The sequence below is a fragment of the Mastigoproctus giganteus genome, chromosome 10 (assembly GCF_048544385.1).
Source record: "Mastigoproctus giganteus isolate SK-2022 chromosome 10, ASM4854438v1, whole genome shotgun sequence".
NCBI classification, from domain to species: Eukaryota; Metazoa; Arthropoda; class Arachnida; order Uropygi; family Thelyphonidae; genus Mastigoproctus; species Mastigoproctus giganteus.
Window position 1 is genome coordinate 143,161,155 of NC_143584.1, and position 513,572 is coordinate 143,674,726.

At 38.1% G+C, this 513,572-nt stretch overlaps 1 protein-coding gene across 1 annotated transcript; it reads right to left on the reverse strand.

Moving 5' to 3' along the window:
- Nucleotides 1–15,330: 15,330 nt before the first annotated feature.
- Nucleotides 15,331–386,114, reverse strand: LOC150079332 (corticotropin-releasing hormone receptor 1-like). The gene is made up of 11 exons (XM_090382673.1): nucleotides 385,832–386,114; nucleotides 306,276–306,398; nucleotides 293,397–293,488; nucleotides 286,825–286,931; nucleotides 232,381–232,510; nucleotides 171,173–171,329; nucleotides 103,638–103,768; nucleotides 67,862–67,947; nucleotides 44,431–44,566; nucleotides 32,638–32,679; nucleotides 15,331–16,024 (listed from the first exon to the last, which is right to left on the reverse strand). Exons 1-11 carry the CDS (start codon nucleotides 385,941–385,943, stop codon nucleotides 15,743–15,745), a joined length of 1,398 nt encoding a protein of 465 aa, XP_090238799.1. The 5' UTR covers nucleotides 385,944–386,114; the 3' UTR covers nucleotides 15,331–15,742.
- Between the last annotated feature and the right edge of the window lie 127,458 nt (nucleotides 386,115–513,572).

Here is a 513,572-nt window from a genome sequence, read left to right on the forward strand (position 1 = left end):
GTTATAGTCTAAGTTGCCTTTCTGCTAACATAAATCCCTTCCAATTTAACGGTTCAAATTTCCAAACTAATTTATTGGTTCAGAAGGGAAAACATGACGTGTCTTCCTTTTTAAAACTATTTTTAAGTAGTATTAGCTCGCACCATATTCTCAAACGTTTTCAAATAGTTAGAGACGTTACGCAATTCAATTGTACTGTATATATCATCATGTTTTACCATTTTTTTTTCGCAGTTTCCTTCTTCTGTAAACATATCGTTACTCTGTCTTCATTGTAGTACCCCTGATATAAAGCTGGTTGTTGGAATACAATTAACTCTTCAAGTAGACCTAATAGTGTTTTCCAAGAACTCACTTTTCTTTTTTAAGCCATGGGAAACTGAATTTACGAAGTTTCTGAAACTTTGCTGTATCGAAGAAAATACTTTAAATTTCAATTGTCATGAATTTAGCACCATAATGTCTTCTAAATCGCGTTTCCCTTAGTAAGAAACTTACAATTGCGCAGCTGTTTATCAAGTTGCCAAAAGATTAAATTCAGGGAGCTGGTTTTCCTATCTGCAGTATCTTTCTGCAGTAAGAATACCAGTGAAGAGGACCAGGATTCAGTATAAAACGTAGTCAGTAATACACCAGTTACAAGACGTAGAACTATTCCCCAGGCGCTCTACAATTGACTGAACGTGGTGGCATTTCACATTGGAAGATTTCGCTTGGCAAACTCACTGAATCACTTCACAAATAAATTTCAGGAAGAAAGGAGGCACATCAGATATGGAACTGCAGTTTCTTCCTATCACGTATTTCACATAGTTCTTTTCACCAAATGAAAAGAACTATTATAAAAATGGTACTAGTTTTATGCTCTCGAAGTCGGCAAATATGGGCTGATATATTACAGGTATCCATGTTGAAGCGCTTATTTTTTATAATTTCATTTCATTTCTAATTATTTACATTTTCTTAATATTTATTTTTTATTTAATTTTAAAATTTAAATAATAATAGTCTCTAAGGTTAAAGAAGTAATGCAGGACCATCTATACAGGAATGCAATTATACTGCAATCACTGCATGGATTTGTTAAGGGACGGTTTTGATACTGTTTCACATAAAAGATTTGTTGTACAAATTGGAACAGTGTGGCATTAAGGACAAGTTACTGCTCTGGATAAAGGGAAGGTTGGGTGAGAGAAGACAGAGAGTGGTTATCAATGGACACTGCTCTTCATGGGCTAATGTTATTAATGGATTACTTTAGGGTTCGGTGCTAGGCTCATTTTTGTTTTCTATATTTATTCAAGGTAAGCTACTGCAACAAAATCTGAAAAAAGAATTATGCAGATGGACTGAATGCATTACCAAATGCAAGGTAATGCATATGGTTAGCAGTAATCCCAGATTAACTTACCAACTATGTGATACTATACTCACGATAGTGGAAAATAAAAAAGACATAGGAGTGACTGTTTAGTCAGATATGAAGTTTTCTGAACAGTGCAGATAGGCAGCCAGGAGAGCTTATGGAGTTCTGTCAATGATATCAATGATATACATATAGGAATTTTCATAGAAGGGATGCTGATGTGATTGTGAATGGTTAGGTTGCATCTTGAATACTGCATACAGATCTGGAGGCCTCATTTTAGAAAGGATGTACATCAGCTAGAACGTGTGCAGAGTAGGACAACAAAATTAGTGAAAGGAACAAAAGGGTGTGGATTTCCCAAGATCAGATCTGATTGAGGTATTTAAGACTTTGAATGGATTGAGTAAGCTCAGTGCTGATGGAATTCTTCCTCTTGCTCAGACTACACATGTGAGGGGACGTAAATTCAAATTGAGGAAGGATGGTTGCAGGATAGATGTGCGGAAGTTTGCCTTCAGCTAGCGGGTGGTTGATTATAAAAAGAGCAGAGCATTATTTCAACTCAGAAAGATTCAGTCGTACAGAAATTATTTAATGTTCAGGCTAAGCACAATAAAAGAGCAATTTCTACTAAAACAAGAGCTACCTTACAGCGCGATCAAGTCTTAGAATGGATAAAATTCAATATGGAAACAAGAAATTTTGACATCTGCACTGACGATATGCAAAATAGATTTAAAGAATTCTGTTCTTATAAACAAGCAGATAGTGTGCAACATGAAATGCCTCCTAGTGAAGCCCTGCTGATTAACCAACATGGGAGCAAAAATACAGTTCAGCAAATAATTAACCAATTGCGCCTTGATAGCAGTGAAGGCCCAGACGTCATCCCTAGTTTTATTATTAAATTGTCCAGCGCATACATCATTGATTCTTTAGTCCATATCATTTCCAGGCGCATTTCTCAACCATTCCTTCCAAGACAATGGAAGACTTTCAGGATTACGCTGATTCCTAAACAGGCTAGCAGTAATAACCATGCAGGCTATCAACCGATTGCTGTATCGTCAATAATTACTAAAATTATTTGTAAAATCATGCTGCCATATCTTCAAGAAGCAACCTTCTCTAATGCACCTGTCAATATGCATTTTGGTCCTATAGGGCGCTCCACAACAACAAGCCTAGCTGACACCATTGTGCGCATCCAAAATGCGTTTCAAGATAAGGTACAATGCGATGTCTTTCAGTTAAATAGGAATTGAAGTTTAACGCCGACAAATACAAAGGTGCATTTGACAACGTAGATCACAAGAAAGCTTTCGAAATCCAAAAAGTCAGTTCGTCGTTGAAACAATGGTAATGTCCTACCTACAGTACAGCTTAAATCGCAGATATCTCCTCTTCTCACTAGTACTGATAATATTTGCATCACAACCACAACCGGCATTCCTCAAGGAGGTGTACCCTCCAGTACTATATTTTCAGAATTTCTAAAACCACTTCTATAAGAAAATCCAAATCTGCTGGCATATGCCGATGATTTAAAGTTATTTATTATTTCCAAAGGTTGCGATGACATCACAAAGTTAACCATGATGCCAATTTACAGATATATGGAATCATTAAGTATCGGGAAGATCTCAATCTAGCTATAAATGCAAACAAATCTGCTCCAATAACTTATTCCTTACAGAAGCAACCAAACCACATAGAAATTGAAATTGCAGATGTCTGGATTCCAAATGCCTATGCTCATAAAGGCCTAGAGTTGTTTAACAAGAATCTTTACTTTAATTTACACTATTTATATGTTGCTCAAAAAATTCAAAAAGCAAAATAGCTAATCAAACAAGAAACAGCAAAGATTGACGGGAAAAAAAAGTCATAAATCATGTTCAAAGATGCATCTTTCTCATTCTATCTTATGCTTCCCACATCTAGTCTGGTGCTGTCCACAAGTAACTGTAAAGAAATTCCTTGCACTAGGCCTAGGGTATTTGGGTTCTTAGAGGGCTGAAAAGTTTGATTTTTTTTTTTTTTTTTGATTTTGGTAGTTGTTGGCGCATCGGCTTCTGTGGCCATATTGCACCTCCCAATTTTTTACAGTACTTTGATCCAAGCCCGAGGCGGGAATCGAACGCGCAAGACCCACACCAAAATTCTAGCTTCTCTAAATTATTTCGCCCTCTCCCCGGCCATTAAATTTTCAAATGCAACCCCTTCAAACCGGGAAACATGTATGTGATCAACATACAACGTGCGAATTTTTTTTTTTTTTTTTTTTTTTAAGATCCTAGCCACTGAAATCTCAGGAAATTAGGTGGCAGGACCTGCCAGAGTAAATTAATTATAATACTGGTGTACCTGGTCTGCCTCCACGGGGCGAAAGTGGGGCAACGTTGGGCCTCAGTAGGGGTCCAGCGGCTAAATGACCAGATGAACAACGGTACAGGACACTACATGTGAACAATATCCATACACTTTTAAATCTCTGGCATTTCCAGCAAACTGGCACACCCATCACAATGTAAACAACGCGGAGATGGGGGAAACCCCTGGTGCCGTATGACCCTAAATACACTTTACACTTTGGGTTGCCGGGCAGGTACTTTACCCACTCGGCTAGCCCGGTCGGCGGCTGAAAAGTAAACTTCGTTTTTCCCATACAATTTCCAGGCAACAGATTTATGAAAACTTGAACACAGAGCCTCTGCAACAGATGATGAACGAATCTGGAGTCATGCTTCTTGCAAAGTTAATTACTTCTGCAAGCGATTCACCAAGCTTAGCCAACATAATAGCTGCTCCCAACAGAGAAAATTCAAGACACCAACAACCATGATGCGAATTCCTATTAAAGTTCAACTTCTCCAGACTCAAACAAATGGACAGAATGTTCCCCAATGAATTCCTCCATCTCATAAATCATTACAGCAGATACTCAACTCTAAAGCCGACAGGAGTCAGATTTCCAATCAGATGAAGAGGAATAAAACAGCAGCCTGCCTCCAACTCAGTAATTGAAACTGAAAGACAATTGTGCTGTTCTGCAAAATATTTTATTAATTCATTGTATAATTCCTATTTATTGTTAATGTATACTGTATATGAATTCTGATATATATTTGATATATTTCTATTTTATTTCCTTCGTTACGAATTTCTGCCCTTAGCCATGGCTTGCTGTAGTTGCAATGAATAAATATTTATTTATTTATATTATTATGTATATTTGTTTTGCTGGTTAAAATATTCGAAACATAAAAGGAAAAGAATAAATAAATAGCGAAGCATAAAAGTAATACAGTATAACATTATTTCCTTGTACAATAACAAATTTGTTACACATAACTGAATTTTTTTTTTTTAACTGTTTATTTATTAATAATATGTTTTAAATTTAGGCCGCTGTAGGCGCTACTTGTATTTGTATTAGGCAAAGCGTTTGTGTGTTGTAGTAAGGAATGACGTTTGTAGTTTTGTTTTGCGTGTAGAAAGGTGGTAACTTAAAGCTAAAAGTTGCTTCATTTCACTTTTAATGTCTTTTTATACCATACGTTGGCTCTTAAGTACATTTAACTTCTAAGCAAATATAAAGATATTTATATGCAGTTTTACGTGAAGTTTAGAAATTATATTCGTTGGAGTTTATCACTTTGTAGTTATACACGTGGATCGTCTGCTTTTAATTGACTTTACTAAAGGTCAAAAGCTATTAGTAGCACTACAGCGTTCTGAGATGAAAGGCATAATTCTTCAGGAATTGAACTTTCTGTTTCTTCTCTATGTGTATGTAGAAATCATTGGGTGTACTGGGAAGAGAAGTATGATATTCAGTTTTCCGCATTAAGGAGACACCAGGTAGGATGCTTTTTATTTCCTTTGAAGATAAAGTTTTCTTTTGAAGTTAAAGTTCTAAGTTGGAGGCTCAAACCATTCCAAACTTTCGTATGTGGACAAAAATTATTACACGCATGTATAATTTGTTATATATGTGCAGAAGCTAACTATAATTAAAATTGGCTGTGCGTAGAACAGTTATAGCTCAGTTATTTAGAATGTTGTCTAAGTAAATTAAAGAATTATGACCTTTTCATTTTGGTAGTTTGGAAGGCCTACCATTAATGTACGCTTTGAAGTCTTGTAAACGTAAATGCAGAGAATAAAAGCAAGGAGTTAGATAATTTGTATTATAGTATGCATCTTATTATAAGATATCGCAAATATGTTCATATTAAATTCGGTTGCGCTAATTAAATTTCATTATTTTGGTTACTAATACTGTGTGCAGGCATTGGTCAATTCAGAAATATCGTGTAATTGCGGATCATTACGTCCTTGCAATTTAAATAATTTTTACTCTTTCCATTACAACGAATTGTAAATTGGGGAAGGGGGGTACGCCTTCGCTAAAGCGTGAGGACAAAAATTGTAAGTAAAATTGATTGATTCTAAAGATTATTGTAGTTAAAACTTTTCTTGTTAAAAAATACAATGATACTAGTGTTTCATGAGTAGATATGGGTTACTTTAGCAGCAATAACACTTTTTTTTTTTTTTTTTTTTTTGTGTGTGTTTTGTACGCAACCAGAAATAAACCATATTTTTGCATTTAGAAATTGTGAATTTAAAAATTATGAATCTTGGTATTCTGTGAAAATCTTTTTTGCAGCGAAAATTTATGAAATTCTCTTTTTTTGTGTGTTGCTGTTACCTGTTACAGAGTTTCGCAGGGAAGCATTTTGCTCCATTTTATTTATGTTTTCTGTGATATCAATGGTTTTTGGATTTATGGTTATTGTGCTTTTACTGTAACTAGACAAAGTAAATTAATTTTCAGAGTTTCATACAGAATAAATAATTTATTTGACAACAATACGAATTTACAACTGGTTGGGAAACATTCAAAACTTTTTTGTTAACACAGATGGGCTATATTTAAATTAGATTTATACAACTGCACAAAAATGTACACGTATATCTTTCAATAGATATACAGTAGATATACGCAGTGAGCAATTGATTTGGTACAATATTCGGTGGGTTTTGGAGAGCCTTTGTTCTTCCAGAACCACATCACATTGATCAGAACGTGATAACAGAGTCGCTAAATGAGTTCTAAGTTAAGTTGTTGGTTCAGTGGACTGTGCTACACCATTACGACACACATTTTACAGATAACTTAGAATTGTAATGAATACTCTGGTGCAGTTAATTTCTATTTATACTGTAAAAGTTGTTTTATCATCTTGTGTATTTAAAGTATTTAAATGTTAGCTGTCCTACTTTCCCAAAACTGAAAGCTAGTTCCTACTTGAATTTGGGGTAGTGGAAATGAAAAAAAAATTGTTTGTGTGAGAATAAAAAAAACAAACAAAACAATTTTAAATTTATGAATAAGTAAGTTTTATCATGTAGACATCACTGGATCGTATTTCGTGATAAATACGATCGTATCGGAATATAAGCAACCAACGGTCATATCAGAATACGAGTGATATCTTAGCACCATCTCTTGATGAAAAATTAAACTAAGTTATCTTGCAAAGAATTTTAATAAATACAACATTTAAAAAAGTTAAAATACGATAAAATGACTTGTCAACGGTCAATCACTGATAATAATGAAATGGGTCTCGAAGGAAAAATTATAGCATAATTTACTAGACAGAATAAGCAAACAATATCGGGAGCGACAGTCACACTAAAATATCACAGTTTATTAAAAAAAAAAAAAAAAAAAACTAATACTGTCATTAATTATAGCCCGATGAATTATAGTTACTGTGTCTTACTAATCTAATATCAAAAATAGCAGGAGCGTTTTTTAAGTAACTCACCCTGTTCACAAAGTGGGGGGGGGGGGATGAGTAGTTACAGACCGAAGCTTGATTTCTGTTCCAGAGGCAAAAATGGAGTCAGCTGTTAAGAAAAGTGATGTAGAATTATCTTAGCAGAATGAAGTAATATGGTACCCAGAGGCAAAAATGGAGTCAGCTGTTAAGAAAAGTGATGTAGAATTATCTTAGCAGAATGAAGTAATATGGTACCCACAGTACGGATTTGCTAAGGAGCAGAGGCGGACTGGCCATAAGACTTATCTGGGAAACCCTGGTGGGCCGGAGGCTGCCATGATTTTGGCCATAAACACTAGTATGAGGCCGCTACAAGTTTTCCCTGGTTAGAATTTTTGGCCCAGTCCGCATCTGCTAACGGGGATCAGCTACTATGACGCTTTAACAAAGGAACTGGATGTAAAAAATAATTTTGACATCATATACAGTCAGTTTTGCCATAACTCGCATTTTAGCAACGTGAATTTGTTCTAACGCGACTGATATATTAGGGAACAATGCGAGTATAACGCGATTTCCGCGCTGGCTCATGCTCTCTTTCGTCTGCTAGTAACACCAGGTGAGCGCAAAACCCGGGACCAAGCTGAACGTAGCGACCTGCTCATCAATACATACAAGTTTACGAAGCTTAAAAAATGTCAAACGTCAAATGTGTTGGAGCTATATTTCATATTTACTGTAGTTGTAGTGGTCGTCATTCGCTGTATTCAGCGAAAGGTCACACACGTGATATTGTAGGCCGACTCATATTTTCAGGAGTTCACATTTTTCTATTCGAACAGAAATTTCGTGAGGCGTGAGCAGAGGTACCATAAAACAATAAAAACAATTTGAAGTTCCCGGTTTATTGGGCTTTTCTGTTAGTGTAATCTAATTACAAACGGGTAGTAAACTCGATCTTACTGCATTTTCGATAATACCAATAGCTGGAATTGTGTGGGTTTTTACGTTATTATGGTTAAATGTGTTTCCCCTTCCATGAAATCTCCAATCATATAAAAAGCATAAATAAATTTTCAGAATATTCTCTTCATTCCTATTTTTTTAAGCTTCATAAACTTGTTACTCCATATCTAATTTGTGCAATTTCTGCGTGCCGTGTTTGTTGTTATTGATTGCTTATGTTTTAAATTAAAAAAAAAAACATGTCAGTGAACAGAAATATCAATTAGTATGCACATATTGCAGTACAGTATTAATTAAGCTATGTACATAAGGGTACATAGTCTTCGACCAATACAAGGTATCTTGTCAAGATAAAGTGCTATATTTACTGTAATATTTATTTATTTATTAGAAATTTAAGATGTTTAAACCTGTGTTAGCAATTTTAGGTTTCTAGTTTTTTTTAGTGTTTTCCTTTCCAGACTGAACTTTTTTTTTTTTAGTGCTCTGCCCCTATCCCTATTTTCTCCATAAGCCCTGATGTTTTTAATGCGCGAAATACCATAACGCGGAGATTTTTAGGAACATATATACCGCGTTTTAGCAGAACTGACTGTACTTAGATTTCAGAAAAGCTTTTGAAACCGTTACACATAAGACTGCTGTACGAATTGAGAAGTGTGGCATTAGTGGCAAATTACTGCTATGGATAAAGGGATGGTTGAGCTGGAGGAGACAGAATGGTTATCAATGGCCACTGCTCTTTTTGGACTAATGTTAGTAGTGTAGTGCTCAGGCTCAGTGCTACGTCCCTTATTGTCGTCGCTTATTGTTTTCAGTATTTATTAATAATATTGATGAAGGCAGATCAAGGTTAGGTTGATGATATGGAGGTAGCAGGGTGATTAATGAGAGGAATCATGGCATGCTTCTGCGACAACGCCTAGAATAATTAGGCAGATGGGCTGGGAATTGACAATTGAGGTGTATCATTGATAAAGGCAAAAGGCAAGGTTCTGAATATAGGTAGCAGTAATCCCAGAGTGTTACCACACTGAGGATAGTAGAGAAAGAAAAATACCTAGAAAAATACGAGGTTAATTGTCAAGTTCCACGAAGTTCTCTGAACAATGCAGACAGACTGCTAGTGCAGCCTAACGTGCACCTTGAGTACTGTATACACGTCTGTTAGTCTCATTTTGGAAAGGAGATCAATTCGTTGTAATGAGTGCGGTATAAAGCAACAAGATTAGTGAGGGGAACGAAAGGGTACTCTTACTAAAAAGACTCGAGTTTTGCAAATTTTCAGCGTCCGGAAGTTAACTAGGTTCCTGCGAATAGGCGTGATTTGAAGTGTTTGACGCTTTAAATGGACTGAAAACTAATTAAACTAAATGCTAATGGCATATTTACTCATTCTCGGGAGAGACACATAAAGGGATTTAAATTTAATTTGAAAAAGTAATTTCAGGATAAATGCGCGAAAATTCGCTTTCAGACGGGAGTAATTGATTGCTGCAATAAACTCACATTTGTGTGGTATGTTGTGGAAGTTGATAGTTTGAATACATTTAAGAAAGGATTAGTTTTTATTTTTGCTGATGCTGTATAAGCTTGCTTTCTTGCATTGTTTACCATTGCTAATACTAATATTAGCTTATAAATCGTCATAAAATTCACGCTGGAAAGAGAAAATAGCAAAAGGAAAAATTATAATTATATTTTTTATGCCCGTTTTCATGCAGATTCTTCAGTGAATTGATGTTTGTAAACCTTCTTGAAATGCATATTTTTTTTTCCTTCTCTGCAATTTTCATCTACTTTTTCTTTTTTCTTTTACTTCTTCCTTTTCACTTTCAATTTAAACATACCTCGGCCCCATCTTTGCAAAAGATTTTTATAATTATATTCAAATATGAAATTTCCAAAAATATTTTTTTGCGGAAATACTTAAGATAAAAACGGTTTGTTGAACTTAATTGTAATGTTCGAAATATGGAAAAAAAGTTGGATTTTTTGTTGATTTTTCCACGTCGTTCCATTTTTACAGCGTCTATCATATAAAAAGCTTATTATGATTATTATATAATAAGTACAGGTTAAAAAAAAAAGTACTGTACAGAAAAGTAAAGGAAGTAAATACAGAAAAAAAAATTAAAATTCAACCGAGTTTACCATCCATACAGCAAAATTTTATTAAAAAATAATACAGCTTTTTATTAAAGCAGTTAACAGAATGTGCTGGACGTGTCCATCCTGTTTGTATGGATGTGCATCTACTCTTTTCGGTGTGTTTGGTGCAAGTTTACAAGGAATATTATCAGTGAACGCCCCTTGGCATTGAAGAATGATATGGGCGCAGGATAATGTTCCAAAATAAACGCACGTTTGTTTCTCTTGGAGAAAATCAGTTTTAAACACTGCACTAATAAATCTGTACTGCGCCTCAAAATACACCCTCGCGGATGTATTTTTAGGCGCAGTAGTCATACTCATAATCCTTCCACATCGGGTGGAAAGGCCTGAGTTTGAATCGCTTGAATGACGCGAATTTTTAAAAGTATTGTGCACACGGAATTTGTTCCTGAGGAAGGAACGGTTAACCGCAGTTTTGGTATGCCTGTGCATGAGTATACGTCTTCACCATCCCGGATGTGGACATTCGTTTGGTTTCCTCCTGAAAGCTGATGTTCAACTGCATGCAGGGGTGACCGCACACAACAGTTTTTGGTAATCAAATCAGTGTTTTACCATATGCTCCACATCCTTCAGATGTTTTCGGCCTGCTTTTCTGTTTTTTCTGTCAGCTCAGAGCCGTAAAATTTCTTCGATACGTTGGCGTTAGTCATTCAGGCATCTGTGATAGAGCTGTTCACAATTACTTCATAAATTGTTGTAAGCTGTTATATCAATGCGAGGGGGCCGGGGGAGAGAGCGGCTGCTCCGAAGCGAGTATCCTGTATTTATTATGCCATAAGTTCTCGAACTTTTGGGATATCGTAATTAGTACTGCTGTTCATTATAACTACACTGGTGACCACAACTTAAATTACAACCATCAGTGAGAAATTGAGATTGACTTGATGAAATTCATTCAAATCTATTGGAGGAAAATATTTTTACAAGACTCAATATTAACTGTGATAAGAAATATTCTCCTGTTTCCATTAATACCGGTAATAATCAGGATATTGCGATTAACCAAAGCTAAGGGCCACCAGTCCTGCATGATTAAAGCGTTTAGGAGGAAGTATGACCATTCCTGACAGCCAAAAATCCTCATAAGTTTCCATAGTTACTTAACGGTTGATGATAAAGCATTATATGATAATAAATCCGACTTTTCTGCAAGAGCAGATCATAGTGCATTGAAGATTCTGGAAAGGGATGGACGTGCCCCATTTCGTCATCCTAAAGCATTCCAGATAATCTCAATCCTATTCATATCCAGAGTTGTCTTGCCACTCAATCCAAACAAGGTACTTACTTTGAAGGAAATCATCAACCAGGTGAGTCTTATCAGGGAGAGCATTATCATTTATGTTATTGAATTGAACATTTTAGGGTGCGCCTATGGAACCCCAGAAAATCTTCATATAGGGTTTGAGGATCTTATCCCATTACATTTGAGCGCTCAAAGTGCCCTCTCAAAGATATGGAGATTGATCCGTTGTTCATTATAACCTCATCCTAACTTCCACAGACCAACAGGATAAGTCTCTTTCGTTGATGTTAAACGGGCGGAAGCGTGTTCCTGGTTCTCTCCAGACCATCGAGAATCAACTTCAGGACGGGATTTCAGTTCATCTGAAATAAAGAGAACATTAGTCCATTGATCTTGAGATGGCATGCTCTAGAGATGGTGTTCTCTGCACCGAGACAAGTTCTCCTTTGGGAGGGATGGGACAACAAAATCATGGGCCGTGTCACAAACACTGCCTCCAAGAAATATCCGGAAATAGGGGGGTGCCGGAAACTTTGCTCTAGAGACGAAACCCATGTTTAGTCTCTAGAGCAAAGTTTCCGGTACCCCCCCCCCTCCCCCATACTTCTCCTTCAACCCATGCACGGTACTAAGTACTATAGGTTTTGATACCTTTCGTGTTTGGGGTTTTCATAAAAAAAAAAAAAAAAACTGTATGTGTTACACGTTAATTGTTCTCGTCATGGGCTTAGAGGCGAGCTGACTGATGTCAATAGGGGTCTTATTGTCGGATGTCACATTGCTGGCTTGTTAATTCGTGCAAATTCTAGCGGTTTACACCTCCATGCCATACCGCCGGTGCTGTTCGAGAATGGTTTATGAACATGAATATTTAAAAGTTTAAATGGTCGGCGCAGAGTTCTGATTTGAACCCTATGGAACAAATGTGGGATGAACTAGAACTTCGGGTGAGAGCCAGGCCAGCACTTCTCATATCAGTAGGATTACAGTTTACTGTTCTGCAGGAGGAATGGGGTGACGTCACTGTCACTCACGCTATTTGGAAACCGAGGCATATCTGTATACATTTGCCCTCGTGTGGATATCACAGATGGCAGGAACGCGTCCTCCACACACTGGGCGGGGAGGACGGCGATCAAGTTCGAGTTCCGTCGATGATGTGAGGGAATTTTATGGACCGTTTTCACAACGTGGCTGAGTTAGTCGGTCTCAGGCGAGGGGAGCATAGTTTTTTCTCCCAGAGCACACTCAATTTACAGAGCAATATGGTCTTAGTCGCTGATACTCCTAAATCCCTGCTACTACCGTATATACATTTTGGAGGGTAGTGAAGTGACTTCTTTCTTGAAACCTGTATATAGATTGCCTCAAAATTATCGTTGCTGTGGTTGAAGAACTAATAATTTCATGCAAAAATGTATGCAGTTGTACTTGAAGATATTAAAATAAAACACTCTTGAATACTGGTGTACTCTAAAACAACTTGGTGATTAAAGTAACTGTGAAGCTTGACGTAATAGGCGGTTTCATTTTATTCTAATTCATACTCGGCAAATGAAGGACTATTTATTGTATACAGAAGGCAAATTGCTGTGCACAACACTCTTCACCGCTATAGGCCAGGGGAATTGAGTTTAGTCTCGGCAACGGCATTGATCATAAGGCACCGGCGATTATAAAGATAATTACAGAACAGATATTTCTAATTTTAATGTTGCTGATTAATATTAATTACGATGTGAGAGGAAAAATGATCGATCTTCTATCAACTGTAGTGTTTTAAATAGCGCAAAGAATATCTTTAAGAGTGCTTTTAAAATAGTTTAATTGAATAAGAATCCAATAAGAAGTACAAACAAATTCGAAGTTAGCTCTGACTAAATCGTTGTAACATCACAGCTGTTTCTTCTTTACGAAAAAGAGGACTAATTCACGATTCGTTTACTTCCATTAACGTTCAATTTTAACTTTACATTCACCGATTGAAAAAGTAGTTATCTAAATGAATAATTAAAACTCAATTTTAAATCATGTAATCAGAATTTTTTCGTAGTATCTCATATGTGTTACTGCTGTTTGCCAGTATTGCACGTTTTCTTTTTTTTTTAAAACGGCACCACTTTTCACAATACTTGGCAAATAGATCCATTCCAAGTTATTACCTTTAAAGGAAAACATTTATTCCACTCAGCCTCAACTTATTTTGTTCTTGAGTATTACCGTCTGCCCGCTCATACACCATCAACAGTGTCGCTGGGGACGATTACTCTTTCGCGTTTTGCAGCTTAGAGCTTGCTATGGGAATACTGAAATCTCTAGACTGCTTTTGCTACTTAGTAACAAGAACCAGTAATGTAGTTATGGGAAAGTGAGTCAAGTCCTATTTGTACATTGCAGCGGTAGGCCACATTTAACTGAGTAACACAATGATATCGAAAGAGGATGCTCACCAGAATTGTTGGCCTTTCTCCGGTTATTCCAGTTCCCCTTCAATGATATCGTTTATAGATAATATTCAAGGTTGAAACACTCTCTTGATACAGTGTCGATTTTTATTTTCACGGTGCCCAAGCGGCAGAAGATAGTTTTATTATCAGTGACATGGAAACGAACGTAGTATTATTTTATTTATTTTTTGGTAGTTGTTGGCGCATCGGCTTCTGTGGCCATAATGCACCTCCCAAGGTTTTTGCAGTACTTTGATCCAAACCCGAGGCGGGATTCGAACCCGCGACCTTTGGGTTGCCAGGTAGGCACTTTACCCACCCGGCTAGCCCGGTCGGCGTATTATTTGCATTTTATCCGAGAAGACTTCCGCGAGATTACAAAAAGTGGGCTATCTCATAGAGTCCTCTTCGCAGACTAGGAGGATTTGTTCTACTTGCAAAATTAAGGTTGGGAGGGACGAAATAGAAGTTCATTAGAAGGAATAACAAAAGTTGTTGACAGCCTATGATGTCAACAGCGTGTCATCTGCTGCTACAGAGAAATATAGTTACGAGTGAGTTCAGGAAACATTTATACGGTTGGAAGTATGACTCACAACTCAACTGCAATTCAGAAGTTGTTTTCAGAAAGGCTCGTCGTTAATCAGTTATTAAGTCTGAAGGCTGCATGCACCAAGCATTAAACATTTTTTATATTAAGCGTGATATTTTTAGTAGTTCTTTACTTCACGGTTGCTTTTATTGTCTGTACTATGAATCTCTATTCATTTCTTCTAAGTACGTCTTTATTTGCTTAAAAAGTATTGATTTTGACAGATCACTGAAAATAATTTGATTTTATAGACGTTACTGCATTTATAAGGTTTTTGGGGATTTCGACAAAGATGTCGAAATCCCCAAAAACCTTATAAAACCTATATAATGAGGGCTATTGAGAGGAAAAGGGCAGGTCTCTTTTTATTGTAGAAGAAATTCGTACATACATACAGTAAAGTACACGTAGGCAAAGTTCCTTTCATGGCCACAAATACTGGGTTTATGGAGAAAATATAGCCACAAGAAATATGGCTTTTGCTCGCATTGCCTCAACCTGATCTCATTTAACTTGTTACGGGGTATATTATTATGTGTCTTACGCCTATGCGAAACAATTTGCTGTTGTCTTTATATTTGTCCCAGAGTACGTGAAAAGTAATCCGAATACCCAAAATCAACACTGCGCAAATAATCGCTGTTGGGTTATATTTCATATTATATACCGTGCATTTTCTATTTATTTCTCGCGTAGCATTATTGTTGTTAATGCATGTTGCGTTGAATCTGGTATAAATTATAATCGTAGAATCGTAAGTTTCTCTAATAGTTTCTAATGCATATTGAGGAATTCAGGGAATTTCCAACTGCCGATAATATTGAAATTTGGAATTTTTACTCAGTTTCTGTTACTAAGGTTTAACGATTTTCTATACACTTACCATGTTGGTTGCCAATCAGCATCTGAGATACTAACTTTTTTCTTTTGCATTTTGATTTTGTTAAACTAAGAACATTAAAACTTCAGCAAGTTTATTCATTTTGTACGGAAGCTAATGGCCTGATACCTTGAATGGAAAGAACCCTCTGGTTGATTAAACACTCCACCAGTGCTAATCAACTCGTAGAAAACCTCATTGCAGTTTCAAGTATTGGCTCACTAAACATAAGCTCGATCTTAACTTCTGGTTTCTAGAAGTGGCCACTACACATCTGTACCCGTGTCTAGAACATGAATGGGCCGTTGAGCATTCGTCAATTGTTGAGTTTTCCCCAATCGAATCTCTCGTAGTGCTGTGATAGACCTCTGATGTGGTGACCATCGTGTCATATTCGTATCAACGATGGATGAATCGCAATTGGAAACATACGAACTTGAACACTGGGAACCCCTAGTACTCATACTTCGACTTTTCCACGTGTATCGATGGTTCGGATTCCTTCGTAGTGCTGCTCGCAAGTAGGCGTTTCGTAACACTGACTGCACCTAAAAAAAAAAAAAGATTACTTTTTAATGACTTTATTATATGTAACGTTGGCTGTGAATAAGCAACTCCTGTTAATGCTGAAATTATGCAGGATATCTGTATAACTTCAGCTTCATACTACAGAGATGATAAATAGAGCATAGAGGTAAGCATCATAATGAGAAAATAACTACATTAAGCCCAGTGACACGAACTGCTTTATAGACCTGACAGATTAAAATCATTATGTACTGATGTCCATAGCACAAAATGACACATCGTAGCATTTATCACAATATCAATGAGAATAGTGGATGCGTTGGCGACTAATTTAAAAGATCGGTAATCAGTGCTATCGATGAAAAACTTGCAGTTACAAGTACAGGGCAAGCAGATAGAAGGTATTTCGCAATTGGAATATGTACGACTTCTTTCTCGTGATATAAGTAAACACAGAAAGGCTGAAGAAACACTGTGCAAATTTACGAACATCCTCAGTGCCAGACAGGCGCTACCCATATCAATCAACATTGAACGCCAGATGCTAAGGTCAAAGAGTCTATATAGAAATCTTACAATAATAATAATAGATGCAAAACATTGTAATATTGCCCTTCACTGCCACTAGGCAGGGGTTGATAGTGAAAATATGTGAAAGAAATGGAAGTTAAAATGAATAAATAATAATAATATTATTATTAATGTCTAGCACTCAATCCACTGATAAATAAAGAATATGTATCCAGTTCAACCGGAAAAGCGCTATATAAGGTTTATTTGGACTAATAAGTACAAAAAGCATAAAATAAAATGAGATAAATAAATAGAAGCTTTCGAGACTAAGGGCCTCTTCTTCAGCTGTAAAATACATAAATAGGTTACAAATGGAATGTACCGGGCGTGGTCATGTCAGGCAAACAGAGAGCGTGCATGAGGATGTGCACGTAATGCTGGAAGCATTTACTGGGCAGAACCAGGTAATTGTTACTACGAATGTAGGGTGCACACATGAGCTGAATGCTTGTCACAATGCAAGACTACAGCCTCTATGATTGGGTGCAACCGCACGCCTCTATTGCGATTGAAAACGTTATGGCAACCAGATATATGAAGTAACTCGAGCCACAATCGTTGATGGTAGTGACGCTATTGTTTAACGACCTCTGTATCACGTCTAGGATTGAGGTTGTGCTGCATGGACCAATAGTGCTCTGCAACTGCGGAGTGCTCAGAGTCAGCCGATCGGATGGCCCATTCATGCTCTGAGATGCGGTCCTGAGCACTCTGCAGTTGCAGAGCACTATTCGTCTATGCAGCACAACCTCAATCCTAGACGTGATACAGAGGTCGTTAAACAATAGCGTCACTACCATCAACGATTGTGGCTCGAGTTACTTCATATATCTGGTTGCCATAACGTTTTCAATCGCAATAGAGGCGTGCGGTTGCACCCAGTCATAGAGGCTGTAGTCTTGCATTGTGACAAGCGCTGGCATTCAGCTCATGTGTGCACCCTACATTCGTAGCAACAATTACCTGGTTCTGCCCAGTAAATGCTTCCAGCATTACGTGCACATCCTCATGCACGCCCTCTGTTTGCCTGACATGACCACGCCTGGCACATTCCATTTGTAATGTATTTTAAAGCTGAAGAAGAGACCCTTAGTCTCGAAAGCTTCTATTTATTTATCGCATTTTATTTTATGCCTTTTGTACTTATTAGTCCAAATAAACCTTAGATACCGCTTTTCCGGTTGAACTGCGTTCATATTCTTTATTTATCATTTTTGAACCCGGAACGAGAGGCCTCTTCAACTTCACTCAACCCACTGTCCAACATGTTCAATAACAGCAAGTATGGATATACCCCATTGTCCAACATGTTCAATAACAGCAAGTATGGATATACCCTAAAGGAAGGAGGCAGAACCTGTACACCCTGTCTCACCTGAAGTACAGATGACATCAAACTCTATGACGCAACCGATAATCAACTCCAACAGCTACTCCGGATCACTGAAGAGTTCAGCACTGACATCAGGATGCAATTTGGCCTAGACAAATGCAAGAGCATTGGATTGCATCAAGGACATCCAGTCGGACGAAACTACCAGCTGAAGAGATTGAAGCCATGACAGTGGGAGAGACATACTAATATCTGGGGATGATGCAGGCCCACCAGTAAGAACACAAGGAGATCAACGTCCACGTCACTAAGAAATACGATCAGAGACTGAGAAGCCTGCTAAAATCAAAGCTGAATGTTTGGAACATAGTCACAGGTATAAATACTTATGCAGTCCTAGTACTAAAGTACTCCTTTGGGATCATAGATTGGACCAACACTGAGCTGGAGGAGATTATGAGATCGACCAGGATAATGATAACTAAGAGTCACCAACACCACCCGAAGTCGGCCATCGAGAGACTGACCATAGCCTGTAAAGAAAGAGGGACGGGGATTGACTGATCTCATTTAACAAGAGAAGAAAGCGATTTAGAATCTGCGGGATTACTTCCAGGAAATCAGAGCACCAATCTACCATTCCATAAGAAAGATAGACAAACAGAACACAATACTCAACCTCAACAACGGGGCCACACTCACGTAGACAGAAGAAACAAAGACAGAAATATGGGCGAAGAAGACACTCCAGAGCAGACTCTACAATGACCTCCATCAAGACTGCATAGATAAGATAGCTTCCAACACTTGGCTCACGAACGGTAGGCTCTTCCCCGAGATCGAAGGATTCATGCTCACCATCCAAGACCAGGCCATACCAGGAACTACAGGAAATACATCGCTAAAAAACCACGGAGTAAAAGATGACATGTCGAAGATGCCACCTGGCCTCGGCAACAATTCGGCACATCAACGCAGGATGCAGTGTGATCACCCAGACGGAGTGCACTCGCAGACTCCACCAGCTGGCCAGGATAATACATCAGAAACTAGCGCAAAAATACCAGCTGATTAAAGAAAGTTTACCATATTACAAGTACGAGCCTCGGGCCGTACTGGAGACTTCTGCTCTCACAGATTGTACTGGGACCGTGTTATCATAACGGACAAGACGATACTGCACAACCGATCAGACATAACCCTTATTGATAAGAAGGAAATGGCTACCTACCTGATCGACATAGCAGTGCCCAACACCAGAGACTTCCAGAAAACATACGAGGAAAAGATCAGGAAGTACTCCGATCTAAGACAGAAAGTAAAAAATATGTGGGATATGGAACAAGTAATGACCATCTCGTCAACCACCGGCATGGTGCCAAAGGACCTCCATAAGAATCTAGCAACAACAGGCCTCCCAGAGAATATTTACATGGATTCCAGGAAGACGTAATCTTGAACACCTGCAGGATAGTAAGAGAGTTTCCCGACCAACAGTAACATAAGAATAGCAATTGGACACAACCAACCACTCCATGCACTTGGTACAAGTACCTGTCACGGGGCAGAAAAAACCCCATAAAAGGAGAAAGGGTTGTAATAATAACAATTTAAATAAATATAAATAAGAATAATAATAGAGAAGAGAACGATCAATAAATAAAACATTAAAAGCAAATGCATATATGGAAACATAAAATTAGGCGGAAAGTTCAGAGTGCAGTATAATTAAATACAATGCAATATATGTAAGCACAGTACTTACTATTGTAGATTAGGAACTAGGTAACGATATTGTTATGAACTGTAAGGAGACTTGATGTTCTTCTTCTGACCAGAAAAATGGCGGCGATGTGTGTTAAACAATGCACAATTCATGAATTGTGCAGAAATACATATGCGCAATTCATGAAATATCTTTGCCCATTTCATGAATTGTGCAATGCCTTTGTACAATTCATGAAATCTGCGCGTAACATATGCATATCACGTAGAATAAGTGCCAAAGGATCGTTGCTTATTGCAGCTTACAGATGGACTAGCTCATCTATAACTGCATTTTCTAATATTTTGGTTGGGTAGTATACAATGGGCACCACTAAGCGAAAATAAATGTCTCATTGGTACTACCACTTGGAATTGTGGGGGGGGGGTCAAAAGATAAAGTTAACTAGACTAATATTTTGTGTTATGCAGATCTTTATTTCCTTCTGTGATGATACTATTGTTACTGAATGCTGTGACATTCTGTGCTGATTAATCGTGAAATGCTTATGAAAAATTGGACAGCCTAGGAAACTTTACCTTACTTTTTGATCACCCCGAAATTAGTAAATAAAATACGTTACTTTACAGAGCGTACGTTAAGAACCTTACTTTGTCTCTTTTATTAAGAATCAAAAGGTATTCCTGTACACATCAATTATTCCACTGAAATATATTTCCTGTGTTCTGTGGAACATCTTTCAGCACTGATTTCAGTGGACTGATTGAAAAACTTCTTTCACATCATGCTTAAGGTTCTCTGTCGTGTGGAAGCGCTTAGTAGACAAAATTTCCTTACTTTAACCCCTATAAAGAATTATCATACTTGATAAAGTCATGCTTTCTAGCTGACCATGCCAGTGACGGTGAAAACCTTGGAAATCTCTGACTAATCTAGTGTTTGGGAAATCCATCATTTATGAAATCTAACGGATATAGCACAACATTCCACTCAGGATTTAAGGGACCACCTTGCTGAAGCCCGGAATTTTCCCTTCTGCCATCATATCGAAGATTATAAGATAAATAAAGGTCAGTATGCCCAAATATGATTGTTAATTCACAAAATACTGTTTTCTGGCCATGTCGGAATACTGATATCATAATGTGGAATGGACTTTTTTTCAGTTTCCACCGCTTAATGGGACCAGAAGAAAAGATTGTGAGTGGTTAGTGCGATAAAATTTGCATTTGTTACCGAAGTATATTTCTGTTATCAAGTAAAAAAAAAAAAAGTCAAGTACTGCTTGTCAAGATGTTGCTTTGCTATCTTTATCCATGTCTGAACTCTGTCCCGCAGAAATTTTTCCGGTAGAGACAAAGAGGCGATTATTCCATTGTATAAAATGTTAGACCACATCTCAGGTATTGAATACAGGTCTGAAAATGGCATTTCAGGAGGGACGCGAACCTATTAGGAAGGGTAGAACAAAGAGCAACAAAATTATGGACACTAAGTATTATTTTCAGGAAAAGACACCAGTTTTATATGCTAAATCTAGAAACCAGGCGTACCCGTGATATGAATGAGATTTTTAAGGATTTAAACGAACTGAGTAAACTAAGCACTGGGGATATATTTTCTCTTTATCATGTGACACGTATTTAACTTAAGAAAGGATAGCTACAGACTGGTGATAAGAAAATTTTCTTTTATCCAAAGACTAATTAGATATTGGAACAAACTGCCATATAACCTTATGGAACTGAACAGCTTATGTAAAGAAGACTTGGATAAATACTAAATACCTGAAAGAAAATCAGAGACAAAGAATGTATGCATTGGAGTAATTTATTTTTTGTCTTTTTTTATTTTGTTAAGACTCATGCTTCACAACTCTAGCTTTCCTGCATCGTTTTGTCTACTCTAGCTTTCCTGCATCGTTTTGTCTACTCTAGCTTTCCTACATCTTTTTGTCTACTATAGCTTTTCTGCATCGTTTTGTCTACTATAGCTTTCTTGCATCGTTTTGTCTACTCTTATGTAATACGAACTTATTTACAAAGTGCGAGCTCCTTGGCGTGTCGTTTCATTGTTATCCTTAGGATATGGTTATATTTTAACAAAGCTAACAGTTTCAGTTTCGATGGTTTCAGTTTATCTCTTGAAACATTCGGCGAACTTGTTTGTATGTTACTTATTTTTCATACATTCATTTTCTTTCTAGAATTCCATCCTCGATGATGGACTGGTATCAGGCATTACTGAAACCTCGCTTGACGTGACTAGTGGCTGGAAGAGGGAACAAAAAAGGATAGATGAATTCCTAACAGAAACCTGGCAAAGAAGGTGGAATGAAACCACCAAAGGAGTAATAACCCATAAATTTCTTCCACTGGTGACAAAAATGCACCCGAAAGCCCCACTGTGGTTTTTCCCGGGCCTTAACGCTACGTATCTACTAACAGGTCATGGTCCGTTTAAGGAAAAGCTAAACATGCTAGGCATAACAGAAGATAGAAATTGTACTTGCGGAGAACCCGAATCATGGACTCATATCATGCATGAATGTGAAAATTATGACGACATAAGAGCGAGCCTCATTAGAAACATCCAGTACAATCCAATTAACCAAGAATCCCGACTCCTGAATTCACAAGAGGAGGTTGTAGCTTTTACCAACTTTGCAACTCAACTATTTACAAGAAGGAAAACAATTATTGCAATACAATCTGTCCAACAGGAAGACAACAACACTCAATAGAAAAGCCTAAACTTAGAAGGAATGGATGAACCAGAATAACGGAGAAATTCAAACAAACCAGAAACAAAAAAGAAAATCCAACAGTTCAAAAAATGCACCATTAGTGCCAATCAAAGCTGCTCAAAGGAAAAGGAGAAAACAACTATCTTGAGGAAAACTACCACAGACAAGACAAATTCTCGTCACACTGATGAAATTCCTGAAAGAGACCAAAACTGAAGCGTCCCAGAGCTAGAGTAGAGCGCCATCTGGCTCTCAGATCCTGCACCTGCAGGATTCTCTTTAAACCCCATTTCCTCGCAAGGGAAGAACCCTCTTCTCCCCTTGCCACCCTTCTTTCCCTCTGGTGGGGCATGGGCATGCTCCACTGAAAAACGGGGGGTTATCTTCTCTATCGACCCCTTTGCTTCCAATTCCACCCCCAGTCTTCTGCCTCCCCACCCAAAACTGTCATCTTACATAGCGATCAGCCTAACATCAAAATTTAAGACACACCAAAATTTATGCCCGACCTTTTAGGCCTTACAGACTTTCAGTGTAAACCCCAAACGATGTTTAAAAGAACCTTAACTTACTAAACTATGCTCGTGACTTCTCCAATGTATTTTATTTTTATATATATATATTTTTTTTTTTTTTTTTTTTTTTTTAGGTCCTTGCCACTGAAATCTCAGGAAAGTAAGTGGCAGGACCCGCCAGAGTAAAATAGCTTCATTGGGTACACCCGGCCAGCCTCCCCGTGGCAGGGTGTGGAAACGTCAGGTCCCACTAGGGGCCTGGCGGCTAATAGGCCGGATGAACAAAGGGTACAACACGCCACATAGCTCATGAACCATATATATTTAAAAAAAAAAAAAAAAAAAAAAATCTCAGGCTTGCCCGAAACATAGAAAATACGCGGAGATGGGGGAAACCCCAGGAGCCGTTAGACCCCCAACACACCTTACACCTTACTGAAACCTCGAAACAGAAAGACAAAACGTAATATCAACAGATATATTCAAAGCAGCAACCATAATAACTGTCTTTGGACAGGTAGCTACGAGACAAGGGGACTTATAGGCAAGTTCCCTCTAAGTTCGTGCGCTGCATTCTGAAATGCAGCCGAACGCGAGTCCCAGCCTGCTAGGAATTCCTCACGAAGTTTACTCATATTTCTCTGAATACAAAGTATGCTTTATATCTTTTAGGAACCATAAGTACAACCATTCCAAATTTGGAAGAATCACAGCACAAATAATTCAAATAAATTATTTTTCCAGGGAAAATTTACATCTTAGCCCTCACTGATAAGAGATCGTATTGTCTTACTGTCATTGGAGGATATATGAGAGTCTTATAAGGATTATTTTCCGAATGCTCACTCTGTAGTTTATAAAATTTGTTAAAATTGTCAAGAATAGTTTTCGTGAAGCTAATTTTATTTTTTAAATGTATTTAATGTAATAGTTATAGTTCACAATCATCGGCCATTTTCAGTTCACTGCAGGATGAAGGCCTCTCCAGCAACTTACCAGTTCCTTCTGTTTTGTGCAATGGCCATCCATTTCACCCACGAACTCGTGAATTTCATCTGACCATCTCCGTTGTTATCTTCCAGATTTTCTTTTAGCTCCTCTTAGGTACCATTCGGTTATTTTCTTAGTCCATCTGCCATCATGTCTTCGAGCTATGTGTTCTGCCCAAATCCATTTCAGTTCTTTAGTTTTGATAAGAATGTCCTTTATTTGTGTTGGCTTCTTAATCATGTACAGTATTTCTCTTCTTATCTAACATAAGAAGATAATTCGTTCCATTCTTCGCTGTGTAGTTTTCAGCTTCTCTTCCATTCTTTTGTTTAATGGCTAAGTTTCGCTTCCATAAGTCATGGTGGGGAGTATACATTGGTTCATTATTTTACGTTTCAGACAAATTGGAATATTGCTCCTCGTAAATATGTGAATATATTTACTGAATGCTGCCATCCCAAATTTATTCTTCTCTTGACTTCCATCTATTTATCACTATTACAGCTAATGACTTGTCCAAGATAAGTATATGAATCCAATTTTTCAATTTCTGCTCCTTCAATGATTGTATTCCTTTCTGTGGAATACTTATTTATCATTTAGTTTTGTTTTAACCATATTCATCTTTAGTCCGAAATCCTTACTAACTCTGCATAACTGATTAAGATTTTTCTCTAATTCTTCGGGATCATGGTTTATGATCACAATGTCATCTGCGAATCGTAAATGGTTTAGGTACTTTCCATTCACATTAACCCCTTTCTGCGACCAGTATAATCTTCTGGGAGCAGTAAACACCTTCGTAGATATTGTATATCCTTATCCAACTCCTTTCTCAATTTTAAATTTGTTACTGTCCTTGTCTAGTCTAAAAAAGGAGGTGCGTTCTCATATATTTTCTTCAAAATCATAATGTATGGGATGTCTATGCCTTGTCTTTCCAGTGCCCGAAACATTATTGCCTTATGCTGTGTGGAGTCAAATGCCTCTTCATAATCCACAAATTCCAGGCACAGTGGCATTTTATATTCATTTGCTTTCCCATTAGCTTCGATATTACGTGAAGGTGATCTCTAGTTGAGAATCCTGTCCTAAAGCCAGCTTGCTCTTTCGGTTGATTCTCATCAAGTATTCTTTCTAATCTGTTAGTAATGACCCTTTTGAACAACTTGTAGATGTGGGACAATGAACTAATTGGTCTATAATTTCCGATTTCTGATTTATCTCCTTTCTTATGCAGCAAAAATTTGATTGGATTATTCCACTCCTTAGGCGTAACGCTTTTCCTAATGTATTTTGCGAAGGGTCTTGCCAGTTTCTGTGTCATGTCTCTTGCTTCCGATTTTAACAATTACAGTAACTTCATTTCCGCCCTGGGCTTTCTGATTCTTCATTTTATTCATGCATGTTCTACCTCATCAGGAAGGATATCGGGTATGTCGTATGTATTGCTAATTTGTGATCCACCTTCCCTATTGCTGGGATCATTCTCTCGCTCCTTATATAATTCTGTATAGTAGTTTTCTGCTATTTTAATTATGTCTTCTCTGTTGTTTATAAGTACATCATCGCTATTCTTAAGTTTCAGTATCATGTCTTTCTGTATTACTGCTCATGACTGCTGATTTAAGTCCTTTTCTTGTGTTAAATCTTCTTATTTCCTCTCTGAGTCTCTTTTTAATGGCTTTGCATAACGCAGTATACCCAATTTTATCCTTGTCAGTGTTTATCTTGTCGTCTTCGGTTCGTCATGACAAGTGTTCGTTGATTAATTGTTTCTTCTTTGGATTTATTTTTACCTATGGTTTCCTTGGGTTTTATCACTTTCAGAAAGTTGATGTATTCATCGTCGATATCTTGGTCCTGAAAGGTCTGCAGAAACTCAAACGTGTTAAGTTCCAGTATGTACTGCTTTTTCTCCTCTTCTGTTATCTCAAAGACCTTCGTATGATTTACTCGAGTCAGTTTTTCCTTTCTTTTCTTACATCTCAATATATCTTCCTCACTAATAAAAGATATATTGAATTATATCTTCTGTTAGTGAGGATGGAGTCGATTTCATTAGTTGTTAATCCATTTGAGTTCTTCCTTGTCCATTTTCTGTTCACTGTTTTCTTGAAAAAAAATGTTAATTTCTGACATTTCTCGAGATTCTGCAAATTCCACAAGTTTTTCACCTCTCATTTCTTTCACCAATTCCAAAATTTCCTATAGTTTCACTTTCTGCGCTGTTTTTTTTCGTTCCAACTTTAGCATTGAAGTCCCCCATAATAATGGTGTAGTGAATTTTCTGTTTATCTAGAAGTCTCAATTTCGGTGTGTATTTCTTCAACCTCTTTATCATCATGGCTCGATATTGGGGCATAAATCATTTTACCTTTAGTTTGTACCTCTTAGAAATCCTGAGTAGTAGTCTTGACACCCTTGGTGATGCACCTTTGAATTCCAAAATGTTTTTTGTATCTTTATGGACCAGAAAGCCAACCCCACCTTCGCTCTTTTCACTGTTTTCATTGGTGTACAGCAGATTTTCACTTAATAAACTTATAAGTGATTCATTTCTTCTTGTTTTAGCCAAACCGATGATATTCCAATTCACATTTTCTAATGTGAATTGGAATTCACATTAGAAAATGTGAAAATGTTTCCAGCTCTAATATCCTATCTTCACCGATGAGCGATCTTATATTGTAACAGGCCAGTTCAGTTTTCGTGCATGGCAGCCTGGTCGTACCCAGATATTCATAGCACCCTCTGATCCTCTCGCTGCCGGAAGAGGGGGAGTGAAAGCCGCTGGGGACTGTGGACCATTTGTTTCGTCGTGTTGTCATGTGCTGGAGGGTTTGGTCTTTTTCTCTTCATGATGACCAGGCGTCTTGAAGACAAGTACTCTACACGTTCGTTGCCACCAAAGTGACGTAAGGGGGCGCACCATCGAGAAGGTGTGCATGAGTGGATTTTATGGGGGGCAGGCCAACCAGACTTCTCCTAAATCTTCTAAAATAGAAAGATATTGGATCCATCAGTGTTTTAGACTGAGTGTCTGATAACATACAGAATGCCTGTTCTCTAAGTCCCATAGTTATAGTTATCTGTTATTAAATTGTTTATTTTTCAATTCATTTGGAAAAATCATGCGTACGTGGGGCGGTAAAAAATTTCTGAGAACGGAATATAAAAGGCACAGCTACAAAATTTTGTTTTTTAATTTTCGCTATTCACTCCGAAATTCAATACACTTGTTATATTTAATTAGCTATGAGTTTAATCCTTCAAAAAATAAATTCTTCAATTTGGTCATCAGACCATGCTTTCACGGCTGCTTTTAACTGTTCACCATCTTTAAAGTGAGTTCCACGAAGATGACATTTGATGTTTCTGAACAAATAATAGTCACCTGGGGATCTGGGCTGTACCGAGGGTGGTTTAATTGTTCAAATCCACAACCCTGAAATTTCGCCTGTGCACGGGTGCATTGTCATGGAGTGCAAAACTGGATAACCTAATTTTTTTTTTTCTGAATTGCAGTTTTTAACTTTGAAATAAGGATGATATAATACTTCCCTGTTATTATGGTTTTATGTACAGGGTAATCAATTAAAACAATCCTTTTGTGTCCCAGATATTTGAGACCAACACTTTCCAGTTGATGGTTGTTCGAAACTTTTCTGGATCGGAGATTCTTTATGCTTCCACTGAATGCGTTCTAATTTGGATTCAAGATCATAAAAATGTAGCCAAGTTTCATTACCAGTCACCAACCGGGATAAAAATCTACCTGGATTAGCAATAATGAATTTTAAATTCTCTTTTGATGACTACATTCTTTGATGTTTGCCATAAATGGAAAGGTTTCTGGGTACTCAACTTGTACATACTTTGGGCATTTCCCAAATGCTCATGTATTATAGTTGAAAAAATACTTAACATTTCCATGGAAATGTTCAATACGTTTTCAAATTCAGCATTTTAATTCTTTTGTTTTCTAATTTTTTTTTTCTCTAAGGATGACAGTTGTTTCAGATTTAATTGCTTTAGATAGTAGACCAACCTTCGATCATCCTCAACTGACTCCCATCTTTTTATAGAAATTTTGTATATATGCTTAATCTGTCTATTGTCTATACAGTGGCCATCTGTCTGTCTGCATGTATTAATTCGGCTTGTCGCTGATGAATTTTCATGAAAGTTTATATTTGGGCCTTTTAGAAATATTGGTCGAGCTGTCCCAAATTTCATTATAGACTGCCCGACAAAATTAACAGAACACGCAGAAAACTTGGTGTAACTCGTGCAGCTTGCCAGCGCGAAAAAATTTGGTATGGTGGTGTACTATACCAAAGAATAACGATGAAATGAGGAGACAGAGAAAAACTTCGGATAGGAATAAGGAACATTTAGAGAGGTTGTATGGGAATTACCAAAAAGGTCAAATTACAGAAGTCGTCGATATAAGATTCTCGAAAATATGATCACATGACATTAGTACGGCGTATGATCCCCTTCAACGGCTAAACAGGCCTGGCGGGTGAATCGTGCCCGATATAAGGGTGTCTATGAGATTCTGTGGCAACAAATCCCATTCTTCCACCAGCGCAGACTTTGCTTGCCAAGTGACTGAGGAGTTGGCTGTCGGCGTGCAGTGCGATGCCCAAGGGCGTCCCACACATGTTCCAATGGATTTAAGTCTGCCGATCGTGCTGGCCACAGCAGTCGTTGGACATCTTCAGTTTTAAAATATTTCTCCACGACTTGAGATCTATGTACAGTGGCGTTGTCGTGCATGAAAAGAAAACCGGGGCCAACCGCACCCCTAAAAAGTCGCACATAGGGTTCAAGGATCTGTACTCGGTACTTCTGCGCAGTTATGGTACCCCTATCAAAAACATGAAGAAGGGTGCGGCTGTTGATCACTATTCCTTCCCATATGAAAACACCGCCTCCTCCGTAGGTATCCCTTTCTCTGACGTTCGAGGGATGGTACCGCATTCCTTGTTGTCTCCAGATGAATTGAAGTCTAGAATCTGTGTGTAGGCTAAAACCGGACTCATCAGCGAACAGAACTGTACCCCATTTGGCAGTGCTCCAAGTCACATGTTCATGGCACCAGTTTCGACGAACTCTGCGGTGGTTTGAGGTTAATGGCATTTGATTTTTTTGCACTTTGTTGCGGCCTCCAGGGTTTCCCTTATACGCCAAAAGAGGTTAATGGGATTCAAAAAATTCAAATTATTTTATTAGGGCCATACGTAATCTCTTACATATACCCGTTTATGTATTATGACTAAATTGCGTGTGTTTTCTAGTCGATTTGCCTGTTTTGCTGGACGAAAAAAAATCCCCAATTTCTGGGGGAAAAACCTTGCTGTCTACTCCTGAGACCGACTAACTCAGCCACTGAGTGAAAAAAAAAGCCTATTAAAGTTCCTGGCATCATCGACGGGATTTGAACACGGCCTTTTCCACGCGGTGTGGAGAGGACGGTGACGATACCATTATGCTACCCGCGGAAACGGTTAATGGGATCAAAATCAAATTATTATATTAAGGCCACCCGTAATTTCTTACATATACCCGTTTATGTAATATGTCTGTAAATTGCGTGTGGTCTATGGTCGATTTGCCTGTTTTGTTGAACAAAAAAAAACCCCTGCTATCTACGCCTGAGACCGATTAACTCAGCCACGGAGTGAAAAAAGCCCATTAAAGTTCTTCGCGTCATCGACGGGATTTGAACCCGGGCCTTTTCCACCCGGTGTGGAGAGGACGGTGACGATACCACTGTGCTACTCGCGCAGGGTTAATGGGATACAAACCACTGGCTTCCTTGCGTAGAGTGCACTTGATTGAGTCTTCTTAACACAGTCAAGTTGGAAATGTTTTCACCCAGTGGCGTAACCAGTATGGGGCTGCAGCCCCCTCCGAGCCTATACTGTACTCTGATATTTTTACTTTGTATTACTATTTTACATATTTCAAAACACTATTCCAATTTCAATTTAATTACTATTTGACAACACTGCACAAACGAAAGTTCAACTATGCCCCTTACTGTACCGAAGTTATCAGCTCGAGCTCCGAGCGCCACGTACTTTTGCCACCCCGCATCTGACTTTCGCAGCTTTTGTTCAACTGTAAATATGCATAATAAGTAGGTAGGCTAATACCTAACAAGGTTTTCGGCTTAGTTGTAAAGCGACATCAGTGCTAGTTCAGCTTTTGTTTGTATGTGTTTCTTTGGTGTAGTTAAATTTGTGTTTCTGTGCAAATTTATAATCCGCGCTTAGATAAATTTAATCGCAAGAGGCGAAAAATAGAAAGGAGGTAATTAAATTTTAAATTGGTGTAGAAAGTTTATATTGAGTATTTGTAAAAAAATTAGATTTCATTTCGTTGATTCTCACAGCTGCTTTTGTTAGGCATTAATTTACCAGCATGCGTTTATTGACTAAATTACTCAATATAAAAGATGAGCTTTTTACATTAAAAGTAAATGTTCCACATTATATTTCACTTTTTTCTTCATACATACAGTTACAATCCCAAACTTGGTGCTAAGCTTGGGGATCTAGCTTCTAGCAAACTGCATGTAAGAGATACGAAGTCGGTTAAATTGGGACAATGTTGCGTAACTGTGGCCTAATAATGATCCGTTGAAAAATGAATAAAGAAGTTTACTGGAGGATTAAAATTGAGAACTATCTGACCAGCGGCGCAATTTTTATTCGAAAGAAAACTAAAAAAAAAAAAAAAACTAAAACACCTTCCTCAAAAGTTAAAAGCGAAAATTCAAAATTTTACATTTTTTCGAAATTCTCGAAAAAAAAAAATTATTTTTAAACGGGTTAGGCCCCCCAATTACGCAATTTACACCAATTTAACCGACATTGCATCTATTTCTGTTTCCGAGATCCTCATGCTTAGCCTCGAATGTGGATGACTATTATTGGATCTCGAGTTTTGTGACCTTTTTAGATAATTTCTTAAACCAGATCGAGTTTCGTTTTTTAATACATAAGGATGTTTTATCTTCTTTTATGTGTCTCCTTCAATAAAGTAATGTTATTGAAGATATCTATATTCAAAATTTACGGAACTATTTTCATTTTAAGCAGATGACCTTTTAAATAGCGATAACTTGTTAATGAAAATATGTTATTTTCTGAATATAACCTCTGGCAGAAGGAATGTGCGAAAAACTACGAAATACTGTGACCGCCATAGAACCCTTAGCAATATGTAATAAAGATATATATCAGTTACTGAAAATATTTTCCACTTTACCGGTATCCACTGCGAAAGTTGAAAGATCTAATTCAAACTTAAATCGTTTAAAAAGTTATTTAAGAAACCGTATGGGGGAGGAAAGGCTGGAGGGATTAGTTAATCCCGAAGAAGTTATAGATCTTCTTGGAGGCGCCTCTGTAGCCAGGTGAGCAGGAGCAGCAGTGAGTAGCAAACGCTTCTTGATTAGACCGGGGTTCGAGCCCGTAACCACCAAATGCGGAGGATACGGAAAGGTCAGGGAATGACTACCGCATATACCCGGAGCAATATGGCCTTAGTTGCTAATGCTCCTAAAAAACCAAACAACAACAGATCTTCTCGGAGGAAAAAAAAAAAAAAAAAAAGGCGTTTAAATATAAATATATACAGTAACTAGTTTACGTTTCTAGCACCCACTTAGTATTTTGTTCAGTATACTTCATACTTCGTACGCAAAATTGTATATAGGTGTTCGAATACAAATGTATAGTTTAACGTTGGTTTTGCCTATTTTCCTGAAGAGTATAAAATGTTTATTTATTTAGTTTTTTTATTGTAGATCCTTGAAATAAAGTTTGCGAAGACATTTATTTTGTTATTTTATTTATCTATGTTCAATTTGTTTTTAAAGCTAAATAAAAAGACATGCACAAAAAAAAAAAAAAAAATAGTAAAGGGATAATGGTCGGGGGGCGAATATCTGTAAAATTTCGAAATTTCGGGACTAGTAAAATCCTACGTACAATTTTTCTCAGGATGTGCAGCCCCCCCCCCCCCCCCCCCAACAGTGTATTTTATGGTTACGCCACTGTTTTCGCCTGTGGTCGCAGCAACTTCAGGAGATAGTTGACGACAGGACATCGTAGGGTTCCGTCTTGTTGTTAGAGCAAGATAGCAGCTTGTTCTTGTTGACTTAGCCCTCCCTCGGCGACCTTGGTCAGCTCTTCTTGTAATGGTTCCTGTTTCCAGAAACTAATTCCATAGTACCGAGATGACACCACGTGACACATTAAGTGAACGTGCCACCTCCGTTTGCAACTGCCCTGCTTCAAGTCGTCCAATGGCCCGCCATCTTAAAGAATCATCTAAATGACGTTGACTTGCCATCCAGAGTACTGAGATGTGGCTGTCCCACTGAGTAAGCCAAAAGAAATAAATAAATAAATAAAATAAAATAAATAAATAAAAAATAAAGAAAAAAAAAACGGGAATGAAGTGATGTGGTTGAAACTCGTGTTTTTATAGGCATGGATAATTTGCATAATGTGCAGCTCTGTAAGGTTACAGTTACTACAGGTTAGTTACCATCGATCGACTTATATTGGATACTCGGAATTTGCCTGGAAGGGATGCTTATTATATTAAATATTCGCATTCGACGACAGTGTTCACAATACAATATTCATGAAAAACATTTTGTTCTGTTAATTTTGTTTAGTAGTGTAGTAAGTATTAAAGAAGCAAACTGTTAAAATTTTTCTTACCTCGGCGTTTAAGAAACAATGAAGGATTGATACGAAGATTCCCTGGAAAAGAAATAAGATACGTTATGAAATACATACGTTAAAACACAACTCCTATTCATGCTAATTATATATATATATATATATATATATATATAGGTAGTCTGTTCAATTAACATGGACACGAGGCGGATTTGAATGGACATTCTAGGAGCCGCCCTTGCATATACACATGTCCACGTGTCCTGTTCATGCTATTACGAAATTGTAGTAAGCACACAATTCAGCAAAATCTAGGCCTATAAAAAATTGGCTATTCTGTACTGATGCACATGTGCAATATTTCCCTTCATACTAGCCTATGAATTGAATATACGATTAGGTCAAGTTTTAGGATACGATCAAAGAGATTGACTAATAATAACGACAATTTTCATAATAAATAAAACTTAACCAATTTGATTAACGGCGTTCTTTCTTTTAGTCTTTTATGAACAAATGTTCGTGATTGACCTTTCACACTCAGCGATTGGTGAGAGGACCGAAATGGAAGAATTAATGTTACTACAGGTTAGTTTCCATAGTTATTGTAAACGCTAATGATTATTATAGTTCATAAGAATAACCTATTCTGCTCGTTAAAGTCAGCGAATTCATTGGCTAAAGTTTAAGAGCCCATACCTACAGCTATATTCGAAGTAAATGCTCTACTACGATTAGATTCCTAATAGTGGCATACCCCTTTCGATATTTATTAAGGAAGTTGTCAATAACTAGCTTTTCCACAACCTACCCTCACGAAATCGTGTTGCTTTCTGGAATAACTGAAGGGCATAAATTTTGGACAGGGCAACTTGTCCTGACGTCCCTATATTACCAAGCTGTTGTTCATGAGAAAGTTTTACAATGTGTGTCACTTTTACTAAAGTTTCGCCTGTGCTTCTAATGATTTCATCTTTATAATTCATCACTGCATTTATGTGTACTGTATTTTCTTGTAATGCATCATCAGTTTGGAAGAAGGAAATTTTCATCAATCAGTTTTATCAATTTAATATTTGTTGATTTCACCAATAAGTATTAAATTGATATATATACAACCACTGTACATACCGCATACAGTACTATGTCTATTCTATTGTTTTAAATCGAATTGTTTGTCTGAATGTATATTTACGCTGCAATGTAGTAGTTATTCAAGCGTAGGAGAATTAACCTTTCTAGCATTTTGCCAAGTGCTGATAATAGTGCAGCAGGTCTGTAAGAACTAGGTTTATCTGGAGGCTCTTCTCGATAATTCTGAAGTTCGGTTCTTAAGGATAATTCCGAGGTTAGCTTGTTTCCAGGTACCTGGAAATTTGTCTGTTGCGAGGCAGTTGTTAAATAGCTGAAGGATATGATTCGAGTATACCGTGGCTAGTTTTTTTTCATTACTTCAACTACAATGAGGTCATGGCCTGGGCATTTGTTTTCCTTGGTCCTGTCAATGGCAGATTTCAGTTCTTCTAATGTGAAGGGGATTCTGTCACATCAGTTTGGTAGTTATTATTTTCTGCACAGATTTTTATCTGTTCTCCCAGGGGCTGGCTATCTGTGGGGAGGAGCGCTTTCAGGATGTTTTTCATAGTGTCCTCCCATGTGTGGGTTGGGAACCGTCTGATGTTGTCGTAGTTTGCATAATTTCACCTCTTGGGAGCTCGTTTATTACAATCTAGTAAACCACATCCCAGGGGTCGGCATTTCCGGACGTTCCAACCTAGGCACGCCAAGATTCCTTATTTTTGAGTCTAATCTGTGCTGTGCAAGTGTTACTGAAGTTTCTTACTGTTCTCTTAGTGATTATATTTATTGTTGGGGCCACTTGGGTCGTGATCTTTGAAACCTTTCTTGTCCGGTGTATCCTGCGCCTGACGATCTCAAGCGCATGGCACCACCAGGGGACAGTATATTTTCTACGCCATTTTTTCCTCATAGTGGAGTTGCAGGCATTAAATATGATATCAGTTTATCACAGTGATCTGCAGGGGATAGCTGGTCGAAAGCCTAAGGTGGAAGACTTAACAGGCTGGACCTCAGGGATTCCTGAAATGTTTCTCAGTTGGACCTTTTGATGTTAAATCTGGTGATGGATGCAAATTGCCGATCATCCTCGGACATAACAGAACTGATGACTGTAAAGGCACTGACAATGGCCAGCAGCTGGTAGACTTTTCAGCAACAACACCCTTTTGTGGTGCTATGTTGCCCACACAGCCTCCCTACTTTTAGCAGTATCCTGTGGGAAAGCGACATTGGCTGCATGGGTGTTAGCGCACCAGGCTAAAAGTTTTAGCCCGGTGATCAGAGGTAAGCCAAGCTTCTTGGATCCGCCAGTCAATAAATTTTTTAGCAGTTGACCCTGTGGCTAGTGTGACGTCAATGTCGCTCTCGCACAGGGTGCTGCTAAAAGTAGAGCGGTTGTGTGTGCGATTTAGCATCACAAAGGGCGTTGTTGCTAAAAAGTCCTCCAGTTGCTGGCTATTCCAGTTGCAGGGGCTATACTCTCTCCTGGTATACCGTAGAGAGAGAGAGAGAGAGAGAGAGAGAGAGAGAGAGAGAGAGAGAGAGAGAGAGAGAGAGAGAGAGAGAGAGAGAGAGAGAGAGAGAAGTAGAAAGGAATCACCAAGAAAGAGAAGAATGATGATATCCAGCTCAGGACCCTGGGTGTGCCAAGCCCATATTCACCACATGTGAGCCCCTGGTGGAGCATAGAGCGACTGCAGGGCAGGAGGCAGAGGGTTGCGATTAATGGTTATTCTTCAGATTGGGCTAACATTAAGAAGTGGGGTTTTCCAAAGATCGGTACTGGAACGTATCTGTGGTTTTTGCTTTTCTGAAATGACATCGACGAAGGGATACCGGACGTGATGTCAAAATTTACAGATAGCGTCAAGATTGGTAGAGTAGTTAATAGTAGTTGTAGTTTAAGTTAATAGTAGTTAATTATGGTGTAACAGGACGACTACAGGGATGATTCTTATACATTTAGTGAGGTTCAATTAAAAATAGTTGAATAAGAAAGGAATTAGGGAGTTACGATACCGTCAGACATATCGAACACCTGCTTGTAAAAATAGGGAGGTCATAATCCTTGTATAAGGCAATTGTAAAAGACTAGATTGTAGGAAGTTTTCTTTTAGCCAGTTGTTAATTACTGGAGTAAGTTGCTTCCATAGGTGATTGAGGTTGACAGCTTGGAAAAATTCAAAAGACAGCTGGACAGGCACCTACGTGAGGAAGGAATGGCATAGGTATTTTATTTATTTATTATATATTTTTAATTTATTATTATTATAATTTTTTTTTGGTCGGTGCAGCAAAAGCCTGGGTCTTCTTTGCACCAAATGGTATTTACACCTCTTTGCACTAATACTGTCATTGGGCTCTAAAACATTCAATTTGCGTTTGTCGAGAGTTATTATTATCATCAGTTTATTTCTCTTAGGAGAACACCCGGTTACAGCTACTGGCTAGAGGGTGAAAATACATATACAACTATTTTACAAAAATACATCTATGTTACAATTATAAAATACATGAAATACATAATATCTGATTTATAACTACATTTTATCTGGAAAATACACTATTTGAGTTATTAATTATTCGCAAATACTTTTACTACTTAACTACTGTAAACTGGTAAGAACATACCGTGACAATTGAAGCATACCTTCTGCTTAAACACACACAAGTGGGAGTTTTACCATATTTACATAAACACAAATATTTACAGCAGCCAAAACAACGTACAGCATATGAAACAACAGGAATGACCGTGATACGGCAAAATAAAAATTTTAAAGTTCAATTTTCCAGCAGTCTTCTTCTTCTGTGGGGATTAGAGTTGTGTAGGTAGGCCAATCCTTACACATTGATGAGGTCGGGTTTCCTAAAGCCCAGTGGCTTGTGCCTGGCCTAACAAGGTGCTGAAACTGTATCCTTACATCTGTATTTGCCAGTAAGAGTTTCTGAGAACTTCCTTTCTGTAGGATTTGCAATTGCAGAGCTTTTCAGGATTGATGTTGAGGTTGTTAAATAGCTGGATGGTGTTTGCTGGAAAGAATCTTCCGAGGCTATCCAACTGCGTAAATGCCGCTTTCAGTTGTGGTTCTTTATCTGCAACTCGTCTTGATTTTTCGCCGGGTATTTTTATCCACTCTCGGCCTTTCGGTGCATCCAGTCGTCCCGTTAAAAGCTGAGCGAGGGTCATTATGTTCCTTGACGTGATTATTTGTCTCCAGGGTGTGACCTCTAAATTGGAGTATAGTATAGCTCTTGAGATGGTAAAAGGTTTAGCTGAAATTCTGTTCAGCCATCTCAAGAGCCAGTATTCGAGTCCTAGAAAGGCTTTGATACTGCTTTCGGGAGCTGAAGACCAGATTTGTGTGGCGTATAGGGGAATAGGAGTAACACATCTGTTGATGTATTGCTTCATCAGACCGCGGTCTCTAATACCGGTGAGCTCTTGCCTGGTTGCCCAAAGCGCCGCGTATGTTTTGTTGCGGATGTATGCGAAGTGCGGGCGAAAGGTTAGGCCTTCATCCCACTTGAGACCAAGATCAACGTGTGTCTGTGCCTTTTGGACGAGGATGCCGTTCACAAATATTTCCATTTTGTTTGGCTTTATTTTATTTGTGAAAGTCATATGTGCCGTCTTTTTTCCATTCAACTGCAGCCCGATACAATCTAGGTACTCTTGAAGTTCTTTTATTTTAGTATTAGCCACTTGGTTGTGGTAGTCAGCTGATTTCTGATCTCCTGAGGTAATAAAAAATTTTATATCATCGGCGTATGTGATGAAGTGCTTCTTGTTCTGGGCTAAGAAGGGTTCAAGGGCTATGGCAAAAAGTGTGGCAGACAAAACTCCGCCTTGCGGGACCCCTTTATCCACCTCATACATTGCGCACATGTTTCCGTTTGTCACTGCAATTTGTCTTCGCCGAAGAGTGCTCTTTAATAAATGGAGGACATTTCCTGCAATGTGAAAGTAGTCCCGCAGAATGACTATGAGAGCTGGGATGGATATGTTATCATACGCGGAAGCCACATCTAAAAAGACTACGTCCACCTGCTGCTTGCTGTTTAGTGCTTGTTGGATCCTTAGCAGTGTCCCCATGAGATTGGTGATGGTCGATCTCTGTGGAAGTACTGAGTGCAGGTATTCTGGCCTGTGCTTGAAGCAATGCTCGATAATGGTGTGCAGGATTGTTTTTTCAAAGATTTTTTGCAGAGAGCATCCGATAGCGATTGGTCTGAAGTCTTTTACAGATTTTGGGTTTTTTATTTTGGGGATAGGTTTTACAAAGTAGCTTTTCCACAGCGTCGGGAAGCTCTCCTCCATCAAAATTCTCTGGAAAATGTGTAGTAGTACATCGATGATGTAACAGCTACAGATTTTGATCATAAATAGTGGGAAATTATCTGGCCCAATCGTTGCTTTATTTGGGAGGCTGTTGATTGCACTTTTTAGGTTGTCTCTGCTAATGCTGATTTCCTTTAGATGTTCATTGTTAGTGACAATCCGATTACTATTGATAGATTCTTTAAGTTCTTTACTGTACTGTAATGGTCACGTGTTTCTTCTGTTTTTCGTCTTTATTTATACCACAATATATCTTCCTGTATTTGTATAGTAATATTGAAACGCATTTCCAATTATGGCAACCAGTTACACAACATGCGGAATTCTCATGAGGTAAGCCACCACATTTATTTAAAAATTCTTCGCCGAAGTTAATCGGAATATACTGTTTCATGGGTTGAGCTGTTAATTACGGTAAAGTACGAAAAAGGTTTTATCTAAAACTTTCTTCAATTTAATGCCCTACTATATTCCATTAAAGCAAATAAATGAAGGCATAACTGATGGAATTTTTAACCTCCCAATAAAAAAGATTGATGGAAGGAAATTATTTGAAACGTTAGAAATGCGTTCATTCATTTTTCCTTATGATGATTCTTTTAAATTGTTAATCAATAGTTTTTAATTCAAATATAGCAATTAAGTTTGAATTAAGGCGAAATATAAAATTTTCCAATATGTATCTTGAAGCGCATGAAACCTCCCCGCCACCAATTTTCTTTCAACGTCTGAGGCGGTGTTCACTTTTATCTTAGCTTCCAATACGCTAATGTAAAGACAGATGCGTGGTTAAACTACAACTTTTAATAAGTTCGTGTAATTACTTTTCTAAAAATCGTAGTCATACAGGTAATATTAATATTGCGAAAGCATGGTTTCCATTCGATCCATAAACTAATTTTTCCGTTATGTGGCATTTTGGTAAATGATTAATTTCGTAGTTAAAAGACATGTAAGGCTTACTTTCGTTGTTATGTTAAATAAAACTGTCTGCTTCATTAATTCCATAGCCAGTATTCATTAATAATGTAACAGTTTTCAGGACTTCATATAAATAAACTAGACACACAGATTTCTAAAAACTTATGAACCAGGCGAGAGGGTGCATAAGTTCACGTGCTTTGAGTACCGGGGTTCAAGCCTGTGACTGCTAATTACGGTGCTGTTTCTCGTATTCTCTGTGAAGAAAATTTATTTATTTAAAATTTATACTCTGTGACGATGAAGCTGTTAAAAATCGTTTTCTTTTACACAACTAATTATCCGAAGTTCGTGAGTTATACTCTTACCATTACTCATCTTGCATTGCGGTATAGTAAAGAATAGTTAGTGGTGGTAAGCTGTTCGATATCTAGTTTGATAATATTCGCGTTGTTTTAGTCAGTAATATATTACTTAAGTAAATAATTGATGCTAGGAGTAGTAGTTATTGTTTCTAAATGGAATCTATTGATCTGAATCGTACTTGATGTTCACATTGGGCTAAACCTTGAGATTGTAAAACTTTGAACAAAATGAAGCTTTATATTACTTTAACTGGATTCCCCCCCACCCCCAATGTCATAACCCTGGAGAAACTACTCACATCAAGAATGTACGCACCCAAACCTTTCCGAAATTATTTCTGTTTCTCGCAGCCAAAGAATAGCACACCGAACCGTGGTGAGGCCTGCTCAGAAGCCTGCAACGGATATTCCTGTCCAACACGCTAAATCGTGTAAACCGGCTCCGCATAGATATCGAGCGACTGTGCCATTAAGACCTATAGAACTATCATTTATACTGGCTTACTAGGATGAAGTTCTACACTTCAAATTGTGTGAATAAATAAATGGTTAGCATAGACATTGAAGGCTACAGTTTTTGCTGTCCTTCAATTAAGTTTCTGATCAGATGGATTAGTTCCAATACCCACTTAAAGCATAGACGAAACCTCTCCGTGGGAGCCCAGTCGGCACGATTCAGATTCATCGCCGTCACCCATTCATTTGGAATAGCTTGGTTTCAGTTCACGTCGACGACTTGTGGAATTTCGCTAGTCCCTTCATTTCAGGTCGTAGTTAGCCGATCTCAGGCGGAGCGTGTTACTTTAGCCCCCACCCGAAAACCGGCCTGTAACATACACTTTCTACAAACATAATATACTTACGGTTATGAGCGCACTCTTGGAAGCCTTAATCCAATATTTATATAGATGTAGGTTCGAACGAAGCCCCTGACTGCTAAATACGGTCGATCTGCCAACCTGCACTGGACCAGCGTGGCAGATTATGGTCCATTTCCCTCAGCATGAATTGTTGAGGAGCTTGCTTTTATCCTGCAATGGATTGATAATGGCTGCTGCTTACCCTTTTAGGTTCGAATTAAGGATGTGCAGAAAACTTTTATCTCATAAGTTCTATGCTAGTTTCACAGTCAGCCTGCATTGTTAGTGATGCTACAGGTAAAGCTCAGTTTTTTTACTTTTGCAAATTTCTTAAATATACTTAAATATATTTTAACGTTTTTTTTAAGTTTAAATATATTTTAACGTACTCGTTGCCCAAAAATTTAGAAACCTTTGGAATTGGTGTCAGCAGATAATTAAATACGGTATGCAAATGTCAGTTGTCATCAAATGATATTGTATATCGTTGTTCCTCGTGATCATACCATATGATCACAAGTTCCTTGGTGTCAGATAAATACTGCATGCGTTTTTTGGACTTCTTAGTCGATACGATCTAGCGCAAGACATTCCGATTGCCTCTCTAACATGCTGTTGTAGAAAGCAGTCATCTATACAAAAGCCATGTTAATGTGTGAATGATCAATCTATAAGTTCCAGGCAATATCTGAAAAGTTAAAATCCCCATTATGAGACAATATGATTTACTGATATTACTCTATTAGTCTGTATAGCTGCTTGTCATGCTCATCGCAGCCCTATAACACGCTCCTACTCTTATTTTTGTTTTCGCCGTGTCACATTTCACATCAAATTGACTCAACATTGCACTGCCCACTGTGAACAGAACGTACTGCTCTATATTTTGTTTCTTAACTAAGAGCATAAATCCTCGCCCCCTACATCTACTAACTTGTTCAAACCTTCTTTAAATTTAAATAATTAATCTTTATTTGTATATTTACCGTATAATACATATACAGGAAACTAAATTCTACACACCATGGCAATTAATGCCGGGCTATTAACATAACTTATATATTTATATGGATTTATACATATAATTAATGCTACATTAACCAGTGATTAGTTGTTAATTAATATTACTCTTTTCATCACATAATATTAAATCCTAGTACCTCAGAGAGTGTCAAGAATAGTCTGGTGTCCATTATTGTTCATAACGATCAGTGTGATGTGAATTATAAAAGTGTCTATTATAAAACAGTGTCACTGCTATACTGTACTATAACAAGATATTAGCATCGACGTCGAGATTATTACCAGTGCAAGAGAAAGCGACGGGTGGCGGCGTCTTCAGATCATCATGCACAGAATTTTTTAGCATTTTTGATGGATATTGCTGGGGATGGGCAGTAGCAGTATAAAGCATCCCTTAGAATTATATATTGTATACTAATATGGTATCACGCTTCACAGGCATCTATAAACTATCTTGCAATAGATATTTTCTCTCCTAACACTGAGACCTCTTTCTCTCTCTTCCTCCCCTCCCACACACGCCACTAAACCAGCCTCTGTAGTTCACGGCAGAACTCTTCACGACATAGGTCGACTTTAGCAGGACTAGACCCCAAACTGAACCCAGAACTCCAACAGCAAAAACAACCACAACTTCCCCTTTTCTTGCGCGAAAACCTTATTTATTTCCTTCTCATTTACTTATCTCCGTCTGTCTAATTTAAACCTGACCCAATCACAGTGTTATTCTTTAAACTTACTTTTTTCAATTGTCAGTAACTCACATTCTGTTTTTCCCATACAGTGGTTGTTGTTATTTGGATTTTTTTTTAGCATTAGCAACTAAGGCCATATTGCTCCGGGGATATGCGGTGGTCATTACCTGACCTTTCCGCATCCTCCGTATTTGGTGGTCACGGGCTCGAATCCCTGTCTAATCAAGAAGTGTGTGTTACGCACTGCTGCTCCTGCTCACCTGGCTACGGAGGCTCCTCAATACATCGGAACTCTTTCATCATTTACCTCTAGATCACCTGCTGAGCACACCTTTGAACTGCTCCATACCGACGTTCTTCCCCAAAATGCACTGTGTTGCGTCCTCAAGTAGCGTGGTAATATAGGGATTAAACTATTGTTCCGAAGCTTTTAATTTTAATTTACTCCCTCACCTGACTATACCATTACATTTGACTCAGTCTCACATGAGCGGCTGCTTTATAAGTTGGAGCAGGTTGGAATCACAGGGAAAATCCTCAGAAGGACAGCTGGATAGCTTCAGGGCAGGATGCAGAGGGTTGTGATAAATGGTTATTCCTCAGATTGGGTTGATGTAAGAAGTGGGGTTCTCCAAGGATCAGTATTAGGACCACTGTTGTTTTTGATTTTCATAAATGACATCGATGAAGGGATAGAGAACGTGATATCTAAATTTGCAGATGACGTAAAGATTGGTATAGTAATTAATGATCACCACCAAGCAGAGCTTCAGAGTAACCTAGATAGACGTCAAGGATGGTCAGAAAAATGGCAGCTATGCTTTAATCCAGCAAAGTGTAAAGTATTACACCTGGGGAACAGTAACCTCAAAATAACTGATACATTTGGCAGAGTTGAACTAAAACCGGTAGTGGAGGAAAGGGACTTGGGTGTTACGATACGGTCAAACGTTAAGTTCTCCGAGCATTGTAGACAGGTTGCAAGGAAAGCCCATGGTGTCCTATCGATGATTTATCGAACAATTATTAGTAGAGATAAGGACGTCATAATCCCATTATATAAGGCTGTTGTTAGACCACACTTGGAATACCGTGTTCAAGTGTGGAAACTGCACCTAAAAAAAGAGATCTAGCTTGAAAGGGTCCAAAGACGGGTAAATCGCCTGGTGAGATCGGCTTCGAGGAAAGACTTCGAATATGTGGGTTGCAGAGCTTGGAAAATAGGCACCTTAGAGGAGACTTCACTGAGGTGTTTAAGGCTCTGAGAGGTATAAGTAAAATGAATGAAGACGAAATTTTCACGGTTATAAATGATTCTAGAACTTGGGGCCATGAATTCAAGTTACGGGGGGAGGGAGATGTTTAGACTGGATTGCAGGAAGTTTTATTTTAGCCAACGAGTTATAAATTACTTTAATAAGTTGCCTACAAGGGTGGTAGACGGTGACAGTTTGGGGAAATTCAAAAGTCAGCTGGATAATTATCGGCGGGAGGAGGGAAACGCATAGGTTGTCTATTTCTTTTTCTCTTATTAATTATTTAAAAAAAATTCTTATTATTATTATTTTATTTTTCTTATTTTTTATTTTATTTTATTTTATTGGCTGGTGCAGCATATGCCATAGGCTTCCTTGCACCATGTGGCCATTGCTAATACTATTGTTTACCATGTGCCTTACCGCCAAGCCTAATCCCACTAATGGATTTCCGTATTGATGTTTTCTTTATTCCTTAAGTGCTTTATTTCCACACACTATTCTTACTTAGAGAAATATACTTGTATGACTTTGTCTTGCATATTCGCTGGCAGAATTCGAATTTCTGTGCATCTTCCATGAATTATATTAAATTTTAGTTTGAAAATATACTGATTTGGTCACTAGATGGCGCTGATTATCATTGGAAAGCGTGATTCTTGCCATCATTCTTACTGTTTCGGAATTAATTGCCTTGATATGCGATACAGTACTTAGAATAATTTAAATTAGGAACAAAATGCTTGATGTTTAAGAATCTGAAGGTTATTTATTTATTTTTTTTTTCATATCTTCTTTTCTTCTCCTTTCATAAGAGAAAATGCTTCTTAGCGTTTTTCTTCTTTTATAAATGAAAACTTAACAACTTTCTGTATTCTTCTTTTTCTTGGTGATTCCCTTCTAATTCTGACTCTTGTTCTTTCTTTCTTTCTCTCTCTCTCTCTCTCTCAGGGTAATTCAGGTATTTTTTTTTTTTTTAGGCTTCCTTGTACTATACAGCCAATAATCATAATAATAATAATGTTCGTAGAGAAAAATCTTTATTCGGACACAAATTATCGGGTTAATTTTGCCACTTAAGAGGAAATAATTTGGTATGTATCGTTATGACCGACTGGGCGAGCGCAAGAGAGCCTATTTTGCCAAATGACAATTTTTGAATTTCCATTAATTTTAAAGCGAAGTATCAATATTCATTTGCAAATTGTCAAGACTATTTTGAAATTGCTCAGCGGTTATTAATTAATTCTTCATTATTCTGAAGAATTAATGAGAGGAGAAGGTCCTTACCTGTGAAGACTGCAATATAGCATTTGCAATCATGTATGCTTGCTCCAACGTGGCTTCATCTTGGGGATTTATGCAGAACAACAGATAGGGAATTCCTAGGAGTGGGAACAGAATGCAAGTAGCATGAATCGCTCTCCTGTAAAGCAAAAGGTAATTCATATTAAGAAATTTAGTGCCAACAACTGTATAATGATTTCTTTCAAAGTATGAAAAAAAAAAAAAAAAAAAAAAAAGATTTTTCCTATTTAACATGTCTGTAGCTATGATGGGGATACGACTTCGAATAAGTCATATGCCATGCTTATCAAATCCTGTTGTTATTTGGTTTTTAGGAGCATTAGCAACTAAGGCCATATTGCTCCGGGAATATGCGGTCTATGCGGTATCTACATGGCCTGTAATCCGGGAATCTACATGCGGTATCTACATGGCCTGTAATCCGCATATTCCATGGCCCGAGAATATGCGGTATCTACATGGCCTGTAATCAGTAAAGTGGTGTATAAACCTGCGATGTACCATGCTGGAGCCTTAGGGTAGATCTGTGTTTTTGAGGTAAGAATTTTGTAGTGATGGAGCCTTTGGGGTGGTATTCCATCTGTTTTGCCAGGCGTTAAGAAGATGGACTGCAAGGTCTCTTTTTTTCTTCTTTGATGGTGTTTGCTCGGTTAGTAGTGAAATCCAGGATGGTAGCAGGGAGCCCCTTTGCGAGCCGGTAGTGCAAGCCTTTGAATTACCTCCCGGTCCAGAGGGAGAACTCGTGCCTGAACTTGGAGCGCTGGCTTGCTTACCGTGCAGCAGGCACGGGTGATACTGAGAATGCTATTATGATTGGTTAGTGTTTAGAAATAAACGATTCTTTAATTTACTGTTCAGTTTCCTGTAAGCTGCAGCAAACAAAAGAACTTGGTTCAGAGCTTAAACTAAACTTCTTCTGCCCGTAACTCGAACATGACGAATTAATGATTGCAAACCTGTTCTCCGCATGAACTAAGCTAGTCTATCTTTAACAAAGATGTGATATAAATATCATTAGTTGGTCTGGATATTAGTAGGTACTGTGTGTGTGTGTGTGTGTGTGTGTGTGTGTTTTCCTTAATCTTCTTGATTCTCACTGATAGTAGTCTGAATTCATATTATCTTAAGATAATCTAATCGATCAGTCATTTTATTTTCCTAATTATCTTCAAGAAATATATATGTTAAGTCTGCTCTGAATGTGAAGAGTCAGTAGTGCAGCTCTCTCTGTAACCTTTCAATATTTCGATCAACGAAAGAGAGCCATACCTCATGATGATTGATTAGAAGCATTCTGTTCAATGATTGACCAGCGTAGGTTTAGGTTGAAAACAGGCTTTGGCAGCTGTTAATTCTTTACTAATGCGCATAATATCCAGGGTGGCCTTACGATCTTAGCTGGATTTGCGCAGACTCATTAGTAATGAATCAACTAACTTCGAAAATAAGTTTTATTGGCTTTTCATAGGTGTTTTTTCTTTTTTTCAGAATGCAAAATTTAGGGTAAGTCGAAAGTAGTTTCACAACTAAGTTTGAAAATGTAGTCGCTATAGTTAACGTGCTGACAGGGACATTTAAAATAAAGTCGGAATTTTTCATACTGTATGTTATTAAGTAGCCATATGCGGTGCTGCTGTACTATAAATAGAAATGGTGACTAGTGCAGGAAAAGCACTGCTTTTTTAATTGAAGAAACGAAGTGTGCTAGTCACGTCACAGGCAAAGTGAACACTCACGCATGAGTGCGTGTAGAAAGGCGAAAATTCAATTTGGTTTTGGAATAATCCGTGACAGTCCAAAAGTTGATCTGTTTTCTGCTGCAAGTTGTGGAAAGGTGTACTGCTCGTTCTTGTTCGCAGAAAAAAAACAGTGACTGAACGATCCCGTGTATCAAGACATGCTGGGGAATTATCTGATCCTACAAATTTTTCAAGATGGTCCCGGCAACAATGTACTCTTCCAACAAGATGGCGCGCTCACTCACTCCGCTAAGGAAGGATGATCATGGCTGTCTGGCAGGATCTTCGCTTTCCTCCGGTCGGTGTGTAGGGTGAGCAGGTACAGTTGTGGCCAGTTTGCTCAATGTACCTGATACAATTGGACTTCTTTTTGTGAGGTTACGTTTAGGACGGGATGTAAAAGGCTACCTTTCATCCCTTGCCCTGGTGTGAACGAGCTGATGAGAAGGATCACTACAGCGATAGTTATCGTTAGGATGTGCGCCGCACTGCTGAAACTCATATAGAAATGTTGTAACTGTTACTTTCATTGCAACCTTGGGTTTTACTAAATTTCTCCCAGTACAAGCTTCTTATAATGTAAAGATAAGAAGTTTAAGACACCAAATGTGGGAAGCCACTTTTGACTTATGCGGTATTATTGTATGGCAAAGAAATTCGATTTTTATGCAAAATACTGAAAGTTATATTTTGTTTAAAAACGTTTTTATATTATACAGGGTGAGTCACTACCAGTGCGACAAACTTGCAGGAGGTGTAGGGGTCACAAAGACGAATCGGAATCACATAGTATTGCAGGGTCCGAAATGCCTTCGTCATGCGGCAGAAGACGTTGAACGGGAGGTCGCGTGAACAGCGATCCCGCTGGAAGTCAGCATTTGCGAACCGGTTCCCGAGGCAGTAGGATGGACGAGTATTCAAACGTTGAACTGGCCGACATGCACCTCGCGTATGGAGCTGCGGACTGTAACGGGCGCGCCGCTCTGCGCTTGTACCAGGAACGTTTCCCGCACAGGCGTGTCTCATCATACGATTTTCGCACGTGTGCACAGAAGGTTACGTGAGACTGGTTGTTTCACGAGAGGTACCATGAATCGAGAGCGAACGACGAGGACGCCAGACAATGAGGAGAATGTCCTATGTCTTGCAGAAGGCAATCCGAGTACGAGTACTCGAGTGATAGGCCAACGATTGGGTATTTCCCAATCCACTGTATCCATACAGTGTCAACTGTATGGATACTGTCAACAAACCAAATGAGTTCATACCATCTGCAACGCGTCCAATCATTGGAGCCTGCGGATTATCCACTCCGGAGGACTTTTGCTACTTGGTTTCTTCAACAGAAACGGTTCGCAAATGCTGACTTCCAGCGGGATCGCTGTTCTCGCGACCTCCCGTTCAACGTCCTCTACCGCATGACGAAGGCATTTCGGACCCTGCAATGCTATGTGATTCGGATTCGTCTTTGTGCCCCTACACCTGAAAGTTTGTCGCACTGGAGTTGAATTACCCTGTATAACATAAGAATTATTTTCTTAGAAAAATATTGAATCGGCTTCAACCAGTTGGACTCGGTTTCGGTCAAATTGATTGAAATAAAGTGGTGGCTCCAATGTTAAAAGTTTGATTTTTCTTGATTATCTGTTACAATGTAAGGGAAGTAGCGTAACTGAATACACTGTTCAAGGAGAAGATTGCTTCTTTTTTATTTTTATTTTAATGCTGTCATTAAAAGCTTCAGAATTTGCAATCACGCTATGGTTTCAGCCATACAGTGATTCCATGCATCTTAAACAGAGGGCGCAAAGATTTCTCTTCTTACACTATGCTTGTCCTTTTCCGCATAACAGCTTCAGAATTTGCAATCACGCTATGGTTTCAGCCATACAGTGATTCCATGCATCTTAAACAGAGGGCGCAAAGATTTCTCTTCTTACATTATGCCTGTCCTTTTCCGCATAACAGCTGTGCTATGTGGTGAACACACCGTATGTTTCATAAGAATAATATTGCACAGAATCATAAGTAGTAAGAATAGGAGCAAAATATATGTAATTCTGATTAAAAAAAAAACAGAAAAATTTAAACATCGAATGTCCCCCACTTTCAGTTTCGAACGCGGCGTTTCTGTTACAGCGGGACGCCGCGTCCATGTGAGGCGCCTTTGTGCAAAGTCTTATCGGCGCCTCCCCCATAAAGTTTAATAAATAATTGTAAATAGAATGTATTTCGAAATGATCACTGAACGCACAGCTAAATACATTTTGTAATTTAAAAACTGCAACTATGTTCTAACACTTTACAACAAAAAATTTCGTTTATCAGAATGTTTATCATTCTATTTCTTATAATTGACTATGATATATGAGTTTTCACTCATATATGATTATTTTTTTTAATGAAAACTCCAAACACGAAAGTATTAGAACCTATTGTGTTAAGTACTGTGCATGGGTTGGAGGTTGAGAAGATGAAATAAGATATTTGTTGACATTAGACATGAACTTCTGTAGACTGTAATTTTCAGGAAATACGTATGTAGGAAGGTAGTTCCAGAAAACAGAAGTTGAATGAATAAACGAGGAAGATGAAAAGTTGGTTCTGTGAGTTTGAAGTTGGACACTAAAAGATGTTGACCGGTTGCAGCACGTGTTCGGACTGCTTTGAAACAGAGAGCAGGAAATTATAGAAGCCAATTCAGAAGAACAGTACCCATAGAAGTATCTATAGAAAAGGCATGAAACAGAACGTCTGTGAGACAGAGTGAAGAGACTCTGTTAGAGATGAGCCATTAATTAATCTAACTGCCCTCTTTTTAATGGAACCTAGAAGCTTGAGAGAAGTTTTGGGGGAACTGCCCCAAATGTAGGAACAATATTCCATGATACGGCGGATTTGCAATTTGTAGAGAGTGAACAGCAGTTTGGAAGAAAAGTAACACCGAGAACGAAAGAGAGAACCCAGTTTTTTAGATGCAGAGGAAGCGATATTTGTAATGTGCTTATGCCAAGAGAGATTAGAAGTCAGGGTAATCCCTGATGAAGATATGTGACCTTGTCTAGAAATCTGATTGTCATCGAAAATAAGCATAGGAGCAGAAGAATCCTTTTTGCAAGATATGACAGGACTGAGTTTTAGAAGTATTGAAATCAACTAAGTTGCCTTTGCTCCACTGAAGAATTACCTGGCGATCACCATTTAACGAACTGGTAGCGGATATTCGAGAAGTTGAAGCTGTTTGAGCAGAGCAAGGTTTGAGCAAACTGGAATGTGGAATGCAATGTGCTATCATCGGCAAAACTATGAATAGGATTTCCAGTCGATGGAAGAGGTTCATTAATCTACTAGAGGAAAAGAGCGGAAGAAAGAACTGAACCTTGGGGAACGCGATCTACCATCACCCGCAGTGAACGGTCAGAGAGAAAACTAGATACCCAATTTCAAAAAAAAGTTGGCAAACCATAAGACGGAAGCTTATTTAGAAGATCTTTATGCCAAACATGATCGATCGAAAGCCTTTGAAATTTCAAGCGCGTCTGGTTGAGTTTCACCAAACCTTTCCATCAAATTTGTCCATAGAGGGGTAAAAAAGCCAGAATATCACCAGTGGATCCATACTGACGATTGTTGATCAGATGAAAGGTTTCTAGATAGTTTAGGAGTTGGCTGTTAATTGATTTCTCCATTACTTTATAAAGAGTAGAAGTAATTGCAATGGGGCGATAATTGGATGGGTGGGATTTGTCCCCCTTTTTAGCAACTGGCTGGATATTAGCAAATTTCCAAGCAGAAGGAAAAATACCTTTGGAATAAGAAAGGGAAAAAGGCTACAGAGAAGACAGAGAACAGGAGTAAGTTCAGGAGCACAGGTTTTGAGAACAAGTGGAAAAATACCATCAGCACCTGGAGCTATCTTAGCACGAAGATTGTTCAAAATCCTTCTGACATCCTTTTGACGGAAGACCACAGAAGGCATTGAATGGAGCGTGTTGGGAATGGTGGGAGGTGTTTTACCAAAATCTCTAATACACGAGTTGAAAGAAAAATAGGGTTTTTATCCTTGGTTGAAGTGTCCATAGAACCATCTGGTTTTGATAGAGATGGGCAAAAGTTGCGGCCAATAGCTTTGGCAAGAGTCCAGAATGCTAGGCTACCATTTGGACAAGAAGCAAGTTTTTTACTTTTAACCTGTTCAAAATCTAGTTTGGACTGATTAATAGCTGCTTTAAACTTGTTGTGAGCTTTGGTGTAGGCAGAAAATGAACCTGGAGATTTTGGATGAAAGTCAATTGCGATATGCAACATTCTTATCTTGAACCGGTCATACTTCAGCATATTTATTGGTAAAACAAGGTTTAAATAAAGGAAAAGATTTTAAGATGGAATGTGGAACAAAGTATTTCATCCCTAAAAGAATAATTTCACTAAAATGATCTGAGGAAACAGTGATATCAGAAGATTTAAAACAGTAATCCAACCAAGGAAGAGAAGAAATGAAATCTCGTAGATCAATCCATTTTGTATTCTTGTAATGCCGAACAACACGAGGTTGGGAATAGCCATGAGAGAAAGGCTCTATTGGAGATGAGACCATCACCAAGTTGTGAAATGAGGTGCCCAGAGGACCACTCACCTCGACCGTGTGTTTAGAAGGGTTGTTTGTGAGAAAAAGATCAAGCGTTTTGGCTGTGTTGTTAGGATTGCTGGTATTCTGGTAGGTAAATGAACAATTTGTGCGTGGTCATTAGCAATTGCAAAAGCCTCAACATCTCGACCAGCTGGGTCCGTGTGAGTAGAAAATGGAAGCCAGCTGGCGTTGTGAACTTTAAAATCAGCAAGGAAAATTACCTCACTGTTAGGAAAGCTGGATTGAGGAAAGTCAGGTTTCAAAGAGAGGAAGTCAAAGGGTTCAAGTGATTAGTGGAGTTGGGAGAATGATAGTGAATTTGATAAAATGTGGTAGAGAGATTTTAAGCCAGAGAAGATCGAAAAGAGGAGCTTCCAAATTACTAAGTCTCTGACAGGAAATATCAGAACGGACATATGCACAAGTACCACCTTTGAAGCAAAAGGACAAATACAGTGAATAATGCGGAAAACTGAGATGAGCAGTGGTTGAATCAAATGATGACTGAGATTCTGTTAGAAAAAGTACAGCGGGTTTGGCAGACTAAGTAGAATTGGGAATCATTGAAATTATACCTGTAACCACGTATATCTGTGAAATTAATGAGGAAGTGTTTGGGAAGGTTTAGATATTTTCGCCGATAAGTTTTTTCCTATTAGTTTGACAATTCATGGTATATTCAGTTGTAAGAAAAGTGGGGGGGGGGGAAGGTACATGCTGTATGAAGTAATGACATTTTTGAATATGGCATACACATGATAAGAATATACCCAGCTCCTTGATATAACGTGGCCTCGATAATTCCCCCCGAATACACCCTACTCCCGCCAGTCACTATCTGGCAGAGTAGAGGCATTGAGATTATATACACTAGCTGATCCGGAAGCCTCCTAGAGAGTTGCCAATAGGGTCGGTCCGGTGTACTAACTAGCGGCCGGCCCGCGAACACCGTTTTAGAGCTGCACCCACGAAATGTCAGAAAGATTGGATCTCGCCATGATGTTCATCATAACCTCAAAAGACATTAGTCATACCGCGTGATGGAAGAGATGGGGGAAGGGGTTACAGGAGACTAAACATGGGTTACACCACTTCAAGCCTCCAATAAGCAAAGTGGTGGTATTGCACCTGTTGATGAGAATCATCTACCACCTAGTATTGACTGGTAATACAAGAGGGGGCGGCTTCTTCCGTGTGGTGTGGGCGCCACACCTCGTCCTCTGCTTACGTTGGCTCGCACATGGGTGATCACCCACAATGTGCTAGGTGCCGTATTTCAGGACTCGAACATGGGAGTTATACCCACGGTTACTAACAGTCCCACCATCGTGAAATGCAAGCAGAGGATTTGGCGTCAAGGACCATAAAGAATTATGAGTGAAAAACAAAGAAGATTATATGAGCGAAACCTCAAGGATTATATGAGTGAAAACAAATTTTAAATGATAAAATTGAAAGAGGATTTTTTTTTATTTATTTTATTTATTAACACACAACTGTATTTACATTCTCAAGATACATATTAATCAATTTATATACAGATTTTATATACATACTCTTATATATACTGTAGTCTTACTGTACATTTGATTGTGTGTGTCCTGATATGAAGGGTGGCTCCTAGGCATAAGCCCATCTCCACCTATTACTCCTGTGATAGCTCAGAACCTCTGCAAAACAGGCCTGAAAAAAAGTGTTATGTCAGGCCATTTCGCCACCAGGGACTAACCGACACCTGGATGAACCATTCTCTGTGTGTGCTGTAATGCACAAATCCTGCACCTACCGGAAGTAGTGCTATACTGGTAGGTGCCAGCAATCCCGCCCCCAAGCTGCCCAAACTTGGAGGCCAGCGAAAAAAAAAAAAAAAAAAAAAAATCCAACTAGGAACAATGTACACTTGTTGAAACAAAAGCAACATTATACAATTATTTACATGTAAATAGCAAATACATACACTTAGAATGACATTAACTTGACAATAACACTTAGAAAACATTAAAATTAATACTTAGATTAACATTATCTCCACTTAGAGTCCATCCACAACTGCAAGCCTGCATTTGGGTATCCAGGAGCGGAAGATCATCTCGCACTGTAAACAAGAAACATCCTATAAAGATGACATTACACGAAGGGTTCTGTCGTCGAATGTGCAGCATTTCCCTTAATTGGGATCCTGCAATAGATTTCTTAACTCCTGTCTTCTTTTTAAAACTTTGGCCGAGAATTCCTGAAGCAAAGCAAAGATGTCTCACCTCTGAACCAAGAGAGGTAAATTATTCTCCATGAGGTTTGGTAACCTATTTAGTAATTCCTGCCTCTCTGAAGTATACAGTCTTCATTCAAGGATGACATGTCTCCAAGATTCAACCTCACAGAACGAACAGTAGGGGTCAGGTTCTAATCCTCTTTCAAATAGTTTGGCCCTTAAGCCATGTCCAGTGATTAAGTAACTCGTCGTCATGGTGGGAGCAAACCAAAAAGAGGAGAATAATGACTATAGAATCATCTAAATTTATTTTAATTTTTAAGATTTGTAAATTGGTTATATTCCTGATGTCCCCTTCCCCACCGCCACCATCTTGATTAGGTGCCTTTGTGAGCAACCTGTACGCCCGCACTCGGCGGCTATAGGTCGCAGCGTATCTTATTAAAAGGGATAATATCAAGGACAGGGGACTGATAAATTACTTTCCGTTTTGAAGCTCTGTGTTTCGCAACATTTGTCATTTATCACTTCGCATGTTATTCAAACTGAGAGGGACGTATCTATTTATTCGATTTAAAATGACAGTTGCGATTTCTGCAATACGTAAGATTATGAAATATTTATCAATTAAGTAATATTTCTGAAAGATTTTATCGAAATTATCTGAGGTTTAATCATAAGGGAGGCCACGTTATTCTTTTTTTTTTTTTTCGAAATCATCTTCTTTTATCTACTCAATATTTAGTTAGATTTCTCTCGAAGGAAAGAATATTGTTTTGAAATATATAGTATAAATAAAGCAACTTGACATCAGTTTGATTGATATAACAAAGAAAGTGAAGAGTCGCGAAGTATCGGAAATACGCTACATCAGGAAGAAAATGTAACTGTTTCAGTTCTTTGTTCTTAAAATTTGCCATCAAATTGAGGATTTTTGATTCGCTTAATATATATGTTAAGGACTTTGGGTTCTAATCCCAGTTTGCTGTAAGTCATCATCAGCCATTTTCAATCCACTACAGGATGAAGGCCTCTCCAGCAACTTTTCAGTTCCTTCTGTTTTGTGCAATGGCCATCCATTTACTATCCACAAACTCATGAATTTCATCTGTCTATCTCCGTTGTTGTATTCCTGGTTTCTTCTAGCTCCTCTTGGGTACCATTCTCTTATTTTCTTAGTCCATCTGTCATGTCTTCGAGCTATATGTCATGCCCAAGACCATTTTAGTTTTTTAATTTTGATAAGAATGTCCTTTGCTTGAGTTTGCTGCCTAATCCATGTGTTTCTCTTCTTATCTAACAGTCTGATTCCCAATATACTTCGCTGTGTAGTTCTCAGCTTCTCTTCCATTCTTTTGGTGAGTGCCCAAGTTTCACTTCCATAAGTCATGGTGGGGAGTATACATTGGTTCATTATTTTACGTTTGAGACAAATTGGGATATTGCTCCTCAGTATGTGACTATATTTCCTGAATGCTATCCATCCAAAATTTATTCTTTCCTTGACTTCCAGCCATTTATCATTATTACAGCTAATGACTTGTCCTAGATAAGTATATTGACTCCACCTTTTCAATTACTGCTCCTTCAATCATTATATCCTTTTCTGTGGCATACTTGTTCATCATTACTTTTGTTTTAGCCATATGCATCTATAGTCCAAAATCCTTACTAACTCTGCATAACTGACTAAGGTTTTCCTCGAATTTTTTGGGATCGTGGTTTATGACCACAATGTTATCTGCAAATCGTAAATGGTTTAGGTATTCTCCATTCACATTGACTCCTTTCGGCGACCAGTCTAATCTTCTGAACGCTTCCTCAAGGGCAGCAGTAAACAACTCCGGAGATATTGTGTCTCCTTGTCGAACTCCTTTCTCAATTTTAAATTTACTACTGTCTTTGTCTAGTCTAATAAAGGAGGTAGCATTCTCATATATTTTCTTCAAAATCATAATACTGTATATGGGGTATCTATGCCTTGGCTTTCCAGTGCTCGAAACATTGCCTTATGCTGTATGTAGTCAAATGCCTTTCATAATCCACAAATGCCAGGCATAATGGTGTTTTATATTCATTTGCTTTCTCTATTAGCTGCGATATAACGTGAAGATGATCCATAATTGAGAATCCTGTCCTAAAGCCACCTTTCTTTTTCGGTTGATTCTCATCAAGTATTCTTTCTAATCTGTTAGTAATGACCCTTGTGAACAACTTGTAGATGTGGGATAACAAGATAATTTGTCTATAATTTCCAATTTCTGATTTATCTCCTTTCTTATGCAGCAAAACTATGATTGCATTATTCCACTGCTTAGGCGTCACACCTTTTCTAATGCACTCTGTGAAGAGCCTTGCTAGTTTTTGTGTTATGTCTCTTCCTCCCAATTTTAACAACTCTACAGTAACTTCATCTTACCCCGGGAAGATGAAGTTACTGTAGAGTTTTCTGATTTTCTGGCTTGTATTGCTCTTTTCTTTTTAAATTTTGTTTTTCAACATGGTTATTTAGCTATAGAACAGGGGTTGGTAACCTGCGGCTCGCGAGCCGCATGCATCTCTTTGAACATGTAACTGCGGCTCTTTAACTTTTAGCCCACATGAAGCACAACTTGCAATGTAGTTAGAGGACTTAAAAATAACACGTGGAGTGCAAGACTAAAATGCCTTAAAACTGAAATGGAGAAGCAAAAGGCTGCCCTTGCAATTCTATACAAATGGATGGCGATAGATGAGTTGAAAAAGCAAGACCAAATTATGTTCGATGCGTGAAGTAGTTTACCGGACACGTATATAAATTTGAAAATATTTGCGTTTGGACTTCTCTCAGTTTTTGGTTCCACGAATTTCTGCGGCCTAATTTTTTCGAACATGAACTATACTAAAAATAAATCGAGAAACGATATGAACAATGCGAGTGTCTCAGCATGTCTAAAGATGAAAATTACGGCATATTCGCCTGATGTTGAGAGACTCACTCAAGAAGTTCAGCAGCAAAATTTACATTAATTTGTACCTAATTGGATGTTTGTTACTCTTTATCAGTATTAATAAATAATATTTCAAACTTTATATTTTTTTAATAAAACACCTTCCCACTATTCGATTTCTTAAAAATCTTCTCCCCTCCTCCTCCTCCCAGCTTGAGCTGAGGTGCGGCTCTTCGGATTCTCTCTCTTTTTTTTATTACGGTAGATCAAAAAAAAATGGCTCTTCATTCAAAAAGGTTGCCAGCCTCTGCTATAGAATCATATAAATTTAGTTTTTAAATCGGCACTATTAGGTCTTAATGCCTGGAATGCCTTCGATCCAAGTTATAAATACACAGCGAAGACGAATCCAAAAATAAATAGGATCTGTGCCCAAAGTAAAACAATATACGTATAATGTTTACTGTTACAATAGCATTAACGCCACATATTTGCAGCACCAATCTGAAAATTAACAGTTTATTCCTTTATAGCGCATGAAACATAAATAAAATAAAAAAATAAAGTTTATATATTTTTTATTTATTTAAATTTTTTTTTCCTGAATTGTCCCATCGTACCGAATGTCCAAAATATCCCACTGTTTTGGACATTCAGTACGAGATGTTAAGGTCCGCCCTAGTTCACCATGCCTAGTCTGGTCACCTCCTTGTAGTGAACATCAGGCACTGAGCAGGCTTTCCTGGTAGCAAAGTGGCCATTAACAACTAAACAACATAACGACACATAAGCTGTATAAACATAACATTACACACACATTCTGGCCGTTTTATAGCGTTCTGTATCGTCACGTATACCACGGTGGAGTGACTTCACGTTTTGGAGCCACCAGAAGATACTATACATGTCTGCATGTCTTTGGTTCACTTAAAAAGTAGTTCAGAGTAGGACAATAAACATCTTTATAAGGTGTTTCTCAATATTCATATCGAGATATCTGTGTGCACAAAGTACATTCTTGTGGTGTACTTTGTACAAACCTCGTTTCTTGGCTTTATTGAGTTTAAATTTCATTGTAAATTCAGATTTTATTAGTATTTTTGCAACAATCTGGGCTATTAAAATTTAATTGTTGCGTATCTGCACATACTACACATGCGCAGGTTAGTGTAGCGTCCGTCAAAAATATTTGAAGAACGTTCTCAACCAACTTCATTTCATCTTTAAATGACCATTCTTGAAAAGAAGAAAGAACATCAGTATTTTCCAGATCAGACAGCTATGATCTGGATTGATACTGATGAAATGAAATTAAAGATTGTTTCTTTCTTAATTTCAGGACCGACCATCACACTATGACTATACATTTGAAAATTATTCATATTTTTATTTGTTATTATTGCTATTTTTGTATGTAACGTCCCTTTAATATGTTCCCGTTCTCACTGTAAAATAGGACATGTTTATATTTGTGCATAAAGCGGTCCGTGACTGGAGCCCTTTCTTAATTACAGTACTAAGCACGCGCCTTAGTCTTCCAGTTATTCTTCCTATTTCTCAAAAAATGATCAGTTCAGTAGGGGACAACCTTGGCTATATAAAACACTTTTGTATGTGCATTATTTTGAATTGCACAACCACTATTTGTTTTTTATTAGCTACTAAGTGAAGCGGAGTAATACTAAGACAGAATAATAATGGCAGAGATGACATTTCTTGACGTGTGTTCGCTGGCGAAGAGGTACAAACCCGCTTCTGCAAAGCGTTTAGCTAAGTAAAGGTACATTAAGAACTTTGCGAGAAAAGTAATAATCGATTACTCGTATAATAAAATTGTGAATGCCTTGAACGTTTTAGATTTCTCTGATACGAGATGGCGATGAAGAATTTCAATATGAAATGGAAAATTTCTGCCACTTCGCTGCCTTCTGTGCGATAGGTCGGTGCTGATGTTCTTTCGAATAGAACCTTTTCTTCTGCACGGTCGACCGCGTGTTCTCATGAGTACAACGCCAAGCGGCTTCTGTCACGGTAGTGGCAGATGACTGTTGGGGCGAATAACAAGTCCGTCACGTGGTTAGTACAAATTTTCGCTCTTAGTTTAATCAGTAGGGAGTAAACGTAACAGCTGTGAAAGGAAGGATCCACTAACGCTTTCTTCCAGAAGACATTTTCTTCACAAAATGTTTTTTTTTTTGTGCTGCTTTAGACTAGAAAGCAAATGTTGAAGTAACTCATGGAAAGGCTACAATAAACGTTAAATTAGTAAACATTGCTTTTTTCCCCTACTATTAATCCTAAAACGCTTTGAAGTATAAATATTATATAGAGTTTTCACTTAAAAGATATAAATAACAAATATAATAAGAACCTAAAAGAGAAATCTGATACTAATTAGTGATCAAAAGATATTTACAGGTCTAAATAATATAAAGCGTTTAGGGCTAAAGCCTCAAACTGTGAGAAAGTCTAGACTATGTATAAGTTAAGTGCGATAGCATCATTAATACACAGCCAAATCTGAATTAACAGGATATTTGCAAGGCGGTATCGTTTTAAGTTATATCTCATATTGTGAATACCTTCACAACGAGTTGCCATGATATTGCACTACTTCGAATAAGTAACGCTTCACCTGAGGAGAAGACTAATGTTACTTATTCTCAGATGGATACCACCACCCAGACGGCACCGTTTCAGGGCTATTTGGCCCTTCTTCGGTGGGTGGGTGGGTAGGTACCCAAGTGATGCAATGATGGCAAAACAGTTATGAGTATAACTCCACTATACATAGTCTAGACTTTCTCACAGCTTGAGGCTTTAGCCCTAAACGCTTTATAGTCTAAACACATCATACACCATCAGGCATCTCTCATATTGTGGAGTTATACTTCATAACTGTTTTGCCATCATTGCATCACTTGGGTACCTACCTACCCACCGAAGAAGAGCCAAATAGCCCTGAAACGGCACAAGGGGGAGCCTGATGATGTCCGGAGTTTCCAAGAATAGGTAACAGCCTTCTCCACTGGGGAAGCGTTGCCTATTCGAGGAGTTTATGAGTTTTTGAGTGGTGTGAGTTGAAGGAGTTACTGTCCCTTTCATTGTTCTACACCGTTTCTTTTCCTCTTCCACTCCTACTATTACTTTCCCTCTACCTTTTTGCTTTTCAAAGTCTAATAGGGACAACTGGATAGTCGAGTTATTATCCCACACAAATACAAAATAGCCCTGAAACGGTGCAGTCTGGGTGGTAGTATCCGTCTGAGAATAAGTAACATTAGTCTTCTCCTCAGGTGAAGCGTTACTTATTCGAAGTAGTGCAATATCGTGGCAACTCGTTGTGAAGGTATTCACAATATGAGATATAACTTAAAACGATGCCGCCTTGCAAATATCCTGTTAATTCAGATTTGGCTTGTATTAATGATGCTATCGCACTTAACTTATACATAGGTCTAAATAATTTAATCACTTTAGCTGTCGTGGGCCTTCGTACTATGTAGACCTCGTATATATGCATAATGGGCTGAAAAATAGAAATCCATTTCGACTAATAAAAATCTGGCAGTTATTTTATTTATTTTTTTATTATTTTTTTTTTTTCGTCCTCTGTAATAATTCGACTTTCAGTTTTCGTGAAAAGATTTTCATGTAATTTTATATTTGAGCTTATTACAAAGATTTGTTGAGCCATCCCAAATTTCATTAAAATCGGGTCAATAGCAATCTGGCAATTATTATTTATTAGTATTATTTTTTTTTCATAGATAGTCTATCCGCATGTTATATTTAAGGCAGTGAATATTATTCACCCCAGGGGCTCACATCTGGTGAGTTTGGCTTAGCGCACCCAGGATCCTGAGGCGCCTCCGTAGCCAGGTGGGCAGGAGCAGCAGTGCGTAGCACACGCTTCTTGATTAGACCGGGGTTCGAGCCCGTGACCACCAAATACGGAGGATGCGGAAAGGTCAGGGAATGACCACCGCATATCCCCGGAGCAATATGGCCTTAGTTGCTAATGCTCCTAAAAAAAAAAAAAAAAAAAAACCAGGATCCTGAGCTGGATATCATCATTCTTCTCTTTCTTGGTGATTTCCCTTCTACGTTTACGATAAGGCACAACATACCGACCGACTTGATGAGAGGCGCATCGCAGACCATCTCCAACATCACCCCCTTGTCGGCCAGGCGTTTACAAGCTATAGTATATAGCCAACACAGCAAGCCGGGCGAAAACATAAGCAGTCGTCAAAAATGAAAACATGTTGGAGCCAGATCGGCAAGACAGACCCGGCTTGTTGTGTTGGCTATATACTTTAGTTTGTGAACGCCTAGTCAGCAATTTTGGGAATGGTCTGCGCATGCACCTCTATCCAGTCGGTTAACTATCCTTGAAACACACTTTTGTAATTTTCTTATTCGTTAATTGTGCGAGCTTTACTATGGTAGATTTGCCTTGTCAGATTTAAATTTGTAGAAAATGAGCAGTACAAAGAACTCAAGCGAATGGAACCAAGTGTCTATTCATTGCGAATAGACACTAACAGAATCACTCGATTTATAAACTGGAGTCAGGTTTGCTGTGGCTCAACTTTGCTATCTTTCCGATTGGTAGCGTAGAACTCCCAAATATTGATGTGTGCATGCGTATAGTAATATGCCATATGGAACAATGAGCTAATTTTAAAGTGGCGCGGCGCTTTGTTCTTGACATGCGGATGCTACTCTATAACATTTTAATCATTTATAACATTGGTTATAAACGTAAATTCAATTCAGTAATAAATAAAATCAATATAAATCAGCAGTAAAATTTGCATAAGTTTTTTTTCTTTTTTAATGAAAACCCTTTACACAAGAAGTATTAGAACCTATACTACTTAGTACCGCGCATGGGTTGATGTGTGCATGTGAAAAAAGTTACTCATTGACATTAGACTTGAATTTCTGTCGATTATAATTATCTGCAAATACGTATGAAGGAAGGTTGTTCCAGAAAACGGAAGTTGAATGAATAAATGAGGAAGAAGAAAAGTTTGTTCTGTGAGTTTGAAGTTAGGAGGCGAAATAACCTGAATTTTAATCCTTTAAATTTTAAGGAGAAGTCCAAATTTTGTTAACTGTCAATTTTCAAACGTAATTTTACGGAGGTGCTCCGAAGACTGGCCATTGCTTTAACTGACTGATTAAGATCGTTCATATCCAGGTAAAAACTGAATTACGCAGTTAGAAGAAATTCGAACAATTGGTCGTCAGGTTTATTCTCTAGCTAGTTCTTCGAGATCCGTATGAAAGGTATTAATGTGAAGAGATTTTAAAGAGATCTTAAAAGATAGTTAAGATCTGTTGTATAAAACATGGTAATTTTCCATGAAATTTTTTCTCTCTAAATAACCACTCCTATACCACGTGCGTTTTTTTAAAAGTTAGTTTATTTAGCAATATTGACTAATTTTTAATTGTTTAGTATTGGGAAGATGCTCTCAAATTGTAAGGTTAACGTTTTGAGAGCCTTGACGGAACCCGTCATCAGACCATACTTGGCTGTATTAAAGGATAGAAAAACAAATTAGAAAAATAAGATTTCTTAATAAAACTGTTTTTCGCTGAGTCCAGATGTCTTCCTGGCCAGAAATCCTTGCTGTTGTCTTGTTGAATCTTATGGAATTTGGAAATAGATTTACTCTAGCAGTGACCTAACACTAATGATGCTTGTAGTGATTTTATATAGTAGTCTAATATCGAAATTGTTTGTTCTCCTTTAATGGTTCAACTGTTTTCTGCGATATAATTTGGTACTGCCGGTGTCATGATTTTTTTTTTTCTCGAGTTGGTTCAGATTGACTCACATAAATTCCAGATTTGGGAGGCAAATTTTAGTTTAGGAAAGACTGGTGCTCTATAAAGAACTGGGAAGAGGAAGATATTCCTTTTGTTGAACCTTCACCGCTCCAGTGGATTAAAGGAGCTGTGTATAATGTGTTCTGTGCTTTGAATTGAACTCTATACATGAGACTTGAATGTATAGAGTTGAAAGCTCTACGTTTGTATAGAGTAATTGCATTAACGCATTGAGTAGTGTATTTCATGCTCCCGTGTCCATGTAGCCTGGGCTGGGCGGCTAGGGGGAATCCCTGGTCGGCTGAGAAGAGCTGACTGAAAGACTGAAGTGTAGTGAGGGACAAAAGAAAAGGTTAATCTAGAATTTCCGTGCCCTTACTGGGGATCAAGAGACTTGGCTAGGAATTGAAGGTTTGTGTTTGAATTAGTGAATTTAGTGTGTTAAAACGTTTATATTGATGAGGGTTTCTTTATTTGTATTGCAGTTTTAGTATATTAAGAAAGAAAAGAAAATTTATTTTCATGGTCGTCCTTTCGAGTGAAGTATATATTTATTGTACCAAAGTGCGTGCTTGGGATATGGGCACGTGGCCGTTATTGTAAGAGAAAATTACATGTGGCTACTGCGGTGAGGAGAGACGTGTAACGAGACTGTAAAAAGATAGCTGAGAGTGTTTTGTGTGCTTTAATTGTAAGCGAGATGGACAAGAATTTAGCCATTCTATAAGCCTTTGGCCATTCGATAAGAGCTGGGCTGAATTTAAGAGAAATTATGATGTGTATAAAACTAGACTAGTACCTCAGGATATAAATAAGGGTTTAAAAATAACTGGAGTAAAAGGTTCTATAATATCTCTATACAGCTGTCTAAATATCTGCAGAAACAGTATTATGTTGCTCACCTCCTGAAGGAAACGTACGTGATTAAAGGTGAAGTTAAAGGATTTTTGTTGATTGATAAAAATAGTCCAGTATGGCCGAGAATGTCAGGCAACTGTTGTTGTTAGAAATGGAAATCTCGTTGTAACCTAATTGGGTATGTGTTTCATGCATGGTGCATGTGCACAAGTTATTGGGGAATTTTGAATGGTTTACCTGGTAAGCCTCTATTGTCAATGCATCCATATTTGATGTGTATTGATAAGTGACGTGCGACGCTGGCCTGATAAAGGTGTGGTTATCTTGACTCGAATGCAAATTCTCTGACATGGGGAAGTTCGGAATCAGATATACATGGAGAAATGTTAGAGGGGACGTTGGTTGCAAATGGTTAACGTGTTAGGAAAGCTGCCAACTTATTCTTCCGCTTTAGAGGAGGCTAAACATAACTGTTTGTTCTGTAGTGTTGATAAAGAATATTAAAATGTGGTAGGTTAAAGATGGCGGGACTACTAGCGACCTTCATTGTATAACTTATAGTGTTGACAGTCAGGTGAATTATAATGAGCTATAAGCTATGTGTCATCGAGAGATTTGCGGTAAGGTCGATTGACTTGCGAAGTTTTTCTCAGGTTGATGAGGAAGAAGTTGCAAGTAAATTGCACGAATGGATTACTGCCTGATGGTGAAAAGTCAGGAACTATTACCGATTTGTTGTTGAGAGCTTCATGCACCTCATTGAGGGGTTGCTGAAAATTTGAAGAGGCAGTGCCTTGGTGTAATCCCAGGCTGACGAAGACAAGGAGGCTTTTTATGAGGATTTAGCGATCATTTTAGAGGACTAGGAGATAGAGGACTCAAACTGAAACAGACACTGAGGGGTACATGCAGATTAAGAAGAGGAATGCATTTGAGTAGACAAAATAATGGAAACACCTGCGATAACAGTTACAGGTATGCACTAATATAGTGTTGGGCTACCCTTTGCTTTTAAAACAACTTGTATTCTATGTGGAATAGATTCAGGTAAATCTTGAACTGTCTGAAGAGGAATATTGGACCATTCTTCATGGAAAAACGTTTCAAGCTGCTTGAGTGATGAAGGTGGAGGAAACCAGATGTAGATGTCTTGGTTGGTTTAGGGACAGTTTCATTGCACTCAAACGAGGATTGGACACATCCACATTTGGCTGTTTATATTAGAGCATTATCATCTTGACCATGGGATGAACCTGGTCACCTCAGAATATCAAAGGTAGTATCCTTTGATATTCATAATATCAAAATATCAAAGAATATCAAAGTTAGTATCATCGCCCGTTCAGAGTGGCGATGATACTATTGCCACTCTGAACGGAACAAAGAATACCAAGATACTGCTGTCCAAACCATTGTTGATTCTACTGCATGTTTGACGGTTGACACAGAACACTCAGGATGATCCGCTTACCATTCGATAAACATAGTGTCTCTCTCTCTCTCTCTCTCTCTCTCTCTCTCTCTCTCTCTCTCTGACATTGTAAAAATTTTTTCTGACAATATGAAATATTTCTAATCATTAATTATTCAATTTTTGGTGCTCCTAACACCAAAAAGTGAATAATTGATGAACCGTTGCAGCCTCTTTCCAGCATTACAATCAGTTTCGAGTGTCTTGGCAATAACGGCTCTGCCATAAATGTCAGCTTTATGAAGTTCTCGCGGAACTGTTTTTCTAGAAATAAGATTGTTGATTAATATTAAGTTCTGCAGGTATTTTTGCGGCAGTAGTTTTATGTTTTAGGGCTACAATCGTGTTTTCAGTGTCCAGCGGTATTTCAGCCATTTTCGATTTTCTTCCACAATTGTCCTATCAGATGTTTTTCCATACTCGATTGAATGAAGACATCGCTTTTGATACAGTAGAATTGGCTCGCCTCCTCGTGGTATAGATGGACACTGGGTAGCTTTCCAGGTGATCGCCTTCCCAGCGGCAAGTGGCCAGAAACAACATAACAACACACACACACACACTACACACACATAACATTATACACATTTTTGGCCTTTTTCAGAGTTCTTTATTCATCACATGATACCAAGGCAGAATTGAACTAGCATTCAAGTATAGCCCTACATAAGATACTATTCATGTCTTTTTTATTTTTTTATGAAAACCCCAAAGACGAAAGGTATCAACCTATAGTACTTAGTACCGTACATGGGTTGAAGGAGTAGTAGGGGAGGGGATGCCGGAAACTTTGCTCTAGAGACTAAACATGGGTTTCACCACTTCAAGCTTGCTATAAGCAAAGTGGTGGTATTTCACCGGTTGATGAAGTCATCTACCGCCTACCAACTGAGCAGTGCTAAGTTCTGGACAAAGCAGCAGTTATGTCCCTTCTAAGCAGCTCCATGTTCATATAGACCAGTGACTCTGCTGTCAGTCTTAGGGAAATCACTAGAAAGAATGCTTATTGCAAGAATAGAAAAGCATTATGTTGAGAAAGTGCTAAGTTCTAGACAATTTGGTTTCTGGAGGGGTTAGATAGACTGAGTGTGCTATCACTCCGTTGGTTGAAAGTGTGCAGCTGAATCTATCGTATGCAAGTATGCCTTGAATGCCCTTATTGACTGTAAGGGGTCATTTGATGAGTTGTAGTGGGAAAGTTTCTTAAGAATGAGCATGGTGGCCTGTTCTATTAATTTGTGTAGTCATGAGAGACTACTGCCATCATAGGTCATTAGAAATAAGACTTTTTGTACAACATTTTGTACAAAAAGAGGTTATTAGAGGAGCTCCAGAGGGTTCAATAGTGGGCCTTACTCCTGGATTATATTATGGATGAGTTGTTGGAGCAGGAAATGGGGTTTTGTGAACCAGTTGCTGACACTGATGATGTAGTAATGTAGTAGTATTGCTTTCTGGAGATATAGAAAGCAGTTGGAATAAAGAGCTTAAGACGAGGTTTTCCATGTAAGGCACCTAAGGAAGAGAACAAAAGTTACATATTCAAAAACTAGAAGAATGGTGAGAGTAGATTGGGAAGGGGTCAGGGGTAAAGTGTATGAGTCTCCTGGATAAGTGGGATAAGTGTGTATTTCTCCTATTTGTTACTTTTATACTCGTAGTAACTGGACATGGACTAAAGAGCAGACTTTCTGATTGGGAGTCATTCAGGATTCTTCTTGTACTTGTGGGTACACAGAGGGTGTGATGTGAACCATGTTTTGCGGCATTGTTCACTATATGGTGATGTAGAGAATGTTTTAATACAGAAAATTGGCACTGATGAATTTGAACTGCATAGGTTCTTTTAAGATTTTATGTAGTATTGCGTGACTTCGTGAATGCTGTTCATTCATGAAGGAAAGAATTTTTAAGAAATATAAATAATATAAATTATTTGTATATATGTAAATAGTTATACATGATTTTGTGCTTTACGGTAAAGACTGCATTTTTAACTGAAGAGTTATATTTTTATGAATTTATTTATGTTCAAATGTTTTAAAAGGGTACAGAGTCTATTTATAATATTTAGCTAGTAGTGAAGTACCCTCTCTGCGGCAGGGACGGTAACACTCCACTATGCTTGTGGATGAGGATGAGCGAGAATGGCTAACATTTCTATTATATATGTTTGTTGAAGCTGCAATTGTGAAAAAAAAAAAGATTATCCCGAGGCGCATCACTTGCGTTACCACAAACAGAACTCTAAAAAGAATTTTTCGTTTAATTTTTTATTTGGTATTCTTTTTATTAGTTACTCTTTACCTTCTTGGCTCAATAAAGGAGGTAGTGGGACATTTTTCAGGATTGGCCTGGAAGTGCCATCAGCCCGTGGAGAAAATCTTGTCTTGTAGAGTAATCATTTACTTTATGCTTTTAATTTTTTTTAAATTCAATCGCACCAAATGCATTAAATTATTTTGGGATTGTTATTCCCAAAGTGTAAGATCTTGCAGTAAAACTAGCCACCCTTCTCTGAAGCTTGTCTAACTCGACCGAAAGAAGTGCTAATCATAACTAATTCCTCAATTTTGACGCCACACCCTGATATTTAGTGACGGATCTATCATTAGAATTCACAATGTGGCTGAATTAGACGGTCTCAGGCGATGGTAGCATGGTTTTTTCTCCCGGAAACTTTGGTTTTTCGTCCAGCAAAACAGAAAATCGACCTCAGAACACACGCAATTTACAGACAGTATACACGGAGCAACATAGCCTTATTTGCCGATGCTCCTAAAAAACTCAAAAAAAAAAAAAAAAAAAAAACAACTATCCTTAGAAATATTATGCGAGTAGAATTCAGAGAGTTGTTTTTGTTAAAAAATTTAGAAGCTGTCTTTGGTAGATTAATCGGTCTGTAGTTTTCAACTTGTCTTTGGATCCTTTTTTAAACGGGAACAATGTTGACATTGATATAATTAGAGAAGGAAGTTACGTTGTGGTTGTTCATGAAATCTAGTTTTCGATAATGACCACTTATACAACGTGAGTATCAAGATAGTTTATTTAGCTAATAACTAAATTCCTGCATATTAAAGGTAGTTTCGGGAACCTTGCTGGAACGCTTCCTCAGACCATACATAGGCTGTTGTCAGCCTCCTGCTTGTCTCAGTTCTGAATTCCAGAATGCGTAGTCGGAATTGAGATATTCGGCAAGCAGGTGGCTGGAAAGAGCTATATATGGTTTGAAGATGGGTTCCGGCAAGGTTCCCGAAACTTTACCTTTAATGTACAGGGATTTAGTTATTAGCTAAATAAAATATCTTAATATTCACGTTGTATAAGAGTGGTCATTATAGAAAACTAGATTTAACGTTGTCGTTCTTAAAGTCAGTGGTGTAATTCCCTGTATGTGTAATGATGAGTAGTTGATGCATCAGAATGGAACTGAAGCCGTTACAACGGTTCCATTCTGATGGAATTTAACTGAAACTATTACAACATTTTTCTCGGAATTGGAAGGTATATTTCATCGACAAAGTCATTCTTAAGCTTGACTATGCGTGATTGAGGAAAACTTGCACAGTTTCTGCCTTTTTCCAGAGGCCGGCTAATTATTGATTGATTAAACTTGATTTTTTTTTTTTTTTGAAGAAAATTTTGATATTTATTTGATAAAAGTACTGTACTACGGATTATTGGTTAATCAATTACGGTTTTAGGAGATTAAGATATAATACTCACCTTACTTGGATGATTTCAAAAGAAGTAGAAGATTGCATCTTGGTGAGCAGGATTCTGAGAATATTCACCAAAAATATGAAATTTATCTGTTGGAAGAAACAGGTCATCATTATAAGGTATAATCATGCTACTTATTTTATACTAATTCTTTATTTTGTTTTAGCTTAAATCAGTTATTTTGCGTATCCTTATATGGTGAACGTTATCGCAAGTTTTAGCCGTATGCGTCTAGTTATTTATCCAAGTAATTAAGAAAATGTCAGACTTTTTTATAACGATAAATAGCTGCTGTTTAAACATCCATGGTAGAGGAGGAAGATGGGGGAAGGAAGGAAATCTAAAGATCCGGGAACAGCGCTTTCTGAAGTGACCTTCAGCTGAGCGTAATACTATTATTCCTTACAGAAACAATCAAACCACATAGAAATTAAAATTGCAAATGTTTCAATTCCCAACGTATATGCTCACAAAGACCTAGGAGTTGTTTTTGACAAAAATGTTTCATTTAATTCTCACTATGTATATGTTGCTAAAAAAATTCAAAAATCAAAATGGCTGATCAAGCAAGAAACAGCGACGATTCAAGATAGAAAAACAGTCATTAACCATGTTCAGAGATGCATTTTTCCCATTCTGTCTTATGCCTCCGAAATCTGGTCTGGTGCTCCTCAAGTTACTGTAAAAAAATTCCTTGCCCTCAAGTATTGGGTTCTTAGATGGCTGAGCAATAAACTTCGTTTTCCCCGTACAATATCCAGGCAACAACTTTATAAAAACTTAAAAACAAAGCCTCTGATACAGATGATCAACGAGTCTGGAGTCATGCTTCTTGCAAAGTTAATTACTTCTGCAATCAGTTCACCAAACCTAACCAACATAATAGCTCCCACCAACAGAGAAAACTCAAGAAACCAACAACAATTCAAATCCAAACTCTCCAGACTAAAACAAATGGACAGGATGTTCCCCAATGCATCCCTTCACCTCATAAATTATCACAACATTGATTGTAAGAGGTTGCTCAACTCTGAAGCCTGCAGGAGTCTCATTTCCAAACAAATTATGAGAAATACAAACAGATGCCTGCCTGCAACCCAGTAACTACATCCGAGAGCCAAATCTGATGTTCTGCAATATATATTTTTGATCATTATAATTCATATTCATTGTTAATGTATATATAGAATATGCTATGTATTTTTTTGTTATATATATATTTGTCTCCTTTGTACTGAATTTATGCCCCTAGCTGTGATGAGCTTGCTGTAGTTGCAATAAATGAAAATTTATTATATCATTACTGGTCATAACATAAACAAAGAGGAAGAAATTTAAAAAAAAAATGTGAGGGATTTAAAAAAAGAAACGTAATGGTAAAAAGTCTTTTCAGATTCATCAATTCTTATATGGATGTGTGCAAAAGGCAAAGATATATGTATATTTGGGGCAGTCATATGTTATGGAGAGCACATATCGGATGTCGATGGTGAACTTAATTTTATCCAGGCACCAGACATTTCAAATGTCAATAGTTTTGCGTTTAGTGTGTTTTAACCTTCTGATTTATATTTAACTATGACTCATGATCCCGTGGTACGTAGTTTATACTCATTATTTAGTTTGACTGAAATTTGAGCATTGATTGTTGACAATTCCGTTTATCTGGTACCAGTGCGGATACCATATTCATGGCAGTATGTGTGCCTGTTTGAAATGTAAGGGCGGCCATTTTGGGCAAGTGGAGCGTACATATTTAGCAGGGAAGCCTTATTAATTAATCTTTAATGCAGGTGCAATTACACAATCCTACTTGGCCAAGAGCCAGGGGATGTTGGCAGATGGTGAGGTAAATTATATTATTTAGGTCACTAATGTAATAGTAATATTATATAGTTCATAGAAGCCACAGGGTTTTGCTGAACTGGCCGGAAAAAAAAATCCCAATAGATAAAAAAATACAAATTATTTGCTTCCCTCTTCACATAATTAACTGCCCAGTTGACCTTTGAATTTATTCAAATTGTCAGCCTCAATTACTTGCGAAGGGAACCTGTTCCAGCAATAAACGACTCGCTGGCTAAAAGAAAACTTCTTACAATCTAGTCTAAACCTCTTCCCTGGTAATTTGAATGTATACTGCCTATTTCTAGAATTCTTTATACCAGTGAAAATTCCGCATTCGTTTATTTTATTAACCCCTCTGAGAGCCTCATAAACCTCAATCAGAGGTGCCTGGTTTCCAAGCTTTGTAGCCCACTTAATCTGAGTCTTTCCTCGTACGGTTGCCCTTTTGCTAATCTCACCATGTGAGTTGCCCGTCTTTGGACTCTTTCAAGAAGCTCAATGTAATTTTTCCAAATGAGGTCTCATACTTAAACAGTATTCCAGATGTTGTCTTACAATCGCCTTGTACAGTGGGACTATGATCTCCCTATCTCTATAGGATAATGTTTGATAAATTATCGAGAGGACATCATGGGCTTTCCTGTTTGCCTGATTTCGCTGCTCAGGAAACTTCATATCTGCTCGTATTATAACTCCCAGATCTCCTTTCTTCCTCTATTGTTTTTAATTCAAACTCATCAAGTGTATAATTTATTCTGGGATTGCTATTTCCCAAGTGCATAGTTAGGGTCAGGCGTCGCGTGTGGTTTTCCATATCTGCGCGATATGTACGCTGTGAAGAAATACAGTACTACTGTAAATGCCAGAAAAGCCTTCTATGTTGAATGTGTAGTATTGTGTTGGGTTCTGTTGTGTCCTGGCATTTGGTCGCAGTGCCCCCAGTGGAACTGCACATTGTCCGCACACACCGCTAGGAGGTAGCCAGGCTGCCCGTTTTTCTCTGGCTGGTCTCCGTCAGGGACGCCTGAGCTTCCTGAACGGAGACCGGGGGGAAGAAGAAGAATGTGGGGAGCTACAGAGAGTACAGAGGGGGGGGGGGTTAGGGTAAAGTGTAGAGGAAGGCATCCTCCGAAAGAAGGTGGTGATTTTCAACTATAGGCGAGCATGGGAGGGGAAATTCTCGAGAGGGTGGAAGAAAAGTCACACGCCAAGGGAGGCCTGTGGGACTGCTATATGGCAGATTGGAATCCTACCCAGCCAAGCTAGGTTATCAGTAGAAATTCCACCCTGAGAATAAGGGTCAGTATCTCGCCCTAGCCAGGCTAGGGTCAGCAGAGACTAAATGATTAAAAAATCATTTAGTAAACTTCTGTCTTCCCCTCCCTTACAGAATTCCTTATGTATGAATTTAGATGCAAAATACTCATTCAGTTTGTTAGCCATCTGAGCAGTATCATCAACAGTCGAACCACCAACATCAAGTGGACCAATCTGATACATCCCCTTCGTTCTAGAGTTTACACAAGTAAAGAAATCTTTGTTGTTTTTCTTTGCATCCTTTGCCAAGGATTTCTCGGAATCAGATATCGCTTGCCTAACCTCCTTTGCGATAGGCTTTTGTGTCACCTGATAACCTGCCATAGGATTCTGTCTCCTGATAATTTATATGCATTCCACACATTTATCGTCTCTGCCACGAACCTTATTAGTTTATCTAACATCCATTTAGGTCTAAATCTTGAACAGTATTTCTTAGTTGGTATGAAAAGCCTAGTAGCTTCCAAGATTAATTCCTTGATGGCTTCCCATTTAGAATTAGCTGTTTTGAACATCATAAGTTGATCCCACTGTAGTCACCTTTACGAAAACAAAAACCGTTCCCTTTACCATTGATGGTAGTTACCTCTTTAAGTAAATTCCACGTCAGTACACTGATCACTGTCACCAGCGGTTCCTTTATCTGCAAATTCTTAAGGCATGAATGATCACCGCTGATAATCAAGAGTATTACTCCCCTCGAACATGTTGCTGTAGAAAACAATCCTCCAATAAATCCACAAAAGTCTTGCTAGCGTACGAGTGACCAACCCAGAAGTTCCAGTCAATATGTGGAAAGTTAAAATCCCCTATTACAAGACATTTCTTATTTACTGGCCCACTCTCTGCCCAGTTGTTCATTGTACTCATCAGAGTCATTAGTCCTATAACACACTCCTACTCTCATTTCCTCTTTCCTAGTGCTTATGTCACACCAAACTGACACAACGTTGCACTGTCCACCCATATCAACTGTGTGCACTTCCTTAAATTTTATCTGTTTCTTAATTAACAGCATAACCCCCTCCTCCCTTCCTACCCTGTTTGTCTTTTGTGTATAGATTGTACTGCCCAAATTCCAATTATACACTGTTTCTATCTGTGTGTTACCATGTCTCTGATACCCCAACAATAACTGCCTTTGATGCACTTCAAATTCATCAAAATTTATTTACTATACTCCTAGAACTGGTGTACATGCAAGTATACATGTACCTGTTCTTACTCTTAGTTTCCCTAACACAGCCCATGACGACTCCCAGCAGCTCTTGAAATCTCCAGCAACCTACTGGGGATCAGCAGGGCTTGATTGACCGAGGTCTCGAGCGATTCTCTGGAGTTCCCAGTCACAGTGAGGATTAAATGATCCGCGTAGGCTTGAGCATTTACTGGTTCTATATCTCGATTGAAAAATTCGTCCAGTACGATGTTGCACAGGAACAGCCCAAGGACGGAGCTCTGCAGAATGGACAAGAGCGTGAGCAGTATAATGAAGACACAACATTGCTCCTGTCTGACAAGTAATCTTGTATGCATTTATAGAGGTTGTAGGGTATTCGGGCTTTGCAGTGTCTATGTAGAAGGCCTCGGCAGCATTTATGATCTGTCGGATAGCATTCACAATGCAGCGCCCTTTTGTGGAGCCAAATTGTTTATCTGAAGACAAGCCTACCTGTTCGTAGCAAGATAGGAGCCGCAGATGTAGAGGACCCTCGTACTACTTGCTCAGGGTAGAAAAAAGTGCAATGGGGCAGTATGATTTAGGCTGATCTTCGGTTTTTTTTTTGGATGTTTCAGAATTAGTCGAACATTGGCGTCTTCCGAACAGTGAGGAAGGTTCCTGTGCCAAGACAGTGATTGTATAGGTTGAGACGGCAGTGTGGGTTGATTTCAGCTATTGTTTTAAGCATTTCTGCTTCAGTGATTTCCCTGCCCGGGATCGTCTTGTCTTTCAGCTTGAGTGTGGCTTGTTGAAGCTTATCTAGGCAGAATGGTTGCTCAGTCTGCTGATTTTGATATTGGTTATTTTGGAAGCATATATCATTCTGTTGTTGGGAGATGGGTGTAGCTACCTTAGTGAAGAGAGTATCCAGTATGTTTAACACCGATTCTTTGTGGGGTAACATTATTCGCCATAATTCCTTGTGGGTGAGTTTATTATTTCACCTGCAGGGAGTTTATTAATGGTTATTCAGCAGACTCCCCAGGGATTATTTCTGGTTGTGGAGCCGGTCTTTCTCAAGCTTGTTTTTGCGTTGTGTGATAAGGGCAGTATATTGATTCCTTACCCTGCGGTAATTGTTTCACAGGACTTCCACCTCAGGGGAAGACCAGGTGGAACGGGCGCGAAGGATTTTCGCGCTGCGTGGACAGAGCGGCGGTGGTGATCCAAGTCAGGACCCCACCAGAGAATGGCAGTAGGGTAGGGATTCTTCTTCATGGAGATATCACAAGCATGGATGATAGCTCAGTGAGTTTCTTTTGATGGTGATTGGGGTCCCAGTCTGTGCTGTTGCAGTGTTGGTTTAGGGATGCCTGGAAAGTGGCAGAAAACACGTCCCAATTTCCTTTGCAATGGAATATCTCTGCTACTTTTGCTGGTATGGTGTCGTTGCATCCAAGGATCTTGACACAGGTCAGAGATGATAGCCCTGTGGTCAGAAATTGATCATGCACTTGCCAGTTGGATATTTTCCCGGAGATCGAAGTGGTAGCTAGTTTTATGTCAATGTTGGTTTTCCACATGGTACTGGAAAAAGTTGATCGCTGGTTTGGTATGGTGTTCAGTATGGTGAAAGGAGTGGTAGCCAGGACGTTTTCCAAACACTGGCCATTTTGGTTACCAGAATGGTCATCCATTCAGCTGAACCAGGCGGGGGGGGGGGATCGTACATGTCCTCAGCCTTTTCCCGCCTATCTTCGTGATTATGATCACCAGTAGCGTAGCTACCCTTTTTCGGGCCCGGAGGCAAAGAACATGTTCGGGCCCCTACTTAATGAAAATTGGAAAAACAGGAGACAGCCAAAGACGCCAGGCCCGGAGGCACTTGCCTTGCCTGCCTACATGGTAGCTACGCCACTGATGATCACTATAAAGGGAACATAATCCATCACTTAATCCATAAAGTGGTGGAAAGTATTACAAATAGATGGAAGGACATTATTTTTTAACAAATTAATTAATGATTGTACGTAAAGATACGATACAATATACCCATCATGACATGCTGCCAGGGATTTCAAATGGGTAAGGGCCTGACGTAGACGAGTGGTCAGGAGCGAGAGTGCATAGCATGCGTTCTTTGAGTGGACTGGGGTTCAAGCTCGTGACTGCTAAATACGATAATTATTTGTATTGACGATTTATTGTAAACCCTACTGACTTGGTTGTCGTGCCGCGGAGTATAAAAAGAAAATTATTATTATTTCTTTAATATTATAAAATAGAAAGATAGAGTAAAATAATTAATAATGATAATAATAAAATAGCCAAAACTAAATCACTAAAATAAAATCCAGGAATGGATACCATATGAGCCAGGTCCCCATCCATCTAGATTAAAGGATTCGAGGTTCACAAGTAGTGGCATGGATAGTTTTCTACAGTTCACTACTGGGTGGGGAGAAAATCACGTGTTTTCGTGAGGAGCCTTCGCCTGTACTGCTTGTCAGAGGCAAACTGGTTCAGATCCACGTCCAGTGACTGTATCATCGTTAACATTTGTTTGGGTAGAAATCTCGCAGACCTCTCCAGTCTCCCATGGGTCGAGCACAACTGTGGCATTATTCTCAGCCCAGGAGGTGGAACTCTCCAGCGGATAACATCCCAGATATTGGAGGCGGAGATCTTTCCCGTAAGCATTTTCACAGTGTAAGTTAAGCGTCTCTCTTCCATCTTCACTGGCAATCGTTCCAGACCGAGAGCCGTGGCCATCGCTGTGGTTCGCTGCTGAGGAGGTATCTGAGACTTCCATGTGGTCCATTTAAGTAACCAAAACTCGGCAGCTTTTAGTTGTTTTAATGTAATTTTGGTTGCAGAACTCCACATTTCTTCACCGTAAAGGACGCATTAGAAAATGGCGGTCTGGGTTTGTGATAGAGAAGGTGTTGTTTCGCTATCCAGCGATTTCGACTCATTCGAAGGTGTAGATGTTCAATTTGGTAGTTGAACCGTAATTTGTAGTGCAATACTTGCCGACCGGGCTAGCCAGGTGGATAAAGTGCCTACCTGGCAACCCAAAGGTCGCGGGTTCGAATCCCGCCTCGGGCTTGGATCATAGTAAAATACAAAAACTTTGTGAGGTGCAATATGGCCACAGAAGCTAATGCGCCAACAACTAACAAAAAAAAAAAGGAAAAAAAGTTCGATACCGTAGAGTAGTATGGAGTGTAATTTATAGTGCAATACCGAGTCAATTCGTGACAATAGCTTTTGAGATCATAAGTGTAAGGATTTATCTATTTCCTAATCAAATTGAATTGATAGCTAACCTATTGTCATCAAACAAACAAGTGTATATTGTATACCCCTAAGCTGTATTTTGTATAATTTTTCACAAGTTTTAAAAAAGTTGTGTAATGCATAGAATAAATATCGAATTATAATTTCAAGAACAGAAATTATTATATTGTATTATGGTCTCCCGTAAATGATTACATATACCCGTTTATGTGTTATGTCTGTAAATTGTGTGTGTTCTGTGGTCAATTGGCCTGTTTTGCTGGAAGAAAACCCCCAGTTTCTGGGGAAATAAAACCTTGCTATCTACACCTGAGACCGACTAACTCAGCCACGGAGTGAAAAAAGCCCATTAAAGTTTCTCACGTCATCGACGGGATTCGAACCCGGGCCTTTTCCACCCGATGTGGTGAGGACTGTGACGATACCACAGTGCTACCCCACGCAGACAATTTCAAGAAAACAGTAATCTTACAATTAGTTATATGCGGAGTCGTAGGAAAATAAATTGTTTGAATAAATCAGCGTTTCGTAACGCAAGAGAAATGACGCAGGGAAATTACTGATATATATAGCTTTACTCCTAACTTGTCACCCCTGAAATGAGCGAAGCTTTAGACGAAGCACAGATCTAGCTGGTGAAAGCTGACTTGGCCTCCGTTCTCAAGCTGAGCCAGTAGCAATTATGCGGCTCATTAAAAGTTCTCCAGATATTTCCGAAATGCACAATAGAGCGAAAAGCAACGGGACTCTTGCTTGTAGAGAGATATATCAACATCTGTGGAGGACACAAGATGTGTTCCGATAGACTAGGTCAAAGGCCAATTAATGGCTGATGACGATCCATTTGTTCCACAGAAGTATTAGGGTTGTGCAGTTTTAGGATTGTGATTCTTAACTTAAAACGTCCTCTCATTAAAGGAAATCGTTAAAAGCATAACTTTCTGCGATAATAGAAACTTAATAGAAAATTCCTCTTTTCAGAATTTCAGTCGCAATTGAAATAGCCCTGAAAAATTATTATTATTATAATTGCTCAATGATGTATGGAAGCGGTCTTCTGCATCTGCCAAAAGAAAAAAAAAAAAAAGAGCAGATGCAGAAGACCGCTTCTTCTGCATCTGCTACTCCTGCTTTGAAGCTTATTGAACTATTCTCCTCGACTACTGTGACCGGCAGTTCATTCCAATGATCTGCACAAGTGTGGCAGAGTAATGAGACTGAAATAAGCCAAAATTTGGATAAGGAAAATATTTTCTTACTCATCTCCCCCAAAATAGCCCCCAAGGGACAGAATATACATGTATACACATGAGTTTTTCCCCTATCACGCAGTGTGGAACAAACTCCGCACAAATTTTTCTTTTTCCTAAATCTGTGGTAATTATGAAACTTATCTATTCATTATTCTCGTTCAGCTCACTTCTTAAATTTCTCAGTGTTAATCATCGGTCACTTGCTAGTAAATTGTTCACTTCGTCCACCAGTTCGGCGTTGCATGTTGTTTTCGGTCGTGGACTTCGAGGATAATTTGTTGCATACTCTCAGTACTCTTGAAAATCTAGATTTTTGCGCTCAAGACAGAGCCTCATTCCCATAAGCAGTTAATAAAATTTCGTGTGTTTTAGTGAGACTTTTACCCAGCTTTGCACAAACCTTGATGTTGACTCATTTGTTCCCATTCTTTGCTTTCTGACGGCAGCATTAGACACAATGCACAGATAACGTCCTTTCAAAAAAAAGCAACTCAAGGTAAACTATTTTTAGTTGGCGGGACTGCCAAGGTCACACTTCTGTGCTTTTCTAGTGGCCTCTCCCGGAGTATCTCTCCGGAGAGGCCGCTAGAACACACTCTGAGTTGGCTTTGCATTAGCAAAACCTGCCTAATACCTCCTGGGATCACGTTTTGCTTGTAATACAGTCCGTATATGTCTTGCCATGGACTCCATAAGGTGTTTCAGGTATCCTGTAGTAGTGCTACCCATGCGTTGCACAGTGTGTCCAGTAATACCCCAAATTTTCAGGTGGACAGTCATAGCATTGAATGTTCTTTTACAGTAGGTTCCAAACATGCTCAGTTTGCTGAGTGCAATCATCGAAGGGCAAAGAATTCATTGTCATGTTCCTAAAACCAGTTAATAACCTACCGGGCCTTGTGGCATGGCGCATTGTCTTGTTGATAGACTCCGGAATTGTCTGGATGCACTGTTACCACGACAGTGTATTCAGACAGAGTGTACTTGGAAGGCATCGATAAAATAAAAAAAAGTAGGCGTTCTCATTGAGCCATTGATTAACGGTGATCAGATGACCCAGGACATTCCACGAAAACAGTCCCTAAACCATAAAACCTCCGCCTCGAGCTATCGAACACCAACAGTGCATCTAGGTGATATGAATTCATGTTGCTTTCTCTATATATGGATACGCCCATGAGCATGATAAACGGGATTCATGAGACCAAGCGACAGATTGAACATGTCGGTGGTCCAGTGTTGGTTCTGACGTGCCGACTCAAGGCGCCGTTTCTTGTATCTCGCAGTGAGCATTGGTACTCGTGAGGGCTTTACCTCGTATAGGCTACTGCAGTCGAATGTCTGGCGCATAGGCCACGTAAATGTAGGTTTGTTATTCTTATGTTGTACTGGGTGGTTAGCTGCGCCACTGTGCTGCGTAGCTACTATCTTCCCAGACGTGATACGCGATGCTTACCACGGGCGTCGGCCAGTCATGGTTGTCTCACCTGTGACCTTTTGTTGGTTGTTCGACCATCGCTTAGTGCTCCCGTTCTGTAGTATCACGAGTCCACCGTGATTGGCTCAACGGGCTTGTTTTTGAGCCAGCCAGTTGGCTATTGTCCGGATACTTGCACCTGCACAATCATTCCACGTTTTAAGTCGGAAAGATCTCCTCTCAGACACTCAAAAACGGATCTCTACGTTTGCGAACTATAATCTTATATCAGTCTTCACCAGTGTCACAGACCAGTCCATTCCGACACAAAGGGGATATTTTTATGAAAACCCCAAGCACAAGAGGTATTAAACCCTGTAGTACTTAGTACCGTGCATGAGTTGAAGGTTGAGAAGACTAAAGAAGATACTAGTTGATATTAGACTTGAATATCTATAGATTTGTAATATTCAGTAAATACGTATGAAGGAATGGTGTTCCAGTAAAGGGAAGCTGAAGGAATAAATGAGGAAGAAGAAAGGTTCTGTGAGCTTGAAGTTGGACAGTAAAAGGATGCTGACGGGTTGCTGCACGTGTTCGAACTGATTTGGAAGAGAGAGAGCGAGAATTATAGATGACAATTCAGAAGAACAGTGCCCATGAAGTTATCTATAGAAAAGACATGCAGCAGAAACAGAAGGTATATGAAGATCCTTAGCTCAATTATTACGCCACTAAAGTATATATTCAATCTCTCCTTTTAATCTGGTAAATTCCCTTCTCAATTCAATAAGCAATAATCGTCCCTGTTCCAAAAGGAAACCGTTGTAACTCTAGCTCTACTCTCAGTTTTTGCAAAATTATTCGAAAAAATTCTTCATAGCAGACTCATGGGTTTTCTTGAAGTAAATCAGGTCATCCATCAACAACAGTATTCTTATCGCTCTAAAAGATCCACTGACCTTGCAATTGTTGACTTTTGATTGCTAAAGGATCATTGATAGTCTTGAAAAGGGTCACTATGCTTTAGTACTGTTTCTTGACTTATCTAAAGCTTTTTATTGCTTAAACCATAATATTCTACTTAACAAACTCAATAACCTTGGCTTGAGAGGAAAAATATTAACCTTCTCCTTGAAGACTACCTTAATGATTGGTTGTTTGTCGTAAGAACAAATCAATCATACTCCGACATCTGTTATTTCGCCAGGGCAGTACCTGAAGGCTCACTTCTCGGACCTATCCTATTTGTTCTTTACATCGATGAATTTCTCTCTCTTCTTCCATCTTCTCACCTAGTAGCGTATGCCGATGATATTTCCATCCTGATCACAGATAAAGAACCCTAATCAGCTTCAACTCAAAATCTCTGCCTTGCTCTCTGTGATGCATAATTGGCTTCAAAAGAATCAGCTTATACCGAATCCAGAAAAATCAAAATACATGGTGTTTAGAACGAAAAAAATCACAAAATATTGATTTAGACGTTAACATACAAAGAAAAACAACTTGAAAGGGTGAATGAAACCAAGTTTCTCGGAATCTGGCTAGATGAGAAGCTAAGTTGGGTAAAACGAATGATAACCCTACGAAAGAAAACTTCCTCACTGGCGGGAATACTTGGTCCTCTATCTCATTTAGTCATTAATAAACATAACTGTCCTGTTCTGAATGGAATCTAGAGGCCTGGGAGAGGTTTTGGGGCCATCGCCCCAGTGTGGGAACAATATTCCATGGTAGGGCAGATTTGCGATTTTTCCAGAGTGAAAAACTAAACCCAGTATTCCTTTCTTTAATTCAGCCGCACCTCATCTATGGAATCATCTCATGGGGTGCCACCAGCCAAGAAAACCTTGCGAGAATCAACTCCATTCTCAATCGATGTGATCGTTCACTTTTGGGCCTTCCCTGGAACGGATTGGCTAATTCGAGATACAAGGAAGTGACTCCTCAGCATCTATCAACTGCTACAGAAAGCCGAGGCGGTCTTTGTTTACAATGCTTTGAAGACACCAGAGTTTTCCCCTCTCTTCAGATCTTTTTTCATAACCGTAGAAGAAGAAGAAATATATTACAATCTAAGAAATGAAGCCGACCTGAAGGTTCCGCTTTTCAGAAAAGCCATAGGTCAGAAAAATATAAAATACAGAGGCACTAAACCTGGAACAAACTTCCTGCAAAAATCAAAAATGTCACTTCACTAAACCGATTCAAGAAACTACTAATTGAACACATCACGAGGGATGTATGATTCAAATTACTTCCCACTCAACTCTTGGATTTTAAAACCTCAGAGGAAATCATTATCAATATGGAAATAATGTACAAATGTTAAAGGAAACAGTTGGCAAATAGTTTGTAAATTTCTGTGCATATATCTCATTATTTTCTTTTGTCTCATCATTTAATTGTAAAAATGTTCACAATGATATTATAAGTAGTGATGGTTTACGAAGAAGCCTTCTGTAAAGAAATGTACAAAAAACTAACTCCAATTTATTTCTGTCTTTTCTGTTCAACATTACCTGTACAATTTCAGAGCTGTATATTTGTATATTCATCATTTTTAAGGGAACACTCCCTTCTGAATGGAATCTAGAGGCCTGGGAGAGGTTTTGGGGCCACCGCCCCAGTTCGGGAGCAATATTCCATGGTAGGGCAGATTTGCGATTTTTCCAGAGGGAAAAAGTAAACCCAGTTTTTTAGATGCTGAGGAAGCAATACTTTTGGCGTATTTTCAAATGGATTCCATCTTTTATTGACTACGACAGGTCTCGCTGGGAAAAATTTCCACCATAAGCATAGTTCCCTATAATTTTTATCTCAAAGCGCGGAATGAATATAGTTTTGCACACTTACCTAAGCTGTTGCGAGGCTGGTCGCCATACGAAAATAATGATGATAATTACGTATGATTTTTACACGTGAATTGGAAAATAAACAATATAAAACAAATAAATATTACTTCAAATAGATTTTGCAAATATAAAATTAGCTTTATGAAAAACGTTTTTGAGAGTTTTAATTATTTTTTTGAACTACATACAGAAAACAATCCTTATGACGCCTCCTGTACATCATTTACTGACAAGTAAGACAATGTAATCTTTTAAACGGTATAGGTTAGGAGGTACATTTCCCCCGAAAAATTTCTTTTATTCGTTTGTGCTGTGGTTCTTCCAATGAAATTTTCCTGAATTTTGGTTTGTAACAGGCATAATGCATAATTTGTGTACTAGTATTAGAAATATAAAACGTGCAACCCTCGCCCTAGCCCGACTAGTTCAGCTACTTTGTGTAGGGGGGGAAAGAACATAAAAATTCTGGCGCACTATGGCCTTAGTTGCCGATTTGCCTAATAAATCCCTACACCACCATTAAAAATTCCTCACGTCATTTTCCAGCCATCCAGTCTAGCACAGAAAATAATAGCCATCAGCCAGAGGACTCTACTTATATGCTACAGCAAGTACAAGATAACTTGACTGATAGGTAAATTGTCAGTGACAATTCCTCGGTTAGCCGCGACCTTATGCACATCTGTTGAAACCATAATGACGTTTAAGTAAATATTTAAATAATAAAAATATCAAATAAACACTATTAAATTACCTTTAAAATGTTCCTCTTAAAAATTAAAATTGTGAAGAGTTTATATTGCACGAAAGCGAAGTATGGTGCTTCTCAGTACATTAGGTAATCTACATCTACAGTATATTATATATTACTTGTGGTTTACTTTGCTCCAGGATAAATTCAGAAAAATTATTTTGTCTTAATGAATAACGTATAAACCACTTACCAGTAAATTTCTGAACTTTACTTAGGCCATGTGAGCCTTCCTGGCCAACTTCAAAGCTCAACACTCTCCCACAATTTCACAATTGGACATTGAAAATTATGTAATAATAAAAAAAAAACCAACAACTGAGGACACAGCTGAACGTTGAAAGAAGGAATGAGTATTTTTAATAAACAAAAATAAATAAATCTGACTAGGAATTTCCTGCTGGGGAAGAATATAACATAAGAGGATGGCCAACTTTATGAAACCTGTTTTCTGTTAATTTGCTTAGCGAGGCGGGGGAGAGAATTTCATTGTTTTTTTTAGCTAATATTATTAAGGTGATTCCAAATTCTCTGAGTTCTTTTCTTCCCTAGGGTAGAAAAGAATTCAGAAGGCACGCTCTACTAAAGAATTCTATTTATATACTGTATTTAATTTTATCTGTCTATTACAAAGCATCCCATCGCAGCCATAAAGGTTAGGAGAGTAGATCATAAATGCTTACAATTTCCCGTTAATACAAGTTTTTCTACTTTAGAATAATTTGTTGATAAATTAAGATGTTTTAAAATTTTTTTTTTCAATAATTGTTACAAAAGACAAACTTACACTGTGTTCCTTTCCTTCTACAATAAAATTGCTTATACTTTGCAGTCCTCGTATTGCTCCTGTTTACTTCTGTAATTTTTACTTTTCCCTTAGTCCTTTACTTTTAAATGAATTAATTTACTCCTTGTCAGGCTTAAAACGTTGAAACTTAACACACAAACCATTATAACATCAAAATTAAAAAAAATATATATATATATATAAATATATACTTAGAAAGCTTCCTTAATAAAATAATTCGTCGTTTGTAATCTGCACATATAAAGTTTCATAAGAAAAGGTTTAAAAATAAAGATAATCAAGAAAACTGGAGACCATTGAAGAATTAGTACTTATCCTGAAATGCAATTTAATTAAATTTTTCGATTTAAAACTATCCATAACTAGGCATAGAAATAAGCAAAGGTAAAAAAAAAAAACGAAGGACATTTAAAACAATTGGCAAGAAGAGAAGCATTTCGTGATACCATTCGGTTGTCATCGTTTTGTCATTCGATGACAACCGACGATTTTTGGTAAATAACCTCAGAATTCTGCTCACCAAAATGCAGTCTATTGCTTCTTTCGATATGATCAAGTGACGTGAGTGTTATATCTTAATCTCTGAAAACGATACTTTCTTGACCAATAATAATCCGTATTACAATATTTTTTTTACCATGAATGATAACTGACAATGACATCATGAAAAGATTAGTTTTTGTCTTGTTAGCATGTTTTGAATTTCCCTCGTTTCTTTTTTTTTTTCTTTTAGGAAAAGAACACTAAATTTACAGCAAAAATAATACAGCAAATTAATGCTACAGTTAGGGTTACACTTCCCAGTGGATTTCTCTGTACGGTCTAAATAGAAAAAAGGGAACAAAAAAAAAATTTCTTTTTGCGTTCAACCGTATAGGCAACATCCGTTGACATTCTGCTGGATAGCGGTCAATGACTGAAATACGATGCTTTACGGAGTTCAGAAGTGCTATCTTCTTTTTGAAAAGATAGTGCTTGTGAGTTCCTAGTATTTATTAGTATTACTAATGGCCGCATGGTGCAAGAAAGCCTATGGCTTATGCTGCACCAGCCAAAAAAAAAAAAAAAAAAAAAATCGAACAAAACAATGATAAAAACAAACAAAAAAAAAAAAATAAATAATAAAAAAATAAATAATAATAATTCATAAAAAAAAAAGGAAATTAAACCTATCATCCTATGCGCTTCCCTTACCCCAAAGTACTATCCAGATGACCTTTGAATTTCCCCAAACTGTCGGCCTCTACCACCCATGAAGGCAACTTATTCCAGTAATTTATAACTCGCTGGCTAAAATAAAACTTCCTGCAGTCTAATCTAAACATTTCCCCCCGTAACTTGAATTTATGTCCCCTAGTTCTAGCATCATTTATAATCTTGAAAATTTCGTCCTCATTCATTTTACTGATGCCTCTCAGAGCCTTAAACACCTCAATCAAATCTCCTCTAAGGTGTCTAGTTTCCAAACTCTGCAACCCACATATTCGAAGTCTTTCTTCATAAGGACGCCCTTTTGCCGATCTCCCCAGGCGAGTTACCTGTCTTTGCACCTTTTCAAGAAGCTCGATCTCTTTCTTTAGGTGCGGTCTTCATACTTGAACACAGTATTCCAAGTGTGGTCTAACATAAGCCTTATATAATGGGATTATCACGTTCCTATCTCTACTTGCAACCTATCTCTACTTGCAAAAGTTCGATAGATCATCGATAGGACACCATGGGCCTTCCTTGCAACCTGTTTACAATGCTCAGAGAATTTCATGTCTGACTGTATCGTAACACCCTAGTCCCTTTCCTCCAGAACTGGGTTTAGTTGAAATCCACCAAGTGAATACGTTGTTTTGGGATTACTGTTTCCCAGGTGTAATATCTTACACACTGTTGGATTAAAGCATAGCTGCCATTTTTCTGACCATTCCTGAAGTCTATCTAGGTCTCTCTGAAGAAGCTCAGCTTGACAGTGATCATTAACTACTCAACCAATTTTAACATCATCTGCAAATTTAGACATCACGCCCTCTATCCCTTCATCAATGTCGTTTATGAAAATTAAAAACAACAGTGGTCCTAATATTGATCCTTGGGGAACTCCACTTCTTACATCAACCCAACCTGAGGAATAGCCATTTATCACAACCCTCTGCCTCCTGCCCTGAAGTCATGCTTCTATCCATCTAAGGATTTTGCTAATAAGTACAGGACATGTACTAGAGACAATAATACTCAACACGGCGACATGGCCAGGAGTTTTACATTATAAATGAAATTATAAATGAAATTAATTGGCAAAAAAGAAAAAAATTACCGTTACATGGAAATTAAGAGTTACAAACATGTAAATTATGAGTTACAAACATGTAAATTGTAATAATGAAAAATGAGGACTAAACGTCATATGGAGGAAATTATCCCAGTTCCACAGATGGAATCCACTCGAGGAGCATGTGACGGTATTTGTAGTCGGTAGCTAATTTCTGAAGGTCGACTCCAAGACGGAGCAGTGCCTGAATTTTGGGGAGTGCCTGGGCAGGTAGGAACCGACTACACAGTTTCAACCGGTTGTATTTGAGGATTAGTGTGGGCTCTGACCTCAAGGATGGCGTAGGATTGTGCCACTGACAGAAATCCCAGATGTTTGGGGCGTTTATTACTCCTGTGTACATTTTTACTGAAGTCATTAAACGCCTGCTGTCAATTAACCTCGGGATCCTGGGTACATTTAGCTGCTCAGCCATGTCAGTTGTTCTCAATTGAGGGGGTCGGCGATGCTTATTTGTGGCCCATTTCAGGGTTCAGTATTCACACGAGAACACCGGTTTTTGAAGTGAAGGCGACGCAGATGCCCAAATTTCAGCAGCATATAAAATAGCCGGATAAACAGTGGCTTGAAGATATCTGGTAGTGGTTGCGGCATCGTTGGAATGAAGTAAGTGTTGTTTCGCGCTCCAGCGTAGGGTGTTAAAACGCTTCCGGAGGTATTCTGTGTGATCATTAAATTTCAGCTTCGGATCAAAATATACCCCGAGATCTTTATGGCAGGTAACCACTGGAATTAGAGTACCTAAAACTGAAGGTTGAATTATTGTTGGTTGCTGTTTCAATGAGTAAGTCATTATTGCAGATTTTGACGGGTTAAGGTTTAATCCAAACATCTTCAAGTAAGTTGAAAGAGTGGTCAAGTTCTCTGTGATGGAAGACGTAATTTCCATTAGGTTTGCAGACGGTGGGATTAAGGTAAGAAACTTTATATCGTCGGCATATATTAGAGCATCATCACTATGACTCATGAAAGGAATCAGAATCGCTGAGAAGAGAAGGCCAGACAGGACACCACCTTGAGGGACTCCTGCATTAATTTTTCTTGTAAAGTGGGTTTTCTTCAAAGTGAGGTGGACACTTCTATTTTTCAATAAGGCGGTGAGGAAAGCTAGTAGGTCTCCATTAATGCTGAAGAAGAATTGCAGGAGTCTGAGAAGGGCTGTGACGTCTAGGCTGTCAAAAGCAGCTTCAATGTCAGCGTACACTATAGCTAATTCAGATTTAGTTTCGAAGGCTTGAAGAATTGATGTCTGTGCGGCCATGAGGTTTGTTATGGTGGATCTGTTCTCAACTGCGAAATGGAACTGTTTCGGCTTCTGTGGCATCAACTGTTTGTTTAATGCCAGAAGGAGTACCTTTTCTAGAAGTTTGAGGAGGGTGGAAGAAGTTGAGATTGGTCTGAAATCTTTTAGGCTTGTTGGTGCTTTAACCTTAGGCAGTGGCCTCACAGAGTATTCATTCCACTGAGCAGGGAAAACTCGTGTGGAAAGAATAGAGTTGTAGATTGAGAGTAATGCATCTAGAATATAGGGGCTAAGGCATTTAATTATGAAATGAGGTATCTTATCACGGCCTGCGGTACTAGATGGTCGCAGGGAGTTAATAGCATATATCAGTTGCTGTCTTGTGATGGAAATTATGGAAAGGTCATCAGTAGGAGCAAATTGGAAGTTTGGGAGAGGAATTTCAGCAGAGGCGGAATTGGTATTGAATCTTGAAATGGCGTCCATCCAGTTATCTAGATCAAGATTTGAATTAATGCGACTGTGTCTTGATGAATATGGCGCTTTTCCTTTAGACAAGGTAGCATCAGTGTATCTCTTTAATGCTGATGCCTTGAGTCTGTTGAACATAGCTCTTGCTCTGGAGTATAGGATTCGATCTTGGGTTGTGCCAGAGATTTTCCACTGCCTGTGAAGATACTGTTTGTTGTGGAAACTGCACGCTAGATCTTTGGTCCACCAAGCTCTAGTTCTTGGAGAAATGTGTACGGTTTTAGCTGACGCGTAGAGGGTGACTGTATTTATCCATCTAGTGATTAGATCAACTGCGAGGATTGGGTCACATCCATCAAGCACATGCCATGGAATAGACTGCGCTGCCTCGAGGCACTTTTTTGGATCCAGAAAATTCGGAGAGAATATGATTTTCTTTTCAACAGTATTATGGCAATTGAAGTTGGGCATAGGCAGAACAAGAAGTAATGCAATTGGGTCGTGATCTGAATTGAAGGACGTTTCTGGTGGAATGTCGACTCTGCAAATTCCAGAACATAGAATCAAGTCAAGGCGATTGGTGCCTCTCGTTGGCTCCTCATTGATAATCGTCAACTTTAATGGAGAGAGATTGTTCATTAGTCGTTGAAAGAGAGGGCTCAGGTAGGGTGGAAGATTAAAATCGCCGCACAGTATGTGCGTAGCTGAAGGGTGTAACTTACTCATTATCCAGCCGGTAGCATCGTCAACTGTTGCAGTATCTGGAGCTGGGGGTATGTAGATTGCTGTTAAATCGATTAAACAGGCATTAAGCTTCACAGTCATGATTATTGCTTCATAAAATAAGGAGTTGCTAGATGTGACGTGCACAAATTTCAGGTTGGAATCTTTGACGAAGATGGCAACACCGCCACCTCTAGATTGAGATCTTGACGTGAAGAACGATGAAAATCCAGCGGCCGGAGCATAGGCTATTGACTCCTGGTCAGGTTGAAGCCATGTTTCTGATAGACAGATTACATCCATGCTGTTGGACAACAAGAGTTGTTCGAGGGTTTCAAGCTTATTTCGGAGACTCCGGACATTTTGGTAGAAAATTCTCAGGGTGAGTTGAAAGGGAATTTTTATAAGTGCTGATCTATTTGTAGATTGTTTTGAACACCTCAACAGATTAGGCTTTGTGGAAATTATCCTGTTAATTGAAAGTGATTGAAAAGCAGGGTTATGTGGTGTCATATCGGTATGTTTATAAGCAGTAGCTGGGGCAAGAAAGTGATTGGAGCTGGACATGTGGTGCAGTGGTTTTCGACTGTCGAGAGACACTAGTGTAGTTTCACAATTTGTTAGTCATGCAGGGGGGAGCTGTGTCGTCTTTCGGTTTTGCTCATAAGATGAAGTGGAAATGGATGGTTTTGGGTTTTTCGGTTCATAAAAAGGTCTGATTAAAGTGCCAACTGGCCATACAGATGTGGATGCAACAGATCTGAACGCCCGACTTTCGCAAACTACTCTAAAGGACGAGTAATTTTGCGTTTTCTTGAGTAAATTTGCAGATACTTTGGTATGCAGTTCTTTACTCATTGCAGCCTCAATTTCCTCAGCAGTTGTCAGTGGCCCCAGTCGGGAAATAAAAAGACTTCTGTGCTGGGAGGTGGAAGGCATGCTCATCGATTTCAGAATAGAGGACGTGGAGGTACCAATCCTAACCTGACACTTTTCCTTGATATTGGCAGGGTGGCTCTTAATTTGAAAGGGTGTCCTGGGGAAATGAGGGTTTTGATTAGCTGTTAATTGAGATGAAATAGAACGGGTAGCAGCGATTTTTGCCCAAGATTGTTTGTTCATGACAGGTGAGCAATGGCTGCTTTCAGACAGCAGCACAGATGGTGAAACTGAGGTCAATTTTGGAGGTAGGATGCTAATTTGGTGGGCTTCCACTTGTGGATCGCACCTCTGTTCAGCTGCTTGACACGAATTCATGACCGGGACTTCGCTGCTTGCTACATTAGGGAATTGAGGTTCCTCTGAAAGGTGATTGTCTCCCTGAGTATTTGGGCAACATTCCAATTCGGCGGGATTGTGTGAGGTCAAAATATCTTTCTCTGCGGATTGGGCGGTGATTTGAGTATTGGTTCTGTTAGCTGGTTCATTTTGTTTGGAAAACTTATGAATTTTGAAACATCCGGTTTTGATTTGCATATTGGTATACAGATCATTAAGAGCAGACATCAGTTTATCTATTAGCACAGGTATGAAATTTCTTTGCAACTCATCTGCTACAGACTTGCTTATTGACTCGTTCTGGATTTCTGGCCTTGGGTTGTCCTTTATGGACAGTGCGGCCGTTGACACTGTTCCTGGCAAAGAGATATCGGTTTGTATTAATGCATTATTATTGCTCCGGGCCTGAGAAACAGTTAATTTGTCATTGGTGCACGACGGTTGCAACAAGCATTGCGACGAAAAACTTATCTCACCCCTGATACACCCCGGCGTTTTGCAACTGATTAACTTGGGTGCTTCGTTATGACAGTTATTGAGGGTATCCGCAGGGGGGATCGGTTTATCGGTATTACGATTCTTTGAAATTACATCAGATGGAACATCTCGCGACAAAAGTTGTATACTGACCATGTTATTCATATCAGAATTTTCATTCATGTTGTTATGTTCAGATGGTCTGCTCTTGACTGCATCAACCCCTTTTGATTTAAGTTCCATTCCATGCATATTGCAAAATGAAGCATGGTTGTTCCTTGACGTGCGCATCATATTATAGATCGTGGTAACTTGTTCGCCGAGTTTTTTGTTCCGTTGTTCTTCTTTTTCAGAACTCATTATGAGTTCTTGTTGAGTTGTTAATATCGTGCGGATTTGCTGTTTTAAAAGGTCCTGGTTGGTAATGACCGTATCTAGTCTGATTTTTAACTCATCTATATGGGATTTCAAGTCATGATGATTTGTGTTGCTTCGATTTATTGACGAGTTTTGCTCTGAACAAATTTGATTGATTAACTGTAGAGTGTCTGTACAATTGGTGTCTTGTAGAGTGAATTTGGATCCAAGGGTTTTTATCTCTGAATTCTCAAAAGAGACTTCATCATCTGATAATTCATCAATAATCTTAGAGAGCGCTTCTTTTCGTTTTTTATCAGATATTTTCCCGGTTCGGTTTATCTCTGTTGCAGTACAGCCAGCACAAATCCATTCATTTTTTTTTTTTTTTGCTTCATTTTCTTAAATGTCCTATGCGCCACTGAGGCACATTTGAGACAATATTCCATTTTGCAGCTTATACAGAAAAGTGTATTTTTTACCTGATTCTTGCAAATCAGGCATGTCTCTGTTCTCCTCATCCTCGGTTATGAAAAAGCTTGCTTTTTCCCCGAGAAAACTCAAAACACGCCGAGTTCAGTTTTCGTTGCTCTTCTAAGCCGATTTCTGCTTGACAATCACAAAAGGCCTGGTCTCCGAGTTTCTATAGCTTTAACGTTGTTATACGTGGCAGTCAAATTTGTTGAGGCAGGGAAACAATTGTCTACTTACAATTATGATTATGGTTCAAGTCTCTGTGGGAGTTAACTTTTCCAAAACTACCTTAGAGTAGGTACCAAACGACTCCGATCAAGGTCTTAGTTATTGCTTTGTTATAAGCTTATAAGAATACATCACGTACGTTAAAAGTTGATGTAGCCAGCATTAAAATTATAAAATATAATTAAAAAGTTACCTTTTAACTTCATTGCAGAAACAACATGTTCATCCAAGAGCTCATTAAATTCTGAGAACTGCCGTACAAAAATTTATCATACTTTGACAACTAAACACACAAATTTTTGATTAAACATAGAGCACTAAAAATACACAGCAGCGTGGTTACGGGGCCACGGTGGCATATTCACCGCTTCGATTCTAATTAAATTAAACACACTAAAACTGTCCAACTTCCTGTTTTCTTAGCAGGGTCGTGAAAACTCCGCAGACACTAAAAACGGTTCATACTTAATGTTCAAACTAAGAAGCAAACTCCCAGTGGGAACGAGCCAATATCCTTCAAACCCCGGATTCTTATTTCCAAAGAGAAATACAGTAGTGAAACAGCTAAGCCTAATTATCGACAATGCACATGTAACTACAGCAAAACGTATTAGAACTCGGCCAGCAGAATGCTAAGCCTAATGAGATTAGGCAGATAACGAGAGAGTTCTTACAAGATAACTCTGCTAATAACAGAATTTTCTCACCGACGTAATCCGCTTGCTTAGTTATTTCAGCTGGCACACTTTTCCAGTGGAAGAAATCACTTTAAACACATTAAATAATTCGAAATTCAGGAGCTCGAGAAATCGTGGCTGCGCTAAATGACGGCCATCGTTATTTTTCCCAGTGATTCCAACCTGTTCCAGCTTATAAAGCAATCGCTCATGTGGGACTGAGTCAAAATCTTTGCTGAAATTTAAATAAACAATGTCGAAATTATTCCCTAAATCCAGCTCGTGAGTGACCCTTTCGAAATAGCGAACCAGATTTGTTAAACATGATTTTCCTTTTACAAAACCATGCTGAGTATCCTTGAGAATTTCAATTCGATCCAAATGATCCTGAATTCCACTCTTGATCATTGCCTCCATGATTTTCCCTACTACTGAAGTCAGACTGACAGGTCGATAATTTCCAACTTCACTTTTAGAGCCACCCTTATGTATGGGAGATACATTAGCACTTTTCCAATCCAAGGGAATCTCCCCAGAGTCTAGTGATGCTCGCATAATTAGCCTCAATGGTTCAATGCACTCGCTTGCCGCCTCCCTTAAGATTATAGGGTATATTCCATCAACTGCAGGATCCTTACTGGCCTGTAGGCTCGAAAGTTTTTTTTCATTAAATAATCTCGCGAAATTTCAATATCATTAATTACATATTTTTTAACTTCGCTCCCACAATTTCCCATTTCCACAAAAGGCTTTTCATTTGTAAATATCGATGCAAAATAACTGTTGAGTTCATCTGCAACGGCAGCTGGTGTATTTATTACTATCCCATTTCCCTTACGTAAAGGTCCGATCTGGTTTGTCCTGCTCTTCTTGGCATATATATGTGAAGAATTCTCTATCCCCCCCTTTGCTCTGTTTGCTAGTGATTTCTCATAAACTTCCTTTGCCTGTCGAACCTTTTCTGTGGCTCTATTACACATCATCTGGTAGCCGTTATAGGCTTCAGTACTTTTTATTGCTCTGTAACCTTTCCATGCCACCTTTTTCTGCTCAAGTAATGCGGCGACTTCACTATTCATCCAACTTGGAACCCTTCTCGTGGAGTATTTTTTTTTAATGGTATATACGCATTCAAGGCATCTGTGATTAATGTTTTAAAAGCGTACCACAGTTCAATTGTATTCATTCTCTGCGCGATATCTACCCAGTTAATAGAGGCCATGTGTAGTACCTTAAGGCATCGTAATTTCCTTTTCTGAAATTAAAACCCATTCCTTTGCCTTTTACTTCTGCTACCTCTCTCGTCATCATCCACCGTAGAACTCCGTGATCACTTCCTGCTACTGGTTCCTCTACTGTCAGCCCTGTTATGTCATCTGATTCATGTGTGATGATGAGGTCTAGGATATTCTCTAGTACTTTCCCTGACATGTCGATACAAATAACAGTCATCTAGTTGATTTAAAAATTTTGTTCTCCATGTCGAGTTTCCTTCCCATTTACTCCAATCTATTAGAGACAAATTGAAATCACCCATAATAAGGCATTGACGCTTACTTGCCCATTCCATTTGCATGTAGAGGCTTTTGTCATAATCTTCACAATCATCTGGTCTGTAGATTACTCCTACTCGCATTATACCTTTGTTTCCAACTATCTCACACCATACAGACTCTATACCAGCATCTGAATCCGGGAAGGCCATCGTCGCACTCAGGCTGCTTGTTTGTTTGTTTATTTAATCTATTATGAAAGTATCAGTGTTGCTTTGGTTGGTGTGAAGCCGCATCTCTTTTGGCCCAGAGGCGTGCGTTTGCACTGCTAGCATTACGTGTTCCTTTGTCTTTTTTATTTTATTTTGAATATTGGGGTTGATTTGGTATTTATTCGTAAATAGCAAAATCGCACTGCCGTGCCAAGTGTATCTTAATTGTAGCATTGGTATTTTTTTAGTATTATTTCGTTGTTCCATTTTCCTATAAATAGTCTTGGAGACAAAACCACTGTGGTATTTATAGTAAAATTAATTCCTAACTTATGGAGTGGAGTTATTTTGATAAAGAAGCTTTCTACTTTATAACTACTTTATGAAATAAATGAATTATTTTAAAATAGTTTGCGTTTTGGGTTTCTGCCTAATAGACAGAAATACTGTTGGTGTCGTTTTTCCCTATTTGGCCATAATTTATAAAAAAAATCCATAAAAATTTCTTCTAGCCAGAACTCGAACCCAAAACTTTTCCAAATTGTGAGGAAGGTTGGCGATCGTAACAAGTATTGTTGTCGACTTTCTGGCCTATTTTTAATTGCAAAAACCGTAAGCGAATCGCCAAATCTTTTACACTTTTTTAAATTTTATAAAAATATTACAAATAATCCTAATTTATTATTATTAAATATTGTTAACACTGATTCTGATAGAGATTGTCAATGGCAACATTTGTTATAAAAATAAATGAAACTGGCCTTCTATTATTTAAAAATAGTTTAATTATCTTTGATCATTGAAATACCATCTGTTAAGTACTCTTGGACCACAGATTAAGAAACACTGTTCAAAAGATTGCGTTGATGGCATAGGACTTCTTTTTTCTGTTCAGGTTCAAACGGTTTAAGTACTCTTCCTTTCGTTAATCTTGAATACAAGTTTTCCATCAACATGTTAGTCTGAGTCAGTAAGATTTAGAGAAAGAAATGAAGAAAACTCGATCTTCAGAGTCGAGACGAACTTTGGGAATTTTTTTTATTGCCTACGTGTATTTGTGCAAGAGAGAGAGAGAGAGAGAGAGAGCGCGAGCGAGCGAGCAAGCAAGCAAGCATGCTCGCATCATGTTAGCAGATAAATGTATGGTCCTTGAAAAAAAAAAGTTCCCAAAGAGAAGTTGATGCTATTCTTTTAGACGGCTGTGTGGAAGGAGCTAAAGATGCAATTCCGTGCGCATTAGCTTTCAAAAGAAGAAACTTCGGATTTCATCCCAACATCAGAAGGGTTCCGGTTGTCATAAAGAAGACAAAGAAGTAAATCCGAACGTATATCCCAAGAAACAGGCGGAAGCGAGATAAAAATTGATTTTTTTTGGTGGCAAAAAGAAGTTAAGAAGATCAAATATCAAATTAAACTTAACAAGTCACGAAAGCTTGTGTTTACTCAACCGACGTATACGAACATTAACAAACATTAAAGATCGAGCTTAGTCTCTCTCTCTCTCTCTCCCCTCACACAAAGATTTTTATACCAGTGTTAAAGCTGCTGTTGAAATTGCAGTCATCAGAAATATTAATAAAAGAAACGAAAATAGCTAAGTACTTTAGAATGCTGTATTATATAATATACAAACATCGTTATCCCAAAATACTAGCAGTTTGTTTATTTCAAATTAGTTAGAACATTATTCAATGTTTAACTTCGTTTTCATTGTCATGAATTCTCTCAGGCCGTTTTGTATTTCAACATAATGAAATACAAAAGGTCCTGAGAGAATTCATGAGTAACACTCGCAATCTTTACTTTATTATGTAGTTAATATATTACTAAGATATTTTGCAATTATCCAAATTGTGTACTGTTATAGTAATTATCTTAATTTACCTGGGTGCAGCTGTCATTACACTGAGTTACTGATCAAGCCAAAATGTTAAATATTAAAATACATGGTATTAAAACATTTCGTTACAAAGTATTTATTATTAAGCCACATTTTATTATAATGCTGAACAATATTTTATTAATGTAGAGATTCCGGGCATACCATATTGTTTGTTTTGTCATTTGGGGTAAGATCACAACGTTTATCTTTTATTTATTTATGCTTTCTTCTTCGTATTGACATTGCTACATCTAGAACAACCAACTATTCATGAGAAAAGCATCTGCTTTGCAAGTTGAGGCTAATAACTTCGCCCCTTGTAGGTAGCACAGTGGTAGAATCGTCATTCTCCCATACCGGGCGGAAAAGACCCGAGTTCGAGTCCCGTCTACGATGTGAGAAATTTTGTGGCCTTTTTCACGTGGCTGAGTTAGTCGGTCTCAGGTAAGGGTGACATGGTTTTTCTCCCGGAAACGTTAGTTTTTCGTTCAGCAAACAGAAAATCGACTACAGAACACATAATTTACAGACGGTATACACGGAGCAATATGGCCTTAGTCGCTGTGTTCCTAAAACCCTACTACTACTAATAACTTCGGATATTTGTCCCTATGGAACTGCAACCGCTTAAATGGTAAATCTCAGGGGACGGCTGGAATGCACGGAGTGAATACTGTACTACGAGCAGCAAAACAAAGTAGTGAGAATACTCTGGTTTGGTGGCGAATTAGATTTTATATAATGCATGTTACCTTCTGCATGTTTGCGGTAAATATTACGGTCGAAGGAAATTACTGTCTGTTTTCAACGCAAAGAGTGTGACGAGATTAAGCGCAAAACCAGCGTTCTGATAAGCAAATATGAGAACTTGAAGAACAGGATGGATGCCATCGAAAAAATTAAAACGAGGCGAGAAAGATCCATAAAACACTCAGCTGCCCAGATGAAACCCATGTGCATGAGAGACAACATGACAAAAAGTGCTAGTCCAACAGATAGTAGTTATTGTTGGTGACTCTTGTCAGGGAAAAGAGAAATTACAACTAATAGAAATCGAAGTCCGTTGTGACCAGTTATTCTGTTTTTTTTTTTGTTTTTTTTTTGCAGGCGTTAATAATAATAATCGTCTTGTTGATAATAATAATCAGGAAGTACAAGAACCTAAGACAGGAGATCAAAGAGATGTGGCATATGCAACAAGTAATGATCATCCCGATCATTATGTCAACCACTGGTATGGTGCCAAAGACCCTGCACAACAGCCTAGCAGCAATAGATCTCCCTATAAGGAACTCCAGAAAGTCGCAATCCTGAACACCTGTAGGATAGTCAGAGAGTTCCTCGACCACCAGTAACACCAGACATAACAACAACCACCCTGTGTACTTGGTAGTAATACCCGTCACGAGGTGGAACCCCCAATCAGGGAGAAATATAGTGTAAAAAAAAATTATGGAGGTCCTAAAGTCTCGAAACTTTATTAGACAAGTTGGATAGACAACTTGAGTAGTCGAGACCCGCTAATTTTCGTAAAGTCGGAAAAATGCTAATAATTTATTGTAATTTTTCCTTGTAGTGGATCTGCGATCTCATTATGGATTTAAAATAAACTTTGTGATTTTTTCCCAAAAAAGATAGTATAGACTATTTTTGGAGTATTAAATTTTAGAAATATTATATTTTAAGGCATTTTCCAATTTTTTCCCCCATTTATTTGTACACATACACAATTATTATATATATATATATATATATATATATATATATATATATATATATATTTACAAAAAAGATATATATATATATATATTTACAAAAAAGATATATATATATATATATATATTTACAAAAAAGATATATATATATATATATATATATTTACAAAAAAGATATATATATATATATATATATATATTTACAAAAAAGATATATATATATATATTTACAAAAAAGATATATATATATATATTTACAAAAAAGATATATATATATATATTTACAAAAAAGATATATATATATATATATATATACAATTTTATATACATTGGCATTCTCGTTACACATATATAAGACATTATATTATACCTCCTGGTGCACTTCGTACGTGTATCCCAGAGTCAAGAGTGGCTCTAGGCAAAAGCCTATCTACACCTAGTTCACCTGTTTTGGCGTAGAACCTCAACAAATCTAGCCTAAAAACGTGTGTGCGAGGTATTTTACCACCGTCAATATAAGACAGCTGTTGCCCGGTGCCCTTCTCTAGGCCCGGGTTTACGTTATGTATTTGTGCCGAATGCATAAGTCCGAGAACACACAAGAATTTTCTTACCTGGAGTTTTCTTCAGGAACGGCTGCATCCGGGTGAGAGACCTTTCGAATTACATCTCACCCGGATGCAGCCGTTCCTGAAGAAAACTCCAGGTAAGAAAATTATTCTTCCTTAAAATATAACATTTCTAAAATTTAATATTCCAAAAATAATAGCCTATATTATCATTTTCGGAAACAATCCACAAAGTTTATTTTAAATCCATAATGAGATCGCAGATCCACTACAAGGAAAAATTTCAGTAACTTTTTAGCATTGTCCGACTTTACGAAAATTAGCGGGTCTTGACTACTCAGGTTGTCTGTCCAACAGGAGCAATAATAATAATTTATTTATCCCTATTTTATGTTACACTTTTTGGGAGATAACAGCAAAAAGGGAAGGAGAACACATAAGTCAATGGCTTTTTAGGAGTTTTCCCTTGAAATATTCATATTACAACACTTGTTTACATAATATTAAAATTAATTTTTGGTTCTGTTTATGATCAGTTTGTTGACTTTGTGCTGTATCCAGCTGATATATCTTTGGATCTGAGGTTGTGTGTGTGTGTGTGTGTGTGTGTGTGTTAGAGAGAGAGAGAGAGAGAGAGAGAGAGAGAGAGAGAGAGAGAGAGAGAGAGAGAGAGAGAGAGAGAGAGAGAGAGAGTTAAAAAATTATTATTAAGAAGCTGCCAAATATTTCCGTTGCAAGTTTTATATTTATTCCTATTTTTTTAAAAAATTGCTTCTTTTTATTTTATATGCCGCAATCTAGAAACAGTGTAAGGTCTTTTCATTTTCTTATCTTTTAGTTCAGAAATACAGGGTGTCCGTTAATGATGTTTCCGATTTTGATCATTTTTATTCAGAATTACTTCAAGCTACACTCATGAAACGCATACCACTGAAAGATTATTTGAATAAGTTTTATGAAGGTGCATAAAGTCATTGGTAAAGTTCAATGTGGGCACTATGAGTAACTCAAACGATATTATAGCGATATTCAGTCTCCTGTCACACGCTGGCTTCATTTTGCGATCAATTTTACCAAAGGCCTCTGTGATCCATACCTTCAGCTCCTGCAGTGTCGTTGGTAGTGGAAGGATGTACACATTGTCCTTCGCATAACCCCACTAAAAAGAAATCCGTTGGCGTCAGATCAGGCAACCTCAAATGCCATTCCATATGATCACGCCCAATCGAACGCCGAGGATGTTCATTCAGGTACGACTTCACTTCATTATGAAAATGTGAAGGGGCACTGTCTTGTTGATAAATCACATCTGTAATGTCCTCCCGCAGCTGTGGTATTAACCATTCACTGACCATTTCGAAGAAGATGAACCCTGTCGCCGTCGGTTCGATAAAGAAGAATGGCTCGTACAGTTTTTCTCGAGACATTGCGGCAAAACTGTCCGTTTCATGTTCAAAAAACTCATGGGGATTTCACTGCTCCAGATTCGTAAATTGTGTCGATTCACTCGTCCCATTTTGTTGCATGAAATGCTAATACACAGAACACTTTTCTCCGGCCCGATCGCCATTTTGCCATTCTGGCGAATGTAGGGCTGCGTAGCGGGTAGAATGCAAAATTGGCAGTCGAGTACCAATTTAAAAAAAAAACTTATTGAATTGCTCTTTCAGCTGGTATGTGTTTCATAAGTGTAGCTTGAAGTACTTCTGAAAAAAAAAAAATATACAAATTTTGTATATATCAAAATCGGAAACATCATTTATGGACACCCTGTATATTATCAATTTTCTTCCAATTTCAGCGTGTTTTTCTTCCTTGGTTGGTTGGTTATTTGGAGCATTAGCAACTAAGGCCATATTACTCCGGGAATATGCGGTGGTCATTCCCTGACCTTTCCGCATCCTCCGTATTTGGTGGTGACGGGCTCGAACCGCGGTCTAATCAAGAAGCGTGTGCAATGCACTGCTGCTCCTGCCCACCTGGCTACGGAGGCGCCTTTTCTTCCTTGAAAGTGTTGTAAAGAATATTATTTGATACTTCTGAAAGACACAAAGTCTTACAAGTTAAACTTAAAATATCAATATAATTACAGAAGGAACGCTAGATAGAGTGATATTGTAAACCTCAAAAGAAAACACTTAAAATCACAAATATTGTTTAAGATAATGGGTCTCGCGCTAATGGAATTAATTTAAGAGAAGGTTAAATTTAATGTACAAGCAAATACACCGTGAAAATAAACATTAGAAAGAGTTTTGAATCAGTGCCCACACCTGAATCAGCAAGCAAAGATAGCAAGACGGAACAGTAGGGGGTCAACTGATAGAATGGCAAGGGACGGATTGCTCCAGAGATGACAATAGGGGTACCAGCGGGGAGCGTTCTTGTTTACTGCAAACAGAGCAGGTGTGGTCATTTTAAAATAAGGCGAGACGAATCAAGTAAATGGACGCAGGTGCTTTCTGGATGATACTGAGCTCCGAAATTTCGATCACCTTCCAGAATATTCGAGAATTCTCTAGAAACGGAAGTCCTCTCTACACCGGAAGGGGCTCGACCATCGTGTCATGGGTCATAGGCAAATGAGAATGGAGACGATGATGGTCAGATAGAAATGATTAGTCGAGGAAAGGAGGGGTGTTACGAAATTTTGGGAAATAAAAAGGCAAGAGCGCGCAAGTTAAGGGTGATAAAGTTTTTTTTGGAGGTGATGAAGTTTTTTTGGAGAGGTATATTTTAGAAGGAGTGATGAAGTTTTTTCGGAGAGGTATGTTTTAGAAGGGTGATAAAGTTTTTTTGGAGCGATAAAGTTTTTTTGGAGATAATAAAGTTTTTTCGGAGGGCGATGAAAGTATTTCGGAGGTAGGCTCGGGAAACAGTCCCCGGAAGTAATGGACCAGTAGAACCAGTTGGCTAAGTGCTGATAGCTTTAATAAAGTGTAGATAAGTTACAGAAAGGGGAACTTTCTCGAGATGGAACATAGAAGTCCGAGAGCGTCCACCGAGAGATATATTTGAAAGGAAGACAGCGAGATAATGCTTACGGAAGAACACCGTACCGTCCTGTAGAAATAAAGTGATGGGAAGCGACTCCTACTGAATGATCCGGCACAGCAAAGAAGGATACGACACCAGGATGATCGGCAAAGCGAATAGTGTTCCTGGCAGAAGTTAGCATTCTGGAATCGGGGAAGAACGTTCCAAACCAATGGAGGACCCGATGCAGAGCAGAAAGTCACAGGCCAAACATTGTATTAGCGGTAGGATCCAAATCCCCAGAAGTAAGTGGTTAAACAACGAATATACCTCTATGTAATTGCAAAGGACTGCAGGGAAGATTAGATAAATATTAAGTGAGATTTAGGGAAACATACAGTTAATTCAATGCATGTTGTATAGATAAGCAAGGAAATATTGTAGAATTAGTTTAACGAAGGATTGATTATAGTTATGGTTTATTTGCTAATTAATTAATGGAAGGAAGTTAATAATGTTGGACGGGTTAACCTATAAAGCAGGTACAGTGGTATGTTACTTATATAATATTACTGAAGTAGAGAAATTAGTCTCTAAATGCTGAAGTTTACCTGAGAGGATGAAGAAATAAATAAACCAATGTATATTTCATTAACATGTAATTTTAATGTGTTAGGGTGAGAATAGAATAGAATAATGTGTAAAGTAGACATTAAATTCCAGAAGAAGAATTGTGTTAACCATGAAGAAGAATGTAGGATTGTGCTAGATAAGTATGATTAATAAATAAAAAATGTCAATTGTATTTAAGAAAGAGTTAGGTGAAACTGATCGTAGGAATGTGTTAGTTGCCGAATATTAAGATGATGATGATAGGAGAGCCTAATGACCAGGAACGTCATCCATGCCAGGTACCTATATATGAAGTGAATAATGTGTAATGAATTGCTTAATCTTTTATTTGTAATTATGTATAATAAACTAATTGTATCTAACTTAATGCAAATAGTGTTTGGTCATCTCTGAACACACAGCAAAAAAAAAAAAAAAAAAAAAATCCAAAGGAGGAGTGCACTAATATAGGAACTCCCACAGGACCGGAATTCTTCTGTGGGATAACTAGTCAGATGCAAAGTGGGGATTTTTAAGAATATAAATAATAATAAATACTATAGTAATAAATATAAATAACAAACAAAAAAAATAAATAAATAAAAAATATATATAAAACGCCACCCCCACACTTCTATCTTATAAGGTATTCGAAAACCGTGTCCTACCGCACATTTTAGAATTAACAGGCATTCAACGATGACCTGTCTTCAGCAATTAACCTGACTAATTCATCTCGCATTGAATGCTGGTATTGACTTGCACGCGTTTTTTATGTTACTCTTGCTTTTAATTCTTTACGAATATGGCTCCATTCATTACAGTTTTGTAGTTCTCTTTCGGGATTGCCGAACCAATGCTTTCATATTGGAGGATATTTTATGCGAGCTTTGTCTTTTTTTGAATGATGCCAGCCGCAGTTCGTATCCAATTTCTGTTGGCATTCCTCAGGGAAGCATACTTTTTGGCGCTTCTTTTTTCTGCTTTTCTGGCTCCCTTTTTGTCTGGGAATTCGAATTTTATTTCGTATGTAGATGTTTTAGTTTTGCCGGTTCAGGCTTCTGCTACTTCTACTGTCTTTAGTAATTAAGATTACTAATTTCTCATTATTGAAATCTAGAAGTATATATTTGCCTTGAACTGTTTACCTTGTTTTAGTCTTCAGGTTAATTCTTGTATACATCGAAATATGTGATTTTTAGTTTAATTTATCACCTCTTCCATTCCAGTTCTATATCTTAGACCAAGAATTGGGACAATTTTCTTTAGTATTAGTATTAATAGTAGCAAATGAAGGAAAGGAAACAAATTTATACAGAGTCAGAAAAAAAAAAAAAAAAAAAAAAACACCCCTATCCACCTAATATCACCTCCAGTAATTTGTCTAACATTTTCCTTAAATTTATTCAAACTATCCCTTCTACAACAGTCAATTACTCCCTGGGCGAAAGCAAATTTTCGCACATCTCTCCTGCAACAATCCTTTTTAAATTTGTCTACTTACGTGTGTGTGTGTGTGTGTGTGTGTGTTGTCTGAGAAAGAGTAAGGATGCCATCATCTTAGTTTATTCAATCCATTTAAAGCCTTAAATACTTCAATGAGGTCCCCTCGCAGGTGCCTAGTTTCAAGAGTTGCAATTTTCAGAACTAAAGTCTTTTATGGTAAGAGTATCATTTTGTGTCTTTGACTAATCTTGTCGCTTTTTTTCTGCATCCGTTCTAACAGTTCAACATCCTTCTTAAAATGAGACTTCCAGACATGCATGCAAGACTCAATACGCACCTAACCATTGCTTTATGTGGTATGGGATAACATCTCCTTGTCCCTGCCGACTAATTTTCTGTAAATAAATGCTGCATATGCCATTGACAGAACTCCATGAGGTGTCCTAGCAGCCTGCCTGCGGTTCTCAGAAAACTTCATGTTAAACAATTACTCCTAGGTCTCTTTTTGTTCTCCACCACCTTGAGATACCAGCTAGTTGGTATGTTATGCTGGGGTTACTGCTGCCCATATACAGTACCCTGTGAGGATATCATGTTTGATTCCAAATTAAAATTTAAAAGTCCTTTTGCCAGAATGAAAGTTACGCCCCTTAAGACTTTTAGTATTTATTTATATAATAATAATAACATGCATTACAGTGACCAAGTCACCAATTCTAATGTACGTACAAGAGCATAACATGAGAACTTGGGACTTAGATGCGCCCACATCTAAATTAAGAATAGGAAATAACATAGTTGGTGGTTAAGTCAACAAAATAGTAAAATGCATTTATAAGTGGGGGGGGGGGGAACTTGGCCAAAATTACGGATTGTAAACCCGTTTTGAATCGTCGTCTATTTGGTTTCTTGTAGTACCTTTTGAACCTTCTACCAATTCAGAGACTTGAGTTTTGGGTGTTAAAATGGCATTGTTATAAATTAAATTCGTCTGTGATTCTTTCGTGGCTCTTTTGAAGAATTTTTATCTTTCTGAATGTCAAAGCAGCATGTAATATCCAGACCCTGAGATCGGTTCCGAACATTTTAGTTGTTTCGACAACAGTATGGGATATAGGTATTGGAGAATATCATTTGTTTAATAAACCCGTTCTTTGTTTGGTTTTATCAAAGAATAATACGCGCTTTTTTTTTTTTTTTTTAATTCTCTGCCCTTGAACTCCACACCATCTGTATCAGTTACTCTGATTTGTTGTTACCCTAGCTGACCAAACTGACCTTGTTGAAGAAGGAGAATGCTTCCATTAGCTCAGAGTCTATTATTTTCGCTACTGATTTTTTTGCTACTTTTAGTGAGTTGTTCTGGAACTGGTGAAACTTCATCTTTGATCAAGATTTGCTAGGTGTCAAGGTGAATTTTAGATTTGGTGATATTTGATTTTTTTTTTTTTTTTTTTTTTACCAGTTTTGCAATATTTTTTTCAGCTGTAAACTTATTTGTGGAAATGTACCGTAGCAGCCTTATGTTTTTTGTGTATTTCTTTTGGCAATAAATCGATTAAAAAGTATCCACGCTGCAGCAAAACCTGCGATTTTTTTACTTGCCATTAGCTCTCTTTAATCGATCTTCTTTGTATAAAAAGATAAGTAGTAGTTTCGAAATAAATCGTATTGTTAAAAGTTATATTAAATACTTATTACTGTTTTTAGTTCGTAAAATATTTAAAGCCAAATATTCCAGTGCCAGAACTCTCAATAATTACTTGGCTGATTTAGCTTTCAAGTTTGTTTTAAATTTTTATGTACCTTCCTAATTGTGTTTTGTTTATAATAAAAATTATAATTATTTTAAAATTACCTGTTTCCATAAACTTTTGTGTTTTGAGTATTTATAAACGGTGAGGACACTTACCCCAAGAACTGTAATCTTAGGACCGGTCACAATCCATACATATGGCGATTTGCCGTATCCTTCCCAGCATTTCGTGTTTAGTGTATGTAGCATTGTGAAAGTCCAAGCTACAATTGTAATGAATGGAAGACCTAAAAAGAAAGAGATAATTAATGAATTTTTCCAGTAACTCTAAACTATGTTAGAAAAATTATTTTCGTTTCGGTAAACATAAAAACAATTGCCGTCATATGCAAATTTATTATTGGGAAAAAAAAAGTCTGCCAACAAATAATAATAAATAAATAAACAAATAAAAATCAAAGCGGACTAAAAATACACCCAAATGTTGTTTACTATAATAATAAATATTTATTTATTGCAAATACAGCAATCCCATCACAGCACATGGCTAGGGGCAGATAGTAATACAAAGGAAATGACATAAAATAATCGAATATATGTACATAGCAGATTTCATATAGACAAGGACTAGGAATTATAGTTACGAATTAAAAAGAATTTGCAGAACAGGACATTTGGCTTTCAGTTGCAATTACTGAATTGGATTATTTTTCTTCATTTTATCGGTGATCTGACTCCTGTAGGCGGCTTCAGAGTTGATTAACCTGTTGCAATCAATGTTGTGATGATTTATGAGGTGAAGGGATGCATTGGGAAACATTCTGTCCATTTGTTTGAGCCTGGAGAGGTTGGATTTGAATTGCTGGTTTCTTGAATTTTCCCTGTTGGGAGCAGCTATTATATTGGCTAAGTTTGGTGAATCCCATGCAGAAGTGATTAACTTTGCAAGAAGCATGCCTCCAGACTATTGGCGCCTCCGTAGCCAGGTGGGCAGGAGCAGCAGTGCGTAGCACACGCTTCTTGATCACACCGGCGTTCGAGCCCGTGACCACCAAATACGGAGGATGCGGAAATGTCAGGGAATGACCACCGCGTATCCCCGGAGCAATATGGCCTTAGTTGTTAATGCTCCTAAAAACCAAATAACAAACAAACGACTCCAGACTCGTTGATCATCTGTTGCAGAGGCTTTGTTTTTAGGTTTTCATAAATCTGTTGCCTGGATATTGTATGGGGAAAACGAAGCTTACTATTAAGATATCTAAGAACCCTATATTCTAGGGCAGGGAATTTCTTGACGGTTACGTGAGGAGCACCAGACCAGATTTCGGAAGCATAGGACAGAATGGGAAAGATGCATCTTTGAACATGCTTAATGACTGTGTTTTTCTGTCTTGAATCGCTGCTGTTTATTGTTTGATTAACCATTTTACTTTTTGAATTTTTTGAGCAACATATAAATAGTGGGCATTAAAGGAGAGATTTTTATCAAACACAATTCCAAGGTCTTTGTGAGAATAAACATTTGGGATTGGGACATCTGCAATTTTTATTTCTATGTGGTTGGGCTGTTTCTGAAGGAAATAAATAATTTGAGCAGATTTGCTTGCATTTATAGTCAGATTGAGATCTTTCAGATACTTGATGATTTCACAAATCTGCGAATTCGCATCATTGATAACTTTGCGAATATCATCACTGGCTTTGGAGATTATAAATAACTTTAAATCATCGGCATATGCCAGTATATTTGGATTTTCTTGTAGAAGTGGTTGAAGAGATGCTGAAAATATAGTACTGGAGAGAACTGCTCCTTGGGGAATGCCTGTTGAGGTTGTTACGAGAATATTGTCAGTACTAGTGGGGAAGAGAAGTCTGTGATTTAGGCTGTATTAAAGATAGGAAATAATCGTTGTGTCAACGATAAAATGATTTTTTAGTATTTCAAAAGCTTTTTTGAGATCTATGTTGTCAGTACTAGTGGGGAAGAGAAGTCTGTGATTTAGGCTGTATTAAAGATAGGAAATAATCGTTGTGTCAACGATAAAATGATTTTTTAGTATTTCAAAAGCTTTTTTGAGATCTATGTTGTCAGTACTAGTGGGGAAGAGAAGTCTGTGATTTAGGCTGTATTAAAGATAGGAAATAATCGTTGTGTCAACGATAAAATGATTTTTTAGTATTTCAAAAGCTTTTTTGAGATCTATGTTGTCAAAAGCACCTTTGATGTCAAAATAAAATACATCGCATTGTGCCTTCTCTTGAAACGCAGTTTGGATGCGTACAATGGTGTCAGCTAGGCTTGTTGTTGTGGAGCGCCCTCTAGGACCGAAATTAGTATTGACAGGTGCATTAGCGAAGATTGCATGTTGAAGATATGGGAGCATGATTTTTTCAATAATTTTAGTAATTATTGACGAAACAGCAATTGGTCGATGGCCGGAATGGTTATTTCTGCAAGCTTTTTTAGGAATCGGCATAATCCTGAAAGTTTTCCACTGTCTTGGAAGGAATGGCTGAGAAATGCACCTGGAAATGATATGCACTAACGAATCAATGATGTATACGCTGGACAATCTAATAATAAAACCAGGGATACCTTCAATACTATCAGTGCGTATTTGGTTAACTGCACGCTGAACTGTATTCTTGTTCACAAGTTGGTTAATTAGCAGGGCCGACCCGGAGACACATCATGTGCATGTTGTCTGCTTGTTCATAAGAATTAAATGCTATAAATCTGTTTTGTATAACTTCAGTGCAAATGTCAGAATTGCTTGTTTCCATATTGCATCTTATTCATTCATAAACTAGATCATACTGTAAGGTAGCTGTTGTTTTTGTAGAAAGGGCTCTTTTATTGTGCTTTAGCGTGGACATCGCATAATTTTTGTATGACTGAATTTTTTTGAGTTGAAACAAAGCTCTGCTCTTTTTATATTTTATGTGTGCCGATGAAGTGCCGCATTTCTTCCACTGTCTGTGGTATTTTTTCTTACTTTTAAAGTATGGTTTCAGGTGGGATTTGAACCAAGGTGTGGAGTGAGAAGATATTCTAACAAAGTTTGGATGTCGACTCTGATTTCAGTTGATTCAGCCATTTTATAAGAAAGGTGGCGTCCTGTATAGGAATATTTTTAAGGGAATCCCGTGGGTAGTATTTTAAGAGCTGCAAAAACTTTTCTTTCTGAAGGAATTTAATTGATGATATTCTTTTAGTGATTTTCAGGGGGGGGGGCGAGGATTCCCGCAGCATTGTTGCTTGCAGTTCTATACTTTTGTGGTCAGATCTAAATGTAATGTTGCTGCTAAGTTTTCCTTGCAGTGGAAAGTTAGAGTATACAAGATCAAACGCTTGATTACCTCTTGTAACAGGGACGCTGCTTTTTTTTAGCTCCTAGAACTAAAAATGAGTCGGACAGCAACTTCATTTGTAATTTATATTTGGGCAGGGGAAGGTTAAAGTTGCCCATTATGATGATGTTAGTTTTAGGCTTAAGAACAGTAGTGATCCAGGTTATTACTTTATTACTGTCATTAGTAGGTCCAGGCGGAATATAAATATTATGAATTTGAAGCAGAGAATCCTTAACTTGGATTAGTAGGGAAATTCTCTCAAAGTTTAAGGTGTTAGAGTTGTATGTGTTCAAAACTTTAATATCGGATTTTAAAATTATTGCTGTCCCACCACCTCTACGATCGATTAATTCTTGATGTCATGTATGGCGTGTAGTTGAGATTCTTCGGCAGTAGGAAAACATCTTGTAAAGATTCCTGCATCCACGTTTCAACTAAACATATGATGTCATGCGATTCTTCAACCATTAATGAAACAAGAGTCGACAGTTTGTTTTATGCTTCTTACGTTTTGAAGAAAAATGCTGAGATGGACATATGTGTTGGAAGTATGTTTGCAACCAGATGTATTAGGTGGCAGGTTAAATGATGGATTAGGATGAGAATCAGGAATATTATTCTCTAGCTATGCAGAGAGTTCAGCAGATTGAGAATTTGTTGGTAACTTTTCACTAGAGTTGTTGACTGATCCTCCAATGGCTCCATAAAATGGCATGACGAGTAGATATTTGGCCAGATATCAGGATTTAGATATTAGCATTAGCATTAGCATTAGTAGAGGCATTTGATGCAAGAAAGCAAGCTTATGCAGCATCAGCCAAAAAAAAAAAAAAAAAAAAAAAAACCACTTCCACTTCACCCCTCTGTTCGTTCAAAATACCTGTCCAGCTGAGCCTTAAACTTATTTAGGCTATCAACCTCCACCACAAGGGATGGCAGTCTGTTCCACCAACCAACCACCCGCTGGCTAAAGGCAAATTTCCGCACGTCTATCCTACATCTGTCTTTCCTCAATTTGAATTTATGCCCTCTCAGGTGATTTTTCTGAGCTAGAGGAAGAATCCCATCAGCATTGAGCATGCTTAAACCATTCAAGGCTTTATACACCTCTATCAGATCACCTCGCTGGTGCCTAGTCTCCAGACACTGTAATTTGCAAAACTTAAGCCTTTCCTCGTAAGAGCACCCCTTTGTTCCATTCACTAATCTTGTTGCCCTTCTCTGTACTCGTTCCAGCAGCTCTACATCCTTCTTGAAATGAGGCCTCCAGACCTGTATACAGTACTCTAGGTGTGGCCTGACCATTGCCTTATACAATGGAATAATCACCTCCTTATCCCTGCTGGAAAAATTCCTGTATGTCATTGACAATACTCCATGAGCTACTCTTGCAGCCCGTCTGCACTGCTCAGAGAACTTCATATCTGCCTGCACAATCACCCCCAAGTCCCTTTCATTCACTACCACTGTCAGTGTAGTACCACAGAGTTGATACGTTGCCCTGGGGTTGCTGTTTCCCATGTGTAGTACTTTACATTTGTCAATGTTAAACTTCATTTGCCACCTCTCAGCCCATCTGCTCAACCTTTTCAGATCCTGTTGCAGCAGTGTAGTGTCAGTAGTGTCCTTGACAACCCTGCCAACCTTTGTATCATCTGCAAACTTGGACATTAAGCTTGATATACCATCATCAATATCATTTATAAATACAGAAAACAATAATGGACCCAACACTGAGCCCTGAGGGACTCCACTAATAACATTAGTCCACGATGAGCAGTGTCCATTGATTACCACTCTCTGTCTTCTCCCACTCAACCACCCCTTTATCCATAGCAGCAATTTGCCTCCAATGTCACACTGCTCCAATTTGTGTAGCAGTCTTCCATGTGCAACAGTATCAAAAGCCTTTCTAAGATCCAAGTATATAATATCAAAGTTATTCCCTGCATCCAGTTCTTTTGTGACTGCATCATAGTATCCAATCAAGTTGGTCAGGCAAGACTTCCCCTTAACAAAACCATGCTGTGTCTGAGCTATAACTGAAGTCTTGTCTAAATGATCCTGCAGTGCTTCTTTAACCAGTGCCTCCATTAATTTTCCTGGAACAGAAGTTAAGCTCACAGGTCTATAGTTACTTGTGTCAGCCTTTGATCCTCCTTTGTGAATTGGGGTCACATTTGCACATTTCCAGTCTATGGGTACCTCCCCTGAGTCCAAGGAAGCTCTCATAATTATGGCTAAGGGTTTGCTTACTTCCTTTGCTGCCTCCTTTAATATAACTGGATAGATCCCATCCACCCCGGGTGCCTTTCTTGTGTTTATCTTCAACAGTTTCTCCTCCACTTTACTCCCAGTTATTTCAAGATTCTGTAGCTTACTGCTAGAGTTGAATACACCTCTGGCATTCCCCTTGCTGAATAACTCCTCATGTGTGAATGTCGATGCAAATTATTCATTTAGTTTGTTAGCTACCTGAGCAGGATCATCAACAGTTGACCCATCAATATCAAGTGGACCAATCTGATTCATCCCCTTCCTTCTAGAGTTTACATAAGTAAAGAACTCTTTGCTGTTTTTCTTTGCATCCCTTGCCAAGGATTTCTCGTAATCTGCCTTCGCCTTCCTAACCTCCTTTGTAACTTGGTTGCATATCAACTTGTATCTATCATAGGCTTCTGTGTCATGTGTTAATTTGTAAGTATCCCATGCATTTTTCTTCTCTGCCATATGCCTCATTAGTTCATCTGACATCCATTTTGGCCTAAACCTTGAACAATATTTCTTAGTTGGTATGTAAAGCCTAGTAGCTTCCAAGATATGTTCTTTGAATGCTTCCCATTTTGAATTTGCTGTTGGTAACATCATCAGTTGGTCCCACTGTATAGAATTTAAATACTGTCTCAGTCCATCGTAATCGCCTTTACGGAAGCAATAACCCTTCCCTTTACCCCTAATGGTAGTTACCTCTTTCAGTAAATCCCACTTCAGCACACTGTGATCACTGCCACCTAGTGGTTCATTTATCTGCAGATTCTTAATGCATGAAGAATCACTGCTGATAATCAAATCAAGAGTATTACTCCCTCTAGTTGCCTCCTGAACATGCTGATGTAGAAAACAATCATCCAATAAATCCACAAAAGCCCTGCTAGTGTGTGAGTAACCAGCCCCCAAATTCCAGTCAATATCTGGGAAATTAAAATCTCCCATTATAAGACTCTCTGATTTACTGGCCCACTCTATTTCCCTGTACAGTTCCTTATTATACTCATCAGAGTCATTAGGCCTATAGCACACTCCTACTCTCAATTTTGATCTCCCAATGCTTATGTCACACCAAACTGACTCAACACTGCACTGTCCAGCGATGTCGACTGGCTTCACTTCCTTGGTTTTTATGTGTTTCTTAACTAATAGCATAACCCCTCCCCCCTTCCTATCCTGTCTATCCTTTCTGTAGACGTTGTACTCCCCAAATTGCAGTTCTGCATCCCTTATATCTGTGTGACACCACGTCTCTGATATCCCAACAATATCTGCCTTTGATGTTTTGAGCAATACCTCAAATTCATCAAATTTATTTACTAAACTCCTAGCATTGGTGTACACGCAAGTATACCTGCACCTGTTTCTATTCTTAGCTACCCTAACACAACCCATGTGTTTATTTGTACCGCAATGGCTCCCAGCAGTCTCTGAAATACCATGCATCTTGTTTTTCAGGCTTCTGCTCATTCTAATAGAAGCAGTGCAAGAATCTCTTTCACCTCTGCCAGTGGCTACTGTCAATCTATTGGTCTTTGTCTCCCCCCAAGCTAGCAGTTTTCCGACCCACCTAACACTGCCTCGATAGCATCAGCAAATAACATCAGCAAGATATGGTTGTAGGTCACAATTCTTTAGCTCAATTCTAAATGATGAATATGCGGGATGTTTTGTTTTTATTTTGAAAGCTCTACCTGGAATTTCTAGCTCTAATAATAGCTAGTCCATCTGCTGGGAGGTAGTATTGGGGTCTAGCCTGCTAACAAAAATGTTACTACTTCTAGGCATCGAACTATTTCTGTTTCTAATTTTAATACAAGACTGCATTTTTCTTGTTCCTATTATGCTTGCATATCTGTTGTTTCTGCAGGGAAACTTAAAACTTGGGGAAGTTTGTAGGCAAGCTATTATGGGAAGGCACTTAAGGATAATACTCGGAGCGATCATTTTGACAGTGCACATACAAATTGCTCTGTTTCTGTTGATTGCAAATAGTGGTGGGTATCGGCTGTCTGCCTGTGTCAACACGTTGCGAGGAAGCACGATTGTGTTCTCGGAGAGAAAGAGAGCTAGAGCTAGATTTTTGGAATCGCGCAGCTGTTTTTTCTGGAACAAATTCTTCAGCATCTGGACTGAGGACTGGAACTACAGAAGCCTGATGAACAGAAGGGTGTGGCATCGGAGGCTTTTGACCATAGCCTTTAGTTCGAGAAGCAAGTGGTAGAATTTACATTGCTGATCTTATATTCGAAAAAGATGCTGTTTAATATCTTCATGTTCTCTAAATTGCTTCCTCAGCATTTGTTCTCGGGAAGCAAATGAGCAATCATTGTTTGGGGCTGTTGAAGGCAGGGAGAATGGATAGGAAGAGTCATCCGTTTGGGATGACTCTTCCTATCCATCTCATGACTAATGCATTACATTAGTCATGCTTCAGTTGACTTCCACAAGAAAGTCAACTGAAGCATCTTCAGTTGACTTCCTTGTGGTCTGAAGTCTTAGGAGACTGTAGTATATTGACGGGGGAAGATGAAGGATGGTCAGCGTTGCGAAGGAGATCAGCATCTGTTGGGGTATCCTGGCAGTTCAGCTGATGCTGACTAGGAGACTGTAAATTTGCACTTCCCTTGTTAACACTTTTGCATGAAGGGCATCTGAAATTGTTTTTTAAATTACTGGATTTAGAAAAGTTCTTTATTAATGAACACGCATCACAAACAACCATACTGCAAATTCCCTTACAGATAACCCAATTCCGTACTGTTTTTTGACATACATTGCATGAAACTGCTTCCTTAGGTGGCATGTTGAAGAGTTGAGAATGGCTTTAAATATCAGCAAACAGAATGTAACAAATAAGCAGGTGGGCCGTTATTGACACAGCCGGGAATCGAAGAGAAGAGTAGTAAGTCTGAAGAAATAAGACAACAGTTCGGACATGGGAGTGGCTAAGTGCAAAATTGCTAGAGGGCTGCAGGACTTTACCAAAGCAGGAACACTGCCAAGATCACGAACAGCTTTATGTCAAGGTAAGCACTTCAGGTCAAAAGTCAATAACGTTTCTGTTTGTAGCTATGCTAAACAAAGGCTCAGAGAGTAATGTTGCACACTAAAAATTTAAGCTTAAATAAATAATACTTATCTTGATGAAGACTTCATAAAACCATCTAAAGAACATGTCAGTACACAGATTTTATAAATATGCCATTTAAAAACTACTTAAAATCATTATAAAGCAGGAGCTGAATCACACACGTCTAACACCTAGGCCACCTGAATGTACATAGCCTGATAAGGTAATTTCGGCGATGAATACCTTCCACAAATTGCTTAAAGATATTTGCAAAGATAATAGATAATCAATTTCTTAATTATCTATTATTTTAAGCATAATGCACAGGCTACTGATGTTCAGAAGCTTTACCTCCAGAAATAGCCTTAATTAATTTATCGCAAACTTAATGAAATGAAATCTAGATTAGGTACTTCCAGGGCTGGACGCTGATGTCATTTTCACAACTTTCGGAAATGTGCATTGGCATGACTTGGACGTTTTCCTCTTGAAAGTAAATTCCATCCGCTCCCCATTTCAATACATGACATTTCAATGTCATGTTTCTGTGAAACTCCGCCCGATTAAAAGAATGATTTTTCACAAGGACGTACAGAGGGTCTGTCCTATATTGTAACTCTGCCTTAACAGTTTTGAACGAGACAGTTTGGGTCTCACATTTTTGATGTTGCCATTCCCACACTCGATCATAGTTTTGAGTAGTTAGACTGGATGTTGTCACTTACACACTCCACCACATGCGATCAATATCGCTTGTGATGGAGTGTGTTGACAGCCATTGATTGTCTCACTACTATCCTGCAAAACACTGAGACGTATTTTCCATAGAATGGGAATATTTTCTCACTCAAAGGAATGTTTGAGTGAGAAAATTGTAACTGCTATAGATTTTTTTTATTACTTTGCGCCGAATTTAACATATTTACTTCCCTACTTTACGTCTTCTTGCCGGTGTGCTGTTTCCATGGTTGAAATTTCTGGTCAGCTGGATTTATGTAATTTAGTTTATGATTTTGTGATAAGGATTTCAAGTTAAATAAAAAGGAACAAATAATAATAAGAAATCAGATTGAACTAAAAGACTTATCTGAAGCCTTATTGTAAATTAGCCTATGTATCAATGCCGTAAGCATACTCTAATGACGTGAGCCGATTACCTTAACTTCTAAATAGACAGGGGGTGGAGTTCCGAATTCAAGTGCATGCCTAGCGTTGAAAGCTTAGATATCCAGTTCTTACTACAAATCGCGTTTTTAATCAGAAAGACGCATGCAAGATAAGTGCTAGCAACAGCTACTGTGCTCCTTTTGGTGCCATATGTTGCCACTCAACATACAGGGCCTACCTATTTGCAGTTTAGTATTGACGGTTTAATCTTCCAGCAAAATAATATTTATTTATTTATTTTTTAAAAGTACTGATGCGCTTAAAACCCTACACATTCATTGTGTAGGGTTTTAGGCGCATCAGTGACTAAGGCCATATTGCGTCATATATATTATATATGTAAATTGCGTGTGTTCCGTGGTCGATATGCCTGTTTGCTGGACAAAAAAAAAAACCTGAATAGAATTTCGAGAGAAAAAATCCATGCTGCGCTCACCTGAAACCAACTAACTCAGCCACGTTGTGAAAAAGGCCATTAAAAATTCCTCACGGCATTGATGGTGCTAGCATACTTCTTATATTTTCTTTACACAAAAAAATTAACGCAGAACTTTACACAATAAAAACTCTAATGCACACAGCATTATGACAATCTTTCAATGAATAATCATGTTTACTTTATGAGCTGTCATAATGACTGCAACATGTTTTATTTAGGCAGTACTACAGTATAAAGGCGCTGCTGTTTTCAATAAGTTTAGTCTGTTTAGAACTTAACCACAGGTTTGAACATTCAAGTCAAAATAAAGCCAATTATCATAATTCTCTAAATAATATTTCTGTCATTCACAGCTAAAATAGTCTATAAGCTATGTTTTTTATCCTTTAGGCATAACCTTTTTTAAAAAAAAATTGGTGACAGCGTTCTGAACTTCTAGATACCCTAGAGATATCTAATGCTTGTGACTAGTTACATTCGTCTCATTTAGGCAATCTTTCCATACGTCAGGGACATGTAATCTCTTACCTTTTTATCTACGCATCTAAATTTCATTTTAATATCCACTTTAGACACTGATGCGTGTCTCAACACTCGAATAGCAAAATAATATCTATACGAGGTACGCAATGAAGCTTTCGGACTAGTGCAAAAGAAGGAACGCAAAGTGAAGGATCTCAGAAATGGTTTTATTTTTATTAAAAAAGTAACCACCACATGATTAAATGCAGTTATTACAACTTATTACACCTTCTAAAAGTTTCTGAATAGAGACAGCGTAAGCGTCTAAAGAGATGATTTCAGTTTGGCGGTTACGTTTTTCTTTTACGTTTTCCTCAAGATCTTGAAATCGATTTCCTTTGAGAGCAGTTTTGACCTTGGGAAAGAGGAAGCAGTTCTTTAAATATAATCATTATCCTCCAAGTGGTCTTATCCTGAGGATATTAAGATCATGATCTTATCTTCCAAAAACAAGCCATTGCATACCAAGCTTTGTAAAAGGAGGAATTGACTTATTGAAAAAGGGGTTTCTCACTATAAAATTTCATTATTGAAAATCTAACACTATCGCTCCTTCTGGAAAGCCACTACCCACATAAATTACTTGTCACGTTATTCCATGAAAAGATGACCAAACCAGAATTCTCTCGAGAATATTTTTTACAGCACAGCACAGTCCCGTTCCTTAGTGAATGATAACTTGCACATTCACCCTTCGCCGTGCATTAACTTTTCTGAAGAAGACTTATGGGCTGAAGCTTTTCATAGACCGCTGTTGGTAAAGCGCTCTGCGTACAGTATACACACTGACAACTTCTCCTGTATGGTCCTGTATTTTGCAAACGATCCTTTGGCAATTGAGTAACAGTTTTTGGGATTATGACTCACTATTTTTGAGATTTTTTGAAGTCAAGTGTGACAGCATAATGGATTTTCCATTTCTCATTCTTTTTAAGAAGCGTAGGTTCGAATTTCTTTAGAGACTGGAGAAACTTTTAAAGACGTTTTCGATCGTGGCTGGAGCTAGTCAACTTCAGGCTGGGAGATTAGTGTTTTCCTTATGTTATTTCCGGTTCCGAGCCTGCAAGGCATGTATCGTGGGTTGAAAAATATGAATTTACTTGAACAGACAAAATATGCATGTAAAGATTATATGCAGGCCCACACGAATTCGCCCACTATGACCAAATTAGTCGATAGATCAAGGAAACTCCAACACAATCAACCAACAAGGCTGTTATGTCAAATAACAGATGTATACGGTCAGTGTTTAACTTTTCCTTCCACTTCAGTTCGATGTTCCAAATGGGGATCTTCGTAATTCCGAAAAGTTCCGGAATATGAAATATGCTATCCAATCATCTGTCCACATGCAAATTCATTGAGTTCGTTTCTGCATAGCATGCCGATTATAAAATACCCAAAGATAAGTGCAGTATCACAAATGAAGAATATCGCATATCCGTGTGCACTTTCTTCAGCTGTATTCATACCGTTTGTGCTCCCGCATTGTCCTCGGCAACGTTTTTTTTTTTACCCAACAGCTTGCTTAATATTCTTATTTGTTGGCATCCCAATACTTTTGGTAATATAGTATATATTGGCCCTTCATGGAGTTAATTGTCTCGTCACTTATTTTATAACAACAGATCTGAACCTGCTATGGAGGCTTATTTCATAATTTTTAAATAGCGTGTGATACTTTGATTTCTTTTAAAATCGTATAGGATCATTACTACATTGATTTACTGAAGGATATTGCATTTATTCTTGCGTGAGAATATACATCTCAAACATATGTGAAGGTTTCTGCTACCATATGGTGCTGGTAACCGAGAATGTTGTTGTTCTCGTATATTGGTAGGTGTTTCTCTTTCACAGCTGGCTGTCATGCCTTGCAACTTCTGTAGGCATACTTGCTGCAGTTGCATTTAGGTTAGCGTGTAGATTCGTTGTAGATCAACGAATCGAGTTAATCCAAAATTTAAATGACAATTCACATGACATCCTTTTATCCAAAGTTAATTGAACCCTAGATGAGGACTTCAAAAGAAACAGGATAGGAATTAAAGATATCCTGCTATAATGATAGCCTCCACATCTGACCAACCTAACAGGTTTGTCAGATTTGGGAAAACTCTATAAATGCTCATCTAGTATTTGCACCATAATTTCTTATGACCAACTCTTATCAAGGGTGCCTCCGTAGCCAGGTGGACAGGAGCAGCAGTGCTTAGCACACGCTTCTTGATTATATCGGGGTTCGAGCCCGTGACCACCAAATACGAAGGATGCGGAAAGGTCAGGAATGACCGCTGCATATTCCCGGAGCAATATGGTCTTAGTTGCTAATGCTCCTAAAACCAAATAACATAACATAACAAGCTGTTATCAAGATATGGTTTATAAGGTTTCAGTACTACCTTGACTGTATAGATCATTTTTCTGAAGAATAACAAGACATCCGAAATTTTGCACGTTACTTCAAATAAACGTCTTATCAAAATTGCTATTTTAAAGGTAAACTGAGAAAAATCAAGGTAATTAAAAGAAAACAAATCTCAGTATAAACCGATAAATTGTACATTACGCCCACAGTTAATGCGCGAATGGAAAAGAAAGTTTTCTTCACTCAGGATATCGGAAGACCAGTGGAAAAATTGAAATTCTCACTCACACATCGGATGATTACATTTATTCTAAGCTACAATTTCAATAAAATTAAAGAATATGTGCAGCTATTGTCTAGTTAGAAGATTGAGGATGTTTTCAAGCGAGTAAGAAATCTGACCAACTCTTATTTTTTTGATATTGTTTGACTCATCTTCACTTCCAAAGTAAAGATTATTTTCAGATGTCTTCGTTCGTTTTTGCAGGAATCAAATTCTAATCCAAAAACCTATTGAACTGCTGTTCCATAAATGTAATATTACACTGGAAGTAAGCAATGTTCGATTTAATAGATCAGTTACGGAGAGCTATTATTTAAATAGTTTATTTTATCCTTCTGCTCTTTTAAAAGAAATGCACTCAGTGGATACAATTCCATTCCATGTTTCTTTTTTTTTTTTTTTTTTTTTTTTGTCGTGTGCCGGATTGTGTTCTATGATCGATCATTTTATAATTTGACACCAAAAATAAAATATTGTTTTCTAAGAGGAGGAAAATAACAGCTTAAAAACATTGTATTTGTTCTCGATCATTCTTCATTAAATTTTGTGGTCACTCTAAAAGCAATGTTTCCACGACATTTCGTTGTGTATCATCGGACTTTGCCAAAATAAAATATAGAAATAATCGATCGTGGGCGATCACTTCTTTGGAGAGGCAACGGTTTTCAGCGTTTCATTAATGCCACACGTGGCGGCAAAGGTTGTTTGTCATCATTTGGCGGCTGTCTTGTTGAAGGATCTATGACTTTTCTCTTTCTCCTCACGTCTTCACTTTGTTTTCCATACACGGATGATCGCATTGAATTATTAGTTATGGGAATGCTACCGCTTATAAAAAAAAAGTTCTGTTTACCACCATTTTTCTTATGAACAGTAATGAGATATTGTTTACTTGTTTCCACTTCCTCCCCTCCATTCACACTAGTGTCTGCAAGAGAAGCAGAAGCATTCACAATTTTTCTGTATGGTATTAGTTTTTCAATTACTGAATTACAAATATTCATTCATTAGGTAATATTTTAAAACATGGGAAATTAATCGCATATTATAATGCGAAAAATCGATATTGGACTCTTAAAAAGAAAAAAACGAAAAATAAAGAGAGCAACGTGTCATTCCAAAACTCGTCTTACGCAACCACAAATGCAATTTTAATTATTTCGTTCTTATTCATTTTTTTTTCCAGATCGATACAAATTAGAAATCACAACGAACTTATTTAAAATATTTCAAACGACGTTTGAAATATGGGTTCAATTAAACTTATTTATTTAGTTTTAACCTATGTACATCGTTTGTTAGATATGACACCTGTTTTGATTAGTAGTAACGTAATATATGGGCTTATTATTTGCCTTTTATATATGACTGGTTTACCATTAATATCCATGTCCGGCCACCTGCATATCTACAAATAACCTTTATTTACATGAAAACTAATAACGTCAGCTCAAATCTTTAGCCGTTATATTAAGCCTCTTGCCTCAGTGGAACACTCTCCAATATACTCCAATATATTTGCGTGTACACAGATGCTAGGAGCATAGTAAATAAATGTGATGAATTTGAAGTACACTGGTTAAGTCATCAAATGCATACGTTGCAGGGATATCGGAGAGATGGTGTTACTCAGACATAAGGGATGCAAAATTTCAATATGGGGAGTACAACGTGTGCAACTGTAACATTAGAGCCACCCAAGGGTTGTCTTATCTATCCATGTGTATTATGTTCATAAATTGCATATGTTGTCTAATCGATTTGCCTGTTTTGTTAAAAAAAATCCCCGAGTTTCCAGGGGGCAAGAACCTTTATAATCCACTCCTGAGACTGACTAACCCAGCCATAGAGTGAAAAAAGCTCATAAAAGTTCTTTGCCTCATTGACGGAATTCGAACTCGGACCTTTTCCACTCGGTGTGGGGAGGATTGCCATTATAATTACTGTGCTACTCGGGCAGACGTGCAGAAAGGACAAAACTGTCATTTCTATATGTCTCAGAAGATTCTCATCTGCCCATGCGTATTATATCAATAAATTGTCTGTGTTTTACGTGAATTGTTATTGTGTTGATTATGTTAATCAGTAGTGATTTAGGTCAATTGCTATTGACAAGATGTCAACATGTTTGGAAGTTCTAGCGGAAAGACTAGATGGTGCTGTTAATTGAATGTGGAGGTGTTCTTTCTCTGAAGAGTATTTCTGTAATTAAACATAGTCTATTGTATGTAAACTAATTATATATTGTTTTTCGGATTCTCAGGAATTCTGAGACTGAGCACATTTAAAACAAGTGTTGTATATATCTGTTTATATAATAATTACTGCTTCTTGGTGAACTGAGGATAATTTGTGGAATTTTCTGCACTAGTGATTCACTTTTCATTTTATTTAATTATTCGCTTGCTCCAAGGTGCCCATCAGTATAGCACTACCTCCGGTGGGTGCGGGACTTGTGCATTCGGCACAGACAGACAATGTAAACCCGTGCCTAGAGAAGGGCACCAGTTAGCAGTTGCCTTGTATCGGCGGTATTATAATACAGCACACATGTTTTTAAGCAAACTTCGTAGAGGTTCTACGGCGTACAGATGAACTAGCTGGAGATGGGCTTTTGCCTAGGAACCACCCATGATTCTGGGATACACCAATGCTATGCACCGGGAGGTCATATATAATATAGTATTTTATATATGTATAACGAGAATGTTAATGTATATAACATTGTATATATATTTTGTAACTTTTGTATATAAATGTAATAATTTGTGTGTACAAATAATTGGAAAAAAATGGAATGTGTTCTCTGGTTGGTTTGTCTGTCTTTATGGACTCTCTACGCTTGAGACCGACGGTGGGAAGGAGCAGCAGTGCTCCTTCCCACCGTCTTCCTTCCCTATGTCTGCCAGGGGCAAAGGTTGATGACGTTGTAGAGCAGATATCATCTTTTAGGGGCACAAAAGGTGATATAGTTGTACACGTTGGCACTAATGATATTAAGAGTAGGAGACCGGCAGAATTACTTAACAAGTACAGGTCACTGTTCAAAAAAAAACCGTGAATTAGGTTTGAATTTGAAAGTGTCTGCAATTCTGCCTAAGCACGATAGGAGGGAGTATATGATGACAGCCTTGTCGATCAATTCGGCCCTGGAAAGATTGTGTAAGGCTCAAGGGATAGAATTTTTTTCAGCCTGGACTGTACTTGTTAACAGGAGAGACTGCTTCTACAGGGATGGGATACACTTAAATAGAAAGGGTGCAAGAATATTTGCTGATGCTATCGAGTCAGTGTTAGGTGGGTCGGAAAACTGATAGCTTGGGGGGATACAAGGACTAATAGTTTAACAGTAGCCGTAGGCAGAGGTGAAGGTGATTCTTGCACAACTTCTATTAGAATAAGTAGCGACCTGGAGCGTGGGGTGTTGGGGGTTTCAGGGACGAATGGCAGTCATCCTGAAATAGGTGGGTATATGGGATGTGTTAGGGTAACTAAGAATAGGAGTAGGAGCATGTATGCTTGCATGCATACCAATGCTAGAAGTATAGTAAATAAATTTGACGAATTTGAAGTGTTGGTCAAGACATCAAAGGCGGATATTGTTGGGATATCAGAGACGTGTTGTCACACAGATATAAGGAATGCCGAACTGGAATTTGGGGAGTACAATGTGTACAGAAAGGATAGACAGGATAGGAAGGGAGGAGGTGTTATGCTGTTAATAAAGAAAAACATAAAATCAAAAGAAGTGCATCCAGTTGATATAGATGAACAGTGCACTGTTGAGTCAGTTTGGTGTGACATAAGCACTGCGAAAGCAAAAATTAGAGTAGGAGTGTGTTATAGGCCTAATGACTCGAATGAGTATAATGAACAATTGTACAGAGAAATAGAGTGGACTAGTAAATCGGAATGTCTTATAATGGGGGATTTTAACTTCCCAGATATTGACTGGAATTTGTGGGTTGGTCACTCACACACTAGTCAGACTTTTGTGGATTTATTGGATGATTGTTTTCTGCAGCAGCATGTTCGAGAGGCAACCAGAGAAAGTAATACTCTTGATCTGGTTATCAGCAGTGATCATTCATGTATTAGGAATTTGCAGATAAAAGAACCACTAGGTGGCAGTGATCACAATGTATGTACTGACGTGGGATTTACTTAAATATTTAATTACCATCAGGGGTAAAGGAAAGGGTTTTTGCTTCCGTAAAGGCGAGTACAGTGGTCTCCGACAGTTTTTAAATTCTGTACAGTGGGATCAACTGACGATGTTACCAACAGTAAATTCTAAGTGGGAAGCATTCAAGGAATTAATCGTGGAAGCTACCAAAAGTTTCGTACCTATTAAGAAATATTGTTCAAGGTTTAGGCCTAAATGGTTGTCAAATGAACTAATGAGACTCGTAACAGAGAAGAAAAATGCATGGGATGCATATAAATTATCAAGCGACTCAGAAGCCTATGGCAGATATAAGTTAATCTGTAATCAGGTCACAAAGGAGGTTCGGCAGGCGAAGGCAGATTACGAGAAATCCTTGGCAAAAGATGCTAAAAAAAAACAGCAAGGATTTCTGTACTTATATAAACTCTAAAAGGAAGGGGTTGAATCGATGGTTCGATTCATCGATGAATCGAACCATCGATTTTCGACTTGACATCGATGGTTCGACTGTTCATGATCCTGCTCAGATAGCAAACAAACTGAATGAGTATTTTGCATCTACATTCACAAGTGAGGAATTATTAAGGTTTGAAAATGGCAGAAGGTTATCAAATTGTAGCAAGATACTTAATGATTTTGTAATAACTGAGAGCAAAGTGGAAGAGAAATTATTGAAGTTAAACGTAAGAAAAGCACCTGGGGTGGATGGGATCTATCCAGTTATATTAAAGGAGGCGGCAAAGCAACTAAGCAAACCCTTAGCCATAATTATGAGAGCATCCTTGGACTCAGGGGAGGTTCCCACGGACTGAAGATGTGCAAATGTATCCCCAATTCACAAAGGGGGATACATTTGCACGAGTAATTACAGACCAGTTAGTTTAACTTCTGTTCCGGGTAAAATAATGGAGTCGCTGGTTAAAGATGCATTGCAGGATCATCTAGACAAGACTGCAGCAATAATTCAGACACAGCATGGGTTTGTTAAGGGAAAGTCTTGTCTGAAAAATTTGATAGGTTATTATGATGTGGTTACAAAGGAATTGGATACAAAAAATAATTTTGATATCATATATTTGGATTTCAGGAAAGCTTTTGACACTGTTGCGCATGGAAGACTATTGTACAAATTGGAGCAGAATGGTATTAAGGGTAAGTTGCTACAATGGATAAAAGGATGGTTAAGTGGGAGAAGACAGAGGGTGGTAATCAATGGGTGCTGCTCTTCTTGGACTAATGTTATTAGTGAAGTCCCACAGGGTTCGGTGTTAGGCCCACTGTTGTTTTGTATATTTATCAATGATATTGATGAAGGTATATCAGGCTTAATGTCGAAGTTTGCAGATGATACAAAGGTTGGCAGGGTTGTTAATGACAGTAATGGCAGTGTGCTACTGCAACAGGATCTGGATAATTTGGGCAGATGGGCTAAGAAGTGGCAACTGAAGTTTAACCTTGACAAATGCAAAGTACTGCATATGGGTAGAAGTAACCCCAGAGAAACGTACCAACTGTGTGGTACTACACTTAAGGTGGTAGAAAATGAAAAAGACCTGGAAGTAATTGTGCAGGCAGATATGAAGTTTTCTGAGCAATGCAGACAGGCTGCCAGGGCAGGTCATGGGGTTTTGTCAATGATATATAGGAATTTTGCTAGCAGGGAAAAGGAGGTAATTATCCCTCTGTATAAGGCAATGGTCAGGCCACGCCTTGAGTACTGCGTACAGGTCTAGAGGCCTCATTTTAGGAAGGATGTAGATTTACTTGAGCGTGTACAGAGAAGGACAACAAGATTGGTGAGGGGAATGAAGGGATCCTCTTACCAAGAGAGGCTTAAGTTCTGGAAATTGCAGTGGCTGGAGACTAGACACCTGCGCGGTGATCTGATTGAGGTATATAAGGCCTTGAATGGGTTGAGCACGCTGAATTCTGATGGGATCCTTCCACTTGTTCAGATTACGAACCTAAGGGGGCATAAATTCAAATTAAGAAAAGACAGATGTAGAATAGATGTGCGGAAATTTGCCTTTAGCCAGCGGGTGGTTAATTGCTGGAACAAACTTCCATCTGTCTTTGTGGAAGTTGATAGGTTGAATAAATTTAAGGAGAAACTGACAGGATTTTGGAGGGAATGGTGTGATTTTTTTTTTTTTTTTTTTTTTTGGCTGATGCTGCATAAGCTCATACATTTGTTTTATTGCATCACATGCCACTACTACTACTACCTTCAAATACGGAGGATGTGGAAAGGTCAGGGAATGACCACCGCATATTCCAGGAGTAAATGGCCTTAGTTGCTAATGCTCCTAAAAACCAAATAACAACAACAACAACAACGTGAGACCGACTAACTCAGCCTTGGAGTGAAAAAAGGCGAAAACGTTCCTCGCGTGATTAACGAGAAACCAACCCGAGCCTTTTCCACCCTGTGTTGGGAGGACGGTGATTATCACTACGCAGAGTACAGAAAGTTCAGACAAAACAGGTGGGGGGGGATATAATGCTCTTAGTTAAGAATCACAAAATGTAAAGCAGTACTATCAATCGACATGGGTGGTGAGGTCAATGTCGGAAACAATTTGGTGACATAAGCGTTGGGAAATCAAACATGAGTAGGGACGTGTTATACGCCTACTAATTGTGATGAGTATAACGAACAACTATACAGACTATTAGGGACTTTATGCAAAAAAAGTAATGTGACATCATATACTTAGATATCAGAAGAGATTTTGACACTGTTGCACCTAAAAGATTGCTTTATCCATAGCAAGTTACTGCTATGGTTAACCGGATGGTTGAGCGAAAGAAGACAGAGTAGTTATCAATGGGCACTGCTCCTTTTGAAGTACTGTTAATTAGTGGAGTTTCCCACGGCTCAGTGCTGGGCCCGTTGTTATTTTCACTATTTATTATTGATATTGATGAAGGTATGACAGGCTATTTGAATTTGCAGACGATACGAAGGTTGACCGTATGGTACTGCAAGATGATATAGAAAATTTAGGCGGATATGCTTAGAAATAGTAATTGAAGATTAGCTTTGACAAAAGCAAAGTACTGCATATGGGTGAGCAGTAATCCCAGAATAGCATACCAACTGTGTGGTACCATACTTAAGGTAGTGAAGAATAAAAAAGATCTGGGGGTAATTTTGTAGTAAGATATGAAGTTCTGTCGCACTACAGGTAGGCAGGCCGCCACTACAACTCATGGGTTCTTTTCAATGATATACAGCAATTTTGCCAGCAGGGATAAGGAAGTGATTATCCCGTAGTATAAGGCCACATGTTGAGTACTACATCCCGTTAATGAAGCTTTATTTTAGGAAGGATGTGGCGCTTTTGAAAAGGGTGTTCTTACCAAGAAAGGCTTTAATTTTGCAAATTGCATCGTCTAGAGGCTAGGCATCTGAAAAGAGATCAGATTAAGGCTTTGAATGGATTGAGCAAGCTATGCATTCTTCCTCTTGCCCAGACTACACACAAGGGGCATAAATTCAAATTGAGGAAAGATGGTTGCAGGATAGGTATGTGGAACTTTGCCTTCAGCCAGCGTGTGGTTGGTTGTTGGAACAAACTTCTATCTGTTGTTGTGGAAGTCGGTAGTTTGAATAAATTAAACGAAGAACTAGACAAAGTATTAAAGGGATAGACAGGTGATATGGCAAGTGCCTTTTTTATTTTTTTTTGATTTTATAAGCTTATTTTGTTGCATATACTTTGTCTCTACTAGTTATAATATTAATGGTTCATCTTTTGTGTATCTCCACAAAAGATTGCACAAAGTTAGAAGTCTTTTGTGGAGAAACGCATCAATTTTCATTATTCTGATTCCCTGCTTCCTCATTACGCATCTTAACAAAATCTCAGTTCATCATAAATGACGTTCCAGATGACGTCACCATCATTTTCGTTATTTTCAGTTCTACATTTCATTATTATTGCTCTTTTATATTATTTCTCCCTGATTGGGGGTTCCACCTCGTGACGGGTATTGCTACCAAGTACACAGGGTGATTGTTGTTATGTCTCGTGTTACTGTTGGTTGGGGAATTCACTGACTATTCTACAGGTGTTCAGGATTGCGACTTTCTGGAGTTCCTTGTAGGTGTTTGCTGGGAGATCTATTGCTGCTAGGCTGTTGTGTAGGGTCTTTGGCACCATACCTGTGGTTGACACGATGATCGGGATGGTCCTTACTTATTGCATATGCCACATCCATTTGATCTCCTGTCTTAGGTTCGTGTACTTCATGATTTTTTCCCCATGGGTTTTCGGCAGGTTGCCAGTGTTGGGTACGGCTATGTCAGTCAGATAGGTAGCTTTTCTCCTCTTGTCCACAAGGGTTATGTTCGATCTGTTGTGCGGAATTGTCTTATCCGTTATTATGGCGTGGTCCCAGTACAGCTTGTGGGTTGGGGTCTCTAGTACTGCCTCGGGTTCGTGCTTGTGGTACGGTACACTTTCTTTGATCAACTGAAATTTTCTTGCTAGCTTCTGACGTATTATCCTGGCTACTTGGTCGTGTCTACGAGTGTACTCAGTCTGGGTGATCACTTTGCATCTCGCGGTGATGTGTTGGATCGTTTCTGAAGCCAGGTGGCATTGTCAAAATGTGTCATCGGACATTCCGGGCTCCTTGGCGATGTATTTTCTGTTGTTTCTGGTGTTGATTACCTGGTCTTGGATGGCGAGCATAAATCCTTCAGTCTCGGGGAAGAGAGCGTCCCGCTCGTGAGCCATGCATTGGAAGCAATTTTATCTATGTGATCTTGATGGAGATCATTGTAGTGTCTGCCATGGAGTGTCTTCTTTGCCCATCTTTCTAGCTTCGTTTGTGCCTTCTGGATGGGAAGGGACTCTTCGCTTAGGTTGAGTGGGGTATGCCACTTGTTTATCTTCCGTATGGCCTGGTGGAGTGCTGCTGTGTGTTTCTGGAAGTAATCCATCAGGTTAGCAATCGCTGTTTTCTGTTGCTCGATGAGGTCTATCAGACCCTTTCCTTCTTCTTTCCGAGCAATTGTCAGTCTCCCCACGGCTGACTTCGGGTGGTGTTGGCGGCTCTTGGTCACCATTGTCCTTGTTTTTCTCATGATATACTCGAGCGCAGTGTTAGTCCAATCTATGACCCCTAAGGAGTACGTTAGCACTGGGACTGCATAGGTGTTTATGGCTTTAACTCTGTTCCCGCCGTCTCTTATTATTATGTAGGCCTTTTAATGATTTTGAATTCATGGTGACGTTGTTATACACGCTGGGATTTTAAAAAAACTTTTACTTTGCAAGTAAATATGTAAACATGTGATGAATATTATTTATTTATTTATTGAACAACAATCAGCGGGGGAGTATTTTTCACTTTAATAATAATAATATTTTTACATTGTGAATTATCTCAAAAGTGTAGGTATAACTCTTGCTATTGATGGGATATTGATATGAAATATCCTGACATTCCAGGAGCCCTTTCAAAATAAAAATGTTACATTGCAGTTCCTTAAGCATATTTAGCAAATTGTTTGTTGGATGAGGAGCCTTTCGGATTTAAACTTCAAAATAAGTTTAAATGCGAAAGATTAAGTCAAAATTGAGATCTAGACAAAGTCAAAAATTCGAATGACTGAACTCAATCAGACCGAAGCTGCGGGAGTGGGTGCAGAAGCTAGTAGGCGCAAACATTGAAAAGTTTAGGTCCTTTCATGCCAAGAAGTGTTAATGCATTGAATACAGTGTATCAGCAGTGTAACGACAAAAAATTAATTACCGGTTAGCCGTAATTTAATACATAAACCCGTATTTGTGTCTGTAAATTGCGTGTGTGCTCTGGTCGATTTACCTGTTTTTCTGGAAGACAAAAAACCCAGTCTCTGAGGGGAAAAACCTTGCTATCTACGCCTGAGACCGACTAACTCAACCACCGAGTAAAAGAAGCCTACTAAAGTTCCTCGCGTCATCGACGGGATTCGAACCCGGGCCTTTTCAACCCGGTGTAGGGAGGACGATGACGATATCAGTGTGCTTCCCGCGCAGACAGTAGCGTAGCGACATAGTGTTTGGGGAGGGGGCGCCACCGGTAGTTTCCCACAACTGCGCCATAAACACTCTTGCGAAGTATATGTTACTCTGTAAAAGTCAGACAAAAGTATTGTGCGTTGTATATGAGAAGTATTATGTTGGGTTCTGTTGTTGTGGTCTGGCTTTTGACCGCAGGACCCCTAATGGGACCCTTCGTTGCCCGTACACACCGCTAGGAGGTAAGGCAGGCTGCCCATTGTAGCGACAGTAAAAGACATTGGTTATACATTATTACGGACTGCACATTCTTTAAAGAAACCGGCTTACAGTTCTAAATTGCTGAAGCAGCTCGCGGAAACTAAACATCGTAGTTAGTCCACCATCTTCTGTTGTAACTTCATACTTGTTTCCCTTGACGGTATAGTGGTTTCGCCACTTGTCATTCGTTTGGAAATGTTAGGGTTTGACTGGAGGAATTTCTAAAGGTCTCTTCAATCGGGCCTGTAGCTAACTGTTATCGGTTTTTTCTCTCCGCAGAACGTGCAAATTAGTCTTTGAACATACTTCTACAGACATAATACACAATGGTACAATATAGTCTAAGTCACCTGAAACCCAACAACTATATATTTCACCTCACAAGCACACAAAAATAATAGTTGCATAGTAGGCATTTTCTGACTGATAGGGTAGATTTAGATGGCGCCAACACAAATGATATTCAAATTTGCTCTTTCAGGCTGATTCGTTATAGTGATATCACCTCAGAATGATAACAAAGCTTACCCAATTTTTACTTCATTGTGTTTATTAAGAAAAGAACGGAAAAAATTATTACAGAAGAAGAGATGATAAAACTTGAATAGAAAGTAAAACAACCGTGCGTTTTTATTGTAATCTAAAATATACGATACATTGTAAACAGGGCTTCAGTTGGAGCAAAGCATTTTAAAAATGCATTAATCTGAGTTAGGTTTTATAAAAACAAACTAAGAATTCAATTTTATATTTCTACATGTTTAAAGTATTAGATTTATTGACTGAAAATCTTCACTTTTAATGAGCGAAGATTTATAAATAATATTTATAATTTGAAGCCATTAGTGAAAAATGAAGTTTGAGGTGTGTTTCCCAGTTTCCTTTCTTCTTTATAAGCTGTTTTAACGCGGCAAGATTTTAATGGTTGAGTCACACACACCACGCCTCTTACAACTTTTTTATCGCTATACCTTTGTAAAACAAACGTTTTGTTTTTCTCTGAGTACTACAATATAGCCCTAGAACAATATCATTTTATAGCCTCTCCGTTACAATGGACTGCATATTTTGTGACATCTTGCGGATTCAAACACGTGATATGTATAGCACCTTATGTAGGACGGCACGTGAACTTCAGTTCATCTCCGCCTTGGTACACTGTGATGGATACAAAACTCTGTAAAAGGCCAGAAGTGTGTGTGTGTGTGTTGTTTCTGGCCATTTTGTCACCAGGAAGATGATCACCTGGAAAGCCTGCCCAGTGTCCGTCTACGCTCTGCACCACTGGGAGGTACAACACTGGTCTATAACACTGGGATCTGTGTACCGATAATAGAAGTATGCCACAGTAAAAAATATATATAAAAAACAAAAAAAAATATGTCAATGTGTTAATACTCCCCTACTTAGATCACGGTTGTAGTCATAACAACCTACGCAAAGTTGTGAGCTGCCGCCATTTTAAATGGTCGAGTTACAATGCTGATAGTTGTTCATCGAGCTATAGTGGTAAGGAGACTGAATTAAAGAGAACGTAATTCTTTCTTCTTCCTTCTACCATTTTCAGACTTTTCGTAATATTCTGTTTAAAAATATTACTCTTAAAGTAGTCTGAAAGAGTATTTAAAAGTTGAATTGAATTTAAGAAGAAAATCTAGATATTTTCATTCGAAAATCCAGTTGTTCTAAAGTTCTGACCGTTTCCTTTCTTTGTTATAGAAAGAGGGCCATACTCTGCACACTGCTTATTTATCTGAAAATTACTACGAACTTGGCGAAGAGAAAATTGTTTCCAGTAAACTGTGAGTAAAGCCTGTGGGAAGACTGCAGTTGATTATGTTTATCTTCCCAGCAGCCGTAAAAGTAAACATGGGAGCTGCTTCCCAGGAATTAAAAAGGAAGAAATAAAAAGTTTAAGATTAAATCAAACTCGATGGTAGGTGAATGAAATATTAAGAAAACACTTTTTGCCAAAGAAACCAGATTCATCAGAATAACGAGGCTCTGCAAGAACTTTACCTGATGAATTTCAGTATCTTTGCTCTCATACTTTTGTCAAACCTTGAGAAGTAATGATTATTAATTCTGGGTCTCCATCCTCATTAATCTTGTGATATATTGTTGATTTTATAAGATATTAAAGAGCACTAGTGCATATATAAAGCGATTTATAGGAAAGAAATAAAAAGGAAAAGCAGAGAGGAAACGACTTTGGAATCAGTTTTTAAATTTGAAATGAATAATGAACGAAACAATTCTTACAAAATACTTAACATAAAACGTACAGGGACTGGAAGAAAAGGTCATAGCGAACAAAAGATCTAAATTAACAGGTGTAAATATTCATAAGAAAAATGCGGCTGTGTTTAAGGATAGGATATCGATTGTTTGTTATTTGGAGCATTAGCAACTAAGGCCATATTGCCCCGGGGATATACGGTGGTTATTCCCCGAACTTTCCGCATCCTCCATATTTGGTGGTCACGGGCTCGAATCCCGGTCTAATCAAGAAGCGTGTGCGACGCACTGCTACTCCTGCCCATCTGGCTACGGAGGCGCCCAATATATCGAGCTTAACTTAATTGTTTGATCAATTTGATTTGATATTGCGATGTGGTCACAAAGCTGCTGGATGGAAAAAATAATTTTGATATCATATACTTGGATTTCAGGAATTATTTTGATATTGTTGCACATAAGACTCCTGTAAAAATTGTAGCAGTGTGGATTTAAGGGCAAGTTGCCGCTATGAATAAAGGGATGGCCGAGTGGGGAGAACACAGAGTGGTAATCAATGAATATTACTCTTCTTGGAATAAAGTTATTAGTTGAGTCCCACAGGATTCGGTGTTGGGTCCATTGTTATTTACTATATTTATCATTGATATTGATGAAAGCATATCGGCTTAAGGTTCAAGCGCGCAGAAGATACAAAGGTTGGCAGGGTAGTCAATGACAGTATGCTACTGCAGCAGGATCTAGAAAAGTTAGGCAGATGGACTGAGAAACTGCAATTGGAGTTTAATTTTGATAAATGCAAAGTACTGCATGTGGATACTACACTCAAAGTTGTGAAAAATGAAAAAGACCTGGGGGTAATTGTGCAGTCAGATATATTAATTCTCTGATCAATGTAGACAGGCTGCCAGGATAGCCCACGGGGTTTTGTCAATGATATACAGGAATTTGGCTAGCAGGGATAAGGAGATGATTATCCCATTGTAAAATGCAATGGTCAGTACTGCATACAGATCTGGAGGCCTCATTTTAGGAAGGATGTAGAGCTGCTGGAACAAGAATAGGGTAGAACAACGAGGTTGGCGAGGGGAACAAAGGGGGTGCTCTTACTAAGAACGGCTTCAGTTCTGCAAATTGCAGCGTCTGGAAACTAGGCACCTGCGAGGTGATTGAGGTGTTAAAGGTTTTGAATGAATTGATCAAGCTCAATGCTGATGGGATTCTTCCTCTTGCTCAGACCACACACATGAGGGCGCAAATTCAAATTGAGGAAGGACGGTTGCAGAATAGATATGCGAAAGTTTCCCTTTAGCCAGCGAGTGGTTAATTGCTGGAACAAACTTCCATCTGTTGTTATCGAAGTTGATAGCTTAAATAAATTCAATGAAGAACTAGACAAACTATTGGAGGGAATGAATGGGTGAAATGGAAGGCGTCGTGTTTTTTTTTTTTTTTTTTTCGGCTGATGCTGTATAAGCTTGCTTTCTTGCATCATATGCGTTTACTAATGCTAATTAGTAGACGCATTCTCTTCAAATTCCCTTCAGGTAACTTCAATTTTTGGCGCTGTCCTGACGAAAGCCGGATATGATTGGTCGGGCTGTTATTGTTTGTTACGTTTCTTCGACCAGAAGGGTTCATTCCGTAAAAATAATGCTGTCAAGGTACAAACAACTTTCGCTAAAGGTACCGTACATTTTGTATGGTGAAGACAGTATCAGAACAATAGCATGATCGAAGTCCTCGTTTGTTTACATTTGTCTTCCACCATTAGCTTAGCGAATGTTATACTTTATTTTATAATTATTAATTTTTTTTTCGTTGTTATTGTAAATAAGAATTTTTAAAGTTGTACATTAGTGAACAAATCTTTAAGCACTGTAATGTATGCGCTATTCCAAATAAACAAACAACCTTCGACACGATATAGAATGTATCGAGTAGTCTGTTTCTAGCCAATCTTGGCAAGATACAGACCTCGGCAATCGTTAAAAAAAAAAAAAAAAAAACTTGGCAGTTCAGTCTTATAGTCACCAATCAAGTTTCCTAGTCGCCATGGAAACCGTGTTTGTTGAGCTGCTCATGAAAAAGTAGAGCATCAGCCAGTGAGCTGCATATTTTGACATCAAGATGTCTCAGTGGCAGAAATGTCTCGATGTAGAAAAGGACTAATAAATGTATCATGTATATTTTGCTACTAAGAGTTCTAGGTTAATATGGATCTGTAATAAGCTACCGTGGTACTGAACAATTAACAAAAGTTAATGAAGATTTTTAGGTTACTTTTAAGATACTCGTAACTTGGTTAACTTCTCCAAATGTCGGTTACGTTTGTCTTCTACCTACACTAAGTGAATGTTATACTCTATTTTATAATTGCTTAATTTTTTTTCCTTAGTACCATAAGGAAGCATTTTTGAAGATTTTCTTAATGTTAGAGAAAGTTTCCACTTGGTAACGTAAGTTGCATTTATTTATTTTCATATAACTCAACTTTTTAATGTGAAATATTATAACTGAATTATGGGTGGCTTTTAAAACACGTTTCTAATAATCTTTGCTCTAAATGTTGTCTGAGGAGAAAACTGGTTGACCAACGACCCGAAATTGCTGGTCAGATGACGCCTGCGTACATCATCTTTGACAAAAATGTTCCCTCTGAACTAGTTTTCGGAAGTTGGTCGCTTTCTTTGGAGAAATAAAGAAAAATCTGCTAAAGGCGAAGAAGATTGTTATGACGGAAGCAAGAGATAATGGACTATATGTTGCGCATCTGGTGATCGATGCGAGAGTCAAATGGGAGGTCGTAAATGGCACGTGCACTGTTTAGCGTTCCGCATTACTTTATTACTTTCATTAAAGCGATTACGTGCACGAGCTTTTCTTGGATGACGTACTTTGGCTGTGGATTCGACTCGTTGCTTCTAATGAGGAAGTAGTAATATTAATAAAAAAAAAGTTCTGAAAATTTTAAAACTCTTCATTTTTTTGTAGTGTGAGGGATGGTTGTCACGACGAATTTAAGATGCGATACGTTTAGGAATGTAATCAACTTTCTTTCATGTTTTCCTAGAAAATCATGCAATACCATGTTTCCATGGGGTTGGGGAAGTGAGCATTAAACTCCGAGTTTACTCAGTATTCAAGGGCGTGAGGAATTATGTTTTTTTTTTTCACAACGTGACTGATTTAGTCGGTCTCGGTTGAGCTTTGCACGATTTTATCTCCTGAAAATTCGAGGTTTCTCGACCAGCGGACAAACAAATGAAAGAATTTACACAATGAAATTATAAGTAAACTAAGGCTTTGAGGCGTCGTTATACTTGAATTCTTATAGCCTTAGTTATTCTGCTCTTAATACACCCATAACCTACCTAATAATTAACATTAAAAAAATTAAAAACGTAACTACAAAAGACCAACATGCTTACTGATGTTCAACATTACTCAAAATAGGTGATTTAAGAGAAGCAAGAGCGAGAGGCCCACGAGGGTCTGTAATAAAGTGGCAAAGGTATTCAGATGGTAAACAGAGTGAGACTCAACGTTAATTAGATGCAAAGCTTTGAAGACTTAAGAAGAGCTTTATAAAGATCTGTTTTCGATGTTGCTTTGGTAGGAAAGGAGAATTATTTCAAGAAGCATTAAGCAGTTTATTCAAAACAAATTATTACTTAAGTGACCGTACAAAACTGGCTTTTAAAATAACATGACTAAGATGAAAAGGTTTACCTAATAAAGTTGATTGTGCATCTTGCAACCTATGAAGAAAAATAAACATTTGGTACATAAACAGAGTCATTCCCAATAACCTAGTTACTGGAGAGTATCTATAGCTTGATTTAAGATTTTTTGGTACGCTAAATTCCGATGTTTAGAAGGAATCGCATCAATGGAACTGGAAGCTTGTAATTAAATGCCATTTAACGCGAATGTCGATACCAAAGGGAGGGTAGATAAATACGATCAGATATTTAACAGAACTTTCAGAGCATATGCAATTAGTTTCCGAGGAGAGAAAGACAAGGGTAGGACAGCACAAAATTTATTAATGGAAAGGACGCGTTAATCTTACACTTAAGATTTTGAGACAGAAGGCATAATGAACGATTTAGATAAGCTGAATAGAAGTATTCATACTGAAAACAAGGGTACACACATCTAAGTTAATTACAGCATTGTTTGTATTTAGAAATTGGTAAAAATAATTATTTATAATTAAAATTAAAGTTTCAATAAAACCTCATATAACTCGTATAACAAAAATATTATAGCAATACCTCTTATAAAAAATAAGCTTTGCACACTGTGTGCGTAGACAGTATTCTCTTCCTCTCGTTATGTAATGGAAAAGTTTTGTTCCTTAGTGTTTTAATGTTCAAGAAATTGTGCAATTTTTGACAGCTTAGAACGAACGACAACTGCTCTTGTAGCTAACACGGTTATTATATACAAGGTGTCTCAAAAATATTGGTACAAACGTTTAGGGGAGGTAGGTAACATCTAAAGGAATGTGAATCGCATAGGAACCCATAACCCGAAACGTCACGGAAAAGTAGAAGCAGAGGCACAAGAAGCAGAAATGACACAAGACAGTAATTAGAGGCAAACATTTATTTGACATAATATAACAATGGAGTACGAGATGGATGCATTTCATGATGTTACAACAGACGCTCGGTGCATGCGTGACACCGACGGAGCATTGGTAGCAGCAGTAGCAGCAGCGCAGACGAGTCTCGCCACGAGATCCGTTTCCGTCTCCACAGGCGATTCATACACGATAGATTTGAGGGCTCCTCCCACAGAAAGAAATCAAGGCTCGATAAATCAGGTGAGCGTGGGGGCCAGGCAACGGGTCCACTACGGCCAATCCATCGACGCCCAAAACGCCTGTTCAAATGGTCACGAACACACCTTCCATAATGGGCAGGCGCCCCGTCATGTTGAAACCAAATGTTGCGCCTCACATTTGCTGGAACATCGTAAAGTAACCCTGGTAGAACTTGTTCAAGAAAGATCCGATATTTAGCGGAGTTCATTCGGGATGATAACAGGTATGGCCCGACTAAGCAGTCACCGATCATACCTGCCCACACATTTATTGCGAAGTGATGTTGTGCCGCCTCTACAGTCACTCCGCAGGGCACCACAACCCTCACATGGGAAGAGTCAGTAAACAACATTTTGGACACCCTGTTCCCGCTAAACACAGATCCTCAATCCAGCCAGCAACAAGAAATCTGTACTGAAAACGCATCCTACAGCACCACTTCTATAGAACAGCCTTTCAACTTAGATGAATTAAAACTTTCCATTGGCAAAACAAAAAACAAAAAAAAGTCCAGTGTTAGACTTCATTGAAGCAGAAGTAATTAGGCACCTCCGTAGCCAGGTGGGAAGGAGCAGCAGTGCGTAGCACACGCTTCTTGATTAGACCGGGGTTCGAACCCGTCACCACCAAATACGGAGGATGCGGAAAGGTCAGGGAATGACCACCGCATATCCCGGAGCAATATGGTCTTAGTTGCTAATGCTCCTAAAAACCAAAAAAAAAAAAAAAAAAGAAGTAATTAAGAAGCTTGCAGAGACGCAATCAAATCTCCTTCTTAGCCTGTACAACCATTGTCTGGAAGTTGGACTCTTCCCAGATGACTGGAAAGAGGCCAATCTACGCCTCATTTTGAAGAATCCAAGTAAACCACCACAGCAGCCAAGGTCATACAGACCCATAGCACTCCTACCCGTTTTAAGCAAAATATTTGAACGTCTTCTCTTATCCAGATTGGAAAAACACCATAAAAATGCAAATCGCCAGTCCCCAAACCAGTTCGGTTTTCGAGCAGTCCGTTCAGTAGAAGATGCTCTTCGACAGCTCACAGATTCAGTCAAAAATTCAGCGACCAAATACTTCTTAGTAATATCAGTGGATTTCGCTGGGGCCCTTTGATTTGCTGTGGTGGCCAAGTATACTACGAAGACTCAGAGAAGCTAGCGTTCCAGCAAATCTTTACAGCTGCATACAGGACTATCTTCACAACAGAAGTGTTACAGTCAGAAATGCCTATCGACAAGTCTCCAGAAATGTCTACAGAGGATGCCCCCAGGGCTCTGTCCTTGGTCCTTTCCTATGGAATGTGGTCATGGATGAGTTCTTGAACCTAGACCTGGGGGATGTTTCCACCCAAGCCTTCGCAGACGACTTGATACTGACAGTCACTGGAAACTCCAGAGCTTCCCCGGAAACAACAGCCAACGGAGCCCTTACAAAGCTACAAGAATGGGCCAGCCTCCATAAACTCCATATATCCCCTGAGAAAACTACTTCAATTCTACTCAGAGGAACCCTTCAAATAAGCAGGCCGGAGCAGATTAAAATTGCTGGTAGAACTATCAAACTGACAACTGAGTTGAAGTACCTTGGGGTAATTCTCGACCCCAAGCTCACGTTTTACCCGCATATAGACTACCTTCATCGCAAAGTCAGAACTACACGGCAATGGTAGTGAGGATCAGCAGGTCTGACTGGGGCCTAAATCGCCGCTCACTGCATATGCTATACAAAGCTGTACTTATTCCCACTATAACCTACTGTGCAGGTGTCTGGTATCATCGCGCACTCATTGTTCGTAACCAAAGGAAGCTCACCTCCATCCAGCGTAATATCCTTCTCACTATCATCCGTGCCTGGTCCACAGTAAGCAACCCAGCTCTCCAAGTCTTGGCAGCAGTTCTCCCTCTAGACCTACAGATAATTCGCAAAGGCGTGCACTACCGGCTCGCAAAGGGACTCCCTACCACCATCCTGGATTTCACTACAAACCCAGCAAACACCATCAAAGAAGAAAAAAAGCGCCTTGCAGTCTACCTTCTTAACGCCTGGAAAAACAGATGGAATACCACCCCCAAAGGTTCCACCACTAAAAAATTCTTACCTGAAATAGCCCAGATCTACCCTAAAGCTCCAGCATGGTACAGCCCAGGGTTATATACCACTTTCCTGATTACTGGCCATGGATCCATAAATCACAAACTTTCCTCTATGAACTTCGTGGATGACCCTCGCTGTCTTTGTGGTGAAAACGGAGGCTGGGATCACCTATTCTATGTTTGCCCGCTCTACGAGGACCTGCGAACGTTGCTCATATCAAAAATACATGCCTTGCCTCGAGGAAATGAACATTTTCTGATCAATGAGGAAGACCAGCACGCTTTTTCTGCCTTCGCCCATGATTTCTTCACCAGAAGAAGATCACTGGTACAACATCCTGGAACCGATGCACATTGATCAACACCCTTTTCTCATATACTGAACATCTTCACCTAGATTGTGACCACTGCTAGCTACTGGACTTGACACTCGGGTCGCTTGAATTGTTTCATCCATGTCTCTCTTGATACGTGATTGTCTTCTCACCCTCTCGGGGGCCTCTTCTTCCACTTCCGCTTAGGTGAGAGAATTCCCACCCAACCTGTGGAGGATGCCTTCCCTTACATCCTCCGTCGCTCTGTCTATACATCATTTCCTTTACCCTCTCCAGTACATCCTGTACTCCCTGAACCCTATTATTTTATATATATATATTTTTTTTTTTTTACTTGGTCTCTTTCCAGGAAGCTCAGGTGACCTGGAGGAGACTAGCCAGAGAATTATGGGCAGCCTGGCTACCTCCTAGTGGTGTGTGCGGGCAACGTGGGTTCCCATCAGGGGCCCTGCGGCCAAAAGCCAGGACACTCAACAGAACCCAGCATAATACTTCATTTACAACACAAAAAATTTTTCTGGCTTTCACAGTGATACTGTTTGTCTCCACAGAGTATATATGGCGCAGATGTGGGAAACCACCGGAGGCGCCTTTCCCCCAACACTATGCACACTATGTGCCGCCTGGGGGCGCACACCGTGTGGGTTGTCGTGAGCCCACACATGAGCATTGTGCTGATTGATTGAATAAGCATTCCCGAGTGAAATAAGCCTCATCTGTGACCAAAACATAGGCTGGAAAATTCAAGTCTTGAACACTTTCTTGGAGAAACCACTGCGCAAAAGCCACACGTGCAGGATGATCTTGGGGGAGCAGTAACTGAACCCTTTGGAGATGAAAGGGGTGTAAGGAATCGTCGTGCCAGACACGCTGTACACTGCAACGAGACACTCCTAAGGCAGAGGCAACGGCACGTGTGCTGGTAGTAGGATTATTGTTATTGGTTTTTAGAAGCATTAGCAACTAATGCCATATTGCTCTGGGATATGCGGTGGTCATTCCCTGACCTATCCGCATCATCCGTTTTTGGTGGTGACGGGTTCGAACCCCGGTCTAATCAAGAAGCGTGTGCTACGCACTGCAAAGTCTGCAAAGTAATTTTGTACGTTACTGGCGGCTTCCAGGGTTTCCCCTATGTCCGCCGTTTGTTGAGAATTTTCAATGCCAGCAGGATGTTTTATAATTCCTCTAATGGGGGTAAAAAAAAAAAAAAAAAAAAAAATTTAAATCCCCCCCCCCCGAAAAAAAAAAAAAAAAAAAAATTATTTAAAAGCTTAAGTTTATGTTTAAGTTTATAGTTTTAAAATAATATTTGAGTTGTTTAAGGTGGGGTTTAACTAATGTTTTCTAAATGTGTGTAGTGTGTTGTTCATGTTGTCTGTAGCTGGCGTCTGGCATTTAGCAGCAGGGAGTCGAGGGCGAATCAAGCCCCGACCCCCCGCTCCCGTCCCTAGCCGCGGGGAGGCAGCCAGATTCTACTTTACTCTTAAGCACAAGCCCCCCATCACTCAGGGCTCAGTCCTGTCCTAGTTAGGGGGCCTGTGATGTATTTGTACCGTACAGTGTCCCATCCGACGAGGCCCGACCCGCCAGAGTGGACATGTATTAATTATAGTACAGTTCTTCATAAGGTACAGCATTATTTAGGAATTACTCTAAATTATCCAAGCGCCCAACTCTCGCAGGGCTCACTCCTGGCCTAGAGCGGGCGCTTGGGTATGCGGCGGTCCAGGCTCCCACACTCGCAGGGCCCACTCCTGTCCTAGTGGGGAACCTAGAACTCTTAATTACCTTGCATCTTTAGTAAGATTAGCATTACTCTAAGATACTAGTAAGTCCAGTATGGTTTAACATGTATATATTTGGTAAGGTTTGTGTGCCACAGCACACTTCCTCCCTGGGAAGTGGCAGCATGGCACCGGTCTGCTCCATGCTGTCTTCCCATTCTCCTGCAGTGCTAAGAGAACACGTTAATTTTATTGATGTACTACAAATGATGCAGTAGTCTTAATCCTACAATTACAATATCCATTTTTCACTGATTTGTAGGTGTCTTTATTTCTGTGAGTATGTATACTTCCATTCACCTTAGGGGTCAAGGGCTTGGCTGCTAGGTCCCTGTCAGGGCCAGCCCAAGTGCCATTTAGATTGCAGCACTGTTGCCTCACAATCTTAATAATGGTTTACAGTTACTCTGATTTAGTAGTGAGTCCAGTATCAGTTTAACATTACATATATTTGGTGAAGTTGTGTGTCGCAGCACACCTTCCATTCTGGCAGGTGGTCAGCATGGCAAGTGCTATGCCACGCTGTCCCCCCACTCACCAACAGTGCAAGGAAATTCACAAGGGCTTTGTTAATTGCTGTGATTTATGTATTTTCATAATCCTACACTTACTTTATCCAAATTTGGATAGTTTCTGAGTGTCTGTATTTCATTAGTTATACTTTGGTCTTGGACATATTAGGATTCAAGGGCTTGGCTGCTAGATACGCACTACTGATCCTTCCCACCTGGCTACGGAGGCGCAGTAGGATTATTCTGGACGGCATTCAACACACTTTCTTCCATGGCGGGTGTTCGCGTCGAACGTGGTCTGCCCGCACTACTCCTGTTACCTCTAAGTGACCCATAATGGCACAAATTTTGATGCACACGCGCAAACAAACGGTGGTCCGTTACATGTCTGTCTGGGAAGCGTTCTCCATAAATTCGTTGAGCGGCTCGTCCATTGCCCTCTGCTAATCCATACACTAGGTGCATGTCTGCCAGCTTACAGTTCGTATATAGATGCATGCTCTTCGTGCGGCGACTACTGCTTGCATGAATAAACCAGAAATTTTCCCTCTCGCGAACTGATGAACAGCGCCGTGTGCCGACTTACGTTTCCGGTTATGGGTTCCTATGCGATTCACATTCCTTTAGATGTTACCTACCTCCCCTAAACGTTTGTACCAATATTTTTGAGACACCCTGTAGTAATCACCGTCCTTCTACATGCTCACGCTTAAAAAAAAAAAAAAAAAAAAAGAAACAAACAACCCTAGGATTTTTCAACCAATAAAACGAACAAAACGGCCACCATATAATACACGCAATTTACAGAAATGAGATGTTGACGCTTCATAATCTTAATTGCCTTTGAACAAATCCAAAACAGTCCCGTCAGGGATTGTTTTGGATTTGTTCAAAGGCAATTAAGAATCCTCTTAAGAAACATCAAGAATCCTCTTCAGAATTTATAACTGTGTCCGAAAACGAGAAGGACCATTTCTTATGTTTATGTTTCTTATGTAAGAAAGTATACTAGATGGTCATGGAAGGCCTAATTCTGTGTGGCTTCTCTATCGATCGAAAAAAGTGGCGGATTTAGTTTAAATTTTGAACCGAGATGATTCAAAGGATGCTGAAGCGGGTTACAGGGAAACTCGTCACCAGAACGACAAAGAAAGGTTGTTTCTCAGTTTCGAGGCAACTGACTGTAATAAATATAACCTGCTGGAAGCGAAGATCAGTTGTCGATAATGTAGTGGGACACAATTGACTTACGCTAGATGTGCTCCACCAGTGTATGGTGCTACTTTTCAACTCTGCAATGGTGCGAATATCATCATGTCAGATTCCCTCTAAAACCTCAAATCATATGGATTTAATTTGGAGAAACGAAGCGGACATGATGTTACTCGTAGAAGTCATTCAGCAACTAATCATTGTCCACATATTCTTGTAATAAATGCATTACCCTGTTCACATATTATGTGGAGGGTCACTGTCATGCATAAACACAGTTGTCTGAAGACATCCACGATGTTGCAATGTTGAAATACGTTATCACGCATAAAGATTATGCAGTGCTCACCACAGACACAGCATACTGCGATTTTGTAATGCGAATATTCTTAGTAAGGCCGGGGACCGCTGGTAAATTCGACCTTCAGATCACACCATACGGTTACTTCGGAAAAATGAAGCGCCATTTGTGAATCGCAGGGGGATTGATTGCTGTCCAAATTCGAGAGTGTGGGTATTCGCAATGGAAATGAATCGCGTCACATCGTAGGACATTCCTAGACTATTCGTTCGTGCTAAAAAATTCTGTGGAAAGATCAGTCAAGTGTCTGCTGGATTATCTGCGATCATCTGATGTGAATGGAGAGTTCTATACGGGTATGCATGCATAATCCGTAGCAGTTTATGTATATGTTGTCTTCGGCGAGTCAAAAAATGCTACGGCTAGACGAGTACTGCTACTGTGGATGTTGGCCAATCATTCAGCGCATGCCTTCAACCACTTCGGGAGAAATGAATTATCTTCGTTTACTTCTAATAGCTAAGATTTTTTTACCCTGTCATATTTAGCTATAATCATAATCTTTATAAGGCTCCGTTCCGTCATTGCATCTCGTTCAATACTTTCACCGCCTATACTCCATTTGTTTTCTTGCAAACAGCGTACTGTCTTCAATATCAAGAAACATGGTTATCATCAGTCCATGAATTATTTGAATGTGATCCACCCGCTCTTTAGGTTGACAGAAGCCTCAGAGCAAGAGAACTTTAATTATGATCCTGTATATACAACGAAGTTTTTTTTTTTTTTTTTTTTTTAACGAAAAGAATTTCAAATGAAGCAACTAAGTAAAAGTGTCTAAATAGGAAGTTAAAGAATACAGAAAAGACAATTATTTCAGAATAAACCTTTACTATTTCGTCAGTTTAACGTAATTTTTATTTCAATATGGAATTCTGATGCAACGGTACCATTTTTAATCGTATATTAACAGTACTAACAAACAAAACAATACCCAACAGGTAATAAAAGATTATTCTAATAATTCAGATAGTGTTTTGGCTGGTAACTTTCTGATCTTTTTAAGTGGAACTTATTTACACTTGAAAGTTTTCATGATTACAAAATAGTAATAAATCCGACACGGCGGTTATTTTTCTTGTTTCATTCTGTCCAACTTTGGTACTTTAATCCCAATAAGACATCATATGTCAGAGGACTTGACAAGGTTCCTTGTACCACCGAAGGAAGATTTATTGAAACAGCGGTAGCGTACTGCCTAAATTCTGATGGTAGCTAAAATGTATTTTTCATCATCGAGGAAGGTTCAAGGTGAGGATCTCTCAGGTTCTAAAATAACTTTGACTCTACTATTGTTTTCAGTACGTAAGTGCAGCTGGCTGATGACATATGAAAGACGATGTCACTAGTTTGTCTGCGCTTGGATTACTGTAATTTGTGACTGAATGCCTTCCTGACACTGGCGTTTGAAGCCAAAAAGGGGGAAAAAATCCCAATCTTTAGTTGAAAGATGTTCGGTAATGGATTTCAGAGAGGTATGACTAGATGTTAACCACTTGTGAATAGTCCCGAAGCTTTTTATGGATTATTTACTCCTCCCCCTCAATAAATGCATTTTTTTATAACTTTAATGTGTGGTATTACGAAATAGTGGATAATTCTTAGGCTAATTCATAGCATGCTTTTACAAGTGTTTTGCAACCTTAGCGTTTTGTTCTATTTGAACTTTTTGATAAAGACAAGATTTTAATATTACAGCGATGTGCCCAAATTTAATCATTTCATTGATGGCCTTAAGGAAAAGGTAGTGATCTTCTGTAATAGTTTGAGGACTTTCAAAAAGCATGCTTAACAGGAAACTATTAGACGTCATCAGCAGAAAATCTCATTTCTTTTTTAACTCAAAAACAAATTCCTAATAATATAAGAAGACATTTGCTTGTTTTTGAAGATTAAAAGGTATTTAACCTTGTGGGGGGGGACTTATTTTAATGTTATTATTATATTAATTATGATATATTATTATTTCTCACTTTCTTATTATATCTCACAGAAGATTTTTTCTTTGGGTACCAAGGCCCCACCTTTTGCCACCTGACTGCTATACTCTGTATATATAACAGAAGATTCTCAAGATCTTGATGAAAATTTCTTTTGTTTCCCCTTAATCAGTGTGCAGGATTCTCTCGCCAAATTGCGGGAGAGCAAACACTTAACTAGGCAAGCAAGGCGTGTGTTACTTAGAATAACAGGACTCAAAGTGAAAATAAAACATGAAATTTATTACATACATATATACAATTGAATTGGAAAGCATATGGTCCTAATATACAAAGTCGACTCAGAGATACCTTGCATATATTATTCTTATTCCAGTTTTCCCTTCTCTAGTTATTCTGATATGACAATTAAATAAAAAACACCCGAATCATTCTTCTTGCCTTATTCCCTAACTAACCCCTAACACTTGTACATTCACTATACTTATTTCATTTACTCCTGGATACAATTCTGTTTCATATATTAACAATCAAATATGCTGCATTCAGCTCTGTCTTCTGTTAACAATATACTTGTTAACCAATCTTCAGTATCCTACAGTCCCTACTTGTTATTAGTCATTCAGATAAACCAACAATTCTTCATCAATTAACACACTATATTTTCAAAGTTGCTCATATAACTTAATTATCTATAATTTTAAAACATATTCAGACTCCTTCTTTATACACTTTACTAACCTTCTAACACGTTATACCTATTTATATCAATTTCATCTATTACTCATTCCCTCGCATTATACACTAACCCTTTTTAACATAATAAACTCTGTTAGTATTGTGGGGATGGGGTTGTCTTATTATATTTTTTCTTTGTTTTTTTTTTCTTTATTTACTTTATTATATTTATTATTATTTATGTATTTACTATACCCCACTTTGCATCTGACTTGTTATCTCACAGACGAATTCCGGTTCTGAGGGAGTTTCTATATTAGTGCACTCCTCCTTTGGGTTTTGCTGTGTGTTCAGAAATGACCAAACTCCATTTTCATTAAGTTAAATACAATTAGTTTATTATACATATTCACAAATAAAAAAATCTAGCAAATCGTTACACATTATTCACTTGATATAAGTACATAGCATGGATTACGTTCCTGGTCATTAGGCTCTTCTATCCATCATCTTCTTACTATTGGGCCACTAACACTCTCCTACGATCAGTTTAACTTAACTCTTTCTTAAATACAATTGACATTTTATTTATTATTCATACTTATCTAGCACAATCCTACATTCCTCTTCATGGTTAATACATTTCTTCTTCTGGAATTAAATGTCCACTTTACAATTTATTCTAATCTAGTCTCACCCTAACACAACCAAATTACCCGTTAATTAAATATACATTGGTTTATTTATTTCTTGATTCTCTCAGGTAAATTTCAGCATTTAGCGACTAATTGCACCACTTCTCTACTTCAGTAACATTATTTAAGTTAACATACAACTCTAACAGCTCTATTGATTAACCCTACCAAAAGGTTTTTATTCTACATTCATTAGAGTTAGGCAGATGAAACGTAACTATGAACTACCCTCTTATTAAACAATCCTTATGACATTTCTGCACTTATCTATAGATTAAGTATTGAATCAACTATATGAATCCCAAAAGAATTCCCTTTAACTATTATCTATCTTTAGCTACAGTCTTTTGTGCTACCTAATGGTACAAATGCCGTTCAGCACTTACTTCTGGTGAGCTGAATTCATCAACCAATACAAGGATTTGTCTTTGACGTTCTGCTCTGCATCGGGTTCCACCCTCAGTCTGAGATCGCTTTTCTTCAGCTTCGGAACTGCTAACATCTGCCAAGGGTACTATCCACTTCGCCGATCATTCCTGGTGTCATATCTTTCTTCGCTGTGCCTGATCATTCAGTAGGAGTTGCTTCCCTTTACTTTATTTCTCTCTGTAGGCTGCAGGATGGTCCGGTGTTCTTCCGTAAGCATTATCTCGCTGTTCTCTTAAATATATCTCTCGGTGGACGCTTTCGGACTTCTATATCCCAACTCGAGAAAGTTCCCTTTACTGTAACTTATCTATACTTTACTAAAGCTATCGAAACTTAGTCAACTCACAATAACTGGTTCTACTGGTGGATCACTTCCGGGGACTGTTTCCCGAGCCTACCTCTCCGAAAAACTTTCATCACTCCTCCGAAAAAACTTTATCGCCCTCCGAAAAAAAACTTTATCACCCTCTTTGCGCGCGCTCTTCCCCTTTTATTTCCCAAAATTTCGTAACGCCCCTCCTTTCCTCAACCAATCATTTCTATCTGACCATCATCACCTCCATTCTCATTTGCCTCGACCCATGATAGGAAGGTCGAGCTCCTTCCGGTCTAGAAAGGAGACTTCCGTTTTCCAGAAATTTCTCGAACTTTCTAGTAAGATGACCGGAAATTCCATCAGCTCAGAATCCTTCTAGAACCATCCAGAAAACACCTGCGTCCATTTACTTGATTCGTTCTCGCCTTATTATGAAATGACCACGCCTGCTCTATTAAGGGTAAACCAGGCCGCTCCCCGCTGGTACCCCTATTGTAATCTCTGGAGCACTCCGTCCCTTGCCATACTATCAATTTACCCCCCCCCCCGTGCCGTCTCGATATCTTCACTTGCTGCTTCAGGTAGTGGGCGCTGATCGTATATCTCTTTCTAATGTTTATTTTCACGGTATATTTACATTAACTCTAGCTCTTACATTAACTATAGCTTCCACTTAATTTAATTCCATTAACGTGAGACCCACTATCTTAAATATTTGTGACTTTAAGTGTTTTCTTGTAAGGTTTACAATATCACTCTGTCTAGCGTTCTTTCTTTAATTATATTGATATTTAATTTAACTTGTAAGACTTTGTGTCTTACAATATATCTACCTCAGAGATAATTTATCTTACACTTTACTTTCTAGTGCTACCCCCTTTTTATTAATTACCCTACTATTTCACTAACAGTCCTTCTTGTTAACTTAGTGTACTTAATATATCGCTCACCTACTTCAATCCTTTTCTCTTCTTCTCCAGGGAGGTTTCAAGCTTCCATCTTAGGCTCTCCAGGCTATCTTCTAAGGCTTTCCTTCATCTGCTTTCTCCTGAATCTGCTTCAGATAATTTTCCAGAACTCTTGGCTGCTTGGGTCTGGCGGGCTTAGTTTTATAATCTTGTTTTACTGAATAGACTGATTACCTGAAACTAACACCCAGCAGGTAGTATCACACGATTTGCATACAGGGCGCGTTGAATTAATGCGTTGCGTTAGAAAAGCTTAAAGTTGGTCAGTTGTAATGCATTACATGCCAAACAATTTTGAGTGCAAGATATGTCTGCATTTGTTCGTGACTCCAGGTTATACAGCAAATTTCAATATAACTGTAATTGCCATAAAGGAAAATTTTTAGTTCGCAAGCTATTATTAATCGCGGAAAATGTTAAATGTTGCAAAATATGCACTAGCAAGGTTAAACGTCTTGCTGTTTCATAGAAGCTAGTCTGAAGACCTTACGAATGGTCTTTCCAGCAGCTTAGTGTTAGAATGACCAAATGACTGAAGGAAGCTAAGCTTTTTCTCATCCGGCAAAATAAAAAAAACTTCCCTTTCTTATCATGCTCAACTTAGCATCTATCTAATTCCGCCTTGATTTTTGTCTCTGTTCTGCGAACATGGCTCTAGAGAGAGAGAGAGAGAGTGAAGAACAGTAGTTGGCTCTGCCTATTTGCACCAACCAGTGGTCTCCGGGGCCTCAACTCCATAAAATACATATGTCCTCAAGTGGGCCTTAATATTACATTTCGTCATGGCCGATACGAATGTTATCGAGAATGCTAAATGACTGTTAGTGCTAAATTTATACAACTGTATCTCTAAAACCAATTTAAGTTATTATCATTATGAAACTATTTAGAGTAGAAAATGTGATTTCATTTTTTCATTCTCAGAAACGTTGTTTGAAAATAATTTAATTTTCCCTTGAAGAACTAATCATGTTGAATATTTCCCGAAATAATTTTATCCTTGTAAACGCGTATACTATTCATAACATCAAAATAGTTTGCGTATAGGAGCAAGGTAACATATTAATTTGACTAGAATTATTTAAAATATGGATTTCACGTTTGTGAAAATTTTGTAAATATTCCTTTTAAAGCCTTTTTTCGTTGCATTGATTTCTAAAAAGACTACAATTTTTAAAAACTTTTCATGGGCGCTTCTGTTTCTGAAGATTCCTGCTTTGTTCAAACAGACAATTCTTATTTTGTAGCTATTTGCAATGGAGTTTACAATTTAGTTTTGTTATTCAATACGCAATTTCGTCAGTACCCAGCTAATGTAATCTTGAGAATAAAATGAAGGTTCCAGAAGACTCGAGAAGTTAAAGGTACACGTTGTTTAATCAGCTGACAATTCTGTGACAGTTTTTGTGAGCTCAAAGGTTGAAAATCTCATCACCAAATCTTGGTACTGTTGCTGTCTATCCTTTATCCTAAAAAGCTTCCTCTTTAGCCAATTAGTTCTGATGACGGGGAAAAAATAAGAAGAGCTGGAACTGACAGGACATTTCCCAAGGCTCTATTTCAGCGGTATCTTCCAATGAAAAAAAAAACCCACCTTTGGGAGAGTTAAGTAGCTGCGTACTGTGGTTCTGACTTGGACTTCACATGCGATTACTAGCTGTCTGTTAGTAATCTGGCGCTGCAGACCACTCCTCATATTCTGTATGTTTACATGTGCACACACCCTCTGGTGGCATTTCGCTCTCATTTGACTCATCGGCTTCCTTCAAATCAACTTTCTGTCTGCTGCGGACAACAACAAAAAGGAAAAGATGGAACTGACGGAAATTGGAGAATTTTAATCCGGGATATTTTCCATTTCGTCTGATTTACTGTTTCCATCAGTAAAAAAAGGTTTACGATGTTTATAGTGCGAAGGTCGTTTGCCAGGGCCTTCAGTTTCGTAATGTGTCCTCCCGTCTTTGATACATCACATGATTGTAAATTGTATAATTTTAGCTTTTCATTGTGAAATAAGCCAGCCTGACAGCTCCAAGGTGTTTTGAGCAGTCTGTTTTAAAACATTTTTCACCGACTTCATCAAGTTCGTTATTTCATTAAGAAATTACCACTTAACTAAACTTTAATAAATAACGACTTAATTAAACTTTAAGAAATAGCGAATCACCTAAACTTTAAGAAATAACACAGGGAAAGGTTGCAATTTGTAACTTTTCGCTATCGTACATTAGTAAAAAGTTGCAGACCTGCGGTAGCGAAAAGTGCCTTTAGTATCTTTGTTAGTTTAATTAAAGTTCTTCAGAGTTATCAATGTTACTGTTCTTCAGGAAAAGAAAAATGCAGCAATACATTTTTTACGAATTAATTTGTATATGTCTTGAATGCTTAAATATACTCTCACGATTATTCATATTGTTTCTTAGCCACTATAGCTCAAAGGTGGAAAATAGGTTTTGCTTAGGTTAGAGAAAAGCTGTAAATTATTGGTTATATACTTTCAGAAATATCGCACATTTAATATAGTTAGGCCTATGCATAATAATCATAATAATACGAATCCATTAAAAATGGGCAAAATTCTTTTCTTTATGTTTTTCTAAGTTAAATATAACAATATTTACTTTATTGAAGCGGTACAGTTATCTACTGTCATTCAATCAATAAATAAACTGCCCACCAAAATATCAGATAATGTGCATAACAGCACGTAGGTCGAACTTTAAGGCAATCCTTCGGAAGAAGAATTGCGGTCACTGTGGAATAAATATTGTACATGAATTCACAATTCTTATTCCACAGTGATCTTTAGATCTTCTGTATTCAGAGATTGCTGAGGCCCATCTGGGATGCATTGTTCCTAATAATTCCACAGATTCTCGGCTGGATTTATGTCTCTCATTTGACTGCGCATATCGGATTGTTTCTGCAGAATTCGCTTCCTGTGGGCTGTCGTTTTGTCTTGGAATAGCCCGTCGCTGTCAGTGTACAAAGTTAGTATTATAGGATGCACCTGGGTCCGTAAGAATGTACAGATTCTCTCTACAGAAGAGTGAGAAGACCCATGTTATACCACTACCAGGGACCTGTTGAAATTTTATTGTTTCTTCCATACCCTCATGTCTGTCAGTGCTAACCAATGTGAACTGTGAACATGTTGCATATTTTGAGTGTTTTGCAGTCCATTGCAATGTTACCTTCCTATTTTTGCGAGGTGGATATGTGCGGATCTGGTCCTGGTGTATCTTCTGCGGGTCACAATCGCCACTGATTAAAGAGTCTTGTCGACAGATTAGTGGGCTACACAACTTCCGTAACTATACTCCTGCTGCAAGAGAATCTATGATCTTGCCTCTCTCGAGGTCACCGATATCGCTTGCATATCCCCATGATTTCATTAAGGAATCGCACATTTTCTTATAGGTCTGTCGCGCCTCGTGATTCAGTAAATCATGGGCTATTTCATTTTTTCTGCAGTGACAGTTATGTGGATATCAGATTCAATAATTTGTAAGGTAGTGTTCGTTATGTTGATGAATATGATGTCAGAATCTGACATCATGCCAAAAAAGTGAGAGGGAGTAGCAATAACATTAAATAAAAGTTTACGGTATAGTTTAGGGCTAAAGCCTCAGGTTACGTAAATAGTTTAACTAACGTAGGTCTGTCGCGCTTCGTGATTCAGTAAGTCGTGAGCTATTTCATTTTTTCTGCAGTGACAGTTATGTGGATATCGGATTCAATAATTTGTAAGGTAATTCACAATATGACAATATGAGATATACTTAATGATCAATTTATAACTACTTATGTAGTTGGCTATGTACAGAAATGATGCAAAATTTTTTTTTTTTTTTTTTTTTTTATGAGAACCCCAAACACGAGAGGTATTAGAACCTATAGTACTTGGTACCCTGCTTGGGTTGGAGGTTGAAAAGACGAAAGAAGATATTTGTTCACATTGGACTTGAACTTCTGTAGATTGTAATTTTAAGGAAATAGGTATGAAGGAAGGTTGTTCCAGAAAACGGCAGTTGAATGAATAAATGAGGAAGATGAAAAGTTGGTTCTGTGGGTTTGAAGCTGGACAGTAAATGGATGTTGACTGGTGGCGGCACGTGTTCGGACTGTTTTGAAAGAGAGAGCGGGAATTATAGAAGCCAATTCAGGAGAACAGTGCCCATGGAAGTATCTGTAGAAGAGGTATGCAGCAGAAACAGTACTTCTATGAGAAAGCGAGTGGAGAGACTCTGTTAGAGATGAATCATTAATTAACCTAACTGCTCTCTTCTGAATGGAATCAAGAAGCCTGAGAGAGGTTTTGGGGGCACCACCCCAGGTGTGGGAACAATAATGTACCCCAGGTGTGGGAACAATAATGTACAAGTTAGTGCAAAATGCACTAACTTGTACATTATAATAAAAGTTTATTGTGATTTATAATGCAAAACAGTGTGGAACTATATTATTTATTTCGGATAACTTTAAGGCGGACCGCCGGACGATGAATGGCCTCTCCGATATCACTTGCGTTGCAAAATCTACATCTTATGCGGTAAAATCATCCCGCTTTCATATATCATTGGTATTGGTGCTTTCAGAGGGAGATAAATAGCAACTTTCTACTAGGTATTTCCACTGTACAGACGTTGCAGTTGATAAAAAAAAAAAATCGTGACGAGTCACCAGGACAGCGTTTCCCAAACTGGGGTCTGCGGACGGTGGTCGACCATTTATATATATGCATATGTTATATATAGATGTCCGCAAAGTTTTTTTGATTTTTGAAGGGGCATAGATCTCAGTAGTTTGGAAATCACTGCTCTAGGATATCACCGGATAGAAAGGAATTCGGACAGTACTGAAAGCTCAATCCAATTGAAGCCTTCGGGAGCGAAATGGTGGAAAAGTGTTGTCTCCTGCGTGATTCCGAGTTAATTACAGTTCCTAATAATTTAAAGCTTGTACAGGGAAGTCACATTTCTGGCAGTCCGTTCTAACCTGTTTTCTTTCACTCTTTCTCCGTATCATTTTCTGTAGTGCGATGATGCTATTTCAGTAGGAAGAAGCGTAACATGAATTATAATTGGCGCATTGGCCTGCGCACATGGGTGTATGATATACACCCATGTGCGCAGTTATTAAGCACCGACCTGGTCTAGCTTTTAAGAAGAACAGTGTGAGCGGTAGCACAGTGGTATCGTCACCGTCCTCCCCACACCGGGTGAAAAGGGCCCGGGTTCGAATCCCGTCGATGACTCGAGGAACTTGAATGGGCTATTTTCACTCCGTGGCTGAGTTACTCGGTCGCAGGCGCAGATAGAAAAATCACCCAGAGACTGGGGATTTTTCGTCCAGAAAACAGGCAAATCGACTAGCGAACACGCAATTTACAGACACAAATACGGGTATACGTAAGAAATTACCGGGTAACCCTAATATAGTGTTTTTTTTCTTCTTTTTTTTTTAAAAGAAGATCAGGAGATCCTGAAGTAGTTCTTCAGGGTGTTAATTAAAGATGTGATGGAAATCCTATTATATGCAGATTTAACGTCAAGAAAAATTATGTCGAGCTGCTTTCGAGAATTCAAAGCTACCTGTATGTGAAACAGTGTTTGGTGGCAGTAGATCTCCCAGGGACATACGTTGTGAAGGTGCATGGTCTGTGATGAAAGCAGTGCTCAATAAGTTGCGCTGGGATTGTCTTTTCAAAAATTTTTAAGGAGCGAAGAGCCCAATGACATCGGACACCTAAAGTCAAGTCATTAAGTTTGAGTTCCATGTTCAGATGTACATATGAGCCTTGATACTATGGTTTGTGCAGGGATAGTTTATTTAAAGTATAGTGAGCAGACAAGTCATGATTAGTATTCAACAGTTGATTGCATATTGAGGTTTATTTATTTTGTCTTGAGAGTTGGCTAATACAGAAGTTAAAGGTTGGTTGTCCAGTGAAAGAGTAGAAATATTCACTCCTTTTACTAAGGTAATCACTTTCAGACAGTATATCACTATGAACATAAGTAGATACACACGTATAAGAATACAACTATTATTTAAAAATACAAGTTATAAGTGTGTTTAGCATTAATAGTGGCATATAATGCAAGAAAGCAAGCTTATACTTCATCAATTTCATTTATTTTAGCATGATTTTGATTAATAGTACTGTGAGAGTTAAAATAAATACAATAATCATATCATGTAAATAATATTATTTCACGATTATTGATACTATTGATAGAGTAACATCTGAGCAGGTAACAACCTTCAATCGTCTCACCTCGCAGGTGCCTAGTCTCCAGACGCAGCAATTTGTAGAACTTAACCTTTTCTTGGTAAGAGCATTCCTTTGTTCTCCCTCGCCAATCTCGTTGCCCTTCTCTGTACTAGTTCCAGAAGCTCTATATCCTTCCTAAAATGAGGCCTCCAGACCTGTATGCAGTACTCAAGGTGTGGCCTGACCATTGCCTTATACAAAGGGACAATCACTTCCTTATCCCTGCTAGCAAAATTCCTGTCTCATTTACAAGACCCCATGAGCTGCTCTGGCAGCTTGCCTGCACTGCTCTGAAAACTTCATATTTGACTGCACAATTTTAATTTTTAATTCTTTTTAATTCTTCGCTATGCTCAGTATAGTACCGCACAGCTGGTACTTTACGCTGGGGTTTCTGCTACTCATATGCAGCACTTTGCATTTGTCAATTTTAAACTTCAGTTGCCATTTCTTAGCCCATTTGCCCAATTTTTCCAGATCCTGTTGCAGCATCGTACAGTCGTTACTGTCATTAACAACTCTGCCAACCATTGTATCATCTGCAAACTATGACATTAAGCCTGTTATACCTTCATCAATATCATTGAAAAATACAGAAAACAACAATGGTCCCAACAACGAACCCTGGGGGACTTCACTAATAACATTAGTCCACGAAGAGCAGTGTCCATTGATTACCACTCTCCGTCTTCTCCCACTCATCCATCCTTTTATCCATAGCAGAAACTTACCCTTAATGCCATACTGCTCCACTTTGCACAACTGCCTTTTATTGTAACGGCATCAAAAGCTTTCCTGAAATCCAAGTATATGATATCAAAATTATTTTTAGCATCCAGTCCTTTGTGACCACGCGTAGTATACAATCAAATTGGTCAGGCAAGATTTCCCCTTAACAAACCCATGCTGTATCTGAACTGTAACTGTAGTCTTCTTGTCTAAATGATACTACATTGCTTTTTTAACCACTGACTCCATTATTCTCCTTGGACTTGGCGCATCATGGCTTTAGTCGCCCATGCGCCATAAAAACTAAAACCAGACTATTACTTTCTGGAACAGAAGTTAAACTAATGAACGTTAAACTAACTAAACTAACGGAAGTTAAAATAACGGAACAGAAGTTAAACCAACTTGTACGAGTTGAACGGAACAGAAGTTAAACCATCTCGTACGAGTTGAACGGAACAGAAGCTAAACCAACTCGTACGAGTTGAACGGAACAGAAGTTAAACCAACTCGTATGACTATTTGTCATACAAGTATGGCAGTAATGTCTATTACAAATAAAACAGAAGAAAAGGTCGCTCATACTCTTCAAGCAGAACATGCATTTAGTATTAGTATTAATAGCGGCAAATGATGCTTGCAAGAAAGCAAGCTTGTGTAACATAAGCCAAAATTACTTTCCAAATCACCCGTTCATCCTCTCTAATAATTTGTCTAGTTCTTCCTTAAATTTGTTCTAACTACCCACTTGAGACAACACTAGCTTGTTCCAACAATCAACAACCGCAGAATAATAGCAAATTGATAACATCTATCCTGCAACCATATTTCCTGAATTTAAATTTATATCCCCCAATGTGTGAGTTGCTTAAGCAAAAGGAAGGACGTCATCAGCATTTAATTTACTCAATCCATTCAAAGCTTTAAACACCTGAATTTCGTTCCCTTTCTTTACACCCGTTTCAATAGATCCATATTATTTTTAAAATGAGGCTTCCAGAATTCTAAATATTCACTTGACCAATCCATCAGAGCTGACATCATCATAATTTTTCTCCTATTTCTGTAAACATGTATAGTACCTTATGTAGGATGGCACCTGAACGAAAGTTTAACTCAACCTTTGTACAATGTGATGATTACAGAGCACTGTAACAGGCCAGAAATGTCTGTAATATCATGTTTGTGCAGTCTGTGTGTTGTGTTGTGTTGTTTAAATGTCAACACGGTTTTCTATTTCTGTAGATGAAACTCTTTAAGATCTGACTTTGCTTTATCTAAGAGGCTCCCAATCCTTCTACCCCCCTCACCAAATATATATAAATTTCACGCCCCTTCAGAATAAGTGAAAATAAACAGATTTGACACGAAATATAGCCATGAGAATGCGTTTATGAATTAATATATATTTCAATATCAGAGACTGAAATAAAACACGCTTCATACTTCGATTAGTGGAAAAGGTGCTACTGCATCTTGAAACAAATTATTATACCACTGAAATGGCCACTCTAAGGGTGTTTCCTAAAATTTCCGAATATCTCCAAGTTTGAATTTTCGGGTACTGTGAAATGATTACACTACGTCAACAAAACAGGATAAAAAAAGTTTGCCTATATTTTCTATATATTGTTCTAAACAATTTTAGAATCCATGCCTTATCTGAAACGTTTTCGTCATTAAGCTGCTATCAGGGGGATTCAACACAGAATTATCAAATCCATTATCAAGGGATATCCATTTATCAGAATTATTATTTTACTAGAATGTTGTACTTTGTTGATTTATATGTTGGCGTTGTTGTAAGGTACAAGCCAACATGCTATTTTAAAAGATTTTCTTCAAAATTCCAAACTCATAGCGTGACAATAAAATTTCATATCACACGTGCGGTCCATTTTCATTTTTGCTGTTAGATATTTGATATCCATTTAATGAACAAGTGAAGTTTTCTAAATAAGATAAGTCTTTTGAACAAGACAGGATGTTGAAAATTGCCTTCATATATCTGTCATAGATCATTTAATCTAAGAGAAACAAATACGAGTATGGATGGATACTCATGAATATCAAATTTCACCAGTAGTAACAGTAAACTCATTCGGTTCGTGTGTGGTACCAGTATTTGGTACCTTAGTTCTAAGACTAGGATTGAGAGTTTATTAGAATAGATAAGATTCGCCCTTTCACATGGTGCTGTACTGCCTTATTAAAATTAATTTACATTGGTTCACGAAAATTAAGAAGTAATGATTGTAAGCCGGAATCTGTTAGTGTAGTAGTGGTTGTATGTCATTAACGAATTAACAGGACAAATTATAATGTTAATTTATAAAAGCATATCATCCTACTGGCAGACTTATCGAGATAAGCTAGCTAACGGCAGCCACTATTAAGAGGCTGCCGATAGCTGATCTCGTTAAGAAGCCTTGAGATGTTACTCTGGGTTCAATTCCGGCTACGGGAATTGAAACAAGAACTCTCCAAACGAGTGGCAGGCGGCGTGTATCGTGTCGACTAAGTTACCACTGAGACATGTAAAATAATAATGAACGCAGACACCGATTGCTTAAATTTTAATTCGAGATTAAATAACTAAACTACAACACCCAAACTATAGAATATTATAATGATGATGTAACATTGGTTATTCACTTTATCCTTAGAATTCGCGGTTTACCTTACGGCGAGTTGATCGATGCAAGAACTTATCGATATACATAGGTAAGCACAGTATTATTAATGAACGTTTTATTGTATGTTGTCTTATCAGATTACATTTTCGAGAATTTCTCCACCGAATTTCCCGAATCATTTGTTAAAGATATGAAAAGGCAGCCAGATCCTGTTATTAACTGAGATATTAAATGCCCTTCATATCTTCAGCGATTATTATTCTCTGTGGACACCCATTCATTAATAATAAGTGAAAAGAAAGCGGACACTAAAGCCGTTCGTCTGTATAAATAAGACTGTCTCATTCACATCTTGAAATGTAGGATTAATTTGCTGCTGTTACATATCTATAAAACCAGCAGTTCCGAAGGTATTTCATAGCAGTAGGGATTCAGTTCACTACTGTAGCATGTAACAAAAGCCGGAGTCTGTTTTTAAGCTTTTAATCTTCTATATTAACAGAGAAACCTATTATAAGTAACTGATACTCGAGCCAAAGTGAACAAAAATGGACAATCAGAAAGAGATGGTTTTTTTTGAAAAGAAAGAACCTGTCAGATTGGCTGAAATTGTAAGAGTTTTTGCTGATTACTTTTCTTTCACTAAAACTCTTTTGTTGAATTAAACACAATAAGGAGATTAATTTCTCCGTATTGTGTCTAATTTATTTGTCTCAATTGACATGCGAACTAAAATGGGTAATCTAAAAGATAAGGAATTATGAATTTGCCTGATGTGCTGGGAGCCGAAAATACAAAAATAGTGTTAATTTGTTAGTAAGCATTCAATACTTCTCCCGTTTTCTATTTATTTTGGAGTAGAATCATTATAATTTTAGATGATTTCTATACTGGGTCTACTATGTGTGCTGTAAGAATGATTGATCCTCCACCTCTATATATAATTGTAGGGAGAAGGCGGGGGAGCAGTAGTCGATATCACAATCTTCGCATGTGAATTATGTTAAAGACTGTGATGAAAGTGATCACAGCACTTCATGATGGGATGAAAAGGAAAACCAACTCTGAAATCCGCTTTAATATGATTCTAATACTTTCGTGTACGTAGAAGTCATTGTACAGGGTGTCTCAAAAATACACGGCATAACTTCAGGAATGAGTCCTCATATGTAGACAATAAAAATATTTTATATCAACATAGTTCCGGAAATGCCTGGTTTCCGAATTTTGAAGGTCTGTCTATGACAGTTAACTGTTCACACGAGCTTATAGTAATTGTTCAAAATGTCCACCTTCTGCCTGAATACAGGCCTCACATCGACGTCTCATGGACTCGCGAAGACGATGCCAAATTCCTAGCATGTTTCGTATTGTCTCACAACCTGCCACAATTCGATTTCGGAGAGTTTCCACATCAGCTCCCGGAGTCCAATACACCAATGACTTTAAATGAAGAGATGACTTTAGAGATGACGTCGAATACACCAATGACTTTAAATGAAGAGATGACTTTAGAGATGACGTCGAATACACCAATGACTTTAAATGAACAAGAAGAAATCTAGTGGGTTTAAATCAGATGAGCGAGGAGGCCAGGCAGTTGGTCCATCTCAACGTATTCACAGACCAGGAAACCTTCGATTCAGGTAATTGCGGGCTAGGTGGCTGAAATGTGCGGGAGCGCCATCATGCATGAAGTGTGCTTGTTGACGAATGATCAGTGGCGTATCGTCCAAGAAATCAGGCATGTTGTTTTCCAGAAGGTTTCTACACGCCTGCCCGGTGAGTTTGTTTGGAAATACACGGGGCCCAAATAACTTATCACTAAAAACACCCGCCCAGATATTGAGGCTGAACCGCTGTTGGTGATGTGATGGAAGAATTGCATGTGGGTTTTTCCTCAGCCCTTACATGCTGATTGTGAAAGTTTTGGATTCCGTCTCGTGTGAACTGTACTTCATCTGTGATTATCACTAAGACAGGAAAGTGAGGAGTTGTACACATGCTGCTAGAACCACTGGCAGAACATTACTCGCGCAGGGTAATCTGCTGGTGACAAGGCCTGTACTCGTTGCAGATGGTAAGGATACAGTTGGTGTTCTCGCAACACTCTCCAAATAGTTGAACGTTGAACAGCCAGTTGCATTGCTGTTTTGCGTGTGCTGATTCCAGGAGTGGCATGCACAACATCCAAATCTCCAATCTCTACTTCAGGAGTCGTAGATCTTGGTCGTCCTCTGTCGGCAGCACGAGGTGTAAAGGTCCCATGTTCACAAAGGCGGCGATGGATACTTCAAATGTTTTCATGTCTGGACATCGTCTGGGAACCTTTCGTGGTACAAACGACGAGCCTCCAGAGCATTGCCGTTCGCCAAACTGTACATAAAGTGCATATCAGCTTGCTCCTGATTTGAGCATGGCCGGAATGGAAAACCACCAGCTTCTGTCAGTACCTTGTGATGAAGGAAATCATCTGCGGGAGATAAGACATTCCGGTTAATAACTCGGGAACCAAGCATTTCCGGAACTATGTTGATATAAAATATTTTAATTCTCTGTCTACATATGAGGAACTCATTCCTGAAGTTATGCCGTGTATTTCTGAGACAAACCCTGTATACAGGCTTCTTTTCATAGGTTGATCACGTGACACTTTACCGAAGGGGACTTGTCGCGAATGTGTGCGGACAAGCTTTCATTCTGCAAGTAAAACTTTTTTGCAGTTTTCAGATAAAGCTACCTGAAAATTTTCCCATTCGTGAAAATTTTCAGGTAGTTTTATCTGAAAATTATTCTTCGTTTGCTTCTAGAGAGAGAGAGAGAGAGAGAGAGAGAGAGAGAGAGAGAGAGAGAGAGAGAGAGAGAGAGAGAAATGGAACACTTATGTGAAAATTTTTTGTAAATGTCATAAATTTTAGTAATTTATTACATTGTTTTAATGGATATTCTTGTTCCTATATTCGATTGCATTTCCATTGCGATTACATCATCGCCTTAATTTTAGAAAAGTGTGCATCTTCAGATTTCAACCTTTATTAGCTTTTCGATTTTTTAAAATTAATGACAGTGACGATGATCAATAACCATTTTTTGCTGCAACTGTGGTTAGCGCTGGAAAAAATACACTCTATTTTATGTGGTACGGGTTTGATTCTCCAGTTCCTGGAAATATTTTTTATTAGTCATAAAATTAAGTATAGTACGATGCACAGTTAACATTCAAATAGTTGATTTTTTTTTCATCGACTAATGCTCCCATCAGCATGAACATATTCATATGACAGTTTTCTGCGTCATATGTTTTTTTTTACAAGTCAGGATAGCTAACAGTTTCTTATTGTGTCTAAGTTTAAAAGAAATAAGAGTTCGACAGAAGTCACAAGGAACAGACTTCTGTCGAATCTGATTTCTTATCCACAGTATTCGTTTGCCACACCCAACCCCAGGCTTCAATATTAACAAAGTCCTGCCTGTTTCTTCGTAACGGTTATAGTGGGCTACTCGTCACTGGTTTTGAGACATCTGGTTCAAATCCCGCGGAGACGGGACGATTTTTTAACAGCTTCCTCAATCCAATTTCAGACGGAGGATGCGATATTTTTCAAGTGAGTCATTCTGCTCTTTCAGCCAGAAAATATGCTTGTGAACTACAAGCATAAGCAAGCCTTGTGAACAGCGTGAACTTTTGAAGAATCTGTCAGAGGGAGGATCCAGAGAATAGCAGATTGCGATGAATTATGTGCGGAGGACAAGGTCAGGACTGTTACTGAAATACTACAGGAAGCTAGTAATAAAGAAAAGGAAAAAAATGCTCTCGAAAAGTTTTATGGTGGAATCTGGCTTTAAAGCCAGATTCCACCATAAAAGACGCGTACGTTTTGCTCGGAAGCGATACCAAAGGGCCCGCAGAGTCGCCAATTGTGTAGTCTAATATACACTGAGTGATCGCTGAATTATGACCACCCCTATGAAAACTGAATGCTACCCGTTGACCATGTGAGGTACAAGAGTGGGCAGTGTCGACCTACGTAGCATAGATAAGGTGCCAGTGGTTCAGTAGGTAGTAAAATTCCGAGCGTGATGGGTAAAAGGAAGGATTTATCGGACTTTGATAAAGGACAGATTGTGGGAGCTCGACGAGCTGGTGCCTCGATTTCCCAAACGGCTGAACTGATGGGGTATTCGAGAGCTGCCGTTGTTAAAGTATACTTAAAAAAAAAAAAAAAATCAACCTTTCACCCAAAGAAAGCAACGCGAGATGGGGGAAACCCCTGGTGCCGCATGATAACAATATACCTTATACCTTCACCCTTTCGCTGACATTTGCAGTTTTGCCGTCGGGTTGTTTTTTGACCATTTTGACGCCTGTGATATGCTTGTGATACGCCAGTCCTAATTGTTTTAAAATTGTAATTGCCGTCCGAATAACGTAAGTATATGGCAATATTTCTTACAAATTGCATCAGATAAGATTGACACGCGTAGATGATGACGTAATATTGCATCAGCTATTACTTTCATCTATATAAGCACCCTCTGCAAGAGTTGCAATCATTTCTTGTGTCAGGATGGCGAGTTACGTGCAGTTGACGCCACGAAGAAAGAGAAGAGTGTTTTGTTGCTTTACGTGAGGAAGGATGTTCTTCCCGTCATATTGTTTATAGAGTGTCTTGTAATCAGTCGATATTGAGTAGATTTCTTTCCAAACTCAATAATACTGGTTCTCCTGATAGGGAAAAAAGGAACCGGACGCAAACGAGTCTTTACGCCAAAACAGGACCGCGTTTTGAAGCGGTTATGCCTTAAAAACCGTGTAGCTTCTTCGTCTGAGCTGAAAAGAGAATGGGAAGAACATACAGGAGTGGTAGCAAGTGCAGTAACAGTCAGAAGACGCCAAAAATGGACTTGTAGCCCGTCGTCCTAAGAAGCCCCTCCTCACACAAAAAATAAAAAAGGCCCGATTAATTTAATTTAGTGTAAGGAGCATGTCAAATGGACCCCCGAGCAGTGGAAGTCAGTTATTTTCTCGAATGAGAAGAAATTCAACCTGCATGGCTCTGATGGGAGACCGCGATTCACCGTAGACGTGGTGAAGAATACCATCCACACTGTATGGTGTCTACAGTGAAATTCCCTACCAGCCAAATGATGTGGGGACGCATTTCGTATCGCCGAGTAGGTCACCTGCATTTTTTTATCAAAGGTTCCTTAAATGCCAGTGGATACCTGGCTATATTGGAAGGCAAATTTCTGCCAACCATTTGAGACCATTTCAACCTGCCAAGAAACTGCATCTTTCAGGACGACTCTGCACTTTGTCATCGGACGAAAAGTGTAAGTAGGCACTTCAGTAGTTACTTTAGCTTCATTTCTGCATTAGAGGTTCGACAGTAATGTGTTTACATTTGTTACGGGTGAAAAAATGGTTCGAAAAACGGTCCATTACAACTCTTAGCTGGCCAAGAAACAGCCCGGACCTGAATCCTAGAGAGAACTGTTGGCATCGTGTGGAATGTGCAGTTGCCGGAAAGAAACCAAAGACCCTTCGTGAACCTTGAGGAAGCCATAATTCGTGTTTGGAACCACGAACTATTAGTTGATTATCTTTAGAAATTGATCTTGTCAATGCCTCCTCGATGGTGTGCTGCTGTCACCAGGACCACAGGCCGTTCAACTAAATATGTTTGCACCTGGTGAACTTTTTATTTTGTTTTCCATTTAAAATGATAAACTGAAGCAAATCGAGGGCTTCTAATAAAATTTCAGCCATAATTGTCGTGTTTACCAAAACTGTTATATACAGGTTGCAAATGCTCATTTTGGAATATTTTGAGAGAACCTGTCAAATATTTCTTAGCTTTGCCTTAACTATTAATAAATATCTTTTTGTTTATATTTCTATTTGTAATACTAGTCATTAATGTAACATACCAACGCGAAAAAAGGGTTAGAAATGTGAAATTCCTAGGTGATGCACTTTCTTTGAACACCAGTGTATGTATCTTCGAACTTAATTTCGGAGAAACAGTACGGTTTTAAAAAAAGGCAGGTCCACAAAAGACGCCATTCGAAAACTTGATGGGCACTGTGCATAATGATTCTCGGCGATATGTCCTCGGTTTGTTCGTGAACTTTAAGGACGGGTGGGGTAGTATCCTTCGCAGGGCTAGAACCGCTCTGTGTTCCGATAATTTATACAACATCTTGAAGGATCACTTTTCGGACCGCAGTGTTCTTATCCGGTCAAAATTTGATCAAATAACATATAAAGTTTAACGAGGTTGTCTCCAGGGATCCATACTTGGCTCCTATGTGTGGAGAATGGTGATGGACGAATATTTAGAGGGTGACTTGGGGGACGCCATCGCCAATTACTTGGTGTTGGTTGTGTCGGGTGACTCCAGGAATTAAATTGAGGAGAAAGGTAGTATAAATTTGAGCAAGTTATTGGATTGGAGTGCCCTTCACAAGCTCACCATTTCTAAAGAAAAACTGTGACCTTGTTATTGAAGGGTAGGCTAAGCTGTTCTAGGCCGCCAGTTATTAGAAGTGGAGGTGTCACCTTGAGGAACGTCTCTGATGTTCGGTACCTGAGTTTGCATCTGAAAGAGCGTCTCTTTTTCACAGAGCATGTGAAATATTTGAAAGTAATAGTTAACCAAGCATTTATATGCCAAGCTCCGGAGAGCTGTGAGTGTCAAATGGGGAATAAAGCGGCATGCCCTAAATATGTTATACGAATGGGTTTTTGTACCCATTCTGACGTACGCTTCTGGAGCTTGGTGTGAAAGTGCTACGGAGGTAATAATTAAAAACATCTATTTTCAGCTCAGAGGTTCGCTGTTCTAGGTGTGACAAGCGCTTGCCGTACAGTGGCAACTGACACTTTACAGGTAATTTCGGGTAAATTAACTACCGACTTATTGGTAATAAGATCTGGGTTTAGATATTGTCTGAAAAGAATTATTTCCACTGAAATTTTGGCATCCGGTCGTGCTCGTTGGGGGGGGGGGGGGCTGCCGAGAAGCAGAGAATAAATGATAAACTCATGAATATCTCCATTTATTTGTACACACAATTCTTTACAGATTATATACAAAAACTTACAGAGAAGATATATATACATTTTATATACATTAGCATTCTCATTATACATATAAAAAAAATATATATATATAAACTGTATTATATACGAACACGTGTGTGTGTGTGTGTTTTACCTGTATCAAGGGTGGCTCCTAGGCTTTACCTGTATCAAGGGTGGCCCATCTCCACCTTGCACGTCTGTATTGGTGCAGAAACTCTGCAAAGCTTTATCGCTTGTGTACGTCCACCTTGCCACCAGGGAGCAGCCAACACCTATGCAGCCGCTGCCTGCCCCCAGGCACAAGCAGCCTGCCTGGGTCTACTATTACCTTTAGTGCCTTGGGCACAAATCCCGCACCCACCGGAGATAGTGCAATACCGGTGGGTGCTAGCAATCCCGTCTCCAGGTTGCCCAAACCTGGAAACCAGCAAAAAAAAAAAAAAAAAAAATCCAAGCCTCTGCAGATACAAGCCAGTTTGGAAACTCCAATAAACTTAGCGAAGTAAATATTTACATTTGTACAAAAGATAATAGAATTTTAACTCTAAATCCTAGCAATACAATTCAATTTACATATCTTACAAATCATCCTATTTATATTTAATGGAATACAAACATATATATTAACTTCTCAGCTATCAGATTTATATTGGATTTTGGATTTGAGTTCTTAGTTGAAGTCTTTTCTTAAAGACCGATTCTGCAAAGGTCTGGAAAGTCTCAAAGTTTGTTTTGTTCTCAACTAGTATTTTCACATTGTCCTCAGCTAGACCTGGAACCTGATTAAGTAGCAATACTCGATGGTCTGTATATTGCAGACAAAACAGTAAGACATGGATCCAGTCTTCCATTTGACCACAGGTGCAAAAAGGATCCGGCTCCAAACCTCTGTCGAATAGTTTGGCCCTCAGAGATCCATGGCCTGTTAATAAATACGTCGTAAACATGCTTGGTGCAAACCACGAAACAGAAGGTTGAGTAGAAGCAAACTCAACATTTTCAATATTGTGACTTTGTGACTTCACCGTGCACAGACTCATTCCATCTACTTTGCCAAATACTAACCATTTCACTCCATAATCTTTTCCGTTCTGTCTTTAAGTTACTAACTGGGTCGGTTGTAGTTCCCATAATAGATACCTGCAGTCCTTTCTTATGTTTATAAATCATGCCACGGTATAAGATAAATAAATCTAAAGGCAGTTCTCCTCCAAGGATTTGGAGGGCATTGTTTGATATTGTACGAGGGGCATTGTTTAGTGCCAGAAGCATTGTTCTTTGAATTGATAGCAGCTTATTTTTAATTTTCACCTTAACGACGTTCTGATGCCAAATACCTGCTCTACGATACTATAGGCAGAAATATTGCTTTATAATATAGTTTCATGGTCTTTTTATTCAAACCCCAGTCTTTTTTGGAGATTTTTATGACCGAAGCAGTAAACTTTCTAATTTTTTCCTTCAGTTTGGTGACATGAGGGAGAAAGGTTAATTTATCATCGAGAATTATGCCAAGATATTTGTTTTGAGGAACATAAGGTATCTGTAAACCATTCAGTTGAATTCTTGGTGGTCTTCCATAATTAAAGTGGTTTTTAAATGTCATGAAATTTGTTTTACTCGGAGATATCTTGAGCTTGTTGATGTCAGGCCCATGCCACCAAGTCATCTAAGATGGGTTGAATTTCGTCCTCTAATACCTTATGTGACCTTCCTTCTATGGCAATAACGAGATCATCGGCGTAGGCCACCTTTAGAGAATCCTCGTGTGTTTTCGTGAGCCACTGATCTAGTACGGCATTCCAGAGTAGAGGCCCCAACACAGACCCCTGGGGGCATCCTCCTGAAACCTGGGCCTTGTAAGACAGATGCTTTGCCTTGACCATGATGTATCTCTCATTAAAGTATGATCTCAGTACCCTGCACACATAATTATCACAGTTAGCCAGCCTTAAAGACCTGAGGGCACTCTCCCACCAGAGGGAGTCGAAAGCGCCCTCAAAGTCCACAAAAATTGCCAAAACATATTTAGAAGATGAATTCTGGATAAAGTTCGTCAACGTAAGAATAGCATCGTCGGTGGACCTCCCTTTTTTGAAGCCAAACTGACAGTTTGCGCATAGTTGGTTTTCTTCAAATTTCTTTAGTATTCTGGGAGCCAGAAGATGTTCGAATAACTTTCCCAGATTAGCAAGTAAGGAAATTGGCCTGTAAGCACGGGGATCGGATGTGTTTTTCCCTGTCTTGTGAAGAATCTTGAGCAATGCCAATTTCCACTGATTTGGAAAGTATCCTTCCAGGAGGCATTTGTTCAAGAGATTTAGCAGTACTTGTGGGTATAAGTTGAAAAACTTGACGATAACAAGATTCTCCACAAGGTCAATTCCGGGGCATTTTTTGCTGTTTAGTCTAGCTATGGCAGAACCCAACTCTAACAGATTAAAACACTCAATATCAGTTGAACCCGTATACATACTGTTTTCAAGACGTATCTGGCCTTGCTCATGAATATCTGGCAAAACAGATGAAATTGTACTGAGAATGGCAGAGAGACGTTTGTGTTTCTGCCCTCCGTCTCGACAGTAAATTTTAAATGTCCGCCCTGGCTTCAATTTTGTTTGAATGTGTGCGTTCTTCTCAGGGGGCATGGCTTGAGTCCAGATCAGATCAGATCAGAGGGAACCAAGCCGTTTGGTTTCCCTCTGATCTGATCTGATCAGAGAGAACCAAATCTTTTTTGTAACCGAAACTACATTAGATTTTCCATGATGCAAATATATATCCCTATAAGGGCTTTAGCCAATGTCTTCCCAAGTTTTCATAGATGTGTGGGTACATTTAGAGAATATATCGGACCACACTAATGAATCCGTTCCTACATTCCTTATTATTTTTTTTTTTCAATTTCTGAATGTATATCGTATTTTGTTCTTTTCTTGGGAACAGAACTGAAGAAGAAATGTGCGGATTGCTTTTGTTTTTACTTGTAGACCATGAAATAATACTGAGGTGATTTGTTCGAAATGTACGAAATCTCACGTACTTCTGTGTTTCAGAACGAGATTCTCCGATGCATCATACCTTCTTAACTGTCTCCCTGTATAAATTCTTGCTGCGTGAATGGAGTTTAAGAAAACTAAATTTCTTTCTTCCACAAAAAAAAAAAAAAAAAAACCCGCAAAATTTTGCTTGTAAAAAATGTCAAAAGTATTTTTAAGAGCGTATTTAAAAAAAAAAAAAAAAAACAGATCAACTTATACAGTATAAATTCTAGCTTTCTATAGTAATGGAAAACCACCACGTCCTCTCCAACTATATTATACAGTATAATTAACGCCTACTGTAGTAAAATGTGAACCCTTTTCCTGTCTCCTTTGTTTATTCAACCACTTTACTTTTTTTCCCTGCACCACTAAACAAATACGGTTTTTCGTTCAGAACCATCCATCGCTTTCCAAGGTCTCATTTTATTCGTATCTTGCGCACATGTTTCATTCCATTAAACTCACCTTCATCCTTTTCCTGCTCGCTGAAATTTCATCAATCTCCTTCTGTAGCTTTCGTGCCTAAAGGTTGGCTCGGTTTCATTTTCGTCAATCCACCTACTTTATAAAGTGCAGCCTTTGTTTTGCTTTTTTACTTTTTTATTTTGTCTTTCCATGCTTCTTTGCTGGACATTTTAGTTCCTTCTTTCGCTATACTTTTATGCTCGTATATCACATGTATACTGATTTGTCGAAAAGCTTCTATAACTACCTGTAATAGCCAATTTATTATTTTCTTCACCATTTTGCTACTTCCTTCCTAGCGCAATTCTGCACATTATAAATTTAAAATTTTCTATATAAATCACATTAGTAGACAAAAACAATCTCAACACTTAACAGTAATATTCACATGTCAAAACACTAATACGAAATAAAAAAAAAACAGCATTAATATAATAATGAAAATATGCATCTTATTATATATTTTCCAAAATGAATGTTGCTTGTTTTTACCTAAACGTGTGACATTCATTTTGAAAAATACACTCAGTGATCATTGAATTGTGAGCATCCCATCCTTAGTGGAATATGCCGCATAGTTCGCAGTATAAAAATCTAAACAGCTTCGTAGAGCAGTGATAATTTGCATTTGTTCGTGCAAGTCAAAGTGATGAAGTAGCAGTTATTGGACGTAGTAAAGGTATCACAGAGTTTAAAAAGGGCATGATTGTGAGAGCTTGTACATGGGGTGCTTCCATATTAGAAACGGCACGCCTTGTCGGTTGCTCACAACCCAGTGTAGTTAAGGTGTACAAAGAATGGTGTCGAACGAATCAAACTACTTCCCGCTGACAGAACTGTAAAGGATTACGCAAGGTGGATGTTCGTGGTGAGCAAAGGTTGCAGCGCGTATGTACGTGCTGCAAGGTGGATGTTCGTGGTGGGCAAAGGTTGCAGCGCGTTTGTATGGGCTCAACGCAGGTTACTCTGCGATAGTTGACATTGCAATACAATATGCGCAATGCAAGCACAATATTCCAAAAGAAAGGCTTAAGTTTTGCAAATTGCAACGCCTGGAGAGTAGGCACCTGCGAGGTGATGTGATTGAGGTGTATAAGGTCTTGAATGGGTTGAGCAAGCTGAATGCTGATGGGTTTCTTCCTCTTGCTCAGATTAAGAACCTGAGGAGGCATAGTTTCAAATTGAAGAAAGACAGTTGTAGAACAGATGTGTGGAAATTTGCCTTTAGCCAGCGGGTAGTTGATTGGTGGAACAGACTTCCATCTTTTGTTGTGGAAGTTGATAGCCTAAATAAATTTAAGGCTGAGCTGGACAGGCATGAACGAATGGAGGGGTGAAATGGGAGTGTTTTTTTTTTTTTTTTTTTTTTTTTTCGGCTGATGCTGCATAAGCTTTCTTTCTTGCATCGTATGCCTTTGCTAATGTAATCAGAATGTGTCAATTATTATTGTAAGTTGTGTGCCAATAATATATTAATGTGAATAATGTCACTTAACTCTACACGCTATAGCTTTGAGGCTGTTCAGAGGAACCTTCCCCTCGTGAATAAACTTATTTTAACAATAATAACAACACTTACATGGAACTTCAGAAAGCTGCAATCCTGAACACCTGTAGGATAGTAAGAGAGTTCCTCGACTAGCTGTAATAATAATAACCGGACACAGCCAACCACCCCATGCACTTAGTAGCAGTACCCGTCAAGGGGCGGAAAAAATCCCATAAATGAGAAAAGTTATAAATAATAATAACGACTACAGAACCGGCATCAGCCATGTACATTTATCTAGATACACTAGGCGGAGCATGATCACATTAATACTCGTATGAATATTTCACGAAAACTGCCCAATATTTCTTTACTGTTTTTAGGATATCATGTCGAAGAAGTTCGTAATATTTCATTTATCAATCAGTAAGTTAGAGAGATGTATGAGGTGGGAAGAAGCCTCGTAGTATAATAGCTCTCGCGCTAACTTTAAATAAACTACTGTTTTTTTTAAGATAACCAGGATGAAATTGCTCATTTCTTTTTCGCCTGGCATTGGGCAAGGGCTATGGAGATTAAGCTTAAATTCGTCTGAAAAAAAAAAAAAAAAAAATATATATATATATATATATATTTTTTTTTTTTTTTAAAGTCAACTAAAAATGGTGACTTCGTAATAGACATTTTTCTAGGCCGATTGGCTTTCATTCTTATTCTGTACAATTGCCGACGAATGGTTTTAATATTTTCAAATGGCCAAGCACTCACCTTTTTATTCACTTTTGAGTTGAGTTGAGCTGAGCTGCGTTCAGATGACGGCATAGTTTTAAGAGAAAATATACATAAGTAACGGCCCTGTTTGCGAATGGAAGTTTTTTCCATGTCATTATCGACTTTCCTTGACAATGCCTGTTTCTTAAACTCTGTGATCCAAGAATAAATGCAAAATTGAAAATTGATAATTTAACGAGCGAGACATGTTTTCGTGGGACGTTATTTTTCTCATCCTTGCTATAAGGTGTGATTTTTGAACTAATGAACATTCAAGTGGTATGCACTCCTACGAGAAATTCCTCATTAATCATTTTTCACGACAAGGTCATATGTTTTCTTTTCATATTTTTGAGATTTAGCTCTGAATTTTTTCAGACTGATTTCGTTAATAATTGCTCCAAAGATAGGCGATTGTTGATTAGCTAATATAACAGACAACCTACCTTTAATGTCCACTTTAAACTTCGTTGATAATTATAAAAACATGTCTGTTTTTATTTTCAAAATCAACGTAGTAGAAAATCTTAGAGAGACGATTAAGTATTTTAGTTTTGGTGAATCTTTATTAAATTTTTTTTATATTTGAGAGTTGGAAATTTCAAAATATTAAACTGCAGTCTCGAAGTAATTGCCGTGTCTACTTTATTGATTAGTTTTTAATGGCAGAAGCAATTCTCAAAATAATAAATTTCGTTTCTTATTTAACGGGATGGTGTAGCTCATAATGAATTGTGCTTGTCGAATGCTGGCTCTAGAATTCAATCCTTCCGAATTCAATTCAATTCTAGAATTCAATCTCCTCAAGCTGGAGAAAGCGTCTTCACATTCGTTTCTAAAGTAGTCAATTCTAAATGGATGACAGGATACTTTAATCTAGAACCCATTCAGCCATCAGAATGCTTGCTACTCCTTCGGAAAAGCCACTTTTTGAATCATGATAATGACACACACACACACACACACACACACACAATACAGTTTGTACATGTTATATTTAAAGCATTACAATTCGAATTACTTTTATTCTGCTCCAGTAGAGAGAAAACTACATCTCTAAAGTTCATTTTACCTGTCATTTGCTTTTTCTTAATATATAAAAAATAAGATTTAAATAATAGATAGTTAAAAAATGTATGCAACGTTCGCCATGGCCTTTTTTGACTACGCCAAAAGAAGAAACTAATTCGACAAAATTTAAAGTTAGAAATCGTAAAATTAGTATTTATCCTAATTTTAAGAAATTCAAAAATTTCAGACGAATATATGATAGTTAAAGCTCAAATGACAAATCTCTTAGCCTAAAAATATGAGAAATAGACTTTTAAGAATTATTAAGCAACATAGTATATTTGCGGTTTGAATGTTCTTGAGATCAAGAACATTGAAACAGCAAATATCATCGTGATGGGTCGATTGACTGCCACCAGTTAGGTCATCTTCAGAGCGCTTTTATTTTATCAATAAATGTTGAGCTTACCGCGTACCGACCTATTTACAGGTCATATGTAGTACTGTATTTCCATATTCAGTATTTGCGTAGAAACTCTGATGTGGGAATGTATCTACGAGAATTTAACTGGTCAGTATGTAAAACTGTAAAATATTTTAAATGTGCATAATCTTAGCAAGAGGAAGGATTCCATCGGCATTGAACTTAGTCCCTAGTCTCCAGAAGCTGCTGTTTGCGCGAAAGCGTTTATATATATATATATATATATATATATATATATATATATATATATATATATATATATATATATATATATATATATATGAGAACCATTTTGTTCCTTTCACTGATCTCGCTGCTCTTCTCTGCACTCGCTCCGGCAGATCCACATCCTTTCTAAAATGAGCCTTCCAGACTTGTATGTAGTATTCAAGATGTGGCCTACTATTGCCTTATACAACAGGATAATCACCTCCTTATCCTTGTTAGCAAAATTCCTTTATATCATTGAAAAAAACTCCATGAGATGCCCTGGCAGTCTGTTTGCACTACGAAATGTAAAGCCATATATATATATATTTCTGCAACTGATATGTAAAAATTCCATTCAAACTATTCTTAAATGTTACATTTTTTGATGCAAATATTTTCCCATTTTTTTTCGTTTTCAGACATTATTTCTAACGTTCGTTGACAATAAACTGACCATATTTTTTAAAAAAAATTCAACATTTAATTCCCTTCCAGAAGTGTATTGAATCGTATTTAATAATCAAAATAAAGATTATTTTAACTTTATATTCCAGTATTTTGAATACTACTGAGATTGTTAAAAAACACGCTTTTACCGGGGACAGCCATACGATAGGAGTAGCATTTGTTACGATAAAACACGCGGAATCTGCCTCATTATCATCTGTTGAATCCAGGAAACCCAGTAAAAGATTTAAATGTTCCTTTTATACTCCGGTACGGCCGCGTAGAATTAGAGGAGTTTACAAATAATCATTTTGGCACGAATACAATCATTAACGGTATTTAGTAATAACCATATCGGCTCGAAAATAATACCACGGTTAGTTCAAACGCGACTGCTACTACCCTCTGGCCTGACCCCACTCAGCGACGTTTTTATTGGTAACACAAGACGTATTTTTCCTGAGTATGGCTTTTTTAAGCCGAAGTAGTAGCGTAAAAATATTGCTCCTTAGCTTGCCCTTGTTGGTAAAAATGAATCTCTCTCTCTCACACACACACACACACACACACACACACACACACACACACATGGAAGAGTTGTGAACAAGAATACTTCTATATCAAGATAACGTAATTCACGAGCTGTCATTTTATGCTTATACATGAAAACTAAATGGCTGACAGTAGATTAGTAGGAAAAATATAAACACAGAGACTTACCCCAACCAATGAAATAGTAGAGCTTGAAAGGTGCATCTTTCTGAAAGATATTTGTGGTGATGCGACTGTGAAGAAGGAGACCCTCCACAAACATCCAGTTAATGCAAGCGGTCCCGGAGTACATCTTCACGATTAGAAGCAGCCTACACAGCCAGTCCTGCCAAATGTAAAAACTAGAATAAATAAACTGTTGCGTTCACTAAGCGCGCATTGCTATCAGATTGTCGGACTTGTGTAGCGTGCTTGGCACACTCATCAGTCACTGTACTTAATTAATGCATGTTTTTACTTTCAAACTGGAAAAAGCATATACCAGAAATTTAATACTTGAATACGCTGATGGGAAAATCCTCCTGCTTTTATTCATAAAAGTATCTTAACAGGCATGCATTTATTTGTACTTTAATACGCGAATTATTTTGACTTTCAACACCCTATGACGCTAAATTTGTGACCATGATAGTGGTATAGCAGTACGAACCAATTACTTTCTAGAAATGCTTGCGGATTTTCAGTCTTCTAAAATCCTTTCTAAGTAATGAGGTGTCATTTGAAGTAGAATATTTATTTATTAAGTATATATACAGTGCAATATCAGTTTTAATTCTCATATAATGACGTTAACTAATATTAAATAAAATAAACAAAACAGTGCTGGTTGTTGTCCTTTATTAGCATACTGTATATGATCACTCGTATATTATGAACTCAAGTTTATATACTACCGCACAAAATAGCACGATATTGCTATCTGAGTGTTGTTATATAAAATACTGGTTGATGGCAGTGACTTCTCTGTCTTCTCCCACTCAACCATCCTTTTATCCATTGTGGCAACTTACCCTTAATACCATTCTGCTCCAATTTGTACAGTAGTCTTCCATGCGCAACATTGTGAAAAGCTTTCCTGAAATTCAAGTATATGATATCAAAATTATTTTTTTCATCCAGTTCCTTTGTAATCACATCATAATAACCAATGAAATTTGTCATGTGGACATGTGTATATGTAATGGGCGGCACCTAGAACGTCTGTTCAACTCCACCTCGTGTCTCTGTGAAGAACAGTATCACTACAAATGGGCCACATATGTGTGTGACGTCGGTTTGTGTGTATTGTGTGTGTGTTTTGTTGTGTTCTGGCCACTTGGCTACCCAGAAGCATCAGTCACCTGGACAAGATGATTCTGGGTACTCGTCCACACCACGGGAAGGTGGGCCAGTTCCAGTAGAGCACGTAACGCCTCAAAAGAGACTCTGACCCACCTGATGTTGCCAAAAGGTGGGCCAGATTCCTCCGGGGGCCCATTCCAGAGGAAAAAGGAAGGAGCGAGAGAGAAAAGAAAAAAAAAAAAATAAATAAACAAAAAAATAATAGTAATAGAAAAAGAAAATAATAATAATGATAATAATAAAGTAAACACAACCCGTGGTGCTGGTTAGAAAAAAAAAATCATTAGCGAGAAAAAAAAAGACACGTTGCGATAAAAAAAAAATCATTAGCGAGGAAAAAAAAGACACGTTGCGATAAAAAAAAAAAAAAAAAAAAAAAAAAAAATCCTTAGCGAGAAAAAAAAAGACACGTTGCGAGAAAAAAAAATAATAATAAATAAATAAAAGAATAAAATAAAATAATAATAAACTAATAGTAAAAGGAAAAAAAAAAAAACACAGACTGGCGCTGGTGAGAAAAAAAAAGAAAAAAAGGGTAGTCTTCAATAAATAATCTTGTATCCAGAATAATTCAGATGTGGAACTGATGACCTTTAGGATCAGTGCAATGACAATTCATGCAGACATGAACCATAGAAGAAAATAAATCAGAGAAGCAAACTATTATCCTGCTTACACAGTTGGATTTGGTGGATTGTTCTGGTGCGCTAATCTGGCGTTGATTCTTTTTTCTGCGAGCAAACACCTCGGAGGCAAAGTTCTGAAGAGCTTTGAGATGATTCTTATTATGCAGAAGCATTTCCTCTTTCCCCGGAGAGAGATCTGGAACGTCAGTTCGGAGCTTCACCCTAAGATCGTCGTAAATTGCACAGTTAAAGAGCAGGTGAATCCAATCTTCTGTATACCCGCAGCTGCACAGATCGGTGTGATGCAAGCGAAACTGAAAGAGTTTTTGATTGAGAGAGCCATGTCCTGTTATCAGAAAGGAAGTTTGCATAGTTAAAGAGCACCAGGTTTTAACCGATTTAGAGAGTAAGAAGGTCACATCAGGCAGGAATTTTCTTGTCGTCGCTCCAAGTGCGGTGGTGTCCCATCTGGTCTGCCAGACGCTAATTAGCTCGTTAAACCATCTCGATTTCTCTTTTTTAGGATCTTCATTTAAATTTAGCTGGATACCAAGTAATTCTGAAGTTGTTTGTTTTTTTGTGTCGAAAGCAGATGCCACGATAGATGACAAATAGATCCAATGGGAGGGACCCCGCAATAACCTGCACTGCAGCGGTGGAAACTGTTCTACAGACTCTGAGAATAGAGAGGAGCATGCTCCGCTGAATGGAATTCAGTTTTAACCTCATTTTGGAATTAGTGGCCGGATCAAACCAAGCTCCTGCTGCATAGGTGACTATGGGCAGGAAAACAGCATTAATAGTAAAGAAAGAGTGACTTCCTAGAGAGACTCCACTCCCCTCTGGAAATTCGAATAATTGACCCTGTGAACTTTTTGATTTTGGTACTTATGTGAATCAGATGAGGATAGAAGGAAAGCTTATGGTCAATAATGACCCCAAGGAGTTTTGCCTCAGTGACTATAGACAAGACTTTCCCTTAAGCCGGCCAGGCTAGCCAGGTGGATAAAGTGCCTGTCTGGCAACCCAAAGGTCGCGGGTTCGAATCCCGCCTCGGGCTTCGATCAAAGTACTGCAAAAACCTTGGGAGGTGCATTATGGCCACAGAAGCTGATGCACCAACAACTACCAAAAAAAAAAAAAAAACTTTCCCTTAACACGTCTCTGCAACACCACGTCTCTGCTGTCCCAACAATATCCGCCTTTGATGTCTTGACCAACACTTCAAATTCATCAAATTTATTTACTATACTTCTAGCATTGGTATACATGCAAGTCAAAGTATTTTATTATTTTTTTGGCGGGCTCCAGGGTTTCCCCTATTCACCTGGTATACATGCAAGTATACATGTACCTATTCTTATTATTAGTTACTCTAACACATCCCATATACCCACCTGTTTCACCATGACTGCCATCAGTCATCGCCATCAGCGATGGTTCGACTGATGATGATCCTGCTCAGATAGCAAACAAACTGAATGAGTATTTTGCATCTACATTCATACATGAGGAGTTATTGAGGTTTTAAAATGCCACAAGGTTATCATATTGTAACAGGGCGCTTAATGATTTTGTAATAACTGAGAACAAAGTGGAGGAGAAATTGTTGAAGTTAAACTTAAGAAAGGCACCTAGGGTGGATGGGATCTATCCAGTTGTATTAAAGGAGGCGGCAAAGCAACTAAGCAGACCCTTAGCCATAATTATGAGAGCATCCTTGGACTCAGGGGAGGTCCCCACGGACTGGAGATGTGCAAATGTGTTCCAAATTCACAAAGGGGGATCGAAGGGTGACACGAGTAATTACAGACCAGTTAGTTTAACTTTTGTTCCGAGTAAAATAATGGAGTCATTGGTTAAAGATGCATTGCAGGATCATCTAGACAATACTGCAGCAATAATTCAGACACAGCATGGGTTTGTTAAGGGAAAGTCTTGTCTGACAAATTTGATTGGTTATTATGATGTGGTTACAAAGGAACTGGATGCAAAAAAATTTTGATATCATATACTTGGATTTCAGGAAAGCTTTTGACACTGTTGCGTATGGAAGACTACTGTACAAATTGAATCAGAATGATATTAAGGGTAAGTTGCTACAATGGATAAAAGGATGGTTGAGTGGGAGAAGACAGAGGGTGGTAATCAATGGGTGCTGCTCTTCTTGGACTAATGTTATTAGTGGAGTCCCACAGGGTTTGGTGTTGGGTCCACTGATGTTTTGTATATTTATCAATGATATTGATGAAGGTATATGAGGCTTGGTATTGAAGTTTGCAAATGATACAAAGTTGGCAGGGTTGTTAATGACAGTAATGGCAGTGTGTTACTGCAACAGGATCTAGAAAATTTGGGCAGATGGGCTGAGAAGTGGCAACTGAAGTTTAACATTGAAAAATGCAAAGTACTGCATATGGGTAGAAGTAACCCCAGAGAAACGTACCAACTGTGTGGTACTACACTTAAGGTGGTAGAAAATGAAAAAGATCTGGGAGTAATTGTGCAGTCAGATATGAAGTTTTCTGAGCAATGCAGACAGGCGGCCAGGGGAGGTCATGGGGTGTTGTCAATGATATACAGGAATTTTGGTAGCAGGGAAAAGGATGTGATTGTCCCTCTGTATAAGGCAATGGTCAGGCCACGCCTTGAGTACTGCGTGCAGGCCTGGGGGCCTCATTTTAGGAAGGATGTAGATTTACTTGAGCGTATACAGAGAAGAGTAACAAGATTGGTGAGGGGAATGAAGGGATCCTCTTACCAAGAGACGCTTAAGTTCTGTAAATTGCAACAGCTGGAGACTAGGCACCTGCGAGGTGATCTGATTGAGGTGTATAAGGCCTTGAATGGGTTGAGCATGCTGAATTCTGATGGGATTCTTCCACTTGTTCAGATTACGAACCTAAGGGGCCATAAATTGAAATTGAGGGACAGATGTAGAATAGATGTGCGGAAATTTGACTTTAGCTAGTGGGTGGTTAAATTCTGGAAAAAACTTCCACCTGTCGTTGTGGAAGTTGATAGGTTAAATAAATTTAAGGAGGAACTGGACAAATATTTAGAGGGGATTGTTTTTGTAATTTTTTTTTTTTTTGGCTGATGCTGCATAAGCTCATACACTTGCTTTCTTGCATCACATACTACTACTGCTACTGTAGGAACGATAAAGTTGGTAATTTAATTTGCTACTCAGTAGCTTTCCTGTAATATAAAAAGAAACTAACATTTAAATTGAATTTATCATTAACAAAATCTTTTAATGAGGGGAAAATATTACGGTCAATATTAATAGGCATCATTAAATTTAGTTATTTAGCACAAAAGGTCTTCTAAATAAGGTGCCAACTGGTTTTGTAATTAGGTATCCAGTTTTCTCCCTGACCGCTCACTGCGGGTGATGGTGGATGGCTGTTTGTCTTCTAACCTCCACTAATGCAGGTGTTCCCAAGGTTCATTTCTTTCTCCCACTCTTTTCCTTTTTTATATTAATGATCTTCATCCATTGCCTGGAAATTCTATCCACAGTTCTACTGATGATAGCACATTGCATTCCACCTTCCAGTTTGAGGAAACGTTCCCTGTACAAACAGCTTCAACTTCTCTAAATGTCCGCAATTCCTTAAATGCTGATTTCCAGGTAATTTTCCAGTGGGGAAACAGCTTAGTTGATTTCATTCTTTCTAAAACTCAGTCCTGTCTTATAACTCGCAAAAAGGATTATTCTTCTCCTATGCTTATTTTCGATGGTACTCAGATTTCTAGACAATATCACTTATCTTTATGAGGCGCCTCCGTAGCCAGGTGGGAAGGAGCAGCAGTGCATACCACACGCTTCTTGGTTAGACCGGGGTTCGAGCCCGTCACCACCAAATACAGGGGATGCGGAAAGGTCAGGGAATGACCACCGCATATTCCGGAGCAATATGGCCTTAGTTGCTAATGCTCCTAAAAAACCAAACAACATTATCTTTATGAGAAGTTACCCTAACTTCTAATCTGTCTTGGCATCATCATCACCAGCCTTTTCAATCCACTGCAAGATAAAGGCCTCTCCAGCAACTTTCCAGTTCCTTCTGATTTGTGCAATGGCCATCCATTTACTACCCACAAACTCGTGAATTTCATCTATCCATCTCCGTTGTTGTCCTCCAGGTTTTCTTCTAGCTCCCATTGGGTACCATTCTGTTATTTTCTTAGTCCATCTGTCATCATGTCTTCGAGCTATGTGTTCTGCCCAAGATCATTTTAGTTCTTTAGTTTTGATAAGAACGTCCTTTACTTGAGTTTTCCCCCTAATCCATGTGTTTCTCTTCTTATCTAATAGTCTGATTTCCAATATAATTCGTTCCATTCTTCGCTGTGTAGTTCTCAGCTTCTCTTCCATTCTTTTGGTGAGTGCTCAAGTTTCACTTCCATAAGTCATGGTGGGGTGTATACATTGGTTCATTATTTTACGTTTCAGACAAATTGGGATATTGCTCCTCAGTATGTGACTATATTTCCTGAATGCCATCCATCCATAAGCAATCATAAATATTGCATCCTCTGCATCTAAAAAACTGGGTTTTCTCTTTCGCTCTCGGCGTTACTTTTCTTCCAAACAGCTGTTCACTCGATACAAATCGCAATTCCGCTCTACCACTGATATTGTTTCCACATCTGGGGCTGTGCCCCCAAGACCTCTCTCAGGCTTCTATATTCCATTCAAAAGAGGGCAATTAGGTTAATTAATGATCCATCTGTAACAAAGTCTCTCCACTCTCTCTCTCTCTCTCTCTCATAAACTTTCTATTTCTGCTGTATGCCTTTTCTATAGATACTTCCATTGGCACTGTTCTTTTGAATTGTTTTTTATACTTCCGCTCTCTCTTCCAAACTAGTTTGAACATATAGTGCAGCCATTCAGCATACTTTTATTGTCCAACTTCAAATTTGCAGAACCCACTTTTCTTCCTCATTTATTCCTTCAGCTTTCGTTTTCTGGAGCAACCTCTCTTTATACGTATTTCTTGAAAATTACAATCTTCAGAAATTCAAGTTTAATATCAACAAGTATCTTCTATCATCTTCTCAACTTTCAACGGTATACTAAGTACTGTATGTTCTAATACCTCTCGTGCTTGGGATTTTCATTAAAAACTTATGTTTTTGTATGTTCTTAATTATACCCACGGATAGTTCGTAGGATAAAGATTGTATATACAAACTGCATATTGAAGACGCCAAAACAAGCAGGAAACTTCCTTTTTTGAAGAAGTTTTCGTTTTGTTAGATTTGATTTTTATTACATTTCTGCAAGATATGTAATTTTTCTGTATAATTTGCTTAATTATACAGTATTTTACTTTCACATGTTAGCCGAAGAGTTAGAGTAAACGTTGCCATGTGTTAACATAAAATACAATATTGTTGTAGTTTCCATCATGCGAAGCCATAGATAAGTTTATAAAAATTTAACACTGATCTGTAGACCGAGAACTGCGAAGTCACTTTAAGTTCAATAGTGGCATTTTGAAAGAAAGAAGGCTGTTTTATTCGTATTATTCACTAATACGAATTTTCCGAATTGTGAATTTTATTCTTTATTTTTCTAATCTTAAGTGCTTGCTATTCTGATATTCACAATTGTTTGACTAAATTTTTCCTTTATGTTTCATTATGGCTTCTTTTTACTAAAGCTTCCTGGCTCTAGTAAAAATGAAGCTCTAGTCTTACAAAGCGACTTTTCATTATTAAAAAATACCCCATGAACTATGAGGCTTAAAATACCAGTATGACCCGGAAGCTGTTTATCCCAGTGCAATTAGAGCTTAGCAACGTTTCATTGATTATTTACAGGAAAACATTAATTGCTATAATATTTGACCTGAAACCAGGTCAATCTCTTTGAAAGGGGCTCAGTAAACTCCATGTGTTATTCATGAGATTTAAACTTGGATCTTTCTGGATGGATGGTAAGTCACATAGACACTATTATATGAGAGGCTTTTAATTGGTAACATTATGCTGTGTGAGAGAGAGAGCGAGAGCGAGAGAGATTTGATAAAAAAAGAAAAGAAAAGAACAATTGTGATGGATTTCCGTGACAGAGGTTATGCCATAACAGGAAGTAAAACACAGATTTCTGGAATAAACAGCTCAGAGACAAATTTGATTAAAAGTAAGAATGTGCAGCGTTGAAACATTAATCGCATGTTATCGCTAGGCAAGATATACCCATGACTTGATTCAGCTGTCTGCTGATGAACTCAACGTGTGACGGTCTTCTTTACCCTTGTCAAACGGTACATGGCTACCATACGGCGAGAAATTTTCACCTTCTGGACTTAAAAGTTGAGTCACCTTTCAATCACTCTTTATTCATTAGACAGTTGCGTGCTGTTCACATTATGTGAACCACGGCTATGATCGCATACAGTGTGCCATTATTTGTGCTGTGCGCATCCCAGTTTTTTATTTCAAAAGGCTGTTTCATTTAAAAAACTCATATATAAATAAATTCACAAGAAAATATTGGTCTGAAGACATCGTAAACTCCCATATTCTCTCCATCAGGACAGTACATCATCTCTTAATTCCCCCCCCCACCTTTTCAACTGTAAAGGAAAAATATGAGATGGTGCATTTCCTTTTTGCAATTACTAATTGCGAAATATAGACAGTTTGAACTGGTGCTACATTTTTATTTTCAGATTTAGAACCCTTGAATATCGTTAGATGTGATAATAAAAGGAATGAATTTCGAGAATGAGCGTTGTCATTAATCCTATAGCTAGAGAGCCAAAACATGGCATTCCACAAATACATAGTAATATTGCTATGAATGCTAATGTTCTGCCGCCAAACTGAAATGTTGGGACAATGCTGGCATCGACAACACATGTACAAGGCACAAAATCTTAAAAGTGTAATCATATTACTAAGGTTGCAATTACTAATTGCGAAATATAGACAGTTTGAACTGGTGCTACATTTTTATTTTCAGATTTAAGACAGCCTTATCTGGTGTACCAGATAAGGCTGTCTTAAAATTCGGCGGTTCGAAGAATACGATTGATACACCTTGTTTTTCTTAAAGTTGGGAACAATAGCCAAATGCTCATTATTAGTAGCATGGGGTTCCAAACAAGTCCCAGGATGTTTTTAGAGATTTACCAGAGTGCACCTGGGAATTCCAAACCGCTTTGCTGCAGTCTATACTATCATACCATAATTTACAGCTGCCTTAGAATTTAAGTCGCCGTGTGGCTACTGTTTCATGGCTGATTCATGTTATGTGTAAAGAAACCAAAACACACTTTATTCATATTTGAATGATAAAATGTAGGAAAATATCCAAAAGTATAAATTTTCGTTTTAAAAGGGCATGTACTAATATGGCTATATTCTGATGTAATAATTTTTAAAGATCTGTTTATAGTACATGGTAATGTGATATGGCAGCTTCATAATATATGTACTATAGAGCATGTAGATTATTCACCTTTTAACACGAATGCTTGTTATATACACTTAAAAGAAACAATAAACTCCCTTACTTGAACAAAATAGTGGAAGCCCACGGCACTTGCGCTGATAAATGTGTACTAATGGATGATCTTTTGGCACTTATCGGCCAATATGCGTACTTGTTACAGAATCGATAGTGGGCCTTGTTTAGTTCATCTTAATCTACGTTATAGGAATATTTATAAAATTAGAAGGAATAATTGGTGAGTTGAATATAAGCAGAGTTGTCACAGTGTATGGGTGAATAGTTTCAATATTTTTGCAACTTTAGTACAAAGAGGGTCCAGAAAGTAAGATACAAACAGAATTGTAGGAAGCAGTGGTTTTATCTTGTCGGTTTTTAGTCGCATCATCGTATATTGACAAATCATCCTAAAAGAGTCAAATGTAAAATTTTACGAAAAAAATCCACGCACTAAAGGTCGAGTTATTACATGCAGATGGACCTGGTGAAGACAACAGACACTTTACGCATATATTGAAACGCATAAAAGAATCGCATGTGTATATGTATAGGGAGGCACCTGGGACGTCTTCAACTCCGCCTCGTGTCTCTCTAAAGAACAGAATCACTGTAAGAAGGTCAGAAATGTGATTGGTATAGGTTTGTGATTGGTATAGGTTTGTGTGAGCAGTGTGCATGTGTGTATATATGTGTGTGTGTGTGTGCGTGTTATTTGGTTTTTTAGGAACATTAACAACTAAGGCCATATTGCTCCGTGGATATGCGGTGGTCATTCCCTGACCTTTCCGAATCCTCCGTATTTCGTGGTCACGGGCTTGAACCCCGATATGATCAAGAAGCGTGTGCTACGCACTGCTGCTCCTGCCCACCTGGCTACGGAGGCGCCAGCAGTGTGCATGTTCTGTTGTGTTCTGGCCGCTTGGCAACCCAAAAGCATTAGTCACCTGGAGAGATGATTCTGGGTACTTCACACCACGGGAAGGTGTGCCATTCCCAGTAAAGCATGTACTGTCTCAAAAGAGAGACTGCGCCACCTAGCGTTGCTAAAAGGTGGGCCAGGATCATCTGGGGGCCTATTCCAGAGGGAAGAGAGGAGAAAAAAAAAGAGAGAGGTAAAAAAATCCCGTGGTGTAATAAAAAAAAAAAAAAGAGAGTGAGAGAGAGAAGCTACACTAGTGGAGAGCAGGGGGGACGAGGGGAAAAAAGTACGCTAGTGCAGGGCGCGAAAAGAAAATGAGAAAAAATTTAAAAAATAATAATAAAAAATTAATTAATTAATTAAAAATAAAATTAAAATAAATAAATAAAAATAATTAATAAAATAAAACAAATATAGATAATTAAAAATTTTAGATTAGTGAAATAAAATTTTTAAGCTGCTGTCTGGGGATTCCCATTCGTAGCCTGTGCTATTCTGTAGGAGGCTTTCCTGCGCGTGAATACTTGCATCGAGAAGTTCTGGAAGGCAGCCAGGTTCTCTGGTGTCTGTAACAGAATGTCCAGTTGATTTTCAGTGAGAGGGATGGTATTTGCTGGGTCTTGCCTCAGGTCCTCGTAGAGAGCGCACTCGAAGAGAAGGTGGAACCAATTCTCCTTGGGGCCGCAGTAGCAAACATCTATGGGTATTAGGCCTAGTTGGAAGAGCTTCTCGTTCATTGAGCCATGCCCAATGACTAGGAATGATATCTGAAGAGTTAGAGAGAGAGCCACTTCTGCGCTGACTTAGAGGATGGGAAAGTCACATCCGGCAGGAATCTCCTTGTAACTGCTCCCTTGGTGGAAGTGTCCCATCTTGTCTGCCATATGTTTATCATCTCATTATAACAGCGTGTTTTCTCTGCCTTAGGGTCAGTGTCCAGATTTAGCTCAATGTCCAAGATCTTGGTCGGAATTTTCTTGTTGATTCTAAAGGAAAAGCCACGGAAGGTTACATACTGGTCCAGTGGAAGGGTCTCAGCTAAGGTGTGGATAGCAGCATTAGATACTGTCCTGCATACCCTATGGGTAGCCAGAAGCATTGTCCGTTGTATAGAGCCTAATTTGCCCATACTTTTTACCAGTCTAGCTCGGTGGTTAAAAAGAATCAGGAAACTGACATGGAAATAACATTTATTTTTCATTGTAATCACCAAAAACTCTTGATCCATCGCTTTATGAAATTCTGGAAACTCGCCGTCTGTTGCTATCGTAATACATCATTTTCAACCTTCGCATCTGAAAAAAGTTTGCTACCAACCAGTTGTTTAAGTAACCAAACAAATGGAAATTGCTGGGACAAGGTGAGATTTTAGAAGTGTTCGCCCTAAATCATTAATGATCAGGTTGTTCTTGTGTGTGTTCTTGCATTGTTATGAAGCAGCAGTACTCCGCGTCAATTCGCAGATAATTGCCCAGGCCGTTTTTTTTTTTGTTTTTTTTTGCGAATTTAGCCCCTAATTTTTTCGGAAGTGTCCAGTACGACAGCCCTCGCGGTAGCACAGTGAATGGGATCATCGTCTTCCCCATACTGTGTGCAAAAGGCCTGTTTTCGAATCTCGTCGATGATGCGAGGAATTTTTATAGGCTTTTTTTCACAACGTGGCTGAGTTAGGTGTTCAGGCAACGGTTGTATGGTTTTATGTCTTGGAAACTGATTTTTCTTCCAGAAAACAAGAAAATTGGCCATGGAATGTGTGTAGTTTTTATAGAAACAATATAGTGATTGTTGTTGTTGTTATTTGGTTTTGAGGAGCATTAGCAACTAAGGCCATATTGCTCCGGGAATATGCGGTGGTCATTCCCTGACCTTTCCACATCCTTCGTATTTGGTGGTGACGGGCTCGAACCCCGGTCTAATCAAGAAGCGTGTGCTACGCACTGCTGCTCCTTCCCACCTGGCTACGGAGGCGCCTTATATAGTGATACCTCATGGTCTAGTTGTTTTGGCGCATAACAGGCACGCACAGGTACGCACACGCATGCATTTAGTTTGTTTGCATTACGATGCAACATTTACAGCATTTTCAAGCTTTTGAAAATGCAGAAATAGAACACCATGCCAGTCCCAGAAAACCGCCATCATTACTTTCGCTGTTAACAGTACAGCCTTAAACTTCGTTGGTAGAGGTGAACTAAGATACTTTCATTGAACTAATGCTTTCGTTTCAGAGTGAAAGACTTGTTGGGGAGGGTTCTTTCTTTATATATATTTTTATTACTACCTTTCTCTTTGTGATATGTAATAGTGCTTATCTGTTTGTTTTAACTTTGATTCAATCTTCATCCCCACTTTCCGCTATCTGGCTCATATACCCGAAGTACCTCACAGAAGACCTCAGGATCGTACGCCTACTTATCTTTTTAGTTTTAATTTCCCAAGAATGTTGCACTAAGCAAGATTAGTCCTACAGGCTAGGCTTGTGTGTTCAGAATGGCTATTAACAGCTATATTTTAGCTAACGAAAATCCTTTATTACATATATACATATTATATAAAAAAATACATATATAGGGTTATCCGAAGCAAAACACATTATGCATATGAGTATATATGCATAATATATATATATATATATATATATATATATATATATCATTTAACGCTTCTTCTATTATACCTTGAAGCTACAGTATACTCTCTAAACGACAGCATACTTAAAACAGGTTCCCTTCTCTTCCCTTATTTCGCCAGCCAACTCAATTTCACAATTTATTTCTCCTTTCTCTCTTTTTTTTTTTTTACCGACACTGGTTACAGAGATACATTCCTTGATTGATCACATTATGCTCACTCACATTATACAATACATCTCAATTATGCTTCTTATGTATTAATTTCCCTTCCTATTATTAAACCTTTAGTTATATTATCGGTACATAATTTTCCTTTTCTGTTATACTATATACTGCAACATTACAAAATTTTATCTGCTCTTACCACATCAATATATTTAGAAACACTCTTAATAGTGTCCTACATAACTAAATTTATCTCCCTCTCATTAATACCTCTTATTCCTACTATAAGTGGCCTCCGTAGCCGAGTGCTCAGGAGTGGGAGTGCAGTAGCACACGCTCTTTGAGTAGACAGGGGTTCAAGCCCCTGACTGCTAAATACGGTCGATCTGCCAACCCGCACCGGACCAGCGTGGCAGATTATGGTCCATTTCCCTCAGCATGAATTGTTGAGGATGCTTTCATCCTACAGTGGATGGAAGTTACTGCAGTTAACTGCATCCCATTATGCAGTTAACTGCAGTTAACCTTGACCCAATTTATCTCTCCCTCATCAACACTTCTTATTCTTATTATCAACCCTTCTAACTACCTTCTTATTTTAACTCAATTTATCACCCTTTCGTAACATTACTAACCTTGTTTGCCCTATAGTTCTTCCTGACTTAAAGCACGTTAATTGAAAGAGAGTTTTCTCTCCCTTTTATTAACCAGTCTCTTTTACTTTGTTATACCTTAATTAGTAGTAATAAAAAACTAGACTTTTTTTTTTTCTACCTCAACCTTCCCCTTTTCCTTTATCCTACCGTTCCATGCCCTCTCACCTGACTTGCCTATATCACACCCTTTCACTGCCCTTGACCCTCTAGTTCATCGCATGGAACAGTCTGTCCTCGGTTACGGTCTCTTCACTCTGCCTTCTCAGGCTTCTTACTCCTGCTTCTAAGGCTGCTTCCTTCTGCTTTATAAGGCTGCTTTCAGGGCTGTTTCTTTCTGCTTTCAGGGCTGTTTCTTTCTGCTTTCAGGGCTGTTTCTTTCTGCTCTCTCCAAGGCTACTTCTTTCTGCTCTCTCCAAGGCTACTTCTTTCTGCTCTCTCCAAGGCTACTTCTTTCTGCTCTCTCCAAGGCTACTTCTTTCTGCTCTCTCCAATGCTACTTCTTTCTGCTCTCTCCAATGCTACTTCTTTCTGCTCTCTCCAATGCTACTTCTTTCTGCTCCCACCAGTGCTACTTCTTTCTGCTTCCCAAGACTGCTTCCTTGTCCTTCACTTTTCTTTCTCACTTTAACGTCTTTTTCTCTGGCTGCTTCCTTGTCCCGTACTTTTCTTCCTCACATTCTCACGTTAACGTCTTTTTCTCTAGCTTACTCCATTTTCGACTCCGTCACTTTCTGCCAACTCCAAAAAAATAACTCATTTTAGCTAACTCCTTACAACTAACTCCTCTCCACGTTCACGCACTTTCCCACACACCCTTACATTTCTTGACCTGTTCACGACTACTTAACTTCGTGTCTCTTCAACTAACTCACTTTCCTTCACACGGTTACATTTTTTGCGACTGTTCGCCACGACTTCTCAACTGCGTGTCTTTTCCCTCTTTTCTAAAAACGCAACTCTCTCTCGGATTCTCTATTTTTTCATTGGCTCGTTCTCAAAAATTATCTTCTCCCCTCCCCAGAGTGTTTTGATATTTTCTTTGAAATACATCACAAGGGGTCCTTCTCGACGGCCCTTGCTTGTTTTCATTCCTTCCTCCTCTCTTTTAGTTTCCGTTTTCCTCTCTGATTTCCCTACATTTTCCACGTTCAGCCTATTGACTTTTCAATATATCTTTCATAACCCATACCCAAAAACGAAATTTATGTTACGCTGTTGCCTTACCCATGTCTAAAGCGTCACTTTCCCTCGTTATTGATTCCCCACTCGGAATATGTTCCCTCCATCGCGTGGGTTCGTGTTTTAACAGGTGGCTGTATCTGGATTCTTTTCCCATGCCACACCGATTACGTATACACTTACCACATATTTCCTTCGACTTAACCAATTTCGCTACATGTCAAAATAAAATACTTCCTTCTGCTATATTATAATTCCTAATAAAAATTATCTTAAAGGTTTTGTAAGATTGATATCTTACAGACTGACTATTTCAGGATTCCATTTCAGACGAAGAGGACGTTGAAAATTCAGTTGAGGTTTCCGATGTAATCTTGTTTTAATGAATAAAAACTTTCTGTTTATACTCCGGGATGGCCAAGAGGAGCTCAAAAGATACACACACAAAAAAACAGAACTGTATTTAGTAATCACGAGGGCTTGAACTCCTGTCACTCATAGCACGTGCACTTATGTGGCATCGCTCCTGACTAGTCGGCTACAGCGACCTACTTTTCTACTCTGGACGATTACATACGGTCAGAAGAGTTCACTAGATAGAGAGAATACAAGAAACAGCACCGTATTTAGTAGTCATGCGAACCACGGTCACTCAAAGCACGTATATTTGTGTACCCTCGCACGTGATCACTCGATCAAGGCGGCCTATTTAAGATTTTTTTGTTTAATAAAGTTATAAAACTCCAGACAAGTCAATATGTAAACATATGCTACTTACAGAATGGAGACTTTGCTGTTCTATCCAGTTTATGTCCAAAGAAAATATTTTCTCATTAGCATGATGCGAAGGAATTTTTTTTTAGAGTATTGGCACAGCTTCAAGTATTGCTGTACTTGAACACATTTTTTATAGAACGGTACCCATTTCAAAAGTCTCTTAGCAACGCTAAGAAAATTGGGTAAAAAACTTGAGAAAAACTAGCCGCACTTTATTTTAATTCTTCAGTGGAATAATGTTCAGTAAACAAAAATCTATTGATTCTGAAGAATTTACAGCAGGGCCGCGGCAAAACAGAGTTATTCCCGGGACCTTTTCATGTTGTGAGTGGCAACGTTTTTTTATTTGCATTGCAGGAGCTTGAGAAGACTTGACTTGACACCATCGTGCCTGCAGGGCAGTGGAAATTTTGTTTGTTTATTTCATTTTAAATAAGTTTTTTTTTAATATCAGGACACCCACCATATACTTAAATATACTGCTTGTATATCCTGGTCATTAATGGAGAAAATAAATATTCGACGCTCTATTTTATTAATAATCATAAAATGCTCCTGTTTGCCGATTATTTTAGATGTGAGAACAACATATCATGATGTCAAGCGAAACGTATTTCGTGTAAGTGCTTTTTTACAATGTCCTCTGACTTCGACAATGTTGCTGTAAAAAAACAAAAACAAAAAAAAAGTTACCATTTATAATAATAAATAGCAACACGTTTAAATTTTATGTTGCTATTTAGCAACACTCTTGATTGTTATGCCAAATGAACAAAATTATATGTTATTAATTTAGCTACGTATATTTAAGCTCAGAAAAATATACATGCGCCTGAGGAAGGGACAGAGAGGAGTTATTTTCAAATAGTTTTTTATATATTAAAATAAAATCAAAATTTACTTATGAACTATTTACCTAAAATACATCAGATGTGTTTGCTACTATTTCAGAAATAGAAAATTTCAGATATGCGAAAGTATTCATTTACAGCTGTGCATTTAAAAAGAAGTCAGAACTAGGGCATTTAAACGTATAACCGAAACCGGTTAAACGGGTTTTGATTTTTTGATTAAAAAAAAATTTTTTTTTAGTATATGGCAGAGGATAAAACATAATTTAAAAATATAAATTACAGTTAATTAAAAATCTTAGCTGAATTTTGTTAATTGAGTAAATTAAAAATTATTTTCTTGAGACAGAACCGTTATGATGAACTCTAAGAAGTCTGGTGTATGGACTGCTTTTCAAAATAGAGGGAGATTAAGCATGTCATGCAATTCTCAAATGCATGACATTTTTTACATGAGGGTCAACATCAGCGCTTGCAAGTCACCTGAAATCTAAACATAATATCGATGCGAAAAAGTCCGAAGACATAGAAGTCCCTAACAAAGAAGGTAGAATTAACACCGACCTCAAATATGTTGAATTTCATCAAAAGGGAAAGCCTAGAAGAATTGCTGGCCAATTGCACTGCTTATGATGGTTTTTATATCTGAGCTATGATACATTCTAATGCAGTTCGAGAATATATTACTAAACGAGAGCATATAATGCCAAAAAATGGAACAAGCGCTAGGAATTTAATCATCATACGACAGATCCTTTTATTTTATGTAAGTTTGAGAAGCAAGATATCTTACTATATCGAAGATAATAAAGGGTTCTATAACGGACATGAACGCTTTATGGTTTAAGACTTCTCAGGCCACAATCTTAAGCTCCTTATAAATCAGTGTATAAGGAATCTGTTTGAAGCCTAGTCTGGAGTAGATATACTCGTAACATAGAGCTAATGGTTCTGATGAATGGTCGTCACCCTCCCGTCTAAAGCATGTTCAGATTGAATTTAAAAAATATACAGAGTTCTGACGTACAGCAATATCAAAAATTTGGGGGAGTTTACACTGGATTAAGTTCTTTACGTTGTACACTAAAAGTGGGGAGAGAGAGACAGAGCGAGCAACTAGATGAGTGCAATATAGGCTTGCGTAATATTGCGTCGGTCCCGTTACGGCCAAGGCTCACATATATTAATTAATTAATTTGATACACTAGTTATAAAAGTACAGTATTAAATTAGCAGGGGTATTGCAACACACACACACACACACACACACACACACACACACACACACACACACACACACACACACACACACACACAGATTTTGTCACCAGGTGGAATAATAAAATACGTTTTTGCAGTCATGGTTGGCGCTCACTCTGCTGCTCACTCTGTATAAATCGCAAATCCGCCCTGCCATGGAATATTGTTCCTACAACTGGGTTGGTGTCCCCCAAAACCTCTCTCAGGCTTCTTGATTCCATTCAGAAGAAGGCAGTTAGGTTAATTAATGATTCATCTCTAACAAAGTCTCTTCACTCGCTGTCTCATAGACGTACTGTTTTTGCTGCATACCTCTTCTACAGATACTTCCATGGGCACTGTTCTTCTGAATTGGCTTCTATAATACCCGCTCTCTCTTTCAAAACAGTCCAAACACGTGCCTCCACTAGTCAACATCCATTTACTGTCCAACTTCAAACTCATAGAAACAACTTTTCATCTTCCTCGTTTATTCATTCAGCTGCCGTTTTCTGGAACAACCTTCCTTCATACGTATTTCCCGAAAATTACAGTCTACAGAAGGTCAAGTCCAATGTCAACAAATATCTTCTTTCGCCTTCTCAACCTCCAACCCAAGCATGGTACTAAGTACTATAGGTTCTAATACCTCTCGTGTTTGGGGTTTACATAAAAAACTCGTCAGTTGAAAGCAAAGTGCTATCCAGTACTTAATGACGGAGTCTGAATCACGTTCAGAAATACATAAATATCATACAATTTTACTATGTCCATTCCACCCACGACAGGTTACAGTTCTACTTCCAATGAACAATCTTTATTAAAATTTTATATTTGGCTCCATTTGTCATGCTTCCAAATTTTACTAAAATTGGATAAATAAAAATACAACTTGTTTACATACATTTTTCCGGTTATTTATTCGTTAAACATCTGTGATTATATTTAGCGGATTTTAGTTAAACTTCATAACGCATCTGTTTCGAATGCTACTTAAGAGCGAGTATCAAAACGTCCGTACCCTTGCCAAGAAATAATTGCCCTAGAAAGGTGAAACGTCACAGCAACTTTAATGGACCTTTTCTATGTATAGCAACACATTTCTACTATTTCTGGATCAGTTGTTTAATGCCTTGATCATAGAAGTCCGCACTTTTTGCCTGAAACAACGATTCCACTTCATTGATGACTCCCTGAGACGAATCAAAGCGACGTCCATACAATGGTTTCTTCATTTCTCGAAACGAGAAGAAGTCTGACGATGCTAGAGCAGGATAACAGGGTGGGTGCAGCAGTAGTTCGAAGCCGCACTGGACAAAAAAAGTTGGTGGTGGTGGTGGTGGCAATGGCCGTGTGAGCCCGTGCATTGTCTGACAGAAGACGGACACCTTTAGCTAGCATTCCACGCCTTTTCACCTTGAAAGCATCGCCTAACTTTCCGGTAAGTGTGGAGCCATGAGGTAAATAATCTGTCAGGATAACCTCTTTTCTGTCCCAAAACACGAACAACATCGCCTTCTTCGCAGATGGAGTGGTCTTTGCCTTTTTGGAAGGCGGGGAGGAGGTGTGCTTTCACTGTTTTTACACGTATTTAATCTCCGGATCATACTGGTACACCCAGCATTCATAATTTGTCACTAACCGATCAAAAAATTTGTCAACATCCGCATTTCTTAAATCCAACAGTTGGCGAGAACATTGCATTTGACATTGCATCTGCAAAGGCGTCATCTTGGAACCCATCGTGCGGAGACCTTAGACATGTGCAGATGGTCATGTAAAATGCTGCGTGGGTAGCACAGTGGTATCGTGAACGTCCTCCCCACACCAGGTGGGAAATACCCGGGTTCAAATTCCGTAGATGACGCGAAGAACTTTAATGGGTTTTTTCACTCCGTGGCTCAGGTGTAGATAGCAAATTTTCCCCCCGGCAACGCGGGTTTTTCGTCCAGCAAAACAGGCAAATCGACCAGAGAACACACGCAATTTACAGACACAATACACAGTGCACGACAGATTAATTTAATTATTCGGGTGGCCTAAAAATAATAGGTTTTTTTTTTTTTTTTGGGTCCTGTAAAATGCTATGGGCAGACCTGTAACTAATTCCCACTGCATTTACGATGAAATGAATTGTCACATCTCTGTCACTCTGCACCAGCTGCTCAACCTTTTCAACCCTATCACTGTCTGTTGATGTTGATGGCCTTCCTTCTCTTGGCTAGTCGAAGACACTTGTACGACCACACTGGAACTCTCATTTCCACTTTTTTACAGTGTCATAGGATGGACAATTCGGCCACATTCTGCCCATAAGCTTTCATTTCTTCGTCAATTTCCTGAGCTTTCTTGCTTTGAAACTGCAGGAACTTGATCACTGCTCGATACTCCACTTTGTCAACCATAGCGTCTTTCCTCAGATTTCGGGCTCCACCTCTGGTGTACGATCACCTACTGGAATGAAATTTCACTTGTTAGTTATTGAATATGTAGACAACTTACATTAAAAACGGTATCTTCTTACTGACGTTTTATCTAGGTCAGGGTACGAACTTTCTGATAGCCCCCCTCGTAATAACTAAAAGTAATTTCAGAAAACTATTATCGTAAGGAAAAATTCCAACTCGTGCATTCCCTAACCTGTTAAAAATACTCTTAGAAGAGAAGTTTACCTTTTTTTTCCCCACAATATTACAGGAAACTCGTTTACAATTTTTGAAATTTCTGTTTCTGGTGCACGAATTACATTGGAACCTCAGAATTTTTTTAGAAGTACTGTAAAGTACTTCTAAATAAATTCCTGTTCACTTACAAAGTGCGAAGTACACTTGCATTACATTCTTAAAAATATATAAAAACAATGATTAAATTTGAAGTGTCACTGGGACGTTTTCAGCTTCCTGAAATGCGTGCTTTCCCCTTGGAAAATTTTCCTAAACTAAGGCAATGAACACTGGATTCTTATTTAGTATCGAAATGGGAGTCTTTTCTTTTTCTTTGTTTTCAATTATTTTGTAGTACGGTTTTTTGCATGGCAAGTTAGAATATCTTCCTTAAACTCTTCCTACTGCTGCTTAAGTCGCTGAAAGTTTTTTTTTTTTTTTATAGTCTTTTGGTTGTCTCTATTAGCTGCGCAGAGTAAAATATTCTCTGATTTTTTTGTAAAATTTCTCCTATTGGCCCTTCTTTGAATTAGCAATTTGAATTAGCTTCTTCGGCTGTGAATTCCTCAAGAAGAGTTCCCCATAACAGCATACTGGTTTCGCCACTTGTCACTCGTTTAGGGAGGTCTGTGTTCCAATCCTCGATCACTGGAGGAATTTTTAAAGGTCTTTTCAATCCTTGCTGTAGTTAGCCGATCTTTGGTGGAAGAAGTAGGGTTGTTCCTGGTTTTTCAGTTCGAGCAACATGCAAATTGGCCCGTGAACACATATTTCTACAGACACAGCGGAGTAATAAGGTATAAGTCGCTGATGCCTCTAAAAATCAACAGCCTCAAGAAGTACTGTAGAAGAAAATGTCACTATTGTCAGATTTCTTTTTTGCTGTACTAGTGAAACTTTGTCGCTGTAGTAGTGAAACTTTGTCTGATGATGCATGACTTATCTCTTTAATGCGCTGCGAGATGAAAGGAAGCTTTCATCGCATTGGATGGAACAAATGACCAGTTAACAATCAAAGCAGGTAAAACGGTTACTGATAACTTCGAGCCTCACCTTGAGCATATTATTAGCACAAAAATTAGCACTTCTTATATGCAAGAGAGCCGCGCTGGCTCTCTTGCATATACAACTTATTGTAAGGCACATCCTGATTGATTGTCCAACCTATTCAACCATTCGAACCACCTCCTTCCGATCATTAGCAAAATTTCAAGCTCCTCTGACTCTCTTTCATATACTTGGTGACAAAGCAAACCTAAGTGACCTCTTTATATACATTAAACATCTTGGAATAATAAATGCGCTTTGATATATCCATTAATCATTAAAATGAATATAGTGACTCTGACAGACACATATTGGCCATAGTTGTCCTTGTGTCATGAAATCTACATAACATTTCCCCTCAAAATGAAGATATAAATAACTCAAAATTGTAAAGGTAATGCTTTCAAAGCTTATCATTCTGGGCATGATATTTTCAACACATGAAACATTTTTAAAAGAATCAGCTGCCTAAAACTAGCTAGAGATGGAGCTTCATATTTGCTGTTCTGTTAAATGGCTATATTTGGTTGTATTCGCACTTCCACTAATATTTATTGATCTTGCTTTCTTTCTCTTATCTGAAGATAACGAAACTATTGAAAACGGTTGAACAGTTATTAAGGTTTGCATTCATTGTTTGTTTTTATCTTCTGTATTCACACTGCACAGCTCGGGTAATTTCTAAGAATTATCCTAATGATAAATTCAACCCAATTGTTACATTACTACAACTCTATGTAATTCAAATTTCCAAATTCCGGAATGTATATTTTGTTTAATCTCTTGTTGTTATGCAGATCACGCACATCTCTTATCGTAATTAAAATTACCGGATAAACATTTTATTCACGACTTTTTTTCCATCATTATTGAAGTTGCATTAACTCCTATGAAGCCTTATTTTGTGTAATAACGGTGACGGAGAAGTTAATTAAAATGTCTTATTATTTAATTTATTTTACAGACACACCGACTTCTCATTTAATTTTGTATAATAGTCGTTGGAAATCGGCCAATCTGTTCTTATTTATACAATTCAGAGTTGCATAAAGCAAGAAAACAAGTTTCTATCTGTTGTATTCCCAGCCATATTGGAATCCCAGGAAATAATCATGCAGCCCAAGCTGCCAAAAAAATCCAGATCTTAACATACAAGATAGCTTTCAGTTCGTACCATTTAGAGATTGTAGGGACGTATTTCATACCAAATAAATATACTTCCATTTGGACACAACTTTGGAGGGACCAACCTTACAATAATGGCGCACTATGGCCATAGATGCCGATGCGCCAAATTTTTTTTAAAACAAACTGTGCAATAAACTCCGAGGAATCAAATAAATCGGTCAGCTACTGAGTGCCGGGCACTCAGGATGAAGGGTCCGTAGTCACGAATGGTCGTTAGTGTAGTATCTCAAATAGAGAGCTTTATGGTAACTGAAAAAAGTTTCTAGTACCCCGGCCAAGCCGGGGTACTAGAAACTTGTCCGGGGTACTAAGGAACTAACGAAAACGTTGTCTTTTTGAGTATTTCCAGTTATTGTGAATGATGGTGGGAGATTGTTGTTGTTATTATGGAGGCTTAATGGCACATAAGCTATTAAGGCTATAATGTGCCTAGAGGGTGGGAGAATACTGGCTCTCTGAGTACCTCCTTGCCGGGACAACTCCAGCTTTGAAAATTGTTAAAAAATACTTCTCGTTGCAAAATGTATAAATGGCCTTTATAGAATTATTAAAACTATTTAGCAACCTTTCTGTCACGAAAAGGAGAGTTAATTAATAAAAAGAAGTGCGCTATCGAAGTGCAATAAAATTGTTTTTTTAATTTTAACACAAAAAGTAAATGATAGATTTCAATCGGAAAAGTTTTCCCTTGATAAGCATGGAATAACATAACTAATGTGATTTAATGCGATGAAGGAAATAGAGGGAGGACACGAAAATTACTAACATTTTCCTGTCTGGCGCCGCCATTTTTAATTTTAAAAATATTTTAAAATTATATTTTAAACCTACTCGTTGAGTTCTTTCCAAGGGTTTATAATAATCTATAGGTTGTCGATAACATTTTTTGTCCCCCCACCCCACATTTTATCCTCCTATTTCTCAGACAAATTTTTGTCATCAACAACTAAAATAATTTTAGGGTCCGTAGTCTAACTTCGTTGGACTACCCACCCTAAAAAGATCTATGTTCATGGCGTTCTAGCTCACTTACAAATAGACGAGAAGAAGTTATATTGACAAGACTGCGCATTGGGCATACCTTCCTCACCCACAAACATTTACTTCTAAGAGAAGATCCCCCGCTCTGCTCTGTCTGCCAGATACAACTTATAGTAAGGCACATTCTGATTTATTGTCCAACCTATTCAACCATTCGTACTACTCCGATCATTAGCAAAATTTCAAGCTCCTCTGACTCTCTTTCATATACTTGGTGACAAAGCAAACCTAAGTGAGCTCTTTATATATACTGTATTAAACATCTTGGAATAATAAATGCGCTTTGATATATCCATTAATCATTAAAATGAATATAGTGACTCTGACAGACACATATTGGCCATAGTTGTCCTTGTGTCGTGAAATCTACATAACAACAACAACAATTCAGAGTCGTTCAATAGTCGTCTGATAATGATCTCTCGTTTTCTTTCAATAAAAAAAAAACTTATGCTGGTATATAATTTTCCTTTTGTGACTTTTTCTGCGTTTCCAAGCATATCTTAACTCGATGATATCACTCACTATCCAGGAGATTAACTGGCTCAATAGAGAGACACTGATCAAGAAACATTGAAAGTGAATGCTTAGTCAATCGCATATTATAATGACATGTGCTAAAGAATCACTTGTGTGTAAAGTACCTTCACTCGACCCATCATTATTATGATTATGATCCAAATTACAGTTGGCTTGTGATTGGTCAATACCTGTTTCAGGTTAGCAGCATAGTAACTTCTAATAAATTTACCCAGGACGGTCGGATGTTCTCTCACAACCGTAAACGCAACTCCTATTCTAGCTCAGCTGCAGTTATTTCCTGATATGGGTTTTCTTTTTCACATTGGCTCTCTTCATGAGTTGGTAAGCCGAACATATTGTGGAACTGTTTTTTGCTGCGTACAGCAAAAAAGGTCTTTCTACCCAAGCTGACCAGCCATGCAACCACGGTAAGCTAATGGCTAACAAGAAATTGAATTTCTGCTACATAATTCTTGCTTTCTGAAATGCAAGAATTTCAGAAAGTATTTGAAATACTTGTTTTAGAGAAATTCATTCATAGATTAAAATTTAGTGGATATCTTAACAATACTATCTTTTACAGCCTCATTCTTTATGCGTTGGGCTGTACTGAACTTGCAAACCTATGAGTATCTGGAATTATTTTTTCCTCCTTATCCTAGGGATATACCGATGAAATGCAGTAACAAGCCTTCTTCTGTTTGGAAAGTCTCGTGGTTCTCCCCAGATTCATCTTGAGTGCACATATCTCTTGTCGAGTACTTTCAATTTAAAGCTTTAGTAGTTTGAAGTAGTTTAATCGTCCGTTGTTCCACTTCTAGCACTTCATAGGATAACGATCAATTTCCGTAATTTCCCTAGGCTGAACCACGTCTGTAAATAAGGTGTAAATCAAAGCCATCTATTGCGAGTTGTCTTACGTAATACGAAAATATTAATAAACGCTAATCGCAAATAAATTCTTGCTGTAGGCGATGGATATGTTGTTGTATTATTGTATGTACTGCTTAATAATGAACACTATTTCTCATCTGCTAATTTAGTGCCCGTGGAAAATAGTTGATACTGTGACTACTTCATTTATTTATTTCATTTTCGCGCCCCCAAGCAGAAATGTTTAAGTGGTGAGCGCCCCCTTTGTCCATTCCTTGCACTTCCTTGATTCTTCTTCTTATTATTACTAATATCCAGATTAATAACATTATTACAGGAATCGGCAGATGTTGGCTCAAGACAGGTAGACAAATTCTACTTGCCGGACGTTTCCTCCCCAAGAGAAACTTGCGTACACACGCAGTTTTAATTGTTCACACCAATTTACTTACCACCAGCTAACGCAAGATATAAAATACTTTCCCTTATATCTATAGCTATACAAGACTGTATACAGAATACGTGGGTGACACAGTGACAATGATCGCTGTCCTTCCATACTTTGTAGAAAAGGTCTGGGTTCGAAGGAAAGGAAATTCTGTGGCCTTTTTATTTAACACCGTGACCAAGTTATTCAGTCGTGAGGGTTTCATGGTAATATTAACTATATTGTACACGGTGGTGGCACTAATAAGCTAGTTAACTTGTACCAGCGGAACAAACTGACAATCCACTGACGATCTTACACCCACAAAAGGTATTGGAAAATTGCTATCTATTATGAAAATGTTTCGAATAATAGAAGAAAGTTTAAATAGTGTAAAAAGGCACCATGCTTGGGAAAATTATCAGCAGTTCTCAATAAAATGTATATGAAAACTAGTCTTATTTCCGAATTCTTCAAAACTGTATGTAAATACAGGTAACCATCTTATAACACGGTAGTTCGGTTCCTATAAAATCTCGGCTAGTGCAGAATCGTGCTATATGGGACTAAGAACCAGTACAAAAAGGTGGGGGGGGGGTTACAAAAGCCAACAAAAATACACCATTTTTTAAAAAAATTAATAATAGTAATAACTGAACAAACGTCTTACAAACTGTGACACAGATATGTCAGATAATGTACGTTCATTTAATTTTCTACCTCTTCATCGCTGCTAAGCACAATCAAACCAAAAACTAACAAAAACACTTTTTTTATATAACTATCGGATATAACGTTTTCTCTGTTGCAGAATATCTTCATCTTCTGAACTTTCTTCTGTAGCATCTCGATTTCGTGTATATTCTGCTCTCTTAAAAAATCAGTAATCTGGGTTTGTTTGCTTTTGCTTGATAGATCTTTGTAAATTTCATGGTATGGAGCTAAATATTTTTGAAGCTCCCTTTTGAACTTTGTGCTAATTTCAGTCAAAAGATCTGCATTCAAAAAATAAGATTCTAATTGCTCCTAGGTTTATGCCTTTCCCTTTACACTAAAAAGCATAAACTCCTAGGTGTATGCTTTTTATTGTAAAATTTGAAACTTCAGTATTTTAATCTGCTCTATCATCTTCTGAATTGATTTGGTTTACGTCCGATGCCATTTCCAGCCTCTTTTTCTACCAGTAATTCTTGAACATCTTCATTAGTCATTTCACCAAAACCTTCCTCTCCTACTGACTTAGCAAATTGTACTATCACACTGATTCTATTTTCCGCCGGTTCGACCATATTTCTTGAATGAACTGACTCTTTCCATACATTTTTCCAACACACATTTAATGTTGATGATTTTAGTTCTTTGAGCGATAAAGCTACGATTCCGATAGAGTTCACAATTGAAAAATGTTTCCATTGAAAAAATGTTTTAAATGTTTCTACAATTGAAAAATGTTTCCTCCATCACACTTTAATATGGTGTATATCCGTTTCCTTCAATAATTTTTTGAAATTCCTCTGCATACTTCTTGGCAGCTTCATTATCAGCCGATGCATTTTCCCCTTGAATTCTTATTTTATGTAATGAGAAGCAGTTTTTAAATCGCTCAAACCAACCTTGACTGGAAAACTCCGGGTTAACAGAAGATTCTCCCATTTTCTTTTAAATGGTTATAAATTTTTAGTGCCTGTTTAATTACATTGCCGTCTAATGGGATCCGTTTTTTACTGCTATCGTCAATCCAAATACTGAGTGTTTTTGCCATTTTCTTAATTATTGGCGCTGGGGAACGAGCTGTCATATTTGCGGAAATGAAAGATCCTGCAGCAACAAGAGTTCTAATTTTCTGTTCATATTTTTTATGGTCCGGATTGTTGCTTCATTTAAATTTAAACTTTTTTGCAACGTATGATACCTTTCCCATTTTTTAAGACGATCCAAAATTTGTATCTTTGATTCTAAAGAAATAGTTTCTTTTGAGCGGTTCTTTTTTACTTTCCTTAGGCATAATTTCGGGCTGGAATTTAATTTACAACAAAGAAATTATTCCAATACTGTTCTTAAGAACAAAGTTTAGTAATAAGTAGCCGGAAAAAATTATAAACGATCAAATAAAAACCGAAATAACTTTACAAAAACCTTAAAAAGTCACGAACTGCACGCTTCGAAGTAACAATTTTCTATGGTCTCAAACAAGCACAAGTTCAATAGCATAGAACCTAACACAGGGATTTCCCAATATTTTTTTTTTTTTTTTTTTTTTTTGGCATAACCACTAGCGAGTCAATAGCGGGATTCACAAAAAAAAGAATGTAAATGTGGAAAAATTATATCCAACATAATAGCACAATTTTCCCTGCACAAAAGATTAAAAATACTGTGTTATGTGAAGTTAGCCGCTATTCTCTAACCGTGTTATACGGGGAGTTGCCTGTATAGTAAGAGAAATACTCAGCGGTTAGAAATCTGGTCTTTACAGTCAAAACCAGAATGGGCTTCAGAACGTTCAAGTTCAGGACCATAAATACTGTCGAGCACAAAGTATGATTTTGGGTTCAATCGTACTGTAAGTCCTTTCATTTAAATATAGGAAACATCTGAGACGTATCAAGGCAAGGGTTTTACAGTTGATCGAGCACAGTTCTTCTACTTCGAGATAAAATATCTCTGATATTGGTGGAGCAATGAACTTAATGCGTGTCAAGTGTTGATGTATAAAGTGCATTTGGTTTTATGTCGATCAGAAAAGTCTGATAGTTTATGGCATTTGGAAGTTCAATTATCAGAGCTTAATTCCAGTAATTAATCACAATAATAATTAAATATTACTAAACAATTAATAGATGATAAGTAAAAAAATATTATTAATATAAATCGTTTGTATAGCTCTAAAAGGGCTTTCTTCAAATTTTTTAGAAGCCAGTAACATAATATCTGATCATTTCATCCTCTTAAATCTTTAAAATGCGATGTTTGATGTCAGTTGAATAAATCTGAATCATCAGGAGAAAAAGGCCAACCCCTTTAGCAACTTAATTGCGCATTAAAGCAATTAATTAAGATCTGTTTTCTGATAAAAAGGCATTCATAAAATGCAGTTATATCTTTCTTTCTTGACCGAAATGGAATTTTTATTTCTACTTTGAGGCTTTCCATAAATCAGAGAAAGAAAACATTTCGTGCATTCTTCTTAAAATTTGTGTGGACAAGATGTTCTGTAGTGTACAAGTATTTTGTTGCCTTGAAGTTATTGATACAGATTTTTGCGGGAATCTCTGAGGGAAAACCAGGACGATGCAAATGCTTATGTACGTTTTTCCGGTGTAATGGCTTCTTTTGAAAACAAACGCCATGTCATCGCGACAAAAACCACGTGCGCGTGTTCCGTGAAATGAATACATAAAAATGTTTTTCGCGGTGCAATATTTCGGGATGAACGAGCCATTTCGTGTTGGAAGGGGTTAGAAATTCTCGACGTACCTCGTGTAAAACACAGCCCTCTTTCAAAGAATTTTGAAATCTGGAAAGTAGTTTGAGCTTAAAGTATTGTATTAGTTTCATACAGCACGGGGAATGATAAGCCAAAAAAGGAAAAACGACTTCAGTGTGTAGTGGAAACGTAGTTCACGAGCATCATAAGAGGCCACCTGGAAAGGCTGTGGACTCCATAATCCTTCATTCTTCTTTGATATGGAATCATATCAAAGAGAGATGGATATTTTCTACTATAAATAGGAAAAGGATGGTACAAAGCATCAGGAAATGTGTACATTAAAATACAAATATCTTTGGAAAGTGTGCCGTTTACTGTGATAATGTCACACTACATAATACAAATGATTCCTCATTTGGTTCAGAGCTGGAATGTTTAAGGGACGAGCATTGTTAGCATGTCTGTAAAAGTTTATACAATAGCCGCCAAACGTAATTTACTAGTACAGTATTTTATTTATTAATCTGATTTTCGATTCATTTGTATGAAATCAATAAATGTTTATTGTATATGTCGGGCATAGTCTCTTTCTGTACTTAGCTATGAGCAAACTGGATTTTGATAGTTACTTCAGCGATCTCATATTATGGAGGCATTTTGTCACGGGTTTCCATCTTATTGCACTATTCTAAATAAAAGGCACTGATCGAATAAAAAAGTAGATTGCTTTTTATTTAAAGTATGACTCTGGGATATGGTAAGGGATACCGTAGAAGTTCGTGAATAGTAGTAGTCACCGTCGTTAATGGCACCCAATATTGCAGAACAACGCCTTTAGCGTCCGTCAGAAAGCAGGATCAGCGTAACCTTTCCTGCGGAAGGAGCAGTAAGAATTTTTTTCGCTGGAAGGAAATCTTTGTGTTTCGCATATCTGACTGCTGTTTCAATTCTCTTTAAATAAAAGGCGATATACTTCTCCATTGGAGAAGCCTTTTATTTAGAGTAGTAGAATACCAAGGCAATTCGTACTTGTACATATCTGACATGTGAATCACCTGCTATTCAAATGAATTTCATTTAAATAATTTTTTTTTTTATTTCTTTCGGTCAGGAAACCTTATAAGTTAGAATGTTTGTTACTGAAACTTTGAATTTATTTGAGAGACGTGTGTATATTGTATGAAATTAAATTTAAAGCAGATTGCAACTCCACCTTAGGTCAAATACAGCGTTAGAAAAGTTAAATTGGGCAATTTTCAGATTTTATCTGTTATTCAAAATTGGCGCTGTCTGGAGAGTTTGGATCGTTTTTCGTTTGGTTTTCGAAATAAACGGCTTCACATTTAACTTTCTTCAACGTTCTACCCACTTTTGATACACGTATAGGGTGTATCCAAAATCACCACCCTGGTTCAACCCGGGACTTTTGTCCACATACTCACGGGCATGGCCCCTTCAATGATAAATTTATCACCCTTGGAATCCTTGAAAACCCGCTCTGCTGCTGCGGGGAAAGAGAAACTTGGACACAGCTTATGCATCAGTGTAAACAGTATGATGACCTGCGAGGAAAACTGATAACGAGAGTGACTTACATTCCAAAAGACCAGGAACACCACCTCCTGGACTCAGGAGAGGAATAACTGGCCCTCACCACCTTCCCGCAGGAACTCTTCGTCAGAAGAAAAACTCTGATTGCGATCATGAACTAACAAAAGAAAAGACTCACAAACGCAGGACAAGTCAAGTCATCCTGCCCGGACTGCCAATCCATGAAAATGGGACTACGCCCACATACGACAAGACAGATCTACCAAAAATGGAAGACACTTGGATCAGACCCGGACGGACCCGTTTTCTCATATTTGACTCCACAACTGGACTTGGAGACACTGCAGCTTTGCTTCCACACGCCATATTGGCAACCAAACCGGGTACCCTCAACAACCCCCCCCCCTCTTTTCTCCTGGTGGAGTATGAGCATGCCCCACTGACCTTCCCTAGCCACTGAAATCTCAGGAAAATAGGTGGCAGGGCATGCCAGAGTAATAAAAATATAAACTACTGGGTACCTGGTCTGCCTCCTCCGGGGCTAGGGCGGGCAACGTTAGGCCTTATCAGGGTTACAGCTGCTAAAAGGCCAGAAGCATAACGGTACACAACACTACACATATACACTATCCGTACACTTTTAAATCTCTGGCCTTCCCAGCGAACTGGTACTCCTACAATGGAAGCAACATGGAGATGGGGGAAACCCCCGGTGCCGTTTGACACTAAATACACTTTACACTTTTGATACACGTGCAGGAAGTACATGTCTAAGAAATACTGTATATAGATGTGAGCGGCGGTGGATAGATCGGTTTTCGACAGATCGGGTGTAGCGGTAGTAGCTTTTTTTCATCTCCATATCGCTACCAAGTTTGAGCGCTCTCGGCTCACATTTTGGCCTCGGGAACATCCAAAAATCGTACGGAGGACGGGAGAAGGGACATATTTCAATATTTGTCTTTTGGTGTTTTGCTTATTGTAAAACAACGATCACTTCTTCGTTTCTTCAAGCGAAGGTGAAAACATCTGCGAAACGTAATATGATTGATAGACTATTATAATAAATAGATTCTAAACTTTACACAGGTGAAGTGCTACATTGCATGTAGTTTATTAGGATAACCTGTGCAATATGCTATTATTAAATATTACATCTCTAATCTTTTTCCGAATTGTATTCCTAAAAATAGATACGGTAGAAGCCAGTGAATAACTGTGAATAATAACCGTCGTTATGGACATCTCGTATATAAAAACGGTGCCTTTGGTATCAGAAGGCAGTATAGCGTTTCCTGCTGAAGGAGCGGTATGAAATTTTTTCGGTGGAAGGAAATCGTTCGTTGCTGTTTTGATTCTCAATCATGATGATTCATCGCATGGCCGTTTGGCTCTTCAGTCGGGTCCTCCGTGACAGACCAGTGATTTCACTATTTGCCACTCGTTTGGTGAAGCCTTGGTTCGAATTTCATCGGACTGGAGGAATTTTTAAAGGCCTCTTGGGGCTGTGATTTGCGGTCTCAGGCGAACGGAGTAGGAACTCCCTCAGCCCCCGAGGTTATTTCCGATTTTTCAATAATGTACTGGCACAATATGGTCTGAGATGCGGATGCACCGTAAAGCCAACAACAACAGCAGCAATGTCTAAAAGAGTGGAGATGTATACTTTATGGTGAACAGGAACAATGGAGGATTATTGGCTGAAGAAGCGACTGTACCACTGTTTTATATACACTGCTTTATATACGAGATCACTACATATTTATCCTCACCTAGAAATACGTGAGTTGGAGATTTGATGGTATGTATATAACTAAGTCTCATAAGTTAACATATATTTATTTGTTTCTCTAAATCTATCTATTAAACTAGAGCCATAAAATTTCTTAATTTTCAAACAAAGAAGCAGAACTAATCTGTGAGGAGATGAAAGCTGTATATGGGAAGAATTTCCCATCATAGGAGACTGAAAAATTGGGAAAGATAGCTCAGGTATGGGCAAAGTAGTATGCACTATGACTCAAAAGAAGGAAGACCCATTTCAGCCCTTGCCATTGTGGCTAAAGTGAAACTGCTAGTCCTTGAAGGCAGACGGTATGACTGTGAATGCAGCGATGGTTCTGTTTTCATCGTAATGCATTAATTCTCTCTGTAAGTGTCTAAGGTGGCAGCCCGATGAATTTCGAGATTGTTCACATCTCCTCAAAAGCCTCACAGGGAGGCCTGTGTGTGTGTGCGTGTGAGAGAGAGAGAGAGTGAGAGAGAGAGAGAGAGAGAGAGAGTCGATGATTTTGTGACCGAATTGTGACGATTGATGAATGCGTAGTAAATCACTATGGTATTGGTATTGTTATTTCTGGCATAAGGGCTACCAGGACCATATTGCGCCTATCAAGGGTATGGAGTTCAGATATATATCACTATGACCCAGAAACAAAAGAGATGAGCAAACAATGGAAATATTAATCTTCACCAGTCCCCAAAAAAGCCAAAAGTTCAATTGTTTGTTTGTCTTCCAACAAGTCATGTTGTCGGTCTTCTAGGACTCTAAATGTATTATCCTTCTTACAGATTACTTCCCAAAGGCAACAGCATCACTGGAAAGTATTACAGAAACCTCTCGGGAAAGTTAAGAGAGGTTAATGGGAAAGTTACACACACACACACATAATATTACGTTCTCTGTCGGGTCAACGATGATTAATATATGCTTACATTTATATTTTACTTATATTTCTTACATTTGATTCTAATATTTCTAAAATTTCTTAACTTTTTATTTACATTTGATTTATATTTGGCCTATATTGGTTTATATTTGGTTTAGATTTAAATTACTTAGCATATATTGATCATGTCGGGTGGTTGGCCACAGTTGAAGTCATCTAGATTGTCGGTAAAAAGCGATAATTTTTTTTTTTTTTTTTGTTTTGCGTTTTCTTAAGTCCCTGATAGTATTATTATTTGATTGATTTACTTTTTCTATTATTTTATATTATCCTTAATATTTTATAGACATTATGGGTGTATTGCATGATTGCTTGCAACTGTATTGACCCATAAATATTAGTTACAGTTACAGTACTGTCGTTTTAACTTTCTTTTTTATCACAAATATATGTATCAAGTTGAAGAGACACGGGAAGCTAGCCAAAGGGGTCTGCTTCCTAGCTGACAATGCTCCTGCTCACAAGGCTGCTATCACAGTGGATTTTGCGATCAGGTGGAGCTTTAAAAATCGGCAGCACTCACTTTATTTTCCTGACCTCTTACTTTCAGACTTCTTTCTCATAAAATGACGAAACGATTATATATTTCAGGCTGATGATGGGGGTAATTAATGAAAGGAAGCCGGGTTTTCTGCTCTACATAGAGAAGAATGAAACTGCTAGCCAAATTTCAAATTCTTAGCGTTCAAATATTTCTAATCGAGGGTAAATACTTATTGACTCGCCCCTCGTACACCGTTTTTATTCAATATTTCTTTATATTTCTCCTAGTTTTAGTTCATATTGAAACTAGAAGGGGAAGAGAAATGGAGACTATGGAATCGATTGGTTTAAAACCTTCGTTGACTTATGCTGAAAATTTAATTTTCTTATTGCCTAATCCTGAACATTTAAACTGTATTTTTTATTTTATTTTGTTCAATTTAGAGCTAAAACTTTCTGAGCGGGACGCAGGCTAAAAGTTCGTTATTATTAAAACGTGTTTTATAGAAGCTGTTTAGTTAATATAATTTGTTTATTTTGACATCATTTATTGTAGACATAATTTTTATTATTCTATTTATAACTGTATTGCTTAACTATTACATTAGTATATTTACTTAAAGCAAGTCTTTCGAATACATGCGTGGCTTCAACTTTGTTCCTTTAGCCCGTTGCTTCCATTCCACGAATTTTGTTGGGCTATTATAGAGATTCGTTTTTGTGGATGGCTTATTGTTATCCTTTATGCTACCTTCATATTTCTCTGCATCTGTTTTAGGATGTTGAATACACGTAATGTGTTTACCTAAAGCATAGCGCTTGTGCTGTATTTCTCTTGGAATGTATTGTTTTGTTACATTTCTTGGGTTACTCTTTGGGGGTCTAATTAGCTAATTTACACACTAAATATGAATTCTTGTTTGTTCGATATTTTGATGAAGTTTCGGATGACTTGAGAAATATTTTTGAAAGATTCAAATGTAAAATTTCATGAAAATTAAATTTTCTGTTTATACTCCTGCACGACCACCAAGTCAGTAGAGTTTACAATAAATCGTCAATACAAATATTTATCGTATTTAGTAGTCCAAGGGCTTGAACCCCGGTCACTCAAGGAACGCGTTATGAAGGAATGCCCCGAAGAAATCTATTAGGGGCAGATTTCTTCGATTTCCATATTAAAACCGATCAGAATTTGGGCAGGCATTTGTTGCCAGATGAAGGTAGAACTGGAATTCATTACTAGCCACTATTTGCAATATTAGTGGTTAGTAATACGTTGAATGGTTGCCAGTAACGCGGAGGAAAGATATCGTATTTTATAATTTTAAATGAATGATTCATTAAAATTTTCCGCTTAGGTAACTTGTAGAATAAAATAAAGAATCCATAATATGCGCCGACCGGGATAGCCGAGTGGGTAAAGTACCTCCCCGGCAACCCAAAGGTCGCGGGTTCGATTCCCGCCTCGGGCTTGGATCAAAGTACTGCAAAAAAAAAAAAAAAAAAAAAAAAACCTTGGGAGGTGCAATATGGCCACAGAAGCCGATGCACCAACAACTACCAAATCAAAAAAAAAAAAAAAAAACCATAATATGCAACAATGTGTTCTGTTTTAGTTATGACTAAAACATAATTTTTAGTTATAACTAAAACATAAAACCTAATGTTGCTGATTTTAATATATATAAAACAAAAAAATGATTATCCCAATTTGGCTGGCTTCCTCATTCAACTAGGATATTACCAGATAGTAGTTATGCTAGCCGGGTGGATAAAGTGCTTGCCTAGCAACCCAAAGGTCGCGGGATTGAATCCCGCCTCCGGCTTGGATCAGAGTAGAAAATGCAAAAACTTTGGAGGTGCATTATGGCCACAGAAGCCGATGCGCTAACAAAAAAAAAATAAGAGTCATTTTCCAGTTTAATATCGGATCTTTTTGCGAAATAATTTGCTTTTCCTGAATTATTAATTCAAAATAGGAAGCCGAATATCTGAAACACCCTTCCCTCCAGCATAATCTCAATCATAATCAGAGACGTCAAATAAATGTTCTATTTATTTGGCACGTCTGAAATTTCAAAATAATGTTAGTAAATAGTAAACTGCGGACTTGTAGCTTTTTGCATTTATTTACAGTTGTGTAAATACATTCTTAATAAAATGTGTATATTCTTAATGTGTAAATATATGTTTAATAAAGATTCATGGCAAAGGCCCTGATCTGTATATTTTATTTCGGGATGAACCTACACGTTCAGTATATATAACTCACTGTGCCTGTAGCACCTCGTACCCAGAATGCAAATAGCATCCTCCTTGCACATAGCCATCTCAGGAGGGTTCCTTTTTTTTTGGAAATAAATGGATAATAATAGTAATAATAATAATTTAGAGGTTAGTAAAGAAGTTTGAAAAGTGTGGTTCTGTTATAGAATATGGTAATTATGGTAATCTTCAATCAACGTATATGAATGGTGTTGGATGCATATATTTTAATATATTTTTGTTTGAATAGTTAACTCCCATGTGTGACGTTTAATGATATCAAACTCAACAATGCCAGTGGAATCCATTACAAAAATATAAGCATTCAAAACTGTCATGTATTATATTACGTTCATAAACTATAAAATTTAGTTTATTTATTTATTTATTATTATTATTTTTTTATTTTTACGACATCAGCCTTTTAGGGACATGACCGATATTGACCATGTCCCTACAAGGCCGATATCAGTTTTAAAGAATTTTATGTCTTTCGAAACAAGCATGCTTAGAGAGAATCAAATAAAATTACATTTCAATTAAAAAAAGATCACCAAACATTCCTTAGAAATTGATCCACCGCATCCGCAGTCCCATGGAACATCTTAGATGGATGTGAACTGAGCCTCGCAATCGATTTAATGACCAAGTGAATCAATACCATAGCCCTTCACACCGCTACCAAGACAGTCACCATTACTCCGCGCTCCAGAGCATGGTGGACTCCCCAGCTCAACCAAAGTTTCCACTAAAAACAATTACTACACGCCAGGTGGAAAGCTTCCGGCAATGTCCAAGACCGCATTTCATTCTCCAAAGCCAGGGCCGAATTCAACAGAAACAAATCAGCTGCAATTAAAAAGCACCTCGAAAGAACCCTAAAAAGGGGAAAACCAGTCTACAGAACAAAGGCTAGTTTTTCCAGCAACATCGACCCAATTGACTGGCTCAACTACGTTGCCAGATTTTCTAATCAACCTCCAGTTCTACCTAATCGGCCACTCCTCAACCGCTCTCATCTCACTGATAGTCTCGCTACGATCCGAATTTCTAAGCAACAACTGATGCAGGCCATTAATACTCTCCCTCTCACAACAACCACCGGTGACGCTGGCATCCCCCAGTTCATAATCAGATGTTTAAGTGTCTTCATCATCGACTCACTCCTCAACCTATACAACAGATGCCTCGAAGTTCACTTCTTTCCGCCCCAGTGGAACAGGTACTCTGTCTGGCCCCTTCCTAAGCACCAACAATCGACGCTCCCAAGCCAACATAGGCCCATGGCTTGCGCCTCTGTATTGCTAAAAATTCTGGAGAAAGCATTGCTACCGTCTGTCACCCATCAAATTCTCCGTGACAGTCCTCAGCAAATACACTATGGGATATCAGGAAGGTCAACTATAACTAACCTTGCAACAACCACTCTGCACATCTTAGATGCCTTTGAACAAAGACAGGAATTGTCGGTTATATATCTTGACATCCATTCCGCATTTGATGCCATCTATATACCTCATCTCCTATATCTCTTAGAAAACTACTTCAATTTTCGCGGCGATGTTCTCTGGTTCCTAGAATCTCTCCTATCGAAGAGGACCCTTGTTCTAAAGATCGGAACAAAGACCTTCACGCGTCACATAACTGCCGGCGTACCTCAAGGGGGGGGGTCCTGTCTGGCATTCTCTTCTCAGCAATCATGGTGCCATTTGTGACCAATAAGTGCAATTGGATCACATATGCTGACGATGTCAAGCTCCTTACTAGAATATCGCCATCCAACTCGGCAGCCGAAATCACTCAGCAAATCACTAGCAAACTGCAGGACATGGCTGACTACCTCAATACCTTCAACCTCCAAATCAACCCCCTAAAATTGGCGCAAATAACGTATTCTCTAAAGGACAGCCCAACAACGTTGCAGCCTGTGCTTAACGGCTCCTCAGTTCCAAGTGTTCAAACACACAAAGATCTGGGGGTCGTCTTCGACTCCAAACTATCTTTCAACGATCACATAAACCTCATACAGTCGAGGCTGAATTCACTACGCTGGGTCGCCAAACAACAGCTGCTCCACACCACCGACCCACAACTGGTAAAAAGATACATCGTATCAATCCTTTACCCGACAATACTGTATGCTTCAGAGATATGGGCATCGGCCGCCGAATCCAACATTAAAAGAATATTCTCTGCCGAATTCTGGCTTCTAAAATGGGCCAACAGCAAACTCCACCTTCCCCCAGCTCTCAGATCAACGCAGTTAGCAGAAGCTCTTCACCTACGCAGGCTCCGGTCCTACATCGGAGAAAGAAGGCTGCTGTTCACCATCAAGATGGCCACCGGTAAAATTACAGAGCCGAACTTCTGGGATCACTGCTCTTGGCGCATTCCTCCCCCTTATCTCCGGTCTTCAGCACAGCTGCTAGCAAACCATAACCGGCTAGTACTAACCGACAGATTCCTGCCAAAGGAAATGCTGCCCTCACTGCAAGCCATCGACGGGGACCTCCAAGAAGTGGTCAATAATAAAAAATACAGGAAGGGTATCCTCGTCGAACTGAAAATGTAAAACTGTGCTTTGTTAATAATCTGATTTATCTTTTTCTCATGTGTATCTCTTTTGTAAATATGTTTTGTTAACCCCTGGCACCACCATGCCGTGACGGGACTAATTGTATGTATATCATGCTGCAATTAAAGATTCTATTCTATTCTATAAATTCACGGGTAAAAGATTTACCGATATTCATCAGAGACTTTATCTTTGTTGGATACGTAACCTCCTGAAAACATACTTTTCTCACAATAACCCACAAATAATTCACAGGTTTTTTCAAGGTGCTCAGCTGGTCTCAAATAGCCAGTTACTTATTTAACAGCTGCTTCTCTCTTCCTTGCAGTTGAGTGAGAGTCAACCTTATTTAATTTGTCACTATTGTAGTTTCTTTTCCAAGATAAGGGAAATACAGATGTTAAAAGCACTTTCGTAACTCGTAGGCGCATTTCGTCGTTTTATCGTAGTGTGACCCAAATCAATTACTTAGGTTAAGGGTTGAGAACTGCTAGAAGAGCTAGTTAAAGCTTGAAAATATCTCATATGTAATGCATTCCCAACGTGAGCTTTGGTAGACACCAAGAGCCTGGAATACGTGTGCCCAGCTGGCGGAGGCTATCTCCTCGATGATCTTACGGGATCTATAGCATCTGCAATTACTTGACACGAGAAGCAGGCACGAGATTTATTCGTACGATGACCTCTGGAATATCAGGCAAATGATAATGGATTGAAATGGTTTCCTCAGGAATAATGAGAAACAGCATACTTCACCAATACTGTCAAGAGGGAACGAAGGAGGGAAGAGGATATGTGAGGAAGTCAGTAAATGAACTAGCCATAAATTTCGAGCCATTTTGTTACATATGAATGGCCGAGTTTTGCTATGAAAATGTGATGAAATAACGCCATGTTTTCTATAAAATGTGCAATTTTATTGGCTTAAATATCAGTCAGTTGAACTGTGGGATAGAATCCCACATCATTATAGTGGAACTGTGAAATGGGATTGGCGTCATTATAGTGGAATCCAACAGCATCTTAACATAAAATACTGTTGGTCCCGTTATAATGATACTGATCATTACACTATACTATGATGTAAGAAATTCCTTAAAACGGAATATATAAGTATACTGAATACAGCTAAATAAAATAGCTTATGTGAAGGCACTCGTTAACAAACGAATGTATAGCAAATAGAGATGTACTGAAGCGGTTACCCTCTCCCCTGCTGCGACAGAAAACTACAGAATATCTAAAAAGATGTTATTACCGAATTTGAAATTTTGTTTTTTTCTGAAATACGTGAATGAACGGTTGCAAGCGTTGATAATCCTAAGGTTTTATGCATCCATAACTTGCCCTGCTAAAAGTATATCTGTGAGATTTTTATATTTGAATCTTTATCACTTTTACCTCAATAATACAACTGATTTCACGGTAAGGGTAGTTTAAAATAGATTAAGTTGACTACAGTTACACCTGATGATGCAAGCAGTTTGAAACTATATTAGTCCCAATTGCTCTTTGAACAATAACTCAACGTTTTTTTTATTATAATCTCTGTAGAATAGCTGCTTCCAAACCGAAATTAAATATCTGTACAAAGATTGATCTATTACCTCAGCTTTTACTTGTACTTTGCCAGCAATGCATTATAGACTAAAACCAGAACCCTAATCCTCCCCTCTCCCTGCGGTTTCGCAAGCACTGTGCTTTTTTTGTCAGAGAAGGCTTAAAAGTGATGAATGAGTATCACTTAACAACTCCTTTGATTCGTCGTCCCCTACGTGCATTCTACAGACGATTCCTTAATCGTGACGTTAGATAAGAACGGAACAAGTAAGGGCGTTGTAGCATTATCGACACTACTATCCGGAATATTGCTGAGGCCATTTGTTAGTTACATGGACGGAGAGAATTGCTTGAGAATGAATGCAGTGGTTGCTTCCATTGAGACAGGCTATTTGCAGTTTTTGAAGTTTTCTCAAAATTAACTCTGTATAAAAGATCCTAAATTAAATCATCGTCTTTGGATTAGATTTCTTGTCACTTTCGCGTAGGCAGCTAAAGCCAGTGATTACGTTGTTACACTTTGTAGGTAAATACTGTACTGATTTTCCAAAATTTTAAAATTATGTTCAAATATTGAATTCAGAGATTCTTGGTTTTGAGCATATATAGAATGTGTTCCCGAGGACAATGAAATGCCATCCTCAGGACCTTGCTGTTTCCTGCTAAGCCACTACGACACTTTATCCAAACCTTATTTTTTTAATGAAATCTGCATAAAATATCCCATCCTTCTCTTAATTCAGTAAGAAGATTAAAAATACAAAATGATAAACGTAAAGAATTTTGCATCGCAGAATGAACATCATGAGGAAGTTATGTTAAAGGAGATTTTGAAAGTGATTACATTCCTGAAATGATTCAATTCCCTGGTGTGCAACGACAACGTCTTATCTGAGAATTTTGACTATGACAAATTTTGGTCTAGAGCCTCACACTGCTGCGATGATTCACTGAACTTACGAGTTAGCGCAAATGCATTATTTTCACTACGTACAAAAATGATGCAATTGCACTAACTTGTGTGTTCAGTGAATCTTATTGTAATGCGAGGCTTTAACCCAATATTTGTCATAGTCTATACTATTGTGTACCATTCGCCATCTCTGTATTGTGAAGTTATCCTTCATAACTGAGTTGTCACTTATTGCAACACTAGGGTACCTACCCGTCCACCGAGGAGAAGCCAACAAGCCTGGAACCGGCGCCGTCTGGGTGGTGGTATCCGCCGAGAATGAGTAACATCAGTCTTTTCCATTGGTGAAGCTTTACTTATTCGAGGTAGTTCAATATCATGGCAACACGTTGTGAAGGTTTTCACAAATATGAGATACAGCTAAAACGATGCCAATTTACTTACTTCAGGATTCAATACTTACAGCCGACCGGGCTAGCCGGGTGGGTAAAGTGCCTGCCTGGCAACCCAAAGGTCGCGGGTTCGAATCCCGCCTCGGGCTTGGATCAAAGTACTACAAAAACCTTGGGAGGTGCATTATGGCCACCGAAGCCGATGCCCCAACAACTACCAAAAAAAAAAAAAAAAAAAACTAAAAGCGAGAATTTTGAATAACTAACTTCATTCATTCTCATAAGTGCATATATGACAGTAGAAAAAGAAAAGGTTAGCATTTAACGTGAGAAAAGAATTTAATGTTTCCTATTTTGGAATTTCCAAGAAGCGAAAAATTCTGGAATTTTCGCGCTTGGATCAGTTTATTAGATACCAACATTCCCGTTTGTTAGGGCTTTTTTATGTTTCTTTGCAGGGTCTTATGATTTTCCTATTTCTATTCTTTGTTTTTCTACTTGAAGTTTCATCTAGTTTATCACACCATATGACACCTTTATGCATGTGTTTTATGCTAGTTAAGAAGTAGGTTGGTGGGGTTGATTCACGATATATTTTATATTAAATAATAGCATTTCTTCGCGAAAAAGCTTTTAACCACTTATTCAATTTCTTGAGAACAAAAAATGTTTAAAAAAAACCAACACAAATTGCATTAAGAGCAGATAGTTACAGTGCATAGCAGAAAAGGATGAATTTATTAGGAGTTTCCTATCTATAAAGACTTATACTTATTCTTCAGACATGGAAACTGGCATCAAAAATAACACTAAAGGACGGAAGTTAACTTTGAGATTAATAAAAACAGTTTATTGTACAATGAGAGGAAGTGAACAATATTACCGTACAACCCCTTCATGGCGAGAAGAAGCCCAGGGTTAAGGGGTACAGTTTGTAAAAGCGAATAGGCCAAACTATCATGGAACAGAAATTTCTTGGGATGCTAGTATATGATAAAACTGACACAGTGAGATTACTGCAGCCGAGTGGTGTGCAATTAGATAATTCGGCATTGCGTATTTTAGTTTGTATGGTACCAAATATAAGCGTTTTGGGAATATGTAACAAAGTTATTCCATTATTTTCCTTGTGGCTGATTCAGAGAATAAGACCAAAAGCAATTGCTTTTGACGAAAAAAGTGATCTATTTTGAAAGGAGCTGTCGAACCACTTCCATAGATTGGAGAAGGACAATTTTTTCTCTCTCTCTCTCTCTCTCTCGCTAATCCTGCGGATCAAGTGGACACACGTATGCGCGCATGTATACACGAACTCTTCCTTGGTTGCATTGGCGCTGTACAAACCGAAAATTAATTGTTTTAAGCTGCAAATCTATCGTCATCAATATGTATGAAAAGAAAAATAATTCAATTTTATGCTAATCCCATTTCATAATTGTTAGATGATACAATAATATCCCCTTAGTATCGAAAGATTTTGCGCCTTCGATTACGTGGCTTTCCGATCGTTATGACGTGTTCAGTTTTTGTCTTAATGTTTATGTAATTTTATTTTATATTTTGAAGCAAATGTAAAAATATTTTATATGAAAACTCTTTTTAGATGGGTAAATGTAATTTTTCAACGTATTTACTGCCGAATTCAAAATTTATAAATATTTATTTGTTGTTTGTCTAAAATTAATCGTATTTCGTTTTTTCTTGTTTCAGAATTAAAGAGGTCTTATTATGAAAAGCAAAATTTCTTTCATTTTTTTGTTTTAATCGCCAATAATTAACATAGAGAACGTTTTAATTAAATTGCATCACTTTGAAGGCTTGTAGAAGAAAATGTTAATAACACGGAATAAAATTTAGACTGGACGATATCCGTCATTCAGAAATAAAACTCATGAAAAAGTTCTAAAAAGTGAAACCAGAGTGAAATTGACGCTGTGCGCAGCAATTATGCAAATACTGCTGCCATGCCTGTCTGCAGTATCTGACAAGTTCAGCCCGGGCAAGACATCACGTGGTATTTGAAATGAGGAATTTTACATTATTGATAAAGCGCTATTACCAAAATAATTAAGAGGATCCCTTTCACAAAATGGATTGCTCAACGCGATGAATGGTTTGACGCATTTCGTATAGCTCATGGCAGCCACCCGAGGAGAGCTTTTTAATGAGATCATTATCACAATGCAGAAAATTGCATGTATCATATATTTCTAGAGCAGTTTCACGACTATCCAGCTTGTTCAACTCTTCCTAATATGCTATGAAACATGATTGCACTGGTACCTCTCCATGGTCCACTAGCTAAAATTATCTGATCCTTTTAGTTCTACTTCATAACGATAACAACTATGCATCTATTCCTGTAGCCCATTCAGCACACTTAAAAGAAAACTATGAAAACGTCAGTGCCGGACCAAGGTATTTCTGCGCCCCGGGCAGAATGATTTTTCGGCGCCCCTTACTGAGGATATATGTATTTTTCCCTTATTGTTCTTCTGTTTTTGGTGCCTCTTAAACAATGGCGCCCCGGGCAGGAGCCCTGCTATCCGGTACCTTAATCTGGCTCTGGAAAACGTTTAGCTTCTTTTGAAAAAAATTCGGTACAGTGATCATGGCTGGCTAGCATATGAAGATTTTAAAGTTATTGGTCTGCTACTCGGCCAACAACTTGGTTGCGCAAAAATTCCTTACTTTCTATGCGAGTGAGATAGTCAAGCAAGAGGTGAACATTAAGAAAGAAAAGTGGCCAAAAAGACAGTCTCTGACACCAGGTTCAAAGAATATCAAACAGGAGCCACTAGTAGATCAGAACAAGGCCCTAAGCTCCTCTACATATAAAACTAGGTTTAATTAAACAGATTGTCAAAACCATGAATGAAGAAGAAAATTGTTTCACTTATTGTTTTCACTAAATTCCCATCGCTTACATACGAAAAAAATCAAAGCAGGAATTTTTGTTGGACCTCAAATTTGAAAGCTGTTGCTATGCTCTCTGTATTTGAACGATCCGTGAACCAAACTGAAAGAGCAGACGCTTGGACTGGGTTTTAAAAATGTAGAATGCAATTTTCTGGGAAATAATAAACACTCAGATTATGCCACGACAGTGAGTGACATGATGGAGAATTCAGAAAACTAGACTTCAGTATGGCATACTTTCAGTAAGGTACACTTTTACTCTCATCTCAAGTATATTCTGAAAATTTAGGTAGTTTAAGTGAAGAGCGGGGGTGTGGGGGGGGGGAGATTCCATCAGGATATAAAAGAAATGGAAAAGGTACCAAGGCGGATGGAATATCAGTATGATGGCCGACTATTTCTGGATGCTGAAAAAGACGAACAGTCACCGAAACCTCCCATCTGAGGAAGTCAAAAGGCCGAAGTTAAACCAATCTAGTGTATAAGAAACCTAGTTTTCAGCCATTATACTTGACAGGAGGACGTAACCTTTGATATTTTTTACATACTCTTTTTCTCATGTAATTCAACTGGAAGCGAATTCTTGAAAAATTTTAGCCGCCATGTTCGCATCAGTACTGATTTTGGAGTAATGCAATGTAGATTTGAATTTCCCCTCAAGGATTTCTACATAAATGTAAAAAAAAAAAAAAAAAATTCAAAAGGGTTTAAATATTTAAAAGAACAGCTGTCTACAGTTTTTCTAGGCGAGACTTGTTTTCCTGAATAATTAATATACGGCTGTGCCCATGACGCTTTCCTGTTTTATTTAATAGGATTCCGAATTCCTCTTTCTCTTGTTTGGCTTTTTAATTTAACTCTCACTTGAACAAGATATCTTAAGAAAATTTGAATAAAAACACTATAATATTCCGGTGACCTGAAGTTGCTTTTCGCCACTAGTGTTCGGAAAAACAACAAAGAAATAAATCAAAATACCCCACCGCACAAATCAGTCTACTTGATTATTTGGAGATGATTCAGGATTTATCAGGACACGAAATAATATTTATCACCTAATAAATGGTAACAAAGTTAAAGAGGTTTCATCCAAAACGGATATTGGTCTCATTTGGGATGAAATCTTTCATCCATACCAAAAAAGAGAACCTATGCAGCTTTCATGACAATCCTCCATCAAGTATTCAAAAGAAGTTCCTGGGAATTGTGTACTGGATAATGAGGTGGCTGAACAGGATCGGAGGAAACACATTCACCATATTGCTTGAAAATATGAATAAGATCCCATAGAAAATCTAAATTCTTGAGAAACATTTTATCAGTGTTACGAACTATCAACTACTAAGATATGGCTTCTCTAAGGTAAAGAAATAATTGCAGCCTCGTGAGCCCCCCCCCCCTAGAGCGACAAACAACAATATAGGTTGACACTTGCCAACCTGGCCAACCTGCCTACCTTGGAAATCTGTTTATAACACAATTGAATGCTTCAGCACTCAGAAAATTAACCGCAACAAGCTAATCGATGACAAGAAATATAGGATTGTTTGGTTGCTTGACTTTATTTATTATTATTTATTTTTTTTTTTTGTGGCGCATTGGCAGCTTATGCCATAATGCCCCAAGTCGAGGTAAATATAGGAAGAAAATCCTAGAGAGTTGCTTAGTAACACCGATTTGCAGTGAGTGCTAATGCCATCAATTCAACTTATTTTATTATTACTTATTATTAGCCATACAGTTCACCTGCAAAAAAAAAATTTCCAGGTTACCCTGAGAGAGAGAGAGAGAGAGAGAGAGAGAGAGAAAGAGAGAGAGAGAAAAGAAGAAGAAGAAGAATGATATCCAATTCAGGACCCTGGTTGTGCCTAGCCCATGAGCCCCTGGGGATTACGAGTTGATCAGATACTGTTCCAAAACGAAGGTCCCAAATCGTTTAATAGGACGCTCAGGAAATAATCAGTGCATTACTTGTTTGTTTGTTTTTAAGTTGATGTAGCCATTTGAAAGATAAACTAGAAACTAGATCAGCCTACTTTCCGATATAGACTGCATTATCAAAACACTATTTAAATTCAATTATTCCTTATTAAACAGTGTTAAACTCAGCTTAATTATTTCCTTATAAATAATTATATAATCTATTACACTTTTTGATGTACACCCTTCTAGGCATGCGGCTGTATTGGGGGGGGGGTGAAATCAAGATTAATAAATGGAAATAATATAATATACGGAAATACTTAATTATTTGACACCTACAGATAACCACTAGGGAAACCCGCTGCGTTTATTTTGAAAACAGTCTTAGCCAAATGACTTATGCGCTTTTCGAACTAAACGAAACTTTGTAATGGTGCATTTTCATAACAGTAATATATATAAGTAATTTTTGAAAAATTACTGACTTAATCCTTTTTCAAATTAAATCATTTATATTTTAATATTCTTAATATGAAGGATTTCAGTAGTTTTTGCTGCATGTTTTGAAGATTAGCTCTTCTTTGGAGGGCCTGGAAAAAAGAAAAGAAAAGAGAGAAACTTGAACTATTTTATACATAAAGAGTGTACAGGGTTTAAACATTGGAAATGAATTTTAAATCGAAAAGGTTGCCTTTGAAATCTCAGTGTCATTTGTTTACATTTAGTTATGACTCACTTGCATCATGCATTAGCCTTTCTAAGTGCTATCCTTTTACAGCCTGTTAAGACTGTAAGCTTGTTGTTTCGCAAAATGATCTGTTGAACTCCAAGTAACCATTAAAAGTTTGTTGTTTTAATGCTTTTTGTCAGAAACTGCTTTACGAAAATTTATACATTGAATTACTGAATGTAAATATATCCCTTAACATTGTTTACATCAAAAGGACAAGTGGTGCGTTATTTAAGATTCAGTTATCTGTAATCTCATACTTATTGTAAAACAAGCTATATTTTAATTTAAATGGATCATGTCTATTGTTTGGGTTACGATAAAAATATGCACTCTCTTTAACTAGAAACAGTATTAGCAACATTTAGCGCTTATCGTGTCACTAGTAATGCTGGTAGTTATGACAACGTGATGGACTTATTGTAATTATAGGGTTTTATATTTCACGTAGAATAGTAAATATTAACTTTAGTTAGCTAAAGTGATGTTTTTAATCACTGTGGTGTTTCCTCATTTAAATTCGGATCAGTGCCGAAGAATTGCTGAAGTTAAATCTCTATTTAACTAATAGATTAAACGTTTAATGCAGAGATTAAGCAATCGATGAATATTTGAGCCGTGTTACAATTTAAATGAATGTTAGTAGTGAAAAAATGTTTCGCTGAATTAACTTATGATAGTGTGTTGTTTCTTAAAGTTTTCTCAAAATGCTGTTTCAAGCTGTGGAAATTAGTTTTACTGGGTAATGTCGATTATTTACCAAGGGCGCATACTTAAGGCTATCATATTTAGATTGTGTAACAATTATAATAATTGTGTTGATGAATTCATTAAAGTACACAGCGGCAGCTGGAAACCGTTCTGTACAGCGATGACAGAGATCGCTCATCTCAATCAATATGCGGGTAATTAAAATTGTCAATCTGGGGGAGGGTTTCTGGTCAGGTAATTAGTTGATCTTAATGAGTATCACACAGTGTAATTAAGTTACTGTTGAGCAGTATTTGTCCTGCTAGAGAAACGATGGGTTCCGCAATCAATACATCGTAATTAAAGTTCATCGTGAGGGGAATAACTTAGTGCTTAATCAGTACACTCAGCAGCAGTTCTTTAATCGTCTGTTTGTTATATTAGAATTTCTTCGGTGATTAATTCTGCATGGTGTAATGCACGAGCATTCATCCGTCCAAGATGCCACAGGTTGGTTTCTTCATTACCATTTCTGAGAGACGCGATGCTTAATAAAAGATACTTAATTGCCCAACATATTGTAGTGACTTGCACCGATGTGGCGGTATTTTGTAATAAAGAGTCAGACTGTGCTTTAGCGTGCTAGTTAGAGTTCTTTCATTGTGCTTTCTTCTGTCCTCCACTGGTGGAACTCATTGGATATTAACAAACATGTAGCTAATTTGATTAAATGCTATTGATAATTTGGTTAAAAGTTCCGCGAGTGTCCGCCTCAATCACAGTATTCAAAGGTAATTAAAACATTCTTTGCAGAACGAGAGATTAGCAAAACTGCTAAAGATGTTCTTTTCGCAGAGTTAATTGTACGTACTTTGAAAATATTTGTTGCACAACATGCATTTCATATAAATTTTTTCAGCCATGGACTATAACAGAAAGAAATAGAACAGACGCTATCAGTCACTCACTTCTATAGCATGAACTTGAGGTACCTGTTTCTTTCTTCCTGCTTTAGTTGTAACGAGAATTTATTTCTTTCAGCATTGGTTTATTAAACTAAACATACTTTGGATAAGTTTAGAGATCAATATCCACTAAAAACACCAAGTATTAAACTTTGAAAATTTCTCATTCAATAGCCTATTTGAAAGCAAGCGTTATCAAATTTGAACGTTTTGTTTGAAAACAGGCACTATTATCTCTTAATATTCGATATTGCGTATCAAATTGTTGTTCTTTGAATTACCTATTTAATAGCATCAGTTATTAATAGCCAGATTCAGTGCAGAGAGGAAGTGAGTTTGATACATAAAATAAAATAAAAAAAGAGTGAAATTTAGCACTCACATTGAAAATTTGCTATCTTTTAACCGTGTAAATTAACACCTTGCAAAAAAGTTTTATTGCTTATTTTAGTTGCTTGATTACAAGTAGCAGTTAACATTTCAAGTGTCACTTGTTACATTTAGCAGAAATATTTATGTGCATAAAAGTGTTTAATTTGAGACCTCATGAGTGAGATTTTTCTTTTTGAAAGAATAGGTTTAAAAATGACCGATTGTAAAAGTTCACTATAGTAAATTTAATTTTATCAATTTGATGCGTTACTTAATGGGATGAAAAAAGATATTGTCTTGTTTATCATAATTTCAGAAGGAATGCTTTATTTGAACCATTGTAGCTTTTTTAAAATCTTTTTTATTATCTGCTTACTTAGAATAAATTCTTCATACTATCTTAACAGATCGGATAATACTGTTATCTTTGAGATGCAATTATTGACTGGAAAAACGAGTCTTTTGGCTGATTAATGTGGTTTCTAATCGCTGCAAAGAAGTGACTTGAGTTATTGAATCACTGAGAGTTGTACCGTTTAGAGTTAGAATCCCATCGGAGACTGGAGGAATTCCTAAAGTCCTCTTTTATCGGGGTTTGTCGTTAGCAGACTTCACGAGGAAGGATTCGGGTCCACCATAATTGCGGGTTTTCCAGCCCAGCATAACATGCATATCAGTCTGTGAGCACATGCACTCTTGTAGAGACATAACAGACGCAGTGCAATATGTCCTTAGATGCTAAATGCGCTATACAATAAGTAACGAGGGCAGTAACAACTTTAAGATAAGTAACTTTCTATTTAGTAGAGACTAACGATAGTAGACACGATTTGTGAGTTCTGGCATTAACATATAGTAGATGAATTATAAATTATGTCATTCCTCTACAGCAGAGGTGGCCAAAAAGTCGATCGCGATCTACCAGTTGATCGCGGCTTTAATTTCGGTCGATCACGACGAATTTTGAACATATATAAAAAATAGATTAGTCAAAATCTATATGTTATTATTATTATGCACCCCACTGCATGCACTTATTACAAATCCGTTGAACCACGTGACTACTCTTGTCGCCGCGCAGCAGCTAGGCTTGTCTAGTGCACAGAGTACTACTCTGTGGTCTAGTGAAAATTCATGCAGTTATGTCGTGGAGAGCATAGTGTATGTGTCGAATTCTTATTTAGCTTACATAATATTAATAACTGGACAGTACTTATACGTTAATTTAATATCCCTTGATTTAAAATTAATACTACGAAAAAGAGTAAAACGTATCGTTTTCATCAAGAGTGGGAACTAGAATACTTTTTTGTAATGATAAAAGAAAAATGTTGTTGTTTGATTTGCAATGCTTCCGTGACTAGACTCAAAAAAGGAAATTTAGAAAGGCGTTGAAGTGCATTTCATGTTGGGCCCCCTTACCGCTTTCAATATTTATTAAGGATATTAATATCTTTATGATAAATATCAATCGGATTTTCCCCTAATAGTGACCTTAGAAAAGATAAATTAAAAGAACAATAGGAGAAATTATAGAGTTCTTAAAATACCGTGATTGTTAGACTAAATTCAAATTGTTTTTTTTTTTTTTTTTTTTTTTTTTTTTTTAGGAGCATTAGCAACTAAGGCCATATTGCTCCGGGATATTCGGTGGTCATTCCCTGACCTTTCCGCATCCTCCGTACTTGGTGGTAACGGGCTCGAACCCCGGTCTAATCAAGAAGCGTGTGCTACGCACTGCGGCTCCTTCCCACCTGGCTACGGAGGCGCCCTAAATTCCAAATAGTAAATGCTTAATACACCTTATACAATCTGCAATAGTTATTAGGGTGAAATGATGGCTAAATTTTGGGTTGAATAACCCAAAATTTAACTTATTTTTATCTCATTTTTTAATTTACTAATTTAAATTATTCGACCCAAAATTTAGCCATCAATTAACCCTAATAACTATTGCAGATTGTATAAGGTGAGTACCGTACATTAAGCATTTGCTATTTGGAATTTATTAAAAGAACTTAAATCCAGATTATTCGCACAACAAAATTTCTTCATGACACCTAATTTACAATCTACAGCAGGAACTGTAGCATCATTTAAAGTGAGTCATCTTCTTACAAAAAAATTCAAACTATTTTCTGATGGTCAATTCATCAAAGACGCATTTTTAGAAAAAACAGATTCTCTTTTTGAAACTTTTAAGAACAAAAATGAAATTAAAAGTGCTCTTAAGATCTGCAATTATCTCGAAATATTGTGATAGTAGTAGTAGTAGTGGCACATGATGCAAGAAAGCAAGTGTAGGAGCTTATGCAGCATCAGCCAAAAAAAAAAAAAAAAAAAAAATCACACCATTCCCTCCAAATGCCTGTCCAGTTCCTCCTTAAATTTATTTAACCTATCAACTTCCACAACGAAAGATGGAAGTTTGTTCCAGCAATTAACCACCCGCTGGCTAAAGGCAAATTTCCGCACATCTATTCTACATCTGTCCTTTCTTAATTTGAACTTATGTCCCCGTAGGTTGGTAATCTGAACAAGTGGAAGGATCCCATCAGAATTCAGCGTGCTCAACCCATTCAAGGCCTTATAGACCTCAATCAGATCACCGCGCAGGTGCCTAGTCTCCAGCCACTGCAATTTGCAGAACTTAAGCCTCTCTTGGTAAGAGAATCCCTTCATTCCCCTCACCAATCGTGTTGCTCTTCTCTGTACACGCTCAAGCAAATCTACATCCTTCCTAAAATGAGGCCTCCAGACCTGTACGCAGTACTCAAGGCGTGGCCTGACCATTGCCTTATATAGAGGGACAATCACCTCCTTTTCTCTGCTAGCAAAATTCCTATATATCATTGACAAAACCCCATGACCCGCCCTAGAAGCCTGTCTGCACTGCTCAGAAAACTTCATATCTGACTGCACAATTACTCCCAGGTCTTTTTCATTTTCTACCACCTTAAGTGTAGTACCACACAGTTGGTACGTTTCTCTGGGGTTACTTCTACCCATATGCAGTACTTTGCATTTGTCAAGGTTGAACTTCAGTTGCCACTTCTCAGCCCATCTGCCCAAAATTTCTAGATCCTGTTGCAGTAACACACTGCCATTACTGTCATTAACAACCCTGCCAACTTTGTATCATTTGCAAACTTCAATACCAAGCCTGATATACCTTCATCAATATCATTGATAAATACACAAAACAACAGTGGACCCAACACCGAACCCTGTGGGACTCCACTAATAACATTAGTCCACGAAGAGCAGCACCCATTGATTACCACCCTCTGTCTTCTCCCACTTAACCATCCTTTTATCCATTGTAGCAACTTACCCTTAATACCATTCTGCTCCAATTTGTACAGTAGTCTTCCATGCGCAACAGTGTCAAAAGCTTTCCTGAAATCCAAGTATATGATATCAAAATTATTTTTTGCATCCAGTTCCTTTGTGACCACATCATAATAACCAATCAAATTTGTCAGACAAGACTTTCCCTTAACAAACCCATGCTGTGTTTGAATTATTGCTGCAGTCTTGTCTAGATGATCCTGCAATGCATCTTTAACCAGCGACTCCATTATTTTACCCGGAACAGAAGTTAAACTAACTGGTCTGTAATTACTCGTGTCACCCTTCGATCCACCTTTGTGAATTGGGGACACATTTGCACATCTCCAGTCCGTGGGAACCTCCCCTGAGTCCAAGGATGCTCTCATAATTATGGCTAAGGGTTTGCTTAGTTGCTTTGCCGCCTCCTTTAAAATAACTGGATAGATCCCATCCACCCCAGGTGCCTTTCTTATGTTTAACTTCAACAATTTCTCCTCCACTTTGCTCTCAGTTATTACAAAATCATTAAGCACACTGCTACAATTTGATAACCTTCTTCCATTTTCAAATTGTAATAATTCCTCACGTGTGAATGTAGATGCAAAATACTCATTCAGTTTGTTTGCTATCTGAGCAGGATCATCAACAGTCGAACCATCGATGTCAAGTGGACCAATCATTTTGATGCGAAGCATCGAAAAAAATGAGTGAAAATTTGAGCGAACAATTGTGTGCTCATATTGCTAGTGGTGTGTCTTTTTCTTTACAACTGGATGAATCTACAGACGTCAGTGATACAGCTCGATTGCTTGATTTTATTCGAATGGTTTTCAATGATTCTGCCACTAGAGAAGAACTGCTGGGTATGGTTTCGTTAAAAGAAGAACTAGAGGTCTTGATATTTTTAACGCATTCAAAAATGTTATTGAAAAAATTAAATTACCACTATTTAAGCTCGTATCAATAACAACAGATGGAGCCAAAGCAATGACGGACCATCTTAACGGATTCATCGCATTGTGAATTCCAAATCTGGGAATTCACCATCAAAAGGATGGTGAATTCCCAGATTTTTTGAGTTACCACTGTATCATCCACCAACAAGTGTTAGCCAAGAAAAGATTAAATTCTAAGTGTTATGGACATAGCTTTCAAAATCGTGACTTCCATCAGAGGACAATCTCTTCAAAGGAGACTTTTCAAAATGCAACTCGATGAAAATGAACCGGATCTGATATTACACACAAATGTGAGGTGGTTGAATTGGAGTAAGTTTCTACAGAGATTTCGAAATTTGCTGAATGACATTTTAAAAAAAAATTATTGATAAAAGGGGAGATGATTATCAGCAGCTACAAGTTACAGAGTGGTTGTGTGATCTGGCTTGTTTGGCAGATTTTACCAGTAAATTAAGTGATCTGAATTTGGAATTACAAGGAAAAAATAAACGTGGGTGGCATGATTAGTAATATTTCTGCATATAAATATCAATTTTTGACATTGGCTAAGGATCTCAAAGAAAAAAAACTATCATTTTGCAAATATGAAAGTTCATTTGCAAAAAATCCTGTTTTTGAATTTAATAGTGAGAAATGTTTCTGAAATTGAGGAAGTTTTGGATGACTTTGAAACAATTGAAGACATTGTTCAATATATTTCTTATCCATTTAATGTCGACTTAGATACGAAACAAATTGAATAAAAAAATTGCCGAGACTTTTTACATGGAGAAAATATTACTTGAAAATGAAATTATTACATTGCGAAACGATATCTTCCTAAAAGCCAATCATCAGAAAAAGACTTGGAAATATGTTTGCCGAGAAAAGTACCCAAATGTAAAAAAATTCAGTGAAGTTTTCAATTCCTGTTTTAGTTCCACATATCTATGTGAATTGGCCTTTTTGTATTTAAAAAAAAAAAAAAAAGACGGAAAATCGCTCTATTCTTACGGACTTGCATGCAAAAGTTTCTTTACGGTTCGCCTTATCAGAGTATATTCCCGATTTTGAAAGCTTAGCAGATGACATGAAGACACAAACTTCGTATAAATTAAAAATTTAAATACGTATGAATTTAAAACAAGAATTCTGAATTGTATTTAAATTTAAAGACAACATTTTTCAATGTGTTGATTAACTTTTTTAACCGTTTGCAATGAAATTCTTGAGATGGTAGATCGTGGCACATTTTGAAGAAAAAAAAGTAGATCGCATCACAAATTAAGTTGGCCACCCCTGCTCTACAGGAATCAATCACAACATATTAAGTTATATTTTAATTATACAGAGAGCGGTCAATGCATAGTGAATCAGTTGTATACTTAATATACAAACTGGAGGGATTTTCAAAAGCCTCTTTGATCGGGTCTGTACTTAGCAGATCTCAGGTGGTGGGAGCAGGTTTTCACATTGAGTTATTGCGGGTTTTTCGGCTCATGAACGCGTATTTGTAAACATAAAAATAAATTTATCAGATAAAACCAGCAAAAAATATATATAAAATTTTTTAAAAAAAATCGATTTATGACAACAATAACTACTGATGATCTGTAAAACCAATCTGGTAAATCAGCAATAACAATGATATAAATAGACAGGTAATACGAATTAAATCGGTTCACTAATCGAATTTATTTGTATGAAATTATTTGTGATTCTCCACGATCACGTTAGTTATAAAATCTTCTGAGTTCAATGGCTCGAATTATTAGAAAAAGCTTTAGAAATTTCCCTGAAGCGTAGAGTTAATCGAGACTCGCATTATAAAATCCCTTCTATCATGTCCCAATAGGTGCAAGCAGAATTACATTTTTCCCTAACTCACGACTTTTTTTTTTTTAACATGGTTGGTTGCTTGTCAACGAAAACTTCTTCCGAGTGCGTTTAATGTCATTAGTACCTAAATATAGTTATAAAATCCCATTAGTTCTTTTCTGACCTGAAAATTTGTTATTTACATCGTTCAATTGTTGCCCAGTGCAGATATTCTACTTATAGTGCACATTTTTTTCCCCCTAAAATATATTCCCGGTTTCTCCCATAACTGAATTCCCTTAAAAAATCTTCTATTGAGTCAAAAATTCTACTCATAAGAATCAAGTGGTTAATCCCTTGACATATCATTGGCTGCATCAATCTTCGTTTTTCTTCTGCTCCAAGGAATTAACTCTTGTTCTCAGCGACTCAGTCTCATCTATTAATGCACCGTATTTTAATTTCAGGTTGTCACACTCCATGAATCTAGTACAGAAAAATGATTCATTAGTCTTATTATCACCACCGACAACAATCACTTTTGACTACATGCCCACTGGGAAATCGCCTGCAGAATTTCCAGTCTGAATCATGAAGTTCTATGCCGTGGTATTCTTGAAAGCTCTCCTATTAATAATAGCTAAAGGTAAGAAATGTTCATGAAGAAGTTTTCAGAAATTAAATTACAAAATATTTCTATATTTAATTAATATTAGTATTGGTACTGCAATAGACAAAATATGCAAGGAAGCGAAGGTATTCCACTCAAAAATCCAGCACTTTTTGAATATTTCTCCAAGGGTCGTGGACCGTACAAGGATAGTGGGAAAATAGGCTAGCTGGACTTAAAAATAAATAAAAATAAAAAAAAAAACTAGCAGATGCCGGATTTATGAATTATGTTTTATTAACAATTTACGAACACCGACTTCTTTCTGTTTTACATATTTCTTAAACTATGTCATTGTTACTATGTATTTTCAACTTATAAAATCATTCATTTTACGAGTACAGAGATAGTACAGGAGCATGTATTTTATTTTTCAGGCGATTCCATTGTTGAAATAATATCTCCGTACTATTTACACATCACATTCAAAAATATATTAGACAGTCGCAACACTTATACCGAAGGTAGCATTCGAACCCATGACCTTTATTTCTTAGGGAAGTACTTAACCCACTGGACTAATTCGGCAGCACAGGTTAACATTTTGGCTTAATGGTGACGACTTTTATTTTGTGAGATTACAGGGATCAAGGCCACTGTATTATCTAATTACAATTTACTTCTAATTTCGGTAGGCCTTACACCAGACGAGAGAGAGAGAGAGGTTCTGAAAATGCTACCACTTGTGGCATTAGGCAGAGTGTTAGTGGCTTGTTGGACGGCTGTGTGACCGTCGTGATGGGTCTTAATCGTCTCACCGAGGGCCTATGTATGTGCGCGCTGCGACAACATCGACCGAACTGCGTTTCGAGCGGATGCTTTTTTGCAGAGCTCTCTTGTCACTTTCTTTTGGCTTTGAGGTTTTTCTGGTAGTTCCGTGACGGCATCAGTGCGCTTCCATTTGCAGATCACATCACCAATCTTCGACCGAGGGGTCTTCATTGCCTTTGAAATGTCACGTACAGAACGATTGTTTATGTGGTATCTTATTATCATTTAGCTCTGGAAGTTCAGTTCTGTTGATCGTGTCATCTTATCGTTCACAATCGTGCTATTCTCTCCTCGAAAGCCTACGAACATATTTATCGGTGTCCGATACATGATACTTCGGTAGGACGTGACCAGGTATTAATGGTAGGGCCTTGTATTTCATAAGGGCAACTACGGTGATGATACAAACGAGAATTATTGAAAGTGGGGGGGGGGGGGAGAAAATTTTATTATTTGATTTAATTTGAACCCTACTGAGGTCTCTAATCCACCCCACATTTCGCAAATCTGATGCAATTCACAGAAAATTCTAGATTCTAGGGTGTGTAAATCGGGTGTTAGCAGGACATTGAAGACACATTTTTTCAATAAAAATTTCAAACCTTTAATGAGCATTATATACATCATTTACATAAAAACCAGTAATTACATACAAGCATACCAATTTCCATATAACTATAGTAAAATACATACACTATCTCTCTCTCATCAACTATTCTCAATTTACAAATTATTAACATCAGTTTGTATCAGTTGTATCTTACTCATTACGAATCATCAATTATTACTCAATCATTCTGTTCCATTACCAATTTTTATCACTTACATCAGTGAAACTCATTTCAACTCTTATTACGCTTTCTATATATTTTGTTATATCTCTTAGCCTAATACAACAGGAATGTTCCTTTTTTAAAGGGGCTATCACTCAATTGCTTACAGAGCTAGATTATAAGTCCTTGACTTCAGGATTCGAGAAAAAAAAAAAACAGGCACAGACTTACATTCTGAAATGGCTGCTACTTCCAATTACCTTGCGTTCAGGCTTCCTTCGTGGCAGACAGACGTTCTTCCATTTCTTGGGCACACTGCCTTCCGATGCCGGAACAGGCTTTCTTTCTCTTCTTGGCTCACATATCTGCACAACTGGCCATTTTTCAACGGGCCGGACCCTAAACACAAGTGTATAGGCTCTTTCTCTTCTGGCCATTATCACAACTGGCCACTATCACTGCCTTCCGATGCCGGACTGGGCTTTCTTTCTCTTATTGGCTTACTTATCTGCCCAACTTTCAACGCACATGTTCCCACTCTTCCATACCTCTAAAAAACCATAATCACTTTCAGTCCGCAGTTATTAGCATCCTCTACGCCTCACTACCCATTTCTCTCACGTTTTTTCTTTTTCTTTTCCTTCTTCATCTTGCTACCACGAGATGTGAACTCTGACCACCAAAAAAAATCTACTCCCACTCGCAAACCCGCAAACTCACGATCCTTTCGACCACAGAGATGTCAGATACAAAATAGACACTTTCTCAAATTTTTCCCCCCCAAACTTTACTCTTTTCCTCAAGTTTGGAACGCCTTCCCCCCGAGGACTCCAACCAATCCCCATACTGTTTAATTTTTTTCATTCCTTCCTATTTTCTAAAACAACTCACCCCAGCTGTCTTCCTAGCGCACAAACCAACCCTTCTCTAGAAATTTCTTTTTTTTTTTTTTTTTTTTTTTTTTCACACTGTAGTATGACCTTTTCATGTTTGCTGAATCACCTGAAAAACACTCATTTTCGTGTTCACATCTCTGCTAAGTATATCGAACTTTACCCAAATATCAGTCACCCTGACGCCGTTTTCTTTTGACACGAACACTAGACGTCCACTAATTTCCTGATTACTTCCTAACGGTGGCTTAGATCAAAAGAGACGCTTCGTAAATCCCGTTTCACGGTCCTATTGTTCTTGCCCTCAGCAACCCTTTCACGCCTGTTCTCAAATTTCGAGTAATATAGAGAGCAAACCACTGTTTACTGTCTATATTACTCGAAATTACTTGTTTCCATTTAGCCGCTATTTAACATATACGTCTATAACTTCCCCATCCACAAATCCAGTGTTTCTTCAAACTTTAACCTTATTTACATTAAACCTAAATATACTCGGACATTAATGCTAATTCTCACTTTCCATTGCCCTTTCTGGATTTATTTTAGCTAAATAGATATTTCTATTATATTTGTAAGAACTACATCTTACAAAAGAAAGGCAATCAGACTGATGAATACAAGACTAACAGAAACAATCAAACTGAAAGGACAGGGATATTCTTCAACTTCATGAGACTTCAGGTTGGCGTGCCACACGAAATGAACATAATTAAACGAATTTTACCGTGATAACTGAAAGAAAAACTGAAGATATAGACCAGTTACCTAATTTCAAAAGTTGTTTTAACATTGTTTAGGAGCTTTTCATTGGAAGTGTGTTATCGCGGAACACATATTGGTCGTAATACCGACAAACTCTACTTTTGTTGTTGTGAGCATCTGGGAGATGAAACTTGTATAATTTTCCATTTATTTTTATGGCTTTCTTCTTAATTCGCACTTCCAAACCGGGACTATGCAGTACAAAAACTATAAAATTCCGCTCATTCTGACGGATTAAAACTGCTGCGCGTGGAACAAAGATTATATCCCAAAGTTTTTACACAGCATCTTTAAGTACCTTTCAGAACATAAGAATCTTTTGGAGTTCATTCTGAAACACTTAATCGGACTTTTATGTTCTCGGAAGCGCATCGATTTTCATCATCAGGATTACATGGCACTCTGTAACAAGTTCATCTGACACCATTGAGAACGCGATGATCCTATCACTGAGTTCCGCTCATCTACAAAATCATTCTCTCTCTCTCTCTCTCTCTCTCTCTCTCTCTCTCTCTCTCTCTCTCTCTCTCTCTCTCTCTCTCTCTCTCTCTCTGTCATTGACTCACTTGACTGAGTTTCATTCTTGCATTGTGGAACTCCTCTGTCAATAGAGCACACCATGCTACTACTTTGAGCCTTCCACTTAGTCTTACCAACTGTTTTTACGATGACATTTGACCTTAGTATATTCATTTCATTAATTAGCCCATCTGAAATATTTTCTATGCTTGAATCGTCACATGATCTTTAACGCTTTTGCTGAGTAACTAGTTCCACAAATTAAATTAATTTTTAGCTATCATAATGTTTTGTTAATCAGTATTGCTATTCTGTTAGGTAATCTTGTTAATAAACCTGAACAAATTTTGTCTCCTCGTCCCACGCATACTCATGAGGAGCTAGGTAACAATATATAATCATACAAGTTAAAGCAATGTGCTGCTATAGAGAAGGCACTGATGTTCAAGTGGAAGCTGTTGGGATTTGTATTACGTCTGTACTCGAAGATCTTTTCCTAAGAAAAATAAAATACTATGACAATATAATGCTTAAATCCCACATAATACTCATGTAACATCTAATATCTCCTACCATTGTTTGGCGCATAATGGCCTTCATCTGCCGATGCGCCGTACCACTCCAATAACAACAACAACTCGAAGATCCAATAAATGCAAGGCAGGTCGGGTAAAGGAAGAGATTTAATTAGTTCTTTCGTCTTGGTGCTGGCGTTTTTATTATTATTATTATATTTTTTTAAGTGGAAGTTATTACAGCACGTTGTTATGAAGCTGAAAGCATGCAATCCAATTTCACAGGAATCACTAGTGTGGAGTATTTTCCTTTGTATCACTTCCGTGATGTGGGAGAAAATATCCTCTATTATAACTAAAATTACACAGATAGTTATGTACATAAATAAAATTAACAATATTTAAAAGAATTAAAATGAACAAATGCAAATCCTCCTTTTTCCATTTCTGAACGCTTGGACTATGCCAGCCATATATAAATGGGTTCTCGTACGTTGCCACGTGACATTTCCTTCATCAGTCTAGCAGCAAGCATCTAAAATAAAAAGGGTGGGGGGTCCACTTTTCGAGGCAGGTAGCATAAGTACTCATTTGGAAAAGGTCAGGATTCGAATCCAGTCATTGAAGCAAGGAATGTAGTGAGGTTTATTCACTCTGAGCTGAATACTGATCTCGGGCGAAGGTTTTGATTTTTGTACGGCAAACATGCAATTCGGGGTTATAACGAACACACACATATTTATAGACTGGATACTGACACATCATGACACCTTACAGTTAATTCAAAATAGCTTCAAAACTTGAATTTCCGGTTTATGCCGTGAAAAGTTCATTCCAAAAGCAGTTTAATTAGAAATCTAATAATGAATGCTTGCTGAATTGGGAATAAGAAAACGAACCCAGATGTAGCACGTAAAATTCAAAGGAAAGTGATTAATTGTGTCACGAACAGCGACACGTATTGTCGGGAGCCCAGCTGTTCTCTGTTTAGTAACATATTTGTCCTTTTGGCAAGCTTAATCGCGCTTTCATTATGAAATTTCATAATAATCTTTAAATATTAATTATTAAACAGTGTCATCTGCCACACACACAGATTGTAATAAACACAGCGGGTTCTCATAAAGATGATGTAATTTGCAATCAGTGGTATTCGCATTAAGGATTTTTGAAAAAACGCCATTTATAATTTTTTGAGACATGTGTTCTATCATCGTTTCTATAAAATCATCGTGGAATAAGGGGGAAAATATACGTTACCACTTCTCTATATGAAGGGGAAGGCTCTCCAAGGGCAACAGGTAGAGAGATCATTATCAGCAGTATGGAATGGGACATCAGCGCTACCACCAGATTGCGGTGAACTTGAAGGCGAGAACAGTGCAGAGATCTGAAAAGAAAGGCATTATAATATATTAATAATCTCGAAAAAAATTTTGAAGTTGTGTGAATATTTTGTAGTCTAATCAGCCAAGGCGTTGTCATAAAAGCATTATATTTTGATCTGTAATAAGTGGGAATTGGTTACGATTCATGAATAATTAATAGCAATTATTTTGTTATTTGTATCATAAGTTTTTTAGCTATCTGTTGAATTAAAATAATTTAATTTTCATAATTTCGGATAAAATTATATAGCATCAGTCAAAAAAAAAAAAAAAAAATATATATATATATATATATATATATATATAACTTACCCATCAATATCTTCCAAGAATTTGTCTAGTTCCTCCATGAATTTATTCAAACCATCACAACAGATGGAAATCTGTTTCAACAATGAACCTCCCGCTGGCTGAAGCCAAACTTCCGCACATCTGTCCTGAAACTATCCTTCCTCAACTTAAATTTATGTTCCCTTATATGTGTAGTCTTAGAAAGAGGAAAAATGCCATTCGCATTCAGCTTCCTCAATCCATTCAAGGCCGTAAACACTTCAATGAGATAACCCCACAGGTGCATAGTCTCCAGACGCTGCAGTTTGCGGAATTGAAACCTTTCTAGGTAACAGCACCATTTTTTCCCCTTCACCAATCCGGTTGCCCTTTTCTTCGCCCGTCTCAGCAGAGCTACATCCTTTCTAAAGTGAGATTAGCATTAGTAGAGGCATTTGATGCAAGAAAGCAAGCTTATGCAGCATCAGCCAAAAAAAAAAAAAAAAAAAAAAACCCACTTCCACTTCACCCCTCTGTTCGTTCAAAATACCTGTCCAGCTGAGCCTTAAACTTATTTAGGCTATCAACCTCCACGACAAGGGATGGAAGTCTGTTCCACCAACCAACCACCCGCTGGCTAAAGGCAAATTTCCGCACGTCTATCCTACATCTGTCTTTCCTCAATTTGAATTTATGCCCTCTCAGGTGATTATTCTGAGCTAGTGGACTGATTATTCTGAGCTAGTGGAAGAATCCCATCAGCATTTAGCATGCTCAAACCATCCAAGGCTTTATACACCTCTATCAGATCACCTCGCTGGTGCCTAGTCTCCAGACACTGTAATTTGCAAAACTTAAGCCTTTCTTCGTAAGAGCACCCCTTTGTTCCATTCACTAATCTTGTTGCCCTTCTCTGTACTCGTTCCAGCATCTCTACATCCTTCTTGAAATGAGGTCTCCAGACCTGTATACAGTACTCTAGGTGTGGCCTGACCATTACCTTATACAAGGGAATAATCACCTCCTTATCCCTTCTGGAAAAATTCCTGTATATCATTGACAATACTCCATGAGCTACTCTTGCAGCCCATCTGCACTGCTCAGAGAACTTCATATCTGCCTGCACAACCACCCCCAAGTCCCTTTCATTCTCTACCACTGTCAGTTTAGTACCACAGAGTTGATACGTTGCTCTGGGGTTGCTGTTTCCCATGTGTAGTACTTTACATTTGTCAATGTTAAACTTCATTTGCCACCTCTCAGCCCATCTGCTCAACCTTTCCAGATCCTGTTGCAGCAGCATAGTGTCAGTAGTGTCCTTGACAACCCTGCCAACCTTTGTATCGTCTGCAAACTTGGACATTAAGCTTGATATACCATCATCAATATCATTTATAAATACAGAAAACAATAATGGACCCAACACTGAGCCCTGAGCGACTCCACTACTAACATTAGTCCACGATGAGCAGTGTCCGTTGATTACCACTCTCTGTCTTCTCCCCCTCAATCACCCCTTTATCCATAGCAGCAATTTGCCTCCAATGTCACACTGCTCCAATTTGTGTAGCAGTCTTCCATGTGCAACAGTATCAAAAGCCTTTCTAAGATCCAAGTATATAATATCAAAGTTATTCCCTGCATCCAGTTCTTTTGTGACTGCATCATAGTATCCAATCAGATTGGTCAGGCAAGACTTCCCCTTAACAAAACCATGCTGTGTCCGAGCTATAACTGAAGTCTTGTCTAAATGATCCTGCAGTGCTTCTTTAACCAGTGCCTCCATTAATTTTCCTGGAACAGAAGTTAAGCTCACAGGTCTATAATTACTTGTGTCAGCCTTTGATCCTCCTTTGTGAATTGGGGTCACATTTGCACATTTCCAGTCTATGGGTACCTCCCCTGAGTCCAAGGAAGCTCTCATAATTATGGCTAAGGGTTTGCTTACTTCCTTTGCTGCCTCCTTTAATATAACTGGATAGATCCCATCCTCCCCGGGTGCCTTTCTTGTGTTTATCTTCAACAATTTCTCCTCCACTTTACTCCCAGTTATTTCAAGATTCTGTAGCTTACTGCTAGAGTTGAATACACCTCTGGCATTTTCCTCGCTGAATAACTCCTCATGTGTGAATGTCGATGCAAAATATTCAATTAGTTTGTTAGCTACCTGAGCAGGATCATCAACAGTTGACCCATCAATATCAAGTGGACCAATCTGATTCATCCCCTTCCTTCTAGAGTTTACATAAGTAAAGAACTCTTTGCTGTTTTTCTTTACATCCCTTGCCAAGAATTTCTCGTAATCTGCCTTCGCCTGCCTAACCTCCTTTGTAACTTGGTTGCATATCAACTTGTATCTATCATAGGCTTCTGTGTCATGTGTTAATTTGTAAGTATCCCATGCATTTTTCTTCTCTGCCATATGCCTCATTTGTTCATCTGACATCCATTTAGGCCTAAACCTTGAACAATATTTCTTAGTTGGTATGTAAAGCCTAGTAGCTTCCAAGATAAGTTCTTTGAATGCTTACCATTTTGAATTTGCTGTTGGTAACATCATCAGTTGGTCCCACTGTATAGAATTTAAATACTGTCTCAGTCCATCGTAGTCGCCTTTACGGAAGCAATAACCCTTCCCTTTACCCCTAATGGTAGTTACCTCTTTGAGTAAATCCCACTTCAGCACACTGTGATCACTGCCACCTAGTGGTTCATTTATCTGCAGATTCTTAATGCATGAAGAATCACTGCTGATAATCAAATCAAGAGTATTACTCCCTCTAGTTGCCTCCCGAACATGCTGATGTAGAAAACAATCATCCAATAATCCACAAAAGCCCTGCTAGTGTGTGAGTGACCAGCCCCCAAATTCCAGTCAATATCTGGGAAATTAAAATCTCCCATTATAAGACTCTCTGATTTACTGGCCCACTCTATTTCCCTGCACAGTTTCTTATTATACTCATCAGAGTCATTAGGCCTATAGCACACTCCTACTCTCAATTTTGATCTCCCAATCCTTATGTCACACCAAACTGACTCAACACTGCACTGTCCAGCGATGTCGACTGGCTTCACTTCCTTGGTTTTTATGTGTTTCTTAACTAATAGCATAACCCCTCCCCCCTTCCTATCCTGTCTATCCTTTCTGTAGACGCTGTACGCCCCAAATTCCAGTTTTGCATCCCTTATATCTGTGTGACACCACGTCTCTGATATCCCAACAATGTCTGCCTTTGATGTTTTGAGCAATACCTCAAATTCATCAAATTTGTTTACTAAACTCCTAGCATTGGTGTACACGCAAGTATACCTGCACCTGTTTCTATTCTTAGCTACCCTAACGCAACCCATGTGTTTACTTGTACCGCAGTGGCTCCCAGCAGTCTCTGAAATATCATGCATCTTGTTTTTCAGGCTTCTGCTCATTCTAATAGAAGCAGTGCAAGAATCTCTTTCACCTCTGCCAGTGGCTACTGTCAATCTATTGGTCTTTGTCTCCCCCCCAAGCTAGCAGTTTTCCGACCCACCTAACACTGCCTCGATAGCATCAGCAAATATTCTTGCACCCTTTCTATTTAAGTGTATCCCATCCCTGTAGAAGCAATCTCTCCTGTTAACAAGTACAGTCTAGGCTGAAAAAAATTCTACCCCTTGTGCCTTGCACAATCTTTCCAGGGCCGAATTGATCGACAAGGCTCTCATCATATACTCCCTCCTATCGTGTCTGGGCAGAATTGCAGACACTTTCAAATTCAACCCTAATTCTCGGCTTTTGTTCAACAGTGACCTGTACTTGTTAAGTAATTCTGCCGGTCTCCTACTCTTAATATCATTAGTGCCATCGTGTTCAACTATATCACCTTTTGTGCCCTTAAAAGATGATATTTGCTCTACAACGTCAGATCTCCAGACCTCTATGCAATACTCAAGTTGCAGCCTTAACCATAGCTTTGTACAAAGGGATAACCACCTCCTTAACCCTGCTAGCAAAATTCCTCTATATCATTAACAAAACCCCGTGAGCTGTCATTGCAGCATGTCTGCACAATTCAAGAGAATTTCATATCTGACTGCACAATTACCCCCAGGTCTTTTTCAATTCCCACTACCCTGAGTGTAGTATCACACAGTTGATAAGTTACTCTGGGATAACTGCTACCCATATGTACCTTGCATTTGTCAATGTTAAGTTTCAACTGCCATTTCGCAGCTCTCGATCCACTTTTCTTAGATCTGCAGTAGCCCACCCTGATTACTGCCGTTAACCAAACTGCCAAGTTTGTACCACCTGCAAACTTAGACATTAAGTCTGATATACGACATCAATATTATTAATAATTATCGAAAACAACAATGGGCCCAGCACTGAACCCTGTTGGACTCCACTAATAATATTAGTCCACGAAGAGCAGTGCCCATTGATAACCACTCTCTGCCTTCTCCCACTTAACCGTCCCTTTATCCATAGCAATAATTTTCCCTTAATGCCACATTGTTTTAGTTTATTCAGTAGTCTTTTATGTGCAACAATATCAAAAGCCTTCATCTCTCACATTGGTTAGATACGACCACCTCTTAACAGAACCATACTGTGACTGCATTATAATTGAATTCCTGTCCAGATGGTCCTGCATTACTTCTTTAACCAGTGACACCATTATTTTACAGACTTGTTGAACTAACAAGTCTGTAATTACTCATGTCACTTGTTGATTCCCCTTTATGAATTGGGGATACATTCGCAAATCTCCAGTCCATAGCGACTGCTGAGGATTGGAAGAAACGCTAGTATACAAAGTGGGGCATCGAAATGAATACGTTCGTCTTGGAAATGTGCTACGAAGTAATCAAGATGGAGACTAATATGGCAATGTACAGGACCAAACTATGCAACAAGTGGCGGTAACGAACCCGACAGATCAGGTCACCGACAAGAGACTGACCATCATCACGAATAACCTGATAACTCTTATTGCAATTGTGGAAAAAAATGAAGTAAGATGTGAGCCAACTACAAAAAAGAACAAATAATATGGAAAACACGAACCCGAACTACACTGTAGAGGAGGAAGAGCAAGAAGTAAAATGCGGAGCAGCCAAAGTGGGAACAGACGAGTTGCATCATCCAGAATAGAAGACGAATGGAAGAAGGTCCTAAGAGAATTCGACGAAATGGACCCCAAAAAGGCCCACACCATATCAAAGTAGACTCAATAGAATCCTGTGACAAGTCGCACACTACTTCGATCGAAGAATAATACCAAAATACTTCAATAACAACAACAACGAAGTAATGATGGAAGAAATCCGCACAGCCGTATACTGCGCGGCCGTAACAGCTACCACGATCAACGAAAGAGAGACCACAGAACAAGAAACGCAAAAAAAAAAAAGGAACCACTAGCATGGGAAAGAAGGCTTCAACAGAGTCAAGATAGGCCAGCTAACTTGGTATCAATGGAGAAATAGAAGCAAGGAACTGACGGAAAAATGAAGAGAATCCTCAAAAAAGACAACACTAGTAGCATAAACACGAGACCAAGAATTAGAGGTAGCACTTAGCAAGAGACTAGGCTGATATAGAGAGAGCGCTCAGAAGAAAACGAACAACTTGATCTTCAATGAAAACAAAAGAGCCTTCTACAGGAATATTGGATAGGAGGAGCAGAAGAACAACGGATTACCCTACCAAAAAGTAATCGAGAAGTTCTTGGGTAACCTATGGAGCCGTCGCCCTCGTGGATAGCACCGTTGGTAGAATCGCCGTCCTCAGGGCACTGGGTGGAAGATAAGTTTGAGTCTCGTTGATGACGAAGAATTTTTATGGGCTTTTTCCGCAACGTCGGCTGAATTAGTCGGTCTCAGGCGAGGGTAGCGTGGTTTTTCGCCTATCAAACAGAAAATCGACCACACAACACACGCAATTTACAGACCGTATATACGGAACAATATGGCCTTAGTCGCTGATGCTTCTAAAACCCAACAACAACAGCATGGAGCAATGAAGTTAAACATAACACCTGTATCCCCTGGATAGACCTAGAACAGAAGAAAACCAAGAACACAAGAGATGGCAGAATGGGAGATTCCTGAGGAAGGAGAATAACACACGATGAGGAAGTCCCACAGCTGGTGAACCCCAGAAATAGAAAGCATCCACAACTACTGGTACAAGAAGTTCAGCAGCCCACGCGAAGCACCTAGCGAAGCAGTTCACCCGATGATAGGGCACCCCGAGTTGATCTCAGAGTATCGGACTCAAGGAATAATCCACCTTAAGATTAAAGACAAAGACATCGAAAACCCAGAAAAGTACAGACCGACCGGCTGTCTCCCAGCAATTTACAAATCCTGACTACATGTATAGCCAAGAAGATATCGGGCCAGTTAGAGAGCCAGAACATAATGGCTGAACAACAGAAGGGATACAAACAGATGAGCTCAGGGTGAAAGGAGCAATTGACAATCGATGCGGCAGTTATTGAGCAAGCCTACAAGAAGCCTATCGCAAAGCCTTCGATACCGTGCCCCATAGAAGCAGACATGGCGAAATGGAGGACCGTTAACAAGATCGGGAACATCATGACCAAACCTATCACGTCAGAAGAAGAATATACCAGGGAGATGCCCTGAGCCCACTGTGGTTCTATCTAGCACTCAACTCTATCCATCATGCTTAATACGAGTAAGTACGGATATACCCTTAAAGAAGGGAGGAAGAACCTGTACACCTTCTCCCACCTGTTGTCCATGGACGACATCAAACTGTACATGGCAACCGAGAAGCAACTCCAACAGCTACTCGGATCATCGAAAAGTTCAGCACTGATAGCAAGATGTAATTCAGACTAGACAAATGCAAGACCCACAGATTGCATCAGGGAAAACCAATCGAACGAAACTGCGAGATTAAGTCAGTTAAAAAGATGGGAGCCATGATAGAAGTGAGACCTGCAAGTATCTTACTTACTTACTATCAGTTTATTAACACAAGGTTCACCCCTGTACAGCATGTGGGCTAGGAGGGTGTACAGAAATTTTAAAATATACATTATACACTTTTGTACAAATTTTCAGATTTATAATTTTAGGGTCTATAATTTGACTTCTGTAGGTTTTATTGACTTCAAACTTTACCGGATCAATGGAGAAGGTGTTGAAGTGTTCAATGGTGTTACATGGGAACATTCCTTTTAGGGAGTCCAAGTTTGATAGCTTCATCCTAAGTGGGTGATGGCTTCTATTTCTTTCTCTTTTCAGTGCAACGATATCTTCTATTGATGGGGCATCAATATGGCGAGTTACCAGCTTGGTAAGCGTTGACAGGTTTTTTTTTTTTTTGAGGACAATGAGCTTCCAGGAGGTCATGCCTAGGTTGACTAGGAGAATGGATTTCGAGATGGTGAAGGGGTTGCCTCCTAGGCGGTTCAGCCACCGCAGAATCCAACGTTCCATTGATGGAAATTTATTACATCGAAAGGTAGATGCAGAGGACCAGATTTCTGAGGCATATAGTGGTATGGGTGTGAGACATCTATTAATGTATTGTCCAATCAGTCTGGTGTTGTGACAGCCTGCGCGCTCCTGGCGGATAACCCAGAAAGCAGCATAGGTCTTCTTCTTCTTTGCCTTTAGGAAGTGTTCCTTGAAGTTTAAGTCTTCATCCCACGTTAGTCCCAGGTCAGTATGAGATGAAACTTTGGGGACTGACTCACCAATAACCGTAACTCGAATGTCATTCTTGACCTTCCTCTTCGTGATTGTCATGTGGGCTGACTTGGCATTGTTGAGTTGGAGTCCAGCTCGCTGTAAAAAGTCAATTAACTGTTGAATTTGCTTGGAGGTTTCATTATTAATTTTCTGTATCTGTTTGGGGTCTTTTGAATTGATAAAGAATTTTAGATCATCAGCGAAGGAACTAAAATTTGGATTTTTTGAGAGGAATGGTTCAAGTAGGATTGCAAAGAAGATTGTCGACATCACCCCCACCTTGAGGTACACCCCTCGTTGCATAGGTTGTTTTCTGGCGAGTTCCGTTGGTTATAATTGTCTCCGCTGTAGTGAGTTCAGAATGCTGACAATTTGGTTAGATATCGAAGAAGATTATGTCCAGTTGGGCTCTGTCATTCAAGGCTTTTTGTGCTCTGAAGAGAGTATCGAGGAGATTAGAGGTCGTGAACCTATGGTGCAGGACTGTGTGGAGGTAGGGTGGTCGGTGAGCAAAACAGTGTTGAATAATCACTGGGTGTATGAGTTTTTCAACTATCTTTAATAATGTGCATCCTATGGAGATTGAACGGAAGTCCTTAGGCATCTTGGGATTTCCAATTTTAGGGACTGGTTTGACATAATAAGATTTCCGGTATGGTGCCTGTCTTTAGAATCTTCTGGAAGATGCTTAAGAGAAGATCCACAATGTACACAGAGCACACCTTAACTATAAATAGTGGTATACCGTCAGGGCCCTTATTAGCTTTGTTGGGCAGGCCATTTATCACGTTAATCAGCTGCTGCTTAGTGATAATAACATCATCCATGACAGAAAGAGTGTTCTGGTTTATATTAGGTAGGGTTGAAACTTCAGTGGTCGCATCTTGATGATTGAAAGATATGCGAGTCCACTCCTCAAATAGCTTTTCATCGATGTTGTGATGGTTGTTGCGCTTTGGGAAAATTCTCCTGGTTTTTGTAATTTGGGATAATATTTACTGTTGATGTGCTCCTCTCTTGAAGCGAAGGAAACGAGCTCTCTCTCTTTTAAAGGTTTCGTGATCTATACTGCTTCTCGATTTTAACCATTTTCTATATGTCTCTGCTTACTTCTAAAGGCAATTTTCATATCCGAATGGAACCACCGCTGGGTTCTCTCAGTAATTCTGACTTGTTTAGACGCTCCGATCGTGGCGATATGTCTCAACTGTGCAGCTAGGGTCTGGATTGCCTCTTCAATAGATAGTGAAGATAAATTATCCCAATTAATGGTGGAGAGATGGTTGATAACTATTTCGGGTTTCAGGAATTTTGAAGAAAAAATCAGATCAGAGTTGAGTATCCAAATAGTAATTTCTAATTTTATTTCTCGATAACGTTGGTATGGAGAAGGTACAGGTGATAGGTGAGTGATCCGATGAGAATGTGAAAGGGTTGGGTATGTTATTACAGTTGGGGAAGTTGTGGAATACTAGGTCTAAAGCTTGACCTTTTCTCGTTGGCGGTGTGATATGTCTCCCGAGGTCTAAAGAATTCAAGGTTAACGTTAAGTCTTGTAGAGCTTTTACATGTCTTGGGACTGGCATATTGAAGTCTCCACCTACAACAGTTTGTTGAGTAGGGGCTAGGCTTGTTACTAACCAGGTCTGAAATTCAATCCGTGTAACTTCGGAATGGTCAGGAGGGAGGTAAACTAAACAGGGGATGATGCAAGCATGCTATCTGGGGATGATGCAAGCTGAACATATATAACACAAGGAGGTCAAGCTCTGCCTGACCGATAAATACCATCAGACTCAGACGCCTGCTCAAAGCAAGACAGATGGAACACAGTCTAAGCCATAAACACCTACGCAGTCCCAGTAGTAATACTCCTTCATAATCATAGTGGACTAACACCGAGCGGAGGGAGATCGTGAGAACTAGGACAACGATGACGAAGAGCCGTCAACACCATCCGAATGCAGCCATCGAGAGACTTACCGTAGTCCGGAAATGACGAAGAAGGGGTTTGAGAGACCTCATCGAACAACAGAATAAACGATTAAAAACCTGAAGGAGTAATTTCAGAAAAATGTTGTGTAACCTACCAAGCCATAACAAAGATAAACAAACGACACGCCCTGCTCATCCTCAAAGAGGAGACCCCACCCTGACGGAAGAAATGAAGATGACGAAGAAGGCACTCCATAGCAGACATTACAATGACTTCCATTAACTACCGTAAATAAGACTGCTTCCAACGCATAGCTCACCGCAAGACGCTCTTCCTTAAGACCGAAGCATTCATGCTCGCCATCCAAGATCAGATAATCAACACCAGGAACTACAGAAAATACAGGACTCTACAGGACCCTAGAGTGACAGATGACATGTGGATGATGTTACCTAGCTCCAGAAACGATCCAGCACATCATCACTGAATGCAGCGTGATCACCCATACGCAGTACATTCATAGGCACGACCCGGTCGCCAGGATAATGCATCAGAAACTAGCGAAGAAATTACAGCTGATCAAAGAAAGTATATAGTATTAGAAGTTTGAAACTCAGGCCGTACTAGAGACTCTTACTCACAAGTTGTACTGGGTTTTCCCAATAAGAACAGACAAAATGATCCTGCAGTGATCCCACAACAGACTGGACATGATCTTCACTGACAAGATGGAAAGACTATCTCCAGAAAACCTACGAGGAAAAAGATCAGGAAGTACACAGACTTTAGACAGGAAGTGAGGGAGAGATGTGGCATATGGAAACAAGTAACGACCATATGTATCGTTTGTTTTGTTTTGTTTGTTTGTTTAGGGATTTATTAGCCGCATCGGCAACTATGGCCATAGTGCGCCAAGCCATATGTATCAATCAAGTATCAATCACCGGTATGGTGCCAAAGTGCTTGCATAAGAACTTAGCAGAAATAAGCCCCTCAGAACACTTACAAGGTACTCTAGAAAGCGTGACCCTGAATACCTCTAGGTTAGGGAGTTCCTCGACCAATAATAGTAATCGGACATAACTATCACCCCCACGCACCTGGTACCAGCACCCGTCCCGGGATGGGGGGGAAAGCATAAGCAGAAGAATGAGATAATAATAATATACTACGCATATCATGCAAGTGTTCCTATAACGGAAGAAAACTGAAATATTTATTTAATTATCGGTCAATTCAGAATGCCTTTGTTTTCTAAACAAGGCGAGACGAAAGCACATTATAAAATTACAACATCGGGTATTGTCATATTTTCTGTACAAAAAATGGCACTATTTGTGGGAAGTGTTTCATTTCCAAGATTTAATTTAAATTCATCATTCGAATTTCAATTTGAAAGGCGGAATAAATGCTGAATATTATCTAATCCCACACCATTTAAATTTCTTCCATTATATGTAATGTTTATCTTGAACTCATCATTTTCTTCTAGAATGACATCATCCTTATTCGTCTGGATTTGATGACATGACAACAAGAGAATTCAGCATGAATTCTCTAAAATCGTTCGTGTAGGTAATGTCGCTTGAATAAAACAGATTAGTTTTCGTAATTACATCACTCATCCGAGGGTGCCAGTTGGATCGTAAATCATAAAAATAGAATTTCCTTTATGAGTGTTCACGTGATAGACTACTGGACTGTAAATAATGAACATAATCAAACCGTTGAGACTAGTGGGTAACTGACTTTCATTCTCTTAATGACCCTATTATATGTGTTTCGTAGGATTGGAAATGGCGACAGGTCTGACACTGATGTTAGATTTCTGTCGCCTCAGTAAGCGTGTAAGTATGTCACCTTATAATGAGCACCATTTGTCAACAGGTCTTCATATATAACACGAACGCGTGATGATTACTGTCAAGGCCATTACCATAAATGTTATATTTAATAGGATAGAGAGATAGTAGGAGTCCAACATCAAATAGCATCCACTTAAAGTTTGTTTCTCTGTCAGGTTCATATTCTAAATTGATTTTATAAGAGAATAACAAATTGACAATATAAAAAGAATCCAAAGGGAAGATATACACACAGTGTACGAGATTCACTGCTTTTCACGATCTGTCGGAAAGACCTGCGTTTCGAGTCCGGCCGGTCTTTCTGTGGGTGTTTTCACACTGTCGCGTGGGGCTGCATGTTCATCTTATGCTTTGCTTTTATCCCGCGAAAACAGTGCATAGCATTCACGTTATTTACATATATAAAAGGTTACTGCACTTGTTTTAATAAGTTCAGATGAAAGTAGTGGAAATGCAAACGATAGTTTAGGAAAACTATCATTTGTATTTTCGAAATACTGTAAAAATAAAAATATCTGTAAAAACAAAAACACTACAACTCGATTCCTCCTTAGTTACAGGTAATGAATGCCCGAAAAGGACCGTAGTCATCTGCACAGTTATAGGTTTCATAATTATATACTGTGCTATATAGATAGTAACAAACTTTTCAGACTAAAAAAATCACAGTTCTGTTAGTAGAGAGATAACAGTTATGAAAGTGTTACGTACAGTTGAAATTTGCAGGCGGCAGGCAAGTAAATTTCTCGGAGAACATTTGGACGCTTAAGAGTTACCGGAGTGCTTTAAAACTATTATAAAGTACACTAAGTGGACAGAAATCATGGGATACCTACCTAGTAACGGGTAGGCTCACCTTTCGCTCGGAAAGGGCAGTCACACGGCGAGGCATTGATTCCACTAGTTCTCGAAAGTGTTTCGCAAGTATTTCCATCCGTGTTTGCTGCACCGCTGTCCACAATTCCGTCTCATTCTGGGTGGAGGATCCAAAGTTCGAACGGACCTTTCCACAGCATCCCAAAGATATTCCACAGGGTTCATGTCCGTTGAATGGGGGAGGCCATTCCATGCTGATAAAACCTGCGGAATGCTCTTTGAACCATGTTATAGTCACCACGGCTCTGTGGGGGTGGCGCATTGTCCTGCTGGAAGAGTCCATTGCCCTGTCGGTGCACAATGACCATAAAGGGATGCAGATGGTCTGCAAGAATGGACACGTAATCTGGACCGTTCAGAGATGCGTATAGACGTACCAGAGGTCCCAATGTGTGCCAGTTGAACATGCCCCAGACCATTACTGACCGTCCGTCCACCTGCCTGAACAGTTCCTTGTTGACATAACGAGTGCATATCTTCGTGCGGTTTCCGCTAGATACGCACCCTCTCTTCCGCTCGAAATAACTGGAAACGGGACTCATCGGACCAGGAGACGGGTCAACAATCATCCAAGGTTCAGTGCCGTTGTTCTTTAGCCCAGTTGAGGCGTAGAGTCCTGTCTCGTGGTGCTAGCAATGAGACTCTAGTGGGTCGGCGGTTCCCGTAACCTATTGTGGCTAATGATCGCCTGTTGGTCTTGGTGGATACGTTTCTGGCATCTCCCTCGTTGAAGTCGGCGGTGATTTGTGCTACTGTCGCTCTCCGGTTGGCTGAAACAATGTGAGACAGAATTCGACAGCCACGTTCATCCATCACCTTGCTCCGCCCACAGCGCTGTCCACGATGAGATGTTATTCTGGAAATTTAGCCCTAGGGGCTCACATCTGGCGAGTATGGGCATAAGCCTCAGGCTTCCTTGCACTATAGGACTAATAATAATAATAATAATAATAATAATAATAATAAATGGCGTATTCCCGATACCCTCTTAATACTGTCGAACGGGGATAGTGCAATTTCTGTACCATCTGCGCGATAGAGTGACCCATGCGTCGGGCACCCACTATCATCCCTCTTTCAAAGTAGGTTGACTCACGACGTTTATCCATACTAACATCGAATTACCATCTACGTCTAAAATAAAAGTCGATATTAATGTCAAAAAATGTTCTTACTTCCGGAACAGAAGTTGCAGATTCTAAAGGAAATTGATCCACTGATTCCACAAATACCAAAATCATGTCTCTATCACGTCTATACTCTAACAATTTCAAATATCATATAGTAATACACATGCTATCTTCAAAATGAGTCTTATTCATCTCAAAACATTTTAATCAAACATATAATGTACTACATACGTTCTGTTTCCTTAGAAATGCTTACCACTCAGAGTTTTTCTTATGGTCAATTTTGGTTTCCTCTTACGAAACCAGCAATAATCTCCCATCATGACAGTATACCAGCGACCTTGGTACTCCTTTTCATGACTAATATGTTCTGATGAAAGCATTTTCCCTGATATGGGAATAAAGAAATTGAAATTTTAAAAGACCTTCAGTAGCCCATGTTTTTATAACATTGAAGTAAAGTTCACATAGATTCATATCCAGAGATTCATAATTATTTTCTTTCCCTCTTCAAATTAAGAACTTTAAACGATCGCGAAGCTTGTAGTTCAGTATCCTACAGCTTTGATACAAATACGTAATCTTTGAAAAAAAATTTTTGAGGCCCAGTGAAAATTCCTTCTTTCAGTTTTGTATCTGTTGCTTTGGGAAACACTTCCCTTGGGTAGCAGAATACAATTCTTTCTTTTAGCAAGAGCCTTAAAACATTTTTCAATAATCCAAGCTTTCTATTACTTCTTCCTGGTTAAAAATTCATCTCTCTTTCATCACTGCTGCACAACTGCCCCAAAATATAGAAAACAACAATATTTTGTAAACGTCCCTGTAGATCTAGGTGGTAGATGACTCTCATCAACCGGTGTAATACCACCACTTTGCTTATTGGAGACTTGAAGTGGTGGAACCCATGTTTAGTCTCCAGAGCTAAGTTCCGGTCAACCCTTCCCCATTTCATCCATCATGCATAGTGGCATAGTGTTTTGTGGAAGGCGCCACCGGTGGTTTCCCACATCTGCACCATAGTACTCTGTGAAGAATTTACAGAATCTCTGTAAAAGCCAGAAAAAGTGTGGTGTCTGGTTTGTGACAGAGTTGTGCTGTGGTCTGTTGTTCTGTCTCTGGCTGCTTAGCCGCAAGGCCCCTAAGGGAACCCCACGTTGCCCGCCACCACCACTGGGAGGTGAGCCAGGCTGCCCATTATACTCTGGCTGGCCTCCGCCAGGGTTGTCTGAGCTTCCTGACGGAGACCAAAAAAAAAAAAAAAAAAAAAAAAAAAATATATATATATATATAATAATAATAAATATATATATAAAATAAAAATAAATTAATAAAAATAAGTAAAAAAGTAATAGATTAAAAAAAAAAAAAGGCAGTAGGACTGATGACTTTTGAGGTTATGATGAACATCGCGGCGACATCCAATCTTCCTTACATTTCCAGCTCTAAAATGGTGTTCGCAGGCCGGCCGTTAGTTAGTACACCGGACCAAACCTATTCGTAACTCTCTAGGAGGCTTCCGGATCAGCTAGTGTATAATCTTGCTACCTATACTCTGCCAGATAGTGACTGGAGGGAGTCCGAGTAGTGTGTATTTTGGAGGGCATTGTCGAGGCCACGTTATGTCAAGGATCTGGTTATATTCTTACCATGTGTACGCCATATCCAAAAATTTCATTACTTCATACAGCATGTCCCATCCACTTTTTCTTACTATTGAATACACCATGAATTGTAAAACTAATAGAGTAAACTTATCTGCGAAAAGATCTAAACCTCCCAAACACTTCCTAATTCATTTCACAAATATATATGGTCTCCATTCTAATCTCAACGATGTCCATTTCCACTTGCGTCTGCCAAACCCCATGTACTTTTTCTGACAGAATCTCAGTTATCGGTTGATTCAACTACTGCTTATCTCAGTTGCCCAAATTATTCGCTGTGTGATTCCTTTCGCCTCAAAGGTCGTACTTGTGCATATGTCCGTTCCGATATTCCCTGTCGGAGACAACAACTTCCTCTCTTGCAATTTGACTTTCTCCAGTCCAACTTTCCTAACAGAAAGATAATTTTCCTTGGTGATTTTAATGTTCACAACTGCAGCTGGCTTCCGTTTTCTAGTCACACCGACCCAGCTGGTCGAGATGCTGAGGCTTTTGCAATTACTAATGACCTTGCACAGATTGTTCATTTACCTACAAGAATACCGGACAATCGTAACCATACAGCCAACACGCTTGATCTTTTTCTCACAAACAACCCTTCTAAGTACACGGTCGAAGTGAGAGGTCCATTTGGCACCTCAGATCACAACTTAGTGATTGTCTCTTGTCCAATGGATCCTTTATCTCATGGCTATTCCCAACCTCGTATTGTTTGGCATTACAGGAATGCAAAATGATCTGCGAGATTTATTTTCTTCTTTTCCTTAGTTGGATTACTGTTTCAAAATTTCTGATACCACTGTTTGCTCAGATCGTGTGAGTGAAATTATTCTTGCAGGAATGGAATCCTTTATCCCACACTCCACTTTAAAATCTCGTCCTTTATCTAAACCTTGGTTTTCCAATAAATGTGCTAAGGCTGTTCAAGAGAAGAACGTTGCATATCGTAATTGGCTTGTTTCTAATTCTTCAGTTTCAATTTCTGCCTACACCAAAGCTCGCAACAATTGAAAAGCAGTTATTAATCAGTCCAAACTAGTCCTGGACTGATTACTTCTTGCCCTAATGGTAGCCGAGCATTCTGGTCTCTTGCGAAAGCTATTGGCCGCAACTTTTGCTCATCTCTGCTCCCACCTCTGTCCAAACCAGATGGTTCTGTTGTCACTTCAGCCAAGGATAAAGCTGACCTGCTAGCATCCCATTTTTCTTTCAACTTGTGTATTAATGACCTTGGCAAAACACCTCCCACCATTCCCAACACGCTCCATTCAATGCTTTCTGTGGTCTTCCGTCAAAAGGATATCAGAAGGATTTTGACGAATCTTGATGCTAAGAAAGCTCCAGATCCCGATGGTATTTCTCCGCTTGTTCTCAAAACCTGGGCTCCTGAACTTACTACTGTTTTTGCCGCCTTTTTTAACTTTCTTATTCCAAAGGTGTTTTTCCTTCAGCTTGAAAATTTACTGATATCCAGCCAGTTTCTAAAAAGGGTGACAAATCACTTCCATTCAATTATCGTCCCATTGCAATTACTTCTACCCTTTCCAAAGTAATGGAGAAATCATTTAACTGCCAACTCTTAAACTACATAGAAACCTTCCGTCTGATCAACGATCGCCAGTATGAATTCGGTCAGTGTCGATCCACTGGTTGTGATATTCTGGCTTATATTACCCATTTATGGACTAATTCAATGGAAAAGTTCGGTGAAACACAAGCAGTTGCTCTTGACATCTCAAAAGCTTTCGATCGTGTTTGGCATAAAGGTCTTTTAAGCAGGCTTCCATCTTATGGTTTGTCAACTGTTTTTGTAATTGGTTATCCAGTTTTCTCTCTGATAACTCACTGTGAGGATGATGGTAGATGTCTCTCTGTCTTCTAACTTCTCCAGTAATGCTGGTGTCACCAAGGTTCAGTTCTTTCCCCCACTCTTTCCTCTTGTATATTAATGATCTTCTTCCATTGACTGGAAATCCTATCCATAGTTTTGCCGATGATAGCACATTGCATTCCACTTTCCATTTTGAGAAACCCTGTCCAGCTCAATCAGCTTGAACTTCTCGAAATCCTGCTTCCTTAAATGCCGATCTTCAGGTAATTCTCCAGTGGGGCAAAGACAACTTAGTTGATTTCAACCCTTCTAAAACTCAGTCTTGTCTTATATCTCGGAAAAAGGATTCTTCTGCTTCTTTGCTTATCTTTGGTGACACTCCGATTTCTAGGCAAAATGATATATCTCTTTTGGGGATTACCCTGACTTCTAATCTCTCTTGCCAGAAGCACATTACAAATATTGCTTCCTCTGCATCTAAGAAACTTGGTTTTCTCTTTCGCTGTCGGCGTTACTTTTCTTCCAAACAGCTGCTCACTCTGTATAAATCGCAAATCTGCCCTAACATGGAATATTGTTCCCACATCTGGGGTGGTGCCCCCAAAACCTCTCTCAGGCTTCTTGATTCTGTTCAGAAGAAGGCAGTTAGGTTAATTAATGATTCATCTCTAACATAGTCTCTCCACTCGCTGTCTCATAGACGTACCGTTTCTGCTGCATGCCTCTTCTACAGATATTTCAATGGGCACTGTTCTTCTGAATTGGCTTCTATAATTCCCGCTCTCTCCTTCAAAACAGTCCGAACACGTTCCGCCACCAGCCAACATCCATTTACTGTCCAACTTCAAACTCACAGAACCAACTTTTCATCTTCCTCGTTTATTCATTGAACTGCCGTTTTCTGGAACAACCTTCCTTCATACGTATTTCCTGAAAATTACAGTCTACGGAAGTTCAAGTCCAATGTCAACAAATATCTTCTTTCGTCTTCTCAACCTCCAACCCAAGTACAGTACTATGTACTATAGGTTCTAATAACTCTCGTATTTGGGATTTACATAAAAAAAAAAATAAATAAATAAAAGAACAGGGAAAATCGAATTACCTTGAGATTACCACAGGCATTCCAAGCAAAGTAACGGTACTGTGCTGCATTCAGGTCAGGATCTTGGACTAATTTCGTGTGCCTGTCCAGACATCAATGTGAATTGGAGGACACTTTTGAAAGTGTCATCCAATTTTTAAACGATTTGAAAACTCTTTTGATGTTTTCGATATATATTTTTATTTTCTATATATTTTTATATGTTTTAGTTTCTACTTCAATTAACTTCCACTGTTGTAACCTAGAATCAAAGAGTTCTGCTTGCTCTTTAGGTAAGTTTAAATACGAACTAAGTCTTACTCTTCTTGCCTAATTAAGTGCGGTGTACTGTAATTTTCTGTTTGATAGATCATTTCTGTTGAAGTGAACGGTTCAAAAAAGTCTGCAACACAAGGATCCGCTATATGCATCACTGCTTCCCTTAGCTTTCCTTATCCTGTGATTTTGGGGGAATTTTCGTATTGGCGGGTGTTCCTTATGTGGAACAGGCCTTACTGCAAATGATACATTAAGATATTTAATGCTGTCCTTGTTCTTAATGGATGTCTCTAATGTTTTTGTCATGCAGAAGCAGCAATCATCAATGTGGTTCTTCATCATCATGCGCGATTCTTGCCACAGCATAGGAACAGCAAAAGGCATACTTATAATTCTTCCCCATCAGCCACATCCTCAGATTTGTGGTGCAAGTAATACAACACGTGTGGAGTCCTAGTTTTCTCCTTACTACAATCTTGCAACCAAACTACAAAGAATATGCGCGTTTAGTTATACTGTTGATTTTCTTTCTCAGATTTTTTGCTGTGAACTCTCCACACAAGTAGCAGAAAATTTGAGGGTGGTTTAGACACTTCCTTCGCTTCTTATTCAAATTTTAACAATACAATTCTAAGCAAAACACAGAAGAAACAAACAATATGTGATATGAACGCCGATAAACTGTACACATACTCACATTACAACTGTCTTTTACCGTTACCGAAAGAGAGAATCGGGAGGCAGACTGACAAGGTTGACATGTTAACCCCCCCCCCCCTTACCATTACGAGCAGAGCTCGTACCCCAGATCAGTGTCATATCTACTTCCATAAATTGTAGTAAGATATACGTATTTTTATGGGTAAATAAAAAAAAATAGTATAGGTAGAAACAGTGACATGATATGAAATTTTAAAGAATTATTTTCGAAATCTACGCATAAAAATTGACTGCAAACCGCTGATACTTTAGTAGAGGTGAAAATTATGTTGGCCAGTGCACATGCATACGCGATTCATACGCGTTTAGTTTTTCCAAGCATGAATTCCATTGTAAGACGAATTCATCGCAATATTAAGCTTTTTTCATTCCATACTGTCAGCACAGTGGTTATAATGACTGTCCTCTCCAAACCTGGTGAAAAAAGCCCTGTTCGAATTCTGTCAATGACGCCAGCAACTTTTATGGACTTTTTTCACTCCATGGCAGAGTTCATTTTAAAAGTCACGGGGTGTTCATTTTAAAAGTCAACCCAAAATCGATCAAAATAAAATACAATTTAATACCAGAATAATTCAAGAAAATAATATTTTATAAATGATATGTGAATATCCTCCATTGTTAAAAATACATAAATTTACTCTTTTGTCTCGATGCGCTCCTGGCTGTATTTTCACTGCTCGTTTGAGCTTTGAGTGCTCTGTTGATTTCTTAGGATGTTAATTCAGGAGACTTTGGTGGCCAAAGTTCTTGCGATATGATTCCATTCCCAAAAAACTCTTGCAAAATTTCGGTGGATGAGCGTGTGGTATGGCATATTACCCCGTCCTGTTGGAGCTCGATGTCTCTTTCACTTTCCATTAATAATCCAATAAACTTCATTATGATGCCTTTCTAAGCATCAGAGGTGACAGTTCAAATAATATTTGCTGAATTATCCTTCTTCGAAATATGCAACACGGAGCCAAAAGCTCCGTGTGGCATGTTTTTCACGAAAAATGTGCTGATTTTCAGCCCACCATATTCTCCAATTTTAACTGTTGACGTAGCCAATGAGGTAAAACCAGGCTTTGTCTGTGAAGCAGTCCCAAATATCAAAACCTTCATAATGATGAAAACTTTAAAACTAGTGAGAGTACCTTAATCTTTTAACATTATCCTGAAATTGAAGCTCGTGCATACTGTGAGCTGGTGTGGAAAAAGTTTAAGGGGTGTTATTACAGCGAAATGAGTTAAACCAAGTGATATCTCCGTCAGAATGCTGTTTCCGTAGAGATTTGCAAAATGTTTGTCTAAAGTGTCATTTTCAAGAACACCCCTTTCATGTCCTTATTCCCAGCTGATCCATACTCACGAAACGTCTTTATCTTAAATTGCAGCTTCGCATGGTCGGGTAGTGGTAGGTGATTTTTTCAATAAATCTTTGTTAACATTAACTGTAAATCTTCGTTTCAAATTAATATTCCAATAACAACGCGTTGCTCGATGGTATACGGCAAGACGTTTATTCTCCATTAACGCCATTAATGAAACGCGATTTCAAACACGGATTGTGGCAAACTGTGTACTTGAATGGAAAACTGTAATTTTTTTCCACTTAATTAACATCCTCAACTAGCGCCTTCTCGCAATTAAGCAAAAACTGCTCCTGATCATTGCATTTGAGTACTTTTAATAGCTGCACGTAAATGGCAGTTTCTTTGTAAGGATGCGTTTCCCCCCCCCCCCCCTTGCAGGACATCCAATTGATCATCGAACTGCTAATAGGACAGGTCACTCAAAACTGGTGAAACTAAACAGTTTTATTGGTTTCGTGATATCATTGTTATAATTTGATATTTATATTAGAGGTAATTTGATATACAGGGTGTCTCAAAAATATTGGTACAAACGTTTAGGGGAGATAGTTAACATATAAAGGAATGTGAATCGCATAGGAACCCATAACCGGAAACGTCACGGGAAAGTAGTAGCAGAGGCACAAGCAGCAGAAATGACACAAGACAGTAATTAGTGGCAAACATTTATTTGACATAATATTAACAATGGAGTACGAGATGGATGCATTTCATGATGTTACAACAGATGCTCGAAGGTTCTGCCATGAGACGTGATGGATGCATTTCATGATGTTACAACAGATGCTCGAAGGTTCTGCTATGAGACGCGATGCATGCGTGACGCCGATGCAGCATGGATTGGCGGACACGGTCAAACACACCTGGAGTTTCTTTGACAGTAGCAGCAGCGCAGAGGAGTCTCGCCACGAGATCCATTTCCGTCTCCACAGGCGATTCATACACGGTAGATTTGAGGGTCCCCCATAGAAAGAAATCAAGGCTCGATAAATCAGGTGAGCGTGGGGACCAGGCAACGGGTCCACTACGGCCAATCCATCGACGCCCAAAACGCCTGTTCAAATGGTTACGAACACACCTTCCATAATGGGCAGGCGTCCCGTCATGTTGAAACCAAATGTTGTGTCTCACATTTGCTGGAACATCGTCAAGTAACACTAGTAGAACTTGTTCAAGAAAGATCTGATATTTAGCGGAGTTCATGCGGGATGGTAACAGGTATGGGCCGACTAAGCAGTCGCCGACCATACCTGCTCACACATTTATTGCGAAGCGATGTTGTTTCGCATGGGGGCGCCTACCGTGTGGGCCCTCTGCTAATCCATACACTAGGTGCATGTCTGCCAGCTCACAGTTCGTATATTGATGCATGCTCTTCGTGCGGCGACTACTGCTTGAATGAGTAAACCAGAAATTTTCCCTCTCGCGAACTGATGAACAGCGCCGTGTACCGACTTACGGTGACGTTTCCGGTTATGGATTCCTATGCGATTCGCATTCCTTTAGATGTTACCTACCTCCACTAAACGTCTGTACCAATATTTTTGAGACACCCTGTATACAGTTGTAATTAAACTGAATGGCTATGTTTAGAGATCGTATAAGTGTTCTATAAAGTTCTATATTTTAGTAATTAATTGATAAAGAGTTAACTTTTCATTACTACTAATTAAATATTTACTGTCCATGTATATTAATCACAGAAAATGTAAAAAAACATTTAAGTAAAAAATATAGAACGCGCCTGAAATGTTACGAACTGAGAACATTTAACTAATTTTTTTTTCTTTTTTGCATCGTCTGAGAGTCTAAGATGAAAGACAGGATTTCCGGCTACTAGGGAATATTAGGAAAGCCCTAACTTTGTATTTATTTATTTAACAGAGTAAGCCAGAAGCATTAGATATGTATGCGAACGGATTAAAAAATGCATGTAGTTTTTTTATATTAAAGCAAAAAAATTTAATGTACTCGTACTTAGAATTTGGCGTGTCACCTTCGGAGTCTCACTAACTTTCAAGAGTTCGAGGAAGTTTTGTTTTATGCTGGGAGATGCGTGACTTGTCTTACAACTATTGCTTAAATATTCTAGCTGTAAGTTGGAGAGGGTTTTTATGAAAATCGCTTATTCGCCTTTTATTTTTTTTTTTAAAGTAGACAATGCTGAAGTTTGTAATGTGCGAATTCTTCTTTGAGCATGTGTCGCTGTGGGTAATTTTTAATTATTTTTCATGACACCATGGGTGTGTCTCTATGCTGCACGACACAGAACTTCACGGCTTAGTTTAATAGCTTTTGCAAAAAATGATTTTTTTCATGAAATACTTTACTCTTAGAGTGTTGGTTATTTTCCTGCTTAGTATTCTGGCTGCTGCAGACTATTTTGTGCATCTTCGAAACAATTTTATGGTGACAGACGGTTGCATTGGCTGGTTAGAAATTATTTGGTAGTGGTTCGTGGAATATGTTGTTTACCAAACGAAGTCACTCAAACCAAGTTAGAAATTATTTGCAACTTCTAAGCTTTCTCAGACCAAGGTAGAAGTTAATTCATTTTTATTTTTCCTCTTTCAAGTGGAATGGTTTACAATTACTTTTTTAACGAATTTCTCCTGATTTGAGTTTCTCGTTCCATAAAACCGACCGAAGAAATACACGTAGTCGCAGACACAATACGCTACCTATAGCCTCAGTTGCGTTGACACTTAACGCGCATATAAACGTTGTAAATGCTTATCCTAACAATGTTAATTAACTTTGGCTTTGTGCAGAACGTGTAAGAGGTTCGCTGCAGCATTTCACTTGTTTTCTGGAGGAGTACTCTTCATTATGTGCCGATTTGGCTGAGTTTTGAGGATGTGTTATACCGAGGGTTACTTTGCAAGTTGTATTGAGTTGCTTATAATTAAACGTTTGAGCAATTGGTTCATGTAATATACTTTTCCTAATGTGATTAGGCTGTCGATTTCAAAGACCAGTGACTTATGGCGTTTTAGGTACTTTCACAATGTTCTTGGTTTTTAGACTCATCAATAACTTAGGCCCATTGCGCCAATTGTGTATATGATATCAGTAGAAGTGAGTGTGCCTTCACTGGTAGCACAGTGGTTATGATCACTGTCGATGGAAAAGGCCAGAGTTCAAACCGTGTCAGTGACGTGAGGACTTTTATGGGCATTTTTTGCTCCGTGTTTGAGTTAATCATCTCAGGCAAGGATAGCAAGGTTTTTATCCCTATCGCACAGAAACTCGGGTTTTTCGCCCAGCAAAACAGGCAAACCGGTCAGACAATGTACGCAATTTAGAGACATGTTGCACAAGGGTAAATGAAGTAGCTTTCGGTTGGTCCTAATATGATAGTTTTTTTTTTTTTTTTTAAATAGCAATATGTGTTCACAGGCGGATTTGTATGTTGTGTGGGCTGAAAAAACTGGAATAATTCACGGGGGTAAACCCTATTCTGCTAGAACAGATGTAGCGAAGGGCAACCAGATTGGTGAAGGGAACAAAAGGGTGCTTTTATATAGAAAGGCTTCAGTTCTGCCAATTCCAGCGTCTCGAGACCAGGCACCTGCGGGGAGATCTGATTGAGGTGTTTGAAGCCTTGAATGAATTGAGCGTTAATGGTATTCTTCCGATTGCTGAGACTATACACGAGGGAGCACAAATTCAAGTTGAGCAAGGATGGTTGCAGGATAGATGTGCGAAAGTTTTCCTTCAGCCAGCGGGTGGTTGATCATTGGAACAGGCTTTCATCTGTTATCATGAAAAGCGGATGGGTTAAATAAATTTAAGGGAGAAGTAGACAAATTATTGGAGTTACGGATGGGTGAAGTTTTTTTTTTTTTTTTTTTTTTTTGGCTGATGCTCTATAAGCTTGCTTTCTTGCATCATTTTCCATTACTACTACTACTATTCCCTTCGCCTGAGATCGGCTATCTACAGCCCTGATTTGAAGAGGCCTTTGTAAGTCCTCTAGTCTGTAATAGCACTCGAACCCAGACTTCTCCAAACGAGTGACAAGTGGCGAAACCATTGTACTGTCACGGAGGACTGTCACAAGGAATTGAGTTAGTATTGCCCTACTCAAAGTATTGATAATAATAGAGATCACATAAATTGTAACTATCATTTCAAGATTTTATTTTTCCTATGCCTTACTACAATAAATCTAGACTTCTGATATTATATTCCCTAATTAAATTTACGAATAACATCACGACGTAGCTTAAGGAAACACCTTCTACCAACGCATTCGGAATTTTAGGGATGGTAGGTGTGGTGTAGGCGTTGATTTTCCTTTTAATGATCGCTTGCAGCCGACCACTATTCGAGCGAGCCAGTCAAACAACTTTGAAGCAAGCTGTACGATCTGTGGAACAAACTTCACCAAATACAATGCTACAATGAAGACTACAGAACTGAGCTCTTCACCTGGTCATTAAAAAATTTAGTACCAAAAATTCCGACAATAGTCTCAGGTGACTTCATCTTGTCACTTACTAAGCATGAGGATGCTCTGGTGGACCTTCAGTTCACACTTTGGACCTTTGCCCTTCACTAGGTTAATAACACCAGCAACTAGAGGTGGACAGGCGCTAGATATAATTTTGCATCACCTTCTTCAGCTATTGTCAATCCACTATAGGACGAAGGCCTCCTCAGCAAGCTTCCAGCAACGGTAGAATTGTGCTTTCTGTTGTTATTGAACACTAACAAATTTCACAATTTCATCGATCCACCTAATCTTTGGTTTTGTTTTTTTTTTTTGGACGTTTACAATCAAGCGGTGCTCATTCCAAAATTTGTTTTTCGTTTGGTCTATCTATCGTCATTTCTTCTTGATATGTGGCCTGCCCATTCATTTTCATTTTAAACGCTTTATTCTTTTTATAATGTGACTTCTCTATGTGACCCCTCCCCCTTTTTGTATGGCTTTGGCATCCAGTGTCCATGTTTCACAACCATATGTTAGAATAAAGAGAATACATTGATCGAAAACTTTCTGTTTAAGGCAAAGTGGCAAGTTTGTCTTGAAGACTATACTTTTTTCAAAAGCTTTCCATCCCAATTTTATGCGCCGTTCAATTTGCATCACGATATTTCCATCTGTTGAAATTTCTTGTCCAAGGTAAACATATCTTCCACTTCTTCCAGTTCTTGTCTTTCGGCCATGATGGCACCTCCGTAGCCAGGTGGGCAGGATCAGCAGTGCGTAGCACACGCTTCTTGATTAGACCGGGGTTCGAGCCCGTGCCCACCAAAATACGGAGGATGCGGAAAGGTCAGGGAATGACCACCGCATATCCCCGGAGCAATATGACCTTAGTTGCTAATGCTACTAAAAACCAAATAACAACAATAACAGCTTCGGCCATAATTTTCTTTGGTTTGGTAAATTTGTTGAATATAACCTGTGTTTTTGATGTTGCATGAATATATATATCTTTATTGCAGGCAGTGATTGGTTACATGATTGCCTGATGCAATAATACCCACAACAGCGACAATGCTAGGGGTTTAACATTAAATAACTAATTATCTGTTCATCATTAAATGTTCATCTTCAAAACCGAACTTCTTGCTTTCTTGTTGTTATTCTTCAATGTTTTGTTACAATTCTTCCGGATCATTGACAAAAAAAATTATATCATCCTCAAATCGTAAATAATTCAGGTAGTCCCCATTTACCTTGAGTCCTTTATTCCAGTTTAACTTGCAAAAAAATTCTTCTAAATAGGCAGAAAATAATTTTGGGGAAATTATTTTCAGAAACAAAGACGTCCGACAATGTGCCACGTCACCTTGTCGGACGTCTTTGTCTACGTTGATTTAAACTTTCCCGTTGTTGACCCGTAATGATGCAGTCGCCTTTTCATATATTGATTGGAGAACGTTGATGTAAGCTTTATCTCCACCTCAGTTGATTATTGTTCGATTTGTGACTGAGTCAAATTCTTTTTCGAAGTCGGTGAAGGCTATACATAATGGGAAGTTGTATTCATTGTGTCGCTCTATAACTTGCTATCTGGGGTTCACTTGATGATTTGGGATTGCTTTACATTTTACATGGTTTTGCCCGGGAACATTCTTTGGTTATTTTTGACATACCCTCCGAATTGAGGTTATTATATTGATGCTGTATTTGCCTTTTCATTGAAATATGAACTAATGAATTGACATATCCTCCAAATTCGGGTGTTACATTGATGCTGTGTATAATGTTATCAGTACGCTGGCAGACGAATCCTGGCCGTCTTCATGTGCCAGGAAAGATAATCAACTAATTATTGTATATGTTATGCTAGAAATTAAGAAGAAGAAGAATCTTTATTGTAAACGCTTAGAATGATAATTTACAGAACAGTAGTTGCAGCATCCCATCACGGCACAGTGGCCAGGGGTTAACAATGTACTACAGAAACATTATTGCCTCAAAAAGCCAAAATACATAAATAAATAATAGAATAATAAATATGTGAAATGAAGTACAGGAGAATGGAGAAATGACTTGAGTATACTACGTATATAGAACATTAAGTGAATGTACAACCATTTGTTTCAAAATACATACTATAAGAATATTAACTATGTAACAATGCATATTCTTAACCCAACCAACTATGTACATACCGCAGTTGGTTTGGTTAAGAATATACATTGCTCAATAGTCATATTATAATAGTATTAGTCTTTGCCACCCCCTGAATATTCTTTTCCTATATTATCGATCTCGACAGAACTCGTTGAAGTCGACATCTAAGTCCTGGACTCGAGATAGCATCTGCTGAGGAAGAAACCGGTCCGACAGATGAAGGCGTCTTTGCAGAGGGCTTAGCTGGGGAATTGCTCGTAGACTTGCCACTGGGATCGTCCATGCACAGTTGTCCCAGAAGGAGGGTGAGGAGATGAGACAGGTCATGAGTTTGACTGTTTTGACGCGCCTCCTTTCATTAATGAGCGACATGAGCCTTAGGATGTTAAGTGCGTTGGCCAAAGCGGTGATCCGGAGCTTGGGAGGCAGGCTAAGTTTGTTGCACATTTGTGGTTTCTTGCAGAAAGAATCTATGATGTACAAATGTTTTTTCCTCCCCAGATTCAATTAGTAGATTGCCTCTATCATTCCTTTTCCAGTTCAATATGATCCGACAAATCTTTCCCCATTTTGGATCTTGCCCATTCTCGCATTGACATCTCCCATTACAATTTTATAGTGGTAATTGTCCTGCTTGTAAAGGCGCAATACATATTCATAAAATTCTTTAACTTCATCACTATGGCTACTTGTAGGAGCATAAGCTTGAATAATTTGAAGAGAGCAGCGAATATTTAACTTAACAGCACAGCAAGCAGTTCTTTCGGTAAAACGTTCCCCCTTTATGATTGAATCTGTTAAACTTTTGTTGATCAGGAAAATAGTTCTGCTGCACCGTCGGTTATTTGTTACTTTACAGTACGGACAATTCCCATCTTCTAGTTTGGCCAGGTCTTCGCCTTTCCTTCGGATCTCACATAAACCGATGATGTTCCAGGTGATGTTTTTCAGTTCTTGTTATAGTTCTTCTAGGCGTGAGTGTGTACTCATAGACCGAATGTTGATCGTTTCAACATTTAAAGTCCAAAGGCAATCTGATCGAACCCGGTAATTTTTAGCGCCCTCTGCTATTGAGTTGATCTTCCTGCTGCAGTAGGTAGTAGCTCGCAGGTCTCTGGTGATAGTGCACATTTTTTTAAACTCATAACTATAGTTCTTAGTCATTGTTAATGTCTGTATGAAATCTGCTATGTACATATATTCGATTATTTTATGTCATTCCCTTTGTATTATTACCTGCCCCTAGCCATGTGCTGTGATGGGCTTGCTGTATTTGCAACAAATGAATATTTATTTATTTATAGTATTTGGGGGTGAGGCGCCATCGGTAGTTTCCCAAAACTGCGTCTTTAGTACTCTTGTGAGGAAAATAGTACGCTGTAAATGCCAGAGGTGTAGTGTCGTGTTCTGATATTCTCTGGCTTCTTGGACGCGGGGCCCCCTGTTGAAAAACCCACGTTGCCCGTAAACACTACTAGGAGGTGAGCCAGCAGTAGAGATTGCTTCTCTGGCTGTTCGCTGCCAGGGGGTCTCCTGAGCTCAGTGGACAGAGACCAAGTAAAAAAAAAAAAAAAAAAAAGAAAAAGAAAAAGGAGAATTTGGGAGCAGTGGAAAGGGAGAGGTAGAAATATTGGGGACGTAGAGGATGGAGCTTACACCATAAGGCGAGTGGGATAAGGCATCAGGAATCAAAGCGTACTGAGCAATGGAGCTCAGTACAAATCGCCATCAGGCCAAGGCAATCTTAGAGTAGGACAAGTCCTGTATAGGTTCGTCCAGGTTGGGTTGTTTGTCCAGTCAGGTGTACGCAAGAGTCTAATATAAGCACTTTCACAATTGACTGTCGTTGATATTATTTCCTCTGTAATGAGGGCCGTTTATTCTGTTGTGAATCCATGTTGAGGAAATGGACAACAAACTGCCACTCTCATCCAGTGCGGATTGGCAGATAGCCAGTCGAGGTTAGCGCTGATCTTAGCCAGGACAGACCTGCTTATCGCCGCTGCGCGAGTAGCACAATAGTATCGTCACCGTTCTCCCCACACCAGGTCGAAAAGGCCCGGGTTCGAATCCCATCGATAACGCGAGGAACTTCAATGGGCATTTTCACTCCGTGGCCGAGTTAGTCGGTCTCAGGCTTAGATAACAAGAGTTTTCCCAGGAACTGGTTTTTTTAGTCCAGCAAAATAGGCAAATCGAGCATAGAACACACGCAATTAACAGACAATATATATACGGGTATATGTAAGTAATTACGGGTGGCCCTAATATAATAATTTTATCGCCATCGTGCGTAGCACAGTTGGCAGGATCATCGTTCTCTCCACACCAGGTGGAAAAGACCCCAGTTCGAATCCCATGGATGACGGGAGGAATTTTTATGGGCTATTTTTCACAACGTGGCTGAGTTAGTCAGGCTCAGGCAGCATGGTTTTTTCTTCCGGAGACTCGGGTTTTTCGACTTCAGAACACACGCAATTTACAGACAGTATACATGGAGCATGGCCTTAGTTGTTGATGCTCCTAAAAAAAAAAAAAAACACAACAATCTGCCCATCAAACAACACAAGGAGGTTAGGTACTCCGCACGTGTGTCAGATATTCGTGAGACATAATTTTACATAATAGTGTACAGGGTGTTTCAAAAGTGATGGTCAATAATTTAAAGGTGAACTGTACAGACTACAATATGCAAAAAAGCCTAGTAAACATGGGTCCTTAAGTGAATCGTTTTCGAGATATTGCACATTTCTAGTTGGGATTCACCACTGATAAGGTGAACTGTACAGAATTGGGATCCACCACGGACTTGTTTTTTTTAGGTTATGCTCATTCTCTCCCTTTCCCCTTTCTCAATGCTCTGAGACGTAGCAGGCATACTAGTGCTTGTCAAAGGGTAATCAACATGAAAAGGTTACAGCAACGAAGAGTATGCAGACATGCACTTCATGTATGGTAAAGCCAACGGCAGTGCACTCGAGACTGCACGTTTGTACCAAGAAGCGTTTCCCCGCCGAAGGCAACCCAACAGGCGCACATTCATCTGGGTATATTAACGCCTTAGAGAATATGGGCACTTCGCACATGGAATACGAGCAGGTAGGCCTAGAAGCATAACACCTGATGTTGAGGAAAGGGTGTTACAAAGAACATCATGTAACATCTGTAAAATCCTGTGGTGTTGAAACCAAAAATTAAAAAAATGTATTATCTTATGTTTAATAAAACCACTCTTAGCAAAGGATTCACAGCTTTTTGCTAAACTAGTGCTCCCATAGTCAGTGGCGGATCTTAACAGAAAGAGCACATTATCTCGAAAACGGTTCATTTGCGGCGCGATGTTCACTGAGACTTTTTTGCTTATTTTAGTTTGTAGTTTTCACCTTTAAATTATTGACCATTATTTTTGAAACACCCTGTATAGTATATAGAAGTATATAGAAATCTTTATTGCAATAATGCCGACCTGGCTAGCCGGGTGGCTAAAATGCCTGCCTGGCAACCCAAAGGTCGTGGGTTCGAATCCCGCCTCGGGCTTGGATCAGAGTAAATGCAAAAAAAATTTCGGAGGTGCATTATGGCCATAGAAGCCGATGCGCCAACAACTAACAAAAAATTGCAATAATAATAATAATACAAATCAATACATTGCAATATTTCCATTCAAGGCCACCAGGCCAGGGTTTAGCAGTGATAATACAATATGTAAGAGAAATAGATGAATAATAAATAGAGAACATTGATAAATTAATAAGGAAATACAGCTCAAAACTCAAACTATAATACAGTTATAGGCCTATACACCGCAATGTACAAAGAAAATACAAAGAAAGAAAATAGGTGGAAAACTGAAAAGTTAGTAAGCCATCTTCATATCACATGGTATGATATTGTTGGCTTGCCATTAGAACGAGCTTGGAGGAGAAGGATCAGGGACAGGGAAGTGCAATTCAAGGTTGCCGCGTCTGTATTCCCTGTTACAAGTAAACTTATTAAGGTCAGCGTCCAAAGACTGGAACATGAAAGTATCTGAAGAGGCAGAAACCTATCGGGAAAGTGGAGATGGCTGAGATGTGGGTACAAAGTTGGAGTTGCTGAGGTACTCTCCAAGAGCAAAAGTCCCAGAATGATCGTGCCGAAATCTTTCCAGCAATCCTTTTGACAGTCGTGGAAAAGCGTTTCACCCTAATCAGCGTGGGGAGCCTGTGAATTTGTATCAAAGTAGCCATTTCAGTTGGCCTTAAATTTATTTTATTTTTAATTGTGGGTTTGCGCGGGTAGCACGTTGGTATTGCCACCATCCTCCCCACACCGGGTAGAAAAGGCCCAGGTTCGAATCCCGTCGATGACGCGAGGAATTTCAATGGGCTTTTTAACTCACTCCATGGCTGAGTTGGTCTGTCTCAGGTGTAGATAGAAAAGTTTTTTCCTCAGAAATTGGGGTTTTTTCGTCCACCTAAGAACACACGCAATTTACAGACACAAATATGGGTTTATGTATTGAATTACGGGTAACCCTAATATAATAATTTGATTATTATTATTATTTTTTTTTTTTTGTCTTAACTGTGGAGGAAGTTTGTTTATGGCCCATTTTAAGAACCAAACCTCAGCAGAAAAAAGTGGCCTAATTGTGCTAGGGCCGCAGATGTCCAAACTTCTGCTGCATATAAAAGCGGAGAGTATACCGTGGTTTTTATATATTTTCTGGTAGTTGTGACTTATTCATGTAATGCAAATACTGTTTGGCAATCCGCCAGAGTCTAGCTGCCTGGGCGAGCAGCTTGTCCATGTGGTTACTGAAGCAGAGCTTATGATCAAAAACAACCCCGAGATCAGTATGCGTATTGACTATCAGATGGGGATAGGAGAATTACAGTGTTGGCTGAATATAAGAAGGCGTTTTCTTTAAGGAGAATATCATAAATTCAGACTTTTCTGGGTTTATTTTTAATCCGAATTGGTTGAAGTAGTTTGCAGATTCCAGGAGTATATTGTTAATTGATGCTGTTATTGCAAGATCATCGTGTGGAGAAATCAGTGTGAGGAGCTATATAGCATCTGCATAACATAAAGTATGCATGGACTCAACAAGTGGGAGGATAAGCGCTGTAAACAAGAGCACAGGGCGCCTCCGTAGCCAGGTGGGAAGGAGCAGCAGTGCGTAGCACACGCTTCTTGATTAGACCGGGGTTCGAGCCCGTCACCACCAAATACGGAGGATGCGGAAAGGTCAGGGAATGACCAACACATATCCCGGAGCAATATGGCCTTAGTTGCTAATGCTCCTAAAAACCAAATAACAATAACAAACAAGAGCCCAGATAAGACACGACCCTGTGGCACGCCTGACGAGATACGTCGCTAATGTATTTGTCTATAATCTGCCAGAAATCCAAGTCTTATTTAACACCTTCGAATTCCAATTGGATCACTTACCAATTACATGTCAGCTATCATACTCTAGAGCAATACTTTGCGCTCTCTGATGCATATTTCAGTACAGAATCACCAAAGGTTTCCTTCTCTATTAAATATCTGAACTAGCTTCTCTGTTAAATATCTCTATTGAATATCTGAAATATTTGACATCGTTTTTCAATAAAATGCCTAAACCGCTTTGATTAGGGAAATCTTAATTCAAATTCGATAGAGGATGCCATTCTTGAGTAGTCGGGACAGCTGAAGTTGATTGCTGTCTGTGGTGAAGACAGAAAGGTCAGGCTTTGTAACAGGTCAAATCAGGGTTTTAATAAGGAGGCTATGCTGGCTGTCATTTGGAAGCAGGAGGCCTACCGAAAAGTGCAGAAATCTCAACCTCTTTTAGAATTTAACATCTATAAGAAAGAAAGAGGATGCTTCTTGAAAAAGAAAGGGCAAATCCATAACCAAGTTGTTTTAGATGAGTTCAACAGGTAGAGAGGGTTACCTAGAGGTTATGGGAAACTTAACATCTGTTAGTTTCCCAGAACTTCTAGGTAACCTTCGACGTCAAGAGAGAACTCCTGTAGTGTGCTTTCAGCGTTCATTTTTTCTGCAGTTTTGGAGCTTTTTTTTTTTTTAGCACGTAAAGCAATTTTGTTACCTATGTCGTGGACCTGAAGTTCTATGTAAGTCAAATAATCCTAGTCAGAATAATCCTCTAAGCCTTCAGTCAGATACTGAGACTAAAAGAGTATCTTGAAACAATCGAGCTTCAACTGAATCCTTCAAAATTTTGTTTCCCGAAATCTTTTACATATTAAGCATCCATCTGGATATATTCTGCGAAGATAAGCTTTACAGAAAGCAAAGCCTAGAGAACTGTTATGAATCTAACCTACGAACACCTTTCAATATATAATTTGTATAACTTCAGAATATGTATACAAGTGAGCTTCTGTGTAAATTTCTCGGGTCGAGCTCGCATGTACTGTACATGCAACCCGTTGTACCTGTGGTACCTCGCACCTGAGATTGTAAATAACACATCATCTTGGCACATAACCGTCTCGGGGTGGCCCCCATTTCGTGAATAAACAAACTGATAATAATTATTATTATCAGTTAAATTTATTAGCGAAACAAAACTCCTATGATTTATTCTATGGGTAATAGAAGGAATAGCCCTTCTGTTTGGCGATATTATAAAAATACATTACTACTTCTAAAATATGAAGATTTATTTTAGAAATAAATTTTAACAGAGCACTCATAAACACAGGTAGGATCGGAATGCGGCACTGGTTTTTGGTTGATTTGTTTGCTTTGTTTGCCTTCACGATATGCTAATTTTTGGGAAGTGCTGAATACAAGTACAGTACTTTGAAAGTTAACTGATCAGTGAAATTAAACTTTCGTTATGTTTATATGCTTTTGTTGTTAATTATTAATGCGTCACAATATAATTTGTATATCTGGCTTGAATATGTTTTTTTTTTAAATTTCATTATACAAAGTGAGTTTGTACTATGTTCTCACAACTTTCACATACTGCTACTTTTTCAAGTTCCAATTTATTAAAAAATCATCACTCAGATGATTTACTGTGGAAAATATAACAATTCCAATGGTTTACCACAGACTCTGTGCCAATTTAAGCCTGCAAAGGTACGACCTGGGTATTGGTGATAAAAAGAGTAAATCGTTGTTCAGCACATATGCTTTTAACAAACGAAAATACAAGATGCTGCGTGCTTAACAGCAACTTCCAATGATAATAATAAAAAAAAAAAAAAAGCCTCGGACTAGATGGCTGCTCGATTACACCTTTTCTTGAGAAATATTATTTCTTTTTATAGAGTTTGTAGTGTGCTTGAAAATAGTGGAACTTTTCCTGGAACGTATAACGTCCTGAAATTTTTAAATCGTTGTTTGTAGACTATTTTTCGCCGTCTTAAAAATAAGCGAAGAGTCATCAGGATTATAAAATGTTCGCCTACTAAAAGCACACTTCTTTTTTGAGCTTTTGACGGACTCTTAATTGGTATTGTATTGCCACAGCGGACTTGCTCTGACATGCCTGTTTATCCATTTCAAGAAATGTGTTCAAGAATTATCTTCCGTATTAATTTTATATTATTCAGGAAAAGTGTCGTGTTCACCATAAAAGAACATAATTTCGATCCTGGTAGGCAAAAAAAAAAAAAAAAAACATTTTTCGCTCGCTGTTAAAGTTCAGGGTGATTCTTGTAGATTTGACGTTGCTGAATTGAAATATGGCAACCATATTGCCGTACCACCCACCAATTTTAAGGGAGAAGGGATTAAAGTCAAAAACTAAGTTTCTAGTAAAATAGATTTTATATATTTTAAGAAAATGGTTCGTACAGTTGTAAATATTGAACAATGCGGTCTCTTAACATTTACAAAAATGTTTATCTGATAAAAAAAATATTTATTTTGTCGTTTTTTGCTTTTTATAATCGTCCATTGGTGTCTCCCGTACGATATTCCAACAGTAGTCTCCTAACATATTTGGACTCCATTTTCCCTAGTATTATTTTTCCATTTGAGAAATATCTTGGTGAAATCTTTCACCGTGTTCATCGGAGACCACTCCAAGGTTTCAGGAAAAAAGTCTAAATAGAAATGTAGGAAATGAAGCTTTAACGACATGTTGCATCCCGACTCTCTGTACGCTACGCTAAAATTAGCTCATCCACAATTTCACTGTAATTTTGTGATTTCTCGTTGCTTAAAAAGTTCCGGCAGACATTTTCGAACGCCTTTTAGGCTCTTATTTATGTAGCATTTAATTTTAGTGAGTTCCTCATCTTGGAATAGCAGTTTGATTTCACGAACCGCAAAAATTCCCTCTTTTATCTTGGCCTCATTGATTCGAGAAAACTTTTGCCTCAAACAGGAAATGAATTTTCCTGTTTGAGGCAAAAGTTTTTTTTTGTCCATCGCTTTCACGAATATTTTTTATCAAACTTAGCTTGATGTGCAATGGAAGCAAATAGATTTTTTATTTATCCGCCAAAGGAGAATGTGCTACATTTTCCCGACCTGGTGTAGTTTCTGAACGTTCTGGCTATTTTTTTTTACCCTCTTGTGGTAATCCTTCTCTCGGCTGTCCCACTCGCATAAAACGCAGCAGTATTTAGTGTAACCACCCTGCAACCCAGTCAGCAAAGATAGTCCATTTGTATTCTTGATGGCATATTTTTTGCAAAAGAACCTGTAGGTCATCGTACGTTTCCTTCATTCGAACTGCATGGGCCAATGGTATAGATGGATACTTATTTCCATTATGCAGTTAAACTTCTTTCAAAATGACGTTGGATGAATCAATGAAAAGCCTCCACTAATCAGGGACGTGCTCCAGATGTAACTCTTTCATTAATTCCTGGACAGTTACAATAAACCAAAGCATCATCCGTGGAGTAATAGGTTATGTTAGATTGCCTCTTCCTATAAAAAAAAGACACCTTGACACCCTTTTAAATAAGATTCCACTGCTGAATCAGTGATCCTAGTAATTGAGCCTTGGTTTCGGAGAGGTCTAAATCTCTGACCAAACCGTTCAATTCTGCTTGAGTGATTAGATGTAGCTTTGCAGTGTCAAAAGTTGAAAAGTCTGGATCTCTACTCGTTCTGGGTTCTGTGTATTCTGGAGACTCCTTTTCCGATCTAGAATCAGAGCTAAGTTCATAAGTTTCTGATGACTTTGGCACTGGCATTGTATCATCATGGGGAACCGGCCTTAGAGCAGAAGGTTTGTTGGTATACTCAACTTTATGCTTGGATTTCACAGGAAAACGAGAAATATTGGTCATGAAAAAGTAACATTCGTTTATTGTAGCTAGCTTGTTAATGTTCTTGAACACGAGCTAATATTTGGAGCCCATACTTTATCGTAATCTCCGACCTTACATCCAAAATAGAGTTCATAACCTTTCCCACAAATTGTGACAGTGGCTTCCGCTGCGATTTTAATACCAAATGTAGCAAAAGTTATCAGGCTTATTTCGGCAAGAACGCGACATATTTCATGTACGGTTGCGGTACTTACAAACACTAATTCACTAAAACGCTTGTTCATTTTTTTCATAATTCGCTTTTTGAAACACATGCACTTCTTGAAATACGAAAATGCTTGCTTAGTGCGGTTTGTATGTTACCGTTAGAGAAGTTTCTAGAAGGTTCACAATGTTTCTGGAGAACTCTATCGAAAGTTGTAGAACCTTCCAGAAACATAACTACCTTTCTTTCGCAGGTAACAACATTCTAGATCAGGGGTCGGCAACCTTTTTTGAGCGAAGAGCCATTTTTGATCTAATTAAAAAAAAAAAAAAAAAAGAGAGAATCAGAAGAGTCTCAGCTCAAGCTGGAAGTTTGGGGCGGGGGAGTTTTTTAAGAAATGGAAAAGAGTGGGAAGGTGTTTTATTAAAAAAATATGTATTTTGAAATATTATTTATTAATACTGAAAAACGTCCAATTGGCAATTGGGTACACAAACATCCAATTAGGTACGAATTAACCTAACTTTTGCTGCTGAATTTCTTGAGCGAGTCTCTTAACGTCAGGCAAGTATGTCGTAATTTTCATCTTTAAACATGCTGAGAGCCTCGCATTGTTCAGACGGTTTCTTGATTTCTTTTTAATATAGTCCATGTTCGAAAATATTTGCCTGCAGAAATACGTCAAACTGAAAACTGAGAGAAGTCCAAACGCAAATATTTTCAAATTTATATACATGTTCGGTAAGCTACTCCACGCATCGAACACAATTTGGGCTTGCATTTTCAACTCATCTATCGCCGTCCATGTGTGTAGAATTGCAATGGTAGCCTTTTGCCTCTCCAAATCATCAATTTCAGTTTTAAGGCATTTTAGTCTTGCATTGCACATGTCCATGATTTTTAAGCCATCTAACTCCATTTCAAATTGTGCTTCATGTGGGCTAAAAGTTAGAGCCGAGTTACATGTTCAAAGAGCCGCAGGTTGCCGACCCCTGTTCTAGATCATTCCGAAACATTCTCGAATGTTGCAGAAAACTTACGAATGGTCTATAAATCTTCCGAATATTCTAAAAAAAAAAAAAAAAATGACGGAAAAGATGATTAAACCAACTACAAGTCTTGGTTTTCTGTTATTAACCTACGCTATTTGAAAACTGATGGAAATGAGAACTTTTTAAGTACATATCTGAGTTTTTGAACATATTTCCTACGACAATCTGTCGAAATTATTTCAGGGAAGAAATTGATACCGACTAGTGTATAATCAAATGCTAATGAATATAAAATTTGGTTTGTGTCAAACACTGTATATCTACGATTTCGATCATCCATTTTCTCATTTTATGCGAATAAGTATATGAGTGCGATGATGAGAGCAAGCTGGATTTTCTTCGAATTGTTTTTTTGCTTCAACAATAAAATTTTCAACTATAATATTTATCTCCTTCCTTCTTTCAAACTATAACGCTTAGCTCTTTCCTGTGTTCAAGATTGACAGGTTTTTTTTTGTTTTTTTTTTTTACCAATTCGGAAGAATATTTTGTAACGGATGTTTTGGCTAATGGGGAAAATACCTTTTTTTAGTATAAATATTAAGAGTTCTCAAAAAGACTGTCTCGCTTGAGACCTTTTTATTTTATTTATTATCTTTCGGTCAATTGCGAACCAGGCTCATTGATGTTTGTAGACAAATATAAAGTTTATGGAATTATTAATTTTTATGATAATTGTTACCTTTATGATTAAAGTGTAGTTTATTTGGTTATTTATAATTGGACCATTATTAATAATATGACCATGAATTTAGAGAAATCTAAGATTTTCCATTGTTCTCCATCAATTAATTCATTCCTAAAGTCATTTAATTGACACATCATCAATTTAGAAAAGGAGAGAGGTAAGGATTTGTGATCCTTCGGTTGCTTCTGCTTTTTTTTCCCCACACACATAAATGCTTACATTCCACTACAGCCAGCGCTTTTAATATTGCTTTTTGGACTAATTAAGCATTTTTGTAATCTTGGTAGATTGGATATACTGCATAAACCCGCCATTTTTTTTTATCAGTTTTAGATTAAAGCCAATTTGGCGTTCTTGACAGAAGCTTCTTTCTTGGAAAAATGAAATTGACAAAATTAGCAGTATTTTCGTAATTATTATCAGTAATTTTGGCTAATTCTGTAGGTTCCAAAGGCTATTAATTGTATTGATTATTTAATTTGGTGCTCTAAATTTTATCTTCTCTTGTTATACGAAGATCTTTCAACAGCATTTATTTTATATTCAAATTAGTTTCATACTTTTTTTTTCCCCTAAATTTTGAAGAATATTTAGAAAACATATTTTTAAATTTATGATGTTCTTTTCCATAAAATTGTTATCCGAGTGGGTAAAGTACCTGCCCGGCAACCCAAAGGTCGCGGGTTCGATTCCCGCCTCGGGCTTGGATCAAAGCACTGCAGAAACCTTGGGAGGTGCAATATGGCCACAGAAGCCGATGCGCCAACTACCAAATCAAATAAAATTGTTTCTAATTTTTTTTTTTTTTTTTTTCGTTTCGTGAAATACCAACTAAATTCTTGTATACTTTTGTACAGAACAGCCATCTACTGGAGCGGCTTGTGATTAGGCACCTACTAGGTGATCTGATTGAGGTGTATTAAGGCCTTGAATGGGTTGAGCACGTGAATTCTTCCGCTTGCTCAGATTATGAACCTGAGGGGGCATAGCTTCAAATTGAGGAAAGACAGTTGTAGAATAGATGTGCGGAATTTGCCTTTAGCCAGCGGGATAATTGCTGGAACAAACTTCCATCTGTCGTTGTGGAAGTTGATAGCTTAAATAAATTCAAGGAGGAACTGGACAAACTTTTAGAGGGAATGATTGTGTGAATTTTTTTTTTTTTTTTTTTTTTTTTTTTGGCTGGTGCTACATAATCACATACGCTTGCTTTCTTTCACATGCCTCTATTACTATTTGACAGTACTTTAATTCAGACATTTCTGCTTATCAGTTCGTTATAAATGAATGTTTTAAAAAATATATTTAATTGAAGTTTTATCTGATTGTTGTCCAAAACTTTCCTAACCAAGCCACATGCCGATTAATCTTCTATGTAATTAGCTTGCAATAAAATTAGGAACTCTGTCGCTGTAGTACATGTTCAACTGATTTGTTGTTCGATAACTAAAATAAAAATAGTCTACAGGGTAGCTGATAACGTAAATGATTATTTATTTTACCTTACAGTAAGACAGAGTGTCTTGTGATATTCTGGACTTAGTAATTATGCGTTCAAATAATCCTGACGTGGATTCCAGAGTCGCAACTCAAGAGAAAGCTCTTTGTTAAACTAACAGACACCATAACCCCCCGGCGTGCGTAATCTTTACTGAGTAGCGTTGCTGTTTAAACCGCAACTGCATGCATGAAGTGATGCGGAGGAAACAATTTTCCTTTTGCTCTAGGGACATATTCAGGCTGCTAATTGGGGGGGGGGGTTCTGGTCAAGTAAACATACATACGAAAACTGAAATAGATCGTGATGCATCGCTGATTACTTCAGTTCTTTTTTTTTTTTTTTTAGATTATTATAGGCTCTAGGGAAATAGTCTATTTGTTGAAGGTGTGATTAATTAGTCTGGAACTTTACGGCATAATGTTTTAAGAGATCTTTGCGTGGAGATGCGTTCATTTGACAATAAAAATCAAAAGTTTTGCAGAGAACCCCATTTAAATTTACCTTTAATACTGCCTTTCGAAAGCATTATCTGTGCCTTTATCTAATTTTCTACCACTCGACCAGAGATAACATTCTTTGTTTCTGGAGAATTACACTTTACCTACGGGATAAAAGTTCCTTATATCTCTTACAAATTCTAAGTAAACCATAGGGCCTCTGAAATTAAGGTGGATGCGATTTTATTAATCTCGGCATTGGTGGATTCTCGCCCAGAGAACTGTTCTCGTATGGCTGACAGTGGCTAGACTAATTTGAATTACGCTTCGCTTTATTTTGAATTTCATACACTTAACAGGCTGAATCGCTTGACGAAACTCTCGGTATACGGCAAATACTGCATTTCTGGAAGCTCATATATGGTACAGTTTGCACTAACTACATCACATAAATACGGATACCCTCCACGAATATCGGGACACCTTTTCATATGCAGCATTTGGGACATCGAATGATGTGAGTGGGTGAGGCAACCACTCGCCATGGCCCTGGTTGTTATCAGGCGGCATCCAAAACTCCGGAATCAACATAATTATTGGCCGGCGACATGGGTATGGAGAGCATAAGTTTAGTTAACTTAAACACGGGAGATGTACGTAGTCTCTCCTAATGAACAAGTTTGTTTGTTTAATGCGGGCTGTTCGTTTGAAAATCCTTTTTGTATTTCAAGAAAATTTGAAAAACCTCCTTTTTGTATTTCTTTTATATCCTTAATTCTTGCTGATGTTTTAGGCAACCTTGATAATTTAAAGCCATGGGTAACTAAGAAATGCGACATACATCGATTGGCCATTTAAAGTCATCGGGGTATGTACTCCACGAAGTATCCAATGCGTTCCACAACTACACTGGCATATTCGGGCACGATCAGATTCGCCAATATTCTCAGATTGGATCAGGGTGGATCCCTAATGTGAATAGTTTGTTCCACATTATCTTACAGATGCTCAAATCGGGTTGAGATCCAGTGAGACTGAGTAGGATAATGAAGTATGCAAATCACCATCTTGCTCCCGGAACTTTTCCCACACGATATGTGTCTTGTAACATGGTGCATTATTCTGCTGGAAGTAATCGTTACCAGATAGATAAACTGCGAGTCTGAAGAGATGGACCAGTGTTCATCTGCTATCGCATTCAGCCGTTTATCAGGGCTACTCCTAATGTGAGCACAAAAACACTCCACAAACCATCATACTTCACCACCAGTGCGACGGGTGCATTTAACAAAATACTGTCATCATACTCTGGTTCTACGTTCAACTTGTAACAACTAGATTTGTCGAACCAGACGACCTTTTCCATTCCTCAAATGGCCAATGTGGTGTCCCTGCACCCACTGTACCCGTAGCTTCTTGTTTTCAGCTGATACCAGTGAGAACTGACGAACCTGTCAAAATTCTATGCAGTATGAGTGGATGTTTTATAGTTGTTGGACCATTGTGGGTACACTCTAAGCACTATTATTCGTGAACACCCCAGCGGAGCAACATTGTCCGCGATACTTGCACCAGTACACCAGGCATTGCTGTCATACCTCGCTCAGATTAACTTAGGTCTCACTGTTGACACACACACACACACACACTCCCTCGGTATCTGATTGATTTATGTCGTCGTCTGGTACGGCATGTGACGTGACGCCGTCTCTGGCACCATCTAAAGAGGAAAACGTACCTAATAAACTGGTCGCTTATATATTTCTGCCATGACCAACTAAAGATCCAGTTTAATCTGTATTACTGTATAGTTCAATGTTTGAAATCCATTATAATAGCTGACGGCTTAGGCTTAGAATTATTTAGCGCCATGACAATTCTGTGGGATTAAATTTGCACACTTAGTTGATAGCAGGTGAGACGTTTCGGGTTCGCTATACTGAACTTCTCTCCTCTGTATTTCATGGTACATTCGAAGCTGGGCGCACAAATAACCTGACCGAAAGCGATTACAATGCTAACAGTTTTTTTTTTTTTTTTTTCAAAACGCTTTTCTTTGCGATAGAGGCCCTTGTTTATTTCTTCTTGACAAGAAATTCACTAAAATCATTCCTTTAGTGTCCCAAATGGTAATCAATGGAAACTGCTCTTCATGAATTAATGTTATTAGGGGAGTTCCCCAGGGTTCGGTGTTGGCCCATCGTTGTTTTGTATATTTATCAATGCTATTGATGAAGGTATATCGGGCTTAATGTCCAAGTTTGCAGATGATACGAAGGCTGACAAGGTTGTTAATGATGGCAGTAATGAGAGTACACTACTGCAACAGGATCTAGAAAAGTTGGGCAGATGGACTGAGAAGTGGCAACTGAAGTTTAACATTGACAAATGCAAAGTACTGCACGTGGGTAGAAGTAACCGCAGAAAAACATACCAACTGTGAAGTACTCAGGGTGGTAGAGAATGAAAAAGACCTGGGGGTAATTGTGCAGTCAGATATGAAATTTTCTGAGCAGTGTAGACAGGCTCCCAGATCAGATCATGGGGGTCTTGTCAATGATATACAGGAATTTTGCTAGAAAGGATAAGGAGGATAAAGGATATGAGACTACGATTTAAGTACTGTACAGGTATGGAGGCCTCATTTTAGGAAGGATGTTGAGTTGCTAGTACGAGTACAGAGAAGAGCAACAAGATTGGTGAGGGGAACGAAGGGATCCTCTTACCAAGAAAGACTTAAGTTCTGCGAATTGCAGCGTCTGGAGACCAGGCACCTGCGAGGTGATCTGATTGAGGTGTATAAGATCTTTAATGGGTTGAACAGGCTTAATACTGATGGGATTCTTCCGCTTGCTCAGATTACGAACCTGAGGGGGCATAAATTCAAACTGAGGAAAGACAGTTGTAGAATAAATGTGCCGAAATTTGCCTTTAGCCAGCGAGTAGCACGATTTCTGTACGATCCGCCGCGCTTCGGAAACTTCCACGAGTATTACTTCGCACTCGGTCGTGGCACGACGCTTGTTTTAGTGTCAATGAACAGCTCTCGTCGATATCTATCGGTTTAATGCGAAATAATTAAATTTCAATAGAGTGTTGTTGAAGACAATGCGGATTGAAGTTGAAAAATTTTAGAAATTTCACAATGTCCGCCTATACTCGCCGGAAAGCGAGCCAGAAATATGTCGAGCGCATACGACGGGAAAGAGCAGCTCGTCAGCTTTCCAATAATACCCCAGTGTCTGGGTCGGAACGAATAAGGAAGTATCGGGAGCGAAAAAAAATGGAAGCGGCGCAGCTGACGGCGCTAGTACTTCGGCGGAGCACGAACCCATGGATGTAAATGACGTAAGTGACTATGCCACCGCTTCGGAAGTTGGATTGGACGAAATGGATGTGGATTTCGGAAGATCGGTAACAATGGAAGACCATTGGAGGTCTGCCAGTGAGCGTTTCGAGAGCACCTTTGTGAACAATCCATTCGGTCATAAATGTGATGTGTGTGTGTGTGACAGACTATGGTTTCTGCGAGACCTGAAGCCAGTGAAGTCAAAACACATGCTACTGCTCCATAATACGTTCCCGGATGAAGCGGTTGCAGATTTCAAGTTGTGCAGTGCTTGCAGAAAAATCACTGCACAGTAATAAGATTCCAAACTTGTCGCGATCGAACGGTTTCAAGTATCCACCAAAGCCCAGCGGACTGCCACCGTTGGACCCGATCAGTGCACGATTTCACATGATTCCAGCTGATTTCACCACGTCGATAACACTTGTATTGATCTGGCTTTCGCCAGAAACTTGGATGTATCTTGTCTACCCTTTGTATCTTATTTCTCTTATAATAGACCTATGATAAATAAAAATTTAATCGATTATTAAACTTGTTTTCATTTATTTACACTTCCCAACACATATATAATCCGCTGTCGTGACGTATTCACGTAAAACCCCTCCGGCCTTGCTCCGACACACCACACCCGATTTTTTGGGTCATATTTTTCTATTTATTTATTATTATTATTTTTTTTCAGTGCATTATTCTGCCACTGTTTTGCATGCAGAATCAGTCGGGTTCGTAGTTTCCTCTACCTCATTTGTTATAAGTAATATATTAATTATTTAATAAGTATAGATACAATAACCTTTTCAAGCAAAACGCCCATGCGAGTTGCTTACCAAGGCCAGGAAGGAAGGAAGGAAGGAAGGATTTATATTTGAGAAAACTAGCTTTACAACTGCGGAATAGGGTTCGTGGGTAAAAGTATTTAAAATTTATCCACGTTAACCTATAACTTCTACTTGAAGACTAGATATTTTAATGATAAAAATCATTAATGATAAAATGATAAAAATGATAAATATCGGTGATTTAATGATAAAAATCACCGATATTCAGGTCCATTTATACTCAATAAATATGGACACTGGGCACAGTGTTGACGCAAAGTGGGATGGGATTCCGTACCGTTTCTTTTTTGGAGTCTTGATAACTACTCCTTTATCTTTTCGTGGATTGTCTCCAAGAGCTTATTGAAGAAATTTACAAAACCACCCGCTAATTTTTTCAGCTTGAAAAAATTTCGCAAATCGCTCGCTTTCATTTTTACTACCACAACGCTTGCTGACATGTGAAGTTACCTTCCGAGCTCCGAAGACAATATCCAAAACCAAGCACAAGAATAAATTAAAGGTAAAATGCTATGAAATTCGGCTGAAGCTTTACTGTACATAGATAGTTTCCACCGGAATTGCAAACTGCGAATGAGAGAAACTCACGTGTGGAGAGAATTTGTATAGTTGATGTATCATGGCCCTTGTTGTATCTGCACCAATTCAAAACAACACTGATCTGTATAATTATATTAAAGAGACAGATAAAGACAGACAGAAAAGTAACTATGATAATCTTGTCTTTATCAGTATGCGGATATGTTTAACTGCAAAAGGAAATCCTGTGTCAGGAAAATTGTTTGGCAATTCTGCGTGTAGTGCAGACTGCTGAAATAAGAATGTCTTTTCAACATTTTTTTTGAAACTATCTTGTCATTCTCATTATAAATATCAAGAAGACAGAAAAAAAAAGAATGTTATACCGACTGCGTTTCGAGAAGATCGTGTTCTTTTAAAACCAAAAACTGAATATTTGATTAAATGTCTTGCTGTTTAGGAGCATTAGCAACTAAGGCCATATTGCTCCGGGGATATGCGGTGGGCATTCCCTCACCTTTCCGCATCCGGTGATCACGGTTTCGAACGCCGGTCTAATCAAGAAGCGTGTGGTACACACTGCTGCTCCTGCCCACCTGGCTACGGAGGTGTCTAACTGTCTTGCAGAATTCCAGTCATTATCTCTGCTGCAGATTTCAACAGAGTTGCCAATCCAGTAATGCTAGTTTTATGTTTTATCGTTTTATCATGTTAACGATTATTGCCTGTATCCTAGCGAGATTTTATGTTTTATCATATTCCAATAAGTGATTAAAAAAATAGACCAATCTTCCACTGTACCGATTACAATGGCTCTTGGTTCGCGTATATACTTTCATAAAAGCAGCTTTGGAATGGAATAGTCAGAGAGAGAGAGAGAGAGAGAGAGAGACTGACTATCAAGCAAGTACCCTCTTGGCACTTAACAGTTCTCTTTCATACTTCGACAGCTCTTTGCACTAGTTCACGTTTCACAAGCAGGCACTTGTGAACTAGTTTACTAGTTCACAAGTGCCTGCACACCTTAACACGTATTGAATACTTCAACCATTGCCCTCCTCTCGCCTTTTATTATGCTGGAATACTCCATTCTCTACCATTACAGGAGGAGCCATATTTCAAAGGCCATTGAGTGTAATACTAGAAACAATATTACTGATATTTTTTCCCTATCGGTAAATCAAATTTAAACTATAACTAAGTTTAAATTCGAAAGAATCACATAAATCGCTGCCATAATTCATTAAATCACGTATGAAGGACAGAAAGGTGGGAGCGTTTTCTTATGAGGAAATAAAACTGGCGGTTTAGTAATGACTGGCTTTGAGGCTATAATGTTGAATACCCGTTGTTATTTGCTATATTCATTGACCCAGAAATTCCCTTATTGTAAAACTGGCTTACATTTTTTTTTTTTTTTTTTTTTTTTGTTTAATGAGCAGGTTAGAGATTTTATGAAGTATTTAGAAAGTGAACAACAAAGAAATACCAAGAATAAATAAGAACACCATTTTAATCTCTTTAGTTCATCACGAGTATTTTAAGTACACTGTTTATAGTGATCACAACTATGAAAGGAAATAACTGTTGATTCATTCCTTTGGGTGACAATTTTCAGGAAATGTATAGGTAGGAAGATCTGAGTGACAGGTGGTGGAATCAGAGTCTAACTGTAAAGTAAAGTGCAGCCATTATCAACCCACTGCAGGATGGAAGCCTCCTCAACAATTCATGCTGAGGGAAATGGACCATAATCTGCCACGCTGGTCCAGTGCGGGTTGGCAGATCGTCTGAGGGATTATTAATTAATTAACCAAAATGCCCTATTTCGGTAGTCTCTTGGGATTTCAGAGAGGTTTGAGAGACACCACCCTAGATGTTAGAAGAGTGTTCTATGGTGATCAAAGCAACTTGTGATTTTTACAGAGTCTGCCTTACTTTTCTTCTAAACAGCTATTTAGAAGAAAAGTACAACTAGAGAGCGAAAGAGAAAGTCCAATTTTTGCGATGCAGGGAAGCAATATTTACGATATGCTTAAGAAAAGGAAGGTTCGAAATCACGGTTATCTTCAGTAAGGATTTGTGATCTTGTATAGAAATCTGGGTGAGCCATGTATTCCCTTGTGGACAGCGCAGTGGTTACAACCACCGTACACTCACGCTGGGCGGAAAAGGTCTGAGTACAAATTCCATCAACGACGCTAAGAATTTTTATGGGCTTTTTTTCACAGCGCAGATGAGTTAGTCGGTATCAGGCGAGGATTCGAATAAATAATGAAAATAGACCAATCTTTCGCTACACCGAATACAGTGGTATTGGTTCATATATACTTTCATAAAAGCAGCTTTGGACCGAGAGAGAGAGAGAGAGAGAGAGAGAGAGAGAGAGAGAGAGAGAGAGAGAGAGACTGACTAGCAAGCAAATACATACGCCCTTGGCACAAACAGTTATCTCCTCTTTCACCCTTCGATAGATCACCGCGTTCTCCCATGTCCATTGTTTTTCTCCCTGAAACTTTGGTGTTTTGAGCAGTTAACAGTAAACCACAGAAGAATACACAATATATTGACGCATCATAGTCTTAGTCGCTTTGGTGCTTACCACACACCTAACAGAGAGCCATCACAAGCAATAAGCGGTTAGAGAAAACTAACAACCCAATTGCAAAATTCAGAAGGTATAAGTTTCCTGAGACCTTTATGCCAAATAGGATCGAAAGCCTTCAAAAATATGTGGGAACTCTGATTTTCCCCATACTTTCATGTAATTTGCCTTTTTCCCGTAAAGCATATTATGTGTGGATTGATATTGATGTAACCCATAATGACGAGCTTTGATGAGATGGAAGGTTTCAAGATAATGTAAAAGCTGACGGTTGATGGATTTCTCCATTAATTTGGAGAGAGTTGAGGTAAGTGCAATGGGACGAAATCTGGAAAGGAGAGAATTTTTTACCATTTCAGGAATTGGCTGGATATATGCAGATTTCCACGAGAAGGAAAAACATTATCGGAACAAGAGTGTGAAAGGACGCCACAGAACAGTAGTTTAAGCATAGGAACACAGATTTCAAGGACAAGCAGAGAAATGCCTTCTGAACCTGGAGAGAATTCTTTGCATCGAAATTGCTCAGGAATTTTCTAGTATCTTTCTGTCGGAAAACCAAGGAATGCATTGAATAATATTCCATACGGTAAGAGAACTGTGGTAATTGAATTGGCAATTTTACGCCAGTTGAGCGTTCTGGTCTCAGAAGTTGAAGTTTGAATTTATTAGTGACTTCTTTAAAACTATTATCGATTTTGGTATAGGCAGAAAGTTATTTATTATTTTTTTTTGTAGAGTTACCTTTAAATAAGAATTTACGAGGAATAAGGAACTAAGGATTTATTCTTACAAGATTAAAAAAAAAATTCAAGTTTTTTCCGAGAACAACCTCATCTACCCATGTGCTTTACGAGCACAATGTTGGACGCAAAGCCCGAGTTTCCAGGGGGGGGAAGACTCCTCCTCGCCTGAGACCGACTAACTTAGCCACGGATTAAAAGAAGCATAAGCGTTCCTCAGGTCATTGACGAGATTAGAACCCAGGCCTTTTCCAACTGGTGTGGGGAGGACGGCGATTATTACCACTGGCTACGCGCGGAGTCTCTTATAAGAATAATCTCACTCACACGATTTCAATAAATATTAAGATCTTCACACTTAAAACAGCAATCCAACCAAGAAAAAGAGGAATGTGAGGTGAGTGCGGCAAAAGAGTTTCCCCGCGCACGCCCACAAAGGAGCTTAAAAATGATTTTATTTTTATTCAAAGTAATCACTGCCTGACTGAATGCACTTATTACCCTTCTAAAAGTTACTGAAAAGAGTCAGATGTTCAATTCGGCGGTTACATTTTTATTTATCCTCAACAGTCTGAAATCTCTTTCCTTTGAGGGCAGTTTTCATCTTGGGAAAGAGAAGAATTCCGCTGATGCTACATCGAAAATACACAAACATTACACTACTACACGTCTGGCCTATTTTACAGAGTCCGTTAAAACCTACAGTAAGACGAGGCGGATTTGAACTGATGTTCTACGAGCCGCCCTAACAATAACACATGATTCTACATCGATTAGAACCTTCGGCCTCTCTGACGCAATGCTGATTTCTTTTCCCAGGCGGCATGGCGTCGGATGCTGACGCTGGTTCCAGCTTGTCTGGGCAGCGTGGGAACGTCGCTCACCACGACGAACACGGCAAATCTTCCCACACAGGGCACACTAGCCCTATGACATTCATCCCTCCACCTCCCAAGGGCCCTGCTTATTCCCTTCCCGCTCCCCCTCCCACGCTTTCAGAATTAGGAAGACACAGAATTAGGGTGGTAGTGTGGGACCTACCACCCTAATTCTGTGTCTAGTACTGACATGTGTCCCAATCGTCTTACTGAAGGCTTTGGTGCGCTGCGACAACATCGACCTGCTTTCTGAGCGGAGGATTTCTTGCAGGACTCTCCAGTCACGTTCCGTCAGTTTTGGAGGTTTTCTGGGTCGTTTTGTGACGGTTTCAGACCAGTCCGCTTTCATTTGCAGATCACATCACCAGTTCTTCTTCTTCTTGGTCCTTAGCTGGCAGCTGGGGGAGGCGGTTGGCCACGCAACCAGTATGCTGCTGTAGGTGCCGCAGGGTTTCGGACTTGCTCTGTGATGTTCTTCCATACTTTACGATCCATGGCGTCAGTCCTGGCCTGGTTAAGGTCGAGACGTCGGCTCTTCAAGTCATTTTCCACTTGCTTGGCCCACGTTTTCCTAGGCGCGGTCCGTTGGATGCTCCATTGGGTGGGTCGTTGTCTCCAAAGGAGTGTGGATGGTATTCTGTTCGTGCCCATTCTACATACGTGGCCAAACCATCTAAGCCTTCGCTTCTGGATTTGGTCGGCAATGGTTGGTTGCTGTTGGCATCTGGTGCGGATGGTATCATTAGTGATGCGGTCACGAAGTGAGATGCCCAAAATCTGCCGCAGGCATCGCATTTGGAATACCTCAAGTTTGTTTAAATCTAGCTTGAGACAAATCCATGTTTCTGATCCGTAAAGGAGAATGGGCAGGATCAAAGTCCGGAAGAGTCGGATTTTAGTCTTTGAGGAAATGTTGGTCCTCTTCCACAGACACCATTTGAGCGAGGCGAACGCAGTGGCCGCCTGTCCAATTCTGCTGTGGATTTCCATGGTGGATGCAACTTTCTTCTCCTGGACCAGCGACCCAAGGTATTTAAAGTCCTGCACTTGCTCGATCTGGACGCCTTCGAGATAGATGGTGGCTTGCGACCCATCTGTTGTCAGGGCCTTTGTCTTACCAGCATTGATCTTCAAACCGTATGGCCGGGCAATATCGTAGAGGATGTCCGTGGCTTCAGAGTCGTTACCAGCAAAGATAGCACTTTCATCGGCAAACATCAGGTCAGTCACATAGTGATCCTTGTCATATTGTATGCCCCGTCTGTTTCTGAATGCTTGCCTCATAATGGCGTCGACCACGATATTAAAAAGCAACGGGGAGGCTACATACCCTTGGCGGACTCCAGTTTGGATGGTAAATTCCTCAGATAAATCGTTCTGGATGCGCACCTGGCTGGTTAAACCGTTGTATGCATTTTGAAGGAGTGTGATGACTTTTCGAGGTACATGTTCGACCTCTAGTAGTTTCCATAAGGCAGGCCGATGGACACAGCCGAAAGCAGACTTAAAGACATCACCAGTTACCAACCTGGAGATTTCAGTTTCGTTGAAATGTCGAGTACAGACTGTATGTGGCACCCTAAATACGGTCTATAGTGTTAATTCCGTTGATCGATCCATCTTGCACTCTCAATTGTGCTACTGTCTTCTCGAAAGCCTTTTTTTACCTTCTCGAAAGCCTACCGGCATATTTATAATTGTGTAATACGGAGTGCTTGGGTATGTCGTGAGCAAATATCGACGTGGTGTTGTCTGCATATTAATGGTAAGTCTGTATAGTCAGTTGCAGTACTAGAGCTACTTGAATGTGGAGGGATAGAAATGCGATGTGTTGAGCATTGAGTGAAGGTAGTTATCTGTTCCTAGAACCTGAGTATGGTGTGTTCTTTGAACACGACGTAAATCGGACATGTTTTTTACATACGCTAAGTAGCCACTTTATTCGGCACAGTTACCCTTTCAACAAAATGATCGCTCCTTCAGTAACTCCATCATGTGTTCGTATGATGTAATGTGAAGTATGTTAGCAGATACGCAGGGATACTTTGTGTACAAATCTGTACGAGAATGGACAAGATTTAAGTGACTGAACTTGCCATGGTAGTCAGTGCCAGACGCGCCGGTATGAGTACCGCGGCAACCACAACTCTGCTGGGGTTTCACTTACTCGAAAACATGTCGTCGATGCAAGAGGTCAACGATGACTGACAAGACTTGTGCAGGGTAACAGAAAAACTACAGTCGGTCAAATACAAATACTCGTAAAAACCCAAGTACAACAGTGGTAACCAAAGAGCTTTTCAGAACTCACAGCTCGTTGTAACGTCATATATGGGGTATCGCAGCCAATGACCGAACCGGATTCCACTTTTGTCAGCAAAAGAAACAAGAAGATACGGTTAGTGTGGGGTCAGGAATCACTGGAAAGTGGAGGATTAGAAAATTGTTACCAAGTCTGATGAATTGCTGTTTCACGCTGATGGGAGGACCAGAATATGGAAAAAAATAGCATGAGTCGACCGATCCTGCCAAGTTATCAACGTTGTAGGCTGGGGGAGCGAATGTAATAGTGTGGATAACCTGTGGCAACATCTGGTTTCCACAGATTATCTGGAAATTGTTTCTATTAAGTGCATAATTACATTCGCTCCACCAGCCTACTATGTTGATAACTTGGCAGGATGTGTCGACTCATGCTATTTTTTTCCATATTCTGGTCCTCCTATCAGCGTGAAACAGCAGAAACGGCAATTCCTCAGACAATTCATGGCTGCAGTCCATCCGTGAATGAATTCTTCCAACAGGATAATGACGCCATGCTATTAGGCCAGAGGTGTATACAGTATAACAGGTTCCAGGAACATAAGGTCGAATTCAGTCTACTGCGGTGGATTCCCCGATTATCAGATCTCAACCAAATTGAGCAACTGTAGAATGAGGTGGAACGAGTTTTTCGGAGTTAGAGATCAATTTGCATTCGACATTCAATTCGCAACAACCCCGGTAACTAGTTGCATCAACATGGACCAGCATTCCCGTGGCAGGATTTAGTGACCTAGTTGAATCCAAGATGAATCCGGGCTGTTATGAATGCTGAAGGGGGGAACATCTCGCTATTAGGTATCTGTACATAATGAAGTGTGTTATAAAGGGGAAGTGAATTTCCGTGGTCAAATTTTTGGATTCGTTGACTTAAGTTTTTCATCATCTGCTGATTAAAAAAAATTAAATCAATCTTAAAACAGAAAAACAATTAAATATATGTCATATATTTTATTTGTAAATATATATTATTTACAAACTTTATTAGTTATTCCAAATTATTAACGTTTTAAGATCTCTTTTGTCAATTCTACAATCTCAGAAGTTCGAGGATACTGACAAGTTCCTGAACGCCTTGAACATACACTGGCCATATATTCCGCCACACAGTATTCATCATAGGCCGGGTGACTTCTCTCATGCCAGCGCAATGTTGTCTGTGGACTTATTAATAATATTGTTTCCCCATCAGACCTGAACTGTTCGTTGGTCCTCGGCATTTGTCCCAGTGATCAGTTGTCGCATAGTCAGCCGGAGATAGGCTCTGAATATTGCTATTGCCTCTTGGTCCATCATTTGCAACAAAGATTCATATTTTTCAGAAATAAACTATTTACACACTTTGTACACTATAACAAACAAATCATCATGCTGTATAAAGTGTATGAATAGTTTATTTCTGGATGGACGGCATTCCCGCGACGAAAGCGTCTCATTTAAAGGGGTCCTATTTGTTGTCATGAAAACAACTTGTTTTCACCAGACCTTCAAGGTTAATAAGATGGTCAAGCGAGTTCTCTAAAACAAGCAAGACTCTGTTGTTGAGATTTTTTTCTCTACAACACTTTATTATTATCGATTTATTACCAACTAGTAGTTATTCCTGGAACTTCTTGAAGAAGGAAGAGAAGCGAAAGTTTTTATATTTAAAATTAAAAACGAAGTTATTTCGGAACACCGTAACCCTGTAAATGCAGCTGTGAAGCTTGGGATAATGGCATGAGACTGTTTTGCTTGTTAACAGACTTATGTCTTCTGATGATTGATGTTTTTCAACGGAAGTAAGAAGGAACATGTGTACTTTAGCGTATACGACCGCTCACATTTTATAGAGAAGAATACTGCGTTTAATTCGAAAGCAAGAACGTGGAGCCAGTAGACCTGCTTTTCCGGAGCCTCTTACTAAATCCCTTTGATTATTTTCAGGATGAACTGTAGAAATATGTGAGGAACAAATGAACATTTTATATATAACATAAACGAATATTGCATAGCATACTATCGCAATTTTTAATACATTTCGTTTCAATAGGCCTAGTTTCATTTCAGTTTTATCTAAAGTTTACTAATCAGGTACAAAAAGAGTGGGCCAATTTTTGACTCCAGTTTGCTATTGATTTTTAATAATCGTACTCAAACTGTTTAGCGATTTCCTTCTATATTACAATACTGCCATTGTACTAGTCATCGAGTACAATGGCATATAATGTAATATAGATGACTAGTACAATGGCAGTATTACAATACTGCCATTGTACTAGTCATCTATATTACATTATATGCCATTGTACTAGTCATTTATAGTCATCGAGTACAATGGCAGTATTGTAATATAGAGATACTTATCTGAGTAACACGTTAGAAATTTCGCAAAAATTGAAAAAATTAAAAATTGTTAAAAAAATTAAACAGTGCTCGACCCGTCAGTATCCCGTGGAGTAATTAATAATTTGTCTTATTTCAACTTTGTCCATCTTACCATGAAGCTCTTTGCGATTCAAAGTATAAAAAGTTTGAGAACCATTGCGTTTTGTTCAAAAAACTACATTGAAACATTTGCTAACATACTACATATCGTTACATATTACTCGGTAAGTTTATCAACTTACTTGAAATAAAAGAAAATGAAGAGAGTGATTGCTAATAGAAGAAGAGACACAGCAGAGCACACCAGGAGGATTAGGCTGATTGTAACAGGAGTAGAAGGAAGAAGCTCCTATAAAAACAAAGAATATGAAAATTCTAAAAAAAATTGATGTATGTTCTTTTGAATGCAAGAAAATTCAATTTAAAACTTATTTTGTAGTATTATACTTCATATTACGAGTTTCACAATATGAAGTATACGACGAAGAAATAATCAATTGCCGTGAAATAAAGTTTAAAAATCACCGAATTTCTATTTTAATTGCTAATGGGGAGGCAAATGATATGTGCAAATATTAGCTCGTATTTTAACAGCTTGAGACATTATCTGTTAATGTCTCTGTGTGTATAATATTAGTTTAGTTCCTTATGTAATTCCAGATTCTTTTTGGATTTTATCCTCTGCCGATGTGCATAATTTCTCAATGTACATTACAATCCATTGAAATCCATTCTTCCTTCTGTTCATAAAGCTTTAAAGAGACAATATCTTGCTAAATGTTCCGTTTGAGACCATTGTATTAAAACTTAATGGGGCAATTCCCAGCAAATGTCTGAGAAGAATAATACGGAGGATTAAATAAGCAGTCCTGATAAACGAGAAGAAATGTATGCAGCTGAAAATAAGTCCATATTGATTTTTAACTGTCTCCTGTTACTACTGCTTCTCTTTAGCGTTGTTGGAATGAAAACAGACAATCTTATCGATTTTATTACGGAAGCTCTTTTTTATTTCTTTTTCTTCTTAATGATGGATCACTATCCTTCCTTCCGATTTCTAAATGTGTACTTGACCCGTTGCATCCGAAAATTAGTTTATTATTCAGTTTTTTAAATGCAAAATTTGCTCTTTTTCTGGGAAGAAGTTATTTGCTTTTTATACCGCGCAGACAATGTCAATAAAACACCGTATTTATATTAATTTCTTAACTACTTATTTGTTGAATAATCCTTGGTAATGTTATCCACAATACGTATATTCAGTCATCGCAACTCGAATCTTGAAATGCTTTTTGTTCTAATGTTGGATATTTATGCAACAGTCTGTACTGTAGTCAAATACTGCACTATAGTACAGTATGTGACAATGTTCACATTCGATGAGACATCACTTATTTATAATTCTCCTATTAGTGTGCATGCTATTTTACGTATTACAACTAGGATTTTACTAAACTTGCTAAAAGTAAACTTCACACACATAAGTTTCTTCGTCATTTTATGACGTGTTATAGTTACATAATATTATCTAAATGGTTTCATTTTTAATATTTCGATACAAACTAATTTCTAATATTCTTTTGAATATGGCAGTGGACTTCGCCATGCACAAATCAACTTGTTCTAGATAGAAATAATTTACAATTCATGCGGTTATTAATGAGCAACTGTCACAGTTTTTTTTGTAAATTAAATGCGTGCCACTGCTTTACAATTAATTTCATTTTAAATTCCTGACCTTAATGATATTTCTCATGAATAATTTGGGAAAAATCCCCGGGCGATTTTAATAAAAAGGTTCCTCGCTTTTATAGGTCGCATCTTTTGGAACGAAATCAAATCAGTTATTCGTCGCTTGAGGCTAAATAGATTATTGCAAAGAAACTTTTTTTTTCTTCGTTGCTTGGAACTCATGGAGTGGGAAGCTTTTTTTTTTTTTTTTTTAAATTCCACTTAAGTATTTTTAACAAAATGTAATCTGTAATAGTTATGTTATTAAATCTACTAAATCCTATTCTTCGATGTTTAATTGAATTTTTCTAACCTCATATCTTATTCTTAACCATGAGCAGTCCTAAAATGTAAAATTTTCTTACTAATTTAAAAAAATAATCACCGATTGCTTTGCACGTTCGCATCCCTCGTGATACATCGCAAGTAATTGTCTCTGACCACAATTAAGTGAATAGGGAGTGTGCCTAACTGTCCTTTTTCTGAGTGATATAACTCTTATTCTTAAAGTTAATTACGATTAATTAAATATAAGGTTAAATATTTTTAACAAGAAATATACTGATTTGGTTAAATTGTGCATTTAATTTACATTAATTGTTTCTTCTGCAGAGAAGCTTGAAATTATCTTTTTATTTCATTGAATTAACACCAGGATAACATATTTTGAAATGGGTTTCTAAACCAGAGCCGGTCTTAGGGTTAAGGGGGCCGGCCGAGTGCAAGAATTAATGTCAGAATACCCAGTCCTTCTTGCCGAGACCAAGGGGCGGGACCTTTGTTTGGATTTGGCCTTTTTCAATTTGACAGGTTCCCTAAGGCGTTGCCTTCTCCCAGACTGGCCCTTTCCTGAATACAGCAACGCAATGAATGTAATGTATTCATGTTCTTTTGGTCAGGCAGTGTACCTTTATCTGTTTTGTTAGAAGAGAAGGCCTGCTGACTTGATGATAAACATACATTGCATTGAACGGACAGGCAAATCGCTTTTGTGTAGGCGAATCATTGTCATTTCTTGGGACATGTATTCCTTCCCCCTCTCCCCCCTCAAACACAGCCAGGGATAATCAGATACATATTATTTTCTTCTTGGAAAGATAATCGTAAAACTTACATTAATTTTTATTTCGGTGATAATTCATCAGCCCATCTTCTGCTTGAAAGAATGAACCATTAATTATCTCCAAGGGCGTGTTCTGTCAGCATCAAATGTGTCGAACTTAAGAAACTTTGTAAGTACCAAGGAATGAGTTCTCATCTGTGTACAGAGAACGATGTCTAGAAAAATAATTTCTTGCGGCTTATATTTTTAGACATCTATTAAGCCCACAGTAAAGGACATCATGGTGTCTTAAAAGCATTAATTTCTCTGCAGACAGTTGGATCAATAGATGAACATGTCATACACTTGACTTGTTTGGTTTACTCTAATGTTGGCTGCTGTTCTATAATATGAAAAAGGAAATTCTTCATTCTGAGTAGAACATGCCAAAAAATATGGATTTAAGTATCAATGAATGAACGTTTTTCTTTCTTTATATTCCGTCACTTCCGACCTACATTACATTTATCTTTCTGGGATGCCCATTAAGAGCCCTTTCTGGCATTCAGACAATAAATTCTATTTAGCTGTTTAATCTTCCTTTTTTGAGGTGCTTGAAGTAGATTACAGCACAAATCACGTATTTCATGACAACGGAGCAATGAAACCGAAGAACAGATAACTATTTTTCTGAATGAATTCATCCATCAGAATCGCGTAGAAATAATGCACTGTAGGATGCTCATGAGCTTCCACCGTCCGCAGATACCGGGGAGCTCTCTGTGAGCATCTCATGATTACGGGATCTTCCTAATGGTCAAGTAACTGTTCCACTTACTACTTGACTGGTGGCTCAATATCAGTCGCTAGAATGACGTGGATTAACCTTTCCCACCTCGATTGTAGGTTTCATGTGGGTACCAAGTTACAGTCTCGGGAGGTGAAGGGGAATCGGTTTTTCCTTCTGGAAACGTGGATTTTTCATCCCGAAAACCACTGCGTGTATTTTACAGTTAGTTTACCGAAAATCGGTAAACTAACCCTTTACACGCACTTTAGAGACATAATATTCCTCGTCACGTACAAAAAAAAAAAAAAAAAACCCTACGGCATTGCAGGGCAACATGGTTTGCATTTTCTGTTTGTTTTCAACGACCGTTGTAGTTTTTTAACCAATATGTGAGCAGCACTGAGTAGATTCAGAAGGATAATGGAAATGGATTACGTTGCTATGAGATAACGCTTTTATGTTATGAAAGGAAAGCTAAATTGAGCCAGACGTGACCACATTCCGTCCCGCGGTTTCGCAGTATTTGCTCAAGAAAGGGGCGAGGAAAAAGCTTTAGCTTTAGAAAAAAGATTATCAGTAATAACATTGCTTATATACCGAAATAATAATATATAAATTGCGAACTATATATATGTATTAAGTCCCTCTTTTGTTTTTCGATTAAATAGTTCCATCTCATTGTGCAATGAAACTTATATGATCAAGAAAGGAAGAATTCGACAAATTATTAGAAGAGGTGAGCAGGTGATGCGGTGGATTTTTTCTTTTTTTTTTTTTTTTTTTGGCTGATGCTGTATAAGCTTACTATCTTGCAACATTTGCCACAACTATTTTGGTTCCGATGACTTGGACGTATTTTCATTGGCCAGAGTTAAGGCCTCCTGATTTAGTGTGATGATCAATCACAAAAAAAAAAATATATCGTATTGTTAAAGTCAGTGGTGAATAATGATACAATTTATAATATACAAATTTAAATTATTATAAAAAGAATGTGAACAGTCTTTGTTTATTAAATTATTCTGGAGGCGAGATTTTTTAATAAATTTTCAGTTAAGCTCGTGTCACGCATTTGCATGACTGGAGCTTTCTATTATTAATATTCTTTTCAGGTATATCAGGCTTAATGTCGAAGTTTGCAGATGACACGAAGGTTGGCAGGGTTGTTAATGACAGTAATGGCAGTGTGCTACTGCAACAGGATCTAGATAATTTGGGCAGATGGGCTAAGAAGTGGCAACTGAAGTTTAACCTTGACAAATGCAAAGTACTGCATATGGGTAGAAGTAACCCCAGAGAAACGTACCAACTGTGTGGTACTACACTTAAGGTGGTAGAAAATGAAAAAGACCTGGGAGTAATTGTGCAGTCAGATATGAAGTTTTCTGAGCAATGTAGACAGGCTGCTAGGGCAGGTCATGGGGTTTTGTCAATGATATATAGGAATTTTGCTAGCAGGGAAAAGGAGGTGATTGTCCCTCTGTATAAGGCAATGGTCAGGCCACGCCTTGAGTACTGCGTACAGGTCTGGAGGCCTCATTTTAGAAAGGATGTAGATTTGCTTGAGCGTGTACAGAGAAGAGCAACACGATTGGTGAGGGGAATGAAGGGATCCTCTTACCAAGAGAGGCTTAAGTTCTGCAAATTGCAGTGGCTGGAGACTAGGCACCTGCGCGGTGATCTGATTGAGGTCTATAAGGCCTTGAATGGGTTGAGCACGCTGAATTCTGATGGGATCCTCCCACTTGTTCAGAATACGAACCTACGGGGACATAAGTTCAAATTAAGAAAGGATAGATGTAGAATAGATGTGCGGAAATTTGCCTTTAGCCAGCGGGTGGTTAATTGCTGGAACAAACTTCCATCTGTCGTTGTGGAAGTTGATAGGTTAAATAAATTTAAGGAGGAACTGGACAGGCAATTGGAGGGTATGGTGTGATTTTTTTTTTTGGCTGATGCTGCATAAGCTCCTACACTGCTTTCTTGCATCAAGTGCCACTACTACTACTACTACTACTACAGTCGTAAGCTGAATATTCACGATTACTAGTTTATCTTCGATCTGCTGACTCTAAGACATAATAAGTATAATAAGACTCTAAGGTAGACATAAATTTGCTTCTTAGAGAAGCAAATTTTTGTCTGCGTATTGTAGAAGGTGAAGGTATATATGCATTCCTTTTCTAGTTCGGACGCAGTGCAGATGTCTCGGGCCACGAGCAAAAATTACTTCACGAATTTTTTTATATTCTCCATACTGTATATCTGGTTAAAGATCCATCTGCTCCAACTGCATTTCGGAATTCACAGATTGATTAAAATGTACGTAAACTGTATTTAATTTCTTCTCAAAATTTCTTCCTTACACCCATTTGATAAAACCTGTGTGTCGATAACAAGGTATTCGTTGTAGGGTTTTTAGGTGCAACAGCAACTTGGCCATATTGCACCGTATATATTACGTCTGTAAATTGCGGGTATTCTGTGGTTGATTTTCCCATTTTCTGGACGAAAAATCCGAGAAAGAAACCATGACCAACTAACTCAGCCACGTTGTGAAAAATTCCCATAAAAATTCCTCCCGTTAACGATGGGATTCGAATTCAGGTCTTTTCTACCTGGTGTGGGGAGGACAGCGATTCTGCCAACTATGCTACCGCCAGAGCTCAATAACAAAGAACGTTTTTCTCCACATCAGTGTGCCCGAATGGCGTCCCATTAAGCATTGGTTTTATCTTTATGTTTGGCCATGTATTGCGCTTGGTTTCAGATTGAAGATAGAAAAATATTGATGCATTTCCTCCAGTTTGCTCTTCTTTTCTATCTACTTTTTTATGTAATTCATTCATGTTTATCATTGTTTACATTCCGAAACAACAAAATGCACTTTTAAGATAATATGTTTTGCTCTTTAGATTGTGACACTTTTTCTTTATATTATTGCTTTCTTAGGATTTCTTGATAAATGAATATCGTAGATATTTCAGCCTACATCTTCCTTTGATTGCTCTCTGGTCTTTGATGAACTGAAGAAGCAGTGATAATACTATTTGGGCCTTTTTTGCATTGTGATGACAATCAGATTTAATTTATTTTTAAGATAAAAAATAAACTGATAATTGCGACATAACTATCGGCACATTGTTACTAGGGGTAATGCTGTTATAGAATAAGTAACTGGCAACTTTTTCATAATAACTGTATATTTTAATCTTTTATTTAAAAGACCAAATATTTTTCTGCTTTCTTACCGTTTCAAGTAGTTCTATACATTCAGTGTAATTCGTCTTGTTTCCCCACATCCATTCTCCTCTGTCTGTGCATACCCGATACGCTCTAAAATCTGGTTAAGTAAATAACAAAGAAAATAGTAAGTTTATTTGTCACTATGCGTTGGTAATGAATTCATTGCATTAAATTTTTCTAACTAGGATATTCACTGAAATTTAAATCATTCTATGCTTCTTGTGTATCACTCTTAAGGTTTAATACACTTTTTTTTGCAGTAATCCCTAATAAGTATGATGTGAATTTTTTTTTTAATTATGCGTACAGATAAATGTTTCTCTATTTAAATATTTAAATTATGCGTACAGATAAATGTTATGCGTACAGATAAATGTTTCTCTATTTAAATATTTAAATTATGCGTACAGATAAATTTTATGCGTACAGATAAATATTAGCGTATATATTTTGGCGTATATAAAAGTGGCTTTGAAACATAATGCTGTACTGTACATTCCCGTCCAGCTTCTGCGCCTTATTATGTTTTTGGCATGTCACTACCTCATTTATTACCTCTGTTTATTATTTATCAAAGTAGACAACGTGTTATTGGTCAAACAGTGAATAACAGATAGAGAACTGCGTTTGGTAGGTAAACAATGAATAAAGAGTCGCTAAACACCTATTGGATAAATAGAATACGGGTTAATTAAACGAACGGGAAATAAACTAATGGACGATAAATTTGGTACAGTGGTACATTTAAGAGCCCAGGGCGATGAGCGATCGATCAGTTGTTGCAAAGATCAACAACCTGTGGCACACAAAACCTATTTTGCCATCCCAACATGATGTCGCCACAAAAGTAACAAATAAAAATGAGTGTGCTTCTGTTCCAGTTTAATTTCAAAGTGAAATTTCACCGCGACCGCATATATTTTTTTAAAAAATAAGATCAGGTTTTCGTCTATATAAACTGCCTGATATCAGAAATTCACCGCTAGTGTTCGACATCTCCACACCAAAATAAATAAGCACATCATCTCTGAGTGGTATTGACCCCTGAACTAGTGCTTAACTTTTTTTTCTTTGTAGCCAAGTGATTACATACGTTCATGAATTTTTATGTACCTTGAGAAATATGTTTCTAAATGAGGACGTGAAATCCGAAATAAAAATAGATGTTAAATCAGACCTCGTTATTCGGTAAAAATCTCAACCCGGGGAATCTCCCAAAGAACCACCTCGCTCTTTGATACAGGTTCTAATAGGCAGTGGTAAAGTGCAATCGGTAAGATATTTCACGTTTTGTAAGCCTCTTAAGGAAAGTTCTTGGGGCTTGATCCAGTTTCTAGCGCAGAAGAATTTGGTTTATTCTATTTTGCTACTTTTCTGGAGGAGAGAAAATTCTTGAGTTATCCCCTCTTTGATACTTTTTTCTCATCTCATTGATCGAAATGCTTGGGCACGTTTCGTACAAAACAAATGTAAATTTTTTTATTTAATTTGAACGAAATACATGCGAGATGGATTCTTAAGGTTGTTATCGTAGTTGCTAAGCGTCGCCACGTTTGGCATCTTTAAGAAATAATCGAAAAACGATCAAGGTTTTCCTTGTCAAAAAATATGCTGATTTTGCGACTTAGTCATCCTTTTTCCTTCTCTTAAAAGACCTTCCTCTCAGAGCAGAGTAGCTTTCTTTCCATTGTAGGAGTGCGTCTTTATTTCCTGATGCCATTATTTACTCCTTTTGTATAATGCATTCCGGGACAACACTTCACTTTCTACTTTTGGGATCTTTCGTGAGTAACAGAACCTGAAATGGCTGTAGAGTAAGCTCATTCGTAGCATTTAATCGAGTACTCAGGAATGACCTGGTGTCGCGATTGCGAAAAAACATTACAAAAATACAGTGCTCTGTAATCTGATTTATTATTATTATTATTTATTTATTTATTTTTTTTTTTTTTTGGCACAGCTGAGTGGGACTTCACTTTACATTGGCGGTTTGAGGAGGTCTTGTTGTCATTCCCTTAAGAAAAACACCTGGAACTATTTTATATAAATGAATAGTTTAAATAAGAAGTGCTGACTGTTTGGAGCCCTCGAAGCTGCCTTTGTTCTTCTAAAAAAAAGTACATTTTCTTACAAAACAAGAGCGTCGTCAGTCGTTGTTGATGGGGTTTTAAGTGCAATGGCTACTTAGGCCATATTGCACTCATGAAAGTGGTGCATACTGCCTGCGTTTGTTGATTTAGAAGCAGTTAAAAACGGCTATACAATCCTATTCGTTTTTGGAAGGAAAAGAATTCTGTGAAATTTGATTTTTCGCCTATGATATGACTAAGCGACAGAGGTTCCTTTAAATTTGACAGAGAACTGAATGACACTAGTCGAGCATTATTATATTAGAGTACATTCCAGAAGTATGTGTTTGACTGTGAGTGGTGTATGACAACGATTACAATGAGGAGGGTCTTTCCCTGACAAAAGGAACAGATGGGTTAAATGAGTATGGCCGATTCTGGCTCTGGCTAGAATTACTTCTTCTTGTCTGTTTGCAATGGGGCTAGAAGCCCATAATTTTGGTAAAGGTTTTATTTAGAGTAGTTTATTATGAAATTGTACTTTCCACTGAAGAGTCCATTGACCTTTAATATACTTTGTGTATTCATTTTATAATCTGTGAACGGTACTAGGGAATTCGTTGGGGCTAAGCTGGATGCATTTTTGGCAGCATCATCCGCAATTTCATTTCCTGGTATTCCAGTATGGCCTGGAATCCAGCAGAAAATAACCTTTTGCTGATACTCTCTGAGGCGAATCAACTGTGTTCTGATTAGCTTTAATATCGGGTGAGTAGGTGCGGATTTGTTTTGCAATGTTAATACGGAACCGTGTGAGTCTGCGTATATTATGCTCTTTTGAATTGACATATGGAAAATATTTTCTAATGCAAGTTTTATGGCATATAATTCAGTCGTGTAGCTACTACACTCTGTTGGAAGAGATAGAGAAATGGTAGTATCAGGGGGTACTACTGCTGCACCCGATCCACTCTCAGACTTCGATCCATCTGTATATATTTTAGCGAATTCGGGATAATGTTGAAGGTGGTAGATGACTTTCATCAACCGATGAAATACCACCACTTTGCTTATTGGAGGCTTGAAGTGGTGAAACCCATGTTTAGTCTCTAGAGCAAAGTTTCCGGCATCCCCCTCCCCCATACTTCTCCTTCACCCCATGCACGATACTATTAGCTAAGTACTATAGGTTTTGATACCTTTCGTGTTTGGAGTTTTCATTAAAAAAATGCTCAATGTGTAGCTATTGGATTTTAATGCCTGATAGAGAGTTTTCCCCACTGATGGAAATAATTGTCACAATATGGTATGATGACAGAACATGGAGGGTCGGGATCTATAGGATCTTGCAAGATTTTATTGAAGTGTATATCCCAATCTTCTGCTAGATGCTTTAGCCTAATATCAGCAGGCCGAACTGTCTGTAGGTTTTTTCTATAGAAGGTCACATACACCGGATCATAAAGTATTGACCAATTAGGATGGGTCACCTGGCTTCGGATCTTGGTTGCATAGTTCAACAGCAACATCTTTCTCCTGATATTTAGAGGATGTTCATGGGCTTCAACATACAAACTTTGCACTGGAGATGTTCTTAACGCACCTAGTGCTGTTCTAAGAGCTGAATGTTGAATAGGGTTGAGGCGAGATAAAACACTCTCTCCCTAGCAGAATCGAAAACAGGCGCGCCGTAATCCAGGCGTGATCTAATTATGGTTCTGTATAAGTGAAGCAGGCTGTAACGATGTGCTCCTCATGTTGTCGCTGATAAGACTTTGGGTATGTTCAGTTTTTTTTTTTTTTTTTTTGACAAGTAGTCCGGAGATATTCAATGTGCTTTTGGAAGTTTAACTTTCTGTCGAAGAATAATCTAGTAGACGAATACTATTAGCTATGGGAAGAGGATGGTTATTCAAGTGCAGCTCGGGTTCAGGATGCATATTGCGTCTGGTACAAAAGTGAATGGCAGTAGATTTCTGGGTGGATAGTCTATAACCATTTTGTGTCATCCATGTCAGAATGCAATTGATTGATATTTGTAGTTGGCGTTCAATGTAATGCATGTTTTGAGAATGACAGGAAATTGAGAGATCGTCTGCGAAAAGGTACGAATCCACAGTTTTCGGAATGAGTTCAATTATACGGTTCATTCTCATTGCAAACAAAGTGGCACTGAGAACAGACCCTTGCAGAATTCCTTCTCCTTGGGTAAAGATCTTAGCGAGGGTTCCCCGGTAACGGACTTGAAAGGATCTCTGTCGAAGAAAAATCTGGATAAAGTATGGTAAATTACCTTTCAGACCAAGAGAATGTAGATCTTTTAAGATGCCAAAACGCCATGTAGTGTCAAAGGCTTTCTCAACGTCAAGACAGACCATGACTAGATGTTCCTTCTTGATGAAAGCATTTCTAATTTTTGTCTCGGTTTTGATCATGAGATCCAATGAAGATCTGTTTTTCCGGAATCCAAATTGGTTGTTGTTAATCAAGTTTTGGGACTCCAGAACCAAGTGAGACGGCGATGTAACATTTTCTCGAGGGTTTTGCTGAGACAGCTGGTAAGGGACATCGGTCTGTAATTTTTGCGGAACAGAATGATCTTTACCGGGCTATGCAAATGTTAGTACATGAGAATGACTCCAGGAACTTGGGACGGTATATTCGGAAAAAAATTCGATTGAAAAATATGAGCAGCAAGGAGAGTGATCTTTGATCCAAATTTCGGAGCATTACATGATATATCCCATCAGGGCCAGCAGCACTGTTTCTTGAGTTGGTAAGGGATTGCTGCAGCTCAAGCATGGTAAATGGTTGATTATAAGGTAAAGCGGAATTGTCAGTGAAATTTAATTTGGATTTCTTTGCAACTGTTTTAAGTTTTTGCAATGTTTGTTTGTAGGCGACAGAAGAGGACAACTGAGAAAATACGATCCCCAGTGCATTTGTTTTTTTTTTTTTTTTTTTTTTTTCTGTAGGAGTAGAAAGCTCCTGTCCATTCCAGTTCAGTAGTGGGGTGGATAAAGGAGGAAATTTACTGTTGAAACATTTTATTTTTCTCCAGATTAATCTGATATCGGTATTTTTATTTACTGATGAGGCGAATTTAATCCAGTTTTCTTTTTTTGCTTTACGTCTGATGTAACGAGCTTTTGCTCTAAGACATTTATAATTAATAAGATTGGAGGTGGTTGGATGTTTGCGGAAAAGGTTCCACGCTTTGTTTTTCCCTTTTTTCGCATAATTGCAGTCTTAATTCCACCAGTAATTTATTTTCCGATTATTTTTTACTTGTTATTGACGAATGGTAGTGGATGCGGCTGTCAGAATTTTATTTGTGATGTGCTCAGTAACACTGTTGATGGAACAGGACTGAATGATATAGTTGTCAAATGATAAGTGCGTTCTGTATTTTGTCCAGTCAGCCCTTGAAAATTTTCATTTACTTGGATTTTCTGTTGGGAAGGAACAATGTTTGAATTTTGCAGATTATCGGATAATGGTCGCTGCTATAAGGATCACTTAGAGTTACCCAATCTATACTTGGGAAGAGGATTAGGGAACAAATGGAAAGGTCTATTGCAGATGTTGAACCTGTAGGTAGACGGATATACGTGGGCGTGCCAGTATTTAGTAAAGTTAAATTCTGCCTGTCTATCAACAGTTCAATAAGCTTTCCTCGTTTTTCTGGGACAGGGGAACCCCATAGTGGATGGTGGGCATTAAAGTCTCTTAGTAAACAAAATGGAGATGGTAACTGCAAAACAAGATCTTCGATTTCCTGAATAGTATATTCATGATTTGACGGAAGATAGATTGAAATCAGTGTCAGAGTAATACCATTTACAACGCGAGTGGCAACAGCTTCTAAGGCGGTTTGTAAAGGGATGCGTCTGGAGGAGATGCTTGAATCCACGAGTATTGCTACTCCTCCGTGAGCACTGTTAGTGCCAGCGCTAACTTGCCTGAACATAGTATAATTTTTATTGTGATTGAGATCTGAGGTGTCATATTCGTTTCCTACAAGCACATTGCAAGAGGTCTGTAGTGGTGAATTAATTCATGGATATCATCGATGTTACTGCGAAGGCCTCTACAGTTCATATTGTATGACATATTCCATTATTTGGATTTGTAAGAGGGAAATGAATCTGGCTGCTTTTTATAAATGGGTTGTTTGTGACTTTTTTTTTTTTTTTTTTGGTAGTTGTTGGCGCATCGGCTTCTGTGGCGATAATGCAAAGCCCGAAGCGGGATTCGAACCCGCGACCTTTGGGTTGCCAGGCAGGCACTTTACCCACCTGGCTAGCCCGATCAGCTTGTTTGTGACGATCTGGTTTAGATTTTTCTTTTCTGGGAAAGTTGAGGCGTGTTGAATCATTGTTATCTTCCATTTCACCATCTGCATGTAATTCGAGAAGATCTTGGGTGATCATATCATCAGTATCCCTCCTTGTTGAGGGGGGGAAGGTTGATTAATCTCAATAGGATCGGATTTTTGCAGTTTTTCTGTTACTTTACTGTGGGTTATGTTTTGGAACTGTGAGAGATGTATTGTTACTTTGATCTACTGTCTTTGGCTTAGATGTAAGCTGAGTCGATAGAACTGATCGAGCCCAGTCTGCGATCGATTTATCTGGAGAGAGAGTGACACTTCTGTCTGACATGCTACTGATTGGTGAGAGTGGATAGCCGAGGCATAAGAGCTTTTTGGCATGATTAGTTTAATTTGTTTTCTAGCTTCTTGATATGAGACTTTATTTTCAGTCTTGTATTTTTGTATTTTCTTCCCTAGCTTCCAGAGATCACATTCTTTAGAGTATGCTGGATGGTTGCCCCTGCAATTAGGACACTGCGGAGTTGCGGAGTTTGTGCCTTGCATTCTGTGACTGGCTATGAGTTGTAGAGCCACAGTTTGGACATGTTGAAACGCCATAGCATGCTGTCTGGGAGTGACCAAATTTCTGACATTTGTAGCATCTTAGGGGATTTGCGATAAAGGGTCGAACACGGCAATTTAAGTAACCTGCTTTGACTGAAGCTGGTAGATTCGGTGTATTGAAGGTTAGAATTATGTTACATGTTGGGACTAAGGTACCATCTTTTCGTATCATGATTCATTTTGCTTGAGTTACATTTTGTTCGTTTAGTTCCTGCACTATTTCTTCTTCAGAAACGTTCAATAGATCCCACTCAGTGATAACACTCTTGGACAAATCCAGGGTGTTATGTGGAGTGACTTGAATTGGAATTCCGCTTAAAGTAGTGAGTCTTAATAATTGTTCAGAGTGACTTGGGTTTGGTTGGTTTTTTTTTTTTTAGGAGCATTAGCAACTAAGGCCATATTGCTCCGGGATATGCAGTGGTCATTCCTTGACCTCTCCGCATCCTCCGTATTTGGTGGTGACGGGCTCGAACCGCGGTCTAATCAAGAAGCGTGTGCTGCGCACTGCTGCTCCTTCCCACCTGGCTACGGAGGCGCCGAGTGACTTGGGAGAGAAGTCTCTATTAACAAGTCCCCGGATTGGAGACCTTTCACCATTTTTTGTGATGCTGCTGCATATTCCAGGCATCGTTGTATGATGAAAGGGGAGAGCTTGCTAACAGGTTGTGCCGACAGAGAATGGATAATCAGGAAGGCTGGTGATTCCTGTCTGCCAGCGTCTTTTTTCTTTCTCTTAGAGGTAGAGAAGTCATTGTTCGTTTCATGGTTTTCACATTGAGCGCTCTTGGGCTTTAGACGAGGAAATTCATTGGTTTCCATATCTGCTCCTCTTAGTCCCGAGGGTCGATTTATCCCCAGGTTACCGGCCCCGCCACATGGAGGCAGGAGTGGTGCCATCAATGACCAAGCGATAAGAAATTAGTGGTTAGTGTGTTCGAAAAGTTAGTTATATATACAAAAGAAAGGTGTCTTTCCTTTCTTATAGGAGGCTTCCTTCTTTATTTAAAAAGAACCAGAAAATAAATAACTTTGAAAGTACAAATGTAAAAAGGCTTTAGAAATCTTTAACCACTTCTTTATAGAAAATACGCTTTGAAAATCGCTAGATCACTCGCTTGGCACTCGGGGCCAGCGTCGTCAGAGTTTTACTAGTTTGGAGGCGGTGGGCGAGACCTACACTATGACAACCTGATAACCAGTCTTTATACTGAGAGTATAAAAAATGAGTATATAAATAAGGCAGAGATCAGCACTCATCATTGATGGGCAAAATGGAGAAAAATTTTACACTCAAATATTACAAAGTTATGTATGCGACGATTCGGTGAAAGACAGTTTTGGTGTATGACAACATCTGATGAGTACGACGATTCGGTGAAGGACAGTTTTGGTGTATGACAACATCTGATGAGTACGACGATTCGGTGAATTTTATGCGGGAATTCGATGTGTGACAAATCAAGACCGAAAATGCAAAAATTTTAACATTTGCTGTAAATGGCTAATTTAGTTACCACTGTACTGTTCTTATTTTTGATAAAGCGCACTAACCACCTTCGAATTTTAATGCACATTCTACATTTTTAGGGAGATCCTATAAAAAAAATGACACGGGTAGGTTAAAGATTGGGAAAATAATTACTTTCCTTTCGGTTACTTTTAATTACTTTGCTTTCGCTTCTGTAGGTTTTCAGATGACTTTCAAGAAATTCATATGGGGATAAATTGTTCAGGAGACCAAAAGTATAGCGCATTAATGGATACTGCGTTATACGCATCTTCTAGCGTTTATGCTTATCTTCTAGGGGTTCGAGCCCGTCACCACCAAATACGGAGGATGCGGAAAGGTCAGGGAATGACCACCGCATATCCCGGAGCAATATGGCCTTATTTGCTAATGCTCCTAAAAAAAAAAAAAAAAAAACCGAACCAAACAAGCTTATCTTCTGACGTTTTCGTTTTGCAACCAACATTTTATTGAAAGCAGTTAAAGTTGGTGGTACTATAGTTCCGGAGATGGATTTAATTGCAGGGGTATCGAACGGGGGCAGACGAGTAAGCTGCCTTGGCATTTTGGAGAGGAGTCGGAATTGGAGACCGAATCCCCTACAGGGAAAGGCAGTTTTCCCAGAGCCTGTGGTGGCTCTCAACTCCCCTGATTAAGGATTAATCCAGAAAACACTTGGTTAGCACGGAGAAAGGTAGTTAAAAGGTGTTTACTTTTGCGCAAATCATCTAAAGCTGTGAGGTGCCTGTATACAATGGCAGTAAATTGCATATGTTTTGTCGATTTGCCTTGGTTGTTTGATTAAAAAAGAAAAAAAAAAAAAAAAAAACTGGAGTTACCCGGTGGAGGGAGGACCATGCGCCCACCCATAATTATTCCTGCCGTCATGATGAGATTCGATACCATGAACTCGGGCCCCAACACAGAAGGGATCCGCAAACCGTTTCTTACATAGCTATGAAAAACGACAGGGGAAGCCTCAAAACAAACCATCACCCTGTGCCTCCGATACCATTGCACGGTTTTGGAATAGCAGCATAGATTGGCATATTGTCTTCAGTGGGTATGTGCCCATTATCTTCATTGTCTATCCATTTCGAAAAGTTATTGTATGGACGGACAGTCATGGTGCAGTTAATAGGCATATGCAAACTTTCCAACCTGTCTATAAGTAGGTTTGGCTTCTTCTTCTTTAATGCTGCCGAATGGCGTTTGCGACTTCGTTTTGATATTGTTCTCTGTCTAGCGCTGCGTGTAGAATTTGTGCTGTTGTCATGTGAAGCCAGGTGTTGATGTTATCTAGCCATGCCATTTTCGGTCTGCCTGGGCGTTTCTTGCCTTCGATCTTTCCCTCCAGGATGAGTGGTAGTAGGTGATATTTTTGTTGGTTCCTAGCGATGTGACCTAGGTATTTGCATTTCCTGCTGATGATGGTTTTGAGCAGGTCCCGTTCCGTGTGCATGTCCTGCAGGACCTGTGCGTTGGTTATCTTGGCTGTCCACGGAATTTTCAGCATTCTTCGGTAGAGCCACATTTCGAAGGCCTGGAGCTTTTTTGTAGTGGCTGATGTTAGAGTCCAGGTTTCTACACCGTAGAGCAGTATTGGCCAGATGTAGCATTTCAATGTGCGTAATTTGAGCACGATGTTCAAGCTTCTGTCGGTGAGGAGGGTTCTCCATTTGGTGAATGCCTGCCTGGCTTGTTCAATTCTGCTTTTGATTTCGGCCTCATGGTTCAGCTGGTCATCAATGAGCACTCCGAGATACTTGAAGCGGTGTATTTGCTCTAATTTTTCGTTGTTTAGTTTGATCGTGATTTTGCTTGCAGTCCTGCTGACCTTCATCACCTTTGTTTTCTTTTTGTTGATTCGTAGCCCCCATGCTTGGCTTTCTATGTCCACTTCGTTCAAGATGGTCTGTAAATCTTGTTCTGAATCCGCTATTAGTGCTGTGTCATCGGCATATCTTAAGTTATTGATGTAGTGTCCGTTAACTTTTATGCCGATGTTCTTGTCAGCCAGTGTTTGGTCGAAGATCATTTCCGAATAGATGTTAAAAAGAATGGGAGATAATGGACAGCCTTGCCGGACGCCTTTTTTTATTGGAATTGGGTCTGTCAGATCGTTGTCATAGCGAAGCCGGGCTGTTTGATTCCAGTAGAGAGTTGTAATAAAGTTGATATCATTGTTTTCAAGCCCAAGTTTTCTCAGTCGGTCAATTAGGCGGTCGTGGTCTACTGAATCGAAGGCTTTCTCGTAGTCAATAAAACATATATACACGTCTTTTTGATGTTCATAGCACCTTTGTAGCAATATTTGTAAACAGAAAATTGCTTCTCTGGTGCCTAGTCCCCTGCAGAATCCGAACTGTGTGTTTCCTAGTGCACTTTCGCACTTACATCTTATCCTTTGCTGAATCACCTTGAGGAAGACTTTTAGCACCTGGCTCATTAGACTGATCAGCCTGAAGTCTTCGCATTTCCGGCTGGTAGCCTTTTTTGGTAGGGCCACAAAGATGGATTGGAGCCATTCGGATGGAATGTCGTTGTTGTTGTAGATTTGATTGAACCATTTCGTTAGTTGTTGGATGTTGCTGTAGTCTAGTTGTTTCAGCAGTTCCACATGAATCTGATCAGGTCCACAGGCCTTGCCTGGCTTTGTTATTCGGATGGCATGTTCCACTTCAGATGTTAATATGTGGAGATTGTCTTCCTGTGTTTGTTGTTGCGTTTCTGCCGGTTTTCTGTTGGTGCCGAACAGATTGTATATATAGCTCTTCCAGGTGTCGAGTTTGGCTTGTTTGCTTAGTATAGGTTGATTGTTGTCCGTATATAAACTTGGGATAGGAGCCGGTTTGTAGATGTTTCCAGCTTCTTTAAGCTTCTTGTGCAGGTTATAGTTGTCATTTTTCTTGATTAGGTCTTCGATTAGGTTTGGCTTGAATACACAAAATAAATTCATAAAAAAAATATTTATTTTTTCTGTTATTTTCTAAATTTCTCCATTCGTCCGTTTAAGTGACCAAAAATTATCTGTTTCCCAAAACTTTTGTTATTGTTTTTCTTAATTTATGGTCTGTATGTGATACATCTAATTGTTGTACTCACCAAATTGTCGCATATAGTGAAACAGTACGCACTAAATTGCCTCATACACCTAATTATCTTGTACATCGAATTGTTATGCACTGAATTATTGACCTTATTCCGTTGGGTGTGGGCTTTTACAAAAATTTTCTGTTTTAATTGAACTACACACGTTACATGAGTAAAGTATTCATAGTCTAATTATGGCTTTCGTGACCAACATAAGTTCTCTTATTAGATATTAATAGTTTGAAACCAACCAGTAGTGTGAACAGAACCATACCATGTATTAGAAAAATTTTAGTCGAATTCAGACATCGTGAAACAAGTATCGGTTCTTACAGACATATATCGGGTGGAATATACGGATGCGCACTACATATTTTATAATATGAACTGTACATACCGAAAAAAATTTTCGGTATGTTCAGTTCAGTCATAATTTTTTAAAAATAAATTTTAAGTGAACTTTATAAAGAAAATGAATTTTAAAATGAAAATGCAATACATGAGAATGGATTCCTAATGGGAATGGATCACCTAGTTATGCGCTGACTTTCTTAACCAGCGGGTAGTTTTTCTTAACTTTGAACTAAAAACCCTTCAGGACAAATGGGCCTGTTGTACTGGGATCCATGGTAAATGATGATTAAGTGTTAGCCAGTAAAATAATTTAATTACAAATGGATACTGAATATCTTTGATTACAAATATCTATTTGAAATTAAATTATTTTACTGGCTAAAACTTAATCATAGGTGGTAGATGACTTTCATCAACCGGTGAAATACCACCACTTTGCTTATTGGAGGCTTGAAGTGGTGAAACCCAAGTTTAGTCTCTAGAGCAAAGTTTCCGGCATCCCCCTCCCCCCCATACTTCTCCTTCAACCCATGTACGGTACTAAGTACTGTAGGTTTTGATACCTTTCGTGTTTGGGGTTTTTCATAAAAAAATCATTTAAAAATCCTTCAGTTTGGCTGTTGAGTGAAAAGTAACATCCTGCTGAAGGAATAGAATCTACGAGATACCTTGAAGATAGCTTATCTTCACAAAGTTGGGATAAGCTGTCTTTGGGTCAGGTGTCAAAAGTGAAGAGGTTATACCCTATCAAGCGAGCTGAATAAGCAATTTCAGAATTGACACATGGAGAACTGTCAAACCAGAAATGATGGAGTAAGAAGTAATATAACGATTTTATGTTACTTTTCGTGTTAAGCTAATACAAAATAACATTAAATACATGAAAAAAAAAAAAAAAAAAAAACACAACGTAACTTACCTGAGGAGTCAAAGGAAACATTAATTTCCTCGATGATTTCTGTACATTGTCTGGACACTGTACTTCCTGCAAGAGTTGCTGGCCAGCAGTAGAATGTATCCCAGAACGCATCACAGTACACACCTACAATCGAACAAAAACTGTTGCAATACATTGACTAATAACAATATGGTACTTGAGTAGGGTGGTAAAATGTTACTGTCATAAGCGATATTTTGTTTATAGATTTTTGATTTTGATAACATGGATAAGCACATATATTTTTACCCTTTGTGGGAAAATATCCAACTGCTTTTAGGGTAAAGGATATGAAACTGAAATCATCCAGCAAGTTCTCAAGAATGTCATTAGTCTGCATTCCATCTGTGTATAACAGTTTAGTCCTGGAATCCTTCAGTGAATTATTCTGCTGGGAAAGTCAGTTTAAAATGTTTTAAAGGTGATGTTTAGACATTATACGCTGCAATCTAGGGGCTTCCGTAGCCGAGTGGTCAGGAGCGGGAGTGCAGTAGCACACGCTCCTCGAGTAGACCGGGGTTCAAGCCCCTGACTGCTAAATACGGTCGATCTGCCAATCCGCACTGGACAGGCATGGCAGATTATGTTCCGTTTCCCTCAGCATGAATTGTTGAGGAGGCTTCCATCCTGCAGTGGGTTGATAATGGCTGCAGTTTGCCTTTTACGCTGCAATAGTAGGAGGGGATTATTTCGTACTATTGTCTTAACGATTAAACCTGAGGTTGAACAATTAAATGTAAATCATCTAGTCACATTTGGGACATGATGTTAGAGTACTTACTTGGATAAACCAAGATTGGATAGAATTCAAAGAGACGAGCTTAAGATAGCCAGATGTCATCTCCGTTCTATTTGTCGCCTGTTTGATTCATGCACACAGAGACGGGCAATCAGCTGTCTATTCAAAGCACGGATTCCAAGTCTGTCTATTTCCACGATGCCACACACCGGTTATTAATAAATGAAACAAATAAATAAATAAACGAAGCCATGGATGACCTGCAAAGCGCTTGGCACTTCGTAATCAATCGATAGTTAAACCCATATGCGTATACACGTACTTGACTCTTACAATAAGAATGTACATTACACAGAAATCCTTTTCGCTTCAGTGCACTTAATACATTTGTTGAATTCATCGATCACCTATCAGATCTTTATAGAGTTATATAAAGATAGAATATCTAAAGAAATATCATAAAATAAACAGAAATATCCAGAATTGCGGATTGATTACACACGGTTTGAAATGATATTGTTCACAAAATATTAGGAACATTTCTGGAGACTCCTATTGAAAGATGAGGGAAAATGTCTTCACTTAATCATAGGAAATAACAGACTAAGAATTAACAATTTGCCATTTCCTTGAGTTTGACTCGCTTCCCATCTCTGTCTATTAATTTACACCCTGGCAAGCTATTTAAACAACGAAGGTTTAAATTGTCGATTTTAAAAAGGTTACGTAGCCGCTTGCTTCACACTTTAGAAAGACCTTGTAAGTTGTTTCAATTCGTTATATTCAGCATATTTTTATGTACTTATAATGATTATTTTAACTCATTAAGGTGTAATTGATAAAAGCTTATTTGTTACCTAAGGTTTGAACATTAGGGTATTAGCGCCGATAATCTCACTTTATTAAATTTGATTTTTTTATAGAAACTTGTTAACTGTTTGTAAATGTTCAACGATGTGTCAGGTTTAATGATTATGGATGACGTTTTAATTGACCTTATTCGCTTTGGGTTTAGTTATATAATTATTAAGCTTGCTTCAGCAAAATTAATTTATTCATTAAGCAGTCTTTCATCTGAGTAATAAGCTCTTCCAAAAAGAAAAAAAAATAAATAAAAAGAAAACTGAAGCGATTCTCTTCTTGAACATTTATTCACGAGAAAGGGACAACACCTACATATTTTTTCCCTCTTCTCCCTTTGAAAAGATAAGTGAATATTTGATAAGTACCAGAAAAATTAAGCAACCGATGAAGACTGACAGCGCTGTAAGAAATAATTAGCCTTTTCATCAAATAGTTCTTATTATAAAATAAATCCTTTGACGGTAGATTTTTCAAAGACAATTTCAATTAACAGGTGTTGCATTCAGAAATTCCCTAAGCAATTGTCAAGAGAAAATAAACTTTAAGATCTCAAATTATTGATAACTTTTAAGTTTCAGCATTAAATAAAATATAAATTTGGAGAGCAATTCATTCGGCAATCCACTTAAACTCTTATTTTGGAAAAAAGCAGCGATGCAGGTTGCAGGATAATTAGTATTCTCCAGTTCTGTTAGTTGGGTTTAAAGTTGGACCATAAAACCGCAAATAAAAAGACTTCACAGAGATATTCAATTACAATATCTTAATAAAGGGAGTTTTTTCTTCTTAATTACTTCTAAAATTTCAAATTGACTTTAGCAAAAAAGAAAAAAAATAAATAAAATGATCAGTATGGTTACTTTAATTAACGTTAGAAGGTCTCCATGGAGTCTTGCTTTTGAGAAAGCAAATTTAAGTGTATAATTGTTTTTCTATGTGTGGAATATTCGTCCGCTGAATATTCTATTTTTAAGTCAGCATGATTATTTGGCGTTAAAAAAACAATATGAAAAAGCCAAAGTGTGCAATAACTCTACGACAGCTTTTCTTTATATTAACCAAGGGTAACCTGTCGCTACCAACACAATCGATTTATTTCTATACTAGTAGATTTACAGTAATGTGTACCATCTGTCTTCTCTAAACGATTGCCTTTTATCGCTTCCATTTATCTCAAGTAGAGACCGTTATGTCTTTAGAGGCTGTTCATATTCCGCTGTAATCAGCGATTTCCTTTCGGCATCATTCTGATGAAATGATTATATTGACTCGAAGAAAGAATTCAGCTATTCTCTGCACTTAGATTCCATGAAATTTTACAAAACAGAAAACTTTTACAATTTTATTTACATTTTTAAAATGCTGTGATCCTAAGATTTTCTTATTTCATTATTTTGGTGAGCTAAAATGCTTCTGGACATTGAATTAGAATTAAATAAAGGTCCACTGAACTGTCTGCTTGTTTCATGGTCATCTGAAAGTTAATTATAAAATAAAGAAAATCCGGTGGTAAGCATTTGTGTATTTTGTACGAAAATCGAATAAGGCCGTAATGTGGATAATATCTCTCGATGTGCTGAAGATTCGCTCATGACGCACCTAGAAGACAATTAAGAATACTGATATTCTAGTAAGATGGAACACCATCATAATACCGTGATGTAGCGCATGACTTCTTTTTGGATAAACTCATGGAATTGGTTGTATTGAGGGAGGTGATCCGAAGATTCAGATTTCAGCCTTATTCCATAGGCAAGACCTGGAACATCATGTGAGTGTTTGTAGCCTACTCCACGAATAGAATACAAGTTGTTTTTACTACCTCGGAAGTAACAAAATAAATAAAGTAAATAATATGAATTTTTTTCGCCTTATACGATATATGATAATATCGAAAGGATGCGCATATTTTATAGAGCTCGTAATTGAGCTACCACATTTATTCCAAGAATACATATGCGAAATCTTTTGTCTTTCAGAATGTTTAATGTGATAACTATTGATGTGCACAATATGGCAGCCACCACTTAACGTCAGGAGTTCACAATATAGAAAGAATACAAAAATATTACAGTATTTTGGCAGTCATGTGAGTGCCAAAGTAAAGTATATATGTATTTGGGTGACCTGTGGTCACCTAATTACATATTTACTTTAACACGTCACTCAAACACATGTACTTTTGTATCCTTGTGCTAGAGCTAGACCATTAGGCTACGGCAGCATATTTTCTGGAACATTGAATGTTTGAGAAAATATTGGAGGACGATACTGGAATGTTGACAATGTGTGAGTGATTTGGAAATTGCCTGAAATGACGCAGCTATTGGTACTGTCCAGAACTGGAGAAAATTCACTTGCAAACAATGTGGAATAGTAGCCTGTTCTGCATGAAGGAATACAGAATAGGATACTATCTTGTTCTGTAAGGGGCCCTGAGTGCCAAGTGGTAGTGTCCAAGCGATTTTCATAAGTGATATATAGTGCTCTTTCTCAGTGATTTAGTTATATTTTCTTTCCAGTGATTTTCTCATTTCTCTGTAAGTGGTTCTGTACTTAATAGATCCTAAGTAAGAACCCAGAAAGGAAAATTACCTTTCTTTTCCTAGTATATTTATTAATTTTTGCACTAACAAACTAACATCTCCAACCGCTTGGCCACTAGGTGGCACCGCTCCTGCCTCCACGTGGCGGGGCCGGAAATCTGGGAGGAAAAGCTCACACTCCCAGGGCTAAAAGGAGCAACGATGGACAAAAATAAAGTCCTCGTGTGGATCTTATGATTCAGAACTAGACAAACATAATCCAGATCATGACGACACAAATGTATCCCATGCTAAGAGACAAAAAAAAGAAGGAATGGACAAGACCACTCCTCTTTCTAATACTACACTCCTCCACAGACCAACCATTGAGTAAGCTGTCCCCATTTTTGATACAGAAATGTCTCGAAAATATGGCTGGCCCTCCAAAAATGGTTCGGCGTTTAAGATCCGGAGATTTATTAATCGAAATGACCGAACATAGACATGCTGAGAGGCTATTGAATGTATCCACTTTTGGTGGAATTCCCACGAAGGTTACCCCACATGCCACCTTAAACTCCTCTAAAGGGGTAATATCAGATTGGGATATATTGAACGTATCAGAGGATGAGCTTGTGCATGAACTAAGAGATCAAAACGTGGTACAAGCCAAAAGAATTCTTATTAAAAGAGATGAGAGCCTGTCCCCACACGGACGGTGATACTAACATTCAAAACACCAAATCTACTTACTTCTATTAAAGCTGGTTATCTTAGATGCCAAGTAAGACCATCCATTCCAAATCCAGTCCGGTGCTTTAAGTGCCAAAAATTTGGTCATTCCCAAGCTGTATGCAGAGGTGTAGCCACTTGTGCTAACTGCGGATCAAAAGAGCATACACACACGAACTGTAACACTGAAATGCAAATTTGTCCTAACTGCCATGGTAACCACTCTGCCTTCTCTAAGGAATGCCATCAATGGAAAAGAGAAAAGAATATTCAAAAATATAATATTGAGCAGAAAGTATCCTATCAAGAAGCTAAAAAACATTTTGCAGTACCTGCTAAATCACCTACATATGCTTCAGTTACCCAACGGCTACGTTCAGTAGAAACTCAGACGGACTGCTCAGTCCCTCCAAATATCTCAATATTTGGTTAGGCTAAATCACTCCTCTCCTCATCAAAGGAAAAACCTATTCCTAAATATGATACTCGAGAAGCAAATACTCCTGTAACAATACCTCCGGATAAGAAGCCTAATGAGAAACCAAATGAACGAGCCAAGACCCCTGCAAGAGGCAACACTACTAAATTTATATCCGATACCATGGATATTGATGAAAAGATAGATGAAGATGATTCAATTCTTGAGATTCATCCAGAGGATGACATTGACACGGGTAGGCCAATCTTTCCAAAAAAAAGAAAAAGCAAAAGTAGACAAATGCAAACAAAAAAAAAATCCACCGTAAGAAACCAAACCCTCCATTTAAAACCAAACAATGCACACAGTGATTCAATGGAATTGTCGCGGATTTCGTGCATATTTAGATGACCTCTACGATCTCCTAAGCGAATATAAGCCTGTCGCAGCATGCATACAAGAAACAAACCTGACGAATGCAGTATCTATAACAATTAAACACTTCACAATGTATAGAAAAGATAGAAACTGCTGTAATGCAGCACACGGAGGAGTAGCGCTGTTAGTAAACTCTTCAATTTCCTCCAGACCTGTTCCCTTGCAAACACCGTTGGAGGCAATTGCAGCCCGTAACACCATTGGCATAACGATAACATTAGTCTCATTGTATCTGTCACCAAACCACACTTACACCCTTGCTGATTTAGATAACCTAGTAAGACCAATACCCGCTCCTTTCTGTATTCTGGGTGACTGGAATGGTCATAACCCCCTATGGGGCTCTCAACAACTTGACTGCAGAGGACAAATAATTGAGAAATTCCTAGATAAACACAATCTAACTATTTTAAACACCGGTGATCACACATATGTTCATGTACCATCTGGCTCAAGCTCTGTCATTGATCTAACAGTATGTTCTCCAACAATATTTCCTCTCATAGACTGGACAGTTACTGACAACCCTCTTGGTAGTGATCACTTTCCGATCATCTGTAATTTCTGTACAAGTTCTCCTCCGATCAACAGAATTAGAACAATTTGGAAATTTGACAAGGCCAACTGGGCTAAATATCAAGAAACAGCTCATTTAGATACCACTATCATTGCAACTGACAAGATTGATTCTGCAGTAAGCTATATTACACAACGAATAATGACAGCAGCTGAATCCACTATCCCGAAATCATCATTTAAAATCCGACTCCATCCAAAAATGTGGTGGAATTAAGCATGTAGCATTGTTAAAAGAGAAATAAATAAATCCTGGAATCAGTTTAGAAAACATACAACCACAGCCAACCTTCTACAGTTTAAAAGAGCAAGGGCTAAGGCTCGTCATGTAAGACGTAAAGATGAGTGTTACATCATCATGTAAGATGAGTAAAAAAGAAGCATGGGCACGCTATGCTGCCACAATAAACAGATTCACAGATACTGCTACAGTCTGGAAAAAAATCAAACGTATCAATGGCAAATACTCACTTTCTATTTCTGAAAGGAAAGGAAATTTCTGAACCTGAGGAACTTGCTAATGCATTCGGCTCCTCGTCTTTTGAATCACTCTCAGCTGTTTCTGCCTATGAGCCAGCCTTTCAGATGCTAAAATGCAGTACAGAAAAGTATAAACTGAATTTTAATACCGCTCTCCAACATTCATACAATCTGCCGTTGACCATGACTGAATTGCTTAATGCGCTCACAAAAGTGAAAAACAGTGCCCTAGGTCCTGATGGAATTTATTACGCAATGATTTCCCATTTAAGTGAAAGATCATTAAGTGCTCTCTTACTACTGTATAATAGAATTTTCTTAGAGGAATATTACCCCACCAGCTGGTGCCATTCTTATGTGATAGCCTTCCCGAAACCAGGAAAAGACCACACAGATCCAACAAACTATCGACCTATCTCCTTAACAAGTTGCTTGGGAAAAACAATGGAAAAAATACTTAACACCCGAGTAACGTGGTATTTGGAGACTCAAAACATTGAGTCCAAGCCAGTATGGTTTTCGAAGAAGTAGATCGACGTTTGATCTCATTATCAAAGCGGAAGAAAATATTCGGAACGCCTTTCTAAGAAATGAACACTTTGTTATGATATGCATTGACATCGAGAAAGCATTTGATACAACTTGGCATTATGGGATTCTTCGGAACTTACATAAATCTGGTCTTCGGGGTCATCTCCCGAAATTTATTCAGAACTTCCTATCTAACAGATCCTTCCAAGTCCTCTACCACTCGTCACTTTCTGGAACATATGTTCAAGAAGAGAGAGTTCCCCAGGGCTCAGTGCTGAGTGCAACACTTTTTGCCATCAGGATCGAGTCTATAACCAATTGTATACCTAACACAGTTGATGCATACCTGTATGCTGATGACCTTGCCATCTCATGTCATTCTCAAAATATGCGACTTATTGAGAGACAACTACAAGTCACCATTAATAGAATAGTCTCTTGGGCCAAAAACAATGGCTACAGAATTTCTAAACCGAAAACAACTGCAGTACACTTCTGTCGTAAACGTACATTGCATCCTGATCCAAACCTTCAGTTAGACTCCCATTGTATTACATTTCAACCAAGTACTTGTTTTCTTGGTATAATACTTGATAAAAAATTAAACTTCCTTGAACATATAAAATATATTCGTACCAGCTGTCTTAAGAAACTAAATATTCTCAGAGTAACCTCCTCTATGTCATGGGGTGCAGATCGGTACGTGTTGCTACATTTATACCGCTCATTAATTAGATCCCGCTTAGACTATGCATCTCCTGCATACGCCTCAGCCAGGCCAAGTGTACTGAAATGGCTTGATCCCATTCATCATAGTGCACTTCGAATAGCACTGGGTGCCTTTAGTACATCTCCCATTTTAAGTCTATATACGGAAGCCAATGAACCGCCGCTAGACCTTCGGCGACAAATTCTTCTCCTACATTATGCCGCAAAAATCAGCAGCTTTCCACTTCACCCGATATGGCAATATCTCTTCAGACCAAAATGGGAAAACCTCTATCGAACTAAATCACGTCTCAACAAACCATCTGGCATTAGGCTTCAAGCTCTAAACACTAGCTGGGGACTCAGCACGAATAACATAATGCAGGATACTAGCATGCAAATCCAGCCATGGCAGATACCCACGATAGATATTGAAAAATACTATCAGAAATGGGGAAAGAATAATCTTCCATATATTAACATCAGACAATTACATCTGGCCCACTCCACTCAGTTTAGGAGTTACGTGCAGCTATATACAGATGGATCCAAGACTGCCAGTAAAGTTGGTACAGCTGTAGTCCTGCCGGATGCTATCATCGCCAAACAGCTCCCTTCAGAATGTAGTAATTATACTGCTGAGTTGTATGGTATTTTACTAGCCCTGGAGAAAATAAAAGAAGCCTCATATACTCAATCCATAATATATACCAATTCATTAAGTGCCGTGAATTGTATGCAATGTAAACGCCCCAACAGTCATCCTCTGGTACAACAAATCTGGACTCAGTTAATGGCAATTCATGCACGTGGTCACCGCATAATTTTTTGTTGGATTCCTGGACACTCTGGAATCCCAGGAAATAAAAAGGCAGATTTAGCTGCCAAAAATGCTTCAAATCCTATTTCTTCCAATTTCAGGACACCTTATGTTGACTTTAAATCCATTATACAGCAGATATCTAAGAACAATGGAAACATATATGGGAAAAAGAAACAAATAATAAACTTTTTGAAATAAAGAAAGAACACAAACAGCGGCGATCCAGTCTGAGAGGAAATAGAAAAGAAGAAACTGTACTAGCGCGACTGCGCATTCGTCACACATACCTCACTCACAGTTATTTATTAAGAAAGGAAGATGCCCCACAATGCAGTAACTGTTCATGTCCACTCACTGTAAAGCATATCGTTATCGAATGCCCACTATATTTAAGAGAACGAAAAACTGCTTTCTCCTTACTTTTCAAAATTGCAATCAATTAACACTACGTAATGTTCTAGAAGATCGTCAAGATATGGATGACGTTTTTGTTTTCCTAAAATTGATTGATAAATATCACCTTGTTTAAATTTTTATCAGAATCAGCATCAACAACAAAGATATACTAGTCAGAAATCAGTGCATTATAGCCACAGTTGCTGATGCACCAACAAACCTAACAATAACAACAACAACATGTTCTGTAAGGATATAACCCTTAAATCCCTAACAGGATATAATATTGTTCATTAAGGGAATATGTCCTTGAATTATGACGTTGAACCTCTTTGAGAAAGAATGGACCAGCGATGAAGTTGTATACCGCACCAAACAGTAACATGAGTGAAGCGGCATTTTGTAAAGAGCATGGGTATATAACTTTAGCCATATTCCACAATTATGTACTTTCTGTATATTATTTAGCTGAAAGCTAAATGACCTCATGATTATAGTAAGTTTCAAAGTTGCGCTTTATACGTCTTCATCATACTCAGAATTGCAAAAAGCAAAAGCGGTATACTTTCTCTTGGATCACCAGTTGTTAATTGTTTCATGAAGTGTATTTTATACGAATGTACAAAATACACTTCATGCATTATGCATGTCTTAGACCGATTTTTCAGAGAGTTGACCTTAGAATGCGAATTGCGGGAAACTTCTATAGCAAGCGTCGCTGCACTCTCTCTCTATTTCAACGTATAGAAAGATCGGGGTTCACCGCAGAATTGTTTATCGATTAACCCTGAATAAGGTCCATTCACCTACTGTCTATAGCTCAGTAACTATTGGCTCAACTGAAACCACTACTTGGCATGATAGCGTTAATTCTATATTAGATGTTCTCTTGACTTTCCTGAGAATTGCCAAATTCCTATTGATAACTGTACATACTCTTCCATGGCTGCTGCTTATCCCTTCACTCAAACTGAAGTTAATCTTGTGCTAAAACGAAAGCTCCAACTGCCCTGGTTAAGATCTTATTGAAGGAATTTTTATTAAGTGGTTTCATACACTTCGTTCGACTGTCTTATCAACATTATATAATAAATGTTTGAATGAAGGCTTATTTCCTTCTCTGCTAAAATTAATCCCTAAATTATTTGATGCAGCAGCAATGAAATAATACAGACCTATTGCTCCTCTCTCCCACTTAGGCAGACTACTTGAATGTTTGATCTCTATGAGGCTCATTTCTCTTTCTCTTTACGTAGACAAATCGCTTATCTCTGTTGATCAGTACGGCTTTCGTCCAGGGCGTGGCACTGAGGAAGCTCTGGTTGAATTTCTCTCATGTGTCGAGGATTGTGTCTCAAGACATGTGTTTGCCATCTACCCCGACTTTACCAGCACTTTGATTATATCGTGGCCCAGTTTGTTTGCTCGGTTGCGTCAAGCATCTTTTCCAATCTTTTTATATGATCTAACTTTGTAGACCGATTACTGTTACTGTTCTCTCAGGCTCCAACTCGATCATTAGGCCTGTCAGTTATGGTTGTCCACAAGGTTCAGTGTTAGGTCCACTCGTCTGGAATCTTGTATTGGATGAGTGGCTCCTTAGGACTTTTCATAACATCTCTAACCTGGCATACGCGGATGATCTTACACTACTTGTCAAAGGATCTTCTCGTTCCTCACTTGAATCTGATGCAAATGCTATTATGACCGATTTATCACAATGGTGTATCACCATCAACAAGTTGTCTACTTCATCAACCAAGATTACAATAATGCTAAATGAATCGCTTGATCCTTCCCAACCTATGGTGGTTAAAGTTTCAAATAAGTTATTGTCTTTGGTGGCCTTTCATATATTTCTCAGTTTTATTAAACATTTGGTGTATCTTCTTGAAAAAAATCATACATCCGTGCTGATCCACATTTCCAAACAATCTTGGCGTTTCAATCGCCGCTCTCTGCATCTCATTTATAAAGCTGTATTCTCCCCATTTGTACCTATATCCCGATTCGGCCCCCAGAACAGAATAACCAAATGCAAACTACTCTGGTTCAAAATGACTTAGTTCTATTAGGAGACTCCATTGTCAGGGAAACGGGAAATATTTTTTGTAATAAGAATAGGTGGATTAGAACCAGGGCATGTCTGCGAGAGCAACTATTAATGATGTCACCAAACAGACTCTCAGATTTTAAGGGGGTAAAGACAATATTATTATTCATATAGGGACTGATTATAATAAGCATACACGATCTGACGATTTGTTAGACAAATATAGGACCATATTGAATAAATGCAGCGAGTTAGGTCACAATGTCTAACAAATCGTCAGATCTGCAATTCTGCCCAGGCACGATAGGAGGGATTATATGCTAAAAGCCTTGTAGATTAACTCAAGAATTTAAGAACTCTGCAAGGCTTTTGGGGGGAAATTTTTATCAGCTTGGCCCGCACTTGTAGGTAGAAGGAATCTGTTTTATAGAGACGGGATATATTAAAAAAAAAAGGTGGTGCAAGAGTTTTTCCCAGTATTATTGAGGATACCTTAAAGGTTCAGAGAAACCGCTGGTTTGAGGGGACAAGGGTAATAAAGATACGCGTTTTTCTGATAATATTGGTCAAAGTAATTCTTGTATATACCTCAAGAATTCTTGTTTGTTACCGCAACAGATCATATTAGCAAGATGTTCTGAGGGCAGAAACGTTTCAAATAAGCGGGTAGCTAATGCCAGGGAAGCGAGCTTAAATAACTTTACGGGGTGTGTCAGGGTAGTTAACTATACAAGAACACTAAGTCTTAATTGTTTATACAGTAATACCAGAAGTGTCGTCAATAAAATGAGTGAATTCGAACTGTTGGTTAGGACAAGTAACGCTGACATAATGGGGATTACGGAAACGTGGTGCCACCCGGAGATTGTGGATGATGAATTTCAGTACGGTATGTATGATGTATTTAGGAAGGATAGGGAGATAGAAGGGATGGTGGGGTCATGCTTCTTATCAAAAGCAGCCTGAGCGCGACGAAAGCTTTCCCAGGTTCAAACGTTTTGCATGCTAGTATAGAATCTGTATGGTGTGGGTTAATTGGAAGCAAAGGTATAATGAGAGTGGAAGTAATCTACAGACCAGGTGATTGTGAAGATTATGATGAGATCCTCTACATGCAAATGGAATGGGCAAGTAAGCACCAATTATGGATGGTTTTAATTTGCCTCTAATTGATTGGAGCAAATGGGAAGGAGAAACAAAATTTAAATCAACTAGATCATTGTTATTTGTATCAACAGGGAAAAGAATATTCTAGACCTGATCATCACCCATGAACTAGATGACATAACAGGGCTATCAGTGCAGGAAGTGATCACGGAGTTCTACGGTGGACGATGAAGAGAGAGAGGTAGCAGTAGTTAAAGGCGAAGGAATGGGTTATAATTCCAGGAAAGGAAATTCGAACGGCTTAATGTGCTACTTAGCCTCTATTAACTGGGTAGATATCGCACAAAGAGCGAATACAATTGAATTATGGCATGCTTTTAAAACATTAATCACAGAAGCCTTGAATGCTTATATACCATTAAAAAAATACTCCACGAGGAAGATTCCAAGTTGGAGGAATAGGGAAGTTGCCAGATTATTTGAGCAGAAAAAGATGGCATGGAAAAGTTAGAGCAATAAAAAGTACTGAAGTCTATAACAGCTACAATTTGATCTGTAATAGTGCCACAGGAAAGGTTAGGCTGGCAAAGGCAGATTATGAGAAATCGCTGGCAAAGAGTGGGGATAAGGAATTCTTCACATAAATGCAAAGAAGAGAAGGACAAACCAGATCGGACCCCTATATAATGGACGTGGGATCGTATTAGATATCCCCAGCTGAAGTTGCAGATGAACTGAACAGTTACTTTACATCAATATTTACAGAAGAAAACCCTTTATGTCAAAGAGAATTTATGGGAGTGAAGTTTGAAAAAAAATGTAATTAATTAAATTTTTTCAAACTTCACTCCCATAATTATGATGATATATTAATTATCTATTAATGATGTTAAATTTTCACATGTTTATTTAATGAAAAAACTTTCGAGCCTACAGACCAGAAAGGCTCCTGGGATTGATGGCATATACCCTATAATTTTAAGGGAGGCGACAAGTGAGTGCATTGAACCATTGAGGCAAATTGTGAGAGCATCACTGGACTAGGGAGTGATTCCGTTGGATTAGAAAAGTGCCAATGTATCTCCAATACATAAGGGCGGTTCTTAAGAGTGAAGTGGGAAATTACCAGCCTGTTAGTTTAACTTCAGTAGTAGGGAAATTAATGGAGACAATGATCAAGGGTGGAATTCAGGATCATTTAGATAGAAATGGAATTCTGAAGGATACTCAGCATGATTTTGTAAAGGGTTTTTTGACAGGGTCACTCAAGAGCTGGATTTAGGGAATAATTTCGACATTGTTTATTTGGATTTCAGCAAAGCATTTGACTCAGTCCCCAGTCCCGCATGAACGGTTACTTTATAAGCTGGAACAGGTTGGAATCACACGGAAAATCCTTAGATGGACAGCTGGATAGCATCAGGGCAAGAGGCAGAGGGTTGTGTTAAATGGTTGTTCCTCAGATTGGGTTGATGTATGAAGTGGGGTTCCCCAAGGATCACTGTTGTTTTTGATTTTCATAAATAACATCGATGAAGGGATAGAGGACTTGATGTCTAAATTGTAGATTATGTAAAGATTGGTAGAGTAGTTAATGATCGCCGCCATGCAGAGCTTCTTCAGAGTGACCTAGATAGACTTCAGGGATGGTCAGAAAAATGGCAGTTATGCTTTAATCCAGCAAAGTGCAACGTCTTACATCTGGGGAACGGTAACCCCAAAATAACTTATACATTTGGTGGAGTTGAACTAAAGCCAGTAGTGGAGGAAAGGGACTTGGGTATGACATGAAGTTCTCCGATCATTGTAGACAGGTTGCAAGGAAGGCCCATGGTGTTATATTGATGATTTATCGAACAATTGCTAGTAGAGATAAGGACGTCATAATCGCATTATTTAAGGCTGTTGTTAGACCACACTTGGACTGCTGTGTTCAAGTATGGAGACCGCACCTAAAGAAAGACATCGAGCTTCTTAAAAGGGTCCAAAGACAGGTTATAATCAGCTTTTGTCGATCTCACCAAGAGAATTACTCTTGGTAAGATCGACAAAAGGGCGTACGTATGAGGAAAGATTTCGAATATGTGTTATTGCAGAGCTTGGAGTCTAGGCACCTTAGAGGAGACTTGATTGAAGTGTTTAATGCTCTGAGAGGCATAAGTAAAATGAATTAGGACGAAATTTTCACAGTTATAAATGAGTCTAGAACTAGGGGCCATACTTTCAATTTACGGGGGGGGGGAGAGATTTTAGACTGGATTGCAAGAAGTTTTATTTTAGCCAGCGAGTTATAAATTAATAATAAATAAATAAATATTCCTTTATTGAAAATACATCAAGCTCATCATATCACTAGGCTAGGGGCATAAATTCAGTACAAAGAAGATAAATATAAAAATAAATACATGACGGAATTCATATATACATTAGCATTAGTAGAGGCATGGGATACAAGAAAGCAAGCTCATAACAGCATCGGCGAAAAAAAAAGAAAAAGAAATTTGCCCATTTCACCTATCCATTCATTCCAAATGTTTGTCTAGTTCTGCCTTGAATTAAAAATGAATAATAATAATAATAATAATAATAATAATAATAATAATAATATCACATTCGGCTCTCGGATGCATTTACTGGGTTGCAGTCAGGCAGCTGTTTTTATTTATCATCATTTGATTGGAAATCTGACTCCTGTAGGCTTTAGAGTTGAGTAACCTCTTGCAATCGATGTTGTGATAATTTATGAGGTGAAGAGATGCAGTGGGGAACATTCTCCTGCCTATTTTTGAGTTGGGAGAATTTGGATTTGAATTGTTGTTGGTTTCTTGAATTTTCTCTGTTGGTCTTTTCTTTTACCTTCTGCATTGACGATCTTAAAAACTACCTCCTACCATTCCCCGTACACTCCATTCAATGCTTCCTGTGATTTTCCTTCAAAAGGATGTCAGAATAATTTTAAACCATCTTGTGATGCCAGGAGAGTTCCAAGTTCAGATGTTATTTCGCCACTTGTTCTCAACACCTGTGCTCCTGAAATTACTTCTGTTTTGTGTCGCCCTTTTACTGTTTTTTGTTCCACTGGTGGTTTTCCTTCTGTTTAATGAAAAAACAGAAGAAATTGGAAATTTGCTCATATCCAGCCAATTTATACACAGAGTGACAAATATCTCGCATGCAATTGTCGTTCCATTACACTTGCGTCTACTCCTTCTAAAATAATGGAGAAATCCATTAACCGCCATCTTCTAAACTATCTAGAAACCTTCCATCTGATCAATGATCGCCAATATGGATTCTGTCACTGTCGATCCACTGGTGATATATACTGTACTATGTTTCTCATCTGTGGAAAAATTCAATGGAAAAGTTTGCTGAAACTCAAGCAGCTGCTCTTGACATTTCAAATACTTTTTGTCGTGTTTGGCAGAAAGGTCTTCTAAATAAGCTTTACTGTTATGAATTTTCGACTGTTTATTAATTGACTATCTAATTTTTTCTCTGATCACTCACTGCGGGTGATGATATCTGGCTCTCTGCAATCTAACTTCTCCACTAATTCTAGTGTTCCCCAGGGTTCATTTCTTTCTCCAAATATTTTCCTCTTGTATATTAATGACTTTCCATTGATAGGAAATCCTCCTATCCATAGTTTTGCTGATGATAGCACATTGCATTCCATCTTCCAGTATGAGAAACAACATTGCTCTCTGCACAAACAGCTTCAATTTCTCGAATACCACTACCAGTTCCCTAATTGCTGATCTCCAAGTAATTCTCCGCTGAGGCCAAGATATCGTTGTTATTTCAATCCTTCTAAAACTCAGTTCTGTCTTATGTTTTTCAAAAAAGGATTCTTCTGTTCCTATGCTTTCGATGACAAGATTACATATCTCTATTAGGGATTGTCCTTACTTGTAATCTGTCTCTTGGCATAAGCACATTACAAGTATTTCTTCCTGTGCATAAAACGGGGTTTTCTCTTTCGCTTTCGGTATTACTTTTCTTATAAACAGCTACTATACAAATCTCAGATCTGCCTCACTGACATTCTTCTCACATCTGGGGGAGTGCCCCATAACCTCTCACAGAATTTTAGACTCCGTTCAGAAGAGAGCAGTTAGGCTAACTAATGACCAATCTTATACAAAGTCTGCGCTTCGTGTCTCATAGATGTTCTGTTTCTATCGAATTGTCCATGGGCTCTATTCTTCTAAGTTGGCTTTTATAATTCCCCCCTCCCCTTCCAAATCAGCCGGAACACGCGCTGCAACCAGTCAACATCCATTTACCTCCCAACTTCAAATTAACAGAACCAGTCTTTCTTCTTCTTAATTTATCCCTTCAACTTCTCTTTTCAGGAACAACCTCCGTTCACACGTACAGTATATCCTGAAAAGTACAGAAATTCAAGTCTAATGTCTATAATTATCTTCTTTCACCTTCTGAATCTTCGACCCAGCACGATTATATATACTATAGGTACTAATAACTTTCGTTTCTTGTTTGAGTTTTTATAAATGTTAAATTTATTAGCCCTTTTTTATTTAATGGCCTTTTTTCCCTAAGATGGCACATTTATGTTTAATTGTAAATGACATTTTTGTGTTAAGTTGAAGACAAATGAGCAGAGATAGTATAAAGAAGTTTAAGAAGTTTTTTAAATAAATTCAAAACTTTATTCTGAATCTTTTTTCCCAGATGTCAAAGCATTTTCACTTAAGTTCAGTTTCCAACAACTCAGTTCCTTTTAGTAATTGAATGTCTTGTGAAACTACACAGTGAAGATAAACTAGATTCCAACCACTCTCTAGAATTAATTGTCCTGTTGGGAAGACTTACCCTCACAGTATAAAAAAAGTAAACTGCACTAATTACATCATGGACTTTGTTTTCTAAACTTCCCCATGGAAAAAAATTTCAAGAGGAATAATTGAGTGGAATTAACTGCAATCAGTTCGCCATCATTCATTCGAGGTTATCCGATTTGAGAATTAACGTCACTGTTATATTCTCTCTACCAAAAAAAAAAAAAAAAAACAAAAAACACACCCCTTTTAATTATGGCGCTAGCATCATTGTTACTCCGGAAATTGCGATTTATTTATTTTTTTCTTTCTATAGCAATGCTTTCCGTTTCGAAATACCTTCAGCTGTACGCTTTCGAGTGGCTGTAGCACTAGGTTCTAGATTTCACTCATTTGCAGTGCATTAATAGTGCTCTCAGAAAAGTTTCTTCATTTGTGCCATGGAGCCATGTACATCATTATAAATAAATTATATGCACATGTTGCAGTAAAATGTGTATTTTGCTTGACTGTTCTAAAAAAAAAAAAAATAAATAAATAAATAATCTTCCGTACATAGTAAAGCCAGTAGTGCTTATACCGATAACCTTTATATACCGAAGCTATTGGAAATTTGAACCCTGGAAGACGCCTCCTGAAATTGAATTCTTTAAAATATCGCCAGTTTCCTTCTGAAAATTTGATAAAAATTTTAAAGTGGAGACTGCAAGAGTGGAATTTAATTACCCAAAGACATTCAAAATATCAAAATTACCTGCCTTTTCCGTCATGAGTAAAAGAAATAATACATTTCTCGATAAAATTCACAGACAAAAATGTTTTTCATGAATATTTTATTGCGAACTGTGTTGCTGAATGCGAATATTTGATATAATAAGCATCCTGGCATGCAAATTCCGAGTATCCAATAGAAATCGATCTACCACCTTACAGAGCCGCACATTCTGCAAATTATTAATGCATATAAAAACACAGGTTTAGACAGCATCCCTTCATTTCCGTTTCTTTGGCTTGCTCAGTGGGATATCCACATCAACAATATTCAAAATGGCAAGTCATCGTCGTTTAGATGATTTTTTGAGATGGCGCGCAGTTGGAAGACATGAAACCAAGCAGTCGCAGGTGGAGGTAGCACGTTATCTTAATGTGCCACGTGATGTCATCACAGCATTATGGAAGCAGTTTCAGGAGACAGGAACCATTACAAGAAGAGCTGGTCAAGGTCGCCTGAGGACTACGTCTACCAGAACAGACCGCTATCTGGTTCTAACAGCAAGATGGAACGTATGATGCCGTGTCATCAGCTGTCTCTTGAGGTTGCTGCCGCCACCACGGGTGAAAACATTTCCTACTGGACTGTGTTCAATTCAATTGGACTCTACGCAAGGAAGCCAGTGGTTCGTATCCCATTGACCCTAAATCACCGCAGAACTCGTCAAAACTGGTGCCCTGAACATATAACTGAATTCCTGACAAATGGGATACAGTTCTCTTCTCTGATGAGTTCCGTTTTAACCTATAAACAGGTTCTAGACTCTTTACCGTATTCATCGTTGTCTCTATGTTTCATCTGGAGACAACGAGGAATACGGTACCATCCCTCCAACATCACAAAACGATATACTCATGGTGGAGGAGATGTTCTCGTGTGGAACGGAATAGTGATAAACGGCGGCATGTTTTTGATAGGAATACCGTAACTGCACAGAGGTACCGAGAACAGATTCTCGAACCCTATGTGTGACTTTTTAGGAGTGCAGTTGGCCCAGATTTTCTTTTCATATCCGACAATGCCACTGCACATAGAGCTCAAGTAGTGGAGGAGTATCTTCAAACTGAAGATATCCAACGCCTGCTGTGACCAGCATGATCACCAGACTTAAATCTGCCCTTGTTGGTAGCACAGTTGGTAGCATAATGTGATGTGACCATATTTTCGAGCATCTTGTATCGACTTCTGTAATATGACCTATTTGGTGATTCTTAAACAACCCTATAAACGTCCTTTATAGCTGTTCGAATTTTCTCACTGTCTCCTCATTTCATAGTTATTCTATGGTACACCACTATACTTCATCCCACTATTATATTCTATGGTACACCACCATACTCTATCCCGCTTCATCGCAAGCTGCACGAGTTTCACCACGTTTCCTACGTCTTCTATTAATTTTGTCGAGCAGGGTATTAATATAATGGCTTAATGACGAGCTCGATTGTAATTGCTCTTCTTTAGTAAATTGATAATTTCAGCTCTTTAAAACTTTGAAGAATGATGCTAATGTCCGTAAGATTGTTAACAGTGATCCTAACGTTGGTACATCCTTGTTAATTATTATATAAATTCTTTGCTGATGCAGCTCTTTGATAAAGTTTGTTGGCCAGCCAGGTAGCCCTCTATATAACGAAATGGCCAAATATTTAAAATATATCCAATATAGGAACAAGAGATCAGAGAGACAGACTTGACACAATGCTGAGTATTTTTAACAGAACTAGCAACGCCGATTTCAGAAATAACAATGTGACTACTAGACGGATTAACAAATAGTCTACACCAATGGTCTCCAAAGTTGGGTGCGTGAGATAATCCCCAATAAATCAATATTTATTAATTATGAAAACTTTATAGTAAAGTTTTAGTTTTTCGAAACGTAATTGAAAATAAAAATTATAAATAAATATATTTTTTTAATACATCAATATGCGGCTTTGTTTGTAATGAAAAATATTCAAGCACATTTTTCCCACTAAAAAGTGCTCTTTTGATTTGATTTATACCACTTTGTACTTTAATTTCAGTTTCATTTTTTTATATTTTTGCATCGAATTAGATTCGGATCTTTTCAAATTATATGTGATTCTAAATTTAAAGAGTACAAGAATTGATTTATTCACAGTGTGATAATACTCCATTTCATTAAGTCGGCCCATGTGGTTACATTTACTATTCTTTCACACCTTATGGAAAAGTCCATAGTTCAAATTCCGCCTAGAAGGGAGGAATGTTATGGGATTTTTTTCACACCGCTGCCAAGTTAGTCTCTGACGAGGACTGCATCTTTTTTTTTCTGGAAAACCTTCTCAACTAACAAATATGCTATTGAATTCACCACCATTGAAATCACGCCTCATGGCTTGAGTTGCCTCGGTTTAATATTTAAAACAACCACTGGGTCGACAAATGCAGAAGGTTATACGCAGATATTCCCTTATTCGGAGTAATTTGTATACTTGACAGTCTTCGTATGTTTTAACATTTCCAATATAACTGCCTAATTCTGTTCGAAATACCTCGCCAAAGCTAATATTAAACACCAATAGTATAACAAAATTTTGTGAGGTAGTTTCGAATATAGATAACAATGAACAAAAGTAGAAATGTGTCTGCTGATTGATAATATACTCTGAGTGTACTTTGCTAGACTTATCAGAGAAGGCTAAGTTGATCTAAAAATTTGAATACTAGTAGGATATCCACTGGTTCGGCCACATTTAAGAGACTAACAGCTGTTTTACTTTTAGTCGAAGTGATGTCCTCTGCTTGTAAGAGAAATTCCACGCTAGCTTCTCGATCCCAAAATGTTTTGCCGCTACACTTTATCAAACTGGTTAATTTATGTACAGTTTTATAAGCTTGTTGTCGGGTTAGTAAAAGGAATCCCCAATTTAATACCTGACTTAGTCATCATTTTCATTCTGCAACCATAACAATCACCCGGGAGCAGAAATATTTTTGCTCTTCTCCATCGAAATTTTAAACGTACGTATCTTTTTTTGAATATGCAAATATGACGCTGAGTATTATTTGGCTGTTCTATAGATTAAGTGATTTAAGTAGTTTGCATGAATACTGAGAAAATATTGCATTCTAAGCCAGCTCTGAAATATAAAAATAAAATTTAATTATATGCTTAAAGATGTTTTACTTTCTCCTTGCTTACTATCTGCTGTTTTACCGAAAGAATAAAGTTTACGCTTGTTGTTGTTATTATTTGGTTTTTAGGAGCAGTAGCAACTAAGGCCATATTGCTCCAGGGATATGCGGTGGTCATTCCCTGACCTTTCCGCATCCTCCCTATTTGGTGGGCACGAACCCCGGTCTAATCAAGAAGTGTGTGTTACGCACCTGCTCCTGCCCACCTGGCTACGGAGGCGCCATAAAGTTTACGCAATCATTATGAGGCATGTCGCTTGAAAAATATGACCTTTAGAATGCACACCTTACTGATGACAAAGTACAGCCAGTTGAAGTATCTCTATCGAAGCGAGGAAGGTTTTTCAGAACGTAGCAAAGGAGTTGATGGATGTAGGAAGGCAAGTTTTTTTGGTACGGATTATTTCTTAACTTATTCGCTTATTCGTTCATTAAGAAGAATCTGCTAAACGTTGCCAGTATAATTTGTTCAGTTGAGAAGTAATTTTTTAACTTTAGCCTGTTAGCCGTTAAAGTGGCAAAGAGATTTATGGAATTGACCATCAATTTACAAGAAACATTTATTGACGTAGATTGCTGTTTCATTGCTTATTTTCTTGTTGAGGGAAGAGCAAACGTTACTGATATGGCTCAGTGCATTCTTTTTATGAAAATGGTTAAAATTATGTCAGGTTTACAGAATTGTTAAGGATGTTTGTACGGCATTCTTTTCCAATCTCGTTTATTCCAACGTTCTTAGAGATATACTTCTTATAAAATGGCTGAATCAACTGAAAACAGAGTCGGCATCCAAACTTGTTAGAATATCTTCTCACTCCAAACCTTGGTTCAAATCCCACCTGAAACCATATTTTAAAAGTAAGCAAAAATACCACAGACAGTGGAAGAAATGCGGCACTTCATCGACACACGTAAAATATAAAAAGAGCAGAGCTTTGTTTCAACTCAAAAAAAATTCAGTCATACAAAAATTATGTTATGTCCACGCTAAAGCACAATACAAGAGCACTTTCTACAAAAACAACAGCTACCTTCAGCATGAACTAGTTTTTGAATGGATAAGATGCAATATGGAAACAAGCAGATATGACATTTTCACTGAAGGTATACAAAACAGATTTATAGCATTTAATTCCTATGAACAAGCAGACAAAGTGCAACATGATGTGTCTCCGGATCAAGCCCTGCTAATTAACCAACTTGTGAACAAGAATACAGTTCAGCGTGCAGTTAACCAAATACGCCCTGATAGCAGTGAAGGTCCTGACGGCATCCCTGGTTTTATTATTAGATTGTCCAGCGTATACATTATTGATTTGTTAGTGCATATCATTTCCAGGTGCATCTGCCAGCCATTCCTTCCAAGATAGTGGAAAACTTTCAGGATTACTCTGATTCCTAAAAAAGCTTACAGAAATAACCATCCCGGCCATCGACCAATTGCTGTTTCGTCAATAATTACTAAAATTATTGAAAAAAATCATGCACCCATATCTTCAACATGCAATCTTCGCTAATGCACCTGTCAATATGCATTTTGGTCCTAGAGGGCGCTCCACAACAACAAGCCTAGCTGACATCATTGTACGCATCCAAACTGCGTGTCAAGAGAAGGCACAATGCGAAGTATTTTTATTTTTTTTTTGACATCAATGGTGCTTTCGACAACATAGATCTCAAAAAAGCTTTTCAAATACTAAAAAATCATTTTCTCGTTGACACAATGATTATTTCCTATCTTTAATACAGCCTAAATCACAGACTTCTCTTCCCCACTAGTACTGACAATATTCTCGTCACAACCTCAACAGGCATTCCCCAAGGAGCCGTTCTCTCCAGTAATATATTTTCAGCATCTCTTCAACCACTTCTACAAGAAAACCCAAATATACTGGCATATGCCGATGATTTAAAGTTATTTATAATCTCCAAAGCCAGTGATGATATTCGCAAAGTTATCAATGATGCGAATTTGCAGATTTGTGAAATCATCAAGTATCTGAAAGATCTCAATCTGACTATAAATGCAAGAAAATCTGCTCAAATACTTATTTCCTTCAGAAACAACCCAACCACATAGAAATAAAAATTGCAGATGTCCCAATCCCAAATGTTTACGCTCACAAAGACATTGGAGTTGTTTTTGATGAAAATCTCTCTCTCTCCTTTAATGCCCACTATTTATATGTTGCTCAAAAAATTCAAAAAGCAAAATAGTTAATCAAACAAGCAACAGCAGCGATTCAAGACAGAAAAACAGTCATTAAGCATGTTCAAAGATGCATCTTTCCCATTCTGTCCTATGCTTCCGAAATCTGGTCTGGTGCTCCTCAAGTAACCGTCAAGAAATTCCTTGCCCTAGAATATTGGGTTCCTAGATGGCTCAATAGGCATCTGGGCTAGGTGGATTGCTGTTGTACTCTTGGAATGTTTAATGTATTACAGTAAACTGTGAAAAAAATTGGATTATGTGTAAATCCTAGTCTTATATGAGAACTACAAGTTTTTGTAGAGCTGTAAGTTCTGCAGTGATCATGGCAATAGTAAGCTTCGTTTTCCCCATACAATATCCAGGCAACAGCTTTATAAAAACCTAAAAACAAAGCCTGTGCAACAGATGATCAACGAGTCTGGAGTCATGCTTCTTGCAAAGTTAATCACCTCTGCATGCGATTCACCAAACGTAGCCAATATAATAGCTGCCTCCAACAGGGAAAATTCAAGAAACCAGCGATTCAAATCCAACCTCTCCAGGCTCAAACAAATGGACAGAATGTTCCCCAATGCATCTCTGCACCTCATAAATCATCACAACGTTGATTGCAACAGGTTAATAAACTCTGCAGCCTGCAGGAGTCAGATCTCCGATAAAATGAAGAAAAATAATCCAACCCAGTAATTGCAACTGAAAGTCAAATGTCCTGTTCTGCAATTTTTAAATTCATAACTAAAATTCCTAGCCATTTTTCTAGCCTAAAATTCCTAGCTATAGATTTTATATCTCTATATAAAATCTGCTATGTACATATACTCGATTATTTTATGTCATTCCCTTTGTATTTTTACCTGCCCCTAGCCATGTGCTGTGATGGGCTTGCTGTATTTGCAATAAATGAATACTTATTTATTTATTTATATATTTACTGTTTGGATATCTTCCAAACACGGCAACCATCTTTATGGCTTGAAGTACAGCTTGGGAAATTGCTTCTTTTTCTTCAGCCTAAACACTTGGGATAAAATATGTGAAGAGTTTAGAGGATCATATTTCACTTTAGAGGATTTATTCTGGTTTCGTTTGTACTTTCTCGGACAAAAAATAAAATAAATAAGTAAAGTTTTCCAATAGGCATGTTCAATGGACAGTGCAATTGCTTTTAATGTTTATCATATTTTCAGAAGGCACAAATCGCTGGTCATCTTACTTCTGAGGGATTAACAGTGAAATTTGATAAGATTATCAGTGACTGAAACGTCCTTGAACGCTTACACTATTGCCAAAACTTTATAAAATCACAAATCTGTCATATGCTAGAATATTGTTCACACGGGTGAGGTGGTGTACCCAAAACTTCTCTTAAACTCCTGGAGTTTATTTAAAAGAGGAAAGTTGGTTAGCTAATGATTCTTCACTAACAAACTCACTCCACTCCACTCCCTAGCTGCTGTCATCATTCTCGGTTCAACTGCGAACTAACTTTAACTTTTATTTTCTCCATTTATTCCTTCTATTCCTGTTCTTTGGAAAAATATTCCTCCACATGCATATCCTAAAAACAAAGCTTGTCAAAATGCCATTATAATAATGTAGTAAGCGTCTTCTCGGTCTTAAACTCTCCCACGACACTGTGTAGTGCGCTATAGGTTCCAGTAACCATTTTAGTTATGCTAAAATATGAAATAAAATAAAAAATATAACCACCCCTTTTCACAAGTTGTTTATTGGACTAGCTTCTTTTATGTAATGACAGAAGCAATATTTGTTATGCAATGATCCCTCCATGTAGCAGTGGTTGGAAAATTAACTCTTTCCTATCATGTGTTCCGTGTGGAGGGAGGTACGTTTGGTAGCAAATAATTAATTACTATTGAATTAAGTGAAATACTGCGAAGTGACGAGGTATGATATTTATAAAGATTTTTCCTTCTTTTAAATGATTGTTGTAGAAGTGTTATTATTGTAAAGTCTTAAATAATGTTGTTAGTTTTTCTTCAAAGGCAACAATGTGGGTCACGTGGTATAGCTGTTTAAATCAGGATATTATATACAGCGTGAAAGCATCTGTGCTAAGTGGATTGCTGTTGTGCTCTTGGAATGTTTAATGTATTACAGTAAACCGTGAAAAAATTCGGATTATGTGTAAATCCTAGTCTTATATGAGAACTACAAGTTTCGTAGAGCTGTAAGTTCTGAAGTGATCATGGCAAACAGTTGGCCGCTTCTGTCACAACTGCTAACCACTTAATCATAATGTTAAGTATTCTATATCCTTTATGCCACCTTCTCGAATTTTCGGCATGAGACTGTCGCTCACATTCCTGTTCGTGTTCTACTCAATCCTTTGCCAATCACACCCATTTTCTATCAGAACGCAAGAAATGTTCGGATAAAGCTTGTATTATATGTGCATTTAATCGTTACTCAGCAGTACCTGATCATCAGTTGAACAGAAACTTGACTGGATCTTGTTTATATTCTCCAGGAACCTTCCGTTCGTTATAATGTTATCCTGTTGCCATTTCATTTCGGGCTGACTAATTTTTCTCTAATTAGCCAAATTACCCAGACTGACAATTCTGAAAGGACTATGTCACGCAGTTACTGATTCATGATCAGTGACATCTGTATGCTCCATATTCCCCTTATCCAAGATTCTGAGACTGCCAAAAATGCACCAGCATGGATTACGAACAAATTGCACTTGAGGTGTAACCAAAGTGGTCTGCAGTGATTTGAAGTTCTCAGAGATCCTTAAAGTTCTCCAACACCAGCAGTGCAGAAACTGGGATTGCTGCACTGCTGGCTTCCACGAGCTTTCCACAGAAGGCCAAAACCAAGTTTACCGCATTTATGCATCTGCAGAGGCCACCATTGATGGTCGTTCAAAAATCTACCTCATTTGTGAACCTGATGCCATTGCCTTTCCTGTGCTGATGAAAGAAAATAACCATAAAAATCTCACAAATGCTCCAAACGGAGACTAATTAGTCAGCATACCTTAACTTATCGAATTTCTTGTTTGAACTCCTGTATCCCATAGAATGCATTGCAAAAATGAGATTTAGCTTAACTACTAACATGTTTAGCACGTGACTCAACAACAACAACATGCTATGTATTTCGAGAGAGAGAAAGGCAGCTTGGCAGAGCTGCCTTTCTCTCGAAATGCAGCCTCACCCGCGAGGCTGTATATGCGCTTCAGTAGTCTTTGAAGCACCTGTACGTAGAAGGCAGCATTGACTGGTAGTACATGCCTGTGTACCAGTACACAGGCATGTACTACCAGTCATAATCTTTAAGGGCTCAGGGGTTTTGTTAGTGGTAAATGCACACAGGTTTCAGTTTATGACCCTCCATATTAGCACCAAACAGAAGTGTTAGCTGATCTTTGGCTGCCTTAAAGCCAGGCGCAGTCTTTTCAGCAATGCAAATATAAGTGTGATCAGGCATTTTTTCCATATAAACCTGTTTCGTCGAGATTGAATATCTGTTTGGGTATGTACTCCCCCTCTCATGGCGCTTTCCTTAAATATGGTTACCGCGCGTTATTATAAATTCGCGTAATTTGAACACGCGTAAAGTAAGAAGTCACTGTATATATATCTTCACCTCCTTTCCACTCTTTATGTTAAATTCGTATCACTGCGACTGCAGGTATGCTTTTAAGAAAGAGAGAGAGATTTATTAAATCACCGTTAGGTAACAAATTGTCCATGATATACACTAAATAAAAATTAAAACGCAATATTTGTAATCCGTTACGCTTTTTAAGTTAATAGAAAATAATTGCAAATAGCATTCGAAAATTTTCGTACTGTACATCATGTAATTAATAACAGTGTTTATTTTATTTTTGTTGTCAAATAGTAAAATAGTATCGTAATAATAAATTAATGAGACACATGACACTTTGCATTTTAAAAGTTATTTGGTGGAATGCTAAAGGCACCAATTCGCAAATAACTCCGACTCTTCACCGAGTCGACTACTATTATTTATTTTTTGTGTTATTAGGGGAGAGGCGAAAACTACTCCCGAAAAGGCCTATCGTCATAAGCATGTGCTCATAAAGTTTTCCGAAATTTGTTTGCTGACAAGCAACATTTGTAGAAATCCAGAGTTGATGGATTTTGAAATTTTGCCTTCCACTCACTCTTGCATTGAAGCTAAATTAATTCCATTTCGAGCTTTGCTGGCATTCTTTCCCACATCAGCACCAAGAAAACGGAACATTAGTTGAACGTAAGCGCCAACGATTGCGAAAATCCTGGAAATGTGGCTGAAATATTTTCTGCGGTTTGGACATTTCTTAAATATTAATATTACGGGAATTTTCTTTCCTTAGCGCTCCAAAGTGAATGGAATTGAGTGAAGTATTTCCTTATCATCTGTCATATAATTCGAAACTAACCCCAGGCTGCTTTAAATTCATTCCAAAAGCTTTTATTTGGTCGAACATAGTGTTATTCAGATGATCTACCCTCAGTCTTCAGTTCATTGAAAGTTGTAGTAGCGTTTTAGGAGCATCAGCGACTAAGGCCATATTGCTCCGTGGATATTGTAAATTGTAAATTGCATGTGTTCTGAGGATTGAGGTATTTTCTCTGTTTCTTTGACGAAAAACCTGAGTTTCCGGGAGAAAAACCATGCTACCCTCATCTGAGACCGACTAACTCAGCTATGTTGTGAAAAATTCCCTGAAAAACCCCTCCCATCATCGACGGGTCTCGAACTCAGGTCTTTTCCACCGAGTGTGGGAAGACGGCGATCCTACCAAATGTGCTACCCACGAGGGCCATTGAGATGTTTATATTAATCAGTAATGCAACCCTCCAACATTTCGTCTTCATGTCTAAAAACAGCCTGATCGTCGCTTTTAAATCACAGTTTTCTTCAATGTCGTGTGTAACGTTATTATAGTGAAACTTCATATCACCGAAGCGCTGTTTAAGATGGCGATAATCCATTCATTTTGATTTTCTACTGTTAGCCAACTTTGTAATTACTCCAGCGAAGTTTGGTTGTTTTAGCTAGCTCACTTGGATCTTTTGGATCATTAATCTAGAAGATTAATTGAATACACATTATAGTTTATTTTCTGTGTAGATAAGGTCATCGTCAATATTTATGACCTATTCAAACTTCGTGCATGTTTGGGATACAATACTTGATAATTTTGTGTTATTTCGAATTTATCCGTGTGCATTTGCCATTTAGCAATTCTAGTGCTTAATGTTTTAAGCGAGAGCAGTTTTCTAACCCAGCTTCCAGGAAATGAGAAAAACAAAATATCTCCATCCAAATTGATTACTTTTTACTTTTTCTAATCTTTGTTCATGTAAATAAACAAATAACAGCGCTGCTTTTTATGAGCGATTCCAGTGCAAAAGGGTTGGAACTTTTTTTTGGTTTAAATGAGCTGTTTTAAGTTACCTTTTTTTTTTTGTTTGTTTAATTTCAGCTGAGGAACTGTAGAGGAAAGGCTGCATTTAGGTTTTTTGCCTCCTAAGAATTGAAGAAAACAATACATTTTATTTAAATGAGTCTTGATTTTTCTTCCAATCGATTCTGAATTCATTATTTCATTATTTGTAAGGTTACCTATTGAAACTTCCGTTTTTTTTTTTGTCTATAAGAAGTGGGTAGAATTACGAATTAATTATAACACGATTTTGACGTGAATACGTCTTTATAGGGATCTCTACGAAAACTCTGGCGACCAAAAAAAAAAAAAGGCAAGATTTGTCGCGCTTATATCTCGTAAACTATAAATGATAATCTAATGATTTAAATTTTTGTTGGATAGAGGGTTTATGTCCGTATGTAAAATGGTGGGTAGTGGGGGGTGCAGCGATGGGGGGTAGGGCTTTCGCGTGAACACTGAAAATGGCGATGCCGCGCGGCTTTTGGGCAGTGTAACTTTGGATTGCGAAGAGATAGGACGTTGAAATTGGTGTCGATTTGAAGAGAATAACAAGATCTACAATATTATTTAGCAATAATAGCCGATAAAATTTGTAAAGTTATAAGCCGATAAGTGTGTCGAGTTGAAAATTTTCATAATGTCGAAAAAATTGCAAAGGAAATATGAACAGAAATGTAAGAAACGTATATCATTGGAAAGAAAAATTCACAAGTTCAACGTGAGTTCCATTTGAATATATTTCTACCTAGCCCACTACTCTGGGTAACACATGTATAGCTTTGTAAGAAACATTGATGTAAATACTATGCCATATGTATCTTACTTCTCCTATCGTTGGCCTTTGATAAATAAAATTATACTTCGCTTATAACCACGAAGACTATTCATTTACACCTTACCTTTCCTCTAATAACACAAAGACGGATTCACGCCTTAAACGATTGCGGTTGTGTCCCCGTACACAACCCACCCCAATTTTTTTCTGTTCATTTAATTTCTTTTCTAGCCAAGGATTTGAAACAAAAGACTTTATCAAAAGTATAATATATAATATTGTATATAAGCTGAGGGTTGGTGAGTGAAAAGCTAGTTCACAGTGGGCTTCATTTTCTGTAGCTTGTAATTTCCAGGAAATATGCACTTAAGAAAGTCCAAGTAGAGGAAATGAATGAAGAAAAGTTAATCTGAAGTTAAACCGTAAATGGATAATCCCTAGATGATGCACGTCCGCTTGTTAATTTTGGAGAAAATAGCCCAAATTACTGCTGGCCATAGAAAACCTCTGCTGCAGAAACTGAATGTCTGTATTAGTAGCGCGTGGGAGGGAAATGTGAGAGCGGAGTCATTGATTACCCTTGTTGTACTCTTTTCACCGAAGTCCAGGGTTAATTTAATATCTAAATGACATTAAGAGGGTCGATGAACTGTACGGAAAGAATAATAAACGGTGCGTTAAAATAATCACCAATTATTGTAATAAGCGCTAGATGTTTCGCTGAAGATCATGCTATAGCTTCTGATGATGCTGTAATGTTACCGTTAAGCAGATCATCAGGATTTTGTTTTAAGGTAATGTATATTGTTCTTCTTTTTTTATTATTAAAATTAATGACATTTAGATACGTCTAGGAACGTCTTCTAGCTTTGGAACAATATTCTAACATAGAACGTATTTTTGAGAGTTATATGGGATTATATCTACTATGTACGTATACTTTTATATCATTCCCTTTGTATTTTTACCTGCCCCTAGCCATGTGCTGTGATGGGCTTGCTGTATTTGCAATAAATGAATATTTATTTATTTATTTATTAAATTGTTTAGTAGAAGGAAAATAATGCAAGGCGCAAAAGAGAGAGAGAGAGGTCTAGTTTATATATGTTTTTATCAAGATAGATTAGAGATTAAAGTTAATTCAAGGAAAGAATTTTGTTTATAAAGCTCTTGTCGTGACAGTGGTTGTTTCTCTTATTTTTGGGATTGGCTGAATATGAGCGAATTTCCATGCGAAAAAGAAAAGAAAGAAAAACGTGAAATGAAAGTATATATAAAAAAATTTCATAATTAGGGTTATCCAAGAAAAGCTCATCTGCCCACCTGTATGTCAATAAATTGCGCGTGTTCTCTGATCGGTTTTTTTGGACGAAAAACCCGAGTTTCTGGAAGAAAAAAGTCCTTGCTATCCCGCTTGAGATCAACTAACTCAACCACGGAGTGAAAAAAGCCCATAAAAGTTCCTCGCGTTATTGACAGGATTCGAAAACCCAGGGCTTTTTCCGTCCAGGTGGAGAGGACAGTGATTATAACCCATGTGCTATACGCGAGGACGAAATAAAAGTATAAGACATCAAACAGGTGTGAATTCTCAAGCATAGTTTAAATAACTCCGATTCTCCTCGGTGTAAAAGCTTTGTTCACGTTGCTGCTCTCGGTTACATAACCGCTTTAAATCAAAAAATAGTTATGCGGTTAGTTGTACAGTATATAAAATTTAATGGACGTGGAAGACTACAGTTAAATTAAATGGTGGCCTGCATAAAACAGTTTTCACCAGATTAAAGATAGCGCTAATCGAAATAATGCGTTAAGAAACATTTAAGGTTCATAATCTAGAGATATGCACTCATTGATTGGATTTTTTTCAGTGACCTTTGACACCTAAAAGTATCGCAATAATTATACTTCGTATTATAGGATGTAGTGTTTTTTTTTTTTTTTTTTTTCCCCATTTTTATCCATCTCGCTGCTGTGCACAATTAATCTTTATTTGATCACTGTCACGGTTACAGAAAAACCGATATCATATCAGATTGAGGCATGGCGTATTAGCATATGTATAAAATGCTTATTATCTTCACCATGCCCTGTCCTGTCCGTCTGTTCACTTGTAATAACTCGATTCTTAATGGATAGATTTTCATGAAATTTTATATTTGGCTGTTTTAGAAATATTTGTCCAACCATCCCATATTTCATTAAAATCGGACTGTTAGAAATCCCACAATTATTTCTTTGTCCGTTTCATGTAATAACTCGACTGTCATTGGGTATATGTTCATGAAAGTTTATATTTGGCTTTTTTAGAAAACGATTTATCGAGCCTTCTCACATTTCATTAAAATCGGACTAACAGTAATTCAACAATTATTATTATTATTTTAAAATATCACACAGGCTATCTATATATTTACTACTGTACGCTGATCGAAGGAAGAAATGAATGAGTAACGTGGAAGACGCGAAGAAAAGAAATATTCTTGATTCGCGCATAAAAGTCGTTGCTTTTTGCTTGTTTTTTTTTTTTTTTTTTTTTTTTTTTTTTTTGTGTCTCAAATCATGAATTATTACTATTGTGAGTTAAATGTAACGCACTGCATACTGTTCAACTTTCAAAATGTTCGTTTTAGTGGAACTAAGAGAAAAGTATATCGGCTCTGTTGCCCTTTGAATCTGGTCTCAGGATGACATTTATATTTATGCAGATTACATCACGGGACTTGTGACAAGAGACTGTGTTTTGACATATTTTTTTGGGAATCTTTGATGTTATCATTATGGTTTTTTTTTTCTCGCTTAATGCGTTTTATAACCAAGCCTTTTTTCTTAGAGGATTTAAACTCGCGCAAAATACTTACTGTTATAGCTTGCTTAACCTACATCTTTGATCTTCGCTCTGCTCAATTAAAATGCAAAAATTTATCTCCTCCCAATTTTCAGCATGTAGCAGATTTAATTACTTCTTACTTTGTTCGTGCACGAGTCGCCTTGCTTTTATCATTATCCTACAAATAATTAATGGAGTCTGCGAACATAATTGTCTATTAAATCAGGTGATCTGTTACTCTGAACAGAAGGGTCACCTTAATTCCCTGTCTTACGATACTCCCTATTCTCTAACTTTGGTTATTAAGGTAAGGTAAGTTTTGAAATTCTTGTGGGACTTAATCGTATTTAATCAGCGCTTATGACTCGAGGCATCGCATAATTGAATATATTATTAATTGAGAAGCATGGAGCTTTCTGTCTGTGCACCACTCAATTTGACTGGATTAAAGATATGTAGCATCTGCTATGACATTATTTGAAAGCTTGAAAGGCCAATTATGTGGCACTACAAGTTTATAATCTGCAAGTCTTCTAGGACGCCTGACAAAGGAGATAGAGCAGATACTAGTTGACTTTCATTGTATCGATATTAAAATGATTATCAATGATTGAATTAATTGTAATTAAGATAACAGTCTGTGATTTTCCGATCGGTAAATCAGTTTCAGAGCTTCCACAGTTGGAAACATCTTTCGCATCGTGTTTGGAAGAGAAGAAGCCTTCAGTATTAAACGGATAAATGGATGCTTTTTATTAAAAAAAAAGATTTCACTTAGTTATTTCAAAATAACTATGAACTGAGAGGATTCTACGATTTATAGAGGAGTTTATTATGTCTGTGACTTTCTGGTGAGAGGTGTAATAATGGAAAGTGGTTTTAAATGATTTTGACACACACTCACAACTGGCAACGAAGCTAGGAAAGTTGCTTACCTTCCATGTTTGTAGTTGATGTGTTCTTCTGCATATTGCAATTATCACAGGTACGAAATGGAAACGAGTAGAGGAAGATCGAAATTTTCTCGTCTTTTGTTTATATACCGACACTATCACATAGCTTATAGAAGTTTACAACCCATCATTTTACAAAGATGTTTTCATTATCCGTATTAGTGGCATAGTGTTTGGATAAGGCGCCACCTGTGGTTTCCCACATCTGCGCCATCAGTACTCTTGTGATGTATACAGAACTCTGTAAAAGCAAGAAAAAGTATAGTGTGTTGTAGGTGAAGAGTTTTGTATTGGGTTCTGTTGTAATGTCTGGCTTCTTAGCCGCAGGACCCTTAGTGGGACTCCACGTTGCCCGCCACCACCACTGGGAAGTGAGCCGGATTTCCACTCTGGCTGCTCTCCGTCAGGGGCAGCCGGAGCTTCCTGACGAAGAACAAACAAAAAAAGATAAATAAAAATAATATATAATAAATAAATAAAAAAATAATAATAAAAATGAGAATAAATAAATTAAAATAAAAAATAATAAGAATGATAATAAATAAATAAAAAATATAATAAAAATGATAATAAATAAATAAAATTAAAAATAAATAAATAAAATGGTAAGATTGAGTTGGGTAGATAGTACGAGAAGTGGAATCAAAGTGGGAACAAGGATGAGGAAGGAAGGAAGGTATCCTCCAACGGAGCAAAGAGGTGAGAAGAAGTGGGAATCACCCCTGGCATTGGGAGCCCACCCATTGCCAAGGTAAAGAAGACAGTTTGCAGAACAAGGGAGGTCTGCAAAGAGCGCCATGTTGTCATACCACATCTCAGTTCGAACTACGATGTCATCAGGGCTGGCGCTAGCGATTGTGGCGCCTGAGGCAGAACCTTGTAAAAGGCGCCTAATGCATATCGTATCGTAACACGCATATATATGCAGCACCACATCTAGCAGCGCCTATTTTAGGCGGCGACTGTCAAGTGCCTCACTCGCGCCGGTCCTGCAGATAATATCAAATACATGCTGTTCTCTGATTTTGACCACTCAGCTACATAAGCTATCTGAGTGTTTGGTTGATTACTGGCAGTTTAGGGGGGGGGGGGTAATTTTTTGTAGCATCAACAACTTTGCGTCAGGCCATAAGGCATGAGTTTATGTGGTATTCCATCGAGTTTAGTTTTCCAGTGAACTAGACATGCGCTGCATTTGGAGGTTAGGGATAAACTGAACTTCATTTCATACAGTGGGAACCTCGAAGCATATTCTGATAACGAGTTCAGAATTATAAATTTTGCAACAAAGTTATTGAATTTGGGAATTCAGCTGAATTCAAGAAGAACAGATGTGGCGATCAGGCATTACACCTACCCAGCGTGCTTAAATTAAATCAATATTAAGGCGACTCCCGACAGTGATAATGGAAATACTTGAACCTTCTCCCCATATTAACCGATCAGATATTTTGCCGGATTTGCACCATTATGTAAAAAAAAGCTATTTTCGGGAAGCTGACATAGCAGAAATCACATTTGGTGACTAAATGAATGAATGAATATGCGAAGAACACATGAAATAGATTAATAAATAATGCAATAGACGATATAAAATTATTCCATTTTGTTGGTTTATTGAAGATACCTGTACTACACGATCATTGCACAATGTACTACACGATCATCCCATTTTAATAAGAAACAATTTAATGTGGCTCTTGGCGATTTTCAAATATTAATCCTATTGTTCTTCAGTTTCAGGTTAGTTCCTGTTCTTCATACCTTAACGGATTTTATTATTATTTTCTCATTTAATGATATTTATTCTAGAAAATCTTCAAACTTTCTGCATTCTATAAACAGTTTCCATTATCTCAAGAATGCGCAATAAATGCAAAGTAAAAGTCAGTGCAAACATCCAGACTTTAGTTCGTTGTTGTAGGAATCGATGTCAGTTACTGCCTTGTTTTTCCACAAAAGAGAAAAGATTTTCACATTTGACAGAGAAATCCTTGAAATCAACTTAGGAAGCTGGTATCACAGAAACCTTACATTAATTGACTCTATGAGAGAAACATTCCCTTCCCAATCCTTGCTTTCGATACTTATTGGAGCCACAGTGGAAACCAATTACTTTCTCTCGAGATCAATACATTGATTAACTAGTCGGATGTTTCCTGCCGTTAGTAGAACATTCGCTCTTGACTCTTAGTGGACTTTGTCTGTTGCACACCAAACCAAATAAAAAAATGTTCGGTAATAGGATCTATAACTATAAAACAAAGCTCGTTGCCAACTTCTGACTTGTCAAAATGTCAAGTCTTAAAAGAACTTCCAGTATCCTGCAGTGCAATTCCAAAACCTTAATGAACTTCTCAACTTGCAAATTTAGAAATAACAATGCATCTAACAGATATTTATTTAAAGTATACCCAGTAAAATAAAATAAAATAAAATATTTCCAGAAGCTTTCGGAACTCGTGTCCCTTTCTCAACTGACAGAATTTTTTTGAATACATTACAAGCAAAGTGTGGCACGTTACTCATTCGTCATTGTTGTAGCACGGACGTGTGCTGCCTTGCGCCAGTGATCATCCATCAATAAAACGGTTGTCTCCAGGATTGGATGTATACGCATGCCTTTCTGGCGATTTAATGCCTTAGGGTTGTTCATTATGTTTAGTGACTCTAGCCATAGGCGGTGGCAAAAGTGTCGCGCGTGGTCCACTATCTCAAAGTCGCGCTTGGGGTCAAGATCGTGGTTGGTAGCCCAAAAATGTTCTGCAAGCGCGGACTGGTCAGTTTCGGCAAGCCGGATTGCTCTGTCGTGTTCCGTGAGGCGATCCTGGAGACGTCTCGATGTCTCACCTACGTAGCAACTGTTACAGGCCCTACAGGTGATACGGTACACTACATTGCTGCGTAAGACAGGTGTGACAGGGGTCTTCACACTGGAGACAAGTGAACGTAGGTTCCTACCTGGTAATTGTACACATTTTATGTTGTAACTTCTCAGGATCTTCGAGATACGTCCTGACACTCCTGGATAGTACGGAATGTAGGCGGATGATATGCCGACTTGCTTCGGAGGTCTTGGGTTGGAAGTAAGTTCTTGTGCCTGTAACAAGCATCTGTTTAGTACATGGGATGGATAACCGCATCTGGTTAAGTCCGCCTTCACACGGGAGATCTCGTTACGTCTAATTGTGTCGGTGCTGGAATGGCTCCAGGCCCTGGAGAACAGGGTGCGGGCAGTGCTATTGAGATGGCTTGGAGCGTGGCCGGACCCGTAGTTGGTGAATTGACCGCACCACATGGGTTTGCGGTATACTGACTTGTGGTGACCCATGTGGTGCGGTCAATTCACCAACTACGGGTCCGGCCACGCTCCAAGCCATCTCAATAGCACTGCCCGCACCCTGTTCTCCAGGGCCTGGAGCCATTCCAGCACCGACACAATTAGACGTAACGAGATCTCCCGTGTGAAGGCGGACTTAACCAGATGCGGTTATCCATCCCATGTACTAAACAGATGCTTGTTACAGGCACAAGAACTTACTTCCAACCCAAGACCTCCGAAGCAAGTCGGCATATCATCCGCCTACATTCCGTACTATCCAGGAGTGTCAGGACGTATCTCGAAGATCCTGAGAAGTTACAACATAAAATGTGTACAATTACCAGGTAGGAACCTACGTTCACTTGTCTCCAGTGTGAAGACCCCTGTCACACCTGTCTTACGCAGCAATGTAGTGTACCGTATCACCTGTAGGGCCTGTAACAGTTGCTACGTAGGTGAGACATCGAGACGTCTCCAGGATCGCCTCACGGAACACGACAGAGCAATCCGGCTTGCCGAAACTGACCAGTCCGCGCTTGCAGAACATTTTTGGGCTACCAACCACGATCTTGACCCCAAGCGCGACTTTGAGATAGTGGACCACGCGCGACACTTTCGCCACCGCCTATGGCTAGAGTCACTAAACATAATGAACAACCCTAAGGCATTAAATCGCCAGAAAGGCATGCGTATACATCCAATCCTGGAGACAACCGTTTTATTGATGGATGATCACTGGCGCAAGGCAGCACACGTCCGTGCTACAACAATGACGAATGAGTAACGTGCCACACTTTGCTTGTAATGTATTCAAAAAAAAAAATTCTGTCAGTTGAGAAAGGGACACGAGTTCCGAAAGCTTCTGGAAATATTTTATTTTATTTTATTTTACTGGGTATACTTTAAATAAATATCTGTTAAACTATGGACCCCAGTACTCCAGGCCCATTTGTCACTAACAATGCATCTAGTTAGCATAAAATGTCCAGTTACAATCTGTTTTACAAAACAGTTACATAAAAAATATCATACCATGAAAAATTCTGAATTTTATTCTAGCCAATCTGTTTTCCATATACTGAAATCTTTAACTATGTTTGATGTTATTTTGAAAAATTATTTCTCTCCACAAAGAAATAGTCCTTCCTTTTGGGGAATTCCCCAAAACCTGAATCGAAAAATACATCGATGTAGGAAGGATGGTATTATTTATCACTGAAGATTTAAGACTTCAGTTTCTATGTCCGTCGACATATTCTGTATTGACTCACTAAAAGATAAATATGCAGAGTTTGTGTTCTGTGGAAAGAAACCATAAATTTTCACTTGCCTTTGGGAATAGAATTGTATGATGCATGAAATTTCTCTTCCTGGGTTAGCATTGCAACCAATCCTTCAGTTTTGAAGGCGGTCTCTTTTGTCATTAAAAGTTATTCCATTTTATCTCTGTAGCGAATTGAACTTTCCTCAGAATTGATATCTGTAAGATAATATAGCTCTTGGGATGAAGCACCTGTAACCCTTACAAACTCGGCTGTCGTTTCTTGCAGCCTAAAGAAACTGTTTTGAAAAGCTCCAGGCGGATTTTTTAACAGCGATTTCTCTTTCTTGGTGACTGACCGGCTGTCTGGTTTGTGTACTTGTCTTCCGTCTCCGCGAACTAAAACACAAAAAGACAATAAAATAGATACAGGTTATATGACTCGTCCGTAGAGATGAAGACAAAGTATTCCACTGTTCACTGTCATTTATTCATATCATTGAACCGTTCTTAAAAAGACTCGTTGGTTTTATTAAACCCCACCAATACAATTAAATAATAATTGTCATTAATATACATATACTGTATTAATCGTATCGTTTGATTTTTCTTTGGTTGGTGTATTTTAATTGTTTAGCTGCGTCAAAATGGAAAAATAGAAAAGCATTCTGTTGTACGAGAAACCGGGATCTGTTTGTAACACTTTAAATTTCTCGCTTGCCTTAGATGCTGTAGTGATGTCAGAGTGCGAGATATCAGAGAAACACACTAACAACATGTTGTGAACTACAAAATGGGAGAAAGGATTGAGACAAGACTGAGGTTCTGCACTGTCAAAGATGAATTAATTTTGTAAAGCTTCAAATCACCTGCGGATAGTTGCCACTCGATGTTGGGCTGCAAAACGGATGACGGATCGTTTATATTAGTATACATAGGCTAGGGAGTAAAGAAGAGCCTTGCGAGACTTCATCTTCAAACGACGGCTAATAAGTTACGACTCCTAAGCACCCGCTCAATCATGTTTAATAAAATATAAACCTATACCGCAGGTAAAAGTCTAAAGAGAGGAACATTAGGATAAACTGAATCAAATGCGTAACATATATCAAGGAATCTGGCTACTTTTATTAATATTGATATGAAGTGGATTGCTAAATTGCAGAGGGTGTAATTTTAGGAAGAAAATCACATTAGTAACTATCGATAAAAGGGTGAAGACAGACACTGGGATATTGTGCTTTAACATTTCAATGATTTTGACGAGTGTTGAATATGGTAATGAAACGGAAACTAATGAGACCAGTTCTATATCCTTTGCAAATTGGAATAGTGTGAGTGTGCTTAAAAGCGAAACGATAACAACCGCTAGAAAGAGAGTAGTTAACCAGAATGGTTAGAACAGGAACACGAGAGACATGTACACGTCTTGTATCAATTATCGTGTACATACTGTATCTTGAACTAACTTGAATTGTTAAGGCTGACGAGTCTGCCGCTAAAATTGCATAATCCTTTGAAGAATAAAGATTTTCTACCAGCAAAATCTCTGTTATATTAAGTAACATCATTTGTTACAACCGACCCTCGTTGGTGTTACAATTTCTCCGCACGTTGGAATAATTCAATTCAATTGTCCCAACAGTGAGGGTCAACAATGTGTTTTCCTGACAATATTTTAAAAATACTTGATAAACGTGACAATTTCGTAACAGTCACTAACGAACGAACTTTTTCTTACTTAAAGTTCGTCATAATATCATTATACACGTAAAAGCTTTATTATGAAAGCAAATGCAAAAAAAAAAAAACGTTCCAGTTGAACGCCACTAAAGAGTGTTTCATTTATCTTAAGACCATGTACACATCGTTTATAATATAAAAATCTGTGAGGTGGGCGGCTATCAAACTCAGAAGTAGTATTAGTTGAAACAGGTGTTAGTATAGTGCAGTATGTTTTGTGGCTACCATTTGAGCTCACGAAAGGGCAAAATTAATAATAAAGCTACAGCAAAATTCTTAGCTCATTTGAAAAGGGATTATTGAAACTAGAATAAGGTGCAAACCTTTGTTCTAGTTTCAATAAAACGCACTAAACTTGAATTTTGTAGTGGAGTGTTCGTGGCAAGTTCCAGTTAAGTTTAGCTGTTAACTGTGGATTTGCCAACTATCAAGATGTTTTAACTGGGCTACCTTGGGTCGTGCAACTCGAAAATTAATCAAATGTTAAAGCTATATTTATATACGTAGCAAAGGCATTGTTCTCAATTTTCCGAGCAAATAAGGGCAGCATAAGGCGCCAGTAACCACATTATATACGCAATTTATTGGGATATTCAGTGACTGTGAGATTAAAAACTCGCTTTTTCGGGAGAGATGAAAAAAAAAAGAAGAAAACATGCAATTCTATTGATGTTGCTTTTAATAAATTATAATATTTATAAAATATTATAAAAATTATAATAAAACAATATATAATACAATTATAATATTATGATAATAATCATAATTAATAATTATAACAAATTATAATAAAACAGTTGCTTATAATTATATTTGGTGACCTTCCATTTATAACCTCGAAAATTATAGCAGCATATTTGTAACAAATCACTACGACCGTTAAAAAACAAGGTTAGTTCGTTAATGTTGTCACCTTGGTTGAATTCGCCTCAGCTATAACCGGATATTTTTTAGTCGTGGAAAGAATTGGGATGGTCGCTATTCAGGCAAATTGTATATGGTTACATAGCTAGTTATTAATCCAAACTATTTTATTGGGTTTATGCATAGTGCATTCTTAGTTCATTAAAAATAAAGTTCCTTGCAGCTTAGCCTACGCGTAATCGAAAAACAATAAACGAAAAGGACTATATTACTGCCTTTACACAATTAGTAAGAATTAAAGGATTATTCACCTGCCTGAACGATTTTACTAAAAAAGTAAAAGTAAACTGCAGCCATTATCAACCCACTGCAGGATGGAAGCCTCCTCAACAATTCATGCTGAGGGAAATGGACCATAATCTGCCACGCTGGTCCAGTGCGGATTGGCAGGTTGACCGTATTTAGCAGTCAGGGGCTTGAACCCCGGTCTACTCAAAGAGCATGTGCTATGCACTCTCTCTCCTGGCCACTCGGCCTCCGTAGCCGAGTGGCCAGGAGCTTTTACTAACTTTGTGAGAACAGCATGATCGAAGGGTATCTGCCACAACACAAAAAGTGTGTGATGAGTTAGGCATAATTATCGCTTTCCTGATCTTTGAATTTTATTTAGTGATTCTACTCTTCCGCATTGATACTAATCACTTTATGCCCGCTTCCCATGCTTTTAATGAGTTGAGGGAAAAATCGATACCTCGTGGCGAACAGCTACACCCCTCACGCTTTTATATTCGCATCGTAGTGTCAAGCGCTGACATTTCATTGGGAACCATTTAATTTTATTAAAGAATGCGAATTGGGATGGTCGCTAATATTCTTTCCACGATTATAAAATATCCGGTTATAGCTGTAGCGAATTCAACCGAGGTGTCAACATTAATATTGAGAAGGTATTTTAGTGCTTAGCTTTTAGTCAATAATACTAACAAGTTCATTAGGATATCGTTTGCGTTAGGATCCATCTCCTCTTTTCCGTAATGCCAACTTGTGACGTAATATTTGTTTTCATAAAGAAATCGCTTTTGTAAAATACTACAAGATGACATCTTGTACTACTACATCTTGACATCTACATCTACTACAAGACATCTTGACATCTACTACAAGATGACATCTTGTAGTAGATGAACTCGTTCTCTGGTTTCCTTTACTTGAATAAATAAATAAATAAATATGTGGTGGCACTCTCAGTAACTGAAGGAAGTCCAGCTGTCTCCCCTCTGGTCAGTGCACGAAATAATGCTATTTACAGTATAATAATTTAATCTTTTGAGAAGCATAATGTGCTAGTTCGGGTACAAGCAAGGAGCTAAAGAATAAGCAGCTTCAAGTCACGAAATTCTGATTTGACCAATCAGGAATCGACCACTGTCTTATAACGAGGTCTCCCTTCTCTTACTCTCCTGGACATCATGGTGAGGAGTGGTACATATGATCAGGGAACTAGCACAGGTTCCCGAATATGATGTCGTTAACGAAGATAATAATAGCGGTATAATAATTTTTAGTTATCTCTTCCAGAAGTCCCTTGGAAAGTGAGGCGTAGGGCCGTGGATCGAAAACAAATAGAACAAGCAGGATGCGTGCTGCAACGTTTTATGATATTAGATATCATCTAAATTATATCTAATATCATAATTTAGCATTTCCTCATTATCAAAAATTTCATGTAAAATTAATTTTGATACATTTTTGAAGAACGTTGTTAATATCTTCTGGCTACGCGCTATTTTTTGTGACTACTGCTGTGCAATTATATAGATAGTTTTTTTTATTAAATAATAAATTGTAAAGATAATAATAATAAAATCATTATTATCTTTTCGTTATGACCTTATAATGTCATGTAAATAATAACCGTAGAAAGAAAGGAAAGAAAAGAAACAGCTTAGCAAGAAAGCAAACAGTTGGGTGGGTGTAATTTTACATAAAATTGGCATTGTTGTTTACAAATGTGATAAGCTGCCCGCTGGTATCATTTAACTACGGTGCTATTCTTATTAAGGAGTATATTTATCTCCACTGACACTAGAACAATGTTCATAAAGCAACAGCATACGGTGTAAGCAGATACGAAAATTGGTACGCATATCATGTGATGTAAGTTTTGTCGGAAGCACGCTAAATATTTAAGCAATAAGAGGTAACCCAATACTGAATTCATTGCGATATTGTATTCCCAAAAACGTCACGCGCACAGCCTTTAGTGGATGAAGCAATCCAGATGTTGATGGTGTAGTGACAGCATTTCATGAACGAGTAAAGCAGGGGATATCGCAATCCGTCATCCTCCTTAATGATAACTGAGATGCTCACTAGCAGTCTGGAACGCTGTAGTAAATTCTTAGTAATTCTCGGTGTGGAGACAGTGTCACCAATTCTCCACTTTGACTTTATTGAACAATATTATAAATAAAATAAAATAAATTTTCTGTTTATACTCCGGCACGACAACCAAGTCAGTAGAGTTTACAATAAATCGTCAATACAAATATTTATCGTATTTAGTAGTCACGGGCTTGAACCCCGGTCCACTCAAGGAACGCGTGCTATGCACTCTCGCTCCTGACCACTGGGCTACGTCAGGCCTCTTTAACAAACGGAAAAAAGAGGTTGCAAGATACGTAATTTATCTTCATCTTATAGACCTATATATTTCTATATCTCGGTACGTGAACTGTGCATAAAATGTTTTTTCTCTTTTTTTAATTGTTTTTCTTTTTTTAATTTAGATTAATTTGTTTGGGCAGTTTTATGGAGTTTAATCATCCGAAATTTTATTACTAAGAGTTTTATGTCTTTCTTTTTCTTTTTTTTTTTTTTTCCTATTAACTTGGGTCCGGTTTCTATTTTGTATGATTTGATACTTCGTTTTCGAGTTTGTGCCATCTTGGGACACAAGAATCATTTCTTCACTAGAATGAATCCGTCGCTTATCTACCGTTTCAGCTTCACATCGTTCTGAAACTCAATTTTCAATTCTTTTTTACTATAAGGAAACGGCTTTGTCTCCTCTTCAGTCTTATACTGGGACAATACAGTCCCTTCTTTTGAAAGAGATCATGTCAGGCTACAGTGACTTGGGTAATAGACACTGAGTATGATGAATGCAGTGATTCTTCCAGAGAGGACGCAAGAAGATGAGGGATTAAGGAAGGGGGAAAAATGGCAGAGCTATCAGAGATGTTTCATTATCCTTCCTGCTTTGCAAGTGAATTTAGCCGTAACAAAGATTCTCAGACAGTATAATGACACCTATTTAGTATTTCCTGCTGGGACATTGTCAATGTTTCCTTATTCTTAAAAAAAGAAAAAGCACAGCTGTTTGTTTCATAAGTGATTGACGTGTAGATAAAAGACAAAGTTTGCTAAAAATGTACGCATTGCGATTCATTTCAGTCTCTTTTGGTTACACCTGAAGAGCGCCTTCGTGGGTAGCACAATGATTATACCTTCACTCTCCCACATTGACAAAGACCTAGGTTCGAATCCGAAAACATTAAGTGGAGAAACATTAAGCAAGAAAACATTTTATGGCATTTCTCACATACCCTGGTTAAGATAGTTCATCTTGGGCAAAGTTTTCTTTTCGTCCAGCTAAAAAAAAAGCATACCGACGCATATGTTTAAAAGAATAATAACGCCGAGAGGGAAAGAGAAAACCAAGTTTTTTTAGATACAGAGTAAGCAATATTTGTGATGTGCTTATGCCACCAGAGATAAAAAGTTAAGAGTAATCCCTAATAGACATATTGATCATGTCTAGAAATCTCAGTGCCATCGAAGATAAGGATAGGAGTAGAATCTTTTTTGTGAGATATATGACAGAACTGAGTTTTAGAATGATTGAAATCAACTAAGTTATCTTTGCCCCATTGATGAATTACCTGGAGATCAGTATTTAAGGAATTGGTAGCGGATATTCGAGAAGTTGAAGCTGTTTGTGCAAGGAAAGATTTCTCAAACTGGAAAGTGGAATGCAATGTGCTATCATCAGCAAAACTATGGATAGGATTTCCAACCAGTGGTAGAAGGTCGTTATTATAAAAGTGGGAAAAGAGTGGAAGAAAGAACGGAACCTTGGGAAACACCAGCATTAGTGGAGAAGTTAGAAGAAAGACAGCCATCTACCATCACCGGCAGTGAGCAGTCAGAGAGAAAACTGGATACCAAATCACACAGAAAAAGTTGGAAATCTATAAGTGGAAGCCTATTTAAAAGACCTTTATGCCAAACACGATCCTTTGATCGTGTTTGGCATAAAGCCTTTGAAATGTCAAGATCGGTGCTTGAGTTCCCCAAACTTTTCCATTGAATTTAACCATATATGAGAAAAAAAGCTAGTATATCACCAGTGGATCGAGACTGACGGAATCCATATTGGCGATCATTGATCAGATGGAAGGTTTCTAGATAGTTTAGGAGTTTGCAGTTAGTGGATTTCTCCATTATTTTAGTCAGAGTAGACGTAAGTGCAACTGGGACGATAATTGGTTGGGATTTCTCTCCCTTTCTAGGAACTGGCTGAATATGAGCGAATTTCCAAGTAGAAGGAACCCCACCAATGGAATAAGAAAGTGTATAAAGGCGACAGGCGCCTCCGTAGCCAGGTGGGTAGGAGCAGCTGTACGTAGCACACGCTTCTTGATTAGACCGGGGTTCGAGCCTGTGACCACCAAATACGGAGAATGCGGAAAGGTCAGGGAATCACCACCGAATATCCCCGGAGCAACATGGCCTTAGTTGCTAATGCTCCTAAAAACCAAACAAACAAAAACAATAAAGGCGACACAGAAGAGGAGTAAGCTAAGGTACACGGGTTTTGAGAGCAAGTGAAGGAATACCATGAGGACCTCGAGCTTTCTTGACATCAAGGTTGTTCAAAATTCTGATTTGTTGAAGGTATAGGGTTTTAGGCGCATCAGGAACTTAGGCCATATTACGCCATATATAATTTGTCTCTACATTGCGTTAAAATTGTGATTTGTGGCCGGTTTGCTGGATGAAAAACCGGGGGCCATGGGAGGGGGGGGTCATGCTAACTTCTCTTGAGACCGAACTAACTCCGTCACATTGTGAGAAAGACCTATAAAAATTCCTCGCGTTATTGACGGGACTCTGACCTCCAGTCTCTCCCCCACCCCCAGTCTCTCCCCCCACCCCCAGTGTTAGAAGGAGGATGATTATACAAACTATGCTACCCACAAGGGTGTTCTTTTGAAATTCTTTTGACGGAAGGACACAGGAGATACTGTGTACTGGGAATGGTAGGAGGTGGTTTACCACGATCATCGATACAAGAGTTAGAAGAAAAGAAGGATGCTAGCAGGTCGGCTTTATCTTTAGATGAGGTGGCAACAGGACCATAAAATTTTAACATAGGTGGCGGTAGAAATAGGCAAAAGTTGCGGTCAACAGTTTAGCAAGAGACCAGAATGCTCGGCTACCATTTGTACAAGAAGCAAGTTTTCTACTTTTCGTCTTTTCGAAATATAGTTTGGACTGATTAATAACTGCTTTACAATTGTTTACAGCTTTCGTGTAGGCAGAAAATGAACATGGAGATTTGGATGCAAGCCAATTGCAATATGCAACATTCTTAACAGCCTGAACAGCCTTAGCACATTTATTGGAAAACCGAGGTTTAGATAAAGGACCGGATTTTAAGGTGGAATGTGCAATAAAGGATTTCATCCCTACAAGAATAATTTCACTGACGCGATCTGAGCAAACGTTGACATCAGAAGATTTGAAACACTAATTCGACCAAGGAAAAGAAGAAAAGAAATCTCGCAGGTCATCCCATTTTGCATTCTTGTAATGCCAAGCAACATGAAGTTGAGAATGGCCGCCACAGAAAGGCTCCGTTGGAGAAGTGACCAACACCAAATTGTGATCTGAGGTGCCTGAGGACTACTCACCTCTACCATGTACTTGGAGGGGTTGTTCGTGAAAAAAAAATCAAGAACGTTGACTCAGTAGTTAGGATTGTCAGGTATTCTGGTAGGTAAATGAACAATCTGTGCGAGATCAGTAGTAATTATAAAAGCCTCCGCATCTCGACCAGCTGAATCAGTGTGACTAGAAAACGGAAGCCAGCTGGAGGTGGAACAGTAAAATCACAAAGGAAAATTATTTCACTCTTTTATTTTTTATTTCTAACATATAATATACACAACAGGCATTCGCCCAGTTAAAGTGTATAACAGAGCAAAGGTTGTACAAAACATAAAAATAAATGGTAGACTAATATACTTTGTACAGAGTACAGAGTATTTTTTGGGTCTAACGGCACCAGGGATTTACCCCATCTCCGCGTATGTTCTTTGTATCGAGGACAGTACGCTGTCAAGGCCAGAGGTTTAAAAGTGTGTGGATCATGTATTGTGTAATATGTTGTGCCCCTTGTTCCTCTGGCTTGTTAGCCGCCAGGCCCCAGATGGGACCTGTCGTTTACGTACTCCGCCACGTGGAGGCCAGCCAGGTGTTCCCTTATAGTTTGCTCTGGCAGGTCCTACCACCTATTTTCCTGAGATTTCAGTGGCTAGGACCTAAAAAAATAAAATAAAATAAAATAAAATAAAGATAATAATAAAAATAAAATAAAATAAAATAAAATAAAAATAATAATAAAAAAAATAAATAAATAAAATAAAATATTAAAAAAAAAAAAAAACATTAAAATAATAATTCTTCTTTTCTTTTCGGCACAGATGGTACATTATACGCAACTTAGAGGGGCTATAAGGGATAAGCGCTGGAGGTAATAATATTTCCTAATGGATCGGGCATGAATTTTGGTGTTTTAAATTTGTACGTGTGGGGCAAGCGCTGTTGTAAAGAGAAAGATGGGAGGGGAGGTGGAAGACTGGGGGGTTGGAAATTGGAAGTAAGGGGTCTATAGGGAAGATGACCCCTGTTGAAATAGTGGGGCATGCCCATGCCCCACCAGAGGAGAAAGAGGGGTGGCAGGAGTGGGGAGGAGACAGCAGGCCGTCCCCTCCCCCCCTTGCTAGGGAAAGAGGAGTAAAAAGCAGGCTAGACAGAGCCAGGGCACTATGGCTGTATGGCATCATAAGATGTAATCTTCAAGGTCCGAGTCCAAGTTGCAATCTTAGTCTTTGCATTGGTTCAGTGGTGGTCCAAGTCCAGAAGTCAGGTCCAGTTCGTACGCTCATGTGTTGTATCTGCCTCAGGTGGTCACTAGTTCAGAGTTTCGCAGTCTTTCATAGGTTAGTGATATGTGGCAGGGATCTTTGTCTTTCAAAGAGTTCGCGGGCAAAGACGGTGAAAGCCCGGTAATTATCTTCTTCTTGCAATATTATTTCTTCTTGGTTTTTTAGCAAGGAGTTGATGCGTGTATATAGCTGACATCTGAGGTCCTCGTAGTTGTCACAGTCATGGATAAGATGTTCCCATGTTTCCTCCTCACCGCAGTTACAGCTCGGGTTGTCAGAGATTCCCAGCTCGTGGAGTTTTCCTCTGAAGGAGCCATGTCCCGTAAGAAGGAAGGTGGTGTGCAATCCAGGGGAAAACCAGGACGGGGAAATAGGATATACCCTGCTGACATCGGGTATAAATTTTTTGGTGACTTGCCCTTTTGTGGTAAGATTCCATCTATTTTGCCAGATAGATTGCAGGTGTTCCGTTAACCTCTTATTTTCTGAGGATTTGCTTTTTTGTGGATCTGTTGTGTAACCTAGATAAGTTGTGGTTCTTCCTTTCGAATGTTGGTGTAGCAGCCCACAGCGCACAACCTCCAGGTCCAAGGGAAGGAAGCCTGCCAGGACCTGGAGCGCATGGGTGCTCACCGTGCAGCAGGCTCTAGTTGTTGTCAAAAGTATGGATCGGTGGATCGACTCCAGCTTTTTCTTGTTGACTGCTGTGTTTGCTTTCTGATACCAGGCACCTGCACCATAGGAAAGGATAGGGATGAAGAGGGCTTTGTATAGAAGAGAGAGGGCCCTCTTCTTTAGTCCCCAGTCCCTCCTGGTGATTTTGGTTATCAGGGCCGAGAGCCTTCTTGTTTTCGTTCTGAGATAACAGAGATGAGATGTGAAGTTCAAGTTTCGGTCTAGTGTTATTCCTAAGTATTTTAGTTCCTGTTTGAGTTTGATGGTCGCTCCATTTATTTGTACAATGAAAGTTAATTCAAACGGGAAAAGTCCAATTCACAAAAATAAAAGAGATATTCATGACGTCAAGTCCAGCGCTATGTAGACTCGCAGAAAGCAGTTTGCTGCAGGAGACATCATCACACACACACACACGAATAATGAGGACATCTTTAGCCCAGAGCTCATCCATCAATCGGTCAACTTACTCCAAATAGTTCTGTGAAATTGTTTCTTGTTCACAGCCATATCCAAGTCAAACTTGTTCATGAGTGCCAATGTTCTTTTGAAGAAGGAGGAGTTCCTGGATATCTCTAATCTGGAGTTCCCGATGTGGAATGTAGTCTTCTGTCTAGTAGCCACCACTGGAGCGTGAAAGTCAATATGGCACAGAAGATCCGGCAGGTAGGTTGAACCAGCGAAGATGTGGTACAACAGTTTTAAATCAAGAACAGTTCTCCGAGTTTCCAGAGATTGAAGCTTGAAGTAGGAACAGAGATTCCGGTAGAAGATTCTGTGGTAAAACATGGGGTTACGTCTGGAAAGATAGTGGATAAATTTCATCTGGAGCGATTCTATTTGCTGTGTCAAGTATGCATAGTGTGGGTTCCATATAGGAGAAGCAAACTCCACTATAGGGAGTATAGTTGTCTTAAATAGGAGCACAGAGAACTGAGGATCTTGAAATCTGTACGTCTACCGTTTAATGAAGCCAATTTGTTTTTTCGCTTGGTTTAATATATGCCTAACATGTTTATCAAACCCACATGTAGCAGTAAACGTAACTCCCAGATCTTTAACTTCGTCAGCTCTGGAAATCGGCATGTCCTTGATGTAATATTTATTAACTAAAGACTTAGTTTTCCTCGTAGCTGCAAAGGAAATAGAGCTGCATTTCCTTGTATTAACCTCCAAACCATTCAAAGCAACCCAATCAGCAAAAGAGAGCAGCCTGAAGGTTAACTGCATCATCTTGACTGCTGATACGTGAATATAGTTTCACATCATCGGCAAACATTAGTGTCTTGATACCACCTCTCTCAACAAATTGCGGTAGATCGTTGATAAAGATGGTGAATAAAAGCGGCCCAAGAGATGATCCCTGTGGTACTCCTCTCGATGGAAAAAATTCCCTTGAGACTTCCTGTCCGATGATCACCCTATGTTTTCGATATGAAATATAGCTCATCAACCAGGATAATAAAGGGTCAAGTATTCCATAGTGGCTTAGTTTTTGAGCAAGTTGATCATGCGGGACACTGTCGAAAGCCTTAGTAAGGTCTGTGTAGATCACATCAATCTGTCCCCCGCAATCGACGGTGTCTAGAACCTGTTGCCAGATAGTGAGAAGATTAGTGGTAGTTGATCGGCCCCTGGTGAAGCCATGTTGGCAGTCGCAGATAAAGTGATGAAAATATTCCATTAATCGGTGGTGAATGACAGTGTCCAGAATTTTTGCCAGCGAGTTCATAAGGCAGATGGGATGGTAATTCTCTAGTGAGTGGTTTGCACTTCTCTTTGGGATAGGAATAACATTAACAGTTTTGAAGTGAGTGGGGTAGATACCAGATTTAACGGAAAGATTGAATATATGCAATATTATATATTTAAGTTGTGGAAAGCATTTCTTCCACAAGATAAGTGGAATCTTATCTGGGCTTGCAGAAAAATCTTTTGTAAGTTTCCGAAGCGCTTGAATGATATCGTCTGTGTCCACCGAGAGATTATTCAGTGTATCATCCTTAATGACTTGAAATTGATAAGCTGAAGCAGTAGTAGCTGCTGTTTTCTCTGAAAAGGAGGAGAAAAAGGTCGCAAAAAGATCTGCTTTAGTTTTGTCACAGGTTATAGGCTTGCCATCGGAATCAATGATCCTGGTTCCTGTTGAGCAGTTATTGGAATTCTTTAGCATGTTCCAGAATGGACTCAGGTCTCCATTTACTGTGAAACTGTGTTGAATTGATTTAATATAACGAGCGTATTGATTTCTGATCATCCTTTTAAGAAAGGAAAGGAAAGTTGGACTGGAGAAAGTCGTTTCGAAGAAGGAAGTCAAAGAATTCCAGGTGATTAGTGGAGTTGGGAGAATGATAGAGAAGACAGATGATGACAGATGAATGGGGTAGAGAGATTTTAAGCCAGAGAAGATTCCAAATTACTGAGTCTCTAACAAGGAATATCAGAGCGGACGTATGCAGAAGTACTACCTTTGAAGTGAAAGGAATCGTATAGCGAATGATTAGTGCAACTGAGATGAGCATGGTTGAATCAACCGTTGAATGAATGAATGAGAGCTGATCTTAAAAACTCTCCGAAGGCTAAAGAACATTAGCTAAAAATTGGTGTCGGTCCATGATTGGGGTTGTTATAATAGGGTTTTATGAGCATTGGCTACTGAGGCCATGTTGTTCTGTTTATAAGTCTATAAATTGCATGGGTTCTGTGGTCGATTTTCTGTTTTCAGGAAGAAAATTGTCACGAAAAACCTGAATTTCAGAGAGAAAAACCATGCTACCCTTTCCTGAGACTGACTAACTCAGCCACATTGTGAAAAAGGCCCATAAAAATCCCTAATGCCATCGACGGGACTCGAACTCATGTGTTTACCACCCGGTAGGGGAGGACAGCGAGTTTACTAAGTGTGCTGCCACGAGGGTGGTCCATTTTCTTATTCAATAATACCGAAGCATACCTCCATTTATACAGCGCATTTCAAAAGGTCACATAAGGTTTCTGAGATGTATTCTAAGGAGCGTTTATATGACTTTTTTTCTAAATTAAGATAAAATTCATATAACACATGTATCCGATTGTGAACAGTTAAATTTTAATTTAAGAAAGGACTCTTGAAAAAGGGACTATGGAGTATTTTAATGGTAAAAAACAAGTAATATAAATTTTTTTTTTTAAAGTCAATTCCTACTTAGGTCAACAAAGAAAAATTTTATTTTAGTTACTTTTTATTAAATAATTACAATTAATATAAATATGTATATACATATGACAGAATCACAATATTAAGTGGCAAAATAGAAAGCGAATTTCCTTGCAATTTTCCTTTCTATATATGGTGTTCGACTATTATTTTTATTCACATGTTTCATTTTCCATTTTGTTCCCTCCTTGACTCAGACTAGAACCCAGAATGAAAAAAGAATCTGAAAAAGAAATTTTTTTCCAGCGATCTACACACTTCGCCACTGACGGTATTTATTCCTAAATTTATATCCTGCTAAATATCTTATATAAGAGAAATTTTTTTCTCCCATATAAAACTAAAATTAATGAATTAAATTTAATTAATGAATTAATATTTGAAAAAACTGTATTAACATCAAGTGTCATCCAGTACAAGTTTAAAAAAATTTATTTGAACTTGAGTGGATGAATAAAAAGTATTTTATTAACGATTGAAAATTTGAACAAGATATATAAATATAGAGAGAGTGTGAACTAATAGTAGGAATTGAATAAGCAGACACCTACCAAGTATGAATATATTTTACTAGATATGTGTCTGCCTTATCCTTATTTTTTAATGTTTATTACCCTAGCCTTTATTTATTTATTTATTTTATGGTAATTTCTATTGGCTGATTTTAATGAAATTTGGAACAGCTCATTATGACTTTCTAAACGATCGAATTTACAAAACTTCATGAAAATACATCTATCGGAAGCCGAGTTGTTACATGTAGGCGGGCATTATGAAGGCTATCGGCGCTATACAAATTTGGGAAAACGTATAACAAAAAACTTCATTAAATGGGAAACACCTAATATTTTATTAGCACTTGGATCTTAATCATGTTTTTCACAGTATTTATTGGCCATTGCATGAATCGTAATCCGTTGTGCAGATTGATAAATTAGAAATATAAGGGGCATATTCCAAACAGCTATCTCGTTCTACGTAGCATATCACTGGTTGGGTTTTCTTGATATGGACATAGCGTACTAATATTTAGGAAACCTATGAATTGCCACAATTTCCATACGTCGTGCTATAACTCACAGGCCGAATTCCATCTACACTACGAAAACTATAACAGCATGCTAGTCATATTTGAAAAGCGATGGAATGCGATAGTGTAATATTTCATATCCCAGAATACGACGACGCTGATAATCTCCTGTTCTCACACACATCGTGTAAATATTGACGGTTATATGATAAAGACCCTATTGACGGTTATGTAATAAAGAATAGTTCATTATTTTCGAAGTCTGATTTTTGTTGAACATAACTATATACTGTCTTTGCAAATGCAAGGTTACATATGCTTTGCCGTATAGGTTTAACCTCTTGTATGGGGAGTATATTACATCGTTTCTATTGCCATGATAAGGTGCAGTGTTATTATTAAAGCCGTTCTTGATGCCTCCGTCGAGGTTGATTTATTTCATTTTTATTGTTATTATTACTTTTTTTTTGGCTGGTACAGCAAAAGCCTGGAGTTTTCTGGCGCCACATGGATAATACTATATGTTGTCCCTGAACTTTCCAGCTACAGAGATCTTGACTACGAATGAAATTTATAATATTAACTAGATTTAGTTAAATTGAATACTTTTTAATTTCGAAATTATGTAATTGAATAAGTGTGCTTTTTGTCTAAGGGAACAGCAAGGGAAGATCGAACGCTCGTATCTGGGAGCATAATTCCCCGCCCATCCACTCAGTCCTCCCTTGGTAGCTTTACTTATTCTAATGTTGCAGCCGCCGTAGCCGAGTGGTAAAAGCGAGGGTACCGAAGTACACTTGTTCTGAGTGACCGTGGTTCAAACTCGCGTGACTATTAATCCGATAATGTTCTTATATCTCTCTATTTTGTGAACTCCTCTGACCTTAAATGGTCTTCCCGGAATATAAACAGAAAATTTATTCACCGCAGTGATGATGCAATAAGCAGTTTACTAAAATAGCGTAGTGTGGCGCTGTAGTGGATAAATCCGTTTTGTGAGTTGTCGTTTCTTGGTACATGTGATCGAATTCAGTAGTGTGCTTTAAATGTCCTTTTTTTTTTAAATTGTGTTGGCGAAAAAAGAAACAAAGCAATACAAATGAAAGAACATCTGGAACAGAGGTTACGCATTAAATAAATTAACACGTACTCGCCATTATATTATGATCATGAGTTAATAGCGTGATGGACTGCCGTTGGATTGAATCACTGCTCCGATATGATGGAACCATTCATATTACAAAACTTTCCACAATTCCTGAAGTGATGTGCACAAAACATTGTGCTGAGAAACACGCCTTTCGAATTCGTCCCACAGATTCTCAATAGGACTGAGATCCAGGAATTGGGCTGACCGAGGCATATGCTTAAAGTCCTCCTCGTGTTCCTACTCATATATTTGGCAGGAAGGATGATTGTATTGTCATCTTGAAAGTATCCCTATTTCCATAGGAGTAGACAATTCAACATTGCCTGATGTACCTAATCCGCAACGATCAGATGTAACATGATCTCACTTGAGGCGCTATGGCACATATGTGCCACTGCCTGGGGTCAGGGGACCATGTAAACCTGCCCCACACCATTACTCCTCATTGAACAGCCTGTATTGTTGGTATACGATAGATTTCAGTGCCTCGTATTATTTCTTCCAATAAGTGTACCCTTCCATCGGTGCAGAAAAGCGTAAATCGAGACTCATCGGTCCACATGCTTTGTTCCAGTCCTGCATCTATCTTTTGCATTTCTGACATTAACGCAGCTGTATTTTCCGATTGGTATCCGAGATCAGTCATAAATGTCTCTTACTTCCATTCTTTGTAGGATCCTTCTTATGACGACGATTACACTTCACAAGCCACTCCATATATCCAGCACTTCGCTCCGCCATCTTACATTTTCAGCTGCACTTGCGTCATATATATATATGACGACTTCATAAGTCCGTATTTCCTTTTTGGAAAGTAGGCTAAAACATAAGATGTCTGCATTTTTAAGTGGGAATAATTGGCTGCTCAATATATAGTTTCCAACTCTTCGGATGTACAGTGAAGAATTCATCTTTTTTACTTGATTTGACTCTTCTCCGTTTTGCGTAATATAATTAGTGACAAACGTCATTTTGAAAAACGCCTTTTTATATTCACAAAAAAATTAAACAACAATAATAATAATAATAATAATAATAATAAACCTACGTTAAAATTGGATCTTTTTAAAAATTTTCTAAGTTTTGCTTATTTTCGTTAACAAATTGGCCATCAGGCATGCTGTGGTAGTATACATTGCAAAATAGAAAAGCACGATAATAGCTTTGTTCACTGTAAAGTGGGATATTCCATCATACTTGGACTTGTACGGTGCGAAGCTGATTAACAATATATTTTAGTAAGATGCCAAGGAAATACAACGTAAAATTTCAAAGACATTGCAAGATTTTCCACCTATTGTAAAATCTGATAAAGGTAACACATTTGGATGGTTTGCGTTGTGTACCGTATGTGGATGCCTTATTTCAATTTCAAGCGGCAGGAAATGCGATGTAATTGCAATTGCGTATTGTGTCCAATTGTAGTCGTTAGTGCATATAATGCAAATATTACAAGCAATACTGCATATTCCTTAACTTCTCTGCGCGGTAGCACAGTGATATCGTCACCATTCTCCCCACACCGGGTGGAAAAGACCCGGGTTCGAATCCTGTCGATGACGCGAGGAACTTTAATAGGCTTTTTTCACTCCGTGGCGGAGTTAGTCGGTCTCATGCTAATTTAATTGCATTGCAATTAAATTAGCGTGGGATAATACTTCATTGAGCGGAGAAAGTTTCTCAACTCGGAGTGGGAAACGTTTTAACGTTATTTTGCTATTCGTTCTCATGCTCTCGACTACATTAAATGAAATGTTTTCGCTAAACACGCCAAAAATTAAATCTGTTACAAAACTTCGTATGGAATCGTGGATTTGCGAATCACGAAAAAGATTTTACTACGGTTGGCATTATTTTGTTCTCTATTGTTCGCGAAAAGAATCGTGCATGCAAGGAAAAAAAAATCGAGATTGACCAACATATGAAAACGCTGTTTTCGTAAGTTATGGCCAAGCAAAGGAAATGCAAGGAAAAAAATCCGAGAACAGTCACTTGTAACCGAGCCATGTATTTCATAAGAAGAGAAAGTAATTTTTCAAAGTATTTGGGTCTCGCACTGGTAACCAGCAATTTCCTTTCAATACATTAGACAATCGAGTCTTCAAACAATTTTTTAAAAAAAATATTGTTCAAATCAAAATATTCTAGACGAATCTACCCTGAGAAAGAATTACCTTAACGCTATTCATGATGATATTATTCGGGAAATTCGTCAAATATATTCGAGAAAAGTATATTTCGATGCCCGAAACTACAGACGTTTGTGCCTGCTATGTTGCACGTTTTATAAGTGAAAAATTAGATGTAGAATCATGGCATCCTTATTTACTTGCTCGTAAGGTCCTAAATGGTGAATTACTCTACAATAGCAAGATTTTCTAATGATTCTTTGCAGTTATTATGGCCAGAATCGACCCATAGCGAAAGAGTCTGCAATTTTGTTAGTGACGTTGCTTCGTATATGGTAAAAACTGCTTCTGTGTTACAAGTTTTCTATTCAAATCCGATCCACGTTACTCACTTGGGTCTATGGCTTACATAGGTTGTAAGAGGCAATTTGGGAGAATTTTGGCGAAATTAACAAACTTATTTCTAGTATAAAAAAGATTTTAAAGAACATGTAGAAATATGCTACATACCCTTCCTCTCCCACCTGATCCCACCTGATCACAAGATGGGGAACATGGCCACAAGCAACGTCGTTTTATGTTTAAAAATTTTGATTCTATGAAAGAATTTGTTGATTCCTTTGATAGTACCTATTCAACGGCTATTGGTAGTTGTAAAGCAATGCTTTCTGAGTATTTTACTAAAAAACATTTATTGTTCATCCAGACATTTCAGCTGGTTACCTAGTTGTATAACCGAACTTGAAACGTGGGGACTTTCTTTAATCAGCACAGATGGAGAGATGGAAAAAATTGAATTGCAAATTTCAACCTGGAGGCATAGGAATATAAATAAGAAGAAAATACAACAATGTTTAAGAAAAAGACTCAGGATTTCACACTTTAAGGAAAATAGATGAATTTATAAATGGGAAAGGAAATGAATTTCCATTTCAAGTAGAGGCCTCAAAAGTTCACATTGATCCATTTTTAAATACAGCCCAGTCACTTCCGTAAAAGTAGAAAGGTCATTCTTTGCATATAAAATGATCTTGGAAGATAAACGCCACAAATCTGCAATGGAACACTTTGAGAAATGTATTATTGTTTATTGTAACAAAAATTATTCCAGTTGTGAGTTTGAAAGGGGAAACCTTTTAATAAAGATCGCGACTGCATGAAGCATGGGACTATATCTGTTTCCTTAATAATGATCACAATTCGTCACAATCACGCCAAGTGGATAAGAATTCCCGTTCAAAGAGAATCCGTGCGATGGGTCACCACATAATAGGAGACCCGATTGATTCAGTACACCCTACAATCAGTCAACAATGGCCATCCTTTCAAGGTCCTCTCCATCTACTCCTGTTTCCCATACCAAGCCGTCTGCTGCTTCAGGCGAACACCCGGATGCTCTTCCGACACGACGACCCTCTGCTAACGATTCTTCTCAGACCAAAAGAATCTATGGGACCGCCCCTCCCTCTGGTCAGCTTCGCCCTTCCCACACGCTATCTAACCATATACTTCTGAAGGAGCCCTTCACTGGCACCTGAGCTCAAATTGCCGTACTTCCTCCCCATCCTAGGTCCTCACAGCCAACTGCTCCTTAATCTCCAGCAAATCAACCACCCCTGTTCACTACTCAGAAGGGATTTACTACAGACAGCTGCGAATTGTGAGAACGTGAATTTCCCTCCATTGACTGCTTGCATGCGGTCTCTTCCATCACCACCTCATGAAGTTGCTCCTGATAATTCCGCTTTTTCCTTGATGTCTAGCGTTGAAGTTATGTCCACTTACTGCACTAATAACAGAGTAGAGGCTACAATCGCGCGTGACGGTTTCATCCATGGGAGTAGCGGCTTTACGGAAGTAAAATCCGCCTCTGAATTACTGCATGCTATTTTAAGGCCACCCGAATAATGAAATTCATCTGCCGTGCTGCGTAACTTATGTCTGTTAATTGCGTGTGTTCTATAGTCGATTTGTCTGTTTTGCTGGACGAAAAATCCCAGTTTCTGTGGGGGGGGGGGAACCTTGCTATCTGAGTTAATGAGACCGACTAACTCAGCCACGGAATGAAAAAAAGCCCATTAAAGTTCCTCTCGTCAACTTTCGGGATTCGAACCCGGTGTTGGGAGGACGGTGACGATAACACTGTGCTACCCGCGCAGACTGAATTACTGCATGTGTTTGTAACAAGACTTGACCCTGTACACCCCCACAGGACGTTTGGAATTTGATATTAAACAAGACTGGAGTGCACACCAATGTCCGCTAGATGCGTACAAGACACCCTTTTTATGCATCTTTCGATGTCGCATGTTCACCCTCTGATTTAGCTACAATACTTAACCCTGACTTCTGACCTCTAGGTCAGGGAATTTAGAGAAAATTCCCGAGTCTATAAATCGTCAATAGCAACTAAAGAGATCGAAAGCGATTAGATCTGACGGGCTCTGCTCAATTTTTACTCAAAGCGGCAGGAGCACCTGCAATAAACTCTAACCCCTGCAATCACTCTTGTTCTTCGAAGAATATGGGATTATTTGCCTTTCAGAAACCTGGATGTTTTCCAATAAACAGCTCGATACTTTGTTCAGAATCTCATCTTATAATGCAGCTACTAATGGTCGTATAGGAAGAAGAGGGGAGGTGTTATGATTAATTACCATCGTAATTTTTGCTGATCCTTAGGCTTTCCTGCCTAAGGATCAGCAGTGCAGAACGCTTTGAAGATTTGTGTGCCAGTGTTATATGTGAAAATAGCCAAATCCAAATTTATCTTATTTGTCTTCCACCTGATCATACACAGGACTCCAGGGATGAATTGCTTTCATGGCTCGCGATCCACCTCATCTCTGATAAATCTAACTTTCTTGCAGGGGACTTCACTATGCTCATCCCTAGATACTCGGAAGCTAGACGGGACCTCATCACCTTCATTTAAAAATTTAGGGCTAGATTTCCTTGAACCACAGCCTACAAGGGGTAACCAGGCGTTAGACCTTGTATTTCATTTTACTGCAGATTTGACGCCCACAATTCTTACCTTTGCCTTTAATTCAGACCACAAACCACTAAAATTTGCTTTTGACGTTCCCGTCGATGCATCCCAGGAATGAAGTCCTAATCAAAACCATTTTTTCATTTAATTTCATCAAGCAAGATGTCATTTTGAGTTTTCTCTCCTCAACCAATTGGGACACTTTCCACCCTGCCAATCGATGAAGCCACTAATGGACCTTGCTTCCCTCCTGACGGCAATGGCAATTCAAGGAGCTTCAAAATAATCAGAATCTCTAAATAGATAAACCATGGTTCTCAAGAGAACTGAAGCCGGCCTTTCTAGATAAGCAGCGTGCGTTCAGGAAATGAAAGAGTTCTGGAGCCACACACGATTTTATTAACTTTAAAAAGAAACGCGCATCCTTTCTGAAGCAAAAACGACACTCCAACAATAGATATATAGCTATAAATAATGTTTAAATAGAATGGTAGAACGGTGGTAACCTTTGACAAGTCTTTAAAGAAGTTAGGAGTGGTGATACAAGCAATACGAGCACTTTTTATAGTTGCTAAATTGAAAATTGGATTTGAGTCATATTCAAATCCAATTCATGATGCAAAAGTTTGTAAAAATGACAAAATGATGAACACGAGAAAATTAACTTGCGAATTGCAAACTTCTGCTAAAAGCAGTCCTAAACAGGCCATGAAAGCTGATATTCTGTGTATGTTATCCTTACACCACACATGGTATTGGTGATAAGCATGTTTGGATATATTTGGCTAGTAGTTACTTGTCCGTAACGTCTACCAACCCTTGCCTAATTGCCCACAGGGCTGCAAGGGTTTCAGTTTTGGCCCTGGTAAAATGCTGCTCATAGGAAAGTATCATATCAATCCCAGGTCATTATGATGCTTGACTTTCCTGACTTCTAAACCATTAATGTAAATCTTAATATCATTTTTCGTTTTCAATTTTACAAACGATATAATCGCTGACTTTTCAAAGTTGACGGCTAATCCTATGTTGAGGAAGTAGTTTTGCAATTCATGGATTCCAACATATGTGGAATTATGGATAGGGAGAAAAAGAGCACACCACCTTGAGGAACCCCATAAGAGTAGGTCCGAATCTGAGTCGAATCATGATTTTGAATGTATAGGGCCCTTTGGCTTAACAACATTATGAGAACTGTAATTAAATTGACCTTGATGTTAAAAAATATTGGAGAATTGAAATTATTGTGTCATTTGATACAGTTTTACTCGTAGATGTCAAATTTCTCTTTTAGCCTTGCCTGGTTGAGCCTTGCCGTGCTGTTTATCGCAAATTGTATCGTGAGAAGCGTGCCCAATAACGGTTTTTTTTTTTTTTTTTGCTGGATCTTCTAGGGACTGTTGAATGCATGTAGGAAGGCTTCTGAGAAAAGTGGAGAATTATAGAGTGTGGTATCATTTTTTAAAATGTTATTAAGGAGCACAAGCATAGTGATCTTAATATGCCTTCTTTCCTTTCAGAAAATAGTCGAAAATGTGATACTGACACAGTTCTTTACAGAGTTCAGCCGCTAATCATTTGTCAAACTACTTCTTCTCATTGAAAGTCTGAATAAACAAATTCGTCGTAGGCTTAAGTCCATTTTCAAGTAAAGGGCTGTTTGAAAAACAAAAAAGATAAGTCATTGAAGTACATTTTAATCTCATAGGTTGAGCTGCTATTGCAACGAGTCCCCTGATAGTTCTATGCAGTCTAACCGTGAATGTGACTAAGCCATGCATTAAGGTGGGCGGGGAGTGCAGCATAAACTTCCATTCAAGTGAATTTGTCTTTTCCCGATTATCGGAGTTTTCAAGAGCGCATTTCTTAATAGCACTTAAGTACTTAATGACAGGCAAGCAATGGTAAAAGAAAAAACAAGTCTGTTAATATTGTATGGGTCTCTTCTGTTTAATTAGGAACAACAAAGGCTTGGTAATCCTTCATTCAAAATCAGTTTCATCAACAGGACGTCTACACTTCGAACTTCTTAGGCCAGTATTTGTATATGGATGTAAACGAATTCCAGAGAGAAAACTATCAATTGATTAACGGAAACTTTTCAGGAGTTATTTAGATCACAAGTCATCTTAGACCTTTTTATTCAAGCCTAGTGTCTTAAATTCTTTTTAAAGCAAAATTAAATAAAATAAATGCAATATAAATTGAAATTATGGATGCCATGCGTGAAGTAAACTAATAAATTTCTAGCCTACTTTGAATTACATTTTGCCCTCTTATTTTTAAATCAGAGTAGTATTTTCACTGTAAGTGCATCTTTAAGTTACCATGGATATTTCTGATTTTATAATATCTTAAATTTACCTCAGTTTTAAGCGGTTATTTAAAAAAAATTGAATACTCATATTTTTCAGATAATTATGAACAGGGGTGTATGTGTTAAATTATTTGTTTTACACACACACAGTTATCACTGAATTATGACCACTGTACGCACAAATAACAGCCGCCATTCGCCTAGGCTTGACTCCACTAGGATTCCGAAGACGTCCGTAGGGATCTGCAGCCATGCTGCATGCAAAGCTTTCCACAGTGTCGAAATAGATGACAGTTCTGTATCCACACTCCTCACTTCTCGTTCCAAATCATACCACAGGTGTCAATTGGATAGAAGTCAGGAGAATCTGGAAGCCAATCAAGATGGGTGATATATTCACTGTGTTCCTCGAACCATTCGTGCATAGCCGGGCCCAATGACACGGCGTATTACCGTCTTGGAGGATCTCGCTTCTGTCCGGGAAAAATGAAAAATGGCTGGGTGCACATGGTCTCCCAAGAGCTGCCATAGACCTCACCAGTGAAACTTTGGCCCATACACACCAGAGTTCTTGCCAGCAAAATATGTCCCATATTAAGCAACCACTGCCACCTGCCTGGATAGTGGGCACCGAGCACGATGGGTCCATGGACTCGTGTTGCTTGTGCCATACACGAAGGCATCCGTGTTATGTTGTACCAGTTATTGGGACTCATCTGACCAGCACACTCATTTCCAGTCCTCCAGCGTCCAACGAGCATGTTGTTGACACGACAGCTCTCGCTGTCGACGATGATCAAGGGGTTAGAAGGAGGGTATCTCTTAGGTCGTCAGCTGTGCAACCCCATACGTCTGAGTGTGTGGCGCATTGTCATTTGGAATACATTCCTCATATTGTATTGCGAGGTCAGCTGTCGCACAGTGACCTGCCGTTGAACCCGTACAACGCGCTGCATCCTTCGCTCACCACGAATCCACCTTGCGTTTACAGTTATGTGGATAGGAGGTAGTTTGACCCGTTCGACACCATTCTTCGTACACCTTAACCACAGTGGGCCGTGAGCAACTCACAAGACGTGCCGTTTTCGATATGGAAGCACTCGAAGCATTATGAGGTCCCACAATCATGCCCTTCTGAAACTTTGTGATATCTTTAATCCCATAACTGCTACTTTATCACTTTTAATTGCACGACCAGATACGAATTGCCACTGCTCTAGGCGTACGAAGCTTTTCGGATTTTTATACTGCGAGCTATGCTGCATAGTACATTACGGATGGGGGTGGTCATAATTCAGTGATCACTGAGTTTATAGAAATCGTTATTGCAATAATAATAATAATAATAATAAAAGTAATAATACAATGCAATACAATTTATTTTTTTCAAGAGAATTTGTTTACAATAAATGAACTTGTTAAGAAAAGTAAATTTCTTGACAAGTTGTAATTCTTCATTTACAACAGTTTTTGCATACAAATTTGTTATCTAACAGAAAAGATAATGAAATCATAACACATAGTACATTCCGCACTGCAAACAGAGATAGCAATTCTAATCTACTGCATCATTGAGTATCAAAATTTTTTTTAAGAATTTTAATTTGGAGCTAGAATAACTTCTCCTGAGCCTGAAATCTACACTAGCCAACGAGTTGTGTGTTATATTCATTGTATGCCTATCTCCAAATCTATTTAGTACCCTAGGGTGAGGCAAAACAATTGCTTTTGGGTTCCTAAAATTATGTGAGACATTTCTTTGCAGATTCGACTCTTCAGAAATAGTGTTAAGATTTTTCAAGATTAAATTTAACTTCAGTTTTTGAATTGGATAAAGTATTTTATATTTCAATAAAAATTGCCTTCTCCTATTCAGGTCATTCCAAAGTTTGTCCCCATTAAAAGTCTCGAAATCCTGTTAATTAAGTTGTTTATTACCCTTATTTCATTTATATTTGCTCGTGCCCATACATTTACTAATTAACAGTTGAGTTGGGAGTCCACTAATGCATAATATAAGGTAACTTTTGTTCTAAGATTTAACTTATTCTTAATGTAGTAAAAAAAGTACACATAAAATCTCATTCTTTTGTACCAATTTGTTATATGAATTGCCCAACTTAGACTGTAGTCAATCCATAACTAAGGTAACAATGATTTGAAACTTCTTCCACAGTTAGACATTTGCAATTCTGGAAATTCTGATCATGTAGGCATTCATGTTTATGTAATTTAATAGAGGGATGAATGTCCAAGGTTTGATGAGGAGGTCTAATTACCAAAAATTTTGTTTTTTCAAAGCTGAGTGCTAATTTATTATCATGCAACCAAGTTTGTAAATGTATTACATCCTGCTGTAAAGCGTTAGCCATTTTTGTCAGGTTCTTTCCAATTGTATATAAGATTATATCATCTGCATAAATTTATAAAAAGGAGTTTTTTATTTCTTCGAATATGTCATTTATATAGATGTTGCACATGATTGGCCCTGCATGAGTGCCCTGAGGTACTCCTCTCTTTACATTATATGATTTTCCCTTTGTATTTTCTACTTCAACTGTTATTTTTCTTTTGGTTAAATAACATGCTAAGAGTTGATTGATTCTTCCCCTTATACCATATTTCAGTAATTTTTGTTGCAATATTGGGATATCAATTAAGTCATATGCTTTGGTCAAATCTATAAATAAAATCAATATGAAGTTATTGTTGTTTTAATGTAAGTTAAAAGAGTCTACTAAATTCTCTAATAATGTCTACATTCTCTTGCCCTTCTGATATGAAAATGGAGAGTTGTTTAACAGTCCATATTGATGTAAAGATTTGCTTATATGGGATATAATAATAATAATACGAATCGATGCATTGCAATATTACCCTTCGTGGCCACCAGGCCAGGGGTTAGGTTATGTTTCTTATTCTGCTATTTTTGTATTCATTGAAAAAAGGGTAAAGGAATATCGCGAAACTTCAAAATGAACCAGTGTGCTCTTTTTTTTTTTCTTCTTTTTTTTTTTTATAAAATAAATGAAGTGCTTCAGTTTCTTCACTTATAATAGTAGCAATTCTTTGTGAAACTTATGTTATTTCAAATTCGTTTTAAGAAATGATTATTAGCCCCTATCTCAGTAAATTTTACTGAAATATTTTGTATAGAAATAGGTGGAAAATGTCATAAACAGATGCTGGAATATATCTATTTGGCTGTACAGACAGTGACAGGAAATAAGGACTACTCATTCCTGAGACTACGCTCAGGAACGAGTAGTCCTAACAAAGCTCTGAATTACTGCACTTTTGCGATAATATTCTTTGCTGTCCACATTGAAGATGTTCTCGTATGCTACACTGCAGTCGGTCATCGTTTATCTGTCAACAGAATTCGATGTTTATTGGAAGGATATTTTTGTCACTGAAATGCTCTTCCGAAAAGCTTATTGTGCTTGAACTATGGAGTCAATTCGAAATTATTGAAGTTACACTAGCTTTATTCAGTGGTTTAGATTCCAAAAACATTTCAGCAGTCTCAAGACAAAACAGTGTACTTTTCTCAATTTAGCATTAGTAGAGGCATTTGATGCAAGAAAGCAAGCTTATGCAGCATCAGCCAAAAAAAAAAAAAAAAAAAAAACCCACTTCCACTTCACCCCTCTGTTCGTTCAAAATACCTGTCCAGCTGAGCCTTAAACTTATTTAGGCTATCAACCTCCACGACAAGGGATTGAAGTCTGTTCCACCAACCAACCACCCGCTGGCTAAAGGCAAAGCGAAAAACGCTTTGCGATTTTTAACGAAAAAAACGAAAAAAAATTTCGAATAACTGGCTGTTTTGCGGTAACATAGTTGGTACAAAGAAGTCGTTTTTGACGAAAAGTTGAAGTGATTTTTTGATTTATCTGCCGTATAACTTTCTCGAACAAACGAAACACTGAAATAAAAATAAACATTCTTAAACTGTAATTCGAGTTAATGTTGATGAAGTACCGTATGCGTCTTCATGACGATGGTATAGATTTACTTTCCGATCGCAATTTTAACTGGAAAAAAAAAAAAAAAAAAAATCTACGAACGTTCCTGTCATCCTAATTGAATTTTAACACTAGCCCTTAGTTAAATTAAGCCGAACAGCTTTGGCTCCTTGGAGAAGGACAAAAAACCTTTTTAACAGCTGGCGATTTTAGTGAAGTGAATCGGAAAGTGGTGGTGCTGTGATTACTCTAAGCAATTCTTGACGGAAAGATTTGTGTAGTGTTTTCACACGGAGTCTAACACAGATGTTTCTTATTCAGGAATTCATTAAAGCACCTGCGTTCACTTCATTAATCTTACATACGTCATATTCCCGGATAAGAACCGATTTTGGTGCGTAATTTGACTAAGCCACGAAAATCCCGCCCGAAAATTACAAACAGAAGCAATTAATCCTTTGAAGCTCATATTTTAAAATTCTTTTTTTAAAAAAACTTTTTATTAACCATAAATCCGACATAAAGATGGAGCTTGTTAAAAGATTGAGTTGAAATTTTTTCTCTCCTACTTTTTTTAACTTTAAGTTTGGAATCGATTATCATAATATAAGTTGGAAAGCCAAGCTTAATTACTGTTCATATTTTATCTTCGGACCTAAGTTTCAATTTGGAGGTTTGGCTGGAACTCAATGAAAAGAAAGCTGAATTTCCAAAGTTGTTTTTTTTTTTTTTTTTTTTAATCCTTGAAAGTTTAAACGGAGTTAAAACTTTCATATAATGGTATGTGAAACACGGGGCGTTCAACGCTGCATGGAATATAAACTATCTCTAAAAGAAAAATCAGAAGAGCCCTTTAAACTTTCTACATGAAAGGTCCTGTTATGAATTCACGGTACGGTGCTTGGCTGAAAGCGTCTTAATGAAGGCTCATCGATTGGAAAAATGTTTAAAATACGTCAGAATGAAGCTACTAAGAGAATGCAAAAAGAAATTGAAACTCGCACACGAGAATATTACGTGGAAATTACTCATGTAAAACTTGTTAGCAGTTACCGAAAGAATATTGAGATGAGCTTATCATTGGATTCGCCGTAAAATTTTACTAGATTTCGGGTCCGTGAGCTTGTTAGAAATTCAATTGTGAAATGTGCGATGCTGACTTAACACTATGATTTGTTCCAATACGATACTTTCATTTTTTAATCAGTGAACAGAATGATGTACTAAAATGCATTATAACGAAGTTTCATTATAGAACAATCGATTAGCCAGCCATAAATGTACACATTTAGAGCCGACTAAATGTAAAATAATAATAATAATAATATATCAATAAATAAACCGTTAGATAATGTATGCATTTAACTACATTTCAAGCGCGTTCGATTATCAGATAATGTGCCTAAAACCTCTTGTACTATATTATACTCCAGTAGTCCTAAGTGTGAGCGTGGTTGCAGGCGAGCGTTGCAGCATCCAATGCGTACTCGATCATTTTGTTGTTCGTAGTACATGTGAACGTCTGTTGTGTCCTATGTACGGCGGCACCTAAAAGTTAGTTCAACTCCGCCATGGTACTCTGTGAGGAGAGGCCAAGTACGTGTGATCCAGGGTTCTTGGAGTGACGCAGTAGTTTTAGGCATGTAATGTAAAACGGTGTAGTGCCGTTGGGATGGGAAGAATGTTGTGCCACGGTCTCCATTGGAACATTTGGAACGTTTCGTCCTGTACGGAAGTTTCACTGAAAGTTGGATGGCGGCTCGTGGTCTGTGGAGGAGGGCACAAGGAGAGCTTTGCGGGTGGACGACAGAAAAATCGTGACTACGTGGCGTGGCATACCTTCTAATATCCGTGACTTCTGGTGATGCGAAAACAAAAGTTGGTGCAGGTGAGGATCCGGTGATATTTTCAATCCCTTTTGCTGTTGTGATGTCTGGAACCTTTTTGCAATTTCTGATTTTAGAAGTTTGTGTTGCTGCCTTGCATTTATAGTTTTAACGAGCAAGTCTTCTGAGCCTTTCCATTCATGGCATGGTGTCAGGACGTCGGTTATGGTTCTTATTCCTGCCCAGTTCCATACAGGAAAAAGGAGCTGGTCGTCAGTTACAGGATCCGTTATCCTTTTATTACAGAAGAGTGGTTATGGAAGGTACTGAAGGAAGTGATGTTTCCTGGAAGGTGTGATGAAGAATTAGCGTTTTACAACGGTGCAGTGCGTCTTTGTAGAAGGAGGGTAATTTGATTGGTGCTGGGGGAGGGCATATCTATTGTTAAGATTGTTGAGAAAGTCAGTCCTCTACTGGCTGTGTTTCACATAATCTATGTGAAATTTTTTCACCGAACTATATATATAGTTCCGGGAATAAACGAATTTTCATACATTCATTTACGTCATATGATCAAATCATATAATTTTTCCTGTCGGTATTCCATAACCGTCAGCTCATTAAGAAGGCAAGCTCAGTTCATTAAAATCTGACCATCACCAATACATCGTTCACCAAGGAAACAATGCGGAAACCGAAGCTAGTTATTAAACATCTTGGAATATTTCCTTGCTAAATGCTCATACTCTTACGGAGAATTTCTTAAGAATATTGCTGAAGCGATTTTTTGTCTCTGAAGATGTCAGATCAAACTGGCATCTTCAGAGACAAAGCGAACAACTTCCTTCGTGTCAACATATCTCAAGCATTCTTGTAATTGAGAGGCAGATACAGCCCGATTTAAGGAACTGGTTTTAAGTTTAAAACTGTCCCTGGTGAAACTAAGAGATTTTCAAGATACTCCGAAATTAGCGGTGTTTGTTCTTCTTATTTCTACAGATAATTGTGAAAGAAGCAATTTTGAACGCACTGGTACTAAAAGAAAACTTTTATTGATATAAAAACGCCCTTGAGTATTATAGGAAATGTAGGTATACCTCTAAACAAACTTGTACGGCAAACGATGGAGCACTTGTAATATTAGGTAAAAGTGTAGTTGTTATTTGACTCTAAAATTGAAGTATAAAATCGAAAACTTTGAGAATACGGAGATAAATTATTGGGAGATCATGCCTGACCAGTCTGGTAAATGACGTAGCCCAGTGGTCAGGAGCGAGAGTGCATAGCACGCGTTCCTTGAGTGGACCGGGGTTCTCAAGCCCGTGACTACTAAATACGATAAATATTTGTATTGACGATTTATTGTAAACTCTGCTGACTTGGTTGTCGTGCCGGAGTATAAACAGATAATATATATATATATACAGTCATTAAGAAATTGGATGCAGGTAATAATTTTGACATTTGTATGTTGTAGACTTTAATAAAGCTTTTACGGTCCCTCATGAAAGACTGATATAAACTGGGAGAAGTTGGAGTCAGATTGCAAGCTAGCTAAAAGATGGTAGTAGATAGAGGGTTGTTATAAATGGTCAGCCTTCGAGGTGGACCAGCGTTGAAGATTTTAAGGTGGGAAGGGTGGTTAACAGTCCGAACCCTGAGGAACATCACTTGTTCCGCTGGGCCACTGATCATTGAAATATAAGATTTAAAATTATAAAATATTACTTTTAAGCAAATGGCAAATGGATCGGATAACTTCATTACCACTTTTTGTCAGGGAATTGTCACTAGACACCATTATACGACGATGGACCAACACGTCCGACACGTGTTGGTCCATCACAGTCTTTTATGTGCAACTTTTGTATATCTTTACTTAATTAATAAGTAACAAGATAATTAGTTATTTACTTTTCGCTTTTTCTAATCTCACACAAAAATTCAGTTAATTTAAGAAATGAAAATCGAATGCGCTTGAAATGTGTACTGCGTATATTAGCTAATTTGTTTAACGCTGATTTCGAATGTGCAGCCCGTTTTCTTCACATTTTAATTTTATATTTCATATTCGTTGGACTGCTGATTGAGAAGCTCTGGAGGCAGGAATTTTAAGATCTTGTTTCAGTAGTTAGCAGACAATTTTGTCTAAATAATTTACCTTTTAAGTCTGTCTGCATTGTGCTTGTTTAAAATATTGTAGCTTTTGTCCGAACAGGACAGTCGAGCCAAAACCGTTCATTACGAAATTAAGATTTTTGCCACCATCGTATGGATCTTCTTATAACAGGAAAGAAAAAATGTCTATAAGTTGATTAAAAAAAAACATTTCTGCTACCTTTTCGCATACATTTGTACATCTCTTTTTCGTCTCCTCTCTTTTTTCGAAGATTGTTGGCTGTTGTAGGGCTTCAGGCGTATCACAGTAGCTTAAGCCATTTGTGCCGCATATAATATGTCTGTAAATTGCTTGTGTTCTGGTCGATTTGCTGTTTTCTGGACGAAAATCCCGAGTTTCCTGGAGGAAAAAACCATGCTGCCCTCACCTGCGGCAGATTAACTCCGATACGTTGTAGGGAAAAAAAAAGTCATAAAAATTCCTTGAGTCATCGACAGGATTCGAAATCTTCTCTTTTTCACCCAGTGTGGGAAGATGGTGATTATACCGACGAGGGCTTTTTTTTTTTTCCCCTGAAGGAGCTTGGACAATAATGATACCAGGAAGTCCTGATATTTTGTTTCTTCAATTTTTGAAGCTCGTATTATTTTGTCTTTTTTTAATACTCTTTACCAACTTGCTGTTGTGAATTGGTAGAGTATTTTTTTTCTTTTGTTTTAAAATATGTCCGTATCCAACCTGTTCCAAAAGAAGAAAGCAAAGATGTTTGCTGTCCAGTTATCAGCCCGTTACTCTTATTTGTCCCTTTTGTCAATTAACTTAATATGACCGATAAATTCAATCAATGCCACGTTTTATTAATTATTGATCACTAATATGAAATTTCATCGCTGTTGATTCCTGGATAAGTTGTAGAAAATGAAGCAGTTGCTCTTGACGTTCGATCGAATTTGGCAGAAAGCCCTTCTGAGTGCATGTCGTAAGGTTTATCTTCTGTCCTTTGTAAGGTGGTAGATCGATTTTTCTAGCCGTTCACTGCATTTTTGACAGAATTCTTTCTGTATAATTCTCTACTAGTGTTGAATACCTCAGAATTTTGTTTTTAACCCGCTCTTCTGTATATCAAAATGTCAATGATCTCACTCCCCCCGCCCGCTAATGGCGAATTTCAGTACAGTTTTGCCGATGTGATCACGCTGCCTTTGTCATTTTACATATTTTGGGCTGCACAAACGTCTGATGACAGGGTCCGTTACGATGATGGCTCTCGCACGCGGCTAACACACTTATTACGATCGTTACACCGAGTGCGAATCTCATCTCGATAGGAGGAATTTTTAATGGCTTTTTCATACTGTGGCCAAGTTAGTCGGTCTCGAGTGGGAGAGAGGCGCGTAGCTTTTCGTCCAGTAAACAGGCAATCCAACTAGTCTATATACGCAATATACACACTCGCGTGTAGTACAGTTGATAGACTTTCTATCCCCCCCTCCCATCCACACACCTACGTCGGGCGGGGAAAGACCTGAATTCGAATCTTGCGGATGACATAAGGAATATTTATGGGCCTTTTTCAGAACCTGGCTGAGTTAGTTAGTCTCAGGCGAGGGTGGCATGGCTTTTTATTCTGGAAACTCGAAATTTTCGTCCGGCAAACAGGCAAATCTACTGCAGAACACATGAAATTTATACATAATATATACGGTACAATATGGCCTAAGTCGTTGATGCGCCTAAAATCGTACAACAAAAAACAAAATACGCAATTTACATACTTTATATGCCGATGTCTCACGGCCTTAGTCTCCTCGGTCCATCCAACCCCAACCAGTCAGCTGGTAACTGTGAAATGTTTATAGAAATTGTGCTTCCCGATTTACCTGGAGGATGGAATTGGTATAAAGCTTTCCCTCAGCTCTCTTCATTCCTCTTAGAATCTACATTATAATCAGAGGAATTTCTTAGGTTAGCAGGTAGAGCATAAAATTTCAGAAGCGTAATGCGGTATCGAAGTAGGACACTTCAGAATGTTTGAATTTACTTTTACTTTAAATAGAATGATTAGTTTAAGTAGTGATCACTTTCTTCCCTTGCATTCCCTATCTTACATTTTATATTTTCGCTGCCTGTATTTTGTATAGATACACCATGGGACTTTGTCCCTTCGAACTTAACTTCGATTTTCCTAATTACAATTTCCGTTTCGAAACTGAAATTAGTACAGAAATTTTCCATACAGAAATGTTGTCGTGTGGAATAAATGGTCCGCATGACGACATTAAGCTTCACGTACCTCGGAGACGGAACAGCGACTACTTACTGATTAAAATACGTTTATAGTCTAGTCACTTCCGTTAAGGTGCTCATTTAATGGCCACAACACCGTGCATCCATTCATGTACAGTGGTTACCAGGAGACTAATCCTAATTGTTTCCGCTGTTGTAGTGCCGTATGCTGTTTGCGACTTCTCATAAATATCGGATGTCTGAAATGGCGAACTCAGATACAACAAATATCTTTAATAATTTTCTATAGTTGGGCAGTAGTAGGCACACATCATCATATTTTTAGCGTCCATACTTATGCAAGTGTACAGATGTACTGAATTGCAGCTATTATAACTTTTAACAGTTTCTGTTCTGTTGCGTTTGTTGTACTTTCCTCACTCCAAGCTCTATGCGAAGAACACTCTCGATTCTCTACGTACTGTCAGCAGTCCTTACAGAATCAGCGATCGAAGCTGTTAGTATCTATGGGATGCGGTAGCGAAAAAAGTATCACGTGACTAGTGTTATAAAGTTAGTTGAGATGTATCTGTTATGTTTTATGCTTATTTTTTTCAATAACTGTTCATTTAACAAATATAATTAAGAATAAAATAAGATGTATTGGTGGACAGAGGTTAAGGCATAAATGACAAAACTTCATTGTTTCAAAATAATCAATACAAGCCAATGAAATTTGACATAGTATATTACGCTTTGATTCAATGGGATCTTGTGCAAACTAATAACGTCTCATTTCTGAAATATGCAAATTAGGCCATGAGTATAGGAAAATGAATATCCAGAGAAGGCTGTGGTAGGCCTTAATAGGGCTATGATTACCACTGAAAGCCAGGCAACATTCTCATTGGGCTCTCACGCCGTTGATAAGTTTATTCAAGCGTGGTTCTGAAGCCAACTCTTCCAGGATAGTTTTAATTATATAACCTTCTGGAGATTGGGGAAAGGTTAACGACTCGAAATTGCCACCAGAGCATTCAATACATGCTTAATGAGATTCAGATCTGTACATCGATAGCCACTCCATTCGGGAAATATCCTCTCTGAAAATAATGCTTCACTATTTGCACGCTATTTGATGAGAATTATATCATTTAACTGCGTCCTCCTCTACCCCATAAAATTATTGGGAGTTAAAAGATTTCGTCCCTATACCTCACGGTCGACACAATTCCACTCTCTAAATTAATTCCTACATGCACTTGTATTATGCCTTCAAAGACTATCAGTCCCCCCCCCCACTCCTCTCCAGCGGTTTCTTTCTCTGATGTTGGTTTTGTGTCCTCTTCCTCCAGATGAGGATGCATCGGTAGTTGAATTGTAAACCAAATTTGGACTTACCCATGAATATTATCATCATATTAACCATTACTTTTGGGTTCAGTTGTCATTCAGCAGTTGAAAATTTCTGAATATGTCAAATGGGCATCAATTGAAACCGATTCTTTACGTGACAACACGCGAGGAACAAAAATTATGGACCGTCTTGCGTAATGTTGCACTCACACAGTCTATGGGGTTCACGTCGGCGGTTCATTATTCGCCCTGAAAGTACTACTGTTGCTTGAGAATTGTTTTATGCATCGACTACCTCGGGCATAGTTCACCAACTGATATGGTATGGTACTCTAATTGATATGGTTTTCGTCTGTACAGGTGTACGTACGTGGACAAATTTGCAAGTTTTTATGGACTGAAAAACTCAGAAGAAACTACTACTATTCCTTTGTCTGAGATCATCTAACAATAGCTTCGATTGAAGAGGCCTGTATAATGTGGCTAGAAAGGAATCGGCCACGGTAAAGCGCTGTTGTAGAGACTACGACAAAATACAGCGCAGTGGTGGTCCCAGTGTTTTCTGATGGGGATGGCTAAAGCAATGTATATTCCGCGGAGTCTGTGAGCTTTAATCATCATGTAGCAGGAAAAACATCCACATTATTTTTATCATGGAGAATTATAGACCCTTTAGTCCTTCACTGGGACCGCCACTGCTAGAGTGGTCAAGTTATTGTGTGTTTGTCTCACTATATTAATGTGATTTTTCCTTCAGAAATGCACAAATGACTAAAAATTTATGGAACAGCGCGGGTTCCGTATGCTTGCTGCTTTTCCCATCTCCGTGTTCTTTAACAACCATACCGAACCCACCGTAACCTCCTACTTCTTCTTATATGGCGGATCTGGTGGTAGTTTCCCCACTAAAAGTGTACAACTCCTACTGAGAGTTACGAATTGTATAAGAAATGAGGAGACCGCAATGTCGAAAGAGCGAGTTTTTCGAGTGTTTATTTTTATTTTTTTTTTTATTAAAATATCAATGACGATTCTCGAACGAAAAATTATGAAATTTTCTATAATGAAAATTATAGACCCTTTAGTCCTTCACTGGGACCGCCACTGCTAGAGTGGTCAAGTTATTGTGTGTTTGTCTCACTATATTAATGTGATTTTTCCTTCAGAAATGCACAAATGACTAAAAATTTATGGAACAGCGCGGGTTCCGTATGCTTGCTGCTTTTCCCATCTCCGTGTTCTTTAACAACCATACCGAACCTACCGTAACCTCCTACTTCTTCTTATATGGCGGATCTGGTGGTAGTTTCCCCACTAAAAGTGTACAACTCCTACTGAGAGTTACGAATTGTATAAGAAATGAGGAGACCGCAATGTCGAAAGAGCGAGTTTTTCGAGTGTTTATTTTTATTTTTTTTTTATTAAAATATCAATGACGATTCTCGAACGAAAAATTATGAAAATGTCTAAAATTTGCGGGAATCTGTTTTTCTGAACGAATAATGACTATTATAATAACAGTAGAATAGTTTGGGTGGATAACATGGTTTTCATCAAATTTTAATCATTTTTCTTCACTATGAAACGAAGTAGGTCTATGCGAAGATGGTATGGTGCCAAAAATCTTGACTCGTGACCGAGAGTGACGGAAGAATAGATTTACATAGACCTTTTGAACAAAATTCTCGCAGAACCAGTTTCTGGAGAGTCTCATCAATGGACGAAACGAATATTTCAATATGATTCCGAGTTGAAAAAGGAAGAGGAAATAGAGAATTCCCAAGACCGAAAAAATCGAAGATGAGCATATCAAAATTCAAGACCATGCTCATCGTTTACCTGCATAATATGTATTATAATATTGTGGACATAATATGTCCACAAAATTCATTCTACGAAGACAAATCGTTAGTTAGACATTTTATCATCAAGTTCTGATTTGCTCAAGATAAAAGGCACTGTAGAAAAATTGCGAGTTCTGGTGGACAAGTGGGTAAGGCCACAATTGGACGAAAATTTTCCGCGGGCTAATTCTTCTTCGCTGTGGGGTAATTTCTAACAGAAAAACAGATATTTCAGGTGGAATGTTCTGCCTCCTATCCTGACTTGATTCCATCTCATATTTTTATTTCCAAGTATCAAAACTTTGTGAAAAGGACATATTTCGGTCGGCTGAGGAAACGGCAGCGTACAGGCAGGGAAATTTAGCTACTCAAGGGAACTCTTATGAAGGGGACAATAGCAAATAATTAGCAACTTCAATTTGAATACTTCTAAAGTTTCAATTACTTATAAAGTCATTCTTGAAACTTTCTGACCATACCACGTATGAAATCCTGTAGTCTCCAACGGGATTTGAACCTAGGCCACTAACGAATGACAAGTGGCAAATCCACTCTACTGTCATATTGAGACAGTAGGAGGGGGGGTAGAGATTTGTTTTGTAATCAGACATGACGGATGTCTGGCGATTAGGGCCAGATCCATCACCTTCGAGCGTTGTCACCCTATCCTCCTTGGCACTTTAGTCAGAAGAATTCGATATATTGCTGTCCGCTGGTCGTTTGGAGTGGTCTTCGTTCTCAGGCGAAGGGAGTAGGCCCAAAAACACGCACTACACTGCCATAAGCAAAGACATATAATATGGACATGAACAACAAACTCCGGTGACATTAAAATAATTTGAAATTTTTTGTAACCCTTGCTTGCCCTTATACAGCTCTTCAGGATACTTCCCTTGGAACTGGAACATTCCAGTCCTTTACTACCTCAGCCTACCGCCGGGTCCACGTCATTTCGGTGCATTAAAATTCGCTGTATGCAACATTCGGTGACGACAGTTCAGGTACGAACTGAACTGTCCTCACGTTTCGATTTGTCGTTCCGTTACAATTTGATGAATTCTTTGCGAGAATTCGGTGTGTGACAAAGTGAGACCGAAAATGCAAAGTTTTAACATGCCGTAATGTAAATGGTTAATTTGGTGATCTCACGGTACGGTTCATCTTTTTGATAGAGACCACGAACCACCTTTTTCTTTTTAATGCGCATTCTACTTTTTTAGGAAGAGCCTATGAAAAAGTACTACGGGCAGGTTAAAGATTGGGAAACAGGAAACATATACGGAAGTAAATTGTTCCGGATAACAAAAGGAGAAATCATGAATGGATATTAGCTGGTTAATGTGCACCTTCTGACGTTCTTTTTGCAAACGCGTTATACTTTTTATTGAAAGCAGTTCAAGTTAGTGATAGGCTAGTTCCATAGATACAGTACGGATCTACTGGTTCATATTGTAAAGTTGTTTACGATATGGACGGATATTCGAACATGAAATCTATACCCAAATCTTTTACTTCACTGATATTTGTAATTTCTGGTTTCTCTGTGATACACCGATTCGTACATATCAAATTTTCATAGCCGCCAATTGTCTTTCACCAAATTGTCACATACAGCTAAATGTCCGCACCAAATTGTCACATACAACGAAATGTTCTGCACCAAATTGTCTCATACACCAGTTGATACTTACCGAATTCTCATGCACCGAACTATTGTACGACGAATTGTCTTATATCGAATTGACGTATATCCCGGCCGCCTACCCCAACGAATCTCATTTGATGTGTCTATGTCATTGGACCATGAAACATTACTGAAAATTGTTTGGTATCTGTGTACAGTGTAACTGGGTGATGCACTCAGACTGTTATCTTTATAATCTCTGTATTTGGAACATGTATTTATTTGTGTCACTTATATGATCGGTATGCACAAGTTCAATTCTATTTGCAAAAGGCAAGTGGACAAATTCGACTATATATTTTGTCCACACGTGTAGTACTCTCTCTCAGTTCATTTAATGAAATTCGCTTAAAAATCTCTTGGTAACTGAAAAACATTACATAAATTTAGCATATCTTGGATGAAATTCTTCTGATTTTGTTTGGTTTAGCGTTCTTTTCGCCTCCTCTCCCGATCGTGCACTTCTTGTTATCTATGCGCATCCTGATTAACTTCCTGATGTGCATTCGCATACGGTGCATTAAAATTCGGAATGGAAATTCAGTGCAGAGCTACTTCACTAAAGTTCGGCGATTATATGAATTGTGAGTTCCCACAGAACCACAAGCGAGAATGCACCAAAGTTATTTCGAAATATTACAGCCACAAACCAACATAGGTTTGGTTGAAGGTGTAGAAGAGCACTAAGGTATGGGTAATAAGTTCATATAAATGGATCTAGCCATAAAAATATTACGCCAGATCGAACAGCGCAAGGAAAACGATTCATATTAATAAGGTACCCGTATTAGAAAGAAGCCTGAATTATATACAGTATTTGTAATATGCACTTTCGAATGGAACTTCGATAATGCATCTTTGTTCTCGACTAATGTGGTTCTGCCTTTTTTTTTTTTTTTTTTAACTAGTAAATAAATCTCACCAAATTTTGTACATGAGCCTGCACTTAAAAGTTTCAGAAAATTCTTTAAAATATATATCATCATCAATGCACTTTTTTTTTCATCCTCAAATTTTTTACTATAAAATACTTTCAATTATTCGCTACTCTTTTTCGCCTTAATCCAAACTTATTAAATAACGTCATATGCCCCTGATCCCCCCACTTCGAATATTTGTCAAACGAAATTGGTGCTGTGGTCAAATCAAACAACGTATACGCCTAAGTGACGCCCTGTCATGCTGAATCAATACCTTTCGCGTGTAACTTTACGAGATAGCCATTCGTCGCGGAGAATGTATATTTTCCTTTTGTAACGGTGTGCGCCCTACTATCCTGAAACCTTTTAGTCTTCCTCTACTTTTCGTAATGCCTTCTTTCCATTCTGAATTCTCTCAACGGTAGAGAATATGCGATTTTGCCACAACTGGTAAGTTAAATGCATGTATCTTGTCCAAGGCGATGACATAATTCCAGTGCCTGTCGAATAGATAGCCTCAGAGAAACTTTCAACAGTTGATCTTATATTCTGAAATGTGTTTATGTCAGAGCGGGAACATGCCAGTGTTTTCTTTATACTACTTCTAGATGCGACTGTACATGCACACCTTTTCCATTTTGTTTTGCTTAAGTAGCCTTCCACAGAGCTCAGTTTGTTTTGTTCGCAGGAATTTCAAAACGCGACTAGTCCGAATATTTTTATATTTCCTGTATCAGTACTTGGATCGATCCAAATCTATTCAACATGTGTTGGTTGGTCTCTGACGATGTTGTTTTTCGATTAATAGATATCATACATATTCTACTGTTTTAATGGGACTACTCCTTACAGATTTCTATAATAATAAAATTTACTAAGCTTAAATGAACCCCAAACATCATTTTCTTCAGCGAGTTAATTGAATATGAATCCCCAGGAGTTGGGAAAATGAGCGTAGTTCTGATGAGATTTTGTTTTTATATCAGTGACGAATAACTTTATCAATGAATGACCGTTAATGTTTCTTTTCTCCTTTCTTTGAGAGTTTCTTCCTTTTATTTTCCTTTTTTCTTAAAAGAGTCGTTATAACAAAATACGGAAAACCTGTATCAGGAAGTTTCTAAAACGCAACTTTCAGAATGTCCATACTCAAAAACCTCTTGTTTAAATCAAAACTGCTTAATTGCGCAATTTTTATTTTTCTAGGGTTATAAAGCCTCAAACTAAGAAAATTAAAAAAAAATTAATTTTTCTTAAGTTTGAGGCTTTAGCAGCGCTAGAAATCTACGCGTTTGGGTATATGTTCGCTTGGTCCATTTGGTATTTCTCATATTATGTAAATAAGTCAGAACTGGATTGTCAGTTCTTACACCTTTAGTGTATCTACCCGTCCTAAGTTTCGGGTTTGGTTGAGCCCTCATCAGTGGTACTCAACTGAGAATAAGTGACAATAGGCTTCTCTATTAGGGCAGTATTACTTATTCGAAGTATAAGAGGCAGGCAACTCGTTGTGAAAGATTTCACAATATGAGTTACTGTATGATGATGCCCTTTTTAATATAAATTTTAGTTTTGCAATACGTAGAGAACTGTTGTTTATGCACCAACCTGTATGTCAGTTTCGAAATTTGTTTCAAAAGTTAAAGATTTATAGTTAACACCAATTTCTTTGAACTTCAGGCAGCATTTATTAAAAAAAAAAACTTACCCTGATTTATCATTAACAGTGTTTTGACTCATTTATTCTTGCTGGTCGTATGTTTGTAATTGATGCATCATTCAGAGTTTTTTTATTCGGCATTTTTATTCTTTCAATGGAATTTCGAAAGTCCGATGTGTACGAGACCAGAGCCAACTCCGATTATGTGGAGTGATAAAAAAGCGTATTTTGTAATTTTTTTATTAAAATTAATGAACTATGTTTAAACTTGAAAACGGATAATAAAAACAAGCGATTATGTAAAAATATGCGCGAAACTAACACAAAAATTGTTCTTTATTCTTACTTTAGCTCTTTAGCAAATTATACAACTGAATTCGGATTATCGAGACTATATATTATTGAATATTCAATCGGTTTATGAATACCGGTCGAGGGATAAACTGAACAGAGTTCTAAAAGAAACAAACTGGCGCCTTAATATGGAGATATTATTATCCGCACCCACCGCAAAGAGAATTAAGGCACCATTGGCGCCTTAATTCTCTTTGTTGCCACACTCCGTATTTATGGGGCCTTAAAGCTACCTCACATTTTTAATAATTTCAATATATTTATACCAACAAGTTTTGTACAATAATTTCGCTGTACTTTTAAAACTAAACGATGAAACGAGATCACTCACCACCAGTGGAGGAACTCCAGTTGTATTTGGATTCACATTCCTCTTGTGATTGGGGGGAGTTGAGCTGGACGTTCTGAGAGAGGTTAAGCCATCCTTGAACGTCGTTTTGCATTTGGAAAACGTTCGCGTCGCTATTTACGAAATAAGAACACGTTTTTCAGCCTTCCGCAAGAAAGAAATGTACGCGCACTCGAACCCTCCACACCACTCGCTTTGTTTTTTTTATGAGCAGCAACAGACTGTGGAGCTTCACAATGTGTCCGTTGCCGTGACGGCACCTGATGCTGGCTGCTCCGTCAGTGTCTGACTGCCGGCAGATGCGAAAGTCCCCCCCCCCCCTCTCTCCACACCTCCACGTGGGTACCAAGTGTTGGCCAATAGCGAAGTACTTGTCAAACACGTGGGAGGATTGACTCGTGCTTACGCCCGAAAATACCGCTTTCGTTCCCCGAGCATTTCGTATCTAATTCCTTAATATGCAATTCGCACTTGGAACACGCCTTCTGTAGTGCAGGAAATGAATTAACACCGTTCTTTGCTCCTTATGATGATAGTATTTCTTTCTCTTTTTTAATAGCTTAGCGAAAATGGAAAGAAGTTTCGCCACTCTCTGTTGACATACTTACGATAGCACAGGAAGAAACTATTAGGTGTTGTGATGCCATTCGTAAAGGCGGGAAGCGATGACTGCTTTCTGTTGCAGTGCGCGTGTACTGTATCACGATGATAATATGTATTTTACGCCGAGGCCTTTTCACAAAACAGTTTTTCTGCGATTCAATTTATGTTTATTCAATTTATTTAGCGTTACACTTTTGACTTATAGAACTTGTCTCAGTTAAAAATAGTAAAACATTGACACGAACTCGTGACTTAGTCGTATGTCTATGCAAGTTAGTGCAAATGCATAATTTCTGCACGCAGACAACTACTAAGTAATTAGGAATTGGCATCGTATATCTCATATTATGAATACCTTCACAATGAGTTACCACGATATTGCATTACCTCGAATAAGTAACGCTTTACCAATGGAGAAGACTACTGTTACTTATTCTCGGCGGATACCATCACTCATGCGTAAATGATGCCAATTCCTAGTTACTTAGTAGTTGGCTGCGTGCAGAAATTATGCATTTGCACTAACTTGCATGGCAGTTAACTAATTCGCAACCTGAGGCTTATAGCCCTAAAGTACTCTGTGATCTTAATTACTTGCACACCATTAGGCTTCTCTCATATATTGTGGAGTTATACTTCGCAACTGGGTTGTCATCATTGCAACACCAGGCTGCCTGCCTATCCACCGATGAGGAGCCAAGAAGCTCCGAAAACTCTGCCGTTTGGGTGGTGGTGGTGGTATCCGCCGTAGTGGCTTCGCCAGTTGTCATTCTTTTAGAAAGTCTGGGTTCGATTCTGTTGATGACTGGAGGAGTTTCTAAAGTATTCTTTAAACGAGTCTGTAGTTAACCAATCTCAGGTGGAAGGAGTAAGGTTTTTCAGCATGCACTAAATGCAGATCGGTCTGTAAGCACGTACTTCTGCGGCATAATACACTTATACGAATATTATTATTATTATTGCTGCTCTTATATTATTTCTCCCTGATTGGAGGATTCCACTCCGTGACGGGTACTGCTACCAAGTACACAGGGTAGTTGTAATATCTGGTGTTACTGTCGGTCGAGAAACTCTCTGACTATCCTACAGGTGTTCAGGATTGCGACTTTCTGGAGTTCCTTGTAGGTGTTCTCGGCGGATACTACTACTACTACTACTACTACTAATAATAATAATTATTATTATTAATTTATTTCTCCCTTGAGGAGACACCCCTAGGGCAGAATTTGGCTGGAAGCGTGTGTGTGTGTGTGTGTTACATGCTTGAGTGTGAAGTTGGCTGACATGTGCATGAGGTTACATAGTTAATAAGGCGTTCACCCCGAAAGGTTATATACAAAGCATGTAAGTTGCTCTTGGGAGTTGATACCATAATAATATCTACATGTAATTTAACTGAATCCTAGGAAATACCCGAGATTGCTCGGATTCAAATCGCGATGAATCAAGATTGAGAAAAAATTAGGGAACAACCCTTAGTTCCCAATTAATTGAAAAGGTTTCGCAATAAAAAAATCGCATGATAGATTTACAAAAAAATTGCACAAAGGCGGTTACATAAAATATTATAATGCATCATGGGTGGGAAGGATCGGTTGCACTAATGTTTCAGCTCTTTCATTAATGACAATGTGATTTAAATAATTAAATTTATTTAAATTTAAATAATGGGGATGGGTAAAATAATCCAAATTGGTGTTACTGTGGTGAGTTCAGAAATTAAAATCATGTTACGTAATTTCTGGAAATATTTTTCAGAGGACAAATTTTTTATTTGACCTTTAACAAATCAAAAAAGCGCACATCCTGAAATCGCATTAAATTGGTAACTACTGTACTTTTATAACAGAAAATTCCTTCAACTAGTTGACTCCCTATTACATTGTGGAGGAGTAATTTATTTTCTACTGGAAGACTTCTAAACAAATACTCCTATATCTACATACGTTTTTCAAAGTAATGTTTCTATTTTTTGTAGTGAATTTTTCACATATTAAAAACACAATTTGTCCATAGCAAAAACGGACAACTAACTCAAAGAATAACTCCCTGAAGAAATTATTTTTGTATTATTCTTATAAGAAATGAAAACAATTGTCATGAATAATTATTAAATTTCGTTTACAATTATAATTAAAAAAGTACCACGTATTTTTGGTTATTAACTTTAGAAATGCAGACAAACTTTTTATTAAGCACGTTATTTTTAAGATGCAACATTAGAGTTCGTTTTATTAACAACCAAACAGACCTGGGAGGAATTATCATAGTGCACACTACGCAGATTTTTACGCGAAACAGTAAAGAAAAAATGGCAGTCAAAATATTTTTTAGAAGATAGAAAACTAGACAGAAAATTGCTCCAATGGACCAGCACAAAGGAAGACATGTTTAAGCTTGTAAGAGTAGAGGACAAGGCAGCTTTTCCGTGTAAAAACTAACTGAAGCTGGAAAAGGAGATGACAAGGATTTTAAAACGCTCGTTTATTTATTTATTTATATTTTATTTAAAATGATTTGTTAATGTTGTTGACTTCCACCCAACTGAAGTCACGGGCGGACATAAATAGCAACACTGGCTGCAATTTTCAGAAAATTCCAAATTCTGGAATTTGGACGACACAATTTTTTTTATAAATAAAAAACTTTTAATAAGCATTATATAACAAAGTTTACATAAATAACAATTTTTTATGAGACTTATATAAAACAAAATTTACATATATATACATATAAATTCCAAATTTAAATATATTTGAACTATGACATAAGATAATTCACCATCTCACTCACATCAACTATTCTGAAATATTCCTAATATGTATGCATAATTTACGTTGGTAACACAACCCTTCCTTTCCTTTTTCCTTATTGGTAATCTCTCACACAAAATTCCAACTATTGCTTAGGAAAGGTGCTTCTCTTCCTTTACAGGTTTACACATACCAGTTTACATCAGTTGTCTTTTACTACAAATCACCTATCAAATAAATTTCTATTTTTCATCACCTTACATCGGTAGTATTTATTACACACCACTTATTTCTGTCAAATCACCTATCTATCAACACATATCAAAGCAGTTACTGTTTTTCATCACCTTACATCAGTAGTACTTACTGCAAATAATTTATTTCTATCTTAGTTACTATCATTTTAAATTAAATTAATCTTTATTGTACGTAAAGGTACGATACAATGTACCCATCACGGCATGGTGCCATGGGTTTCACATGGATAAATATAATAAGACATAGTAAGAATATAATAACACTAATAATTATTAATAATAATAATAATTATTATAACAAAATATCAAAATTGAATCAATAAAGTCCAATCCAGGAATAGATACCATGTGAACCACTTCTACATACATCTACATTAGAGGAATTCGTGGTTCACAGAATACTGACACAAATCAAGATTTTTCACAGTTCAGAAAGATTTTAAAGTTGAAATTCGACCCCCTACTGGGTGGAGAGCAAATCACATGCTTTTGTTAACATCCTTCGTCAACATTTGTGTGGGAAGAAATCTTTCAGTCATGTGCAGTCTCACATAGGTCGAACACAACTGTGGCTTTGCTCTCAGCGCAGGAGGAGGAGGAGGAACTCTCCAACAGATCACATCTCAGATGTTGGGAGCAGAGATCTTTTCCGTGAGCATTTTCACAGTGAAGGTTAGGCATCTCTGTTCCATCTTCACTGGCAATCGTTCCAGACCGAGAGCCGTGGCCATCGCTGTAGTTCGCTGCTGTGGAGGTAACTGAGACGTCCATGTGGCCCATTTAAGTAACCAAAAGTCAGCTGCATATAGTGACTTTAGCGTAGTTTTGGTCGCAGAACCCCAGATTTCTGCACCGTAGAGGATGCGTTGAAAGATGACGGTCTAGATGTACCTCTTGGTAGTGCTTGGGTTTATGACGTACAGAAGGTGCTGTTTTGCCATCCAACGATTTCGGCTCATTTGAAGGTGCAGATGTTCAAGTTGGTAGTTGAAGCGAAGCTTTGCATCAAAGATCACCCCGAGGTCACGATGTTTTGCTACACTTTTGATGAGTTTACCGTCATGCGTAGTGTGAATGACTGTCTGATCGGGCTTCAATGAAAAGACCATGCAAGCGGACTTGTCTAGACTAATCTTCAGCCCAAAGAATTTGAGGTAGGCAATCTGTTTAAACAAGAATCTGTTTCTAATGCAGGGTAGGGTTTCTCTCAAGGTTTCTCAATAAAATAAATTTTTCTTCCTCTTATACAGTAACATATTACCTAGAATCTTATCTGTTATGTTATCATCTGTTAACACCTTGTCTAGAATAATAATATTGGTTACCACATTCTCATCCTACTACTCCTATTATTTATTCTATTATTGCTTCCCTTATATATTTGTTTTTTATCCTTTACCCTTTCAGCACCCTTACATCATTTCATGGCCATTAATTTTATCTATAATCTAACCCAACTTAATAGCTCACTTGTACATTACAAAAAAGAATTCCTTTGAAAGAAACTATAAAACAATTTCTCACAGAGTTTAGCTTATGGGTGTATGAGTTCGGGGTTCAATAAAAACTGGAAGACTTACGTTCCGAAATGGGCAGTTACTTCACTTCTTTGGCACTCTGGTCTCTGGTTTTCCTCCGTGGCAGACAGGCTTCTCGCATTCGTTCAAATCTTTCTGGCGGTCTATCTCTTCTTCGGGGACTCTTGGCCTGGACACTCGTTCTAACGTAGATTTCTCAACTCACATATTTGTATACCTGGCTCACTCTCGACGGGACCCGAACCCAGAAGCACCTGTAGCTTCCTAGCCATTTTTTTTACTTCAGAAATACAGCATGCAATTACGTTGCTAGGCACGCCAATCAACTGACTACAGGACTCTATTCTCTCATCTTCTTCCACGTAGATTCCTTTTCACACATCTGCATACCTGGCTCGTTCTCGACGGGACCGAATCTAGACGCACTTGCAGCTTCCTACACATTTTTAACTCCAGAAATACAGCATGCGATTTCATTGGACGATTTCGTTCAACATTATCACTGCGCAAGCTTATGCCACGGACAGTCAGAACAAATAAAGATAGGGAATTATTCTTCAATAGTATACTACAAGAGCGCAGTAATACATAAAAATTTGAATCCCTTCTTAATCAGAGTTAACTTTTTTAGCTGCCACATTCTTTACGCTCCCCTTTAACATATGATTGCGGAAATTGTATGTTAAAGGGGAGCTTGAACTGCGAAACGTCTAGTGCCAAGGGGGAAAAAATACTGTAAGTCAAAGGGCAGTAGAGCGTGGCGAAACGTTAGTATCTCATCCAAAGATCATCTCAAGGATCCAAAGTATGAGCAGTCAGGTGCATTAGCAATATACGATAACAAAAGAATATGGATAGGGCCGTAACGTACTAATGAAAGATAGCGAGTACACTTCCCGAGAACTGATTGATATCAGAGAAAGGTTATTAAAGAATCAGGTAGACAATCTCCCAGATGAGAAGACCCAATTACCAGGATGACAGGAAGATCGCCATGGAAAAAGACTGTTTTCGCGCAGACTACGCGAAAACAGTCTACCCAATGTTAGAATGAAATAGTGTGTGTTGTATATGCTTTGTCATATTTTAAAAGGTCTAGTCTAATACCGTCACTGCCCCTTAAGTCATGTGTCCGTGGTAATGTTAATAAACAAGCTACTTTTCCCAACATTATTCAGATCTTGATTTGATACAGCTCTAGTACTTGATGCTGTGTGACATTATGTACAAAGTGAAGTGAAGTGCTTTCCGAACTTTTTTGATACAACTACACTGCGTACGTTATAAAGATAATTCGGCAAGCCACCCTTTCTATTCCTCATAATTAAGTCAATGGCGCATGCAACGGTGCTGACTTCCTGTGTTTTGGAATAAAATATATACTATATATATAAGAGAGAGAGAGAGAGAGAGAGAGAGAGAGAGAGAGAGAGAGAGAGAGAGAGAGAGAGAGAGAGAGAGAGAGGAGAAACGATGCGAAATCAAGCACAGGCTTAACCAGAGCCATTTGAAATCGACTAGGTCAGTTATTAGCTTTCGGAGAAAAAGAATGTCTGGAGTTCGCCGGCCGCTGAGTATGAACCACCTAAAGGAATAAACATTGTGAATGTTTATGTTATTACTCATTAATTGCATTTTAATCAATTAATTACATCAATATGTGTAGTGAAAGGAAAATTAGAGTGGAAATGATGCTGCTATGATTCCGAAATTTGGCGACACCCTTTCGAGTACAATGCAGCACCAACTCTGGAAAGCCCTGAAGTAAAAACTGCCAAGAAGTTATTACAGGAACTGGCAAGGTATCCTTATTGGGTGTCCGACCAATAAGGTAATCTTTTCCAATATGCTTGTGACAAACATATTGGAAAAGATATTGCATATATATTCCTTCCTTACATTCCTTCTGAATTTTAGATTTGCCATAAAGTCATTTGAATTTATTCGTCTTACTGCATATAAAATGTGTTTGAAAAGTCTTAGGACTACTTATTCATAAAAGTTGGAAATCTCAAGGAAAAAAATTATTACCATATAATCTTCAAAGTGTACATCCCTCGTGACTCGATGCACCTCTTTGTACGCTCGTACAGCTTTTCTGGATGGTTCTGCGGAACTGATCTTGTGGAACCCTCTTTAATTCCCTCGTCACGCTGGTTTGGATCTCTGAAACGCTGTCAAAGTGGTAGCTCCTTCAGGTGGGATTTCACTTTAAATAATCAGAAGGTATTAAATCCGGTGAATCGGGGGGATGATGAATCACTGTAACGCTCTTCCTTGCAATGAACTGCTTGATGATGGTCGCATTGCGTGAAGGTGCATTGTCGTGAAGAAAGAATCACTCACCTGACTCGGCCACTTCTAGCCTAACACGCCGAATTCTTTTTGTCTGTCCATAATTAACTCCGTAAAATTTAGAGTTGACTTGTCTGTCCTTCCGACACAAATTCTTTGTGCACAACTCCTTGCCAATCAAAAAAAAAAAAAAAAAAAAAAAAAAAAATAATAATAATAAAATAAAAGAAAATCACCAATATCGTTTATGTTCGAGGCTTTTGGAACCGGCTCTTCTTCGGCCCCGACGAATTTTCTCCAACTCATGCAACTGATTGCCTTTTTTGTTTCGGGTTCGTACACCAGGATTCATTACCAGTTATGATTTGCGGGGGGGGGGGAAAGAAGTGGTTCTTTTTTTTTTTTTTTTCTCTCAAATATTCGGCAACAATCGAACAAATGACATCCTTGATGTCATCCAATGATGCTGTTGTTGTTGTTGCTATTGGGTTTAACGACACAAGGGTTGCTGTGGCCAAATTGTGTCTGTACTTGCTGATGCGAAACAGGTATGCTATCATTGGGGGTGGGGAGGGGAAGACGTCGATTAACAGCTGTCGAACTTTTTGGATGGTCTAGTGATTCTAGTCCATACGAGACTGGGATGGGCCATCACTCCGTGCGTCGTCCTGGATGTTCTTCCCACCCTTCACGGAACCGCCCATTCCAGCGAAAAATGTTGGATCGTGATAGTAATTCAAGTTCATAAGCTGCGCTCATCATTTCAACTGTTTCAGCTGCACCTTTTTCGGCTTTAAAACAAAACTTTTTATCGCCACTCTTTGATCGGTCCTTGAATCCATGACGACGTAATTTTACTCTCCCAACCTGAACCTGACCGTTGCGCTCATCATTTCAACTGTTTCAGCTGCACCTTTTTCGGCTTTAAAACAAAAATTTTATCGCCACTCTTTGATCGGTCCTTGAATCCATGACGACGTAATTTTACTCTCCCAACCTGAACCTGACCGTTGCGCTCATCATTTCAACTGTTTCAGCTGCACCTTTTTCGGCTTTAAAACAAAAATTTTATCGCCACTCTTTGATCGGTCCTTGAATCCATGACGACGTAATTTTACTCTCCCAACCTGAACCTGACCGTTGCGCTCATCATTTCAACTGTTTCAGCTGCACCTTTTTCGGCTTTAAAACAAAAATTTTATCGCCACTCTTTGATCGGTCCTTGAATCCATGACGACGTAATTTTACTCTCCCAACCTGAACCTGACCGTTCCGGTAGAACGGTTTTGTGCACACTGAAGAAATTGGCACAGAGCCAGTTCAGACTTTACAGCGAATAGTTTCAATATTAGCTTAATGTATGTATGGTGTTAGTAGCATCGTTAAAAAAAAAAAAATCAGTCCTAAATTTTTTTTCACACGCACCTTGTATACATACACTGAATATATTACAAGTGTTTTAAGTCCCGTGCTGACCCTTACTTACGAAGATATGTGCTAATTAAAGTGTATACGTTGATTTGGTTCTGCCTGACTGAGTTTGTTATTGGAAATAAGTACAGACGAGTAATACTAGTACAAATCATATATGTGGCATAGCTAAGAGGCTTAGTATCTCCAAGGGCGTAAATTATAGAACCTGCATGCGCCTTGATTTCCACTCAGATTGTCGTGGGCATCTTGCGCATATTGCTGTGAAGCTGGCGTAGTCTGAGTATTAAGGATAAATTATACAATGATTAACCACACAGTAGGCCGCATCTCTCAGACCAATTCAGCTTGCTTAGTTTAATTTCGAGAATAGTTGGACTTCAATATACCTGTAGTATGCTCCCATTCGGCTACGTTGGAAGAACTCAAATGATATCACAGGTCCGTTATAAAGGTACATTAACAATTGAAACAATAAAATTTCCACTCGAGAGATCATGCAATGATAGCTACATATTCATCAAGCCATTTATGTAATCCCCTGCATTAATATCATTACACTGACTCTAAATTTTCATGGTTTATAAGTTGGTTGTTTTAATCGCATCAACTATTTTGAATTATAGTCATTCATAAAATTTAATTTATTACACTCTGGTCTAAAGCTTAAAGAACAGACACAATCATCTCAGTAATACGAGTTTTAATTGCTGGAAAGTGGTCCAATCTTCACAGCTTAACATGATGCATATTTTCTTTAGTTGTTAAAACTTTGAGGTTGATTCGTTGTTCGATTCTTTTGTCTGTAATTTTTTTCGGCAAAATACAAAAACAAAAGGTAATGAAACCTATCTGAGCATAAAGCCAATGAGCGTGTTGGAACGTGACATGGCAGACAACTATGGAAAGGTTCAAGATCGATTGCTTTGCTTTAGTTTCACAGGTGGCACTTGGTGTGTAGTGGCTGCACGCGCAGTTTCGTTATTTAATAACCACACCTTGTATACTCAGTAGGGAATATGGTTTCTCCACCGTGCGTGCAAGTCCAGTTTTTATAGCGGATTCGCTGTTTGCCACTCGTTTAAAGAGGTCTGGATTTGCATCCCGTCTGAGAGTAGAGGAATTCTTGAAGGCCTTTTCAGCCACAGCTGTAGTTAGCTGATCATGAGAATATGTTGTTTGAATATCCAAACTTCTGGGACGATTGTTTGTTGTTGTATAGCACTACTAGAACCGAAGACGTTTTCTAACTGTTTTTAGGTACTGCTTCATTCAGAGGCTAGAATAAGTTATTGCCGTTAGCTATTTTAGCTATTTTCTTATCTAAACATTTAGACATTTTTAAGAATATTCAAACGCAGCACGTTATGATTTTCGATAAAACCTCATGAGAATATGTTGTTTGAGTATCCAAACTTCTGGGATGATTGTTTGTTGTTGTATAGCACTACTGGAACCGAAGACGTTTTCTAAGTGTTTTTAGGTACTGCTTCATTCAGAGGCTAGAATAATAGTTATTGCCGTTAGCTATTTTCTTATCTAAACATTTAGACATTTTTAAGAATATCCAAACTCACCAGGCTGAAGGTTATTTTTGTTACGTGGGTTGACTACTGATAGTTGTTTTTCACTTATTCTTCTATTATTTCAACTTGCTGATGCCTAAGCATGAGGATGCTTTTGTGGGCCTTGAGGTCACTCTTCGGACCTTTTGATCTTACATGGTTTTTGGCGCCGGCTACTAGAGGAAGTCAAGCACTTGACCTAATATTCCATAACCTACTAGGCATCCAGCTCCTGCCTAGCAATTCCAATTTCAGTCTGATCACCTGCCAATTGCATGTCAATTATCCATACAGGGCAATTCCCCTGAGTAACCGGATGAGTATGCCGCTGAATTGCCTAGGTTTGCCTTTTCTACTAAATATCTGAAGCCGGACATCGTTTTACAGTGCCTGAACGGATTTGACTGGGGACGCCTATATTCTGAGTCCATAGAGGATGCCATCACGGTCTTGTCCGAACAATTGAAGTTTGCACTCCGTGGTGCAGCCAAGAAAGTCAGGATTTATAGCAGATCGAATCGGTGTTTTAATAAGGAAACCAAGATGACCTTTATCTGGAAGCAGAAGGCTTACGGGAAATGGCAAAAATCACAACTTTACTCAGACCTTATCAATCTTTAAGAAAGAAAGAGCTTACTTCCTGAAAAAGAAAAGGCAAGTTCTAAACCAAGTTGTTCTCGATCGGTTGAAGAGGGGCAGAAGGATTCTTTCACATCATACAAATCATCATGTCATTGATCAAAAGCTCGTAGAGGAATGGGCACAGTGCAGCTTCCTGCAGCAGGTTGTCTCGATCCAGATTCCTCTCTCTCACAGGAGGACTGGTTACCTAGGACGCGGATGTATGATATAGAAATATCTAGAGAGACACTGATTAATATCATTAAAAAATTACCCAATAAAGTTAATGTAGGATCAGACGGTTCCCACTATTTATAGTAAAAATATGATATGCAGCACATACACACTTGACCTTATACTTCACATTTTCAAACGAATCCTACAATCGGGAATCGTTCAATCAATTTGCAGATCCTATCATATCAAGCCCATTCCAAAGATTAGGAAACCTAAATCTCCGAAAGATCTGCGATCAATCTCCATCAGTTGCTCTTTACTTAAAATCTTTTAAAAAGCGATTTAGTCAGCAATTTCCCAGCACTGCTTTGGTCACAGACCCGAGTACCTTCATACCGTTTCCCACAAGAGATCAACAACCATCAATCTTCTAGACACTCTTTTCAGAATCCAACAAACCCTCAACAGCAAATCCCAGATTGACATTATCTTCCTAGACATTAAATGGGCATATGACAGAATATACCTTCCAGCTCTGTTTACTATACTTAAGCACTACTTCGGTCTGGCAGATACCTTGCTACAAATCTTGAAGTCAGTTCTACTTCCCTGACATCTGTCTGTTACCGTCAGCGACATCCAGGTAACTTTCGATGTCACAACGGGTATCCCGCAGGGGAGTGCTTTCAACTATCGTCTTCGCAGCTGTTTTGGAATCTTTCCTAGCATGTAACTCTAACTTTGTTTCTTATTCTGACGATCTGAAGTTCTACATGAGTTCAAATCATCCTCATCAGATTTTTGATATTAACCAACATGCCTCTATACAGATAATGAAACTGGAAAACTATCTTTCAAATCTTCGTTATCGGCAAAAGGGTGCAAAGAGTCACTTCCCATACAGACCTAGGACTCACCTTCCAGCCTCACTTTGTCAGGATGAGACAGAAAACGTACGCGGTACTTTGGGCAGTGCGTCATTAGCTCGTTGGTGTGCATCAGCCAGCGCTGCTTTGCCGGTACATCCTGAGGAGCATTACCCCAGTCCTTCTCCACGCATCAGAAATTTGGTCATCTGCTCCTGCCTTCCACCTAAAAAAGTATCTGAGTCCGGAATATTGGCTGCTCAGATGGATGAACATGGTGGTGAGCCACCCTTTTACTATCTCCAGATCCACCCGCCAAGCTAATCAAGGCACCACTCCCTGGAGACTTCTCATCACGAAAAGAAATGCCCTCACGCTAACTCGGCTTATCACAGGTCGAATTGATGCTCCGTTCTATATCTCCATTAATCTCTGGGCCAAAGAAGACAAGAGGAGAACACCCCAACTCCTGCCTGCCTCTGCGGCTTACGCTTACAAATATTGATTCCTTTAGAGACACGTCCTCGGCCAGTTGCCTTCAGATCTACAATAAATTAGGCATCCACCCTGATAAGTTCTGTGAGGACAAGCTATACAGAAAGGAATGCTTAAGAACTGTTACCAGCTATTGAATCTGTGACATTCACCTACACCTGTACTTTTTTGCCTGTGCATTTATCTTGCTCTTTATTAGAAACTTTGTTTTTATTTCGAGCTCTTCTAAGTTCATCTCTGTAAATATGTCAGGTTGAGCACGCACGTACTCTTGTACATTGTATGTGTGATTCCTCGCACCTTAGTATGTAAATTTCACACCCCCCCTGGCACATTGTCGTCCCAGGGTGGCCCACAGTTTCCTGGGGTAATAAATTGATAATAATAATAATTAACAGAATTAGAAAAACCTTAATTGCTAATGAGCAGTATAATTCTGGAGAGGTTTATAATTCACGGAGTCTGCACCGTGTTACAGCGTCGGTGCAGACTCCAAAACTGAATAGGCGTTAAACTGCACATATTTTAAAAAGTTCACAATAGTTGCTTCCTTCATGCAGCATTCGTGGAATCAGTTTGCCGAATACATAAAGTTGATATTTATTTAATTAATTTTGTTCCATATATCAGATCAATAAATAGAGTATTACAAGAGAAGGTGGTGCACAGTTCGAGTTGTTTTGTAAACAGTGCACTCATTCGCATTAAAGCATATGTCTGCTAATGCCAAGTTAATATTTTCGATGCGCCTGAGATCCCTGAGTTTAAAAAATGTATCAGAAATCAATGATAAAGAATTGCACTCGTAAATGAAGTGGAAATAACCATTAGTGGCATTGTTACATTTTTGTAACTTCGTTTGGAAATAAAGTTCACACATTAAAACAAACAAGCACTTTTACAAGATTCAATTAACGGCTTAAATTTTCAAGGAATCTAAATTTGTTTAAAAGACTGAACATAAACATATACAGCACCAGCCTTTAAAATTCTCCTTTGCATAATTATAACCAGATTCAAGTTAGGTAGAAATTTATTCCAGTAGTTACTTCTCTGTTCTCTTTTGGCTGAGGAAGTTAGTTTTCTTACGTGTAGTTTGCAAACAGGCAGTTCTCGCTTTACGTGTTCCCGGGTTTATGAGTTTTTATTCCCAAGTATCAACAAAATATGAACATTAATTGCAAAAAAATGAATGTTAAACATTCATAAATACCGCATTCCAAACCACGTGCGTAGCTATACAATACAGTGTACCCCGCTTTAGGATATTAATCAGTTCCAGAGACACCATCGTATCGTTAAAATATCGTAATGCGAACCCAATAACACATTGTTTTTTGGTAATTCGTTTCCCTCGGAAGTTGAAATTTTCGCTGTATAACTAAGCTGTTTATCTCTCTAAAATATCATTTTTAAGTTCACGAGCGTGACCTTAAGGCCATATAAAAGTTCGTGAATGTGGTTTTGTGGGGGGGGATTTTATTTATTATTTATTTTCTTTATTTATATTATATTATATTTGTATATCCTTTTACTTATTATCTTTATCTATCCCCTTTTTGATTAGATCCCCTTTAAAATAACTCCCCACTTGCGCATCTGACTTAACTTCACAGAAAATTTTAGGTTCAAGGGGAAAAGCTCTTAGATGTATTTAATTCCCTTCGGATAGGCTGGTACGTGGAACAACAAAAAACACACAAAGGTTATATATAAAATTCAGTTTATTGTACATATTTACATAAATACATCAAAATCAAAATGATTGAACTCAAACACATGACAATATGATCTTGTCTCATCTTCTTATATATATATATCTTAATAATGCATCAACTAAAACCATTAATAACAAATACCAATCCCGTTCAATTCCCTTCTGCATATATTCAATCGTGCATCATTTAAAACCATTAATAACAAATATCAATCCCTTTCTATTATTTCTTACATATATTTGATCATGCATCAATTAAACCATTAATAACAAATATCTATTCCCTTCCAAAATATCATATAATAATAATTTCCCTTTTGTTAATGTCTATCCTTCCTGACTCTTCTCCAACCTATCTTTACAACTTGGTATTTTTAGTACTTATCTCACGGTATCTTTTAAAAGTCCTGCTAATCAAATTTCTGGGTTCCTACAGTTCTTTGTGTGTATGAGAATACTTATGTAACTAGCCACTTAATTAGTTATCTTGAGGGCTCTGCGGCATGTCCTTCATCTTTCTCGCGGTGAACAGCAGGTCTATTCCATCTGGAATGCATCCCACAAACCCTTGGAAGGTTCGACAGGAGTTATTCTGATTTGCTTCCTGGGACTCGGGTTCCTTTGCTCCTGGAAAGCGATTCATTTCATCTGGTCAGCATGTTTGTTCTCCCTTCTGTCCGGCTCCGGATTCTATCGGCTTTCTCAGTGACTTCTTCCAATCCTATATTCATCTTCGGATTTTTCTTGTCTCATTTGTTAGAAAACCGTATTCAGCCTGCCCAGTAGCACTTGTTCAATACACCCACTTTTACTATTTTACCGGATCTGCTGCCATACGGTGTGCCCTTAGATGTTTGCCGATTATCCAAAAAACAACTCTTCCCCTCTCATATAACGCCTTTGTCCCCGTAGCGTTCTGAAACCACGAAAATCACATCTCATGACCACAGCACCTATATTTGGAAACTTATGTGCTGGTCAAGAACCCACTTCCTGTTTACGACCTGACTGTCCCTACTAAGTTCGACCTCGCATAAACCTTAATTTGTCTGTTGTTGTTTGGACCCATGCTGCTTTACAGTAGTTTTCTACGTTCATTCCCAGCTTATAACGGAAGATGATGGCTAATGGCTCTGCTTTTATTTCTTACTGCCCATTAAATTTATATTTCATACTGAATAATTCTTATTATTGAAATCAGATGATATTACTATCTTATTCACTAGCAACAAGAACTCCTATTTCTTAATTAATAAAAAACAACTTATTATTATTTTTATTCTGTAAGATTTTGCATCTTATAGTTTGTAAATTGTATTAGTTACCAATTCAAATCATTAAAATGCACTACACTTTCGTCGTTATCAGAATAAATTTTAAACGCCTTTGTGATATTTTTCTAAAGCACATTTCTGGAGGTCACGACCATAAAACAATAAAAACAATTTGCACTTTCCGGTTTATTGGGCTTTTCTGTTACTGCAAGCAATTATAAACGGGTAAAAACTCCTCTTCTTGAATTTTCGAAAATACTAATAGCTGGAATTGTGTGGTTTTTTACGTTATTATGGTGAAATGTGTTTCCCCTTTCTGAAATCTTCAATGGTATAAAATAGATAAATAAATTTTCAGACTTTTCTCTTCTTTCCTTTTTTTGTAAGCTTCGTAAACTTGTTACTCCACGCGAATCGTGTTAGTTGCAATTTGTGTGTGCCGTTAAAAAATGCTTATGCATGCAAATGTGAAATTTATAAAGAAAAGAGAAGATTATCTTGGAAATAAACACCTCTTTAAGCATTTCTGAAGAGAACGAGTGTCGAGCCAATGATGGGTGATCAACGAGTGTGCATTTAGTCGATGATGATGTAATCGTAAATAATTTCTTTATTATTATAATTTGCTTGATTTTACAGGCTACATTTTCATTTCTTTCGAAAAATCAATCATTATTTAAGCATAAACTAATTAGCTAACTAATTTCATTGTTGAGAACGTAACTCCTATTTTTAACCTTATGTCTATGGAAAATAAATCCCCGCTTTACGAGTGCACGCTAGGAATGAATTAACTCGTAAAGTCGAGAACTACTCGTATTCGTTTAGTGTCTTCTCCCCATCTTCTTGTCCACCGAGAAGGATAATTACCCTGTTCCCCAAGGTTTACTCAATGCTCAGTATGCCTTTTCAAGGCTTGTCATAGCTTTAAATTCCAATAGCAGGTCACAGCGCAGATGCGTGGTTTCCAAGCTTTGGAGTTTACAGAACTTATCTCCGATAATTAAGCTGATTATGCTTTGCAGTAGATGACTACTGGAAGGGATCGTGCAGTTTCCTAATCTGCATGCAATGCTCAAGATATGGCTTAACCATTACTTGCTGTAGTGGAGAGACTTTATAAAGCAGGTCACGGTCACTCACTAGTTATTTCGGGACGCATTCAAGCTGCAATTCCACTACTTCTCGTTAACAAAATTGGTCTAAGAAAAGTATATGGAATGAGAGACCTTCAGTCACCTATAGAATTTCTCTCCACTATACAATACGATGAATTTTACATCTCTGTATGCCCCATAGCGGACAGCATCCCTGCTCGCTCACATTGTTTTGAGAAATACATCCAATCAGGGCGGGAAGAACTTCTGTTACTTCTCAGTAATTAAGTTTTAGGGGTCCCTAATTTTGCAATCTTGTGGGCCAATTTGATATATTTCACATTTATGTTCATTATCTGCAAGAGAGGAGAGAGAGAGAGAGAGAGAGAGAGAGAGAGAGAGAGAGAGAGAGAGAGAGAGAGAGAGAGAGAGAACTTCAATCGGTGTATCTACGTTCAACGCCTGTGACTTTTGTTTTATAAAAAAATATATATATAAAAAATGCATCTTTTGGTTGATAAATTTCGTGATTTTAAAAATATAATAATTTCGGGTCATCTAAATCCTGGAACTCGACTCTCCCCTCCACTCCGTTTAGGTTCAAATCTGCTGTTATGTTTTCTGGATAAATAAGTTAGTCGAAGTTTAATTTCAGTAAGGGGCAAAGTAAGCTCATTTATGCAACAACGTAAATTTAAATTAATGCAAATCCTCTAAAATGAAAAAAAGTTCTAATTTTGTTATTATTGTGTTTTTTTTCTGCTACGCGATTTATTTACGCGTGCAAAACAGGAAAGTATAAAATAAAGCAAAAGATAAGGATCTATCAACAATTATCACCACTTAAAAAAAGTTTTTTGAGCAGAACTGCTGTACACACTTGCGTACGATGAAGTGCTGGGTAGATTTGCCAACCGCTTTTACGCTTGTACCGAAAGTTCATGTTGTTTGAATTAACCCTGAAGGAGTTCGGAAACAAGTTTTTTGTGACTCTGCATTCAGATGAAAATAACCACTGAAACTCCACTGGCTTGAAGTCATTTCAAGAATACCTTTAGTTTCTTAAGTGGTCAAAACTTTTGTGTTCACTCCATTTCTATAAATGAAGTTCTTTTTAATGCTCACGGTACAGTTAATTAAAGCAAGTAACGAGATATACTTCCGTCTGTCGAGAAAAATTCCTTACACTGAAGAACAGAATCACAGTCTTCTCGTTTAGATTTTTATTTCTGTTACTTTTTTTTTGAACGCTGCCAAGCTTAAGTCTGTAAATAATAATGAATTCTTCATTTGTTTTTCCTGATTTGTAAGCCATATATTTTTATTTTTAAAGAGCAATTGCAGTTTTTCAACAAACATCTGCCATTCCATCCAAGGGTTGTGGCTATAGCAAGGAGAAAATCAGTTGGCTGCTCAAGGTCATTCAAAGACTTCCCTCTCTTCACTCCGTAGTGTGAGTGTGGAGTGGCTTAGTTGAGCCGCGCATTTTTTATTTTTACTGTAGTAAAGTGCAAAGTAAGTGGTAAGAAGACCGGCGCGAACTGATCACGATTTTTTCGGTAGGGCCTACTTTTTGGTGGTCTAAACATAGTCTTTTTTGATTTTACAAAAGGAGAAGCTATTTTATATCCGTGTTTCTGATACAATAATATTCGCACGCCACCCTGTATATAGCTGTTTTTTGCAATATCAGAGGGATAATTAAATAATCAGAATTTTGTTTCTCATTTGTAGATGGCAGCACTGATCCGAAACGCATATTTTTCAGCTGTTCGAAAATATCAACCAATACTGTGTGCGTGAAAAGATAAAAAGTGTTGTTTGATTCCAAAAAATATAAAACCTGTTCAGATTCATTGCCAGTTGTTAAAAGTGCACAGAGAATGCCAAGGCAAAGTGTCAGGTGGATGCATGATGTGACAAGTTCAAATTAATCAATTAATCACCGTAGAAGAATGCTATGACCACTCATAAACCTCTGTTAGTGATGTGAACCCGAAGCTGTTTACGTAACAATCAAGTCAATAAATAATGTGGCACCCCGAAAATTGCAAAAAAACTTGACACTGGGCATAGGTCAACAGATCAGAATAAACTGCAACATATGGACGTAATCCCTCTGTTTTTGAATGAGTTTTGATTTGTGAAGAGACACGGGCACACCATTCAGAGTGTTGTGGGTGTCACCACTTTGAATTATTCTACCAAAATAAAGATTTTTATTTTTCTCTTTTCTTCCCCGCCTCCCATTACACATCCATACACACTTCCTAAGTTTTGTTTTCTGCTTTCTGTCCTGTTCAACTAAAGCTGTCATGATAATAAACATATTGCGAAATAAACGTTTTCGTATTGTGCTTCCTAATATTTGGCTTCTCCATTTTTTCATTTGACATTGTCCATCATTACGTAGGGATCTCATCCAGGCGCCTCCATAGCCAGGTGGGAAGGAGCAGCAGTGCGTAGCACACGCTTCTTGATTAGACCGGGGTTCGAGCCCGTCACCACAAAATACGGAGGATGCGGGAAGGTCAGGGAATGACCACCGCATATCCCGGAGCAGTATGGCCTTAGTTGCTAATGCTCCAAAAATAACAATAACAGTAGGGATCTCATTAGTATCTCAGTATGCGAATTCGTTGCGACCTCTACGCTCAATACAAATACTGTATCTGTCTGACTTCCATGATGGAGGACTGATAAAAGAACCATTCACTTTATTACTGAACAGAAAAATGATCACATTTCGAAATTATTTGCCCTCTTCACTGTTTTTTATAATCATGGATGAATGTGCTGTATTTTCACTCTATCTACACTGATGCCTAAACGCTATGAAAAGAACAAAAAACAATTAAATCAAAAAGTTATTTTTATCAGATTGTAACTAAACATAATTATGAATTCGTTTTAATGTGCTTAATAAAATACAAGGACTAGACAAATTTCGATCTAAAAAATTAGAGTTATGCAAATGAGTTTATTATGTTAAATAGCATACCATTAACAATCTCATTTTCGTGCTGAGAACGGCTGTTAATTAGTCCTGGAGGTATCGACTCCCATTTTTGCATAAGGGCTGACTCTTAGCTGGTGAGGATACTGGGAGATTGGGTGAGGGGGTTCGTGACTGGCAAGTTCAATCTACACTGTAATTTCTTTTAAGGTGTTGTTTTACAAGGAAAATTCCGTAAGACATGCATTATCGGCCATTAAAAGAAAGGCTGGACCAGTTACTCCTTGTGAACATGCGTTGTCTTATGCACGGCGGCCCCTGAATGTTCAACTCCGCCTTGTTAGTCTGTGATGATATACAAAACTGTAAAATGGCCAGAAATGAGTGTAGTGCTATGTTTGTGCAAAGTTATTCCTTTAAAACATTTACCGATACCCAGCGAGCGAGTAAACCAATAGTTACGATGCTGCTCCGCCAATGTGATGGACCCGAGTTAGAATTCTACCTTGAAAAAAATCGCTAAAGTCACTTCATCGGACCTACACCTGGACCTAAGTGATTGAAGTAAAAATTAGTCATCTGGTGTCGCTCCCAATAACTACCACCACTGGAGGCAAAAAGCCAAAGCTCAACAGGTCCATCTCCATAGCTGGATGAAGATGAGAAATAGAAATGAACCTAGCAGCATTAGGTCTCCTAGAAAACACTTACATGGATTTCCGGAAAGCCGCGATTCTGAACATTTATAGGATAGTCAGAGAGCTGCTCAACGAACAGTAATAATAATAGTAACTGTACACAACCAACCACCCCCATGCAATTGGCACCAGTACCCCTCACGGGGTGCAAAAAATCCCATAAGGCGAAAAATGTCAAAAGAATAATAATAATAAGCCGAGGCGAGCATTTGATAGCACCGATGAATAGCTAGACACTGAACTGTAAAGAGCGACCTATCTATTCATTTATGGTAGGTATATATTTATGAAATAAATAATTTCTCATATTTATAAATCAATAAATAATTTATTTCATATTTATAAATAAACTTCACGTGCACTGGGAACGACTTCTGTAAAGTAACTGTTACTTTACAGAAGTAATCAACTGTTATATTTTAAATTTACTTGTACAAGTATCGAATTAATTTAAATTAATTAGGTTTATTAAATTTATTTATTAATATATTAATAAATTATATTAGGCTCTTATTAAATTAAACACTTTCTAAATTTAGCCTAACATTTACTCAGTGTATCATTCGCTCTGACACATTTGCAGGATAATTTGTGATTTCTGTTAGAGCAAGCACTATCCATAGAGTCAATGAAAACAGTCTGCTATATACTTCGTTTATTTTGTCTTTTGAAATAAAAATACAGTATTTGACTTATCTCAATTATTTTAGGAGGTCTCATACATTTTCTCATTATTAATTAAACATTAATAGTAAATGATGCAATGTCTTATTAGGTATCTTTTTTATTTGGAGTAATAAACACAATAATCACAAAGCGATTATTGGGTTTTGTATCAATAATGACCATCTTGATTCTGAAGTGCAAATCATTTGAAAGTCTATAATACTCACTGATCAGAATTCTAAAAAAAAGTAAAATATTTTATTAAATTAATTTCTTAATAAATTAATTCAACCGTAACTATTATTTTCTACCTTTCTTGGTGGCTTCATTTCTCCTGTTGCACATTCTTGCTTTCACTGACGTTTTCGCTTTTGTTTCTTTAATGTTCTTTTTTGCAATCTTTTTTCCCACGATCTTGGCTTTGTTTGTTTCTTTCTTGAACGTTTGTCCTTTCTTTCCTTTGCTTGATGTCTTGCACCTTTCTAATTTTTTTCCTATGCGTGGTGATGTCTTTGAAGTTTTACGACTCCTCATAAACTTCGCTTTCTTCAACATACGATTTTCTTCCTTCCTCAAGCCATCCTTTCTTGGATCATCTGCTCCTATCCTTTTAACAAACATCAGAAACTTTTTGATACTTGCATTTAAGCGTTTTTCATCATCTATTTTATGGTTTAATGAATTATTTGTTGCCATTGAAGTTTTACTGTCCGCTTTCTGGTTGAGCTACTACACTGTATTCCAACTTACAGTATTTTTTCGTTTGTCGGTGCGCTACCGGTTCCTGAACTAGTTTCTGTAGAGCGACAGCTGCAAAATGATAACAGAAGTTTTAAGGAATTTTACACACGAAGTTTTACACTATAAACACAAGTTTTTAAACTATACACACTAAATTTTGCACTATAAACAAGTTTTTAAACTATACACACGAAAGAGACTCCCAGCCTGACTAAACACTAATACCAGTCTACTAGCCCGTTGAAACAATTGAACTTAACTGCTTACTTCCATTTCAAAATGTTCACGTGGATAGAAGAGCATGCAGTCCGCTATGTGGAAACATACGTTTGCGTTCTTCTGCTATTTATTCGTTTTTTTCGGTAGATACATCGTCGCTCCGAATATAAATTGGGATAGAACAAATCTAAAACGAAGGTAACTGAACTGTGTACAGAGATTGGGATTGTCCTTGTAGTAAAGGCAAATGAAGCTTATTTGACTGAGGAAATGAAGCGCTGACAGCCAGTTGAACTTGAATTTAAAAATTAGACATAATTGGGAAAGAATCTGGAATTAATATTTCAGAAACATTGCAGTCTGCATCTTCCGAAGACAAAAACGGCATGGTGAAATTTTCGTTTTACAAAAAAAATTTCCTCTTTTCGACCAAATATCTTTGTTGTTAGAAATATAAAAAAAAATGGTGAAACCACAGCCAGCGGCCATCCATCGTTAGCTTAGTTTATCCAGTCCCCATTTTTATTTTGTTCTTATAGGGGTGAGTTTTGTAACGTTGTTTAGGCTAATATTGTAATTATATCATTGATCTTTCTTTCTGTTCAAAGTTCATACAAAACAGGGAGAAACTCAATTACACTGTATGAGATTAGTTACAAACACTACGGATTATGGTCAAATTCCAGATCACCCCTAATACTGACAATCTGAGGCGAATATTGGTAAGAGCAGCTAATATTTCACTAGACACTCTGCTTAATTCGATGGATAAGTAGCCTGGTAGAATAAGTAAATACCAGAAGTGCTGGTTTAATCATATTTCTCAGTACAACCAAAGCTAATGTTACTTATTATCTTATAAAATTGTTCTAGATTTGGAATTGCCATTAAAGACACAACAAAGCTTATTCTCTGAACGTTTAGCTACGAAAACGGCTCATCTTAATGAAAAGAGCATTTATGCCAAAAAATATTGGTTGGCAAAACGAAACACCCAAAAATAGCATCTTTTCCTCCTGAACAGAAATGGCACAAAAACTAGGGGTAAGGAGGGTGCCAAACCTAGTCGAAGATAGACGACTTGTTGGGCACTGGAAAATATGGTGAGGCATTATATCACAACCCAATATCCGAGATGCAAGTTCATTGAGCGTCTTCCCTGAACGATTAAGAGGGACCCCCAACGCTCATTATGCAGTCAAACAGGCTGGCCTTGTCAGACCATTTTCTGCCCAATAAATTGCTCAAATGAATCCAAGAACAGGATGCTGACTCCCACCTATTTCCCCCAATGCAGCTTACAGATGTCACTTGCTTCTTATGGAAAGTTTCCCATGCTGACTTGTCATCATAACAGAACCATTTAACCCCGGTAAGTTTTGCAACTGACTTCAGTATCCCCAGTTGTGGATGGCCAATCCGCCACGATCTCGGGCTTGATCATATGCAACTACCATACCGTTCCCTAGGTATGTTGAGGACTGATGACCCTCCTATGTGTGTGTCCTGTGGCATAATTTTAACGATCAGACACCTTTTAATTGACTGTCCAGATTTTAGCAGCACTCGTTCTACCGCTTTTAACCATCTGACTGAGCCGTATACACTCAGTCAGATTTTATCCGACAATGACAACGTGTCTGCTGTTTTTAGCTATTTTAAATCAATAAAAGTTTTTAATTGTATTTAAAATTTATGTTACTGTTACGTCTTTATTGGTTTATTTTTTATATCTTTGTTATTATACATCTGGACATGGTGGCCTAACTACTTAGGTCACTGAATGTTTTAATTTTTTACATATGACCGGTATTTGGCGCATTATAGCCTCAGTTGCTGATGCGCCAATAAAACTCAAACCAACCAACCAACCTAGGTATGTTAAGTCTCCTCCGTTTAGATGAAGTCATTGTCGGCGCAGTTTGCACAGTGATATAATCATCTTTCTCTCCACACTGGGTGGAAACGGCGTGGGTTCGAATCCTGTCAATAACACGAGAAATCTTTACAGGCTTTTTTTCGCTATGTAGCTGAATTATTCGGTTGTAGGCGTGAATAGCAAGGCCCTCTCCCCCCTCCCCGAAAACTCGAGTTTTTCGTCTAAAAAACCAGGCAAATCGACCAGAGAACACGTTTTGCACCTTCGTGTTACAAAGGAAGTTATTTATATTTTTAGTTTTATTTCTTTTGCCATTTTATGTATTTTCCCCCACATGTACTTTTGTGTTTGAAATATTCTTTAATTTGTGAGCAACAGTAGGCGATAAAGATTATTAATTTAATTTCAAAACATAGTATTTAAATTAATGTTTTAAAACTTTATTTCTGTTGATATCTGATAAGAGTTCCTTTTCACTATTTGCTAGATTTCATTTTTAATCACGACTTTGCCCAAGGCTCTTTTCACACATTTAGAGGTATCAAGAAATCCTCCGCCTAATAATGCACATCAAAATACTTCACATTTCACAGCTTTTGAGACAAAAAAAACCAAAAAAAAAAAAAAAAAACCACAAAATTAGGGTTCTCTCCAGTATGATACTTGCCTAATACTCGTCCAATATATATATATATTGTTTTAATCCTTTTTCCAGTATCAGTCTCGAGTAATAGGTTAAACTCATTATGATCGAATAATGTATCTTATGTAGCTGAGAGACAGGAAAAAAGTACGCTATCAGCACAAACCTTAAGTGTATATAAATAAAAACACTATTTCTGAACATGCATTTATAAAAAAAAAATAAATAAATAAATAAAAATATATATATATATATATTTTTTTTTAAATTAAGTACATATATTCTTTAATATTACTCTTATAATTCCAAACTATCCACCAAGTAATTAACCTAGCAAAACTTGTATAGAGAGTACAGAAACGGGTATGTATAATACATTCCTCTAGTATGGCTATATGTCTGCTTAAAGCCCCTGAGGAAGTAGCAGAGGTATGGCCTTGAGGAAGAATGTTAATTTTCACTAACTTTTGCTAATTTCTCCTTTCTTTAAAATTTCATTAAATTACATTAATTTTGTTGTTTTTATATGTATCTTTGTTATATATTTTTATATAAGGCTATCCATACCAGGGCTATATTTATATATAACTAGCGGGTTGGTTGGGGTTACTACAAACCTGATGCTCCCAAGTAGTACCATAATTTAAAGATAATAATGTATAAATAAGTTAAGTATGTATATTAAGCTGGTCATTAAGCTATCCTTATTTAGGTCATCTTCTTTAGGTTTAGAAGTTTAATGCTTAATGATAATGAATTTTCATGATAAATTACTGATGAAAATTTTTTTTATCTGTAGCGAAAGGTAATTACTAATGTATACTTAACAGTATACTTAATTTACTATAATACATTTTTGCATTCCATCACGTGGCCGTCAATCCCCTACTTCGTCGGGGGCTTTGAGTGGATTGACAGCCCTTTCGATGTAATGCCTCATACTTACTCGTTTCTGTTTGTATCTATCACAGTTTTGCTATTTTAAGTTCCTTTTCTTTTGTTTTGTTTAATTTCTAAAGTTCCTTCTATAATTTTAATTTTTAGATTTAAGTTTTTGAATTTTTTAATTATTGTTAGAATATCTATTTATAGTATTAATTAGTTTTAATTTTTATTTTTTACGATCTCTTCAGCAAACTGTGATAGAGTACACAAAGCCCTACGAGTAAGTATCCGATATTGTTAAATTCCTACTTACTTAATTAATGCTGTACTCCGGTGGAGGTACAGCATTAATTAAGTAATGCTGTACTTGTTTCTATTTGTTTTTATAGGTAGCGATCTTTATAGCGCAGTCGCACTAACGTTATCCTGTGTATAGATGGTGCATTGGCCTCAGGCCCCGATTTTCATGCCAATGCTTGCGGTGGAGGTTTGTTGTTGGATCGATGATTTTCTATAATCTTTATTTGGGTTGTGTTAACAATTTTTTTTTTTTTTTTTTTTTATATATATTTACATTATTTTTACATGCGTTTTTGTGCCTTACCTCGGACTGTGCCGGTACCACTTTTCTAAGGCGTAACAGCACATATTTGTCCAGAGGTAAAGCTATATACATATATACAGCCTCTTACTATGGGTTGTGGGGGGGGGGGGTGTTCAATTTGGCAATAGGTTGTAGTGCAGTCAGAAGACGAGCCTCGTATGAGTGCAATAAACCTTATAACCTTGGGGATACTTTTTCTGAGTAAATACTATTTTATTTTCAGATGGTCTTCGATGAATATATGTGGGTCTACATTGGGGTGATGTTTTCTAATATTTGCGTGTATGGCAGTTTTTATGTGATACCTACTGTATCGGTTGGGAATTTTGTTTATATCTAGGGTTTTGATGAGTTTTTGTATTGCCATCTTTACGCTTTCTATATTGTTGCAGATTTTTAAAAGTCTGTTTGATTTCTTATAGTATTACCATGTATATGCTTCGCTATGTTGCTTTCCCAGTGTGTGTGAGTTTTATTGTATCGAAATTAAAATAGTCTCTTCACTGCTTCAGCTATGAATCGCCTATTAGACTCAAAATTTCTAATTATAAAACTTTAGCTACTAATTTAGGCAACTTGCAAACTTCAGATCTTCCATGTCATTGCAATAATCCCATATACCCCTTACGTTGATCAGCATCATAGACATATTATTACTGGCAACCTGGAAATTATTTACAACATTCCACTAAAGTCGGCAATGGAAAAAGGATTCAAATTCAAACCCGTCCATAAGGCCAACCTCAATAATATATATAAAGATTTATATCTTAATATCCTAAACTTTTGCAATAAGTTGGCTTATAAGTATTCAATACCCCACGAAGCTTTTTATAACTGGATAAACGTTATATATCAAGTCATTAAAAAAATTATTTCTAAGACTTACAACCTCTATAATAATTCACATATCAGGTACTCTAATCTCAAAAAAGCCATCTCAGATTTACAACAAAAATTTATTATCACCCCTGTAGATAAAGCTTCTAACAACTTTGCAATCTTTTGCAAGCAGTTTTATTATACAACCCTCAAAAAGGAAGTCGAAAGCAGTTCCACCTTTCTACGCTGTAATCTCGGCATTAATACAATCATTAAAAAATTTATAGCCCTGCATAAAAAATTACATACCAAAATTCGCAATTCTACTTTGCCTTTCTTGTATATGATAGCCAAATTCCATAAACATCCAGTTGGCTTCAGATTTCATCACTAGTGCCAAAAAAGTGGCTGTTATCAACCAGGTAAACAATTTTTCAAATTATTAACTGCTATTCTTATTAATATTCCTTCCACTTGGATCATCAACAATAACCACAGTATCATTAAAATTTTTAATTCCAGTTCCTATTCCAGCATATTTAGTATTGAAACTTATGACTTCACCAATTTATTTACTTCCTTACCACATCACTTGATTGTCAGTGTACTTAATCATCTGTTTCTTAAATACAAAAACGTTATACCATAAGATGAGGTTACTTGGAATAACTATATCAACCTTTATATTTTAAATAATTATACTTACGATGGTAAATACACTTATAAACAATCGATAGGAGTTCCCATGGGTTCACAAATTTCTAGTATAGTATCCAATTTATTTCTTCATTACTACGAAGATCTCTACATTCATAACAACCCGAACCTTAATTTTTTTGCATTCCGCTATGTTGATGACATTCTTATTCAAAATATCCATTTTTAAAATATTGCAAAATCCATATATCCTATTGAACTCTTAATAAAGAAAATATTGGTAACCTACATGCAAATTTTCTTGATTTAAATATTACTTTAAACAGTCCCCCTCTTCGTCATAATTTAGAACTATTCGACAAAAGAAGCAAATTTAATTTTAATATTATTTATTTAACGAATTGGAATTCTAACATTTCTATTAAAGTTCATAAAAACATAATCTATACACAAATTATCCGTCTGGCAAATATTGGCAGCAATCAATCACTTTTCGTTAGTACTTTAAATGATCTGTATACCAAGCTTCGCATTAATGACATTCCAATCAATTTCATAAATTTTATTATAAAAAATCTCTCTGATTTTATTAAACAAAAATTCGGTTTGGGTTAGGGTTAATTGTGATATTTGTATAGATGTACAGTTGTATATTAGAATGGTGGTATTCCCACTACTTGGAAAGTAATTACACCTTATGACTTCTACTTCTACTAACACTTCTTCTATTAACTTTCCACTTCTACTAACACTCTCACAGCCAAGGCCCTCTCTATGAGGTTGGGTACTTACACACCCAGCTTGCCTAGTATCCTTTAAACTCTTTTCCTTCTCTTTGCATCTTTCTACTTTCTACTCTTCTTTCTTCCGTCCGTTGAACTATTAGTGCAATACGAGGGTGATTCGGACATTCTCACTTTTCTCTTTTCTCACTATCTTCGCCTCTATATTTTTAATTATCTTTTCCCTCCCTTACCATGCATTACTTCCTTTTCTATACCGCTACCTTGTTACTTTTGTACATATTTTTAACTTACGTACTTTCCTTTTTACATACTTTTAACTTACGTACTTTCGACTTAATTTATTAATTTAAACACAGTGTTGGGCCTATCTTACCCATGTTTCTGGAGATCAATCAATTATTTATTTATTTTTATTATTTTTATTATTATTTTTAAATTTTTTATTTTATTTAATTTATTATTTTTTTAAAATCTATTTTATTTTAATAGTTTCTCCATCAACATGGGTTTGCATAGAAACACAGTGTTTGGTACATGATCAGGTGTAGCCCCCCCGATGAAATACCTGATCTATGTACCATTTTTTTTTTTGAATTTTTAATAATTATTTTTATTTATCTTTATTACCATCCTCTCTCATCAGTCATTTCCTTTTCAGCTTTTATACATATGATTGGCCTGTTAATTCAGCTATAATTCTACTTGATTATTATTATTATTTTTTTTTATTTTTTTTATTTTTTTTAGGTTCTTAACATTCTTTCTCTCTTATTTTCTTCATCTAGGCCGGGCATTTTGTGGTTAATAACTTCTCCATCTATATTTTCTTCTATTTCATTTTATTTTTGTAATACTTATATATATATATATATATATGGCTTGTGAGGCTCATGAAGACCAGAGCTCAAATTTTGGGAATAAGCCGAATACTTTTGGTTTTCTAGTTTATGTAAAAGATAAAGAACTTGTAAAGCTACATTTTAATAAATAGTATCAATCATGAGGCTTGAAATCTTTAACTCCGGTATTTTTATTTTATAATAACTGGTAGGTATTTTAAAAATAGTTATAAAAACTGAGGATATTTCTGGTCATAGACCGATGGATTCTAGTTTGGTAAAATAATTTAGTTTATGGGAATGTTTATTTATGATTATTAGAAACAAAAATTGTATGTAAACCGTATGTTCACATTTTTACATTCCGATGCTGCACGTATCAGAATTTCCCATCATGGTTTACATTCAGAGTTTAGCATATTTATAGCTTATATACAGGTGTGTAGTGGAGGGTATACACCTTATATCCTCCTGATTTTTTTAGGTGAATAACGTACACCTTCTGGTTTTTGAAATACTTAAAAAACAAATATTATTAAAATATTTAATTATTTTTTAAAGAAGGAATATACCTTCTGATAATTTTATGACTACAGCAATGCTTATATATACTGTATATCTTTAAATTGTTTTTAGGCACGTTCGCGTATATATATGCTAAACGCCTATTGTCTTCCCTATGTCTTTCCTTCCACTCGTAGGGGGAACTCCACTGGAAGGATTTTTATTAAATTTAGTAATTGGACTTGTTAAAAATATTTGTCAAGCCAAACTAAATTGTATTAAAATCGGACAAATAGAAATTCGACAATTATTATTTATTTTTTCCATACAATTTGTATGGAAAAAAGAAATTCATAAATTAAATGCAGTATTGTTAGCTTTAGACTGTCCTTGCACGCTTCGGGTATGCAAGACTGATGACGAACGTGATTTGGCTTGTGAAGAGATACATACGAGGTGTGACAATAAAGTTCCTGGACTGGTGTTGTTGCACTACTGTTCCCTAAGTTTGAAAATAAACGGAAGTGGTATGTTGTGGTTTAAACTTCCTCAAACATATGGAAGTACAGGGATTGCGAAAGTAACAACCAGTTTCGTTAGTTAACGAAACTGGTTGTTATTTGCGTTAACGTTCCATGTCACGATTTTGCAATGGAGCAATGAACAAACTAATATAAATTTTGCTTTAAAATTGGGAAAATCTGCAACAGAAACGTATAAACTGTCGAAAACTGTTTATGGTGATGAAACGTTAAGTAATACCGGTGTGTTTGAGTGGCATAAGCGGTTCAAATACGGACGCGAGGATGTTGGCGACGACACAAGAAGTGGGTGTCCGCCAACCTCTCGAAATGAGGACAGAGTTGCAAAGGTTCAGGAAATTGTGGCAAGAGATCGTCATTTGACCCTCAGAACAATGGCTGATTGAATTGGATATAAATAAGGAGACCATTCGTGAAATTCTGCATGAAAATTTAGTGGGAAAAAAAAAAGGTCTGTGCAAAACGTGTGCCTCACACCATTACGGATCAGCAGAAATAACGGTAGCAGTAGATGAATTAACATTAGTGATCTTTATACCAGTCTGTGCAAAACGTAATAGAGCATAAGTAAACTGCAGAGATAAAAAAAAAAAAAAAAAAAATAGAAAAGAAAACCGTGACACCACATTGAACCATGTCAATAACATGATATATAGATGATTCAAACCTTGAGAAGGCTTCAAGTTGATAGTTAAACTAATGAAAGTTTGTCGGGACCAGAATTATCTGTTTTTTTTTTTTTTTTTTTTGTCTCTTTATTTTTCTGATTGTTTTAGTAACTGCAGATTCATTTTTGGAACTACTGTTACTCAAACTCAATTTTATCTCTTTTCTCAAGAAACACAAGGATTTTTTTATTTTTTTATTTATTTATTATTTGTGGCATAACCTAAAGCTTCCTTGCACATTATGATGGATATTAATAATAATTAATAAAATTAACCTGAATATTAGGGTACAGTGTATGTTTCTCTTCTGTTTGATTAAATTATACACAGTTCTGTCCCCATCATAATGCCCCATTCCTGTTCTCTAGGAATGTTTCTAAAGAACATTTCTAAAATTCTTAATTCTATTTCAAACATTCCTGTTCTTTAGAAAAATTAGCATGAAGTAATATGAAAATCCGAGATAGAAGTTTTCAAGACTTCAACGATGTGAAAGAGCTTAAAAGGATTTACCAACTGTTGATGAGTGTTTTATAGATCATTCCCTCCCCCATCAACTGATTCATGTTTCAGTCTGTATTAAAGTGCAGGAGCGGTTTCCTTTATGTTTCAGAGCAATGGTTACTCCTCTCTTATGCATGTTTTGAGTGGTCGATCAACCATGACTTCAGAAAGATGAAAGCTATTTTTTTATAAATCTTCGTCTTCTGAAGTGCAGTGCTCGAAACAGAATTTCGCTTTTAAGAATGCAGCCAAGTGCCTATCGAAATGAAGGGTATTCATTGATAGGTACAACACTGTTCGATGATATGTGTGTAGGACGCATAAGAATTTTGTGTTTGCCTGTGAGAGGTACAGAGCGTGAGAAATCAAGTTCTTTCAAAAGAACGTCTTGAATACATCCTGGTATATTTGGTTAACCGTGTGTACCACTGTAGTTATATAATATCGTTGTAAATACACCATAGTTTACCCATAAGTTTAACTACATACTTAGTGTAACGGCATCGTTTAGATTTTATCTCATATTGTGGCTACCTTCACAACGAGATACCAGGTATTGCACTACTTCAAATAAATAACGCTTCTCTAGTAGCGGAGACTATTGTTATTTATTCTCAGTGGGCACCACCACCCAGACGCGTTTCGGAGCTCGTTGGCAAAATAAGACCATAACGCCAACTTAGATCAGTTACCATCCTCCTCACACCAGGTTGAAAAGGGCTAGTTCGAATCCCATCAATGATGTGAGGAATTTTTATTGGCTTTTTCACAACGTAACCGAGTTTTAGTCGAGGGTTTCGTGGTTTTACTTCTTGGAAACTCGGATTTTTCGTCCAGCAAGCACGCAGATCAACCTCGCAATTTACAGGCAATATACTGACTCCTTATAGCCTTAGGTCGGAATAACAGGGAGGATCTATTAATGGATTAAAGGGTTGAAGTGCTGGTGGAGTAGCAAATGGATTCCTTCAGAGATTAGTTCTTGAAGCTCTCTTGTTTGTTATCTTCCTAAATGATATTGATGAGACAATACAGAGAAAGTTGTCAAAGTTTGATGATGACTTACGTGTGGAAGGGTGTTTAATGATCGGAACCAGGCTGTGCTCCTGCAAAAGGATCTAGACTGATTGCCAGTATCGTCTGAAAAATTTGGTTATGATAAACTTGTGAACACCCACCGGCATCTCGTGGAATCTATGCTGCAAAGTATCCAGGCCGTGCTACATATTAAAGGTTTACACTACAAAGCTCTCTCTCAGTAGTTTTTTTTTTTTTTTTATTTTATTTAAAAGCGGCTGGTGTATAACATTTAAAAGCTACCAAAGCCTTTGGTATCTTTACAGAATTTCTTCGGGTAACTCGAGCATCAAATTCCATTCTTAGTCGAAATATTTCTCATTAATTTAATTAGGTTTCGGCCAACAAAAACTAACCCGGAAGAAGGGAAATATGGTTTACCATCAACATTAGCATCGCAGATTAAATGACGAAGACTAGTTTTAAAACAGTGCAAATGTATTATGTGAGAGTATATTTTTAATAAAGACAGTCAATAAAGCTACTTTCCACAGAAATTTTTTTATCGTTAACATATAGATAAGAGGAATTTGTCGTCATTAAAAATATGAATATTCAGATTCCAATTATAACAGCTAAAACTTCAGCTTAAATTACTGGGAATTGTTTGATGAACATGATTTTAAATCTAAAAATAATGGCACAACGCGAACTTCTTAGAGTAAAGATCAAAGTTTTTATCTTCCTCAGACACTTAAGAATCTCGTTGCGGACAACAGCAGACTAGAAAGGCAAGGTTGAATTACGTTACTGGCGGCTTTGATTGTTCTTTTATTGAAGCTGTCGTCTTGAACATGTCTTTGATCGGTGTTGGGCACCTTACATATTGGTGCTGGCTTTTATTGCAGCCAACACCAATATGTGGGGTGCGTGACATCTCTTGAAAGATATTTGGTTGCTTATATTGCATGCCGATAAACAACCATCTCTTCCCTGCTAGATCCTTCGACTTTCTAAATTTGCGGTTAATGTTTCTGATTGGAGAAATATCCGCTTGTGCATGCTCTGCAAACAAATGCATTTGGTACATAGGTAAGTTTGTCTTTTTTATTTAAGATGAAGGAATAAAAGAATCGCATTAGAAGATTTGACGAACCAGAAAGACAATGCTTAAAAACTAAAAAGGATGAAACATTGAAATAGTGAAGCACATCCGATAACTGCTTAGCAGTGAACATATTTTCAATCCACAACAATGTCTCTCATGAATGTGAGCCATTGCAATATTGTTCAATTCCGAGGATTTTCAATACCTCAGGCAAAGAAACCAGTATTAGAACTCACAATTTTACACACGACCACATTAAACAAAACCAACACTCTTATTTTAATTTATCCTTTATCACTTTGGCTGGTTCCATTTTATGGTTACCATGGGAAATTTGATTAATGGCTTGTGCGCAGATGGTTTTTGGAAACAGATGGGATGATTTTACACAATGAAATATATTTTTAGAATATGAAGACACTAAGAGAAATGTCATTTCTACTAAGCAATTCTTATTTCGATTATTCTAATTTATCACTTTGTGTTATAACACGATAGCTGGGCACTTCTCATTTCTTAAACAAAGACGACCAACAGCAATTAATAGTGATTATTTTTTGTTTATTATTATTTTTTTTTTACTTCAACTGATTATTGAAGTTGCGTTGTATTGAGTAAAAGGATTGTAAATGAATGAAAATATAAAAGATTGAAAATTTAAGTTAAGGACAGTGATCATTTATTGAAATGAAATTGCATTGACGTCAGATTGTGGTGGCGCTTCTCCAAGAATTGTCTCGGGATTACACTACGCACTTTAAATTTAAAAAAAAAAAAAAAAAAAAAACTAGTTAGTTAATGCACAGTGCGGTAAATTTCAGGCACATTTGAGTAATTTCTTGAATTAAATAAATTTTCTTTTTTTGTAGTGAACAGAAGTGAAAAGTAAATATACACTGAGTGTACAGAAAACATGGGATACCTATCTAGTAACGGGTAGGCCCACTTTTCGCAGGAATAAGGGCAGTCACACTGCGAGGCATCGAGTCCACTAGTTTACGAAAGCGTTCCACCAGTATTTCCATACATGCTTGCTGCACCACTGTCCATAATTCCGTCGCATTCCTGGTTAGAGGATCCAAAGCTCGAACGGACCTTTCCACAGCATCCCAAAGATGCTCCACGGGTTTTTATGTCCGCTAAACAGGGATGCCATTTCATGATGGTAAAATCTGCGGAATGCTCTTCGAACCATGTTCTAGTCATTACGGCAGTGGGGAGAGGCACATTGTCCTGATGGAAGAGTCCATTGCCCTGTGAGTGCACGATGATCATGAAGGGCTGCAGATGGTCTGCAAGGATGGACACGTAACATGGACAGTTGAGAGATGCGTCTAGACGTACCAGAGGTTCCAACGTGTGCCAGTTGAACGCACCCCAGACCATTACCGACCATCCACCTGCCTGAGCAGTTCCTTGTTGACATGACAGGTGCATAGCTTCGTTCGGTTTCCGCCAGATACGTACCCTTCCTTCCACTCGAAATAACTGGAAACGGGGCTCATCAGACCAGGAGACCCATCTCCAATCATCCAAGGAACGATGATCATCCAACCACCAGCACCTAACGAAGCGGTTATGCTATTCTACTCTGGTGGTGAGAAACGAGAAGCAGGAGTGGGCTTTATGGTCGATGCTCAGGCCACCAGTAGTGTGATCGCTTTCCAACCAATATCGGACCGCCTGGCAGTCCTTACTGTCAAGGGCACCATCAAGACCCATATTATCTCCGCCTATGCGCCAACTGAGACTAGCCTGGACCCGACCAAGAATGACTTCTACAACCAGCTCCAACATACGCTGGATTCAATTCCGCAGACAGAAGTGATCATCCTCGCAGGGGACTGCCCACATTAATGCCCACATTGGCGTGGACAGATCTGGTTGGGAAACAACAATGGGCAAGTTTGGCCATGGGAAGATCAATGACAACGGACTACGTTTGTTGTCCTTTGCCGCATCTGACAACCTGATCATTGGAAACAGCCATTTCCAGCACCCTCAAAAACATCAACTTACATGGCGAAATCCATCTGGCAAGGACTCAGCAATCCTGGACTACATTTTGATCAATGCCAAATTTCGCTCATCACTCATGGACGTTCGTGCCATGAGGGGACCTGATTGCGGATCTGATCACTACCTCATCCGGGCTAAGGTGCAGCTCAAATTACGGCATGCAAAAAGATCATCTCGGTCAGCCAAGCTGGACTGGAGGCAGCTAATGAATGCTGCCAACAAACAGGCATATCAGATCGCCCTATCCGACCGCTTCGAGATGCTGGCCGTGCCCGAGGATATAAATGAAGAAGAAAAGCAGATCTCTGATGCCATCCTGGAATGTGCCAAGCCCCTATGTCCACCTGCCCGACGTCAAACGCAACCATGGATATCAGACGAGTGCCTCGACCTCGTGGACAAACAGAAACAGGCAAAGTTGGTCGACTTTGAACGGTACCGGCAGCTAAACCGAGAAGTCCGACAAAGAATGACAGCAGAAAGAGAAGCATACTGGAACCAAGTGGCAGACGATCTTGAAGTGGCGGCATCCAAGAACGAGTACCGCACTCTCTACCGCACCCTCGGATGTCTGAGTGGAAAGACCAAATTGACTAGTGACAACATCAAGAATGCTGATGGGACCTTCGTGCGATCACGAAGTGCGGATGTTCTTTTGCCCAGTTGAGGCGTAAAGTCCTGTGTCGTGGTGTTAGCAATGGGACTTTGGTGGGTCGGCGGCTTCTATAACCTATTGCGGCTAATGATCGCCTGATGGCCTTGGTGTAGACGTTACTGGCACCTCTCTCGTTGAAGTCGGCGGTGATTTGTGCCACTGTCGCTCTCCGGTTGGCTGAAACATGCGAGACAAAAGCAGCCACGTTCATCCACCACCTTTCTCTGCCCATAGCGCTATCCACGATGAGATGTTATTCCGGAAATGGCATATTCCCGATACACTTTTGACACTGTCAAATAGGGATAGTGCAATTTCTGTACCATCTGCGCGATAGTTACCCATGCGTCGGGCACCCACTATCATCCCTCTTTCAAAATCGATTAACTCACGCCTTTTATCCAAACTGACATCGAATTATCGTATATGCGAATGCAGTGTACCTATATACCTGCCAACCGGTTGGTTCGTCCACTAGCGAGAGGGGGTGACAGCGTTGTGTTGCCTAGGAACCAGGTATCCCACGAATTCTGTCTTTTCACTGTACCTGCCGACCAGGGCGCCCGTGCCTTCTTTGTTACAACGGCATCAAAATATCGAATACCAACCTTAGCTAATATTTTCTGCTGAACTAATAATATATTTAGTTATTAGTTCTCCCTGAAGTAATATATCTATATACCCTCTGCTTACGTCTAAAGGCTACTTTTACAGGGTGTCTCAAAAATATTGGTACAAACGTTTAGGGGAGGTAGGTAACATCTAAAGGAATGTGAATCGCATAGGAACCCATAACCGGAAACGTCATCGTAAGTCGGTAGATGGCGCTGTTCATCAGTTCGCGCGAGAGAAAATTTCTGGTTTACTCATACAAGCAGTAGTCGCTGCACTAAGAGCGTGCATCGATATATACGAACTGTGAGCTGACAGACATGCACTTAGTGTATGGATTAGCAGAAGGCAATAGACGAGCCGCTCAACGAATTTATGGAGAAGGCTTCCCAGATAGACATGTACGGGACCACCGTTTGTTTGCGCGTGTACATCAAAATTTGTGCGATTATGGATCATTTAGAGGTAACAGGAATAGTGCGGGCAGACCACGTTCGACGCGAACACCGCCGTGGAAGAAAGTGTGTTGAATGCCGTCCAGAATAATCCTACTACCAGCAAGGCTGGTAGTATGATTATTGCCTCTGCCTTAGAAGTGTCTCGTTGCAGTGTACAGCGTGTCTGGCACGACGATTCCTTACACCCTTTCATCTCCAAAGGGTTCAGTTACCGCTCCCCCAAGATCATCCTGCACGTGTGGCTTTTGCGCCGTGGTTTCTCCAAGGAAGTGTTTAAGACTTGAATTTTCCAGCCTATGTTTTGTTAACAGATGAGGCTTATTTCACTCGGGAAGGCATTATTCAATCAGCATAATGCTCATGTGTGGGCACACGACAACCAACACGGTGTGCGCCCCCATGCGGCACAACATCGCTTCGCAATAAATGTGTGGGCAGGTATGGTCGGTGACTGCTTAGTCGGCCCATACCTGTTACCATCCCGCATGAACTCCGCTAAATATCGGATCTTTCTTGAACAAGTTCTACCAAGGTTGCTTGACGATGTTCCAGCAAATGTGAGACGCAACATTTGGTTTCAACATGACAGGGCGCCTGCCCATTGTGGAAGGTGCGTTCGTGACCATTTGAACAGGCGTTTTGGGCCTCGATGGATTGGCCGTGGTGGACCCGTTGCCTGGCCCCCACGTGGGGCTCACCTGATTTATCGAGTCTTGATTTCTTTCTGTGGGGGCCCCTCAAATTTATCGTGTATGAATCGCCTGTGGAGACGGAAATGGATCTCGTGGCGAGAGTCGACTGCGCTGCTGCTACTGTCAAAGAAACTCCAGGTGTGTTCGACCGTGTCTGACAATCCATGCTGCGTCTGTGTTACGCATGCATCGCGTCTCATGGTGGAACCTTCGAGCATCTGTTGTAACATCATGAAATGCATCCATCTCGTACTCCATTATTAATATTATGTCAAATAAATGTTTGCCACTAATTACCGTCTTGTGTCATTTCTGCTTCTTGTGCCTCTGCTCCTACTTTCCCGGTTATGGGTTCCTATGCGATTCGCATTCCTTTAGATGTTACCTACCTCCCCTAAAGGTCTGTACTGATATTTTTGAGACACCATGTATATTCAGATGAAACTATCCTGGGCTTTCTCAGTAATTCTTGTTTAGACGCACCAATTCCGACTATATGTCTCTCAACTGTCCTGCTAAAAATTTTGGATTTCTAAATATGTATATTAAGGTATTCAGGATATTTGAGCTTTTTCGTTAGGTATTGACGGTACATTATACCAGTTAATGGAGGAGAGATGATTTATGACTACATCAGGTTTTAAGAATTTAGTAGAAAATATTGGTTCAGGGTGGGAATTTTGATGCTGTTGTAACAAAGAAGGCACGGGCTGCCTGGTCGGCAGTGTACTTATGCCTCCTGAAGTCCAAAGAATTCAAAATTAACGTTAAATTTTGAAGAGCTGTTGCTGTATACTTTGGGAATGGCATATTAAAGTCTCCTAAATGTTTGAAGAGCAGGGGTAGTGCTCGTAAATGACCAGGCCAGAGTTCTATCCATGTATTATCGGTGTGGTCGGTGGGAGAGGGATAGAGTAAACAGAATTGTATCTTCACTTATTGGTTTTTCAGATTGGCTCTTGCCACCTTTGGGAAGAACATTTGTTTTATGTTTTTTTTTTTGTTTTTATATTTGAATGTTATGTTTGTTGGCATGCGTTTCGTTTCTGCACATACAAGTTGCGTTTTGCTTGTTGCTTTTTTTTTTTTTTTTTTTTTTTTTTGTTATAAGCCATGCATTATTACTATTTCCTAACACTCATGAAATATAATGCATTGCTTATTTTAACTTGCAAACACAACAGTTGTATTCGATCGCTCCTTAGTGTTGCTCTCTTGTCAATATACAGTTGGCTATAGGAGAGCAGTTTGTGTTGCATCTCCTCACACTGCAGCGGTTATGTTGTTATTAATTTTTCCTTCAAATAAAATCAGTTTACGTTTATTTCAGAAGTACGTACACTGATCGCACTTCAAACTAAACCGTAGAGGGGGGGGGGGAACTTTCCTATTGAGAAAGAGATGTTGTTTGTTTGTTATTTGGTTTTTAGGAGCATTAGCAACTAAGGCCATATTGCTCCGGGAATATGTGGTGGCCATTCCCTGACCTTTCCGCATCCTCCGTGTTTGGTGGTGACGGGCTCGAACCCCGGTCTAATCAAGAAGTGTGTGCTGCGCACTGCTGCTCCTTCCCACCTGGCTACGGAGGCGCCTTGAGAGAGAGAGAGAGAGAGGGGGGGGGGAAGTTATTAGATAAAATTTTAATTTATATATCGTAAAATCCAAACGATAATAGCCCAATTTCAATATCAAATTCGAAAATTTCAGAAAATATGACAAAAAAATGTCGAGACGATAAATAGCCTTAATCTAAAAATAAGAGAGATAATAGACCCCGGCGCATCTTAATTGAAACAGCCTCTATGAAATAATATTTAGACACAAGTCCCTCTTTCGCTACTGTTAGATATCTCCAGCCGGATACTCAGTCCTCCTAGAGATTTTCCCCCTTTCCTTTCTGGCTGGGAAAGAAAAGGCTTGGTATAGAATGTACTTTAATTAGAAAGCTCGAAATATACTTTAAAATTTTAATGGTAACAGTAAGAGAAACTTGCTTATTAAAATATACATATTCAGTCTCCAATTATGCTTAAAAGGCCTGGATTTAACTTAAATTATGCGTTTCATGAACGTGATTACAAGTCAAAATAAAGTCGTTTCATAAGCCAAAGATCAATGTTCTTTGCGGTGAAAACATATCAATGCGGTCTTATGGTTGTTCAAAATTTTTGATCTCATTAGGATAAGCTGAAAGACGGTTATAAAAGGAAGAAGTCTGAGGTAGGACTGCAATATATCAATTCATTATTTTGCTACTAAAAGGTTATCTATAAACTAAAGCATATTGCTGGGAATTTGATAAAGGTATCTTGAATTAAATATTGTTAATCAATGAGTGTTTATAAGGCGTTCTGTTTTCATCGCCTAGAAAACTACTTTTAAATATGTGATAGAAATTATGGCACTTTTTTTTTTTTTTAATGAAAACCCCAAACACGAGAGATGGCAGAATCTATAGTAGTTAGTAGCGTTCATGGGTTGGAGGTTGAGAAGATGAAAGAAGGTATTTATTGACATTAGATTTAAACTTCTGTAAATTGTAATTTTTAGGAAATCCATATGAAGGGAGGTTGTTCCAGAAAACGGAAGCGTTTTAGACTCCCAGGTAGCAAGCACAGCTTGGCATATCTGAGAGAATGTCTGCGACACCCTCAAGGACTTCTAAAGAACTGCATATAAAATACTAAGTTTGTGAAATAGTAGTTAAATTCGCCGTAACAATACCAGTGGGACATCGTTGATCATTAAATAGGTCAAATAAAAGGTACAGTTCTTTTTCTAGTAACACGCTTCGCTTTCAGCTTGTACAGGATCACAATCTGAAACTGTCCACAAAGTCACCCATCGTCGCCGCCTTAGGTGGAGTGTTTAAACATTCCACCTATTATGCCATCCAAAAAAAAAAAAAAACAGGATTAGGTTACACTGATCAGGATACAGTCAATAGCGAGAACAAAGACGCAGCTTTTTGCCCCTTCATTCCTTGTTACTTCGCATTCGATAGTCCAATTCTGAGCGCTTATTCCTTTGAATAAGCGCTAAAACTGGACTGTCTTCTGATTGTCAATATAAAAATTCATACTCCCGGACAATTCTTGTAACTGAAGCATATCAAGGCAGCTGAATGTTATTCTTACCCTGCTAAACATCGTATATAGACTGGTTATTTTCTTATAAAAGTGTAAGTGTACTCTGTCGAGTGAAAACTCTGACAACCCCCCCCCCTCCCCGAGTTTTAGCAATCGGCCGTTCTTCCCCGTTTAGTGACACACGTGTCGCGGTGAGAATAGGTAATGTGATACTGCAAGTTCGTAGCATGCGGTCCATTCGAAATACTTGATGGGCACCAGTACGTGATGTCATTTGATGGACTTTGAAAAAGCAATAATTGTCGGCTATCGGTTGAAGGTTAGAATTATTACGGAAACTGTGGAATAATATGGACTATTCGTGGAGTACTGTAGTTAAGTTGTTCCAAGGGTGGACAGAACATCAGTCGCCGGGACAATGATGGGCGTCCATGCCTCATCGATGGTCGTAGTGAACATAGGCTGTTCCGCCTTGTGCGAGCCCATAGACCGAAAACTGTGGAATGGCTGACCATGGATAAGAATTCAAGATGGCGGTCTGTGTAGTGTTCTCTGTGAAATCGAGACTTAAATTGGTTTTTTGTGAGTGAAGTGTATAAATAGTCTGGTTTGGAGTGATTTTGAATATTTCCCGAATTGTTAAGTATTAATATAAATTAAATACATACTGTACTTAATAGCTAGTGATATTAGTGATTGTGGAGTTCTAACGATAATAATGGCGGCCATTATTATGAGGTGAGAGGAGTATTCTAATTGATTATACATAGTCAGAATTGCTGTTTGTTTGAAAACTATTTCTTTATTTCTAGGACTAATGGATTAATATCAAAAGGGATCAGTAGAAAATAAGTCTACTGTTTATTGCTCTGCAGTATTTTTTGCTAATCTAGCATTTGATTAGTTTACACTGCTGAGTAATCAGTTTGAGTTTAGTTGTTATTAATCGTGTGGTTGAAGTTGTAGATTAATATAATTACTAACTGGCGGTTAGGAAGGTTGCAGTTCGTTTAAGCTGTTCTGATCGTTTCCTTGTTTTGACTTTCAGTGCATGACAATTATAACACTTTGTAGTGTAGATAAATAATTACAATTAATAAGAATAAATATACTGTTAGTTGTGTAGTTTGATAATTGAACTCAGTAAGAATTATAGAGGGTTCAATTGGAACAGTTAGGAAGCATACAGTGGGATCGGATACAGGAGAGGATAGTTCCCCCTTACTTCCACCTAAAATGCCGCGATCGTAGGAAGAGTTTAAAATATGGGGAGTTTGTATACTCGAGAGGACGTAGTTAGGAACAGTTTAGAGCTTATGGGAACGTGGCTGTACAGTTAGCGCATAAAGAGGAAGTTATCCCCAGTGAACAGGTAGCTGTGACTACTGAGGTGGAACTTATGTCTAGGCAGGATGTTGAGACAATGACTGATGAGTTAGACAATGTACAAGACGTATCGATAATGTATGAGAGGATCTCTAAAATGAGAAAAGACATTAGGAGCTTTCTCTGGCAGAAGTTAATGAGATTACAAAGAAGGCAGGAGACATAATTATGGGCGAACTTAGAAACAGGGACTACGGCTGTATTAATGTAGAAATGAAAAACGTAGAGCTTTTAAATGCTGAGATCAGTTAACGGGCGAGTTTATTTGAACATTTTAATTCAAACGTTTCCGTCTGAGCCTTATAGTGAGACTGACGCCCACAAAGAAGCAGTGAGTGAAGGAGGTGTAATAGGTAGTCACCATCATTTGCAAGTGTAGGGGGTGGAAGCAAAGCGTACTTATGTTGAGATAGTGAGTGGTATTCGTCCCAGGGAAGGAATACCTAGGTCTGGGGAAAATCTTATGATGCTTCGAGATTCAGATAGTAGTGAGCTTAAATCTAGTTCTGAGGTAAAAAATATAGCAAGTACATTGAAAAATTAATTTAAGTCGGTGAAAGTCCAGGCGCTACGGATGGTGCGAAATAAGCAAATTATAAACAGCTACAAAACCTGATTTGGTGAATATAGCTGCGTCGGACTCCTTGGTGTCTGTTGAAATAACAGGGGTTCCCAAAAATGGCAAGATTTAAGTTTTAGGTTTACGACCAAGTCCAGTATAGTTTTTGTACTAGGTGTGATCATTTAATCCGCGGACTGGTGTAAGATCTTATCTAAATTGTCATCATCTGAAACTTTTGTGGATTTCTTCTCGAAATACTCTCCCTTGAACTTTACACACTTTCGCCACCGTCGTACCCACGCCGTAAATGCTTCTTTCAAGCTATTTTTTGAAAGATAGCGAAGTGCGTCCGTTGTGACTCTGCGAGCACCGTTGTGTCGGACGCGAAACGCTTGCCTTTCAGAGCTCTCTTCAGACTTGGAAACAAGAAGAAATCACACGAAGCTAAGAAATAGAGGGATAAGAGAGGTGTGGCAGAACCTCGGTACATTATACACTTGATGGATCTCGCTCCGCAAGAAGTGGCTAGAGCATACTCGGAAAGGTAGTATGACAATCAGATATCCCTGCAGAACGTCAACTACAAATATAAAGCATCAACAGGGATTGAGATCTGAACGAACGCGTTACATACGGAATGCCACGTCTTCGGTTTTCATGGGAGAGCGGCGGCGCATAAGCCAATCATTACTAAACGTAATCGGCATCCCCCTCTCCCCATACTTCTCCTTCAACCCATGCACGGTACTAAGTACTATAGGTTTTGATACCTTTCGTGTTTGGGATTTTCATAAAAAAAAAAAAAAAAAAAAAATCAGCGGTATCGCCTTCCATGGTGCAAGGAACTCCGTAATTGGTCCATAGATTAGTGGAAATTGGTTCTATGGAGCGACGAATATCACTACACCCTATTCTGATTATATGGGCGGGTGTAGGCGTGGAGAGTGCATAGAGTAATTTTGCTGCCTGCATGCATTGTGCTCACAATGAAATTCAAGGTGGTAGAGTTTGGCGATAGAATTGTTTTTAATTGTAGGGCTTGGGACCGTTAGTTATTATCCGGGGAACCATGAACGTTGACGCCTACTTTAATATTTTGAATAATTCCATGCTTCCTACGATGTGATATCTCTTTCCACTACCGTTTTTTTTTTTTTTTTTTTTTTTTGTAGTTTTTGGCGCATCGGCTTCTGTGGCCATGGTGCACCTCCCAAGGTTTTTGCAGTACTTTGATCCAAGCCCGAGGCGGGATTCGAACCCGCGACCCTTGGGTTGCCAGGCAGGCACTTTACCCACCTGGCTAGCCCGGTCGGCTTCCACTGCCGTACCGCCGGTGCTGTTCTATAATGGTTCATGGACGTAAATGCATAAAAGTCAGGTTTGCACAGAATTCCGAATTCAACCCTATGGAACACGTTTGAATTGAAGTGGACCGTCGGATGAAAGGCAGACAACATGCCCCACATAGATAGCGGAATTGGTCGCTGTTTTTCAGGAGGAATGGAGAACTATACCCGCTACATTGTTATTCGTTGTTTGGTTATAGGCGCATCGCAACATAGGCCATATTGCGCCGTATATAATATATTTGTAAATTGTAAAAATCGATTTGCTGTTATCGGGACGTAACACCCGAATTTCCGGGAGGAAAAAAAAAAAAAAAAAAGACGCTACCCTCGCCTGAGACCGACTGACTCTGCAACATTGTGAAAAAGACCCATAAAAATTCCTGTCGTCATTGACGAGATTCGAACTCGAGTCGTTTCCACTCGGTGTGGGGAGGACGGCAGTTCTACCAACTGCGCTACGCACGAGAAGTATACTCGCTGCAATCTGTCGTTCGTTGGTGGAAAGATTCCTGGGCATTTTCCCGACGAACTGAAACAGTAACTGTTTCCATGCTATGTTTAGAAGATGGATCTGAAGTATCTTGATGAGGACATAAGTATTCGCAAAATTGACAGATTTGTAGATTCAGTGCTCAACTTCTCAAGGTCAGTGGTTAATATATTAAATCATTTGATATAGAGATATCATTCTTCGCAATTTGGATCTGATGAGAATTGAGTTGGAATGGCTTCTATTGTGTGTCGGAAGTCTGGAGATGATATCTGGTGAGTCGATACCGAGGGACAGCTAAGCAAGAGCGATCAAGTTCCTAGAAATTATATGATAGTGGCATGTGAGGCAGGGTGGTGGAGAGTGTATTTTCTTTCTAACTCTTTTTAATTATTTATGTTTTGTCACCATTATTTTATACTTCTGTACTCTATTTATTTCCTTGTTATTTTTTCTGTATACCCTTCATCTTAGTATTGTCTACTATGAGAATTGTTGTTTTTGTATTAGGCAACAGTTTCCTCAAGCACTTTGGCCCACAATGCTATCAGACTGCTATATGTGATCAGAACATTCAAAAACTGAGGGATTTCTCTTACAAATATGTATGTCTCAAGCAATCAGAGGTGGACACAAGAAATAAACAACAAAGCATTATTAAGTAAGTCAAATTATTTACAAGTATATGCATTTCATTCATAATTAAATTATTCTTGTTCTTCCTTATTTTAACTTTTTCATGATATTTTCCACGCGCTTTCCATCTAAGGACTTTTAATTCAATTTACCATGCAATTCAAGTGTTAATCTAAATCGGTATTTCGCCTCCTTTCCTTTACTAAAATTTCATAATTCTCTTAATTCAAACAACAGTACCACCCAAGTTCTTTCTAACTCAATTATCTTACCTTCTTGCCCCCTGAGTGTCTGTTTGTGTTAAGTGCCAAGGCTGTGAGGCTTCAATATACATTGTACATATAAATTGCGCATCATTCTGTGGTCGATCTGCGTTTGCTGGACGAAAAACCCCAGTTTCTGGCAGAAAAACTAGCCTAAGTTCGACATTTTTTCCACAATGTGGCAAAAAGCCACATTGTGGGAAAAAAAAGCCCATAAAAAATTCCTCCCGTCATTAATAAGATTCCAATCCAAATATTTTTCACTCTGTGTGGGAAAGACGTTATATGCACTGTGCAACCTGAGAGGGCTTCTTTCCTTCAATTATTCTGTTTCAGGGAAAAATGGGCTCACATCTGGTGAGTATGGGCTTGGCACACCCAAGGTCCTGGGCTGGTGGATATCATCATCCTTCTCTTTCTTGGTGATTCCTCTTTCGCTCTCAGGGTACTCGGGGAATTTTTTTTTTTTTGGTCTGGTGCAGCATAAGCCTTAGGCTTCCTTGCACCATATGGCTAATAATAATAATAAAGCGAATTAAGTATCAATATAAACCCATATTTCATTCTCTAAGTTACTTCAATCAATCATCTTTAAAAATTTAATTAGGTGGATTTTACTATCATAAGCAGTAATTTTTTTTTCATACTCTTCAATTGTAAAAAAAAAAAAAAAAACCTGAACTATAATATCCTTCCTATTTAACATACCCCGCACATTATTCATTCTCCGGTTCCTCGTTAAACATGTATTAGCCACTACGTTCTGTGATTTTGATGTTCATGAGAAATAGCATTCCATAATTATGAAATCTGATGACTTACATTTATTCTCTTTTCCGCTCCTATTACACAGAACCAACAGCCAGGAACGTCCCGATTTCCTGGCTGTTTGGTAACAGGAGACGAAATTTTTCTACCTTGCTGAGTTTCTGGTCATCGGCTGCCTTGTCCACTAAAATAACTGAAAAGCGTCCGAAGAATTTGACTTAATTTTTCTTTACCTTATTTTTAACGGGCATCACTATGCATGATGCCTAATGCTGGATAGGTGTATTAGAACATAGTTACTTTCCCAACTAACTTTCCTTTCCTTTTTTGGACTGGATTCAACACTTATATGCCTTTCTTTCGGTACTGGAAACTACATAGTTCCCCTTTACTTCAAATTTCTCTTCTTGAATCAAAATACCACTCCACTGAAACTGTATCACTTACTTACACTTCTGAAAACTCTATCTTGCCCCCACAACTACTGAAAAAACTACTTCACTACTACGAATCGTCCTACTCCACTTCATTCTCTACTGAAAAGCATCACTCCGAATCTTCTTCGATTTCCGCACGAAAATTTACATATTATAAAACAACCTTCGAATTTATTTAACTTCCCATTACTCATTAAAATTTAGTCCAATGGAAAAGTCACCTTTAAATCGGTTCCATTTCTATTTATCAAAACTTTAAATTCCATGAATATGAAAATTTCGTTGTTTATCGACTGTTTTGATTACTGATGGTTTCCTCTCATGTTTACCCGTTAGGTCAGTCCGTTTGATTTTCCCCGCTACATTAGATACATCCCACCCTAAGCGCTGGTCCGAAAACAACTCTCTCAGGGAGCCTTAATTTTAAGTACGCAGCAGCTGCTACATATCTGCTTCCAAAAGATGGTATCTAGCTGTTCATAAAAGCTTTCCAAAGTGGTTCCAGAAAGTTCTGCTTTCTTCTTCACTTAATCATAATCCTATGTTTTCCACTTTTAGAGTTCATACACGCCGTATATTCTTTGTTGGTTGTTTACCAAACAGATATTCCATCCTACTTGTACTGATATACCGGTGTATATATATCTATGATGATATACGTCTTCTCTTTTTCTGCGCGCGCGCACACACACACACACACACACACACACACACACGCCTTATAAAACTCGATATCTTATAGTAGCATATTTAGATTAGCAAGAACGGATTTTGAGATTGTATTTGGCCGACATGTAATTCTATTCAGTAATTTTAGGAGCTAGTATTCAAGGGATATAAGAATCTCAAAGCTGGGGGTATAGAGGGCTGTATGACTAAGGTATATTAGAGGAATTGCGACAATGAAACGGAGAATATAATTGGCAATAAGATGTGGATGGAAATATCCTCTTTGTTGGCCCATATAGCTACATATGTTTTTGTAAAGATTACTGATGTGAGATTTTAAAATGGGATAAGAATATTAAGTCTTTGTTCCATGGGGCGCCATCATTATGTTGGTCACATCGTTGATGTTTCTCTTGTTGGTGAAAGTAATCTGAATTGGTTTTCTTTTTTGTTCAGCGAGAGCTATTTCAAAGATTATATCCATGCTTAGCTTAGAGATTTGAGATCTTGTAACTGTTTATTGCCTATCTGTATGATTGTAGAGAGACTGTGGGCTATTTTGAAACAACATAGCATTTCAAGTCATCAGCGTAGGAGTAAAGTTTTCGTGATGAAAACTTCTCTCCTCTAGAGGAGAGAATGATGATGATAACGATAGAGATGATTCCGATTTAAACCAAAAGGTTCTTAATTGTAGAGCCTTCTTAAGAAGGCTAAATAGGTCTCTGGAGAATCATACGTAGTCCCATAGTATAGTAGACAACCTGTATGATAGCCTCAACCATCCTATGCATTGTTTTTACTAACTTCCTTTGTGTCATCTCTCCTCCTGAAAAGCAGCTGCTGGAGCCTGTTTGGAAGAAGACCGTATTGAATCTCGCTTAATTCGTCACTTCAGGTGTTCAGTGGGATTAAGTTTCAGGCTCTGAACCTGCCAGTTTAACTTCTTGACGTCATTCCACAAACCAGTCATCCTGTATGACATGGAATATTGTCATGTTGATACTCAAAGGGCGATTTCAGTAGTACAACCGTAGTGTGGTTAGCATATAATTTTCCAGAACGTCCAAGTAGGTTATGGATTTTGTGGTTTCAGATTGTTCCAGACTAAATCCAAACCAGCTAAAACAGACCATCTACACCAGACTGCAGAGTCGAGACGATATACTCCGATAGGATGTGCTCTTCGAGCACATCCTATCGGAGTACATCATCCATCGGGACAAAACCTTGTATATCGAGCTTTGTCACTCCACAGCGCCTTACGTCACTGTTCTGGTTTCCACGAACATCGGGAACAACAGTTCCCGATGTTCGTGGAACAATCTGAAACACCAGATTGTTCCACGGGTGTAGTTCCCGATGTTCGTGGAACAATCTGAAACACCCCAAACCCATTTCGTATTGGCAACTACAATATCAGACATGTGCAACTGCCCTGCCACTGGCTCTCTATAGATTGTGACGCATAATGACGTTCCTGTGGCCGGTTGGGCCTGTTAAGTAATGTTTTTCGCAAACGACATGCTTGAAACATGAGCATCATGTTTCAGGGTAACGTCTCACGATTAATCAAACACGTTCCCTGAGTGTATGAGGCCATCCAAGTCTTTTTCCATTGCGATATAACCTACGGTCTTTCATCTGTGAATGACATCCACCGCAATGGATTTTGGGAGGTTAAAAAGAGTTAACAGTAGCGCACAGAAAGATTACTGACGTGCATCTAACCTCTGTTCCATGGTGAAAGTCTAAGTTCCGATCCATGATCGTACTGGCTTCTGATATACTGCTGCTGTTGCTGCACAGAAAGATCCAAGAGATATGTAGTATTTGGCCCCAGCCGATTACGTGCGTGAGGGTTTGCTGGCACAGAATACACTATTCATGGAGGGGTGTATGAATACTTTTGGTCATACACTGTAAGTGTGCATGTCTTTCTAAGTTATTATTTTGTTTATATTGTTTGTATTACATTTTATTTTAATTTTATTTTTTGAAGTCATCGGAAATATGTATTTGAAATAATTTCTTCCCATATTGGATTCCTTGCGTTGGTTCGGAATTTCTTTCCGAGATGCCACCCATTTACTGTAATATTAAAGGTTAAGATGGTGGTAAGAGTAACGCTAAATCAACGACCAAAAGTCACACTTCTTGACTGTAAACTTGCCAGAACATAACGAAACATAGGAAACACATTATAGAAAAGCAAACTGATTATTATAAATAGAAGGGTTATGACTTTGAAACTACATTTGGAAATGTTAATCTCTGGCTTTCTCACATCGCATAATCCGAATTTAACAAGCTAATTGTCTATTAAGTCAGTCATTGTGCCTTCTAATTAGCGAAAATTGTTCTACTGACACCTTGTAAGCTGAAAATCCCTTCACAATGTTTAGCTAATTATGATATCAGTGCTATAAAACTACTACATTAAAATGAGGTAATATACTCTAAGTAGGGAAGTATTGACCTCGCACAATGAATTCACTTTGCTTTCCAGATTTGAGGTGATAATAATGTTCTCTTGCGGTAAACATAGGTATTATGTGATATCACTTCACAGGAGGCAATTGTTATAGGTGCTTCAAGTTCCAGCGAGACAGTCGATTGCCTTGTAATAATGGAGGTTAAAAATAGAGATAGTGGTTTTCGATGCTTGCTTCATGGAATAATACATTAGTAAGCTGGAAAACTAGAGATTGGGAGTTATTACCTTCAACACTTCCCACTTAGTCTCTTAGCACAAAGTATCTGGTCTGATCGAAGGGATGAATTGTGGTAAGACATAAAACTATGAAAGCCGAGTTTAGCTGCGGATACGTGCATTTCAATTCATAGATATTTACTGGATTTCATCTGCTCATCTTATGGTAATTATTAAGCATTAATTTGCGAATGCTCTCTTAACTATAAAGGCCTGAAAGTATTCAAATAATTCGAAATATTCCGACTCATTTGCATCATTTCGTGCGAAATATTTGGAATCGCTAACCAGCGGTGATCCACGCATGTGCACTCAATTAACCCAGATTGTAACGATTACAAAAGCAACCGATTACCAAACATCGAAATTTAATTACATTAACGCTGTCCGTCTTCAACACGTAGAAACTTCCGTATAAATTGTTAATTCAGTTTGATATTACCAGAAGGCTGCACTAAATGCTGTTCATATAATTCTTAGAAATGGCGAAAACGATAATATGCAAGTTCGAAAGTCATCGGTTTCATAGCTCACTTAATTAAATTGTGGTGATAAAATTCCGTTCTTTATTGGTTACAAGACAATTTTTGGTTTCTGCCAAAGAATCTCTTCTAAACAAACAATGCAAAAATCTTAAATAGCATAGAATGAACATTTTAATTGCACCTTAAATTTCATAGAGCACAGACTTCTTCACTATATCTCGAATTTTCTCAGGCATAATATTTATGAAAATAAATATTATACCGAAGTTAGCTCGGATCCAGCTTTTTCCACTAGATTATATTATCGATTTAATCCATGACAATCATGAACAAAAATATTGAGAAAAATTATATTTGTGTTAACTCGGGGCTACATTTTTTTTTACATAAGAAAATTATTATAATACATTAAAACGGGACAATCAAATGCCATGTTATTTTATTTTTGTAACACGTGGCAAAAGCAGGTGCTGCAGTGCTGAACCCAAATGAAACGTGTACAATGGGGAATTTTATATATTTTATCAAAAAAACATTTTTTGATAAAATGTCTAGTTTTGACCTCGTCCTACGAATATTATTGGCGTCACTGCTCTGTCTCAAAGTATTTTGCTCATGGGCCGCATTGATAATTGCGTTAGTACTTTGGGTCAGACTGCACAGAAGTCTGACCTCTCAAATCTGGTCTTTAGCTCCAGATTCACATAAGTCCGTCCTTGGGATCGAGTACTGGTTCTTGCGATGGCTTAACAGAGTTGCTGGCCACCCTTTTACTATCTCAACGGCCATTCTCTACTCAAACCTTAACTTCACACCCTGGATGCAGCGGACAATTAACAGGAACATACACAATCTCACAAAAATGCTCACAGGCAGAGTGGATGCTCCAGCCCTGGATAATATTCTAGTCAAACCACGTGCCACTGCTAGACGTTGCGGAGGAGTAAATCAACAAGATTAGTGAATGGAACAAAGGGCTTAAGTTTTGCAAATTACAGTGTCTGGAGACTAGGCACCAGCGAGGTGATCTGATGGGGTGTATAAAGCCTTGAATGGTTTGAGCATGCTCAGTGTTGATGGGATTCTTCCTTTTGCTCAGAATAATCACCTCAGAGGGCATACATTCAAATTGAGGAAAGACAGATGTAGGATAGACGTGCGGAAATTTGCCTTTAGCCAGCGGGTAGTTGATTAGTGGAACAGACTTCCATACCTTGTCGTGGAAGTTGATAGCCTAAATAAATTTAAGGCTCAGCTGGACAGGTATTTCGAACGAACGAAGGGTTTTTTTTTTTTTGGCTGATGCTGCATTCTTGTATCATATGCCTATGCTAATCATCCACTGCGTCCAGTCTTGAACAATCTTAGTAGCCTGCAAAGATTCTTCCCATCAAAGTCAGCAAAAATATTTAAATCACTTCACATAGATGCCGAAAAACTGTGTGGGGATGCAGCACACCGGAAAGAGATCTTCCAGAATTCGTACAGACTTACCGAAATATGAATCGGCTGCAAAGTACCAAAGAATTGTAAGTAAAAGTGAAATTTCTGTTTAAGAACAATAATAATTTGGTAAGCTGTTGACTGAAAAAATATACCTTCTCTAACAGATATGTAAGTTATATGTGGAATTATTAGTGAATTGTAAATACGATTTGTATAATGTATGTACAGAATCACTAATGTGTAAATACTGTATACATTAAACATAAAATTTGTATATAAATAATTTCTGGACGAGACTACGTGTTCAGTATATGTAACCCCACTGCCCGTAGTATCTCGTACCCTGATATGTACTTAGCACTCCCCTGGCACTTTGCCGTCCCGTGGTGGTTTCCTTTTCTGGAATAAACAGATAATAATAATACTGAACTCTGGCTGTAGAACTCGTAATAAATACTCAAGTTTATTGAGGTGTCGAATATAATTAAAAAAAAATCATTGAATACCATAAAATTTGCATAAAATAATTGAATTAAATTGTTGAAAGAATCGGAGGTACATAAGTAAAATGCACAAACGTGTATACATATACTTGTGAAAATGTAACCAAAAATATTTTTCTTCCAACAAGCACGAAAAATGGAAGTTTAACATACGGTCGTGTAAGATTGTAGTTTTAATAGGGAATATAAAAATTCACAGTACAACTGTGAATAAAACAATATTAAAACTTAATAGGTTTTAAATGAAACATGAAATGAAGGAATGAAACAACTTCATGTGATTATGATTGATCAAAGAGAGCACAGGACTTAATAGTTTAAATTTAGCATGGTTAGTTCCGGATCGCTGGCTCTGAACAGGCATGTGGCACCAGAAAGTTTTCACCACGCACTCAACAGAGTCCTTAACTTAAAAGGAAATATTAGATTTTGACTAGTTCTTATAGATAGAAAATATCAGCCGAAATTTTTTTCAAAAGTTTTATCATCAAAACTGCTATAGATAAATTTTCAATAAAAACCTGCATTTTTTATTAGTTTATTCAGCACGCTGTATCAGTCCCATTTGGTGGAAATCACAGCGTGTCTCTATAAAGATCTTAGTACAGTACTTGACATTCTGTTTTTATATACGCAGCCAAGGCTAACGAAAGTTTTTACCTGACAGGCAGCGTTTAGGTGTAAGGCATTTATCTGCCATTGTCAGGTATTCGCCTCTATATGAGAACGTTGTAAGATCCTGGTAAGTTTTGATGGCGTCTAAAGCTAGTTTTTTAAGAAAGTTTAAAAATGAATAAAGCAATGTTGACTTACAGAATCGCATTAAGTCTTGGAAATGAAACTGGCAGACAGAATACACCTACTGGATGCAAAGAAACAAAATAATAAAAGGCTGTATCAGAGAACGAGGTGCATTATGGTCTAAAGATTGAAATGCAAACATCGTAGAAGCAGCAAGAGCAGAATCCAAAATCTTCTTAGAAACCGAAGGCCTACAACTATAAATATGAAACTCGGCTCAACAAAGATTAATATTTGAAAAACACTAAAAAAAAAAAAAACTGTCTCGAATTGATGGCTACGTCTCAGTGGTGAAGCAGTTTTGCTGAATGGGTCAACAAGTATTGACATAAACGAATGGAAACAATTTTATACCTTAGTGGATGCCTTGTGCCAAGCTTCGCATTGCTTCGGGCGTTTTATCAGAGCGAATGTCACTTTTTCGTTCTGGAGAATCTGATGAGATGTTCTTGTTCAATGGATATTTGCAAACTCTGGAAGTATAAAGTATTACACATGGTGGGTCTCATGGTTGTGGAATATTGCCTAATGTCGTATCCTAACTTGAATATTTTCTCAGAATATTGGCCAGTATGCGATTAGATTACAGGTAACCCTCCTATAACACGGTGGTTAGATTCCTATAAAATCTCGTGTAGTGCGAAATTATGTTATGTGAGACTATGAACCAATACAAAAAGGGTGGTTACGTCCCAAGAGCTAACAAAAATACGCCATTTAGTTAACAAAATGTTAACAAAACTGACAAAAATACACCATTCTAGATTTCGTATATCTTCTGTTCTCTTTAAAAAATCGTTAATCTGGGTTTGTTTGCTTTTACTTGATAGATATTTGTAATTTCATCGTATGGAACTAATCATTTTTGAAACTCCCTTTTGAACTTTAGGCTCCTTTCAGTCGAAGAATCTGAATTCAAATAAGATTCTAATTGCTCGGCTAACTTTATACCATATACTTTTTAGTGTCAAATTTGGAAGTTCAGAATTTTCATCTGCGCTGTCGTCCTCTGAATTGATATGATTTTCTTCCGATACCATTTCCACCAAATGCGCTTCTGTAGTCTCTTTTTCTACCAGTAATTCAAGTAATTCTTGAACGTCTTTAGTAATCATATATATATTTTTTTATATATATATATTTTTTTAGGAACATCTGCAACTAAGGCTGTGTTGCCCTGTGTGTTCAAATTGCGTGTGTTCTAAGACGATTTTCTATTTTCTGGACGAAAAACTAGAGTTTCCGGGAGAAAAATACATGCTAACCTTGCCTGAGACCGGATAACTCCGCCACGTTGTGAAAAAGACCCATAAAAATTCCTCCCCTCATTGACGGGATTCGAATTTAGGTCTTTTCCACCCGGTGTGGGGATGATGACGATTCTACCAACTATGCTACCCAGGAGGACTTCAGTAGTCATATCATCAAAACCTTCCCGTCCTACCGACTTAGCAAGTTCTACTATAGTACCGATTCCGTTTCTGCTGGTTCGATCATATTTCCTTAATGAACTGACTCTGGCCATACATTTTTCAAACACTCATTTAATATTTACAGTTTTACTTCTTTCAGCGATAAAGCTATGATTCCAATACAGTCCACAATTGAAAAATGTTTCCGTTCCTCCATCAGTTCAATTCGGAATCAAATTTTTCCAAAATCCATTGTAACGATTTTCTGATGGAATGAATTTCAAAGGTAGATATAATGCCTTGATATAATTAAAGAAGTTTAACTAGGTGGTAGGAACATTACTTAAACGTTTGAATGACAAATATTTTGGATAGCCCGGAACGTTATCCAATAGTAATAAAACTTTGAAATCTAGATTTTCAACAAGCACACGTTCAAGAGAACAGAACCTAACACGGGGATTTCCTTTTTTTTTCCCCATGACGATTATCGAGCCAAAAGCAGGGATTCACAAAAAAAGGAGGGAAATGTTGAAAATTTACATCCAACATAATAGCAGAGTTCCCCCCCCCCCGCACAAAAGCTCAAAAATACCGTATTATATAAGTAGCGTATTGTGCGAGGATTGCCACACTTTATCAATTGTGTTAGAGCGAAACCGTGTTGTAGAAGTACCGTGTTATACGGGGGTTGCCTGTATCATTATTAGCCATTACAATTTATGAACAGAACATATAATGAGGAGCTGTAAATTAAAATTATTCAAAGAACTGTAAATGTTTAATTTATAGTGCTTTAATAATTAAATATTTCTGATTCCACCTTTCTGGTCGGATGTAAAATTCATGTCCATCCACCTGACTCTGTCTGATCGCATATAAAAACTTTACTCCCAGTGAACGGATTTTCATTAAACATTTTACATTTGGCTCTTTTAGAAATATTTGTCGAGCCGTCCCAAATTTTATTAAAATTCCACAAATAAAAATTCTGCAATTATTATTGTTTTCCATACATATCACATAGGCTATCTGTGTACAGTACTGTATATTAACAGCTGAAGCACTGAATGCTCCTCTGACCATGTGGTCGTCCCGGAGTATAAAAATAGAAAATTTATTTATTTTTTGCCGTGTGCCAATTGCACGACTGAATGGATAATATGGCTGATGCGCAGAAATGAAATCCTCTTTTAAAAAAATTAAAACTTTTAACTGTCGAGCCGTATGCATTGGAGAATCCTACAGGCGTCTTCAGCCACGACTGGAAGAACACAGGTAGGATGTGCAGTATGGTAAGTACGACGATTTGGATTCAGCCTACTGCCTTCCAATGCGGCAATCTCTGGGAATTCGAAGACGCATATGTACTCTCTACAGATCAAAACTACTAAAGAAAAGAACCTTTAAGGAAGCTCTTTTTATTTCTTCTTTTTATTAACCTCTTCAGTGACCTTTCCATTAACAAAAAACAGTGATCAAATTTGACAACGTTTTCAAAATAACAATAGAAAAAGAAACGAAGAAACCGTTACAGTAGAACAGCGTCGGCCCTTTGTGACGATACGCCACCTAATTATCCGGAACTACAAGAGAATCACCGGCTCAAATTTTTAGACTGACACCATCTCACCCTATTCGACGTTCTTCTATCTGGCATTGGTAACCTTGAACCGTTATCTTACTTGATTATCTCTTTTTGGCCGTGCGCAAGTAAAGTTTTTGTTGTTTGTTTTACAGTGCAGAGTCCACTATAACGGTCCACTGTAAAGAGTCCGGTTCCTCCAAAGTGTATGTGATATAATTTGTCATGTTTAATATTTAACTTTAACTTATGGTTTCACTCGACTATAGAGTTCTAATTGTTATGTATTCTCAACATTATATTAATGCAAGGGTATACATTCCTTAACTTAACGTTCGTTGTAATTTGTTAATTAATTTCACAGTAATTTTCATGTTGTGAAAGATGTTCTTATATTGCACCTACCATAGCATTTATGGTCTGAAGGGTTCGACAAGAATTCTGAAACGTTACCTGCTAACAAATTAGTGTAGTACTGAGTTTTTATTATATATGAGTAACAAATAGGTTTATATATATATAATAAAACCTATATGTTATGAATTTTCACTGTTATTCTTCAATAAGAGAATATTACCTGTGGATCTTTGCAGCAGCAAATGATGGCCGGATCTAGCTCCGATTTATAACCAGCAGTAAAGGAGAGAAAATCGTTTCCTGATTTTAAAACAGCGCCAAAGGGGAGAACTCGTTTCCAGTAAACATTTTGGGGGTTCCCTCCCTTCGGGACACAAAATTACAGGAAGGACTAGCTCGCCCAGTCACAGCGAAGCAGCAGGAGGTGATAAACTTATCCATTGCTCCATGTCGCAACGATCCATGGATAAAAGTCTCTTTTTGAAGTTAACCATTTTCACATGGTGTAGTAGTAATGTTATTTTATTATGTATATTTTAATATATAGAATATAAATTTTTATCTTAGAGAAATGCTGTTCGTTTGGCACAAAAGTCGTTGCTTTCTTTTGAGGACTCTCGTTTTTATTTATCACTTCTTCAATAAATATATAAATTGAATTACTACAGTAAACCCTCGATTTAATGGACTAATAGAGGAGAAGGGGGTGCCCGTTAATGCCGAAAGTCCGTTGAATCGAATGTAACCTGGGGGGATTTCTTGCTCAACTTTCATGGGGGTTCCCCTCTGTAGAACCACATTTAGAGCTATCAACACTGTATTTTAAAGAAAAATGTTGCAACTTAAGCTTTGATTTACGGATATCGGAAACAGTGTTTTTTCATGCCGTAAATTTCACAAACACATGCTACTGAGACTCCTTGTTCTAATTTCTCAATTAGCCCTAATTTCGGTGCCACTTTCTTTTAACTCCTCTATCACTTGATGCCATTTTTAAATTGTAAGGATTGCAAACTTATTCAATAAATAAAGTCACAATTCAGAAATCACAGAAACACTATATACAATTTCAACCGCACGATAGCTTGAGGCAGACTGAGATCGAAACAAAGCGACTCGGTAGACCTGCAGTTTAGTGTCCCGAGTCACGTTCAGCTCGCAAGTCACCGCCTGCTCTTATCTGTAATCTGGAAAAACAGCTATTTGAACACGTTTTCAGAAAGAATAAAAAACAATTTCCTGAATTGATTATAAAAATAAAAGTAGGTAATTATCAAACAATAATGGAAATAGGTAATTATTAATTTTTAATTAATAATAACACTGAAGTTTTGTATAACCTCAAAAAAAATAATATGGGCGAGATTAATATACAAATTTATATTACTGTATTATTATTTGTCTGATCCGTGAAATCCGTTATATCGAGGTCCGTTAAATCGAGGGTTTACTGTATTACGATTTACTTATTATAGTACCTGAGTGAACAGAAATCGTGGGAGGGTAGGCCCACCTTTCGCCCGGATAAGGGCAGTCACATGGCAAAGCATTGAGTCCACTAGTTCACGAAGGCATTCCACAAGTATTTCCATCCATGTTTGCTGCAACATTTTCCATAATTTCACACTACACATCCTTCCACTCACCACACACTTTTTAAATCTCTGGCCTTCACAGAGTTCTGTGCTACACAAACAGAGTACACAACGCGGAGATGGGAGGGGGACCCCTGGTGCTGTCAGACAACTAACACTTGTCCATAATTTCGTCGCATTCCTGGGTGGAATATCCAAAGGTCGATCGAACCTTTCCACAGCATCCCAAAGTTGTTCCACAGGGTTCATGTCCTGAACGGGAAGGCCATTCCATAGTAGTAAAATCTACGGAATGCTCTTCGAACCATGTTCTAGTCATTACGGCTCTGTGGGGAGGCGCATTGTCCTGATGGAAGAGTCCATTGCACTGTGGGTGCACGATGACCAGGAACGGATGCAGATCGTTTTCAAGGATGGAGACGTAACGTGGACCGTTCAGAGATGAGTCTAGACGTACTAGAGGTCCCAACGTGTGCCAGTTGAACACACCCCATACCATTACCTGACCATCTGCCTGAACAGTTCTTGTTGACATGACCGGTGCATAGCTTCGTGCGGTTTCCGCCAGATACGTACCCTCCCTTCCGCTCGAAATAACTGGAAACGGGACTCATCGGACTGGGAAACCCATCTCCAACCATCCAAGGTCCATTTCCGATGTTCTTTTGCCTAGTTGGCGCGTAGAGTCCTGTGTCCTGGTCTTAGCAATAGGACTCTGGTGGTACGTCGACTCCCATAGCTTATTGCGGCTAACGTCGCCTGATGGTCTCGTTGAATCTGGCGGTGATTTGTGCCACTGTCGCTCTCCGGTTGGCTGAAACAATGCGAGACAGATGTCGACGGCCACTTTCGTCCACCACCTTTCTCCGCCCATAGCGCTGTCCACGATGCGATGTTATTCCGAAAATGGCGTATTCACGGTACACTCTTGATCCTGTCGAACGGGGATAGTGCAATTTCTGTACTACCTCCGCGATAGAGTGACCCATACGTCGGGCACCCACTGTCATCCCTCTTTCAAAGTCGGTTAAATCACGACGTTTATCCATACTGACATCGAATTACTGTCTACGTGAATCCAGTGTACCTATATACCTGCCAAGCGGTGGGTTGGTCCACTAGCGAGAGCAGGGTGACAACGTACAGGAACCAGGTATCCCACGAATTCTGTCCGTTCAGTGTAATGTCAGACCACTTTGCCACCATGGAGCAGTGGATACCCGGGCAACTGCTTCCTGGTGTCAATCAGTGACACACGGACCTGCGCCTGAATCTCCTATCCTCTCTTTGTGCGATAGTGCACTAAGTCCCACATCCACCAGAGGAAGTGCTATATCAGCGATGCCAGCATAAAACAATCCCGTGCCTAGACTGCCCAGTCCCCACCTTAAAAATTAAATAAACTAGTGTTGTACATTTTACCTCAATTAAAAAACTTAATTGAAGTTAATTTAACTTTTAACCATAAACAAGATACTCACTATTAATTTACAGTAGTTTTACGCATAGATTTAGAATTAAAAAGAAATTAAAATTAAAGTTATGCGTGTAAAATTATTATTACACATAGCGTGAACAAGGATCCCAAATCCAGGGTTAAAATACTTGATAATGCAAGTTTTTTTTTATATAAAAATTAGCAATATACAGTTATAATTGTCAATTAGTTCGAGCATTACGAACGGTTTATACCTTATTACCTTAAATAATCTATATACAGTTATGTTACATATATACAATTGCCTTTCTTTAACCGGCTTAAAACAAAGCATTGAGACAGATAATCCTTGTAATAGTCCATCTAACAAATCCTTGTTATAAAGTCCATGTAATAGATGTAATACACTTTGTGTAGTTCTTCTAGAAAAGACAGCAGAAGAAAACTTTTGGAAGGCTCCGAAGTTCCTTGAATTCTATAAGAAAATTTTTATTTTCCTCAACGAGGTTTGGTATAATGTTAAACAAGTCCATCCTAGCATTTTGATAGAGGTGACAATCCAGAAGAACGCGAGTCCAAGTTTCTTCGCTACCGCAGGGGTAGTAAGGATTTGCCTCTGGGCCACGTTGAAAAAGTTTCACTCGTAACAAGACATGTCCTGTTAATAAAAAATGTGGTTTGCATCGTAGAAGCACACGGATATGCAAAACTTAAGGACCAACGCTATTTCTAAAGGTTTGTACAACCACAAAAATCTTTACTTAAAATACTGTTTACTGATGAGAGTAGATTCAGTCTCAGCAGCGATTCTGGACGTCAGCTGATCAGGCGAGAGGTTGGCACACGGTATCACCCCCGCAAACATCACTGAAAGGGATCGATATTGCGGTCGAGCTGTTCTCGTCTGGGGAGGCGTTATCTTGGATGGACGTACACAACTCCAGATACTGGAAAGTCGTTCTGTAACCGGTGCACGCTACTGTGCTGAGGTAATCCTTCCCCATGTGCATCTGTTCCGAGGTGCCATTGGCCCTGAATTATTGCTTATGGACGATAACGCCACACACCATCGCACTGCAGCTGTTGATATGCTTTTGGAAAGTGAGGACATTGTTCGTATGGATTGGCCTGCCCGTTCCACCAATCTAAATCCCATCGAACACATATGAGACTCTCTAGGGAGACGTCTAGCGGCACGTCCACCACACCCACCAGAAACTGTTCACCAGCTGATGATGGCGCTGACAGAGGAACGTTACCGCAAGAAAATATCAACAAAATTGTTCTAAGTGTGGAAAGGCAGTGCAAAGCCTGCATCGACATTAGGGGTCACCATATCTCCTACTGAGGACCACCTCTTCCCTTTGTTCCATCTTTGGCAGTGATACATCCGTATCATAGCAGCCAGTGCTATGTTGCCATTTTTGAATAAAGTCCCTCTGTATCATTTTATTTCCGTTGTTGTGTCGTTGTTTCCCTCATCATTTCTGTACCTCACAGGTTCCTTTGGTATGCTTTTCCCATATCCAGGCCACTCCTATGAGAAGATACAGTGAAAACCTGACTGATCCTTAAATTTTGCACACTAGCGTAGTAGGTTTCTTGACTGCAAAGTTGACATCCTGTATGTATTTTTTGGATACTTGACCAGAATCGCTATTGGACAACGCTGTTGCCATAGTTTATTAAACTGCTCCCAAAGTGTTACTTTCTCTTGTTTTAGAGGATTACCAGGATTGCTGGTTATTCCAAATATATTGATTAATTTGCCTTTTTTATGCCTATATATTGACACTCTAAAGGCGAAATATAAATCCAATGGTATGGTTCCTGCTAAAACTTATGCGTTAATTGACACTGTTCTTGGTGCAAAGAGGGTGGTGAGAAGCATGGAACGCTGCAGAGACGATGGCTTAGCTTTCATGTTCGTTTTAACTACAGAAACGCCATAAAGCTATTGACAGGAACATTGCTCGATAATAAAGGGGTAGAGTATTTTTATTCAGACTGCATTCAATTCTTGATATGCTCACTATCGAGGTCGTAAAGTTTTAAATTTTTCGTATTTACATGAGTTTGAAAACTAAGATCATCTAGTTGAATTCCTAAATATCTTATTTGGGAGACACATGGTATCTGAATTCGTTCATACAATTTTTGGAGGTCTATTGCAGTCGAGACGCTTCCTAAATATAGTAAAATTTAGTTTTGTTAGGTGAAATCTTAAGTGAATTGTTAATTGTTGCCCATTCAGCGAGATCATCCTGTATGAATTGAGTTCACTGTTCCAGAATACTTCTAGATCTGTCCAGAATACTTCTAGATCTGTCCAGAATACTTCTAGATCTGTCCAGACTTCTAGACACAAATAACAAAGTCTTCCGCATAAGGAACTTTGATAGCATGATCAAAATTCCTGGAAAGCCAATTGTCGAGAACAGCGTTCTAGAAGAGAGGCCTGAGCACTGAGCCCTGCGAGCATTCTCTGGAAACGCTAGTACAGTAGTATACACCATATGCTGTGATATGACTTTGATGAACCCGACTGTAAAGTAAGATCTTAATACATTATAGAGATACCAGTTACACTCAGCCAGTCTAAGGAATCCGATGGCACTCTCTCACCATAGAGAATCAAAACCACTCCCAAAGTCCACAAAGGCGGCCAACTCATAAACTCTGCGGAACTTGAAATATGTTCTGTGAGCACTGTTATGGCATCCTCTGTGGATTTTCCGCGTTTAAAACCATACTGATCAGTAGAGCAAAGATGGTTGAGTTGATGTATCAGAAGAAGGGTTGTCCACTGGGAACAGTTGTTCTATAATCATTTTTACTGTAGAGAGCCAATCAGATGACTCTTGGTCGTTTTCAAAACCTGTGTTATTAACTTCACCACTATGAATTTTGTTTCTTGTGATTTTTAAGAGTAATCCCCGTGGATGAGAATTTCCCACCTGGGTAACAAAATTCCTCCAGCAACGAACTTTGTGTCTGGCGATTGCCTTAATGAGCTGTTTACGTTCCTCTTTATAAGCCATTTTTAATGCGGTGACGTCTTTGTTCGAGAGGTGCCTGTACCGTTGAAAATTTATTTTAGTAATATGAACCTGTTTTCTTAGATCGGCCAATTCCTGCGACCACCATGAAACAGAGTTTGGTTTACTATAGTTCTTTCTGGTCGAATAACTCGAGGCGGTATACAGTAGAGTTTGCACATAGTTTGAGTATTCTTGTGCTGTGAGGAAATTTAAATTGTAAATATTATCAGGATTGAACACTGCACTGGTGATATCTACCGGCAGCTCTTAGGAGACCTTGTGTTCCCTGCCATCTTGTACTTTTTCTTCACAGAAACGGGATCTTCCAAGACGATAATGCACCATGTTATCGGACCCGCACTGTGCACGATTGGTTCAAGGAACAGAGTGAAGGTGTTGCCCATCTTGATTGTGCTTCACATTTGCCTGATCTCAATGAAAAGGATAAGACATGTGGGATGTTTTTGGAACAGGAAGTGAAGCGTATGGACACACAACCGTCATCTAAATCGACACTGTGGAAAGCCTTTCGAGCAGCATGGCTGCAGATCCCTACGGACGTATTCAGACATCTAGTGCCTTGGTGAATAGCCGGTTATCCATGCGAACAGCGGCTCAACGGTATTAGGCACCTACCGTCGATGGTCACAATACACTAATCACTGAGTGTATATCCATCCATACAGTAAATGTTATAGTCAATTATATCCATTATTTACAGCTTATACTATATTATATGGGGTGGAAAAATAATAGAAACACCTGTTATGAAAGTAATAGTTTTTGTAATGAGCTATATGACGTATTTATGAACATGCAGTGATTTGATATACAGGCATACCTCGATTAACGAATAGGATGCGTTCCACGAAATTACTTCGTTAAGCGAAACTTCGTTTTCAGAGGTAAAAATACTATGGCCAGAATAGGGATACGTTCCTACGTAAAGAAAATGAAAAGCTTTTTTTCGAACAAAGAAAAGTTTTATTAAATAAACAGTCAACTTACATACAAAGTGAAATCACATTTTAAAATATGAGGTTAAAGTTGATTGTTTATGCTTTTTTTCTCTTTCATTTAACAATTGCCTATACGGAGTTATTGCATTTAACACTGATCGCTTAACTATAACACTTCTTCCTAAATCAGGATCATTTTCACTAAAAAAATTTAAAACGTTTTCAAGATCATTTAAGCATCTTTTTAAATCTTTGGTTGTTAATACTTTTTCGGCAGGTACTTCTTTAACTTCGCCTTCATTATCTTTGTCTTCGTTGCTAACAAGGCTTTCTAAATCTTCCACTGAAAAACCATCATCTTCTGCATTCAATAAATTTCTAACATCCTCTTCATCGACATTTTCGAAACCTATTTGATTGAGCCATCTGGATAACTTCATTTCTAATTCTTGGATGTTATTTTCTTCTTCTAGTACAACTTCTGGCCATATTTTGCGCCAAACTCCATTTAAGCATTTCTTAGTGACTTCTTTCCAAGAACTATCAATGCTTTCTATTGCGTTTTTAATGGTGTAGTTTTTCCAAAAAGTTTTAACTGTCATTTCCTCTTTATCCTCTAGTTCAGTTAAATTGCTTAAAGTTCGACGCAGATAATAAGCTTTAAATGATGCTATTACTCCCTGATCCAATGGTTGAATCAGGGAAGTTGTGTTTGCTGGAAGAAACACAACTTTGACAGGAATGCATGTGTCCAACGTGTTAAGATCAGTAGGATGTCCCGGAGCATTGTCTAACAACAAAAGAGCTTTTTCTTCAAAGTTGTTTTTTTGACAATACTGTTTTACTCCAGGACAAAAGTGGTTAACAAACCAATCAGTAAATAACTCCTTGGTAACCCACGCTTTTCTATTTGCTTTCCATATTACAGGTAAATTCATTTTTATGTTACCTTTTAACGCCCTCGGATTTTCTGAATGGTAAACTAATAACAATTTTAATTTATAATCGCCAGAGGCATTTGATCCAAAGAGTAACGTTAAACGGTCTTTGGCTGCTTTGAACCAAGCAGCTGATTTTTCTTCAATAGAAATGAAGCTTTTTGTTGGTAGCCGTTTCCAGAACAAACCGCTTTCGTCAACATTGAACACCAAATTTGGTGGAAAATTTTCACGTTTAATTATTTCCTTTAGTTTTTCTGGAAACTTATTTGCAGCTTCAACATCTGCACTTGCAGCTTCTCCTGTTAATTTTACACTATGAATCCTGGCCCGTTTTTTAAATTTCTCGAACCAACCACGAGAAGCCCCAACTTAAACCCAAAGGTTTCCGTAATTTCTTCAGTTTGTTTAGATTTCAGGTGATTAAACAAAAATGGAATATTTTTTTATGTTAAATGGGGCTTGAAATTGCGGACTTCGTTATATCGAGGCTTCGTTATCAGAGGTAACGTTAACCGAGGTATGCCTGTATATATATGTATATTTTTTTTTTTTTTGTTTTGTTTCTTGTAGATAGTATTGTGAAGAGAAGACAGTAAAAGCTGATATTTATTTTGAGGTGAATTCCTTCATAGGTACATGAAGTAAATGACCCACCTCTCTGAATTACAAAGAAGTCAGATTGTTGGCCATGTTTAAGTAGGGGCATACAGAACAACTGTATTGAAAGTGATGTCTGCATTCACCAAGTATGGAAAATGAATGTGAAAAGACGAATTGTGGCAGAAAATCGAAGCTAACTGAAAGAGACCGCCGGACACTGAAAAGGATTATACCCCGAAAATATAAAAATACCTAAAAAATAACTGCAGAACCTAATGTGAGTCTTAGCAATCCTGTTTCTAGCAAAGCAGTTTGGCGAGAATTTCATAAAGCCGAAATTTATGGCAGAGCCGCTATTGCTAAGCCACTCGTTACTGGTAATGCTGCCCTCGTGGGTAGCATAGTTGGTAGAATCGCCGTCCTCCCCACACTGGAAGGAAAAGACGTGATTTCGAGTCCTGCAGATGACGGGAGGAATTTTCATGGGACATTTATCACAACGGCCGAGGGTAGCAGGGTTTTTTCTTCCGGAAACTCGGGGTTTTCGTCCAGCAAACAGAACACACGCAATTTACAGACAATATACACGGAGCAATATGGCCTGAGTTGCTGATGCTCTTAAAACTCTACAAAAACAACTGGTAACGCTAGAAAGAGGATGGAATAGTGAAAGGAGTACAAAAACTAGACACTTTATGATTGGAAACAAGTTATATTTTCAGACGAATCATTATTCGCACTTTTCCAGCTTTAGGGAGAGTTTACGTTTTGCGAATGCCAAAGGATATGCTTCATCTTCAACTGACTTATGCCAACCATCATATATGGAGGAGGATCAACAATGCTTTTGGCAGCAGTATGTTGGTATTCTTTTAGGCCCTGTGATCACTCTGAATGCACGAATTACTGCCACCGATTACTTTTAGTACTCTGAGCGAACAGGTCCATCCCTTGATGAAAAATAATGTTTCCCACAAATGATACTGTGTTTCAAGATGATTATGCTTAAGTAGACACAGCCAGATGTGTCATTCCTGACTTGAGGAGCATGAAATTGAAGCTGAGCATCTTCCATGGCTTGCAGTCATCAGACTTAAACGTTATTGAGCCACTGTGGACATATTTGGAGAAGAGAGTGAGTAACAGATTTTCTCCACCTTCATCACTCAAGGAGCGTGAAACGTTCCTCCATGAAGAATGGTCAAATATCCTCTTAAGATTGTTAAATATTTATTTGAATCTATTCGGCATAGAATAGTATTAGTAATGGCCATACGGTGCAAGGAAGCCTAAGGCTTATGCTGCACCAGACAAAAATAGGAGAAAAAAAAAGAAAGGAAGAATCCAATACAAGCATATTAGTTTATATTGTCACTCCTATCACAGGTGTTTCCATTTATTTTGTCCACTCTTTGTGTGTGTTCTAATTCTGTTATGCCTACAATGGACCTATAAGAAAATGGCAGGATTCAGGAAAGCAACTGCTAATTTTTCCCAGATATTGAAAAGTGCGTAATTTAACATGTAAAATTAGATTTTCGAGTTTCTCTGAAGAACGAAAGTCAGACACGAGCCAAATTGTTTGGTTTGAAATGGTCTAGGATCGAATCCCGTCGGAGAATTAAATAAACTCTTAAAGGTCCTTCAGTGAAAGCTGTAGTTACTAAATTGAGGCTGCACAATAAATTCCAATATTAATTACACATAATTTGTACAGCCATAATTGCAGCGAAGCTCTAGTGTATATGAATTGGCTCACTGTGACCAAAGTACAGTAGTCGGTGCGCCAAGGAACTCTCCAAACAGCCAAGACAAGTCCGATAATTCAATTGGGTCTCACGTGCTATTAGATCCGACATTCATTTTCTGACTCCTAGTCTAAACCCAAGTGACTGTAGATAATGGGCTGTGTGTACTTCAAACTGCTCTGAACGGAACTACTCGTATTATGCAATCAATCTTACTCGAGGAAGGTTCACTTCTCTAACACAAACCTCAACGAACGTTAAACATTAATTAGGAAAGCAGTATCAGGAAAGAAATTATCAGCAAAGGACAGCGGCTTGGTCAAACGAAGGAATTTGCATTTGTTTGCAATGTAACTTAAGAAGATTCAACGCATAAGATTAAAATATCAGTATAATAAATGCAATTGGAAAAGACTTCTATGACAGAGATAAAACATGGCGGAGACAGCGATGAGCATTTACAACACATTCATCACAGCAACCCTTGATTACCTTATTATTTTATTACTCTCTCTCTCTCTCTCTCTCTCTCTCTCTCTCTCTCTCTCTCTCTCTCTCTGCGTTACTACGTTGCAAATGCGATTCATTTTTTGACTTGCAAACAAATTGAGAGACAACTCTTTTCTATCCTGATTTTGGTCCTCCGGAAATTCGATTTTACCCCTTTTACATACACCGAAATAGCAAAAAAAGGACAAAAAACGGAGGGGGTATGTGTGTGTGGGGAGGTAAGATCTGAGCTTATTAATACATTCTGTAAATTTTGAAATGCATAAAAATATGCTTTATGCATTTGATATCACGTTCTTTCGGCGTATACATGTAAGAAGTGATGAATGGATTTGCATAAAATTTTATATTTTATTCTTTTAGAAAGATTCTTCAAACAATTTCAGATATCATTAAAATCAGACAAATAGAAATCAATTATTTTTTTCATACGTATCTTGAGTAATCCATGTTTAATTGGAAATTGTTTGCTGCAGTGTGCTAACGGAAGCATAATGGGCAATATGACGGACGCAGAGAACCCAAAAATTTTCGGTTTAATTACTGCACATATACTCTTCAAAGGGGAAGCCATTTCTTTTTGAAGAGTTCTCTTTATTATTATTTTTTTAATATATAAATTATTTCTCATTGTTTATTCGAGTAATCACAGAAGTCCACAAAATACGTTCATGTTATTGTGTTAAATTCTAAAATTATTTTAATTTAAAAAAAAAATCGTCTCTGTTGACAAGTAAACAGAATGCCAATGTTTATTTAATGTTATTCCCGTTAGCTTATAAAGACCTAATCCAATATTTTCCAACCTTTCACTCACGCACTTAAGTTTATTGCAGCGCTGATTCAGTTTGCCAACCACTAAAAATGATAAAAAACGCCTTAAAATTAATTATATACAATTAATTTAAAGATTATATTTTTTAAATACAACTCATCACGTAATAATGAAATTATCTGCTATACCTCTTATTAAAAACACTCTACAGAGTATGCATACAAATTACTAAAAATGTTACTTCATGTGATGTGAAACGGTCGTGTCACTCCTTTCAAGAATGGTGAGAATTTTGCAATTTGTGATCGTTAGGTATTTATAACTTTATTTTCCGAAAATGAAACGGACTGTTCTTGTATTTCTACAAGAAAACAAAAGGGCACTTATGTAGGCAAACGCAAGGCATTTTATTTCCTTCTGCTTAACACTGATGTTGTAGAGTTTTGCATTTTCATAATTGATTAATTACGTTTTGCTGTGTACTTGAATGATTTGTTTAATTAGTGTATATATTTACTTTTAGGGTATAGTACTAATTATATATCCACCCATACATTATTCATATACAAATAAATAACTTTATAAAGGAGAAATCTAACTGAAGTTTAAATACATTCACTCTGCCTGAACGTTTGATGTGTAGATTCTCTTTAGAGTTATTAAGTTGCAGACAAAGTCGCCCTGAGTGCCAAAGCTACGATAGCGGGCAGACTGTATAAAATCTATCGCAGATACAAAAGCAAGAGAAATTTTATCGTCTGTAGATTCGCTAATTAATAACTGTGGCTCTAATTACTTTAGGAAAACAGTGGCTTTTAAAAACCTCTGTAAGAACAACTGGTATGCATCGATCGTGAATCTTTAGGCAATTGTTCTTCATTTCGGATTTTAGTTTTCATCTAGTCAGTCATTTGCATATTAATTAATATTTGGTTTGGCTCTCTATTCTTTTTTCTCTTGAACTCTAGAAACCGAGTGGAATTTAGTTTGGAAAAACTAAAATGCTACTGTGTTCTACTTAGTCTCAAATTAAAATAAAATCTTGGGCTTCCAATTCACTTGTGTGAATATATCTGTTGATTCATAACTCCGACTCATAGGTGGAAAACATTTACAAGTTTTTCTTATGAAAAATATTCATAATTGACATTAATTAAAAGTATTCATAGTTTTTCTGTTGTGTACTGGAGCGTTGTTCGCATTATGCGCATTAGCTTAAAAAGTATCGGACGCCTTCCGATATTTGTCAAGTAGGACACTCGCGTTCACACTAGCAATGACTGTCGAAGTCAATAACAGGTTGAACATGAGGGGGAGGGGGTTCAACAGTCGAGAAACAATCTGCAGAGCGATTGGTGATTCCTGAAAAGGATAGTTACGTAATATCGACAGAAGTAATCTCTGCGATCAGAATTAAAACCCCTACTGATCCGTTTAAATTTTAGAATGTGGATAGACTAGCTAGTAGTCATTTGCAAACCCTACTCATTGTACTACTGTCTGTTCACAAAATAGCACTCATTTTAACCTTCAACCTCAAAAATATTGGTTAAATTAAATTGGTCAGAAATAAAGATCAAGTGAATAACTAAAAGCTGCTGGTTTGATTTCCAGGTGAATGAACACTAAGTGCCAGATTGAAAACATACGTTAGTAATTATATGAATATTAAACATAGAAGCGAGGTGTAATTTTCGTCTAGCGTTTGCTAAGTCCTTACAGTATTTTTTTTTTCCCTTCGCTTTTTTGGAAAGTGAAAACATTAATTGTGGAAACTGAAGTTAGACCTACAATTTATCAACTGCAATATTCGCATCCATGGCACTGAATGGTAAGTCACAAGCCAAACTGGTTACCATTAAAGACCAAAGATTGCGACGTCTTTCGAAATTGCCGGATGTTAAAACTGTTTATCTGCCTGTGAACGTCGTAACCTCTATTTTCTTTGCTTCTCACAGAATCCTTATTGCTTTTGCGACAAGGTAAGCCTTATTTATTATTTAACGGTGTACGGAACTATACTGTGCAGTAAGTAGAAAAATTAATGGAAACACATATCCCCTCTAGAACAACAATTTTTTTCAGAACAAAGTATCTTTATATTTTGCTTCATAATATTTACTACACAGTAATTTATTTATTCATCCAACATGCAATATAGGATAAGTCCTAAATTAAAAGACAAATTTTAATACAAGAAGTTCTTTGGAGATGCTGATTCCTTTAAATGAGCCGTTTAGTGTGTTACAAGTTAGATAAATGCCTGAATGTTTTGTAGTAGTCATCAGCCAAAACAAAAACAATTTCACACATCCATTCCCTCTAAACGTTTGTCCAGTTCCTCCTTTAATTTATTTAAGCTATCAACTTCCATAACACAGATGGAAGTTTGTTCCAACAATTAACCACTCGCTGGCTAAGGTAAATTTCCGCACGTCTATTCTATAACTGTCTTTCCTCAATTTGATTTTATGCCCCTTCAGGTTCGTAATCTGAGCAAGCGGAAGAATCTCTTCAGAATTCAGCGTGTTCAAGGCATTATATACCTCAATCAGATCACCTCGCAGGTGCCTAGTCTCCAGCCGCTGCAATTTGCAGAACTTAAGCCTTTCTTATTAAGAGGACCCCTTCGTTCCCCTCACCAATCTTGTTGCTTTCTCTGTACAAGCTCAAGCAACTCTACATCCTTCCTAAAATGAGGCCTCCAGACCTGTACGCAGTACTCAATGGTCAGCCCAAGGCGTGGCCTGACCATTGCCTTATACAAACGGATAATCACCTTCTTTTCCCTAGTGGCAAAATTCTTGTATATCATTGACAATACCCCCATGACTTGCTCTGGCAGCCTGTCTGCATTGCTCAGAAAACTTCATATCTGATTGCACAATTACTCCCAGATATTTTTCATTTTCTACCACTCTAAATGTAGTACCACACAGTTGGTAAGTTTCTCTGGGGTTACTTCTACCCATATGCAGTACTTTGCATTTGACAATGTTAAACTTCAGTTGCCACTTCTCAGCCCATCTGTCCAAATTTTCTAGATCCTGCTGCAGTAGCATACTGTCATTAACAAACTCTGTCAACCTTTGTATCATCTGCAAACTTCGACATTAAGCCTGATATACCTTCATCAATATCATTGATAAATATACAAAACAACAGTGGGCCCAACGTCGAACCCTATGGGACTCCACTAATAACATTAGTCCACGAAGAGCAGATTACCACTCTGTCTTCTACCACTTAACCACCCTTTTATCCATTGTAGCAACTTACCTTTAATACCATACTGCTCCAATTTGTACAATAATCTTCCATGCGCAACAGTATCAAAAGCTTTCCTGAAATCCAAGTATATGATATCAAAATTATTTTTTTTTATCCAGTTCCTTTGTAAGAACATCATAGTACCCAATCAGATTTGTCAGACAAGACTTTCTCTTAACAAACCCATGTTGTGTCTGAATTATTACTGCAGTCTTGTCTAGATGAGCTTGCAATGCATCTTTAACCAGTGACACCATCGTTTTAACTGGAACAGAAGTTAAAATAACTGGTCTGTAATTACTTGTCACCATTAGATCTCCCTCTCGAACATGCTGCTGCTGCAGAAAACAGTCATCCAATAAATCCAAGTCTTGCTAGCTTGCGAGTGACCAATCCACAAGTTCCGGTCAGTATCTGGAAAGTTAAAATTCCCCCACTACAAGACATTCTGATTTACTGGCCCATTCTATTTCTCTGTACAATTGTTCGTTGTACTCATTAGAGTCTTTAGGACTATAACACACTCCTACTCTCATTTTTTCTTTCCCAGTGCTTATGCCACACCAAATTGACTCAATATTGCACTGTCCATCTATGTCAACTGGATGCACTTCCTTAGAGTTTGTTTTTCTTAATTAACAGCATAACTCCTTCTCCCTGTCTATCCTTTTTGTACACATTATACTCCCCAAATACCAATTCGGCACTGCTTATATCTGTGTGACACAATTTCTCTGATATTCCAACAATAGCTGCCTTTTGATGTCTGGACAAGCACTTCAAATTTGTAAGAACTCTTTATTGTATACCCACAGAAAGTGTGTAAACTGTTATTATTGTTAAATTATAATGTTATCATTTTATAAAAACTAATCTTATTACGAATTAAATATTATTAATAATTTAATATTTCTCTTGTTTACATATATTTAAAAACTGTATAATTGTTAAATTCTATTCCGCGCTGTTGCTCCTACTTCATATATGTATACAGTATTGTATTTTTTTAATAAGCGCATTACGTGTTTATCCATACAATATGTATGCTTAATTGTCCCGTTCATCATGATAGTAATCTGGGCTTCAGACTGTAAATAACTTTTATATGTATGTACTTAAATATTTCTGGTGGCTGAATAGTAGGGTTTGTCTACACATCCGTGTACATACATAAATAAACATAATTCGTCATTAAAGACGACACGATACCATTCCTATTCCCAAGCATCTCTCTCTCTCTGCAGACACTAACGGCGATGAATAACTCAGAACTAGACGAGATATTGAATGGCGATCATGCAGCCCAAATTTCTCTCAATCGTTTGCTTTCCAACACGAACAGGAATGGCGTCACGATGCTAGACATATGGCAGATTTTTGACAGATCTGTTTCCTGTCCTAGGTCGGGAGATCAGCCAATTCTCCGTTCCAACATTCTTCTAATGCCACCAGAACCCTTACTACTACTTCTAGTACGTTCCTGTACCCATATTGCTGATAACAGGTTCCAATCGTTATCACATCACGACCCAAACGAACTTCGATTTGCCATGTTGACCATCCAGCTTTTGATAACCCAATGATCTAACCCCTTTCAGTGTCCGTCAGCTGTACATAACGTCGCCTTACACTTGTTAAAAGCATTGCACACTCGCTCACCATTTCTTTTGCCTGGTAACGTTTACATACATTTTTAATAGTACGTCCAGTTTCCTACATCGGACGTTTTATTGCACCAGTCAGCTTGACATATCAATCATTTACGTCCAACACACACACCACACTTATGTATGCAAATCCTCGGTTAAATCCGCCCATATTTGAGGCAATTTCAACCACGAGCAGTGTATGTGAAGTCTCCTGGAAACCCAAGTCTTTCATCCCTCAATCATACAGAGCAACCATAGAATGAAGATAAAGAGTTAACAGAGAAAAGATCTAAAGAGAGGCGTTAAATTTATTTTTAACAGTCTCTCCCTCACTGTCTTTCGCATTCCTCACGTTAGCAGTAGTTAAGAAATTTCTGCAAAGTATACAGTTAAACAACAAGTAGAGCGAGGTCAGCAATTATGCAATCAAGAAAAAAACAAGTTTGATGTCTATATAATGTTTCAAGGGGCTTCAAATGGATTGGAAACTCCTTGAATCTATCCGCAGGGGGAAGCAGTTCGATGGAGAACAATAAAAGTTGGAATATCCCCAGTACACATGATGTAAGAGAAATTTACCAAAAAAGTTTCCAAGTAATACCACCAGCATAACATAAGTTATTTAAGGTCTCGCTCCACATATCATCCATCATTTTCGACAACGTGATGGCAGCGAAGGATAACATTTCTGACAGCTTCATATATAAGGTAAAGGTCCTACTAGTGCACACGGTACGAACAGAATTTAAAAAACAAATTAGCGTTTCTTTAATTTTGAATTTTTTAATACTATATATAATTGTTATTCACAAAACATATAATACTGTTGAATATTCTTACAAAAACAGAAAGTTCCAATTAAAAAAAAAAAGCAAAAATGGAAAAATGTGTCAGTAATTTACGTGACACAACACAGTTTTGATATCTTTGAACTGATTTTTTTTTTTTTTTTAATTTAACCATCCCCTTCAATTGAATTTTGAAATTCATGTTTAAAGTTGTCTTCAGCACCTGTTACAACTGGGAAGTTTTTTTCCCCCTTTAAATTATTCCAGAAAATCTTGTTTACACAATAGTTTAATGCAGTTTAGAGTCATTGTTTAATCTTCTATTTCAAGTGTACTTCAGGTTCTGGTTTTGGATTCCTTTCGTCTCTGTTAAACACATATCTTTGTAATGGTGGAATATCTGCACTGCCTGATTCATCATCGTTGATAGTTATATCATTCAAACTCTAAAAGAAAAGAGAAGTCAAACTGAACAGTTTTCTCCCCAGTGCAGTTATTTTTAGCTTCCTTTCTTGATTAGGTTTGATGATAGGATTCATCATGAAATACAAAAGTACTCAGTTTCTCAAATAATACGTAGTTATACTATGTGGGAGTTTAACTTACTTATAAACTTATTACGGTATTGAGAATCACTTAATGCCTATCTCTGCACACACTAAAAGTTTTTCCAGTTCAATATTTTTTATAAAATATTCCGAGCCAGATTTTAGTTCTGATTATTTGCCCATTTTCTAAATAAATTCATTGGCTTCTCTTCCTAAAGATAATTTATTAAAGACAATTTATGCATTTGTGCGCATGTATGTATGTATATCTTTTCTTATTCTTCTCGTATTCAGCCTCTCATTATTTTCATGTTTTATAAATGAAAAGTGAAGTTCACTGCGTTGCTTCATACATTTCATTCACATTTATTACTGTTCCTCTAACCTCCTATTTTCTGTGGGGCCTTAGTTTTGCCAACTGCGGTTGTACCAAAAGCAATACAATCCAGGAACGTATTCCTCGCGGTTGGCGAGGAATCACTGTATTAAGTTAGTAGCATTTCATTTCGTCGGATAAAGAAATGTGCATTCCACATTCACTTCAGCTCTTGTTAATCTCATTAAGAAACTTTATATAATAAAGGAGCCTGTTCTTCTCTTCTCAAAAGTTGTTCAGAGTTGCTTGTACGTGCTAGAAACGCTTGTTCACAGAATGAGAAAGTTAGCACAGCAAGTATAACCTTCTTAATCTTTCATAGCTGCTTATTGTGGAAACGTCATGTGCTTGTCTTATCGTGACTTTTCTCGTGCTTTTGCTGTGTCATTAGCGTGATCGATCTGTGTTAAATTGTAATTAGTTAAAGAGATAGCCATCAAACATGATCTGTATGAAGTTCTTTGTTATAATTTGAAGTGGCGATACTTTTTCCTGCTGCTTTTGTAACACGAAAGTTATTCTCACACATAATTAGATCAAGATAAAAATTGAAAGACACGAAATGAAATATTATTAAGTGAATATTTAATAAGTAAAAGGATTAAACAGAGGTGGTTCCAGGATTGTACAGGAAATCCTAATGGAGATAAGTATAGTTTTCGCTATTTCCGTTCATTAATAATATATGCTCAGTGACCATTAAATTATGACGCGGCCTCTCACAATACACAATGAACCGGTTCAGGATAATCGACTGAGCCACCGCTGGCATTATTCAGAACATTTCGTGGAACGCAGGCAATATATACGAATTAGTAATTGTCAGTGGAATGGTAAAATGCCGCAATTTACCAAATTTTAATGAGGGATGGTTGTTGGGATGATAGGTGATTTTCTCTCTCTGTGTGTCCCCCCACCCCCGTTCAAAACGGTATGTTTAGAGGACTGTTCCAGAGCTGATGGAAAAGTTTCCACTGACTTTCAAACTTAGGATGAGGCACCAAGCCATTACAAGCTGTCGATGGTGTGATCGAGTGGTGAAGTAGGGGAGGAGAAGTGGAAAGTTTTCTGCATGAGAGTAAGAGTGAGGATACTTCGGAATACCCTCTACTTGGTGGAGAATAACAGCAGAATTCGAGTACTTGGTTCCAGGAATTGTACTATCGACGACTGGCAAAATGTGCGCTAATCTGGCAAATCATTTATAAATTTTTCACCATTCCGATAATGTACATGACTTCTGGCGAAAACAGTCTGAGGCTGTTAATCTGGTGGGTAGCTTAAACAGTACAGGCTGAGGTTTGTTGGCAACAGTGCGTTGGACTGGGGAATGGTTTATTAGGAGCCTTTTTAGGGGGTTTCTGTTACAATCAAGAACATTAGCATTAGTAGAGGCATGTGATGCAAGAAAGCAAGCTTATGCAGCATCAGCCAAAAAAAAAAAAAAAAAAAAACTTCCACTTCACCCCTCCATTCGTTCGAAATACCTGTTCACCTGAGCCTTAAATTTATTTAGACACTCAACTTCCACAACAAGGGATGGAAGTCTGTTCCACCAACCAACTACCCACCCGCTGGCTAAAGGCAAATTTCCGCAAGTCTATCCTACATCTGTCTTTCCTCAATTTGAATTTATGCCCTCTCAGGTGATTATTCTGAGCAAGAGGAAAAATCCTATCAGCATTGAGCATGCTCAAACCATTCAAGGCTTTATACACCTCTATCAGATCACCTCGCTGGTGCCTAGTCTCCAGACACTGTAATTTGCAAAATTTAAGCCTTTATTCGTAAGAGCAACCCTTTGTTCCATTCACTAATCTTGCCCTTCTCTGTACTCGTTCCAGCAGCTCTACATCCTTCTTGAAATGAGGCCTCCAGACCTGTATACAGTACTCAAGGTGTGGCCTGACCATTGCCTTATACAAGGAAATAATCACCTCCTTATCCCTGCTAGAAAAATTCCTGTATATCATTTACAAGACACCATGAGCTACTCTTGCAGCCCCTCTGCACTGCTCAGAGAACTTCATATCTGCCTGCACAATTACCCCCAGGTCCTTTTCGTTCTCTACCACTATCAGTGTAGTACCACAGAGTTGATACGTTGCTGTGGGGTTGCTGTTTCCCATATGTAGTACTTTACATTTGTCAATGTTAAACTTCATTTGCCACCTCTCAGCCCATCTGCTCAACCTTTCCAGATCCTGTTGCAGCAGCATAGTGTCAGTAGTGTCCTTAACAACTCTGCCAACCTTTGTATCGTCTGCAAACTTGGACATTAAGCTTGATATACCATCATCAATATTATTTATAAATACAGAAAACAATAATGGACCCAACACTGAACCCTGAGGGACTCCACTAATAACATTAGTCCACGATGAGCAATGTCCATTCATTACCACTGTCTTCTCCCCCCCCCAACCATTCCTTTATCCATAGAAGCAATTTGCCTCCAATGCTACACTGCTCCAATCTGTGCAGCAGTCTTCCATGTGCAACAGTATCAAAAGCCTTTATAAGATCCAAGTATATAATATCAAAGCTATTCCCTGCATCCAGTTCTTTTGTGACTGCATCATAGTATCCAATCAAATTGGTCAGGCAAGACTTCCCCTTAACAAAACCATGCTGTGTCCGAGCTATAACTGAATTCTTGTCTAGCTGCAGTGTGTGGGGGTGGAATTGAAAGAATGATGATATTTTATATATTTTTAGTTATTCTTTTTATTGTTCTTATTTTTATTTCGTTTTGTTCCCTATTATGTGTTTGTCCACTTTATTCTTATTTCCCCCACTTACGCATCTGACTACTTCCTAGGAGAATTACAGATTCAAGGGAACTTCTCTATTATTTATAATTCCCTTCGGAAAGGCTGAGTGTTCAGGAATAACAACTCACAAATTAACAAACAACAAAGTTTATTTACACTTATATATTTACATCATAATATACAATTGAATAAGGAAACATGTAATGTGCATACAAGGTTAAGTATAGGATACCTTGCATATATTATTCTTATATTAACAATCCATATGCTATTTTCATCATTATAATCTGTGTTCTCGCCATTCTGTTACAATACACTGAAGACTAATCTTAACTTTCCTAAAGTCTCTATTTGTTATTAGTCTTTCAGTTGGACCAACAATTCTTCATTAATACAAACACTATATTCAATTACCTATCCTTAAAACATTCAAAGGTTCTCACTAATAACTTTATTATCCTTCTAACATATTATAATCATTTGAACAACAATTTAAGCTATTACTTATCTTTCGTTTCTCTTGCATTTTACAATAACCTTTTTGAATTAATTAAACTCTGTTAGTATATATAATTTACTTAAGAGATAATTTATCAATCAATTTACTTCTAGTGCTATCCCTGTTTTTCATTAATTAATCACTATACTGTTTCACCAACAGTCCTTGTTAACCTACAGTACTTAATAATATCTCACCTACATCTATCTTTTTCTTTCCTTTCCGGGGAGGTTCCAAGCTTTCCTGGCTCTCAGGGTACTTTCTGGGGATCTCTTTCATCAGCTACATCTGAATTTGATACAGATGATTTTTAGGAACTGTTTGTTGTACTGGGACTGGCGTTCTTTCTCCACTCCACTTTATCAAAACTTATCAGAAGGAAAACTCATAGGGCATCTTACATATCTCCTTCTCCACTCCACTTTATTAAAACTCATCACAAGGAAAAACTCATAGGGTGCTACCCTCGTTTTTCCGCTCCACCTATTAAGAACTCTTTCAAGAAGAAAACTTCCCAGGGCGCTACCTTTTTCTTATTCCCACCACGACCAAACACTCCACTGTTAACTGACACATAATTCCTACCACAACAGAACCCTCAACTGTCCATGTTACTAACTCGTTTTTTACTTATATTGACGAAAATCACGACTGCTGTGTCCGCTGACTATTTCATTTCCCTAGCACCAACAAAAAAAAAAAACTCAACTTAGAATCCCACTAACCCATTTTCCTAAACACCCACATAACTCAACTCGGGGATCTGTCACTAACTCATCTTCGCAAAACACTCCCAAATTCTCAACTCTGTGTTTTCTAACTCATTTCCATAAACACCCACATGAATCTCAACTCGGGGTATGACTGTTTCTCCTTTTTCTGCCCGTTCACTCACTTTTTGTTCATCTCCTTTTCTGTACCGCCTACATATGTCAAATACGCCCTAGCTTTCTGTTTAACTAATCTACTCATTTTATCAACCTTCTCTCTCTTCTTATTCGCTAATTTTTATCTTTCTCACGCTGATTCCTTGCTCGATCTAACTTCTTATTTTAAGAGATTTGTAAAATTTCTCAGGCTGTCAGTACTTTTGAAGTCAGCCGCTAATAGTTATACTGTAGCAGACTAATTTCCCACGATCTAAAAACTTGCCATCACCGACAGCCATAGCCAGACTTCCATCTAATTCCCAGCATTGTTCCGTATTTTACTGTCCAGGTGTAACCGATTTAAGAAATGTCCCAACAGCACATGGTCCACCGCGCTATTGTTTACCAGAGTTGACACCTTTTACTCATAACAGTTGCAACCAGTTTCCATTGTTTTGGATGCTCCTGTGCGCTGGGAACCGAAGTACACCCCTTCCTTGCCATTAGCCTTTGTCAAGCTTAACGCTGACCTTCATAAACGTTGTCTAATTTAATCTCTTGGCTGTAAGGTTCGCTCCCCCATATTGCCATATTATAAGTTTTACTTTAAATAAATCTCACTCCTCCACAAAATATTATATTTGTAAGATTTTACAACTTACAAGTGCTTCTTTAACCAGTGCCTCCATTAATTTTCCTGGAACAGAAGTTAAACTCACAGATCTATAATTACTTGTGTCAGCCTTTGCTCCTCCTTTGTGAATTGGGGTCACATTTGCACATCTCCAGTCTATGGGTACCTCCTCTGAGTCCAAGGAAGCTCTCATAATTATGGCCAAGGGTTTGCTTACTTCCTTTGCTGCCTCCTTTAATATAGCTGGATAGATCACATCCACCCCAGGTGCCTTTCTTGTGTTTATCTTAAACAATTTCTCCTCAACTTTACTTTCAGTTATTACAATATTACAAGATTATCTAGCTTACTGCCAGAGTTGAATACACCTCTGCCATTCCCCTCGCTGAATATCTTCTCATCTGTCAATGTCGATGCAAAATATTCATTTAGTTTGTTAGCTACCTGAGCAGGATCATCAACATTTGAACCATCAATATCAAGTGGACCAATCTGATTCATCCCCTTCCTTCTAGAGTTTACAAGTTCTTTACTTTACAAGTAAAGAACTCTTTGCTGTTTTTCTTTGCATCCTTTGCCAAAGATTTCTCATAATCTGCCTTTGCTTGCCTAACCTCCTTTGTAACTTGGTTACAGACCAGCTTATATCTATCATAGGCTTCTGTGTCACGTGTTAATTTATATGTATCCCATGCATTTTTTTTTCTCTGCCATGTGTCTCATTAGTTCATCTGACATCCATTTAGGCCTAAACCTTGAACAATATTTCTTAGTTGGTATGTATAGCCTAGTAGCTTCCAAGATAAGTTCTTTGAATGCTCCTCATTTTGCATTTGCTGTTGGTAACATCATCAGTTGGTCCCACTGTATAGAATTTAAATATTGTCTCAGACCATCGTAGTCGCCTTTACGAAAGGAATAACCCTTCCCTTTACCCCTGATGGTAGTTACTTTTTAGAGTAAATCCCACTTAAGCACACTGTGATCACTGCCACCTAGTGGTTCCTTTATCTGCAGATTCTTAATGCATGAAGAATCACTACTGATAATCAAATCAAGAGTATTACTCCCTCTAGTTGCCTCCCGAACATGCTGATGTAGAAAACAATCATCCAATAAATCCACAAAAGCCTTGCTAGTGAGTGAGTGACCAACCGACAAATTCCAGTCAATATCAGGGAAATTAAAATCCCCCATAATAAGACTCTCTGATTTACTGGCCCACTATTTCTCTGTACAGTTTCTTATTATACTCATCAGAGTCATTAGGCCTATAGCACACTCCTACTCAATTTTGTTCTCCCAATGCTTATGTCACACCAAACTGACTCGACACTGCACTGTCCAGCGATGTCGACTAGCTTCACTTGGATTTTATGTGTTCCTGAACTAATAGCATAACCCCTCCTCCCTTCCTATCCTGCCTATCCTTTCTGTAGACATTGTACTCCCAAAATTCAGTTCTGCATTCCAGTCCAGTTCTGCATTCCTTATAATTGTGTGACACCACGTCTGTGATATCCCAACAATATTCGCCAAAATCCAGTTCTGCATTCCTTATAATTGTGTGACACCACGTCTCTGATATCCCAACAATATCCGCCTTTGATGCTTTAAGCAATACCTCAAATTCATCAGCTGGCAGCTTTAGACTTTGTGTCCTCACGGTTTTACCGTGGTAATAATCATCATCCTTCCCACATCGGGTAGAAAAGACCAGTTCGAATCCCGTCAATGACGCCGAGGAACTTTTATTAGTATTGGTAGATGATGCAAGAAAGCAAGCTTATACAGCATCAGCAAAAAAAAAAAAAAAAAAAAATATATATATATATATATATCCCCATTTCACCTATCCACCCCTCTCCAACAGTTTGTGCAGTTCTTCTTGAATTGCTCTCGTGGGCAGCTCATTTGGTAGGAACCCTGTCCTCCACACAGCAGGTGGAAAAAACCTGTAGGAATTTTTATGGGCCTTTTTTTTGGCAATTTGGCTGAGTTAGTCGGTCTCAGGCGCGGGTAGCGCGCGTTTTTCGTCCAGCAAACAGAAAATCAACCACAGAACACACGCAATTTACAGACATTATACACGGAGCAATATGGCCTACTTCGCTGATGCTCCTAAAACCCTACTACAACTTTCTTAAATTTATTCAAGCTACCACTTCCACAACATCAGATGGAAGTTTGTTCCAGCAATTACCAATCCATTGGCTAAAGGGGAACTTCCGCACATCTATTTTACAACCATTCTTCGTCAATTTGAATTTGTGTCCCCTCGTGTGTAATCTGAGCAAGGGGAAGAATCCCATCAGCATTGAGCTTGCTCAATCTATTCAAAAGCCTTAAACACCTGTTAGATCACCTCGCAGGTGCATAGTCTCCAGACGCTGCAGTTTTCAGAACTGAAGCCTTTCTTGATAAGAGCACACCTTTGTACGCTTCACCAATCTCGTTGCCCTGCTTTGTACCCTCTCCAGCAGCTGTACATCCTTCCTAAAATGAGGCCCCAGACCTCTAGGCGGTACTTAAGATGTGGCCTGACCATTCCCTTGTACAATCGAATAATCATTTCATTATCCTTGCTAGCAAAATTCCTATATATCATTGACAAAACCCCATGAGCTCTCCTGGCAGCCTATCTGCACTGCTGAGAGAAACTTCATATCTTACTGCACAATACCCCCTATCTCTTTTTTTTATTTTTCACTACCTTCAATGTAGTGCCACAGGTTAGTACGTTAAGCTGGGATTATTGCTACCCATATGCAATACTTTGCTGCATTTGTCAATACCATTTCTCAACCCAACTGCGTATTTTTTTTTTTTTTTTTTTTTTTTAGATCTTGTTGCAGGAGAATATCACAATTAACCACCCTGCCAACCTTCATATCATCTGCAAACTTAGACATAAAGCGTGATATACATTCATTAAAAAATTATAAATATTATAACTGTGAAGTATTTTATGGCAAGAGCCTCATGCTTCGCGGTAAAATGACTAACGAATAGGTTAGTGCAATGGCATCAGTTTAAATAAAATACTTTAGTTTATACTACTGTACGCCATCAAGCATCTCTCATATTTTGGAGTTATACTTCATAACTGGGTTATCACTAATGCAACACTAGGGTATCCGCCCACCCACCGATGAGAAGCCAACAAGCTTCGAACCGGTGCCATCTGGGTGGTGGTATCTGCCGAGAATAAGTAACATTAGTCTTCTCTACTGGTTAAAGCGTTACTTATTTGAGGTAGTTCAATACAATGGCAATTCATTGTGAAGATATTCACAATATGAGATATAATTAAAACGATGCCAGTTTAACTACTTTGGTAGATGGCTATAAACTGATGCCATTGCACTAACCTATATGTAAATATTATATTTATAATATTTGTGTTATTTGGTGCAGGCTAGGATAGCAAGGTGTTTTACTAGTTTTGCTGCTCTAATCGTCCAGAAAAACAGACAAGCCGACTAGAGAATACACGTGGGTAGATAATTGAGGTTGTTCTATGTTAAACCTAATATGACTATTTTATTATTTTTTTTTAATTTTTATTTTTATCCTAACATTGTTAGCCTAGTCGGTATGATGCATCGCCGTCTACCACTAGTTTCTGAGAGAGATCTAAGTTCGATTGTCGTCGGCGAATATAGGAATTTCTAAAGTCATCTTCATTAAGGCTTTAGTTAGCCGAATTCAGGCGGAGGGTGTAGAGTTGTTATCGTTAGTTATTCCCGGTTTTTTCAGCCCCGACAACATAAAACACTTATTTCTATAAGCATAATACGCTTACGGTATATTACATTTGTAAATGTACACCTGGGTGCTGTTAATACCACATACATATACAGTATATATATAATCTGCATATTGTTCAGATAGCCTACAGCTAATATATATCGATTCTTGTTTAATGTGGTTGTTGTTGTTATTTGGTTTTTAGGAGCATTAGCAACTAAGGCCATATTGCTCCGGGGATATGCGGTGGTCATTCCCTGACCTTTCCGCATCCTCCGTATTTGGTGGTCACGGGCTCGAACCCCAGTATAATCAAGAAGCGTGTGCTACGCACTGCTGCTCCTGCCCACCTGGCTACGGAGGCGCCTTTTGTTTAAGGCTCCTTCAGACTTCAACTGGAGCTCATAACTGAACATACCCATGAAGACCTTTACGAATTCACTCTTCATGAGCTCATTATTTCAAGAACGAAAGCTACCCTATGATTCTTAAAAATTTGAGATACTGCCCGGCACACTGGCTAATAGAGACCACCTTCCAGCTGATGAAAAGGCAGTGTTTCGAAACAGCTGTCCTTATCAGAAAAATCTGAGACATTATTTTATTATTATTATCCGTTTATTTCCATAAGGAAACCACCCCGAGACGGCAAAGTGCCAGGAGGGTGCTAAGTACATATCAGGGTACGAGATACTACGTGCAGTGGGTTACATATACTGAACACGTAGTCTCGTCCCGAAATATTATATACACATTTTATGTTTAATATATACAGTATTTACACATTGATGATTCTGTACATACATTATACAACTGATATATTTACAATTCACTAATAATTCCATCTATAAATTACATATTTACATAACTGTTACAGAAGGTATATTTTTACAGTCAACAAATTATTATTGTTCTGAAAGCAGAAAGTTTCTCTTTTACTCTAAATTCTTTGGTACTTTGCAGCCGATTCATATTTTGGTAAGTCTATACGAATCCTGGAAGATCTCTTTCCGGTATGTTGCATCCTCACACAGTTTTTCGGCATCTATGTGTAGTGAGTTAAATATTCTCGCTGCATTTGATGGGAAGAATCTTTGCAGGCTACTAAGATTGTTCAGGACTGGACGCAGTGGATTATTTACTTCCCCGCAACGTCTAGCAGTGGCACGCGGTTTGTCTAGAATATTATCCAGGACTGGAGCATCCACTCTGCCTGTGAGCATTTGTGCGAGAGTGTGTATGTTCCTGTTAATTGTCCGCTGCATCCAGGGTGTGATGTTAAGGTTTGAGTAGAGAATGGCCCTTGAGATAGTAAAAGGGTGGCCAGCAATTCTGTTAAGCCATCGCAAGAACCAGTACTCGATCCCAAGGACGGACTTATAATGTGAATCTGGAGCTGAAGACCAGATTTGCGAGGCATACATTGCAATTGGCAGGACACACATTAAAATGTACTTGGTCGCTAGCTGAGGATCCCTAATTCCTACAAGTTCCTGTCTAGTAGCCCATAAAGCGGCGAATATTTTTGTCTTCATATGGGCGAAGTGTTGAGCAAAGGTGAGTCTGTCATCCCACTTAAGACCCAGGTCCAGGTGAGAGTGCACTTTTACCACATTAGACCCGTTCACAGAGATCGAAATGTCATTTTTATTCTGCTTGCAAGTTATGGTCATTTGGGCAGACTTCTGCGCATTAATACGGAGCCCGATGCAATCCAGGTAGCTCTCAAATTCTCTGATTGTGCTATTTGCCATCTGACAAATACCTTCTGCTGATTCATGGTCTTTGGAAGTGATGAAGAATTTTACATCGTCAGCATATGTTATAAAATTGTAGTACCGTGCAAGAAACGGCTCCAGGGCGGCCGCGAAGAGAGTAGCCGAAAGAACTCCCCCTTGTGGCACTCCTCGCGAGATGGTAAAGCAAGATTGTAGCTTTTGGTGCTTAACAATAAGTTTTCTATGTTCTAGCAGGCTGGTTATTATAGTTAACAAATTTCCTCTTACATTAAAATAATTCTTTAAAATCGCAATGAGCGCTGGAATTGAGACGTTGTCGTAGGCTGCGGAGATATCCAAAAAAATAATATCAATTTGCTCCTTCTCATTTAGTGCTCTCTGCACGCGAAAAAGGGTTTCCAGTAAGTTTGTTATTGTTGATCTACCCGAAATAACTGAGTGCAAATGTGGTGGTCTATGGCTGAAGCAGTGTTGATTGATGGTGGGAAGCAGTGCTTTTTCGAATACCTTCTGTAGGGTGCAGCTGACAGAAATTGGTCTGTAATCCTTAGCCAATTTTGGGTGTTTAATCTTTGGTATTGGGGTTACAATGTAATTTTTCCAGGCTTGCGGGAAAGCTCCTGACCTGATGATTTCCTGATAGATGTGCAGTAATAGATCTATTATAAATGGGCTACTTATCTTAAGGATGAACATTGGAAATTTGTCTGGTCCAACAGTGGCCTTATTGGGCAGATCGTTGATTGCTTTCATTACGCTCTCTTTGGTGATTTGTATTTCACTCAAAGGAGGTCTTGTTGGTTCCTCTATTGCCGAATGGTTTCGCTTGTTTAAATCTTTCAGGAATTCAAAAATTTTGTTACCATTATCAGTGTTCTCAATTTGATTCAGTCCATGCAGGTTACTAAAAGTGTTATTAGCCCATTCCTTGAAAATGCATTCGGTCATATTCTCTGTGCTATTTCTATTGCTAGTAATTCTTTTTGCTCGTTTTAGTTTGTTACGAACAACACTGCAGTGTGCCTGTCTTTTTGCTTTGATGAAATGTGCTCTTTCTTTCTTATAACGAATGTGATCGGCAGGATGACCCGTTCTTTGCCATTTTCTATACAATTTTTGCTTCCTGAGGAAACTTGCTTTGAGTTGTGGGTTAAACCATTCTTTTGTTCTCTCAGATATTTTGATTTCTTTTGCTGCTCCTTCCAATGCTGTTTGGTATAGCTTTTTAGTGATCATTTCTAAAGCTTCGTCTACTGGCTTTTCTTGCAGGTCATTCCAGTTGTAACTAGTCAGGTGACTGAGAATGACCTCTGATTTAATATACTTCACGGAGAAAAGATACTTACTTTGCTTTTCCCAGTTCGTGTGGTTACCCTGCATGTATTTGTGTATCTTCAGTGCTGCTTCTATTTCAATGGGATTGTGGTCCGACTTAAATTTTATGCAGTTTTGCGCTAGCCTTATGTCTAAGGAACTATGATACAACAGGTCAAGTTGCTGCATTCCCCTTGTCACTGGTGTCGGAAGCTGCGTTAAGTGCAATGCACCCAATGTAGCATCCAACTCTTTCTTGGCCTCCCTGTGTTTCGGAAAAGGCAAATTAAAATCTCCCGCTATTATTGTGTCGACTGATGGCTTTAGATTTGCAGCAAGCCAAGCATAGAGTTCGTTTCTTGTCTCCTTTGAGTGCTCAGGTGGGAGGTATATGATGCATAACTGTATTTTCACGTGCTCTTTTGAAAAGGTAACGCAAATCCCTTCAAAATTATTTGAATTGGTTTTTCGTTCTCTTATAGGCTGGTATTTATTTTGATAGCAAATTATAACTCCCCCTCCTCGCCTATCTGTTCTTCCGGTTCCCACACATTTGCAGTTTGCTGCCGCAGTTAGCCGATCTAACTGTTTTCCATTTCCCAACCAGGTTTCGATTAGGCAAATGAAATCCAGGTCCTCGTACATCATCATCGTTTGTAGGGTGTGGAGCTTATTTGAGATGCTCCTCACGTTTTGTACAAACAGGTGGATGTGATGTTCTGCATTCCCAGCTGGGGGTAGTTTTCTTGATTGCTATTGAGCCCGATTCCTTGCATCATTTTTAACCAGTGGTCTGGCCCATCTGTCTCTGTAGGGCTTGACTAAGGTACCTACTGGCCAGGCGCTTACGTCTTGTAGGCGAGTTGCTTTATCTGGTGGACAAGAGATTATAAAGGAGGAGTAAGCTGGGTGTCGTGTTTTCACCTGCTTTACTTCCACAGTTATCCCATGTTCGCCCTCACACATGGCTTTAATGTTTCTGGGCTGTGTTGTGGGTCCCAGCCTTGATACAAAAATTTGCTCTCTGGTTGCAACGGAAGTAATGTTGTACATTTCAGAAAACCGTTTGTTTGTTTCAGGTGTGTTACAGGAAGACACGTTAATACTTTCTCTGTGAACTGGATTACGTCGTCGGCTGTCCTCGGCGAGAGTAGGCATGAAATTTTGGGATGGGCGGGTTTTTCTACCCTCAAAAGTGTTATGCTTTTTAGGTAGCATAGTGATGTGCGCATAAGTGAGTGGGTTTGCAGGAACATGATTTGAGGGGGAAGATGTAACTCTGGAGTTCGTACTCTTGGAATACATGCATGCTCCAATCATTTCAGTTGATTCCTGTTGTCCTAATATTTCTGAGGCTTCTTTATTTTGGTTTCGACTTTTCCTAGTGGAATGTGTGGAGCCATTTCCTTGTGCTACCCCTAAAGTTTCACTGGGTTTGGTGCTATTGCTTGCGAGGTCCTGCTGCAAACAGACAGTTCGCGGCTGGGCTTGAGATTCACATATTATTTGGCTGTCTTGTAGTTTTTCAATTCTTTCTGATATGTTTTCCTCCGAATTCAATTCTTTTCTTGTCTTCTGTTTGTGATTTTCAATGCTTTCTGTCCTCCTGTACAATCCATGCATATCACTTCTACTTTTCTTTGGGTAGCTCTGCCTCGCATAGCAAGTTTCGTCGGTTACGGGAGCCGTTGAGCCACCTTGTGCAACGAGGACGGATTCGAAGCATCCTAGCTTTTCCTCCAGTCGTTTAAGGGTGTGCAATATTTTACTGTTTTGTTCTTTGAGAAGAAAATTCTCTTCCTGCAGTTCCTGTAGCATTTTATGTACAGGGATGAAATTGCTCGCGAGGTTTTCAGCGTATTCCACAGCCTGCATCGAAAAGGGGCTGCTGCAGTCTGCAAGGATATCCTTTAATTCCGTACGCGAGACATATTCTTTACGGTTCTCTTCCTGCCTTTCATCCGGGCTATGATTGCTCCTCTTTCTAGCGAAACCCCCTTCAGAGTGCTCGCAGTCTTCCGGGCAAATATCGCATCCCAAGGTTTCAAAAATTGATCCTTCAGGATGTCCCAAGATGCCATTTCCAAGGTCAGTCTGCGAGAGGATTTCTCTTGTTGCTTGTTGAAGGTCATTAATCTGTTCTGTGCAAGAATCTTCACAAATGACTTCATTGGGTAATTCTTCATTATTTTTCCCTGTTTGTTGCCTACAGGCGTTACATTCAAACTTGCGTTTTCTAGTTTTGTTTAATTTCTTAATATCTACAGAAGTACAATCAGGCTTATTGCAATAGTTTTTGTGACAAGTAACGCATTTAATTATGAAGTCATCATTGGTCAGACATATACAGCAAGTAAGCGGCACGGCTGATGCGCTGAAATCTGTCATTCTGAAATGCAAATGGGGGCTGGAATTTCAGTAATTTCGAGGAAGGTAGTCTTTAGTACAACAAGATAGGGCACTTCTATCGTTCGATGACTAGCCTACGAAATATGCAGGTGGAAATGGGGGAGGTTTTAATCCCTAACTTTGTCACCGCTTGACCTTGTTCAGAGCTTAAGTGCCGTATTGCCTTAAGCAGAATATTGCTATGTTCCGCTGCACTGAATCGCTATAAACCAACCGTTCCTTTCAACTATTACGCGAAGTATGAATGCTTAAAATCAAGATTAGACATATTACCTGTTCAGGATTCCATTAGTAGACACTATATCCAGATTCCACTTCTCATAAGCTCTCTGTCAATATGCAGTTCATTTATGATCCTTTCAGGTTAACTTAGGTATTTGAGTATTTTTAGGAGCACATAATTCAGTAACTCACTGACCTTCGCCACCTAGCGGAGATAGATTTCAAAAGTAAAGTGCAGCCATTATCAACCCACTGCAGGATGGAAGCCTCCTCAACAATTCATGCTGAAGGAAATGGACCATAATCTGCCACGCTGGTCCAGTGCGGGTTGGCAGATCGATCGTATTCAACAGTCAGGGGCTTGAACCCCGGTCTACTCAAAGAGCGTGTGCTACTGCACTCCCGCTCCTGACCACTCGGCTACTGACCACTATCGGTTTTAGATTTTTCTGCCTGAACTCCTAATATCATTTTAAATGATATTCCAATGATTTTAGGTGATGCTGTAAATTTAAAAAGATATAAGAAACTCAAGTAGAACTGTGGATAATGGCATTTGTTTCTAATTTGAATACAAGTACAAGCCCTAACGTCGATTACTTGGCCTTGGTCTTTAGTGGGGGCAGAGTGATCCCCAAGATCGAAAATCGAACGCAGTAAAGTGAACGAATTTTATCCGATTTCAACTAATGGGTTGAAATATCCCGCCGAAATTCTGTCGTATTGTGTCCTATCCATTTTTTTTAAAACTATTTGTATTTTGAAAAAAAATTACACAAATCTTTTTACCTTTCAAACCACTCTAGACTACAGATTACTGTTCAGTTTTCTCCTGTCCGTTTCTTCATCCTGATTTCTACAAAGTGCCTCTCTTTATATACTCTCATCCGCCTTAACGTTTATCTCCATGTTTGTCTGACCTATAAAATTTCCTTTTTTCGCTGCCCATTCACTGGCCCCATTAATCATTATGTGCTCTTTACGTAAAGAAAACGTAAAGAGCACCCAATGTTTCTGATCGTTCCCCAAATCTCAAAAGAGATTTGGGGAACGATCAGAATGATGCTACAAACGAGTTTTGTTATAACGAACAGATCATATGGAAACGAATTCTCACAATATTTCTTTCCATCTTCTGTCAAAAAAAACTATTTACGAAACTCATAAAATGCAATGACAGATATTTCTGCATTCACTGAAAAATGTCTTAAAACTTAATTTTTATTTCTTAAACTCTAGTGAAAGATTCTTGAACACTGTTTTTGTCTACTTTTATAAAGATGGTTTCCTTAAAAGTATTACCTTTTTTATTGCATTGGACGTTTATAACATAGCAACTTAATTTTCTTTGATTCGGAAAGAATATTCTCTATTGCTTTCTAATGCAGAATCCTTTATGACGTTTTATCACGTGTTTTACCTGGTGCCTTTTCTAGTGTAGATACTTTTATTCTCAGAAACTGTTTTATGAATCAAATTGGGCTTTTGCTTTTTTAGTATCTTTTTATTCATATTAGTGACCGTTTTACAACATAGCTTTGTCTCAGCTGTGGCTTAAATGTTGTATAAAGATATTTTAACTGATAATCAGCCCGAAAATTCAGTTCTTTCAGCGCTTAAAACCGCCAATTTTATACATCAGTAATTGAACGTCATGACACCAAATATATCTCATCTAGTTACATAAATTAGTATGAATTTTGTATTGAAGAATGTCAGCAAATTACCGCTATTATTATTGAAATAACCAAGTATGAAGAAACTTTGCCAGAACGTGGGGAAGGGGGGTTTGTAGACTGATATGTACCGAATTAGAAAATCACCCGGGAAAGGGCTAAAAGCGCTGTAGTCCCTATGACGAAAATAATGTGGATTTTTATTGCTACACGATGATTTTAGCTTAATGACTCGCTGGAACACTGATTTAGCTGCTTTAGTTCGCTTTTTACAAAATCCTGATACTGCCTTGTCCAAACAATAGGGGCGTATTCTGCTGGCAGTAGATGAGATAAAAATTCAGAAGCATAAAGCGATAATTTTTCCTCTAAAACTGTAGGCACTTTTTTATGATGACGTATAAAAGAAATATTTTTCCAAACGTGAGGGAAAATTTATTCCCTAATTCCCCACATTTTGTATACATCCCTAAAAATAGCTGCTCATTGTTGAAATGGTTATTTAAAATAACTCGTTGATGAAATATGAAAGTTGAAATAACTCATAGATAATAGAAGAGGCAAGGTTAGAATTGTATGGCGGATGGACAAGCACTTCATAATCAAAACGCTGTAAACACTGTTGTGTGCAGTCTGTAACGTGGTTTTGCGATATCATACAACAAAAGCACTCCTTCACTTCTTTCTTGAGCGTGACTATTGGACCACATACAACTCGCAGTTGCTGACAAATTTCTCTGGGGTCTGGCCGCATGGCATACAGAAATACTGCTTTCACCTCTTCATTTGTCCAAGTTTCAAATAGGACAGCCATTTGTTTTAGCAACCTGTTGTGAATACCATAACCATAACGCTGTAAATCCGGTGTACCGCATCTTGTAAAAAAAAAAAAATAAAATAATAATAAATAAAATAGAAAGCTACTATTGTGAACAAAGGTATTCGATATCTTGTAATAAGAAAGAAAAGTAAAGTTACATATTTATCTATAGAACTTTTCACTATTGGGAAAAAGCATGGTTTCTCCCCCAAAGCAAAGCATCTAGTACGTTTCTGTTCAAACATCCCTCCTATGCAAATTTTATGTTAACTCACTTATACGCAATTTGTTAAAAAAAAAAAAAAAAAAAAAAAAAAACCACGATTATAGGGAACATGGCAGGTAAAAACTAAGTTCTGCGACATCAGGAACAGGCGTTGTAAGCTTCAAAACAATTGTTGCATTTATAAACAACAAACAATTCCATCAGCTAATATGTAAAAACAATTTTTGTTTTAGTTCCCTCACCAAATTGCAAGTCTTCGCGGGTAGAGTGCTTATAATCATCGTCCCCCCCACCTACATCGGGTGGAAAACGACTGGGTTCGAATCGAACTTTTGTGGGCATTCATCACCCTGTGGCTGAATTAGTCCAGCTAAAACGAGGGCAGCAAGGTTTTCTCAACCCAGAAACTCGAGTTTGATGGAATTGTTTGTTGTTTATAAATGCAACAATTGTTTTGAAGCTTACAACGCCTGTTCCTGATGTCGCAGAACTTAGTTTTTACCTGCCATGTTCCCTATAATCGTGGTTTTTTTTTTTTTTTTTTTTTTTTTTTTTTTTTAAGTTTGAACATTTCGATATGGGCGAAAATTTTCAAAAAATGTGATTTCCTACTCACAAATCAAAACTAAGGCCATAAGATATTAATGTATTATATCTGTAAACTACGTGTATTTTATGCCGGTTTGTCTGTTTTGCTTGATGAAAAATCCGAGTTTACAGGATCAAATACCATGCACCCAGAAGCGGATTAAGGTCGGTTGAGGCCCCGGGCGCAGAAGAAAATGTTGAGCCCCTTAAGAAAAAGAGAGAGACAGGGAAAATAAAAATACATGTTAACCATTTTTTTTTTAAATAAATAAAAAATATTATGTACTATTAATGTTTTATTTCCAATAAAATTTGAATATAATATATGTATTATATTCGCGTCTTTTTTTAATTTGTCTTTTTTCAGCTCCTGATAGATGTCGTTTCATTTTTCTAGCTACCATTGATAGCCTACCAATGAAAAGAAAAATATAAAATTTAATAGTCTGAATGATTAGAATACTAGAGAAGAGATTTTTCGTTATAGTGCAATAAATTAATGATTAATTAAAATTCAAAAATTATTCATAAACTACGAAAATCCAGGCGCTGATGCAGGAATTAATTTTATCTTAATATAATTTCAACAATATACGATATACGCGTATTTGCGTATATCGTAAGTTTGCACTGCAGGAGAACCTTTGTAAGTACAAAGTAGCAATTATGATTCTATTGCTCCGATGAGCGGTAGCGCATCCGCGCGGGGGGGGGGGGGGAATAGTGGCATAGTGTTTTGTGAAAGGCGCCACCTGTGGTTTCCCACATCTGCACCATGGTACTTTGTGAAGAAGTACAGAATCTCTGTAAAAGCCAGAAAAAGTGTAATGTCTGGTTTTTTGTCAGAGTAGTGTTATGTTTTGTTGTTGTGTCTCTGGCTGCTTGGCCGCAGAGCCCCTAGTGGGACCCCACGTTGCCCGCCACCACCGCCGACCGGGCTAGCCGAGTGGGTAAAGTACCTGCCCGGCAACCCAAAGGTCGCGGGTTCGATTCTCGCCTCGGGCTTGGATCAAAGTACTGCAAAAACCTTGGGAGGTGCAATATGGCCACAGAAGCCGATGCGCCAACAACTACCAAATCAAAAAAATCAAAAAACCCGCCACCACCACTGGGAGGTGACCAGGCTGCCCATTATACTCTGGCTGGCCTTTGCCAGGGTTGCCTAAGCTTCCTGACAAAGGTCAAGTGAAAAAAAATAAATAAATAAAATAAAAAAAAATAATAAATAAATAAAAAAAATAATAAAAAAAATATATATATTAAAAAAAAGTGGGGGGGGGAGAAAACAGAGCAGGAGTACAAGTTAGAAGGAACAGAAAGAGGGAAAGGAGGACAGACTGAAGTTAAGGAGCAGTCCGCTCTTTGTGAGGTGAAAATAGGGGTCTGGGAGTGGGAGTTAAAGTAGCAGGGGACAGGTGCTCCTGCATGATTACCAGAGGCCAATGGACTCTGTATCCCGCACTCAGAAGTTCTCCAGAGTGCCACCAATCCCGCACCAGAACGGTGCCAGCTGATCCTACCCATAAAGGATTAGCAAGTTGTCAAGGCAGTGTCCTCTAGCGGAGAAGGAGCTAACCCACGCCAGTCTGATTCAGGCCTTGGGCAGCATGATCCAATGTTGTTCTCATTTCAGCAATCTTGGCTAGCCTCAGTGCGAAGATTTCCTGCGCATACACAGTTAGTGCCCTGTACGTGTTTTCATCGAGCAGCAGCGAGGACTCTTGGTTACGTGGATTCCTTTGAATTGCGGTAGCAAACTTGATTCTACTGTTGTCATAGGCAGGGCACTCATACATGAGATGCCCCCAGGACTCTTCTTCTCCACAATGGCACCGCGGGTCTCTTTCAATCCCCATAGCTGTGAGTTTCTGACGGAAGGGACCGTGTCCAGTGATAATAAACGTCATGTGCAGACCAGGTGAGAACCAGGGAGGGGGCTCTGGGTGAGTATGGTTTATATTTGGGAGGAATCGCCTCGTGATGTCTCCTTTCTGCATGGTTTCCCAGCTCTGTTGCCATATCGCTTGTAGGTGTTGGGTGATTCTCCTCTTCTCTATCTTGGGATCATTTGCAAGATCCAGCTGGAGATTTACTATTTCAGCTGGTGTTCCTTTCCTAAGGTGGTAATATAGGCAACTCTCGTAAGGAGTTCTCTCCTTTGTATAAAATATGTTTTCTTTTGTAAAATTACCTGTTTTTGTAAATTAATTGTTCTATTTTCCCGGAAGTTTCGGGAAGTTGTACAAATGTAAACCCCTGGCTTTTTGGCCGTGAAGGGCATTAAAGATTATCTCTCTCTCTCTCTCTCTCTCTACTTCTAGGTAGAATGGCTGACAACCTGTTAGAACTTGCAAGGCAGGGGTGCTAACGGTGCGGCACGCCCTACTAATTGATAGCAGCATGAATCTTTGAATTGTATCCAACTTCTGTTTGTTTTTTGTTAGTGTAGCTTGTCTATACCAGGTGGAGGCACCATAGCAAACAATCGGGACATATACTGCTTTGTATATGAAGGTCAGAGCTTTGTGCTTCAGGCCCCAGTCGGCTCTGCTCACCCTCCTGATCATGGCGGCATACTTCCGGATTTTGGTGGCTAGATATTTCAGGTGGTTATGGAAAGTAAGACCCGAGTCAATGTAAATACCTAAGTATTTAACTTCTGTGTACAGTCGGATGGGGGTGAAGTTTAATTTCATCATGCAGCGTAGTATGTGTATAGTATGCAGCGTATTAATGAAATAATGAAAATAAGCGAATGTAAACATACTATCAGGTTTTACCGCCGATTGTAAACTTGTACGTAATTAAAATTGCACATATGAAACCAAACTTGGTGTCATTAGAAAAAAGTGTAAAGTTGGGGTTTTGAGGGCCCTTCAGAAGTCGGGGCCCAGGGCGCGCTCCCGGTGGGCCGCCATTAAATTCGCCTCTGCATGCACCCCTCATCCAGAACCGACTAATTGGGGCACGGCGTGAAAAATAAAAAAAACTTGATTTCTTAGACAGGACTCGAACATAGGCTTAACAGGACAGAGATTGTAAACACTGTTGGTCGCCACCAACAGTGCGACGTAGAATTTTACCTTCAGCTAACAAAAATTAATCTAGCATTGTTATGAAAAACATCGACTTTGTAAAACGAGGTCAATGTTATGGTATTCGTAATTGTTTGAGCGGTAGACAATATTGTATTAGTGAAACTAAAGTTACAATTTCAACCAAAGTAAGCTGGAACAAAACAAGATGAGTGATAGCATAATCACCTTACATGCATGTTATTAGCTGACTCAACATAATGCATATGCGTTGAAGTGACATCTATTGTTAGTAGTTAAATGACTTGCGAATGCGAGTCTGTTGTGAATCAGAAGCAAGTAAATATGGTTCATCATGGCGCTTTGTTTCTTGTCCATTATCTCGGCTTGCGTGAATTAACAAATCCTCTTCGCAACCTTCTTGTTCGTGTCCCTCGATTATTTTTGCTTCGGTGAAACCCACGCTGTGGTCTAATTATGAACAGTGTCCCACAAACATTACACAGGCCAGGCGGTCGACTGATGTTAGCGAGATCGGAAGAACATAAAGTTGACGTGGATTACGTCCAGCTTGATAAAAGCGAGACAGGAACCCACAACTGGGAATTCGGTTGCAGAGTGATTTTAAACTTTCTTTTAAAACACCGGTAAAATGAAAACTGGTTGCAGGCAACTCGGCTAAACAATAACAGTCTTCACTGATGAAGTTGATGTCGCCCGTTTATTTATATAAAAAAATATTTATTTTTTCTTTATGTTAATGTTGATTTTGCCTTCCATCCTACCGAAGTCACGGGCGGACACAAACCGCAACTCTGGCTGCAATTTTCAGAAAATTCCAAATTGTAGGGTGCGTAAAACGGTAAGTTAGCAGAGCATGAAGACGACACAGTGTTTTTATATATAAAAAAAAAAAAAATTTAATAAGCATTATAACAAAGTTTACATAAATAACAGATTTTTATGAGACTTTAAAACAAAATTTACATATCATCATCATCAGCCATTTTCAATCCACTGCAGGATGAAGGCCTCTCCAGCAACTTTCCAGTTCCTTCTGTTTTGAGCACTGGCCATCCTTTTACTACTCAAAAACTCATGAATTTCATCTATCCATCTCCGCCTTTGTCTTCCAGGTTTTCTTCTAGCTCCTCTTGGGTACCATTCTGTAATTTTCTTAGTCCATCTGTCATCATGTCTTCGAGCTATGTGTCCTGCCCAAGACCATTTTAGTTCTTTAGTTTTGATAAGAATGTCCTTTACTTGAGTTTGCTGCCTAATCCATGTGTTTCTCTTCTTATCTAACAGTCTGATTCCCAATATAATTCGTTCCATTCTTCGCTGTGTAGTTCTTAGCTTCTCTTCCATTCTTTTGGTGAGTGCCCAAGTTTCACTTCCGTAAGTCATGGTGGGGAGTATACATTGGTTCATTATTTTACGTTTCAGACAAACTGGGATATTGCCCTTCAGTATGTGACTATATTTCCTGAATGCTATCCATCCAAAATTTATTCTTCTCTTGACTTCCAGCCATTTATCATTATTACAGCTAATAACTTGTTCCAGATAAGTATATGACTCCACCTTTTCAATTACTGCTCCTTCAATCATTATTTCCCTTTCCGTGGCATACTTGTTCATCATTACTTTTGTTTTATCCATATTCATCTTTAGTCCAAAATCCTTACTAACTGTGCATAACTGATTAAGATTTTCCTCTAATTCTTTGGGATCGTGGCTTATGACCACAATGTCATCTGCAAATCGTAAATGGTTTAGGTACTCTCCGTTCACATTGACTCCTTTCTGCGACCAGTCTAATCTTCTGAAAGCTTCCTCAAGGGCAGAAGTAAACAGCTTCGGAGATATTGTGTCTCCTTGTCGAACTCCTTTCTCGATTTTAAATTTGCTACTGTCTTTGTCTAGTCTAATAAAGGATGTAGCACTCTCATATATTTTCTTCAAAATCATAATATATGGAGTATCTATGCCTTGTCTTATATATATATACCAATTTCAATTTTCATATATATGAACTATGATACAAGACAGTTCACCATCTCACACACACACATCATCATCAACTGTTCTCAAATATTCCTCATATGTATGCAGAATTTATGTTGGTTAACACAACCCTTCCTTTTTCCGTATTAGTAATCTCTCTCTTCCTTTACAGGTTTGCACGTATCACTTTACATCAATTGTCTCTTACTACAAATCACCAATGTCTATCAAATCACCTCTGTATTAACACATATCAAATCAAATACTATTTTCATCGCTTACATCAGTAGTACTTGTTACAAATCACTTATTTCTATCAAATCGCCTATCTATCTACACATATCAAATCAATTACTATATTTCATCACTTACATCAGTAATACTGCAGATCACTTATTTCTATCTTAGTTGCTCCCTTAGTTAGCATCTCAGTTACTCTCCTTTCTAGTACAGGGCAGGGTTCCCCTTTTCTCTCAAAGTTTCTCAATAAAATAAATTTATTCTTTACTTCACTCATTAACACATTACCTAGAATCTTATCTAATATATTATCATCTGTTAACACATTGTCTAGAATAATAATATTGGTTATCACATGCTCATCCTACTACGCCTATGATTTATTCTATTATTAATTCCCTTATATATATATATATATATATATATATATATATTTTTTTTTTTTTTTTCTCTCTTTTACCTCTTTTTACGTTCTGAAATGGCCGCTACTTTCCATTCTATTGCACTCTGGTTTTCTTCTGTGGCAGACGGGCTTCTCACATCCGCTTCCAATCCTTCTGGCGGTCTATCCCTTCTTCTGGCGCTTTTTTGGACTGGGCACTCCTTCCACGTAGATTTCTCTATTCATATATTTGCATACCTGGCTCACTCTCGACAGAATCGGATATAGACGCACTTGTAGCTCCTTACACATTCTTAACTTTGGAAATGCATCATGCGATTTCGTTGCTAGACATGCCGATCACCCGACTGATGGCCAACTCTACCTTTACTTTACTTTATACTTCAGAATACGTTTTCCACTTGTCCGTGTGTTCTCTCCACCTCATTATTATCCCGTTCCTTTTTATTTTTCTTGATCATCTCGCTTCCACCACGAATTCTTAACACGAACACTGAAAAAAAAAACCTCCAACCGAGGAACCCTTTTTCCTCAGTATTTTTGGTACCTCCTCCCAGAGGACTCGGCGTCTCCGTAGCCAGGTGGGAAGGAGCAGCAGTGCGTAGCACACGCTTCTTGATTAGACCGGGGTTCGAGCCCGTCACCACCAAATACGGATGATGCGGAAAGGTCAGGAAATGGCCACCGCATATCCCGGAGCAATATGGCCTAAGCTGCTAATGCTCCTAAAAACCAAAAAACAAACAACAACAAACAAACCCAGAGGACTCTCAATCAATCCCAATACTCTACTCATTTCTTGCTCTTTCCCATTTGTTAAAAAAACCTTACCACAACTCGCTCCCTCGTGAACAAACCAAACCCCTGCCTTGTAATATTATTATTTATTTCGCACCCTAGCAATACATTCTTTCATCTACGCCGACGCCTCCAAAAATACCTATTTTCGAGCTTATAACTTTGCTAAAAAAATGTTGCCAACTTACTAAAACATCCGCCACGCTGGTGCGGTCTTTAAGACGCAAACGCACAATTCTTCGCTCATTCACTTCCAATTGAGCTTTCATGAAACGTTTCTTAATTACCTGACTCTCGCGGTCCCATTGTTATCCCATAGTAACCCCTTTGTCGCCAGTTCGCAAATGATCATACCTTCTCTAGTAAGGGCCACTGTTTTGTTTTTTTCTCAGTTCACCCTTTTTCTATTACTTGTTATTCTTGTCTCCATTTAACTGCTATTAAAATTCACACCATTTGTAACCTATTTCTAATCTTTAATATATTCAAGATTAATGTTTACCATATTCCAATTTAATATTCCACTTTGATAACAATTCTCACTTTTCATCGCCCTATATGAATTTATTTAAGATAAATATGTATTTCCATTATATTTGTAAAAGTGTACTCTTAACAAAGTAATGGTATATTAGCAGTGGTGCGCAAACTATGGGCCGCGACCCCTCTGGGGGTCGCGGCCCATAGTTTGCTCACTAATTTTTAAATAAAATTAGTTATTGTTTACATAAACGCTAAAAACACCTGTTGTTAAAATTACGTTTTTTTAATACTATAGGCGTAGAAACCTTACTACTCGAACGTAGTCTGAGATACGAATGGAACCCTATTGCCACTTTATTTTTTAGGGTGGTTTCAAGTGTGATGCAAGTGGCTTTCTTACTTATTGCCCTTGTGGGTAATACGCCTTAATTTGCTTACTAGCTATGGACACACAGAAAGCAGCTGACTAGTGTGACTTCTCGATATGTATCAATACAAACTTTGTACTTCTCAGTACTACCCAATTGCTAAACCGTAATCCCTTTAGCTCTTTAATTCGTGCTTCCTACAGCAAAAATTTCTGAAATTGCCTAAAGATCAGAGGAGCGAATATATGGCGGCAGTAATTAGCAAGTCTGTTGCACGCACGCTTTATTCTGCTTAGCAATTCGGTGCTTTTACGTCAGCTTGGAAGTGTTTTTCATTCTTCTGCTGCTTTTTATATTATCGTCGTTTTTAAGAAGAAAAAATACATATTTTACCATGGCCAATTGGGTAATCAGAACAAAACGGTCCAGGAGTGACGACAATAATGTTGCTACAGATACTTCAGAAGCTGAAAGGGTAAGAAATGTATCATTTGAAAAAAGTTGGACATTAACATTATTTCAAGTGAAGTGCAACCACCAATTTCTGGTAGAGAGCCATCACCAAATCCAAATAAAAAAGAATATAAAATATCAAGAAGAATTTATGAAGCTTTACTTACTGTTGTTGACGATGAACAACGGCCTTTGTGCGTAATATGTTACGAAACACTGGCTAACGAAAGCATGAACTATTAAATTAAAAAGACACTTACATTCGAAAGACCCATAGCTAATGTAAAAAACTGAATTCTTTCTCAAAAGACGCCGACGCCATTCAAGGTCTGAAATCTTTCATGAAGAAACATACGGCAGTTCCTTGTAAAGCTTTAAGAGCATCGTTGGAAGTTTTATATTTAATACGAAAAATATTGAAATCACATATTATTGCTGAATCTCTTGTTCTTCTTTTCAGTTGAAAATTTCAGTTATGCATGGAGAAAAGTACAGTATCAATTTAAATACCATTCCTCTATCCAGAGACAGTCTCACAGCGTATTACAGTTATCGCGTACAACATAAAATTCAGTTTATTAAATCGATTGAGAGAAAGTCTAATTTTTGCAATACAGTTAGATGAATTCAGATATTAAAAACCTTGCTCAATTAATTGTATATGTCAGATGAGGGAATTACTTTGGAAGATTTTCTATTTTGCAAAGCTTTGGAAGGAAGAACGATGGGTGAGAAGATTTTTGATGTTATAAATATTTTCTTTCATACAAATAATCTAACGTGGAACAGCTGCTTTGCGATTTGTAAAGATGGTGCGGCTGCATTAACGGGATAAAATAAAGGTTTAAAAGGAAAAACAGAGGAAATTGCTCCAAATATAGTTTTGAATCATTGCATTACACATAGCATTAGTAGCAAAGGAAATTCAAACTGATTTGCACGAAGTTTTGAAAGATGCGATAAGTGTGATCAACTTTATTAAAAAAGCAGAAGCTTAAATAGCAGACTTCACAATGCTGTGTAATGAAATGAGATGAAACGCTTCTTTTATATACGAAAGTGAGGTGGTTGTCCAGTGGTAAAGTGTTGCGACGTCTTTTTTGACCTCAAACATGAAGTTTTATTGTATTTATCGGATAAAAATCAGAACCTTGCTCAATTGTTTACAAATAAAAAATGGCTTAGTTCCCTTGTTAATATATATTTGAAAAACTTGATTTAAATTTAACTCTTCAAGGACAGGGAACGAATATATTAATACTCAGTGATAATATAGAAACTTTCAAAGGAAGCTTTTCTTACGGAAGCTAATCTTTGAGAAAACTGAATTTGAGCGTAATAATACTGAAATGTTCCCTTGCTTTTCTGATTTTGTTATAATATTGACATTTTACGATTTAGGGATATCATTGCCACCCACCTAACAATGCTAATTAAGAATTTTTCCAAAAGATTTAATGTATCTCCAGAAAAAAAATTGTATTGGATTCGTGATCCCTTTGCTTTTGATATTTTTTCATGTCCCGAAATTACAATTCAGCAAAAGGAAAATCTCGACTTGTCGTCTGACGAAGCCTTGCATGCTCTTTTCAAGACTGCTTGGGAAAAATTTTGGCTTTCGCTTCGAGACTAGTATCCAGAATAATCGAAAATGGCTATACAAACATTGCTATCTTTCGGATAGCAAGGTTTGTGTGAGATTAGTAATTTCAAACATCGAACCAAATATGGACAAAATATTACCGGTTATCCAGGCTCGTCCTTCTCATTATTGGTTGTTTTGTAATTGTTTATTGTTTTGTAATCTTAATTGAAGAATAAGAATTAGATTTGTTGTTTTTGCTGTATTCAATTAAAATACTAAACAATTATTTTAATGAGTAAATTAAAATGGAAACAATTTTTTTATTCAATTCTCAGTACTCTAATAAAATTTTCTACTACATAATTTATGATATGCCATTTTTCTTCTCTAAAAATCTGGTCATCCTACCTCGGGGTTTACATTGAGGGGTCGCGTCAATTTTATGTCGCGAGCGAAATAAGTTTGCGTGCCACTGGTATATAGTTTGAAATGTTTGTATATCATTAAACGATATATTCAATTACGTTGATGAGTTATGAAGACTCATCCGAAATATGCACTGTAAAAAATAATAGGTTTGATTATATATTCATTGCTTCTTGTTGACTGTATTATATAGACTGTGGACTGTATTATATATACTATGTATATTTTCGGAAGTTTTTAATAATATGTATTATCCATTCGAGGGGGGGGGGGGGAACATGGAACCTCGGACTTTTTGCGCGTACCTTTTGACCAACGCTCGAAGCAGTGAGTAGCAATAAAATGCATTTATTGGTGCTGTCTTTTCTTACTCCTTTGTTTTTATTAATGCAGACTCACAATTAGTTGTAATTAGAGATTACTTCGTCAATATCTTGCTGATGAAGAATGCTATATCCATTACCTTACAACAGAGGAAGCTATGCGATACGAAACAAAAGTAATATGATTAAAGATTATTTTCAATGTCTTTAGCTCCTAAAGGGAAGTCTATGCATTGGTGGCTTTTGCTTTTGTTACCGCTTCAGTTTATTATTATAAGTGGGCAGCTGACAACTGTATCTACAGTGGCGGACAAAAAAACTGCATCACCTTAAAAAAAAAAAAAAAAAGTAACATTTGTGGTGAAACGTTTAAGATATTGTTTGATTACAGTCATTTTGTTTGTCGCAAAGCAAAGGTATTGCGTCATATAACGCTTCTATTGCATCAGACAGTAATTATATAAATACGGCATTGGAAGGGTATACACGCTCATTAGTATCCTGTATGAGGTGCAAGCATGGCCCATATGTCCGTTCAATTTACACCAAGGAAAACAAAAGTGTAGCTGTTGTTCTGTGGGCTTTCTACGCGTACTATCGCTGATAAAATAGGCTGTCAACAGTATCCCGGGTGCTGAAATTAAAGCGTGAAATCGGTGATATGAAGAGAAGACCTGGATCAGGCCTGGACCGTAAGAGAGTGACACGCCTTCCCAAGGTATTTGAAATGGCTATGCCTTCGTAATAGCCATGCTAATGCTCCTGATCTAAAACGACTTTGAGATGGCCTCTGGTATTGAAACAAGTGCACGAACTATCCAGAGTCTGCTTTCTTAATGTGGTCTGTATGCGCCCATGAAGAAATCTTTGTTGGCCTAACAAATGAGGAAGAAGCGACTTGCTTGGGCTAAAACGCATGTTTCATGGACAAAAGAGCAATGGGACACCGTCATCTTTTCTGACGAATCGAAATTCTACTTGCAAGAGTTGGATGGGAAGCGATATGTCAGAAGACGAAAATCGGAGACTGCGTAACACCGACTGTAAAGTTCCTCGCCAGTCAAATGGTCTGAGGATGCATAAAAAGCAAAGGGGTGGGGGAATTAAATTTATTAACGGAATGGTGAATGCAGAAACCTACACTGCTATCGCGGAGGAGTGTCTGAAACCCATTATTAGAGATCACTACACAGACGTCCAAAACTGCATTTTTCAACTGAACTCAGCACCTTGCCACACAGCAAAATTGGTAAGTTTTATCTTCGTCTTTGTCTTCGTCTTCGTCTCACAAGGCTTAAAACATACACGAATGTTTTCCCTCGTTTTTCTCCCTTCAGGTGCAGTCATACCCCAGAAATCCTGGCATTACAATGTTGGACTGGGCTGCCAACATTACAGATTTGAACCATATTGAAAATTTCTGGTACATAATGTCGTCTAAAATTGCTCAGAAAAAGCCAACAAGTAAGTAGCAGGAGAGCATTCTAAGGGTGTGGTTGTGGGGGGGGGGACATGATCATTTATTCCCTCGTTTTATTTTTTTTATTCTTGTTTATATATTTAACCTTTTTATTATAATCTAGTATCCATCCCTCGCTATTTCTTTCCCTCTTTACCTTGGAACCACAAAGGCTGTTGTTTTTATTTCTTTATTACTTTAAACAGGGGGGTCCTCACTTTCCTTCCAAGGCCCACATGCTACCTGCTGCATAATATATTATTTCCACTAATTTTATCTTGTTTGTTCATCAGAAGATCCAAGTACTGAGGACTTTATTTTATTATTTTTTCTCTTTATACTAGCTTCCCTAGTTTGGATAGTTCTCATTACTTACTATAGCTCTGAGGTGTCACTCTATTAAGACGAAACAAGGGATATTAACATTACAAGGATTTATTTACCATTGAACAACAATTATTTACACATTCTAAATTATTCATGATATCAAAATTTTACAACACAGTAATTATTATTATACATGAAATGGTGTCCTTCCTTAATCACTCTTCTTAAGCAATTCATAAACTTCCACTAGGTTTTCAATAGAAAATCTTAAATATTCTATCCTATACACTTTTATATGGTCATATATATATATATATATCCTTTCCAACATATACAGAATAACTCCAATAATTTTTCACTCTCTCTCTTACATACTCTAAGGAGGAAATTTCTACTGAATACAATTCACTCTGTTAATAGCAATTAGACAATTCATGATACCAACTCTTTAATTTTAATACATTCATTAAGTTTCTTATCAATATCTCTAATCACAGATGAGTAACGTACTCACTCTCTTTCTCTCTATATATTTCTATTATATCCTATTCCTATCCTTACAATATAGTAGTCATCACGTTACAATACTGCTCAAACTGTCCTGTCCAATTTTCTCCCTTGGATTTCTTTATAACACAATTCTCGTTAGTAAAATCCACTAAACTGACTTACTTGGTCTCTTCCCACGCTAACTGGAAGAGTAGTTGATTTCCGTTCTTTCAAGGGTGCCTCTTCTCCGATTTCTTCTCTGATCCGCTAGGCTTACGGCTCTTTTCTGCCTCCACGTCGATCTTCCTACACTCAGGATATTCTCCAGGTCATTCTGCCTTTCGCTATTATCTTTACCCACTAAACTATCATGATCGGACTTTCCGTACGCGTTTCCCGCACTCCCAAAATATCTTTCCGCCACTCTCTCGTACCTGTCCCTGGGACTCTCCTCCGGATCCTTTCCTTTCCGGTTTCGGAACTCTGTTTTCTCTTGGGCTCTTGCTATCGTCTGCTCCCTGCATCACCTTTTTGTTTCAAGCTCCCTTCCTTATTTTTCGTCCAATCATTTGGTAGTCCTCCATCTCTCCTTAATTTCATTTGCTCATTTTTTTTCTACATCGTCCCGACCCGCGTCTGGTAGGTCGAGCTCCCTTCTTTGTGATGAGAGCATCCGAGCACTACATCATTACTAGAATTTTATCTGGGACTGTCCGCTACTACTTACCTTTTAGTCACGCTTCCTTTCGAGACACCGCCCCTGAAATTGTTGGAGTGCCTTCCGAGCTGGCCCGTTTGTAGTTTGTTTATCACTCGAAACCGGTGTTCTCTCTGATCTCGGGTCTTCCCTTTGGATGGAGTCCGACACCGTTCTAGGGTGTGGGCGTTCTTTTGTCCCTTTCTGCTGTAAGTTCGATCAGCGCCCCTCCTGCTGCTTCGCTAATCCGGTCCCTTTTGAAAATTACACAGCGCAAGCAAATCTGCTGAGTGCTTGTCTGTTTTAAACATTACATATTTTCCAAAAATATGGTATATTTTAAATTCCTAATATATATGTAAGAATGGTTCTTACGGTACCACGAAATTGGGCAACCGTATATCTAGAGTGCAGTAGCACATGCTCTTTGAGTAGACCGGGGTTCAAGCCACTGACTGCTAAATACGGTTGAACTGCCAAACCAAATTGGACCAGCGTGGAAAATTATGGTCCATTTTCCTCACCACGAATTGTTGAGAAGGCTTCCATTCTGCAGTGGGTTGATAATGGCTGTAGTTTACTTTTTTTTTTTTTTTTTTTATATCCAGAAGTTGATTAACTCTATGCCAGATCGTTGCAAGGCAGCTCACGGAGGAACAACAAAATATTGAAGACTTATTTTTCTGATTTACAGTACAATACTATTACGTTAACTTGTCATTTAAGTTAAATGCAATAAAATGTTATGTTTGGTTGTTGTGATTGCCATTTGCACGATTTCTCATATTTCCATTAATTACGCATTTTAGCCTTTTGGAAGATATTTATGGCAATTAGGTATATTAGGTGAAGTCTTTTTATTGGATTTCAGTCACAGAGATATATATCCCATCTAACAAATAATTTCAAACATTTCTGCAACCCACAATGCAGCACAAAACATTATTTGCAAAATTCACAAGTGGTTTTTTTTTTTTTTTTTGTCGGCTACTGTGTTTTCGAAATACATGTAGCTTGATTTCCTTGAGTAGGCATAAGCTACTTCCTGTCATTAATTTGTGAACTTGGCATCAAGGAATCTACGTACTCATCATCTCACATAATCTTTTTTTTTTTTTTTTTTAAATATCAGTATTATAATAATCAATGATACAAGGAAACGGGCATTTTCTGCATCTAATAAAAAAGGGAAAAAAGTTTTATTATTCATACCTTCTCCAACGCCAAAAAAGAGACTGTCCAATTCCGCTTTGAACTTTACGAAACTATCCGCCTCGATCAGTGGAAGGTAATTCATTTCAGTGATCTACAACACGCTCCCCGAAAGTAAACTTCTTGACATCCGGTGCCTCCTATTACTCCCTAAAGTTTTGTATTTGTGCTCCCTCGTTTTTTTCTCTTCTACCAGTAAAAATATACTTTCCACTTTCATTTTACTGATTTCCTTCTGGGGCTTATATACTTCTATCAAGTTCTCTTTACATGTCTTTTTTTTTTTGTACTCTTACCGGGTATATTTTTAATGAAAATAGTCGAAAATAAAAGTTATTTATCGGTAGTTCAGCTAGTCGGAAGAATAGGCACAGTTTGTGTTCTGTGGGTGGTCACCATGATTGCTGCTGAGAAGCAATTTGTGATTTCTTTTTCAATCAATATCTAAGATGTTTCCGCTGTGTAAACAGTGTCCGTCTTCAAGGCAACATAGCTATTATATTCCACTGGTAGCTTTGGTACTTGGGTCTACAACAGAAGATAGACAACGTCATAACTTCAGTCAATTATAGTCGATATAATCATTTTTATTCTTAGAATTGTGGGAGGAAAAAAAAAAAAAAAAAAAAAAAAGCTATTATGATTCGATTATTAACCAGATTGACGTCATCACCTTTCCCTACTCTGTAACGTTCTATATTAGTACTGGTGATGAAGGCTCTCCAAAAAAAAAAAAAAAACCTGTAAGGGAAATGCATTGCGCGATATTTAGCATTTTCAGGGTGCATGCTAGGCCGAGATGGTTTCATATGCACCAACATGTACTTTGCTTTTACTGACTGACACCTCGTTATGGCTTACTTATGGCGGTATTTGCTTAAGTTTTCAATACTGTCTGCATCAAACAACTTTCATTAAAGATGAGAAGAAACGGCCAGCATTTTATCGTGTCATAGAATGTTCACTATGTTTGGATCTTTGAATTTTATTTATGAATTATCTCTTTGTATAATCTTATTATACTGAGTGGTCCTTATATTAGGTAGACTTGACCTTCTAATGAAATTTTATTTATTTTCTCCGTTTATTACAAGTCACCCCGACACAGCCATAAAAGCTTGGGGGATACATCATAAATTCTTACAATTTATTGTTTATACAATTTTATTGCTTTACAATATTTTTATATAAATTAGCATGTTTACAATTTTATTCTTTCAATACTTCAGTACTGTGGGATTTATTACAATTTATTCCTTTCCTTTTAAAGTCGCTTGTACATTACAGTCCTGGTATTACTTCCGTAATTTTTACGTTTTTTTTTTTTTTTTTCGAATTTCTTTTATAATGAAAATATTAAGCTAGTGTAAAGTGTGTTAGTTGTCAGACGGCACCAGGGGCGCTTCCGTAGCCAGGTGGGCAGGAGCAGCAGTGCGTAGCACACGCTTCTTGATTAGACCGGGGTTCGAGCCCGTGATCACCAAATACGGAGGATCGGAAAGGTCAGGGAATGACCACCGCATATCCCCGGAGCAATTTGGCCTTAGTTGTTAATGCTCCTAAAAACCAAATAACAAACAAACAAACAAACGGCACCAGGGTTCCCCCCCCCATCTCTGCGTAGTATACAGTACTGTACATTGTCATGTGAAACAACACTGTTGAGGCCAGAGATTTAAAAGTGTCTTTATTTCACTCTGGCAGGCCCTACCACCTACTTTCCTGGGATTTCAGTGGCTAGGAAGAGTTCTATTGTGTTTGCTGGAAAAAAGCGACTTAGGTGTCCAAGTTTAAGTTGCTTTGAAGATGATGTCTTGTTTCAGCAATCCTGGTGACTTCTCGACGAAAGCGAAACAAACCGTCAATACTGGGACCGTCTAATCTTCCTGTTAGCAGTTGGGCTAATGTGACAATGTTTCTTGTCTGTTTCCAGGGAGGATGCTGAGATTGGAAAGTAGAATGGCTCTAGAGATAGTAAATGGGTGATTCGAGATCCTGTTCAGCCATCTCAAGAGCCAGTATTCAATACTTAGGAAAGCTTTCCGGTTGCTCGGTGGGGCAGAGGACCAAATCTGTGAAGCATACATTAGGATGGGAAGTATACATTTCAAGATATACTTTTTAACAAGATCTGGGTTTCTAATGCCAATTAACTCCTGTTTGTCAGCCCAGAGCGCTGCATATGTTTTAGCTTTGATGTAATCAAAGTGCTCGGAGAATGTTAGTCCTTCATCCCATTTTAGGCCAAGGTCTACGTGCGATTTAACCTTTGGAATTTCGCATACGCTTACCAGCATAGAGATATTGTTCCTGCTCTTTTTCTTTGTAATTGTCATCTGGACAGATTTGCTTGGGTTTAAACGTAGTCCAATACATTTGAGGTAATGCTCCAGTTCATTTATTGTGTTATTGGTTTGTTGATTTGTTTGCTTAACTTGTAGATCTTTAGATCTGACGAAGAATTTCAGATCAGCATATGTAATAAGGTTGTCTTTATGGGATACAAAAAGTGGTTCCAGAGCTGCAGCAAATAACAGTGAGGAGAGAACGCCTCCCTGCGAAATGGAGTAATGGGCAATAAAATCGTCATTACAGATTATGGATATTTTTAATAAGGCGAATGCTTATTCAAATTTTTTCCTGACATTTCCTAGAAATATCAAGAAGATATTTCTAAGAAATACCTTCGTCTTCCTTTTTTCATTGTGCAATTGCATGTTTCTGGACAATATAATATTGCGAGCAACGCTTCAATTGTATGACTTCGTAAAAATCCGTTCATTATGGTTATTCTGTGTCTTCGATTTACGAGTAATTTGACACAATGAGGCCAGATGCAGTCTGTCCTCCTCTGGTTAAGCTACGCAAATATAGCCACGTGAAACTCACACAAGTCGGTACTCAAGAGATTAGACGTAAAAAACAAAACAAAAACAACTAAATTCATTTGCCCATATCTTCGAATAATTATCCGATCCTTTTAATTTATTCAAACTACTTGTTTCCACAACACGAGGGGGAAGTTTTTTCCAACAATCAATTACCTTCTGACTGAAAGCAAATTTCCACACATCTATTATGCAACCCAATTGTTCCAATTCATGTCACTTTCTGCAAGCACCATCACCGTTTAGTTTAGTCAACTCATTCAAAATCTTCAACACGTCAATCAGGTCTTCTTGAATGCCTAGTTTCCAGATGCTGCAATTTACAGAATTGCAGCATCTGGAAGTAAGAGAACCCTTTTGTGCCCCTGACTAATCTTGTTGCTATTCTCTGCACCTGTTCCAACACATTTATAACCTTCCTAAAATGAGGCCTCGAAAATGGTACCCAGTACTCAAATGCAGCCTAATTATTGTCTCACACAGTGGAATGGTAAAAAAAAAATTTACCATGGAGATGTCCTTGCAGCCTGTCTGCAGTACTCTGAGAATTTCATGTTTTCATGTTAGCATGAGTTTGGTACCAAACTCATAGTGACCACACACACACACACACACACACACACACACACACACACACACACACACACACACACACACACACACACACACACAACTATGTCTGTATCTATCTATTCCTAGTTGGCAGTATTAATTCCCTAATATAGGTTCCATAATTACAATGTACACTTGACAAACCAATGCTGTGCACTGCATATACTGTGTTGTTTAGTTTGTGTGCTGCAGCTGCTGCTCTTCCTTAATCTGATGCTATGCAACAAAACTTGTGCATCATCCTTGTATTAAGACAAGGTCAGGAAATTAATTTCAAGACAATTAATAAAATGCAATTTTAATGTGAAAAAATTCACATATCAGCAAGTTTCAAAGTCTTGACGATATTATTTATCGTCAAGACTTTGAAATGGCTCATAACACCAACCATTAATTGAAATAGCTCTTTAACTGTGACTAGAATTTACAAATTAAAATAACATATTTACAGTAAAATTTAATGTATAACTAACTATGATTAAATTATTTTTTAATTATTTAATCATAGTTAGTTATACATTGAATTTTACTGTAAATATGTTATTTTAATTTGTAAATTCTAGTCACAGTTAAAGAGCTATTCAATTAATGGTTGGTGTTATGAGCTTATTTATCGTCAAGACATGAATTTACCCAACCTCAGAGGCCTTTTTCAGGAAGTTTCAAAGTACTATCCTGATTGTATGCACTTGGTGCAGCACCTCTCTCCATAACAGTTCTGAAAATCTGCAACTTCAATGTCTTTTAAAAAAATTTTCACATTAATTTACATCCATAAAATGCTTCCGTTGAGAAAAGTTTTAATTTAGGGAACATTCAGAAGTCAGCTGGGACTACTGGTTCAGGGGAATAGAGTGGTAAGTCCATTGTGTTAATTTTTTCTTTGCAAAAATGTGGTTACATGAATCAAAGCATGAGTGGTTACACTGTCATGAAGGAGAATCAGGGATGATTTATCCACATATTGTTCCATTTCCTTTTCAGAGCATTGTCTAACCTTTTTAAAACTTCCATATAGAATGTCTGATTCATAGTAGCCCCCCCTTCAGTTTGAATTCCAAGTAAACAATACCATGAATGTGTTGAAAAAAAAACAGATCAACATGGCTTGATTTTTGACTTTGCCATTCATGGTTTCTGTCCATGAATGGCAAAGTCATTTTGCCTTGAACTTCTCTGATCAAGTACGCTGTTCTCCATTCTACTGACTGATGTTTTGTTTCGGGATCATATTGGCAGCAGAGTTTCATCAACTGTTATCACTCGCATCAAAAACTGTCCTTTTAAATTTATTCCAAAAAATCCTTGCATGCATTCAACCACCAAGTCATGGTACCAGTTTAACTGCTACCTTTCTCATGCCAATATCTTCCGCCAAAATTTTCTCAACTGTTTCTTTGTTAATCTCAAGCGCCTGGGCTGCTATTTTACAGGTTATTCTGCGATTATCATCATGTTGTTATCTGTCCTCTTCTCTGTGGGGGCACTGCACCTTTCATCGCTCTGAACATCTTCCCTTCCTTCTTGGAACCTTTGGTGCCACTTAAAAACATTTGCTTTCACTACAGTAGCATCACAATAAACCAACCTTGTAGCTTTCCCTTGAGGAGAATCGATTTTGTTTTCTCACGAGAAATTGAGAGGTTGTGGAGTGCTGCCCAGTTTTGGAGCTTTTCCAGAGCTGTATTTGCTTTTGCTTCGAGTGCCGCTCTTGTTGTCAGCTTCAACCACCAGAACAAGATCATCAGCGAAGGCCAAGGGTCTGGCCCCACCCAGGTCAAACCCCAGGAACTCGTCCAGAACAATGGACCAGAGGAATGGCCCAAGGACAGAGCCTCGGGGGCAACCCCGGTGAACGCATCTTGCGATAGTCTGGTATTTGTTTACAACTTGTAATTTTCTATTGCTGAGATATAATTTAGACTATCGTATAGGTTTGTGGACGTGTTTGCCTGCCGAAGCCTCCGAAGGACACTAGGCCATCACAGTCGACCGAAGGCACCAGCTAAGTCCACCATGATGGCTAGGGTATACTTCGAAGTTGTCTGTGTAGCCTGGGTAATCAAGTTGTGTATAGCGTCTTCGGTGCTGGAGCCTATCTTGAATCCAAACTGACATGATGAGGTGAGTTGCTGATCGGTATAGTAGGCGGAGAGGCGATACAGCAGAAGTCGTTCTAGAAGCTTGGCCAAAACGGAGAGCAGAGCAATTGGTCGGTAGGAGGCAGGAAGTTGGGGCGGTTTATCTGGATTTTTCAGGATCAGCTTGAGAGTAGCAGTCTTCCAGGGTACAGGGAAAGTTCCCTCAGCAAGGCACCTGTTGAGGAGGCTCAAGAGTATGGTGGGGTAGCCTTCAGCGAATTTCTTGATTACTTCGACTTCGACGTGGTCAAGAAATTCGCTGAAGGCTACCCCACCACACACATAGACAGCGTTGACGTCAGTGTCAGCCATAACATAACATGCTAGTAGGCTATGGTCATAATCACAAGCATAATGGCCTTTTAGCTGCCGTTGCGCTGTAAAACCTCCTCCTCATAATCGCAATGGAATTGCCGATATTTTAATAGAAGAATTAAAATATTGGCAATCTTCATTCAATATTTGAATTAAGATTGCATAATTAACATACTTTCTGTCAGCAGGGTACAGAATTTTTAATGCACACTAAAGCCGATTAAATATTAATGCATATTAAATTATTCACTTAATGTGAAGTAAAAGGATGAGGTAAAAATATCGTTACTTGTAAAACTATTTTACAAATAACGATATTTTTAAATCTTAACTGTTGTCAGGGCAATAACTGGGCACATTTTCATTAAATCGAGAGGAAAAAAAAAACAGTCTATAAAAGTGCCGTATAGTAAGTGACGTTGGTGATTTTACAATTTTCCATCATCATACTAAGATGCTGTTGACCATACGGCAGCTTCACGTAACAAAAATACTACCAACACATCGGTTAATCCATTAGAAATTCCATCAAAGCAATTAAAAGCTTATTAAAATTAGAAAGGTTTACTCCTTTATGTCATTTAACAAGCTACAGAAAAAATATCACTAAGCCGGCTGAAATGTAACACAGGTCTCGCTGAGAATTTAGCATTCGGACTCTGGCTCCATTTTTATTGAAACCACAGGAAAAAGCTCATAAGCTGTTTATGGCAATTAAACAATTTTAATAATAATCCAACATTTTCAAACGTATATTAGAATAAAAACGCAAATATAGCTCACTGTCGAAGAATATCGTTAACAGGGGCGTTCCTAGGGAATGTGGCGTCCGGGTGCCAATCGCAATTTGGTACCCTGTTCAAAAATATTTATATACTGTATTTTGTTGTACTTTTTTCATATAATGATAATTAATAACACAATAATACATTTATAATTATTGACAACGAAATTTACATAATCACAACAAATAAAAAGTATAAATTAAAAATTAATTAGAAAAGAAACAATGAAGTAAATGTTATACATACAAAAGTATTATGTTTATGCATATAAATAAGAAAGTACAGCCATGTAAAAAAAAAAAAGCTGAAGTCCACCTGGACCTCGCGCAACTATTGAAGGGTTAATTTATATAGTAACTTTTAAAGTAAACAAACATTATGTACACATCAACAAAAGTTCAGTAACATGTTTTAAAATTTTCTTCATATGTGTATGTAAGTTTCAGGTGTTCAGGCGCCCCTGAACGTTTGCACCCCTGTCGCCCTCGGGACGGCTCGCTCCTGGTTCCATGTCTATGTTTTAATAAACTACCTATATTCTTCCGTCGCTATCGGGCTTAATCATTTACCCCTTTTGTTCATTTATACCGCGAACACTTTTCCTGCTGTTACCGAATGCAGCTGCATTGGATTTCACTATTGAAATGAATTCACTCTTTTCAATAATCTTGAATCGTCTTGGCCGTAAAATTCGTGTTCACTTGTTCTCAATTATCAATCACAGTACGGCAAACACTAAAAAAACAATAAAACCGTGCGATTAAAGAATAAAATAATAAATTACAAAGAACCATTGCGAAAATTGTATTGAAATAGAAGAGTTATAAGATTTTATCAGATCAAGAGATGCGTGGTAATCAGCAAAGTGAATAATCGAGAGCCAACTATATTTGTCATGTTACCTTCGTCCAGGAACTGCAGGCTGAAATTAGACTGATTACCGCGCACCAGCGAAAGTGTAAATTGCATTAATCATCTCTGCTTACCTACGCGTTTCGAACATTGCATCTCTGTCAATCTGTTCAATGCCTTGAAAACAGGCAGTTGTAACTTCGAAGGTGGGGAGTGAGATAAACCTTATCTGAAACAGTCGTGCGTGTAGAAATTAAAGGGAGTAAAATGGGAGCTTTTCAATGCAATGTTTATATTTGCTGTAAATATTTTCTTATCGTTTTAGATTATGAACTTGACACTGGGGATGAAGCCTAATGAAGCGTTAAAAATAAGCTTTTCAGGTATGTGAAGATTGTTATCTCTCAAATGAGCTAGAATATATAAAAAATCCCTAATGAACAAAGGATCCCCAAATCATTGACAATACGATGGGGCATTCTTTGCCAATAAAATACTGAATAAAAAATTTTTTATTTAAAAATATAAATTAAAAACGCGAAATAATTTTTAACAAAACATGGGTCGAAGGTTATTTTCAAACCAGTGAATAAAAATGGGATACTCTTTCAACGAACAGTCCTGATGTATCCGAGTGGTGAAGTTTCAAGGTAGAAAAGCACACGCGTTTTGAGTCGACTGCGGTTTAAGCTCGCGTGATTACTAAATATGATTTATGATTGTAGTCATTGCCAAATTAATTAATGTAAACTCCTCTGATCTTCTGCCCAAATAATCTAACCTAAGATTATTTGGGCAGAAGTAACATATATACAAAAAATATCACACATATACAAAAATATATGTGACTGTGTGTAAACTGTCATTTGAGAAAACAATTCGCAGATTAGATGCGAAAATATGGGAACAAAATAACACTTAAGTAATAACGTGTAATAAAAACAACACTTCAGAAAAAAACAGCAGAATACGCTTATGTATATTTGAAAATTTGTAGAAGAATAACAGAAATTTACCTCAATATGATGAATAGAACATTTCCGTATGGTACTCTCCAGAAAAAAAATTAATTTTTAAATTGTTTTCAATTGATTTTTTACTGTAATCATTTTACGTTAATCTTTTATTCGTTTTAATTTCTGGAGAGTATCATACGGAAGTGTTCTACGTATCATATTGAGGTATGTTTCTCTAATGCTTTAGGGCTTAAAGCCTCAAGCTGCGAAAGAGATTAGACTATGTGTATTTTAGTGCAATTGCATCATTTATACACAGCTAAATATAGATTAGCAATTTTTTTTTTTTTTTTTATGTAAACCCCAAACACGAGAGGTGTTACAACCTATAGTACTTAGTACCGTACTTGGGTTGGAGGTTGAGAAGACGAAAGAAGATATTTGTTGACATTGGACTTGAACTTCTGTAGATTGTAATTTTCAGGAAATACGTATGAAGGAAGGTTGTTCCAGAAAACGGCAGTTGAATGAATAAATGAGGAAGATGAAAAGTTGGTTCTGTGGGTTTGAAGTTGGACAGTAAATGGATGTTGGCTGGTGGCGGCACGTGTTCGGACTGTTTTGAAAGAGAGAGAGCGGGAATTATAGAAGCCAATTCAGAAGAACAGTGCCCATGGAAGTATCTGTAGAAGAGGCATGCAGCAGAAACAGTACGTCTGTGAGACATCGAGTGGAGAGACTCTGTTAGAGATGAATCATTAATTAACCTAACTACCCTCTTCTGAGTGGAATCAAGAAGCCTCAGAGAGGTTTTGGGGACACCACCCCAGATGTGCGAACAATATTCCGTGGCAAGGCAGATTTGTGATTTATACAGAGTGAGCAGCTGTTTGGAAGAAACAGCTGCTCAAAAGGAACGCCGAGAGTGAAAGAGAAAACTAAATTTTTTAGATGCAGAGGAAGCAATATTTGTAATGTGCTTGTGCCAAGAGAGATTAGAAGTCAGGGTAATCCCCAAAAGAGATATATCATTTTGCCTAGAAATTGGAGTGTCACTAAAGATAAGCATAGGAGCAGAAGAATCCTTTTTGCGAGATATAAGACAAGACTTAGTTTTAGAAGGGTTGAAAACAACTAAATTGTCTTTGCCTCACTGGAGAATTACCTGAAGATCGGCATTTAAGGAATTGGTAGCAGATTTTCGAGAAGTTGAAGCTGATTGAGCAGGGCAAGGTTTCTCAAAATGGAAAGTGGAATGCAATGTGCTGTCATCGGCAAAACTATGGATAGGATTTCCAGTCAATGGAAGAAGGTCATTAATATACAAGAGGAAAAGAGTGGGGGAAAGAACTGAACCTTGGGGAACACCGGCATTAGTGGAGAGGTTAGAAGACAGAGAGCCATCTACCATCACCCTCAGCGAGCGATCAGAGAGAAAACTGGATAACCAATTACTAAAAACAGTTGGCAAACCATAAGATGGAAGCTTGTTTAGAAGACCTTTATGCCAAACACGATCGAAAGCCTTTGAAATTTGCAATATCGGCATCGTTTAAGTTACATCTCATACTGTGAATACTTTCACAACGAGTTGCCATGACATTGCACTTGAAGAAGGGCCAAATAGCCCTGAAACGGTGCCGTCTGGGTGGTGGTATCCACTGAGAATAAGTAACAACAGTCTTCTCCTTCGGTGAAGCGTTACTTATTCGAAATAGTGCAATGTCATGGCAACTTGTCGTGAAGGTATTCACAATATGAGATGTAACTTAAACGATGCCGCTATTACAAATTTGGTAATCTATATTTAGCTGTGTATAAATGATGCAATTTCACTAAAATACACATAGGTATGTCTCTCTTAATTTTCTACAAATATTGATATCAACGTAGAACGTATTGAGCGTCATAGCTCTGTTATATACTATCAAATGTATATTTGGAAAAAAAAAATAAATAAATAAAGCAATTTAATAAAAGATTTTATTATTATTGGCAACGCAAAGAGCTTTACCAAAAGAAAATTAAAAGACAATTTGCATTAGAAATTTTAACAATTGCACAATCATTCAATTTATTTTCTATGATTAATAGAAGTGAAAAGCAAATCGACTTGTTACCCATTCATTATTAATTATCTAATGCTATATAAATGTAATTCGTTTTGATTTCACTGTGCGCACCCCCCATCGTAATATTCACTCCATTATATTTATATTATCTTATTATACTTATTTTCCTTCTGAATTTTTAATAAATAAATAAATAGCAACACCTCAGATCGCACTTCGCAGTCAACATTTTTGTACTGTACTTTACTCATTTCCGCCTATAGTTTAATTTAAAAAATGATATTTAAGACATTTCACATTTATAACTAATTAAATAAGAAAATAATAATATTTCATGATTCATATATTTCGCAAACTGTTAAAAGCAACGAGTTTTGTATGCGCAAAACAAGAAAAATTCTTTTCGTCTCATCCGCCATATTGCACATTCTTTCCTCTAACGAAGCAATCTTTATTACAATGTAGATAAATGTAAGTAAAGTTGCAACTGTAACGGCGAAAAACCAGGGCCGACATCATGTCATGTGTTCATAATTAATTATGAACACACCACATAAAAAGTTAAAATAAAAAATATATGCTATCGTGATTCCTCACATGATGCAAGTATTAACTGTATTTGTAATGCTACGTCACGTAAGGTTATTTTACGATATACATAATAGATAATCTACATGAATGGCATTCACACCGTCTATGTGAATACAGATCGATGCCCTCTTGTTTATCGATGCATGAGTATTGGTGAGGCTTAACCTTCACACGTAGCAAGCGAATTTTGTCATGGCACAGAAGAGCTTGGCAGGTGGTGTAGAGAAGAGAACGAGCTTGCTCTTATTGACTTCTGGGATTCGAGCGAGCTGCTAAGACTTCTTTCATATAGGTTTTAAAACTTATTATTATTACAGTCGGTATTGAGGTGCTGCACTTTCGTTAGCATTTAATTTGGGAGGAAGCGATTTGAGATATCAAATCTGCGATGCTTCGTGCAAAGCTTCGAGGTTGACCGAAGTTCTGGCTTGGGTATTCGCCAGTAACACAAATCCCAAATGGACAGTGTTGAGCCCCCGTGGGTAACACAGTTGGCAGGCTCGCAGTCCTCTCCCACGCCGAGTGGAAAAGACCTGAGTTCGAGTCCCGTCGACGATGGGAGCAATTTTTATGGATTTTTTTCACAACGTGGCTGAGTTAGTCGGTCTCAAGCGAAGGTATGATGGTTTTTTCTCCCGGAAACTCGGGGTTTTCGTCCGGTAAAACAGGAAGTCGACCACAGAACGCATGTAATTTACAGATAATATACACGAAGCAATATGGCCGTAGTCACTGATGCTCCTACCATCCAAACCAGACTGGAGTAAGCTTGTCTACATGAGCATAAAACTGAAGTTTTGGGTCTGAAGATTTAGTAATATTATTACTAAATCTGCGTGGGTAAGGATGGCGGATATTACAATTCCATCGAGTATTTGGGCTGTTACTGTAGGGGCTGGTTTGAGGTAAAAAAAAATTATTTTTTTTTTATGAATTGATTGAGAGTCCGTACTGTTTGAGGAAATAGCCGATGTTGATAAGACTATTTTTACATGCTGTACCTTCAAGGTTGGAAAAACAATTGCGTTAGAATTTTTATATCGTCTGCATACGTGATGATTTTCTCCTAGTTACGAACACGAGTTGCGATGATGGCTGTAAATAACAAGCCAGCTCCTCATGGAACACCAGCGGATATCGCTTTCTTGTGCCATTTGTCCATGTGCACCAATCTGTAATACCCTGTCATGGAGGAGTGATGTTATGAACCAGAGGATATTACCTTGGATGAGATAGTGGACTTCAAATAAGCAGAGGATACCCACAGTCATAATATCCAATGTTTCAGCTACAATATATGGATAACCGATGGTGATATGTAATCAATAATCTTTCTTAAAATAGTAAATATAACATTTCATTGAATTCCGCCCAAAAGTCGAGTTGCAGACGTAGTGAAGACACTGAGCGCTTCCTGCATATACGAACGCGCTTAAAAGCGCATTCAAGATATTTGGGTTGGATTATTCAGGCTTCGGCTGTAATCGTTTAATATGTGTAGGCCCTATAGACTAAATCAGTGGTTTTCAACGGCACCCCTACTCAGTTTTCTGCCTGTTAGATCCGATTCTGTGTGTGTGTGTGTGTGTGTGTGTGTGTGTGTGTGTGTGTGTGTGTGTGTGTGTGTGTGTGTGTGTTATATGATATTATTACAATAATATCATTATAAAAATTATATTTCATAATATAAATTATATATCTATATACAGTACTGTATATAATTTTATTCTTTATATAGAGGTACTAAGTAAACATCAATTATAGATCACCACAAAATTAAAAAGAAACTGTACACCTTTTTATAATGAAATAAACATATAAATTTAAAAAAATAATAATAAGTTTAAGTAACTTAAATTACGTGGCGCCCCTGGAATGTTGTTACGGCACCCCGGTTGAAAACCACTGGGCTAAATGTTTGCATCAACACGAGAAGCAATAATTTATTTTGTATGAATTCAGTATCTTCAGAGATGTGTCTAAGCAGCTATATTTTGTGTTAATTTTTCTTCTATCTCTTGTCTGTAGAATCATTGCTCGGGGCCAATTGTGTGGCTGAGTTTTTTTTTTTTTTTTTCTCTTGATGCAATGATCCATAAAAACAACGGCTCGTTTAAAGGCATGAACGAGGATAAAGTCGCTTGAATAAAAAAAAAATCACCTTGGAAAAATTGCAAAACTTAGAGAATAGAATTATTTCTTAAAAGTGATAACACGAAAACAAACAGCGCCTATTTAGTATCCACCTTTCAAACTGACAAAAATGTAACATCATAACCTTAGAAGGGTATTTCAGTAAGTAGAATGGTTTATGCAGCCAGTTCAGAGCGACAATAATTGTTATCGTTTCGAGCCAATTTAAGAACCATATATCAGAGAAATTATATCTGTTTCGTAGAATAAAATTTGTAATCAAGGAATAGCGAGTACGAAAAATAACCCAATTTAATTTGAAACAGAAGCCTAACGAAGTCCTGGACCTTAGAATCTCATCTCTTAGAATATTGACAGGGAGAAACCGGGCAGTACTTGCATATTCAACGTTAGGATACATGCGAAATAAAATTTTCGCTTCAAGTTCCCTGAAGATTAATTTTAAGGAGATTGTCTTCATGAATGACTTTTTTACAACCTTCAATGTAAATGAGCGTACCCAGAACTAGAAAACCAAATAAGAGTTCGTAAACTTCAGATGCTCTTTCTGAAGTCGTGGTGTTAGTAATTGTGGATAAGTTATATTTTTAAGGATGAAGCATTAAAAAATTAGATAATTCGTGAATTCTCCCATAAGCTGCATTCAGAGCTTTGCAATCGTCAAGAAAATTTTTTTTAAATATCTTTTTCATCAGCATGCGTGAGATGAATGACACTGAAGATGGCATCACAAGCAGAATCGCTAACATAAACAACAAATATGAGGACCCAGGGAAAGTCTCTCATTTACTCCACAATCTGGTTGATGGAACGAGAGATCACCTCCAAATTTAATTTCAGAGTGTTTTTATAGTAAAGTTCTCACAAGAAACTCAGTATCTACTCATGAACTCCCTTCTATTGAAAGTTCATAATTTGCTGAACCCAAGAAAAAAAAAAAACCATAATTCAAGTGGAAAATCTACCTTACCCAAAACACGTTTCGAATTTGGCTTCTTCGGGCATAAACCGTCTTACGTTGAGGTCAATCGATTTCGGTGACTGTTAAAAGGTAATATAACTGTGTACAATATTAATTTTATTACATTCAAAAAAAGTGTAACATCGTACCTAATAAATTGTAGTTACTTAATGATCCATTTTTATGACTCATTTATTCCTCTAAAAATATACTTAGAGCGCCTACATCAACGAAATACATTTTTCTACGCGCTTCACTACCGTGATTTGCAAGAGCCGCCTTACTTTCCTTCCGACTGAAACCATGGTATGTTATCGGTGCGAAATGATCCATTAGTGATCTTGCATCACTTTGAAAGCACAAATTATCTGCCAAGCTTCTACCGCCCAGGGAAATTAAAGGACATGATGCACTACTCTTCTTCTGCTGACTAAAGGCGACAGTGTTGAAAGATCTGTCCAAATATTATAGATGTCGAAACTAGTGGAATCATTACCAGCTGAAGCTATGGTAAAAAAAAAAAAAAAAAAAAAAAGTGTTTGGGCTTTTGCTGTTAGCTTATGCTTCTGATCCCATTATCGTTAAGTGCTTTCCTTGGGGCATACAGTTAGGTCAAGTTGCAGCAGTTTCTAACTTCGATTCCTTCAGCGGCTACTTTTGCAACTCTTGAATATGTGGAAAAATGTTGTACTAATTCTTTAATTACTTGTTTTTATTTTATTCAGTAATTCCATTTCCCTTACCGTGTAGATCCATATTCTTGAAGGCTCTAGTAGGAGAGGGAGATACCCTCTTTCTCTTGACCATTAGTATGTTTCCATATCATATTTGTTTCTTCGTTATTTTATGCAAGGATGATGAATGATGTCTGACGATCGAGATCTAATTTTACGTAATTTCCAAGTTTATTGGAAATTACATAAACTTAGAATCGCTAAAGACATCATTACTTCAGTAATGATGTCTTTAGCGATTAAGGCCCTTCAATAAAAGCATATATTTTTGATGCTAGTAGAATGATTGATTTCTCTTTGTTAGACCTTTTGGCCGTTCCCTGATGAAATGTCTTTCATTTATCGATGGCTCGAAAAAGAAAATATTTTTGGTGGTTTTTCTGTGTAATTCTCTCTTTAACTTTCCTTATTCTACTTTAGTTCTGAGGCTGATAATTCTATCAAATAAAATATTGAAAATTTGTCTTCGAGTCTCAATCACGGCACATTAGGACAGAGGAAGAAGCGATCACCACCAGACAGGCATACTAAAAAAAAGTTTGAAATATGTAAACAAGTAGAAATTAGCCGCTATGATGGGTAATTTAATTCTTGAAAGTTCCATTCTGAAGGACCATATTCAGAACTAAACTGCTGTCGTGGAGAAAACCCCGGCTCATCAATTTTCTTGTACATTTAACTTGAACGACTCCGGCTACCGATCTTACAATGACACATTGCACATCACTCGAGAGAATAGGTTTTCAGAGCCTTAAACTGTGAATAAATTAATAAATATGTTAAATTTGAAAGTGTCTGCAATTCTGCCCAGACACGAGAGGAGGGAGTACATGATGAGAGCCTTGTCAATCAATTCAGCCCTGGAGGGAATGTGCAAGGCTCAAGGGGTAGAATTTTTTTTTCAGCGTGGTCTCTGCTTGTTAACAGGAGAGACTGCTTCTACAGGGATGGGATACACTTAAATAGAAAGGGTGCAAGAATATTTGCTAATGCTATCGAGGCAGTGTTAGGTGGGTCGGAAACTGCTAGATTGGGGGAATTCACAGACTAAAAGGTTAAAAGTAGCCGCAGGCAGAGGTGAAGATGATTCTTGCACACCTTCTGTTAGAATAAGTAGCGACCTGGAGCGAGGGGTGCTGGGGATTTCAGGGACTGATGGCAGTCATCGTGAAACAGGTGGGTATATGGGATGTGTTAGGGTAACTGTTATGTTATTTTGGTTTTTAGGAGCATTAGCAACTAAGGCCATATTGCTCCGGTGCAGTGGTCATTCCCTGACCTTTCCGCATCCTCCATATTTGGTGGTGACGGGCTCGAACCCCGGTCTAATCAAGAAGCGTTTGCTACTCACTGCTGCTCCTTCCCACCTGGCTACGGAGGCGCCATTAGGGTAACTAGGAATAGGTGCATGTATACCAATGCTAGAAGTATAGTAAATATATTTGATGAATTTGAGGTGTTGGTCAAGACATCAAAGGTGGATATTGTTGGGATATCAGAGACGTGGTGTCACACTGATATTAGGAATGCATAATTGGAATTTGGGGAGTACGTGTACAGAAAGGGAGGAGGTGTTATGGTGTTAATTAAGAAAAACATAAAATCAAAAGAAGTGCATCCAGTTGATAGAGATGAACAGTGCACTGTTGAGTCAGTTTGGTGTGACATAAGCACTGCGAAAGCAAAAATAAGAGTAGGAGTGTGTTATAGGCCTAATAACTCGAATGAGTACAATGAACAATTGTACAGAGAAATAGTGGGCGAGTAAATCGGAATGTCTTATAATGGGGGATTTTAACTTCCCAGATATCGACTAGAACTTGTGGGTTGGTCACTCACACACTAGTCAGACTTTTGTGGATTTTTTGGATTGTTTTCTGCAGCAGCATGTTCGAGAGGCAACCAGAGAAAGGAACCACTAGGTGGCAGTGATCACAGTGTACTGATGTGGGATTTACTTAAAGATATAATTACCATCAGAGGTAAAGGAAAGGGTTTTTGCTTCCGTAAAGGAGAGTATAGTGGGATCAACTGACGATGTTACCAACATTAAATTCTAAGTGGGAAGCATTCAAGGAATTAATCGTGGATGCTACTAAAAGTTTCATACCTATTAAGAAATATTGTTCAAGGTTTAGGCCTAAATGGTTATCAAATGAACTAATGAGACTCGTGAGAGAGAAGAAAAATGCATGGGATGCATATAAATTATCAAGCGACTCAGAAGCCTATGGCAGATATAAGCTAGTCTGTAATCAGGTGACAAAGGAGGTTAGGCAGGCGAAGGCAGATTACGAGAAATCCTTGGCAAAAGATGCTAAGAAAAACAGCAAGGATTTCTTAATTATATAAACTCTAAAAGGAAAGGCATGAATCTGATTGGTCCACTTGACATCAATGGTTCGACTGTTGATGATCCTGCTCAGTAGCAAACAAACTGAATGAGTATTTTGCATCTACATTCACACATGAGGAGTTATTAAGGTTTGAAAATGGCAGAAGGTTATCAAATTGTAGCAGGATACTTAATGATTTTGTAATAACTGAAAGCAAAGTGGAGGAGAAATTGTTGAAGTTAAACATAAGAAAAGCACATGGGGTGGATGGGATCTATCCAGTTATTTTAAAGGAGGCGGCAAAGCAACTAAGCAAACCCTTAGCCATAATTATGAGAGCATCCTTGGACTCAGGGGAGGTTCCCACGGACTGGAGATGTGCAAATGTGTCCCCAATTCACAAAGGTGGATCGAAGGGTGACACGAGTAATTACAGACCAGTTAGTTTAACTTCTGTTCCGGGTTAAAATAAGGGAGTCACTGGTTAAAGATGCATTGCAGGATCATCTAGACAAGACTGCAGCAATAATTCAGACACAGAATGGGTTTGTTAGGGGAGAGTCTTGTCTGACAAATTTGATAGGATATTATGATGTGGTTACAAAGGAACTGGATGCAAAAAATAATTTTGATATCATATATTTGGATTTCAGGAAAGCTTTTGACACTGTTGCGCATGGAAGACTATTGTACAAATTGGAGCAGAATGGTATTAAGGGTAAGTTGCTATAATGGATAAAAGGATGGTTGAGTGGGAGAAGACAGAGGGTGGTAATTAATGGGTGCTGCTCTTCGTGGACTAATGTTATTAGTAGAGTCCCACAGGGTTCGGTGTTGGGTCCTCTGTTTTGTATATTTATCAATGATATTGATGAAGGTATATCAGGCTTAGTGTCGAAGTTTGCAGATGATACAAAGGTTCGCAGGGTTGTTAATGACAGTAATGGCAGTGTTCTACTGCAACAGGATCTAGATAATTTGGGCAGATGGGCTAAGAAGTGGCAACTGAAGTTTAACCTTGACAAATGCAAATTACTGCATAAGTTACTCCAGAGAAACGTACCAACTGTGTGGTACTACACTTAAGGTGGTAGAAAATGAAAAAGACATGGGAGTAATTGTGCAGTCAGATATGAAGTTTTCTGAGCAATGCAGACAGGCTGCCAAGGCAGGTCATGGGGTTTTGTCAATGATATATAGGGATTTTACTAGCAGGGAGGAGGAGGTGATTGTCCCTCTATATAAGGCAATGGTCAGGCCACGCCTTGAGTACTGCGTACAGATCTGGAGGTCTCATTTTAGGAAGGATGTAGATTTGCTTGAGCGTGTATAGAGAAGGGCAACAAGATTGGTGAGGGGAATGAAGGGATCCTTTTAGAGGCTTAAGTTCTGCAAATTGCAGTGGCTGGAGACTAGGGACCTGCGCGGTGATCTGATTGAGGTGTATAAGTCCTTGAATGGGTTGAGCACGCTGAATCCTTCCACTTATGCAGATTACGAACCTAAGGGGGGCATAAATTCAAATTAAGAAAAGACAGATGTGGAATATATGTGCGGAAATTTGCCTTTAGCCAGCGCGTGGTTAATTGCTGGAACAAACTTCCATCTGTCATTGTGGAATTTGATAAGTTAAATAAATTTAAGGAGGAACTGGACAGGCATTTGGAGGGAATGGTGTGTTTTTTTTTTTTTTTTTTTTTTTTGGCTGATGCTGCATAAGCTCATACACTTGCTTTCTTGCATCACATGCCACTACTACTACTAATACATACTTACGTTGTATGATTACGGTTGTTCATACAACATACATACTTATGTTGTATGTACAACCGTAATCATGGAGTTTTATCGGATTGCTGAAGTTTGAAAATTTCTGAAGGGGACTGATCTGTTTTCATTCCTGTGATTTTTCTCTAGTTCACAAAGAAGTTTAAATTTGTGGCTTTCTGCTGAACTGGTATCACATTTTATGGTACCAAACGTGAGCTAACGTATGACGTTTTTGATTCAAAATAACCAAGATGTTGAATTTAAAAATCTTATCTTCACTGATTAGTAATCATACAAAACAGGCAGCTTTCTTTAATCCTTGACTACAGTGGTGTATGAGAGTAAGAAAAATATTCGAAATACTTTCTTTTCATAATATTGCAAAAAAAAAGTTTAATGTTTAGAGCTGGCCATTTATGCAACTTATTCCTCAGTATAAGTTGCATAAATTCTGCAACTTATGCCTAGGGATAAGTTGCATAATTTAAATCTTAAATTAATTTCATGCTGATATTACTTATTGATATTTAAATCATGTTATAACATTTAAATGAATCATTCCAACTGTTTTTCGGTAATTTATTCCTGGTAAATTGCGGCTCTTTTCGGTAAACTGAAATATAGCTCACCCCCACCCTGTACCTGAAAAGCTTAATAAGACATCTCAAAAAGCTACAGTTTTTCATAGCCTTTTCAAGATGCTATTCTAATTTCTTCCCACTTTTGTATGGAAGGATTTTTTTTTGAGATTTCGGAAAAACGTTCCAGATGGAATGGATTTGAGATTGTCTACGGAGCTGCCAGCAGAAGCAAAAGAGAAGCGAGATTTTGGATGTAGAGATATATTTGTGTCAAATGAAGTTAAGATTAACCAAGTAAAGAAATTGATTGTCAATAAATCTGAATTTTGACCATTGATGAAGAAGACCGTTTTCGTAGGAAATAATATAGCATTACATTCTTGAGATTAACTAAGTCAAATGCATTGGAGGATACCCCTAAGATCACCTAAACATCTGACAATAGCTATTTAAGAGATTTATTGTTCAACATACGGTTTATCAAAGTGGAAGGTACAATACAATGCACTCTCATCAAGAAAGCTGAAAAATGGATTTCCACTCGGTGAGAGAAGGTCATGAATATACAAAAGGGAAAGAGGTGGTGTTTAAATGAGCAATGTATACACATCCTTATGTTTCATTTGTCACACCTTTATTTACATATACTCACTTGAATATAACACACTGTAGCGACTGTGCTCACACAATGAAGGAAACATGGTAACAGAATAGAATCTGTTGTGTATTTAAAGCCATTTTGTTTCCTCTACTTGAGAAGTCGCACTGAAGTTAATGCAGAGATGGGGGAAACCCCTGGTGCCGTCAGACAACTAACACACTGAAGTTAAATAAGGATAGATTGAATAGATGTATTTTAGTCCAGGGTTACAAGATGCTTCTTCCCAGGTATCTTCCAGCCTTAGGGGCTTAAAAATGCACATGAGCAGAAATCATCTGTACGATTAATTAACACTGATCGTTATGGCATGCTTTCTTTGTGACAAACACTGCTTGTTTGTTACAAAGGAAGTATCTGTTTGTTCTTGTATAAGCGCAGTCCAAAAGAAAATAATGAAAACAAGCGAGAAAGGAGGATTAAAATGAACCTGCACTTAGGAAACAGTTAAATTGGCAAAATTAACATTTGGGTGAAAGA

Bases quoted from the DNA above. Each gene is read 5' to 3' on its own strand.
- LOC150079332 (XM_090382673.1), bottom strand. From the start codon at position 385,943: ATGCAAAACGACGTTCAAGGATGGCTTAACCTCTCTCAGAACGTCCAG. The intron at 232,511-286,824 runs GTAAGTTGATAA...CTTTCTTTTCAG, and splicing joins TTCATTTTCTTTTATTTCAA to ATCTCTGCACTGTTCTCGCC. The intron at 171,330-232,380 runs GTAACGTATATT...TACATTTGGCAG, and splicing joins CCCCTTCATATAGAGAAGTG to GACTGGCTGTGTAGGCTGCT.